Source organism: Schistocerca americana, chromosome 8 (genome assembly GCF_021461395.2).
Source record: "Schistocerca americana isolate TAMUIC-IGC-003095 chromosome 8, iqSchAmer2.1, whole genome shotgun sequence".
Classification (NCBI taxonomy): domain Eukaryota; kingdom Metazoa; phylum Arthropoda; class Insecta; order Orthoptera; family Acrididae; genus Schistocerca; species Schistocerca americana.
The window spans coordinates 435,418,065-435,958,066 of record NC_060126.1 but is presented as its reverse complement, the minus strand read 5'-3'; the positions used below and the strand labels follow the sequence as shown (position 1 = coordinate 435,958,066).

Here is a 540,002-nt window from a genome sequence, read left to right as displayed (position 1 = left end):
TTGTATTAAGACGCTTCCACCAATATCAATAGGAATTGAAATAGTTTATGCCCACACTAAATCTTTTTCCATGTAGCCCAGCGTTGCTGCCGGCCGCGGTGGTCTCGCGGTTCTAGGCGCTCAGTCCGGAACCGCGCGACTGCTACGGTCGCAGGTTCGAATCCTGCCTCGGGGATGGATGTGCGTGATGTCTTTAGGTTAGTTAGGTTTAAGTAGTTCTAAGTTCTAGGGGACTGATGACAACAGACATTAAGTCCCATAGTGCTCAGAGCCATTTGAACCATTTGAACCAGCGTTGCTATGTAAATAATACGACATCACGTACTTCACAGATTTAATAATCTTTGTCCTTGGTGTAATCGTTAATCTTTCCGTAATAAATTACGACAACTTCAATTCTACTTGCATTTACTGAGACACTCTTGCCATCAATGCAATCGTTTTAACTTTTTAGATATCTACCCACTGTAGGTTTATCGTGGTTCCACTCAATCAATGAACTTTTGATTAGTCAAACTTACAAATACCAGCGCATACTTGGATCGTGCAACGCGGTATTAAAATATCTGGAATTGACCCTTTTCTTTTCCCGCAAAATATATGTACACACACCAGACAATAATTAAATACACGTAAGGTTTATGTTAACCCAAGAAAACTTGAATTTATTTTCTCAAGGTATTTCAATACAATTTCATTCACGTAAGTGAGCAAGTACCATCAAAGACTACACCCCACAACACGGAAATTCAGTAATAAAAAAATTAAACAAAAAGCCTAAGTGCCACCGCCACTTTAAATCTAACCTTAAGTTACAATTTAAAACAATTCTGAACCTCTTCAGGCGCTGACAGTAAACGACCCGCTAAGTTCCCTACTTGAATTCGGCCTCTCGTCACTTCGGCTAATCAAGTTTTTGTTTAGCTGCGTGCTGCTTGTAAAATGGTTCCTTTATTTTCTCGTCGTTTATCCACTCAACTACTGGTGCACCATATCACAATATAGTGAAACAATTCGTATTTATTCGAGCCAATTCTCGGTCCGCTGTAAGATAGTGGTGTTTGAACAACAACTACGAACATGTATTCGAGACTTTCCCTTCTCGACAAACACACCAACCACTACCAAACCACTTCACCAAAACGGCTAACAACCCAATTACCTCTGGGCGAGCCGCGACCACTAATCGTACAACACGGACAGGATATCGGTTCCACCGATTCCAGTAAACTCAGCACCTACGAATCTACTTCTCTCTCTAACCGGGCTCACGCTGGATTAACCACAGCAAACTTCACGACCGAAACTATCCACAAGGCGACAATCAATTTTTAGCTCGTGCAACTAAATTCGCCAAAACCAGTGTATCACAAGCGACTACTCACAGGGGAACCTCCCCATCGCACCCCCCTCAGATTTAGTTATAACTTGGCACAGTGGATAGGCCTTGATAAACTGAACACAGATCAATTGAGAAAACAGGAAGAAGTTGTGTGGAACTGTGAAAAAACAAGCAAAATATACAAACTGAGTAGTCCATGGGCCACATAGGCAACATCAAGGAAAACGTGAGCTCAGTAGCGCCGTGGTCCCGTGGTAGCGTGAGCAGCTGCAGAAGGAGAGGTCCTTGGTTCAAGTCTTACCACGAGTGAAAATTTTACTTTCTTTGTTTTTGCATATTTATTATCTGTCCGTTCGTTCATTGACGTCTCTGTTCACTGTAATAAGTTTAATGTCTGTGTTTTGTGACCGCATCGCAAAACCGTGCGATTAGTAGGCGAAAGGACGTGCCTCTCCAATCGGAACCGAAAACATTTGATCGCAAGGTCATAGGTCAACCGATTCCTTCACAGGAAAACACATCTGATATATTCTATGCGACACTGGTGACGGCATGTGCGTCACATGACAGGAATATGTTGTCGACCCACCTAACTTGTGCACTTGGCGAATGGGTAAAAGGATTCTTCTACCTGGCCCGATTTAGGTTTTCTTGTGGATGTGATAATCACTCCCAAAAAAGTGATGAAAACATAAGAGTTTTGTCACATAAACTGAAAATAAAAAATTAAAGTTTTCACTCGATGGAAGATTTGAAGCAAGGACCTTTCGTTCCGCAGCTGCTCACGTTACCACAAGACCACGGCGCTCCTGCGGTCCTAGTCTCCTTGATGTTGCCTACCTTGCCACGAACTACTCATTTTGTATATTTTGCTTATTTTTTCACAGTTCCACACAACTTCTTCCTGTTTTCTCAATTTATCTGTGTTCAGTTTTTCAAGGCCTATCCACTGTGCCAACTTATAACTAAATCTGAGGGGGGTGCGATGGGGAGGTTCCCTTGTCAGAAAATCCCACAGAATCTCTGTATATTCCGTTATTCAGCGTTGGGAGGAAACAATCGTCGCAGCCACGTATATGAGCAGAGGCCTAACGGACTAAATAGCCACACTGCCTCCGCAAACTGTACCCAAATTAAAATGCTGGTACTACCGATTTAAATTCCTTTGCCTCTCCCAAGCCTTAACCGCCAACTGCGGTGCCTCACTTCACCACGCAGTGGGTCGCTCTACTATCGGATCTAGACGCACACCGATATAACCACTTAGTCGGTGAGAGGTCTACATGGGAACTAACTCACTCCTTGTGTCATCCCATAGGAACCATTTAAAACGAACAAACACGCAGCGCCACGCCAACTTTTGATAATTAATTATTCGTTTCCGCTGTCGGTTCTCTACGACAGCGGCCGGCTACTGCACGTCGCCCAGGCAGCATCTCTGGACCCAGCGAAGGCGACTTGTTGCATCGCTGAAGTCCCGCGCGGTCACCACCTGTTTTTTCGTCGACGTTCGTGGCTCATCTACAACATTTTTTTTCCTTTATACATCATACACGTATATTTACTGTAACCACCAGATGTTATTATTAAGTTATCGTGTAAGATGCTCGTCCGCAGCTTGTGGTCGTGTGGTAGCGTTCTCGCTTCCCGCGCCCGGGTTCCCGGGTTCGATTCCCAGCGGGATCAGGGATTTTCTCTGCCTCGTGATGACTGGGTGTTGTGTGATGTCCTTAGGTTTAAGTAGTTCTAAGTTCTAGGGGACTGATGACCGTAGATGTTAAGTCCCATAGTGCTCAGAACCATTTGAACCATTTATTTTGTAAGATGCTCAGCACTAGTAAGGGCGAACGTAACCCGTGCGTTTTGACGCAGCACAGTGCCTTTTCTTAAGGGTGAAGTTTAATCTTTAATGTGATTTTTAAGTTGAGCCTTGTTCCTAGTTGCTGTTAAGGAAAAGAAATTGTTATTGGTTAATAACTGTTATAAAGAGTACTTGGTAATAAGTGATGTTCAATAATTTTCCCCAGCCCTTCCAACAGGGCCTGTTAGTTGGTATCCCCCAAAGATACAACCGCTTGTTGCAAGCACCACTCATTTCGAATACCTGCATCATTTCAATAGAAAAGTCATCGAGTATATTATGATTATATTGTTTTTGTGGTGGTCTTCAGTCCGAAGAAAGGTTTGATGCAGCTTCTCATGCTACTCTATCCCGTGCGAGCCTCTTCACATCCGAATAACTACTCCAGCCTGAGTGTTTTTGAATCTGCTTATTTCATTCGCCTCTTGGTCTCCCTCTACGATTTTTACCCCCCACACTTCCCTCCAATACCTAATTGGTGTTCCCTTGATATCTCAGAATGTGTCCTATCAACCGATCCCTTCTTTTGGTCAAGATGTACCACAAATTTCGTGTGTCGCCAATTCTATTCAGTACTTCCTCATTAGTTACGTGATCGACCAATCTAACCTTCAACATTCTTCTGTAGCATCACATTTCGAATACTTGTATTCTCTTTTCGTCTAAACTGTTTATCGTCCATGTTTCACTTTGATACATGGCTTCACTCCAGACAAATACCCTCAGAAAAGATTCTGATTAACACGTATCTAATTGCAATTTTTAAGAAAAACGCTATGTTCGCTTTTTTCTAATTACACACTGGATAAAACAACCATTGTTCGTTGCAAATATAGGGTGTCTCATAAAAATATCTACAAGTTTTAACAACAGGTTCCTTACATCAGTACAACGGAAAAATGACTAGTAAACAAGGGCTCTAAAGCGCATACCTTAAGAGATACTATCTACCATATCTCTTCAACTGAAAGCTCTTTGCTTCTCATATTTCGGGAGGAGGTAGTACGGACCTAACCGAGAAAAAATATCTAGTAAACATCAGCTCTGCATACCTCAAGAGCGATGAGCACTTGTTCAGTAGAAAAGATGTGTTTCACACTAACGAAGATGAACAAGTGATGATAGCTCTTAAAGTATGCGTTTTGGACCCCACGATTACTAGACTTTTTCTTGTTTTGGTCAAAATGTGGAAAGCAAAGACCTTGCAGTGGAAGAGATCTGTTTCATAGAATCTAAGATGAACAAGTGCTCATACCTCTGAAAATGCGCATTTTAGAGAAAGTACGCATTTCAGAACCCATGTTTACTAGACATTTTTTACTTATTCCTGCATAGGGAAATTGTCCCTAAAGTTTTTCCATGTTTTTTTTTTCAACGCCCTATATAAATTCTCAACTATCAGTATTTTATAAAAGATTATTAATAAAGATTGCTTAAATTAGAAATACATTACAAATGGATTTTTTCGTCTTTGCATATTTTATGATTCATGGAAATGCCCGTAGTATTTGTACCTTTGTTTAAAGGCCTGCCCCAGGTAGGAACTGAACCTGGTCCAGCCACATGATGAACATTCTTCCAAATAGTCACATTACTCCTTCGAAATAACGACCTTATGTTAGGATATTAAACAGACTTGGAAAACTTCAAAGTCCGATTTCTCGAGAAATTTTGAGCGTTGCATTATTTTCGTTCGTGGTTTTACAAAATTTTCATTGTACATCCAGACGAATTCCGCGCTGGGATATATTTTGCCACAACTAACCTGGACACATAACTTTCCATGCATATTAGGTCAATTTTAGTTGTGTCACTCAAACTAGAATAGGAGAAGATCTCGAAATCCAGTGAAAAGATTATATCACGATTTTTGTAAGCAAACAATGCGCTAATCTGGAGAACAAATTTTTAGACGGTAAATGTTTGTGTCTGTCGCACTACAGTCCTCATCTCGAAATTCTTCGGACTTCCATCCACCTACGCAGTACGTGTTGGCTCCTGCATACATACTTATGTTAGCCTTCAGATTAATAACGGAACAATGTTAATTTCCATGCACGTAGTGTATTGTCGAGACATGAAGTGTTTATTTAATGAGTCTGCAAAAGTTTAATTAGAGTAGGAAATGCACCATTACTTTAGTGTTCTATAGTTAAGAATATGAAAAAAAAATCGTTTCTGTATGGTTTAGCTCGTGCTTAATTTGATATTATTTGTTGTTGCGGAAAGAATACAATTCTGCCAAAGACCTAGGAAATCACTAGGCCTGAGGAAGGTTGATCTTTCTTCCTTATCGTCCCGTTTGGTGTTGGCCTTTCCTACAAGGGAAAAGGCTCAGTCGACAGATCCGGTGGGCAGTTTTGAGAGAGGGGCTAAAGGTGATCTTGTAGCGTTTCGCTTTGCGACAACCTTTTATGGGGAAAAAAGTTTACCGCAGCCATTTTGGGCGGTGGAGGGTGCCCAGCCAGCAATGATAGCGAGGAGTCGAGTCTTGGTGAGCTCCGCAAGACATTCCTATTAATATGGACAAATTATTGGCAGAATATGTTTATTAATACTTCCGCAGTAGTTAAGGCGTCTCTATAAAATATTAGCCATCGTTGCAAGGCTAAATAATGACATTGCAACAATTGCACCACTTTGTAGCAAGCAGGCTTAAAGAGGCCAGCCGTTACGACGTCTATGGCCTATTATTTTAACCCGAGACTTGAAGACTTTGCTGGTGTGTAAGTCGCACCATATCTTCAACGGTACTGCGCCTGACAAGGCAGGCTACAGACTGCTTACGTATTTCCAACATGACGTCAGTGCAGGACTAGCAACTTGTGCAACAAAAATTTTGCCACAGCCACGTTTTATAATGTCGGCGACTAGTTTCGAATTACGAAGTTCATTTTGAATCCAGGCCTATTAAAGCTGCACTAGTAGCGCTTGGTTAGACGACAACCACATGGAATATTAGACCAATTTCACAATGTAGATGTATTTATGAAGAGTAGTCTAGTTCAACTGCATTTCACGAATACATCTACACTGTGAAATTGGTCTGACATTCCATGTGACAATGTATTATGTATGTATTACCTATGAGTGAATCGATTATCGCCTAACGACGCACTATTAGTTCAGCTTTAACAGACCTGGCTTCAAAATGAACTTGACATTTCAGCACATCACATTTGCTAATGTTTCCTTCATTGTATGTTGCCACTGCATCATACACTCCAAAATGCAATGTTTTTATCTGTACAAACACTCTTTTGGGAATCATAAACCAAATTAAATTATTTACGCTTTCATTTGGATTTTGTGTTTCCCCATATAAACACTTTTCCAATAAACTTGGCTGTGTTAAATCTCTGATTATGGGCTTAATTACATCAATTACAGCATTTGGCAAACTGTTTTTATGGACATATTCCTTTCCTGATTGGTACTTACACCATGAGTCATCACCTGTGGGGCACAGTGCATGTTGTGGGTGCTCATTTGTTGATTCAGTATGAAAAAGTAATGCCCAAACTGCTCTCCTCGTATGCTCAATGCTTCTTGTATTTTACCTAATTGCACACCCGTAATACCTCTGCAATCTATCAATCGCTTCATCTGTCAATCTTCCTCTTCCTCCACCGGTCGTACCATCACTTAGCTTCTGGGAGCCTAATGTCCGCTTTAGTTTGCGCAAGCGAGCCCCCATGCGCTTCTGCACATGTCCAATGCACTCCTGTTTTTTAATGTGAATTTCATTGCCATAAGGTTTGAGCTCCTCTACAGCTTTATATCCCTTAGAATCATCGTCTCCTAGGTAGTTAGTGCATCGTACATTACACCACTCGTGTGATCTGGAAATAATTGCTTTCACTCCCTCTACTTCCATCGCTCCCCTCATGCCGTGAAAATTTGCTTCACAACTTTCACTATGTTCGTCCTTGGTATTGCCCTTACATCTACAATGTTTTGAGAGAATAGCAACATTAAAATACTTTGCAGCTGTCTCCACTGGTAGCTGTCACAACTCCATTCAGAGATTTATGACCTCTACGTTGCCATGATCCATCTAAAGCAACAGTTAAATCTCTAAAATTCCCATTATCTGTCACAGCTTCTTCAACTGCTTTCTTAATTGTTGCCTGAGCAATATCTTCAGCACAAGATCCCACCAATTCATTATAAAATCCAAACTTTGTTGGTGGTTTTGGTAAGTTCATAATTCCACTTAACATTGTCCCTGCAACACTGCCCTTGCCAATGCAACGCAAACCATACGCTAGCCTAACATTTATATCATACACCTTCTTTCCACTATTACCACTACGAGGAATACTGTTAGAATTAGAAAACGAAACTTCTGCAACACATTTGTTACAATTCAGTAACATTCTACATGCCAAACCAATGTGTGAACTTATTTTCAATGCCAGTCCTCTTTCTTTGCAAACTTGGCATAATACATTATGTTTCAAAATATTAGAGAGCAAGGAAATGTTAATTATTTCATTCACATCATTACTGTCACTTTACTAGTTTTCAAATTTTTCTTCGCTGTCACAAAGTTTCTTGCTGGAAGAAGTTCTATCACATTCATTGGAGTAGTCGGTGAAGTAGTCTGAGCAGCATCACCCTTCGAAACAACAAAAGATTTCTTCTTCCACTCATTTTGCCTTTTCTTAAACACTCGATTGCTGAAATGGGGCATATTGATATCCACAAACCAAATATATAAAACAGGTACGAGTAAAATTCGTCAAATACGCAAAATTGAACAGCTAAAGAACAGAAAGCAAACTCCACAAGCCAACACACACGGTATAGCGTTTATGTTTACCGATGTGATCAGTCACTTGTCACAGAGATAAAGCCACACAACGTTGGAAAAAAAACACTGTCTAATGCCACAAATATACCCTGCTTGCAGCCAGCGAGCGGCGCCGTCAGAGGTGACACACCAAGTCGCTACAACCGTTTACGCGGCGCGTCAACTTTGCAGCGATAAAAAACACACTTAAAATTCACTTAGTAGGGTGAAACTTGATTTGTTTTATTCAGAAAACTCCAAATAATTTTATAATGAAAAAAAGCAAAAAACGTTAATTTTGCCATTTTCATCGTTCCGGCTCCCATTAAGTTGAGTTTAGCTACAGTTCCAGTTCCAGTGGTGAATGCATCCCTGTGTTTAGTTTAGAACATTAATTATTAAAACGATAATTCAAAAGAAGCAGTGAAGCGCAGTGAATACTTTGTTGCTAACTGTCAAATAACTTGTCTGCTAAACGCTTCAGAAGAAGTTCGATAGCCAATTTAAAATTCAGTCACATAAACACGCTGTCAAACGTTGATAAAACAGTACAAGATTAATTAATATCGTTGCTTCGTTTCGCGAGTCCTAAATAGACGCTACAGAAGGCGGACGAATTCGTGGCAAAGTAACGTCGTCCACTGACGCTACCAGACCCTCATCAACACGGAAGTAAAGACAACATCATATTTGATAAGGGTAAAGAAAGTGATAGAGTCACCGAAAGTTCTTTGGTAAGTTGTGCCCTTTCCAGTTCTTGCCATATTCCTTGGTATTAGCAAAAATGAAAGGTTGCAGTAGCAGCATATTGTTTTACAAATCAATGTGCTTCATTTTTTAAAGTTGCTACCCCGTATAATTTTCTCACAAGGGCTTGAAGCCGTGCGCATACTGTGGTAAGGACGGCGGCTATCGGTGGAACAAACAGTTCCGGTTATACCGGTTTCTTCAACGCCAATTTAACCCGACTATTAAATGGTTCAAATGGCTCTGAGCACTATGGAACTTAACATCTGTGGTCATCAGTCACCTAGAACTTAGAACTACTTAAACCTAACTAACCTAAGGACATCACACACATCCATGCCCGAGGCAGGATTCGTACCTGCAACCGTAGCGGTCACGCGGTTCCGGACTGAAGCGCCTAGAACCGCATGGCCACACGGGCCGGCCCGAGTATTAAAATCGCTCAAAATAATTGGTATATGAAATAACCGGTTTTCGTTTACTTTTATTCCTATTATTTCCTGTAATAAACTTAAAAACCGAACAAAGGCTGAAGGATTTTGACTTCCTCAGTTTCAAGATACTTAGAATCAAAATATGAAAGAAAATAGGTAAATAAAGGAAAACTTAGTCCGTCCACTGCTCGGTGCTGTAATTTGAAAAGTGATAAGTGGTTGAATACTAGAAAAAAATCAGCAGTATTCTCCTACTGATTTTAATTTTTTGAAATTCTACTCAAAAAATTATGTTGTTATGGAGGATCGTACCACTATTTGGGAATTACGAATAGTGCTACAGGGTGAAAACTGAGGCTGAAGAACTCTATTTTTCGTGTTAGTTTGTCAATTTTCAAGGCTGCAGGAAGACGGAGACATACTATATACTAGCATTCGGGAGGGCGACGGTTCAATTCCGCGGCCGGCCATCCTGATTTAGGTTTCCCGTGATTTTCCCAAATCATTCAAGACAAATGCCGGGATGGTTCCTTTGAAAGGGCACGGCCGACTTCCCCGTCCTTCCCTAATCCGATAAGACTGATGACCTCGCTGTCTGGTCTCCTCCCCCAAACAACCCAACCCAACATACTATATAGACACAGGAAGCAGATCAGCTGCTTTCTATTTTTATTGTAAACTATGAATGAATTGTTAAGTTTTATCCTCATACGATGTTGCAAGTTCGTTGTGCATCCTCCCAATTTTAATGTTTTAAAGCAAGTGGATCGTTGCACTTTATTGGTACCTGACACACACAGTGGTTACGGTTACTACAAGCCACAACACAAGTTGGGAAACGGGGTCAAATTTCTAGTAGTTTACTGTCGAGTTGAGATTTTCACAAATGTTTTACTCGTATCTTACAGAAACTAGCAGTACGGCAATAAACAGCCTTTTAAACACGCCGCTAACGGCAATCAAGTAATTTATAGCAATACCACAATTTAAAAAAAAATTAAAAAAAACAAAAGCTAGCAGTACGGCAATAAACAACCTTTCAAAACACGCCACTAACGGCAGTTAAATAATTTATAGCAATGTTGTTGTGGTCTTCAGTCCTGAGACTGGTTTGATGCAGCTCTCCATGCTACTCTATCCTGTGCAAGCTGCTGGCCGTGGTGGCCGAGTGGTTCTACGTGCTTCAGTCCGGAACCGCGCGACTGTTACGATCGCAGTTTCGAATCCTGCCTCGGGCATGGATGTGTGTGATGTCCTTAGGTTAGTTAGGTTTGAGTAGTTCTAAATTCTAGGGGACTGATGACCTCCGCTGTTAAGTCTCATAGTGCTCAGAGCCATTTGAACCATTTTTTGTGCAAGCTGCTTCATCTCCCAGTACTTACTGCAACCTACATCCTTCTGAATCTGCTTAGTATATTCATCTCTTGGTCTCCCTCTACGATTTTTACCCTCCACGCTGCCCTCCAGTGCTAAATTTGTGATCCCTCGATGCCTCAGAACATGCCCTACCAACGGGCCCCTTCTTCTTGTCAAGTTGTGCCACAAACTCCTTCTCGCCTATTCTGTTCAATACCTCCTCATTAGTTACGTGATCTACCCATCTAATCTTCAGCATTCTTCTGTAGCACCACATTTCTAAAGCTTCTATTCTCTTCTTGTCTAAACTATTTATCGTCCATGTTTCACTTCCATCCATGGTTAAACTCTATACTAATACTTTCAGAAACGACTTCCTGACCCTTAAAGCAATACTCGATGTTAACAAATTTCTCTTCTTCAGAAACGCTTTCCTTGCCATTGCCAGTCTACATGTTATAGCAATACAACAGTTTAAATTTTTTTTTAAAAAGCACAGAAGCTAGAAGTACGGCAATAGACTAGATTTTCAAACACACCGCTAACGCCAATCAAAGTAATTTATAGGCATACAACAATTAAAAAAATTTAAAGAACTTTAGCAAACAGGCTACTAAAGTAAATACAGAACTTTGTTAATAAGGTACGGTGAGGTAGTGAAGCTACCAACACCGCCATCAAAAAAAATTAAACACGTCTCAGCAAACACACGATTAATGGCAATAAAAAGAATTTAGAAACTTGGAGTAAATTAAAAAAAATTTAAACAAAAGTGTCTTGGAATGTCATTAGAACATAACAGATATGACGGACCCGTGTAAGGCGGCCACAAATCACCCACTCAGGGTGAAACGTCCCCTTAGAAAAATTATACATGACTGTGCTTAAACTGACACACAATATTTTTTTGCGCAACGCAATCTGACTTTCAAAAATCCCTACAAAAAAATTGGCCCTGACTAACATTAACCTGTACGTTTCACAAATCGCTTACTTCACAAAAATCTTGGTTACTCGAACTACTGCAATACAGCGAGCGCCACTACTGCCAGCTAAATAAAAGATTCAAACTACGGAAGGCACTAACTACTGATAGGGATAGTTAGCAAATGAAAGATTTTAATAGAGAACAAACAATGTATTTACCTTAATATCATCAAAAGTCATAATATATATAGCACATCATGACATCCAGTCTTACAAATTTCAAAACTCCGCCATTTCTTTCCCCACATCCACCACTGCTGGCGGCTCACCTCCAACTGCGCAACGCTACGCGCTGTTCACATCCAGCTGCCCAACACTACAATGGCAGACAACAATGCAAACTAGCCACAGACTGCACACACCACAGCCAGTGATTTTCATTCAGAGTGCTACGTGGCGTTACCAATAAGAAAACCTAAACAGCCTACTTACATAGCCCCCATGCTCCCCACAAAAAATTTTACAAATTATTTTGGGCAGTAGCCAATACAGATTTAAAAAAAATTTTTCCTAATTACAATAACAAAGAAATCAAATGCACACACTTATTGATACAATGTTGGTCAAAAGCTAAAACAGTAAAACAGTCGTTTCTTTTCTCAAGGTCTGAGCAGTAAAAGAAAATGCACACAGAAGTAGTGGATTTCCATGCAGTCTTGAAGAAGTAGTGTTGTCCTTCCAACGGAAAGACAGTGCTTACTCTTGGCATGCAGACAGGTAATGGGCCAAAACAGAGCAAACCCACAGCAGAGTCAGTCCAAGTTCAAGAATATTGGTAGGTAGGTCATCACAGAGTAGAGCCACTGTAGTCCTGGTAGAGAGTATGGTATTGGTGCGCCACCAGAGGTGCAGACCCACTGCAGTCCTTGTAGAAGTAATGGTATTGGTGGGTCATCAAAGGTGCAAACCCACTGCAGTCCTTGTAGAAATAATGGTATTGGTGGGTCATCAAAGGTGCAGACCCACTGTAATCCCTGTAGAGACGGCCAGCAGCCATCCATTGCGACTATGCAGGTGCACAATCACCATCGAAGTGTTGCGGAGAATATAGCAACTCCATAAACCACCACTTGTGCACTCACAAAGTTTTTTTTAATTGTCCTTAGAACCAGCAGTGCTGTTAACCAGTCCCTTGTTGAATTATTAACACACGTGCAAACACTATCAGTCCCTACTTCTCACATATTGCCCATATACTATGATCAACAGAAACGTGTGCAGTGAAATGTAACTTACAAGTTACTTAATTCGATGAACTGGTGTCAATTACAATTTTATTACATAAGAATACAATAACAAAGGTACAAAATACATAATTAAAAACATAATAATACAGATAACATTTGTAGTAATAGGGGCTTTACAAAAGAATAGGAATAAACATGTACATCAGTGTTACAAGAATTATGACATAAGTACATATATAAAATAATGAGAATAGTTTTCGAAACATTAATTTCACACATGAGCATTAAAACAGAACAGAATAAATAATGTCCAAACATCATTACAAAGAAAACAACTTAGTATTTGAAAAATTCTACAACATAAATCTTATTACCTAAACACATAAAGACAGGAAAAAGACAAATTCACATAGTGTAATAACACAAAAATACAGGACAGGGTTTGTTTTCAGTGTAACATTTGGTACTGCACTCCAACCCAAAACGTCATTCCATAGATCTTCCGTCTTATCTCAACATTTGTTTCCACCAAAAAAAATTCTATCCAAGCATGCTTTCTGTATTTATATGTTCACATATTTCTTACCTCATCATTTATTTTCCATTATCTTACCTCATCATTTATTTCCAAGAAAATCCTACCTAAACCTGTTGTCCCTAAACCCAAATTTTTGTTCATATCCTCTTTCAAAATCCTTTATTGGCCAAACCATTTTCTTATAGCTTCTCAATGCATTTCATCCAATTCATCACAACTCGTTCTCATATATAGTCTACCCCCTCTTAAGCTAACTTAAATCTACTGAGCTCAGATGCTAAACTAAGGGATGAGGTAATGCAGCAGCGCAAAACAATTAACACAAACAGCAATGACAAAAAAATGGAAATTGGCAAAGCAATTGCAATATTACAACTAATATAAGGCACTGTGCAGCAAACACGAAAAATAAATCCATAGTAAAACTGGCTTAACAGAGAAATACAAAGTCAAATTCAGTAACACTATGCCTGGCAAACAGCAGCAGCAAATGCAATAACTTATATCTAAACATGACAAAGCTCAAGCAGAAAAAATATTACAGTAAAAATGGCAATGTTTGATACCTATGTCACATCTTAACACTAGGTTGATGCATCACAAGAACTTACTCTAGCAGACAAGTTACCAAATTGTAAAAAAAATTATTTATGCAGTTCCTGTGAAGGGAAATGTCTATTTATGTTCCCTCGTTTTCTTGGAAGTAGATCATAATTTTTTTTACTAGATCTGTAGGGATAAAATAACTATATTAGTACATCTATTAAATTTTTTTAACCAATGCTGCAGTGCAGCTAGAAACTAGATATAAAACAAAATAGGCAAAGCAAGGCGTGAAACGTCATTCGCTAGCCATAAGGCATTTCATAATGCAGTAAACAATCTTCCAACTAGCAAGACAATAGACATGAAATGTTTCTCATCATTTCATTTCAGTAAATATCATAAATTAAGAACTCTACAGTGTAATCATGTTTTCAAGTTTGAGGGTGTCGTATTTACGATGCATTCTACAAAGGAATGTCAATAGCAATGATAATGGCCTCTTTTTTTTTTCTCCACCTGTGCCTCTGAAAGGCACACACTAATGGCTTTTTTCCAGGCATCTGTCGTGCAGCTGGGTGCCCACGATGCATTACGTGAAGGTGGTCACTTAACTTTCTTACCGAAATACTTGCGACAGCAGTTTCTGCTACAGTGACAGTCTCATATAAAAATATTTCACAGGTCAAGAATTTGCGTTACAAATCTGTAGAAACAAAATCCTATTGATATAACAGTGTCCAAAAAATTTTCGTCAGCATTGTAATACATTCACGCATTTACATACATTTCATAACTCTTAAAGTACGATTCTTGGTTTCCAACAACCTTTTTCACAAACCAGAGTCCCTAACCACTACTCCTTATTCCTTACCTTATTCATCGACACTTCTTCAATATTTCATCATAACAGATACGCAGCATAATCAAACAACTCATATAGCATCAGCATATTGATCATAAACATACCGCAACAGCATAATACACATAGTCATCGTAATAATAACATCATAACACCACAGTCAACTCTCAAAATCGTCGTAGCTTCCTCCAATAATTTCAAAACCTAAAAAAAATTCTCTGCTCATGTCAAAAGTGTCATCTGCCTCAAACGTACTTTAAAAATCATGATCCCATACCAAATACATCATTGAAAGCTCTCATAGTATCACAATGGTTCCAAAAAAATAAGAACATTACACAAAGTACAGACAAAATACAATTTCCAACCGTGTAATTGCGTAAACATCTGTCACTGATGTAGTAAAAAAAAATGTTTGTCTCTCAGTTAAACGATCAGATAGCTGTGTAATTTATGTGTTAGAGAAATATGGTACCGATGTGTAAAGTTGTAAAAGCAAATACCATATTAGCTAGGGCTCCTTGTGCTTGCCAGACACATGGTACACAAAGTAGATGTGTACCCCCTAAGGATTAATGTAATTATACCCTCAGGTGTTACAGATTACAGCAATGGAATGAAATGTATCACGGAAAACCTTCGTAATTCAAAAATGTTGAAAAATAAGTTCAAGTACAAAATTAATCACTCATATGTGTGTCCTGTAGTGCTAAATGTGCGTCTTGTTGTAAGATAATTCTGTGGAAGTGTCGTAGTTATCGTCCTCTGTAAGTAAAGTTCTGCTGAAGTCAATGTACTTACCTCGTAATAAACGAATTGAAATGCTTTGCGTATAGATATCTTAGTTATTACGCTTATTGCCGTGATGAAGGAAGTACTGTGCTGTAACATATTGTTGTGCTACAGAAAAGGCTGTCTCATTGTAGCTATACCACAAAAGTTACTACTAAAACATGTTTTACTTTCCAGAATAATTCAGAAAAACTATGCAGATATAAAACAGATACACCACAAAAGCAACATTGTAAATTGTCACTCATTAGTAGCATCGTGATAAAATCGTGTAGTTGTCACATAAACTAACCACTGTGTCATCTGGTATCTCACAGAAAGTACTTTAAATCCAGAATGTATCTTCAAGTAAACCAAAATGTTGCATTAAAATCTCATTAGCAGTACCAGTATATGTCCTAAGTACGTAAGCCTGATAGTCGTTACGTAATCGTGCAACTAACAAGCAAGAATGTACAAATACAACACTGTGTCATCTGTTCACTATAACAATGCATTCGTAATTTCTGTTTAAAAATGTTCCCTAGGTTCTAGACTGGATATTTAACTTCAAACATTGTTGCATGTTAACAATTTCTGACAAAGCATACTAGAAATATGAAGTGAAAAGTTTTATGGCAAAGACAAAGTTAAAAAGCAGATTATCTTTCAATAAACGGTTTTACATGTGAAATGTGGTGTAAACCTTTACTCTTCCTAGTACGCAGAGTTTCAACTTCAATGGAATTATCATGTGGTATACGTCCGATTCTGTAAGGTCCATTGTAAACTAGAAAGAATTTGTGACTCAAGTGTTTCTTCTTATGTGACAATGAATGAGCTTTAATGAGAACTTTCTAATCAATATATAATTTCTTTGCATTTGTTTTGTCGTGTGGTTTTCTCCTTTTGTCTGCTGCAGATTTTATATTTTTAATAGCTAAATCAATTATGTCTTTGTGTCGAAGTTTACATGTATTCGGAAAAGGTACAAGCTCTCTGATTCTGTTCGGTGGTTCTTCATTCTTTAGTACAAGAGTAGGTGGTAAAGCAGTGGAGTCGTGAGGCATTTCATTCAGCACGTTTTGAAATAAGTGTAAATATCTGTCCCAATGCTGATGCTTTCTGTGACAATGAAGTCTGCAAAGCTTATTGATTTCTTTCATAATCCGTTCAGACGGGTTACAATGTGCTGAGTACAATGAAATAAAAACAGGTTTGATTTTATGATTCCGAAGCATGCATGACCAAACAGCAGATCTGAATTGTGGTCCGTTATCTGAAATTACTTTACTAACGTGTCCAACTTCACGTAAGAAATTTTTAACAGAGGCGTTGGATACAGACCGTCCAGTGGCTTTATGTAACGGAGTGAATGAAACAAATTTTGAAGTAAGTTCAACAGCGACTAGAACGTACGAAAATCCATTCGATGTTCTGACAAGGGGTCCCAAGAGATCAACAGCAGCAAATTCTTTTAATTTAGAAGGAATGATAGGAAACTACGGAGCACGATGTGAGATAGTAGATGGTTTCGCCTTTTGACAAAGTTTACAAATAGACAAGACTCTTCGAATTCTCTTTTCCATATTGTTAAAATAACAAGTCGTTTGAAGAATATGATAACATTTTCGTGGACCAAAATGTGCGTAGCTGAAATGAATGTACCAAATGAGCTTATTAACAAAATCGTCTGGAATGCAAAGTACCCATAGCTTGTCATCAACAGTGCAGCGTTTGAAGAGCATGTAGTTTCTAACCAGATAATAATGCCGAATCTGAGTGTGCGGCTTTTCATGCCATTTACTTTTGATGTCTTTCCAAATCGGATCTTTATCTTGTTCATGAGCAATGTCCTTTAAAGATGTGGTGATGAAGTTTTCAAAGGCGACTTTCTGAACGTAAAGAATACTGAAATTTTTCTCGAGGTTGCCTTCTGTGTTACTTTTCTCAAGCCCAGCCGGTGCGCGTCACAGTGCGTCCGCAACAATGTTGTCCTTGCCGGGAATGTAGACTATTGTGAAGCGGAATTCTTGCAGAAACAATGCCCAACGTTTTAACCTGTCATGATTTAATTTTGAAGACATAAGAAATTGTAATGCACGATGATCACTGTATACTTTTACGTGCTTACCAGAAAGAAAGAAACGGAATTTGTTAAACGCCCAAACGATAGCTAAAGCTTCTAATTCAGTAATGGAATAATTTTTTTCAGATTTTGTTAGCACTCGGCTAGCAAAAGCAATGGTTTTCTGAACAGTAATGTCATTTTCTATGGCTTCTTGAAATAAATGGGCACCAAGACCGACTTTAGAATAATCCGTGCTAAGGCAAAAGTCTTGTGAGAGATCTGCATGAGCTAGTATTGGCGCGTTAAGTAGCGATTCTTTCAAAGAATTTAATTCAAACTGTACTTGTTCGTCCCAGTTCCAAATAGTATTCTTTCGAGTGAGAGAACAAAGTTTTGGTGTAACCAGAATTTGCATATTCAGAAAACTACGGTAAAAATTGACGAGACCTAGAAAACTGCAGACTTGTCTTTTTGTGGATGGAACTGGAATGGCTCTGATTGCTTCTAACTTTTCAGGATCCGGCTGAATGCCTTCAGAAGAAATAGTATGTCCCAGAAACCTCACCTTTGACCTACCGAATTCAGACTTTTCCAAGTTAACTGTAATTCCAGATTCTGCAAAAATACGTCACAAACTGTTGAGGATGCGATTATGTTGTTCCCATGAGGCTTCTGCTATTAGAATATCATCCACATATAAGGTGATGTGACGTTTTAAGAAATCGGGTAATATGGAATTTAGCCCGCGAATGAACGCTGCCGAAGAAATGTTCATACCAAAAGGAAGTTTCCGAAATTGATAACAAACGCCGAAACAAAGAAAAGCTGTGTATTTTCTACATTCTGAATGAAGTTCGATCTGATAAAAGCTGGATCTGAGATCAATGGAAGACAACACTTTTACACCATTAAAATTTTGAAGACGTTCTTCCATCGTCTGCGGCCTGTAAGTTTCAGGAATGATGATAGTATTGATTTGTCTCGAATCTAAGACAAACCTGATCGATCCATTTTTCTTCCCAACAACATGTAATTGATTGTTGTATGAGCTTACTGCAGGCTCAATAATGCCCTCGTTAAGCATAGATTGTATTTCTTTTCTAACACGGTCCCTATAATGCGCCGGAATTACGTATGGTCTAACACAAAATTTAGTATGCTCACGAACACGAAATTGGTATTGAAATCCCTTGATTGTTCCTGTTTCGTGAGTAAAAACTGTGGAATGTGCTTGTAAAATCTCAAAAAGGTCTTGCCTATCAGAGTCATAACAATTCTCAATTGTTCGAGTTTTATTCTGAATTAACTCATTAGTATCAAATGTGTCGTCGATATCATTCCTGTCAGTACTTGCAGACTGATTCCTAGTGTCAAGTTCCGTAGAAAATTCCGAACTGTTGTCTAACGGAAGGTAAAGCCGATTAATTTCCTCGTCATGGTTTGAGAGCCAATCTTCAAATTTCAAAGCTATTGACTTACCTTCTTTCTCTAAACTTATTTCAGCATCGTGAAAGTTTAAGATTGCTTTGTATTCATTCAAAAAGTCTACTCCCAATATAATTTCCGCTGACAATAATGGAACAATGAGAAAGTTTATAGAGAAGCTGTGGCTTTGACAAAAGAATTCTAAGTTGGTTTGTTGGCGTACATCTACACTTTTTCCAACGATTGCACCTTGTAATTTAATCTTATGTAACGGAAGTGTGGGGCAATCGTTCGATTTGTTGCATTTGCTAAAGGCTGTTTCACTAATTACTGAAATGGGACTGCCAGAGTGAAGTACTGCAGTAAATTTTACCATTTACTGTAATGTGAATCACAGGATAAGCAATGTTGTTATGTTTTACGTCATGTTACTGGAGTATGATGTCCCTAATGTCTTCCATTTTTACGTAATTACTAGCTACGGCAGCTGCGTCGTCAGTTTCATACGTACGTTTTGTGGCTGCCAGCGGTATGAGTCATTGCCTATTGTCTCTTTGTTGGCGCGCGTCGTTATTGGGATTTGGAGACCTAACTTCTACAAATTCACCTTGTCGAGAGGACCCTGCTCTGTTTGGATCCCGCTAGTTCTGATGCAATTCAAGTCTGTCGTTACGATCATATCGTCTGTCGTCATGTTGGTAGATTCCATAGTTTCTTTCTTGTCGGTGACGTGGTGGAGAATTTCTCCCTGAATCGTAACCGCGCGCTGGACCGTTGCGTCTAAAGTTATTCTGTCTCCCCTGATAATGTTTATTTTGGTTCCCATATTGTCCATTCCTCTGATTGTCTCTGCGATAGTCATTACTGCGGAGAGGTGATCCTTCCCTGTAATTATTACTACTCTGCCAACGGTTGTCATACGGGTGGTGTCTGTTTTGGTCACGATTTGTGTTGTGAGAATAGCCTTGTCGTGTCCAATTATTATTTCTTTCATTGCGGAATTGCGACGGATGTGACCTGTAACTGTTGTGTTCCTGTTTTCGCGTTCCGCGATTGTCAGTGTCAATTTCTAATTCTTGTAATAGTCCCTGAAAAGCTTCAATGTCGTCTTTGCAACGTCCTGCCAAAATAATATGCTGTAAATGTTCAGGTAATTTGATTAAGCAAATGCGGATGAGTTCTGAGGGGCTGTATGGGTTTGACAGGTACTGATTCTTGTGCAACATGTCTTCAAAATAATTCACAAGACTGGAAAATTTAGATTGTTCGAAATGTTTCATCATTATGATGTCATGTTTTACTCGGTCTTGTGTGGCTTGAGACCAATATGCTGAGAGGAAGGCATGGTAAAATTCTCCTTCACTGTGGTAATCGTGAATGACCAGTCGCATTCTTACAGCTGGTTCATTCTCTAAGTAGCCACACATAAATTCTAATCTGTGTTGTAATGACCAGTTGGGAGGAAACCAATGAGAGAATTGATGAAGCCACGCTTGTGGATGAATGTCGTTGCCAGAATTCTTAAATGTTTTGAATTTACGTGTAGTAATGAACAGCTTATAGTCAAAATCATCATGTCGGCGAGTCGCATGTCGGTCATTGTTACGTCGTTTCGGCGGTTCCATCTCAAAATTCGGTGTATCTTGCCAATTTCTTTCATAATTTCCGAAGTGCCCTGTGTTATTATTTTGTGGCTGTTCCGTATTTCTATGGCCCTCTTCCCGTATTGGAGCGCGAGTGTCCTCTGAAATACGTAATTCTTGCATTACCTGTGTCAGCTTATCTTGTACTTCCCGGATTTCTCTTTGGTGTTGCGTATTAATTTGATTCGGATTTTGTTTGAATTTCCTAATTTGTTCGCACTCTTCTGTGTCATTAAAGACTACCGGTTTTGTGTCATTCAGATTATCATCTACCTTCGTAGATAAATTATTTAGCCAATCCGAAAGTTCAACTACTTTCTCTGATAATGAACTAATTTCCTCCATGTGTCTTTCTGAACCAATTTTCAGAGTATCTACTGAGTCCTTTAAGTTTTCTTGAGTTTTTGCAAGTTGCGTAACCGAATCGGTAGATGCAACTGAGTCAATTTTAGCTTGCAGGGTCTCATGATTTTGATGAACAATAGTTTGCAGTTTTTTTATGGCTGCTTCATGATTCTGTAACGCATTTTCATGCCGCGAAAAAATAGGTTGAAAATGCTCACAAATCTGTGTTTTTACATCATTATAGACTTTTTGACATTTCGATTCAATGTTGTGTAACTCAGTAGTTAAATCTTCACATGTTTGTTCAAGTGTAGTGTCTAACTTTTGAAGCTTTTGCTGTGTTTGTCTCTGATTGTGTTCCATTGTGTCTAACTGTTGCTGTGTTTGTCTCTGATTTTGTTCCATTGTGTCTAACTTTTGAAGATTTTGTTCCATTGTGTCTAACGTTTGAAGCTTTTGCTGTGTTTGTCTCTGATTTTGTTCCATTGTGTCTAACTTTTGAAGATTTTGTTCCATTGTGTCCAACTTTTGAAGCTTTTGTCCCATTTGTTGCATTAATTGTAATAAAAATGCACTGGTGTCTGAAACATGTTCCTCAGTGCTATTCGGCAATGCATTTGAACCGACAATATTCGCCGTTTGAAAAGCAGAAAATATGTCTTGACTTATTTGAGAAAACGGTGAGGACGCAAAACCTGAATCTACAGTATTTGCAAGATTGTGTCCTGTCATTTCGGAATCCTGAGGCGAGCTGTTGCCCACCGATCGATCGATAATGCTTCCCTGTTCACTAATTGTTTCACTGCCTACACCATTATTTGCAGCCCGCTCCATTTCCCTATGCACAATTACCAAATTACTACTTTGAACATTAGTTAATTCATTACATGGTGGCGCTGACACACTGCTTTCGTCTTCACTGTCATTTCTCAGTTTACTTTGGAGCCTAGTATTACGTTTTTCACATGCCATTATTGTCACAATATTTCACATGACAACACATGAAAACACAATTTGAAGTGCAAAAATAAGAGAACACATTAACATAGCACTGAAAATAATATATAGTTAATTGCAAGCGCAGCTGCGAAATACTTTGTGCAAATCTACATGCATGCCACAACTGTTTTACTGTACAAGAATGGTAAACTACAACTACAATGGAAATTCTCTCTACAATTACGTGCTAGCAATAAACAAAGGCTGCACTAATTGCACAAACTACAGGAAAAAAATCAGAAGATTCCAGGTTCGAATCCTGGTAGGGTTGCCATATGAAACGTCCCCTTAGAAAAATTATACATGACTGTGCTTAAACTGACACACAATATTTTTAGCGCAACGCAATCTGACTTTCAAAAATCCCTACAAAAAGATGGCCCTGACTAACATTAACCTATACGTTTCACAAATCGCTTACCTCACAAAAATCTTGGTTACTCGAACTACTGCAATACAGCGAGCGCCACTACTGCCAGCTAAATAAAAGATTCAAACTACGGAAGGCACTAACTACTGATAGGGATAGTTAGCAAATGAAAGATTTTAATAGAGGACAAACAATGTATTTACCTTAATATCATCAAAAGTCATAATATATATAGCACTTCATGACATCCAGTCTTACAAATTTCAAAACTCCGCCATTTCTTTCCCCACATCCACCACTGCTGGCGGCTCACCTCCAACTGCACAACGCTACGCGCTGTTCACATCCAGCTGCCCAACACTACAAGGGCAGACAACAATGCAAACTAGCCACAGACTGCACACAGCACAGCCAGTGATTTTCATACAGAGTGCTACGTGGCGTTACCAATAAGCAAATCTAAACAGCCTACTCACAAGGGATGCTCAGGCTAGACAGAATACTGAACAATTTAAGTACGCCCGTAAACACAATTGCCACTCTCAGGCTGGTCACTGCACCGACTTTTAGCCAGCGAAAACTTGTTATAAGATGGCTTAACTTTCTGACAGAATTAGAGCTAACCTTGTGCAAGGAAACATTACACCATACAGTCCTGAATGAGCGACCACATGATCAACCAACAAGAAGCATGAATTTACTCATAACCCACGACAGAATAGCGAAACAAACAGCCAAAACTACACCTCCCATCGGACAGTAACGAGAGGAGGAGGAAAGATCACTGTCTTCAATTACACCTGTGTCAGGGACAGGAAACCCAGTCGTCGGAGGCCACAAGGCAGAAGAGACGCTGGTTACACAAAATTATTACTTAATGATTAAACCTTCCACGAACGTAACTTGCAATTATGCTTCAAAAGGCAGTACACGACCTCCGATGGCAAGGATCCACACATCCGACCGCACATGCGTCGTCAGCGTACCCAACACTCCACAGTCACACGACAACACGCTCTGTCACCGGAGTTCACGTCTTCTATGCAACTATGACGGGTAGTGACCGCCCCTTCATGTTAGGTGTCTCCTTTTAAACTCCAGTGTTGAAACGGAGGATTTAAAGGCGAAATGAACAGGAACTCCTCGTGGGGCGATTCTGTATACAACCAACAGGCGGGGAGCTCTTCCGTCAATTCGACCTGCTCGTTACACACAACCGACCTACATCGTGTGGCGACTCGGTACAACCGACCACGCCTGCTTCGCGCTGGAGAGCCACACTGCCCTCCCGTGTCAACCACACTGCCTGCTCACAACGCCCCTTCTTCCGCGCCACCACACGAGGTTACAACCGGTCAAAGATCTTACTTCCTCCATAGCAGTTTCCCGGAAGCAAAAACTCAGATATCGATAGCAGAGGGAAAAGACAACCAAGCAGCCACTTAATGACAGACAACATATCAAACAAACATGTCAAGGGGAAGAAAATGAAAACCAATGCAATCTAAACACAAGGTGCAGCACGAGTCAATACACGGCTCAGCACCGTACTTTGTAAAATACTTCAAGACAAGGGATTGTGCCATTTTGTAATACAGCTAATGTCCAACAACGACAGTGAGAGAGCACCATATAGACCGGATGGGGCAAGTCCTGCGCACTGCATGTACACGCGTGCCATCTAGTAAGCCACACCACACGGTAGCAGGCATAGTATTGTCTCAGCAGTGCTGTACCATTTCTTATGTGATATACTTATTGCTCGTTTCTGTCGGCATGCCTATTAAAACACCATTCATCCCTTTCTTTCCATTTTCTATGATAACGCAGATTTACAAAGCAATTGAAATTTTACGAATAAAAATTTCTCGTTTTTGTAATAAAGTTTATTTAAAAACCAAAAGTTTTAGCACTGATGCTTACCCGGTAAATAGTGAAAAAAGTACCTGTTACAACCGGGACAAAACAAATACCGAAAAATGCCGGGTACTCAAAACTAACAAATGGCCATTGAAATTGCTACACCACGAAGATGACGTGCTACAGACGCGAAATTTAACCGACGGGAAGAAGATGCTGTGATATGATTAGCTTTTCAGAGCATTCACACAAGCATGGCGCCGGTGGCGACACCTACAACGTGCTCACATGAGGAAAGTTTCCAACCGATTTCTCATACACAAACAGCAGTTGACCAGCGTTGCCTGGTGAAACGTTGTTGTCATTCCTCGTGTAAGGAGGAGAAATGCGTACCATCACGTTTCTGACTTTGATAAAGGTCGGATTGTAGCCTATCGCGATTGCGGTTTATCGTGTCGCGACATTGCTGATCGCATTGGTCGAGATCCAATGACTGTTAGCAGAATATGGAATCGGTGGGTTCAGGAGGGTAATACGGAACACCGTGCTGGATCCCAACGGCCTCGTATCACTAGCAGATGATATGACAGGCATCTTATCCGCATGGCTCTAACGGACCGTACAGCTACATCTCGATCCCTGAGTCAACAGATGTGGATCCCTGAGTCAACAGATGGGGACGTTTGCAAGACATCAACCATCTGTACGAACACTTCGACGACGTTTGCAGCAGCCTGGACTATCAGCTCGGAGACCATGGCTGCAGTTACCCTTGAGGCTGCGTCACAGATAGGAATGCCTGCGATGGTGTACTCAATGAAGAACCTGGGTGCGCGAATGGCAAAACGTCATTTTTTCGAATGAATCCAGGATCCGTATACAGCATCATGATGGTCGCATCCGTGTTTGGCGACATCGCAGTGAACGCACATTAGAAGCGTGGATTCGTCATCGCCGTACTGGCGTATCACACGGCGAGATGGTATGGGTTACACGTCTCAGTCACCTCTCATTCACAGTGACGGCACTTTGAACAGTGGGCATTACATTTCAGATGTGTTACGACCCCTTGCTGTACCCTTCATTCAATCCCTGCGAAACCCTACATTTCAGCAGGATAATGCACGACCGCATGTTGCAGGTCCTGTACGGGCCTTTCTGGATACAGAAAATGTTCGACTGCTGCCGGGGACAGCACATTCTCCAGATATCTCACCAATTGAAAACGTCTGGTCAATGGTGGCTGAGCAACTGGCTCGTCACAATACGCCAGTCACTACTCTTGATGAACTGTGGTATCGTGTTGAAGCTGCATGGGCAGCTGTACCTGTACACGCCATCCAAGCTCTGTTTGACTCAATGCCCAGGCGTATCAAGGCCGTTATTACGGTCAGAGGTGGTTGTTCTGTGTACTGATTTCTCAGGATCTATGCACCCAAATTGCGTGAAAATGTAATCACATCTAGGTTCTAGTATAATATATTTGTCCAATGAATACCCGTTTATGATCTGCATTTCTTCTTCGTGTAGCAATTTTAATGGCCAGTAGTGTAAAATATCGGTATCGCTTTGAACCGGGCTGTTTTCCCATCCGTGCTCTGTGGTCTGCTGTACTGAAGTTGCCGCCAGTGCTGCCACCTTGAGGAGGAGGTGCGGAACTCGGCATTCGGCAGACTTGGCGCCGCTCGTGTCGCGTTCCGTCCTGTACTCTCCCACCACCCAACCCCCTGCCCCTCCTCCCAGCACTCGACGCCAAAGGAAGCGTTGCGGTCAGCCGGGGAAGCTTTTTATCAGCGCTGAAGCGCTGAGGCCTCGGCTGCCGTCGTGCTTCCCACCCGGCGCCACGAAGTTGCGCAAAACTGCGGAGGACGCTACTCCTGTCCTACCCAGAAACGGCAAGTCTTCTCCTGTAAAACTCCTTCTATCTTTGTGGGGAATATTCACCAGCTACGTGGTGATAGTATACTACCACCTCACAAAACAAATGCGGCGTGCTGAGAAAAAGAAAAGAAAGAAAAGAATACGGATTGTGAAACGTTTATTCTAGGTTACACAAAGATGTTGTTAAGAGTTGGTGAAACATCTAAAGTGATCGCATAATTAAACTAAAGACCTATTTTCCTGCCGGCCGGTGTGGCCTAGCGGTTCTAGGCGCTACAGTCCGGAACCGCGTGACCGCTACGGTTGCAGGTTCGAATCCTGCCTCGGGCATGGATGTGTGTGATGTCCTTAGGTCAGTTAGGTTTAAGTAGTTCTAAGTTCTAGGGGACTGATGACCTCAGAATTTAAGTCCCATGGTGCTAACAAGGGAACCTCCCCATCGCACCCCCCTCAGATTTAGTTATAAGTTGGCACAGTGGATAGGCCTTGAAAAACTGAAAACAGATCAATTGAGAAAACAGGAAGAAGTTGTGTGGAACTGTGAAAAAATAAGCAAAATATACAAACTGAGTAGTTCATTGGAGGATAGGCAACATTAAGGACACTCGGACCGCAGGAGCGCCGTGGTCTCGTGGTAATGTGAGCAGCTGCGGAACGAAAGGTCCTTGGTTAAAATCCTCCATCGACTGATAAGTTTGATCTTTTATTTTCAGTTTATGTGACAAACTCTTATGTTTTCATCACTTTTTTGGGAGTGATTATCACACCCACAAGAAAACCTAAATCGGGCATGGTAGAAGAATCTTTTTACCCTTTCGCCAAGTGTACAAGTTAGGTGGGTCGACAACATATTCCTGTCATGTGACGCACATGCCGTCACCAGTATCGTATAGAATATATCAGATGTGTTTTCCTGTGGAGGAATCGGTTGACCTATGACCTTGCGATCAAATGTTTTCGGTTCCCATTGGAGAGGCACGTTCTTTCGTCTACTAATCGCACGGTTTTGCGGTGCGGTCGCAAAACACAGCCACTAAACTTATTACGGTGAACAGAGACGTCAATAAACGAACGGACAGATAACAACCATGCAAAAATCAAGAAAGTAAAATATTCACACGAGGAGAGACTTGAACCAAGGACCTCACGTTCAGCAGCTGCTCACGCTGCCACGTGACCACGGCGCTCCTTAGCCCAGTTCGTCCATGATGTTGCCTATGTAACCCATGGACTACTCAGTTTGTATATTTTGCTTATTTTTTCACAGTTCCACACAACTTCTTCCTGTTTTCTCAATTGATCTGTGTTCAGTTTATCAAGGCCTATCCACTGTGCCAACTTATAACTAAATCTGAGGGGGGTGCGATGGGGAGGTTCCCTTGTAAGAGCCATTAGAACCATTTGAACCAGCCTATTTTCCTTACACTGATATTCTTTTAGCACAAACGAGCAAGGATAGATATACAGCGTAGTCCATTGATCGTGACCGGGCCAAATATCTCACGAAATAAGCGTCAAACGAAAAAACTACAAAGAACTAAACTTGACTAGCTTGAAGGAGGAAACCAGATGGCGCTATGGTTGGCATGCTAGATGCCGCTGCCATAGGTCAAACGGATATCAACTGCGTTTTTTTAAAATAGGGCCCTCCAAATTTTATTACATATTAGTGAAGTACGTGAAGAAATATGAATGTTTTAGTTGGACAACTTTTTTCGCTTTGTGATAGATGGCGCTGTAATAGTCACAAACACATGGCTCACAATTGTAAACGAACAGTAGGTACCAGGTAGGTTTTTTAAATTAAAATCCAGAACGTAGGTTCGTTTGAACATTTTATTTCGGATGTTCCGATGTGATACATGTTCCTTTGCGAACGTATCATTTCTGAGAACGCATGCTGTTACAGCGTGATTACCTGTAAATACCACAATAATGCAATAAGTGCTCAAAATGATGTCCGTCAACCTCAATCATTTGGCAATACGTGTAACGACATTCCTCTCAACAGCGAGTAGTTCGCCTTCCGCAATGTTTGCACATGCATTGACAATGCGCTGATGCATGATGTCAGGCATTGTCGGTGGATCACGATAGCAAATATTCTTCAACGTTTGCCACAGAAAGAAATCCGCGGACGTCAGATCAGCTGAACGTGCGGGCCATGGTATGGTGCTTCGACGACCAATCCACCTGTCATGAAATATGCTATTCAATACCGCTTCGACCGCACGCGAGCTATGTGTCGGACATCCATCATGTTGGAAGTACATCGCCGTTCTGTCATGCAGTGAAACACCTTGTAGTAACATCGGTAGAACATTACGTAGGAAATCAGCATACATTGCACCATTTAGATTGCCTCGATAAATTGGGGGCCAATTATCCTTGTTCCCATAATGCCGCACCATCGTGGATTTTCCGTTGCCCAATTGTGCATATTATGCCGGTTTACGTTACCGCTGTTGGTGAATGACGCTTCGTCGCTAAATAGAACGTCTGCACAAAATCTGTCATCGTCCCGTAATTTCTCTTGTGCCCAGTGGCAGAACTGTACACGACGCTCAAAGTCGTCGCCATGCAATTCCTGGTGCATAGAAATATGGTACGGGTGCAATCGATGTTCATCTAGCATTCTCAACACCGCCGTTTTTGAGATTCCCGATTCTCGTGCAGTTTGCCTGCTACTGATGTGCGAATTAGCCGCGACAGCAACTAAAACACCTGCTTGGGCATCATCATTTGTTCCAGATTGTGGCTGACGTTTCGCAGGTGGCTGAACACTTCCTGTTTCCTTAAATAACGTACACTTGGCGCAAAACAGTGAGATGATACTTAAGATTTAAACGTTTATCGTAGATGTCTGCTGAATAGCGCTGTCGGAATCAAATTATAATCAAACTGATAATTAACTTATCAAGAAATTCAAATTTTATTTCAGTATTCCACAACAGCTCATCTGAAGCATTTTCGTCTTCCCTCAGCTAATATATTATTACTCAAGCACCTACTAATCTCAGACAGTCTTTTTTAGGTTAAATTGGACACTGTTTTCATTATAATTGTTGTTGTTGTTGTTGTGGTCTTCAGTCCTGAGACTGGTTTGATGCAGCTCTCCATGCTGCTCTATCCTGTGCAAGCTTCTTCATCTCCCAGTACCTACTGCAACCTACATCCTTCTGAATCTGTTTAGTGTGTTCATCTCTTGGCCTCCCTCTACGATTTTTACTCTCCATGCTGCCCTCCAATACTAAACTGGTGATCCCTTGATGCCCCAGAATATGCCCTGCCAACCGATCCCTTCTTCTGGCCAAGTTGTGCCGCAAATTTCTCTTCTCTCCAGTTCTATTCAATACCTCGTCATTAGTTATGTGATCTACCCATCTAATCTTCAGCATTCTTCTGTAGCACCACATTTCCAAAGCTTCTATTCTCTGCTTGTCTAAACTATTTATCGTCCATGTTTCGCTTCCATACATGGCTACACTCCATAAAAATACTTTCAGAAACGATTTCCTGACACTTAAATCTATACTGGATGTTAACAAATTTCTCTTCTTCAGAAAGGCTTTCCTTGCCATTGCCAGTCTACATATTATATCTTCTCTACTTCGACCATCATCAGTTATTTTGCTCCGCAAATAGCAAAACTCCTTTACTACTTTAAGTGCCTCATTTCCTAATCTAATTCCCTCAGCATCACCCGACTTAATTCTACTACATTCCATTATCCTCGTTTTGCTTTTGTTTATGTTCATCTTAAGTCCTCCTTTCAAGACATTGTCCATTCCGTTCAACTGCTCTTCCAAGTCCTTTGCTGTCTCGGATAGAATTACAATGTCATCGGCGAACCTCAAAGTTTTTATTTCTTCTCCATGGATTTTAATACCTACTCCGAATTTTTCTTTTGTTTCCTTTACTGCTTGCTCGATATACAGATTGAATAACATCGGGGAGATGCTACAACCCTGTCTCACTCCCTTCCCAACCACTGCTTCCCTTTCGTGCCCGTCGACTCTTATAACTGCCATCTGGTTTCTGTCCAATTTGTAAATAGCTTTTCGCTCCCTATATTTTACCCCTGTCACCTTCAGAATTTGAAAGAGAGTATTCCAGTCAACATTGTCAAAAGGTTTCTCTAAGTCTACAAATGCTATAAACGTAGGTTTGCCTTTCCTTAATCTTTCTTCTAAGATAAGTCGTAGAGTCAGTATTGCCTCACGTGTTCCAATATTTCTACGGAGTCCAAACTGATCTTCCCCGATGTCGGCTTCTACCAGTTTTTCCATTCGTCTGTAAAGAATTCGCGTTAGTATTTTGCAACTGTCACTTATTAAACTGATAGTTCGGTATTTTTCACATCTGTCAACTCCTGCTTCTTTTGGGGTTGGAATTATTATATTCTTCTCTAAGTCTGAGGGTATTTCGCCTGTCTCATACATCTTGCTCACTAGATGTTAGAGTTTTGTTGGGCCTGGCTCTCCCAAGGCTGTCAGTAGTTCTAATGGAATGTTGTCTACTCCCGGGGCCTTGTTTCGACTTAGGTCTTTCGCTGCTCTGTCAAACTCTTCACGCAGTATCATATCTCCTATTTCATCACTATAATTATAAAACTATATTATATTTTGGTAGTTGGTCCAGGATCATGTCACAGGTAGCACGACTTGGGTCAGTGAAAGATTGGGTACAAACGTAGATTACATTCACAAAATAAAACACAATAAATACTGGCCCATTCCTTCTTACAATACTAAAGAAAGCAGTACTTGCCTTGCAGGTGACGATGCGAAGCGCTGCTTTTGTGTCGGCGAGTACTGAGTAAAATTAGCCGCAGCCTCGACATAGCTCACACATGGCGCTTCCTCTAATTACCAACTGCCGTGGAGCTCCAAACAATCATCACACGGCTTTATATGCAGAACCGACGTCCATGTGAGTCCATAATTTTTGGAACTGTAGATTCACTATCTGATCAAAAGTACCCGGACACCTAACAGTGGACATTATTATGGGTTGTGTCCACTCTTCGCCTTTACGACGGCTTCAACTCTGCTGAGGACATTTTCAGTGAGGAGGAATGGCAGGTCATTCTCCCTCGATAGCCGAAACCAGAGAAGGTCATCATGTCGGATGCTGGGACTGAAATGAAGTCGACGATGTAACTCATACTAAACATTTTACATTGCTTCAGGACGGTACACTGAGTAGGACAGTCCGGTTTAGGCATGTTACTCTCCACATACCAGTGTCTCACAGACCCTGGTTTGTGATAGTGTGCACTTTTATGCTTATATAAGCAATCATTGTTTTCCAACTGTTCCTCTACTGTACGCTTTGCACAATGCTGTAAAATGTGATCGTATTCATTAAGGACAATAAGAGGACCGCGTGCTAACCACAAGGAACACCTACATACTTAAAGACCACTTCCTACAAAATTCGCTATTGCCACTAGAGATGACGGCAGAGGGAGTTATCCACCAAACCCATACCTTTGGTTTGCCACAAGATATAGCATGATTCATCTCTTCAAATCACACGTTTCCAGTTATCCACTGATCAGTATCATCGTGGTCCACACCACCTCAAGGACAATTTAAAATGGACTACAGAAAAGAGGAGCTGCTGGACCATACTCTTTATAACTCCCTACGCTCAGTCATGATGATAGCTGGACTGATGGTTGCTCAGGAGTTATTGCTTCCACAGATCAGTAGCTCCGAATTGTGCTCAACTGCTGTACTCAAGAAAAATTTCAAATAAAGTCCAGAAACCTGCGAAAGTTACTGACAAGTTCTTACAGAAAGAAGTAAATGAGAGCAGCAGCTGTCAATAACGGTGTTTATTACAAACAAATAGCACCATTACTGGTTTAAAGCCGACAGGCTCCTCACCACTCTCTCAGACCACTCCTCCTCTCTCTGCCGATCTCCACCTTCCTCCCTCCCTCAGTCCATTTCCTCCTTTCCCCCTCAGTCCACCTCCTCCCCCTCTCTGACCACTTTATCTCCCCTTCGTCTATCCATCTGCTCCTCCCACCTCTATCTAACCATCTGCATCCCTTCCTTCCCCCTCTCTCTGACCATCGCCTTCTCCCCCTCACTCTGACCATATGTTCCTCCCTCTCTCTGTTCACCTCCTTCTCCCTTTGTTTCTGTTCCTCTCCCTCTTTCTGTCCATCTCCTCTTTTCACCGTCTCTCTGCCCATCTCCTCCCCCATCCCTCAGTCCATCACCTACTACGCCTTCTAACTGTCCACTACCTCCTCCATCCACACTGTTGAATTCTTCCTCACTCATCTCTGTACACCGCCTGCCATATTTCTCTGTCCTCCTTTCCCCACCCCTCTCTTCCCCCTCTCTCTCTATCAATCTCCACCCCTCTCTCCATCTTCTATGTCATCTCATTTCTACTCTCATCCCCCAACACAATGGGAAGACTCTTGGCCGGACAGTAATTTTTTTCAGATAATAAGCGGTATGTGTACCAGTCGGTTTAAATCAATTCAGTGGTTTAGCTGGAAAGGTGGAACATACATACATATATACACTTCTGTAATTTATTAACTGCTTCATTTTAATCAAAACTAACAACAAACGACAACAACATAAACAACTTTATAAGTAGCTACTGGGTTTATGTAGTGATATCGACATCGATACTACTACTTTATTTAGTTGCACTGTCTACCGTTTTTGAAAGGCCAGCGAGAGTGCAATGTAATCTTAGGAAAGTATATAAAGTGTCATCTACCTTATGCTACATCTTAATGGTACTCAATTGCATACTCAGTCATAGTGATCAGATGTGTACTAGCAAATCTAATAGAGACAGTGGTCATAGACTTGGTAGACCTTAGAGATTGGTAGTAGAAACGAAGCACTCTCAATTAAACAAAGTGAGATTGCAAGGGGAAGTGATGGCCAAGGGGACAGTCTCCGTTCTCCTTCCATCCTATAAACCACCGTTGGAAGGGACAGTGTGAAGGCAGGAGAGTATGCATTTTGTTCACTCCACGTTGCTCGTATTTGCGCATGCAAGTCCCGCCCAAGGTGATATCACTCCGCTAATAGTAACCCATTTCCCTAAAACAGAAACGCATTTGTGAGATTAAGGAAAACACACATGAAAATTGAAAGGGTGATAAAGTGTATGTATGAGGGGGGTAGAAACAAGAGGGTATAAGTGACAGTTCTCACAAAAATAAGATAAGTGCATCTAGACTGTGGTAAGGCATGTAAAATAGTTGTGGAAAAGAGATACAAGTGAAATCCCACACTGTGCTGGTGCGTGGTGAACGAAAGAAAACTTTTTACAAGATGTTACGAAACAGTTACGTCCATGTAGGATTATACTGATTTTTTAGGTTAGTTATTATCTAAATAATCTTTTTATTATTCAAGAGAAAAAGGAAGTGACCCAGATGATACGAAATATTTTCAGTAATGGAATAACACATTAAACAGTAATCTTTTACTACTGTAGGCCACAAAGACATGGTGTTCATATAGTATTGCAGAAATGATTTATTATAGCACTAAACAGCAATTTTATGATAACAACTAATAATAAAGCATTATACAGAAGATGAAGTAGGCGAAAGGGAATAAGAACATAACAAAATTAGATTGACAAAAAGTGCAAATTGGCTAAGGAGAAATGACTAGAGGGCAAATGTAAGGCCTTAGAAGCATCTTTCACTAGGGGAAAATTGATACCGCCTACAGGAAAATTAAAGACGCCTTTGGAGAAAGGTGAAGCAGCTATATGAATATCAAGAGCTCAGTTGAAAAACCAGTCCTAAGCAAAGAAGGGAAAGCTGGAAGGTGGAAGGTTTACACAGAGGGAAATCAACTTGAAGGTAATATTATAGAACTGGAAGAGGACGCAGACGACTATGATATCGATAGAAGAATTTGACAGAGCACTGAAAGACATAAATCGAAACAAGGCCCCAGGAGTAGACGACATTCCGTCAAAGCTGCTGATAGCCTTGGAAGAACCAGCCATGATAAAACTCTTCCAGCTGGTGTAAAATATTTATGAGACAGGCGAAATACTCTCCGATTTGACAAACTGTGTAATAATTCAAATTCCAGAGCAAGCAGGTACTGACACATGTGAATATTAACACGAATTCTTTACAGAAGAATGGAAAAATTTGTAAAAGCCGACCCTGGGAAAATCAGTTTGGATTCCGCAGAAATGTAAGGACACGTGAGACAGTACGAACCTTACAAATTATCCTAGAGGATACATTAAGGGAAGGTAAACGTACGTTTATAGCTTTTGACAATGTTGACTGGAATACTCTTTTTGAAATTCTTAAGGTAGCAGGGGTGAAATCAAGGGAACGAAAGGCTGTTTACAACTTGTACAGAAAACAGACGGCAGTTAGAAGAGTCGAGGGTCATTAAAGGGAAGCAGCGATTGATAAGAGAGTGAGGCAGTATTGTACCCTATCGCCAATTTTATTCAATCTGTACATTTAGCAAGGAGTACAGGAAACAAAACAAAAATTTGGAATACGAATGAAAGTTCCAGGAGAAAAAATAAAAACTCTGAGAATTTTCGATCAGACTGTAATTCTGTCAGAGACAGCAAAGGACTTGGAAGAGCTGTTTAATGAAATGGACAGTGTCTTGGAAAGGAGATATAAGATGAACATCAACAACAGCGAAACAAGGATAACGGAATGTAACAGAATTATATCAGGCGATGCTGAAGAAACTAGATTATGGAATGAGACATTTAAAGTAGTAGATGAGTTTTGTTGTCTGGGCAGCAAAATATCTGAGGATATAAAATACGGACGGGCAACAGCAAGCAGAGCGTTTGTGAAGGAAAGAAATCTGTTCGAGTATAGATTTTGCTGTGAGGAAATCTGTTGTGAAAGTATTTCTATGAAGTGTAACCATGTAAGGAACTGAAACATGGACGATAAATAGTTCAGACAAGAAGGGAACTGGAGCTTTTGAAATGTGGTCCTACAGAAGATTGTTGAACATTAAATGGGTAGATCACGTAACTAATGAGGAGATACTGAATAGAATTGGGCAGACAAGAAATTTGTGGCACAGCTTGACTAAAAAAAAAGAGGATCGGTTGACGTGACACATTCTGAGACATCATGGGCTCGCCATGTTAGCATTAGAAGGGAATTTGGAGGTGGGAGTAATCTGTACAGGGAAACCAAGAGATGAATACAGTAAGCAGATGGAGAAGGATGTAAGTTGTAGTAGTTATTCAGAGATGAAAAGGCTTTCACAGGACAGAGCCGTATGGGAGTTACATCAAACCAGACTTCGGACTGAAGATTATGGCACAACAAACACAGAGCAAACTTAAATCACATCAGAGGTTGAAAATACCGCTTCAGTTGTAAATTTCTTTTATTACCACGACCGCTTTCGGGCTCTCATAAGCCCATCCTCAGGTGTCGTAACTGTGCAGTGACACCCCCGACCGCCGCGGTGGACGTGTATTAGGCGCGGTGTGCTACCTATGAGCGCAGAAGTCCTTGTTCTGGATCCGTTCTCCCTGTTCTGCGCTCATAGGTAGCATACCGCGCGTAGTACACGTACACCGCGGCAGTGGGGGGGGGGGGGGGGGCCACAGCACAGTTGCGACACCTGAGGATGGGCTCATGAGAGCCCGAAACCGGTCGTGGTAATAAAAGAAATTTACGACTGAAGCGGTATTTTCAACCCCTGGTATAATGCTCAGTTGCGGATGTTCTTCAAACAGGATTGTTTGTAGTTAAATCACATCCTTCTTAATTCATAATGTTCTCAAAGCAAAGAGATACAAGGACATATAGATTTTGATGAGCCATGATGTAAAACTGGTCATTTTATTAACCTGTTATTCTGACATGCGAACAGAGAATTCTGCAAAATGTTTGTATCTCTAATATACACAAAGATTTTGATAATCCATTTTGCAATCTCGAAAGGTTTCTGAAATACTGTGAACTTTAACTTCAGTTTTCTCAAAGCAACAAGTAGTGTACTAATACCCCTTTGCTTCTTAACCCTCATATATTATTTATGACTGTTGAAGGCTTAGCCGCAAGGCTAGAATGTTATTCAGAGTGGGCACCAAGAAGCATCGTTCTGCCTGCACCGACGTTCCGTCAGTCAGCTATCAACTGACGAAGGGGCTGGTGAACACTTTCGAAAGCTTGAGTTTTACCTCAGACGTAATGCTTCTTGATCGCCAACAAAGTTTCATACATGGGTGAAACATCGATAAATTCTGAAGCCGGATCACAATGTACAGAACAGCCAGGCACCGGTAAGAGATGGAAGACAGGCGTGGTTTAAAAGAGGGAGTAAGTATGTAATATGATAGTGACAGAAACGTTTCGCAGAAACGGTGCTTCCTCATGTCGCAAAATTACTACCATTGGATAAAAAAGACCTTTCGCCAGCGGCTTCAGTAGCTGTCCTCTGGATCTGGAGGAACGTCTATTTTATTCGGTGACAGCTATTTTCCGTCATGGTGAGGTACCGCTCGCAGAAAACTTTTATGCCAACGGATTCATGCAGCACAAGGTAGCTCACTTGCAGGTGTGGTCTTCAATATAGCAGCTCCACTATTCATGAATAATAGTGAGGAGACTGTGGAGGAAATGGAAAATAAAGTTATAATAGGATCAGTGTGCAATATTCTTGAGCTTCACAGATGATATTTTCTGCTGATTTGATTGCGGCGAAGGATTTGCGTGGAGTCGGGTTCGGGCTGGGGATTGTGAAGGAGTTTGGGCTGCAGGCACGGACCTTTAAAAACAGTTGATTGAACATGAGATATTCTTCTCGACAACAGAGAAACAATAATAAACAAAATTTAATTTACACCACAATACAGTTCTTGAAGGCAGGTCTTAACAAGAAAGTAACATCATAAAATATCTTTAGGAGAATGATTACAGAATCCACAAGACTTCGTCCCAGCAAATAGAATCGGATCAACAGCGGTAATAGTTGCTTTTATACATCTCATAGGAGATGCTTGATAAGCAATACTACAACACAGGTAAAGAAAAATAAAGATTTATTACAACCACAAAAGAGAGATTTCATAACAAATGAAAAACTCTCCTCAATAAAAGTAATACAACTTCTCAGACACTAACAGGCATATGCCTGGAACACATAGTGAGTATACGTAGTGAGGTGTGAAGACTATGCCACTGATAATCCACAATGATGGAGGTGCAGCTTTCTGCGTAGTCGGCTGACAGACAATTCTCAGGATAACGCTGGAAAGTCGTAGGTCCCGCTGCGATGGTTTCTGACCATGCATGAGTTGGCCCAGAGCTTTGATGAAGCGAACTGTCGGCCTGTTTCTTTCTTTTTTTTTTTTCTTTATTGGATTTCGATTCCCCCCCCCCCAGAGGGGGGCGGGCTGGCAGTGGCACAATACGTCTCTCTGCAGCCTACAGAAAAGTTAAAAAACAGAATGAGGAGATATGAAAACGATAAAAGAAGGCGATAAAATGGTGACTGTTAAAAACTGAAACCTGGTGAAAAAGATGCGAAGAAAGTATAAAAACAAACGGTCGGTGACGCTGATTAAAACACATAGTAAATAGACGGGCACAATTAAAAAATACGGCGACAGTCTGCTTTCTGTTCGCAAGAGATAAAAAACACAACTAGCCACAGTATGGTGGCTGTTCACAAGACTGACAGGGGACGCACAACACTGAACACTCACTTAAAACAGCACTATAGAGGTGACACGGTGCTGATGTGGGGAGGGGGCAGGGGGACCCAGATTGATGAGAGAGAGAGAGAAAAGGGGAAGGAGGAGAGGAAAAGGAAAAAGGGGGGAGCCGATGGAGGGAGGGGACACAGAAAAATGGGGGCTGGGCAGATGCGAGGAGGAGTGGGGAAAGCAGTGTAGGGGAGAGCAAAAGGACTTAGGGGAGAGAAGGGAGTCAGAGAGAGGTTAGGTGGGGAAAAAACAGGATGGAAGGGGGGAGAGGGAGACCGAAAAAAGGAAAGAGGAAGGGAGGGGGAGGTGAGGATCAGAGTTGATAAGGTAGAGTGGGCGTCATCTGAGAGGGGGAGTTGATGGAAGCCACCTTGTGAAACGAGATGAAGGGTGTAGAGGTAGTGGGTTGGGGGGACTCAATGGTGAAGATATGGCAGAGGGCAGGGGTTGCAGAGGAGAGGAGCAACCTGGGGATGAGGGAGATCAAGTTGGCGAGAGGTGTAGAGGATGCGGATTTGTTCGAGGAAAAGGAGCAGGTAGGGGAAAGGAATCAGGTCATAGAGGATCCGCATGGGGGCAGGAGGCATATACAGAAGGCGAGGTGGAGTGCATGGCACTCAAGGATCTGGAGGGACTTGTAGAATTTGGGGGGGGGGGCAGATATCCAGGCGGGACTGGCATAACACAGGATGGGACGGATTAAGGATTTGTGGGTGTGGAGGACGGTAGGGGGGTTCAACCCCATGTCCAGCCAGAGAGGAGTTTGAAGAGTCAGAGGCAGCTGTGGGCTTTGGATTGGACAGAGTGGAGATGAGGGATCCAGGTGAGGTAATGATCAACGGTGAGGCCAAGGTAGGTGAAGGTGGGGGAGAGGCAGACAGGCATTGACCTGTTGACTTGCACCACCCTATATACAACTTAGGCAGGGCACAGAGGAATTCCCGCCAATCCAGTTCTGCACACGTGACACGGTGCAGGAAATAGGTCCCTCGCATGGAGGACCTCTGGTGGCGTTTATACTGCTGTCTGTCGTCCTTGTGATCCACGTATCCGGGGAGGAAACGCCTGGTGAACAAGTAACCCCATGACTCGTTGGTGTCTGAGGGGGTTCCTATAATTTTGGGCGAACATCACGCACATGGCGGTTACAGTATATGGTCCCTGGCTACAGGCAAAATGATGAAGAAAATACAGTTATTAACTGCAGGACACAAAACCAGGAGACAACTTCTTCTCCCTTCCTCTTCTTGCGCCTCTGTCCAACATCGACGCAGGTTCGGCATTGCTATTAACGAATTTGTCATGGTCAGTTTAAGGGATGGTCAGATGCCTTCCTGTCCCACTGCACTACTGCCTGGGTCAGTGCAGTGTAGACTGAGTCATGTTAAAGCGAACGGAAGTTTTCTAAATGTTTGTCAACCGTGTAACTGAGACGGGACTTGGGTACCAGCCCAGCATTCATCTAGTAAGATGTGAGAAACATCGAAAATCCACATCCAAGCTGAGAGGCACACTGACCCTCGTTGTTAATCCACTAAGTGGATTCGATCTGGGGCTGGTGCACCTCCCTGTCCCACAAGCAGCACTTAAACAAGCATCGCTATCAGTGTGGGAAAGTTAAGAGAAAATTCTATCACTTAATTAAGGCTATTTACGTTAGGACTTAACTAAATATCTCCATAAGAGCGTGCAAAAATTTAACAAGATATATTGGATGCTCCAATGAACAATTTCTGGTAGGGAGACTGGGGCTGGAGAAGCCAGCTTAAGAAAATAGTAGGAATACAATCACATTACTGCGTACTTTTTTATTTACATTAGTTAACTGCAAATACCATCATTGACACAATGAACGTACCATTTGCACTGTATATGACAAAATGTGCCGAAACTGACAGCCATCAAACTCAAAGCAAGCACGACATCGACGAACAAGATTCTGACGCACCCTGAAAAATATCCCTGGTGTGTTTCGGATCACATCAGACGCAGCTACAATTCTGGCAACTAATTCCATCTTCGTACCCATTGGAGCCTTATACACAAGTGACGATAGATATCCTCATAGGAAATAGTCAAGGGGATTCAGTTCAGGTGACCTTGCAGGCCATGGAGTAGGGTCTCCCCTTAAAATTCAGCAACCAGGAAATACAGCACTGAGATGGTTGCAGACATCCACACTGAAGTGAGGCGGTGCACCGTGATGTATCCACATTCTTTCACGAACAGCCAAGGGTAGGTTCTTCAACAACTCTTTACATGAACCTCAAGTACAGGTGGCCATTCAGACGGACAGGTAGAAGTTATGGGCCAATGAGATTGTCGCCTACAATGGCGGCCCAAATCTTCACAGCAAAACGTACTTGATGGTGTGACGCCTCTACACATGGCTATTCCCGAAGTACCATCATGATCAAATGAGGCCTCGTCAGTAAACAGTACAATTTGGGGGAAATCTGGTTGACCAATCCAATGTTGGAGTAAACACTGACACAATGCAACCCTTGGTGCAAAGTCAGTCACAAGCATTGCATGGACTCGTTCTGGGTGATATGGATTTAGTTGTTGTTCGTGTGGTGTTCGCCACACGCTAGTATGTGCAGCCCCCACTTCACATTCAGTGGGGTCCACTGCAACACGTTCCAGCAAGAATGTACACAACTGGCCATTAAAATTTCTATACCACGAAGAAATGCAGATGATAAACGGGTATTCATTGGGCAAATATATTATGCTAGAACTGACATGTGATTACATTTTCACACAATTTGGGTGCATAGATCGTGAGAAATCAGTACCCAGGACAACCACTTCTGGCCGTAATAACGGCCTTGATACACCTGGGCATTGAGTCAAACAGAGCTTGGTTAGCGTGTCCAGGTACAGCTGCCCATGCAGCTTCAACACGATACCACAGTTCATCAAGAGTAGTGACTGGCATATTGTGACGAGCCAGTTGCTCGGCCACCATTGACCAGACGTTTTCAGTTGGGCAGAGATCTGGAGAATGTGCCGGCCAGGGCAGCAGTCGAACATTTTCTGTATCCAGAAAGGCTTGTACAGGACGTGCAACATGCGGTCGTGCATTATCCTGCTGAAATGTAGGGTTTCGCAGGGATTGAATGAAGGGTACAGCTAGGGGTCGTAGCACATCTGAAATGTAACGCCCACTGTTCAAAGTGCCGTCAGTGTGAATGAGAGGTGACCGAGACGTGTAACCCATACCATCACGCCGGGTGATACGCCAGTATGGCGATGACGAATACACGCTTCCAATGTGCGTTCACCGCGATGTCGCCAAACACGGATGCGACCATCATGATGCTGTAAACAGAACCTGGATTCATCCGAAAAAATGACTTTTTGCCGTTCGTGCACCCAGGTTTGTCGTTGAGAACACCATCGCAGGCGCTCCTGTCTGTGATGCAACGTCAAGGGTAACCGCAGCCATGGTCTCCGAGCTGATAGGCGTTGCTGATGCAAACGTCGTCGAACTGTTCGTGCAGATGGTTGTTGCCTTGCAAACATCCCCATCTGTTGACTCAGGGATCGAGACGTGGCTGCACGGTTCGTTACAGCCATGCGGATAAGATGCCTGTCATCTCGACTCCTAGTGATACGAGACCGTTTTGATCGAGCACGACGTTCCGTATTACCATCCTGAACCCAGCGATTCCATATTCTGCTAACAGTCATTGGATCTCGACCAACGCGAGCAGCAATGTCGCGATACGATAAACCGCAATCGCGATAGGCTACAATCGGACCTTTATCAAAGTCGGAAACGTGATGGTACGCATGTCTCCTCCTCACACGAGGAATCTCAACAACGTTTCACCAGGCAACGCCGGTCAACTGCTGTTGTGTATGAGAAATCGGTTGGAAACTTTCCTCATGTCAGCACGTTGTAGGTGTCGCCACCGGCGCCAACCTTGTGTGAATGCTCTGAAAAGCTAATGATCTGCATATCACACCATCTTCTTCCTGTCGGTTAAATTTCGCGTCTGTAGCATGTCACCTTCGTGGTGCAGCAATTTTAATGGCCAGTAGTATACATCTAAATAAACAGCACAGTATGTGTAAACTTGTATGCATGTTACCTGTAAGTAAGCTGGAAAACAGTAATGTTAAACAAACACGGTAGACAAGATTACTTGCATATCCCCTTAACTGATTTCTCCGACCCCAAATTGTTCAGTGGAGCTCTTTCTCTGTCCTGTTACATTTTTGATTATGAAAATATTCTGTATAGATCTACAGCCACTCCGATCACTAACTGATCATTAAAGGAAAGCTGTTGTCAACCATGTACAGAACTACCTACGCAAATTTCCCAATTCAGTTCCCTGTATAAAATGATGAACCAAATGCATGACACCCACAAAGTAAAGTTAGAAGACAATTTTTGTTTAAATGTTACAAACAATACCAGCCACCTACACAGAGTAATAATAAGACCACTGTCTGTACAAAAGCACATAATAAATTTATCACCCTGCGTAGTTGTTCCTCTAAGCAGCATCCCACACATGCAAACCAGTTGCAACTTCACCTCATATTGGTCGCAACTTAGGCGCTTGGGCTTTGTATGACAGTTGAAACGGAATGGCTCGCTGTAATCATAGGGTCACGTCACGTTTGTCTGCATTCATGCCCAGCAGCTAAATCGCTGCAAATAATAATCTGTAATTGTGATCCTGCAGTCGATCAATATATGCATTGGCTAGAATTGCGAATTAATAGAATAAACAGGAATATAAAATAACAGACAAATGAATAATTTATTAAAAATGGTTCTGGTCTAACGTCTGTAACTGATGTAGATTACAGAGAATTGTGTTGAATAATGTTTAGTCAATAAAGTGAAATACAAATAAATGGTAAGTGGTACTACAGTAATGAAGTACAGGGCTATTACAAATGATTGAAGCGATTTCATAAATTCACTGTAGCTCCATTCATTGACATATGGTCACGACACACTACAGATACGTAGAAAAACTCATAAAGTTTTGTTCGGCTGAAGCCACACTTCAGGTTTCTGCCACCAGAGCGCTCGAGAGCGCAGTGAGACAAAATGGCGACAGGAGCCGAGAAAGCGTATGTCGTGCTTGAAATGCACTCACATCAGTCAGTCATAACAGTGCAAAGACACTTCAGGACGAAGTTCAACAAATATCCACCAACTGCTAACTCCATTCGGCGACGGTATGCGCAGTTTAAAGCTTCTGGACGCCTCTGTAAGGGGAAATCAATGGGTCGGCCTGCAGTGAGCGAAGAAACGGTTGAACGCGTGCGGGCAAGTTTCACGCGTAGCCCACGGAAGTCGACGAATAAAGCAAGCAGGGAGCTAAACGTTCCACAGGATGGTGCTCCACCGCACTTCCATCATGATGTTCGGCATTTCTTAAAGAGGAGATTGGAAAACCGATGGATCGGTCGTGGTGGAGATCATGATCAGCAATTCATGTCATGTCCTCCACGCTCTCCCGACTTAACCCCGTGCAATTTCATTCTGTGGGGTTATGTGAAAGATTCAGTGTTTAAACCTCCTCTACCAAGGAACGTGCCAGAACTGCGAGCTCGCATCGACGATGGTTTCGAACTCATTCATGGGGACATGCTGCGCCGAGTGTGGGAGGAACTTGATTATCAGCTTGATGTCTGCCAAATCACTAAAGGGGCACATATCGAACATTTGTGAATGCCTAAAAAAACTTTTTGAGTTTTTGTATGTGTGTGCAAAGCATTGTGAAAATATCTCAAATAATAAAGTTATTGTAGAGCTGTGAAATCGCTTCAATCATTTGTAATAACCCTGTATAGAACAGACAAAAATACTCTAGTAAAATGCAGTAAAGTTACGTTGAGAGCATAAAGAGAATGATAATGGAATCTCCAAGCTAAATAGTCGGCAAAGAAAATCAAGTCCATTTCGTGATCATAATTCACGAAATATTCACTAGGTCGAAACAGTTCAGAGCTCAACATGATGATGTACAAATTAACACATGAGAAATGACGAGTAGAAACTCATACTCAGTCTATCCTCTATTCGGTAACGCAATCGCAAAAAGTTAGAGTATCTACATCTACATCATACTCCGCAAGCCACCTAATGGTATGTGGCGGATCCACAATCTGATCCCTCCAGCCCTGTTCCACTCGCGAATAGTGAATGGGAAGAACGATTGTCCGTAAGCCTCTGTATTGGCTCTAATTTCTCGAATTTTCTCCTCGTGGTCAATACGCGAGACGTATGTGGGGGGAAGTAATATGTTGTCCGACTCCTCCTTAAAAGTGCTGTCCCGAAATTTCAGTAGTAAATCTCTCCGTGATGCACAACGTCTCTCTTGTAATGTCTGCCAGTGGAGTTTGTTTAGCATGTCCGTAACGCTCTCTCGCCAGCTAAACGATCCCGTGACGAAACGCGCCGCTCTTCGTTGGATCTTCTCTATCTCCTATATCAGTCCTACCAGATAGGGATCCCAGACAGATGAACAATACTCAAGACTCGGGCGAATAAGCGCCTTATAAGCCACTTCTTTCGTGGATGAAATACATTTCCTTAAGATTCTTCCGATGAATCTGAGTCTGGTGTCTGCTTTTCCCACTATCTGCTTTATATAGTCATTCCGCTTAAGGTCGCCCTGGATGGTTACGTCTAGATATTTTACAGCAGATGCTGTCTCCAGCTGTTTTTCATCAATAGTGTAGCTGTGCAGTAGTGGATTTCTTTTCCTATGTATGCGCAATGTGTTACATTTTTTTACGTTCAGGGTCCACTGCCAGAGTCTGTACCATTCATCAATTCTCTGCAGGTCGTTCTGCAAATTCTTATTATCTTCTGGCGTTGCTACTTTGGTATTGTGGGGTGGCGCATGGAGAATTTTCCTCCATTGTTGCCGTTCTCAACACAGGCTCTCTGACAACATTGTTGGCAACCGGAAAGTCATTAGCAAAAACTTGATGCCTATAATTAAAGTTCGCTGTTCCCACTCTGATGTAGAAATAAACTTATTGATTGCTGAGGATTTAGGATGATGTCTGGGATTCATAGAATTTACAGTTTACTATAACAGTTTTCACTATATTCTGAAAACGATAAAGCGTAAAGTTCCATACAATTGTTTACCCAAGCAATGCTACTATCTGCTACTGTACTATCAGAGCTGTTCAGAGTCTATTGCGCAGATCCTATTATCCCTAGATAACGAAACTGTTCAATAATCGTTATCGATGTAAATGTTCAAAGTTAATGCTAGCCAAAATTCGATGTTAATACTCATCAAATGCCATGCTAGTAATGGTAGAAGGTCTGTCCTGCGGCGACACGTAAAAATACGACATACGCAAACTGAGAATAAATCACTGAAGTCGTTCCACAATTAATACTTTACCACAATGCGAACTCATTGTTACGTGCATACCGCATTGCGTAATATGGCATCCAAGGCTATTCCTTGCAACTGCACAGACACGACGCGGCTTCCGACATGGAGTGTGCGCTGATACGAATCTAGAAGAGAACTGGGGCCTGACTCTAGCTCGCAGTGCTCTTATTTACGAATATAGCCGAGGTGCAGACCGCCGAAGGCGCAGCCGACAACATTTGCCTTCCTGACTATCCGCTGGGGCTAGCAGAACACCACTTCAAGTTACTAACAAGGGAACATCCCCATCACACCCCCCTCAGATTTAGTTATAAGTTGGCACAGTGGATAGGCCTTGAAAAACTGAACACGGATCAATCGAGACAACAGGAAGAAGTTGTGTGGAACTATGAAAAAAAAGCAAAATACACTCCTGGAATTGGAAAAAAGAACACATTGACACCGGTGTGTCAGACCCACCACACTTGCTCCGGACACTGCGAGAGGGCTGTACAAGCAATGATCACACGCACGGCACAGCGGACACACCAGGAACCGCGGTGTTGGCCGTCGAATGGCGCTAGCTGCGCAGCATTTGTGCACCGCCGCCGTCAGTGTCAGCCAGTTTGCCGTGGCATACGGAGCTCCATCGCAGTCTTTAACACTGGTAGCATGCCGCGACAGCGTGGACGTGAACCGTATGTGCAGTTGACGGACTTTGAGCAAGGGCGTATAGTGGGCATGCGGGAGGCCGGGTGGACGTACCGCCGAATTGCTCAACACGTGGGGCGTGAGGTCTCCACAGTACATCGATGTTGTCGCCAGTGGTCGGCGGAAGGTGCACGTGCCCGTCGACCTGGGACCGGACCGCAGCGACGCACGGATGCACGCCAAGACCCTAGGATCCTACGCAGTGCCGTAGGGGACCGCACCGCCACTTCCCAGCAAATTAGGGACACTGTTGCTCCTGGGGTATCGGCGAGGACCATTCGCAACCGTCTCCATGAAGCTGGGCTACGGTCCCGCACACCGTTAGGCCGTCTTCCGCTCACGCCCCAACATCGTGCAGCCCGCCTCCAGTGGTGTCGCGACAGGCGTGAATGGAGGGACGAATGGAGACGTGTCGTCTTCAGCGATGAGAGTCGCTTCTGCCTTGGTGCCAATGATAGTCGTATGCGTGTTTGGCGCCGTGCAGGTGAGCGCCACAATCAGGACTGCATACGACCGAGGCACACAGGGCCAACACCCGGCATCATGGTGTGGGGAGCGATCTCCTACACTGGCCGTACACCACTGGTGATCGTCGAGGGGACACTGAATAGTGCACGGTACATCCAAACCGTCATCGAACCCATCGTTCTACCATTCCTAGACCGGCAAGGGAACTTGCTGTTCCAACAGGACAATGCACGTCCGCATGTATCCCGTGCCACCCAACGTGCTCTAGAAGGTGTAAGTCAACTGCCTTGGCCAGCAAGGTCTCCGGATCTGTCCCCCATTGAGCATGTTTCGGACTGGATGAAGCGTCGTCCCACGCGGTCTGCACGTCCAGCACGAACGCTGGTCCAACTGAGGCGCCAGGTGGAAATGGCATGGCAAGCCGTTCCACAGGACTACATCCAGCATCTCTACGATCGTCTCCATGGGAGAATAGCAGCCTGCATTGCTGCGAAAGGTGGATATACACTGTACTAGTGCCGACATTGTGTATGCTCTGTTGCCTGTGTCTATGTGCCTGTGGTTCTGTCAGTGTGATCATGTGATGTATCTGACCCCAGGAATGTGTCAATAAAGTTTCCCCTTCCTGGGACAATGAATTCACGGTGTTCTTATTTCAATTTCCAGGAGTGTAAACAAACTGGGTCGTCCATGTGTAAGATAGGCAATATTAAGGAGAATGTGAGGCGAGGAGCGCCGTGGTCCCGTGGTTACCGTGGACAGTTCCTTGGTTCAAATCTGCCCTCGACTGAAAATTTTGCTTTCTTTATTCTCGCAAAGCTATGATCTGTCCGTTCGTTCATTGACGTCTCTATTCACTGTAATAAGTTTAGTGTCTGTGTTTTGCGACCGCACCGCAAAACCTTGTGATTAGTTGACGAAAGGACGTGCCTCTCTGAAACGTCCCCTTTTAACAATTATACAGGACTGTGCTTAACCTGACACACAATATTTTTAGCGCAACGCAATCCGACTTTCAAAATTTCCTACTAAAGAATGGCCCTGACAAACATTAAACTATACCTTTCACAAATCACTTACCTCACAAAAATCTTCGCTGCTCAAGCTACTGCAATACAGCGAGCGCCACTACTGCCAGCTAAATAAAAGATTCAAACTACTGAAGGCACTAACTACTGATAGGGATAGTTAGCAAATGAAAGATATTAATAGAGAACAAACAATGTATTTACCTTGATATCATCATATATAAATATATCAGTTCATGAAAAATTATAAAACTCCGCCATCTCTCTCCCCACGTCCACCACTGCTGGCGGCTCACCTCCAACTGCACAACGCTACGCGCTGTTCACATCCAGCTGCTGCTGCCCAACACTACAATGGCAGACAACAATGCAAACTAGCCACAGACTGCACACAGCACAGCCAGTGATTTTCATATTGAGCGCTACGTAACGTTGCCAATAAGAAAACATAAACAGCCTACTTACATAGCCCCCATGCTCCCCACAAAAATTTTTTACAAATGGTGTTGGGCACTGGCCAATACAGATTTGACAAAAATTTTTCACAATTACAGTAACAAAGATATAAAATGCACACACTTATTGATACAACGTTGGTCAAAAGCTCAAATTTTCTCACAGTCCCTAAAGACAGTCCTAATCGTACATAACAGGAGAATAGCAGTGTTTGTCTCAAAGTCTGAGCAGTAAAAGAAAATGCACACGGAAGTAGTGGATTTCCATGCAGTCTTGAAGAAGTAGTGTTGTCCTTCCAATGGAAAGACAGTGCTGACTCTTGACATGCTGACAGGTAATGGGCCACAACAGAGCAAACCCACTGCAGAGTCAGTCGAAGTTTTGATGAATATTGGTAGGTAGGTCATCACAGAGCAGACCCACTGTAGTCCTGGTAGGGATTACGATATTGGTGGGCCACCAGAGGCGCAGACCCACTGCAGTCCTTGTAGAAATAATGGTATTGACGGATCATCAAAGATGTAGACCCACTGTAGTCCTTGTAGAGATAATGGTATTGGTGGGCCACCAGAGGTGCAGACCCACTGTAGTCCTTGTTGAGATGACCAGCAGCCATCTGTTGCGATTGTGCAGGTGCACATACACCATCGAAGAGTCTTGCGGAGAATATAGCAAGTCCATAAACCACCACTTGTGCACTCACAAAGTTTTTGGAATTGTCCTTAGAACGAGCAATGCTGTTATCCAGTCCCTTGCTGAATCATTAACACACATGCAAACACTATCAGTCCCTACTTCTCACATATTGTCCATATACTATGACCAACAGAAACGTGTGCAGTGAAATGTAACTTAATTGGAAGAACTGGTAACAATTACAATTTGATAACATAAAAATACAATAACAAAGGTACAAAATACATCATTAAAAACATAATAATACAGATAACATCTGTAGTACAGGCTTTACAAAAGAATCGAACTAACATATACATCAGTGGAATTATGACATGAGTACATACATAAAAGATCACAATAATTTTTGAAACATCAACTTCACACATGAGCATTAAACAGAATAAATAATGTGTAAGCATATTTATAAGGTAAATAACATATTATTAATGCCAATTGTATTTGAGGATAAAAGTATTCCTCATCATAGTGAATGTAGCTTAATATTAAAAGAAGAAAAAAATTCTATAAAATTACACAGAGACAGGAAGAAAACAAATACACAAGGGTACACACACACATAGTGGGATAACACCAATAGGAAAGGACAGGGTTCGTTTTCAGTGTAACATTTGGTACTGCAGTCCAACCCAAAACTTCATATATCTTTCTTCTTATTTCATCCTTTGTTTCCACCAAAAAAAAATTCTAACTAAGCATGCTTTCTGTGTTTATATGTTCACACATCTCTTACCTCATTTTTATTTTCCATTATCTTATCTCATCATTTATTTCCAAGAAAATCCTACCTAAACCTGTTTTCTCAATGCATTTCTTCCAATTCATCGCAACTCATTCTCTTCTATAGTCTACCCCCTCTTAATCTAACTTAAATCTACTGAGCTCAGATGCTAAACTAAGGGACGAGGCAATGCAGCAGCACAAAACATGTAACACAAACAGCAATGACCAAAAAAATGCAGAGTGCAAAGCAAGCAGCAGTAAATCTAATTTACAGATAAAATGCAAAATTACAACTAATATGAGCCAATGTGCAGCAACATGAAAAATCAATGAGTAGTAAAATTGGCTTAGCAGAGTAATGTAATGTGAAATTTAGTAGCACTATGCCTGGCAAACAGCAACAGCAAATGCAATAACTTATATCTAAACATGACATAGCTCAAGCAGAAAAAATATTACAGTAAAAACAACAATGCAGATAAGGGAAATGTATAATCACATCTTAATGTCTAAGTAATTAAAGTGGTGCACCACAAGAAGTTATTCTACCAAAAAGTTACCAATTACTTGAAAAGAAAATTATGAATGCAGTTACTAGTTCCTTCTTATTGTTCTTTCCTTTCCAAGTGCTCCTTTTTTAAAGAATGTGGATCATAAAATAATTATTTAATAGATCTGTTGACAGAAAGTGTTCACATTAGCAAATGCATTTTATTTTATAAAAGCAATGCTGCAACACAGCTGGAAAACAGATGTCAAATGAAATAAGCAATTACGCAAACCAAAGCATAAAAACATCATTCAATAGTCATGTGGCATTTCGTAAGTCAGTAGCTCTCAACTCTCATAGAAAGACACTTGTCATAATCAGGTGTGCAGATGTACGAATATTTCCCATCAATTCATAAGCATTTCAGCAATTAGCACAAAGTGCGAGTAATCATATGTTTTCAAGTAACGAGGGTGTCGCATTAGCGATGAAAGGTACACCCTAATGGCTTGTTCTCCAGGTGTTTTCCTGTGCTCTGAAAGGCACGCGCTAATGGCTTTTTCTCCAGGCGTCTGACACAGCTGGGTGCCCACGACGCATTATGTGTAGGTGGTCCGTTAACTTTCTTACGGAAATATTTACGACAGCAGTTTCCGCTACAGAGACAGTCGCATATAAAAATATTTCACAGGGCAAGAATTTGCGTTACAAATCTGTAGAAACAAAATGCTATTGATATAACAGTGTCCAAAAAAAATTTTCGTCTGCATTGTAATACATTCACGAATATACACACACATTTCATAACTCTTAAAGTACGATTCTTGGTTTCCAACAACCTTTTCATAAATCAGAGTCCCTAACCCCTACTCCTTATTCCTTACCTTATTACACATATACATATTCATATTCATCAACACGTCTTCAATATTTCATCATAATAGCTACATAGCATAATCAGATTCCTCATATAGCATCAGCTTATTTATCATAAACATACCTCAACAGCATAGTACACATCGTCGTCGTAATAATAACATCATAACACTTCAGTCAAATCTCAAAATCGTCGTAGCTTCCTCCAATAATTAAAAAAATTCTCTGCTCATGTCAAAAGTGTCATCTGCCTCAAACGTACTTTAAAAATCATGAATCCATACCAAATACATCATTCAAAGCTCTCATAGTATCACAATGGTTCCAAAAAAAATATGAACAGTTCACACAGTACAGACAAAATACAATTTCGTAAGTGTGAAGTAATCCAACTCTGTAATTGCGTAAGCATATGTCACTGACGTAGTAAAAAAGGTTTATCTCTCAGTTACATGATCAGATAGCTGTGTAATTTGTGTGTTAGAGAAATATGGTACCGATGTGTAAAGTTATATAAGCAAATACCATATTAGCTAGGGTTCCTTGTGGTTGCCACACACATGGTACACAAAGTAAGCGTGTACCCCCCTGAGGATTAATGTAATTATACCCTCAGGTGTTACAGATTACACCAATGGAATGAAATATATCACGGAAAACTTTCTTTGTAATTCAAAAATCTTTAAAAATAAATGTTTTAAGTATAAAATTGATCACTGAAATGCGTGTCCTGTAGCGCTAAATGTGCATCTTGTTGTAAGATAATCTCTGTGGAAGTGTCGTAGTTATTTTCCTCCAAAAGCTAAGTTCTGCAGAAGCCAATGTACTTACCTCATGATAAACAAAAGTGAAATGCTTTGCGTATAGATATCGTAGTTATTATGCTTATTGGCGTGATGAAGAAAGTACTGTACAGTAACGTAATGTTGTGCCACGAAAAAGGGTGTCTCATTGTTGCTATACCACAAAAGTTACTACTAAAACATGTTTTTCTTTCCAGAAGAATTCAGAAAACTGTGCAGATATAAAACAGATACACCGCAAAAGCAACATTGTAAATTGTCACTCATTAGTAGCGTCGTGATAAAATCGTGTAGTTGTCACTTAAACTAACACTGTGTCATCTGGTATCTCACAGAAAGTACTTTAAATTCAGAATGTATTTTCAAATAAACCAAAATGTTGCATTAAAATCTCATTAGCAGTACTGGTAAATGTTCTAAGTATGTGAGCCTTATAGTCGTTACGTAATCGTGCAACAAACAAGCAAGAATGTACACACACAATAACACTGTGACGTCTGTTTACTATAACAATGCATTCGTCATTTCTGTTTAAATAAGTTCTCTTGGTTCTTGATTGGATATTTAACTTCAAACATTGTTGCATGGTAACAGTTTCTAAAGCATACTAGTAACGTGAAGTGAAACGTTTTATGGCAAAGACAAAGTTAAAAGGCAGATTATCTGTCAATAAATGGTTTTACATGAGAAATGTGGTGTAAACCTTTACTCTTCCTAGTACTCAGAGTTTGAACTTGAATGCAATTGTCATGCGGTATACGTCGGCAAAGAATACTGGAATTTTTCTCAAGGTTAGCGTCTATGTTATTTTTCTCTGAGCCAGCCGGCGCACGTGGGTGCCTGCGGCGCGAGTCATTGTCTGCCTCTTTGTTGGCGCGCGTTGTTATTGGGATTAGGAGACCTAACTTCTACAAATTCGCCTTGCCGAGAGGGCCCAGCTCTGTTCGAATCCCGCCAGTTCTGATGAAATTCACGTCTGTCGTTTTGTCGGTAGTTTACATAGTTTCTTGTTTGTCGGTCATGTGGTGGAGAATTTCTCCCTGAATCGTAACTCTGCGCCGAACTGTTGCGTCTGAAGTTATTCTGCCTCCCTTGATAATACTTGTTTTGGTTCCCATATTGTCTGTTTCTCTTATTGTCTCTGTGATAGTCATTACCACGGAGAGGTGATCTTTCCCTGTAATTATTACTACTCTGCCAACGCTTGTCACACGGGTGGTGTCTGTTTTGGTCACGATATGTGTTGTGAGAATAGCCTTGTCGTGTCCAGTTATTACTTCTTTCATCGCGGAATTGCGACGGATGTGACCTGTAATTGTTGTGTTCCTCTTTCCGCATTCCGCGATTGTCAGTGTCAATTTCCAATTCTTGTAACAGTCCCTGAAAAGCTTCAATGTCGTCTTTGCAACGTCCTGCCAAAATAATATGTCGTAAATGTTCAGGTAATTTGATTAAGCAAATGCGGATGAGTTCTGAGGGGCTGTATGGGTTTGACAGGTACTGATTCTTGTGCAACATGTCTTCAAAATATTTCACAAGACTGGAGAATTCAGATTGTTCGAAATGTTTCATCATTATGATACCATGTTTTACCCGGTCTTGTGTGGCTTGAGACCAATATGCTGAGAGGAAGGCATGGTAAAATTCTCCTTCACTGTGGCAATCGTGAATGACCGACCGCATTCTTACAGCTGGTTCATTCTCTAAGTAGCCACACATAAATTCTAATCTGTGCTCTAATGACCAGTTGGGAGGAAAACAATGAGAGAATTGATGGAGCCATGCTTGTGGATGAATGTCGTTCCCAGAATTCTTAAATGTTTTGAATTTACGTGTAGTAATGAACAGCTTATAGTCAAAGTCATCATGTCGGCGAGTCGCATATCGGTCATTGTTATGTCGTTTCGGCGGTTCCATTTCAAAATTCGGTGCACCTTGCCAATTTCTTTCATAACTTCCGAAGTGTCCTGTGTTATTATTTTGTGGTTGTTCCGTATTTCTAAGTCCCTCTTCCCGTATTGGGGCGCGAGTATCCTCTGAAATACGTAATTCTTGTATTAACTGTGTCAGCTGATCTTGTACTTCCCGGATTTCTCTTTGGTGTTGCGTATTAATCTGATTCTGATTTTGTTTGAATTTCCTAATTTGTTCGCACTCTTCAGTGTCAGTGAAGGCTACAGGTCTTGTGTCATTCAGATCATCATCTACCTTTGTAGATAAGTTAGTGACCTGATCCGAAAGTTCGGCTACTTTCTCCGATAGTGAACACATTTCCTCAGTGTGTTTTTCTGAACCAAGTTTCAGAGTGTCCATTTGTGTTGAAATCGTATCTACTGTGTCCTTTAAGTTTTCCTGAGTTATTGCAAGTTGCGTAACCGAATCGGTAGATGCAACTGAGTCAATTTTAGCCCACAAGGTCTCATGATTTTCATGAACTATGGCTTGCAGTTCTTTTATGGCTGCTTCGTGATTCTGTAATGCATTTTCATGCCGCGAAAAAATAGGTTGAAAATGCTCACAAATTTGTGTTTTTACGTCATTACAGACTTTTTGACATTTCGATTCAATGTTATGTAACTCAGTAGTTAAATCTTCACGTGTTTGTTCAAGCGTGGTGTGAAGATTTTGTTCCATTGCGTCTAACTGTTGCTGTGTTTGTCTCTGGTGTTGTTCCATTGTGTCTAACTTTTGAAGATTTTGTTCCACTGTGTCTAACTTTTGCTGTGTTTGTCTCTGATTTTGTTCCATTGTGTCTAACTTTTGAAGCTTTTGCTGTGTTTGTCCCATTTGTTGTATTAATTGTAATAACAATGCATTGGTGTCTGAAACATGTTCCTCAGTGCTTTTCGGCAGTGAATTTACACCGGAAACATTCACATTTTGACAAGCAGAAAATGTGTCTTGACTTATTTGAGAAAACGGTGAGGATCCAAAACCTGAATCTACAGTATTTGCGAGATCGTGTCGTGTCATTTCGGCTTCCTGAGGCGAGCTATTGCCGACCGATCGATCGATAATGCTTCCCTCTTCACTAATTGTTTCACTGTCCACGCCATTGTTTGACGCCCGCTCCATTTCCCTGTGCACAGTTACCAAATTACTACTTTGAACATTAGTAAATTCATTACTCGGCGGCGCTGATAAGCTACGCTCGTCATCACTATTATTTCTCAGTTTAGTTTGGAGCCTAGTGTTACGTTTTTCACACGCCATTATTGTCACAGTATTTCACACGATAACAAAGAAAAGCACAATTTGAAGATCAAAAATAAGAGAACACATTAAAATAGCACTGAAAATAATATCTAGTTAATTGCAGCTGCGAAATACTTGGTGCAAATCTACATGCATGCCAAAACTGTTTTACTGTACAACAATGAAAGACTGCAACTACAAAGGAGATTTTCTCTACAATTACGCGCTAGCAATAAACAATAGCTACACTAATTACACAAACTACAAGAAAAAAATCAGAAGATTCCAGTGAGGTATCCTAGGCTAAGGGTCGACATATGAAACGTCCCCTTTTAACAATTATACAGGACTGTGCTTAACCTGACACACAATATTTTTAGCGCAACGCAATCCGACTTTCAAAATTTCCTACTAAAGAATGGCCCTGACAAACATTAAACTATACCTTTCACAAATCACTTACCTCACAAAAATCTTCGCTGCTCAAGCTACTGCAATACAGCGAGCGCCACTACTGCCAGCTAAATAAAAGATTCAAACTACTGAAGGCACTAACTACTGATAGGGATAGTTAGCAAATGAAAGATATTAATAGAGAACAAACAATGTATTTACCTTGATATCATCATATATAAATATATCAGTTCATGAAAAATTACAAAACTCCGCCATCTCTCTCCCCACGTCCACCACTGCTGGCGGCTCACCTCCAACTGCGCAACGCTACGCGCTGTTCACATCCAGCTGCTGCTGCCCAACACTACAATGGCAGACAACAATGCAAACTAGCCACAGACTGCACACAGCACAGCCAGTGATTTTCATATTGAGCGCTACGTAACGTTGCCAATAAGAAAACATAAACAGCCTACTTACATCTCCAATGGGAACCGAAAACATTTGATCGCAAGGTCATAGGTCAACCGATTCCTCCACAGGAAAACACGTCTGATATTTTGTATACGACACTGGTGACAGCATGTGCGTCACATGACAGGAATATGTTGTCGACCCACCTAACCAGTACACTTGGCGAATGGGTGAAAAGATTCTTCTGCCTTGCCCGATTTAGGTTTTCTTGTGGATGTAATAATCACTCCAAAAAAAGTGATGAAAACAAGAGTTTTTCACATAAACTGAAAATAAAAAGTTAAAATTTCGGTCGAGGGAAGATTCGAACTAAAGACCTCTCGTTCGGCAAGTGCTCACGCTAACCACGGGACCACGGCGCTCCTAGTCTTATACTGCCCTTCATAAAGCCTATATTACACATGGACGACCCAATTTGTATATTTTGCTTGTTTTTTCATAGTTCCACATAACTTCTTCCTGTTTTCTCGATCGATCTGTGTTCAGTTTTTCAAGGCCTATCCACTGTGCCAACTTATAACTAAATATGAGGGGGGTGCGATGGGGATGTTCCCTTGTAAGTAATTAATTGCTTCATTCGCTGAAGGCCAATGAAGCTCTCAATTTAATTGTGCTATCAGCACACAGGTCAGTATCTGTAATAAAATTCTGATGTGTCTAGGTTAAATACTTATGCGAGATAATTATTTTAGTTGCACTGCACGCAATAGATGAGCTTTGAACTTGCCCTCTGGAGAGACGTTACAGCTATAGTTTTACAGATTCCTTTTGGAAACTTCTCATATCTTTGTTATTATATCGTATCTCCTTTCTACCTAAATCTAAGCATCCTAGCTTTATCTAATCACTTACTTAATCTATCTTGCTTTTAGGACACAAAAACAGAAAATCATGAATTTCAACCAACACTTTGTGAGATCCAGCATGGTGTTCACATTAAATTACAATGAAAAAGGAATCTGAATATAAATTTTGAAGTTTCTAGCTCCTTCCTGTTGCGCCGATTATTTTTACGTAAAACGTCCAAATTTCGAAAACTGTTAAAAGTTACTAAACTAAAACTTAAAACATTATTATTTTAGCATCACTCCTGACATACTATTAACTTTTCAGATAATTTACTTTACTTTTAAGGTATTTCACAACATTTGTGACGTCATAGCTAGTTAGAGCTATGCTGGCACATAATGGAAAGCATTGAATTCTATATGGCGTGAGTACGCTGCTTCCCTACACTATAAACAACTGCATCATCTGCGAATAGACTTAAAGATCATCCGACGCTTTCTACGCGACGTGTTGAGTTCCGTCCTGAATCCAGTCGCACGTCTGCTCTGATACTACGTAAGCTCGTATTTCTTTCATTAAAGGGCAATCAACCTGAGCGCCGTTGTCCACTGCGCTGTGGATCTCATGGAGGAACAGAGCGAGCTGAGTTTCGCTGGATCTCTGTTTGCGGAATCCATGTTGATTTTTATAGAGGAGATGTTCATTTTCCAAGAACGCCATAATTCTTGAGTGTAAAACATGTTCCACAATTCTACAACAGATTGACGTCAACGGTATAGGTCTATAACTGTGTGGCCTTTCTTGAAAACAGGAATGACCTGCGCTTTTTTCGCACTGGCCATTCACCGTCCAGAATCAGTCACCCACGCAACGGACATCACACATTACCATAGGCACGTCTGCCTTCCACCAGGTCTTAGCATAAGGTGTTCTCTTCAACATCTCAATGAAAAGTGCTTAGACTCGTCCCCTGAGGTCTTCGCTCAAAGAAGTCTCTCTCTCCACGTCACTGAAGTGGTGTTCCGCGCCTGTCTGCTTTTCCATTGGCTGAAAGCTGTCCCCACCAAAATTAAACCTTTCTTAAGGTCTGCAGACATGATTTGACTGACCACTCCCCGCCCTAAACTGATATGCCACTGCAATTTTTGAAATATAAAAACGTTATAAACATTCAGGCACACTCAGACAATTCACATTAGTTACAAATACTGGTTTCCAGAATGAGATTTTCACTCTGTAGCGGAGATTGCGCTGATATGAAACTTCCTGGCAAATTAAAACTGTGTGCTGGACCGAGACTCGAGTTCAGGACCTTTGCCTTTTGCGGACAAGTGCTCTACTGTCTGGGCTACCCAAGCACGACTCGCAGGAGAGCTCCTGTAAAGTCTGGAGGGTAGGAGACGAGGTATTGGCAGAAGTGAAGCTGTGAGATTTTTAGATTAGATTAGGTTAGATTAGTTTTCCGTTCCATAGATCCGCGCTGAGGAGATCCTCGTGGATGTGGAACATGGTTTTTTTTAAGCTGAAATAACAATACTAACAGTATGAGTATATACAATACATCATTTTTTTCTTTAAGCTGAAATAACAATACTAATAGTAAGAGTATATACAATACATCATTTGTTTCTATTAAAAAATTCGTCAATGAAGGAGGAGTTGGCCACTAGTAATTCTTTCAGGCTCCTTGTGAACTGATCTTTATTTGTAACTAAATTTTTTATGTTTGCTGGCAAATTATTGAAGATGAGTGTTCCTGACAAGGGAACCTCCCCATCGCACCCCCCTCAGATTTAGTTAAAGTTGGCACAGTGGACAGGCCTTGAAAAACTGAACACAGATCAATCGAGAAACCAGGAAGAAGTTGTGTGGAACTGTGAAAAAAATAAGAAAAATATACAAACTGAGTAGTCCATGTGTAACACATACAAAATCAAGGAAGATGTAAGGTGCGGAGCACCGTGGTCACGTGGTTAGCGTGAGCAGCTGTGGAAAGAGAGGTCCTTGATTCAAGTCCTCCCTCGCATGAAAATTTTAATTTTTTATTTTCAGTTTATGACAAACTCTTATGTTTTCATCACTTTTTTGGGAGTGATTATCACATGCACAAGAAAACCTAAATCGGGCAAGGTAGAAAAATCTTTTCACCCATTCGCCAAGTGTACAAGTTAGGTGGGTCGACAACATATTCCAATCATGTGACGCACATGCCGCCACGAGTGTGGTATAGAATATATCAGACGTGTTTTACTTTGGAAGAATCGGTTGATCTATGACCTTGCGATCAAATGTTTTCGTTTCCCATTGGAGAGGCACGTCCTTTCGTCTATTAATCGCACGGTTTCGCGGTGCGGTCGCAAAACAGAGACACTAAACCTATTACAGTGAACAGAGACGTCAATGTACGAACGGACAGATCATAACTTTGCGAAAATAAAGAATGTAAAATTTTCACTCGAGGGAAGATTTGAACCAAGGACCTCACATTCCGCAGCTGCTCACGCTAACCAGGGGACCACGGCGCTCCTGGGCTCACTTTGTTCTTTGTATTGCCTATTTTAGCCATCGACTACTCACTTTGTACGAGGACAGTTCAATAAGTAATGCAACACATTTTTTTTCTGAAACAGGAGTTGTTTTATTCAGCATTGAAATACACCAGGTTATTCCCCAATCTTTTAGCTACACAACACTATTTTTCAACGTAATCTCCATTCAATGCTACGGCCTTACGCCACCTTGAAATGAGGGCCAGTATGCCTGCACGGTACCATTCCACTGGTCGATGTCGGAGCCAACGTCGTACTGCATCAATAACTTCTTCATCATCCGCGTAGTGCCTCCCACGGATTGCGTCCTTCATTGGGCCAAACATATGGAAATCCGACGGTGCGAGATCGGGGCTGTAGGATGCATGAGGAAGAACAGTCCACTGAAGTTTTGTGAGCTCCTCTCGGGTGCGAAGACTTGTGTGAGGTCTTGCGTTGTCATGAAGAAGGAGAAGTTCGTTCAGATTTTTGTGCCTACGAACACGCTGAAGTCGATTCTTCAATTTCTGAAGAGTAGCACAATACACTTCAGAGTTGATCGTTTGACCATGGAGATCAGACAGTCTTGCTTGACCTTGCGGCGATGATGACACACGCTTTGCCCAACGACTCACCGTGCTTTTGTCCACTGACAGATCACCGTAGACATTCTGCAAGCGCCTATAAATATCTAAGATGCCCTGGTTTTCCGCCAAAAGAAACTCGATCACTGCCCGTTGTTTGCAATGCACATCCGTTACAGACGCCATTTTAACAGCTCCGTACAGCGCTGCCACCTGTCGGAAGTCAATGAAACTATACGAGACGAAGTGGGAATGTTTGAAAATATTCCACAAGAAATTTCCGGTTTTTTCAACCAAAATTGGCTGAGAAAAAAAATGTGTTGCATTACTTATTGAACTGCCCTCGTATATTTTGCTTATTTTTTCATAGTTCCACACAATTTCTTACTGTTTTCTCGATTGATCTGTGTTCATTTTTTGAAGGCCTATCCACTGTGCCAACTTATAGCTAAATCTGAGGGGGGTGCGATGGGGAGGTTCCCTTGTGAGTAGTGGACCCCTTTTTGAACTAAAGTAAGTGCTTTTAAGTCCTTGTGCAGATCATTTTTGTTCCTGGTATTGTATGTATGAACTGAGCTGTATGTTGGAAAAAGAGATACATTATTTAGGACAAATTTCATTAAGGAGTAAATATACTGAGAGGCAGTAGATAGTATACCCAGTTCTTTGAAGAGGTTTCTACAGGACGTCCGTGAATGTACTCCACAAATAATACGTATTACACGCTGAGGACGTGGCGTGATCGTGCTTGGGTAGCTGAGACCGTAGAGCACTTGCCCACGAAAGGCAAAGGTCCCGTGATCGAGTCTCGGTCCAGCACACAGTTTAATCTGCCAGGAAGTCTGAAATAATGGTTTGTTTACAAATAAATAAGTCAGTATTCTTGAGCAAGTGCACTCACATTAAATGACAACAGATTATCCCCAAATACTGTTTAAGCAATTATTTATGGTCGCTTGACACAAGCGTCTTTTGGCATCCTTTTTAATGGTGTCACCTACCACAAGTGACTGACAACTTCTTAAATTCCCATAATTTTGTATTAGAAGTTCTCATTAACATTTACATGAAGTCACTGGTAAAATAGTACAATATTCAATAGATAAATACACAAGTATGACCAGATATGAGGTATTCACTCTCCATTTATTTGCTGTCTTATTGTGAAGCATTTACGGAGTGAAAAGATATAAAAAACGCAATAATTCAAAAATTAAAGCAGATACAGATACGTAACTTTCAGAGATAATAGCTATAGTCCAATGCTGTCGAGATATCGTTTGCTGCAATTGCACGAAACATTTAATAGTTCTTAATTCAGAGCGTCACTACATTAATGTTTAGACCCTGTAAAACTTTACCTTTCACTGGTATAAACATATTGAAAATATTGTTGTGTCATTAGATGCACCACGTTTATCTGAGACGGCAGATGCATTCAGATTTGCTTTATTACACTCCTGGAAATGGAATGGCCGTCGAATGGCGCTAGCTGCGCAGCATTTGTGCACCGCCACCGTCAGTGTCAGCCAGTTTGCCGTGGCATACGGAGCTCCATCGCAGTCTTTAACACTGGTAGCATGCCGCGACAGCGTGGACGTGAACCGTATGTGCAGTTGACGGACTTTGAGCAAGGGCGTATAGTGGGCATGCGGGAGGCCGGGTGGACGTACCGCCGAATTGCTCAACACGTGGGGCGTGAGGTCTCCACAGTACATCGATGTTGTCGCCAGTGGTCGGCGGAAGGTGCACGTGCCCGTCGACCTGGGACCAGACCGCAGCGACGCACGGATGCACGCCAAGACCGTAGGATCCTACTCAGTGCCGTAGGGGACCGCACCGCCACTTCCCAGCAAATTAGGGACACTGTTGCTCCTGGGGTATCGGCGAGGACCATTCGCAACCGTCTCCATGAAGCTGGGCTACGGTCCCGCACACCGTTAGGCCGTCTTCCGCTCACGCCCCAACATCGTGCAGCCCGCCTCCAGTGGTGTCGCGACAGGCGTGAATGGAGGGACGAATGGAGACGTGTCGTCTTCAGCGATGAGAGTCGCTTCTGCCTTGGTGCCAATGATGGTCGTATGCGTGTTTGGCGCCGTGCAGGTGAGCGCCACAATCAGGACTGCATACGACCGAGGCACACAGGGCCAACACCCGGCATCATGGTGTGGGGAGCGATCTCCTACACTGGCCGTACACCACTGGTGATCGTCGAGGGGACACTGAATAGTGCACGGTACATCCAAACCGTCATCGAACCCATCGTTCTACCATTCCTAGACCGGCAAGGGAACGTGCTGTTCCAACAGGACAATGCACGTCCGCATGTATCCCGTGCCACCCAACGTGCTCTAGAAGGTGTAAGTCAACTACCCTGGCCAGCAAGGTCTCCGGATCTGTCCCCCATTGAGCATGTTTGGGACTGGATGAAGCGTCGTCTCACGCGGTCTGCACGTCCAGCACGAACGCTGGTCCAACTGAGGCGCCAGGTGGAAATGGCATGGCAAGCCGTTCCACAGGACTACATCCAGCATCTCTACGATCGTCTCCATTGGAGAATAGCAGCCTGCATTGCTGCGAAAGGTGGATATACACTGTACTAGTGCCGACATTGTGCATGCTCTGTTGCCTGTGTCTATGTGCCTGTGGTTCTGTCAGTGTGATCATGTGATGTATCTGACCCCAGGAATGTGTCAATAAAGTTTCCCCTTCCTGGGACAATGAATTCACGGTGTTCTTATTTCAATTTCCAGGAGTGTATTTAATTGTTATATACTGTCGAATTTCAAAGAGCTGTAATTTAGCGCCGGCCGCGGTGGCCGTGCGGTTCTCGGCTCTTCAGTCCGGAACCGCGCTGCTGCTACGGTTGCAGGTTCGAATCCTGACTCGGGCATGGATGTGTGTGATGTCCTTAGGTTAGTTAGGTTCTAGTATTACTAAGTCTAGGGGACTGATGACCTCAGATGTTAAGTCCCATAGTGCTTAGAGCCCTTTTCTTGGAGCTTAAGAAAGTGAATGGTGAAGATTGCTGACTTTGGTCACTTCTCTATAAGGAGATAGAAGTAACTCACAATATAAGTAATCCAACAACAACCTGATATTACCATGCAGAAGTTGGTGAAATTCTAGGTGTATTTATATGTATTGCTTGCGATAGGTATAAGTTCAATATTGTTTCCTTATTCGTTGCCAAGTCCGAGAGTAACCGTTGAGCGTTGTTACATTAGAGTTACATATAATAAGCTGTCCAACTGACATATTTCAATCAGATAAAGGTATAAGCACCTATGGACGAGTTATGTAAATCATTTATACTCATACTTTTAGCAACAATATGCACACAATGCGTTTTGTGAGTTTCTCAACCGAAAAAGGCATGCTTTTTACGGATGGCGTCTGTGCTGTCCAGCGCCAACCAGTAGAACAAAGCTTATGCTGAAGTGCAGGGTGTTACTCATGACCACAAGTTTTTGAAATATTTCGTGTGTCAAGTCTATGAACTTTTAAAATTTCTGGACACGTTTGTGAACTGAAAAATCTTTCCAGCAGAAGATCTATTTGGATTTTAGCTTTGAACAGTAACTTGGGGTTCAGGATATTGTGAATTTTTGACCGATCTCATGGATAAATCTGTCGTTGCACTCAAAGCAGTTGAAGAAGTGTGAAATTAGCAATTTTATTTACTAAACTGTACTCCCACTACGTTGTGGACGTTTATATTTCGTCAACAATATCCCGCCTGCAATTTTCGTCAGTATCTGGTACTTAATAGCACAGACCTCTGGCAGTGGTTGGTGTGTGACCTTCTCCAAGACTCCAGCGCAGCTACCGAGCTTTATAAATGAGCCACGTGCAAACTGATCGGGCGTGTGAAGAGAGACAGGTTGGTTTTCAACTTTTGTTCTCCATGAGAAATTCGAGAGTTTATAAGCGAGTTCTTCAAGCATATAAAAGAGCTTGTTCAAAAGCAAAGCACTTTTTTTTGCGTCGTCAGGCTACTGACTAGATATGTGCGGCCCACCGAGCTAGGTGGCGCGGTAGTTAGCACACTGGACTCGCATTCGGGAGGACGACGGTTCAATCCCGTGTCCGGCCATCCTGATTTAGATTTTCCGTGATTTCCCTAAATCGCTCCAGGCAAATTCCGGGATGGTCCCTTTGAAAGGGCACGGCCGACTTCCTTCTCCATCCTTCCCTAATCCGATGAGACCGATGACCTCGCTGTTTGGTCTCTTCCCCCAAACAACCCAACCTCAAACCAGATGCGGCCTTCTACGAGTTCCTCTCCTGTGCCAACCTTTTCTTCTCAGAGTAGGACTTTCAACGTATGTCCTCAATCCTCAATCAGTTGCTGGATCTGTTTCACTCTCTGTCTTCCTCTACAGTTTTCACCACCTTAAATTCCTTCAAATAGATGGAAGTTTGGTGTCTCAACAGACGTCCTATAATCTGGCCCCACTTCTAGACAGTGTTTTCCATGTATTCCATTCCTCGGTGATTCTGAGGACAACGTCGTCATTTCTTACTTTATCAAACTAATTTTCATCATTCTTTCTGTAGCACCATTTACCAAATGCTTCGATTCTCTTCCGTTTGGCAATTTTCCCACAGTCCATGTTTCACTACATGTTGTGCAATACAACCCATTATTTTTTTAACCCATGTATCTCTTTGGTGAACAAGTAATCCCTATTGGCCTGAAATATTGGGGCGTTGAGAGCACTTTTCAGGGCCTCTGGGGGTGAAGCTGATGGCGAACATTTTTCGGAATTGACAACAACCACTCTCCCCTGTCCACCAGTGATGCACACACACCCCTCCTCCCAAGGCAGGGACAAGTCTGATGCTGTCATGTTTTCTCCTTCAGTCTCAACATTCCTTTTAATTTATTTCCTTTCTTACTTCCTTCAGTGGTACAAGTACTATCCTTCCACAGGATGTACGCTACTGGCCAATAAAATTGCTACACCAAGAAGAAATGCAGATGATAAACGGGTATTCATTGGGCAAATATATTATACTAGAACTCACATGTGATTACAATTTCACGCAATTTGGGTGCATAGATCCTGAGAAATAAGTACCCAGAACAACCACCTCTGGCTGTAATAAAGGCCTTGATACGCCTGGGCATTGAGTCAAACAGAGCTTGAATGGCGTGTACAGGTACAGCTGCCCATGCAGCTTCTACACGATAGCACAGTTCATCAAGAGTAGTGACTGGCGTACGGTGACGAGCCAGTTGCTCGGCTACCATTGACCAGACGTTTTCAATTGATGTGAGATCTGGAGAATGTGCCGGCCAGGGCAGCAGTCGAACATTTTCTGTATCCAGAAAGGACCGTACAGGACCTTCAACATGCGGCCGTACATTATCCTGCTGAACTGTAGGGTTTCGCAGGGATCGAATGAAGGGTAGACCCACGGTTCGTAACACATCTGAATTGTAACGTCCACTGTTCAAAGTGCCGTCAGTGCGAACAAGAGGTGACCGAGACGTGTAACCAATGGCACCCCATACCATCTCGCAAGGTGATACGCCAGTATGGCGATGACGAATACACGCTTCCAATGTGTGTTCACCACGATGTCGCCACATATGGATGCGACCACTATGATGCTGTAAACAGAACCTGGATTCATTCGTCGTTGAGTACACCATGGCAGGCGCTCCTGTCTGTGATGCAGCATCAAGGGTAACCGCAGCCATGATTTCCGAGCTGATAGTTCATGCTGCTTGCAGACGTCGTCGAACTGTTCGTGCAGATGGCTGTTGTCTCGCAAACGTCCCCATCTGTTGACTCAGCGATCGAGACGTGGCTGCACGATCCGATACAGCCATGCGGATAAGATGCCTGTCATTTCGACTGCACGGCGTTCTTTATTACCCTCCTGAACCCACCGATTCCATATTCTGCTAATAGTCATTGGATCTCGACCAACGCGAGCAGCAATGTCGCGATACGATAAACACCAATCGCGATAAGCTTCAAACCGACCTTTATCAAAGTCGGAAACGTGATGGTACGCATTTCTCCTCCTTACACGAGGCATCATAACGACGTTTCACCAGGCAACGCCGGTCAACTGCTGTTTGTGTATGAGAAATCGGTCGGAAACTTTCCTCATGTCAGCACGTCGTAGGTGTCGCCACCGGCGCCAACCTTGTGTGAATGCTCTGAAAAGCTAATCATTTGCATATCACGGCATCTTCTTCCTGTCGGTTAAATTTCGCGTCTGTAGCACGTTATCTTCTCGGTGTAGCAATTTTAATGACCAGTAGTGTATAAGCCCTAGGAAAAACCCAGGATTATTTAGAATTCCATGAATTTTTCAATGTTTTAGTTTTGAGTCAAATTTTTGTAATTTTGACTGGTCGGAACTGATACTCTCACAAAGAATTTTATTTGTATCCCGCTACTGCATAAAAATACTGCAGCAATAAAACAAAAACATAAAAGAGAGCGAAGCACCAATATAAAACTTAGGTTGCAAAGAAAATGTGACATTTACGACAGAAAACACAAAGTGCACACAAGCATCCACTGACAGCTCCATGTATCAAAGGCTTTAGGACAAAGACTATGCAGTACGTACAAGGGAACCTCCCCATCGCACCCTCCTCAGATTTAGTTATAAGTTGGCACAATGGATAGGCCTTGAAAAACTGAACACAGATCAATCGAGAAAACAGGAAGAAGTTGTGTGGAACTATGAAAGAATAAGCAAAATATACAAACTGACTAGTCCATGCGTAAGATAGGCAACATCAAGGACAGTGTGAGCTCAGGAGTGCCGTGGTTAACGTGAGCAGCTGTTGAACGAGAGGTCCTTGGTTCAAGTCTTCCCCCCAAGTGAGAAGCTTAATTTTTTATTTTCAGTTTATGTTTTCATCACTTTTTTGGGAGTGGTTATCACATTCACAAGAAAACCTAAATCGGGCAAGGTAAAAGAATCTTCTTACCCATTCGCCAAGTGTACAAGTTAGGCGGCTCGACAACATATTCCTGTCATGTGACGCACATGCCGTCGCCAGTGTCGTATATAATATATCAGACGTGTTTTCCTGTGGAGGAATCGGTTGACCTATGACTTGCGATCAAATGTTTTCGGTTCCCATTGGAGAGGCACGTCATTTCGTCTACTAATCGCACGGCTTTACGGTGCGGTCGCAAAACAAAGACACTAAACTTATTACAGTGAACAGAGACGTCAATGAACGAACGAACAGATCATAACTTTGCGAAAATACAGAAAGTAAACTTTTCACTCGAGGGAAGACCTCTCGTTACGTAGCTGCTCACGCTAACCACGGGACTACGGCACTCCTGAGCTCACATTGCCTTTGATGTTGCCTATCTTGCGCATGGAATACGCAGTTTGTATATTTTGCTTATTTTTTCATAGTTCCACACAACTTCTTCCTGTTTTCTCGATTGATCTGTGTTCAGTTTTTCAAGGCCTATCCACTTTGCCAACTTATAACTAAATCTGAGGGGGGTGCGATGGGGAGGTTCCCTTGTTAGTAACAACAAACTGCTTTCAATGAGCCTGGCATCACAACTGTTTAAATTAGGTTTGTCTGAGCAGTTGCTAGCAGGCTCAAGTGCAAGCACAGAGCTTAAAGTCACATATGAGTCACTCCTCCTCCCACTTCTCTCTGCTTGAAATACTAATAAGGAGCGCATTGGTGGCCGGGAGACCCCTCGCGGGGCGGTTCGGCTGCTGCTCCACAGGTTATTTAACGCCACTACGGCGACTTGTGAGTGAATGAGGATGAAATGATGATGAATGACACACAACACCCAGTCATCTCGAGGCAGAGAAAATCCCCGACCCCACCAGGAATCGAACCCGGGACCCCGTGCGCGGGAAGCGAGAACGCTACCGCGGACTCTGCTTGAAGTGTGGCTGTCAGAAGTATAAGCAGTAGCTGCGAGCAGCCAGGACGCTACCCAAAAAAATTTTACTTGTGTGCCCAAGCTGCCAGATTTGCGCATGTGTAGAGCAGTTGAGTTGTAGTGGGGGAGTATAGTCTCCACGTGACCAGCATTTACATTTTGTAATTTTGCTGTTCGTTCTTCATTTACAGCTCTCGCATCAAAACGGATTTCTGTTACTGAGAGCTATGAAATGAATTAAAATACATTCACATAATCAAGGAAGATTAATGACAGTTTTCTGATTTGATTTTATTACCACATTACTGGCAGTCATGCATTAATCGCTTTGCACAACAATGAAGTTATTTTTCGGTTTGCAGAAGAAATTTGGCTTTTATTATTCTTTTGTACAGAGGCAGTCTATTTATTTGATAGGAAGTGTTTCATTCCAGACTATTAGCTAATTTCAACCATTTGCTGAATTTCAAGTGCTCATTTTCATCTTCTGGCACTTATGGAATTATGCCATCATAAAGAACCTAACATGAGATAATATGGTAATGGTGCTTCAAGAAAATTGGCTCACAAAAACCATACTGAAAAGCTTTTGCAGGATTTTGCATATCTGTCTTCCACGAAAAACAATATTTTTCGATCACAAGACAATTTTGACATTTGTCAGGTACCTCATCGAGACTTGACATTATTTCTGAATTGTGTTGTTTACATATGTAAGTAAATGTGCCTGCTATCTCGTATTTAGTGTAGCTCATGGATCACTGTGATTCAAAAAGAGAACCAAACTTCTCTCTTAAACAATATGTAGAGGAGAGCTTTTCATGTAGTAAGTACAATACATACAGTATAATATACAAAATGTAAGACTTTGTTGTATCAAACAGTGGAAACTCGAGGTTGGTATATCAACACACACACACACACACACATACACACACACATGCATGTGTGCCAATATACACATACACATACACATACACCCACACCCACACACATATATACACACAAACAAGCACACATGATCTCTACCACCAGCAGCTCCAACTGAAGTGCGACTGTCACGTGAACAGCAATGAGGAGTAATGCATGTAAGGTGGTGGAATAGCAGGATATGTGTGGGGGAGAGAGAAGAACACTGTCTGGCAGAGCGTGCAGGGACCGCATGGAACCCTACTGTGCCATCGTGTTTATGAACCATCTAGAGGAAATCTCATCTGGTTCAGGTTCATCGATGGTATTTTCATGATCTGGACTAGGGGGCCAAGACACCCTATCTCCATTGCTTCACAACCTCAACACCTTCTCTTCCACCCACTTTCTCTTCCACCCACTTTCTCTTCCACCCACTTCACCTGTACCTCCTCAACCCAGTGTACCACCTTCCTAGGTGTTGACCTCATCCTCTCTGATGGCTCCTTCCACAGTTATGTTCACATTAAACTCATCAATCACCAACAGTACTCACATTTTGACAGATGCCATGCCTCCCACACCCAGGGATGGTGTATTTGCAGTGACAAGAACTCCCTTTCCCAGTATGCTGAGGGGTCTCACTAAGGCCTTCACAGACAGGCACTATCTCCCAGACCTAGTCCACAAACAGATTTCCCATGCCATTTTCCCACACACCCCTAATCTCCACCATCCCCAAGAGCCACCTGCAGAAGAGAGCCCCCTCCATCACCCAGTACCACAGTGGACTGGAACAAATGAACGACATATTTTGTCAGTGCTTTGACTATCAATCATCATGCCCTGAAATGATGGACTTCCTAACCTACATCCTTCCCACCACTCCCAAAGTGGGGTTTCATCAACCACCCAACCCTAACAACATCCTAGTCCATCCCTAGGCAACTCCCAAAGCCAACCCCTTGCCACTGGGATCATATCCCTGTGTTAGACCCAGGCGCGTAATGGGGCCCCTTAGGGATATGGCTGCAAGGGAGTGGAAGAAAACCGATGTGCACTCCATGTGCATACTGGGGGGAGTCATTCAAGATGTGGAAAGGGTCCTTCCAGATGCCATGAAGAGTACAGAGTGCACCCATCTGCAGGTGGTCGCTCATGTCGGCACCAATGATGTCTGTCGCTATGGATCCGAGGAAATCCTCTCTGGCTTCCAGCGGCTATCTGATTTGGTGAAGACTGCCAGAACTCACGATCTGCAGCATCGCCATCAGGACTGACTGTGGAGCCTTTGGTACATAGCCAAGTGGAGGGTCTGAATCAGAGGCTGAGACGGTTCTGCAACCGTGTGGGCTGCAGATTCCTCGACTTGCGTCATAGGGTGGTGGGGTTTTGGGTTCCACTTGATAGGTCAGGAGCGCACCACACACAGCAGGCAGCCACACGGGTAGCACGGGTTGTGTGATGTGGACTGGGCGGTTTTTTTAGGTTAGATGGCCTCGTGCAAGTACAGAAAGGGCAACAGCCTCAAAGAGGGTGGGGCAAAGTCAGGACATGCGGGACCAAGCAGCAATCGGTATTGTAATTGTAAACTGTCGAAGCTGCATTGGTAAATTACCGGAACTTCAAGAGCTGATAGAAAGCACCGAAGCTGAAATCGTTATAGGTATGGAAAACTGGCTGAAGCCAGAGATAAATTCTGCCGAAATTTTTACAAAGGCACAGTGTTTAGAAAGGATAGATGGCATGCTACTGGTGGTGGCGTGTTTGTCACTGTTAGCACTAGTTTATCCTGTAGTGAAGTAGAAGTGGATAGTTCCTGTTAATTATTATGCGTGGAGGTTATACTCAACAACCGAGCTAGGTTAATAATTGGCTCCTTTTACCGACCTCCCGACTCAGCAGCATTAGTGGCAGAACAACTGAGAGAAAATCTGGAATACATTTCATATAAATTTCCTGAGCATATTATAGTCTTAGGTGGAGATTTCAATTTACCAGATATAGACTGGGACACTCAGATGTTTAGGACGAGTGGAAAGAGCATCGAGTTGCATTATACTGAGTGCACTATCTGAAAATTACCTCGAGCAATTAAACAGAGAACTGACTCTTGGACCTACTGATAACAAACTTTTCGACTCTGTAAGCGCAGAACAGGGAATCAGCGATCATAAGGCCGTTGCAGCAACCCTGAATATGGAAGTAAATAGGAAAATAAAGGAAAGGAGGGAAGGTTTATCTGTTTAGCAAGAGTAATAGGCGGCAGATTTCAGACTACCTAACAGATCAAAACGAAAATTTCTGTTCCGACACTGACAATGTTGAGTGTTTATGGAAAAAGTTTAAGGCAATCGTAAATTGCGTTTTAGACAGGTACGTGCCGAGTAAAACTGTGAGGGACGGGAAAAACCCACCGTGGTTCATCAACAAAGTTAGGAAACTACTGCGAAAGCAAAGAGAGCTTCACTCCAAATTTAAACGCAGCCAAAACCTCTCAGACAAACAGAAGCTAAACGATCTCAAAGCTAGCGTAAGGGGAGCTATGCGTGAAGCGTTCAGTGAGTTCGAAAGTAAAATTATATGTACCGACTTGACAGAAAATCCTAGGAAGTTCTGGTCTTACGTTAAATCAGTAAGTGGATCGAAACAGCATATCCAGACACTCTGGGATGATAATGGCATTGAAACAGAGGATGACACGCATAAAGTGGAAATACTAAACACCTTTTTCCAAAGCTGTTTTACTGAGGAAGACCGCACTGCAATTCCTCCTCTAAATCCTCGAACGAACAAAAAAATGGCTGACATCAAAATAAGTGCCCAAGGAATAGAAAAGCAAGTGAAATCACTCAACAGAGGAAAGTACACTGGACCTGACGGGATACCAATTCGATTTTACACAGAGTACGCGAAAGAACTTGGCCCCTTCTAATAGTCGTGTACCGCAAGTCACTAGAGGAACGGAAGGTTCCAAATGATTTGAAAGCAGCACAGGTAGTTTCAGTTTTCAAGAAGGGTCGTCGAGCAGATGCGCAGAACTATTGGCCTATATCTCTGACATTGATCTACTGTAGAATTTTAGAACATGTTTTTTGCTCGCGTATCATGTCATTTCTGGAAACCCAGAATCTACTCTGTAGGAATCAACATGGATTCCGGAAACAGCAATCGTGTGATACCTTACTCGCTTTATTTGTTCATGAGACCCAGAAAATATTAGATACAGGCTCCCAGGTAGATGCCATTTTCCTTGACTTCCGGAAGGCATTCGATACAGTTCCGCACTGTCGCCTGATAAACAAAGTAAGATCCTACGGAATATCAAACCAGCTGCGTGACTGGTTTGATGAGTTTTTAGCAAACAGAACACAGCATGTTGTTCTCAATGGAGAGACGTCTACAGACGTTAAAGTAACCTCTGGAGTGCCACAGGGGAGTGTTATGGGACCATTGCTTTTCACAATATATATAAATGACCTAGTAGATAATGTCGGAAATTCTATGTGGCTTTTCGCGGATGATGCTGTAGTGTACATAGAAGTTGCAGCATTCGAAAATTGCAGCGAAATGCAGGAAGATCTGCAGCGGATAGGCACTTGGTGCAGGGAGTGGCAACTGACCCTTAACATAGACAAATGTAATTTATTGCGAATACATAGAAAGAAGGATCCTTTATTGTATGATTATATGATAGTAGAACGAACACTGGTAGCAGTTACTTCTGTAAAATATCTGGGAGTATGCGTACAGAACGATTTGAAGTGGAATGATCATATAAAATTAATTGTTGGGAAGGTGGGTGCCAGGTTGAGATTCATTGGGTGAGTCCTTAGAAAATGTTGTCCATCAACAAAGGAGGTGGCTTGCAAAACACTCATTCGACCTATACTTGTGTATTGGTCGTCAATGTGGGATCCGTACCAGGTCGGGTTGACAGAGGAGATAGTGAAGATCCAAAGAAGAGCGGTGCATTTCGTCACAGGGTTATTTGGTAAGCGTGATAGCGTTACAGAGATGTTTAGCAAACTCAAGTGGCAGAATCTGCAAGAGAGGTGCTCTGCATCATGGTGTAGCTTGCTGTCCAGGTTTCGAGAGGGTGCGTTTCTGGATGAGGTATCGAATATAATGCTTCCCCCTACTTATACCTCCCGAAGAGATCACAAATGTAAAATTAGAGAGATTTGAGCTTGCACAGAGGCTTTCAGGCAGTTGTTCTTCCCGCGAACCATACACGACTGGAACAGGAAAGGGAGGTAATGACAGTGGCACATAAAGTGCCTTCCGCCACACACTGTTGGGTGGCTTGCGGAGTATAAATGTAGATGTAGATGTCCTGTCACAGGTGAAAAACCCCATCAAAGGCTGACCCACATGCAAAAGCAGCCATGTTGTATACCAACTCTGCCACAATGATTGTGTAGCTTTTTTTATTGGTATGACTACCAACCGGCTGTCCATCAGGATGAACAGCCACCACCAAACTATAGCCAAGAGCAAAGTATACAATCCTGTGGCACAACATGCAACTGAATACAATGTGCTGAACTTCAATGGCTGCTTCACAATCCAGCCATCTGGATCCTCCCATCAGCTACCATCTTTTCTGAACTGCGCAGATGGGAGCTATCCTTACAAAACTTTCTTCACTCTTGAAATTATCCCGACCTCAACCTACGCTAACCTAATGTCCTCACATGCTCCACCCCAACACTTTCAGCCCCCTCGTCCTATTACTTCCTCCTCTTTCACATTCCGTCTCTGGTTGCAGTCAGTTTATTTACTGATTGTCATTTTTTATTGGCAGTTTACTATTGCTATTTGAGTTTACATATTGTCATTTTGTCATTTGGAGATAGTGAGTCGAGCTGTGGATGCTAGAGACATCTCTGACATATTCTTTATTTGAGTTCGATAGAGGGGTGACAGCAGTAAGGGCAGCCAGATACATGTGCACCATGTTTGCAGATAATGCCATTGGTCCGATCATGGCAAGAAAATGGTTTTCTTTTGAAATGAAAGGTTCTCCACATTCAGAAAGACGTTTGGGTATTGAAGACTGTTTAAAGGCATTAATCCTCAATGACCCACATTCAGTGTACTCAAGAAGTGGTAAATAAGGTGAACTGTGATCATTACACCATCATGCAACTGTTGCATGCAGTGGGAAAGCTTCAAAAATTGGGTGTATGGATAACGGATGCTCAAAGCCAAAATCACAATATCAGCTGGTGGCCATATGTGTATCTTTGCATGTTTTTCATCAACTAGCTCTTGAACAACATTGACCATTCCTATACTGTGTTGTTACTGGTGATAAGAAATTGTATCTTTATGTTAACATAAGGAAAAGAAAGGAATTGTTGAGCCTAAATAAACAACAACTTCCTGTAGAAAGACTTGTGTGCATCACAAAAGATAACATTATGCGTCTTGTGAAACAGTGACTGTGTGGTGTACTAGTAACCATCACTGCTGTTATTTACTGTCAACAACTGAAATGTCTTGCAGATGCAGTCCAAGAACAACAACCAGGAAGACTGTGTGAAGTGATGCTGCTACACGATAACAACTGCCTGCTTTTTGCTAGACTGACAAAAATCATTATACAGAAGGTGGGTTGTAAAGTCATTCCACACCCACCTAATGCACCTAATCTTACACCCTCAGGTTTTCACCTTTTCTACTCTCTATCAAACAGACTCAAAGGAACTTGCTTTCCAAATGAAAATGGGCTTCAAACATGGCTCAATGGGTTCTTCGCCTCAAAACCATGTGATTTCTACAGTCCCAGAATTGAAACGTCACCCCAGAGTTGGCAGACTGTTGTAAATAATGAAGGAGAATACATTATTGATGACTTAAGTCTGTGTTATGTGTATCTGTTGTGTTTATTAAACTTACGGAAAAAAGTTACGAACTTTTACACCAACCCAATACTTTGCAAATGCAACAGCTATACTTCGAGTTCATTGTTGTGATGATTCCACCATATGATGCTGGCCTCAGCATGGTTCTCATGGTAAGAACTGTTGACAGAGAGATGCCTTGGAAAAGCATCAGTTTCGAACTTTGCCACTACGCATGTGGGAAGGAGTCATGTACAGCCCAGGATGCAGGCAGTCAAGTGCTGCAGCGGATGTGCTGTGCTTTCCACTTCTGGCTTCTGTTCTGTAAACACAAGCCTACCCTGTTCTCTATTGTTCCACCTGGGACCTTGGTTGAAGAGCAATTTCCAAACAGATGCAAGTTCCTGAGCTACATCTTCTACATCCCTTTACTCTGAAAGAAAACTATTACATGGCCTGATTTTTACCAGATTTGCTCCTCTTGTTCTTAAAAGGAACTGAGCTAGATGCCAACCCACCTATACCCCTCCTGATCATTCCTGTGTAATGCAATGGATTTGTGCACTGCCTTTTTTGGAAGTAAGTGGGGTTTTTTTGTCAACTCAAAACAGTACACAACAGTCATTTATTTACCTTTTCATTCTTCTTGTTTTTCCCACCCACTCCATTTGACATAAGCTGTCACTCCAGCTGGCTGCATTGCCATAGCAAGTATGTGTGTGTGTTCTGCACATGCATTTTTGAGTGAGATTGGATGTTAAAATATTAAAATCACAAAGCTGACTTCTGGAATTCAAAAACAACCATGAGACAGTGAAGGAGATTAGAGGGACAAATCAAAGTTAAATGTATGACTGTGCTTTTAAACATTATTTATTGATTGAATTAAGAAAAGATATAACTATGTACATTTTAATCAAAAATAAAAAAGAGAAAATAAGTTTTTTTAAATACTGCTGGTTTTCAAGAATGATAATGTACTCATTTTGTATAAAACAGTCACAAAACATATGAATAAAAGATAAATCCTATAATATGGAATTTTAAACAATTCTTTTTTATGTTACTGATGCATGTAGGGTGATCATTTTGACTGGAGGAAATCTGAACTAGTAATTTTAGAAGCTGTTATTAATAACTGATTGAAGATTGATTTAATATACTATAATACTGATATACATAGGTAACATAAAAATTACTAAATTTCTAGAACAATATTACAACCTTAAACATTTAAAGCAACTACTGAGAGAATATCTGCACTGTTGAAATGACCACCATACTGCTTGCATTGGTTGTTTCCTAGAAATTTCTTTACTCATTTTGTAATTCACATCAATTCTAATGCAATACAATGTCCTGTCTAATATTCAAACTATTGTATTTGTGAAACAGTGAAAGACCAAAAGATGGCCAAAAAATACTCTTTATCAGAAATGCATTACTTGCGGCTATTATATTATTGTCACAATTTATTATCTTTCTTTGTAGAATTAGGCAATGCAGAGAAACATGAGCTCTCTTGAGGTAGCAAACTCAACCACGTACCAGTAGGATCAAGTATTTTGAAATTACTGTAAAGGCTGCACCATATGTAAGGTAATAATGTCTTAAAGAATCATAACTGTATCATATGAACTCAAATTAATAACGGCAGCTAAATACATCTACAGAGAACAGAAATGATATTGATGAGCTGCATCAATCCTTGGACAAGATGCAAAGTTCACTGCCTCTATATCAAAGGAAATTATGCCTTTTGAAAACTAATTATGCTGTTTCAGTCTAAACATTGTGCTGAGTATTTTTAGTTACACATTCATATCAAAGTGGCTGTATTGATTCAATACAAATAAAGCAAACTTGGTCAATAATTTTAAAATTAAATATATGCAAAATCTAAGCAACTGCTTTCCAAAGCTGTTGTATTAAAGAACACAAAATGTACATCGATCTTATGCACAATATAGACATATACATTTATATACATACTTTTTTCAAGGTTAATGATATTTACAGAGTAATTACAATAATTTAACACAACTTTAAATTATCTAGTTGGTGCTTTTTAATTATAATTGAGGTACTATTGTCTGTTATGATTAGAGAGAAATACCAGATTTGTTTCTGACCAACAGAAATTATCTTTAATCATTTATGAGGATAATTGAACGTGTAATTTAGCTCCTGTCAGACACTGACTACATACTATCTCCTGGTAGATCTCTTGCAAATTTACATAGGAAGCAAGCATAATATAATTTTAGTAGGAATGAGTCTGTGAACAAGCACTCACATTATCACATGGTATATTTAAAATGAGAGAGCTAATTTACTTGCCCTTGATTTTGTTGCTGCTGTGAATTACATGTATGTTCATCACTGTTATTCCTTCATGTAACATAGGCACAAATAATAATATAAAATTGCGATCTGGCAGGTTGGCATTTAAACATGCTTTAATTTCTTTATATTAAAGTTATTTCTATATAAAATGACTTTATCAGATCTTTTCAAAACAGAACTGCTGTCTTCATGACAGTATAGTCTTAGTTGTACTATTTTGACAAATTGGATACAAATTTTATAACTATTCTTTTATAGCTTGTTGAATTCTATTTTCAGCTGCAGCAGACAAACAACAGTTGAATAATTTAAGAATGATTTCTTTCTGAAAAATAGTCGGTTGGCATACAAATTGATGTTATGTAACAGTCAGCAATATATTTGATGGTAAGATGCTTATGTCTGGTATTTTGAATATCTGCATTTAATTAACTTACAATCTCCGTATAAGGTTACTCAAGAGACTGTGAAGTACTGTAAAAATAACTTTACAGATGATGTAGTAACTAAAGACACTCCCCCTATTAGTTATATGTTATAATAACTGAAGATCCTTTGGAACCACTTTGCCTAACCTGTTGCGTCTGCAGCATTTTCAACAACTGTTCTGAGTCTTCATTTCAGAAACAGTCAGCAAACCTTTGCATCAGAAAGCATTGTTTCAATGGGGCTGCTGTAATCTTTTTTAAAAAGTTTTTTCAATAGTACAGCTATATAAGCTGCCATTGTTTGACTACAATAAGTTAACGTTTTTCTTATAACATTACATTGAGACACGAGCATAACAGTAACTACAGTTCAGTTTTAAAACACACAGCATCAAGCTGAAACGACCATTCAAATAAGCATGTATGTGGCAAGTAGCGCTAAACATGCTTTTGACAGACAACTGATGGTGTGGGTTCCAACTTCTACCTCTTTAGCATCAGTACTTATAAATCAGGTTCTTGAATATGAAGAACTCAACATAGTACACTGCTTATCTAAGACTCTGCACATTGCTGACAACAACACATATTAGCAACACTATTTTTTCAGAACTTTTAGTTACATAAAATTGAAGTACCTGCAGTTGTAACTAACAGCATCACATCTTTGAAGAACAGCAGACACAGACCACAACATTCATTGTACACATAATGCAAAAGTTCTCTATTAAATATTTGGTATCTCCATTACACTTAGCATCCTATCAGTCACTTCTCCATATCTCACTCAATGTGACGAAGACATCTACGGAAAACAGGTTTTGTAAAGACACTAATTTAAAGATAGCTGTCCACGTATTTTTACGCAATAATGGCAATAAAGAGGGGAAAAGTGAAATATTTAACGTTATTCATCTCTTTCCCGACATATAAATAGTTATAATTAAGTCTTTGGTATGAATTTCTTTTAATACAAGAGGATCTGGCACGAATGCATCCCAGAACTTGCGGACTCTCTCTGGTTACACACAGTTTACTTGACACAAAAGTCACAGTCTAATCAGAAGTTTCCAGCTGTCACCTATGTGGCTTGCATTACAATCATGTCTGCACAGTGGCAACCATTGTCACTGCAATTTGAGCTCATGGAGGCATGTAAAAGCGTTCTCTGCTAAGGCGAGCAGGCAGGAGGCAGGTTGATTTTTGGACAGTGAGATGATCTACTGCAGCTCCTATGCTCTGTCCCTCACTCTTCTGTTTCTGAGCTGCATACAAAAAAAATGATGTAACTATACAAAAAAATTCATTTTATCATCACAAAAATATAAATATATATGTAGTTTGTGTTTCTCAGAATGTACAATGTTAAAGTTGCCAAATTTATTATAAAAGATACATGGGAAGCTGAAAAAGAATCATTAGCACCTTTTTCATACAAAAGTTTCAATAGGTGAAAAATTACAGAGAACGAAAGTTTGAAATTAATTTATAGATATTACTACAATACTATTTACAGTTATAATTTTTAATTTCACAGGACCAAGTTAAAATTACAGTGTAAGATCATGACTATAAAAAAAACTGCTGCAATGTACATTTGTACAGGCATTATTGCACATCAACAAGTGCAATATCATTTTTACATGTACGGATAAACGTATTTTTTGTACAGTCTTAGTTTCAGTGAGCTATGTTAAATATATTCTTACCTTTTAGTTCATTATAAATCTTTACTCCCATATATAGTGGCGTCTGGGAACAAAATTTTTATTGCTGTGGTGTTAAGTTCAAAACTTTCTTTATGAGCAGTGCTGTAATAATGTTTGAAATGGTAATTTTCAAGTTTGAAATGATTATTGTAGAGGAAAATAAAAATTTCATAAATGTATGAAGAAGGTACAGTTAGTATTGTTAAGTAATGGGGAACATGGATCTCTGTTTGTCATCACTTCACTAAATCACATACCAAATAAAGTAGCAGTTTCACCTGACATGATAGAAAGGTAAGGATTTTTCAGCAGCTACATTACTTGTCCATTCTGTTTCACTTGAAAATATAGTTTTGGACATCATGAAGTCCCATATCAGTCCCTGTACGCTATACTAAATTAAGATGTGTAACATGCTTTTCTTTTTAATTCTTCCTGAAGATTAGTACCTTAATGTTCAAATAGCTCTGTTGTGTTTTCCAGTATCACATTTGATTTTGTAAACCATGCATTGCTTATTTACAGATTTGAAAAGAAGAGAATTAGGGACGCTGCCCTATAATGGCTTAAATCCTACTTACTAAACAGAAAGCAAAGAATTAACATCCCTTTAAATAGGGCAAATTATTATTCTGACTGGAAAAATATATCTCAAGGTGTTCCACAAGTCTCCATATTAGACCCAGTCCTATTTCTCTTGTATGTTAATGACTTACCATTAAATATCAGCTCCCTATAACCCTTGTTGATTCTGTTTGGTACAGGTCTTACAGACTTGACAAGTATTCTATAGCATTTTGTAAGCTATCTCCTCTGGAGACTCTTGAATTTTGTTAGCATCCCACCAATGAATCGAAGTATGCCACCTGCTTTACCTACGACAGTGTATTTGATTGTTTCCTTTCATGTCCTAATGAATTGTTAAATCCCCCACAGGTATTTGTATGAGTTGCTTGATTCCAGTTGTGATGTGTTGATACTGTAGTCATAGGATACTACGTTTCTGAGTATTTAAAACAAGTTGCCAATGCTTGCCCCACTTTTGAAATCTTACCAAAATTGGATTGAATATTTGTGTAGCTTTTTATCTGGTAGTACCTCATTATAGATAACTGCATCATCAACAGAAAGTCATAAGTTATTATTAATATTTTGTACAAGAACATTAACATACAACATTAACATCATGGGTTCCAGCACATTTCCCTCGGTCATCTTTGAAGTTACTTCTAGATCTGTTTATAACTCTCCATCCAAGATAAGAAACTGCATTCTCCCCACTTGCACTTTTGATAACAAGCATATGTTTGGTACCAAGTCAAATGCTTTCCGAAATTCAAAGTGCTGCACTGACCTGACTTCCTGATCCATGGCTTCCAGGATGTCATGTTAGGGAAGTGTGAGTTGGGTTTAGCATGATTGTTTGACTGATGTTTCCAGAATCCATGCTGGTTGGCTCGAAGGAGGTCATTCTGGTCAAGATATTTGTTTATGTTTGACATTTGAATATATTCTACAGTAGATGAATGTCTTCAAAAACATTGGATGGTAGTTTTGTGGGGCACTTTTTGTACCCTTCTTGTAGACCGATGTAACCTTTGCTCTCTTCCAGCTACTGGACACAATTTCTTGTTCAATGTATCTGTGGTATGTTATGGTTAAAAGACTGGCTAACTCAGCTGTAAATTCTGTGTAGAATTTGATTGGGGTTCCATTGGGTCCTAAAGCTTTTATCAATTTTAGGAATTTCAGCTGTTTCTCAGCACCATTTTCACTAAATTCTATATCACATTTTCAGTGGTGTGACAATTAAACTGGGGCAATAGTCTTGGATTTTTGTTGGTAAAGGAACATTTTAAAATGTAGGTCATCATGTATGCATTTGCTTGCTACTTTCAGTTTGACAGCTATATGTATTTCATTCAGCATCCATCTATCTATAACTCTGTGCTTTGTTTTACATCTATTTCTTTAGAAGTTTCTTTGTGATGACTGTACACCATGAAGGATCTATCCCATCATGAACTATTTAACTAGCTACCAGTACATATCTATCCAACACACAGTCAACTTAACTTTTAAACTTGTGCCATAATTCTTTTACATACTCCTGCCTAGAGCAAAATTTTTCAAGTTCCTCTTTGTGACATGAGACTATTGCTTCTTTATCTAGTTTGCTCAACATTTAAGTTCTTTCTGTTCATCTTAGTGCCTCTTTGTACTTTGGTAATCATTGTTGCTATGACTGCCTAGTAGCCGTTGGCACCACATTCAATGTAATAATTTTCAAATACATCAGGTCTATTTGTTGCCATTGCGTATAATGTGTTATATTTGTACTATGCATGGCCTCCTTAACTATCTGCTCTAGGTAGATTTCAGAGAAAACATTTAGCAGTGTTTAGGATGTCATGTCATACCAACCACTGACAAACCTATAGCTATCCCAAACAAATTGTTGGATGATTAATCTCTCTTCCGATGATGACAGTATGATTGGGTAATATTCATACTAGTGAACTGTGAGTTTTTGGTTCATATTGGAGTGAGTCTGGTGGTCAACAGAAAGCTCTGATTATAAGTTTATGTCAACCCTTGATACTGACTCTTGTCCAGACACTCTCAGATGCAGATTCAACTTCTGCCTTGGTGGATTTGAATTTCCTGTTACTGTGACAAATAGATCACCGCCATTTGCCATTAGCCTATCCAATCAGTTGATAGAGTTATCTCAAAAATGTCATTGCTACCTATTTTGGCATCTTGAATAATAACTGCTTTGGTGCTCTTGTAAATAATTTATTTAATGATTAGTTTCATAGCTTAGAAGCCATGTCACCAGGTCAGCAACATTATCAGGTTAGATATGTCAACTCATGACATTAAACTTGTAACATAGATGGGTCTGAACAGTCCTTGCCTATGAGTAAATGACTCAATTAGTAATTTGTCAGGTAAGCAGAAAGCATGAGTCTATGATTCCTCAAGCATACCATGCATCCGGAAGGTCTCACATAACCAGTTAACCATTAGACTGAGGCACACAACCCATCAAAATTACTGTGAATGCAGCAGACTGTGATGGATGGAGATGCAGGCAAGAGAACCTTAATTAAAAGCAACACTAAATTCAAATCAAAGCATGGTATTTCAGTCTGAGTGGATCTTGCAAATAAGAAAAGCTCTACCTACTTCACACAGCACCAAATCAGAATCCTCTGATGTCTGACTTTGTTTTCCAACATATCAGTAGAGGAATGTTTTGATATTCTGAGAAAAGTGATGTGCAAGTCTAATGTCAATTCTGTGGAATTGAATGACTTGAGACCAATCACAAAACTATTTTCAGTTCCAAGAGACTCTGCATAAACAGACAGCTTAGCTACAAGGTCTCCTCTTAGTCCACTTTTGGCTTAAATACTCATTCACCATTTTGAACAATAGTTTTTGAATCAAGAATTTTTGAGTACAGAGTGCAGATATTAAATATTGGTTTGGATACATAGGTGATGTGCAGTGTATGTAGACAGGCACTATAAGACAGCTCAACACATTTTTGCATAACTTAAGGAGAAGGTCAACATAAAAATAATTGGTTCACAATGGAAATTGGCAACAAGCCCATAATCTTCCTAGATCTCATCATTGACAACAATACATGGACACATTGTTTCAGAAATTACAGAAAAACTACAACTACAGACACAGTAACACCTACTTGTGCACCACACCCAGTAAAACACAAACATGTAGTTTCCCTCTCAAAGATGCACCATCTCATATCTGTTCCCATGCCAAGAAAGCTTTCAAAGTGAAGTTGGACACAATTAAATTTATTGCCTCTGCCAATGGCTACAATCCTGTCCTGACTGACACATCTTGCATAGGAAACAAAACCTGAAAATTATACCACTCCTCTATGGTCCCTCGGCTGGTCCTTCCACTGTCTGCCAGAAGAGATGTATAGTACCACACCTAGGATAGGTATCACAGATTCTAGCAAAAACACTGAAACCCTGCAACTGTAGAGTTTCCTACTTTGTGAAGAATACCACAGCCCAGTGTATTTTCAGTAGGAAAGATAAGACCCAATTACTAGCCAACAGTGGGGTATACAAAATTACTTGTCCTTATTGTGATAAGTTTTATATTTGTCAATCAGGCAGGGACATAGCAACTAGGCTGGGTGAACATGAATGCAGGTTGCAAAATTATGACTCCACATTTGCTGAGCACGTATTGAGTGAAGGCCATGACTACCAGCCACAGTCACATGTTCTTCACTTAGCAAACAAAGACCAAAAACTCAAATTGCTAGAAGCCCTAGAATCCAACAAACATCTGTCCCACAGTCCTGATTTAATTTTACATGACCAAATGCAGCTTAATAGTTCCCCTCTTCTAAACTTCACGTAATAGTGTTAGTTTTCCATTACTTCCCAAACAGTCTGTTCCTTCATATTCCTCGATATTTATGTGTTTATTCAGTTCATTTTATTTCATTATGACTACTTGTGTACTCAAAATGTTCTGTTCTTACATTTGTTATGTCTTGTTACAATTGTTACATCTTGCTTTTACTTGGTTTGTGTATCACCTTCTGTGTGTAATACTTCTTGAAGTAGTCTTATCAGGTACTAATTTTATTTTATGTTTGTTTATTTAATGTAAACTGTTATATAGGCACTGTTTATTGAGTTTCATGTTAATGTTTTTTTTCTGGTTTGCTCCCTTTATATTTATTGTTTGACTTTTTACCTCATAAACTGCATGAATAGTGCACTGTCAAAGATAACATTTACTGTGTGTTTGTGCCTCAGTCTAGATGAGTAACATCTTTTCCAATGCTGTTTACAAACGTTTGTTGATGTCCTTGTAAGTGGAAAATCTGTCATCCTGAATAAATTAATTCTGTAGAACATACACAATGTAGTGCTTACCATTTATTACTTACAGACTTCTGTGATATAGATGTGAGCCCCAAAGTAAATGGTTTATCAGGCTGCAGCAGTAAAATGACAACAGTAAAGTATCCACATCAGACTGATACAAAATAGTTAGCACTTGTAATTCTGTGATACTGATCCTAAGGGAAACTGTTCAGAGAGAATTTACTGGATGAATAACAGGAAGAAGATCACCAAGCACACACAGTAGATGAGAAATTCAATTCTTTCCTAAAAACATTCTTACGATGCTATGAATTCCTTTAAAGAGGATAATGACAGTGTAAGCTGAGAGAAAGGACAGATAACACCTTGAATCAAAGTATCTTGTGCCAGAAAGAGAGAACTTTATTCATTATTGAGGACTAGCACTAATCAAAACTTAACTAGCAAACGGGCTTGCCAATTTACATAACACAAGCGGGCACAAATATGCATTTAAAGAATAGCAGTCTTTACATTACCAAGGAAAATCATGATTTAATTAAAAAAGCGATAAAATAAACTTACATAATATACACTAAAGCACTATATAATTTAACAGTAATGAAATAACTTTTCATGTATTACTCTGTTCCCATAGACAGGTGTTACCCAACAGTAACGACCCACTCGAAGCATTAAACAGTGCAGTTGCATCAGATTCCAGACAGCCACTTATTCAATTGCACATTATCTCATAGAGAACTGCCTCATTTTAGTATTGTGTTGTAAGCTCATAATTTGGGTCATTTACTTGCAAAAATCATAATTTTTTCTGACCTAGATCACCTTTTATTTTATATTACTGCAGCTCACTTGGGCTTATGACAACACAGTTTATCACTGTGTTAACTGAAGCAGTAATGAAGGGACAGATATTACTCACAATTATGAAACAACAATCAAACAGTACAAAACAATTTTACTTGTGTTTGGCACACTTTTTACATAGACGCACCTGCTCTTGGGTTAAAGGTACTCTACAAGCAATATTGCAAAAGCTGACATTGTGTCATCAAAAGACAAAAGCTATGCACTCTGCACAAAAATTCCAAGTACAAAGAAGAGGCAGTTTGATGGATTACTACATATGAAATGAATAAACAGTGTAAGGTAAAAGGTTCTGAACTACCCGATGACAGTACCAGTGCGGTGGATGATGTTTAAATCATTTGCACTGAAACAAATGAAGTCTTCTTACCAATAGCTGAAAACATTGAGAGAAAAATGGGCTCTCAAAAGCAGATTCTTTAGATCTACTTGAAAAGGCATTGGACACTTCACCAGCAGACATAAATCTGCTGTCAAAGAACTCACCCAAATTGTTAGGTAACTGAAATGTAGTAATTCTTCTGACTGTGATGGTATTTCAACCAAAGTGTTGAAATTTTATGTGCACTTACAGCACCTCCCTGGTGATAGCATTGCAATCAATTGAAGAATCGCAATATATTTCTTGAAAGATCAGAAGTGTTATACAGGAATGTATAGGTGCCCAAACTTATTCTCATATTTGATGGTACTGTCATTCATCTTCTCAAAGCAAACCTTCCACAAGGTGTAGGAGTAGAGTACAGTACTAATAGGGAAATACTGCAACTAAAACAATCAGGGGCTAGAAAATAGTTGTCTTCAGTTTGTGATACTGAACGCCAATGTTAATATAAAAAGACCTGTATTCTGTATCATCCTTTTATTCCTACTGTCACAATCAGTGGTGAGTTTCTGCAGAGCTTAGGATATTTTCCTTTCCTGAACACTCACCTACTGATATGTGCAATCATTGATGTTAAAACTCAACATTGACCTGAATGTGCTAACACAATTTCCAGTTGCATGTGGAAAAGTGGTTTCAATAATCACAGATTCAGCACTTGGACTCAGCTGTACATTTATGTCTCTATTAATATAATTTCCAATCTGCAGCTTGAAAGTTTGATAACCTACAGGATGCATCTTTCTTGGATAAATACCAGCACTGTCTGAGACAAATCCGTACTAATGATACAATTGCAAAAGTTCCCCTGTCTGTTATCTTTTCACAACCAAATCACAGAACCAATTTTGATTAAATTTGCTACAGAGAGAGTGTGAACATAAAAAAGGAACATCTACATGCATACTTGGCAAACCACTGTGAGATGCATAGCAAAGGGTATATCCCATTGTACCAGTTATTATGGTTTCTTCCCATTCAATTCACATCTTGAACACTGGAAGAATTATTGGTTGAAAACCTCTGTGTGTGCAGTGATTATTGTAATCTTATCCTCTCGATCCCTATGTGAACAATACATAGGGGATTGTAGTATATTCTTAGAGTCATCATTTAAAGCCAGTTCTTGAAACTTTGGTAATAGACTTTCTCGGGATAGTTTACATCTATCTCCAAAAGTCTTCCAATTCAGTTCCTTCAGTATCTCTGAGACATTCTCCTATGGATCACTCAAATCTGTGACCATTTGTAGTGCCCTTCCCTGTATAAATTCAATATCCCATTAGTCATATTTGGTACGGGTCTCACACACTTGAGCAATATTGTACATAGGCTACTTTAGAAGGTGTAATATAGAATATTTAATGATTTAAAGAATATAATGTGAATTAGAGAAACATATTTACTATTTGAAAAAGCTATGTGCTTTTTGACTTTTGTACTTTATTGTCTTTGTGAAAATGCTTTTGGTTGATACAGTCTACATAATATGGTTAAAAGTAATAAATACAATGCTTATACAGTCCTCAATGTGTTAATCCATACTTCCATACTAACATTATTAAATGTGAAAGTAACTTTGTGTGTAACATTTCATGACTAAAGAGATGAAACAATGTCAGTGGAATTTGATAATGAGCTACATCCTTTTTTTTTTACATTAGTGAACAAAAATCATGTTAAAAATTATTAAATTTTTTGCACAATGTACACATTATGTAATGTATAGTGACTTCAATAGCGCAATGCATAGATGCCTGCTCCTGCTGATGCCCCTCTGTGCACACCACATGGCAGCAACTGCATTGGGCAGTGGAGGAGGGGGAGGGGGGATAGGGGTGGCACATCATGAGCTATGCTTACCTGCACAGCTCTTCTAAAATATCATCATATTCTTTAGGAGGCAAGATGCCTTTTCATCGTAAGTGAAGGCATATAGCTGTGGCCAAGAACAGGAAAGGAATTATCAATATCATTGAATTTCACACTCTTTTCCAAGAATGCTGTAAGCATCACCATCATAAAACTTTTTTTAATTTAACTGCTGCAAAAAGCTGAGAGTAGATGTATAGTGTTTGTCCCATTATTTGGTTGTTTCTTATGTAATTGAAAAAGAAAGTCCAGCAAAGCCAAAGCAACTTGACTGCATCCCCTTGAAGATTCTGCACCCAATCAGGTGTAGGGGATCATGCTTTCTTTTGTTTGTTCCTTGGTATGGCTTATGATGCGAGGATTGTATATTCATACTTGTCTAGCATAGAAAATCTAAATGATGGCTAGTTTTGGAATACATTGATTTTGCTGCATGGCAAAGCAAGTCTTAATGGCAGTTGGATTATCTTCCTATTTCATAGTTCATTCTCCTTCTCAGACATGTTTGTGCTTTTATTTCCATTAACACGAACTTAAACATGGAAAATCCAGGATGGAATGTAACAGTATTATGAAAAGGATAGTTGCTATTCACTATATAGCAGAGATGCTGTATCATAGATAGGCACAACAGAAAGACTGTCAAACAAGTAAGCTTTGGGTAAAAAGGCCTTCATCGGAATTAGACAACATACACCCACATACAAACGCATCTCACACACATATGACCACAATCTCTGGCTGTCTGACCTGGGCTGGCCCCTGGCTGCGGAGACTGTAGTTGTGTGTGTGTGTGTGTGTGTGTGTGTGTGAGTGTGAGTGTGTGTGTGTGTGTGTGTGTGTGTGTGTGTGAGTGTGTCTCTCTTTATCTCTGATGAAGGACTTGTCGACTGAAAGCTCACTTTTTGACAGTCTTTTTGTTGGGCTTATCTGCAGCTCAGCATCTCTGCTGTATGTCGAGTGTCATTTCCTTTTCATGGTATTGTTAAAAACCCAACTTTCAAGTGGAGGAGACATTGATGTGAAGAGTACTAAATGATACATTGAGATATTCATGAAATATATGCTTGTATTTTGATAAGGGGCACTGTTTCAGTCCTAAACTTGTTCTTCCTTCACAGAATCTCTGGAACATCTTATTGACTGTGAGATATGAATGCAAATAATCTTTCTTCACTTTTCCCTGCCATGTGGTTCTTTCTGCATTTGCATTTCTTTACATCATTTTTAATAGCAATAGTTAGGTTCTTATCCTTTCCTGATCTGTTATCTCTTTTCCACTAGCAGCCTGCATATTCATGATCCAGTTCATGTCAGGGACAAGCTTTGCTCTTTCCTCCATAACCTCAGCACTTTCTTCCAAATCAATTTCATCTGGTCCTTCTCAACTCAACAAGCTACCTTCTTAGATGCTGATCTCTGCCTCTTAGAATGCTCCATACATATTTTTGTTCATATCAAGTGCACCAACTACCAGCAGTATGTCAACTTTGACAACTGTCAACTGCTCCACATCAAAGTCTTCCTTACGGCCTCACCACCCATGGACACCACAGACTACAGTGGAAATCTGGCGTTGAAATACACCAATAATCTCACAAGAGCCTTTACTGACAGACAGTATCCTATACAGCTCATCCATAAACAGATCTCCCATGCTATCTCCTCTGACACCACTGAACCTTTTAGCCAGCTACCAAACAGCACTCCATCTGGCCTTCGAAACCTTAATCACATCATTCACCAGGGCTTCTGCTACCTACCGATGTGCTCTGAGATGAGGGACATCCCACCCAAAATCCTACCCACATCTCCCAAAGTTGTGTTCCATTTCTCAACCAACCTACAGAATATCCTTGTCCAGCCCTAATCCAATCCACCTCCCAATCCTGCATCCCATGGGTCATTCCCTTGTGGTCGACCCAGGTGCAAGATCTGTCCCACACAGCCACCACTTCCTGTTTCTTATCCTATGAAAGACAAGGCCACTTGTGAAAGCAGCCACATTATATATCACCTATGCTGCAATTACTGCACAGCACTCAAGTAGACATGACAAGCGACCAACTGTCTACTCACATGAAAATCCACTGTCAAACTGTGGCAAACTGAAAGCTTGACCTTCCAGCTGCCAAACATGTTGCATCCCACAACACAAGTTACTTCAACAGTTGCTTCACCATGTGTGCCATTTGGATATTCCCTTGAGACACACTGGTTTCCCTGAACTACACTAGTGAGAATAGTGTACTTAGTGTTCTCGCAGTCCCCCAGGCCTACCTGCCTCGTCTTATGTTTCCCCTTCTCGCTTCTGTCCACACCACTCTTCCCCAGTCCACATAATTTCTTCTTCCTCCCAACACTCTTCCTTCCCCATCCCCCCAATCCCCCTCCCCCCCCCCCATGCAGGCCTGACCCCCCCCCTTCTGCCCTTCTGTCCCTCCTCTTCTGCTCTCTCCTCCCATTACAGTCATCTCCATCTCTTTCCTCCCTATCTCCTTACTCATCTCCACTTTACTCTCCTTCACCCCTCCATTTTTCCCCTTCCCTACTTCTTATATTCTCTAACCTCTGAATTCTTTTCGTCTTGTTCCAGAATCACTCACCCACCACACAGTATCCCACTACCCTCTTCTTAGCCCACCAGTATCCTATCCAGCTTCCCAAGCAGGAAGGTGTGCCGGTTCCCAGCACGAATCTGCCCAGTGGATTAGTGTCAAGGTCCGGTGTGCTGGCCAGCCTGTGGATGGTTTTTAAGGTGGATTTCCATCTGCCTTCATGAATGCGGGCTGGTTCCCCTTATTCTGCCTCAGTTACACTATGTTGGCAATTGCTGTGCGAACACTGTCTCCACATAAGTGTACACCATTACTCTAACACACAAATATCTGGGGTTACACTCGTCTGGTATGAGACATTCCTTGGGGGTTCACTGGGGGCTGAACTGCATAATAACCATGGATTTGGTGTGGGGCTGTGGTGGGGTGAGTGGACTGCTGTATTCTGTTGTGGGGTTGTGAACCACTGAGGGCTGCGGTGGGGACAAAGCCTCTCCATTGTTTCTAGGTCCCTAGTTCAATACACACACACACACACACACACACACACACACACACACACACACACACACACACACCTCTTCTTGTCTCGTGTGCCCTTCCATACCCCCTCCCCACCTCCAAGAGCCCCGGGAACTGCTATTGATAATCAACAGTCAGTCTTGCCATGGCCATGGGCTTGTGTGTTTGGTTGTCTGTGTGGTTGTGTGTGTGTGTGTGTGTGTGTGTGTGTGTGTGTGTGTGTGTGTGTGTGTGAACGTGATACATTCATCAGAGTAAAAGCTCAAAAGATAATATAAATAGTTTTCTGTTGCTTGTATCTGTGTACCATACATAATTAGCTAAAGGTGAGTGGTTGTGTTTCCTTTTGTGTGTGTGTGTGTGTGTGTGTGTGTGTGTGTGTGTGTGTGTGTTGGTGTGTGTGTGTGAGAGAGAGAGAGATCACTGAACTTTGGAGTACATCAATATGTAATGTTTCTACTACAAATTTAGTTTTATTCTTGAAGGTATTTGTTAATGGGCCCTCAGTTTCTTATTGTTAGGATACCACTTACAGAAGAATGAAAAAACTGGTAGAAGGGGGAGATCAGTTTGGATTCTGGGGAAATATAGGAATATGCAGGGCAATACTGACACTACTACTTGTCTTAGATTAGATCACATTAGATTTACTTTCATTCCAATTGATATGTAGTGAGGAGGTCCTCCAGGATGCAGAACATGTCAGAAAGACAATAATTAGATTAGATTAGGTTTACTTTCATTCCAATTGATCTGTAGTGAGGAGGTCCTCCAGGATGCAGAACATGTCAGAAAAACAATAATACATGACAAATATTTACAAATAAAACAAATAAGCTAATGTATCTTCCACAGGTCCCAAGTGGAATGATCGTCATTTTTTTAATGAACACTCTATGAAAGAATCATTTTACAAACACGGCGAGCAAAAGAAGAATGGTACAAGGAACAATGCTCTGAAATTGAGAGTTATGAAACAAGACATGATAGTTTCAACTTACACAAAAAAGTTAAAGATTTAGCTGGACTTAATAAAAAGAAAAGTACAAGTTTATTGTTAGATAAAAATGGCAAAATAATTCCTGATGTTAAAGGTAAACTGGACAGGTGGACAGAATATGTCAAAGAACTATTTGAAGATACAAGAAAAGATCAAAAATTTTATGATAACATGATCGGAGAACGAGGACCAAGCATATCGAAAGAAGAAATATTACATGTTATCAACAAATCAAAGACAGGAAAAGCCCCTGGACCAGATAAGATACCAAATGACATCCTGAAACTCATAGGAATAGACCATATAGATATATTTGTACAATTGTTTAATGATATTTATAATTCGGGAATTATTCCTAGGGATTGGTTGACATCTACCTTTGTTACATTACCCAAAAAGGCTAATGCCAAAACTTGTAATGATCACCGTACAATAAGCTTAATGAGTCACACCTTAAAGATATTTCTAAAAGTTATACACCAACGAATATACAAAAAAGTAGAAGAAGGTATAAGTGAAACACAATTCGGTTTTAGAAGTTCCCTCGGTACAAGAGAAGCATTGTTTGCTTTTAACATATTAGCGCAACGATGTATGGAGGTTAACCAGCCACTATATGTGTGCTTCCTGGATTATAATAAAGCATTTGACAAAGTTCGTCATGATCATCTCATAGAATTGTTAGAAAAGAAAACACTTGATAAGAAAGACGTCCGCATTATATATAACCTCTACTACAATCAAACCGCAACCGTGAAGGTAGAAAATGAGTTATCGAATGATATAGAAATAAAGAGGGGTGTGAGACAAGGTTGCGTTCTCTCACCCTTATTGTTTAATATGTATTCAGAAGACATAATCCAGGCAGCTCTATCAGATGAAATAGCTGGCATTAAAGTGAATGGGCTAAACATTAACAATGTTAGGTTTGCTGATGACACTGCACTACTAGCTGGAAACCTCAAAGACCTACAATTACTTCTTGACAAAGTCGCAGAAAAAAGTGAAGAATTTGGCTTGACTCTTAACGTAAGCAAGACTAAGTTCATGGTGATATCTAAAACACACCAACAAGAAAATCTTACAATCAATAGGGAAAGAGTCGATCAAGTACGTAAATTTAAATATCTCGGAACAATTGTAAAAGAGGAGATTGAAAGCTCAGAAGAAATTAAATCGAGAATAGGACAGGCCAGAAGTATCTTTAATAAGATGAAAAATGCATTCTGTTCGAGAGACATTTGTTTAAACACAAAAATGAGGTTGCTAAGATGCTATGTATTCTCAAAATTATTATACGGAATGGAAGCGTGGACATTGAAAAAGAAGGACATGAACAGTTTAGAAGCTTTTGAAATGTGGGCATATAGAAGAATACTTAGAATTAGTTGGGTGTCGAGGATTACTAATCAAGATGTCCTAAGAAGAATGGGAAAGGAAAAAGAATTAATTAAAACTATTAAAGTAAGGAAGCTACAATATTTAGGCCATGTTATTAGGGGAGTAAATTACAAAATATTGCAAATAATACTAGAAGGGAAAATTTGTGGGAAGAGAACGAGGGGTAGAAGACGGACATCCTGGATTGACAATTTAAAAAATTGGTACAACTGTTCAACGTCAGAACTCCTTAGATCAGCCAAATCAAGATCAGAAATTGCCATGATGACAGCCAACCTTCTTAGAGGAGACGGCACATGAAGAAGAAGAATGCACTGAATTTAAAATAAAAAAGTTTTTTTATTTATAAAGTAATAAACATGTAATAGAACTACTATAATACTTATTTACAATGAACACATTACTGCACTGAAATTGTGCAGAAGTTATATACACACAAATCAGTTGGTTCTACTGAGAAATTCATCAATGGAGTAGAAGATAAGGAAAGATAAACCTATGTTTCCAGCATTTGTCGACGTAAAGAAAGCTTTTGACAATGTCGACTGAAACACTTTCTTTGAAAATCTGAATGTAGGAGGAGTATTATACAGGGAACAAAAGGCTATTTACAATTGTACAGAAACAAGATGGCAGCTGTAACAGTTGAGGGGCATGAAAGGGAAGTAGTGATTGAGATGGGAGTGAAACAGGGCTATAGCCTATTGCCAAAGTTATTCAGTCTGTAAATTGAGCAAGCAGTAAAGAAAACCAAAGAAAAATATGGAGAAGGAATTAAAGTTCCGTAAGATGAATATCAACAAAAGCAAAACAAGGACAATGGAATATAGTTGAATTAAATCAGGTGATGCTAAGGGAATTAGATTAGGAAATGAGACACTTAAAGTAGTAGACGAGTTTTTATAATTGGGCAGCAAAACAACTGATGATGGCCAAAGCAGAGAGGATATAAAATGTAGATTGGCAATGGCACAAAAAGCATTTCTGAAGAAGAGAAATTTGTTAATGTCAAATATAGATTCACATGTTTGGAAGTCTTCTCTGAAAGTATTTGTCTGGAGTGTGGCCATGAATGGAAGTGAAACATGGATGATAAACAGTTTAGATAAAAAGAGAACAGAACCTTTTGAAATGTGGTGCTACAGAAGAATGCTGAAGATTAGATTGTGTAACTAACCAGGAAATATTGAGTAGAATTGAAGAGACAATAAATTTGTGGCACAATTTGACCAAAAGAAGCGATCAGTTGATCCAAGACATCAAGGGATCACCAATTTAGTATTGGAAGGAAGTGTGAGGGGTAAAACTAGTAGAAGGAGGCCAAGAAATTAATACAGTAAGCATATTCAGGAGGATGTAGGTTGCGGTAGTTATTCAGAGATGAAGAGGCTCACACAGAATAGAGTAGTGTGGACAGCTGCATGGAACCAGTCTTTGGACTGAAGACCATGACCAAAACAACAACAACAACACATACAAGGGAAAAGAGAATTTTATAGTCTAGGCACATCTTTTGGTCTAGTGGTAAAGGAGCTGACTGGAAATCAGGAGGTCACAGAATTGAATCCTGGTGGAACCTTGGATTTTTCAGTGTGCATTTTATTGAGCCCTCACTTCTCAATCATGTGAGGTGTCACCAGAAATGACACGTGGGTCAGACTCTATGTAAACCTGTAGGTTCCCTTTCCCCAGTTGTATAACCAGTGTAGGTTAAGGACACACAGGCTGCCAAACTGACATCCAGTTGGAAGATATGCACCAGGCTAGTGAGCCACACAAAATTATTATTTGTGTTCTAGACAAAGGCATTCCCAAGTTAACAGAAAATGCCAATTTTATTGTTTAGGTCTTTCAAGGCAGACTTTCTGGAATGATAACTTGTTTTGCTTGTATATAATCATTTATGTGTGCCATGATGAGTTCCCATTAAAGGGTTAGTGTCAGAAAATTTTACAGTATTCTAAGCTACCATCTCAAAATGTTTTGAGAATAAAGAAAGGCAGGGGATGGATCTTTAAATAAAGGTGTCTTGCTGTTCTTCATTTTTGTAAATGGGAATTACTATCATATACTTTCAACTTTCAAGAAGTTATTATTATTACAGACTATCACTTGCTTACAAATACGATTTCTTTCGGGGCCTGATAAGCACGTTAGTTGTAAGTTCTCTGATGACTATATACACCAATCATGATGTTACAAACTGAGGAGAATTTTTTAGAAGTCTATGAATGCACAATTTCAAAACTGAATAAGACAAAGTAAAGGCAAAATGTTGATCATTTACATCAACTTTTGAACCAAATTTTAGAAAAGGTTGAATACTGCCATGTCTAAAAGCACTCCAAATCACAAGGTTTTAATACATTATATGCATTCTTAGTGTTACAGCAAAGGTTCACAAATTCAGTAAAATTACTATCAAGCATTTTTACTTTCTTTGCATAGCAAGCAGTTGTCATTAATAGAGTAGACTGGTACACCAGGCTGCTGTATGCCACATTGCTTTTTATTGTAATGATGTTTACTGGTGGAAATAGTGTTGCAATAGATTTTATTGCTGTCAAAACATCTACAGCTTAGTTTTGGACAAGCATTCACATGATGTTCTCATGTTAATCAACAAAGAAGTATTCCAGGCTAAAGTAGAATGGATGATGATTTTGTGATCCTGAAAATGGCATACAGGTCAAAGAATGTTCAGGTGGGAGAAAATCCCGATTCAAAAAGAGGTTGCGTTGATCTGAAATGTAAAGGAAAAAGTATAAAACAGGACCTCTTATTAAATGCACTCATGGACTTGAGGTTTTGTGCCCAAAAGCTAAGGGAATGAAAGAATGCAAAGCTACTGAACTCTGCTATGAAGATATCTTTCATCTTTAGGTGACAACATTGAATAAAATAAATCAACATAAATTTCTGATAAAATTTATGAATGTTTCTTCACCACAGTGCAGAGTAGTAAACACCCAGAAGGCAAAATGGAAGAAAACAGTGACAGTGAAGTATACCGTTAAAAAAAGGAATGACAAAGTAGTACCTGTCTGTACTGTCATTTTCCAAGGAGTTTCTGGTTTGTGGGTTGGAGGATCGTTTATGCTACCTAATTCATTTCAAAGTAAAATTAAAGCAATAGCAGCCCACAGTTGCAAAAAAGAAATCTTTTGACATAGGTTTCTGCACTGCTATGAGTGCCTTTATCAGATGTAAAACACTCAAACTTGCATGTCATGTACAAAACTAAATATCAAGTGCTAAAGCTTTAGGCAAAACATGTTTGAAATAGAATACATAGAAGGCAAGCCACTACGGGCTGCTCACATTTGTCAAGCTATGATAGCATCAGATCCTGTTGCTACCATAGCTTGATACATGTGAACAGCTCATAGTGGCTTGCCTTCTATGTACTCTATTTCAAAAATTTTTTGACTAGAGCCTTATCACTTGATATTTAGTTTTATATGTGACATACCAGTTGGATTGTTTTACTTCTGTTGTAAGCATTCATAGCACTGCTGAAACCTAGGTCAAAAGACTTCTTTTTTACTGCTAGTGCTTTAATTTTACTTTGAAATGAATGGTGTCTTAAATGTAGGGTGCAAGGTTAAAGACAATAGTGTGGAAGTGTTGGTCATAGAAGGAAGAGGTTCATTCTGTGGGAGCCCTGTATCCAGCCATAATGTGAAGGATCATGGCTGTGTGCAGAGGTGTCTGAAGGTGACGGAGACCATCAGCCACATAGTCATTATGGTTCATGACAACTGTGGTAGTCTTCACCACACGCCTCACTGACAACAGCCAACCAAACCCCACTTAGAATCTTGTTTAAAACACTTTCAACCTCCTTCCAACTGTGATCTCCCTCCCCTTCCACCTAGACATCCTCGGTAATCTTTCAGGTATTTGTCACTTATAACCTGACCTCAGATTACTAAATCACTCCCCAGTGAGTCCAAAATTGCACACAGTATGAGTATCCTGAAAATTAATCCAGACTATAACATCTTTCCCACAGACAAAGGCTCCACCACAGTGATCATGAATTGTAGTGTCTATGTGGCTGAGGGCCTCTGCCAATTTTCTGACACCTCTGCACACAAACCTTACAGCCAAGATCCCATCCCAGCAAAGCAACAGAACCTCCAACAGCTCCTCAGGACCTTACGTTCATCCCAAATGTGATACCTGAATTAGTGTCCCTCCTCACAGTAACAACTCTATGCACTACTATCTCTCACCTACTCCCCAACCTTCACAAAGCCAACCCCACAGGTCTCCTTGCTGGTTGATTCATGTGGCTAGGTACAGTGCTTCTATGGAAGGAACCTCTGCCTTTGTTGACCAGCATCATTAGCTACTGACGGGTGTTAATATACATCAATGGAGACAGTTGAAAATGTGTGCCCCTACCAGGACTTACATGGCAGACGCTCTATCCATCTGAGTCACCGAGGACACAGAGGATAATGTGACTGCAGGGACTTATCACCAGTACGCTCCCCGAGAGACCCACATTCTCAACTTATAGTCCACACACTACATTCGTAGTGTCCCTGCCATTATACCCATAACTTGTGGCAGACAATCCACTGAGTCCCGTAAGAGTTCAGGCAATTCATGTGCATCCGCACTGCAGAAAGTCATCAGCTGGTTAGCCTTAAATGACATGAAGATGGCATCTGATCTTTCGGACATGTCCAAAAGAGCCCCTCCTGGCACAAATTAACAATATGGACATGATTGAACAATGGTACTGAGCATCTAAGCATAGTTGAACTACAGACAACATGAATCATTTACCTCCTTCCTGGTGGAATGACTGGAACTGATCAGCTATCAGACCCTCTCCATCTAATAGGTGCTGCTTATGCATGGTTGTTTTCTTATTTGGGTGGGTTTAGTGACATATATGAACAGTCAATGTCTATCTTCAGGAGTTCTGGGAAATGGGACAGGCAAAACTTTTTTTGATGTGTATATTTGATGAATAATGGCAGTGTTTGATTGTTAGTGACTGAAAAATTATGTAATATGAAGCAAATTTGTGACAATAATAAAAAATCAATGAGAGGAGAGATGGAGGGAAATTATATAAGTGATGATCACAAAAAGATAATGGATAAAGTAGGAGATAGTGGGTGAAAAGAAGATTAAGAATGTAATGGTTGAGAGGAGACCATTCTGTGCACCAATAAACAAACTGTCATAAAAGATGAACAAAGAAGAATTTGAATGTGCAGGCATGGCAGAATCAGAAGAAAAACTTAAACCATGGTATACAGAAGAAAGGAAATGCTTTAAAATAGAGAAACTATGGGACCCTGAATAGGAGTGGGTTAATCTGCATAAAGCAGAACCCAGAACTGTGAAACAGTCTGCAGACAGGATGGCACTTATGGAGCATTTTATTTGAATCAACTGTGGGTTCTTGGTGAAACATTGTCAATTAACTAAACAAACACTGTTTTTAGCCTTGGTTTAGAATTATTATTAATGTTATCGCACAACCTATGTCTCGGGTTATAGCCCCATTTTCAAGTACATTACTGATTCCCAAAGATGATAATTCACAGATAAACATGATGAGAAGGTGAAGATAATCATCTCAACTTCTTAAGGTATCAATCCATAGCTTAATGTGCATTTATGTCAATGACCATTTTTAACAAATTACTTACATTATTACACATTCACCAATTATACTACAATGACTGGACTAAAGTTATGCATCAGCCAAGATATTTTTAACTATGATGGACTAGGGCCCAAAGTTTTGCTTCTATCCTGGCTTGTGATCTCATCTAAAAGAGGTGAATAATTGAACTGGGTTTGCTCATTTAATAATAGGTGTGGGGATATACAAATCTGTTTTTAACTTCTAAAATTTCTAACTGGTTCAGTTTGGCCCTATGTACAAGTCCTACACACAGAGGAAAAGAGAGCCAAACTCAAGATGGTGGCTATCACAATGTGGCAGACTGAGTCTATTGAGAAATACTTTAAAATTAAACAATAATTCACAGTTTAGAACATAAAGCAAAACCAATTGCATCAGAGTAATTATGACATCAAGATGCATGTATTGAGATGTTAGTATTGTGTGTGTCACAAGAACTACTGAAGTCAGGTCATAACAGGAAATGAGTACTTTGATAAGAATCATTAAAAATTAATATCAGTTGAACAGTTCATGGACAAAGTATTAAATGATGGCTGAGGACGCAAGCTATCATCACTAAAAGCCACATCTTCTTGTATATTTTATTTATGAAGTTATTATTTTTTATGTAAATGTGCCCCCCCCCCCCCCCCCCCCCCCCAGGAGCTATGAGATTGTTGTCAGTGTGGAGGCTTGCATGCATCAGCAGTGGTACAGATAGCTGTACTGTAGGTGCAGCTACAATGGAGGGGTATCTGTTGAGAGGCCAGACAAATGTGTGGTTCCTGAAGAGGGGCAGCAGCCTTTTCAGTAGTTGAAGGGGCAACAGTCTGGATGATTGACTGATGTGGCCTTGTAACACTAACCAAAACAGCCTTGCTGTGCTGGTACTGTGAATGGCTGAAAGCAAGGGGAAACTACAGCTGTAATTTTTCCCGAGGACATGCAGCTTTACTGTATGGTTAAATGATGATGGCATCCTCTTGGATAAAATATTGTGGGTAGATCAGTTTGGATTCCGTAACAATGTTGGAACACATGAGGCAATACTGACCCTATGACTTATCTTAGAAGAAAGATTAAGGAAAGTCAAACCTACGTTCCAAGCATTTGTAGACTTAGAGAAAGCTTTTGACAATGTTGATTGGAATACTCTCTTTCAAATTCTGAAGGTGGCAAGGGTAAAATACAGAGAGCAACAGGCTATTTACAATTTGTACAGAAAGCAGATGGCAGTTATAAGAGTCGAGGGGTATGAAAGGGAAGCAGTGGTTGGGAAGGGGTGAGACAGGGTTGTAGCCTATCCCCAATGTTATTCAATCTGTATATTGAGCAAGCAGTAAAGGAAACAAAAGAAAAGTTTGGAGTAGGTATTAAAATCCATGGAGAAGAAATAAAAACTTTGAGGTTTGCCGATGACATTGTAATTCTGTCAGAGACAGCAAAGAACTTGGAAGAGCAGTTGAACAGAATCATCAGTGTTTTGAAAGGAGGGTATAAGATGAACATCAACAAAAGCAAAATGAGGATAATGGAATGTAGTCGAATTAAGTCAGGTGATGCTGAGGGAATTAGATTAGGAAATGAGACACTTAAAGTAGTAAACGAGTTTTGCTATTTGGGGAGCAAAATAACTGATGATGGTCGAAGTAGAGAGGATATAAAATGTAGACTGGCAATGGCACGCAAACTGCTTCTGAAGAAGAGATATTTGTTAACATTGAGTATTGATTTAAGTGTCAGGAAGTCGTTTCTGAAAGTATTTGTATGGAGTGTAGCCATGTATGGAAGTGAAACATGGACGATAAATAGTTTGGACAAGAAAAGAATAGAAGCTTTTGAAATGTGGTGCTACAGAAGAATGCTGAAGATTAGATGGGTAGATAACATAACAAATGAGGAGGTATTGAATAGAATTGGGGAGAAGAGGAGCTTGTGGCACAACTTGACTAGAGGAAGGGATCGGTTGGTAGGATATGTTCTGAGGCATCAAGGGATCACCAAATAAGTATTGGAGGGCAGCGTGGAGGGTAAAAATCGAAGAGGGAGACCAAGAGATGAATACACTAAGCAGATTCAGAAGGATGTAGGCTGCAGTAGGTACTGGGAGATGAAGAAGCTTGCACAGGATGGAGTAGCATGGAGAGCTGCATCAAACCAGTCTCAGGACTGAAGACCACAACAACAACATAAACCAGATGGCAGTTATAAGAGTTGAGTGGCGTGAAAGGGAAGCAGTGGTTGAGAAGGAAGTGAGACAGGGCTGTAACTTATCCCCAAAGTTATAGAGTCTGTATATTGTGCAAGCAGTAAAGGAAACAAAAGAAAAACTTGAAATAGGAATTTAAATCCATGGACAAGAAATAAAAACCTTGAGGTTTGCTGACAACATTGTAATTCTGTCAGAGAACCTGGAAGAGCAGTTGGATGGAATAGACAGTATCTCGAAAAGAGGTTATAAGATGAACATCAATAAAAGCAAAATGAGGATACTGGAATGTAGTCAAATTAAATCAGGTGATGGTGAGTAAATTAGATTAGGAAATGAGAGACTTAAAGTAGTAGATGAGTTTTGCTACATGGGGAGCAAAATAGCTGATGATGGTCAAAGGAGACAGTATATAAAATTTGTTAACATTGAGAATAGATTTAAGTGTCAGGAAGTCTTTTCTGAATGATTTGTATGGAGTGTGGTCTTATATGGTTGTGAAACATGGACTATGACTAGTTCAGACAAGAAGAGAATAGAAACTTTTGAAATGTGGTGCTACAGATGAATGCTGAAGACTAGATGGGTAGATCATGTAACTAATGAGAAGATGCTGAATAGAATTGGGGAGAGGAGGAATTTGTGGCACAACTTGACTAGAAGAAAGGATTGGTTGGTAGGACACATTTTGAAGCATCAAGAGATCACCAATTTAGTATTGGAGGGAAGCTTGGGGGGGGGGGGGCAAAAATCATAGAGGGAGACCAAGAAATGAGTACACTAAGCAGGTTCAGAAGAATGAAGGTTGCAGTAGTTACTCAGAGAAGAAGAAGCTTGCACAGGATAGAGTAGCGTGGAGAGCTGCATCAGACCAGGCTCTGGACTGAAGAACACAACAACAAAAACATATGAATGTGACAGATCAGTGTATTCTCCACAATTACAGGAACATGAACACAGCTTGGTGTTCCTATTACCATACACATTGTAACTAAGTATTGTGAATAACCTATTATGTGGTTCTTAGTTTACTTACTCAAACATTAAATTTGGCCTATATTAAAGCCTTTTGTTGCTCGAAACTGTAATTTAAATGGAATATTTGGTACCTCCATTGAATAGAGTGCATAGAGATGCTTCTATCGAAGAGACCACTTTTGTTTTTATCATGTTTTAACAGAAATTCATATGTTCCTAAACTATTAGACTCATGATAATGTGTATAGCTGGAGGGGGGGGGGGGGGCAGGGGGGGGGGGGGGGGGAGCAGGAGAGAAAGACCTTTCATTTAACTTATATTGTAATTTGTACATATTTTAAATAGTGGTCCATTTTCTGTATTTTATACTCATTATGAATTTTGGGGGGGACCAGAAAGCTTATAAGCAAAAGTTAGAGGATATGCAGTGTTGAACTTTGATTTTTTTTTTCTTCGGGTATGGAATTATTATTCAATAGACTGCAGGAATCTACTCATAATTATGTGATTTCTGATACGTTGATCAGCATAGTGAATGTTATTTATTCATGAACTGGCAAATATTTTGTGTTTTGCTTAACAGAATGGGACTCTGTATTTCATGGACCAATGTCATTTAAACAGTAATTGGAGAATCTGATATCACTTTAAATACACAGTCTTCACTGAATTTGAAAACTTTTTCATTCTGTTTCATGATATTGTTTAATCGTTTGGAGGACCACCATTTTAATTTCCATGCTTTAACAGGTGAAATAAATCATCAATTCATTATAACATAAAAGATTTGGTTTTCACTATATCAGTTGCTTAGAAGAATATAACTTTTTTCATCATTTTATTAATACTCACTTTGCTGAAACTTGTGTATATTTAAATTTGCATTACTTGCTAATGCTTCAATAAATTTGACCAAAGGGTCACAGGACAATACTATTTTTGCTGTAAATTTAGTTGTTGGGCATGAAAACAGACATGTGCAGTTTAACCCTATGACAATATTGAAGCAGTACTCCAAACAGAGCTGTGTGTCATCTGACTACCTCCACTTTTAACCTCTTCACATGGTTATTTAGTAAGCAGTGTTGTGGTAGGTCTGTCACAGGCTGTTATTTATTCTACAGTTTGATGTAGAAATCTGTCAGACCAGAGGATCAGAAAATGTAGTGACAGGCATTTTATTGAGGAACAAGTATCTGGGAGGCTGCCAGTTTTAAAATTCTTTATGTTGAGATAAGTATAATTTTCCTCTTGTGAATATTTAATTTGTGCTCAACTTTCAAGTGCCTGGGAAGGTGCCATTGTTAAAGTTGTGAATTTAGATAAGGATATATTTTCTTGGAGAGAATTTTATTTGTGTGTAAATTTTGCCTAGATGTGATACATTGCAGAATGTTTAAAGATCCTTAACATGAGTGATGTTACTTGAAGTGTCAGGGTGAAATTTGGAAGAGACTGCTATAGAAGTGTAAATGGAGAGGACCCATTGAATTGAGTGCTTAAAATAAGTGATCAAGAGTGTTCCCTTGTAAAAATGAAGAGGCAGATGAAACAGAGTAAGATGTTCGCACATGTTAGAATGCTACCTGTTGGTGTCACTGAAAGCCAGCAGCAGTGTATGATGAACTAAAACAATTGGCTGGGAACTACCAAGAAGTTGAAAGGCAGTGAACTATCGAGAGACGAGAGGAAGGTGTAAGAATTATGGATTGAAACAAAGGGAATGCTGGTGCAACATCATAATGTGATCTGATGTGATTTTCATGTTCGGTTTCATGTGTAGCTGTTTTATTTTATTTCTTTTTGAAGGAAGTAAACACACTAAAATTAACTTTTAAATGTTAAATGTTGTTAACATCTTTTACAATGTGAAATAATGGCTAAATTACAAAAATGGAATTTATTGTTGGTTATCATTGGGCATTCCCTTAATTTTTGTAATTAATTTTCTAAACAAAAATTCAGCCTTGATTAAACTAACCATAAAAATGTCATTTTGTTGCATTAATATTTCAAAATCCTATTTATTACCAAAAAGCTTTACTCAACATTGTTGATAGGATGGATTTTGTAACCGTCAAAATTTGGAAGTTAAAATCCAGGATGGAATAATGACAATATTATGAAAAGGATAGATTGCTACTCATCATATAGCGGAGTTGCTGAGTCACTGACGGGCATAACAAAAAGACTGTCAAACAAGTAAGCTTTCAGCCTTTCGGCTAAAAATGCCTTCATCTGACAGTTGCAGAAACATCACCATTTCTGCAACTGGCAGATGGTTTGGCAATTCGTTTATATAAGAACAACAGAGGGCCTAACACAGTGCCCCAGGGTTTCGTGATAGGTCCTCTGTTGTTCTTGGTGTATATAAACGGTTTACCAAACCATCTGAATGTTGCAGAAACAGTGACGTTCGCTGATAACACTAGCATTTTTATAAAAGGATAAACTGAGGATAATCTACATCAGAGTGTCTTTAGAGCAATAAATGAGACAGGAAAATGGTTTAGCGATAATGCTTTCATCATAAATAAGGATATAACAGTATTGATGAATTTCAATAATATTAAAAGTAAAGCTAGAAGAAGAGTAAAAGCTGAGTTAGGAAACAACGTTATTGCACAAGCTCCATACATAAAATTCCTAGGTATGTTGGTGGATGAGCACTTGAGATGGAAAAAGCGTCTAGAAGTTTTGAATAAAAAACTAAATAAACACTGTTATGTGCTAAGAATGCTTCAGGAATGTTGCAACACTGAACCATTGCTGTGTGCCTATTATGCTTATATGAACAGTTTGCTTAGATATGGTGTGATCTTCTGGGGAAATACAGGTATCACAAAACAAGCTTTCAAACTTCAAAAAAGGGCTACTAGAATAATGAAATGGGTTTCCTGTAGAGTGTTATGCAGGGAAATATTTAAATAATTTAAAATAATGGCTCTTCCTACCTTATACATCTATGAATGTGTCTGCTTTCTGAAAACTCACCAGGAATTTTCACCATTAAATAAACAGGTTCATAAGCATGAAACGGAGATGATTTTCACAGACACCCACAATGGAGTGCTCTACCGAAAAATGTAAACTGCCAGCCCAAAATACTTTTTAGTGCATTGCCTTCTACAATAAAGAAAATCAAAGAATTTCATAAATTCAAGGTAAATCTTAAACAATTTTTACTAACACATAGTTTTTATAACATTGAAGAATATGTGAATATGGAAAAGTAATATTATTTATATATACTGACATGAAATATTTATATTTATTATCCAAGTTTTTGTAACAAAATAAATATAATAAATTATATTGTAACTGACTACATCCATACAATGTATACTATTAATGGATGAATAAAGATATTTAATCAGAACCACACAAAACACATACGCACACTATTGCAAATGCAACCCTCACATACAGGGCTATTACAAATGATTGAAGCGATTTCATAAATTCACTGTAGCTCCATTCATTGACATATGGTCAAGACACACTACAGATACGTAGAAAAACTCATAAAGTTTTGTTCGGCTGATGCCGCACTTCAGGTTTCTGCCGCCAGAGCGCTTGAGAGGGCAGTGAGACAAAATGGCGATAGGAGCCAAGAAAGCGTATGTCGTGCTTGAAATGCACTCACATCAGTCAGTCATAACAGTGCAACGACACTTCAGGACGAAGTTCAACAAAGATCCACCAACTGCTAACTCCATTCGGCGATGGTATGCGCAGTTTAAAGCTTCTGGATGCCTCTGTAAGGGGAAATCAACGGGTCGGCCTGCAGTGAGCGAAGAAACGGTTGAACGCGTGAGGGCAAGTTTCACGCGTAGCCCGCGGAAAATTGGCTCATGCCACAACTGGAGACCGAAAGCGCCAACTTCATCTTTCAACAGGATGGTGCTCCACCGCACTTCCATCATGATGTTCGGCATTTCTTAAACAGGAGATTGGAAAACCGATGGATCGGTCATGGTGGAGATCATGATCAGCAATTCATGTCATGGCCTCCACGCTCTCCCGACTTAACCCCATGCGATTTCTTTCTGTGGGGTTATGTGAAAGATTCAGTGTTTAAACCTCCTCTACCAAGAAATGTGCCAGAACTGCGAGTTCGCATCAACGATGCTTTCGAACTCATTGATGGGGACATGCTGCGCTGAGTGTGGGAGGAACTTGATTATCGGCTTGATGTCTGCCGAATCACTAAAGGGGCACATATCAAACATTTGTGAATGCCTAAAAAAACTTTTTGAGTTTTTGTATGTGTGTGCAAAGCATTGTGAAAATATCTCAAATAATAAAGTTATTGTAGAGCTGTGAAATCGCTTCAATCATTTGTAATAACCCTGTATATGACCTTAGTCTGAATCTGTCTGGCCTTAGAAACCAGAGACTGTGATCATGTGTATGTGTATGTTGTCTAATTCCAATAAAGGCATTATTGGCCAAAAGCTTATGTGTTTGGCAGCCTTTTTTTTTTTTGTGTGTGTGTGGTTCATGGTGTGGGTTCCTGTAGTCATGTCCTAGTTCATGAACCACGGGCAACGTATGAGTGGCCAAGTAAGTGGTCCTGACAGTCGGGATACCAGTTACTTTGGAATAAGGCTGAGCATCTCTGACATATTCTGAGTCGTGGTCACGTTTGTGCTCATACAGCAAAGACTACCAAATCCACCGGTTAGTCCCTCAACCGTTAGGGGTAAAACCCAATGGGACTTGGGGCAAGTAAGGCTAGCAACCTGCTTCCCTGGTACTTTAAATATGATACTGGCAACAATCAGAGCAAAATGCCCTGGACCTTTGGAGGTGACGGAGTCCCACCTCTAACTGACAAACCAGGGACTCCTAAGATACGAATGGCAAACAAATGGTAATGAGATGGGGAGCTATTAATATTAGTGGGGGCTACTCTGGGAAGAAGGTAGAGTTGGCAGAGGCTGCAAGTAAGATGGGGTTGGACGTTTTAGCTGTTAGTGACATTTGGATAAGGGGTGAGAAAGAAGAGGAAGTGGGAGAATACAAGGTCTACCTGTCAGAAGTCAAAGCAGGAATAGCACGATGGGGTGTAGGGCTTTACATCAGGAAAGAAATGGAACCCAGCGTAGTTGCAATAAGGTATGTAAATGAACAACTGATGTGGATAGATTTGACAGTGTCTAGCAAGAAAATTAGGATTGTGTCAGTATATTCGCATTGTGAAGGGACAGATCAAGATAAGATGGATAGTTTTTATGATGCACTCAAGGATGTAGTTGTTAGAGTAAAGGACAAGGACAGTGTCCTGCTCATGGGTGATTTTAATGCCAGGATTGGAAATCGAACAGAAGGGTATGAAAAGGTTATGGGTAAATTTGGAGAGGATATGGAGGCCAACAGGAATGGGAAACAACTCTTGGATTTCTGTGCCAGTATGGGCTTAGTAATCACAAACTCCTTTTTTAAACATAAGAACATTCACCAGTATACTTGGGATGGCAGGGGAACCAGATCTGTCATTGACTATATAATAACAGATCAGGAATTCGGGAAGGCTGTGAGGGACACACGTGTATTCGGGGGATTTTTTGATGACACTGATCATTCTTTAATCTGCAGTGAAATTGGTATTGTGAGGCCGAAAGTGCAGGAGGTCAGGTCATTATGTAGGACGATAAGAGTGGAGAAACTTCAGGATAAGGAAATCAGGCACAAGTACATAACAGCGATCTCAGAAAGGTACCAGTTAGTTGAATGTAGTCAATTACAGTCATTGGAAAAGGAATGGACAAGGTACAAGGACACAGTACTAGAAGTGGCTAAAGAATGTCTTGGAACAGTAGTGTGTAAAAGTAGGATGAAGCAAACAGCTTGGTGGAATGACACAGTCAAGGCAGCAAGTAAAAGGAAAAAGAAGGCGTATCATAAATGGCTACATACTAGAGTGCAGGTAGACAGAGAAAGTTATGTTGAAGAAAGAAACAAGGCCAAACAGATAATTGCAGCATCCAAGAATAAATCTTGGGAAGACTTTGGAAACAGGTTGGAAACTTTGGGTCAAGCTGCTGCAAAGCCATTCTGGAGTGTAATTAGCAGTCTTCCAAAGGGAGGTAAGAAGGAAATGACAAGTATTTTGGACAGGTCAGGGAAACTGCTGGTTAATCCTGTTGATGCCTTGGGCAGATGGAGGGAATATTTTGAAGAGTTGCTCAATATACGTGAAAATACGATTGGTAATGTTTCAGATTTCGAGGTAGAATGGGATAGGAATGATGATAGAAATAGCATCACATTTGAGGAAGTGGAGAAAATGGTCTATAAATTGCAGTGCAATAAAGCAGCTGGGGTGGATGAAATTAAAGCGGAACTCATCAAATACAATGGAATGTCAGGTCTTAAATGGCTACACAGTATAATTGAAATGGCATGGGAGTCGGCACAGGTTCCATCAGACTGGACAAAAGCAGTAATCACACCAATCTTTAAACATGGAAACAGAAAGGATTGTAACAACTACAGAGGTATCTCTTTAATCAGTGTTGTGGGTAAAATCTTCTCAGGTATTGTTGAAAGGAAAGTGCGAGTATTAGTTGAGGACCAATTGGATGAAAATCAGTGTGGATTTAGGCCTCTTAGAGGTTGTCAGGACCAGATCTTTAGCTTACGGCAAATAATGGAGAAGTGTTATGAGTGGAACAGGGAATTGTATCTATGCTTTATACACTCCTGGAAATGGAAAAAAGAACACATTGACACCGGTGTGTCAGACCCACCATACTTGCTCCGGACACTGCGAGAGGGCTGTACAAGCAATGATCACACGCACGGCACAGCGGACACACCAGGAACCGCGGTGTTGGCCGTCGAATGGCGCTAGCTGCGCAGCATTTGTGCACCGCCGCCGTCAGTGTCAGCCAGTTTGCCGTGGCATACGGAGCTCCATCGCGGTCTTTAACACTGGTAGCATGCCGCGACAGCGTGGACGTGAACCGTATGTGCAGTTGACGGACTTTGAGCGAGGGCGTATAGTGGGCATGCGGGAGGCCGGGTGGACGTACCGCCGAATTGCTCAACACGTGGGGCGTGAGGTCTCCACAGTACATCGATGTTGTCGCCAGTGGTCGGCGGGAGGTGCACGTGCCCGTCGACCTGGGACCGGACCGCAGCGACGCACGGATGCACGCCAAGACCGTAGGATCCTACGCAGTGCCGTAGGGGACCGCACCGCTACTTCCCAGCAAATTAGGGACACTATTGCTCCTGGGGTATCGGCGAGGACCATTCGCAACCGTCTCCATGAAGCTGGGCTACGGTCCCGCACACCGTTACGCCGTCTTCCGCTCACGCCCCAACATCGTGCAGCCCGCCTCCAGTGGTGTCGCGACAGGCGTGAATGGAGGGACGAATGGAGACGTGTCGTCTTCAGCGATGAGAGTCGCCTCTGCCTTGGTGCCAATGATGGTCGTATGCCTGTTTGGCGCCGTGCAGGTGAGCGCCACAATCAGGACTGCATACGACCGAGGCACACAGGGCCAACACCCGGCACTGAATAGTGCACGGTACATCCAAACCGTCATCGAACCCATCGTTCTACCATTCCTAGACCGGCAAGGGAACTTGCTGTTCCAACAGGACAATGCACGTCCGCATGTATCCCGTGCCGTCCAACGTGCTCTAGAAGGTGTAAGTCAACTACCCTGGCCAGCAAGATCTCCGGATCTGTCCCCCATTGAGCATGTTTGGGACTGGATGAAGCGTCGTCTCACGCGGTCTGCGCGTCCAGCACGAACGCTGGTCCATCTGAGGCGCCAGGTGGAAATGGCATGGCAAGCCGTTCCACAGGACGACATCCAGCATCTCTACGATCGTCTCCATGGGAGAATAGCAGCCTGCATTGCTGCGAAAGGTGGATATACACTGTACTAGTGCCGACATTGTGCATGCTCTGTTGCCTGTGTCTATGTGCCTGTGGTTCTGTCAGTGTGATCATGTGATGTATCTGACCCCAGGAATGTGTCAATAAAGTTTCCCCTTCCTGGGACAATGAATTCATGGTGTTCTTATTTCAATTTCCAGGAGTGTAGATCTAGAAAAGGCATATGACCGGGTTCCTAGGAGGAAGTTATTGTCTGTTCTACAAGATTATGGAATAGGAGGCAAATTTTTGAAAGCAATTAAAGGGCTTTACATGGATAGTCGGGTAGCAGTTAGAGTTGACGGTAAATTGAGTTCATGGATCAGAGTAGTTTCAGGGGTAAGACAAGGCTGCAACCTGTCTCCGCTGTTGTTCATATTATTTATGGATCATATGTTGAAAACAGTAGACTGGCTGGGTGAGATTAAGATATGTGAACACAAAATAAGCAGTCTTGCATACGCGAATTACTTAGTTGTGATGGCAGATTCAATTGAAAGTTTGCAAAGTAATATTTCAGAGCTAGATCATAAATGTAAGGACTATGGTATGAAGATTAGCATCTCCAAAACGAAAGTAATGTCAGTGCGAAAGAGATATAAACGGATTGATTGCCAAATAGGAGGAACAGGTGGACGGTTTCAAGCACTTAGGATGCATATTCTCACAGGATGACAACATAGTGAAAGAACTGGAAGCGAGGTGTAGCAAAGCTAATGCAGTGAGCACTCAGCTATGATCTACTCTCTTCTGCAAGAAGGAAGTCAGTACCAAGACTAAGTTATCTGTGCACCGTTCAATCTTTCGACCAACTTCGTTGTATGGGAGTGAAAGCTGGGTGGATTCAGGTTACCTTATCAACAAGGTTGAGGTTACGGATATGAAAGTAGCTAGGATGATTGCAGGTACTGGTAGATGGGAACAATGGCAGGAGGGTGTCCACAATGAGGAAATCAAAGAAAAACTGGGAATGAACGCTATAGATGTAGCAGTCAGGGCGAACAGGCTTAGATGGTGGGGTCATGTTACACGCATGGGAGAAGCAAGGTTACCCAAGAGACTCATGGGTTCGGCAGTAGAGGGTAGGAGCAGTCGGGGCAGACCAAGGAGAAGGTACCTGGATTCGGTTAAGAATGATTTTGAAGTAATAGGTTTAACATCAGAAGAGGCATCAATGTTAGCACTGAATAGGGGATCATGGAGGAATTTTATAAGGGGGCTATGCTCCAGACTGAACGTTGAAAGGCATAATCAGTCTTAAATAATGATGATGATGATGATGATGATGATGATGATGATGATTATTATTTTTTTTAATTGCGACTTACCATAAGTGCTGTACTTTGAGTAGCAATCTACCCTTTTCAAACTATTCATTTAAATTATCCCTTTCCCAAAGAAACAAGTAACAGAGAAAACTAAAACATACAACAATGCGATAAAATACTTGGTAGTTGTGAGGAGTGTTAATTTTCCTGCACCACAATGAATAAATTTTGGGGAATTTTTGAACTTAATTTTGACTGAATGATTAAAATTTTGGTATTCTTTGCTGTGTTATCATTATGTAGGTACCATCCAACTATTTGTTCATTTTGGATTGGCAGAAGTTGGTTTTGTGCCAGGTAATCTGTTACAAGCACTCAGCAAGCACAGGGGAGATACATGTAGGCAATTACTTCAAAAGATAGGAAACAAACAAATGAAGCCTAAGGTCTTTGCAGGATTCCAAGATATAAGAAAAGGCAAAAATGAGAACTCAAAGGACTGTGAACAGATGACATTAGAAAACATCCAGGGGTAACATGGACGCATATCACTCAAGATTTTAATGCATAGGTAAACCTAGAGTAGATCTTTATCCAACAGTGGATTTCAAAATGCTGATCTACTTCTATAGTCTCTGTATCATGGTGGAGTGCATGGCAAAGGATATTATTTTATTGTACCATATATTAACCCTCGAGCAGGTATGCCTATGTATAAAGTGCGCCACTTGTACCATTCCATTGTTATTTTACAGTTGCAAATCTAAACCTATTCCTTCAGTACTGCTTCAGCTAACACAGTGCTAAATGTTTCTGTCATATGTCCAAGTGAGTGGCAGTAATAGAAAATAAACTATGAGCTAGGTGGGAAAAAATTTACAATCTGTGCAAGAAAATGAGCCAGATTCTGAGCTAGCAGCATAATACTCCAATGAGGCACTTGTCTATGTGCTAATTAGCAATTGAGCAAGTGGTTGGTAGGGATCTGATGCATCTGTACTGCTTAATGCTTTGAATGGGACATTACTGTAGAGTAACACTTGTACTTTGGAACAGATTGGTTATAATGATATTTTATTTTATTATTGTTTTACTATATAGTAACTTAGATAACATAGTGTAAGTTTATTTTATAGTGGTTTAATTAAACTAAGGTTAAACTCTAATTTTTCCCATATATTTTTACCCTCATAATATAAAGACACTGCACACTCGTGTTACAAAAAAGTGGCATGCCCATTTGAGGGTTAAGTTTTCCTCTCATTCCATTCTTGTATGAAGCATGGGAAGAACAGTGACCTGGACATTTCTGTGTGAGCTGTTGTTTACCTAATTTGATCTGCACTCTGTCTGCGGGCTAGATTTGAAAGGAGGCTGAAGAATGTTCATGATCTCTGTCTTGAAAAAAATGTGTCTTCTGTTATATGGATAGATTCTAGTGAGATGTATGGTGTGATTCACAAGTGTCCACGAGTGAAGAAGACTTTTCAAAATTTTTGTTGCCCTCTCATGGCACTCAAGCAAGCTTGTCACAATTTGCACTGTCCTTCTTGCAAAAGTGCCGTGTCTTGGTCAGTTCTGTGATTGTCGAGTAATATTAAAACAGGGCCATACAACTGTTTTGTATGAATCTCTTTCATACATATTTAGCAGCTTCTCAGTATCTTACAAAAGAGCTTTATAACTTCGCACTTTGTTGTCATTCTATTTCATATCGCTACAGACTGATGAAGTGGATCCTTGATTTTACATTATTTGATTTCACATTGTTCATGATTCTACACCACAAATTTGTAGTCCCTCTAAAAAGCCCATGAGATCAATGCTAAAAATTCCTCAATCTTACATTCCTTGTAAGATTTACCTCAGTTCTTACTCAACATTTCACTTGACTTTGTCCTGTTTTCTTCCTGTCGACATTTGATGTGACGGAATGAGTTATAAGTGGCACAAAATACAGGTGGTTTGCACCACGGGTGGTTGCAGAGTTAAGGGAATATTGTAGGCTATTGTGGAGAGAGAAGATGTGGGAGAGCAAATGCTGATGTAATCCACTATCAGTGTTGCCAACACAACTTGCAACATTTAGCTTCACTGCACAATTATTACACAACTACTGCTAGGTTGCAGCAGTAATGGGAAAAATAGAGAGTCAACGAAAAGTGTTCTGGGCTGAGCTGATACATGACAAATGGGCCCCGCCACCACCTTTTCTTGTGCCACCTTTAACTTCAGTCTTATCTTTTTGCCTGTTCTTCTGATGTATTGTATTCAGCAACAATATCAATCATCAACTTTTCAGATTCAAACACTGAATCTTGAAGAATATGCTTGGTGATAGTTAAGGAAATGTCACCCATTTCTGGCTAGTGAACTATTATAGGCTGGCGACTTGTTAAGTCACCCAAGAGCCAGCACAGCCACCACACCACACTACCACATATGAAATGAGCTTGCCTACTGCATGTGTGGAGAGGAGGAGTAGCCGTTCAGTGACAGGAGTGCTGGTAGGGGTGAAAGTATTTTGTGAAGAGCTGAAAATACAACACCAAAAAAATTTTGCATCATCCTACTTCCCAAAACTCCTGAAGATAGATGTTGACTATAGATATTATATCACAGACACAGCCCCTTTGACTGTTCAGATATGTCACTAAACCCACCTAAAGGCGTAAACAACTATGTACGAGCAGCGCCTATTAGATGGAGGGGGCCCTACAGCCGATCAGTTCCAGTCATTCCAGCACGAGGAATGAACACGGCTTGTGTTGTCTGTAGTTCAATCATGCCTAGACAGTCAATACTGCAGTTCAATCATGTCTGCATTGTTCCTTTTGTGCAGGAAGGGCTCTCAACAAGTGCAGTGTCCAGGCATCTCAAAGTGAACCAAAGCGATGTTGTTCGGATATGGAGGAGATACAGAGAGACAGGAACTGTTGATGACATGCCTCACTCCAGCCGCCCAAGGGCTACTACTGCAGTGGAAAACTGCTACCTACGGATTATGGCTCGGAGGAACCCTGACAGCAATACCACCATGTTGAATAATGCTTTTCGTGCATTGTGTTACGACTCAAAGTGTACACAATAGGTTGCTTGATGCGCAACTTCACTCCTGATGTCTATGGTGAGATCCATCTTTGCAACCATGACACCATGCAGCGCAGTACACATGGGCCCAACAACATGCCGAATGGACCGCTCAGGATTGGCATCATGTTCTCTTCACCAATGACTGCTGCATATGCCTTCAACTAGACAATTGTTGGAGATGTGTTTGGAGACAACTAGGTCAGGCTGAACACCTTAGACACAGTCTACAGTGAGTGTGTCAAGGTGGAGGTTCCCTGCTGTTTTTGGGTGGCATTACGTGGGGCCAACGTATGCTGGTGGTCATGGAAGGCCCCGTAACAGCTGTACGATACATGAATGCCATCCTCCAACTGATAGTGCAATCATATCAGCAGCATATTGGCAAGGCATTCGTCTTCATGGATGGCAATTCATGCACCCATCATGCACATGTTGTGATTGGCTTCCTTCAGGATAATGACGTCACTCGACTAGAGTGGCCAGCGTGTTCTCCAGACATGAACCCTATCGAACATGCTTGGGATAGATTGAAAAGGGCTGTTTATGGACGATGTGACCCACCAACCATTCTGAGGGATCTATACCAAATCGCCATTGAGGAGTGGGACAATCTGGACCTACAGTGCTTTGATGAATTTGTATATAGTATGCCATGACAAATACAGGCATGCATCAATGCAATAGGATGTGCTACTGGGTATTATAGGTACCAGTGTGTACAGCAATCTGGACCACCGGCTCTAAAGGTCTTGCTGTATGGTGGTACAACATGCAATGTGTGGTTTTCAGCCGGCCATCGTGGCCGAGCGGTTCTAGGCGCTACAGTCTGGAACCGTGTGACCGCTACGGTCGCAGGTTCGAATCCTGCCTCGGGCATGGATGTGTGTGATGTCCTTAGGTTAGTTAGGTTTAAGTAGTTCTAAGTTCTAGGGGACTGATGACCACAGCAGCTAAGCCCCATAGTGCTCAGAGCCATTTTTTTGTGGTTTTCATGAGCAATTAAAAGGGCAGAAATGATGTTTATGTTGGTCTCTATTCCAGTTTTCTGTATAGGTCCCAGAACTCTCAAAACTGAGGTGAGGCAAAAATTTTTTTGATGTGTGTATACAGATGATGTGGTATGACATAGATTTCACATGAAACCAGAACAAGGTTTTTGCGATAGCACCTTTTGAAGACTTTCATGTTCAAATCTTTCATGATACAGTTGCAACAACTGCATAAGCTACCGATGTCAAAACTTTTCACCGCAGATCATAAAGATTGGCAGCAGAGATGGATGGTGTGATGTGAAACTGTAGCACCTGAGCTTTCTTTCAAAATCACATTTTACAGTGTACAGAAATTAACTGAGCTGACTTCTAATAAATTTGTAATGATAACTGGAGAATATAAACTCATTTTTTCACATCTCTGTTTCTCTCGTCAATCCTAAAATAACACTTTAACAGTGGTGAGGATATGGAGTGCAGCTCATGAGAAAAGCATTAAGCAATAACAGCAATAGTGACACTCTGTATCATTAAGCAGATGTCTGCATTTATGGTTATGGTTTAACCACTTAGCTGCTGTGATGCTTTTGGTTTGGTTCAACATGTTCATCAAGTTTTGCTTTTTCTGAGTGATCACAATGGATCCTCTCTCAAAAACGTGTGTTTTGGTTGTAGCATGTTGGAAAACAGCTTGGTTACCTTGTATCCACACACCAATTTCATTTTTTTACGAATTTTTACTTGCTGTTACACATCTCTCATTTTTTAAGAACTAATGAAATTGATTACCACAAATTATTGTGTAAACATTGTATTGTCCATTTAATTTCCTTCTTTAGACAGATTTTATACAAATTATTGAAGAGGATAGCAATTTTTAATTGTGTATGCCAATTACATGTGTTTTTGCTCATATTTTTGGGGGTTTTAACATTTTTCTTGACTGCACATTTCCCTCAATTTTGCATATTTTAAGGCTGGACTGCAGAAAAATGTAAAATAGGGATTTCACAGTATTGCCAAATTTATTTGTCTTGTACTTGTGAGAATATACCAACATTTACACATTTCTACATTTACATGTACATCTAAATGATTACTCTGTAATTTATACAATAAGTCTTGGTTTATAGAACTATTTTCAGGCTATTTCTTGATAATTTAGCTTTTGAATAGCCTGTGGGAAGAATGAACACCTAAACATTTCCATAAGAGCTCGGACTTCTCTTCTTACAATCGTCATTTCCCCATATTTAGGTGGTAATCAATAAAATATTTTCAGATTTGGAGAATTTCTGGAAAGATTTCACTGCAAAGAGAAACACCCCACTCACTTATCATTTCCATGACACTGTGTACCATTTTGTGATAATACAGTACAAACTGCCCTTCTTTGAAGTTTCTTGATGTCATCTGCCAATCCTTTCTGGTAAGGATCTCATACCATGCACCAATACTTAATCTTCTCATTGTTCTGCCAATAAAACACAGTCTTTGTTTTGCCTTACCCACAACATTTTCTATGTCATGGTTTCAGATTAAGCTGTTTGTATTTAATTGAACTGACTAACTTTAAATTTTTGTGATTTATCATGTAATTGCAATTTAAGAAATTTCTTTTTAGTATTCATGTGGAAGGTCTCACACTTTTATTGTTTACAGTATTGTGAAAAGGGAAGGTGCTATTCACCACATAGCAGAGATTCTGACTTGCAGATAGGCACAACAAAAAGACTGTCACAAATAAGGCATTCTTCAGTATCAGATGGCAAACATACACATACATACTCACGCAAACGTAGCTCACATACACGACTGCAGTCTGAGGCAACTGAGGTCACACTGCAAGCAGCAGCAGCAGTGCATGATGGGAGTGGAAACTGTGTGGGGGTAAGGAGGAGGCTGGGGTGTGTGGGGATGGGAGGGATTGCTGTTGGGGAGCGCAGAGGGACAAGGTGGAAAGAGGGTAGGGCAGCTATGTGCAGTCGGGAGGTTAGATGGAGGGAGCAGAGAGGGGGGGGGGGGGAGGGGGGGAGATGGGCAGGGGTGGGATAGTGGTGAAAAAGGAGAGAAGTAAAAAGAGCAACATTCAAATTAACCTTACATCCGCAGAAAGAACAACAGTCAACCATCTTCAAACTGATCCTGATCTTACAATTCTACCTGCGGATAAAGGCTACACCACTGTTATTTTGAACCGCAAGGATTTTCTGGCAGAAGGATTCCATCAGCTGTCAGATACATCCAAGTACAAAACCTTGCCACGCTGACCACATTCAAGAAATCCAGCAGGATCTCCAGTCACTCCTCAAATCCTTAGGCTCTTCCATGAACCTCTCCCTGGACTTCATCTCTCTTCTCACCCCTACCACTCCCCACACTCCTACCTTCTACATGCTTCCTAGAATCCATAACCCAACCATCCAGGACACCCCATTGTGGCCAGTTACTGTGGCCTCACTGAGAGAATCTCTGCTCTCATAGACCAACACCCGGAACCTACCCTTCTATAAAAAAGATACCAACCATTTCTTGCAACGACTCTCCACAGTTCCTGTCCCTTTACCACATGATGCCCTGCTTATCACTATTGATGCCACCTTCCACCATCGCTAATGCCCATGGCCTTACCAGTACTGAAAACTACCTTTGCAAATGCCCAACCAATTCCAAACCAACTACCTCCATGGTCGCCATGACCAACTATTTCCTGACCTGCAATTACTTCTCCTTTGAAGGCATTACAGGGCACCTACAAAAAAATCTGAGGTACGGCTATGGGCACCTGCATGGCACCATCCTATGCCAACCTATTTGTGGGCCATCTAGAGGAATCCTAAGCCCCTCAGCTGGTTCACATTCATTGATGACATCTTTGCGATCTGGATCGAGAGTGAGGACATGCTATCCACATTCCACCAGAACCTCAACAACTTCTCCATTTGCTTCACTTGGTTCTACTCAACCCAACAAGCCACCTTCCTAGATGTTGACCTTCTCCTCAAAAATGGCTACATCAGTACCTCCTTCCATATCAAACCTACTAACTATCAACAGTAGCTCCACTTTGACAGCTGCCATCCATTCCATACCAAGAAGTTCCTTTGATACAGCCTTGCTACCTGTGGTAATCACATCTGCAGTGACAAGCAGTCCTCTTGAAATATGTTGAGGGTCTCACTGAAGCCTTCAAAAACCATAGTTATCCTCCAAACCATGTACAAAAACAAATCTCCCATGCCTTATCTTTTCAGTCCCCCAGCACCTCACAAAGTCCCAGCATCCAGCCAAAGATGAGCATTCCCTTCATAACTCACTACCACCCAGGACTGGAGCAAATGAATTACATTCTTCACCGGGGCTTCGACTAAATCTCGTTGTGGCCTGAAATGAGACATGTCCTGTCAATTATCGTTCCCACCCCTCCCACAGTAGTATTCCACTGTCCACTGAACCTACACAATATACTTGTCCATCTCTACACCTTTGTGCTCCAATGGCAAAGACTACCAAATCCACCAGTTAGTCCCTCAACCATTAGGGGTAAAACCCAATGTGACTTGGAGCAAGTAAGGCTAGCAACCTGCTTCCCTGGTACTTTAAATATGATGCTGGCAACAATCAGAGCAAAATGCCTCGGAGTCCCGCCTCTAACTGACAAACCAGGGACTCCTAAGATACGACTTGGCAAACAAATGGTAATGAGATGGGGAGCTATTAATATTAATGGGGGCTACTCTGGGAAGAAGGTAGAGCTGGCAGAGGCTGCAAGTAAGATGGGGTTGGACGTTTTAGCTGTTAGTGACATTCGGGTAAGGGGTGAGAAAGAAGAGGAAGTGGGAGAATACAAGGTCTACCTGTCAGGAGTCAAAGCAGGAATAGCACAATGGGGTATAGGGCTTTACATCAGGAAAGAAATGGAACCCAGCGCAGTTGCAATAAGGTATGTAAACGAACAACTGATGTGGATAGATTTGACAGTGTCTAGCAAGGAAGTTAGGATTGTGTCAGTATATTTACATTGTGAAGGGTCAGATCAAGATAAGATGGATAGTTTTTATGATGCACTCAAGGATGTAGTTGTTAGAGTAAAGGACAAGGACAGTGTTCTGCTCATGGGTGATTTTAATGCCAGGTTTGGAAATCGAACAGAAGGGTATGAAAAGGTTATGGGTAAATTTGGAGAGGATATGGAGGCCAACAGGAACAGGAAACAGCTCTTGGATTTCTGTGCCAGTATGGGCTTGGTAATCACATACTCATTTTTTAAACATAAGAACATTCACCAGTATACTTGGGAAGGCAGGGGAACCAGATCTGTCAATGACTGTATAATAACAGATCAGGAATTCAGGAAGGTAGTGAGGGACACACGTGTATTCAAGGGATTCTTTGATGACACTGATCACTATTTAATCTGCAGTGAAATTGGTATTGTGAGGCTGAAAGTGCAGGAGGTCAGGTCCATATGTATGAGGATAAGAGTGGAGATACTTCGGGATAAGGAAATCAGGCACAAGTACGTAACAGTGATCTCAGAAAGGTACCAGTTAGTTGAATATAGTCAATTACAGTCATTGGGAAAGGAATGGACAAGGTACAGGGACACACTACTAGAAGTGGCTAAAGAATGTCTTGGAACAGTAGAGTGTAAAGGTAGGATGAAGCAAACAGCTTGGTGGAATGACACAGTTAAGGCAGCCTGTAAAAGGAAAAAGAAGGCATATCAAAAATGGCTACATATTAGAACTCATGTAGACAGAGAAAGTTATGTTGAAGAACGAAACAAAGCCAAACAGATAACTGAAGCATTCAAGAAGAAATCTTGGGAAGACTTTGGAAACAGGTTGGAAACTTTGGGTCAAGCTGCTGCAAAGCCTTTCTGGAGTGTAATTAGCAGTCTTCCAAAGGGAGGTAAGAAGGAAATGACAAGTATTTTGGACAGGTCAGGGAAACTGCTGGTTAATCCTGTTGATGCCTTGGGCAGATGGAGGGAATATTTTGAAGAGTTGCTCAATATACGTGAAAATACGATTGGTAATGTTTCAGATTTCGAGGTAGAATGGGATAGGAATGATGATAGAAATAGCATCACATTTGAGGAAGTGGAGAAAATGGTCTATAAATTGCAGTGCAATAAAGCAGCTGGGGTGGATGAAATTAAAGCGGAACTCATCAAATACAGTGGAATGTCAGGTCTTAAATGGCTACACAGTATAATTGAAATGGCATGGGAGTCGGCACAGGTTCCATCAGACTGGACAGAAGCAGTAATCACACCAATCTTTAAACATGGAAACAGAAAGGATTGTAACAACTACAGAGGTATCTCTTTAATCAGTGTTGTGGGTAAAATCTTCTCAGGTATTGTTGAAAGGAAAGTGCGAGTATTAATTGAGGAAAAATTGAATGAAAATCAGTGTGGGTTTAGGCCTCTTAGAGGTTGTCAGGACCAGATCTTTAGCTTACGGCAAATAATGGAGAAGTGTTATGAGCGGAACAGGGAATTGTATCTATGCTTTATAGATCTAGAAAAGGCATACGACTGGGTTCCTAGGAGGAAGTTATTGTCTGTTCTACGAGGTTATGGAATAGGAGGCAAACTTTTGCAAGCAATTAAAGGTCTTTACATAGATAGTCAGTCAGCAGTTAGAGTTGATGGAAAATTGAGTTCACGGTTTGGAGTAGTTTCAGGGGTAAGACGAGGCTGCAACCTGTCTCCACTGTTGTTCATATTATTTATGAATCATATGTTGAAAACAATAGACTGGCTGGGTGAGATTAAGATATGTGAACACAAAATAAGCAGTCTCGCATACGCGAATTACTTAGTTGTGATGGCAGATTCGATTGAAAGTTTGCAAAGTAATATTTCAGAGCTAGATCATAAATGTAAGGACTATGGTATGAAGATTAGCATCTCCAAAACGAAAGTAATGTCAATGGGAAAGAGATATAAACGGATTGATTGCCAAATAGGAGGAACAGGTGGACGGTTTCAAGTACTTAGGATGCATATTCTCACAGGATGACAACATAGTGAAAGAACTGGAAGCAAGTTGTAGCAAAGCTAATGCAGTGAGTGCTCAGCTATGACCTACTCTCTTCTGCAAGAAGGAAGTCAGTACCAAGACTAAGTTATCTGTGCACCGGTCAATTTTCCGACTAACTCTGTTGTATGGGAGTGGAAGCTGAGAGGATTCAGGTTACCTTATCAGTAAGGTTGAGGTTACGGATATGAAAGTAGCTAGGATGATTGCAGGTACTAGTAGATGGGAACAATGGCAGGAGGGTGTCCACAATGAGGAAATCAAAGAAAAACTGGGAATGAACTCTATAGATGTAGCAGTCAGGGTGGACAGGCTTAGATGGTGGGGTCATGTTACATGCATGGGAGAAGCAAGGTTACCCACGAGACTCATGGGTTCAGCAGCAGAGAGTAGGAGGAGTCAGGGTAGACCAAGGAGAAGGTACCTGGGTTCGGTTAAGAATGATTTTGAAGTAATAGGCTTAACATCAGAAGAGGCATCAATTTTAGCACTGAATAGGGGATTATTGAGGAATTTAATAAGGGGGAACTACGCTTCAGACTGAACGCTGAAAGGCATAATCAGTCTTAAATGATGATGATGATGATGATGATGATGATGATGATGATGATCCCTACGCAAACCCTGTTCCCAACCTTTATTTCAGGGCTCATACCCCTGTAATAGACCTAGATGCAAGACCTGTCCTACACATCATCCTCCCACCACCGCCTACTCCAGTCCTGTCACAAACATCACCTGTGCCATCAAAGGCAGGGCTACCTGTGAAACCAGTCATGTGATGTACAAGCTAAGCCGCAACCACTGTGCTGCATTCTATGTGGGCATGACAGCCAACAGGTTGTCTGTCTGCATGAATGGCCACTGACAAATTGTGGCCAATAAACAAGTGGACCACCCTGTTGCTGAGCATGCTGCCAAACATGACATCCTTCAATTCAATCACTTCTTCACAGCCTATGCCATATGGAGCCTTCCCACAAACAGCAGCTTTTCTGAATTGCGCAGTTGGGTACTTTCCCTGCAATATATCCTATGTTCCCATAACCCTCCCGGCCTCAACCTACATTAGTTATTGTCCCCTCCCATCCACCCCTTCTCTGTCACCATTCCAGCACTACACAGCCCTCATTCCTTCATTGCAAGCAGTCATTTTACTTGTCCCTTTTCCTGCTATCCCCCCCCCCTCTCTGCACCCACCGTCTAACTTCCCGACTGCACATAGCTGCCCTGCCCTCTTTACAATTTGTCTCTCTGCACTCCCTAACAGAACATCACTGTCCACTATGCCTACCCTACTATCCCTCCCCCTTCCCATCCCTGCCTCCTCCTTACCCCCACCCAACCGCCACTCCCATCATGCACAGGTGCTGCTGCTCACAGTGTGGCCTCAGTTGCCTCAGACTGCTCTCACGTGTGTGTGAGTTACATTTGCCTGAGTGTGTATGCGTGTGTTTGTTGTCTAATTCTGGAGAAGGCCTTACTGTCCAAAAGCTATTATTTGTGACAGTCTTTTTTTTGTATCTATCTGCGACGTAGCATCTCTGCTATATGATGAGTGGTAACATTCCTTTTCACAATATTGTTACATTCCATCCTGGATATTCCACTGATTGACTTTTATTGTTTAGAATCAGTTGCCACTTTCTGCCACTTGCCTAAATAATTTTTCAGTTATTTTTGAGATTCTGATGACTTTACTAGACATTGAACAACAGCATCATATACAAACAATGACATAGGGTTGCTCAGATTTTCTCTTAACTCAGTTACATAGATTAATAACAGCAAAGGATCTATAGTACTTCCTTGGGGAACCCCAGGTATCACTTCAATTTCACTAGATGGTTACCCATTAATTATTAAACACTGTGATGTTTCTGACAGGAAATCACAAACTCAGTCACACGACTCAGACACTACGCCATAGGCATGCTTGTGAGCAATCGTGTCAAAAGTATTCTGGAAACTAGAAATGTGTAATCAAATTGAGATGTCCTCTCAATATCACTCATTAGTTCATGTGTACAAAGAGCCAGTTGTGTTTCTCAAGAACAATGTTTTCTGTATCTGTGCTAGTTATGTGTCAATAGATCATTCTTTTAGATATTTCATAGTGCTGGAATACATGTTACATGATTCTACTACAAAGTTATGTCAGCAGAATGAGTCAATAATTCAATGGATTACATCTATTTTCTTTCTTGTGAATGATGTGACCTGTGCAGCTTTGCAGTCTTTAGGTGTGGGTATTTTGAGCAAGTGGTTGTATATGGCAGCTAAAACTGGGTCTACTTTGTCAGCACATTCTGAAAGGAATCTAAATGATAAGTCAGGATAGAAAGACTTACTTTTATTAAGTGACTTAAGTTGAACCAAGACTGTATACTTTTGAACTACCCATGTTAGCAGCTGTTCTTGATTTTAATTTTGGAATATTTACTGCATCATCTTTGATGAAAGAATTTCGAAAAACTCCATGTAGTGGTGCTGTCATTGTTAACATTACCATTCCTATGATGCATTGGAAATATTGACTGCGACTTGCTGCTGGTTTATCTTACATATGAACAGAACCTCTGCGGATTTTTTGCCAGATTTTGAGGCAGAGTTTCATTGTGGAAACTATTAAAACCAGGTCACATTGAAATGTGCACTAAGTTTGTAGCTTCTTTAAACCATCAACAGTCTTGGAGATTTTGTATTCTTTGAAATTTGGCATGCTTTTTCTTATAGCTTCTGCAGTAGTTTCCTGTATCATGGGGGATCTGTTCTATCTTTTATTACTTTACTTAATGTAAAACTCAAATACCATAAACACTATTTCTTTGAATTTAAGCTGTATTTGGTCAACACGTACATAGTTAGTATGGAAAGAATGGAGATTGTCTCTTGGGAAGGCATCAAGCAAATTTTTATCTGCTTTTTCAAAAGTTAATTTTCAACAAATTTGTATGTTACAATATTCAGTTCTGCTGTAATGACCATCTGGTCACTAATTCCTACTTCTGTCATGACACTCTATTTGCTTAGAATTGTTTGTCACTAAGAGGTAACGTGTCCTATCATAACCATTTGCACTTTGTGTGGGCTTCTGAACTCATTACTCAACACAATTTTCAGGAAAAGCATGTGGTGAAATGATGGACTCATTTTCAAAAGTTTGTATGTATTCAAGTACAAATCCAAAATGAAAAAGCTTTATACCAATGAAAAGCTGAAGCTTCAAAATTTTTGGCGGCAGTGGTGGGTGGGCTGTTATGGTTTCATTTCCATTTCACTGTCAGTTGTGAGTGAGATGGCGACTGTGTAGTACAAGGTTTTCTGCATTCTTTGCAGAAAGAACTGTAATGGGAATCATGAACCTGGACATTCTGGAACAATGGCTGTTCCCTCAAGGTATGGAAGATCCCCAGGACTTCATTTTCCAACAGGATGTAGCTCCACCCCATTGGCACTGTGATGTATGAGGCATTTTGAATGACTCCATTCCTCAGTGCTGGATCTGTTGCAGGTGACTTGAGGACCTGGCTCTGCTCTTCTGGCCACCACGTTCTTCTGGTTTCACACCCTGCGACAATTTCTTACGGGGTTATGTGAAAGAAGCTCTTTATGTTCCGCCTCTACCAACCACTCTGAATGATCTGAGGAACTGGATGACAGCTGCTGTGCACTCAGCAACAGCAGATACCTTTCGCGTGTGTGAGCAGAGTTTGGCTACTGCATCGATGTTTGCTGTGCAGCTAGCAGTGGCCACATTGAACATTTATAACATTTATTACATTTATAATTATTAAATAATGATTAAAAACTAATTTATCACATATTATTAAATTTAGTAAACTGATATCAAACATTATGAAAAAAACTTTGAAACTTCCTCTTTTCATTGGTAGAAAGCTTGTTCATTATGGATTTGTACTTGAATAGATATGAAGTTTTGAAAATGGGTCCATCATTTAAAATAACCCTGTATTTTATGCCTACCATTGACTTTAAACATGTATTTTTGATAACATATTGAGGGTAGATTTAAGTTAGCACCAACTGCAATTTTAAGTTGGGTATGTATTCATATGAGATTCAAATTTTCTTTGAAACTTTCAGTGATTGGGTGATAAGGTAAGGGAGCCAGTTAGTAATTTATTTCTTTTGTCAAGTATAACCTCTGTCCATACTGACTTACAACACCTATCTACTTCAGTTTTACTACAAGATAACCTGCTTTTGACAGCAACTAACACACCACAATCTACTGAATTTAGCCTATCCCTCCTGAACCTAGCTAGATCTGTGGCAAAAACTTTGGCTGAACTTACCCTCTGTCTTTAGTCAGCTTTCAGTACCTACAATGATTTCTGTTTCAGTGCTTTCTATGATGCTTGGAGGTCCAGCTCTTTCCCAACACAGCTGCAACAGTTCACCATAATAATAATGATGTTTCCTGTATTACCAATGCCCTGTGTTTGACCTGCTCTCTGTACCTGTTTTGGTACTTTTCCATGACCCTCTAACTTAAAAAATCTCATAGTTCAATCTACACAGCTCCCATTAGCCATGTAGGTGCTTCCTGTATGCAGAAGACCCCTGATCTCTTAAATAGCTCCCAACACCTTTCAAGCAAGACTGAATGTCTTTACCACTCCAGATAGCTGCTGGAAAACAGAGAAGTCCTTGTTTGATCCAAAGCAACACACATTGCTAGTGCCAACAGGAGCCATCACCTGCAACTGGCTACTCACTGTTCTCCTCATGGCATCTGGATGGACCCATTCCATATCTGGGTGCTTTTCCATTGTATATACATGGAGTGCATATTGGATTTGTTCCCCTCCTTCACAGCCACATCCCTAAACAGCACCATCACATGCCTAACATTGGAGCTCCTAATAACCAATAATCCCACCCTCTGTGAATACGCAGACCTTGCAGACTGAAAGGCTTCTTCTGATACAGAGTAAAATTGACTGCAGCTGGCTCAGAATCGTTATCAGCCATAGATAGTGCCTGAACCTCTTTGTCAGACAAAATGTGAGGCCTTTTGATTGGTCTCCCAGAAAGTCTGCTACACTTGGAAACTACCTACCATTCTACCATGTGTGAGGGGTTGACCACAATGTGGACAGTAACTGGGTCAACCACAGCATTGTAATAGTCAAGGGTCATGTATGTAGTGCTGCATGTCACTTGGATCTCCCACAGTAATACTCATTGGCAAAAGGCTTAAGCTTTGTGACTGAAGACAGCACCATCTAGAGCTGTGAGCAAAGGTGTTTCAGCTCAGGTTGCATTGGAATATAGCATTCACAGTCCCTATCCATGTCAAAGACAGTATACATTTATGCTACACAAGCACAAGAAATTAAAACTACAGAAGCACTTGAACTAAGTCAAATGAGTAACTTACTTGTACATAGAAACTCGTAATACAGTGAACAAACAATCAACAAGGGTGATGCTGCTTGTACAGAGGCGGGTGCCTTACTGAGCTCTCTGCAGTAGTTGCTGCCTACACAGATCAACTGGCAACAGTGCTACGTACTGTATAAAGCTACACTATACAATTAATAACTGTGGGTCTACTCCTTGTAAACACACAAATGCTCAAAAAATAAAAGATGAAATTGCAAAAGCACACAGACAAAGTCAAGTAATGTAAAGTATATAAATGTGTGTTTCTCCATATAAGAACTAGATGACAGTCTTTGGCCCAGGCAGATATTTTGTTGAGATGATTACTACAAATTTTACTGTATAGAACTTCTTCACAGATAACAGCATCGCCTGCAACATGCATTAGACGGCAAGTAACACAATGACGACAGTATCCTATCACCCTATTACATTCCCCTGGGCACACCATATAACACTTCATTGACTTTAAATGATTCTACATCTAGGATAATCTGCTGGGTCCAGCTGTCAAAGTTTTCCATCCAGTCACAAATATGGTTGGATATCATTTTAAGAATATATTTCTATAAAGAAAAATCTACTGACTCCAAATCAAATGGGTCTAGTATGTATCATGGATTTCTACTTCTGGTAACTGTAGGTCCTTTTTACTTGTCTTTGTTTAAAACTGTGTGACACATATATACTTTATCAACTAAAGTCTGTCAACTGAGTGTATATCAGTTACTCAGGTTTTTGTTTCAAATATGTATTTTGTATTTCAGAGCTAAAGCTCCATCATCACGATATCTACTATTCACTCAAGGTTTTTCGCCATTATGTGTAAAGTAGATACACCTGAGGGATGTTACTTAATTGTGTAAATAGAAGATTACAGTTTTTAAATAGCCCTCCAGTATCAGGGACACATTATTTATAGATTCAGAACAGGTGTGGACCATACCCTGTATAGTGAAGCAGCAGAACTCAATTTTTAATGTTCCCCCAATCTGAATTTATTTTTATTTTTGTGGTATCATTTGTTAATGTGATCCTCTATTTGCTTTGTTGAAGTATGATCCCACCCATGGAAGGATTGTGCATCATAATTGCAACATCTTCATGGTGTGAAATGAGTAAATTTTACAATTGTAGGACATTTTGAAGTAAAAAATATGGCAACATGTTCATCATTTTATGATTTCTTAAGACATCCACATCTTCACAGATATTCTGTAGGTCACACTTAAGTGCCTGGTAGAGAGTTCATCAAAGCACCTTCACAATAATTCTCTATCATTCCATTCTCAAACAGCACGCGGACCAAACAAACTCCTATATCTTTCTGTGCAAGCTCTGATTTCTGTTATTTTATTATAGTGATCATGTCCCCCTATATAGGTTGCCATCAAAAGCATATTTTCACATACAGAGGAGAAAGTTACTGATTGAAATTTCGTGACAAGATCTCATCACAGTGAGAAACACCCTTGTTTTAATGATGTCCACCCCACATCCTGTATCATGATCACTACACTCTCCTCCCTATTTCTCAATAATATAAAATGTGGTGTTCTGCTTTGAACTTTCTTGATGTACCCCATTAATCCTATCTGTTAAGGATCCCACACCATGCAGCAGTTCTCCAAAACAGAATGGACAAGTGCAGTGTAGGCAGTCTCTTTAGTAGATGTGTTGCATCTTCTAAGTGTTCTGCCTGTAAATCACAGTCTTTGTTTCACCTTTCCCACATTTTCTATGTGTTTGTTCCAATTTAAGTTGTTCGTAACTGTAATTCCTAGGTATTTAGTTGAATTTATGACCTATTTTGATTTATCATGTAACCAGAGTTTAATGGATTCCATTTAGCACTCATGTGGATGAACTCACACTTTTCAATATTTAGGGACAATTTTCATGCCATGCAGATATATTTTCTAAATAGACAATAAATGACAGCATCATCTACAAACAACCTAAGACGGCTGCTCAGATTGTCTCCTAAATCATTGATATAGATAGGGAACAGCAGAGGGCCTATAACACTACCTTGGGCAACACCAGAAATCACTTCTGTTTTACTCAATTACTTTCCATTAATTACAGTGCACTGTAACCTCTCTAACAGGAAATTATGGATCCAGTTGCATAACTGATACAGAAAGCCATAAGCACACAGTTTGATTATAAGCCACTTATGAGGTACAGTGTCAAAATCTAGAAATACAGAATCAGTTTGAAATCCCTTGTCAATAGCATTCAACACTTTGTGTGAGTAATGAGCTGGTTGTTTTACAAGAATGGTGTTTTCTAAATCCATGTTGACTGTGTGTCAATAGGACGTTCCCTTCAAGATAAGTCATAATGTTTGAACACTACAATATATGAAACTTCCTGGCAGATTAAAACTGTGTGCCCGACCGAGACTCGAACTCGGGACCTTTGCCTTTCGCGGGCAAGCGCTCTACCATCTGAGCTACCGAAGCACGACTCACGCCCGGTACTCACAGCTTTACTTCTGCCAGTACCTCGTCTCCTACCTTCCAAACTTTACAGAAGCTCTCCTGCGAACCTAGCAGAACTAGCACTCCTGAAAGAAAGGATATTGCGGAGACATAGCTTAGCCACAGCCTGGGGGATGTTTCCAGAATGAGATTTTCACTCTGCAGCGGAGTGTGCGCTGATATGAAACTTCCTGGCAGATTAAAACTGTGTGCCCGACCGAGACTCGAACTCGGGACCTTTGCCTTTCGAGGGCAAGCGCTCTACCATCTGAGCTACCGAAGCACGACTCACGCCCGGTACTCACAGCTTTACTTCTGCCAGTACCTCGTCTCCTACCTTCCAAACTTTACAGAAGCTCTCCTGCGAACCTGCAGAACTAGCACTCCTGAAAGAAAGGATATTGCGGAGACATGGCTTAGCCACAGCCTGGGGGATGTTTCCAGAATGAGATTTTCACTCTGCAGCGGAGTGTTACAAAATCCTGCTGCATATCAATGTTAATGATATGGGTCTATAATTAGTGGGATACTCCTACTGCCTCTCTTAAACATTGGTGTGACATGTGCAACTTTGCAGTCTTTGGGTACGGATCTTCCATTGAGCGAGCAGTTGTGTATGGTTGTCAAGTGTGGAGTTATTGCATCAGCATACTCTGAAACAAACATAATTGGTATACAGTCAGGACTGGAAGACTTTTACTAAGTGATTTAAGTTGCTTCACTACTCCAAGGACATCTACTTCTAAGTTACTCATGTTGGCAGCTGTTTTTATTAGAATTCTGAAATATTTACTTTGTCTTCTGTGGTGAAGGATTTTATGAAGGCTGTGTTTAGTAACCCTGCTTTACCAGCACTGCTGTCGATAATATTTCCATTGCTATCATGCAGAGAAGGCATTGCTTGTGTCTTGCCACTAGCAAACTTTACATATGACCAGGATCTCTTTGGGTTTTCTGCCAGGCTTCGTAACAAAGTTTTGTTGTGAAAACTACAGGGTCTGTTCAAAATTTTCTGGAACTTTGTCCACGAAATTTTTCTATGCTTACCTTTTACTCCTTCGAAACACTCTCCTCTACAACTGATACTCAGCTGCCATTGCCATTTCCAGTACCAGAAGCAGTCTTGGTATGCCTCTTGCTGGTTCACACAAAGCACTGCCTGTGAATTTTCTTTTATCTTGTCTCTCACTGTAAATCTTCATCCTTTCGGTGGGGTTTTCAACTTTGGATTCTCTTAAGGAACAGCTCATTCTCATTTGCACAATCCAAGAGCTGTTCACAGATTGCGAGGCAAAGGTCTTTCTGGGCTTGACTCATGAGCTGTGGGACGAACTTGGAGGCAACACAATGCATTCCAAGATGCTGTGACAGGATTTCATGACAAAATCTAACTGAAATGTTACATTCTTCTGCAATCTCTCAAACAGTCAGTCTTCAACTGGCACACCCAATTTTGTTGATGTTCCTGACATGAGAACTGTTGGTAGAGGAGTCCTGAATGAGAGTCATCTTTAACTTCCATCTGGCCATTTTTAAACTGTGTGAATTATTCATAACACCAAGTATGGCTTAAGCACTCATCTCCCTAGCCTTCCTGCATCATTTGGTGTGTCTCTCTAAAGGTTCTTGAGTTTGTGACAAAGCAAGCTGGGACAATTTTAATTCCTCTCTTGTTTTGCCATCTGCCTCCTTAAATTGGTTTTTTCAGTTTTTACAATTTGCTATTAACATACATGAATATAATATTTTTTTGTAAAAGAGGAAGGTTGGCCCTCAGTTCTAAAGGTCTTAACATCAGATCTCATTTTGTGCTCAGTTTTATGTATGTAATTGATTTTTCTAATTTATGTTGGTTATTCCTAGTTAGTATCTTTCATTATAGGGAGAAATCAATACCGTATTTACTCGAATCTAAGCCGCACTCGAATCTAAGCCGCACCTGAAAAATGAGACTCGAAATAAAGGAAAAAAAAAATTCTCGAATCTAAGCCGCACCTGAAATCTGAGACTCGAAATTCAAGGTGAGAAAAAAGTTTTAGGCCGCACCTCCAAATCGAAACAAAGTTGGTACATTGTAATATGAGACACAATTTAGGTCGAATGAATGACGATGCAGCTACAGTAGTTTGGTTCGAGTCGTAAGCTTAGCAGTTAAGCTTTACCAGGTAGCCATTGCTATGCGTCAGGTGCTCCATCCGTATTTATATGGGTACCCTTCCTTTTTCACGCGCTTCGTCTGGTTTGAATCGATTGCTTATTTTGCTTTGATCTGATAAGTGCCGTTTTCTTTGCTATAGGTGTTTACGTCACTCTAAGCTGAAAATGCATTACTGTACTGCGTCATGCATTGTTTGTCGCATTCCGATAGTTCGTGTTTACGGCCTGTTGCCGCTCGCGGCATGGCTTGCTTTTGTGCGCACTACCATCGCTTACAATAATAAAAAAGAGAGGAATTGTCTCATAACCGAAACAACGGCAAGAGACTGCTCTTTGTTGTTACTTACACTGCTGCTTTCTTTGATAATGATCAACAAGAACCAAATAATAGACTGCGTATGATAGAACATAGTTCTGAACGAGAGTTAGTCGAAAATTTTTCTCCGTTTGAAAATCTTTGTGGACGCTTCTTTAGTACATCAAATTCTGCACAGAAATTAGTCACCCTAGATTTAAAAATCTAGTCAGTTGCCGTACTTCATTTCTGACTGTGTCACTATTAGGCATAAGAATAATACGAATATAAACATGAAACGATACGTATATTCTTCCGCGTTTGCTGTTGTCTCACTCTAGTTTCATAGTTTATTAGGCAGACAGGATTTAAATGAGATAGCAGCAAACACGAAAGAATACATGGCAAAATGTTTATATTCGTATTATTCTTATAGTGAAGAGAATACTGCATCTAATTCACATTTCATCAGGTTCCTATTAGCAACCACCTCTTCTCACAGGTAGGAAAAAATTCAGAACGTAGAGTTGGCCATATTGACAAACATCCCAAACAGTCTTGCCAGTCGGATTTTCGTATTACATTGAAATTCTGCTACATTCGAAGATGAACAATACGGAATTTGTATTTACTTCGTTGAATAATGTATGAAAATGCAGTGGTCGAAACTTGGGGCGGAGAAAAAAGCTCGTCTTCCACCTTTATTTATTTATTTTTTATTTTTTTAAATTTATTTACTGACCCAGAGGTTTTGGCGCCAGTATTTATCTTTGTGCCTACAAAGCACGCCTGTGTAGCGCTACATATATTCGACGGCAGAAGTTAGCTGTGGCGGCACCTACCAGCATTTTTCAGAACTTCCGCTTGCTTTGCACTCGATTCTAAGCCGCAGGCGGTTTTTTGGATTACAAAAACCGGAAAAAAAGTGCGGCTTCGATTCGAGTAAATACGGTAACTGTTTCATAACTTAAATTCCATTATTGACATATAAACAAATATAAGTTCTGTAATAATTGTAAACATTTGGAAGACAAAATGCTAGTAATCTAAAAGTATCTATCTGGCTCTATTCAGAAACATGTTAGCAAAACCAGCCCTTGGTTAATTCCAAAGTAATTAACAGCTTTTGTCAAAAGTACTGTTTGCATAACTATATTTGTGGATTTCATGATTTAAGCAAATAATTTGGCCTAACTCTTGCAGTAGAAGAAACTGTTAAAAAGAACCAATTTTTCAATGTATTCAGTTAATTGAGTGAGTTAAGTTTTAATTGTAATTTCTGTAAATTTAACTTTAAACAATGTATACTTTCGGCACCTATTATTGTGATGATGTATAAGGGCCTGATTTTTGGTCATGAGACAGTCAGTTCATGGTCGAGTTTCCGATGAGTAACCTGTGCTGGTAAGAACAACAACAATGCTTCAATTTAACTGTGACATAAGTGTTAAACAATTAGGCCACATGTAAAAACCAATGACAGTGAGAGCTCCATATGTACCTGATTATTCTTCAAGAACTGTGAACTTTGTGGTTAGGTTTTACTGCTCTTAGTTGTTCAACAGTAAACTATCATAGCAGTGTGTGGAGTTTTGGCTGCAATTTTTTATGAGGCTTGTGGAAAGTTTTAACAATAGTGCACTGGCCATATAACTGTGTAATATTGGGGGGTTGTGCCAAGTGAAAATTAAAGTACTGTGAAATGCAGCTGTGCACCTGTCAGCTATATAATTTGCAGTAGTGTGTGTTGGAATCCACAACCCATTTTTCAGCCAATGTAGCAACACGGTACGTCAACACTGAGGACAACAACCAAAATAAATAAAGCAGGTGGGACCACCAGAATTTCATGCAAAATTTAATGCAGACACATTGCTTCTCTAACTCTTGCACCTCAAAATTCACAAACTGTGCAACACAACTTTCTACTCAATACAGCACTGAACAATAATAAACAGACATACAACAATTAAACTCCCAGCAGTTACACATTAAACACAGGCATGTGCAGGGATGCCTACCACATTTTGCTCCAACACACCAATGATGTGAAATTATGAATGTTTCGGAATTTTTTGAACAGACCTCATATTATAAGCATCTTGCGCTGAAGACCCCACTAAATTTTGAGCTTCAGTAAAAGATCACCAGTCTTGGAAATTTTGCATTTGTTTAAATTTGGTATGCTTTCTTTGTTGTTTCTGCAAAAATGTTCTAACACATTTTGTGTACCAAGGGGGATCAGCTCTGTTACTTGTTAATTTATTTTTTATAAATCTCCCAATTGCTGTTGATACTATTTCTTTGAATTCAAGCCACATCTGGTGAACACTGTTAGGTCCTTCACAAAAATTTTAGCTGAACTTATCTCTGGCTTTAGCCAGATATCAGTACCCATAACGACTTGAGCATCAGTGCTTTCTATTACTGCTTGGCACTCTGGTTCTTTCCCAGCACTGCTACATTTGTTTTACATATATATACAGTGATTTATAATCCACTATGATCTCTCTCTCTCTCTCTCTCTCTCTCTCTCTCCCTCCCCCCCCCCCTCCCCATCTGTTAAACACACACACACACACACACACACACACACACACACACATGCCATACTACATTCATTGTATGTTAAATTCTTTATATCTGTGGGTAAATGGTCAAAAATGTTTTGTACACCATATTAAGGCTGAGTGTGAGTAATGGGTAACATAAAATTTTCCTGATGTGTTTACACTGTAGCTGATGGTTTACAACTGACTTCATAAGGGAGTAAATTTACTGTGAGACTGTTGTCAGTATGCCCAAATGTTTAAAGGTCTGTCTAATAGAAGATTCAAGGGTGGATGGCAAATGTCATCCTTCTGTGTAAGAAACACTTTTCTTCCATATTGAAGTGATGCCTCAGAATACAATGCCAAAAGACATAAGTGAATGGAAGTGGGAAAAGTAAATCAATTTTTCAACTTTTTACTCTCAAAAATCTGATATTATCCATAACACAAAAAGTTGCAGATCTGACATTTAAGATAATCTGCAACATGTGTAACTTCCAGCTCAGGTTCCTATCAATGTAAACACCCAAAAATTTAAAATATTTTGTTTCATTTACTCTTGCGCATTATTTCTAATGGTGTCATCAGGTCTTGTACAATACTGAATTGCTTGTATTGTGTTTCATCTACATTCAGTGACTAACCATTCCCACCTCCCATGTCCACCCCTATTAATAATTTTCAGAAGCTGTTAGCCTCAAATATTTCCAGATATTTCTGAGATACTATAATTCTGTTATTATCCAGATGATTTTTGACAAAGTCCTCACTAAACTATGTATAGTCTCTTTTAATATCTATATTTATTTATTTATTTATCAGCTTATGAAGTACATCTATGGAGTAAGTCCAAGTACATATTTGCTTTGTCAGTTTTCCAATAAAATACATTACTTTTACTGAATCCAACTATAGTTTTGCTAAGATAACTAATAAATTTTAGCCACAACATTTCTGAAAATTAACATCATAGTAACAAAACTTTAGATACTGTAAACTGAATTAATATTATTAATTACAGAGGTATCTGTGTGGCTGCCCCTATTACACTTCAGTAACTACTGACAGTACGTTTGAGCCAGTATGCCTTGGCTGTTGGGACATGGGCCAATCTTCCAGAGAGGTCTGTACAAGTACACCAGGTGGGATTGGTTGTCACTGGGAAATCAAATGTTAGATGAGTGGTGGAGTCACTCAGAGAAATAGCAGGTGGGTCAGAAAAGGAGGCCAGTGTCCAAGCTGCTTGCAAGGGGGGCCTTATCCAAGATGTGGAGGAGGTTCTGCTGGCAGCAACTGAGCATACTGGGTGCACCCAGCTGCAAATCATGACTCATGTTGGCATAAATGACTCCTACTGCCTGGGTTCAGGGGTGATCTTCAGTTTCTACAGACAGCTGGCTGATTTGGTAATGACAGCCAGCTTTGCTGTGGGGTGGATGCAGAGCTATCATTTTGTTGCATCATTCCCAGAACTGATCACAATCCTCTGGTTTGGAGCTAAGTGGAGGTCTTAAACTAGGGGCTCAGGTGATTCTGTGATGACCCTGAATGCAGATTTCTTGACCTCCAATATCAGGTGGGAAAATTTAAGATTCCTTGTAATAGGTCAGGCATGCTCTAAATTCAGGAGGTTGCTACCAGGATAGCAGAGTACATGTGGTGTGCACATGTGGTCTTTTTAGATTAGATAAATCTGTTCACAGGCCCAAAAACTCACATTTTGAATCCAGACAGGGTAGCATTCATCGTACCAGAGAATGAAAATGTTAATGTAGTATTAGTTAACTGCAGGAGTGTCTATGAAAAGGTCGCAGAATCAGTCTCACTTATAAATAATAACAAGCCCCACATAGTAGTAGGAATTGCTAGGTGGCTGAAACCAGGTAGGTTGAGCACTGGTTGTAGTGGAACATTTCTAGCAATAAAAAATATGATAATGTCTGGTGAGATTAGTACAGATTCAGAATGTGAAATACTTTGGTGAAGTCAACCGTTAAAGGCAGATGAAACATGGTTATCAGATGCTTTTATAGACCCCTGCCTCAGCAGCAGTAGTGATGGAACATCTGAGTGGAAACTTGAAGAATGTTTCATGTAAATGTCCTGGTCATGTTGTAATTTTAAATGGAAAGTTTAACTTACCAGCTATAGACTGAGAGACTCAAGTAATTATGATGGCTAGTAGGGGCAGAGAATCATGCAAAATTGTTTTGAGGGGCTTATCTGAAACCAGAAAACCAACTCCTGAAGATAACATATGAGACCCACTGACAACAAACTGACTTAGTGTAGAAAAGGGAATCAGTGAGATTAAGGCCATTAAAGCACCAGTGTATACACCTGTAAATAGGAGTACAAAGGAAGGTAGGAAGATCTTTCTGTTTAACAAGAGGTGACAAGAGTCAGATTTCAGATTGCCTGACAGGTCAACAAAAAAATTTCATAACCAGCGTTGACAATGTTGAATATCAAGGGATGAAGTTCAAGAGCACCTTACAAAATGCTTTAGACAGGTATGTGCCAAACAGAATTGTGAGAGATGGAAAAGATCAACCATGGTTTGATAACCATGTTAGAAAGCTACTACAAAAGCAAAAAGAGCTTCATTACAAATTTAAATGTACCCAAAGTCTCACAAACAAGCAAACACCAAACAAACCATAATTAGCATAAGGAGGGCAATGTATGAAGTGTTCAATGAATTTGAAAGTAAAATTCTGTCTACCAACTTGACAGATAAGAAGTATTACTGTTATGTTAAATCAGTAAACTGATAAAAATTCATCTGCATAGACACACTGTGACTATATTGGTACTGAAACAGAGAGTAGCACAGAAAAGACTGAAATACTAAACATCTTTTCCAAAAATGTTTCACAATAGAAGATCGCACTTTAGTTCCTCCTTTAGATCATGACACATATGTTTAGTGTTGTCTCCTTCAAAGTAGTTCCCTTCTGATTGCACACACTTTTTCCAGTGCTTCTGACATTGATGGTAACATTTCTGGAACTCATCTTCTGTAATATCCTCCAAGACCCTCGTCACAGCTTTTTGGACATCTCGTGTTGTTTGAAAATGGAGTACCTTGACCGCCGTTTTGACTCTTGGAAATAGAAAAAAGTCACACAGAGTGATATCTGGCGAATAAGGTGGCTGTGGTAGTACTGAAATTTGTTTTGAGGTTAAAAATTGCTGTACTGACACAGCAGTATGGGATGGCACATTATCGTGATGCAGAATCCAATTATCAGCAATATTGGCATGGAAACGAAGAACTCTTTTACGAAGTCTTTCTAAAATTTCTTTGTAGTAATATTGGTTAACTGTTAGTCTAGGAGGCACCCATTCTTTATGTACACTTCTCTTGGAATCAAAGAAGCACACGATCATGCATTTCACTTTTGACCTTGACATGCGAGCTTTTTTTGGTCTGGGTGATCCCTTTGAGCACCATTGCAAACTTTGGCATTTTGTCTCTGGATCATACTGAAAAAACCAACTTTCATCACCAGTGATAATATGGCTCAACAATTCTGGATTGATTTCTGTTTGCTCTAACAGATTGGCTGCCACATTTTTCTGTGTTTCTTGCTGTTGTGGTGTGATATTTTTGGGGACCATTTTTGCACAAATCTTTCTAAAACCAAGATCTTCTGTTATTCTTAGATGAACCATTTCTTGATAGATGTTCAGTTCTTCTGCAATCATTTTCATGGATAATCTTCGATCAGATCGTACGAGTTCACGCACCCTGGCCAAGTCAACATCTGCTCGTGAGGTTGATGGTCGTCCACTGCGGTCTTCATCTTCGACATTCGTTCTACCTTCACTAAACATTTTATGCCAATGAAAAACTTGAGTTTTTGACATAACCTCCTCTCCAAAAGCCTTCTGAAGCTTTCCATAATTTGTCGTCACGTTTTCACCCAATTTAACACAAAAAGAAATGGCATACCACTGTCGCACCTCGTATTATGACATTTCTAGACACCAGATATCTCATCTGTAGGAATCAACATGGGTTTTTAAAACAGTGATCATGTAAAACCCAGCTCACTCCATTCATCTACAAGACCCAGAAAGTGGTAGATACAGGCACACAGACAGATGTCATGTTCATTGACTTCCGGGACGTATTTGATACAGTTCTGCACTGCTACCAAATGAACAAAATATGAGTGTATAGAAAATCAGACCAACTGTGTAACTGGATTGAAGAGTTTCTTGCAGAGTTTCTTGCAAACCACCACATGTATTTCTGAATTGAGAGAATCTTTAGACATAAAAGAAACTTTGCATTTGCCCAAGGGGCTCTTTTAGGCCCATTACTTTTCACAGTACGTATAAATAACCTAGTAAACAACGTCCGAAGTTCCATGAGGCTTTTCATGGACAATGCTGTTGTATACAGAGAAGTCACAGCACTAGATAATTGTAGTGAAATGCAGGAAGACATGCAGAAGATTGATGCTTTCTGCAGGTAGTGGCAAGTGAGTCTCTGTTTAAGCAAATGCAACATATTGTGAATAGACAGGAAGGCCCTTTATGGTGTGATTTCAGAACAGTCACTGCAAGAAGCTACTTCCATAAAATATCTAGGTGTTTGCCTATGGAGCAGTTTGAAGTGGAATGACCACATCAAATTAATTGCAGGTAAAGCAGATGCTAGATTGAGATTTATTGGAAGAATCCTCAGGAAATGTAGTCCATCACCAAAAGGGAGGAGCTTACGAAATGCTCACACAGTCAATGCTTGTATGTTGCTCATTAGCCTGGGATCCGCACCAGATAGGATTGATAGAGGGTATAACGAAGATCTAAAGAAGAGCAACATATTTCATTGCAGCTTCATTTGGTAAGCACAAAAATGTCACAGAGGCACTCAGTCAACTCCAGTTGCAAACACTGCAAGAGAAGTGTTCCGCTTCATGTTATGGTCTACTGTTAAAATTTTAAGGATATATGTTCCTTGAAGAGACAATCAATATACTGCTTGCTCCTACAGATATCTTGTGAAAAGAAGATGAAAATAAAATTAGAATGCTTAGAGGACATTTAGATTCTTACCAGTAATTATTCTTCCAGTGCACCATGTGTGACTGAAACAGGAAAAGGGGGAAGTGACTTGCAGAGTATAGATGTAGAAGTGTTAACTTTCCTTTCCCAAATGAGACAGTAGTAATTTATACAGGTAGCATTGTAGTTCTAATAGAGATAGATTCAATGGGATTTCACTCTTCAAAATCTGATTACTAATTCGGAATTGATTACAGTAGTTAGCACTGACTGCCGTCTTATGCAAAAGTTATGAGACAACTTAAGGACAATAGGCTCCATCTACAATGAATTCTCTTTACTGATGAGGGTATCTTTACAAGTCATGGAATGTGAGAAATTTGCATTATTTGGACACTGAGAATCCACAGAGGTTGAAGTAGTGGTAACAAAGGAGGTAGTGGAGTGTGAATGTTTAGTGTAGGGTTCTCAGAGACTACGTGATTGTTCTTTACATCATTAAAGCAACCTTAGCAGGTAAAAGATATGCAAAATTTCTTACCAAAGTGCTACCAGCTCTCCTACAGGAAGTTCCAATTTTAATACATTGAGGTAGGTGATACTAGCATGATGGATGCACAGCCCATTATCCATATGTGGCTGGCATAGTGCTCATCAAGCTCTTCCCTGGTTGTAGGGAAGGATGTGAAGGTGTCCAGTTGCCTCATACAGTCACCTGATTTGATGCCACTATGCACAAGTTCTGGCAACCCAAGATGATTTAAAAATTGCATTGTTGCTGTATGTGCAATTGTATCAATGGGATAGCTTCAGTTTTTGCACCCAGTGGCTGCAAATGAGTTTTGAAGTTGATGGTGAGCATTCAGAACACTTGATGACATAAACTTTTCTCCACCATACCATTCTGCAAGCAGACTTTCTTAGCTGCATAAAGCTGGTGCACCCTAGCAGCCTGATGCAACATCTCTGAATAACACACGGAGTTTCAAATAAGACAGCAGTCAGTTTTATGTTCAAAACAAATAAATCCTAAGTTCTAAGTTGTTATTTTTCAGAAAGTATATACCATATTTTGAAGAATGAAATGCTGTTAAACTTGTGTCTTTCAGAGCTATGATACTACCATCACAAAATCAATGTTTCAAAAAATGAAGTTGATACTGACATCTCTGATATTAATATAGCTATGAAAAGAGTGAGGGCTTTTTCACTATTCATTTAGTTGAAAACAGAACTATGGCATCTTAAACTGTTCAGGCGATACCTGAACAGCTTAGCTCAATCACCATGTATATAAAGAACAAGAAGGGACCCAATATTGATCCCTGCAGCACACCTGTGTTAATTATTCCTCAGTCCAAAGATACTGTTTCAAAATGCAACACTCAGAATCCTTTTAGTGAAATAGGATGAAAACTACAAGGTGTACAACTTTGCTTCTGCCATTTGCTAATAGGTGGCAACAATGGTAAGTAGCAGTCAAAAGAAACAGATCGCACACATCAGGCAGTTAGCTTGGACCTCAGTCAACATAACCTTATTCAAACATTAGTCGTTTTGTGTCTGCATCATAAAGTTGTCCTTGATTGAAAATGTCAGTTTACAAGCCTAATTCTCGTCATTTGTGGGAGGTGTTACTGTTTTGTTTCAATATAAAGAAAACAGCGGCTGAGTCTCATTGAATGCTCTCAAGTACATATGGTAAGGACGCTATTAGTGAAAGTTTCACTGCTTCAAGAACAGTGATTTTAATATCTTAGACCAGCATGGTGGTGAAAGAGAGAATGTTTTTGAAGATGCCGAATTGGAGACATTGCTGAGTGAAGACTCACGTCAAACTCAAAAAGAATTGGCACAATTAGTGAGAGTGACACAGCAAGACATTTCAAAACATCTCAAGGCTATGGGCATGATTCAGAAAGAAGGAACTTGGGTCCCATGTGAGCTGAAACCAAGAGATGTTGAATGACTTTGTGTGTTTGTGAACAGTTGCCTCAGAGGCAAAAACGGAAGGGATTTCTGCATCACATTGTGACCGGGGAGGAAAAATGGGTTCATTACGATAACCCTAAATGCAAATAATTATGGGTATAACCCGGCCATGCTTCCACATTGATGACCAAACTGAATATTCACAGCTCCAAGATCATGCTCTGCCTTTGATGAGACCAGCTCAGCGTTGTGTACTATGAGGTGTTAAAACCAGGTGATACAATCACAGGTGCTCATTATCAAATGCAATTAATGCATCTGAGCAGAGCATTAAAAGACAAATTGCCACAATACAGGGAGAGGTACGATAAAGTGATTTTGCAGCACAACAACGGTCGACCCATGTTGGAAAAGAGGTCAAAACATACTTGGAAACATTAAAATGGGAAGTACTACCACACCTGCCATATTCTCCAGACATTGTTCCCTTTGACTATCACCTGTTTAGATCAATGGCACATGGCCTGGCTGACCAACACTTCTGATCTAGTGAAGAAGTCACAAACTGGATTGATTTGTGGATTGCTTCAAAAGATGAACAATTTTTTTGATGGGAGAAAGTAGTGGCCAGCATTGGAAAATACTTTGAATGATACATGGGTAACCAATTTGTTTCATTAAAGCCTCAAATGTTGGGCAAAAAATGGCAGAAGCAAAGTTGTACACCTTGTATGTACCAGCAGGATCCTTGATACTACAGTATCTGAGCTACTCAAGGAGAATACTATGAATTGGCACAGAAAATATTAGTTTGCAATATTTTGTCATTAAAATCTTATTTATGAGTTGAAAAATCTCAAGTTCTGTGGATAGATGATATGAAATTCATATTGTGACCAATTCATCATCTTTTCCTGCATACGTAATCTTTTCCAGTACCTTTGGGAAGGAGGCAAATAATGACACTTGTCAGTAATTATTAATATCTGTCTTACTACCTTTCTTGTAAAGGGGTCTGACAATAGTATATTTCAGTCTGTATGTGAATAACCCTTATGGTAGTAATACCTTTCATATATGTGAAAAAAATATTTTGCCTACATCTGAAGAACAGGATTTTAGTACCAGTACTTTACTTGAGATATTATCTATGCTGTGAATTATCTATGCTGTGAGAGTTTTCAGTCTTGTGGAAGTTAATTACATTCTTAATTTCCATGGCTGAGCATTGTATGTATGTATGTATGTGACATTGCTTTATCCCTTGAACTGTTCATTCCAATGTCCTGAGCTACTTCAAGGAAGTCATTATTAACATGCTGTCTACCGAACTCCAAACCCACTACCTCATTCCTCATAGACCTTACCAACTATATTCTCAAACACATCCATCGCACAACCATGGGCACCCACATGGCACCATCCTATGCCAACCTTTTTATAGGTTATCTAGAGGAAATCTTCATAGCCTCCCAAGATCCCAAACACCTTGACTGCAGGTTCATTGATGATATCTTCATGATCTGGACTGAGGGGCAAGACACCCTATCCTCATCCCTACACATCATCAACACTGTCTCACCTTGATCTGATCCTCCACAGCCCAATGTGCCACCTTCCAGGTCTCTGATAGCTTCATCCATACCTCCGCATATAGTAAGCCTACTAACCACCAACAGTACCTTGATTTTGACGGCCCCTTCCACAGCAAAAAATCGCTTCCATACATCTTGGCCACCTGTGGATAGCATACTTGCAGTGACAACAGTTCACTTGCCCAGTATACTGAAGTACTGAGGGTCTCAGGAGGGACTTCACAAACAGACCCCCCCCCTCTCCCCTTTCCTCCTACCCCCCTCCCCCCCCCCCCCCCACAAACAGATTCCCCACGCCATATCCTTACACATCCCTAATGCTTCCACCACCCTCAAAGTATCAGCTGCAAAGGATATCCTTTTCCAGTGCTTTGATTACCTATCACCATGCCCAAAAATGAGGGACATGCTACCCAAGACCTTTTCTACCTCTCATAAAGTCGTTTCTGTTGTCCACCCAACATACGCAACAGCCTTGTCCATCACTATCCATCCCACGCCCTTGTCACAGGTGTCATATCCCCATGGAAGACCTAGCTGCAAGGCCTGTCCTATCCACCAGTCCAGCACTTCTTACTCCAGCCCTGTCACCACAGGCTTATCCTATCCCATCTGAGGCAGGGCCACCTGTGAAAGCAGACATGTCATATACCAATTCTCCTGCAATTTGCTAGACAGTCTGTTTATGTCAGTATGACAAGCAACCCAGCTGTCCACTGGAATGAATGGCCACTGCCAAACTGGGACCAAGAACAAATTTGACCAGTGGCTCAAACACGTGAGCAAACATATTGGGTTTTGGTCGCTGCTTCATCTAGATCCTTCCCTCCAGCATCAGCTTTTCTGAACTATGCAGGTGGAAGTTATCCTTAAAAATCCTTTGCTGTCGGAACCTTCCTGCCTTCCACCTCCACTAACCCACTGTCCCCATACCCCATACCCAACTGTTTCCTCTTCCACTGTCCTGTCACTCCCTCCCAATCTGTGCTTCCACATCATATTCATCGGGCGCCTTGCCTCACCAGCTCCATTACCTATGTGCCTGGTGCCTAGCCTGTACACCTGCCACCTTTCCCTCTGACATTCCTAGTCAGCAAACCTGCTGCCTACCTCTGAGCCACTAGGCACCCACTTTGGCCCCTCCTCTCATCTCCTGCCTCTTTCTGCTTCATCAATTTCATCCGATACAACTCTAACCTCACCCCAGTTCACCTGCCAAAATGCAATCTGTGCATTGTGTTTCCAGCCTACACAATGTAGGGGCACAAGTGCATGTGCATATGCGTGTGCGTGTTCGTTTTTGTGTTTGTGGGTGAGTGCATTTTTGTTTTTGTGCATGTATGGGTACTCTAGCTCAACAAAGGATTTATTGAGAAAGCTAGCAAGTTTTATTTCTGTTTTGTGTATCCGGTCAATTACTCAACTCTCCTGCTATTCGGTGAGTGTTTTACTGTACTTCTATATTATTTAGTGTTCCAGAACTTTCCTTACTATATTTTGAACTGCTATTATTTTCATGTTTTTTTTTTAATAACAAAATTCTCATATTACTTAACTGGTTTTTTGATTTCTGTATTGCCTATTTAATGACAGATTTTATATTTATTATCTGAACTATTAATTTCAGACATTTTACAAATAATAATAATACTTCATATTGTCTTTGTTTTCTTCCTGGAACTGTGAATTTTTTTTTTGTACATAATGCAAAGTTTTTTCTTCTTCATGACACAGAGTAGGCTTTCCAAAGTTGCTTGCAAAAGATATTTAGTTTTGATTAGAGTTAGACCTGCAGATTAAAGTTCTCCCTTCCTAGCACAAAACTCTTTCACCTCAGGTGTTAGCCACCCTTTCTCTTGATGTAAACTTGTGGGGAACACAACATGCAAAGGTCAATATGGCATCTGAAATAAGAGAGTTAGGAACAAAATGTGTGTTTTCATATCTTCATTTTCAGTTTAAGATATCTTTTGTGGTATCCAGTTTAGCTCATGTATACTTTTTGGTGCCTGGTAGTATGCTAATAAAGTGATTTAATTTTGTTGCAACATTAAGTGAGTGTTGTTGCCCCTACTTATCTACATGGAATTTCCCACATCGGTGATCCACAACAAGGGTACTGAAATATTAGTACATCAGTAGCGAATAATGCTTTGTTCCTGCCAAACAATGGATCATGAAACCAGACAAAGTTTACTGGGACATTTTGCCTAATCAATTACTGTTTTTAGTGGACTACAAGGTGTGACAAATGATATGGAGCAAATTATTTGTGAGGTGAAAAGTGAAAGTGACCATGTGAAACATTTGGAATAAATTAATACGGCATAACACTCTGATTTTACTGTGCTCATAAGTGAGATGGATCAAACTGCCTCAGTACAAAACCATACTCACTTGCTTGAACCAAATTATCATGTAAAATTTAACTGCCAATACTGTATCTCAAATGTTTGTGCTTTCACACTGAAAATTGAGGAGATGAACCCATTCTCCCCCATGTTGAACCTGGCCATTAGGTCATATTAGAAGAATTACAGTTTATCTCCCATGGCACACATGAACAATGGGGTACCATATGACGAAACCCCCAGATCACATAACCTAGTGCCATACACGCTACGTTTAGTGATGTTCCTACAACATGGTGTTCATTACCTAACTGCAGACTTGGTTCAACACTGCAAAGACTGTCGTGACTACCCACAACGTTGTTAAGAATACATCAAAATTTTCTGCTTCGTTGCGCAATATTTGTAACTAAAACTTCTGTTACCTGTGACATCATCCCATCACCTTCGATTATTTGCAAGTTTGACACAGCAGAGGCAGCCTTACTGCAATTGTTGTGCAAATCACTGGAGCAACAACTTCAGTAGGTGATTTATACAGAAATTCTAAATTGCACAACACCTTGCTAGTTTTGGCAACATATGTGGGAATTAGTGGACACTACTCTTATGCTCGATGATGCACTGTCTGCAATATGGACAAGCAAGTTACCTCCTGAAATCCAAGTTTCTTTGATTTCAAATGAGAGCGATATCTGTGAGAACAAATTATGGATTGCCAACCCAATTTTTGCTCTTCCAAATCAATGACATAACTACGAGGGTGGTTTGAAAAGTTCTTGAAATCAACACGAGAAGTCAGTGCTAGCACAACAAGTTGTTTGTGTGATATTCATTGGACTGTTGCCTGTAAACACATGCCATGTCAGTGCTCTTGGAAGAGAACTGTGTTGGTGACACGGCTCTGTTGTTGTTCCTGCTTAGTGATTTGCGAAGATGAAAAAAATCGAGATTTGAACTGTGATTAAGAACTTTGTAAAGAAAGGTATTAAAGCAAAGGACATTTATGGTGATTTCCAGAATACACTGGGGGGACTGTACTTCTTCATATTCAACTGTTGCCAAGTGGACAAACGAATTTAAATTTGGTCAGGAGAGCCTAGCTGATGATCCGCGCTGTGGTTAGCCAAGATGTGTCACTACTCTAGAAATCATTGCAAAAGTGCACAAAATGGTCACGTAGGACCATCAATTGAAAGTGCGTGAAATTGATAATGCTTGCCACATGTCATCTGACAGGGTAAATCACATTTCAGCTGAAGAATTAGAAATGGAAAAATTATCTGCAATATTGATGCTGCGACTCTTGACACTGGATCAATGCATGCCTGCACACATGTGGCATTGCCATTGCAAAATTACACAATCTGGGGTATGAATTATTGCCACACCCACCTTATTCACCTGGTATGGCTCTGTCAGACTTCCATCTCTTCCCATCACTGAAAATTTTTCTTGGTATATGAAGATTCACTTCAAATGAGGAAGTGATAGTTTACAACTATTTTGCAGGCCTAGAGGAAACTCATTTTCAAGGTGGGATCAAGGCACTGGAACATCACTGGACCAAGTGCATTAATCTACAAGGAGACTACATTGAAAAATAAAGAAATTTTTCAATGATGTAAGTACTTATATTTCTATTCTGTTCCAAGAACTTTTCAAACCACCCTCATACATAGGAATCAACGGTGACCTACAACAGCAACAGGTATTATGCACCATATTACAGCAACCAGTAGCCAAAATGGAACAAACACATCTGTACAAACATGGTGAGGCCACCAGATATCTCCCAGATTCCCCATGATTAGCTGCGCACAGTGAACTGGCCCCAACTGATGTCACTCAGGGTTACAACCACACAGCTAGCAGATGGCATCCGGGTGTTGCCTTCATTCCTATTTCAGAGCAAACACTCACAAGTATGTTACACCATGTTTACAACCAAATGCCAGTCATGACCTCCAGTAGGCATCATGGGTCATGATAAGATGCAACAATGCCTATGTCTCAAGCATGTAAGTCAAACGAGTTTGCCTCAGTTTTCCAAGGACAGTGGCAGATTATACATTCTTGATAGAAGCACAGATAGGTATTTTCTCGTCAACCCAAATTTGAAGTAAGCACAATCCCAAAGACAACTGTTCTATCTCATACCTCAGGTTCCCTTCAACAGCTCTGGGCAGCAAATGATACAACTATTAAGCTGTATGGTTCTACTAGATGCACAGTCAATTTAGGTCTGAATGCCCTGTTTACATGGACTTTCAACATGGCAGATGTCAATGAAGCACTGCTGGGTGCTGATTTTCTACATCATTTCTACTTGTGCCCCACTTTAACAGGTGGAATAATAGTGATGATTCCATACCTAGTGATCAGCAGATCACTTGTTCCTACACCTCTGATGTCAAAAGATTCCTGTACCTCATCAACAAAACAGTTTCAGGAATATTACTGTTCACTAAAGAAGCAGCTGGGTACTTTGGGACAGATGTATGCAGACATCAAGAATGAACATTCAAATTTAGAGAACAAAAACTGTTTTACACAAAATTTTGTGAGACAAAATCAGCAAGCTAGATGAGATCGAGCATCAGCTGTTACATTGAGGATTAGCACAGTTTCCAAGACCAAATGACCTCCTCCTTCAAACAGCCAACTCAACACAGTTCTGCAAGATATGTAGACACTAAAGAGTATGACAAACATATTTAGTGGCTCTTGCAGAAATGGTAAAGAATTTATTTACCTAGATGAGAAACTAACTCAGACTTTGTTGGAGTTGGATGCTGTGGACACAGGGGCTAGAGAAGATGTAAAACAGTTACTTAAAGATGCAGTTCGAAACTTTCACAAATGTATTGAGCAGTTGGAATTGTCAGTGAACATCCCTAGTCAACCCTACTATGAACTTCGAGCAGTAACTAGCTAGCAATTACATTTCAGTGATACTGATGTCAATAATCACCACTTCCTCCCAGTGTTACAAGTGCTTTGTCTCATTTTCCCAGCTTCCCACACGTTTGGGTATTATGTCCATTTATTTCTTTTACTATTATAACAGTGGACAGCACTGTGTGACTGTGACAGGTTGCATATTGGTTTTAACTGAAAAAATAAAGCCTGAGAAAATCTCTGTCTCGTTTAGCACTTCAGAATGGTCTGTCAGTAACACAAGGTCACACAGCTGTGCACAGATGCAAATTGGAACCTTATAAAGTAACAATTCAGATAGCATTGTTTGTTATCTATAGTGCAACATTGTACTGCAGTGTGTCCATACTAAGGGGGTTGATCCTGAAATGCTCTTTTTTCCTGAGAAACCATGGCTGCACTTATTGGTGTACTTGAATTCACAGACTAATCCATGTTGGAATCTAGGAAATCCTCTTCAGTTACATCAAGAGCCTCTACATTGTGTGAAAAGGAGTCTGCAGTGTGCAGTTAGTGCAACACAGATTACTGGACTGATCTCGTTCTGTCAAACCATAACTTCTCATAGGTGTGTGAGCAATATATTGCAACCATTTTTTAGAAAAATAACATAAAGATCTATGGTTATTTCATGCAGGACAAGAGTGAAGATAGATTTATGGCAGCATTCCAAGGTGTTTCTGTCAGCAGGAACTACCCTGCCATGAAGAGGGTCTCATCTAGTTATTGAACAACGTGCCACTTGCCACACTGTCAGAGCAATGAGCTGGAGCATCAAGCTTCCATCACAGTATGGCTGCAGTGTGTTGATCCCCGCAAATAAATAATAGAAGGCAAACCCAACTGGTGTAATCCACGAATTTGTTAGTCAGTAATGTTTGGGAAATTAATTTTATTTATGCCATTTTTTATGTGTTTCTTCTTAAAGAATGCTCTGAATGATTTCAACTTTCTTTTGGAATGGTTAATTGTTTTATTTGCAGTACACACACTTCGATGTTTGTTAACCAACAAGAACACTTCATAATACTGCTCCAAATGTATATTTTATTCTTGACTGCTGATACTGGCATGAGTAACTTTAAGCATAGGTATTTACAATTCTTCCAATTACATGAATCACTTTCCATGGTCCCAGAGAGAAGGATTTATGAGGTGTGGAAAGAAATCAAGGACTACATTTTATTTATGTTTAATGCAATGAAAATGTCTTATTTTTTTTTTTTTTTATTGAATTTCTTCACCTCAGGTCTCACAAATAGTATCATAATGATTTTTGACTTCTTAGTAAGTCATGATCAGATGAGGTTTTAAAAAGAAAGAAAAGTTGAAACAGAGAAATAGTAGGAAACTAAATTACAAAATCAAACTGACTTGTAAAGACAACTACATGCACTTGATTATATTACATAGTAACTCATCAAAGTGTATCTAAACATGTACATTGACAAGTTATTGTGAAGTGTATTCAAATGTTTGTAATTGTATGTAGGATCTAATTTGAATTTGTAGTTTTGTTCTACAGCATTTTACCATCCTTTTCCATTCCTTTTAATCAGATCATCTAATCATGACTTGCCAAATAAACTAGTTGTGATACCAGCTGTGTTACCTGCAGTTGAAAAATAAAGTAGAAGAATTTAATTTAGAAAACACACTCAGTGCAGTATGTGTAAGAAATGAATGGTTATAGTGTGAGGGTAATGCCAAAAGTAAGGTCTCCTATTTTTTTATAAGTACATAGACCTGTTTATTTCTACAATGGTATACATCAGTTTTCAGCTTGAACATTTAGCTAATTTACGACATAATCACCAGTTCTGTCGATGCATTTTTGTAAATGCTGTGGCAGTTTTTGTATGCCCATGTCATACCAGCTCGCCACTATGCTGTTCAGAAAGTTGTGAACTTCTTCTTTCACCTCATCTTTGTAGCTGAATCACTTTCCGGCCAAATTTTCTTTTAACCTAGGGAACACGTGATAGTCACTGGGCGCCAAGTCAGGACTATAGGGTGGGTGGGCGATTATGTTCCACTGAAACTGTTGCAGGAGAGCATCAATTTGCTGAGCGATGTGTGGGCAAGCATTGTCATGGAGAATGACTATGCCCTTGCTCAACATTCCTCTTCTCCAGTTCTGAATTGCCCATTTAAGTTTTTTCAGAGTCTCACAGTACCTGTCAGTGTTAATTGTGGTCCTAGTGATTCAGCTCCAATGACGAGGTGAAAGAAGAGGTTCATAACTTTCTGAACAGCATGGCAGCGAGCTGGTACGAGATGGGCATACAAAAACTGCCACAGCATCTATAAAAATGCATGGACAGAAATGGTGATTATGTCAAAAAATAGCTAAATGTTCAAGCTGTAAACTGATGTAAACTATTGTAGAAATAAACAGGTCTATGTACTTATAAAAAAAAGGAGACCTTACTATTGGGATTACCCTTGTATTATAGAGTTAATACTAATTACATTATAACTGCTGTACTCTTCAGAACTCTACGGAAAATTGTTGAGTTCTGTCTTAAACTGCATCGCATTACTCATAAAATTTTTTGTATGTTCTGGAAGGATGACACATAATGTGTTTCTATTGTAAGCTCGCAATATCTTTTGGCAGACCACTATATCTTTGACATTGTGGTCCTTTGAATTTGGTATGAGTTATGTGACAGATATTTTCTGGAATTTTCTGTTGCATCTTTAGCACACCTTTAGTAGTATGGGCTGCTGGATATTATTGTGGAGGCAGGTGTGAACTGGCAGGTAGCAATGTTCGAAGGAAGTCTGAAGTGGGACGTCGATCTGGAGAGATGTGTGGGACCATGGTAATCATTATATTTAGTATGGGGTGGTTACATTGCTTTATCAAGGTAGTGAGTTAAGAATTTGTAGGTGGGAATTGAAGGAGTCAAGTGAAAGAAAGTACTAACCCTCAGTATAGCAGGGATTAGTTTGATCACGTTATTTGTTTTATTTTCAAATGCACCACATGCTTGTAATAAGTGGTGTCACCTCTACAGCTAGAAGGAACTGTCAAAAGTGTTTTGTCTTACTGAATTTCTGTTCTTGGTTTTGAATATAACAAACATATCAAATGCAGTAACACAAAATTACACTCTTGTGGGTTAGCACTTTCTTTTGCTGATCTCTTTAAGTGATAACTTTCAAGAAACTGGCTTACTCAGTGGTAATAGGTGTGAGACAGTGCAAGTGACAGATGAGAGTATGTGGTGACTGCATTACTGATGTTACCATACAAATTTTAGGGATAATAAAATTCAGTAACATAGGGCATTGTTTTTGTTTCACGAACCAAATTCCATTTAATAACTGTGTTACTATGCAGAGCTTAGGAACTGAATGTGCCTAGGTCATAATCCTACATAATAACTTGAAGGCTTATGAAGTTAGTGCATTTGAGACATCATGATTCAATCCTCCTTACCTCTCTCCTGCACCAATAGTTTACACTATCTACAAGTCTCCTATCTGTGCAAGTGTTAAACTCTTGAAATCCGTGTAGAGGGCACTTTTGTTCCTAGTAATAGATTCATTATAGTCATACTTCACACTTCTTCAAGAAAAGAGAAATAATAGTATCAACAAATAACATTGTTGTATATGTATATTGTGACACAACTATCGAAATTCCATAAATATTCCTACATTTTTAAATCCCCTATAATGGTGATTGGGGATATTGTAAACGTAGCTGATATTGAATTCTAAGAAAAAGATTTTAGAATGCAGCAAAGTGATTTATGATGGTCATCAATACATACCACCAACATAACATAAAACTACTGGCAAGTTTATAATCAATGACAATGTGAAAAAAATTAAAGAAAAAAAGAAAAGAAAACAAAAACAGACATGCTACTGAGAATAACCACAACTATTGGCTGTTCAGAATCTGGTGGTACATGCAGTGAAATGTGTATGCTGTGTGCAAGTAAAAACTTATTTTATGTTTTGTCTCACACTACATGTATGAATATGTAGTATAGTGAAGGTAAGGAAAAGAAAAAAAATGCTGCTAGAATTATGCAGATGAAACGAGAGGATTCATACAAATGTTATTTGTTGTAGAACTTCAGTGCTGAGAGATTTATGTACTTCAAGATGGAAGACTGAAGGTAGAGAGAGGATGTCTTAAAGTAGAGAGAGGATGCTATGGGTTCAAAGCTGCTTTGCCACAAACATCAAACAAAAAAAGGCCAAAATGTCACTTCACAACTGCCAGTTAGCAAAGCGGCATCTCTTCTAAACATACATTTTCATAACTGATGCTGTACCTCTTCTGATGAGGCAGTTTCCCAGCCTGGAAAGCAGCGGAACTGTCGTCCACCCGGTGCCACCTGCTGCCACCACCGATCACGCAACTGCCGCCCCTCGCTCGCCTCCTGCCGTCGCCATCTTCCTTCGCATCGCTCCCGCCACTCCCACCGCGGCCACACCTCTTCAGTTCTGCTTGCCAAACGTCACAGCATATGTTCGTTACATGTCTATGCCTGCAGAACACAAGACACTTACACTAGTCTACACTCTCTCTAGGTGAAACTCTGAGCAGCAGTGTCATTGTCTTAAATTCTACTGATGCTGGGAAATAACCCTATAAATTCTAGTGCATTTGCATATATGGAAATACTGTTGTATTTAAAAATGAGAAAATTTACTGAATATAAAAAGTTCAATTTAGATGGGTGAAGCAGTGATGGGCACATAGCAGCTGTACCACAGTGAATGTAACTGCTGCTGAGCATTTATTTAGTCTTGTTTCACATATTGAGTTTTCACTTGCTATGGCATCAATGGAGTATAGTTTATGAATGGAAGAAAAGTCATTGTTTCATTTTGTTTGGGACCATTAGGTGTTGCTCGCAGTCGTTAAATTTCTCCCTTAGTCTTTCATATTTCTGGCGAGATGTACTGGGATTGTAGCTACAGCTTCCCACAATAAGATTAGGCTTTCTTCGGATGCACTGACCTGTTGTTTCTGGAGTCTCATTAATCCAGTCATGGAGTTCCTCATGTAGAAGTGGAGTATTCTTGAATGCAAGTTGATAAAATAATGACATTCACAGATACCGGTGTTTACAGAAAATTTCTCAAAATGATTTAAGCCTAATGTGTGGCCCAGTTTAATGTGTGACTTTAGTAAGAGATCATATTAACTTACTTCATACCAAACAACATGACAAAGAATTACTCATTTACAAACTTAAGTATCATTTTAATTGATTTACATGAACAGGAATGGTTGCAGGAGATTGCAAATGAAATCTAGGCATTTGATTGTCTCTGCTAGAATGAAACATTTACCACTTGGTGTAAAGGTTAATTATGTACTTTAGCAGATGGTTTTAATAATTCTTAAGTACCACATGAATTACTCAGTAATTTTTCTTAAAATTAATGGAAGTTGTAGACTACTAATGATAACAACTTCTTTCCTAATATCATAACAGTTATGTAGGGCAAGTTGTGCAATTTTTTAGTGACAGTCTCAGAAAAAGTATCAAATGTCACTCACAGGAGTGAATGCCCAAATGAGGTGTGTGAAAATGTAAACTCCATCCACAGGCCCGGACTGGCCCATTGGTACTGTCTGACTGCTGTGCCGTCCTCCGCCAGTGGCATTGTTGGATGTGGTTTGGAGGGGCATGGTGTCAGCACACTGCTCTCCCAGCCATTGTCATTAGCTGGAGCTGCTACTACTCAGTCAAGTAACTTTGCAGTTGGCATCATGAGGGTTAGTGCACCCCTTTGCAGTCCTCCCACCAAGGACAAATCCCTGGCAATACCAGGAATTGAACATGGGTGCTTCAAATGGCAGTCAACCATGCTGTTCACTCAGCAATGGAGGCAGACAATGAGGCATATGATGTTAGCAATGCTTTGTGCTATCGTAGATTTAGAAAGATATGTCAAAATTCCTATTCAAGCAATGTTAACTTATGGAGTAAATTGCTGCAAGAAACATTATCCAATTGATTTCATTCGAGTGACACCAAATTGTAGTAGGATTTTGGAATATATACTGTGTTCATACATTATGAATTACCTTAAAGAAAACAGTCTGTTGCCACACAGTCAGCACAGACTCAGAAAATATCATTGTAGAAAAACATAACTAGCTGTTTATCCTCAAGAAGTAATGAGTACTATTGAAAGGGGCTCTCAGATTGATTCCAAATTTCTAGATTTCTAAAAGACTTTCAATACCATCCCTCACAAGTGGCTTCTAATCAGATTGTGTGCCCAGGGGCATAAACTCAGTTGTATGAATGAATTTGTGATTTCCTGTCAGAAAGGTCATATTTCATAGTAATTAACAGTAGGCCATCAAGTGAAACAGGAGTGACACATGGTGTTCCCCAAGGAAGTGTTATAGGCACTCTGCTGTTTCTAGCCTATGTAATCTAAGCAGCTATCTTAGATTGTTTGCAGATGATGCTCTGATTTAACATTTAGTGAAGTCATCAGAAGATCAAAACCAATTGTAAAATGATTTAGACAAGATTTATATAAGGTGCAGAAAGTGGCAATTAATTCTAAATAAAGAAAAGCTTGAGGTCATCCATATGAGTACTAAAAGTAAGCCATTAGATTTTAGTTACACAATAAATCACTCAAATCTAAAGGCTGTCAGTTCAACTAAATACCTAGAAATTACAATTATGAACAACTTAAATTGGAATGATCACATAGAGAATGTCGTGGGACAGGCAAACCACAGACTGTGTTTTATTGGCAGAACACTTACTGTGTTTTATTGACAGAATGCTTCGAAGATACCGCATTTCTGTTAAAGAGGCTGACTGCACTAGACTTGTCCATCCTCTGCTAGAGTATGGCTGTGCAGTATGGGATCTTTACCAGATGGGATTGATAAGGACATCAGAAAAGTTCAAAGAAGGGCAGGTTCCACAGCCACAAGGATCTCATCAGCACGGATCCACGGAACAAAAACTAATCTAATCTAATCTAATCTTGTGTGGTCACAAAATAGAGGAGAGAGTGTCATGGAATAGAAAAGCAAGAAGGGTTGGCAATCATTAAAACAAAGGTGTTTTTTGTTGCAGTGAATGCAAAAATATTTTGTTGATGTCCACCTACATAGGAGAAATGATCATTATAACAAAATAATAGAAATTGGAGCTCACACAGAAATACTGAGTGTTTGTTTTTCACATGTGTTATTAAAGAGTGGAATGGTAGAGAGTAACAATAGTTCCAAAATGGGAAAGAAACTAATTTGTTAGCCATATAGCTGCAATTATAGATTATGAGCTTTATTAAACTAATGGGAGGAAATGAGATTAAACTAAGGAACAAGTTCACTGTCATAGAAAATAAAGATTATAGAGACATAAAAAAAGGAAATAATTTAACAAAAGTACTTAAGAAAACAGCAAAGGACACTGCAAATATAATAAAGGCAAATGAAAACAAAATCTCAACTGGAATGAAGTTGCAGTTGAGTAAGTGTTTCAAGCAAATGATGATAATAGGAACATTTGAAAAATATCTTTGAGAGGATGTGGGCAGATACAGTGAAAACAAACTGAGATACGAATCTGAATCTGAGTTTTGCTGTCCCATCATTTACAGACTAAACTGTTTGATGTACAGTACTGGTCACTCATTAAAATTTATAATTATATTTTTAAACTGTTACAGTTGTTGAAAGCTCTGTTATAGATTAATGTGAAATACTGGATGCAGAATGTGATTGCAACAACAGAAAACTGCACGAGTATAAAAAGCTTATATTGGATTGGCATCACATTTCATCAGTTAATTTGGTACATGGTCCAGCAGCTAACAACAATGAGGAACATAGAGGCATGTAAAGAAATCTTCAAAGATTGTACACAGATCAAGAGATCAGAGAGGTGATAATGAAAATAATAAAATTCTGGAAGCTGTGCACATCAGACATATAAAACTAGTAGAGGTGTATAAAGAGAGAAGTAGTATGACAAATGAAAAGGTGCCTGGAGATTGTGGTGTTTGAGTAGAAATGGTTAAATCTGGGAAAAAAGTAATACAAAATTAACTTGCAAGTTAGTTTACAGGATGTCTGCAGAGGAAGACAATTCCACAAAACCAGAGTAAGGCTGTTATTATTGTACTTTGTACAAAAGGTGAGAGACATAAAAATAGTGTATCCAATATTCACTAAAGATGTCACCAAACACAGAGAAAAATAGATTTTAATCAATCAGAGGAATAAGCTCTCTTCAAAAGTAAATATAACACAATCGACCGTTTCAAGTTGTGAACAAAATTACAGCAATCAGCATGAATTGCCACTTTTCTAAGGATTCATAGACAAAGTTTCTGACTCATTTCAACAAAATCTGTAGTAACAGCATTTAAGAAACAACATACTAATTCAGTCCAGGTTAATATACTGACAAATATGTACATCATTGTTAAAGCTTTCATCAGATTATGAATGTGTAGTGAGAGATTTGAAACGCTAAGAAGAGTGACACAAGGGGGAGATTAAAACTATTCTCGTTGGTCTTAGTGGAAGTTCTCAGATCCTTAAAAATGGGAAAATGAAAAATAAATGTGTGTTAATGGAACCTATTTGGACTACATTCATTTTTCTGACACTGTACTGTTGCCTCTACTGCAGATAAACTTCAAAAATGAATGGAAAATGTTAATAGAGGAAGTAGATCTAAAAATCAAATACAGTAAGACAAAAAAATACATAATCAACACATCAAAAAAAATTTTGCAGATCAACAATTAAGTCATAGAACAAATTGATGAATAGTCACATTTGAGGCAACTGAAGACTACAGTTTAATGGACAGCAAAACAGGTTAGTACAAGAGTAAAAGTGATCCTGAGTGCACTTGGTAAACTGAACAGCATTTTCAAAATTTGAAGACATTAATGTAAGGATTAATCTAGAGGAGGCAATCACTTTGTGTAACAGTTAAGTTTAACAGGTGGCAACAGTGGTGAGAAACTGTCTGTTTCTTCTTTTCTTAGATCATCACATCAAACTGCCATGCATAGCCACTTGTGCCAAAACAGGCAATAAAGTGCACTTTAACCAGTAGATTGGGGTGGCAGTGTAGTTAACATACCTACAACATTTCCTCTCATTTCTGTTCACCCCTTATACATTAATGTACACTGTAGATTCCTTAATGACAGGGTACCCCAATGGTTAGCACACTGGACTCACATTCGGGAGGACAACAGTTTGAACCCATGTCTGACCATCCAGATTTAGATTTTCTGTGATTTCCCTAAAATTCCTTTAAATGAGGGCAGCCAATTTCCTGCCTCATCTTTGACACAATCTGAGTTTGTGTTCTGCCCCTAATGATCTTGATGTTGATAGAACATTAAACCCACTCTTCCTTCCTTCTTCCTTGTAGATTTCTTATTGAACCATACAACAGTCTTCAGTTTTTTGCTAAGGATTCATAATTGTACTACCTGTGAATGAAATTACAGTTTCCAAGCAGCCTCAGAATTAACCACTCTATGACCCTGTTTGGTTGTCTGGACTGGTTATAAGTTATTAGCACACAATAATCTGTACACAGCAGATTATAATTTCAAATCAATTTACTGCAAATTTTAGCTATCCAGTGCTACCTTAAAGAATTAAACACTGATGAATCTGTGTGGGGGACATACAGTCTCTTTTTACCAAGAAATTTTTAACATGTACATGCCTTCAAGACGAAATAATTTAGAATCTCTGGTGGTAAGTAATACACAATCTTGAGGACAGCAAAAAGTTGTACATGACCAAGGATTAAATTTTCATCTGCGTTCTGACTACATATAAATCCTTGAACTACTCACTGCATACAAAAATAGAATAGATTATTTTCACCACCTAAAATGGCATGTGTGGAGAGGTAATGACACTGTGGTGTCTCCAGAGCAGAGTGCCCTATCTTTGACTCTTATTTCTTTGGACTGCTTCATGCTAGCTCATTCTTGATCACAACTTGTCCTTCTGCCATGTTTGTTTGTTTTGTCTCAGAGATTGATAAATGCATATTGGATACTTTGTGTGTGTTATTACCAACCAATCATACGTGACAACCAGAGTGGTGACCCCGCCACCATCATCATATCATTGTGAGTTATTTTGTGCTTGTTTTTGTCATTTGCAAACTTCATGTGCCAGCCCACGTTGTTTCTACCACAATGGATCTACCAGTGTCTTTTGCTGAAAGTGTCATGCACCCTATTAACTGTGCATGCGACTGCGAATGGTCAAGTGTACCTAATGAGAGTTTGGTTAAAAGTGAACAATTATTTACGCCCGGCCACTCCAGCAGCTACCTAACCTTAACCAGCTCAACATAGCCACCATCTAGCATGGCAGCACAAAAACAGTCACAACATGGACAGTGCATGCCATCTAATGACGTTGTGGACATGTTTCCTGTTAAAGACTCTGTGGTTTATCCTTCATCTACGCCATTACCTTCAGGATGATTTGACATACTGACAAAGTTTCAGAACTGTAATTCGAACATTTCTATGCATCACATCATCTCAGTGATGCCGATTGCCTAGACCGTGCTGGTTTCTGTGACTGTTGCACCACAGTTGTACCACAACTGCCTTCCGCCCACTTTCATTACAGCACTGGCCATTCTGCCCACACCAATTCCCAGCTCAGCCCCTCTGTGGCAGTGCCGCAACCACCTTCCACCCACTGTTGCAACGGCACTCGCTGTTACACCCGCACTGTGTTCTTCACCGGGCCTGCAGTTTGGATACACCATGCCAACTTTTATGCCTCCCCATCCATACCATGTGCTGCATGTGGCTGCCACCCCACACATGCTTCGGGCGATGCACTATTCACTGCTACTGCACTTACAGAGTCAGAGGCATACTGCTCTGCTGACACGGACCTCCGTCTGCCGGTGCTGCCTTAACATGTCTTACCCGGCGGGTTTCCCAAGCACCCTGCTTTGCAAAATGATAACCCAAAGACTTGGTTCACCTTAGTGGATCACCTACTGGACGTAAAAGGCATTTTGGATGACGATGCCCATTTTGTCTGCCTGGTAAGTCACCTTAATGCTCATTTGGACCTCATCAGCGACTTGCTTCTCTCACTTCCCGCCTCCCACAAGTATTCGATGGTGAAAGCACTGCTCATTGAGCACCTTTCTTGCCCTCTGGTGGAGGCTATTCACAACATTATTCACAATGAGCATCTCGATGACTGCACTCCTTCACAGCTTTGGCGGTGCCTACATGCGTTAACTGATTATCAAGCAGTAACTGATGCCACACTTTGGGCATTATGGATGGTCAAAATACCTTCGAATCTGCAGTTTCATCTACTCTCTCACGTCGTCGACCAACTTGAGGTTTGTTTAGGCATGGCAGATCAGGCTTACGCTTTCAACCGACACTGCCTGTCATGGACAACACCTCCATCACCCTCAGGTGGCACACTAGTTCCGCACTCTGCCTCCAGGGGCCAGCGCACTCGCCTAGGTGCCTCAGCTGCCATTCAGGAGCTGCCACCTAGCAGCCAACAGGAGACATGTCTGTGGCCTCCTGACAGCCGCTGACATCACCCAGGTAGCAGCCCAATCGGCTCCGCACCGCCCCACTTACCGGCACCGGCATACCCGCAGTGCTGGTTCCACACTACTTATGGGGAAACCATCCACAACTGGCGTGCACCTTGCACCTACCCAAATGATTCCAGTGGGCACGTTTAGGTGCCTCATCCTGCCACATTCCTTCACGGTGCCTACTGTCCAATGCTGCACCTCTTGCTTCAGTGATGTGACGCCTCTATGCCACAGACATTGCAGTCCATGGCTCCATCAAGATGCCACTTTGCCTATCACCAGTTCACACCTCCCCTTGGACCTCCCACATTGCCGACATGGATGAAACTGTGATCAGGTTGGATTTTCTACATCATTACAACCTTTCAACAGATCTGCAAGCTGCTGTGCCTCGCCAAGCATCTGGCTCTACCGTTCTGTGCTCACATGAGTTCAGTATGACTTCGTTCTCTGACTCCTTGGCTATGCTTTCCACATGTGCATCCCTGCTCAAGCGCATTACTGCACAGCTCTCTGACCTGTCAGATGTGTGCTCACAAATAGTTGTACTCTGTACCCAGAACGCTGCCTTATGCACCCACATAGACTCTACCTCCACTGAGTTGTCACACACATGGCATACAATACGTTGCCTATCTGCAGAACTGCAACAAGGCGATCCAACACACACCTCTACAATGGCTTCTCACCAATCCGTGAACCGACATTGCCTGCGGATCCCTTCTTGACCCCTCTGGCCAACCCCCCTTCAAGACTGACAGCAATCAGTAATGGCACCACCGATGGCCCACCTGTACGTTATAAGGCCAGGCACCTTAAGCTTCCAAACGTCTTCGTGCCAAGGAGATCATTCAGGATCTGTTGGCTTCAGACATCCTCTTCCCCTCCGATAACAACTGGTCTTCACCCATTCACCTTGTTCCTAAAAAGGACGGCACCTTACACATGTGCAAGGACTACAGGTCCCCTAACACTCACGCCATTATCAATAACTACCCAGTTCCTAATGTACAGGATTTCACACAATTACTACATTGTTCTAATTTTTTCTCTGTTTCAGACTGTTCCAAGGCATACCATCAGATCCCTATGCATCCCTCGGATATTCCTAAGATGGCCATCATCACACCCTTCGGCCTATTTGAATACTGATGCGTTTCATTCGGCACTTGCAAACAACAGCGTGGTGATCAATGATGAAAAATCTCAACTGTGTTCCACATCAGTGACCTTGCTATGCCATACTGTTACCACCAACAGCCTCTGACAGATGAGTTCTCGTGTTGGAACCGTGCTTCATCTCCCTCTTCCTGGGGATTATGCTCAGCTCCGTCGTTTTCTGGGTATGGCTAACTTTTATCGCCACCATATTCCTCAGGCTGCCTCCGTCCAAATGGCCCTCACCGATCCCCTTTCTAGCAAAAACACCACTGGGAAATGGAAGTTGGAGTGGACCACACCCATGTTCGACGCATTTGCTAACCTTAAAACTGCCCTCGCCGAGGCTATCACACTTGCCCACCCTGATACTGAGGCCCATGTCTCGATCACTACCAACACGAGTGACTCAGCTGTGGGCGCTGTTTTACAACAGCACACTGCCAACTCCACCCAACCCCTCAGCTTCTTTTCCAAGAAACTGACTAAGAGCCAATGTAAATGGTCGGCTTTTGACCGTGAGCTCCTCACAGTGTACGAGGCGATTAAACGTTTCTGTAGTACCTCGATGGTGACCTTTCATGATCTACACAGGTCACAAGCCACTCATGGATGCTATTTGTAATCCTGCTAAGGACCTTCCACTGAGGCATTTCCACCATATGGACTACATCTGTCAGCACTCTTCCGACATGTGCTATATCTTCGGCATGGAGAATGGTGTGGCAGACAACCTTTCTCACATCTGCATGATAACTGCACTGCTGAATCTGGAGGAGCTCGCTCGACTTCAGGCCGAAGATGATGATATACAGCAGCTAATATCAGACAACAAGTTATTGCTCTCTGTCCAGCCCCATATACTACACGTGTGGACGATCCTTGTCTATTGTGACACTTCTACGGGCACACCTCACCCTCTGGGCACTACCACCCTTCGTCACAGGGTCTTTACTGCCTTGCACATCTTGGCCACCCCGTAATGTGAGCTACAATGTGGCTGGTTACAGAGTGTTTTGTCTGGCCTGGTGTGAAGCATGACTGACATACTTGGACCCATGCATGCATCCTGTGCCAGAGCAGCAAGGTCAGCAGGCGTGCTCAATCTCCATTGGGCAAGTTTGACAGGGTGTCTTCGGCATGTCTATATCTATGTTGTTGGTCCCCTCCCCCCTTCAGAGGCTTACAGCTACTTCTTATCAGTCATCAACCACGTGACCTGCTGGGTCGAGACGGTCCCTCTTATTGACATCACGGCCGAGATCATTGCACATTCTTTTGTCTTGGTGGGAGTTGCTCATTTTGTCTGTCTCCTGTCCCTCACAACCAACCAGGGACACCAGTTTGAGTCTATCCTCTTTGCACGACTCTGCAAACTCTGCAGCACCACCAAATTTCACACCACGGCTTACCACCCTCAGGCAAACGGCCTGGTCGAACAGTGGCACCACACACTCAAGGACGCATTTATGTGCCATGGTGGCCTATGGTCCGAGGCCTTCCCATGGGTCCTGGTCACTCAGCCCATAAAGAAGGCTTGAACACCTCAGTTGCTGAGATTCTATATGGTGAACCCCTCCTCCTTTCCAGTGAGTTTGTCAAGGATTCACTGTCAACCACTACTGTGGATCTTCCTGCTCTGGTTGAATGGATTTGTATGCACATCACTTGCCTCCACCCCCTCTGCTCATCCACAAGGACCTTGATTCATGTGACTTTGTGATGCTGCAGGATGACACCGTGCACGCAGCCTTGCAGCCACCTTATTTGGGTCCTCATTGCATGCTACGTCACAGTATGAACACGTTCATCATCCGCCTACATAGACGTCCACTGACTGTGTCTGCTAATTGACTGAAACTGGTGTGGTCAGTCACCGACCTGCCTCCCGACGCTGCCAACCTACCTTCAGCCGATGTCTCTCCACCTGTGCAGCTGTTGGAACCATGGGACCTTTGCACTGCAGATCCGATGTACCTACTTCTCATGCCAGTTGCTGCCTTCAACTGCCGTGATGGCACAAAGATTATGAATTTGTCTGATGAAGCTTCCCTTCACTGTGCTCCACACTCTTGGGAGGGGGGCCTGTGGTGTCTCTGGCACAGAATGCCCTATCTTTGACTCTTACTTCTTTGGACTACTTTATGCTAGCTCATTCTTGGCACACAACTTGTTCTTCTGCCATGTTTGTTCATTTTGTCTCAGTGATTAACAAATGCATATTTGATACTTTGTGTGTGTTGTTACCAACCAACCATATGTGATAACCACAACACCATGGCAAAAATTTCGGTGGATACATGGGGAACCCTGAACACTTTCATCCTATAATACTCTGTTACCTAATTACTGGCCAGCCGCGGTGGCCGTGCGGTTCTGGCGCTGCAGTCCGGAACCGCGAGGCTGCTACGGTCGCAGGTTCGAATCCTGCCTCGGGCATGGGTGTGTATGATGTCCTTAGGTTAGTTAGGTTTAAGTAGTTCTAAGTTCTAGGGGACTTATGACCTAAGATGTTGAGTCCCATAGTGCTCAGAGCCATTTGAACCATTTTGAACCTAATTACTGATGAAGACAGTCAAAAATCAACTGAATGTTGGTTGATCATCTGGCATGCATCACGGATGATTCGAAGTCATGAGTGGTAATACTTTACGGGTCAAACTGACAGCCCTCTGCAAATGTGTGCACACATACCAATGTATCATGTTGATTAGGTCAACTTTTCATTCATTCTTTTTGTCACACCTAGTTGATACTAATGTTAAATATGCCACACGGTTATTAAATACCAGTCATCCATTCCGCATTGTTCAATCATGTATCAAAAATAAGGAATGGCAACTATTCTTACTAGCTTGTAGAGCATTTTATATGAAATAATGCTATGGACTGGAAGTTTCATTCTACTGTAATCAGTATAAAAAGTCTGTTTTGAAGTATAGAAATTGATTGATAACATGTTGTAATGTGATAGAGTTGACCTAAGTGCTTAAAGTAGGCAATGGTTTTTAAACACTGCTGCTCAGATTTCACTTATCTTTGAGAGACTTCTTGAATTATTATTAAGCTACTCCTGTATTTATGTCACAAAATAAAAGACTGGTTCTGAATTTTTCACAAAAGCAAAACAGCTTGTGAAAATACTGAGGAATAATGGCACAGGAAATGTAGATGATGGTAACCCTAAAGCTATTGATACTTAAGGCAACTATTTCACTATATTAGTCATGGTGTTTCATATAAATTGTTTTCCTCTGTAACTTACAAAAAATATCTGAGAAGAATATTTATTGAGACAGGTTCACATAACAAAAGCTACACTTTCTGTGGCATTATCAACATAATTTATTGAGTTATTTTGCAGAGAGGTACAGTAACAAAATACTGTTGTTTAAACAGAACTTTAGTTTTTCTGTTATATAGCTGTTGTATTTAAACCAGCTGTGTACAAATCAAATTAAATCACATTTCTATGTGTTTAGTTTGGGAGCTATAAACCTTCAAAGTGTTAGGGGTGGATGCGACATGCTGCCAATAATAGTTGCCTGTATGCAGAGAGGTGTTCTAGAGGTGGAATATTGATTTAAGTGAGGTGTTCAAATGTTTACCAATGTTTCTGAACACACAATGCAATATGCCTTCTACACAACCTGCAGACAAGATGTAGCATAGCCAGTGTCAGGGAGCTTCAAGCTTCCTTGATGTTCTGTTAGATGTCATGTTCAGTTAGACTGCGGACCATTGCCTTACACTACAGTATACAATGCAGATTGGACTGTACATGCAAATGGGGTTCAGTGTGCTGCAGATACTGATGTTGAATAAACATGCCATACACATACGAGTATATTGACATATTGCTGACCCTCGGCAAATGCCAACACAATGCCAATGAACCAGAAATGGTGGATGCCATGAGATATCCTTGTTGAAGAGCTCCAGAAGACATTATGTTCTTACGTGTTGAACAATGACTTTGCGAAACAAGTAGTTTGAGAAGGTGTGGTGGTAACAGATGTACACCAGCAAGAAGTGATGAGATGGAGGAATTTGTTTTAGCTGTGATACACCCTGATCCTCGTGTTAGCTTATGAGGCATTTCTGCAGTCACTGATATCAGCCTTACATCTGTGTGGTGTATAGTACAGGGTCACTGGTTTCACCCACATCACCTGTCACTGACACAGGACCCGCAGTTGGAGAGCTACTTTCTGCAAATTCAACATGAGTAATTTCACTCTGGACCATCTTACAAAGTGTTATGTTCTCCAATGAATACATGTTCACAAATTATGGTGCAGTGAACCATCATAAATGCATTACTGAGCCACAGATAATCATTGGTGAGTAGGTCTTGTCAGTCATCAATGGAGGTGGTCTATTAATGTGTGGTATAGAATCCTTGGGGATGAAATCATTGGTCCACACTATTTTGCAGGTACACTGACAGGTGAGACATATCACACTTTTATCATGGACAGTTTAGGTGCTCCCATTGAAAATGTCCATCTAGACATTAGAGGCTGTATGTGGATGTAGCATGAATGTTGCCCAGCCCATTCTGTGTGTGATAATTTGCAAGAACTGAAAAACAGATTATCTGGAAGGTGGCTGGGGTGCTATGGTCTTCAGGAATGGCCTGCACTGTTGCCCAATTTAACAACAGTAGATTTTGTTTTGTGGGGATATCCAAAGAATAATGAGTGTAACACTGAACCCATAATTCCAGATGGCTTCAAATGGTGCATTGAGGAAGCTTGTTGCTCCTTGACAAAGGCAGTGTGACATCTTGTCCACAGGTATTTTAGAAGGCACATTGTGTTGTGCATTCAGGAAAATGGGTACATATTTCAACACCCCACTTTAAATCAACATTCCACTATCAGAACATCCACCAGCATACAGCCAAGAATTTTGTACAGCATGTTGTATCCACCCCCAACATTTTGAATGTTTATGGCTCCCAAACCAAACATAACAGAAATGTGATTTAAACTGATTTGTACACACCTGGTTTAAGTGCATCAGTTACATAACAGGAAAAAAAACAATGTTTCACTATCTCATTGCTGTACCCTTCAGGAGATTTGTACACAGTTGTTTTAAATACATCAGCTACATGAAAGAAAAACTAGTTCGTTTTAAAAAATTGTATCTTATTGCTGTACCTTTCAGGAAAATAACTCAGTAAACTTATTGATTAACCTGCAGAAAGTATAACTTTTCTTATGTGGACCTGTCTCAATAAATATTCTTGTCATGTATTATTTTGTAAGTTACAAAGGCAAATAATTTATCTGACACACCCTGCATATCTTTCCAGCATAGTTTCACTTTCTTAGCATCTGTTACTTGAGTTTTGAATCACTGGCAGAAATCTGTCAAACAGTTACTAGCAGAGAAAAACATACTAAGCTTTTTTATAATCAGTCTCATTTTTACTGGCAGAAGTACTCAATGTAACAATTTAGTGATTTTAAAGCATCATAAGCAGAACTAGTGGACAGGCTGTTTTTGTTCACTTGTCAACTTTATCATGGATTATTCCACAGAACACAATAATCAGAAGCAACAAAATGTTCTACTAAATACTTGCGGTGACGAACCATCTGTATGAATGATAGTTGTCAGTGACTCATAGTCTACTCTGGTTCTGTGTGTTTAATTTTGACTGCTGCCTTTTAAAAGTCGTTGGAATTTTCTGCTTATTTATTATCAGCTACGTAGGATCATTTCTCTGAATTTGTGTTGTGAAAATTAATGGAGTAGGTATGCACTGGAACTCTTTCCATGCCACAGTGCACAACTGTTACACATGCAAGTTAGTGCCTGACTGTTAGTAATACAAACAAAGTAGACTAATAGATATTAAAAATTTCACAATACATGAGACTATTACCATCATTTACAAGCTACATCAAATACGCATATCATAGGGGAGTTAATTCTCAGTATTTGTTAGAATAATTACAAACAGTAGAGATAATATCGTGCAATATTTCACAAGGTTCTGTGGTATGTTACTCAAACAGCAAGCAATGCAAGTGTGGCTCAGTATGCCTGTACATTGTATACAATATTTTATTTGTGTGACAAATGTTTCAGTAGCTCAGAAGCAGACATGTTGTGCTGATTACAAAGAAAATCAATCATGATGCACCTTCTCACAACAAATGTAGGAGCATGCTCCTAGTAAAATACTTGTTAAAAACAAAACAGATATGGTACAGTGAAGGTCATACAATCTGAACTCATTGTTCATGAGTAACAATGAAAGCTAACAGTTTCTACAAGAACTGACACTGCTGAGAGATAGTGTGTGTTTTTTTAACATCTCTTCATACTACTTGCATTTCAGTGCTCACCTCTTGCAGTGATCAGCAGTGCTTGTTTCAAACCAGAAGATGCTATCGTTGATGGATGTGAGTGAGAGAACAGAGAGTATTATTGATGTTAGCACAACACATATATTTATATATATATACAGACAGGCAGACAAACCAACTGTTCTGAGTGGAATATGTGCGACATACCTGAATAACGCACGACACGACGTCTGTCCTGTGACTCGACTCGTCTGCCTCTGGAGAGCACCTCCGAGTACTGTCCCTCTCTCTCTCACTTTCTCACTCTGTCTTTACTTGCTTTTTACAAACATTTTATATTATTTTTACAGATTTGGCTTCCATAGGCATTGTCCTAATTTGTTGTGAGATGGATGAATAAATAAAAACTCCAGTTTTATTTCTCCATAAAAACATTCACTTTTCGAGAACTAGCAACACGCTAACAGATAAAAGTAGATATATGTGTGCATTGTACTGTGAGGGAAAACTATCCAACCAGTTTTTAATAGACACTGTGAGATTCTTTATTTCTAATTCTTTGGCACTGGGTTGCTTACGTTCTTTAAATAATTTTGTCTGGATTTTTTTGAGTGTTGAAAGACTTGCAAATTGCTGTCTTCCAACCCTCTTCCTAGCAGTAATACGAGGAAGAAATGCCTAATGTACAAGAGAGCAATCCACGTCCATACGTACTCCCATTTGACGTGAGGTCTTTGTTCTGGCAGCGGAAGCCTTGGAACCCTTCTGCGCATCTGCAACATAAATGAGAATTCCATTTCCTTGTTGCACAATTTCACAATGAATCACTGTGAGAAATAAAACATTCAGTTATCTATTCATAGTACATAAAGATCTTCTGAGAACTACAATTTTATTTTCTTCAGAAATGGTACACTGACCAAAACAGTAATATAAAAAGGATTACTAATAAGTACAAGTCATTTAAAAATCAGGTATCAGTAACCATTTAAGAGGCACATTAAGTCATAATTGATTAACCATGAATATCAAACTGTAAGTTTTCCCTCTGCTAATTTAACTGCACTTTTTTGTTGACTTCATTAGTTTTGGCAGCTTTTTTGTGTCTTATAAAGACTGAGATTTCTTGCTAGAGGACAGAGGTAAGGCTGTAGAAACATATGTAGCTTGGGGACAGCTAGATACAGCCATAGAGAAATTAAACAAACATTTCGAGAAAAGAAAAGCAGCTCTGAATATCAAGAGCTCAGATGGAAAGCAAGCACTAAGCAAAGAAGGGAAGTTGACAGGTGGAATGAGTATATAGAGGGACTACACAAGGGAAATGAAGGCAGTATTATAGAAACAAAAGAGGTTGTAGATGAGATGGGAGATAATGCTGCTGTGGGAAGAATTTGACAGAGCACTGAAAGACCTAAGTCGAAACAAGGCACCTGGAGTAAAGACATTATTCAGAACTACACATATCCTTGGGACAGCTAGCAGTAACAGAACTATTCCACCTAGTGTGCAAGATGTGTGAGACTGGCAAAATACCCTCAGACTTCAAGAAGAATGTAATAACAACAATTCCAAAAAAAACAGGAAGATGTGTTAAGTAAAGGTAAGCCCACGTTTATGGCTTTTGTAGATTTGGAAAAAGCTTTTCACTATGTCAACTGGAATAAACTCTGAAATTCTGAAAGCAGCTGAGGTACAATACAGGAAGTGAAAAGTATAAAGGTATACTCATGTTGTACAGAAACCAGATGACAGTTATAAGAGTCAAGGGGCATGAAGGGGCACAGTGGCTGAGTAAGGAATGAGGCAGCATTGTAGCCTATTGCTGATTTTATTCAATTTGTAGATTGAACAAGCAGTAAAGGAAGCCAACTAAAAATCTGGAGGAGGAGTTAAAGTTCAGGGAGAAGAAATACAAACTGAATTTTTTTCAAGGGGGCATTTGCCGGTGACATTGTAATTCTGTCAGAGACACCAAAGGTCTTTGAAGACCAATTGAATGGAGTGAATAGTGTCTTGAAAGGATGAACATTATCAAAAGCAAAACAAGGGTAACGGAATGGAGTTGAGTTAAATCAGGTGATGCTGAGGGTCTTTGATTAGGAAACAAAGACACTAAAACTGGTAGATGAGTTTTGCAGTTTGGGCAGCAAAATAACTGATAATGACTGAAGTAGAGAGGATACAAAATTTAGTGTGGCAACAGTAAGAATAGCATTTCTGAAGAGGAGAAATTTCTTAACATCAAATATGGACTGAACTGACAAACTACCTATTTGCTTCTGTCTTGGGTTCTTTGGCCGGCATTTGTCTGATGATTTTACTGACATTTTGCCAGCACAAGTGGCTGGCATAATCAAAGCTTCACCCTCCATTGCCAGTGGTGAACTGGAGCTGAGCTTGTGGCCACAGACTATATGTACCTGATGCGCCAACATCTGAGGGCTTCTCCGTGGTCATTTCTGGTGCGGTTCTCCTCTTGCTACCTGCAACGGTCGTTTGCTGCAGTACGGTAAGCCAGGATCTGTTTACTTTAAGGCTTTCCTCTTTCTTGTTGAAGCTGTTCTTGTGTTTGTGTATTTCTACAGCTTCTCAAAACATGTGGGTGTGATAGTGCTTCTCTACAGCCAGAACTTCCGTGTCGGAGAATTTTATTACATGGTCTTTCTCACTCAGTGCGTGCTCTGCCACAGCCAATTTCTCCACCTGCCCCAATGTGCAATGTTGCCTATGTTCTTTGATTGTGGTGTTGATTGATTGTCCAGTCATTCCAACGTAAACTTTTCCGCATGTGCATGGTAAGCGGTATATTCCCGACACTGCAAGTGGGTCCCTTTTATCCTTTGCCGATCTAAAACATTCTTTGATCTTCCTTGTCGGTTTGAAAATTGTCTTTGGCTGGCCGGTGTGGCCGTGCGGTTCTAGGTGCTTCAGTCTGGAACCGCGTGACCGCTACAGTCGCAGGTTCGAATCCTACCTCGGGCATGGATGTGTGTGATGTCCTTAGGTTTAATTAGTTCTAAGTTCTAGGCGACTGATGACCTCAGAAGTTAAGTTGCATAGTGCTCAGAGCCATTTGAACCATTTTTGAAAATTGTCTTTACGCCATGTTTGTGCAATATATGGCCGATTTTGTCCGTCACTCTGGGAATGTATGGCAGAAAGGCCGTACCCGACATTTCTTTTCCTGATTTCTTATTTCGCCGAGTGTTTGGCTCTGTTACACTTCTAATATAATTTGTGGAGTACCCATTGCTCCTCAGAACACTTTCCAGATGTTGCATTTCATGTTTGAGGTGCTGCAGCTCACATATTTGTCCTGCTCGCATTACGAGCGTATGAAGGTTCGAAAGGATATTGGGTGCAGTAGTTAGTCACAGATGTAGGGGCTTGCAAAGGATAGACTAGCATGAAGAGTTGGATCAAACCAGTCTTTAGACTGAAGACCACAACAGCAACACAAATGACTGACACATAAACCTACCCAGCGGGTGCACTCTGATTTTGATCAGCTTTGAATATGTTGTAGTGTACATCAAAATGAGACACACAAATATTTTTATACATTTGCATACAGCTGTTAAGGGAGTGAGACACCCTGATGAAAAAAAAATTAAGTTTATATTTCTGAATGAATACCATTGAAACAGTAACTTATATATATATATAAAAAAAAAAACCTTCAAATTAAAGTTCTATAGTTTTTAATGTATGTTATAACAGTGCACCTAGATTTGTTGAAGACATCATCTTTTTTCCAAATCCTCTCCCTCTCACTATTTTGTTTTTCATTTTGACATTTCACAAATATCAAAATGTACAACATCATTAACACTAAGTTCAAATATACACTCCTGGAAATTGAAAAAAGAACACATTGACACCGGTGTGTCAGACCCACCATACTTGCTCTGGACACTGCGAGAGGGCTGTACAAGCAATGATCACACGCACGGCACAGCGGACACACCAGGAACCGCGGTGTTGGCCGTCGAATGGCGCTAGCTGCGCAGCATTTGTGCACCGCCGCCGTCAGTGTCAGCCAGTTTGCCGTGGCATACGGAGCTCCATCGCAGTCTTTAACACTGGTAGCATGCCGCGACAGCGTGGACGTGAACCGTATGTGCAGTTGACGGACTTTGAGCGAGGGCGTATAGTGGGCATGCGGGAGGCCGGGTGGATGTACCGCCGAATTGCTCAACACGTGGGGCGTGAGGTCTCCACAGTAATCAATGTTGTCGCCAGTGGTCGGCGGAAGGTGCACGTGCCTGTCGACCTGGGACCGGACCGCAGCGACGCATCCTACGCAGTGCCATAGGGGACCGCACCGCCACTTCCCAGCAAATTAGGGACACTGTTGCTCTTGGGGTATCGGCGAGGACCATTCGCAACCGTCTCCATGAGGCTGGGCTACGGTCCCGCACACCGTTAGGCCGTCTTCCGCTCACGCCCCAACATCGTGCAGCCCGCCTCCAGTGGTGTCGCGACAGGCGTGAATGGAGGGACGAATGGAGACGTGTCGTCTTCAGCGATGAGAGTCGCTTCTGCCTTGGTGCCAATGATGGTCGTATGCGTGTTTGGCGCCGTGCAGGTGAGCGCCACAATAAGGACTGCATACGACCGAGGCACACAGGGCCAACACCCGGCATCATGGTGTGGGGAGCGATCTCCTACACTGGCCGTACACCACTGGTGATCGTCGAGGGGACACTGAATAGTGCACGGTACATCCAAACCGTCATCGAACCCATCGTTCTACCATTCCTAGACCGGCAAGGGAACTTGCTGTTCCAACAGGACAATGCACGTCTGCATGTATCCCGTGCCACCCAACGTGCTCTAGAAGGTGTAAGTCAACTACCCTGGCCAGCAAGATCTCCGGATCTGTCCCCCATTGAGCATGTTTGGGACTGGATGAAGCGTCGTCTCACGTGGTCTGCACGTCCAGCACGAACGCTGGTCCAACTGAGGCGCCAGGAGGAAATGGCATGGCAAGCCGTTCCACAGGACTACATCCAGTATCTCTACGATCGTCTCCATGGGAGAATAGCAGCCTGCATTGCTGCGAAAGGTGGATATACACTGTACTAGTGCTGACATTGTGCATGCTCTGTTGCCTGTGTCTATGTGCCTGTGGTTCTGTCAGTGTGATCATGTGATGTATCTGACCCCAGGAATGTGTCAATAAAGTTTCCCCTTCCTGGGACAATGAATTCACGGTGTTCTTATTTCAATTTCCAGGAGTGTATATGTACGATAAAGTGACACTCCCCAACGCATTTGCCAGAAATAAGCTAGAGTACCTCTAAATCACTCTACATGGGCCTGATATGTGTTCAGTTCAATTTCAATTGTGATATGTGTTGCTTAAAGCATTTCCCACATATATCTGTATGTGTGTGTGTGTCTCTACTTCTTTTTTAATTTTTTTTCTACTCAGTTTGTAATATTTTCAGATTTAATTAATTTATGTTTGAAATTGTTTGTAAATTATTGTTGTAACATTATCATAAATTTGTGCAAAAAAGAGGAAGTGCAGAATTGCTTGGGTCAAAAAAATGCAGAATGTACTTTAAATTTTGCCAACCAAACAGAGATACAACCACACATGTCTTTGCTGAACCACTTCATTAAATATCACTGAATTTTGTGTTAATGATGATATACATTTTCTATTGGTCAAGTGTCGAAATGAAAACAAAATAGTAAGTGGATTTAAAAAAAAATACTTTTTTCAACAAATCTTGGTGCACTGTTATAACATAAATTAAAAACAATAGAACTCTTGTTTGAAGTTTTTGTGTATCTGTTACCATTTCAACTGTATTTATTCAGAAATATTAAAATTAACTATTTCAAGGTGGTGTTACACCCTGTTAACAGAATGTCTCTTATCCTGCACTGTACTAAAAAGTATTCAAAGATGATCAAAATCAAGGTGTATCCCTTGGGTAGGTTTGCTTGTGAATATTGAATAGTGAAGTTTTTTGAATATTACTAACAAAGTTGCAGATGAAGTGACATTCTGATGACATCTTCTAGGTTTATCAACCAAGTGGCAGCATCTTTTTGATGCAAGTGAGTTTTTTTAGTAATCCTCTTCATATCTATATAACAGATTTGAGGAGGGAGTTACTAAGCAGTTAACAGAAGAGGAGATTCCATTGAAGACTGAAGTTAGTTCAGTCAATGTAGTCAGATTACTGATCCCAAAAGGCTAGCATTTTAGCTCCATCTTAGGCCTACCTTTTTATCTGTTATTTAGTTAATTACTTATATAAGAACATGAATCATCTAGCATGCCATCTCGATGCCTATTACCTTTCTACTGAAATAATGGTAATAATGTTTCAGTTTTGCTTTTACAGAAGTACATACCAGAAATTAATATGTAAGAGACAGTAATGCAGGTGTATCAGAAATCACTAGGTTTTACCATCAGTAGAGTGTCTTTCATGCAATAAAAAAAATTAAAAATGGTTTAGAGGTTGTTCAGCGATGTATTTTATTGGATCATTCAGAGTGTTTTGTGGAAGTAAACCTCGATATATTTTCATGTGCCTGTGGCCATTTGTGTAACAGCCAAGAAGCTCCTATGAAAATGTGTAGTTCCAGATTGTGATACATGTACTATGTAAAGATTTAAGTGCACTCAAAAGAATACATGTAAATGCTGGAGGACATGGAACAGCTTTTGACTGATCATACTGAAGTTTTAAGGCATAAAGTAAAATCTCTATACATTAAGCCTCAAAAATTCTATGGCATAAAGTAAAATCTCCATACACCAACATTCAAAAATTCTGTAAGTCCACACTCTCTCGCTACATGAAGTAATACATGTGTGCCACTAATAAATAAGTTTGACTCTCTGTACTGTGAAAATGAATCAAGGGAATCTGTAACATATAACTGAAGAAGATTTAAGGGACTCAGTCTATATATACAAGGGTAGTGATGGTTCACTCCTGACACATATTATCAAGCATAAAATATGAGATTTTTGTGTCAGCAAGTCATGAGAGAGCAACTCCCAGCAGCATGACTATTCTGCTAGCCACTGATACTGTGTTTCAGACCTTCTCCACAGCAATTACAATTTAAAAGCATTCAGGAAATATACATGAAACCAGATTTACCAATGCAGGAAATCATTAAGGAAGTTGTAATGGACTATAGAAAAACCAATAACTATTGTGCTGTATTAATTGGAGGTACAAGTGGCATTTATAGGAATAATCTAGTGAATGCTGCCCCCAGTCTAAAGAAGCTCTGGCCACAGCTGAGAACCAGAGCATAATGAGATACAACTTAAACATTATGTCTACTTTGAATGTAAACACTGAAATTCATAAGCTAAGAGGCAGTTTCAGGAGGCCTACCAAATATATCCAAATACTAGCTTTCTTAGTGTAGATTTTCTCAACAGATGCTGCCATGCTGCTATACAAAACATAGCATCTTCTGAAAAGAAAGGACAAGACATTTCCATTTGGAAATATCAGTAAAGTGTTGGATGACACTAACCAAACATAATGGCAACATGTCACACTGGTCATTCCACTGGGCTAGTCTGGAAAAATCATGCAGCATATAAATCTGTCATGGATGCAGAAACAGCAGCAGAGTCAGAAATGATGGGTAGTGAACAGCAAACTATGAAGTACAGCTTATCAACACCAACTGTACAACAAACATCTGCAGCACCAGCAGAAGCAAGCAGCACATCATGGTCAGTGAGGCTCAGACGGCTTGTGCTTTCCAAGCAATTTTGATGTCACACAAGGAAAGGGATGGAACATGACACTGCAAAATGTCAATGCAATTGTAAACATTTCCTATGCTAGTCACTCACAGATTTTAAGCATCCAAAGACTGAGAAACAATTCATTAGCACTCGATTTTTTAATAAACAGTGTCAATTGTGATTGTATTTATATTGTGGGTAATCAATGGTGTCAATATTGATTGGATGTAAATTGTGGAACACTGCTACAGGAAAGTTGGGCTAAGTAATATCAACATACATCTGTGTATAAATTATCAAGTCAGTACCGGTACTGCAGGAATGATGCAAAAATGGGGGAGTACATATCTTTAGTAAATCACGTATCAGATATAAAAGAAGGTGTGAAACAAAATTAATTCTTCAGTGTAGCGGGTGGGGGTGGGGGGGGGGGGGGGGCAATTACACCAGCCATGAAATTGTATTAAGTGCGGGGTAAAGTCATTGTCATTGCAGTTTATAGACAAATATTCACTAATCACTTAAAAACACTGCTGGACATTCTATTTATTGAAGGAAATACTTCAGTTGTCTGTGTGGGCTTCAATAAAAATTAAATGTTGTGTGACTAGGGCCTCCCGTCGGGTAGACCGTTCGCCAGCTGCAAGTCTTTTGATGTGATGCCACTTCAGCAACTTGTGTGTCGATGGGGATGAAATGATGATGATTAGGACAACACAACACCTAGTCTCTGAGTGGAGAAAATCTCTGGCCCAGCTGGGAATTGAACCCTGCCCCCTCACCTATCTACCACATACGATACACTTTGCCCTCCAGCCTTATTGATTCTTGCACTGTTGTAATATCTGTCTTGCTTATTACTGTATCTTTCACATTTAAGTTCTCAGGTTTTCAAATTTCCTGTAGAGCACGCATCAACAATCAGTCTTTCCTTCTCAACCCTTCTAGTAAGTCACCTCTGACATGAAATTCTGGGTAACTTTTCTGTAACTCTCCCCATTTACTAAACCTTGCCAGTCCTTTTCCTTCACCCCTCTTACTTTCTCTTCAACTGTTCTGCCAGAAGAAGGCACAAGTGGCTGCATAAGATTGTGTACTTGGTGTCTTTTATTGAATCATTTATGGTTAGACCATATGAGGTTAAAGGTGTGTGTGATTTCAAAATAGCTCCAATTTGATGTGTTCGACAGCAACATTGTGGAGAATTAGTTCTCGAGCCACTTATAATAGCTTGTTAAGCTTTAACCATCCACTTATTATAGGCAGTGGGGTGATAATGTGAGGATGAGTTGACACTTTTGATGCTATAGGTGTCATACTGGCAAACACCAAAGCTATTTATGTTTATTAACAATTCTATGAACTGCCTAACTAGTTCTGTTTAGCCTAGGTAAGTAGTTAGAACCTGTTTCACCATCATCATCATACATTTTATTTTCTTGCACTGAATTTATATGATGTTGCATTTATCTTTGGAAGCATTCATATAATACTTATTTCATGCATATGGTGAATTAATATTGTGGATATTTCTAATTTGTAGCTATGTACAGAATAATTTTGGGGAAACGCAATCTGTAGGACACTAGTGCAACCCATTGTTGAGTACTGATCGAGTGTTCGGAATCCATACAAGGTTGGATTAGAGAAAGACATCGAATCAGTTTAGAGGTGGGCTGCAAGATTTGTTACTGGTAGGTTACAACAACACACATGTATTACAGAGATCCTTTGGGAACTCAAATGGGAACCAATGGAGGAAAAGTGACATTCTTTAGGGAACCAGTATTTGAGGCTGTCAGTAGAATGACTCTACAGCCACTAAAATACCTCTCGTGTAAGGCCACAAAGATGTGATTGAAGAGATTAGGTCTCATATGGAGGCTTATAGCCATTTTCTGCTTGCTTTATTTACTGAGTGGAACAGTGCGGTGGTTAGCACACTAAACTCGCATTCTCGAGGACAATGGTTCAAGCCCATGTCCAGCCATTCTGGATAGATTTCCCAGGATTTCCCACAACTGCATAAGGCAAATGATTCCTTTGAAAGGACTCAGCCACTTTACTTCTCCATCCTTCCTTAATCTGAGCTTGTGCTCCATCTCTAATGACCTCATTGTCAATGGGATGTTAAATACTAATTTCCTCCCTCCTCGTCCTTGCTTTATTTGCAAGTGAAACAGGAAAGGAAATGTCTAGTAATGGTACAGGGTACTCTCTGGCTGCACCATATTGTGGCTTGCAGAGTATGTATGCAGATGTAGTCAGACTGTGTAAGTTGTTTGTTATTCCCTAAAGTAAAACTACTGAGTCTACCATTACTATAAGCACATAAAACAATAATTTTTCAAACAGAATATCTGGTAGCCTCTAATGCTTATTGCTAAAACAACTCCATTCATAATCATAGAACCAGAAGTTGTCATAACATTCATGTCCCCCAAACCAGAACACCTTCCTGTCAAAAAAAGTGCCCCAGAACAACTTACCAGTCTACATCAAACTGGAAAAGAATGTGACCTGATTAAGAACAAACTAAAATTATTTCTGATGGTTTTTGATCATCAGATGATATAAAATCATTGGGTACTTAAGATAATTATGAATAATTATACATACGCACATTAAAGTATAGACTTAAGTCAGAGCATATCAAAGTCAGATTTTATATTATCTTTGATATCTCTGATGGCTGTAGATATTACAGGATCAAACATGAATAAAGAAGTTGTGTTGTACTTACTGGCAAGCTAGCTCTCCTACAGCCTTAATCAAGATGCATGTCCCGCCATTCATGCAGTATTCGACAGGGCAAGGTTCTCCATAGAACGGTGGTATCCTGTCTGTAAAGCACCAAATACAAGCAAAATAATTGCAGCTTGGAGACTGAATACCATTAAATTATAATGAGCATATACCCAAACCAAACTATGTTAAGTTGCAACTCAGCTATAAATGTGCAAATAACTATATGGGAAAAGATTACTAACTATTGAAGCTGAAGAGTTTTTACTTTTGTAATTCTCATGAAGTTGTCATTATCCTCATCAATTGAAATAAAAGTTCTGAGTATTTCAAAATGTTATTGGCAGTGAGATTTTAGGGTGGTTGCTCACAGCAAAATTTTTGCTCTGTTAGATTGTGTGGTGGCTTTTGTCAAAAATCAGTGCTGCATATTAGTAGGAATGTAAATAAAAAGCCAATAAACCATGATGGTGGAGCCGTTCAGATGAGATAATGTTCCCCTCAGAAACATAATGAAATTTCTATTGAGTTTTCAGTATTTTCCATACAATTGTCCTGTTAAAGAGTGCATTATGAATTACATTGTAGCACTGTACAACCATTTTGTAGTAACCAATTATTTAACTTACATCTACAACTTTTTTTCCGTTATGTTATCTTTAGATGTCCTCATTTCAACCTCAAAAAGCAGTAAGATCCTGTACATTGGCCATCTGGTCAATCATTTTAAACAATTTCCGTCCCTACTTTATACACTCATTCCTATGTAACCTGTTTAAGACTTTCAGTTCCATAAGTGAAGCTTTGAATGTTGACTTTGAATTTTTTCTTGAACTACATCCATACTCTGCAAACCACTGGGAAGTGCATGGCAGGGGAAATGTTCCATTGTACTTATTTGGGCATTTTCCCACTCCATTCTCGTATGGAGCATGGGAAGAACGAGTGTTTAAATACCTCGTTTTGTGCTGTAATTAATATAATTTTATCCTCATGATCCCTATGAGAGCAGTAGCGTGTTATAGAAATCCTCCCGAACAGGCCATGAAGGCCCAATGGTACCGACCGGCTGCCATGTCGTCCTCAGCTCACAGGCGTCACTGGATGCGGATATGGAGGGCTTGTGGTCAGCACACCACTCTCCCGGCCGTGTGTCAGTTTCCAAGACCAGAGCCGCTACTTCTCAATCAAGTAACTCCTCAGTTTGCCTCACAAGGGCTGAGTGTACCCCTCTTGCCAACAGCACTTGGTAGACCAGATGGTCACCTATCCAAGTGCTAGCCCAGCCTGACAGTGCTTAACTTTGGTGATCTGACGGGAACTGGTGTTACCACTGTGTCAAGGCCATTGGCAGTGTGTTATAGGCCTGGTGCTAAAGTCATTTTTTAAAGTTGGTTCTTTGTAAGCAGAATTTCTTGGGACAGTTTACATCTGTCTTCACAAGTCTGCCAGTTCACTTCTTTCAACATCTTTGTGACATTCTCCCATAGCTCAGACAAATTGGTGCTGCCCTTGTCTGTTTACGTTAAGTATCCTCTGTTAGCCCTATTTGGAATGGGTCCCACACACCTAAGAGGTATTCTAGGATGGCTCACACAAGTGATTTCTCTGCACTCTCCTGTGTAGACGGATTGCACTTCCCCAGTATTCCACCAATAAACCAAAGTCTGCCATCTGCTTTACCCATGACTGAGCCTTTGTGATCATTCAATTTCATATCCTGACCAAGTGTTACGTGCAAGTACTTGTATGAGTTCACTGATTCCTCCTGACATTACAGTCACAGGATACTGGATTCATTCGTTTTGAGAAGTATACAATTTTACGTCTCTGAACATTTAAAGCAAGTTGCCTATGTTGGCATGAGTATGAAAACTTAACAAGATCTGACTGAATTTTTTGTGTGGCTTCTTTCAGATTGTACTATTATAGGTAACTGGATATGATGTTACTATTAATTCTGTCTGCAAGGCCATTAATGTACAACATAAACAGCAAGGAACCGAGTACATTTCCCTTGGGCATTCCCTAGGTTACTAAACAAACTTTTTTGATTGCAGCAGAGAAGGGTGACTGTAAAGGATCTGTGGATCAAGTGAGTACTCATTTATCAAAAGCTATTAGCAACAGAACGCTGCAGACCTTGTGTTATGGGAAACGAGATTAAAAGAGTAACCAAGTCAATAAGAAATAAAAATTCTGTTGGTGTGAACAATATTTCTCAAAAAATATTTAAATGTTATTATAAATGCCATATGCAATGGCTGATTTTCGTGAACAGCGTGGGGCGGGGAAATTCTGCTTTTTGCTCGGAAAAAGTGGAACAGAAGGTCTTGAAATGTTGAAAACGGCGTACAAGGACGATGATATGGGGATAAGTCAAGTGTTTGACTGGTTTTGCCGTTTCAAAAATGATAAAATGTCAGTTGATGACAAACCTTGTTCTGGTCGTCCTTCCATCGCCTGAACACATGAAAATGTTGAAAACATTGGTGCAACCATCATCAAAGATCGACGACATACCGTTGAAGCAGTTGTGGAACCGTCGGGAATGACTTGGAGTGCAGTGCAGCGACTTGTGACAGAAGATCTGGGAATTAAAAGGTTGGCTGCGAAATTCGTAACACGACTAACGATTGCTCAAGAAAAACAATATCGCGTGAAGCTTGCTGTGCTTTGAAAGATGAGCCCCAAAAGATGCAAATTTTTTTTTCAAAAATTATCACAGGCGACGAATTTGGTGCTATGGTTACGATCCTGAATCAACGCAACAATCAAGCCAGTGGAAGACTTCAAGTTCGCCTCGTCCCAAGAAAACTCGATAGGTTCAAACATTTAAAAAATGCTGATTTTTTTTTTCGATATGAGAGGAGTCGTCCATTCAGAGTTCGTTCCACAAGGTCAGACAGTTATCCAGGTTTTCTACTTGGAAGTTTTGAAAAGATTGCGCAACAGTGTGCGGCGGAAGCGGACTGATTGTAACAATCAGGTGACTGTTTTTTTTCCATCATGACAATGCCTCTGCTCACACAGCGCTGTCTGTACGAAAATTTTTTACCAAAAATTATATGATCCCCAGTTTCTCACCTCCATACTCATCTGACCTTGCTCCGTACAATTTTTTTGTTTGTTTTGTTTCCTAAACTAAAAAGATACATGAAAGGAAACTCTTTTGCTAATGTTCTTGAGGTGAAGAGAGGAAACGACAGAGGCACTTTTAAGTATCACACAAAATGAATTTAAACAATGTTTTGAAAATGGAATAAAAATTAGAATAGTGTGTTAGTGCAATTGGAGAGTACTTTGAAGGGAATTTAAGATTTGTGCTTAAAATGTGAATAATCAAGTTAAAAAAGTTTGGTTTGCTTTAGGTACCCCATCGTATAAGTCCAGACTCAAAGCCTTATGAGACATATTCAATACATCCCTGTAAGGAGGAATTGTCCCTGATGGACTAAAATTGGCTGTAGTGGTACCATACGTTTTTTAAAAAATGACAAAAGTAAAGCCACAAACTATTATCCAATTTCCCTTTTAACGGTCTTCCCAAAAATTCTGAAAAACTCATTCACAGAATGACTGTCGATGATCTAAACTTCCACAACATCCTCAACAGATGTCAGTTTGGGTTTCATGATGGTCTTTCTACTGAACAAGCAATACTCTCTTTCAACAATCAGGTTTCAGAAACCATTAACACACAAATGTCAACAGTAAGTATTTTTTGAGATCTCTCGAAAACCTTCGATTGTCTAGAAAGGTGGAGGATTATGGTTTAGTAGGAACTCTCAGTTCATGACTTATATCGAGAACGTACATAATCTGTGTGGGGAATTTTAAGTTTTGATGTGCCATAAGGCTCTGTTTTAGGTCCACTGTTATTTCTTATTTTCATAAATGACCTCCCACTTTGTTCTCATATAAAGAATAAACTTACCCTTTTCAGTGATGATACCACAAATATCATTAATGAATTATCAGAAAATAGTCATGAACAAACTGTGGTCAAAGTTTTCTCTGAAATCTTAAACTGGTTTTCTTCAAATGGCCTCACACTTAACGCACATAAAATCCATTATACAAGGTTCTATACATCACAAAAATTAGCCAATCCACATTCTTCATCTTTTTAAAAGATCTGGTTCAGCAACATTTGCATTATGGTGGTCACTTCAGTGTATGAAGCAGATGGCATTAAGGCTTGTTACTTTCGCTATTTTCATTAATGTGATTGTATTCAGGTGGAACCAACCTCCTGCAAAACAAGAGAGAGAGAGAGAGAGAGAGAGAGAGAGAGAGAGTAATGAATGGTATACCTGTTTCGAAGGGTGGGGATTCTTAGCACTGACTTAAAGCATGTTTCTTACCTTGTTGACTTTTGTCTGTAATAACTTTTCTCTATACAAAGACAACAGCAAATATCACAACCACAACACAAGAAACAAAAACAGTCTGTATGTTGAACTGAAAAGTTGTAATCTGGTTCAAAAAAGAGTTTATTATTCTAGCGTAAAGACTTTTAATGCACCCCTCATTATATATTAAATGTTTTCACAAACAATTACCCTAATTCAAACAAAATCTTAAAGAGTACCTAATAGACAAACCTTTTTACGCAATTGATGAATTTCTGAGACAAAATCAATATCTCTGCTAAACTTACAATCACCTTAGAAAGGGATTTGATTAATTTTATGTCCGGATATTTAATTTAAAAATTATTTTGATGCACCACTTAACAATCAGTGGAAACTACAGTGCCTGTAGCATGTTTTTCATCTTTTTTGACGTTGCTAACCTTGAAAAACTTTGGAACTAGTCTTGAGAAATTTTATGTCAGTAATTCTATTTTAAATATGTTGCCCCACTCAAGAACAGTAACCTACAATGTGTGTATCATATTTTACATATTTGTTGTATTCCTAAATATGTTTTATGTTCGAACTTTTACTACCCTTATGCTTGGACACTATAATAGACAAGCGAAAATTTTGTTTTTGTGCTTATGTATTTACTTATTGTAACATTTAACTTAACTTTGCGGCCTGTATACATTACTCATCCTTTCAAAGTGAAACGAAATTTTCCATTAATTTATTTTATATTCTGTAAATGATATTTTATTTGCATTACATTGCTATTGCCATATAGGTTATACTCAAAATCCTTAGAATTTGCCACGTTCCATATCCTACCTGGATCTACGAAACACACAATAAAAATTTTAAAAAAACCTCTACATCTGTCGATGACTCTCCACCCAAGATGATTTGCTGCATCCTCATTACCAAAAAAAACTCAATCCAGTAGCAAATTTCGCTTAATACACCACAATCGTACTTTTGATTACTAGTGCGGGTATGGTACCGGTACTGAGCCTGATACTTTTCCGAAACTGAGAAATGCTGCATCTATCTGACTGCCTTGATCCATAGATTTCAGTACGTCTTGTAATGGAAGTGTAAGTTGGGTTTCACATGATCGGTGTTTTCAATATCTGTGCTTGTTGGCGTTGAGGAGGTCACTCTGTTCGAGATGACTCATTGTGTTTGAGCTCAGTATATATTCTGAGATTCTACAAAAGATATGTCAAGGATATTGGACAGTAGTTTTGTGGATCACTTCTGGTACCCTTCTTGTAGACGAATGTGATCTGTGCTTGCATTCATTCTACTATGCACATTTTTAGAAGTGTCTATCACGGATTATAGTAACAGATTTGCTAACTCAGCTGCAAATCTCATATGGATTCCATTTGACCGTGGGTGGGGATGGGCAAACAACATCGATATACCAAAATATATATACTGTCTCACAACAGTATTGAAATATGTCACCAATATCTACATAATCTCTAAATTGATCAATCTATATTAAATATTGAATATCGAAGGTGATATATTTCATTGTCTTTTCTTGACTCATAGGCACTATAGTTCTCATCGGCAGTGATCTTTAGAATCTAACAGTAAATGTCTTACATTGTACTTAATTTCATAGAGTACTACAAATCAACACCAGTTTTGAACATGAATGTATCTGTTCTGCATATTGACGAACATTTGTTACTTCCATGTGTCATTTCTACCATCAAAATAAAAAAAAGTAATTATCGTGTGGCACTGATGGCCGGGAAACCCCATCCAGGGGAGTTTGACCAGCAAGTTGCAAGTCTTATTTCAGGTGACGCTACATTCGGCGACTTGCAACTGCGTCAAGTGTTGGTGATGATGAGAAAGGTTCAAGATGCACAACGAACACTGTTGGTGACAGCACTGTATGAAAATGGTGGAAATTACCACCCCCTGCTTCCAGCTATAGGGCGGTATGTGTGCTCTCCTTACCTCCTGAGTGTCTGGATGAGGAAAAGACAGACGGACAATAAAAGTAAGGCAGACCCGGCACAAAAGTCACACTGGTATTTAATGGAAAATGGACTCTTGTTGCCTGAAATGTTTATGATAGGTACAATATTTCATGCACCGAACACACATGAAAAGTATTTCACTCCTGAGATTTGTCACGCTTAGAGATGGGCCAAAAACACCGATGTTTGAAAATACCGGTATTTTTCGCGATAATATAGAAGCCTTTTACAAATATCGGTACAATATATATCGACATCTTTAAAAATTTATCCAGCACTATCCTAAGCCTTTGTTCAGTCTTAACGATTTCAGCTGTTTCTCGATGCTAGAGGCAGCAATATGTTCCTCCTCATCTTCCCAGTCGTACGAAAACTAAAGTGGAACAATACTTCTCTGTTTTCCTTTGCAAAGGAACATCTGAAAAGAAGAACTGAGCATTTCTGTTTTTGCTTTGTTACTCTGAATTTCAGTTCCTGTCTTATCTGCGAGTGACTGGGCACTGACTTTGGTGCCTCTAATAGCCTTTACATACGACCAGAATTTCTTTGGGTTTTTGAAAGCTCTTTCGAAAATAGTCACAGACGGCTTCGCATATTGCTCTTTTGACTGCCACATTCATTTCATTCAGCATCTCTGTATCTATAGCTCTATGTTTTGTTTTATACCTGTTATGCAGTAGTTTCTGTTTCTTTAGAAGTTTCTTTACAGTGACTGTGTACCATGGAGGGGCCCTCCCATCATGAAGTGCACTACTGGGTATATATCGCTCCCGTGCGTGGTCAACTATTCATGTGTGGTCAATTATTTTTAACTTAAGCTGTAGTTCCTCAACATGCTTCTGTCCTGAGCTAAAAGTTTCATGTTCCTCATTGAGATATGACGCTATTGGATCTTCGTCTAGTTTTTTGAGCATATAAATCTATCTACTTGTTTTAGTTACCCTTTCTACTTGGTTATTCATTGTTACTATAATCACCTCATGGTCACAGATACTAGTTTCAACGCAGACACCCTCAAAGAGGTAGAGTCTATCTGCTGTCATTGCAATTAATATATTTCCGTCATGAATGGTGTTCTGAACCATTGTTTTATGCTCACCTTTGATACGAAGTTTTACCTAAACGGTCTTGTATGGAGCTTCATTTTCTGTCTCAGTGGATTTGAGTTTCTTGTCTACAGCAACAACTAAACCACCTCCATTTCCCATTAGCCTATCCTTTCGGCATACTCTTAAATTTTCTCCAGGTGTCTCACTGTTGTCAACTTCAGGTTTTAATTAGCTCTCTGTACCTATAATATTTGAGCTTCAGCGGTTTTTAGGAGTTCTTCAAATTCTGTCACTTCATTGTGAATGCTTCGGCAGTTAACCGCTAGCATTTTAATACTCTCACCTGTGGCGGTCAGTTACATGGTAGCTGCCTAGGACGTGTAGTGCACACCTGACCCATTTAGGGGAACCTAAAGCTCTTAGCCCTGGGGCACATGTCTAGGAAGGCATAGCCCAATTTCTCACAGAACCTTCGCAGTCTCTCATTCAAGCCTTCCACTCAGCTCAGAACCACGGGGCCACAATCAGTTCTAGGGACAATCTGCAGACCGTGAGCTTCATCGAAACTCTGTGAGCTAGTATGGTATTCTCAACTTCCTCTGCTTATCGCTGGAATGATTCACGTATGACCTCAGTCCCCAGACGACAGACCACGTGTTTTTTTTTCTTTTCAATGTGTGCCACAATTTGCGGTTGGTTGCTTCTCGTTGCCTCGTTGGCTGCCAGAATAGCATTTTCTGCATGCTGAATGAGGCCGCGAGGCATACTCACTGAGAGCATCTGATGTTCCTTTCTGTCTCTAGCTGCCATTACATTAAGGGGTACCATTATTTGCCAAACCTTTGAACTGCAGACATTTAATAGACCCCCCCCCCCCTGCCCAATTGCATTCGCCTTGGCTTGTCATAGTACACAGCACGTTTCCCAACAGGTGAAGTGAAGTGAGTGTAATTGGCTCAGTTTCGGTTTTAGTGGAACACAGCACCTCGAACTTGTTGGTTAGATGAATGGATCTAACATCCTGAGTTCTCCCTGTTCCCTGTTACATCTATATATAATGCATAGACCTGCCATTGAGACGCCATTCGCAGTCAAGTGGACAAGTAATGATGGTTCCTGCATTTCCCACAGAAGAGACAGTATCCACATGAGAGGGTAGTACTTGAGGCACCTTTGGAACCTCTCTGAATTTTCGGCTTTCCTTTTGTTCTCTTTGCTTTTGGTTTCAGACTAGATAGATAACTGAATAGATGGAAATTTTCAGTCCGCTAATATGGCTGGTTATGCAATCGCGATGTAAAGATGGGAACAGACTAACTTTAAGACATAAATGGGTATGCATTTTGCATGCACGATGGAATTTTATTCCCCAGTTGAGTAGCGCTCCTGTTCAATTGGACTGGCAATAGATGGAGAACGCAGCGTTTTTGTGTGCAAAATTAATTGTTTACAGTTGATTTTTGATTTTATCGTCTTGGAAGCCCGTCCCCCACGAGTATAAACGTGAATGAGGAGCAGAATGAGATTTTCACTCTGCAGCGGAGTGTGCGCTGATATGAAACTTCCTGGCAGATTAAAACTGCGTGCCGGACCGAGACTCGAACTCAGGACCTTTGCATTTCGCGGGCAAGTGCTCTACAAACTGAGCTATCCAAGCATGACTCACGCCCCGTTCTCACAGCTTTACTTCTGCCAGTACCTCGTCTCCTACCTTCCAAACTTTACAGAAGCTCTCCTGCGAACCTTGGAGAACTAGCACTCCTGAAAGAAAGGATATTGCGGAGACATGGCTTAGCCACAGCCTGGGGGATATTTCCAGAATGAGATTGTCGAATGTCATTCAATTGAGACCACTATCATAACATTCAATTGTAAGTACAGTGATCAGTTATATATGTGACCAATTACCTAGGATAATTCTGTCTAGGAGTGCTTGGTGTGCAGGGTCGGTGTCCTACAGCGGTAATGATTCACGTTTCCCATTAACAGCAGGAGCTGTCCGAATGGAAAGGTCTGTTGGTAGTGAATGAATGTAGTTGACTTAACCGTATCATCCTCCAGGCGGCCGAATAGCGAACTAATACTTAGTATGTGTTGGTAGCTTTCGTGATAGTGTGGAAACCTGAGAAGATTCAACATAGACATGTGTTGCGCTGAACCATTATCCCTCACACTTAAATTGTTCAGCTGACTGCTTCTTCACATTTCGCATCTTTATTTAGTTGAGAGGACATTGATCGTGGTGTGTGCATCTAGCAGGTAAAAGACAGGTGGAATACACGTTTGCTGGTTCTCTAGACATGAGAAACACCTTAGTCGACTTTGTAAATTATAAGGATGATTTGGAATCTGTTACATCACTGTCATCGGTGTTCGTGAGTGGAAATATCAGTTTCCTCTATTTTTTTTTCGAGTTGTCATGTACAGGTCTTCGCAGACAGGATATGTTTCTAGTTACTCCATGGTTTACAGAATGCTCCAACTAGCTAAAGTTTAGGGTTTCTAGAGAAATAATTTCCAGTCTATATCTTCGGAATTATGCCATGCAAGCGATACTGCTATGCAAGCAATATTGCTATGTGCTTGATATCGAGAAGTACCGGGAAAATGGTATGATATTCTAGCAAACCATGTGAAATTAGACATGTTCTTGTAATCACAGAGTCTGGAGATGCGTGTAGAAAAGCGAGCAAGCAAGTATATCCGGACCAGAAACAGTAACGCATTTTTGCTGAGGGGAAAATTAGCCAGTGTTTGCACAACAGTTCTGAGAGTGACTTCGATCCACTGAGGACCCTGTGGTCATGCGTTGGTCTGGATGACCGCCCGACCTTGTGGGAAATATCTAGTGCCGCGAGTATACCTATGGTGTATGTGCTTACGCTGTCTGTCTTTGAGGTATATGTACGAATGATGTAAAAGGGGTGATTTTGTATGGCACAGGATACAAATTGTATGTTTACTACATCGACACAGGACACGGTGATATATTGCTGGGTTGGAGATCAGTTTCACGCTCTCATTTTCAAGCTCCTGTCCTCTTTGGGAGAGCAGTGTGATTGAGTAAGCGTCTTTCCGTGTTTGACGATATGTAGGGCACTTCGCAAGGTTTAATGGTTTGTTCAATATGACGATCTGTGTAAAACAGTTTTTTTGCCACTGAAAGTCTCGTCTGCAGAAAGAAAAAATGGTGGATTGTGCTTCCACATCGGTGGCATCAGTAATTAGGTGGGTAAATTCGATAAGAGCCAATCATAAACATTCATTCACGAGACATCCTTTGCACTGGAATATAGGAGTCTCTACATAGCAGTGAGAATGTTATCGGGACCCCTAAGCATACCCTCACATTTTCATTGTTGTTCTGTCAATAACGATGTTGATTACAGTACACCAACCTGTGTCGGTGATGTCTTTCCAAGCATTATGTCCGTGGGTACGGTATTCATTATCACACATAGTGCCGGACGCCTGTCCTTCATAACACTTGTTTGAGAGAATCTTGGCAGGATGCAGCACCTTCCAGAAGCACTGATTCGAAGATTTTTCAGATAATTTCCTAGGACTGAGGATTATCAAGGCATATAGCTGGTGTGAGTGTAGGCATACTATAATTTTTTCAGGCACTGTACAGATATAAAAGATAACTGCACTGTTTGTCTGAAATGCATGTATATTGCAGTGCAAATTTACTATGGCTTATGTCGTGGCATGATCAGAGAAAATGAGTGTGTGTCCTGTCGTGAGGGAGAATAGGTTCAGCACATCGATAGCTGTGAGTGTATGAGACAGATTTTTATGTGGAAAATTATGTGTGCTATAGATAGAGAGATTCGTTCCAGAACCACAGCTCTCAAGAGGAGACATTAACTGTACATCGACTGGCATCAGACTGTAGCAGCAATCATAATATTTAATTGTAGTGACACTGGTAAATATGTTCCTGGCTCCCAATATTCTTGTGAGTCTTGTATGTGTTTGATGATCTGTAGACAACGTTTGTGGGGTTTAACTGCCAGTGCAATATGGCGATGTGTAGAGAATAGTTTTTTGCCACTGAAAGTCTTGTCTGCAGAAAAAAGGGCAGACAGTGCTCCCACAGTGGAGTCACAGCAGTTTGATGGGTAAATTCAGTGACGGATGGGCTGTCCTGTTAGGATTGCTAGGAACAATGCAATCTGTGCTATTCTGGGAAGCATTGCAGCATCTCTTGGCACTGGACCCGCACCTCAGCTATGCATCATCATGCCAGCAATGGTGCCTAAGTGAAAATGTATTTCAACAGGAATTTCTCGGGTATCAAGTATGAAAGGGATGACACTGCCTCATGCTTGCAGGTCCCAAATGGACACCTGTGCATCACCGGGCAGCTGATGGCCACGTCACCACTTCACGGGGCCTGCCGATGCACCCAGACACTGGTGTTGGCGTCAGGTGTCAGGTGGCCGAATGTATTTTTTGTTAGTGATCTTTTGTTCTAAATTCCATCGGTTTTACCGACCAAGAGGGTGCTGTGATTTGAGAAAAACTACCCCATACATGTGAAGAATACCAATTTAATTTATTTGCATAAATATTTGTATCAACGTGGTGTTAGGAGTGCAATAGTAAAGGGGCGGGTGTGTGTGAGCGGGTGACATGGAACAGAACAGCAGTTTAAGTGCAGAACAATAGGTTAACTTGCATAATTTTTATGTAAAATGCAGTACAATAGTTTAAGGGGGGTGGGTGACAAAGAAGAATGCGCCAGAAATGGGGTTCAAAAGCATGTGAAATTCGAAAAGTGTACCAGAAAATGGTGGGATGACATAACTCATTACTTAATTTGGTATCAAATGCGCTACAATAATTTAAAGAAATGGGGGTGACATAGAAAACCACTTAATAGAAAAGTAGGTTAAGTGGCGACAAAGGGCCAAACTGTAGGTTAAGACACCCAGAGTACAGTGCTGAACATTAGGTTATGCAACATGTTTGCTCCATGCAATTGCTTTTTACAAGACCTACATGTTTCCAAACAGCAGAGAATGATGAGCAAGAGAAATCCCACCCCATAAAATGAATTTTTTATAAATAAACAATACGGCCTTGAATTTCCTGTTATGAGATCCTTCCTCTCCACCAATTTCCATGTATTCCACACAATGTCTAAATTGTTTAACAATATTCCATACACTACAATCGAATTCCCTGTAAATGATCGATCAACTGAGTCTTTTTCGCGCCAATTGCCGGGAGGGAGGGTGGGTGGGTGTGGAGGGGGTTTACCAGAGGGGGGGGGGGTGAGGTTAATCAATTGATCAATTTAATTAAGTAGTCAATCAAACTGATAAGTGTGAGAGAGACTTATTCCAATAACTCAGACCTGAAAGTGTGCCTGCAGCAGCGAGTGGGGACGAGGAGGGGAGGGGCAGGGGAACAATGGGTTTAGTGCATCTCAATCAAAAGGAAGGATACTTTTAGCAGAAAAATAGGTTAAGGACCTGTCAATCAAAGGAGAACAATAGGTTAAATACATGTCAATCAAAGGGTCACAATAGATTTGCCCCTGAGTGCATACCTGCCCCTGACGTTGACAGCCTGCACTGACAAAATGCACTGGTATGAAGGTTGTCCCACTACCAACAAGCTGAGAGGGGCGCCGAAGGCGGCCCTAGCGTGGAATCTGTACATTGAATCTCTCATAATCAGTAGTGGAAACATACTAATTATATTCATTTTTAAAGGTATGGCAACTTATGTATGAGGGATAGAGGGAAACAGGGCTGGGAGGGGAGGGACGTGTTATGATACGCGCTTGTATGTGAAATGGGTTTTCATGAACTGGCCCTGTTCATGGATTGACACCAATCGATTTTGAAAAAGAAGTTCGAAACAGAACTCTCAGCCATTACCGGCTATAGCCTTGTGAGCCACTGAAGGCGCTATTCTTTTCAGTGTCCTCCGCCATCGCCAAACGGTCAAATCTGAAGTCCATTGTGAGCCTTAGGAAATTGATGAAACGGTAATGGCATGTTCGTGGCACTAGAATGCGAACACACTTCTCCTTTTCGCAGTAACGTGGCTACGTGTGAGTATGTGCACCCGAGAGGAAATCTCAAAAATTCAGTGGAACGCTATTCCTCGTCCAACCTACAGCCTGCGTCTCACAACTTCTGACTTCCATCTCTTTGGTCCACTGATGGGTGACTGTGCAGGAAGCACTACAGCAATGGCGGGGAAGTTGTTGATGCAGCAAGAACTCGGCTGAGACGCACGACAATAGAGTCGTGGCATGACAGCAGAGAGGCTCTCAAATTAAGGTGACGTAATGCATTTGTGGTAAATGAATACAACTCTTGTTTTTGAGGAAGAAAAATATTTGCATTATTTATTGAACGACCGTTTATCTGACAAAAGGAGATCATTTAGTAAAACTTATTGACTAACAATTTCTATGTATTAATCACTTGCTTGTTTGCTTTATTTATATTGTTCAACGATTAAGTAATGTTAGAAGCGGAAGGAGGGCTACAGAAACTAAAATTTACAACCCTTGGCCTATTTTTGTACTGTTCCCGAGTTTCCAGATCTGCTGCTCAAGTCTAACTGGAGGGTCTGCTACAAACAAAGCCGTTTACATCGATGATGCAAGAAGTGGTCGTCGATGTCGAGAGATTTAGAGAAATTCGCCACGTTGCTTACGTTGCAGCGGACATCATTAACGTCCAGACATCCACACGATCTCTGGCAGAACGATGAGTCAGTTGTGACAGACGAAGGCCGTGGACGGTCGTACGTCCCGAGTCTCGATTTTCAGGTCAAATTTGACGCGACAAGTCTAGCGATAATTTTACATCAGAATGCCTTCGCGAGGAACTCCTTTTCTATGTGATCAGGCTTTACTGGTACACTGTTCTACACGTTCTCTGAGTTTGTATCCATTGTAGCGATTTTACTTTCACACGTGTATTTCTGACACATATCCTGGCAGAAAGCAGTCAGCATTTCCATGTGTAGATTGCCTTTAGGATTACTCGTAGCCCACAGATACGTGTAGAACGCTCACGACCCTATCTCTAGAATATTCTACATACAAACCAACATGACGGAGAGCAGAAAGCCGAGTTTCTGTCATTACACACTATGCGAAATGGAGCCCTAGTTCAGTTTATCTCGTTTTCTGCTAAAATAATTGATTTTCGCGTTTCTATCCATAATTCGGTTTTTACACAAAATAAATCTTTATGGTTTATGACTTTTCCTTAAACCAGTGCTGTAACGAAACAATATCATAACAAGAATACGGTGTATTAAAAAACATTGCTTATATTCAGAACTTCTGTAGTGACTTAGATAACATTCTATCGCCCAAAAATCTTCGTCATACACCGCGTTTCAGGTCTGAGGACCAATATATTTTTACGTGATAGATATATAACGATCCTTAACATGCAATTCGTAATATGTACACACAAGTAGATTCTTTCAATCAGAAACGGATTCACGTCTGCTTGGTAACGATATTACTCCTAACCTTCGGCTTGTAAATTCACTGACTTCATCTCGAAAAATGTTTTCGCAAATCATCGTTTGTTTTTATAACAACTTTACCTGTAGAATGAAATTTTACTCCCTTTAATATCTTTCGGTAAAACCAAATGTTGCACATAATTTCACGGCCAGAATAAAGATATCTTTACTGAAAACTAAAATACTTATAACACATATCTGCAAAAATAGGCCAACGACGCCTGGGAAACACATTACAGAAAAGAAACAAATCAGAGAATTTAATAAAAAGATGCCATAAGGAGTCTTGGGAAAAACTAATTGCTAATGCTGAACCTGCCACTCGCAGAAGACAGAACTTATGAAACATATGAATAAAATGGATAGAGGTACTGAAACATCAATATGATAACTGAAAATTATTGATACAATACAGAAATTTGTCGTATGACGAAGATAATGGAGGAAGTTACTATATAAGAAGTAACTCTGTAGATCGAATAGACATAAAAGAATTAAAAGTACCCCTTCAATGCAACAAAAAAAAAGTATAAAAGCTACTGGCCTAAATGGAATTAATGCTCAATTAATCAAATAGGATTTTGCTTTCTCCATGCTTTAACTGTGTCCTGAAAGAATTGTCCGTACCTAACGAATGGAAGACAGCTGAAATTATTTCTATATTTTAAAAGGTGACAGAAAATTATAGAGGAAAATGTAATAAATACAGGATACAAAATTTACGGGAATATTCTTAATCAAAAACTGCAAACTACCGCTGACGCGATGATGCCAGAAGACCAGTCAGGCTTCATTGAACGGACGATCGTGTAATGGTAATATATTTATAATAAGACAAATTGTTGATAAACGCCATGAATTTAACTTATAAACAGAATCAGAATTTATCGATTACGGGAAAGCCTTTGATAAGGTAAAATACCACATCAGTGGAAAATATTAAAAATTAAAGGCTTTTCTAAGAAACTTATTAATACGATAAAGAGTCTGTAGGTGTATACGAAAATCGTTATAAGTAAAGGCTAAAAAATAATGGATGAAATTTCAGTAAACCAAGGTGTTCGACAAGGGGATAGTCTATCTCTCACTTTCTTTGAAGATCTAGCATGGCATGTGATCTCGAATCTCTCTCATTTTACCTTCGCCACCTTTTGTGGGATATACGTAGGAGAAAGAAATATATTGGTTGATTCTTCTAGGAACGTACGCTGTCAGAACACCGCGACGCAGAACACCTCTCTGGCGCTAGAGTTGGCTTTGCATCTCCGCGACGCTTTCACGCTTACTAAATGAAACTGTGGCGAAAGGTGCTGCTCTGCTTCGGCCCTTTTTTATTTCCTCTATCAATCCCATCTAATAGAGGTCCAAAATTGACGAGCAGTACTCAAGTATTTGTCCAATGAAGGTATTGTAAGCTTCATCGTTTGTGGGTGGTCTTCACTTCCCGAGCATTCTTCCAATGACTCTCAGTTTGGCATCTGCTTTACCTCCGTTTAGTTTTATGTGGTCGTTCCAGTTTAATCACTCCTCACGTATACGTCTAGAGATTTTATGCATGTGACTGCTTCTGTTTATTCACAATGTATTACATTTTTTTATATGATGAAGGCCAATTTCTGCTCCCAGGGGAAACGTCGATGCTCTGCAGGTCTTCCTGAGTTTCGCTACAATTGTCTAGCGTACCTGTATACAACACCATCATCCAGGAAAAGCCTCATCGAGCTTCTGATGTTATCTGCTACGTCATTTATATAAACTGTGAAAAGTAATGGTGCTGTTACACTCTTTTAGGGTACGCTCTAAGTTACTTTTGTGTATGAAGATTTCTATTCATTGAAGATGATTGTTTTGTTCTATTTGCTGAAAACTCTTCAGTCCAGCCATAGAAATCTTTTCACTTCACGAAAGTAATTCATTATCAGTTCAAAGACAAACATTTCTTTGAGCTTTTCGATGATCTGCTTTAGAATGTTTACTCTTCTATCCTTTGTTTTTTAAAATTATTAAGACTTTTAGGAAATATTTTATCTTTACATTGTAATTTTATTTCACCAAACATTATTTTATGACTGACTATCTGTTTCAGAATTTTTGCTTATTTTCTTTCAGACTGCATATTGCTAATTCACATCCTTTTATTTTTGACACTATGGCTCATAATATTATAATTTTAAATTCCTTCCATTTTCATTATTTTTATTTCTTTATAAGACTGACATATAACTTGAGGAATAGCAATGCCTTTTAAAAGTTGTCACATGTAATTTACATACCAACTTCATAGACAATATTTCATATATATGGACAACTACTTCGTATCGAATTTGTGGAGCATGTAGTATACATGTCAGCTAAAGATTATTGCAGCCTACTCATTGAAAATCGTTTCAATAAAGACATAAAGACATGTTGCTGCTCAATAATACATCGCCATTCTACTTTCGCAACAACATCGTTGGAAAGAAGCCTGCTGCCACATCTTTGCATTGGCGTTTGTCTTCACCATGGCAGCCACTAGCTCGGCTATCGACTTTACAACAACTTCAGTGGAAAGAAGCATGCTGCCTCATCTTTGGAACGGCGTCCAACTTCACCATGGCAACCACTGGTTCCAAATGGTTCACTAACAGGCCTTGAGAGAGCAACCCATGTACTGCCAAACCGAAGTTCATTTATCCTACATGTTTCAATACTTTTAACGCTTCTTAATTGACAATAGCTCTTTAATAAGCTAAGTTTAGTGTGTATTTATTTTTAATTCTTGACAATGTTCTTTTAGCTAAGAGATTTTAAATTGTAATTCGACTTATAACTCATTGGTTAGTAATGACATCATGCCGTCAGAAGTGGGCGTAGCCTCCATTATATATAGTAAGACGTGCACTGGTTTCTCCAGTAGTGATTCTCCAACAGAAAGAGGTTCCTATTCAATGGTAATTCATCGTTTTATAGCTTTATAACTTCATGTATTTTCTTTAATCTATGTAGCCCTCTAATTAAAGTTTTGTATACAACTTGTAGGTCTGAAGATGATCACAGAAATGATCGAAACCGGTCACTTTGATAATTAAATCGTGATCAAGACTGTTTTTAATAGTAAACACAGCTGGTGTGATATTTCGTATTTTGTTCGCTAAGCGCGAGTCAAAGAACACAGCATCGACCTGGGCGCCTGATTTATTGCTTTCTGGATCTCGTGGACGAACAGAGCGTGCTCCGTTTCACACGATCGTTGTTTTCGGGCCCCATGTTGATTTCTACAGAGGAGTTTGTCATATACAGCCTAAGGGAATACCGTAGCCTCCAGCGGAGTGGCAAGGTCTCTAAACCACAGCCTCGTGCAGCACACTAATCGCCGACGGACAGGTGCGCCACGGCACCGAATTGTCTGGGAAGAGAGGAGCGCCCCGCTGCCTCGCGACGCGCTCTTATTTCGGGCCGTGAACTTGCCTTACTCCGGTTGCGTCAGTCGTCGCTCGTCGCGCGGACCTTTCAATGAAGGCGCCAATTGCGGCTCAATTTAGCTGAGCTATGGCCTGTGTGCGGCGGCGGGCGGCGACTGCGCAGCGACTACGCCCTAGCTCGACGTGAGCCTGCCGTTGTTCGCCAGAGGTTCGAGAGAGCGATGCTCTCAATTCACGCAGAGCTGCTGACTATCCCAGAAGTCGCCTACCAGACTGTTTGCTGATACTGTTGTCCAGAGGGGAAAAAATAGTTTAAATGGCTCTAAGCACTATGGGACTCAACATCTGAGGTCATCAGTCCCATAGACTTAGAACACTACTACTACCCATTATAGCTGCTACACCAAGAAGAAATGCAGATGATAAACGGGTATTCATTGGACAAATATATTATACTAGAACTGACATGTGATTACATTTTCAAGAAATACAGGTGCATAGATCCTGAGAAATCAGTACCCAGAACAACCACCTCTGGCCGTAATAATGGGCTTGATACGCCTGGGCATTGAGTCAAACGGAGCTTGGATGGCGTGTACAGGTACAGTTGCCCATGCAGCTTCTACACGATACCACAGTTCATCAAGAGTAGCGACTGGCGTATTGTGACGAGCCAGTTGCTCGGCCACTACTGACCAGACGTTTTCAGTTGGTGAGAGATCTGGAAAATGTGAGGCCAGGGCAGCAGTCGAACATTTTCTGTATCCAGAAAGGCCCGTACAGGACCGGCAACAAGCGGTCGTGCATTATCCTGCTGAAATGTAGGGTTTCGCAGGGATCGACTGAAGGGTAGAGCCACGGGTCGTGACACATCTGAAATGTAACGTCCACTGTTCAAAGTGCCGTCAATGCGAACAAGAGGTGAACGAGATGTGTCACCAGCGGCACCCCACACCATCACGCCGGGTGATACGAATACACGCTTCCAATGTGCGTTCACCGCGATGTCGCCAAACACGGATGCGTCCATCATGATGCTGTAAATAGAACCTGGATTCATCAGAAAATTTTTTTTGCCATTCGTGCACCCAGGTTCGTCGTTGAGTACACCATCACAGGCTCTCCTGTCTGTGATGCAGCGTCAAGAATAACCACAGCCATGGTCTCCGAGCTGATAGTCCATCCTGCTGCAAACGTCGTCGAACTATTCGTGCAGATGGTTGTTGTGTTGCAAACGTCCCCATCTGTTGTCTCAGGGATTGAGACGTGGCTGCACGATCCGTAACAGCTATGCGGATAAGATGCCTGTCATCTCGACTGTTAGTGATATGAGGCCGTTGGGATCCAGCACGGCGTTCCGTATTACCCTCCTGAACCCACCCATTCCATATTCTGCTAACAGTCATTGGATCTCGACCAACGTGAGCAACAATGTTGTGATACATAAACCGCAATCGCGATAGGCTACAATCCGACCTTTATCGAAGTCGGAAACGTGATGGTACGCATTTCTCCTCCTTACGGAGCTTGGATGGCGTGTACAGGTACAGCTGCCCATGTAGCTTCTACACGATACCACAGTTCATCAAGAGTAGCGACTGGCGTATTGTGACGAGCCGTATTGTGACACCGTTTCACCAGGCAACGCCCGTCAACTGCTGTTTGTGTATGAGAAATCGGTTGGAAACTTTCCTCATGTCAGCGTGTTGTAGGTGTCGCCACCGGCACCAACCTTGTGTGAATGCTCTGAAAAGCTAACCATTTGCATATCACAGCATCTTCTTCCTGTCGTTTAAATTTCGCGTCTGTAGCACGTCATCTTCGTGGTGTAGCAATTTTAATGGCCAGTAGTGTACTTAAACCTAACTAACCTAAAGACATCACATACATCCATGCCCGAGGCAGGAATCGAACCCGCGACCGTAGCAGCAGCGCGGTGGTGGTGGTGGTTAGTGTTTAACGTCCCGTCGACAACGAGGTCATTAGAGACGGAGCGCAAGCTCGGGTTAGGGAAGGAAATCGGCCGTGCCCTTTCAAAGGAACCATCCCGGCATTTGCCTGAAACGATGTAGGGAAATCACGGAAAACCTAAATCTGGATGGCCGGAGACGGGATTGAACCGTCGTCCTCCCGAATGCGAGTCCAGTGTGCTAACCACTGCGCCACCTCGCTCGGTGCAGCAGCGCGGTCCCGGACTGAAGCGCCTAGAACCACTCGGCCACAGCGGCCGGCTCTAGAGGAAAATATCGACGTTGGTCGTGTATGGATATGCACAAGAATTTGGTCAGAATTTCCATTAGGTGTAATGAGTGAAGGCTCTCTTTAAATGTGAAGAAATGCGAGGTAATGCGGGGGCTTTTCGAAAAGTAAGGAACGACAGATCGCGTAATAGAAACCACAGTGAAAATCAAAACTGTTTTATTTGCTACTTATCTCCACAGTCGACGATTCGACTTAGTCGTTTGTCGTAGCATTGTACAACTTTCCAATTCCTTCGTTATAGAAGGCAGCCGCCAGTGCTTTCCGCCAGTTCGCTACGCTGGCCTACAGCTCATTGTCTGTACCAAAATGTCTACATAGCCAGCGGTTCATGTGAGGAGAGACGAAACTCAGAGGGAGACAATTACGGGCTGTATTGTTGGTAATCAAACATTTCCAATTGAAAACGATGCAGAATCATCATCATTACCCCTGCAGAATGAGGCTGAGAATTTTCTTGAAGAAAAAACGCACGAGAGTTATGTAATGTTGACTGCATAGATTCAGGCGAAATTTCTCACCAGGCTTTCGTACTTGGCGGGAAACACTATTGTTCTAGGGATCTTTATGTGCTGCCTGTGTGCTCAGAACTAGAAAGAACGACGTAACGCGATCGACGGGAATACTAGAGACACTGCCAAACACATCGGATTTTCACTGTGGTTTCCATTTCGCGACCGACCGTTCCTTACTTTCCGATTAACTCTCGTACTTATAGCAAAAATAAAGGGCCTGATTAAATCCTCCCGTGCAAGCTCTGCTCTCTCTTTCTCTCTCTCTCTCTTTCTCTATCTATCTATCTCTTACTAAATAAAAATTTATCGCTATGTACGTGGGAGTCACTGTAATATTTTGGTATTCTGAGGAAAAATTGATGATTGAAGTGTCGTGAAACGATTTCACCGGAACGAAAAACGCCTCTCTTTTAAAGATTGCCACCCCAACTTGCTTATTACAGTAGTAACACTCTGTCGCCTGTTTAGCGATAATGCGAAACGAGGTACCCTTATTTAAACTCTTTCGATGTTCTCTGTCAGCCCTGTCCCGTAGGGATACCATGCCACGAAGAAATATTCCAGAAAAGTATGAACAACCGTAGTGTATAGGTAGATTTTTACATCTTCTGTCTGCCAACAAAACAAAGTTTTTGTTTTCTCTTCCGCACATTATTTTCTTTGTGATGGTTCCAATTAAAGTTGTTCTTATTATTTACTTCAATCTAAAATCTTTAAATTTGTGAGATTTATTTCGTAGCGGAGAATTAATGGAATTTTTTAGTACTTGTGTGACGCACCTTACACTTTGTACTAACTTTCGTCATTTGCCATTTTTCACAATACGCAGATACCTTGTCTAAATCATTTTTGACAGCATCACCAGAAAACAGTCAACATTGGCTGTTTAGAATCTCTCCTAAACCGTTTATGAAGATTGAGAACAGCAGAGGTCCCAGGGAAATCCCATATATCATTTCTGCTTCGCTACATAACTTCCCATCAATTACTTTCTGCCAGAAAATCACGAATCCAGTCGTAAAACTGAGACTATACTCCATAGACACGCAATTCGATTAGTAGCCACTTGTAAAGACGGATGCGAAAAGCCTTCTGGAAATCTAGAAAGATAAAATCAACATGAGATCTCCTGTTGACAGCATTCGTCTGAAAAAAAAAAAAAATCATTTGCGTTTCACAAGAACGGTATTTTCTGAATCCGTGCTGGTTGTGTGCTAATAGATCGTTTTCTTCGACGCATTTGAAGAGGTTGGAGCAAAGTAATTGTATATGTTTTGAAGTAGTCAGGGGTAATATTTAGAAGTGGGACAAACGCTTAACGTTAGTAGAAAAGAAGGCGAATGGAATTCTTAGTTTGGTTGGATCTATTTTTAGGAAGCGCAGTGCGAGCGTAATGAATTTTAACAAAAAAAAAATGGTTCAAATGGCTCTGAGCACTATGGGACTTAACATCTATGGTCATCAATCCCCTAGAACTTAGAACTACTTAAACCTAACTAACCTAAGGACATCACACAACACCCAGTGAATTTTAACAAAGATGGTTGGTAACGTAAGCGGAAATCTCCCTACGAAAGGTGTCTTTTGCGAAACACTTTTCGATGGACATAGAAAAACGATATTCGGCAAATAATGTGCGACAGTTCTGCTGCTACTATCGTATACTCGTATTGCACGCTGAGATCATGTGAATAAGATAAGATAGATTAGGCTCCCTACAGTTACATTCATTCACACTGTTGATTACTTCTGTACCTACTGTTAAATGTGCCCCTCTTAAGATGGCAATGATTTTAATACAATATTATTTTATTGCGCATCCCACCCTACACGGCGTTTACAACTTCATTTTTTCGTATTACTACGTCGCCAGCAACCTTAATAACAGCAGATCCCATGCCTCTCTGTCGCAGGCATAGGCTCTGTTATAAGCGAGCTTCTCCGTTGACTCATTGAGACAGAACAAACCTCTGACGTTGCTTGCCGCTGCTTGGCTTGTCTTACGTCACTCAGCGGAGACTATTGTTGTCCCATCGCCTGACCTCCTACATCAACATCTACATCTACGCTTAGGAAGCCACGTTAAGTTTGTGGTGGAGGGTACCCACTGTCATATTTCTCCTTACCCGTTCCCTTCGCAAATTACTCTGATTTTTTTCATCGTGGTAATTTCGCTAGATGTATGTGAGAAGAAGTAACATGTTGCTGGGTTCTTACTGGGCCTTAAGCCCTCGATATTTTAACAGTTAACCTCTGTGTGATGTACTACGTCCCTTATTGCAGCATCTGTCTTTGGGTTTTGATGAGCATTGCCGTAATGCTCTCCTGCCGCTCTTCTTTGGATCATTTTTTATCGCCTTTACTAATCCATATCGGTAAGAGTTCCAGACTGACGACCAATAGCCAAGAATCAATTGAAAGACTGTTCTGTAAGTCACTTCTGTCGAAGATGAATTAAATTTCCTCAAGATTCTCCCAGTGAATCACAGTTTGGCATATACTCTTGCTACAGCTGGTTTTAATTGGTCATTCCATCCTAGGCTGCAGTGGATGGCACCTCCTATATATTTTACAGTTGTTATTGTTTACTATGACTTATCGCCAATAGTGTAATACTACAGTAATGGAACTCGTGTCCAATATATGCACAGTATGCCGGCACGGTAGCTCAGCGTGTTCCGTCCGAGAACTGGCTGGGCTCTGGAATAAAAAACTGAGAGAAAGGATCAATAACGAACTTCAACGGATGTCATGTGACGTCCGCTACGACCAAATACAACGAACAATGCCGAACAAAATGAAAACAAAACAAAAAAAAAGGATTAGAGCGCCTGCCTAGAAAGCAGGAGATCCCGGATTCGAATCCTGGTCGAGCAAACGTTTTCAACTCTCCCTGCTGATTTATCAACGTCCCGTACGCAGCTGATGCTTGTAATTAATTGACATTTCATTCTTCAGGGCTGTCACCATCCTCCATGGTGTCTTCTTTTGGACATGTCCGAAGAAACGGACACCATACACATATAGTCACGGAGATCGCAAGCCAAGGATCATTTCTGTGCGGGTGCACACATACGCTCGAAATCATGCCGGAGTAGGCCTTGCTACGAGCATTGAGATTAATGGGCGGGGAGCACTTCTTTCGTGGTGTGTGGAGTGAGTTGAGAATCCGAGTATGCTAGGGGGCGTGCTTGGGGTAAGCCTGCGCAGCGGCGCTAATTCCTTTTTCCTCGGTGGCTTAGGCGTTAGAACGCCAGCCGAGTGAGCAGGAGATCCCGGGTTCGAATCCTGATCGGGCACACATTTTCAACTCTCCTCGTTGATTCTATCAGTGATGTTTGTAATTCATTGACATTCCATATGTAATATTCATTTGCGTTTACAGTCTTGTATCACGCTCCTGGTGCTTTCCCGAGGTTACTTTGCTTTCTTCGACTTCGTCCCGCTAAAAACAACGTGTTAGTATCTGTCAGACACCCTGACTCGAATCCAGTCACAAATCTGGGCCGATTCTCGGTGAGCCCGAATCTTGTCCATTAACCAACAGCGTTGTATGTCATGTCAGTCATCTGCCTTCCATTAATTTTCCTGCCTTCTTTTCGCAGGCTTTTACCGCTTTACACTCATAAGAACATCAGTTCACAGTATGTACGGAATTCATGAGCAGTATTGCTTTGTGTTCTGTACATAGAGGAAGCATAGAAAACCTCCAATGCAAACTTACCAATAAGTAGCGTCGCTTGTTCCAAATGTTCCGCAACTCTCATTTCAGCCATTTGCTTTGTATACGAGCAGTGCCTTTACTGTGATATCGTATTATGTCCACCCCAGCGGGGAAAACACACGCAGTGCCGCCCATAAACACATTCACTGTGTGACGCAATCCATCCGACATTCATGGTGATACCTTCTCTGCCTTTTATTTGATGATGCATATTCGAAATAAACACTCAATCCTAGCAAATCTACATATCATTGACGACAGACCGCCACGTCTGCGTAAACTAAATTGAAGGCACGAGTGCAAATTAAGAAATTTTATACTCAGAATGTGCACGACATTTTCTTACAGTCCAGCGTCTGTGAATCCATAACTTCTAGTTCAATCGATGTGAAAATTTTATATGCAGGTTCCTTCATTATTGTTTATCTACCCAATAAGATCCTTAGCTCAATTCCCGGTTTCCTTTACTCATATGGATCAGTCACATTCTCTTTCCTTTTAATTCTTTACATTCTTATGTTCTGTGATACTGTACTACAGGGGTTGGACCGTACTATGGAAACACGTTGAGAAATGCATGCTTAAAAATAAACTCAGTTGCAAGCCAACCCTGCAAGTGGTGCCGTCGTATTTGGCCATGAACGGCGTCTGTACAACACTCTGAATGCGTTGCATGTGTCACTCCTGTTCGAAACAGTGTGTAAGTAGGCTGTTTAGATTTTTATGTTGGTAACGCCACGTAGCGCTCTATATGAAAATCACTGACTGTGCTGTGTGAGGTCTGTGGCTGGTCTGCATTTTTGCAGTATTGCTATTGTAGTGTTGGGCAGTTAGATGTTAACAGCGCGTAGCGTTGCGCAGTTGGAGGTGAGCCGCCAGCAGTGGTGGATGTGGGGAGAAAGATGGCGGAATTTTGAGAGCGGACGATCTGGACGTATGTCCATCAGAAAGAGTAAATTTGTAATATTGGATATCATAGACTGATATACATATATTATGACTTTTGGAACACTATTAAGGTAAATACATTGCTTGTTCTCTATCAAAATCTTTCATTTGCTAACTATACCTATCAGTAGTTAGTGCCTTCAGTAGTTAGAATCTTTTATTTAGCTGGCGGTAGTGGCGCTCGCTGTATTGCAGTAGTTCGAGTAACGAAGATTTTTGTGAGGTAAGTGATTTGTGAAACGTATAGGTTAATGTTAGTCAGGGCCATTCTTTTGTCAGGATTATTGAAAGTCAGATTGCGTTGCGCTAAAAATATTGTGTGTCAGTTTAGCGTTGATCAGAATAGGTAAAGAGCGAAATGTCTAAGTACGTTCAGTTCTGCTCAACTGTTTGAAAATTAAATAATGTAAGAGGTTTATCAGCACAGTAATTCATTAATTTTTCTAAGGGGACGTTACAAGTATTCTGTGTACTTGTGAGTGCATTATGTCGGAGCTATGTGAATTCGAACGTGGGCAAATGTTTGGTGCTCCTAACGTGGCTGGTTCTGTAACCAAGGTAGTCGAAGTGTTTGATGTTTGAAGAGACACCATGTCGAAGATTTATACCGCATACAGAGAAAGCGGGAAACATCATCCGCTAAGTCAGGACAGGGACAAAAAGTGTGTGTGGGGTGGTAGTGACAGACGGTCATTGAGTATAATATGACGAAAAATAAAAGGACGACAACTGCAAAGGTCACTGCAGATCTGAACGTCTCGATCGCCAGGGCCAAACCAACTCGGAGGATGCACATAATCGGCGAATTCTACACAGAGTACGCGAAAGAACTTGCCCCCCTTCTAACAGCCGTGTACCGCAAGCCTCTAGAGGAACGGAAGGTTCCAAATGATTGGAAAAGAGCACAGGTAGTTCCAGTTTTCAAGAAGGGTCCTCGAGCAGATGCGCAAAACTCTAGGCCTATATCTCTGACATCGATCTGTTGTAGAATTTTAGAACATGTTTTTTGCTCGCGTATCATGTCAATCCTGGAAACCCAGAATCTACTCTGTAGGAATCAACATGGATTCCGGAAACAGTGATCGTGTGAGACCCAACTCGCTTTATTTGTTCATGAGACCCAGAAAACATTAGATACAGGCTCCCAGGTATATGCCATTTTCCTTGACTTCCGGAAGGCGTTCGATACAGTTCCGCGCTGTCGCCAGATAAACAAAGTAAGAGCCTACGGAATATCAGACCAGCTGTGTGGCTGGATTGAAGAGTTTTTAGCAAACAGAACACAGCATATTGTTCTCAAGGGAGAGACGTCTACAGACGTTAAAGTAATCTCTGGTGTGCCGCAGGGGAGTGTTATGGGACCATTGCTTTTCACAATATATATAAATGACCTAGTAGATAGTGTTGGAAGTTCCATGCGGCTTTTCCCAGATGATGCTGTAGTATACAGAGAAGTTGCAGCATTAGAAAATTGCAGCGAAATGCAGGAAGATCTGCAGCGGATAGGCACTTGGTGCAGGGAGTGGCAACTGACCCTTAACAAAGGCAGATGTAATTTATTACGAATACATAGAAAGACGGATTCTTTATTGTGTGACTGTATGATAGCGGAACAAACACTGGTAGCAGTTACTTCTGTAAAATATCTGGGAGTATGCGTACAGAACGATTTGAAGTGGAATGATCATATAAAATTAATTGTTGGTAAGGCGGGTGTCAGGTTGAGATTCATTGGGAGAGTCCTTAGAAAATGTAGTCCATCAACAAAGGAGGTGGCTTACAAAACACTCGTTCGACCTATACTTGAGTATTGCTCATCAGTGTGGGACCCGTACCAGGTCGGGTTGACAGAGGAGATAGAGAAGATCCAAAGAAGAGTGGCACGTTTCGTCACAGGGTTATTTGGTTAGCGTGATAGCGTTACGGAGATGTTTAGCGAACTCAAGTGGCAGATTCTGCAAGAGAGGCGCTCTGCATCACGGTGTAGCTTACTGTACAGGTTTCGAGAGGTTGCGTTTCTGGATGAGGTATCGAATATATTGCTTCACCCTACTTAAACCTCCCGAGGAGATCACGAATTTAAAATTAGACAGATTCGAGCGGGCACGGAGGCCTTCCGGTAGTCGTTCTTCCCGTGAACAACATGCGACTGGAACTGGAAAGGGAGGTAATGACAGTGGCACGTAAAGTGCCCTCCGCCACACACCGTTGGGTGGCTTGCTGAGTATAAATGCAGATGTAGATGTAGAACTGCAGAGTGAGCTGGAATTCCAAACCCACACATGAGTGATACAAATGCCCGAAACAGGACAACGTGGCGCCGAAGCTCTGAAACCTTACTGTGGAGCAACGGAAGAAACTCATTTGGTAGGATGAGTTTTGTTGCACAGTTTCCAACATCTGGCTGTTTGCGTCTGGTGTACGTTATCCCAAGCCAACGATACAGACTGTTTGCTGCCGAGAGTGAAGGGTGACAGGGATTTGGTGGTGATGATTTGGGCCCTACGGTTACTCTGCAAGGTCGCATTACTGACAAAGGATGTGTGACCAGCTTGGCCGATCAGGTGCGTCCCGTGTTACATTGTTTGTTTCCCAGTGGTGGTGCTGTGTCCCAAGATGACAGGACCTCTTTTCACACGGCTCGTATCGTCCGGGCTGGTTTTGCGGGCACGAGGATGAACTGTCGAATCTCCCCTGGCTGCTAAAGTCACCAGATCTCAATATTATTGAACCTTTGTGGTCTGCTTTGGAGATAAGGGTGCATGATCGCTACCGACCTGTGTTGTCATTACCTGAACTTGCCACTATTTTGCAGAAAGAATCGTGTAATATTCCCTGTCAAACCATACAGGACCTGTATTTATTCATTGACTGGAAGCTATTTTGAACGGTTATTATACATCGTATTAGACATGGCAGTGGGTTGTGTTTTTGGTATTTCATATTTTTGTCCACCTCTGTACTTTTCCATATGGTTTACGTTCTTGCCTTTTCATCGTTACTGATTTTATTTCTCATTTATGCTACAGAACCTTTCGTGGGCCCTTTACATATTTCTTCCGTTCCTAAATCCACACTGTTGTGTAGTTTTTCTGCTTCTTCCATGTTGTGTACATAGTTCCACGTAGTCAGCGCGTACATAACTTTCCCACTAGAGCGCGCCCCGCTAAGCACAACAGTGCAGGCGCAGCTCTCGTCTGTCTCCGCACTACGAGATGGCGCTGTCTTAGAGATGGACCAAATTCTGCTTCTGCCGATCCGCGTATTAATATGTAACACAGCCAATGAGATTGCTGCTAATGTAGAACCTTTTCTCCTTGCGGATCATACTCGCGCAGTGATACCTGAACGCTCGAGGTGTTATAACGAGTGTACAGACCTCCGATTAGTCGGTCTGCATTAGTCTCTAGTCAAGTTTCAGTCTGCGCCTAATAAGATTATCATATTCCCGTACATAGCCATGAAGAGAAATGTATAGACACTTTGTCAAGTATCAGAGATATGTGAGAATTAGATTAACGTACCAAGACCAAAGGAACTTCAGATTGTCAATTGTAAATAGCATCCAGAATCAAGTTAAGTAAGGTTTATGATTATTATTATTTTCATAAATGTGTGTGAAAATTAATCAAGTTCTGTTTAAAGTTGGTCACCGTCAATCTGCTACTCTAAGCGTCTGACCTAACGGCAGAAGATAAACACGCCACAATAAGACAACGAGACATATTGCTGACACTCGCCTACTTTGCTGGAGCGACAAGTCAAATAATCTGATGGTGTGTGTACCGAAGGTCTTACAGTACGCACACCACATTCCATCTATTGTTAAATCTAGTGAGCTGTTACGGTCTCATTCCATCTCCTCATTGATCTTCTTGCATCTCTTCTACCTCTGGTTGCTGTTTGAGGATTTTTCTGGGTATCTGGCTGGTCTTCATCCGTAATACATGGTCTTTCCAACATGTCCTGCACTGCGTTGATAATGGGTTTTACTTTGACATCGTTAAGAATGTAATCAGATCTTTTCCTGTCCCACAGTGTGTAGCGAGCTGTTCTTCTCGGTGCTCAGTAGTTTCAGTTTGTCCTCTGTGGAGCTCCGCTGGCATACCAGACAATTGGTTTGCCCAGGGTTTTTTATCGTTTGAGACTGGTACGCCACTAAACAAGAGTTGATCTCGAAATGCTAGTTGTTGGTCATGTGGCTTCGTGAAGTTTGTGACTGGTTTACATGACGTTTTCGTGAATGTATTATTGTTGTCAACATCGAGTACCGTGGGTAAATGGAGCAAACTTGTTTCAAAACAAGCCACACAACGCATATGTCGGCAATTGCATAGTTGTGCAAATGTTTTCATCGCAATACAAAGATTAATAAAGGTAATAAATCAAATGAAATGCAATTATTCTGTTACGAGCAACCTGTTACAAAGGGTCCCTTATACCAAAATACCCAGGAAATAACTTGGACAGCCTCAAAAATTTTGTCGGTGGGGGTTTGGTTGGCCCTGTATAAAGCGAATATCCTGTCTATCCCGGCAGGTAGAAGTTTTAACTCCTGAAGTCGAAGTCGGTATTTGAAGTGGCTTGAAAACCGAGAACATTTTTGTCGGCTGATTTTTCTGATGTATAATTTAGAAGTACGCTACTGTCTACATCTACATATATACTCCGCTAGCTACCAAGCGCTGTGTGGCGGAGGGCACTGTACTTCGCGCCGAAGTCATATCCCCCCCCCCCCCTCTGTTCCACTCGCGGGACAGCTGGTGTGGCCGAGCGGTTCTGGGCGCTTCAGTCTGGAACCGCGCGACCGCCACTATCGCAGGTTCGAATCCTGCCTCGGGCGTGGATGTATGTGATTTCCTTTGGTTAATTACGTTTAGGTAGTTCTACGTTCTAGGGGACTGATGACCTCAGATGTTAACTCCCATAGTGCATCGATAGCAACGATGCCACGGAATAGTTTCTCAAGGTGGCACTACGAGAGACACAGACGACAGCGTCCTCTAGCCGGTGCTGTCGAGGTCTACGAGCTCTGCGACTGCTTCACCCCATCTGATCAGGTGCAGCCAGCCAGGACACTTCGCTTCAGCATCGCACCTACGTACAAAGTTATGAAATCGTTTCTCGCCGTGTTATGGCATCAATAAACCACGTTCTTGCAGTACCGACTTGTATTACCTTTTCCCGTTCCTATCCACGCGCCGCCTCCCAGGCGGGATACAAAATTAAGGCCCGTAGTGCTCAGAGCCATTTTTTTTTTCCACTCGAGGATCGCGCGAGGGAAAAACGACTGTCTGAACACCTCAGTACGACCTCTAATTTCCCTTATCTTTGAATGGTGATCACTGTGCGATTTGAAAGTTGGTGGTAATAATATAAGCTCTACATCCTCAGTGAAGATTGGATTTCGGAATTTAGTGAGCAGCCCCTTCTTTTTAGCGCGTCGTCTATCTGTAAGTGTGTCCCACTTCAAACTTTCTATGAGATTTGTAACGCTCTCACGATGGCTAAATGGACCAGTCACGAATCTTGCCGTTCGTCTTTGGACCTCCTCAATCTCTCGACTCGGACCCAACTGGTAAGGGTCCCATACAGACGAACAATACTCTAAGATTGGACGAACTAAAGTTTTGCAAGCAATCTCCTTTGCTGTAGGACTGCATCACTTCAGGATTCTACCAATAAACCGCAATCTAGAGTTCACCTTACCCGTTACCTCTGTAATCTGATCATTCCATTTCAGATCATTTCGAATAGTCACACCCAGATACTTGATGGATGTTACCGCTTAAAAAGACTGGGCATTTATTTTGTATTCACACATTAATGGGGATTTTGGCTTTGTTACACTTACTAATATTGAGAGATAACTGCCAGTAATTACACCACACATTTATTTTTCTGCAAATCCTCATTGATTTGTACACAATTTTCGTGTGATGCTACTTTCCTGTAGACTACAGCATCATCGGCAAACAGTCTAATGCCGCTGTCAATACCATTAACCACATCGTTTATCTAAATCGTAAAAAGCAGCGGACCAATTACGCTGCCTTGGGGCACACTTGATGTTAAGCTTGTTTCTGCTGAAGTCTCCCTTTTCAGGACGACATACTGCTCTCTGCCTGTTAGAAAACTTTCGATCCAACCGTATATGCCATCGGACAGACCGTAAGCGCGGACTTTTTGGAGCAAGTGACAGAGCGGAACTGAGTCGAATGCCTTTCGAAAGTCGAGGAACATGGCATCAATGTGGGAGCAGGTATCTAGAGCCTGTTGTGTATCATGCACAAAGAGGGCCAGCTGTGTCTCGCATGACCGCTGTTTCCTAAAACCGTGCTGGTTTCTGCAGATGAGCTTCTCAGAGACTAGAAAGGTCATTATGTGTGAACACAAAATAAGTTCCACGATTCTACAACAAATCGATGTCAGTGAAATTGGCCGGTAATTATATGCATCCGATTTTCTATCCTTTTTATAGATTGCTATGACCTGGGCCTTCTTCCAGTCCCGTGGAACTTTCTGCTGTTCCAATGATATCTGATAGATGTTGGACAAAAATCTTACACTAAACACATAGTCAACATAGAATCTTACGGGGATGCCGTCTGGCATAGATGCCTTCCTGGCCTCTAAGAATCTTAACTGTTTTACAATCCCAGATACACTAAACACTATGTTAGCCATCTTTGCGTTTGTTTGATAACTGAAACGGGGAATGGTGATGCAGTCCTCTACCGTAAACCAGTTTTTGAAAACTGGGTTTAGAATTTCGGCCTTCTGTTTATCATCATCCATTACATTACCCGTAGTGTCAGCAACAGGAGGTATTGAATTATTTGTAGCGTTCATAGATTATACGTACGACCGAAATGTTTTGGGGTTATTTTTAGAATCTGCAGATGTTGTTGTTGTTGTGGTCTTCAGTCCTGAGACTGGTTTGATGCAGCTCTCCATGCTACTCTATCCTGTGCAAGCTTCTTCATCTCCCAGTACCTACTGCAACCTACATCCTTCTGAATCTGCTTAGTGTATTCATCTCTTGGTCTCCCCCTATGATTTTTACCCTCCACGCTGCCCTCCAATACTAAATTGGTGATCCCTTGATGCCTCAGAACATGTCCTACCAACCGATCCCTTCTTCTGGTCAAGTTGTGCCACAAACTTCTCTTCTCTCCAATCCTATTCAATACTTCCTCATTAGTTATGTGATCTACCCATCTAATCTTCAGCATTCTTCTGTAGCACCACATTTCAAAAGCTTCTATTCTCTTCTTGTCCAAACTATTTACCGTCCATGTTTCACTTCCATACATGGCTACACTCCATACAAATACTTTCAGAAATAACTTCCTGACACTTAAATCTATACTCGATGTTAACAAATTTCTCTTCTTCAGAAACGCTTTCCTTGCCATTGCCAGTCTACATTTTATATCCTCTCTACTTCGTCCATCATCAGTTATTTTGCTCCCCAAATAGCAAAACTCCTTTACTACTTTAAGTGTCTCATTTCCTAATCTAATACCCTCAGCATCAGCCGACTTAACTCGACTACATTCCATTATCCTCGTTTTGCTTTTGTTGATGTTTATCTGCAGATAAAATATTGTTTTCAAATTCGTTAAAAGAGTCTCTCATCGACCTTTTGACACCTGTTTTCATGTCGCATAATTTCTGTTTGTCAGCGGGGCAGTGAACACTTTTAAAACGACTGTGCAAAATTCTCTGCTTTTGAAACGTCCCCTTAGAAAAATTCATGAATTATGTTATTTGATTTTCAAACAGCTGAGCAAAACTCAACGTAGTCAAACATTTCTCTCTTTACTTATTCTGATCAACACTAAACTGACACAATATTTTCAGCGCAACGCAACCTGACTTTCAATAATACCTACAAAAGAATGGCCCTGACTAACATTAACCTATACCTTTCATGAATCACTTACCTCACAAAAATCTTCGTTAGTCGAACTACTGCAATACAGCGAGCGCCAATACTGCCAGCTAAATAAAAGATTCTAACTACTGAAGGCACTAACTATTGATAGGCATAGTTCGCAAATGAAAGATTTTGATAGAGAACAAACAATTTAAAATCGAATCGAAATGTCAAAAAGTCTGTAATAATGTAAAAACACAAATTTTTTCGCGTCATGAAAATGCATTAAAGAATCACGAAGCAGCCATAAAGGAACTGCAAACTATTGTTCATGAAAATCACGACACCTTGCAAGCTAAAATTGACTCAGTTGCATCTACAGATTCGGTTATGCAACTTGCAAAAACTCAGGAAAACTTAAAGGACGCAGTAGATACGTTTTCAACACAAATGGACACTCTGAAACTTGGTTCAGAAAAACACACTGAGGAAATCAATTCATTATCGGAGAAAGTAGCCGAACTTTCGGATCAGTTCACTAACTTATCTACTAAGGTAGATGATGATCTGACTAACACAAGACCCGTAGCCTTCACTGACACAGAAGAGTATGTCCAAATTAAGAAATCTAAACAAAATCAAAATCAAATTTACACGCACACAGATAAAACCGGGAAGTACAAGATCAGTTAGCAGTAGTAATACAAGAATTACATATTTCAGAGGAGACTCGCGCTCCAACACGGGAAGAGGGACTTAGAAATACGAAAAAGCCACAAAATAATAACACAGGACATTTCGGAAATTATGAAAGAAATTGGCAAGGTGCACCGAATTTTGAGATGGAACCGCCGACACGACGTAACCATTACCGATTTGCGACTCGCCGACACGATGATTTTGACTTTAAGCTGTTCATTACTACACGTAAATTCAAAACATTAAAGAATTCTGGCCACGACATTCATCCACTGGCGTGGCTTCATGAACTCTCTCATTTTTTTTCCTCCCAGCTGGTCACTAGGGCACAGATCAGAATTTATGTGTGGCTATTTAGAGAATGAACCAGCTGTAAGATGCGATCGGTCATTCACGATTGTCACAGTGAAGGAGAATTTTATCATGCCTTCCTCTCAGCATATTGGTCTCAAGCTACACAAGACCGAGTAAAACATAGCATCATAATGATGAAACATTTCGAACAATCTGAATTTTCCAGTCTTGTGAAATAGTTTGAAGACATGTTTCACAAGGATCAGTACTTGTCAAACCCATACAGCCCCTCAGAACTCATCAACATTTGCTTAATCAAATCGCCTGAACGTTTACGACATGTAATCTTGGCAGGACGTTGCAAAGACGACAATGAAGCTTTTCAGAGACTGTTACAAGAATTGGAAATTGACGCAGACAATCGCGGTACGCGAAAACAGGAAGACAACAATTAAAGAGAGACGGCAGAATTTTGAAAGTGGACGATCTGGACGTGTGTCCATCAGAAAGAGTAAATTTGTAATACTAGATATCATACACTAATATATACATGATGACTTTTGAATATTATGAATATAAATACTTTGTTTGTTCTCTATCAAAACCTTTCATTGGCTAACTATGCCTATCAGTAGTTAGTGCCTTCAGTAGTTAGAATCTTTTATTTAGCTGGCAGTATTGGCGCTCGCTTTATTGCAGTAGTTCGAGTAACGAAGATTTTTGTGAGGTAAGTGATTCATGAAAGGTATAGGTTATTGTTAGTCAGGGCCATTCGTTTGTAGGGATTATTGAAAGTCGGATTGCGTTGCGCTAAAAATATTGTGTGTCAGTGTGGTGATGATCAGAATAAGTAAAGATGGAAATGTCTGAGTACGTTCAGTTTTGCTCAGGTGTTTGAAAATCAAATAACGTAAGGAGTTTACCAGCACAGTAATTCATGAATTTTTCTAAGGGGACGTTTCACTTTCTCAGCAACTTCCTAATATGTTTGTTGAACCAAGGTGGATCATTTCCCTCCCTTATATTTTTGCTAGACAGATATTTCTCTAGTACATGGTGGACAATAGCTTTAAATTCCGACCAAAGATGCTCAATATCTTTGTGTCCCGCAGTGAATGCTTGGAGTTGACTGTGAAGACATTCATTAATGACACTTTTATTTGCTTCCCCAAACAAGAAAACTCTACGCTGTTTCTTTGGTTCTTTTGCATCTTCCACTGACATACTGCAATAAGTGCCTTACGTAATTTTCTGCAGGAGACCAAGACTGAAATTATTATTATTCTCGAATCAGAAACATACAGATTTACAGTAACCATACACATCAATAAATATGTACACATATATATATATATATATATATATATATATATATATATATATATATATATATATATACACACAAATTGTATTTATATTACATGTGTCCAGTACTTTGCAACCTCCAAGGCGCTTGGAGTGGCTTGCAGGAGATCAATCTTCGTGCAGGATGTAGGGCACAAAAGGCACAGGAACAGGTGGCTTGTGGTTTCTTCTTGCCCACAATCACAGGACGTATCTTCTGTTATGAAGCCCCATCTCTTCAGGTTGTCTGGATCGTCCAACTCCTGATCGTAATCTGTTTAAAGATTTCCACACCAGCCAGCTCTCGTTGCGTCCAGGTGGTAGTTCTTCAGGGTCTGGGGTCTGCAGGTGAGGCGTCGACTTCTTCCATAACTCCAGCCTTGCGTTCTCTGGTGAAATGGTGAGCTTTCAGTCTCTCTTTGTTGGCAGCCACTGTTCTGCGTATCCATAGTGGCGCTATTCCAGCCAGGCAGCAGAGCTTATCAGTTGGGGTAGGTCTTAAGCAACTGTGATCAACCTGCAGGTTCCGTTGAGAGCAATGTCTCCTTGTCTGGCATGAGATGACCTGTACCAGACTGGAGAAGCATATTCAGCAGTAGAAAAGCACAGTGCCATTGCAGAACAGCGAATAGTTTGTGGATGTGATCCCCACTGTGTGCCCACTAGTTTGCGAATTAGGTTGTTTCGAGCGGAGATTTTCATTTTGGTGATCTTGCAGTGACTTTGAATCTCAGAGTTCTATCGAGAGTGACTCCCAAGTATTTAGGTGCGTAATGATGCTGGAGTTGGATGCCTGACCATGTAATATGTAGCTCACGATTAGCTTCCCTGTTCCTTAAATGAAAGGCACACACTTGTGTCTTCGAAGGGTTTGGTCTGAGTTGGTTCCGATTGTAGTAGCTTGACAGTGTTCTAAGTGCTGTTGTCAGGTTTCTTTCCACTCTTTCAAAGCATGAGCTCTGCGTAGCAAGGGCTAGGTCATCTGCATATAAGAATCTCCTTGTGCCTGTGATCAATGGCTGGTCGTTGGTATAGATGTTCCCTGAGGTAGACCATTTTTCTGCGCTCTCCAGCGACACCATCTTGGTCCTTTTCAGGACCACAGTTGACCATCATATCGATGAATATAGAAGACTGAAATGAACTTCTACGAAGCGTAAGTGGCTTATGCGCAGAGTACGGCGTGAAGGAAGGAGGACTGCATATGATAAGCACGTTATGGAATACGATGGTACATACTGGTTGTGGTCATATTGGTAGTGTTAGCGGCATATGAGGTGATAAGCTTAGGGATTGGGGATGGTGAGAAGTGCAGGCGCACCATTGAGGAAGGCAGAGGTACTCACTGACGGTAACCACAGTGGATGTGCTGGCCGCAGAGCAGGTTGGTACATACTGGTTGTGGTGACATTGGTAGTGTTAGCGGCATATGAGGTGATAAGCTTAGGGACTGGGGACAGTGAGAAATGCAGGCGCACCCTTGAGAAAGGCAGAGGTACTCACTGATGGTAACCACAGTGGAAGTGCTGGCCGTGGAGCAGGTTGGTACATTCTGGTTGTGGTCACATTGGTAGTGTTAGCGGCATATGAGTTGATAAGCTTAGGGACTGGGGACAGTGAGAAGTGCAGGTGCACCCGTGAGAAAGGCAGAGGTACTCACTGACGGTAACCACAGTGGAAGTGCTGGCCGTGGAGCAGGTTGGTACATACTGGTTGTGGTGACACTGGTAGTGTTAGCGGCATATGAGTTGATAAGCTTAGGGGCTGGGGACAGTGAGAAGTGCAGGTGCACCCATGAGAAAGGTAGAGGTACTCACTGACGGTAACCACAGTGGAAGTGCTGGCCATAGAGCAGGTTGGTACATACTGGTTGTGGTCACATTGGTAGTGTTAGCGGCATATGAGGAGATAAGCTTAGGGACTGGGGACAGGGAGAAGTGCAGGCGCACCCTTGAGAAAGGCAGAGGTACTCACTGATGGTAACCACAGTGGAAGTGCTGGCCGTGGAGCAGGTTGGTACATTCTGGTTGTGGTCACATTGGTAGTGTTAGCGGCATATGAGGTGATAAGCTTAGGGACTGGGGACAGTGAGAAGTGAAGGCACACCTGTGAGAAAGGCAGAGGTACTCACTGATGGTAACCACAGTGGAAGTACTGGCTGCGGAGCAGGTTGGTACATACTGGTTGTGGTCATATTGGTAGTGTTAGCGGCATATGAGGTGATAAGCTTAGGGACTGGGGATGGTCAGAAGTGCAGGCGCACCCTTGAGAAAGGCAGAGGTACTCACTGACAGTAACCACAGTGGAAGTGCTGGCTGCGGAGCAGGTGCCGGGCACGACCGCTCGGCACTCGTAGCGGCCCGCGTCCTGCAGCGTCACCTTGCTGATCAGCACCACCGACCTCCACCTGCAACACAAGCTCTCCTTGCTCACCACAACTTATCGTGTACACTAGCCGATCAAAAGTATCCGCACACCGCTATGTAATGTGGAATGAACCACTAGTTGTCACGAGGGGCGAAGCCGCTTTGGCGGGGAGTGTCGTGTCGTCAGGAGAGAAGCTGTAACATCAGTCGAGAGACCTGAATGGCTGTCAACGTGGACTATAGTTCAATTCTTTTATCTTGGCGTTTCGCACATGCCTGCCCAGACGCGGGAGATTGCTGCATTGCCAGTTGTACCCGCCAAGAGAAGCAGCGCCATAGTACAGTTCGCAAACTTACGTTTAGGGGAGAGTGCGCAGTTTATGAAGTAAAGCCACCACGGTCGCATTAACCGTTTTGCTGCTACAGAGACATGCTCCCCGCATTCCGCGATTTTGTCATCATTGCACTGCTGGGCCTGTGTAGACACATGGTGTTTCGACTGCTTTGACACACTTTATCATTCGATTTCACAAATACTATTTGGCCCAAAAATTTGATTTATAAAAATCTTCTTGACTGATTCCTTCTCCCCATAAATGACTTAATTTTGTTTCGAATTTCAATGCAGTTATTGTGCAGCATTAGATGTAGTAAACCATTGCACGAAATTTTGAAGAGTTCGCAGAAGTAAAAGTCCATAGCGTATAGTTGCCATTAGAAATTTCAAAAAATTACATTCAAACGAATAAAATTCATGAAGTGAGACACTTCGATATTGTTTTTAAATAAAGAAAATATTAAGCCCCGAATAAGATTTGAACTCAGAACCTTTCACTTCATGGCCACGCACTTTAACCATTACACTAACGCAGCTCACATTCAATACTTCTCCTGGAGGACTTAAAAATATCATGCAAAATACCAACACACACTGCTGGTATGACTATGAATTACTCACGTTCCTAAAACTGAAGACACTCGTCCGTGGTCTGCACTGCAGTCGAGCTCTGGCAACGTCATTCTCTGTTCATTGGCTGACTGTGTTTTGTGACGTCAGATGCGGAGAACGAACCTGAACTTGGCCGCTGTCATAAATGACGCGCACTTTAGTCACTATGTGTAACCTAAGTAACAAATACGCCTGGGACGTTTCAGCCCTTTTAAAGCTGCCCAAGTTGGCTGCTGAAGTCTATTCACCGAGAGCTGGGACGAAACATAAACAGTGTCACGTGAGCGACTACGCTCGTTTCCAGAGAAAGCATTCGGTGTTCACGTGATACGTAGGGGTGTGGAAAATCCTTGGCGCACGCTTTGCAGCTGGTGGCGTTCGGCTGGCTACCGAGCTGTCACAGCGGACCATGAGAAACCTGGACAACAATGAACAAAATAAATTTAACAATAATGTTAAAATAATGTTAAACTGAGTTCATTCTGTCGAAGCAGATTTATTTTCATTCAGGTTGCTAACACAACGCTCCATTCAAACACAATTAATTGTTAATTTTAATAACAATACCAGTAATAATAATGATAAAGGACGAAACAATTTTCACTCTGCCGAACTTGAACTGTTTTCATTGAAGTTTATAACAAACTGCTCCTCTCTCTCCCCTATAATGCAGTCTAATTTCCACATTTGAGTTTCCACTTTTTCTACTACATGGAGGAAGCACTTGTTCCAACCCTCTGCAGTCACTGTTCTTACTGCTTCTTCTAGCAGTACTTTAACTTTCGGTGTTTTGTATGTTTTGTTTTTCGCTGCAACATAGCCTTTGATTCTGGCCCACACTAACTCGATGGCGTTTAATTCACAGTGCTACGGAGGAATTCTGAGAACAGTTTTCCCTGCATTCTTCGCCATTTTATTTATTGTGTATTCGTTGTGCGCTGTTCTGTGATTTTTAACTATATCTAAAAGTTCTTTCTTCAACATTTTTAGATTTTAGCCATTCTGATATTTCGTGCTTATTGGAATTCGCATTAGGAACTTTTTCTTTTCTCCGAGAATGGTACGGCGCGCTATCAAGAACAATAATTGCATTTTCCTGAAGCCGAGGAAGAACATCTTGAAATGACTTCTCGAAGGTTTCGGCGCACATCTCCTCTCGATAATCTCCACTTTTCTTGGATTCGAAAGTCCACAAACATCCTTCAACGAACCCTGCTTTGTTGCCAATGTTTGCGATAATCAGACGTTTCCCTTTACCTGATGGGCCCTTGCTTCCGGTGGATAATCCGGACAGAAAAGCTTGTTTTGAGGAATTTATAGTGTCATTTACCCAGACGTAACTTCGGTATGTCCTGCGTTCACCTACGTCTCGTCCAAATAGTAAATGGGTCTGCCTTCATCTTTCAACCGTGTAATGGTTCGAAGACAAACCGCCTCCATAAAATGATATCATCCCTGTCTATTAGCATGCTATCGCGCCCACGCCGGACATATTTGAAATTCATTTCTCTCAATAACTTATAAAATGTAGTTCTCCGAAAATTGCCCAGATCTGCATCTACGTTCACGACCGTAAGCACTTTGTTAACTGTTGGCAATTCGTTACGAAAAAAAAAAAATCGTGTACTTTCCTTCGTATCGCATTCCTATCGAAGTCATCAACACTTCCAGAAAGTTTCTGTCGTAATTTTCCTTTCTTGGGAGACTTCAAGGAGTGTGTGGCCTTGTACCCACTTATCACACGATACACTGAAGAACGTCCAACACCTGTATAGATTGGATGCGCACATAAACAGTGAATGCTCAGCGTGACTACAAACACATATACTTACTTTAATAATCAACAACTAGTCTTTCAAGCGTCTTAATAGATGAACTTAAGGTATCCTGAAATCGCCGCTGTACAACACCCACTAACGAGCTCACACCTGCAACTCAGACGGCCACACTGACTGAGCGCCGCGCCTGCGAACCGCACAATGCATCGCTCATAAAGGAGAAACGGTTGCACCCATCGCATTCGAACAAACTACATATTTAAATTCAAACCTTTCTGAAACTTTTCTCGCTTACACCCCCACAAAAAAATTTAAAGTGGAAAAGTTTGTCGCTTACTATATTTCGGATGATGATTTGGTAAAAGTTCTGCATCAGACGTGAGATTTTAATTTATTACTTCACTATTACTGACTCTATTGGGCAGAAAATTTGCAGACGTCGTCAACATATAGTACTGAAGGCAATTATAAAATTATTTTGCTGTGCGACACACAGTTTAGGAGATATGGCGTGATAAATATAGAGTAACGCGAAAAAACAACTTTTCATGAAAGCTTAAATATTTCTCTTTTTCAGTGACAATAAATTTTAATGTAACGTAAAAGAAGGTATCGGAAGGTAGTTCTCGGATCACTTTATCATGTTCTGGTGCCAAATTATAAAAAACACGACTTTGATTTTTTAATTTCTGACGCCCCTGCCTTGTACACCTCTCGACGGCAGCGCTTTGGTCACGCGCCTTGTCGTGTTTACAGTACGTCTCTTGTTTTGGTGAATGGAGTATAGTATAGTAAAGTGACTGTGAAGTGAAAACGCGTGGGAACAACCACTAATAAACTGATACAACGCAAGCCCCATGTACTGACGGACAGGGACCGCCGAGAATTGTGAAGGGTGGTAGTAAAACATCGCATGAAATCAGTCGAAGGAATCACTCCTGAGTTCGAAAGTGCTGCCAGCAGTCAAGCTAGCACAATGGCTGTGCGTAGCGAGTTAAAAAGAGGGAGGTACAAGGGTCGAGCAGCTGCTTATGAGCCGCACATTTCTGTAATTAATTTCTGTAATTAATGCTGAGCGATTCTTGAGGGGGTGTAGAGAACGACACCACTGGGATCGGGTGCAAGAGTCTGGGTGTGACAGATGTTTGGACAACATCACCTGCTATCACTTATAGTGCGAACAGGGGAGTATGGAGGAGGTGGTGTTGCGTTTTGGAGGTATTGTACGATACTATGGCGACTGCAGACCGCACGTCAGCCCTGAGTTCGATCAAGAGGTCCTAGCTTCGGGCCGCAGTCAGGACATTTTTGCTTTGACATCATCAGTAACCGTGAACCTTGAACCAGCATCAAGTCAGTGACCTTGAATGTATGACGTCTTCAGGAGGGCAGGAAATTTAAAAATCAAAGATGGCGGATGGCAGCATTTGGCAAATTATTCTTTTTTATTCAATAAAATTGCAGCCAAATAGCCATATACAGTTACTTTGCTTAACATTTTACATTTTTGCATATTCATTTATCGATTTCACTCTTTTACTACACAGTTCTACGTGATATCGTTCACAGGCTTCGTTACACAGTTTACATACACATTTTGTTGTTGGGTCGTGATAAGTTTTGTTTTTGCAAATTAGATGATGAAAGCTGTGAATAGAAAATCTAGTTACGACGTATTGCAGCTAGAAGTTTGGTGCTGTCCATAAGCGGTTCGTCATTGCTTCAGCGCCATAGAAATCCGGCCATACTTTTTCTCGTTTGTCCTCCATGATATTCAGTTGATTTCTGGAAGCCCTGGTGTGTGGCATCATATATCGAAGTTTGATGTCTTCAATTAGGAATGTCTCTCTCACTAGCAGGTACACTAGTCTAGATCTTGTTGTCTTTGAGAGACCTAGTGCTCTTTTTAGATAAGTCGATTTTACCTTTTCTAGATTTTTTTCTGTCAGGTGGTCCCATATGACCTCCATCCCATAGGCCAGGATTGGCAAGATTTTTTGCGTTGAATAATTTCATGGCTGTTTCTAGACTGAGTAGGCGGATGTTTTTGATGTCCTGTATTGCTCTTATTGCTTGGGCTGCACGTTCTGTTGTATGTTTTGTGAAGCATTTGGCTGTTGGTTGCAATGTCACCCCTAGGTACTTAAAGTCTGATGAGATTTTTATTTTTTGTCCTCTGATGTTGGTTTCCGCATTCTTGGGTGTTTTGCCTCCTTCTGTGAAAAGCACCATTTCTGTCTTTGTTATGTTTATGTGTAGTTTGTGTTCACTGCACCATTTGTCTATTTTCTCAATGATTTTCTGCAGCTTATGTATATCTGTTGAACCTAAGGCTATTTCGTCAGCGTATGCTTATACATATACATCTTCTTCATTGTATCCAATTCGGAGTACTTCTTCAGTGGCAAAAATGTACAGCTAAGGGCTCATTGGGTCACCCTGTAAGACTCCGTTCGATTGTAGAATGAGGTTCGAAAAAGAGAGGTTGTCTGATATTGTGATTAAGTTGTATTCGAGGACTGTTTTGATTATTTTTGCTCATATGCTATATTCTCCCATTGTGTTTTCCAGTTTTCGGACTATGAGATCTCTTTCCAGTAGGTCAAAGGCTTTGGTAAAGTTTATGAACACTGTGTAGAACATTTGTTTCTTTTGTAGCTCTTCGTCGATGTTGTTTAGAAGAAGCCTGACCGCCGTAAGTGTTGATCTTCCAGATCTGAAACCCATTTGTCGTTCTGGGAAATGACTGTCCACAGAGGCTTGGATTTTTTTGTGTAATTATCTTCGAAAAAATCTTGAACTGAGTATTTTCCAGGGCTATGCCTCTGTACTTGTTTGGGTCCGTTGGGTCTCCTCTACCGTCGTAGATAACTTTTATTGTCGAGTCTTGAACTTGTCTCCATTGGGTCGGAATTCATCCAAGTTCAAGGCATTTGTTGAATAGTTTGATCCATACGTGTTGGAGGGCCTCTTTCGCTTCTTTTGTATGTTCATTATGTATATTAACGGGTCCTGCTGCTTTATTGTTCTTCGGTGCTTTTATTACTTCTTTTACATCTTCTTCATTTAGAGGTTCCCATACATTGTCTTTTTCCTTAGTTTGACGTTGTTTCTCTTTCTTTGGGGGTGTTTTGATTCCTCGTTTGTTCAGTATCTCATTGAAGTGGTCCCCCCATTCCTTCATGTCTATATTTGGTGTATGAGGCAGTTTTCTTGATCTTGCTGCTATGTATGGGCCTTTCTCTACTTCATCCGCTTCTCTTTTTGCCCTGTCTTTCTATGTGTTCTTCTTTCTTCTCTTCTATTAGTTTTTTGTAGATTCTCCTCTCTTCTGCGTACAGTTTGTACAGCGTGTTTCAAAAATGACCGGTATATTTGAAACGGCAATAAAAACTAAACGAGCAGCGATAGAAATACACCGTTTGTTGCAATATGCTTGGGACAACAGTACATTTTCAGGCGGACAAACTTTCGAAATTACAGTAGTTACAATTTTCAACAACAGATGGCGCTGCAACTGATGTGAAAGATATAGAAGACAACGCAGTCTGTGGGTGCGCCATTCTGTACGTCGTCTTTCTGCTGTAAGCTTGTGCTGTTCACAACGTGCAAGTGTGCTGTAGACAACATGGTTTATTCCTTAGAACAGAGGATTTTTCTGGTGTTGGAATTCCACCGCCTACAACACAGTGTTGTTGCAACAAGATGAAGTTTTCAACGGAGGTTTAATGTAACCAAAGGACCGAAAAGCGATACAATAAAGGATCTGTTTGAAAAATTTCAACGGACTGGGAACGTGACGGATGAACGTGCTGGAAAGGTAGGGCGAACGCGTACGGCAACCACAGAGGGCAACAAGCAGCTAGTGCAGCAGGTGATCCAACAGCGGCCTCGGGTTTCCGTTCGCCGTGTTGCAGCTGCGGTCCAAATGACGCCAACGTCCACGTATCGTCTCATGCGCCAGAGTTTACACCTCTATCCATACAAAATTCAAACGCGGCAACCCCTAAGCGCCGCTACCATTGCTGCACGAGAGACATTCGCTAACGATATAGTGCACAGGATTGATGACGGCGATATGCATGTGGGCAGCATTTGGTTTACTGACGAAGCTTATTTTTACCTGGACGGCTTCGTCAATAAACAGAACTGGCGCATATGGGGAACCGAAAAGCCCCATGTTGCAGTCCCATCGTCCCTGCATCCTCAAAAAGTACTGGTCTGGGCCGCCATTTCTTCCAAAGGAATCATTGGCCCATTTTTCAGATCCGAAACGATTACTGCATCACGCTATCTGGACATTCTTCGTGAATTTGTGGCGGTACAAACTGCCTTAGACGACACTGCGAACACCTCGTGGTTTATGCAAGATGGTGCCCGGCCACATCGCACGGCCGACGTCTTTAATTTCCTGAATGAATATTTCGATGATCGTGTGATTGCTTTGGGCTATCCGAAACATACAGGAGGCGGCGTGGATTGGCCTCCCTATTCGCCAGACATGAACCCCTGTGACTTCTTTCTGTGGGGACACTTGAAAGACCAGGTGTACCGCCAGAATCCAGAAACAATTGAACAGCTGAAGCAGTACATCTCATCTGCATGTGAAGCCATTCCGCCAGACACGTTGTCAAAGGTTTCGGGTAATTTCATTCAGAGACTACGCCATATTATTGCTACGCATGATGAATATGTGGAAAATATCGTACTATAGAGTTTCCCAGACCGCAGCGCCATCTGTTGTTGAAAATTGTAACTACTGCAATTTCGAAAGTTTGTCTGCCTGAAAATGTACTGTTGTCCAAAGCATATTGCAACAAACAGTGTATTTCTATCGCTGCTCGTTTAGTTTTTATTGCCGTTTCAAATATACCGGTCATTTTTGAAACACCCTGTATGTTTCCTCGTCGTGCTGGTTTCTTAATCTGTGGAGCGTTCTTAGAACAGGGTTCGTTTTGCTGTAGCATTCACCATCAAACCATCTTTTTGCCGTCCTTGTTTTTTGGTTTGTTTGTATCACTGAATTTTTTTTAGGGGGTCTTCTATTTGGTCTGTTGCTTTTTCAAGGTCTCCTTCCTCTATTAAAGTTTCTATTTGTGTTATTTGTTCTTCCTGGTTTGCTAATTTTTCTATATCTATTTTTCTTTGTGTGACTTGGTGGGTCTTTGTTGCTGGCGGTGATGTCAAATTAAAGATGAATAAAAAAATAAAAATCAGAGATGTTGGAACTAATCTACTTTGTAACATTACCACCTTGCCTTCTCTCTACCCCTTTCCTCCAATCAGAGTGTAATACTTTACAGACCACTGAAATCAGTCAGCCAATCACAATGCAGCCGTCTTTGTTGCCCAAAAGCATCCGAAAACTTTGAACTTCTTTTTGCTCTATGTTCAGAAGTATTTGCACAAAGACTACATAAATCAGCACTCACATCAGTGCAAACTTCGATTTCTGTAATATAGGTGGTGTAAGGCACAACGGAGCCTCAGATTAATTATTTTACACACCTAAATTGTTATATGATTCTTGTCAAGTGTACCAAGGCAGGCAGATAGGGCGTCATCGAAACTGAACTCGCTGATTGAGCTTATTACTTGTTCTGACAAGCCTTGTCTTGCTGACATCCAATGCATCTGACTCCCAGCTCAGCGTAGAATGAAACTACAAAATATACATGGGCACTGCAGCTGATCTAATTTACATCTTAAAGTGCACTTGTTGACGAGAATCACCGAAGTAAACATTGTTGTTCCCGTATCTAAACTTGTCTCTAAAGCCGATATCAAAGTCAGCCAAACATTATACTGACTGCATGCTAGGGTATTAGAATTTATCTTGTAGCACAAAAAGTTTGTCACCCCTTTGAATTCTAAAGTAAGTGCCCTAGCTGGACGGAATGACACTATCTGGTGAAGCTTTATCATTACCCGTCTGTGATACAAGTACTTTTAGGTTCATATAGTGTATTACGTTTTCTTGTCATACAAAGTAGATATTATTTTTTTTTTTTTTTTAAATTGAGATGTTTGCTTGTAATCAGTTCATATGTTGATTGATCATTGCGATTGCCAATATGCCTCTCAGTATCGTTGCACGAAAGATTAGTGTTTAAAAGTTGGATTTTGAACTCTCGACGAAATATTTTCAGCAAACGCGTTGCTACAGAAAAGCAAAGTAAAAGCTGAAAAGCTACATTAATGGCCATTAAATTTGCTACACCACGAAGATGACGTGATACAGACGCGAAATTTAACCGGTAGGAAGAAGATGCTGTGATATGCAAATTATTAGCTTTTCAGAGCATTCACACAAGGTTGGCGCCGGTGGCGACACCTACAACGTGCTGACATGAGGAAAGTTTCCAGCCAATTTCTCATACACAAGCAGCAGTTGACCGGCGTTGCCTGGTGAAACGCTGTTGTCATGCCTCGTGTAAGGAGGAGAAATGCGTACCATCACGTTTCCGACTTTGATAAAGGTCGGATTGTAGCCTATCGCGATTGCAGTTTATCGTATCGTGACATTTCTGCTCGCTTTGGTCGAGATCCAATGACTGTTAGCACAGTATGGAATCGGTGGGTTCAGGAGGGTAATACATAACGCCGTGCTGGATCCCAACGGCCTCATATCACTAGCAGTCGAGATGACAGGCATCTTATCCGCATGGCTGTAACGGATCGTGCAGCCACGTCTCGATTCCTGAGTCAACAGATGGGGACGTTTGCAAGACAATACTATCTGCACGAACAGTTCGACGACGTTTGCAGCAGCATGGACTATCAGCTCGGAGACCATGGCTGCGGTTACCCTTGACGCTGCATCACACACAGGAGCGCCTGCGATGGTGTACTCAACGACGAACCTGGGTGTACGAATGGCAAACCGTCATTTTTTCGGATGAATCGAGGTTCTGTTTACAGCATCATGATGGTCTCATCCGTGTTTGACGACATTGGAAGCATGTATTAGTCATCGCCATACTGGCGTATCACCCGGCGTCATGGTATGGGGTGCCACTGGTGTAAGTAGGCTGTTTAGGTTTTTTATATTGGTAACGCCACGTAGCGCTCTGATGAAAATCACTGGCTGTGCTGTGTGCAGTCTGTGGCTAGTTTGGATTGTTGTCTGCCATTGTAGTGTTGGGCAGCTGGATGTGAACAGCGCGTAGCGTTGCGCAGTTGGAGGTGAGCCGCCAGCAGTGGTGGATGTGGGAAGAGAAATGGCGGAGTTTTGAAATTTGTAAGACTGGATGTCATGAACTGCTATGTATATTATGATTTTTCAACACTACTAAGGTAAATACATTGTTTGTTCTCTATTAAAAATCTTTCATTTGCTAACTATACCTATCAGTAGTTAGTGCCTTCCGTGGTTTGAATCTTTTATTTAGCTGGCAGTAGTGGCGCTCGCTGTATTGCAGTAGTTCGAGTAACGAAGATTTTTGTGAGGTAAGTGATTTGTGAAAGGTATAGGTTAATGTTAGTCAGGGCCATTCTTTTGTAGGGATTTTTTAAAGTCAGATTGCGTTGCGCTAAAAATATTGTGTGTCAGTTTAAGTACAGTCATGTATAATTTTTCTAAGGGGACGTTTCACTGGTTACACGTCTCGGTCACCTCTTGTTCGCATTGACGGCACTTTGAACAGTGGACGTTACATTTCAGATGTGTTACGACCCGTGGCTCTACCCTTCATTCGATCCCTGCGAAACCCTACATTTCAGCAGGATAATGCACGACCGCATGTTGCAGGTCCTGTACAGGCCTTTCTGGATACAGAAAATGTTCGACTGCTGCCCTGGCCAGCACATTCTCCAGATCTCCCACCAATTGAAAACGTGTGGTCAATGGTGGCCGAGCAACTGGCTCATCACAATACGCCAGTCACTACTCTTGACGAACTGTGGTATCGTGTTGAAGCTGCAGAGGCAGCTGTACCTGTACACGCCATCCAAGCTCTGTTTGACTCAATGCCCAGGCGTATCAAGGCCGTTATTACGGCCAGAGGTGGTTGTTCTGGGTAATGATTTCTCAGGGTCTATGCACCCAAACTACGTGGTAATGTAATCACATGTTAGTTCTAGTACAATATATTTGTCCAATGAATACCCGTTTATCATCTGCATTTCTTCTTGGTGTGTCAATTTTAATGGCCAGAAGTGTACATAATATTTATATAGCGAGTATCTTTGTTCAGTTTTTCCATTCCCTCTGTAGTATGATATTGGTGCTACATTCAAGTAACCATTACAGAGAGAGAAAGAGAGGGCTACAGAGAGAGAGAGAGAGAGAGAGAGAGAGAGAGAGAGAGGGAGAAAGAGAGAAACGTTTTGTACTGTAAGATAAAGTTAATACCGTAGCATTGGGTCTCTATAAAGTTTGACTGAATTTCAAAGAGGGTAGTTGAAAGTATGTATTACTCCTGTTCAGGATGTTCTGTGTGACAAGATGACAAACTTTTTGAGCTGCAAGATGAAGCTAATACCCTAACATGGGTTCAATATAATGTTTGTCTGACTTTGAGATAGATTTTTGAGACGAATTTATACATGTGGTAATTCTTGTCAGCAAATACAAATAAAAATGGCTCTGAGCACTATGGGACTTAACATCTGAGGTCATCAGTCCCGTAGAACTTAAAACTACTTAAACCTAACTAACCTAAGAACATCACACACATCCATGCCCGAGGCAGGATTCGAACCTACGACCGTAGTCAGTAAGTACACTTTAAGCTGTAAGTTATATCAGCAGTAGTACCAATGTGTGTTTTGCAATGCAGTATGAGTGTCAAATTATGCCGAGGGTCAGGATCAGCAAGACAACATTTGGTGCAACAAGCATATGCTCATTCAGCGAGTTCAGTATTACTAATCCCTTCCTGCTTGACTGTTCTGTGACACTTGACAAGCATCACAGAACAATATAGAAGAGGGAAATAAATAATATGAGGCTCTGTTGTGCCTTACATCATCTGTAGTACAGAAATCAAACCTTGCTCACGCGTGAGTGCTGCTTTGCGCAATTTTTTTGGATAAATATTTTTGGACATTGCGCAAAAAATTGAGAGCATTCGGATACATTCTACTTTTCAACATGCTGCAAAGAAAACTTCAGTGAGTTGGGATATTTTGAGCAGTATCAAAAATAATTCAAGTACCACACGAGATGCAAATTTCTGAATAAACACTTTTGAACATGGTACAAAAAACAATTCAGTGCGTTCAGATACTTTTGAGCAGCAAGGTGCCGGCAGTGTTATGAGCTGTTTCATTTTAATGATCTGTTAAGGACTAGGCTCTGTTTTTCGGAGAGAGGAGGGGAAGAGAGAGGAGTTAAAAAGGGAACTGGGCTAGTTCCACCATCCTGGAATTTTTCATGTTCCTGCCTGTTATCCACCATCTTAAATTTTTAAATGTCTCATCATCTCCCATCTTGATGACATCATACATTCAAAATTGTTGATGATATCATGTACTCAAGGTTATTGGTGATGTTATAAAAAAAACTCCCTCATCGGGTCCTGGAGCTAGGACCGCTAGATAAATGTGGAAGGATATAAACAAATTTTACAGCATGACAATGCATCCTGTCTTAAAGCAGAAGCTGTGAGGCTACGATTTGTGGACGATAACATTCCTGAAATGGTCTGGCCTGTCCAGAGTTCCTGCCTGAACCCAGTGGAACACCTATAAGATGAGGTATAAAGTGGACATCGCTCCATACCTCAGCGTCCTGTATCACTACAACCTCTGTTTTTGGCTCTTGAGGAAAAATGGGCCGCCATTCTTGCACGGACATTGGGACACCTCATTGACAGTGACCCAGCAGAGTTCAAGAGGCAAAAAGGCGAAGAGTCCGTGATCAGACAGTGTACACCCACTCTCTGTGAGCACGGAAGTTACTCGAATAACGGACAATGTGTGCACGTAGAGTATCCTTTCGGGTGACCGAGTGCTGGGGCACATCGTCTGGGCAAAGTGCTTCAAAACTTACTACTGTTACTAATGTCTTATATATTATTTGTGGATCTTGCATGCTTAATAATTTCACTTATTTAGAGAAAATGTATAACGTCGAATGGGGCAGCATGTTTCCCATTCTTAGGCAGTGTCTTATCAACTGTAAGGACAGAAACTTATCCCAGTTTCCGTGTGCACGCAGATTTTTTTTTTTTAAAAAAGGCTCTGAGCACTATGGGACTTAACTTCTGAGGTCATCAGTCCCCTAGAACTTAGAACTACCTAAACCTAACTAACCTAAGGACATCGCACACACCCATGGCCGAGGCAGGATACAAACCTGCGACCGTAGCGGTCGCGCGGTTTCAGACTGTAGTGCCTAGAACCGCTCGGCCACCCCGGCCGGCCTGCAGATTACAATTGTCGGCATCTACATTTAGATACATACTCTGCAAACCATTGTGAGACGTGGGGCAGAAGGTAGTTATCATGGTACCACATGTTAGTATTTTTTCCCGTTCCAATCGAGTATGGACCGCTGGCAGAATGCATCTTTGCGATCCTTATGTTTGTGCTACGTTTGGGACGGAACAACATCGGCAGATTCTTCACTTAATGCTGTTTCTTTAAAGGTGCGGTGTTGTTGGAGAATCCCCTTCTGGGATAGCCGAGGTCGTTAAAACGCCCACTTCCAGGACATGATGAGGCGCGTCGATTCAGATCAAATCCGCCTTGCGTATTAACGTCGGGTTCTGGTGTGTTGGTTACTAGAATACTAGATGCAGTGGGATGGGGAGGGGAAGGAGAGGGTAGACGGGGTTTGGGGTGGATGGCGAGGAGGACGATAGCATGGAAGTAGCGTTAAAATGCCGTTGGGAGTGGCGACCCCATTGTAATCATAACCTGTATACAGGTATGGCTGGTTCTGCGTGAGCATTGAAGATGTACCATACCAATGCCGACACGGCGTCCGCTGGAAACAGGGCACCGGAAAGAAGGAGAAGGAGTCCTATTTGGTATGGGTGCCACACACTTTGCAGTGTGTTAAGACGGGTCGCACGATAGTTAGTAAGTAGTCTCTCTTGTAGGCTGCACTGAATTTTCCCCCTGTGGTGTCAGTAAATCATAGTCCACCACTTACCGTATCCATGACTGGTGAGTCTCTTACACATACCTGCAAACTGTAATCACCCAGATACTTCTCTTAAATGGTAAATTCCAGTTGTGACCCATTGATGTTGGGGATAAAGGACGCTTTTCTTCGTTTCGTGAAATGCACAGTTGTTCATTTCTGTACGTTTAAAGCAAGATAATAATCTTTTCACCACTTTGAAATCTTGTCATGTTCTTACTGAATATTTGTGCAACTTTTTTCGGACAACAGTAGTTCATTACTGATAACTGCATCGTCTATGAAAAACCTGAGGTTACTATTAATACGGTCTAATCAGGTCATTAAATTCTACAGGAAAAGCAATGGTTCCATCGTATTGCAATGGGGCACGCCTGAAGTTATTTACACTTCTGTCGATGACTCTCCGTCAGAGACAAAATACTGCGTCCTCAGCAGGAAATGCTCAGTGGGGTGACAGATTTTGTTTGATGCTCCGTATTATCTTACTTTTGATAATAAATACTGGTATAATGCCGAATCAAATGCTTTCTGGAAGTCAAGAAATACTGCATCCATATGATTACTTTGATCTATGGCTTACGGAATGTCATGTGAGAAAACTGCAAGTTGGTGTACTACGCGTGATTGGTGTTTTCAGAATCCCTGCTGGTTGGCTTGGAGAAGATCATTTTGTTGGACATACACTAAGTGATCAAAAGTATCCGAACACCTGGCTGAAAATGACTTACAAGTTCGTGGCGTCCTCCATCGGTAATACTGGAATTCAATATGGTGTCGACCCACTCTTAGCCTTGATGACAGCTTCCACTCTCGCAGCCATACGTTCAATCAGGTGCCGGAACGTTTCTTCGGGAATGGCAGCCCATTCTTCACGGACTGCAGCGCTGAGGAGAGGTATCGATGTCGGCGGGTGAGGCCTGGCACGAAGTCGGCGTTCCAAAACATCCCAAAGGTGTTCTATAGGATTCAGGTCAGGACTCTGTGCAAGCCAGTCCATTACAGGGATGTTGTTGTTGTGTAACTACTCCGCCAAAGGCCCAGCATTACGAACAGGTGCTCGATCGTGTTGAAAGATGCAATCGCCATCCCCGAATTGCTCTTCAAGAGTTGGAAGCTAGAAGGTGCTCGAAACATCAATGTAGGCCTGTGCTGAGATAGTGCCACGCAAAACAACAAGGCGTGCAAGCCCCCTCCATGAAAAACACGATCACACCATACCACCACCGCCTCCGAATTTTACTGTTGGCTCTACACATGGTGGCAGATGACGTTCAGCGGGCATTCGCCATACCCACACCCTGCCATCGGATCTCCACATTGTGTACCTTGATCCGTCACTCCACACAACGTTTTCCCACTGTTCAATCGACCAATGTTTACGCTCCTTACGCCAAATGTGGCGACGTTTGGCATTTACTGGCGTGATGTGCGGCTTATGAGTAGCCACTCGACCATGAAATCCAAGTTTTCTCACCTCCCGCCTAACTGTCATAGTACTTGCAGTGTATCCTGTTGCAGTTTGGAATTCCTGTGTTATGGTCTGGATAGATGTCTGCCTATTACACATTACGACCATCTTCAACTGTCGGCGGGCTCTGTCAGTCAACATACGAGGTCGGCCTGTATGCTTTTGTGCTGTTTCCACTTCACTATCACATCGGAAACAGGGACCTACGGATGTTTAGGAGTGTGGAAATCTCGCGCACAGAAGTATGACACACGTGACACTCACTCACCTGACCACGTTCGAAGTCCGTGAGTTCCACGGAGCGCCCCATTCTGCTCTCTCACGATGTCTAATGACTACTGAGGTCGCTGATATGGAGTACCTGGCAGTAGGTGGCATCACAATGCACCTAATATGAAAAACGTATGTGTTTGTGGATGTACCGATACTTTTGATCACGCAGTGCATCTCTTAATTTTGTGCTCAGAATAATTTCTAGTATCCTCCAAAGAATGGACGTCAGTGGATTTGACGGTAGTTTCAGAGATCACTTCTGTAACTCTCCTTGTAGACAGGTGTGATCAGTGCTTTTTTCTAGTCAGTGGGCACAGTTTCTTGTTCAGAGGATCTGCGGTATACTATGGTGAAAAAAGGAGCTATTCCTAACAATACTGACACTAAATTCTGTATCACTTGAAAATACTGTTTTTGTTCCCTATTTGAGGTTTGACCACGTTTTGTAAATGTGGAGCAGGTGTACCGCCATAAACACTCACATGGTGCACAAGGAAAATAACGACTACAAAACGAAACGCCCGCAGGAAAGCACGAAAAACTGCTAGAGCTACCTGAAGATTGATTTGTAGCAAATCAAACCAGTAATGGTTTGTTTTTAAGGAAACCTTACTTGTGGCTGGCTGCTCTATAATCTATATGACTCGCCTCGGCAGTGATCTGATAAGTTAACTCGGGCAGTACTTCAGTACGTGCCTTAGTAAGCGAATATTCGAGAAACGATTTCAATATTTCTGCTCTTGCATTACTACCCTCAGTCTGAGTACCTGTGTAATGGTGTCTGGATGCTAACCTTGATTCCGCTGATAGCCTTTACATATGTCTAGAATTTCTTTTGTTTTTGTGAGTGATGTTTCGGTTCAATTCTTCTACGGTAGTCATTTAAGACTTACGTTAGTGATTTAAGACTTCACGCATCACCCTGTCGATAGCATGCGCATTGTGTTCAGTATCTATCTGTAGCCCTACGCTGCCAGAAGAAAACCACGTTTTGCACCTACACGACCGGAAAAAATACGACACCCTCAAGGACTGTGTTCAGTGACACCAGGGTATATTATGTGCATACTAAGGGATTGTAGTGTTACTGATTTACTTGTCATGGTCATCGGCGATCAGATGGCGCTCGGGAGACCTATCAGTGGACTCTGCGGGCAGCAACAATGCTGTGTTTAGTGGTGAACAGTGTTTGCAGTATTCATTCTGGGGTACAACAATGCCCCAATGACGAGTACATACTCCTATTGCTCAGATACAGCCATTGAACCGGGTCGCATTGTTGCCCTGTGGAAAGTTGGATGCATGTATTCACGAATTGCTGCACATGTTACGCACAATGTATCAGTAATGCACCACTCCTTTCAGCAGTGGAATATGGAACATTCCCAAACCCTTAGATCAGGAGTAGTGGAACAAAGCAATCATCAACCCACTCTCCATTGTTGCCAGATGTATCCAATATGGCGATGATAACGTCATCCAAGATGGTGAATTTGGGCGGGAAGATAGGTCAATTGGGCTACCTCCACTAACCTAACACCCCTCCCCCCAAGACCCCCATAAAATGGCGGGAAGTTCAAATTCCATCAGGATAATGCAACACACCATAGCTTCCTCTACTAACCTAAGAAAATGGAGGGAAGATAGGTCAGTTGGGTTAACTCCACTAACCTAACTGATCTGACTGCCACCTCTTATTAGGGATTGGAGGGAAATTTGAATTTTGGGAGTAAAGTAAGGCCACTTCAGCTATCTCTACTGTTGTTGTTGTTGTTGTGGTCTTCAGTCCTGAGACTGGTTTGATGCAGCTCTCCATGCTACTCTATCCTGTGCAAGCTTCTTCATCTCCCAGTACCTACTGCAACCTACATCCTTGTGAATCTGCTTAGTGTATTCATCTCTTGGTCTCCCTCTACGATTTTTACCCTCCACGCTGCCCTCCAATACTAAATTGTGATCCTTTGATGCCTCAGAACATGTCCTACCAACCGATCCCTTCTTCTGGTCAAGTTGTGCCACAAACTTCTCTTCTCCCCAATCCTATTCAATACTTCCTCATTAGTTATGTGATCTACCCATCTAATCTTCAGCATTCTTCTGTAGCACCACATTTCGAAAGCTTCTATTCTCTTCTTGTCCAAACTATTTATCGTCCATGTTTTACTTCCACACATGGCTACACTCCATACGAATACTTTCAGAAATGACTTCCTGACACTTAAATCAATACTGGATGTTAACAAATTTCTCTTCTTCAGAAACGCTTTCCTTGCCATTGCCAGCCTACATTTTATATCCTCTCTACTTCGACCATCAACAGTTATTTTGCTCCCCAAATAGCAAAACTCCTTTACTACTTTAAGTGCCTCATTTCCTAATCTAATTCCCTCAGCATCACCCGACTTAATTAGACTACATTCCATTATCCTTGTTTTGCTTTTGTTGATGTTCATCTTATATCCTCCTTTCAAGACACTGTCCATTCCATTCAACTGCTCTTCCAAGTCCTTTGCTGTCTCTGACAGAATTACAATGTCATCGGCGAACCTCAAAGTTTTTATTTCTTCTCCATGAATTTTAATACCTACTCCTAATTTTTCTTTTGTTTCCTTTACTGCTTGCTCAATATACAGATTGAACAACATCGGAGAGAGGCTACAACCCTGTCTTACTCCCTTCCCAACCACTGCTTCCCTTTCATGTCCCTCGACTCTTATAACTGCCATCTGGTTTCTGTACAAATTGTAAATAGCCTTTCGCTCCCTGTATTTTACCCCTGCCACCTTGAGAATTTGAAAGAGAGTATTCCAGTCAACATTGTCAAAAGCTTTCTCTAAGTCTACAAATGCTAGAAACGTAGGTTTGCCTTTCCTTAATCTTTCTTCTAAGATAAGTCGTAAGGTCAGTATTGCCTCACGTGTTCCAGTGTTTCTACGGAATCCAAACTGATCTTCCCCGAGGTTTTTCCATTCGTCTGTAAAGAATTCGTGTTAGTATTTTGCAGCTGTGACTTATTAAACTGATAGTTCGGTAATTTTCACATCTGTCAACACCTGCTTTCTTTGGGATTGGAATTATTATATTCTTCTTGAAGTCTGAGGGTATTTCGCCTGTTTCATACATCTTGCTCACCAGATGGTAGAGTTTTGTCAGGACTGGCTCTCCCAAGGCCGTCAGTAGTTCCAATGGAATGTTGTCTACTCCGGGGGCCTTGTTTCGACTCAAGTCTTTCAGTGCTCTGTCAAACTCTTCACGCAGTATCATATCTCCCATTTCATCTTCATCTACATCCTCTTCCATTTCCATAATATTGTCCTCAAGTACATCGCCCTTGTATAGACCCTGTATATGCTCCTTGCACCTTTCTGCTTTCCCTTCTTTGCTTAGAACTGGGTTTCAGTCTGAGCTCTTGATATTCATACAAGTCGTTCTCTTATCTCCAAAGGTCTCTTTAATTTTCCTGTAGGCAGTATCTATCGTACCCCTAGTGAGATAGGCCTCTACATCCTTACATTTGTCCTCTAGCCATCCCTGATTAGCCATTTTGCACTTCCTGTCGATCTCATTTTTGAGACGTTTGTATTCCTTTTTGCCTGCTTCATTTACTGCATTTTTGTATTTTCTCCTTTCATCAATTAAATTCAATATTTCTTCTGTTACCCAAGGATTTCTACTAGCCCTCGTCTTTTTACCTACTTGATCCTCTGCTGCCTTCGCTACTTCGTCCCTCAAAGCTACCCATTCTTCTTCTACTGTATTTCTTTCCCCCATTCCTGTCAATTGTTCCCTTATGCTCTTCGTGAAACTCTGTACAACCTCTGGTTCTTTCAGTTTATCCAGGTCTCATCTCCTTAAATTCCCACCTTTTTGCAGTTTCTTCAGTTTTAATCTACAGGTCATAACCAATAGATTGTGGTCAGAGTCCACATCTGCCCCTGGAAATGTCTTACAATTTAAAACCTGGTTCCTATATCTCTGTCTTACCATTATATAACCTATCTGATACCTTTTAGTATCTCCAGGGTTCTTCCATGTATACAACCTTCTTTCATGATTCTTAAACCAAGTGTTAGTTATGATTATGTTGTGCTCTGTGCAAAATTCTACCAGGCGGCTTCCTCTTTCATTTCTTAGCCCCAATCCATATTCACCTACTATGTTTCCTTCTCTCCCTTTTCCTACATTCGAATTCCAGTCACCCATGACTATTAAATTTTCGTCTCCCTTCACTATCTGAATAATTTCTTTTATCTCATCATACATTTCATCAATTTCTTTATCATCTGTAGAGCTAGTTGGCATATAAACTTGTACTACTGTAGTAGACGTGGGCTTCGTGTCTATCTTGGCCACAATAATGCGTTCACTATGCTGTTTGTAGTAGCTTAGCCGCACGCCTATTTTTTTTTTCATTATTAAACCTACTCCTGCATTACCTCTATTTGATTTTGTATTTATAACTCTGTATTCACCTGACCAAAAGTCTTGTTACTCCTGCTACCGAACTTTACTAATTCCCACTATATCTAACTTTAACCTATCCATTTCCCTTTTTAAATTTTCTAACCTACCTGGTCGATTAAGGGATCTGACATTCCACGCTCCGATCCGTAGAACGCCAGTTTTCTTTCTCCTGATAACAAACTCCTCTTGAGTAGTCCCCGCCCGGAGATCCGAATGGGGGACTATTTTACACCGGAATATTTTACCCAAGAGGACGCCATCATCATTTAATCATACAGTAAAGCTGTATGCCCTCGGGAAAAATTACGGCTGTAGTTTCCCCTTGCTTTCAGCCGTTCGCAGTACCAGCACAGCAAGGCCGTTTTGGTTATTGTTACAAGGCCAGATCAGTCAATCATCCAGACTGTTGCCCTTGCAACTACTGAAAAGGCTGCTGCCCCTCTTCAGGAACCACACGTTTGTCTGGCCTCTCAACAGATACCCCTCCGTTGTGGTTGCACCTACGGTACGGCTATCTGTATCGCTGAGGCACGCAAGCCTCCCCATCAACGGCAAGGTCCATGGTTCTCTACTAACCAAAGAAAATGGGGGGAAAGAAAGGGCACTTGGGCTACCTCCACTAATCTAGGTCAGCCAAAGGCCACCTCTTCCCACGATATGGTGCGAAGAAGACTTGACCTGTGCTGGACATTAGTCTTTATTTTCAGTCCTTATTTAAACCATTAGAAGCAGTACCTCCATCCAGCGTGTTCACCATGACGCAGTACACAGTACTGCCATCAGAGGGCACTGTCATCTGTTCCGTGGGGTAATCCAAGATGGCGGTCTGGTGGTAGAGAGGAAGCGTCTCATAACAGGAAATTCAAAGGAAGGTCTTGTAAGAAGTAATTACATGGAGGAAACATGCTGCATAACCTAATGTTTGGCACTGTACTCTGGGTGTCTAAACCTAGTGTTTGGGCCTTTCTTGGCACTTACCCTATTGTTCCGTTAAGTGGTTTTCCATGTCACCCCCATTTCCTTAAACTATTGTAGCACCTTTGATACCAAATTAAGTAATTAGTTATGTCCTCCCAACATTTTCTGGTACACTTTTCGAATTTCACATACTTTTGAACGCCATTTCTGGCATATTTTTCTTTGTCGCCCACTACCTTAAAATATTGTACCGCGTTTAACATAAAAATTATGCAAATTGAACTAGTGTTCTGCACTTAACCTGCTGTTCTGCTCCATCTCATCCACTCACGCACACCCTCCCCGTAACTGTTGTACCGCTAACACCACATAGATATAAAAAATTTATGCAAATTAATTAAATCGATATTTTTCACATGTATGGCGTAGTTTTCTTTAATTTGCAGCATCCTATTGGTCGGTGAAACATATCATCGCGTACTGTGACGATATAATAAACATACAATTACTATCCTGCGCCATACAAAATCATCCCTTTTACATCATGCATACATATACCGCAAAGACAGACAGCATAAGCGCGGCACTAGATATTTCCCACGACGTTGGGCGGTCATCCAGTCCCAACGTGTGACCAGAGCGCCCTCAGTGGATCAAAGTCACTCGCGGAACTGTTGTGCAAAGACTGACTCATTTCCCCCTCAGCAAAAACGCGTTACTGTTTCTGGGTCCGGACCTGCTTGCTGGCTCGCTTCCCTACACATGTCTCCAGACTCAGTGATTACAAGAACATAGCTAGTTTCGTATGGTTTGCTAGAATATCATACCATTTTCGCAGTACTTCTCGATATCAAACACATATCAATATCAGTGGCATAGCGGTATCACTCGGGCGATATAATTCTGAAGATATAGACTGGAAATTATTTCTCTATAAACCAATTATTTCCCTAGAAACCAATACCTTCTAGGTACTGATCCTAGATTCTGGAATAATACTTTAAAATTGATAGCTTGGTTTATTTGCGTAAAAATCATCCATTTTTTGTTCTTCCTCACCATCCGATATTACATTACAACACTTTCAAATCTGTTACTATACATCAATAAGGAGAGCTAACCTCCTCGACATGGGTGAATCTTAAGAAATCTTGTGCACTTGGAAGGTCGAGGACTCAGCAAGCTCCATTCATTCACGAGGCGTGGAATGTAGCAGTCTACTTCAGGTCGATTGCAGATTAAGTTGGTAACAGTTCTGCAGTGCGGGTTGGTCAATGACAGTGTGAGGGAGGTCTTTCAATATCTAATTTTACCCTAAGACTGCGAGAATGCCCTGTGATGCCCATCAGCATAGAGATAGCTCGTAAATTAAACACTGTTGTTGAAGTGTTAGATACATGTAGAGCGCTGTCTGATATACTTTGATGATGAATGTGTTCGAGAATTAACAATGCATGGATGTACTGCACAGTCATCTATCCACATTCGCAATGATACTCGAAAAGTGGCGAGGGGGTAGTTTAGCTATGATACTGAAATCTGGACACATGCTGTCACATCAATGGTCAGTGTTGAAATTAATGTAAAATTGTTCACACAGTTAACTGTAACGCTTATTGTTTCAGTACATCGGGGGTGTCTTTTCCATCCGATCCATCCACTGGCATGCTGTTGGTTACTATATAATAATTGATTGACAACACTTGTTTGAGTTGGAGAAGTTTGAGTTGGAGAACGAGGTTTGTGGAGGGGTGACACCTTCTGGGGATGGATAGCACCAAAACATTGATCATATACTGAAATGCAATATGAAGAATCAATCGAAATGGAACACAGAGCAATCAGCTATTTCATCATTGTGACAGGTGAGATTAAATGTAGTCTGGAAACCCACTTCTCCATTTTCCTTATGTTGTAAATGACTTTTATTTAAAACCATCCAGTGTGTGTGTGGTGTGTTATGGTAAGAGCAGTAACAATATGATTTATACCGTGCGATGTCAAGAGGCAACCCAATTGAGCTATCTTCCCCCCGAAATTCAAACTTCCATACTTCCCACCAAGGGGGCTTGGCAGCGGGTGTGGCACTTTGCAGCCATCTTGGATAACGGAACTCACGTCATCAGTTGACGTCACGGCAGCCATCTTGAATGACGTCAATCACATCATCAGCTGACGTCACAGCAGCCATCTTGAATGACATCATTCCCATCACAGTGCGACGGCATGGATAATGGTACTTTGGGGTGATGTCCTCAATAACTGTGAGAGGCCGTGGATTAGAACATCTTAATGAATGACGGCAATCGCGTCATCAGCTCACGCCACAGCAACCATCTTGAATGATGTCACATTGCAGTGTCTTAATTAACGGTACTTTGGGGTGATGTCCCTGTTGTCTGCGAGAGGCCGTGGGTCATAACGTCTTAATGTCAATTTAGAACCTGACACAGACCTCGAGTTCGTGGCAGAAAAACAAAATGTTTGGTAGTGTACAAAGCTATTAGAGCAGAAAAAAAATGTTTCAACAACGAGACAGGTCCACAGGGGGCGTCTCTTGCAACTTACAGTATAGTTCGTGGGATACGATCACCCACCTACAGTAGAGGTGATGAAACTCTAAACTGGTCTTTGCAGTTGATCAAACCCTGTATATTTAACAGGATCGTCACATTTGCCGGATCCCTGCACGCATGTGGTATTTGTTTTCGATATATGGATGGAGAGAGGTGCACCACTGGTCGGATACTATCAGCAGTCAGACTAGGTAATTACCTTCCCATGCAAAGACTATCGTATCACAACACAAACGGCTGTGTTTGGAGTGGTGCTGTGTTCAGAAAACATGGCCTCGCGTTTGTTTCAGGGATGAATCGCGGTTCTGCACTTCCCCGGATGAGCATCGCCAGCAAGTATGGCAGCGTCCTGTGAAAAGGTCCCATTCTACCAATCATTTGGAGAGGAACAGCGGTGTTACTCTTGTCGTCATGGGGTAGGGATCCATTGGGTATGATGTCAGTCACAGATGATAGTGACTGAGGAAATTCTGTGACAGAACTCTATGTCACGGATATCGTTCGTCCTCATGTGTCTCTTCTCTTGCACTAATATCGTGGTACCATTTGTCAACAGAAAAGTGCTCGTCCACATATGGCACGTGTCTCTAAGAGCTGCCTGCATGATGTTGAAGTACTCCTGTGGCCACCAGTATCTCCAGATCAGCTCACAGAGACCAAGTGTGGCACTATCTCTGAAGTCATCTCCATCCCAGTGTCAGTACCCAAGATATCAAGGACAAGTTACCCACATTCGTGGGACAGATTGCCTCAGGTGAGGGTTCGACGGCTTTATAACAGCCTTCCCAACTGATCGTTTACAGAATGGCGTGCAATGTCATACGCATAAATGGGTTCATAAAACCAAATTCCTTGTAAATTTGACTCAATGTTATAATCACTGAAATAACATCACGTACCTTCTCAAACCGTGAAAATTCATTTCGTTTCCTCCTCCACTCCTGGGTTCTTCGCTTTTCTTGACAGGCAGTGTTTTCTCAGCTTGAATGGGCTCCAGAAATATTTGTTATAAATGGTTTTCAGAGAAAGTGGGTTGTATTATTTCGGAGGATGTCGCTCCCACCACTTACAAAACTGCAATAATGTCAATCTGCTGTTGGATGACTAAAATCTTCTCCAATAACGACAGTATAATTGGGAAAAATACGTACTAGTAAGATGAGACTTACTCTGAAGTTTTCAGCGCTGATGGGATGGTACAATAGGTCATAAATCAGGAAAGGTTTTGCGAAACCATCCGTAAAGCCATGGATTTACGATGATCGCTGTACGTTAGATGTACATAAAAACGGTCAGCATCATCTACTACATATGTTTCCCAGGCCATTATTTAGTGCGTGGCTGAGGGTGCATCATAGCAAAATTATTGATGTTCGTTCAAAATCCATTCCCGTATTGAACGAGGAAAAACTGACTGACTGTATGCCTCTGTAAGTGTCTCAGTCTCCTTTATGTCATTCTCGTGATCCTCACACGAGATACACGTTGGTGACAGCATATTTGTTGCACAGTCATCAGTGAATAAAGGTTCTTTAAATTAATCCAACGAGATCTCACGAGAAATAAATCGTCTCTCTTCCACAGATTGCCTTTTAATTACCCGAGTATTTCTGTTACACTTTCGTACCGTTTCTGTCGATCTGTTGAGAATCTCTGAGTTCGTTCGCTGACTGTTCTAACACCTACATGATAAGGACTCCAAACACTGGAACAATATTTTAGAACTGGTCTCAGTAGCGTCGTGTATGCGATTTCCTTTACAGATGCACCGCACTTCCCCAGAACCCTTCCAACAAACTTGTTTTTCATTCGATTACCGAAGACTGACTAAATGTCATCGTCCGATTTCTTAACCCATGAATGCTTATAAGATTTGATATGTTCAAGATGTTCACCACTAATCTTGTAATAAGATACTATCGGGATCTTACTCTTTTTTTGTTTACAGGTAGTATCTTACATTTACCTACATTTGAAGAGAGCTGCCTTCATTATACCAAGTGGAAATTTTGCCCGAGTCTTTCTGCAGTTCGTTACTCTCGCCCAACGACGATACTTCCGTGCACACAAGAGCATGGTCAGCTAACCATCTTGTGGTATTGCTGATCGAATCTACTGTGTCGTTTATGAGTACTGAAAAATATCACAAATCCTACTCCGTTTCCTTGGGGCACGACACGGTGTTACTTCCGTTTCCGAGAAACATTCACCGTCTAGTACAATACACTTCTCAGTCAAATATTCCTCAAGTCAGTCACAGATACGTATATTATGCTAGACGCTGAATGTTCCTCGGAAACGAAAGTAACATCGTGTGTACCCCAAGGAAACTGAGTAGGACATCTTATATTTTCAGTATTCATAAACGATATAGCAGATTCGATCAGCAGCACTGTAAGATGGCTAGCTGACTATGCTCTTGTGTGTAGGGAAGTATCGTCGTTGGGCGTGCGTAACGAACTGCAGAAAAACTAGGGCAAAATTTCCACTTGGTATAATGAAGGAAGCTCTCTTCAAATGTAGATAAACGTAAAATAGTTCCTGTGAAAAAGACTATCTATGATCATATCTTGGTCAGCACTATCGAACGTCTTTTGGAAGCCAAGGAAGTCGAAATTGCGACAAAAATATAAAAAAAGTTTGACACCTTTCGTGTTATTCAAAAACCCTTCATACCAGGTCAGCAGAATAACGACATTTTATTTTATTTCTTCTCGGAAGGGCAGTAGAATAACGACATTTTGTTTTATTTCTTCTGGGTTGGGCAAGCTAATGGCCACATGCCGGTTTCAGTTCTTCTTCCGTTGTTCTCTGCATATCTTCTATTACTCTTTCATCTGTTCACTATGTTTTATCTTGCTGTCTTCTAACTACTTCAGACTAATTTTTCCCACTGCTCTACCTTAGAATACTTCGATATTCAATACTTCCTAAAAACTTTTCTCTCAGTTGTTTCTTCAGTTTTTATATTATTTTTTATACATTTTATACTTCGTGGATCCAAATTTGTTAGCTTTTTATTCCACAAATTTTTGAAGATCTTTTTGGTTAATCTATTGTCTTACATTCGATATAAATTCCAAAAAATACCAGTTTCTTGTAATATTTTTTCCTGTTTCTATAAATACCATCGTTACTTCATGATTTTCAACCTTCCAGTTTTCCTTGGGCCTAATATTTTGCTAATGAGTCGCTGTTTCATTATTTCTAATTTATCTAAATTACAGTTTGTTGCTAGACATCCACTTTCTAATAGATATTCTGGCTTGACTGCTGAATTGTAGTACCTTATTTTTGCGTTTTTTCACAGGAATTTGTTTTTATAGAATTCTTCAGTTATACCACACGCTGATCCCAGTTTAAGTATCCTTTATAACTTGGTGCACGTTCACCTCGTGCCAGTTTCAGGTTGGCCGTCTAACGGCTTCCAGGGGCAACAAACATTTTATTTTCATTATTTCAAAAAATTATTGCCCGAATTTAATAAATTTAAAATGCTGTCTTATTCTACTCATTTAGAGCTATAACTTAGGTTAAAATTTTAACAACTCTTAGTCAAGTATTACAGATAGAAGCTCGTATGTATCTTTAGGCAGCGTAACTCATGGAGGGCCAGTTACACACAGTATATTCATCCAGTATTTGAGAATGAATGCACTCAGGGACTTCCTACTTTACACATAATTTCAAATCTTTACGAAACTTTCTACCGCTGACATCCCCCACAAAATTATGAAAGGGAAAAAGTTTATCGCTTTTTTCGCTGTTCATGTACTAAAACTTGAGCACCAGGCGTGGTGTTTTACTGTATTGCTGCCGAACTACTTACTCTATTCGCAACATAACTTGCAGACGTTTGACACTTATACCACTGAAAGTACCTGAAAGATTATGTCATTGTACGATAAGTAGTACAGAAGATATGAAGTCATAAACATTAAGACGAGTGAAAAGCTACACTACTGGCCATTGAAATTGCTACACCAAGAAGAAATGCAGATGAAAACGGGTATTCATTGGACAAATATATTATACTAGAACTGACATGTGATTACATTTTCACGCAATTTGGGTGCATAGATCCTGAGAAATCAGTACCAAGAACAACCACCTCTGGCCGTAATAACAGCCTTGATACGCCTGGGCATTCAGTCAAACACAGCTTGGATGGCGTGTACAGGTACAGCTGCCCAGACGTTTTCAATTGGTGAGAGATCTGGATAATGTGCTGGCCAGGGCAGCAGTCGAACATTTTCTGTATCCAGAAAGGCCCGTACAGGACCTGCAACATGCGGTCATGCATTATCCTGCTGAAATGTAGGGTTTCGCAGGGATCGAATGAAGGGTAGAGCCACGGATCGTAACACATCTGAAATGTAACGTCCACTGTTCAAAGTGCCGTCAATGCGAACAAGAGGTGACGGAGACGTGTAACCATTGGCACCCCATACCATCACGAAGGGTGATACGCCAGTATGGCGATGACGAATACACGCTTCCAATGTACGTTCACCGCGATGTCGTCAAACACGGATGCGACCATCATGATGCTGTAAACAGAATCTGGATTCATCCGAAAAATGACGTTTTGCCAATCGTGCACCCAGGTTCGTCGTTGAGTACACCATCGCAGGCGGTCCTGTCTGTGATGCAGCGTCAAGAGTAACCGCAGCTATGGTCTCCGAGCTGATAGTCCATGCTGCTGCAAACGTCGTCGAACTGTTCGTGGAGATGGTTGTTGCCTTGAAAACTTCCCCATCTGTTGACTCAGGGATCGAGACGTGGCTGCACGATCCGTTACAGCGATGCTGATAAGATGCCTGTCATCTCGACTGCTAGTGATACGAGGCCGTTGGGATCGAGCACGCCGTTCCGTATTACCCTCCTGAACCCACCGATTCCATATTTTGCTAACACTCATTGGATCTCAACCAACGCGGGCAGCAATGTCGCGATACGATAAACCGCAATCGCGACAGCCTACAATCCGACCTCTTATCAAAGTCGGAAACGTGATGGCACGCATTTCTCCTCCTTACACGAGGCATCACAACAACGTTTCACCAGGCAACGCCAGTCAACTGCTGTTTGTGTATGAGAAATCGGTTGGAAACTTTCCTCTTGTCAGCACGTTGTAGGTGTCGCCACGGGACCTTGTGTGAATGCTCTGAAAAGCTAATCATTTGCATATGACAGCATCTTCTTTCAGTCTGCTAAATTCCGCGTCTGTAGATCGTCATCTTCGTGGTGTAGCAATTTTAATGGCCAGTAGTGTAATTCCATCAGGGCCGGGTGCCTTCCTTCTCTGCAGCCTCTTTATGGTTGAAGCGACTTCCTGTGTACTGATGCGGACATTTTGCTGTGAAGTTGTGTTGACTGATTGAGACAATGTTGGAAAGGTAAAATGTTTCAGTAACTGGGGAGACATCACAAAGGGAGCTCCGTCCTTACACAACAGCGGTAAAAATCACAACACCAAGAAGAAGTAGTGCAACATAAACGAGGTTGGTAGGTGTGTTTCTAAATCTGAAAGATGACGTCTATTCAAGTTTCGCGCCAGTCACAAATGATTGGCGCTAGTAGCTTCACTATGAGGATGCAAATCAGGTTTGGTTTAAATATACGCTGTAACGGTCGTGAGTATTTGATACCTTTGAGACTCGACGTGGTGAGTTGATTTTAGTCAAGAATGCCTTTAAGGCGACAAAGACACCGTTGTCAACACATCACTGAGTTTGAACGAGGTCGTGTAATAAAGCTACGAGGAGCTGGACGTTCTTTCCGCGATACCGCAGAAAGATTTGGGACAACTGATGAACTGCCCGTCACTTCATTTGTCAATCAAATCACCTTGTCCTTAAGGTGTTGCATTCTTTTTTCCGGCGGTATATTATTAGGTAGTGGCTGTTGCTTTAAAAGTATAGGCTACAATGCGACCTTTATCACAGTCGCAAACGTGATGGTACGCATTTCTCCTCCTTACACGAGGCATCACAACAACGTTTTACCAGGCAATGCCGGTCAACTGCTGTTTGTGTATGAGAAATCGGTTGGAAACGTTCCTCATGTCAGCACGGTGTAGGAGTCGCCACCGGCGCCAACTTTGCGTGAATGCTCTGAAAAGCTAATTATTTTCTTATCGGAGCATCTTCTTCCTGTCGCTTAAATTTCACGTCTGTAGCACGTCATCTTCGTGGTGTAGCAATTTTAATGGCCAGTAGTGTACTTACTCTATTCGCAACACAACTTGCAGAAATTTTACACTTACACCACTGAACGTACCTGGAAAATTATATCACTGTACGATTCATGATCCAGGAGATACGAAGTTATAAACATTAAGACGAGTGAAAAACTAGCTTTTGCTTAAAACGGAGAGGAAATTACCAGGACTGCACGTCTAATAAAATGTGAACATAATTTCAAACCTTTTCTAAACTTTTTTCTCGACTATACGCTTAACATTAAATGTTTAACAAAATTAACTCATTTCTAAAGTAATCAGGTGTTTGGAGCTATTTTATTCGTGTGAGTTCGACTGTGTAAAGAATCGGGGGTGAGGGGTTGACTGGTTTCTTTTAAGAGATTGATCTGTATTACAGCAGATGCGGCATGTGACGACGCTGTATTCAATGTAGGCCCCACGGCAGAAATTTGAAGTCCCTATCTCGAAAGGCCTACGAGTAAAGGGGTCTGGAGCATCGGAAAGGTAGCACGGGCGAGATGGGAGCTCGATCGCAGCACAATGGTAGTCGCATTCATAACAAGGAAGCGGCGTGGCCTCAGCGGGCCGGCTCCTGAGGCGGAGGCGGTGGCGGCCGCTGCTATAGTTAGCAGCCCGGCGGCGCGCCTGCGGGCGCCAAGAAAAATAGAAGCGCTCCTGTGGCGGCGGCGGCGGCGGCGGCGTACTCCGGCCCGGCTGAGTCAGCCCACCCTGTGCACACGTAAATCTTGAGTAACGACCCCACCCAGCAGCTGTCATCCACCGTGCCAATTTCCGTACAAGTACCGTCTCCTGCGACGTGTTACCAAACAGACCGGCCGCTGAGTGAACAGTTCGCAGTCAGCTTCCACACCGACGATGACGCGTTGAGGGAAAACCACCCCTATGCGACATAGGTTACTTCATTCATACACATCCTGGAAATACACTACTTTGCCTCGGACGAAGACGTACCGCAGGATAGAATCATGGTTCCGTAGGCAACAGCAAACATTTTCCGCTGAAAGCTTCGACGGTATTGTCTCTCAGTGGAATAAACGTATTACCAGCTGTAGCTGTTACTTCTCAAATAATAAACAGTTTACTTGCTTTTTCCAATCTCCCCCGTCTTCACATCACTGCCTCTATTATTTTTATTCAGGTATTTCACATCCAAGAAACCATTCCGCGGCCCGTCTTACATTCGTTTAACCAGGTACATGAGAGGTTCTATGAAGCTTCCTTGGGCATACTCTACGTTAGTTTTATTTCTGTAGAACATTCACCATGCAGTGTGACGTATTAGATTACACTGAGGTGACAAAAGTCGTCGGATACGTCCTAAGTAGCCAACCTCGGGGAAGATCAGTTTGGATTCCGTAGAAATGTTGGAACACGTGAGGCAATAGTGACCCTACGGCTTATCTTAGAAGCTAGATTAAGAAAAGGCAAACCTACGTTTCTAGCATTTGTAGACTTAATGAAAGCTTTTGACAATGTTGACTGGATTACTCTCTTTCAAATTCTGAAGGTGGCAGGGGTAAAATACAGGGAGCGAAAGGCTAATTACAATTTGTACAGAAACAAGATGTCAGTTATAAGAGTCGAGGGACATGAAAGGGAAGCAGTGGTTGGGAAGGGAGTGAGACAGGATTGTAGCCTCTCCCCGATGTTATTCAATCTGTATATTGAGCAACCAGTGAAGGAAACAAAAGAAAAATTCGGAGTAGGTATTAAAATCCATGGAGAAGAAATAAAAATTTTGAGGTTCGCCGATGACAATGTAATTCTGTCAGAGGCAGCAAAGGACTTGGAAGAGCAGTTGAACGGAACAGACAGCGTCTTGAAAGGAGGATATAAGATGAACATCAACAAAAGCAAAACGGGGATAATGGAATGTAGTCGAATTAAGTCAGGTGATGCTGAGGGAATTAGATTAGGAAATGAGACAAAGTAATAAAGGAGTTTTGCTATTTGGGGAGCAAAATAACTGTTGATGGTCGAAGTAGAGAGGGTATAAAATGTAGACTGGCAATGGCAAGGAAAGCGTTTCTGAAGAAGAGAAATTTGTTGACATCGAGTATAGATTTAAGTGTCAAGAAGTCGTTTCTGAAAGTATTTCTATGGAGTGTATCCATGTATGGAAGTGAAACATGGACGACAAATAGTTTGGACAAGAAGAGAATAGAAGCTTTCGAAATGTGGTGCTACAGAAGAATGCGGAAGATTAGATGGGCAGATCACATAACTAATGAGGAGGTATTGAATAGAATTGGGGAGAAGAGAAATTTGTGGCACAACTTGACTAGAAGAAGGGATCGGTTGGTAGGACATGTTCTGAGGCATCAAGGGATCACCAATTTGGTATTGGAGGGCAGCGTGGAGGGTAAAAATCGTATAGGGAGACAAAGACATGAATACACTAAGTAGATTCAGAAGGATGTAGGCTGCAGTACGTACTGGGAGATGAAGTAGCTTGCACAGGATAGAGTAGTATCGAGAGCTGAATCAAACCAGTGTCAGGACTGAAGACCACAACAACAACAACGCCCTAATATCGTGTCGGACTTCCTTTTGCCCGGCGAGGTGCAGCAGCTCGACTTGACATGGACTCAACAAGTCGGTTTTTGGGAATATGAAGAGAGCAAGTAATGGACTCCCTGCCGTGTTCTGTGTCGTCCCGCAACACTAATACAGTAACCAACCATGGAATTGCCTTTCCATTGGCTACTGGTAACACCAAAACTCAAACGGCTGTTCTTGGAGTAGTGACTGGAAAGCGCTGAGGGCTGGTGAATGACGTCGCACTGTGTTCAGAGATGAATCTCGGTTCTGCACTACCCAGGAGTATCATGGTTGGCGAGGATGATGGCGACCTGTAGAGAAGTCCTATTCTTCCATTGTTTTCGAGAGGCACCGCGGTGTTACTCTTGGCTCTATAGTATGGGGAGTGATCGTGTATGACATCAGTTCACGGGTGGTAGTGATTGAGGAGAATCTGACAGTCGCCGACATCCTGCGTCTTCATGTGTCACCTCTAGTTGTGTACACCTTCATGATGCCGTTTTTCAACAGGTTAATGCTCATCAGCACACGAAAAATACGTATGGATTGCCTGGGTGGTGTTGAGATTCTCCTGTGGTCAGCATTATCCCTAGATTCGTTCGCGATGTAATATGTGTGGGACCAGTTCGGACATATATCAAGGACCAGTTACAACAGTTGATGGTCAGTCATGCACAGGAATGGGGACATTGGCTTTATGACATCCTTCCCAATCGAATCAGTGCTTCCATCCAGACCAGGGAGCCAGCAACTCCGTACAGATAAGTGGGTTCATACTGCCAAGTTCACTGTGAATTTGAATCGATTTTGTAATCACTGCAATAATGTCACATAACCCCTCAAACAGTGAAGTTTCATTTCGGACCTACTTCCCTTTTGGGTGCTTTACGTTTTCTGTCAGGCGGTGTATTTTAGAATGCTAGGAAGTTGAGATCGCAAACATTTACCTTAAACGAAAGAAATAGTATGGAGATACAGTAAGAAACGAAATAAATGTGGAAAAGTGGTGTAAATGTTGAGCAGTATCCGAACAATTGTGAAAAAAAAATGATGGACCTCCACCCGGTCATCCGACACTCATCGCACGGGATTTGAAGAGACAGGTTCAGAGTGAACTCTTGCAGTACATCCTTTCACCGAGGATCACATACTTCCTGATCGGAAAAAAATTGAAACTGACGCCGAAGTGACGAAAGCAATGCGAACCGATGGCTTAATGGACTGGCGGCAGCCGACTTTGAAATGAGAGTTCTTAAGCTCGTGGACAGATATGACAAAGGCAAATAATGGAGAGGATTTGTAGACTGTTTTGTATGTGGGTTGTTTGTCGTTAGTAAAATAAACTGCTTCAATTTATTAAAGCCAAACGTCGTAATTTTCTGGTTTCTGGTACATTAAAAGTGTTCCTTGGCGTTTTTTCCTTGCTGCAACGATTAAGAATTTTCTAGAGCTTCTTTCGCGATAGTCCCTCTAGCTGCCATCATTGGCTTTTTACATGACGCAGAAAAAAGATAACATGGCGTTAATGTGGCACTGTGGTGCTTCAGTCGAAAGTGTTGCCAGTCAGCGAGGAGTTCCTCTTAAGGAGCTGGTTGCAAGAATTTTTTAGATTACGACAATCCTTAATTAAACTCTAGGAATTTCCTAGAGGAAGGGCCAATCATTTCTTCGAGGGTGTGAACTTTGCACTATTGCTGAAGATAAAAATTTTGGGCAATTAATGTGAAAATGACATTTCATACAAAACGTATGTCGAGAATTATTTTCTGTTTTCGTTTATTACTACTGTCTTAGTTAACAGTTCCTAATTAGCTTGTTGGAACAAAAGTTAATTCATGCTCTCTATAGATTAACAACAATGAAAACAAGTCTCCCTTACATTCTGTTATTGAAAACATTGCGTCATACAGTACACCATGTCGACTATACAGCCGTAAGTCTTGTTATATTAACCAACAAAATTGCATTAATTATAGCATAATCGATGTAGTAGTCTAGTTTTAATCGCTAAGTATCGCGGAAACGGACACCTATGTTACGGATCAGCATCAGACAGTGCGCTCCAAAGATTCGAAGCTATGCAGTACAAAGCCTTGCCTATGCTCACTGGGGCGTCATGCCAACACCAACCAACCACCGTTAAAATTGCGACGAATATTCTTCTGCAAGAAATTCCTCCTCTTGTGTCTTGACGAAAAAATCTGGCAATTAATACCCCACTGTGTCTGCAGAAGGTACTGGATAAATAAGCAACTTCCACCCGTCGTGGCTGGATATAGGAGGTGCGACAATAAAGTAATGAGAATGATTCTCTTTGCAAGATGTGGCAACCCTGCACGCTCGCGTAGGTACAATATCTTTGACCTTGGTCTATAAGCTGCTTCTAATCCAAGCGGCACATCGATGCAACTGCTCAGTCGTGAGTTGTGCTGTAATAAGTTAGAGTGGCCGAGCGGTTAAAGGCGCTACAGTCTGGAACCGCACGACCGCTACCGTCGCAGGTTCGAATCCTGCCTCGGGCATGGATGTGTGTGATGTCCTTAGGTTAGTTAGGTTTAAGTAGTTCTAAGTTCTAGGGGACTTATGACCACAGCAGTTGAGTCCCCTAGTGCTCAGAGCCATTTTTGTAATAAGTTAACATATGTTTGTGTCTCTCATCAAGGAAATGGAACCGCATAATATTGCGCAATGGTATGCCATTTCTTTTTGAGTTAAATTGGGTGAAAAGGCGACAACTTATAGTCAGCTTCAGAAGGCTTTTGGAGAGGAGGTTACGTCAAGAGCTCAAGTTTTTCGTTGGCATAAAATAAAGGCAGAACGAATGTTGAAGATGAAGACCGCAGTGGACGACCATCAACCTCCTTTGCTTCTTTGATTCCAAGGGAATTGTTCATAAAGAGTGGGTGCCTCCTGGACAAACAGTTAACCAATATTACTACAAAGAAATTTTAGAAAGACTTCGTAAAAGAATTCTTTGTGTCCATGCCAACATTGCTGATAATTGGATTCTGCATGACGATAATGCGCCATCCCATACTGCTCTCTCAGTACAGCAATTTTTAGCCTCAAAACAAATTTCAGTACTAGCACAGCCATCTTATTCACCAGATATCGCTCCATGCGACTTTTTTCTATTTCCAAGGGTCAAATTGGCGGTCAAGGGACACCATTTTCAAACACCACAAGACATCCAAAATGCTGAGACGAGGGTCTTAGAGGATATTACAGAAGAGGAGTTCCAGAAATGTTACCATCAATGGCAGAAGTGCTGGAAAAAGTGTGTGCAATCAGAAGGGAACTACTTTGAAGGAGAATACACTAAACTTGACTAAAATGGTAAGCAACATTTTTTTTCACATCAGTATCATTACTTTATTGTCGCACCTCGTATGAAAATGCAGACATTAACGCACCAGGTGTGCAAAAGCCCTCTTCTACAGCAAAGATTCAACTAACGCAACAGCTGTGGAATTTATGTCTCACTACTGCCAAGCGTGCTTGGTGTATACAGATGTGCCCAAGTCTAGTGAAGGGTTTTTGGATACCGTGGAGCAAACAAGGACATACAAGATGGATCCACACTCCACAGTTGTTCTAGCCGAACTGACTGCCACTCTGGAAGCCCTACAATTCGCACAGAGGTCCACAGCAGACCCAATAGTTATGATCTCTGATAGTACGTCAGCTCTACAACTAATTAGAAACTATCATTATAGTTGTACCAACCCCACAGTTGCAGCAATTGTCGACGTAGTGTTTCGTGTGCAAAGGAACAGTCGCAACGTCGTGATGATGGTAAGGATGGAATGCCACTCTGGTATATCTGGGATTGAATACATAGACGCCCTAGCAAAGCAGGCATCTCTGGATGGACTAAGTAAATATGGTAAACTGCCTCTGACAAATATAATACCTATACTCAGAAAGCGGTTATCATCCGGACTAGCAAAAGAAATGGTCGCGGACATCAAAATCGAAGGCAGTCACTACGCACTAGTTCGCCCCACGATTCCAAGAGTACCATGGTGTAATAAGACAGAAACGTCAACGAGCCTCACGACAATTACAACACGTCTGAAATTTAGTCAATGAAATTTCAACAAACACCTCTGTCGCCTCATCGTATGCGCAGCCCGTCTATGTGAATGCGGAGAGCAAGAAAAACTGAACCCGAAAAACGCACCAAATAAATGTCCTTACTAGTAATCTTAAGTCTCTTGCTCATAAGTTCCCAAGCAGCCTCTAAACCTTGTTAACATCCAACAATGTGCCAGCTTGTAAGCTACTGTACTGGTTCGTCAACAGTGCCAACATCAAGGTATAGCTCCTTGCGCTGCTAATCTAATGCTCCTGTACTTAGAATGCGAGGGGAAGACCAAAACTCAATTAGCTGACTATATCCCTACGTAATACTCTGCAAAAAATGGAACGGTCAACTTCCAGATGTATGTCACTATGTACCTCCTACGTATACCCGTTTGAATACGTATGTAACTACATGGGTTGCTGTAACACACAACTCTGGTTCATATACACTATTCTCCTATTCTGTCTAAATGGTATTAATACACCTGCACAAATATTCAGTTCTCTATCCGAAAGTTGTGAAGCAGTTCTCATAGCAGATGCGAAGAACATTTTATTGTTAATTTAGGTATATAGTAAATAACGTTGGTCATTTGTTAATCCTATGTTACATCGTATAATGATACGAGAGTAGGACTTAAATAATTTCTACCAAAATAGTCAAAACCAATTGTAATATGACTTTTCCCTGTGGTTTGCTGGCTGCATGGGCAAGTTTCAAATGCTAATAAATCGTGTCTAACGATGCCAGCCATGGATAGGAGTTTAAAGTTTGCCTACCTTTGGATATTAAGCTTAATTATCTTGAGCTATTTACCCACGAGCTGCTCTCTACATCGACATGGATGCTCTGCAAATCACATTTAAGTGCCTGGCAGAGGGTTCATCAAACCATCTTCACAATTCTCTGTTATTCAAATCTCGTATAGCGCGTGGAAAGAACGAACAACTATATCTTTCCGTATGAGCTCTGATTTCCCTTATTTTATCGTGGTGATCGTTTCTCCCCATGTAGATCGGTGTCAACAAAATATTTTCGCATTCGGAGGAGAGAGTTGGTGATTGGAATTTCGTGAGAAGATTCCGTCGCAACGAAAAACGCTTTTCTTTTAATGATGTCCACCCCAAATCCTATATCATTTCTCTGACACTCTCTCCCATATTTCGCGATAATACAAAACGTGCTGCCCTTCTTTGAACTTTTTCGATATTCTCCATCAGTCCTATCTGGTAAGGATCCCACACCGCGCAGCAGTATTCTAAAAGAGTACGGACAAGTGTAGTGTAGGCAGTCTCCTTAGTAGATTTGTTACATTTTCTAAGTGTCCCGCCAATAAAAGGCAGTCTCTGGGCCGGCCGTTGTGGCCGAGAGGTTCTAGGCGCTGCAGTCCGGAACCGCGCTGCTGCTACGGTCACAGCTTTGAATCCCGCCTCGGGCATGGATGTGTGTGATGTCCTAAGGTTAGTTAGGTTTAAGTAGTTCTAAGTCTAGGGGACTGATGACCCCAGATGTTAAGTCCCATAGTGCTCAGAGCCAGTTGAACCACTTTTTGTGCGTCAATAGACAGTTTTCTTCGAGGTAATTCATAATGTTTGAACACAATATACGTTCCAAAATCTTGTTGCATATCGACGTTAGCGATATGGGCCTTTAATTTAGTGGATTACTCCTACTACATTTCTTGAATATTGGTGTGACGTGTGCAACTTTCCAGTGTTTGGGTGCGGATCTTTGGTCGAGCGAGCGGTTGTATATGATTGTGAAGTGTGGACTAATGCATCAACATACTCCGAAAGGAACCTAATTGATATACAGTCTGGACCAGAAGACTTGTTGTTATTAAGTGATTTAAGTTGCTTCACTACTCCGAGGATATTTACTTCTACGTTACTCATGTTGGCAGCTGTTCTTGATTCAGATTCTGGAATATTCACTTTGTCTTCTTTTGCGAAGCCATTTCGGAAGGTAGTGTTTAATAACTCTGCTTTGGCAGCACTGTTCTCGATAATATCTACATTGCCATCGTGCATAGAAAGCATTGATTGTTTCTTGCCGCTAACATACTTCACATACGACCAGAATCTATTTGGATTTTCTACCAAGTTTGGAGACAGTTTCGTTGTTGAAACTGTTATAAGTATCTCACATTGAAGTTCGCGCTAAATTTCGAACTTCTGTAAAAGATCACTAATCCTGGGGATTTTGCGTCTGTTTAAATTTGGCACGCTTGTTTCGTTGTTTCCGCAACAGTGTTCTAATCCGTTTTGTGTATCAAGGAGGATCAGCCCCGTCGTTTGTTAATTTATTTGGTATAAATCTCTCAATTGCTGCCGATACTACTTCTTTGAATTCAAGCCACATCTGGTCTACAGCTACATTATTAATTTGGAATGAGCGGAGATTGTCTCTCAATCTTGCTTTTGCTTAACAGTTATTAGCTGCGGGAAAGCAGATTAGATGAACAGCCTTTCGTGCGCTCGCAGCAAATTTGCTGGGTACGAAGACCCTTGACTTAGTATCAGGTTTTGCATGCGCCCACTATATCCCATGAATAGTTACACTACTGGCCATTAAAATTGCTGCACCAAGAAGAAATGCAGACGGTAAACGGGTATTCATTGGACAAATATATCATACTAGAACTCACTTGTGGTTACATTTTCACGCAATTTGGGTGCATAGATCCTGAGAAATCAGTACCCAGAACAACCACCTCTCGCCATAATAACGGCCTTGATACGCCTGGGCATTGAGTCAAACAGAGTTTGGATGGCGTGAAGAGGTACAGCTGCCCATGCAGATTCAACACGATACCACAGTTCATCAAGAATAGTGACTGGCATATTGTGACGAGCCAGTTGCTCGGCCACCATTGACCAGATGTTTTCAATTGGTGAGAGATATGGAGAATGTACTGGCCAGGGCATCAGTCGAACATTTTCTGTATCCAGAAACGCCCGACAGGGCCTGCAACATGAGGTCGTGCATTATCCTGCTGAAATATAGGGTTTCGCAGGGATCGAATGAAGGGTAGAGCCACGGGTCGTAACACATCTGAAATGTAACGTCCATTATTCAAAGTGCCGTCAATGCGAACAAGAGGTGACGGAGACGTGTAACCATTGGCACCCCATACCATCACGCCGGGCGATACGCCAGTATGGTGATGACGAATACACGCTTCGAATGTGTGTTCACTGCGATGTTGCCAAACACGGATGCGACCATCATGATGCTGTAAACAGAACATAGATTCATCCGAAAAAATGACGTTTTGCCATTCGTACACCCAGGTCCGTCGTCGAGTTCACCATCGCAGGCGCTCCTGTCTGCAATGCAGCGTCAAGGGTAACCGCAGCCACGGTCGCCGAGCTGATAGTCCATGCTGCTGCAAATGTCGTCGAACTGTTCGTGCAGATAGTTGTTGTCTTGCAAACGTCCCAATGTGGTGACTCAGGGATCGAAACGTGGCTGCACGATCCGTCACAGCCATGCGGATAAGATGCCTGTCATCTCGACTGCTAGTGATACGAGGCCATTGGGATCTAGCACGACGTTCCGTATTACCCTCCTGAATCCACCGATTCCATATTCTGCTAATAGTCATTGGATCTCGACCAACGCGAGCAGCAACGTCGCAAAACAATAAACCGCAATCGCGATAGTCTACAATCCGACCTTTATAAAAGTCTGAAACGTGATGGTACGCATTTCTCCTCCTTACACGAGGCATCACAACAACGTTTCACCAGGCAACGCCGGTCAACTGCTGTTTGTGTATGAGAAATCGGTTGGAAACTTTCCTCATGTCAGCACGTTGTTGGTGTCGCCACCGGCGCCAACCTTGTGTGAATGCTCTGAGAAGCTAATCCTTTGCATATCACAGCATCTTCTTCCTGTCGGTTAAATTTCGCGTCTGTAGATCGTCATCTTCGTGGTGTAGCAATTTTAATGGCCAGTAGTGTATTTTGAGTTCCGGCGACGTTGCTAATTCATTCTGTCGCTACATTCCAAGTGGCTCTGTTACCTCACAAGTTGCCCGAAAAGTCATTTCTTAATTAGAGTGTCATTTTATGTTTTCCTACTGTAATAGTACTACCGTGTAATAACTTATTTGTGACCTTTTGGCGCTCCAGTGCGAGTGATTTTGTCAATGTATGTAAAATGTGCAAAATGGTTTTGTGGAGGAAGGCTACAGTTTACTTTTCAGTAGGTTATACACTCATCATCAATCGGATTAATGACAGCTGTTGCGATGGAGAGAAGTACTCGAATGAATTGCAAATGAAATAGTTCAGTGAGTGACGTAAGGCGATGTCGTCGGATTTTCGGGATCCTGTACTGACTGTCAGAGTAAAAGTAGAATGTAGGATGAGGAAGATGCATGGTACTGGCTATTCTCTGTCTCTCTTTTATTTATCTTTAAGCAAACTGGGCTTTTCGCGTGTCGCAGTTTCTGGTATCAGCGGACGGCGTCGACCATCAAGAGTTGTAGAGTAAACAGAAAATAATATGATCCGTATCTGTACAGACGGCGAGGTAGGAGAGGGACTGCTGTAGTGGGTGAGAGAGACGTCGTCGTGAACGACTACACTGCAATAGGGGAGGTGCAGCTCGACAGATGGAGCCCATGCATTAACGCATATCTCGTGTAATGTAGTAGCTGCAGCTGTTGTTGTTTTTATGGTCTTCGGTCCTGAGCTCTCCATGCTACTCTATCCTGTGCAAGCTTCTTCATCTCCTAGTACCTACTGCAGCCTACATCCTTCTGAATCTGCTTAGTGTATTCATCTCTTGGTCTCCCTCTACGATTTTTACCCTCCACGCTGCCCTCCAATACTAAGTTGCTGATTCCTTGCTGCCTCAGAATATACTACTTTAAGTGTCTCATTTCCTAATCTAATACCCTCAGCATCACCCGATTTAGTTCGACCATATTCCTACAGCTAGCTAGTATGGAATGAATCGTATTAACAGTTTACGTCAGTACGGCCAGTAGTTCGACAAATATGGACGTTAAAAGTCGACACTTTCTCACTAGAGTGCTCAAAAGGCATGGTCACGTAAGCAAAGATTCAAAGTAAAATAAGTCCGACCATCCACTGCTAGAATAAAATCTCGTAAAACTAAAAATGGGTCAGAAATGTAGCACTGTGGACAATATTGCCTACTACGATACTGCCAGTGTAAAATAAAGAAAAACGGGCACGTGTGATACCCTGTTTGGTGTTATTATCAAAACATAAAAAATTCTTCTCCTTGTGCAGCTTTCGTGTAGTAATGAAGCGTGGGGCATTACTGGTATCTACATCCCCCAACACCCTCCTTTTTTATTCTCTTTGTTGTGGAATTAGAATAACTGGCAGTTCCTGCAACCCTCTCTAGCACACCTTTTAATCAGATTTTTGCTTCCTTGCTGGCCTCTTCCGACATTAAGTTACTGACATTCCGCGTAATCAAACGTGCCTGATTACGAAAAACTTTCCCTAGTCTTGTGGTGCGCAAATACTTCAGTACAATGTTGTGTGATAAAGAGGTAGCAGCGTGAACGCTGTAAGTCCGCACGTCAGCAGGTGACGGAAACGACCGGAGGCTATGCGCTCCACTTTCTAACACAGCAGTGTTCTTGATGGGTGGTTCACGTTAAGGGAGCTGGTTCGTGAACACTAGGGGAAATCTGGAAAAATTTGTCAGTTTTCTAATTAGTGTAGCTCAAAGAATAAGAGCTGCAAGCTCTTGTGATGTTTGCAATCTTTTAACAGATCTGGTGGAAACACTTTGGTATATGAACCACATGTTTTGGTCTCACAACAATTTCTTAATTGCATTTCGTGTTGCAACAGAAATAAAGCACGTTAATTATTTTATATACAGCACACAATACAGGGAGCGAAAGGCTATTTACAATTTGTACAGAAACCAGATGGCAGTTATAATAGTCGAGGGGCATGAAAGGGAAGCAGTGGTTGGGAAAGGAGTGAGACAGGGTTGTAGCCTCTCCCCGATGTTATTCAATCTGTATATTGAGCAAGCAGTAAAGGAAACAAAAGAAAAATTCGGAGTAGGTATTAAAATTCATGGAGAAGAAGTAAAAACTTTGAGGTTTGCCGATGACATTGTAATTCTGTCAGAGACAGCAAAGGACTTGGAAGAGCAGTTGAACGGAATGGATGGTGTCTTGAAGGGAGGATATAAGAAGAAAATCAACAAAAGCAAAACGAGGATAATGGAATGTAGTCAAATTAAATAGGGTGATGCTGAGGGGATTAGATTAGGAAATGAGACACTTAAAGTAGTAAAGGAGTTTTGCTATTTAGGGAGTAAAATAACTGATGATGGTCGAAGTAGAGAGGATATAAAATGTAGACTGGCAATGGCAAGGAAATCGTTTCTGAAGAAGAGAAATTTGTTAACATCGAGTATAGATTTAAGTGTCAAGAAGTCGTTTCTGAAAGTATTTGTATGGAGTGTAGCCATGTATGGAAGTGAAACATGGACGATAACCAGTTTGGACAAAAAAATGGTTCAAATGGCTCTGAGCACTATGGGACTCAACTGCTGAGGTCATTAGTCCCCTAGAACTTAGAACTAGTTAAACCTAACTAACCTAAGGACATCACAAACATCCATGCCCGAGGCAGGATTCGAACCTGCGACCGTAGCGGTCCTGCGGTTCCATACTGCAGCGCCTTTAACCGTACGGCCACTTCGGCCGGGTGTCCAGTTTGGACAAGAAGAGAAGCTTTCGAAATGTGGTGCTACAGAAGAATGCTGAAGATAAGGTGGGTAGATCACGTAACTAATGAGGAGGTATTGAATAGGATTGGGGAGAAGAGAAGTTTGTGGCACAACTTGACTAGAAGAAGGGATCGGTTGGTAGGACATGTTTTGAGGCATCAAGGGATCACAAATTTAGCATTGGAGGGCAGCGTGGAGGGTAAAAATCGTAGAGGGAGACCAAGAGATCAATACACTAAGCAGATTCAGAAGGATGTAGGTTGCAGTAGGTACTGGGAGATGAAGAAGCTTCCACAGGATAGAGTAGCATGGAGAGCTGCATCAAACCAGTCTCAGGACTGAAGACCATAACAACAACAACAACATACAATCACGTATATAGAAATAAAAACTAAGTAGAGCTTCATTTTTTTCTGGGAGTTCTTTACACAATTATGTTTACAGTAGACTTTTAAAAAGATGTTGCTCAATTTTTTAATAGTGATTATAAAAATGCCAGTAATTATAATTTTTATCTAAAAAGTCTTTAATAGCCTACTTTTTAATTAAGTATATTTTAAAAGAATATACAAAATTTCAGCCTTCTGTCTTTTACAGTTTTTAACCCATGTGTACCAGAACATCCAAAAAGTGAACATCCGGTGAATTAAAATTAAAGCTTGCTTGTTTGATGGCTCCCAACACTGATTTCTCTTCTTCGAAGAGTTGCCAGGGGTCAACGCCAGTTAAAATGCTTTGCATATTTAGTCCAACAGGCACTCTCATCAATTCGATAACCTTATACCTTGACACTGCACCACGACTGAAGCGTAGCACAGCATCCAGGACACCTATTTTCAAAGTATTTAGTCCAACCAGAACAGTTTTTGGTATCAGTTCCCGTATACAGTTGTTAAAACTTTCATCTGGGTTTTGAGTCCTGCAGTGTAATTACTTGTCATAATCTAGTGCACTAAGAAATATGGGACTAAAAGCCATAAAAACAAACAAGTGGGAACAAAATTATGTTTCTGACAGAGCTTTCTGTGTCACATTGTCGCGTCGTCATGTGTGCATACACTTTTAATTCCTCTAGTTTTCTGGCTTTGTCCGGTGCAGTTTCCTCGAAGAAAACTTTATCTTATGCAGTAAAGTACAGAGAATTTTTAAGAAAAAAATTAAAATTTTTTTTTTAAATTCTTGTTTACATACTAATGCCCTTAAATGAAATGCGGTCGTTGACAAGTCTGCTACCGTCGTTAATTTAAGAACAAGTGTCCAATCATTTGCACGTGTTTCTTTGCCTACAACGCACTAAGTGTCCTGTAACATCAGCAGCATAACGGGCAGCTAACATGACCCTTCCAAGCGTGTTGGTACTTGTATGCCGCCTCTTTCTCCCAGCCCTTGTTCCTTATCGCCTCTCTATGCGAGGTCGCTGCCACTTGCACTCAAACCTATAGCACCATCATAGAGAACACTTCCGTGAATTGCGGGTGGATGTTGAGCGGTCAGCTCCCAATTCCATCAGTGTCTGGTGAAGTCGATGCCATGACACTTCACCGCCGTCACCACTGCGGAAGGGACTCTACACGCTGCTAAGAAGCTGTCTCTAACTCAGATGCTCTTGTATTTCTATCGTTTGACGTAAAATGCTGAAGGGTACACTGTCGGCATCTACCAGCACATTACCAACACAGGGACGAGGTCACCAGTTGTAAAAGTAACGGCCGGGTCATCTCAAGCGAATGTCGTTGCCACCATGCTTGATCACGATATACAGGATGGTCCATTGATAGTGACCGGGCCAAATATCTCACGAAATAAGCATCAAACGAAAAAACTGCAAAGAACGAAACTCATCTAGCTTGAAGGGGAAACCAGATGGCGCTGTGGTTCGCCCGCTAGATGGCGCTGCCATACATCAACTGCGTTTTTTTTAAAAAAATAGGAATCCCCATTTTTTATTACGTATTTGTGTAGTACGTAAAGAAATATGAATGTTTTAGTTGGACCACTCTTTTCGCTTTGTGATAGATGACGCTGTAATAGGCACAAGCGTATAAGTACGTGGTATCACGTAACATTCCGCCAGTGCGGACCGTATTTGCTTCGTGATACACTACCCCTGTTAAAATGAACCGTTTACCAATTGCGAAAAAGGTCGATATCGTGTTAATGTGTGGCTGTTGTGATCAAAATGCCCAACTGGTGTGTGCTATGTATGCTCTGCACGACTTAATCCAAGTGTCCGGACCGTTCGCCGGTAGGTTACGTTATTTAAGGAAACAGGAAGTGTTCAGAAACATGTGAAACGTCAGCCACGACCTGCAACAAATGATGATGCCCAAGTAGGTCTTTTAGCTGCTGTCGCGGCTAATCCGCACGTCAGTAGCAGACAAACTGCGCGAGAATCGGGCATCTCAAAAACGTCGGTGTTGAGAATTGCACCCGTACCATATTTCTATGCACCAGGAATTGCATAGCGACGACTTTGAACGTCGTGTACAGTTCTGCCACTGGGCACAAGAGAAATTACGGGACGATGACAAATTTTTTGCACGCGTTCTATTTAGCGACGAAGCGTCATTCACCAACAGCGGAAACGTAAAAAATGTTCAAATGTGTGTGAAATCTTATGGGACTTAACTGCTAAGGTCATCAGCCCCTAAGCTTACACATTACTTAATCTAAATTATCCTAAGGACAAACACACACACCCATGCCCGAGGGAGGACTCGAACCTCCGCCGGGACCAGCAGCACAGTCTATGACTGCAGCGCCTTAAACCGCTCGGCTAGTCCCGCGCGGCGCGGTAACATAAACCGGCATAATATGCACTATTGGGCAACGGAAAATGCACGATGGCTGCGACAAGTGGAACATCAGTGACCTTGGCGGGTTAATGTATGGTGCGGCATTATGGGAGGAAGGATAACTGGCCCCCTGTTTATCGATGGCAATCTAAATGGCGCAATGTATCCTGATTTCTTACGTAATGTTCTACCGATGTTACTACAAGATGTTTCACTGCACGACGGAATGGCGATGTACTTCCAACATGATGCATGTCTGACACATAGCTCGCGTGCGGTTGAAGCAGTATTGAATAGCATATTTCATGAGAGGTGGATTGGTCGTCAAAGCACCATAACACGGCCCGCACGTTCACCGGATCTGACGTCCCGGAATTTCTTTCTGTGGGGAAAGTTGAAGGATATTTGGTATCTTGATCCACCGACAACTCCTGACAACATGCGTCAGCGCATTCTCGATGCATGTGCGAACATTACGGAAGGTGAACTACTCACTGTTGAGAGGAATATCGTTACGCGTATTGCCAAATGCGTTGAGATTGACAGACATCATTTTGAGTATTTATTGCATTAATGTGGTATTTACAGGTAATCACGCTGTAACAGCATGCGATTTCAGAAATGATAAGTTCACAAAGGTACATTGGAACAACCGAAGTAAAATGTTCAAACGCACCTACGTTCTGTGTTTTAATTTAAAAAACCTACCTGTTACCAACTGTTCGTCTAAAATTGTGAGCCATATGTTTGTGACTATTACAGCGCCATCTATTACAAAGCGAAAAAAGTTGTCCAACTAGAACAATCATATTTCGTTGCGTACTGCACGAATATGTAATAAAAAATGTGGGTTCGTATTTTAAAAAACGCAGTTGATATCCGTTTGACCTATGGCAGCGCCATCTAGCGCGCCAACCATAGCGCCATCTGGTTGCCCCCTTCAAGCTAGACAAGTTTCGTTCTTTGTAGCTTTTTCGTTTGACGGTTATTTCGTGAGTATTTGGCCCGTTCACGATCAATGGACCAAACTGTATAGAAAACAATGCAATGCTTTAAACCCGTTTGTGACACCTGTTAATAGGCGAAGATCTTCGTTCATGTGCTTAATAACGTTCCCATTTACGAAGCTATCGTGCAGATTCGCACTATTACGAAAACCCGTCCTACTGTCAACTTTGTCAGAGAGCAGAACCATAAGAGACTAGATAGGCGGCAGCGGGCAGTGGGTACTTACGCTTTATTGCGGATCTTGAGGTGGGTCGGCGCGCCCTTGCCGCGCGAGTGCGGCGGCGCCGGCAGCAGGCGCGCCCTGTCGCGGTACCAGGAGAAGCTGACTGCGCCGGAGGAGGAGGAGGAGGAGAAGGAGGGGGAGGAGGGCGCCGACGCCGACGCCGACGCCGACGTCCGGCGGGGCCGCCGGCCGTAGCCGGGCCGCTGGCGCTGGCGCTGGCGCTGGCGGGGCCGCTGGTGCTGCCGCCTGGCGGGCGCGCGGCACACCAGTCGCAGGCGGTCGCCCTCGCGCACGCTCACGGTGGCCGGCAGCGCCTGCAGCGACAGCCGCGGCCGCGAACCTGCAACGCGACCAACAGACACGCTAGCGAGGTGCCGCGACGGCGAGAGACCAGCCACACCAGAAACGCTTTTAGTGATGCTGAGTCTAACACGACCAGCCACGCATGTTGGCTGACACAAACCAGTACTCCATGAACATGATGTCCGCCTCCGCAGCGCAGCGGTAGCGTTACCGTCTCCCACGCAAGGGGGCCCGGGTTCGATTCCCGGCAGGGGATTGGGTGTTGTGTGTCCTTCATCACTGACATGCAAGTCGCCGAAGTGGCGTCAACTACAAAGACTTGCAATACGGGCGAACCCGGCCAATAAATGCCATACGATCTTCTCATTTCGTCAACATGATCAGTCACAGTGAGGTGCCAAATCCTGCAACACGACTATCTACTGGTGCAGTTCGAGCAGTTCACAGATCGTCAAATCTCGGGCTAACGAATTCTCCAGAATGAGATTTTCACTCTGCAGCGGAGTGTGCGCTTATATGAAACTTCCTGGCAGATTAAAACTGTGTGCCCGACCGAGACTCGAACTCGGGACCTTTGCCTTTCGCGGGCAAGTGCTCTACCATCTGAGCTACCGAAGCACGACTCACGCCCGGTACTCACAGCTTTGCTTCTGCCTTTCGCGGGCAAGTGCTCTACCATCTGAGCTACCGAAGCACGACTCACGCCCGGTACTCAGAGCTTTACTTCTTCGCAGGAGAGCTTCTGTAAAGTTTGGAAGGTAGGAGACGAGATACTGGCAGAAGTAAAGCTGTGAGTACCGGGCGTGAGTCGTGCTTCGGTAGCTCAGATGGTAGAGCACTTGCCCGCGAAAGGCAAAGGTCCCGAGTTCGAGTCTCGGTCGGGCACACAGTTTTAATCTAACGAATTCTGTTCGTCCATCTCTATCATGTGTCACCGAGCCAGGTGGCGCAGTGGTTAGGCACTGGACTCGCATTCGGGAGGAAGACGGTTAAATCCCGCGTCCGGCCATCCTGATTTAGGTTTTCCGTGATTTCCCTAAATCACTCCAGGCAAATGCCGGGATGGTTTCTCTGAAAGGGCACGGCCGACTTCCTTCCCCATCCTTCCCTAATCCGATGAGACCGATGACCACGCTGTCTGGTCTCCTTCCCCAAACAACCCAACCCCAATCTTTCATGTGTCATCGCATTATTAATGTATTATGGATTTTAAACATAAAAATAACCGTAAAACACGTGCTGCGGTATCTTACAGAGAACAGATCATATGTAAACACAGCCATTAAAAATGGTTCAAATGGCTCTGAGCACTATGGGAGTTAACTTCCCAGGTCATCAGTCCCCTAGAACTTAGAACTACTTAAACTTAACTAACCTAAGGACATCACACACATCCCTGCCCGAGGCAGGATTGGAACCTACGACCATTGCGGTAGCGCGGTTCCAGACTGTAGCGCCTAGAACCGATCAGCGACAACGGCCGGCCCAACGACTGCGTTTTATTGGCGGCAAACACAGCCATTAAGGAATAAATGATCACAATCATGGTTCACACGATTCTGTCTAATCGTGGAGCCTTAAGCCGTCGGCAGACGGACCGTGCTGTCGAACGTCAACGTTGAGCGTGCCAAGTTCAACGTGCTGCTGAACGCTCAGGAACGATGCGACTTCTGCATACGGTATGTGGGCCCTCAACATGGTATACGCGATCGCAACGCACTCCACCGGCAGTTGAGGGATGTTTCTAGTTCGTAAATCACACTGTTTGCTCAGCGGGCGCGCGTAGAATTCCCACGTTAGCTCTATTAAAACGCACATTTCCTCCATCGTCCACGGAAAGGAAAGTACCATGTCCAATCAATAAGGACACAATCTTGGAAAAGTTCCGTTACAAAGAGTGCGGTATAAATTTGGAATACTTCTCCGCATAAGATAAACATTGTTTCACCATTTCCACATTTTAGTAAAACCCCAAGGTCAGTGCTACTTGATCATTGTTCCTACCCAGTAGCAGACTCTTTGCGACATATGAATTACGAAGCGTAAAAGGAAAGGAGCAAGATATCTATATACAAGTAGCGCAAGCTGTCCTGTAATTAAGCCAGTCGACAAAGTCACCCCTCAAAGAAAGGTGAACTTATATTTACATAACATCAAATATTATAATATATACTTATATTAAACTAATAATAAAGTATCAGAACCTGATAAAAACAGGAATGTTGGGGAAAAAAATTGGATGTCTCAAGACGAGAACCACCGCCCGTACAAATAACTCTATTCAGGACATTGACGCAACTTTTTTCTTAACATTTTGTTCGTTGTTGATCCTTTTGTTTCGTCGTTGCGGACGTCACGTAACATCCTTTCAAGTTCGTTATTGATCCTCTCACTCAGTTTTTTATTACAGAGACCAACCAGCTCTCTGACCGAATACGCTGAGCTACCGTGCCGACTCAACGCTCAATGTTCGGATGCACGGTCCGTGTGCCGACGGCTTTAGCTCGTCCTGCGATCTAGTGACGGGTGTTGGTTCTGTATCCACAACAGGTCTTGCGGCTGTTATTTATTCTCGCGATTGCAACCACAGTCAATTTAACACGAATTATTTCGTTTATTAAGGATTCATCTCGAAATTCTCATTTGCAGGTCACACAGTAAGCTATTATAGTCTCTAACAAATAACCAAAACATTGTATTCGTATTAATCCGAGCAGAACTAACAATTTTGAATTATATCTGCCTGATATCTACTCCGTCCCTGATGACCCACAATTCGATTACTCATTTTTCTCTACCATCCTTGAACATACAAATACCGCTGCCCCAGCCCGGCATCCAGCTTCCAGTACTCGGACAACATACTACATATAGTATTAAATACGCCAAAAACCATAAAACAAGTACTCCACAAAAAGCGCAACACTTTCCCCGCTCACGTCTGCATTACTTACCGAAACCTCAAACCGCTCCATCTGCCTCACCTCAGTGTTTACCAAGGCCTTCGAATCCATCCTCTCCCGACGCATCTATCAACATTTGAACCAAAACCATTTTCTTCCCGTTAACCAGTGTTACCTCCGTCCTTACTTCTCCTCTGATGACCAGCTCCTGCATCTTACACATCTCCTATCCCACCAACCCAACTCCCATAATTCCATTACTTTTGTCTTCCCCTACCTAGAAAAAGCCTGCGACCGTGTATGGCATTCCGGTCTCCTTTTCAAACTTCAGCCATACGCATTTCCAGTTAACGACGGGCCTTATTGCAACCTTCTTATCCAATCACCCATCCTTTGTCACTATTAATAACACCTTCTATCCCACTGCACGACTGCCCCAAGGCTCTGTTGTCGACTGCTTTATCGCCTCTAGACCGCTGATATGCCCAAACCACCCCCAAGAGTCCACCTCCTTCAGTATGCCGATGACACCGTTTTCCTCGTCCTCTGCGCTACACTCCAGAATCCCAGAGATCCCTCTAAATCCTCCTCAAACAGTTTGTCCCCCTCTGATCACAAAGCATGCCGCCACACTTTCAAGAAAACATCCCTCCGTCCCGACACCTGCACACTACTCCATATCCTATCCCAGCACAACTTCAGCCAACTCCTTCTCCCAGACAATGAGATCCCTCCTAATACTTTAACTCTTCCCCGTCTATCGAACTTCACAACAGGGCTCCTATCTCCATCCTCATCCCTTTCCTCTTACAACCACTGCCCTAGCTACCAGACACACTAGTCCTCGCCCTGTGTCTTTCCCATCGGCTGTATTTCCCACTAACTCAGCTCCTACCTCTCATCTACATAGTTTTGCTATCTTTCCATCCACACCCTCAAACCTATGGAATATACTCTCTCCTCCGGCAATACTTCTGAAACTAGTGCAGGTCCCTCCGATTTTAAGTGAAAGAGTAGTCCTTCGTTATTTTTGTCAGAGTAATTTCACCTTATTGCGTTACGTTTTAACATGTATGTCTTTCCGTTTTTTAACTGTCAGTCTTTCATTTTTAATTTAAAATGGCCGCGGTGGTCTCGCGGTTCTAGGCGCGCAGTCCGGAACCACGCGACTGCTACGGTCGCAGGTTCGAATCCTGCCTCGGGCATGGATGTGTGTGGTGTCCTTAGGTTAGTTAGGTTTAAGTAGTTCTAAGTTCTAGGGGACTGATGACCACAGCTGTTAAGTCCCATAGTGCTCAGAGCCATTTTTTAATCTAAAATACAAAACAGCCACAAATTTTGTTTGTATTTTTCGTCGTACATTTTTTAATTCGCTTGACTGAAGAGCGGAGATTTGTACTGCTGAGAGCCCACCCTCCCGCCTATATGGGGCGAGGGGGACGAAATAACAATAAAGAAAAAAATATTGGGATGAGAGCCGAGTAACATTTTTGAAGGGCCATACTTTCGTCTTTGTTAGCTTTACATAATCATCATAAAATGCTTACATGTCGTATTCATAAATACAGGTTCAAAATGGTTCAAATGGCTCTGATCACTATGGGACTTGACTTCTGAGGTCATCAGTCTCCCAGAACTTGGAACTACTTAAACCTAACTAACCTAACGACATCGCACACATCCATGCCCGAGGCAGAATTCGAACCTGCGACCGTAGCGGTCGCGCGGTTCCAGACTGTAGCGCCTAGAACCGCTTGGCCACTCCGGTCGGCATAAATACAGGAGTTTGTGCCTTGGTAGTATTTATTACCATTTCTAACTGTATTGCACAATGCCTTTTTTCAAGCGGAGCTATAGCTTGCTCTTGTGGCAATTTTTTAGATCCTCAGGATCGATTGCTTTCGCGCCGCGTGGGTCAAATGTCACGTGACTCTTCGAGCAGCAGCCGGCCGCGGTGGACGAGCGGTTCTAGGCGCTTCAGTCCGGAACCGCGCGACTGCGACGGTGGCAGGTTCGAATCCTGCCTCGGGCATGGATGTGTGTGATGTCCTTAGGTTAGTTAGGTTTAAGTAGTTCTAAGATCTAGGGGACTGATGACCTCAGATGTTAAGTCCCATAGTGCTCAGAGCCATTTTTTGAATCTTTGAGCAGAACTCGATACTGTATTGAGCTCTGCGGTGTATCAGGATATCTCGAGCTCGTTCGAACGCGTCTATCGTTTTCCCAGTCCTTACAGTCACACTTGTGGGATTACACGAAGACGCCTTACAGCACGACTACTCACTTTCGTGGGCTAACACTAAAACATCCACTTTTGAAAGCCACCAAAGGTTAGCCACAGAGCAAGCCGTTGTTGTAGTAGGTCATCTCCAACTGTGAGTGGCGGATTCAGATTCCCTGCACATGAAACAAAACAATCCCAATTTTCTTTTTTACATATTTCTGATTTCCAGCTGATCTCTGACTATCTCATTATAAACAGAGATCTCGTTTACCTCTCAAATACCTTATCTATAATAACTATTTAACTCAAGACTGAAAAAACTCACCCACTTGTCCGTAAGGTAAATTTAGACTCTTTCTTTTGTATCATCTACATCTACAATCCCTCCCCTTCGCGGCACCAGCAACCGACTCCACCTCCTCGCAGAAATGTAAGGAAAAACCCCTAGCCGTTGAACAAGAATTAATCCTCCCCTTCAGTCCAAACCAACAGCTCTTGCCGCTGGATATATTATCCCCTTAGTTGCCACTTGCAATCAAACTACCAATTCCTTTTAAGCATCTCTGTATCTCCCAACAAATCACAGCACTCCGTGTTCGACCAAACGCCACTCTCATATATTTCGAGTATCTATACTCTTTGCCAAATAGCCGGCCGGGGTGGCCGAGCGGTTCTAGGCGCTACAGTCTGGAACCGCGTGACCGCTACGGTCGCAGGTTCGAATCCTGCCTCGGGCATGGATGTGTGCGATGTCCTTAGGTTAGTTAGGTTTAAGTAGTTCTAAGTTCTAGGGGACTTATGACCTCAGATGTTAAGTCCCATAGTGCTCAGAGCCATTTGAACCAACCTCTGTTGGAGTACCTTAAAGATAAATATGCATTATATTAGCTCCAACGATTTGTTCCGAGAGGCCGGTACTCTCATAGCATCTTCTGTATGATGAAATATGTTTCCCTTTGCGATGTGACTTGGGACAGCTTTCAGTGGCATTGGTTTTCAATACTTGAAGGGCATGAAAGGAAAGGAGTGGATGAGAAACGAGTCCTCTGCCGACTTTGTACGTAGAGCAATCAAAAAAGATAACTAAGGATAAATCTGAAAAGAGAATAGGAACCAAGGGGGAAAACTTTAGTTATCCCCTTCATTATCGAGCGCATTTTAAAAGTACAAGAGGGCTACAATTGATTAATTGCTCTGTGGTAATGTTAGTTAACAATGAATGAGCCTCAAAAAATATTTGAAACCACATTGAGTTTTTTGTAGATGGTGTAATATGTGATAGTTCAGAACTTAAACACGACAATTATACACACAAATCTGCAGCTTCATGTTGTTCTATTGCAAAAAAACAATTATATACATTACACGTATTTCTCATATTTGCTATAAATTTCAAGATAGGTCAAAATACACACTTGCGATCAAAACTTTCAACAATTGTAAGTAAACAATTCAAAATATTTAAACAAAATTTACCATGGCAAAAATTTTCAAAGCCCTTTTGCTTTTCCTTATATTACCACATAGCTCAGTCTTGAGTTAATATTGCTTGTCCTAATTTTATTTTATTTTTTGTGGAATGTGTAAAGCAATTCCTGACATTAGGGAAACAAAGAAACATAACAATCAAGTATGGTAATAAGCATATATATATATATATATAAAACCTCACTTACACTGGCATTAAATCCCGGGGTCGGCCGCCAGGATGTCATGTATTCGCGCACCGATCGTAAGAACGATGTACGAAAAGCCCTCTAGTGCTTAAGTTCTTCCGATCGGTGCGCGAATACGTAACATCCTGGCGGCCGACGCAACAGAGGGCGCTGATCACTGATCTGTCTTTTCTTCAGTTGTCATATAGACATTTTATCTTTCATAGGTAATTTGTAGGTTGCTACAGGCAATTTATTACGTATATTTACTTTTGACCGTAAATTGACCATAAAAGTGTCAGACCTATTATCTTTATATATTTCCTTTCAACAATTTTATATGGGTAACTATATTCGTCTTTTACTGTATCAGTATTAGTTTCTATAATAGGGCAGCGTAGAGGGTAAAAATCGTAGAGGGAGACCAAGAGATGAATACACTAATCAGATTCAGAAGGATGTAGGTTGCAGTAAGTACTGGGAGATGAAGAAGCTTGCGCAGGATAGGGTAGCATGGAGAGCTGCATCAAACCAGTCTCAGGACTGAAGACCACAACAACAACAATAGGGATCAATATTTAAAAGTCTGCTACCTAATGTGTTTTTATCAGATTATGTTTCTTACGTAAATGACTACATCTAAGCCCACAGTAGCGACATCTATGTAGGATGTAGGCAAACAGATTTCGGGTAGCTACTGTACTTCAGTAGCCAGTTGCAAAAATGACTGTGGGTACGATGTGGCCTATTCTACACCTTATTTTAGACCTATGTGACGATGCTGTGCTGAGTATATTTATGTTTTGACGATGCCATTACGGCCTTATTACATTAGGACATGGTGTAGAGCAGATACATTTTACCGTATTTTATCTGTACATTTCGCTGGTGTATGATATTATATTGTGATACATTATGCTGTATTGTGTTGAAAGTCATACTGCCTACTAGGTGTATGTATTTTTGTATTGTAGATCTGAGGATGGCCATTACGGATTGCAACCGGTCATCGTCAAAAGAATTGATATTGTGATCAAAGACTGGAATAAAAAATGTTTGACAGTAGTAGATCACTTTTCATATTCGCGACTATGTCGCAGCTGGTGAAAAACATATACAGGGTTATTACAAATGATTCAAGCGATTTCATAAATTCACTGTAGCTCCATTCATTGACATATGGTCACGACACACTACAGATACGTAGAAAAACTCACAAAGTTTTGTTCGGCTGAAGCCGCACTTCAGGTTTCTGCCGCCAGAGCGTTCATGAGCGCAGTGAGACAAAATGGGGACAGGAGCCGAGAAAGCGTTTGTCGTGCTAGAAATGCACTCACATCAGTCAGTCATAACAGTGCAACGACACTTCAGGACGAAGTTCAACGAAGATCCACCAACTGCTAACTCCATTCGGCGATGGTATGCGCAGTTTAAAGCTTCTGGATGCCTCTGTAAGGGGAAATCAACGGGTCGGCCTGCAGTGAGCGAAGAAACGGTTGAACGCGTGCGGGCAAGTTTCACGCGTAGCTCGCGGAAAATTGGCTCATGCCACAACTGGAGACCGACAGCGCCGACTTCATCTTTCAACAGGATGGTGCTCCACCGCACTTCCATCATGATGTTCGGCATTTGTTAAACAGGAGATTGGAAAACCGATGGATCGGTCGTGGTGGAGATCATGATCAGCAATTCATGTCATGGCCTCCACGCTCTCCCGACTTAACCCCATGCGATTTCTTTCTGTGGGGTTATGTGAAAGATTCAGTGTTTAAACCTCCTCTACCAAGAAACGTGCCAGAACTGCGAGCTAGCATCAACGATGCTTTCGAACTCATTGATGGGGACATGCTGCGCCGAGTGTGGGAGGAACTTGATTATCGGCTTGATGTCTGCCGAATCACTAAAGGGGCACATATCGAACATTTGTGAATGCCTAAAAAAACTTTTTGAGTTTTTGTATGTGTGTGCAAAGCATTGTGAAAATATCTCAAACAATAGAGTTATTGTAGAGCTGTGAAATCGCTTCAATCATTTGTAATAACCCTGTAAGTCAGAATCATTTAAAATGAATATAAATAAGTTATCGAAATAAAAAAATACTCACAGAAGTTATCATCACAGTAAACAGGTAAAAGGGAGGTTGCTTGGATTCAAAAAAAAAAAAATTTAAAAAAAATCGATGTTGAGATTACGAGAGACGATATTAATTCTTCGATGTCAAAGACATTCAGGTACTCGATGGCGACATGAAAGTCATAGACAAAATTATATACTCTACAGGGGTTCGCTATCATTTCCGAAAATCTTTGAAGATACTACAGATTTTTATTGTTAAATGGGATTCGGCTTGGACTGCATCAAAATGGCAAAAGATCAGAAAACGGAGTAATGTGTCGTGTGGTATGCAGAGTCCAAATCTGTGACAACAGTAGTGCGGAATTATCGACGCTAGTGTGGGAGGTCACCTCCGGCAAAAACTAGCATACTGAGGCGGTTCAAAAACTTTAAAGAGACAGACAGTGTCAAAGACCTTCCTCGGAATGTGCGCCCTCCCGTGTCTTAAACGTGTGCTGACAGAGTGCAAGATGCATTTGAACGCAACCCTCAGAGGTCAATTCGTCGTGCATCACGCGAGTTGCAGGAAACAAGATCAACTGTTCATAAAGCGTTACATAAGCGACTGCGCCTCACTGCGTACAAAGTGGAAATGCTCCAAGCATCGGAGCCAGACCATCGTCCTACATGATATGAATTCTCGTATTCTATGATGACATCCTCCGCGGACAACGACTACCCAGAAAAATGCCTGTTTTTAGATGAATCAACATTTCACATTTCTAGAAACGTGAATCGCCACAACATTAGGATTTGGGGCTCCGAGAAACACACACAGCATACGTGAACACGTCCACGACAGCCCGAAGCTGAGTGTGCGGTGTGATCTAATGCACGAGAGGTTGATGATCCCATTTTTCTTCGCAGAGAAAACCATAACGGGAAATGCTTACCTGGACGTGCTCCAACAGTTCCCGCTATCACAGATCGAAGAGCTGCAGACGTTCATCTTCTTCCAGAATGATGGTGCACCCTTACATTGGAGTCTGAACGTGCAGGATTTGCTGAATGACACATTTCCTTAGAGGTGCATGGTTCTTGATGGTCCCATAGCATGGCCCCCGCGCTCTCCCGATTTCGTGCCATTTTTCCTGTTTTGTGGGATTACGTCAAAAATCGCATGTACCCAACACCAGCCAATGACATTGCTACCCTTCGTGCACTAATTAATGAAGCAATCAGAATTGTTGATGCTGTAGTGCTGACTCGTACGTGGGCAGAACCCTACTAACCGTCTTGATGTTCTACGAGCGATAAGTCTGGCACATATTGAACTTCTAAAGGAAAGAAGATGGGGCCTATTTTAATTATACATTGAAATAAAAAGTTTACCTTGGCGCCAGTCATTTCATGTGGTTACCAGGGGGGGGGGGGGGGTGTCTCTGGTGCTGTTAGCTTTACTCAGTATGCGTAGAATCGATAACAGCAGCAAAAGATGTTTTCGCCAAGAATACAGTACTGCACCAAAATATTCGTCTATGGCACCAGCAGTTCCTAGACACTATTTGCTTTATTTAAGTGGAAATTGTGGAGGTTTTATGAAACATTTCGTCTTGGCGCCTAACGTTCCAACAACTTTATGCATATTGCGACGCTGCATAACAACAGCAGTGAATGAAGTTTACTGCCATACACGCTCGCCAGAGTATGAGAGGAGTCTGAGTACCGTGTGGATGTTTCTTTTGCGTCAAACAGAATGCGCATTGAATACTTGCGAAAGTTAAATGAAACTTTTGTACTAAGCGTAATAGTAAAAAGTATCCCAAGGTTGGAGGTGATTGCATGTAATAGATATACCCATTTAAAATATAATGGTTCATTTTAAAATAACAACTTCGTTAGGCATAAGTTAATATTCACCCCCTGTTTCTGTCGTCATTCATATAGAAGATATAGACTTGCGAAATTGGTTCAAATGGCTCTAAGCACTATGGGACTTAACATCGGAGGTCATCAGTCACCTAGACTTAGAACTACTTAAACCTAACTAAGCTAAGGACATCACACACATCCATGTCCGAGGCAGGATTCGAACCTGCGACCGTAGCAGCCTCGTGGTTCCGGACTGAAGCGCCTAGAACCGCTCGGCCACATCGGCCGGCTTGTGAAATTGGATGAATCTTATTATAACAGCCTGTATTATGAGAACGTTTTCCAGGTTGTCTACCGATGTTACCCATATCCTATCACATATTCATATTATTATTATTATTATTATTAGTCGTAAAGCTCCCAACATGGAAGACGCTAAGTAAAGATGGTTCACTTCTGGGGCTTCTTATTCTTCTTGTTTGCCCACCAGGTCTTCATTCTTTGCGAGAATTCAGCTTTTCTTTCTTCGCTCCATTTTGTTCCAGTTCTCGGCGCTTTTGTCTCTGGTTTGACCTCCCATTTGTCAACTTTAAGTTTGAAATTGTTTCTTTTGTTCATGTCTTCAGTAGTAATGTTGGCTAATTCCAGATCTTTCTTTACATTTTTGATCCATTCTCCTCCATTAACAAGGGATGCTACGTATCTTACTATTTTTTTTTGTAAGTCTGTGATCGGGAAGTCTCATTATGTGGCCATAGAATTTTAGACGCCTCTTCCTCATGTCCATCTCTATGTTAGAATATTCTTCAATTTTAGAATTTTTCTGTAATCTATACCCCTCTTTGGTCCATCTTGGTCCCAGAATTTTCCTAATGATTTTCCTTTCCTCTTTCTTCAGGTTTTCCATATCTGTTTTCCTTTTAAGTGTCAAGGTTTCGCTGGCATATAGCATTATTGGTTTAATTACCGACTTATAATGTTTAATTTTTGTATTTATAGACAGACATTTTTTATTGTAAATGTTTTGGACCAGCCCTAGACCCCTACGAGCTTTTAATATTCTTTCTTGTTGTGAGTATTTTTCAGAAATTATCTCTCCTAAATATTTAAAGTATGGTACCCTCTTAATTTCTCCATATTTGGTTTGTAACTTAGAAATTTCTAGATTTGTTGTTGTAAACACCGTTTTCTCAAAAGATATTTGTAGGCCAACTTTTCCTGCACACTCTTTTAAGGTTTCTATCTGTTTGACTGCCATTTCACTAGAATCTGCCATTATTGCAAGATCGTCTGCGTAGGCTAAGTAGGGGATTTGTAGGTCATCTTTTTTGGTTCCAGTGATATTGGTTTCCAGTACTTTTCTTTTTTGAGTTCTTTTTCCCATTCTGCCATGACTCTATCCAGAACTAAGTTAAATAACAGAGGTGATAATCCATCACCTTGTCTAACCCCAGTTTTTATCTCAAATGATTTTGAAAGTTTTCCCATGAATTTCACTTTGCATTTTGTATTTGTTAATGTCTGCTCTATGATGTTCCGTGTCTTCTTATCCAGTCCTTGTTCTTCAAGAATTTTAAATAGTGTGGGTCTGTGAATTGAATCATATGCCTTTTTAAAGTCGACAAAGACATATACTTTAGGCTTCCTTCGCATTTGTCTCATCCTTGTAATCAATTTCAAGTTTAAAATTTGTTCTGGACATGATCTGTTTGGTCTGAAACCAGCTTGGAAATCTGAGATTTTGGGTTCTAGCAGTTTTTGTGTTCTTTCAAGAACATATTATTATTTATGTATCAAACATAATAACAAAAATGGCTCAAATGGCTCTGAGCACTATGGGACTTAACTGCTAAGATCATCAGTCCCCTAGAACTTAGAACTACTTAAACCTAACTAACCTAAGGTCATCACACACATCCATGCCCGAGGCAGGATTCGAACCTGCGACCGCAGCGGCTGCGCGGTTCCAGACTGTAGCGCCTTTAACCACTTGGCCACCACGGCCGGCAAACATAATAACACATTGCATTTCATTATATTTTTGTCTTTAGTCAACGTTCGCTTGTAAGCGACGTTCGATTACGAGGGAGAGTCACTCCAAAAAAATACAGTTTTCATTCTGCATGTGTGAAAGTTTTACTGTGTAAACACATCCTTTCCGCTTGTTTTAAAATTTAGTTCAACCTGTTCCCGTGAGTGACGCCGTCACAGCATGTCTTCAAGATGGATGCTACACTTGACGTTCGTCAGAAGCAACGTGCTGTCATAGAATTGCTGTGCTGTGAAAACGAGAAAGTGGGAAACATCCACAAGAAGTTGAAAAAGGTGGATGGAGATGCTGCTGTCGATCACAGTACAGTCAGTCGGTGGGCAAGCAGGTTATGTGATGAAAGCGGACACGGCAATATTGAGGATTGTCCTCGCAGGCCTCGTACTGCACACACTCCAGACAATGTGCAGAGAGTTAACGAATTGGTGACTGCTGACAGACGCTTCACAGTGAACCAATTGTCACAATTGTCACGATACGTTGAGATAGGGAAAGGAAGTGTTCGCAGAATACTGAAATTGTTGGCGGTAAAAAAGGTTTGTGCCAAGTGGGTTCCCAGGATGTTGACAGTGACTCACAAGGAAACAAGAAAAACGGTATGCAGCGAACTTTTGGAACAGTACGAGAATGGTGGAGATGAATTTCTTGCAAGAATTGTGATAGGTGAAGAAACATGGCTCCATCATTTTTCACCAGAGACGAAGAGGCCATCAACGGAGTGGTATCAGCAAATTCACCCAAGGAAAAGTAATTCAAAACCCCACCTTCTGCTGGAAAAGTTGTGGCTGCGGTGATTTTCGATTCCGAAGGACTCTTGCTTGTGGACATCATGCCAAGTGGGACCACCATAAATTCTGATGCATATGTGACGACACTGAAGAAACTTCAAGCTCGACTGAGTCGTGTTTGACCACATCGGAAAAAGCAGGATGTTTTGCTGTTGCACGACAATGCACGACCACATTTCAGTCAAAAAACCATGGAAGCGATCACAAAACTCGGATGGACAACACTGAAACACCCGCCTTACAGTCCTGACGTGGCTCCATGTGACTACCATCTCTTTGGGAAACTGAAAGACTCTCTTCGTGGAACAAGGTTTGAAGATGACGACTCCCTTGTGCACGCTGCGAAACAGTGGCTCTAACAGGTTGGTCCAGAATTTTACCGTGTGGGTATACAGGCGCTGGTTCCAAGATGGCGTGAGGCAGTTGAGAGGGATGGAAATTATATGGAGAAATGAAAATATTGTTCCTAAAGGATGTATCTACACACTCTAATACTTTCAAACGTGTAGAATAAAAGATGGATTTAAAAAAAAAATAGTGTGCATTTCTTTTGGAGTGATCCTCGTAATTTTTTGAACGTTCCTTGAAGGTCTATATGGAAATATCTGCACTTAGCAGTATCTTTTTATATGTTCACAACTACGTAGACAGATATAGTACATACGTATCTTTTGCTGGTTTTCATATCATGATGGATTACTGAATGTCGCAACTTTTTGTTTGTAGTTCTCCACAGCCAGACATCGAAGCGTCTCGGATATCTTCAAAGCTTCGGATGCGACTAGTGACAATACGTACAATCCCACGAATACTCGGAGAAATTTCTCTGTGTCTGCACAGTAATAATAATAATAATAATGGCGTATGGCGAGGGCCTCCCGTCGGGTAGACCGCTCGCCTGGTGCAAGTCTTTCTATTTGACGCCACTTCGGCGACTTGCGTGTCGATGGTGATGAAATGATGATGATTAGGACAACACAACACCCAGTCCCTGAGCGGAGAAAATCTCCGACCCAGCCGGGAATCGAACCCGGGCCTTTAGGATTTGACAGTCTGTCGCGCTGACCACTCAGCTACCGGGGGGGGGGGGGGGGGGGGGGGGACTGTCAGCACAGTGTGATTCAGGAAACCACAGGACAGAGGATCAGGAAGGGGTCATCATACCTAAAAGCGCTGTGACGTCTGTCACATAGCACAGTGCCAGCAACTCCAATCTGGGAGCGGTCAATTCGCAACGTGCTCGTTAAAGGTTCAGAGCGCATCTCGTTCTGTTGTGATGACGTCGAGGCCACGCTGGCCACACACAGAAAATCTTCAAAGGCGTCCGCCGCCGCCCGGCTGCGAGGGGCCCCCAGCGCAGCACGTCACGTTTGGCGGGTCAGCCTGACATCCAGGGGAACGCCGCGACAAGGCGCGCTGCGAGTGTTATTGACCTTGTCACGCATGCGAAATTTTCGAGTTGCGTCTCTCCCTCTAGTAAAGAAAAATGTCATAGGAAGCATGACGCGACAAGAAATTTATCGCAGGTTCACAAAACTTCCGTCTGACCATAGCTAATGAGCGTGGTCAAAACATTGCTCGATGTTATCGTACATTCAGTTTTTCTACAAACGTGTTACTGTCATTGTCTTCACTATTCCGTCACACATGTTCCAGTCTTCCTAGTCGCCATCTTCCTCTGTCTGGTGCTTCATCCCTTTCCCTGCTTGCGAGTTCTGGATTTTTTCTTTTTCTTCCATCTGCATGTCCGTTGTTAGAAAAACGATGTGCTACACTCTTGTTTGCTTTGGTATTGTGTTTCATACAGTCTCCCTGTGGTCTCTGTCACTTTCACCACTTTCTACTCCTCCTGTAGCTAAACGTCCGCTTCAAGTACTTTCACGTCGTCCTTCCAATTTTTCGTCGTAGCTTAGTTCAGTTCATACTCAACAGAGTAATGCAACCGTGTAGCTTCAAGAAATTCAGTTATAATTCTAGGCCATCGACTGAAATATACAGGTTTTCGATGGCAGTGGCGCATTTGGTGTGACAGAGAATGAATTGTTTCACTGTCCGATGAAGCTGAGGTCGCCGTTTCGAAGGTATCTGTATGTGTTTTCAATATTGGTCACTTGTCTCTACATCACAGTATTCCTACGTGGCGTCCGATTGTAACTTAACGTGTTGTGTATCCTCTAAAAAGAAAAAGGTGTCACTAAATATGCATAGTGAGCTGGCTTTACGCATTTTCTTCACAAGATATGAATAGTGAGCTGCCGGCCGCAGTGGTCGAGCGGTTCTAGGCGCTTCAGTATGGAACCGCGAGACCGCTACGGTGGCAGGTTCGAATCCTGCCACGGGCATGGATGTGTGTGATGTCCTTAGGTTAGTTAGGTTTAAGTAGTTCCAAGTTCTACGGGACTGATGACCTCAGCTGTTAAGTCCCATAGTGCTCAGAGTCATTTGAACCATTTTTGAATAGTGAGCTACCTGTACGCCTTTTCCATTTCTTTTAAGTTTCCAGTCTTCAGTGCGGTCCTGTATTGGGCTGAAGGCATAGATATTGAATTAAATAAATTCCATAGGATATACAGCACAATAAGGAGACCATTAAAAAACAAAACCCGGAAGGACACATATGGTTCAAATGGCTCTGAGCACTATGGGACTACTTAAACCTAACTAACCTAAGGACATCACACACATCCATGCCCGAGGCAGGATTCGAACCTGCGACCGTAGCGGTCGCGCGGTTCCAGACTGTAGCGCCTAGAACCGCTCGGCCACCTCGGCAGGCTGAAGGACACATATCTCAGGTTGTAAAGTGCAATGGCTGTCTCTATGCTACTTTGACTGAAATGAGTCGTAGATAATGAGAGGCAGAGGGCGATAGATGCCGCGTGCAAACCGCTGGAATTAAATTTACGAGAAGATCGATTTAGAGATGAAGATATTAGAGGAGAGTTGCAGATATACAACCTAAATGATGAAATACAACTACGTAAATATGGAAAGACCGTCTAAAACATATGTGTGAAAGAAGACACCAAAAGCAGCATGCCCGGATTCCCGGGTTCGATTCCCGGCGGGGTTAGAGATTTTCTCTGCCTCGTGACGACTGGGTGTTGTGTGTTCTCCTTGGGTTACTTAGGTTTAAGTAGTTCTATGTTCTAGGGGACTGATGACCATAGATGTTAAGTCCCATAGTGCTCAGAGCCATTTGAAAAGCAGCAAGCAGATGACTAGGCAGTCGGAAGTCGAATTGTGAGTAGACGAATAAAAAAATTGGGAATAAATCCAGCAAAGCTAGAAAAGCATCACTAAAGCCTCATCCTAGTTGGAGGGAAGAAGAGAAAAAGACCAGCTGATAATTTCGTCCCTGTAGAACTACTGACACCCACCATTCTCTAGAATGTTTTCTTTATATCTCATCTTTCCCCTGTTTTTCCCTCTACTGTTCCTCCCAGCGTAAGATTAAAAAAAATAAAAATAAATAAAAAAAACCTCATATATCGTTAAGATGTCCCTTCTTTTGGGAAAGTTGTTCCATAGATATCTACCATCACTTACTCTTTGTAATAAGAAGTAACTTATTTCGTACTTCACCTGTCCACTTAATTCTGAACATACTTCGATAGTAACTCATTTCAAATGCTTCCAGTTTCTGCATCTCCGTATTTCCGGTGCCCACATTTCACTTCCATACACTCCTGTGCTCTGATCCAACACGTCCAGCAACTTCCCCTTCGGTTCCACATCAATACCCGACACCAGTAGACCTACATACAGAAGAAAACCTTTTGTCGCCTGCATTGCTAAGTCGTTTCCAATTTATATGTTAAGCAAGTGGTTATTCTCCTTTTGATTGCTGCTCATCACCTTCACCTTTACTTTTTTATCCTTATTCTGTTACCTACTCCTATCGACAGGTATTCTGAGACTTCTTTATGACCGCCAGAAGAGCTATCTAGTTCTGATATTTGTTCCTTTTCTCAGATTTTCTTTCGCTTACTTCACTGGTGCGCGGATAAGATTCCAAGATACCAAAAAAGGCCTCTTCTCGATTCTGGTAACTTCACTGTGAACGGGGAATGTTCTCTCTGAAGTTGACCAACATGCACAAAAAAAGGAACAAAAAATAAACAAATCGCACCTGAATGGAAATAAGCCCTGTGTGATCGATATGAAAAAAGTTCACTGGTATGGCAGCTATAAGTTCGCATTTTTCACTTTTAGGTGCTACTTACCAGCTTTTGCTCCATGCTGATGTCTTATCGAGGTTTGACTGGACATTATTTTAATTTTTTTCCAGACAGAACTGAAAGGCTCGGTGGAAGAAAGTGCTAACACACGACTGAGTCATTTTGATATTACTGTATGAGAATATGTTGGTTAAATTCACAGACAAGAAGATCAATACAATTAGACAAACAATTTATGTAGTAGACAGTTTTCCCTGGCAGTGCAAATGGAACTACACTGATGGCCATTAAATTTGCTACACCAAGAAGAAATGCAGATGATAAACGGGTATTCATTGGACAAATATATTATACTACAACTGACATGTAATTACATTTTCACGAAATTTGGGTGTATGGATCCTGAGAAATAAGTACCCAGAACAACCACCTCTGGCCATAATAACGGCCTTGATACGCCTGGGCATTGAGTCAAACAGAGTTTGGATGGCGTGTAGAGGTACAGTTGCCCATGCAGCTTCAACACGATACCACAGTTCATCAAGAGTAGTGACTGGCGTATTGTGATGAGCCAGATGCTCGGCCACCATTGACCAGACGTTTTCAATTGGTGATAGATGTGGTGAATGTGCTGGCCAGGACAGCAGTCGAACATTTTCTGCATCCAGAAAGGCCCGTACAGAACCCGCAACATGGCGTTGTGCGTTATCCTGCTGAAATGTAGGGTTTCGCAGGGATCGAATGAAGGTAGAGCCACGGGTCGTAACACATCTGAAATGTAACGTCCACTGTTCAAAGTGCCGTCAATGCGAACAAGACGTGACCGAGACGTGTAACCAATGCCACCCCATACCATCACGCCGGGTGATACGCCAGTATGGCGATGACGAATACACGCTTCCAACATGCGTTCACCGCTATGTCTCCAAACACGGATGCGACCATCATGATGCTGTAAACAGAACCTGGATTCATCCGAAAAAAAATGACCTTTTGCCATTCGTGCACCCAGGTTCATCGTCGAGTACACCATCGCAGGCGCTCATGTCTGTGATGCAGCGTCAAGGGTAACCGCAGCCATGGTCTCCGAGCTGATAGTCCATGCTGTTGCAAACGTCGTCGAACTGTTCGCGCACTTGGTTGTTGTCTTGCATACGTCCCCATCTGTTGACTCAGGAACCGAGACGTGGCTGCACGATCCGTTACAGCCACGCCGATAAGACGCCTGTCATCTCGATACGAGGCCGTTGGGATCCAGCACGGAGTTCCGTATTACCATCGTGAACCCACCGATTCCACATTCTGCCAACAGTCATTGGATCTCGACCAACGCGAGCAACAATGTCGCGATACGATAAACCGCAATTGCGATAGGCTACGATCCGACCTTTATCAAAGTCGGAAACGTGGTGGTACGCATTTCTCCTCCTTACACGAGGCATCACAACAACGTTTCACCAGGCAACGCCGGTCAGCTGCTACTTGTGTATGAGAAATCGGTTGGAAACTTTCTTCATGTCGGCACGTTGTAGGTGTCACTACCGGCGCCAACCTTGTGTGAATGCTATGAAATGCTGATCTTTTGCATATCACAGCATCTTCTCACTGTCGCTTAAATTTCGCGTCTGTAGCACGTCATCTTCGTGGTGTAGCAGTTTTAATGGCCAGTAGTGTACGTTTTTCTCGCATTCACAATGCTACTTTTGCACCTAGTGGCGAAAATCGGAACTAATTTTTTTTTTCAGCGTAAATCGGTTCTGCATTAACGCATTAGAATACCTGGCAAGTTTCGCTACCGTACGATAATTGCAAGCTACACTGGTCCTGTGTGAGTAGCTGCATCTTAATTATAACCACTCGTTATGTGTTGGTTATGCAGAGATGAAGTGCCTTGTACAACACAGGCGATTGTGTGGCGTCGCATCACGCCTGTGTAAGAACTGATGACGGTAACGAAAAGTGGTGAACGTGTGGCGCCGGTCAGCTCCCCTGGCGTCGCAGGTGCTGCGGCGGCACGCATTCCCTCACTGGCGGCAGAGCCTGCCCGTCCCGACCGCTGGCGCCCACTTCCGGCGCGACAGCTGCGCGCAACTGGGGCCGCCTTCCACTTAACTCCTCTTTGCGCTCGCTCCCCAAATAAATCCCTCCTCATATTTTTCCTTCCTGCTTCCTTAGCCGACCAGTTTACCTACAGTCTCCCTGTCTCGCGGCCGCTCACGCCGCATCGCCTGCATTACAATGGTAGTCCCACTGAGTTCGACCATTGCTCCCCCCCCCCCCCCCCCCCCCCCGAGGTTACTGCTTTGTTGTTGTTGTTGTGGTCTTCAGTCGAGAGACTGGTTTGATGCAGCTCTCCATGCTACTCTATCCTGTGCAAGCTTCTTCATCTCTCAGTACCTACTGCAGCCTACTTCCTTCTGAATCTGTTTAGTGTATTCATCTCTTGGTCTCCCTCTACGATTTTTACCCTCCGCGCTGCCCTCCAATACTAAATTGGTGATCCCTTGATGCCTCAGAATATGTCCTACCAACTGATCCCTTCTTCTACTCAAGTTGTGCCACAAATTTCTCTTCTCTCAAATTCTATTCAATACCTCCTTCTTAGCTATGTGATCTACCCATCTAATCTTCAGCATTCTTCTGTAGCACCACATTTCGAAAGCTTCTATTCTCTTCTTGTCTAAATTATTTATCGTCCACGTTTCACTTCCATATATGTCTACACTCCATACAAATACTTTCAGAATCGACTTCCTGACACTTAACTCTATAGAACGAAAAAGCTTCTGTAAAGTTTGGAAGTTAGCACACGAGGTACTGGCACAAGTAAAGCTGTGAGGACGGGGCGTGAGTCGTGCTTGGGTAGCTCAGTTGGTTGAGCACTTGCCCGCGAAAGGCAAAGGTCCCGAGTTCGAGTCTCGGCCCGGCATACAGTTTTAATCTGCCAGGAAGTTCTACTTAACTCTATACTCGATGTTAACAAATTTCTCTTCTTCAGAAACGCTTTCCTTACCATTGCTAGTCTACATTTTATATCCTCTCTACTTCGACCACCATCAGTTATTTTGCTCCCCAAATCGCAAAACCCATTTACTACTTTAAGCCTCTCATTTCCAAATCTAATTCCCGCAACATCGCCCGATTCAATTCGACTACATTCCATTGTCCTCGTTTTGCTTCTGTTGACGTTCATCTTAAATCCTCCTTTCAAGACACTGTCCATTCCGTTCAGCTGCTCTTCCAGGTCCTTTGCTGTCTCTGACCGAATTACAATGTCATCGGCGAACCTCAAAGTTTTTATTTCTTCTCCATGGATTTTAATACCTACTCCGACTTTTTCTTTTGTTTCCTTTACTGCTTGCTCAATATACAGATTGAATAACATCGAGGATAGGCTACAACCCTGTCTCACTCCCTTACCAACCACTGCTTCCCTTTCATGCAACTCGACTCTTATAACTGCCATCTGGTTTGTGTACAAATTGTAAATAGCCTTTCGCTCCCTGTAATTTACCCCTACCACCTTCAGAATTTGAAAGAGAGTATTCCAGTCAACATTGTCAAAAGCTTTCTCTGAGTCTACAAATGCTAGAAACATAGGTTTGTCTTTCCTTAATGTATTTTGTAAGATACGTCGTAGGGTCAGTACTGCCTCACGTGTTCCAACATTTCTACGGAATCCAAACTGATCTTCCTCGAGGTCGGGTTCTACTAGTTTTTCCATTCGTCTGTAAAGAATTCGTGTTAGTATTTTGCAGCTGTGGCTTATTTAACTGATAATTCGGTAATTTTCACATCTATCGACACCTGCTTCCTTTGGGATTGGAATGGCTTTGTGCTAACGATTTCCATCCCCCACCCCATTTTATATGAATCCAGAGGCAGACTTAGTCCTGTTTGTAGATGGTATAAGCATTGCTGTCAACACAGAAAAAGTACAGAATGTTTTTGTGAAAGCTGTCGACTGGTTATGCACAAATGGGCTAGCTTAAATCCATAAAAACAGAGGTTATCCACTTTTGCAGTGTCATAAATGCCCTCCTTATTAACCTAGCACAGCAACAAGAAATAATAAACACGATAGAAAGTTCTAAGTCTTTAGTTATGCATAATAAAGAAAACATAAACTGGAAAAACCATGTAGTAGACCTGCTAAATCGTTTAGGTTCGACTAGTTTTGTCATAAGAAAAACTGCCAACTTTGGGGATATAAAAAAGTCAGTGAGTTAACATATTTTACGTGTTATCATTCACTGGTATCTTATGGGATAAACTCTCGGGTAACTCCTCACTTTGGCAAAAAGTAATCTTTGCACAAAAGAAAATAATTATAATCATATGTGGGGATCGTTCACTCGCGTACATCTTGAAGGCATCTCTTTAAGAAGCTGAGAATATTAACCGTAGCTTCACATTACCTTTATCCACTTAAGAATTTTGTTATCAACAGCCCATATGAATTTCAGAGTAAAAGTAATATTCACAAGTACGTCAGTAGAAGGAAAAATGATCTGCATTACCCTTTAACAAATCTAACTTTGGACACAGAGGGATGAAACACGCAGCTATATAACTCTCTGTGTGCTCTTAGGAATAAGATGTCTGATAGCTAGTAGAAGTATATCCAAATGTAAATTATGTGTGTTTCTCCTTAACAGATCATTCTACACTATAGAGGAATTCTTGAATATGAGCTAGTCATTATTTTTGCAGGGTGATATATATGGTGAGTCAAGAGGAAAGCTGCATGCTTTGAGATGCGATAATATTAGTGATTCTGAACGAAAAACTTCATTTGGATATGTGCCCTATTGCTAATGGTTCCCGAGATGGAACACGTCTAATATCACTTTTGTACGTTTTTCTTTAATAACTCGGAAACCGCATACTCCAACGCAAACGTGTCTCAGTACACAATTGGATTAAATTAAATTTGCTGCAAAACAGGTCCTATTTATTTTTTTGTCTAGGACTAACAGTTGGCGCGGAGAGATCGCGGGAATATTGAAAATCTCGTGCGACGCGAGTGCGCTGTAGCTTAGGTACTTTTTGTAGGCCAGTTTGAGGTAGTTTTCCGACTTGATAGACCACAATCGCCCTGTATCAAAATGTTAGTCTCAACTTCCTCATTATCACTATGGTACGTTGTAAACAATGACAATGAATAATACAGAAAATAAATAGAGATGTACGTAAAACATGTTCTATTCGGAATAGGGCATATATCCACATCAAGTTTTTTGTTCAGAATCAGTAATGCTATTACCCGTCAAAACACGTACCTTTCCTCCTGACTCACCCTATTTATATGTTTGTGTGTGTGTGTGTGTGTGTGTTTTCTATGTCTACAAAAATGGTTCAAATGGCTCTGAGCACTATGGGACTTAACATCTTAGGTCAGTAGTCCCCTAGAACTTAGAACTACTTAAACCTAACTAACCTAAGGACATCACACACATCCATGCCCGAGGCAGGATTCGAACCTGCGACCGTAGCAGTCCCGCGGTTCCGGACTGCAGCGCCTAGAACCGCACGGCCACCGCGGCCGGCTTTCTATGTCTACCCGTCCTGATAGCCGTGCGTGTTAAAGGACAGATTAACGACGAGGGCCGGCGAACCGACCAGCCTGGATGTGGTTTTAAGGCGGTTTGCTACATCCAACTAGGTGAATACCGAGCTGGTACCCCCATGCCGCCTCAATTACACGATTAGGAAACATTGAGTTGGTAACACTGCACGCGGAGAGTTTGGTTAACGACAGGAAGAGTATCCGGACAGGCCTTAAATGAACCGCGCCAGACACAGTGGTAACCATGTCGACCACAAGTATACGTGGGCCAAAACCACAAAAAAGAAGTAGATATATATGTTCTATGTGGACACGTTCCACATCATAACGTTTATCAGGAATATGATCTATGGAAATAATAATTAACAACTAATGCTCCAAAAAAATCTATCACTCTGTTACTGTATTATTGCATTTGGAAAATATCGACGTCTAATACATATTACGCAGCCACTATACAGTGCTTGGCGGACGGTAGTTCGAACTAGTGTTGGTAATTGAAATGACGGTGGAAAGTGTCAACCCCCAGTTTACTAAATATTAGTCTATCAAATTATCTGTTGTGCTTTCGTGTTTACCACACACTGGTAACAAATAGTTCCGGTGTGATCACTAGAAAATGCTGCCTGCTATATAATTAGTTCGGTCTTATTATATTTATGTTCTTGTCTCTGAATTTATCAGACATATAGCATGTAGCAACGCAAAATGTGATCTTGAGGTTTGGCAATTCCTTCCGCCGACCCCTTCAGTGCTATGTTCCGATCCATTCACGTACTGAGCGAACGAAAAATGACTGAGTATATGCCTCTCTGCACAGCCGAATCTCATCTGATTCTCATGCGCGCACACACACAAGAGAGAGAGACAGACAGACAGAGAAACACACACACACAAAAACGCACTCGGAGATACCCATGCACGCAGACAAAGTTTTATTCTGACAATGGACACGCGTGAAACAGCAACTTTGTAATTCTCAAAGAAGTGCAGCGAAAAACTCGAAGAACAGTCTGCAGGTGTCAATGGAATCAAAGGCGTTTATCCCTGTGAAAAGTATCTTTAAAAATATGCAATTTCGTCCTACACCAGTATCACGGATACTGTCGAATGGCATGGATGGCTTGGAGATGCCAAGGGGTCGGTTTATCTGCCTAATCGGAAAGATTTTTCTTCTTTCGTGCACAGTGACACATTGCTATCGCGAAGTTAGGAAGTTGTGTGCCAAACGTATCAGTTGAGTGTAGGTGATTGTGTAGGCGTGTATACGGGGTGTCTTGATTGTTTTATATGATGATGGAGAGAAAGGAGAGGGTAAAATCCGGAGAAGGTGGGACGCAGTCGTGCTCAGTGTCGCCATTTGGCGGAGGATAGATCACCATCAGCAGCGTTACATGCCATCACTTCATGAGACATTATGTTGAAGTTTGAAATTCCAACCAGGACACTGGTGGAAACTCCTATGATCAGAAGAATTATGCCACCAGTTCCCTGCCGCATACGGAGACGAAGAAAAATGTACAATCCCTATCTCCCTTATCTTATTATCATGAGCCCTATGCGAGATATACAACGGTGGCAGCATAATACTTGTACAGTCTTCTTCCAATACAGTTTCTAGAAATACCTTGCGTGCTTGGCAGGGACTAGAAAATACTGAAGAAATATTCTAAAACTAGTCGCACTAGCTTTTTGACGCAATATTTATTACACATCCAGCGCACTTTTCCTTAGAGCCCTTCCAACAAACCTAAGTTTCCCATTCGCCTTCCCCACAAGTAGTTAGCATACTCGGCACATATTTAGCATTATCGCAAAATACTTACACAGTTTGATTGTTCTAGAGTCTAGATATTCACATCTAATCTCACAGACGGGCCCTATGGGTTCTTGTTATGGCACTGTCTTTTGTTTATTCACATTTAGAGAGAGCTGCAATTCGTAACACAAAGTAGAAACTTTGTTCAAGTCTTTCTGCATTTCCATATGATCGCCCAATTACGGTACACACAAGTATCGTAAGTGAACAATTTGACAGTGCTCTGATCCCATCTGATGAAGCCTTTATGCTTGTGTTAGAGGCCATTTACTCTTCTTTGGGGTACGGTCGGTGCTACTTTATTTTCCGTTCGACATTCTACCAACTGGGTTCTGTTAATCGAAAACACATCGAGAAAATCCCATATCAGTGAAGATACGAGTACTTCGTACATCATACTTTCCTATTATCCCACGAAGCCCTGGAGATTTGGTGCTACAAAAAGATAAGAGTTAACAACGAGGTGGTGCTCAGAAGAGTACGGAAACCAGGTCTCTCCGGAGACAAATGGAAAAAGAGAAAATAGGACACATTTTAAGGCACAGTAACGTCATTGGAACTGTGGTACAAAGATCTATTTGGGGGTAGAATCGCCGGTGACGGTCAACGATATTAGAACATGCAGAAGATTATGTACCACGCACACGGAAATGAAGAGGAAGGCAGACAGTAGAGTGGGCTGGCGTATTGCTGCAAACCAATCTCGGGCCTGAACACTAAAGGAGATGAAGAAGGAAAAGGAGAAGAAAGAAGAGTATATGCTCCAGTGTCACATACATTTCGGAAATCTGCTCACCTACATGCTCATCTGCAGCTGCTATTCGCAAAATATGGTGAGTGAAAGAATGACAATAATGATAATAATAATAATAAAGATACCACTTGGCTGAATACCTCTGGATTAAGTTTTTCTCTTATCCGACGTTCCCTCATGAGTGAAACGCAGTAATTAAAAAGTTTTAACAACAAGTAGTCTCTCGTTATTAGCGACCTAAAAGGGTATTACGGACGTGATGGGTTACTGATAAAGCAAGCGTGTTTCGCCCGAGTAATTATTCCTGAATTCAGTTTCTACCAGAGTGCCGTACATCGACGACTTCATCTCATCAACAAAGGAGAAAAATACTTTAACAGTGAGAAGCGGTGATCGCGCTGGTCGTGGGACAGCATCTCATCTTTCGTTCAAGAGATACAGGTGTCTGCCAGTAATGTGAGCGTTATTCCGTCTTTTGCGACTGTAATAAGGACTTACTTGTACTAAACGCGTTTCGCTTCTTTACTGGTCAGTTTTTTGGCTCTTACGATACTTCCATCCCTACTTCTACACACAGGAGTTCGATTCAGTGCAGTGCTGCGTGCTAAAAATCGAAATCCTGCGTGTAGAATAACACATGGAAATAACGTAACAGCCAGAAAACTGGCCGCTGAAGAGGCGAAACGCGTGTAGTACATAATTATAAGACTTTCACTATAGTCTCAAGAAACAGAGTATCTATCATATTACTTGCAAAACTGCGACTGCTGAATATAGGTGCCACATTAATATCCTATTAGTGCGATGCAACACATCTTCCCGCGGACAGCTTTCCCACCCATACTTGTCCTCCCTATCCACAACCAAGTACTATCCTCCATCCTAGACACGCCTCTCCCGTAAGCCTTGTCTCCTACCACCCATTACACATCCCCATATACCAGACCACAAACTCCTTTATCATCCCACTTCTCGCAGTACCAGTCAACAGTCCTCCTCCAAATTTATGCTTCGTAGTGCATATTCCACAGCTTAGTGCAGTGTAGTTATTCGTTTTCTTTACTGACATTGCCATAACCGAGAACTTAAATTTACAACTGCTCTTTTTGATAATTAAAAATGTACATAATTTTTCACTTTATTATTGCTTTTTGACAGCGGACGCACATTTTTATACTCTCGGTTGAAGGTTACCACGTTCAGCCCAACAACGAAATGGCCAAAAAAAAAAAAAAGAAATACCAGTCCTGATATAATAAAATGTATTTATTTCTAGCATGTATGACTTACGGTATATTTAGTCGGCTTGTAATTATGTAGATACTCCTAATTATAATTTGTTTTTTTTTGCTATCGCTGATACTGTTGATAGTGTTCGTTGAAACGCGTTAATCGCGTAAGGTATTTTGATAAATTTCGATCTATACTGAACACTACGGCTCCCAATATAATCGCTTACCTTATAAGGACGTTTTCCCGCACATTGCGTTAATCTGGCGTGCTAGAACTGTGACAACAATCGTAAATCTTGTGACAAAGTTCAGCTTTGTGTTAAAAAGCAATAGTTCTGGGTACAGCAATCTTACAAATAAAGATAGGACAGTTATAAGAAGGATATTTACGTCTAATGAAAGACTGCCACTAAAGCAGCTGCTGAAGATACTGTGCTTCTAGACAAAATTGTGTCTGGAACTGCCTACACAACATTCACGGATGAGCTCCCATTTTCAGACTTCTAAACCATGCGACGCAAAGGAGAGGCTTCAGTTTGCAACAAGCGCTCAACTAGGACTAACTACAGGGTGTTTCAAAAATGGCCGGTATATTTGAAACGGCAATAAAAACTAAACGAGCAGCGATAGAAATACACCGTTTGTTGCAATATGCTTGGGACAACAGTACATTTTCAGGCGGACAAACTTTCGAAATTACAGTAGTTACAATTTTCAACAACAGATGGCGCTGCAAGTGATGTGAAAGACATAGAAGACAATGCAGTCTGTGGGTGCGACATTCTGTACGTCGTCTTTCTGCTGTAAGCGTGTGCTGTTCACAACGTGCAAGTGTGCTGTAGACAACATGGTTTATTCCTTAGAACAGAGGATTTTTCTGGTGTTGGAATTCCACCGCCTAGAACACAGTGTTGTTGTAACAAGACGAAGTTTTCAACGGCGGTTTAATGTAACCAAAGGACCGAAAAGCGATACAGTAAAGGATCTGTTTGAAAAATTTCAACGGACGGGGAACGTGACGGATGAACGTGCTGGAAAGGTAGGGCGACCGCGTACGGCAACCACAGAGGGCAACGCGCAGCTAGTGCAGCAGGTGATCCAACAGCGGCCTCGGGTTTCCGTTCGCCGTGTTGCAGCTGCGGTCCAAATGACGCCAACGTCCACGTATCGTCTCATGCGCCAGAGTTTACACCTCTATCCATACAAAATTCAAACGCGGCAACCCCTCAGCGCCGCTACCATTGCTGCACGAGAAACATTCGCTAACGATACAGTGCACAGGATTGATGACGGCGATATGCATGTGGGCAGCATTAGGTTTACTGACGAAGCTTATTTTTACCTGGACGGCTTCGTCAATAAACAGAACTGGCGCATATGGGGAACCGAAAAGCCCCATGTTGCAGTCCCATCGTCCCTGCATCCTCAAAAAGTACTGGTCTGGGCCGCCATTTCTTCCAAAGGAATCATTGGCCCATTTTTCAGATCCGAAACGATTACTGCATCACACTATCTGGACATTCGTCGTGAATTTGTGGCGGTACAAACTGCCTTAGACGACACTGCGAACACCTCGTGGTTTATGCAAGATGGTGCCCGGCCACATCGCACGGCCGACGTCTTTAATTTCCTGAATGAATATTTCGATGATAGTGTGATTGCTTTGGGCTATCCGAAACATACAGGAGGCGGCGTGGATTGGCCTCCCTATTCGCCAGACATGAACCCCTGTGACTTCTTTCTGTGGGGACACTTGAAAGACCAGGTGTACCGCCAGAATCCAGAAACAATTGAACAGCTGAAGCAGTACATCTCATCTGCATGTGAAGCCATTCCGCCAGACACGTTGTCAAAGGTTTTGGGTAATTTCATTCAGAGACTACGCCATATTATTGCTACGCATGGTGGATATGTGGAAAATATCGTACTATAGAGTTTCCCAGACCGCAGCGCCATCTGTTGTTGAAAATTGTAACTACTGTAATTTCGAAAGTTTGTCTGCCTGATAATGTACTGTTGTCCCAAGCATACTGCAACAAACGGTGTATTTCTGTCGCTGCTCGTTTAGTTTTTATTGCCGTTTCAAATATACCGGTCATTTTTGAAACACCCTGTAGCTGTGGTAACGCGTCATTTGACCTTGTAATTCTATTTTCTGGATGTTCGTTATAGCAGAACGTGCTTGCCATCTGGAGAGCAGTGGGATGAACTAACAGTACAGACTTTCTTCCAAATTCTTCATCCAATTCGGCAGGCAGTTATAGCAGTACAGGATATTCCCCAATAAAGAGGCTGTACTGAAAGCGGGAAGTCTGACGGCAGACAGAAAGTAAATCGTTCAAATTTCACATGCAGCTGGGACTAACGTTTTTCAAGCAGGTGCGACGATGTTATTGATGTATGTAAAATTTAGGATGGTTACTGAGTGTTTCCTTAGATTATGAGAGCAATGCGCACACAGATAGACGAAAAAGTTGACAGAAGAGAAAATCGTCAATGAAGATAAAGAGCGCAGTGGGAGATAGTCAGCTGTGACTGTTTGCACGAACAGTGAGCTAGAGGACGAGTTGATTCAGGCGGACGGCTGTGTCACAACCTGTGGGATTAAGGCGCGACTGAGCTGTGGCCACAGTTCCGTACGGATGATGGTGGAAAACTTACGGGTACCATCACACAAACATAAAAGTCTGCTCTGATTTGTGTTGGGAAAAAACCTTGATCTCAATTGGCTTCAACCTGTTGAAATGAGGATAACAGGGAGCTTTTTTTGATGCAGAATCGACGAACGGGTCACAGCCATTGTACAGGCCTAAGTATAAGATTCAACTACCAGCAAGAAAAGTACTCAGACACGCTAGAAGCTCAGAGAAGCCATTGATCAGTCACAGCCATTCCCCAAACCTAAGTATGAGATTCAACGATCAGCATAAAAAGCACTAAGACACTTCAGAAGCTTAGAGAAGCCCAGAGGAAGAAGAACATTCGATATCAATCGGTGTTCATGACAATTAATGAACACTTGAAGTTTGGTCCGCAGCAGCCAATTCACCATACAGCTAGGATATGGAGCCTTCCACTTCTACCTGTTTGATCCAGTGAAGGATAGTGTTTCGAGGCAACGATTCGTTGACAGGGGTGGAGAAAGTAAATATGAACACCTCTGTACTGAAGTAAGCATCTACCTTTTTCTGTAGGGTACTCCGCTGTAGAATTTGACAATGTGAGGAATACACTTTCGTACGATGTGTCACCAACAAGTAAGACAGCTCGATGAAACTTGGACCATGCATAGAAAGATATATTACTGTGAAGTACGGAAGATATTTGAAAGAAAAATACTCAATGAGACCAAGAGAAATAACACTTTATGTGACCCCATTTTTATACTGATTGGTTGATGTGAGATGAAGGGAGAAGAGGTAGGCGGAGCATCTTCGTACTTAAGCGTATGCTCGTCGCTTGCTGGCACCAATTGACATCACAGCATCTGAGAAGATTGCTCCACCTACCATCTTCGAAGGATGCCATGGGTATAGCAAGTCTTATTGTATTTTTTCCTTATAAGCATTATGTCTTATTTTATTGTAAATCTAGTAAGGTTTCTATTACTTTCTAAATTAAATTACAGGTCTGATTTTGGTCAGGTCATATGACCGAAACCGGTCACCTATGTTCTCGTAACATACGTGGTGTGATTAAGACTGAATTTTAAAAACAAAAAAATTTTAATACTGAAGCTGAACACCGTTTTGTTGGTAGATGAACATTTAAAGACAAAATCATCTTTTGTAGTGGTGTTATGTAACAAACGCCTCTCGCTCTTTATGTTCGTAATTGCAGATACACTCAGTCGCAAAAGTATTCGGACAGCACGTAACGGCGCATAATTTTGCAGTTTGCCGCATGAACAAATACAGAAATTGCACTTTGTAATGTATTTGGGACTCTGGGTACGACGTCGCAACGTGAAACAAGTGTCAAACACGAAGAATTGTTGTTGGACATGTGTCTGTTACGTAACATTTCCTGAAAACGGCACGGGAAGGTGCAACAAAAGTATTCGGACAAAGGCGGACAACGTGAGAGAATAGTTCATTCCGAGACGCAGAGAGGGTGAAGCGACTGTAGTGTGTCCGACATTTCCGCGAGACAATAGCGATGATTAGTAAACACGTATCGCGAGCCTGTGCAGGCCGACGATGGGACGCAGAGGGAAGTGTTCTACGTTCGAGCAAAGGCAACTTGTCGTTTATCATCACGCGAAGGGGAAACCTGCAGGGAAATTGCCGCAATAGTGAACATGAACAAAAGTACAGTTCACGACGGTTCGAGAAAGAAGGCCGATTGGAATTCCGTTGCAGTACAGGACGGCCACGGACATTTTCACAGAGAGATGAACGTGTGATTGTGCGAAAGGTACAACAGAATCCGAAAATATCTGCCGCACGAATTGCAAGTGAGGTGGAGGGAGACCTTGGTATAAAAGTTCATCCCGAAACCGTGCGGAGAGTACTACGACGATCGCAGTACCATGGTCGGGTGGCACGGCGAAAGCCATTCATAAATGCAGTGAACCAGAAGAAACGTATGCAGTTTGCGAGGGAATACGCCGAATACAATCAGGCTTGGTGGAATCGGGTGATATTTTGCGACGAATGTAAATTTACATTATGGCGAAGCGACGGAAAGGCAAACGTGTGGCGAAAGACCAATGAAGAGCTGAATCCCAGGAACCACAAACGAACAGTAAAGTTTGGAGGTGGGAGCATCATGGTGTGGGGATGCATGTCCGGCAATGGTGTGGGTGATTTAGTGTTCATTGATGATACGATGAACAAGGAAGCGTATTTGAATATACTGCGAGGACATTTGAAGGAGAGCGCACGACATCCAGGTATTGCGGACAACTTTCGTTTTTATCAGGATAATGATCCCAAGTATACCGCGCATATTGTACAAATATGGTTGGTCTTCAATTGCCCGAAAGTATTGCACCCCCCTCCCCAATGACCAGACCTTAACCCAATCGAACATTTGTGGGATGAATTGAAACGGACCCTCCGCGCGGACAATATCTATACGAAGGAGACCTTGAAAGAGAACCTGCGCCAAGAATGGGCAAATATAGGCCCAGATTTCACGAAAAAACTCGTGGAAAGTATTCCTAGTAGATTGGAGGAGGTACTGAAAATGAAAGGTGGACCCACAAGGTATTGACATTTTCGTCGTACAACTTATGAACATTTATTGGACAGTGTCCGAATACTTTTGTAGCAGCAGGGTGTGCAGGATGTTTCATTTTCGTTGTTAATTTTTCTATTATTTATGTTTTGGAAACGAAATAATACAATAATTCTTTTGTAATTAATGTTGTTACGCATATACATTGCTAATAAATATGTTTTGGTTTCATAGTCAGTGTTTCTTGAGTACTCATTGTGAAACTTCCCACTGTCCGAATACTTTTGGACTGAGTGTATCTGATTATGGCAATATCCGAAACGGCGTAATAAGCAAAGAAAGTTGTTAAGTGACCTAGATGGTTTTATCCACAAAACAGTAAACAAAAAATAGCCTCTGTTGCGCAGTAATACGCAGAATATAGATGAAAATGTGGCCGTCTGAAAGAATCGGGGCAGACTGTTTGTGAGTTGCGGCAAAGAATCGCATTGACCCCTGCAGGACTGCGGCGGCTTTGGGCCAGCGCGGGGCCCCATTTGACGCGTGACGTGATCGCCCGCAGATGCTCGCCTCTGGCCGGGCAGCGCTGCCGCGCACAGTAGCGGCCGACGTTTTCAGAACGGACCGTAGCGCGCCGGGCGCCAGCCACACAGCCACGCAGTCTGGCTGCCGTCTGCCGCCGCCGTTACAACTTATTTAGCAGCCGCTGGGACGGGACGGGACGGGACGGGAAGAGGCTCATGGCTTCTTCTTCCTCCTCCTCCTCCCCCTCCCCAACCACCTCCAGTGTCCCGTCGCTGCAGGAACGCGATAATTACCCACGCGCTCCCACAGTTCCCTCGCTCTTCCAAACGCTCCTGACGCCCTGTTTCTTTTAACTTTCCTAAAAATGATAGGAGCTAATCCTGTGCCGTCCAGGCTGGACCGCTATCTCGAAAGACGGTAACATTTGCAGTATGAAGCAAGAGAAGCAGATACATGAGCCAGTTACACTTTCTTTCTCGAGAACACGTTCCGGCATCTGTCGCGCGTCTTCTGGTGTGCAGTAGAGATGGGCAAACTCGTTCGTCCTTGGGAATTAGTTCACTGCTGATCGTTCTTTTTTGGGAACCGTTCATTTTTACTCGTTCGTCGTTCATTTGTGCTTGGTATATGGTTCTTATGAAAAGCTGAAAAATAGTAGTGTAGGTGACTGAAGGATGGAGGGCACCATAAGGGGGCACTGGCCTCCCCCCTGGAGTATAGAGTTTTTATTCATTACAGAATTCTTACACACCTTTAGAAGTAATTGCTGTGCTTCTGCAGAAGCTCTCGTTTAGCCAACTGTAGCGTTGTGTGGCTGATCGCAGGGAAAGAATATATAGGGTGGCGCACGGAAAACCGGCCCGAGTACAGACTGCTCGCCAATTACGGACGATGTGTTGCCAGTTACGAGCAGATACAACAAACAGACAAACTTGTAATAATTAGGCAGTGAAGAAATAACAAGCTAATGCAAGCAACAATGGCGAAACAATCGACGACGATGTGTAGAGAGCTGGAGAAGAGAGCATGAAAATCTCACGCGACGCACATGGGCTATAGCACATGTTCTTGTAAACCTGTTGGTGGCTGTTTCCCAACTTAATAGACCACAAGTGTCTTGTATAAAATTCTTCGTCTCGACTTCCACTACATAGCTATGCTACGTTGTAAACAATAATCGTTTACACTCTATATATACTTCACGTTGTCTCTGAGTTCGTAGGCGAAATAGACTTTATGGAAGCATAAAATAGAATGTGGTTTTTTTCTCATCATACTTGCGTCACACGCTTAGTAAAAATTAGGTTTTTATGTTGCATTATTAAAGTGAATGCAGCAATAATAAAAATAATTAAGTTCGCAGTAATAAAGTTTTTGGTTTGAAAGCTCCTTCTGAACAAATGTTTTTGAGATAATAAGTAAATACGATTTTATGGCAATCTATGTCTTTTCAAATGGAGAGGCACCGCTTTTGCTACTGAGCCAAAATAATCCATAACCCACTTTTTTTTTCAAAGAAACCAAACTAACAGGTAATGCAAATTGGAAACAACCAAACTTAAAAAATACACTCCTGGAAATGGAAAAAAGAACACATTGACACTGGTGTGTCAGACCCACCATACTTGCTCCGGACACTGCGAGAGGGCTGTACAAGCAATGATCACACGCACGGCACAGCGGACACACCAGGAACCGCGGTGTTGGCCGTCGAATGACGCTAGCTGCGCAGCATTTGTGCACCGCCGCCGTCAGTGTCAGCCAGTTTGCCGTGGCATACGGAGCTCCATCGCAGTCTTTAACACTGGTAGCATGCCGCGACAGCGTGGACGTGAACCGTATGTGCAGTTGACGGACTTTGAGCGAGGGTGTATAGTGGGCATGCGGGAGGCCGGGTGGACGTACCGCCGAATTGCTCAACACGAGGGGCGTGAGGTCTCCACAGTACATCAATGTTGTCGCCAGTGGTCGGCGGAAGGTGCACGTGCCCGTCGACCTGGGACCGGACCGCAGCGACGCACGGATGCACGCCAAGACCGTAGGATCCTACGCAGTGCCGTAGGGGACCGCACCGCCACTTCCCAGCAAATTAGGGACACTGTTGCTCCTGGGGTATCGGCGAGGACCATTCGCAACCGTCTCCATGAAGCTGGGCTACGGTCCCGCACACCGTTAGGCCGTCTTCCGCTCACGCCCCAACATCGTGCAGCCCGCCTCCAGTGGTGTCGCGACAGGCGTGAATGGAGGGACGAATGGTGACGTGTCGTCTTCAGCGATGAGAGTCGCTTCTGCCTTGGTGCCAATGATGGTCGTATGCGTGTTTGGCGCCGTGCAGGTGAGCGCCACAATCAGGACTGCATACGACCGAGGCACACAGGGCCAACACCCGGCATCATGGTGTGGGGAGCGATCTCCTACACTGGCCGTACACCACTGGCGATCGTCGAGGGGACACTGAATAGTGCACGGTACATCCAAACCGTCATCGAACCCATCGTTCTACCATTCCTAGACCGGCAAGGGAACTTGCTGTTCCAACAGGACAATGCACGTCCGCATGTATCCCGTGCCACCCAACGTGCTCTAGAAGGTGTAAGTCAACTACCCTGGCCAGCAAGATCTCCGGATCTGTCCCCCATTGAGCATGTTTGGGACTGGATGAAGCTTCGTCTCACGCGGTCTGCACGTCCAGCACGAACGCTGGTCCAACTGAGGCGCCAGGTGGAAATGGCATGGCAAGCCGTTCCACAGGACTACATCCAGCATCTCTACGATCGTCTCCATGGAAGAATAGCAGCCTGCATTGCTGCGAAAGGTGGATATACACTGTACTAGTGCCGACATTGTGCATGCTCTGTTGCATGTGTCTATGTGCCTGTGGTTCTGTCAGTGTGATCATGTGATGTATCTGACCCCAGGAATGTGTCAATAAAGTTTCCCCTTCCTGGGACAATGAATTCACGGTGTTCTTATTTCAATTTCCAGGAGTGTAATTAGAGCCTTCCTAAATGTAATGTTTTGTATATGAAAGATACACGAAAATAGTTTTATATGAATTTTCTTACACTAAAAATTAAGCAAATTATTGAAAGTTAGTTCCTAAATCAAATCGATGAAACCAAAAAATATATGAATAACAAAAAAAAAAACTTGCCTTGTTGTAAGTATGTCTTCTGCTGTTCATCGATATAATGAAGTGAGCTGGTATGCCCTTGTGTTACCTCAAAAGACGTACCTATTACATACAACGTGATTTTTATGTAATTTACGTAACTATAAAATACTTTTTGATTACCGGTCGTGGATGCTTAATAGCCAGTCCCAAGTGCAAGAACAGTTTGGAACACATGTAAAATGGGCGAGCGCAGTGAACGAAACGAACATCTGTATACTGAACTAACTAGGAGCAGTCGGCAGTGGAACTGAGACAGGTGGTCATGCGAAGAACGACGAGTGCGGCCGAGGGAGACCGAGACTGAGACGAGCACGCGACCGAGGCTGGAACTAGAACTGCCGAAGTGACCGCCGCGACCAAAGTAAACTATGAACCGATCGTTCCTCGTTCCCGGGAACCATAAGTAGACTGCCGCGACCGAAGTGAACTATGAACCGATCGTTCCTCGTTCCCAGGAACTATAAGTAGACCGCCGCGACCGAAGTGAACTATGAACCGATCGTTCCTTGGAATTCGTTCCACGGTCCTTTCGTTCATCTTGGTGAACCGTTCCTTTGCACCCGTTCGTTCGCGAACTACCCATCTCTAGTGTGCAGCTTTCATTAGAAATTAAGTGGATTTACCAGGTGTACCGGTATGAAATGAGCGTTAAGATACAAATGTGTAGGTTAGAGTCATAACTCACATGCTCCAAAATAATGAAAATTGAGATGCAGACATATTCTCATATAGCTTTATACATACAACATAATTCACGAAACAGTTATTCACATTTAGCACAAGATCCTTGAGAAAACCGGTGTTAAACTTCATGGTTAGTTTCAAAAGTCTCATGATCCGCCGAATCTTGTGAGTTTTGTCCCGTACCTCATCTTGACCAATCAGCGATTAGCTCACTCGCTGCCATTTTCTTGTGTAGTAGTAAATATTGCCGGCCGCGGTGGCCGTGCGGTTCTGGCGCTGCAGTCCCGAACCGCGGGACTGCTACGGTCGCAGGTTCGAATCCTGCCTCGGGCATGGGTGTGTGTGATGTCCTTAGGTTAGTTAGGTTTAAGTAGTTCTAAGTTCTAGGGGACTTATGACCTAAGATGTTGAGTCCCATAGTGCTCAGAGCCATTTGAACCATTTAGTAAATATTGATGCCAGTGGAGTGCGTTTTCTGTTCTGTTCAGTTATTTTGGGGAATATAATAATACACGGTAGAAGTGAAAGTGGCTTGCGGTCGGTACCAAAAAGTGCTGCATATCGAGCCGCAACACGATAGTTTCCGCGAAACCAACATCGTCCAAACAGCTCAGTAGCAAAACTCACAAGATCCAATATGGGGATTATCAAAACTTACGTGTTCCATAGCTCATTAACAAAACTCACATGATCCATAATATAACCTTAAATAATTGTAATTTCTCAATAAGCAAACATAATCTGAAATATACATAATGATTTATAGCATTGTTCTTGCACATACTGATGTCAATATATGGGATATGAGCACGACGCATGTAAAACACGTTTTTAGTCATTTGCGAAAATTTATGATTCTGGAGCATGTGAGTTATGCTTCTAACCTACTCAAATGTGTCGATAGGGAACATTTGTTGTGAATGAGCCTTAATTTTTTTTGTTTGGTTGGTATGACATCTGTGAAAAATATTTAGTATACATCAAGTCATGGAACAAACAACATCGTATGTTTTTATCGTGTTAACAATGTCGAATTTTGTACCAGAAAGTGATGATTTGCGGAAAGCATTAATTCATTTGAAAAAAAAAAGTGCTGCAGAGTCGCATCGAATGCTTGTCGAGGCATATGGTGATCATGCTCTACCAGAAGCAACATGCAAAAAATGGTTTCAACGGTTCAGAAATAATGATTTTGATGTAAGAAACGAAGAACGTGGAAGATCACCAAAAAAGTTCGAAGACGCTGGCTGAATTGCAAGCAGTACTGGATGTAGATGATACTTTGAGTCAGAAGCAAATGGCAGCAATGCTAAATGTTGCACAAAAACAATTTCTGACCGTTCGAAAGGTATGGAAAAGATCCAAAAGTGTGGAAAATGGGTGCCACATGAATTGAATGAAAGACAGATGGAAAACCGAAAAACCGTTTGTCAAATTTTGCTTCAAAGACATGAAAGAAAATCAATTTTGCATCGAATTGTTACTGGCGATGAAAAATGGATTTATTTTAAGAATCCTAAACGGGAAAAATCATGGGTTAATCCGGGACAACCATCAACATCGACTGCAAAACCAGATCGATTCGGCAAGAAGACAATGCTCTGTGTTTGGTGGGATCAGAAAGGTGTGGTGTATCATGAGCTTCTAAAACCCGGTGAAACTGTGAATACTAATCGCTACAGACAACAAATGATCAATTTGAACTATTCATTGATCGAAAAAAGACCAGAATGGGCCAGAAGACATGGCAAAGTAATTTTTTGCACGACAATGCACCTGCACACAAAGCAAAACTGGTTCAGAATACAATCAAAACACTTGACTGGGAGCTGCTACCCAACCCGCGGTATTCACCAGACTTGGCCCCTTCCGACTACCAGTTGCTTTCATCAATGGGACACGCATTGGCTGAGGAACACTTCGATTCCTACGAAGAAGTCGAAAATTGGGTGTCTGATTTGTTTGCTTCAAAAGACGAACATTTCTATTGGCGTGGTGTCCACAAATTGCCAGAAAGGTGGTCAAAATGTATAGAAAGCAATGGTCAGTACTTTGAATAAAATGTTTTACTTTTCAATTCAAAATTAGTGTTTCATTTTCACAAAAAACGCTCATTTCATAACGGTACACCTGGTATACAAAAGTCTATTCGCGAGTGTCCAGTGGATATTTTGTTGACACTCAAACATGTGACATCGTTTCGGATGGGAACGAAGTTTCTCGTCACGGCATCCTGAAACAGTGTGTTCAAATGTCTTATTTGCTGTGTCAAACTACAATAAAAACTCGGGCTTTCCACTACAACCTCCTCCGTCTCTTCCCACTCCATTCACGGATGGAGTTTGGTAAGAATGACGGCTTATATGCCTCGCTACGAGTTGTCTGATATCATCTGCAATTCTGTCAGGTTTTTGAACTTTTCTATCAGGTTTTCGATAGATGTACGGTGCCTTCCTTCGAGTGGAAACCAGTTAAGAATTTTCAACATTTTTTACTGAGCACTTTATCGTTATCCCAAGAGTGAGGACCATTCGTGCAACCATTCTTTGGTACCCGACCGATGTCTCCTGTTTGATCTGATATGGGTCTTATACGCCTGACCCACATTCAAGGATGGCCCGTAAACATGTTTTGTATGTTGCCCCTTTTATGTACAATTTGCAGTTTCCCACTATCTTCCAGTGTCTGCCATTTCCCTTCCCGAAAATTGAGCCTAACGGTCGTTCTATTTTGTGTCTCTGCAAATTGCTACTGTCAAATATTTTTAATAAATGACTGACACCAGTTGCAGCTCATTCACGCTGTAGTAAAAGGTAACACGATTTTACCCGGTGTAGAAGTATGAAACCGGAATTTCCCCATAGATGGTGCTTTCCGTCAGTGTAGGGTCAATGACACCACGCAGCAGCTCCATCTGCTTCCTGTAACGGCTGACGACGAATGTCAACACACGGTAACCCAAGTTCCATATATCGTTTTCTGTTTCAAACCCCTAAACACGTCGAGTTTTATGCCTACGAACTACGATTTGCGGTCAGCATTGGTTTCCTGTTACCATTAGAAGAAAACTGCTGCAGAATCGCATCGAATGCTCGTCGAAGCTTTCGGCGAACATGCTCCTGGGAGAACACAGTGTTACGAGTGGTTCACAAATTTCAAAAGTGGTGATTTTGATGTGTAAAACGATGAGCTCGGGAAACCACAGAAAAAGTTCGAAGACAACGAATTGCAGGCTTTGTTGGATGAAGATGACATTCAAACTCAACAGGAACTCGCGAAACAATTGAATGTGAGACAGAAAGCAGTATGTCTTCGGTTGAAGACTATGGGGAAGATGCAGAAATTGGGGAAGCGGGTTCCCCATGATCTGTATGAAAGACAGTAAGCAAATCGAAAGACCACTTGTGAAATACTGCTCGCCAGATACAAAAGAAAGTCGTTTCTCCATCGAATAGTGACAGGTGATGAAGAAAGGATATATTTTGAGAATCCTAAGCGTCGTAAATTATGGGTGATCCAGGTAAACCATCGACATCCACTGCAAGACCAAATCGCTTTGGAAAGAAGACAATGCCCTGTGTTTGGTGGGATCAAAAGGGTGTCGTCTATTATGAGTTCCTAAAACCTGGTGAACCCGTTAACACTGATCGCTACAAACAGTAAAAGATAGATATAAATCGAGCATTATGTGAAAAACAACCGGAATATGGAAAAAGGCAACACAAAGCCACATTGCTCCATGATAACGCCCCACAGCAAAACGAGTCAGGTAAACGATCGAGGCCTTTAGTTGCGAAATACTAAGGCATGCGGCTTATTCTCCAGACTTGGTTCCATTCCATTATCATCTATTTGCGTCACTAGGACACACTCTCACTGAACAACGCTACAATTCATATGTTAATGTACGAAAATGGTTCGCAGACTGTCGGAGAGGTGGGAGAAATTAGTAAATAGCAATGAAAATTATTTTGAATAAAATATTGTTTATCAATTTCAAACAACAGACGTGTATTTATTGCAACCAAATTCCGGTTTCATACTTCTACACCTACTACGCTAGGTGAATCGCAAAACTTCTCGTTTCTCAACATAAGAAATACTGTCAGTATTTGCACGAATACGATATTGTGTACAGATCTATCTGGATATTACTGCAATTTTTCTCAGGCTGAATGCCTTTTGTAGATCATCTGTAAAAAGGCTGAGAAGGAAACTAATGCTATCCGATAAATCGTGTATGTATAACACCAAAGCAACAACCTTTCTTCACTCCCCTGGGACGTACCAGATATTACTTAAGTATCTGGAGCTGACTCTCCATCCAGGAAAAAGTGCTGCCTCTTTTTTATAAGGAAATGTTCCATCCATCTGCAAACTTCGTTAGTTATCTCATTGTAACGTACTTAATGTGCATTAAAATGAAGGATTTGTGTCTCAGTGTTTGACCAGCCAGTGACTGAAGGCAACGCCCGCACATTAATTTACTGAAGCTCTTAGACCGTTTTTAAATGCGGAATTGACGACGTACATTGAATCACATTATACACTCCTGGAAATGGAAAAAAGAACACATTGACACCGGTGTGTCAGACCCACCATACTTGCTCCGGACACTGCGAGAGGGCTGTGCAAGCAATGATCACACGCACGGCACAGCGGACACACCAGGAACCGCGGTGTTAGCCGTCGAATGGCGCTAGCTGCGCAGCATTTGTGCACCGCCGCCGTCAGTGTCAGCCAGTTTGCCGTGGCATACGGAGCTCCATCGCAGTCTTTAACACTGGTAGCATGCCGCGACAGCGTGGACGTGAACCGTATGTGCAGTTGACGGACTTTGAGCGAGGGCGTATAGTGGGCATGCGGGAGGCCGGGTGGACGTAACGCCCAATTGCTCAACACGTGGGGCGTGAGGTCTCCACAGTACATCGATGTTGTCGCCAATGGTCGGCGGAAGGTGCACGTGCCCGTCGACCTGGGACCGGACCGCAGCGACGCACGGATGCACGCCAAGACCGTAGGATCCTACGCAGTGCCGTAGGGGACCGCACCGCCACTTCCCAGCAAATTAGGGACACTGTTGCTCCTGGGGTATCGGCGAGGACCATTCGCAACCGTCTCCATGAAGCTGGGCTACGGTCCCGCACACCGTTAGGCCGTCTTCCGCTCACGCCCCAACATCGTGCAGCCCGCCTCCAGTGGTGTCGCGACAGGAGTGAATGGAGGGACGAATGGAGACGTGTCGTCTTCAGCGATGAGAGTCGCTTCTGCCTTGGTGCCAATGATGGTCGTATGCGTGTTTGGCGCCGTGCAGGTGAGCGCCACAATCAGGACTGCATACGACCGAGGCACACAGGGCCAACACCCGGCATCATGGTGTGGGGAGCGATCTCCTACACTGGCCGTACACCACTGGTGATCGTCGAGGGGACACTGAATAGTGCACGGTACATCCAAACCGTCATCGAACCCATCGTTCTACCATTCCTAGACCGGCAAGGGAACTTGCTGTTCCAACAGGACAATGCACGTCCGCATGTATCCCGTGCCACCCAACGTGCTCTAGAAGGTGTAAGTCAACTACCCTGGCCAGCAAGATCTCCGGATCTGTCCCCCATTGAGCATGTTTGGGACTGGATGAAGCGTCGTCTCACGCGGTCTGCACGTCCAGCACGAACGCTGGTCCAACTGAGGCACCAGGTGGAAATGGCATGGCAAGCCGTTCCACAGGACTACATCCAGCATCTCTACGATCGTCTCCATGGGAGAATAGCAGCCTGCATTGCTGCGAAAGGTGGATATACACTGTACTAGTGCCGACATTGTGCATGCTCTGTTGCCTGTGTCTATGTGCCTGTGGTTCTGTCAGTGTGATCATGTGATGTATCTGACCCCAGGAATGTGTCAATAAAGTTTCCCCTTCCTGGGACAATGAATTCACGGTGTTCTTATTTCAATTTCCAGGAGTGTAAAAACTGGCTCTCGGTGATGAAACATTAAGAAAAATCTTGTGTTGCCTTATTTACGTGGTTACGACGGCGATATTGGAAGTAATCAGTACTACGCGGTCAAGTTACTTTAATGTGACCACCACCTATGTTCTACGTCATCGCGCAATAACAACTCACAGCCGACATGTGGCAGCACTAGCAGTGGAGGATATACGGGGTGACAACTACTGAACTCTATGAAAAAAACGTTAATTTATTTACAAACTACGACGTGCACACATTTTATTCAACATGTAAACGTCATTACAGATATTCAGATTTTGGTTATGACGTGTTCGATATGTCTGCCATCATTGGCGATGATGTTGGCGCAGACGAATAGCTGAACTGTCGGAACATGCTGTCGATGACCTCCTGAATGTTTTCTGCTCAACAACGGTTTCTGGGTTATTGCTGTACAACTTGTCTTTAATACACAAAAAGGAGATGTATGTGTTGAGATTCGAAGAATACGACAGCCAATCGAGGTCCATGCCAGTGGCCTCTGGGCATCCGAAAGGCTGAATGCGGTTCCCAAAGTGCTCCTCCAGGACATCAAACAATCTTCTGCTTCGATGGCGTCGAGCTCCGTCGTGCATGAACCACATCTTGTTGAAATCAGTGTCACTTTGAATAATGGGGATGAAATCATCTTCCAAAACCTTCACGTACCGTTCAGTAGTCACCGTGCCACCAACGAATATCGCACTAATTATTTCGTGACTGGTCATTGCACACCATACAGTCACCCGTTGAAGATAAACAGACTTCTCGATCGCGAAATGCGGATTCGCAGTCCCCGAAATGCGACAATTTTGCTTACTGACGAACTCATCCAAATGAAAAATGGCCGGCAACAAGGCTCGCGCGCATGCTCATACTATTCCCATTATGTCCCGCTGCCAACCTTGCAGTTTGAACATCCTAACGCAGACAGTTCACAAGCTATGACAATTTTATTTCATATAGTTCGTTAATTGTCACCCAGTAGAAAGCCCGTTGGATAGACATTGAAAAAGTGCAGTAGTTGTAGTAATGCGGAAACGGAGATACTGGATATTTGTGGTAAGTTCTATGGGACCAAACTACTGACGTCATCAGTCCCTAGGCTTACACACTACTTAATCTAACTTTAACTTACGCTAAGGGCAACACACACACATGCCCGAGGGAGGACTCTAACCCCCAACGGGGGGAGCTGCGCGAACCGTGGCAAGGCGCCTGAGACCGCACGGCCATCCCGCACGGCGGAACCGGAGAGATTTATCAGACGTTCAAGGGTATGATTAAGTTACGCTCCACTAAAACTACGGTTTGGTAGTTTTGGTAGAGTATATAAATGACGTAGTAAACTGTAGGATTACCGGTGGTACTGGTAACATTGTTAGGGAAAGTAACATACATGAATGTGTGAGAGAGCAATTGGGAGCCGACGGCTTCTCTCTGTTTCTTTCTTTCTTTGGTAGTTTGTTTTGCACATAATTAGAACCGCGCATTATTCAGTGCTAGTCCGTTGTGTACTTTATATCCTTACAGAATATAAATTGCATTTTATACGTAATTAAAATTAGCTGACCGCGTAACTTCTGTCCTTTTATGTAACCAAAGAAGTCGCTTCTGATGCAAGTACTGTTTACGTGCACAAACATTAAAAAAATCTGGACAATTATTATTATTTTGCATTCAATAGAACATTCTTCATCGTGATCAATCACAAGATAGTCCTGTTATTGGTGGTAAATCCGAAAGTTCTGTATGAATGAGAACTAAATGTTTTATACAAGTTTGATGAACTATTGAAGCGATGTTTGGTTAATTTTTATTTTGCAGATTTGTTTTAGTATTATCTTCTTTAAGAAACTGTGTTTTCCAGCGCAACATTATAAATCTGTATTTTTTTCTTTTATCTTTACTGCAACATCCCTCTGTTTCACGTTACAAATCAACAAACATGGAATAAAAGCTTAAATTAAACGCTGACCATTTCGATTTTACTATTACGCTGTTTGTTTTTAAGTAACAGACAGGAGAACAGAACAAAAATGTCCCGTAGGTCGGCCCTTTTGATATCATCTCTCAGTTTCTAGACGGTTCATCGCTTCCTGTTTCCAAAAGGAACCAGTAAGACACTGCTCGCACACAAGAAAAAAGCGATCGATTTGAGATAACGCCCAATAGGTATCCGACAAGCCTGGTGTACAGGTAATGCGGGTACGTCCATAACTGACTAAAGATTGTAGCAAGACTACCGTAGACTACACTTGCATACGGTAGTCTACTGTAGTTTTATGTCTCTAGGCACGATCATTGGCTTTAGGCCCAACGGTGGAAGCATTTCCGAAATAGGTAAGTCTGTAAACTGTTAAAGTATACCGTGCATGGCAAAATGGCGCCTTCCAAAACCGGCGCCGACGCAGCTGCAGTGCACCAGAGGCCATAGACAGCAGTGATGATCGGCTGGTGAAATGTGTAGTTCGAGGTCAGCATATCTGCCTAGTAAGTAAGAAGAGCGGAGTTCGAGTCCCGGCCGCAGCACAAATTTTATTTCACTTCTTCAGCTTCCAACGTTATCGTAGATAAATTAGAGACTTCAATGTCTCAGGGAACATTTAATTTAAGATCTATACGACCACATGCAATATAGTACTTCCATATTACGTCCAATTCTGGGATGCTATTCCAATGTCGGAGAGCCCTAGTAATAGTGACAATATAAGCAGTGTTTGGGAAGGGAGTGAGACAGGGTTGTAGCTTATACCCGACGTTATTCAATCTGAATATTGAGCAAGCAGTAAAGGAAACAAAAGAAAAGTTCGGAGTAGGTATTAAAATCCATGGAGAAGAAATAAAAACTTTGAGCTTCGCCGATGACATTGTAATTCTGTCAGAGACAGCAAAGGACTTGGAAGAGCAGTTGAACGAAATGGATAGTGTCTTGAAAGGAGGATATAAGGTGAACATCAACAAAAGCAAAACGAGGATAATGGAATGTAGTCGAATTAAGTCGGGTGACGCTGAGGGAATTAGATTAGGAAATGAGACACCTAAAGTAGTAAAGGAGTTTTGCTACTTGGGGAGCAAAATAACTGATGATGGTCGAAGTAGAGAGGATATAAAATGTAGACTGGCAAAGGCAGGGAAAGCGTTTCTAAAGAAGAGAAATTTGTTAACATCAAGTATAGATTTAAGTGTCAGGAAGTCGTTTCTGAAAGTATTTGTATAGAGCGTAGCCATGTATGGAAGTGAAACATGGACGATAAATAGTTTGGACAAGAAGAGAATAGAAGCTTTCGAAATGTGGTGCTACAGAAGATTAGATGGGTAGATCACATAACTAATGAGGAGGTACTGAACAGAATTGGGGAGTACACGAGTTTGTGGCACAACTTGACTAGAAGAAGGGATCGGTTGGTAGGACATGTTCTGAGGCATCAAGGGATCACCAATTTAGTATTGGAGGGCAGCTTGGAGGGTAAAAATCGTAGAGGGAGCCCAAGAGATGAATACACTAAGCAGATTCAGAGGGATGTAGGTTGCAGTAGATACTGGGAGATGAAGAAGGTTGCACAGGATAGAGGAGCATGGAGAGCTGCATCAAACCAGTCTCAGGACTGAAGACCACAACAACAACAATAAGGGGAGATGTGAATTAGAGGTTGTGTTGAGGAGGCTAATTGACTTATGTAGTTTGTGCAGCTATGTTGACCATAGTTCTGTGGTGGTGTAATGGTCGGCGTGTGTGTCTAGAAATCAAGAAGACCGTGGTTCGAGTCCCGGCCGCAGCGCAAATTTTAATTCACTTCTTCAGCTTCCAACGTTAGTCGTGGAACTGTTGAGCATCTGACCACCCAGATGAACCAAGGGCTGCCAAGTGTCATCTCAACGACTGGCCCGCGAACTCTGCTGTCTATGGACCTCCGCATCAGGCACCTGGCTCACGCATCCGTGCTGACTGCTGTCCGTCGGCGATGAAGGCTGGAATTTGCACACCAGTACCGCAACTGGACGTCCACTGCGTCATGACATGTGATCTTTTCGAATGAATCACGTTTTGTGCTCATCGGACAGATGACCGTTGGCGTGTACGGCGTGAAACGTCTCAAAGCAAACACCGTGCATGCGTTATGGTCTGGGGAATGTTTTCGTGGCACTCTAAACGAGCACAAGTATGCATCTATCCTTGGGTACCATGCCCATCCCTACATGCAGTTCATTTTTCCTCGGCACGATGGCATCTACCAGCAGGACAATGCAACGTGTCAGACAGTTGGGACTGTACGTGCGTGATTCGAAGAGCACCAGGATAAGTCTACCGTATTCCCCTAGCCACCAAACTCGCCGGATTTAAACCCAGTCGAGAATCTTTGGACCATCTCCATCGGGCTGTGGATCCTCTACCGAGAAACCTAGAGCAGCTGGTCCCGGCAGTGTAGTCGGCGTGGCTCCACATCTCTGTCGGTGCCTTCCAGAACATTCCGCAGTACACAAGGTAGTTATTCAGTCTTTTTACAAGTCGTCACGTTAATGTCACTGGACGGTGTATGATACCAGGAAACCAAGCATAAAATCAAATTGAATGCCGGGAGTTACCGAAAAAGATCCAGAATTATCGTCGGTGAGCTGTCGTTCATTATTGCTTCCTGATTATCCTCTACTACAGTTACCAGACTGTTACCACTTCTATCTGCTAAGAGCACATCCCCAATCTATACAATGTTCACGGAAATATAAGAATGTTACCATTCTTTCTGTTCCCTAGTGTTTATCCCGTCTAGTACGTGGCCTGCTATTTCAGAAATTGGCAAATTTTATTTTATTACCAAGCTTTGTGGCCTGATCCTCTTCCAGACGCTACAGCTCTTAAGGTAACCTAAGAGAAGGAAGCCGTGTTCACCTCTGTCTGCGAACTGTGTAAACTGTGTTTTCTTAACTGTTTGTATATCGTATTCTTTGAGGTGGAATTTGTCTAAACTTTTTCTAATCTGACAAAAATCCTCCTGCTCAAGTACAGCATTTTAAATCCCGTTACTCACTCATTGTCTATTGGAAAATAATGAGTCATTCGAAATTTGTGATCTACTATGTCCTTCCGGGTCGAAACTCAACGAAACTGTGGACGTTATGAGACATTAAGACATAATATTATGTTTGTTTGGTGACTGATTTGCGTCCCCACAAATATTAAAGACTAAGCAACAAACGATTACGCAGGACTCTTATTTTCTACGTGGATGAAGATAAAAACTGGGATGCCGCTCGCTCGCTCGATTAGACGAAGTGTTCCCCACATTTGCAAGACCATGAGAAAAATTTCATTTTCCAGTAGGAAGAAGCACCACCGCATTTCTTAACAATGCATCGACAGCAATTTCGGGAGGTCGCAAGATACACTATTTTTTTTTATTTGTTTATTTGAGAATTCGTAAGGACTGTGTCTATTCGCCTCCCATTCCAACAACTCCAGATGAACTGCGACGCTATGTAGTGAAAAAACACTGTTTTGCAACAAGTTTCAAAACATTGTACAGGACATTGCCTGAAATGCTCGCAGGCTCCTTCTCTTTTGTTACATCGCATACAAAGTATTAAGTTATGTAAATACGGCAGAAAACAATCTGTGGTTAATGGAGATAACATTTATAAAAAATGGTTCAAATGGCTCTGAGCACTATGGGACTCAACTTCTGAGGTCATCAGTCCCCTAGAACTGAGAACTACCTAAACCTAACTAACCTAAGGACATCACACGCATCCATGCCCGAGGCAGGATTCGAACCTGCGACCGTAGCGGTCTCGCGGCTCCAGACTGTAGCGCCTAGAACCGCACGGCCACTCCGGCCGGCGATAACATTTATATTCCGCTCATCTATACAACCGAAGACCTCCACAGTCCTTTGAGACCTTATTCCAAATTAGTGTTTTGTTTTTGTCATTGTAGTCAAAATTATTATCTTCTGTGCTATTTGCACGTATTAGATTCTTGACTCCATTTCTGGTCACTTAAGAGTTTACAAACTGCGAGTGAGCTTGTTATACGACGACCGCTGTAGACCTCCACACAAACTATGAGCAACGTATTAAAATAGTGTTTCGTTTTTTGTTCTTCTGCTACGTAGTGGCATTGGCTACCCGAAAGTGATAAACACAACACGTAAATTATATGCCGTATTTCTTCAGATACATCCAACTGATGATGGAGCTTTACACTCTGATACGCGCAGTGAAAATAAAATAAGTTACGACTGATAAAAGTAAACTTGTTGTCTCCAGCGGACGATTCTTTTGAAAGTTAAACTTTGGACTTTTATGTGTAATTTAAAATTTACCTCAAGTCTCTGATCTTCGTGTGAAATCGACGGATCTTGAAATACCTTGTGCTTTATCCATTACTCCAGTACAGGATTTTTAAAGTTTTGGCCAAATAATCCCATAGACATCAGTACTGAAACTCAGCTCGCTCTGCTCCTCCATGACTCCATAGGGCTGTAGACAACGGTGTTGAGCTTGATGCCGTGTTGCTTGACTTAACGAAGGCATTTGACACTTAGTGAAAGAAGTAGGAGCTTATCGAGAATCGGAACAGATCTGCGACTGGATCCAAGACTTTCTAGCAGATAATAACACACCGCTCTCAACGGATCAAAATCGACAGATGTAAAGATAAATTCCGGAGTACGCCAAGGAAATGTGATTAGACTGTTACTGTTTACAATGTATATAAATGATGTAGTAGAAAGCGCCGGATGCTCTTTAAGTCTGTCCGGTTGTCTGTAACGAAGTGGCAACGCCAGAAAGACAGTATCTATTTGTAAATGACCTGCAGAGGATTGATAAATGATGCAGGTTCTGGCAGTTGACCCTGAAGGTAAACACATGCAGCATATATTGCGTATCCAGAGGGAAAAAAAGTACTATCGTACAACTACACTGTTTCATCGTCATCGACACGCAAGTCGCCGAATGGCGTACACTTCGCACCAGGCGAATGGTCTACCCGACGGGAGGCCCTAGCCACAAAGCATTTCCATTTTCTACACTGTTGATGAGAAACCTGCTCGAAACAGTGTCAACCAACAAGTATCTAGAGTAACTTTCCAGAGCGAACTTCACTGGAATGACAAAGCCAATAGAAAAAACTGATGCCAAACTGAGATTCATAGGAAGAATGTAACGGAAATGTTACTCATTCACGAAGGAAGCGGCTTAAAGGTGCTTGTTCGACTGATTCTTGAGTATTGTTCATCAATATGGGACCGTTCCCGTGTAGGACAGATAGAAGAGGTAGAGAAGATCCAACGAAGAGCTGCGCGTTCCTCCACGGAAAATCGTTTAGTCGGCGCGAGAGCATTACAGAGGAATCGTTTAGTCGGCGCGCGAGCATTACAGAGAAGCCAAACAACTTCACTGGCAGGCGCTGTAAGAGAGACTTTGTGCATCGCGGACAGGTCTCGAATTGAGATGTCGAGAGAGCACTTTACTGGAAGAGTCGGGCAGCATACGAGGTGCGGCTAGAAAAAAACCGGACTGATGCTGGAAAAAACATTTATTTACAATTATTTACAATTTCATGTTATCTCATTCAATGTACTCTCCTCCTCGGTCTCTACACCGCTCCATACGAATTTTCCACTGTTCATAGCACTGCTGCAGATCATTTTCGGTAAGTCCATACATTACTTCCGTCGCTTTTTCTTTTACTGCTTCAACAGTCTCAAATCTAGTTCCTTTCAAAGCTGACTTGACTTTAGGGAAAAGAAAAAAGTCACAGGGGGCCAAATCAGGTGAGTAGGGTGGATGATCTAAGATGGGAATGTCTTCACTGACAACGCACTGTGAGCTGGGGCATTGTCCTGGTGAAGGATCCATGACTTTTTTCTCCACAAATCGTTCCGTTTTCTCCGTACTCGCTCACGTAGGGTAGCCAGGACGCTAATGTAGTAATGCTGATTCATTGTTTGTCCCTCTGGTACCCAATCAATGTGCACAATCCCTTTGATGTCAAAAAAAAAAAAAAAAACAATCATCATTGCCTTGAATTTCGATTTTGACATTCGTGCTTTTTTTTGTCGTGGAGAACCAGGAGTTTTCCAATGCATCGATTGGCGTTTAGTTTCGGGATCGTAAGTAAAAAGCCACGATTCATCGCAAGTAATAACATTTTGTAAGAAGGTGGGATCACTTTCAATGTTTTCCAGGATGTCAGAACAAATCATTTTTCGGCGTTCCTTCTGTTCAATTGTGAGACACTTTGGAACCATTTTTGAACACACTTTATTCATGTTGAAACTTTCATGAAGAATCTGCCTAACACTTTCCTTGTCAACTCCTGTTAACTCAGACACTGCTCTGATTGTTAAACGGCGATCTTGACGAACAAGTTTACCGATTTTTTCAATGTTTGCATCAGTTTTTGCTGACAATGGTCTGCCAGTGCGAGTGTCATCACTGGTGTCTTCGCGGCCATCTTTAAATCGTTTAAACCACTCAAACACTTGTGTTCGCGATAAACAATCATCGCCGTACACTTGTTGTAACATTACAAACGTTTCACTTGCAGATTTTCCTAGTTTGAAACAAAATTTGATTGTTAACACGCTGTTCTTTCTGTACACTCAACATTTTCCGACGCACAGACAAAACGTCAACTACTTAAAACAGACGCCACGGGCAGACTGAGTGCAGGAGGCAGATGAAACTCGAGCAGTAGGCGGAGCGAGAGTCACGTGACAGGCCACGCGACTTTCAGCCTTAATTGCATTCGTTTTATTGTCTCACCAGTACTAGTCCGGTTTTTTTCTAGCCACACCTCGTATTACTTCCTCCCACGTTCATCTCGCGTAATGATCACGACGAGAAAATTCGAGAATTAAGAGCCAATACAGAGGATTTCCGACGATTATTCTTCCAGCGCGCCGTTCGCGAGTGGAACAGTGTAGAGGGGTTCAGTTAGTGGACCAGAAGTATGGCCCGCCTCAGACCATTAGGTGGCTTGCGGGGCACTGATGTACGAGGGGTGTTCGATAGGTAATGCAACATATTTTTTCTCTGGAAGCAGGTTGGTTTCAGCGTACCAATACACGTTACTATCCCTCCACTTTTTGCTACAAAACCCTATTCTTCAACATAACCTCCGTAGGCAATCTTATTGGGAGCGCTGTATGCCCTCGGGGTAACAGTCTATTGGCCGAAGTCGCAGCCAGCGTCTTGTTGCATGAGTAACCTACTCAGCATCCTCCATGGGTCAAACACGTGGAAGTCTTCTGTTAGGTGGCGAGGAACCCAATGAGCACACAGCTTTGAGTACCGCAACTCGAGGACGAGTGTGTCAGCATTACCAACACAGACTTCCAGTTGAGCAGCGAGGTGTTTGATTGAGATTCGTCATCACCGCGAATGAGAGTCTCCATACGTTCCAACATTGCAGGAGTCACGACAGATGTGGGCAGCCGGACGGCATGCAGGAGACCGGATAGGTTTGTGCGACCTTTGTGGGATGATAACAGACGCCTCGCCGAACGACTCACCGTGCTTTTGTGCACTGCCAGGTCTCAGTCGACATTCCGCAAGTGCCTATGAATATCTGCGAAGCTCTGATTTTTACGCCAAAACTAACTGAATGACACTTCTCTACTTGGAATGCACCTCCGTGACAGACACTCACAAGGGGAGGCCACGACATTTGGAACGCGGATTTACTGCATTCATTGTACACTCGTAGTACTCCATGACGACAACAAAATGTGTAAGCAATAGTCCGCACTTCTCAATCGTTACTGAGAAAATCGCAAGATAATTTCGGTCGTCAAATATATATCTGTGCGTGGCCATTTTAACCATGAAGCGGCAGCAGTTCCGGCACGGTAGCTCGGCGTGACAGCCGGCACGGTAGCTCAGCGTGTTCGGTCAGAGGGTCGTTTCGAATGCGGGACGGCAAAGGACGTTTGGTATTTGGTGTGCCAGATATTGGGTTTTCTCACACGCACGACTCCCGACAGGATAACTACCCGATCACTTCTTTTCCCCGATGAGATGTATTTCCCAAGAGGAAAAACGAACTGTGTAACGTGGATTTGCGGCCACGCTGTTCACTACCTATTCGGTAATGGCGAAAAGGCAGTACCCGATTTTTGGTATTACCTCAACGAACGACATTGTGCGATCATCAAGAACCCTAAATACAGGCAATATTTTTCTAATTTTCTTTGGAGCGCATTCCATAATCCGCCACGCAGCTGGATTATCGATGACATGAGAAGATAGCCATAGCACCCCTTTACAGTTCCCTTTTTTATGAGATTGAACAACAACGGAAATAACACAGCATCGAGACGACAGTAATCGAAAAATTCGCAGCGGGCTATAGTATGGAGCGACTTCCGATTATTCTGTTTATGTAGCCGAAGAGGAACAGCTGTCCTTTATCTATTTGTGTAAAAATAAAATAAAAAAAACAGAAAAACAAAAAAAAACAAAAAACAAAAAAGTGGTAAGGGGTCTGGAACTTCTAGCCCGGCCGGCGCTGGAATTTTCAGACTTCCGAACACTAGCCTCCAGCTCTGCCCTGGCATGTGGCGCATGCCGGGTACCCCCGTGGGGTCCGTGCTTCGGATCCCACGTGGAGATCACTCCCACACTACAAACTAAACCTGATTATGCTGTTGCAAACACTTACTTTAAATTTTAATACGCAAATTTTCTTCACCAGACCATATCTACATATATTTTCAAGGTACTTTCTACATAATATATCTGACTGTCAAAAGAAACTGCATAGTGTCATGAACATTTGTAGGATTACAACAATGAAATAAAATCCTTACTAAAAAAGAGGGTTAGCAGCCCTCTGTAATAAAAAAAACTGAGTTAATCGATTAACAACGAACTTAAACGGAAGTCTTACGACGTCCGCCTCGAGCAGATGCAACGAACGAAAACGAACAAAAATGAGACTAAAAAAAAGAAAAGTGGTAAAACAAAGCTTGTTCGGCTAGAGCATTAGCATTCTCTTCTAATAAAAGAACTGAGCGAACGGACCACCGAACAAAGTGAACGGGTATCCGATGACGTCCGCCCTGAACAAATTCAACGAATAATACAGAAAAGATTTTTATTTTATTTTTTTATTTTTTTTAAAGATGTGGTTGGCGTTCAAACCGCTGGATTGCTGGATCGAGTTCCGTTCGTCAGTTTCTTTTTTTTTTTTTTTTTTTTTTTTTTTTCAACACTCATTTTCGCCGGCCGCGGTGGTCTAGCGGTTCTAGGCGCGCAGTCCGGAACCGCGCGACTGCTACGGTCGCAGGTTCGAATCCTGCCTCGGGCATGGATGTGTGTGATGTCCTTAGGTTAGTTAGCTTTAAGTAGTTCTAAGTTCTAGGGGACTGATGACCACAGTAGTTAAGTCCCATAGTGCTCAGAGCCACCAGCCAGTCATTTTCTTTATTATTTATATTACAATTGATATAATGGAGAAAATACGTTTAATCGGATGAACTTTTATTAAATTTACAATGTTATTTGGCAGCCTACTAATTTTTATTATCACAAATGATGTAATATTCATAACTATCGACTAGTAAACGGCCAAACGCATAAAGTGATACTGAAAATGTGTGGTTGTCCGTAATTTGAGAACTCCCTTATACCTGGAAGGAGCCCGAAACGACTTGTTACCTCCAAGTTTTGACCGGCACAGACGGCTTTCGAAAGATGTACTATTAAACGTCGCTTTCGACTTTACGGGTACAAGTTGGAGGATGGTATTTTTCGTAAAAACATGGAAAACGTGAAGTTAAACCGCACCAGCTACATTGAATAAATGCTATGTTTCCTCATACGCAAGGTCTTTTGACGTTTTCCGTGGAAAAACAAACCTCGTAAACATTTTCAAAAACATCTCTTTCAGACGATAGTTTGGAAGCAAACTATGCGTAACACAGTATTTCCTTAAAAATCGGCGCCGATAATTGGTTATGCAGTATCGAGTGTACTTTAATAGCGTCTTTCAAGAAGCAATTTCTCGTTCTCTTTCCATTAAATACGAACAGTTTTGAAGACACGGACAAGCATACATTTTCAGTATCACTTTATGCGTTTGGTCGTTTACTAGACGATAGTTATGAATATTATATTATTTGTGGTAATAAAAATTAGTAGGCTGCCAAATAACATTGTAAATATAATAAAAGTCCATCCGATTACAGGTATTTTTCCCATTATATCAATTGTAACATAAATAGTAAAGAAAATGACTATGTTGAAAATAAAAAAAAAACTGACGAACGTAAGTCGATCCAGCAATCTAGCGGGCTTCAACGCCAACCACATAAAAAAAAAAAAAACATTTTGTTCTACATTGTTCGCTGCATTTGTTCAGGGCGGACGTCCGATGACATCCGTTCAGGTTGTTCGTGGATCCTTTCACTCAGTTTTTATTACAGAATGTAGCTAAACCCTCTTTTTTTATTTTTTATTTTTTTTAATCTCATTTTGTTCGGTTTCGTTCGTTGCATCTGCTCGGGGCGGACGTCGTAAGACATCCATTTAAGTTCGTTGTTGATCGATTAACTCAGGTTTTTTTTTTTATTACAGAGGGCAGCTAACCCTCTGACCGAACACGCTGAGCTACCGTGCCGGCAGTCCCTCTGACCGAACACGCTCAGCTACCGTGCTGTCACGACTCGGCTGCAGCCGCTTTATGGTTAAAATAGCCACGCACAGATATATATTTGACGACCGAAATTACCTTGTGATTTTATCAGTAACGCTTGGGAACTACGCGCTACTGCTTACACATTTTGTTGTCCTCATGGATTACTGCGAGTGTACGAAGTTTACAGTAAATCTGCGTTCCAAACGTCGTGGCCTCCCCTGGTCAGTGAAGACTACGTACAGCGTCGCCACCTCTCGGAACTTTATGAAACTACAGGGGGTGCAGCGGGAATATTGCTCGATAACCCACAACAAATTCCGCATTTTTCAGCCTAAATTGGCCGCAAAAAAGAGTGCTGCATTACTTGCTGAACGCCCCTCGGAGACACACAAAGTACGGCGGCGCAGTGCAGACGCCTCAAGCGCCCAAGAGGCAGTCGGAAGCCGGAGAGGATGCCATTAGGCGTGATTTACCGGGCGTGCGGCTCATACTTCACACATTCCGAGTCTCACGAGACGGCATGGCTAAACGCTTAGGTAACACTGTCTCAGTTTATAGCAGTCGGACGCAACTGTGCTCAGATTTACGAGCGCCCCTTGAAGCCTTCCCACATGAAACACAAGTGAGCAACTCGTGTTACTAGGATGATTTGTGCAGTGGGAGTTTCATCTTTCATATTAATTGCTGCAAAGTGGCGAGCCGCTCGGTAAATATTGTAGTTGTGGTGCTAGTCGGAAGTACTTCATAAGCTTTGGTGGGAAGGCGAGCTAGCAACCGGAACTCCGTGCGCCATCAAAAAGTAAGGTTCAAATGGCTCTGAGCACTATGGGACTTAACATCTATGGTCATCAGTCCCCTAGAACTTAGAACTACTTAAACCTAACTAACCTAAGGACAGCACACAACAAAAAGTAAGTGTGATAAGCGTAACCGTACCGCTCGCCATAGCTAGGAACGGTATAACCTTTCTTCCGCCGTTGGTTCTCTTTGAACTGCAACACGTCTGCTTCGGCGATACTGTCCGTGTCAACAGTACCGAGTCTGGGGCCAAAATAAGCACGCGAGGCACGTGGTCACGTTAAAGATATTAAAGTGGATATAACTAGTTTCTTAACAGGACAGAGACGAAATACTATCGCGAATAATCTCATCAGACATTGTCTCAGTAAGTCTGGATGATAAGTTTGTACTCTTAAGTAAAGATTAACATTCGTTAAATAGTAACGATTCAATACATACATACATACATTAATCCTAGTTTCATAGACCATGAATACGACATTTCGTAATGATGTGGAACGTGTGACTTTAGCATAAGTTTTCTTTACAGAAAATAATTAATTAATTTAAGTTTCTTTTTACAGTTACCAGTTCATATTTAAGAATTTGTCTATTGAGTAGAAGGAGTTGTCATTCAGAAATTCTTTTAATTTGCTTTTAAATGTTGGTTGGCTATCTGTCAGACTTTTAATACTATTTGGCAAATGACCAAAGATTTTTGTGGCAGCATAATTCACCCCTTTCTGTGCCAAAGTGAGATTTCATCCAGCATAGTGAACATCATCCTTTCGTCTAGTTTGTAGCTATGCACTTCGCTGTTATTTTTGAACTTCGATGGGTTATTAACGACAAATTTCAGAAGTGAATATATGAATTGCGACGGTACTGTGAATATCCCGAGTTTTGTAAACAAATGCCTGCAAGGTGATCTTGGGTGGGATCCAGCTATTATTCTGCTTACACGCTTTGGTCAATGAATACTTTCTCTCTTAATTACGAAGTGCCCCAAAATACGAAAGCAGTGAATGAAAATAGGCATGGTAGGCTAATTTACTGATATATTCATCATCAAAATTTGCGATAACCCTAATAGCATAAGTGGCTGAACCTAACCATTTCATCAGATCATCGATGTGTTTCTTCCAATTCCATTTCTCATCAATGCATACACCCAGAAATTTTGAGTATTCTTACTTAGCAACAGACTTCCGTTCATAGTCTATATTTATCAATGGTGTTATGCCATTTACTCCACAGAATTATATCAACTGTGTTTTCTCAAAATTTAGTGAGAGACCACTTGCAGAGAACCACTTACTAATTTTCTGAAAGACATTATTTGCAATTTCGTCAGCTGCTTCTTGCTTCTTGGGTGTGATTGCTATACTTGTATCATCAGCAAAAAGAACTAGCTTTGTATCTTCATGACCACAGAGTGGCAAGTCGTTAATATATATTAAGAACAGTAAGGGACACAAGACTGAACCCTGTGGGACACCATTCTTGATACCTCCCCAGCTAGAGGACTCTACCGGTTTTTGCAGACTATTTGTACCGTTAATTTCAACTTTCTGCATTCTTCCAGTTAAGTATGAATTAAACCATTTGTGCACTGTCCCACTCATTCCACAATACTTAAGCTTATCTAGAAGTATTTCATAATTCACACAATCAAAAGCCTTTGAGAGATCACAAAATATTCCAATGGGTGATGTTCAGTTACTAAATCCTTTTATTATTTGATCAGCGAAAGCATATGTAGCATTTTCTGTTGAAAAGCCCTTCCGAAAACCAAACTGACATTTTGTTAGTACTTCATTTTTACAAATGTGTGAAGTTACTCTTGAATACATTATTTTTTCAAGAATTTTGGATAAAGCTGTCAGAAGTGAGATTGGGCAGTAGTTGTTAGCATCAGAGCTATCCCCTTTTTACGCAATGGTTTAACACTAGTATATTTCAGTCCATCTGGAAAAATGCCTGTTTCAGTGAGCTACTACATATGTCGCTGAGAATGCTACTTATTTGTTGGGAACAAGCTTTTAGTACTCTGTTGGAAATGCCACCAATTCCGTGTGAGCTTTTACTTTTAAATGAATTTATTATTTGCCTAATTTCCGTAGGAGAGGAGGGTCGAATTTCAATTTTATCAAATTGCATAGGTACTGCCTCTTCCATACACTGCCTTGCATTTTCTAATGAATAGCTGCTTCCTATTTTCTCTACAACACTTAAAAAATAATTATGAGATATGTTTTCTACTTCTGACTTCCTGTTAATAAACTTTTCATTGTGTTTGATAGAAATATAGTCTTCCGGTGCTCTCGGTTGCCCCGTTTCCCTTTTCACAATGTTCCAAATTGTTTTAATTTTATCATCAGATGTGATAATCTCAGACATAATGCACATACTTCTGGACTTTTTAATAACTTTTCTTAATACAGTGCAGTAGTTCTTATAATGTTTTGGGATCATTACTCCTCCCAGCAATAAGATACATTTCCTGTTACGTTTACAAGATATTTTTATCCCTTTAGTAAGCCACGCCTTTTTACATGGTTCCTTACAATTATATTTCACTGTTTTCTTAGGGAAACTGTTTTCAAAAATACTCACAAAGGTATCATGAAATAGGTTAAATTTTAACTTATCATCATGTTCCCTTTACACCTCATTTCAGTCTAACTTTTGCAAACTTCCCTAAAATTTTGAATTGTTAAATCATTATTGGAACGCACTATTTTGGAGGACTGTTTTGCACTACTATATGGAGCTATATCACATACTGTAAGTAGCTGTGCATCATGGTCATACAGACCAGAGGAAAAGTTTTTATTTGTTTAACTTTATCTTGGTCTATGAAAAAGTTACTTTCAAATGGTTCAAATGGCTCTAAGCACTGTGGGACTTAACATTGGAGGTCATCAGTCCCCCAGACTTACAACTTCTTAAACCTAACTAACCTAAGGACATCATACACATCCATGGCCGAGGCAGGATTCGAACCTGCGACCGTAGCAACAGTGCGGCTCTGGACTGAAGCGCCTAGAACCGCTCGGCCACAGCGGCTGGCGTTATCTATCAGTGTGCTGCTTTCCTGTACCATCTGAGTAGAAAAATCAATAACTGATGTCAAATTGAAAGAACCAAGTAATACTTCAAGGTCAAGCTTTCTATCGGACTCTTTCAGAAAATCTACGTTGAAATCCCCACAAACAATAATTTGCTTTGTCTTACAGGTAGCGCAAAAAAAATCCAAGTTTCTCAAAAATAGTTGAAAATTTCCCAATGGGGACCTATACATAGCGACAATTATAAAAGTGCCATTATTTAGTTTAAGCTCACATGCACATGCTTCTGTATGTTGCTCTAAGCAAAAATTTTTAGTTTCCATGTTTCTCACACTGTGACTGGTTTTGACATATATGGCAACCCCTCCTCTCTCCATGTGCTGAAAGCTTATATCCACCTACATTTATCATTTCCATACCTGTGACAGTACGATGCTCAGACAGGCACAGTACATCTATTCCACCCTCAGTTTCTAAATCTTCTAAACAAACAAGAAGCTCATCTACTTTATTTTATAATCCCCTGATATTCTGATGCAATATATTAACATTATTTTTCACTGTGCTTTTATGTGAATCCTGTGACATACTAACATTTTTTCACTATACTGTTATGAGAATCTTGTGATATTTTCACATCTCCACTACCTGCCTGTCTGAACTTCTCATTAAGCTTAATTTCAATCAATGTACGATGACTGGACACTGATCTTAGCATAAAAAAGTACTCCCATGAGTTTCAGTGACCCCCCCCCCCCTTTAAAAATTTTGGTATCATCCCAGATAGTTTACCTTTCCATTTACTACTGAGATACAGGCCATGTCTTGTGAAGACTCACCTACCAATACAACCTATGCCTGACAAAGTAGCCGCCCGAAGCAGCTGATCTAGCTCCATATTGACCCTCCTGACAGAGCTGTTCAATTGGAGCTGGTCATACCGCATTAGAGCAGGAAACAAGCCAACATTTGTTTGGTTCGTTGGAGACGCTACTTTTACCAGGTAATATTGTAGCCCTGGTCCCTATCAATACTGTTTTCCGCTCCACCCACTACCACAACATGATCCTGCTTTGTAAGCCCCTTGCAAAATGATCCTACATCCTCTATCACTTGGCTAAGACATGCACTGGGCTTGAAAATACTTGTGACCTGGTACCTGTCACCTAATTTTTCCTGCAAGATCTGGCCTACACCTCTTCCATGGCTACTACCTAAAAACAGAACTTTCCTCCTACTTTCTACTTTTTTTTGCAACAGTTGGTTTCCTAGTGAAAGTCTGTTGAGTGCTGACTACACTTACATCTACTTCAGCCTCCTCCTTAGCTGACTGAGGTAGCAAGGCAAATTTATTGTTTGTGCCAATGATGAAACTGTCTGATATTGTTTGTTCTCTTTCTGTGGCCCTTACTTGCTACCACTTCCCACCTGTCTTCACCCTCGTCCCCTCTTAACCTCATCAGTTCCTGTCTAGCACTATCCAGTTCAGCCTGAAGGGCTTAAGGCTCTAATCTTCCCTTCCTGTTCCGCTATTTTCCTATCCCTTGAACATAATCTGCAATACCATGGAAGAGACCCATTTACTTCCCCAATTCCCATGACACTACATTCACCGCAGTGCAAACATCCGCCACAACAGCTGCACAGAACCCCAGAACTGACTTTTCTAGGGCAGCTCAAACACTTCTCGCTCATGGTCGTTCACAATATTTTTTACAAAATTTATCTAGGCAATAACTGTAATGTTCTATTAACTACAGATCACAAAAGTCACTAAAGTTATGTGGAACACTAATATACGTGTATAATATTGACGCAGTTAAACGAACGTTAAGAATAAAAACTTGTATACCCGAAAAATTAGGCCTAAGATCGTGTATGCGTGATACGTATATTACGCGTTTTGAAAGGAAATAAAATATAGAACTTGAAACCTTTAATTCCTCGAGTAGATACGGCACTACTAAATATATGTATAATGAAAACAACCTAAATTCTTCACTTAATACTTAAATTTTTGTGTGTCTGTGGTGACGGTCAGTCAGTACAGTAACTGTATTTAACACCGATTTTTAAGAGACTTTTTTTTCCTGTGAACTGAACAATGTCAGAAATACAGATTTTTCCGTCATTTTGGCGAGGCAGAATTCCGAAAATGCAGATGACACGGCCGAGTTCCTTTCTCAATCCTGTTTGTAACAGATGTGTCATGAATGGGACGTTCAACCTTAATCATACTTTTTTGTACTGCCCCCGTATTTAGATGCCTTCGTTATTGGTTTCCCACCAGCGCATGAAACATCAACTGGAGTCATACTGAAAGTCGCTCAGAAATGGTTCAAATGGCTCTGAGCACTATGGGACTCAACATCTGAGGTCATCAGTCCCCTAGACTTAGAACTACTTAAACCTATCTAACCTAAGGACAGCACACACATCCATGCCCGAGGCAGGATTCGAACCTGCGACCGTAGCAGCAGCGTGGTTCCGGACTGAAGCGCCCAGAACCGCTCGGCCACAAAGCCTGTCCTGAAAGTCGTGAACAACCCTTAGTTACAACTGAAATTCCAACAATTTATTAAGAAAATGCCAGCATGCTTAGTTACTTTAAGAATAGATTGCTACCAAGATGCTGAAGTAAATCGCAAGATTGAAAAGCCGGCCGGAGTGGCCGAGCGGTTCTAGGCGCTACAGTCTGGAACCGCGCGACCGCTACGGTCGCAGGTTCGAATCCTGCCTCGGGCATGGTTGTGTGTGATGCCCTTAGGTTACTTAGGTTTAACTAGTTCTGATTTCTAGGGGACTGATGACCTCAGAAGTGAAGTCCCATAGTGCTCAGAGCCATTTGAACCAAGATTGAAAATGTAAACAAGCATGTAGACACAATTAGAAACGAAATTAGGAAAATAAGTCTAATGTTCTATGCACACATCCAAAGAATGAGTGCTAGCAGACTGATAAGAAAAATTGCAGAGCATTTTGAAAGATTTTCAGGCAAACCCAACTGACGTAACAAAGTACATGAAGAGATAGAAAGGTTATCATTAACAAGGAAGGGAGAATAAAACTGGAAACAGAATTAAGAGATGGGAAGGTTTCCAAAGGAAACATTTCCAAAAAGAGAAGGAAGAAAACGAATAGTGGGAAAGAAGAAATGAACATAAAAAGGAGTATTGGAGAATGCGTAAAGTTAACGTAATGGCTTAATTGTGGCCGTTAGCGGCCTGCAACGAAAGTAGCAGAAAGTACTACATTATGCCTATCTGCAAACTTTATATGTTGACACATTATGACGTCGCTAATTTCTATCACGTGACCACAGGCTATAGTTAAAATCGTCAACATCGATGTTTCGTCTCGGTACCGCGCATTCATTAAATTCCTTGTGTACGAGGAGAAACTTGCTGCTGTAATTCATATGAGACTTCAGTGTTCACGTGGAGATATTTACATGGGTGACAGCAGTGTTAGCAGATGGGTGAAGCCCTTCAAAGACTCGGGATGAACCTTGCATCGGTCTCCTGCAACTGTCCCCAAGGTACACGACAAGGAAGTAGCTATTGGGTTTCTTTAGAGAAGACAAGCGTGTCACTGTGAATTGACTCATAATAAAACTTGCAGTAAGACATAGTGCAGTGCAGGAAACGACTCAAACCTTGGGTCATCGAAATCTTTGAGCCCGTTAAGTTTCATGTTTATTCACCGAAGACCCAAAGTTGAGAGAAGAACCGATATCCCAAGTGATCATCAGAGATTTCTAAACGAAGAAGACTTTTTCTTTTTACTAGTACAGACAACGAAAGGTGTTTCCGTCATTTTGAACGAGAAAGCGAAGACGATCCTGCAATACGACAACGGGTGACGTCAGACTACCCGGAAATTGTGAAGATACTTACATGTGCGTGGCAAGATCTTCATCAACCTCTTATAATCCTGACTTTACACCCTCTGATAATCCATCTTCTCCGTTCTACCTGCATAGCCACCTTCGCAATGCGTTTTCAAAATATTTTATTTTACAAATTACAACTTTCACTCAATTACATCACAGTACGTAACAGCATTTATAAATAAGTTTATAGAGTGTAACACATTCACACTTCGGAGTGGAAATCGTGACACAGCGTGTTCCTTTTGTTTGTCTTCTTTGTGATCGGTGTGTCTGAACACGGTTCCATTGGAACAGATACATGTTTGTATCGTCTCCTTTAGGCTGCGGTTATCTTTGACCATTTGTGTTTCATGTACTTTTAAAAACTGACAAGTTAGCACAGGATAATTTTTAAGACTTCCTGTGTGTTTCTGTTCTTGTTATGTTCCGTAATAATGTAGTACCAGTAATCCTCCAGGCTTGCCTATTCTCCTTGACATCACACACTATGAGTAGCTGGCCAGTAACTAACGGTAACATACTTCATCGTTTTCGGGTAAGATGTATTGTCCGGAAACAATAGGTTTTCTATGGTTATTATGTTTGGCGATGTCCTCATTACAAAAGCAAATTCTTCTTGCGTCTATTTCCATGTCATCTGTGTTTCGCATCTTATCAGTTTGTGCGCCAACGTCCTAGCTGAGTAACACACACTTGTGCGAGAAACCAAACCGTGAGAACATTTTTCACTGCACAGCGGTGTGAAAATTCCTTGTAGATGACAACTGTGTGTCGAGTCGGGATTCAGTTCCGGAAGCTTTCCTTGTGGTAGGTAAGAGAGAGCTACCTCCGGAACCAAGGTTGTGAAGGCGAAGAGTCTTACCTGTATAGTGCAGTCGGTGTGATAGTTGCCCGCGAAAGACTAAGTTTTGTTTCCAGTAATTTGGTGTTTGTTGTGATCATTGTATGCTAGGGGTGGCGGATATCGATGGAGCAACAGGCTTTCGGTTATACTGATTTTTTTTTCCAACGCCCAATGCCAGTTTAACCTGACTATTAAAAGCGCCAAAAATAAGAGGTTTCCGAAGTAACCGATTTTCGGTTTTTTGTTCCCACTGTTTCTTGTAGTAAATGTAGAAATCGACCAATATTCCAAAATTTTTACTCCCTTGTTTCAAGATGCATACACTCAAAAAATTAAATTAAACAGGCAAATAAAAGAAAACGTAGTCCGTCCATCAGTCGCTGCTCTTCTCGGAAAGTGGTGACTGTTTGAATGCTACGAAAAACCACCAGTACTCTAAATTTGTGACTCTTCCTCAAAAATCAAGTTGTATCCGAGTATCATACCACTATCTGGCCATTACGAATCGTCAGTGCTAAAGGGTGAAAACTGAGGCTCAAGAACTCAATATTTCGTGTTAATATTCCCGATTTCAAGGTCTACAAACAGATGAACGCATGTTAGGCCGACACAGAAAGCCGATCAGAAACTTTCTATTTTTATCACAAACTATGACTGAATTTTTAAGGCTTAAGTTTTCTCCTCACATTATGTCACAGGTTTGTTGTGGCTGCTCCAGTTTCTAATCTTTTAAAGCTAATGGAAAATTGTACTTCGTAAAATAGTTTCAGGCTAGGGATGACGCCATTCTGTAATACAACTCATATCCGACGACGGCAGCTAGAAACTACCATATAGACGAGATGAAAAAATCTTGCAAAATGCGTGTACTCGTGCACTCGTACCATCTAATAGGCCACATCACATTATTGTCTCAGCAACGCTATAACAATTCTTATGCCACGTATTTGTTGCTCGTTTCTGTCGGCATTCTTATTAAAATTCCACCGATCATTTTACCAAACACAGCGAAGTGGCGCAGTGGTTAGCACACTGGACTCTCATTCGGAAGGACGACGGTTCAATCCTGCCATCCTGATTTAGGTTTTACGTGATTTCCCTAAATCGCTCCAGGCAAATGCCGGGGTGGTTTCTTTGAAAGGGCACGGCCGACTTCCTTCCCCATCCTTCCCTAATCCGATGAGACTGATGACCTCGCTGTTTGGTCTCTTACTCCAACCAACCCAACCCAACTTTTCCCATTTTGTATTGTATCGTAATTCAAAAAATGGCTCCAAGCACTGTGGGACTTAACATCTGAGGTCATCAGTCCCCTGGACTTAGAACTATTTAAACCTAAGGACATCACACACATCCATGCCCGAGGCAGGATTCGAACCTGCGACCGTAGCAGCAGCGCGGACTGAAGCACCTAGAACCGCACGGCTACAACGGCCGGCCTCTATCGTAATATTTTAAAGCAATGGAAATTTTACGAATAAAAATTTATTTAAAACCAAAACTTTTGGCTCTGCTGTGTTATTGCTATGTGATATTTTTCTTTTTATCCGGATATTACAAAAATTAAGAAAAACTTCTGCTAAACCGTTTCCAAACAAATACGGAAAAATACCAGTTATTCGGAACTGAAATACCTGTATCAGTCTTAACCGGTCGGTTTTTCCCATCTTTATTGTATACCCCGCTCTGTACCATACCGAGTGAGCATTCAAACTGATCGCTGGTTTCCGTACATTAATCTTCGTGGAACCTGTTCCAACTCATCTATGGGTTGTCTATATTAATCTGGACAGACTTCTACAGCAAGTCCGTTTTGAGACTAGCAGAGCGGTTAGAGATGTTTCAGATGGCTCTAAGCACTATGGGACTGAGGTCATCAGTCCGATAGACTTAGAACTACTTAAACCTAACTAACCTAAGGACATCACACACATCCATGCCCGAGGCAGGAGTCGAACCTGCGACCGTAACAGCAGCGCGGTTCCAAAGCTCCTAAAACCGCTCGGCCACAGCGGCCGGCGCGGTTGGAGAAATGTGTATAAAGAAATAGAAGCTATACAGGAAAAAAAGCGGAAAAGTCTTCAGACGAAGGCTAAGTATTGGTTAGCCTAAAAAATTAATATTCATAATAGTGAACTGCTCGTGACTTTCAGTAGTATCCTTGTTCTTTGTTCATCACTGAGTACCATGTGTGAGTGTAATGTAATGGCTCTTTCAGTGCACCAGCTGTGTGGTCCTACGACCGCCTTTCGTAGAATTTCCGCATAAGGCAGCTGACCCCTCCTTTTCCCTCTCCCGAACGGCCGAATTCCAGAGCACCGGAGGGCGCAGTTAGTCCGAGGAGACTGGAGAGAAGGGAAGGAAGGGGACCACCGCCAGAGTGGCGTGATGAAATAGATCCTTTTCGGAAGAATAGCCTCGTCCCGGTCGGGCCAGGCGGCACGGGCACACAGAAGATCAGAGAAGGAAGGATACCGGCCTGTGTTTGAGAGAGTGAGGAGAAGGGGGGAGGGGGGGAGGTGCGGAGGGGAAGCGGCGCGTGCGTTTGTATGCTGCGGGCGGCGCAACGCGACAGACGATTGTGTGCAAATGGGCGCCTCCTGGGCCCGCTATCTGCAGCCAGGCTTGGCGCGGTCTCATGCGTGCGTACGCACACGCGCGTGCGTGCACGCAGCGCAGCCCGGGCAGGGGCGAGGGCGGGGTGGGGGCGTGCTGCAGGTCTCCGCTCTGTGATAATAAGTCAATCCGCTCAGAAAGAACGAAGTCATTCTCAAATGGGGCACGAACTGTTACGTACTCTTGGAGACGGGTGTGGTTTTCAGCGTGGCTGGTGAGCGCTCAGAAACGGTCACATGGGACAAGACAAGCTCGCCAACGACTTCGCTGCCGCGGCGCTCTTGGCTGTTGTTGGCTACATCAGGCGCACCGCACACACACACACACACACACACACACACACACACACACACAGCAGCAGCAGCAGCAGCAGCGTTGACGTCATTAGTAATTCTCAAAGACATTCTAGTTGTTTTTTGTTGTTGTTGTGGTCTACATCTACATCTACATATACACTCCTGGAAATTGAAATAAGAACACCGTGAATTCATTGTCCCAGGAAGGGGAAACTTTATTGACACATTCCTGGGGTCAGACACATCACATGATCACACTGACAGAACCACAGGCACATAGACACAGGCAACAGAGCATGCACAATGTCGGCACTAGTACAGTGTATATCCACCTTTCGCAGCAATGCAGGCTGCTATTCTCCCATGGAGACGATCGTACAGATGCTGGATGTAGTCCTGTGGAACGGCTTGCCATGCCATTTCCACCTGGCGCCTCAGTTGGACCAGCGTTCGTGCTGGACGTGCAGACCGCGTGAGACGACGCTTCATCCAGTCCCAAACATGCTCAATGGGGGACAGATCCGAAGATCTTGCTGGCCAGGGTAGTTGACTTACACCTTCTAGAGCACGTTGGGTGGCACGGGATACATGCGGACGTGCATTGACCTGTTGGAACAGCGAGTTCCCTTGCCGGTCTAGGAATGGTAGAACGATGGGTTCGATGACGGTTTGGATGTACCGTGCACTATTCAGTGTCCCCTCGACGATCACCAGTGGTGTACGGCCAGTGTAGGAGATCGCTCCCCACACCATGATGCCGGGTGTTGGCCCTGTGTGCCTCGGTCGTATGCAGTCCTGATTGTGGCGCTCACCTGCACTGCGCCAAACACGCATACGACCATCATTAGCACCAAGGCAGAAGCGACTCTCATCGCTGAAGACGACACGTCTCCATTCGTCCCTCCATTCACGCCTGTCGCGACACCACTGGAGGCGGGCTGCACGATGTTGGGGCGTGAGCGGAAGACGGCCTAACGGTGTGCGGGACCGTAGCCCAGCTTCATGGAGACGGTTGCGAATGGTCCTCGCCGATACCCCAGGAGCAACAGTGTCCCTAATTTGCTGGGAAGTGGCGGTGCGGTCCCCTACGGCACTGCGTAGGATCCTACGGTCTTGGCGTGCATCCGTGCGTCGCTGCGGTCCGGTCCCAGGTCGACGGGCACGTGCACCGTCCGCCGACCACTGGCGACAACATCGATGTACTGTGGAGACCTCACGCCCCACGTGTTGAGCAATTCGGCGGTACGTCCACCCGGCCTCCCGCATGCCCACTATACGCCCTCGCTCAAAGTCCGTCAACTGCACATACGGTTCACGTCCACGCTGTCGCGGCATGCTACCAGTGTTAAAGACTGCGATGGAGCTCCGTATGCCACGGCAAACTGGCTGACACTGACGGCGGCGGTGCACAAATGCTGCGCAGCTAGCGCCATTCGACGGCCAACACCGCGGTTCCTGGTGTGACCGCTGTGCCGTGCGTGTGATCATTGCTTGTACAGCCCTCTCGCAGTGTCCGGAGCAAGTATGGTGGGTCTGACACACCGGTGTCAATGTGTTCTTTTTTCCATTTCCAGGAGTGTATACTCCACCAGCCACCAAGCGGTGTGTGTCGGAGGGCACAATTGCGCCAAAGTCATATTTTTTTTTGATAATTCTTCCGGGTTAAGTGGCCGTGGTCCATGGAATTCTTCAATTCCTAACGTTTCGTCCAATACTACGTTGGACATCTTCAGAGGTATGGCTGGTCCTGCTGAGTCCCGACGACTGACTAGCCGGGCGTCGGAGAGCGGCCTAAATACCGAGGAATGTGGGCGTGGTCTAGCTTGCACATAGTAGCAGAGAGAAAACTAGTCAAAGATAACTACGTGCAAGATAGACCACGCCCACATTCCTCGGTATTTAGGCCGCTCTCCGACGCCCGACTCGTCAGTCGGCAGGACTCCGCAGGACCGGCGATACCTCTGAAGATGTCCAACGTAGTATTGGACGAAACGTTAGGAATTGAGAATTCCATGGACCACGGCCATATAACCCGGAAGAATGATCAACAACAGTACCATCCGGTCGTGAAAGCCTTCATTGGATGATTAAAGTCATATCCCCCCCCCCCCCCCCTCTATTCCACTCGCGGATCGCCCGATGGAAAAACGACTGCCTGAACGCCTCTACATCTACATCTACATCCATACTCCGCAAGCCACCTGACGGTGTGTGGCGGAGGGTACCTTGAGTACCGCTATCGGTTCTCCCTTCTATTCCAGTCTCGTATTGTTCGTGGAAAGAAGGATTGTCGGTATGCCTCTGTGTGGGCTCTAATCTCCCTAATTTTATCCTCATGGTCTCTTCGCGAGATATAAGTAGGAGGGAGCAATATACTGCTTGACTCCTTGGTGAAGGTATGTTCTCGAAACTTCAACAAAAGCCCGTACCGAGCTACTGAGCGTCTCTCCTGCAGAGTCTTCCACTGGAGTTTATCTATCATCTCCGTAACGCTTTCGCGATTACTAACTGATCCTGTAACGAAGCGCGCTGCTCTCCGTTGGATTTTCTCTATCTCTTCTATCAACCCTATCTGGTACGGATACCACACTGCTGAGTAATATTCAAGCAGTGGGCGAACAGGCGTACTGTAACCTACTTCCTTTGTTTTCAGATTGCATTTGCTTAGGATTCCTCCAATGAATCTGTCTGGCATCTGCTTTACCGACGATCAACTTTATATGATCATTCCATTTTAAATCACTCCTAATGCGTACTCCCAGAGAATTTATGGAATTAACTGCTTCCAGTTGCTGACCTGCTATATTGTAGCTAAATGATAAGGGATCTTTCTTTCTATGTATTCGCAGCACATTACACTTGTCTACATTGAGATTCAGTTGCCTCAGTACGAGCTCTTATTTCCCTTATCTTTGAATGATTATCATTACGTGATTTGAAAGTTGGTGGTAATAATATATGCTCTACATCCTCGGCGAAGATCGGATTTCGGAATTTAGTGAGCAACCCCTTCTGTTTAGCCCGTCGTCTGTCTGCAAGTGTGTCCCACTTCAAACTTTCTTCGAGATGTTTTAACGCTCTCGCGATGGCTAAATGTACCAGTCACGAATCTTGCCGCTCTTCCTTGGACCTTCGCAATCACTTGAATCAGACCCAACTGGTAAGGGTCCCATCCAGACGAACAATTTTCTAAGACTGGACGAACTAAGGTATTGTAAGCTCACTTTGGTTTGATGCAGTTCTCCTTGCTACTCTATATCCTGTGCTAGACTCTTCACCTCCACGTAACTACTGCATCCAACATCCATTTGAGCCTGCTTGCTGGTATTCATGCCATGGTCGCCCCATGATTCCCTCTGATGTGAAACCGTCAATTCCTTGTTGCCTCAGCATGTGTCCTATCAACCGATCCCTTTTCCTTTAGTCGAGTTGTGCCACAAATTTCATTTCTCCGTAATTCGAATCAGTACCTCCTCGTTAGTTACGTGCAGGTAATTGATGCGAATGGTGGGTAGGTATCATACCAGCCACATTCCTAACGTGAAACTTTCCTCGTCTCACATTACTCCACTTTATACTACAACACGTGATATAACCGTGTGTTTGTTAACTGGAGAACTGCCTGAAATCATTGTACTTTACATTTTATTTACTGAATTCGAAAGCACTAACAAGTCAATTTCAGCCGAAGTAGAAATAGTTTCCTAATACGGGATAGACAAAACATAATATCGACAAACGTAAGAACCCTAAAATAATATTCTCTTCTTTAATGCCACTCCAACAATTTCTGTGTTTACTGTGCAAAAGAAGTGCTGTCAGGACTTACAAAACCCTTATTTTTTCAAGTTAGCATCCTTAGAGATCCGAAGGGCAGCATTCTATGCACTGTTGCCCTTTCTGTATGTTACTCTTCATAGAAACGTACACTGCAGAATATGCACTCAGAATTTTCTCCTTCAGATTGCACATCTGAAGCACTCTCCTCAGTTAAATTTATATCAGATTACGAATGATTGTAAGATTTTTTTCCGGTGTTTTTCTCTTTTTCTGTTACAGGAACAAAACATTCGCTTCTGATTCCGCTACAGCCTTCTTTTGAATTGTTTCACATGTTTCCTGTATGGAGACGATGTCAGCTACTTAACAGTTTCAGAACTACTGATTTTACTAGATCACTTGACTCTTGGTCTGGCTTGCTGATTTTAGGAGCTGGTCGGATACCATTTGGACTCGCATTTACACTGCTGTTCGCATGTTGAATGTCAACCGCCTGGTGTACTGCAATGTTATTGTCTTTAAGTATACGTCTGTTACAGGGGACAAGACCCGTTTTCCAGAGGCAGTTATAGCATTTTATGTTATTACTGCTCAGAAAATGGCTGCTTCAAATAACTTCGTAATCAAAAAAGGTGTTACTATACGACCTGGGTTATTTGCATACCAGGTTTCTATTTCTTGGGAGTAATACGTTTTGGACGGTCCCATGAATTCCCTACAATATACTGTTTTTTATGCGTCGGATGAATCGGTAAATCTACCATTCAAATGTGATAAATGCACGTAAAATATTAGCACAACTGGATCATCACCAGACCACTTGGTAAAAAAGGAGTATGAATCCAGCTACCAGGATGGCAAGCTGAAATTACCCCAATATAAGATACTGCGTCCAAATATGTGATACTGCCGCTTATTAGGATACCCACGCGTGATGTCGCATATTAGAAATAACTCATCGTCTGCTATAAACCTAGCCTCACAGACAAGCTGCTGGATTTGAAGGACAGTTCATTACAGCGAATGAAAGAATACTGCGTGCACAATGTAATCATATGAATATTGTTGCAACAGCTACTGAACTTCAGCTATTAAAACCCTGTGAGCATATTACACTCACAAATTTGAAATTCAACGCTTTTAAAATCAAGGATTCTCGACAGTATCCAGTAGAATAATGGTCGTACTGTCACTGCTTTGTGCCTCAGCCGCTGTGGTAAATAAGTTCTGATAATTCCCAACACCAACTGAGCACTTACTTCAGTCAGCATCTAACTGTCTCGCACTAGCGAACTCTCCCACAATAGGCACCTTTCCTCTGTATACAAAATCATTCCCAGTAATGGTAGTATCTTTTGGATAAATTAAAAAATGTCAAATCATAACATAAATAGTCATTTTCTCAAATTCTAAATGCAGTAAAACGAAGAGCAGTGCGTTCCATCATCTTGCGACTTTAATTTCATATCCACGTACCACCGAAATTATTCCGAAATTTCCGTTGGAAAGCAATGTTCTATGCTTGTCCTGTCAATTAGAAGGTCACGCAATTTCGTATCCGCTTATCTCTTCCTGATCATTAATTACACACATCCAACAGGGTTTTAATAAATATTGTTTGACAGAATTTAAACCTCTCATTCAGAACCTATTACGCTGAATAGTTACGCACACGCATAATTGCAATTTTAATTCGAGACAAAAGTTTATGAGCTCATCGTTAAAAATTTAAACATTTATTCTCTCTTGTTCAATTCCATCTTAAGGCTTTTTTATGCTGCATCTGCTTTTCTGCTCTGCCTGATACTTCTATGAACAGTTTTAGGCATACAGACTGAAACATTCTTTCGGAAACTTAATTTGGACCTGACTGTTTTCGAATTTGAGATTGATAGTGAATTTTATTGTTCTCGAATAAAAGGGCATTAGGATTTCTGTTGTTCTTGGCACTTAGATTTGAGTGCATACTTTGAAAAAAGAAGTGCATCATTACGAGTTTAATTCGTGCCAAAGCATTGAATAATTGTTCGACTAGTTACTCTTTGGTGTGTTTGAAATATAGACTTCTTAAAAGATAACATTTTGCTAGAATCCTAATTGCTCTAAAATCACTTACTCCTCAAAATTATAATATTTTCTCACTCCTATAAAAGGGAAAGCATTAAAATAAATTGGAAATTGTGTTTAAAATTTTATGAGTATACTGACACACCTTTTGTTAGCTCGTGCTACAGTAGTTTTCTCAAAGGCTACAAATAATGCGCACCAGTGTCGTACACATAAAGACAAAAGATATTACCGCAGAAAGGCCGTTGGCACAAACCACGACGGGGACATGTACTGTATTGGCCAGATGGCGGACCCGAAATGTCATACAAGGAGTGACGACCCGGCACTCTGACCGTAAGCTACTTACAAAGCGACACTAACACCACCTTCGGACAAAACCTAGCGCAGCCGGTCAAATCACTACACAGAGAGTGGACGGAAACAGTCTGAAGGGCTTTCACGGGTATTGCAGGGTAGGCTGCGTACGGAAATAATTGTAAAGAAAAAATCGATACGTTGCGCTGTTTCCGAGTTCAATAGCACTGAAGTTAGACATTCAGGCCGTTGCACATGCAAATTCAAGCCGCCTGCCAGAGACGGTATCGCCAATTGGGTTGGGTTCCTAAAACCGAACAAGACAGTGTACACGGGACCGCAGTGAGGATCGAATCCAAATCAAACTCTGAGCAGTCTGCTGTGCTATCATCTGCGCTATGAGAACAACTGACAGTAATTGTATCTGGCGCGCCGCTTGAATTTACACGCGATGAAAGAAACCCTATTTTTTCAAATGGCCGCCATTTTGTTTCCTGTTGTTGTTGTTGTTGTTGTGGTCTTCAGTCCTGAGACTGGTTTGATGCAGCTCTCCAAGCTACTCTATCCTGTGCAAGCTTCTTCATCTCCCAGTACCTACTGCAACCTACATCCTTCTGAGTCTGCTTAGTGTATTCATCTCTTGGTCTCCCTCTACGATTTCTACCCTCCACGCTGCCCTCCAATACTAAATTGGTGATCCCTTGATGCCTCAACACATGTCCTACCAACCGATCCCTTCTTCTAGTCAAGTTGTGCCACAAACTTCTCTTCTCCCCAATCCTATTCAATACTTCCTCGTTAGTTATGTGATCTACCCATCTAATCTTCAGCATTCTTCTGTAGCACCACATTTCGAAAGCATCTATTCTCTTCTTGTCCAAACTATTTATCGCCCATGTTCCACTTCCATACATGGCTACACTCCGTACAAGTACTTTCAGATATGACTTCCTGACATTTAAATCTATACTCGATGTTAACAAATTTCTCTTCTTCAGAAACGCTTTACTTTCCATTGCCAGTCTACATTTTATATCCCCTCTACTTCGACCATCATCAGTTATTTTGCTCCCCAAATAGCAAAACTCCTTTACTACTTTAAGTGTGTCATTTCCTAATCTAATTCCCTTAGCATCACCCGACTTAATTCGACTACATTCCATTATCCTCGTTTTGCTTTTGTTGATGTTCATCTTATACCCTCCTTTCAAGACACTATCCATTCCATTCAACTGCTCTTCCAAGTCCTTTGCTGTCTCTGTCATCGGCGAACCTTAAAGTTTTTATTTCTTCTCCATGGATTTTAATACCTACTCCAAATTTTTCATTTGTTTCCTTCACTGCTTGCTCAATATAGAGATTGAATAACATCTGGGAGAGACTACAACCCTGTCTCACTCCCTTCCCAACCACTGCTTCCCTTTCATGCCCCTCGACTCTTATAACTGCCATCTGGTTTGTGCACAAATTGTAAATAGCCTTTCGCTCCCTGTATTTTACCCCTGCCACCTTCAGAATTTGAAAGAGAGTATGCCAGTCGACATTGTCAAAAGCTTTCTCTAAGTCTATAAATGCTAGAAACGTAGGTTTGCCTTTCCTTAATCTAGCTTCTAAGATAAGTCTTAGGGTCAGTATTGCCTCACGTGGCCCCAACATTTCTACGGAATCCAAACTGATCTTCCCCGAGGTCGGCTTCTACTAGTTTTTCCATTCGTCTGTAAAGAATCCGCGTTAGTGTTTTGCAGCCGCGACTTATTAAACTAATAGTTCGGTAATTTTCACATTTGTCAACACCTGCTTTCTTTGGGATTGGAATTATTATATTCTTCTTTGGTCCAAATAACTTAAGCGAGGTACAACTCCTAAGGAATCTTATATACTTCGCTAACGTCAACTTAATTTTGATTTCAGACGAGCCGGCTGACCTGTGACATACCGCGCTTGGAGGTCTACATCGACGTTTCGTTCCGACGGCACTTCAACCTTGGCTTTTCGGCATTTCCGGTCTAAAAAATTCCAGTTTGTAGAGGAAATATCAATAAACATTTTGACCAAATTTGACATTGGTACCTTTAACATACCCCGAGAAAAAAGTTCTCAAATAACATTCTTTTTTCGGGCCAAAGATAGTAAACCTCCCCTTAAGAAAATATATCGTTCCATTTTGTGAAATAAAGCATACTTGCTCCAAGATTTCGTTTGTTACGAGGATTTAACATACATAAAAATTTTCTATTCGTTTGCGTACTGTCATTTGCAGAAAACCTCGTTTCGAAATCTTGTACCGTTCACCAAGTAAGATAGGTGTTACGTCTTACGTGAAATAGTGTACTATGTGAACACTGCGTTACGGATATCGCCGTACGGAACCCAGTCGTAAGGTAGCCACATGGTACGCCAACGCTGCGCATCGTGCCGCATAACGAAGCAGAAGGAGACAGCCACTCGCAGTAGAGTTCGCAGAACTGTATTTCGGAACGCGGACTTTGCTAGGAAAACATACAGCGGCAGCAACATCAAACAGAAGGCGCGTGCCGACGACAAGTTGGCCGCCTGTTGCCGATGCACCCGCAGCGGCGCAATATTAGGACTCGCCCGTGACAGACTTTGGAAGAGGCGCCGAGCGAACGCTCACTAACGAGGGAGGCGTTCGGGAAATGTGTGGCAATGCTCGGCTGGCCAGTGCCTGAGGTACCAGAGTGATTGCAGTGATGATGATTTAACGGGACTCAGCTACGAGGTTATCAGCCCATTCATCCTCATTCATGAAGCGAAGAGCAGTAAAACGAGGGAGAATGTTTAAAAGTTTCAAAAATTTGAAGCTCTAGTACATTTAGTTAACACAAGTTATAAGTAGCTTTATACGAGGGCGGTTCAGGAAGTAAGCTGCGATTGGTCACAGTGCGGGTTGTGGGGGGAGTAGCGACGCCATCTGTGCGTTCACGCACTCAACAGGTCAGTCGGCATCAAGCCGTGGTCGAGTGAACGTCGTACCTGCGCTAGTTTAGTTTTGTGGCAGTTTGAAATGTGTGCTGCAATAGAAAACCCCGCCAAATGTGAAGTGCGTGCTGTCATAAGGTTTTTTGCAGCCAAAGGATATTCTGCAGCAGCTATTCATCGTGAGCTTTGTGCCGTGTATGGACCAAGAGATATGAGTGAAGGAGTTGTCCGTGAATGGGTACGTTTATTTAAAAGTGGACGAGAAAACGTTCATGATGAAGAGAGGAGTGGTAGACCATCATTGGTGACTGACGAACTCGTTCAGACAGTTGATGCAAAAGTTCGTGAAAATCGACGTTTCTCAATGTCGGAATTGTCTACTGGTTTTCCACAGATTTCTAAGACTCTCTCGTACGAGATAGTGACAGCAAGATTGGGTTACCGTAAGTTCTGTGCACGATGGGTGCCCAAAATTCTTACCGACCACCACAAAACTCAAAGAATGGCCTCTGCATTAGACTTTCTGTCACGTTATGAGGACGAAGGAGAACCATTGTTAAACAGAATCTTGACCGGTGACGAAACCTGGATTAAGTACGTGAACCCTGAGACAAAAGAACAATCAAAGATGTGGGCACATTCAAATTCGCCTACCAAACCAAGAAAAGCCTCGCAAGATTTTTCTGCCAGAAAACTGATGGCAACGGTGTTTTGGGATGCCAAAGGGGTGGTACGACCATTAATCAAGACGTGTACCGTGAAACAATAAAAAAGTTACGACGGGCTATACAGAACAAACGCCGTGGTATGCTGACTTCCGGTATCGTTTTTTTGCACGATAACGCCCGTCCTCACTCTGCTCGCAGAACAACGGCCCTTCTTGAGTCCTTCAAGTGGGACGTTATCAACCATTCACCTTACAGCCCAGACCTGGCGCCAAGTGATTATCACCTCTTCATGCATTTGAAGAAATGGCTCGGGTCACAGCGGTTTGATGACGACGAAAAGCTCAAAGATGCGGTCACAGGCTGGCTCCAGGCACAAGCGGGTGATTTTTATGCAGAAGGAATTTCAAAGCTTGTGAAGAGATACGATAAGTGCCTCAATCGCTATGGAGACTATGTAGAAAAATAGTGCAAAGATGTAGTTGTAAGATGTATATATTAAAATATTTTTATTTAACTTGGTGTATTTTTTTAAATCAATCGGAGGTTACTTTCTGAACGGCCCTCGTATAACATAAAACTAAAATAAAAGGCGAAATATACTGCTAATAATAGTGATAGGATTATTTCGGCGTAATGGGAGAGGTAATGGGGTGTCAATATGAGAACGGACACAGCTGGAGACACCCGCCGCCCCAGAATAGCACCAGTGCGAGAGGCGCATCATCCACTTCCCCCAGCGGCGTGAACCCCCAAGTAACTTAAGCAGATGTCTCGAAGTCTGTGCAATATGCCCTGGCTGCTGCAAACGTGTTTGAAATTTAAAGTTTTCGATCAAGGTAAGATATAACTGTGCCGACGGTGGTGTTCGTGGATTTTCGTTATTACTACGTGAATATCAGTACGGTTCTATATGTGGCATTTCTTCTTTTACTATCTGTTCTGCTCTCGGAAATACGGCTTAGATGTTCCAGATGGAGACGGTAAAAAAATTCCTTTTCATCGAAGAAAAGATAGACAACAGTACTTATGTTATCAGAGTAAACGCAAGTACACGAGGTAGTCTCAACACATGAAAACTACGGACCTGATTTTTGACACTTTGCGGTTTTCATAGATAATGCCAAACAGAAGAATTCTTAACTTGAAGTTTACGAGGAAGATAAAAACTTTCTTCCATCTTCATTCTTACGGTTACTTTCTCTGAAACACCGTGTATAAATCGAATCGACAATGGGTTGAATTGATTGCACATTTACGCTTGGAATGCTCCATTTGCTGTCTCAGTCCAATTTTCCCCAGTAAAATAGCATCTGTTGCAGAAACGAAGCTACTCCTGAAACTTACAACGCCGTAGCTCGCGTTGGTGTTTTCAGATAGTCTCGTAGCCCACTTTACAGAGATTGGATCGTGTGTATGCGAACTTCCATAGGGCGTTAGGAAAGCTATTTCAGATGTGTAGATGTCCACATGTTAAAATAAACTGCTTTTGTGGAAGAAGAACGAACTGTCTACGGGGTTAATATACCCTCCCGGAAAGCCACACGTGTTAGCAGGCCGCTTTCGGGATTCGGTCAGCCGAGCCGCCCCCAGATCGTATTCGTCCGGGGATTAACGACGATGGTCCGTGTGCCGGCCAGTCTGGTTGTCGTTTCATGCGGTTTACTACATCCAGCTAGGTGAATACTGGGCTGGTACCCGCATCCCCCCTCAGCTACACGATCCCCAAATATTTAGAAAACGTTCGCACACTTCCACAGGCAGACAGCTGAGGTAGACAAATTCCGTCCCGGCAGTTAAAGGGGTGACGGCAGGAAGGGGATCCGGCCACCCCCTCCAGTTAACAATACCAATACCGGGCTGACCCCGTATAGGTACGGGATAAACGCAAACGAAAAGCACTCCGCTTCCTTTGACTTTCAATTTTATCATCAGTTATTTTGCTCCGCAAATAGCAAATCTCCTTTACTACTTTAAATGTCTCACTTCCTAATCTAATTCGGGTCTAAGCGCTTCAGTCCGGAACCGCGCGACTGCTACAGTCGCAGGTTCGAATCCTGCCTCGGGCATGGATGTGTGTGATGTCCTTAGGTTAGTTAGGTTTAAGAAGTTCTAAGTTCTGGGGACTGATGACCTCAGATGTTAAGTTCCATAGTGCTCAGAGCCATTTGAACCATTTGAACCTAATCTAATTCCCTCAGCATCACCCGACTTAATTCGACTACATTCCATTATCCTTGTTTTGCTTTTGTTGATGTTCATCTTATATCCTCCTTTCAAGACAACGTCCATTCCGTTCAACTGCTCTTCCAAGTCCTTTGCTGTCTCTGACAGAATTACAATGTCATCGGCGAACCTCAAAGTTTTTATTTCTTCTCCATGGAGTTTAATACCTACTCCGAACTTTTCTTTTGTTTCCTTTACTGCTTGCTCTATATACAGATTGAATAACATTGGGGATAGGCTACAACCCTGTCTCACTCCTTTCCCAACCACTGCTTCCCTTTCATGTCCCTCGACTCTTATAACTGCCATCTGGTTTCTGTACAAATTGTAAATAGCCTTTCGCTCCCTGTATTTTACCCCTGCCACCTTTAGAATTTGGAAGAGAGTATTCCAGTCAACATTGTCAAAACTTTCTCTAAGTCTACAAATGCTAGAAACGTAGGATTACCTTTCCTTAATCTTTCTTCTAAGATAAGTCGTAAGGTCAGTATTGCCTCACGTGTTCCAATATTTCTACGGAATCCGAACTGATCTTCCCCGAGGTCGGCTTCTACCAGTTTTTCCATTCGTCTGTAAAGAATTCGTGTTAGTATTTTGCAGCTGTGGCTTATTAAACTGATAGTTCGGTAATTTTCGCATCTGTCAACACCTGCTTTCTTTGGGATTGGAATTATTATATTCTTCTTGAAGTCTGAGGGTATTTCGCCTGTTTCATACATCTTGCTCACCAGATGGTAGAGTTTTGTCATGGCTGGCTCTCCCAGTGCCGTCAGTAGTTCTAATGGAATGTTGTCTACTCCCGGGGCCTTGTTTCGGCTCAGGTCCTTCAGTGCTCTGTCACACTCTTCACGCAGTATCGTATCCCCCATTTCATCTTCATCTACATTCTCTTCCATTTCTATAATATTGTCCTCAAGTACATCGCCCTTGTATAGACCCTCTATATACTCCTTCCATCTTTCTGCTTTCCCTTCTTTGGTTAGAACTGAGTTTCCATCTGAGCTCTTGATATTCATACAAGTGGTTCTCTTTTCTCCAAAAGTCTCTTTAATTTTCCTGTAGGCAGTATCTACCTTACCCCTAGTGAGATAAGCCTCTACATCCTTGCTCTCTAGCTATCCCTGCTTAGCCATTTTGCACTTCCTGTCGATCTCATTTTTGAGACGTTTGTATTGATTCAAATGGCTCTGAGCACTATGTGACTTAACATCTGTCGTCATCAGTCCCCTAGAACTTAGAACTACTTAAACCTAACTAACCTAAGGACAGCACAAACATCCATGCCCGACGCAGGATTCGAACCTGCGACCGTAGCAGTCGCGCGGTTCCGGACTGCGCGCCTAGAACCGCTAGACCACCGCGGCCGGCAGACGTTTGTATTCCTTTTTGCCTGCTTCATTTACTGCATTTTATATTTTCTCCTTTCATCAATTAAATTCAATATTTCTTCTGTTACCCAAGGATTTCTACTAACCCTCGTCTTTTTACCTACTTGATCCTCTGCTGCCTTCACTACTTCATCACTCAAAGCTACCCATTCTTTTTCTTCTGTATTTCTTTCCCCCATTCCTGTGAATTGTTCCCTTATGCTCTCCCTGAAACTCTGTACAACCTTTGGTTTAGTCAGTTTATCCAGGTCCCATCTTCTTAAATTCCCACCTTTTTGCAGTTTCTTCAGTTTTAATCTACAGTTCATAACCAATAGATTGCGGTAGAGTTCATATCTGCCCCTGGAAATGTCCTACAATTTAAAACCTGGTTCCTAAATCTCTGTATTACCATTATATAATCTATCTGATACCTTTTAGTATCTCCGGGATTCTTCCATGTATACAACCTTCTTTTATGATTCTTGAACCAAGTTTTATCTATGATTAAGTTATGCTCTGTGCAAAATGCTACCAGACGTCTTCCTGTTTCATTTATTAGCCCCAATCCATATTCACCTGCTATGTTTCCTTCTCTCCCTTTTCCTAAATTCGAATTCCAGTCACCCATGACTATTAAATTTTCGTCTCCCTTCACTATCTAAATAATTTCTTTTATCTCATCATACATTTCATCAATTTCTTTATCATCTGCAGAGCTAGTTGGCATATAAACTTGTACTACTGTAGTAGGCGTGGGCTTCGTGTCTATCGTGGCCACAATAATGCGTTCACTATGCTGTTTGTAGTAGCTTACCCGCACGCCTATTTTTTTTATTCATTATTAAACCTACTCCTGCATTACCTCTGTTTGATTTTGTATTTATAACCCTGTATTCACCTGACCAAAAGTCTTGTTCCTCCTGCCACCGAACTTCACTAATTCCCACTATATCTAATTTTAACCTATCCATTTCCCTTTTTAAATTTTCTAACCTACCTGCTCGATTAAGGGATCTGACATTCCACGCTCCGATCCGTAGAACGCCAGTTTTCATTCTCCTGATAACAACGTCCTCTTGAGTAGTCCCCGCCCGGGGATCCGAATGGGGGACTATTTTACCTCCGGAATATTTTACCCAAGAGGACGCCATCATCATTTAACCATACAGTAAAGCTGCATGCCCTTGGGAAAAATTACGGCCGTAGTTTCCCCTTGCTTTCAGCCGTTGGCAGTACCAGAACAGCAAGGCCGTTTTGGTTATTGTTACAAGGCCAGATCAGTCAATCATCCAGACCGTTGCCCCTGCAACTACTGAAAAGGCTGCTGCCCCTCTTCAGGAACCACACGTTTGTCTGGCCTCTCAACAGATACCCCTCCGTTGTGGTTGCACCTACGGTACGGCCATCTGTATCGCTTAGGCACGCAAGCCTCCCCACCAACGGCAAGGTCCATGGTTCATGGGGGGGGATTAAACACAGAACACAGAAAAATACTATAAAGGGTGATTAGCTGTCCCTACCCATGGGTCCATGCAACCTGCAATGCCTTCAGATACCGCAAACAAAATTTTCACACTCTCGCTCGCTATGCACCAACTATTAGTCCTACAGAAAAATCAACAGGACCTTTTTGTAGTAAATTTAATGTAGTTAAACTTTATACTGTGATACGTTTTCGTTAGAGACTGGTTTCTGAATTATTCAAGAGAAACATACAAAAGGGACCTTCAAACGCGTGTTTCTTCAGTATATCGAAAACCTTGGCCTCCAACGAATACGTATCCCATTACAAACTGTAATTACATTAAATTTCCTACAAGAAGGTCCTGCTCATTTTTTTCTGCAGGACGAATAGTAGCGAGCAAGATAATATGAAAATTTACTGTATGGTCTTTGAAGGCATTGCAGGTTGCATAAAACCTATCAGAAGGGGTAACTGAATCACCTTGTGTATAGGGTGTGTCAAAATCTTTACATCAAATATGTAGGGGTGATAGATCATGGCCGGCCGCGGTGGTCTAGCGGTTCTAGGCGCTCAGTCCGGAACCGCGCGACCGCTACAGTCGCAGGTTCGAATCCTGCCTCGGGCATGGGTGTGTGTGATGTCCTTAGGTTGGTTAGGTTTAAGTAGTTCTAAGTTCTAGGGGACTGATGACCACAGATGTTAAGTCCCATAGTGCTCAGAGCCATTTGAACAGTAGTTTGCTTTACATAGCACTTGGTATTAATGCTGATGTTATGGTTATCAAAGACCCCTACCCGAAACCGTACTGGCACATTTGAGGCGGTTTTGCATATTAGCATCAATATTCGCATTTGCTGAAAGATGACTACCGAGATAAGGGAAATAATTTACGTTTTACAAGATTCTGCCTTGGACTGTATGATTCTAGGGGGTATGGCGATAGAGTTGGGTGCAGGTTGATGAAGGATCTGCGTCTTCTGGGTGTTAAAGCATAATCCATTGATCGAATATGCTTCATCAAATGCATTTACCATTGCTTGTAGATCTTCTTCTGAGTTGACAAGATCGACATTTTCATCTCATATTGATGCATATTTTGGCTGTAGTGGATACTTTAGTCTTGGCCCGTAGCCAACTGAGATTGAACAAACTACCATCAGTCCTGTATTCTATTTCTATGCTCTTTGGCAGCATCCCACGACAAGATGAAATATAGTTCCAAAAAATATTGAAAACGAAGTGTGAGCTATCACACACCCATTGTGATTTGGAAATTCTTTCCGTGGTTATTGTTGACAAGAAACATGTCATTCATGTTACCGTGCAGCAATCTAACATTCATGGTACCGTGCAGCAGTCTAATAATGTTAATTTACTTCACAGGACAGCCTGTTTTATCTAAGATCTTTCACAAGGCATCTCCTTTGACTGAATCTAAGGCCATGAAAAGATCTATGAAAGCCATGTACGGAGGAAGCTGTTGTTCTTTGCACTTCTCCTGCATTCGTCTGGCACAGAAAATCATATGTTTGGTATTGCGATTAGGTCGAAATTCGCGCTGTGTCTCAGGCAAGCAGTCTTCAGCGAGAGGTATCTCGCGGCTGGACAGAAATCGAGCAAGTATTTTTCCAGCAGTAGACAGAAAGGATATTCCACGGTGGTAACCATTGTCAGTTATGTCGCCTTTTGTTAAAGATGGTGAAACGCCCGCCTTAACCCGCAGGACAGGACAGGTGGTTTAAATTGTGGAAAGGGGCCAAAATAAGGGGCTGTCAGTTACACTCGAACATACAACTTTATTATTTGATCAAATATTACAAGGGCCAAAAAAATTTTCTTCTAAACTCACAGCTTTAATCTTTGGGACTTAATTACCAGCTGAAAGCCACTTTAATTTAAAAATGGCTGAAGGCCAATAACTTAAAACGCAAGCATAATCAGAAATTTAAAAGGCTAGCCTTATCTTACAACAGTTTTTTATTTAGGCTGAAGGCCCAAACAATCTGAGATTTTCAGAGCAAACAATTTGATTTCAAAATCGGCTGAAGGCCGAAAACTCCATAACATTATTTTTTTTAAATACCAAAGGCCTTACGTGGAACAGTTCTTTAATTTAGGCTGAAGGCCTTAAGAGCAAAACAACTCAAACTCAAAATTATCTGAAGGCCCAACACTTAATATTCAACAACATTAAAACCTTTAAAATGCCAAAGGTCTTACGTGAAATAGTTCTTTAAATTAGGCTGACGGCCCAAAGACTCTTAAGGGCAAAACAACCTTAATTTTTTTTAAAATCGGCTAGGAGCCATATAAGTATAAACAACAAGATCAAATAAAATAAGGCAGTACATACAAGGGCGCTCAGATGTTCGAGGGTCGGCCTGGACTTCAAACACTAACGCTCGCTTAAGTGAGACAGGCAGTCGGGCCAATCATTCACGATCCGACAACCCAACAGACCGACAGTCAACGGATCCACCGGCAAAGTAACTTCCACTTCACCTGACAAGGGCACAACAGGGAGTTCAACTGAACGACGTAGAAGATATTGGCTCCCACAACCAATCGTACATGGAGCTGTCAAACTAAACACCATGCTAGACAGCAACAACACGATGAGGAAACTACACTGCCTGAAATTTACGTCAACGGCCATGGCAGGTAACCGGAACGTTAACGGCCACAAGGCAGAAGATTCCGCTGGTGCACTTCAGTTCAAATAACCAGATACAGTGAAACTCCGCCGGAGGATGACTAGAACTTTCCAACTTGAAAACCACGTTGTTGCTCGCGGGAATATCCCAACAGCCGACAACGAACTCCAAACGACACAATGTGAACAGTCGTGACTTGCTGGCAGATTAAATCAAAACTGAACTTTCGTGTCGAGGGTCGGTGAGCCACGGACCTCGTAGGAATGGGAACAGCCCCACACACTCCGACAGCCCGAAGAGACTGCCAGCGACCCTGGCCCAACTACGTCCCGCGGAGAATTCCTCGCTGCTCCACGCCAACCGACCGACTGGTGGCACACCGCACTATAAGCGCCAGGTCAAAGACAGTCCAAGGTGCGAATATCGATACACACCGCTGCTGCCACCCTCAGAAGGAGAGGATAACAGCATAATCGCGATAACCGCCAGAGACTAAACACAGAATCGCAACGAAGGTTTAATCCAGCGCATCGCATGAGCCAGCCACGGCTCAGATGGTAACTATCATTGTCTCCCTGAAATCAAGAGGAATGGTTTCAGTGCTCATACTTCGACAATGAGAGTTGGTATATGTTCAGCAAGGATACGTCCACCTTCTTCGAAAAATCCAGCAGAAATTCCATCTGATCCGGTGGATTTGTTGTTTTTTAGATGCTTAATAGTTTCTAAACTTACAGAAGAGAGGAAGTTCACCAAGATGAGGTTTTGTAGGTTTTTTCACAATTGTGAAAAGTGTTATTTGGTTGACCTCTGGGCCTTTATTCAAGAGTTCGTGCAAATGGCCTTCCATCTTGTGGAAACGGAAATGCTGTCTGTCAGGAGAATGGAGCCTTCCCCAGATTAGAGTGGGTTTAGACCGTGAGTTACTGGGCCATAGTTACACAGTATTCGTCATGCTAAAGGAAACTTGAGTGTTGTTAGTTTCTGCTAGCTGTTGTATTTCTTGAGATATCATCAAATGGTTCAAATGGCTCTGAGCACTATGGGACTCAACTTCTGAGGTCATTAGTCCCCTAGAACTTAGAACTAGTTAAACCTAACTAACATAAGGACATCACAAACATCCATGCCCGAGGCAGGATGCGAACCTGCGACCGTAGCGATCTTGCGGTTCCAGACTGCAGCGCCTTTAACCGCACGGCCACTTCGGCCGGCTGAGATATCATCGCCCGCTATTTGTTTTCCACAGCAAGAGTTTTCCTCTGCACTTCCCGTTTCGCTTCTTGACATTCTCTTTTTTTGGTGATTGACTTAGGATTGTACTGCCATGCCTGGCGCTCCTTTCTCTTTTTGTTTAGTAGCGCCTGAATTTATTATTCACTTTCGCCAAACCAGTCTTGGTGTTTGGTCTTGCAGTATCCAACTGATTCTTCAGCAGCGGACACTACTGAAGCCTTCAGTGCCACCCGTGTTCTTCAATGCTTTCAGGATATTTATCCTTTTATCCAACATTTTCTGCAATTTTGCTTTATTACTACTATCTTTAAGATGTTCTGGACTCATTTTAGATCTCGCAAATTTTCTCTGTTTCCGACGATGTAAGTGGATGTGAAGGGTCGTCAGGTCACAGACGGCATCAGTCGGTTGTCCTCAGCTTTCGTGATTATGACTTCGAGTTGGTCTCGGGCGCGCAGAATTAGGTAATCAATCAGGTGCCAATGTTACTGCTATTACTACTACTACTACCAGTACTACTACCACTACTAGTACCACTACGGCTACGACAGTACTACTTGATAGTCATCATAACAAGTGGCAGTGACAGTAGAAGATACAGAATGTGTTATGACTATTCGTAAGTGACTTACTGATTTCTGAGGGAGAGAAATGAAGATACATCACGCTTCATGGGATCTCTGGAAATGAGGAAGTTCTGGTGGCAAAGGAGGGTATGTAATTGTAATGGGGTAAACGTTCCCTACGGAATCCATACATTTACTATTGAATGAGGAAACTGAACTGAACTATACTGCCTTTTTAGACAATATTACAACTAGTTCATAACAGAAGAACCTTAGTACTTTCGATCATAAACGGATATCCATACAAATATTCATTCCTGTGCACACAGCTGTACTACAGTGTACGTTAATTCGTAGTTACTGTCATAAAGAATGTCATAAGCACATACAATCTAAATCGTTGTTGTTGTTGTTGTCTTCAATCCTGAGACTGGTTTGATGCAGCTCTCCACACTACTCTATCCTGTGCAAGCTTCTTCAGCTTCCAGTACCTACTGCAATCTACATCCTTCTGACTCTGCTTAGTGTATTCACCTCTTGGTCTCCCTTTACGATTTTTACCCTCCACGCTGCCCTCCAATACTAAATTGGTGATCCCTTGATGCCTCAGAACATGTCCTACCAACCGATCCCTTCTTCTCGTCTCGTTGTGCCACAAATTTCTCTTCTCCCCAATTCCATTCAATACCTCCTCATCAGATAGAACAAGTATCTCCTGATAACGACGTCCGCTTGAGTAGTCCCCGCCCGGAGATTGTAGTGGGACGCGAAATTGAAGCGTCACCCATCCACCAGTGTCAGCCCAGTTTGCAGGTGAATATAAGTTTAATTTAGTTTTTTGTTGATATATTTTTGTAATATTTGTAATGGTTGTGAATTGACTAAAGTTTGTATTTACTTTTTATGTTTCATGTACGGAGGGCGGCGCAACGAACGGAGACAGCATCTTCGCTGCCGGGACCAGAGAGAAAATTGCTGGCCACTGTACGTCGGGGGTCGACAGTCAAAGAGCAACAGAAGATCCTGAAACCGAGTTGTTGCGTCGTACTTCTAAAAATCGAAAAAATAGGAATTTGTAATGTTTTGTACAACAATGACGTCATAGAAAGATTAATCTTGTTGTAAATGTTCAGTTCTGTCTTGTCAAGACTCAGGTTCACGTCTATATGTAGGAAGATAATAAACTAGTGGATGCTACAAAAGTTTAAATACGTGTTTCGAGAATTTATTTATGAAGAATTATGTTAAGTAATTCATTTGACAAGATTATTAATTTTTGACAGTGTTCATCGCGAGTTTGAGTCTTGAAAGTTTATTCAATGTGGCTCTAATATCTATTAAAGCAGATAACCTGCATTAATATAATTTCTGAGGAGAAACAAACGACATCTAAATTGAAAAAGTTTACGCAAACCAATTGGACGGAGTGACGTAATTCTGCGCATACGACTCAAATGACGATGTTTTACAGTTTCGTTCAAGAACCATTCAGAGACAATTTAAAAAGAATTTAAATAATTTTGAAGTGTGTTGTAACTGACGTAGGTGACAAAGTCTGCACATGGTCATATGTAAAAAAAAATCATTCATACAAAACTTGCGTCGTTACACTACAAGATCTGAATGGGGGACTATTTTTCCTCCGGAATATTTTACCCAAGAGGATGCCATCACCATTTAATCATACAATAAAGCTGCATGCCCTCGGGAAAAATTACAGCTGTAGTTTCCCCTTGCTTTCAGCCGTTCGCAGTTCCAGCACAGCAAGGCCATTTGGGTTAGACTGTTGCCCTTGCAATTACTGAAAAGGCTGCTGCCCCTCTTCAGGAACCACACGTTTGTCTGGCCTCTCAACAGATGCCCCTCCGTTGTGGTTGCACCTACGGTACGGCTATCTGTGTCGCTGAGGCACACAAGCCTCCCCACCAACGGAAAGGTCCATGGTTCATGGGGTGGGGGGGATCTAAATCGTAACTGCCTCAAAATAGTCAACAGAGATAACTTAATAATAAGTCGAGAATTGATCGGGTGGGAAGTTGACATTTGTTTATCTTTGTTTGGCTGCCATCTTTGGAATAAAATATGTACTAGAAAATGGGATCATACAGAAATTATACAGTTTTGTGAAACAAGGCAAAAAAGTGTTTCGTTTGGTTAGTACTACAGTAAACAGCAGATTTTGTTTGCACCTCATAAGTTATTAACAGCACATACATTATTAATTTGAAATAAGAGAAAAATGGTTAAAATAGAGAAAAAAATCCCATTTAAGTTTGTTTACAGGATGAATCAACTTAGGTGAACAGAGAATAGCTATGTTTCGGCACAAAGACTAACAACTGCCGGCCGCGGTGGTCTCGCGGTTAAGGCGCTCAGTCCGGAACCGCGTGACTGCTACGGTCGCAGGTTCGAATCCTGCCTCGGGCATGGATGTGTGTGATGTCCTTAGGTTGGTTAGGTTTAAGTAGTTCTAAGTTCTAGAGGACTGATGACCACAGCTGTTAAGTCCCATAGTGCTCAGAGCCATTTGAACCATTTGAACTAACAACTTCCTCCGTTTTATTCATCAGTCACAAAAGGCTTATTCCTGGTTTCTTGTTTATTTACACAGCAGATTGTAACAACGGCGATTTGGGAGCAGCAGAACGAATGGATAGAGAGGAAATAAATTACACAGCCACTTCATCTTTTTTGCTTGCCTCTTCCTCTGTCGCGTCTCGCACCTGGCTTCAGTCAGCAGGTCTTGACGACAATCAGAAGCCTTTGGTACACTGGGATATTTGCCTCAGCACATGCACCTTTGAGGTTCAATATTACCGTAACAAAGTGACAGCAACAACTCCGTTGTTGCACGGAAGTCATATGTGTAGGCGCCAGCCGAGTGGACAAAGCGCTCGGTCGCCACACGCACCACGTCTGTTCGAAAGGAAGGGAGACTAGGTTTTAACGTCCCATCGAGGTCATTACGGACGGATCACAAGCTCGAATTGTTTCAAGGATGGGGAGAGAAATCGACCATGCTCTTTGAAAGGAAAAATCTCAGCATTTGCCTCGAACGATCGTGGATGGCCGGGTGCGGACTTGAAGCGTTGTCCTTCGGAATACGAGTCCAGTGCGCCATCTCGTTCTTTACCTCTGTTCAGTAGAGGTCGTTTCCTTATGATCACGCTGCTTGAACGAAATGACATTATAGAAATACACTACTGGCCATTAAAATTGCTACACCAAGAAGAAGATAAACGGGTATTCATTGGACAAATATATTATACTAGAACTGACATGTGATTACATTTTCACGCAATTTGGGTGCATAGATCCTGTGAAATGAGTACCCAGAGCCACCACCTCTAGCCCTAATAACGGCCTTGATACGCCTGGGCATTGAGTCAAACAGAGCTTGGATGGCGTGTACAGGTACAGCTGCCCATGCAGCTTCAACACGATACCACAATGCATCAAGAGTAGTGACTGGCGTATTGTGACGAGCCAGTTGCTCGGCCACCATTGACCAGACGTTTTTAATTGTTGAGAGATCTGAAGAATGTGCTGGCCAGGGCAGCAGTCGAACATTTTCTGTGTCCAGAAAGGCCCGTACACGATCTGCAACATGCGGTCGTGCACTATCCTGCTGAAATGTAGGGTTTCGCAGGGATCGAATGAAGCGTAGAGCCACGGGTTGTAACACATCTGAAATGTAACGTCCACTGTTCATAGTGCCGTCAATGCGAACAAGAGGTGACCGAGACGTGTAACCAATGGCACCCCATACCATTACGCCGGATGATACGCCAGTATGGCGATGACGAATACACGTTTCCAATGTGCGTTCACCACGATGTCGCCAAACACGGATGCGACCATCATGATGCTGTAAACAGAACCTGGATTCATCCGAAAAAATGACGTTTTGGAATTCGTACACCCAGGTTCGTCGTTGAGTACACAATCGCAGGCGCCCTTGTCTGTGATGCAGCGTCAAGGGTAACCGCAGCCATGGTCTCCCAGCTGATAGTCCATGCTGCTGCAAAAGTCGCCGGCCGGTGTGACCGAGCGGTTCTAGGCGCGTCAGTCTGGAACCGCGCGACCGCTACGGTCGCAGGTTCGAATCCTGCCTCGGGCATGGATGCGTGTGATGTCCTTAGGTTAGTTAGGTTTAAGTAGTTCTAAGTTCTAGGGGACTGATGACCTTCGCTGTTAAGTCCCATAGTGCTCAGAGCCATTTTTTTGCAAAAGTCGTCGAACTGTCCGTGCATATGGTTGTTGTCTTGCAAACGTCCCCATCTGTTGACTCAGGGATCGGGACGTGGCTGCACGATCCGTTACAGCCATGAGGATAAGATGCCTGTCATGTCAACTGCTAGTGATACGAGTCCGTTGGGATCCAGCATGGCGTTCCGTATAACCCTCCTGAACCCACCGATTGCATATTCTGCTAACAGTCATCGGGTCTCGACCAACGCGAGCAGCAATGTCGCGATACGATAAACTGCATTCACGATAGGCTACAATCCGTCCTTTATCAAAGTCGGAAACGTGATGTTACGCATTTCTCCTCCTTACACGAGGCATCACAACAACGTTTCACCAGGCAACGCCCGTCAACTGCTATTTGTGTATGAGAAGTCGGTTGGAAACTTCCCTCATGTCAGCACGTTGTAGGTGTCGCCACCGGCGCCAACCTTGTGTGAATGCTCTGAAAAGCAAATCATTTGCATATCACAGCATCTTCTTCCTGTCGGTTAAATTTCGCATCTGTAGCACATCTTCGTGGTGTGGCAAATTTAACGGCCAGTAGTGTGGACATAGCGTTACGACAACAGTGTGCGTTTACAGTCGCGGATAGAGAGAAGACATTTTTTCTCGTGTCGAAAAGATAGGAACACGAGGGTTAGATGAATTCAGGTACCTCTCTTGGTTAGTTGTTAAACTGTCTTTCTTTCCTGTTTTTTTTCTTTCCGTTTTTGTGATACACATACCTGCGTCCTTGGTTGAGACTATTTCGCCACCCATTCGGTACGACCGTGGATTGAGCTGACACAAACTGATTATTCGAATAATGAAAGAAAGGAAGATTTTGGTTTAACTTCCCGTCGACATCGAGAGACACGAGCTGTTTCCTTAAGGAGGGGGAAGGAAATCGGCCGTGTCCTTTCAAAGGATTCATCCCGTCATTTCTCTGGAATGATGTAGGGAAATCGCGGAAAACCTAAATGTGGATGGTCAGACTCGAATTTCAACCGTTTTCCTCCCGAATGCGCCACCTCTCTCGGTGATGGTTTTTGAAAGTATGAGTGAGTTCCGTTGCCATTTGTGTCTTTAATCCTCGACAGAGGTCACTGATGGAGACGGTATGTCAGCCATTGCTACTCTTCGGTCGTACTGTGTTGCTACGTGCAGCGCATGTTGTCATTGCCGCGGAAGGAAGCAAGATATAGTTTGATGCCTTTGAAGGAGGAGGTTATTACAAACGAAATGGTTCATTTTATGCAGCATGACAAAAGACATTTGTCGTAGCTACTCTCGAAATAGTTTATGGAAACCACAGAAAATCTTAGTCATAATGGATCTACCGGGATCTCTGCTCCTGAATGCGAGACCAGTGCGTAAACTGCCCGCACCACATCGTAACATGACAGAACTGAGAATTACATTACATGACAAATTTAGGACTGAATTTAGTACGTTTTAATAAAAAAAGAGACAGTCAATATCTTTGGATGGTAGACTTAGCAACAGACTAAACTTAGTATTATGTTCGTATTTAAAGGAATAATATCTTTGCTGAGTCTTGCTTCTTCTTTTTTACATTGTACATGAATTCAATGGATCAAGCGGATAGGTGTCTTAATTATTTTTAATTTGACTCACACTATCTCGCTATAATACTTATTAGATCAGTAACATTCGAGGAGAGTTATGTTGTGCAAGTTTTCACGTGAATACTGCATTATACTTTCTTAATCTGTTCTCTAGTGTTGTCCTGCATAGGTAATATTTTTCTTTAAATCTGATCATCATCACACATCAGTTTCACTGTTCGAGTATTTCTGTGTTCTTGACATCCCGTATGTCCTAAAAGCCTTGTGCCGTACTGTCCAACTTTCGCTAGCCTTTTCCTCCATTGTCATTGTGTGATTTCTCCCCAATTCTACCCCCACTTTCCTAGTGGTGGCGTCCCTCGCGCGTTCTTTTTAATTATTGTTTGTTTAGAACTTCATCCGTCCAATTAAGAAGCCTGATCACCATTAGTTTCTCCATTTCTCTCCATTTCTAGTATTTGTGCTCTCTCTGCACTCCACTTGTAGAGATTCAGAAAATTCTTCGCAAATCTGGGTTAGCTTACACTGTCATTAGCACTGACATTAACATAAAGTCTTTCTTTTTACCATTTTAGTAACAATTTTCAATCTTGAATACCCCTTTTATTACCACACGTGAGTTTTGAATATTACATAATTCCTGCCCTTATATTTCATTCCTGCTCTCCTTCGATGTCGAAAATATTACTCTCTCGTTTCCCTGACCATAATAATAAGATTTACCCCTCTGATAGCTGAAGTGGAACTCTCTATCCTGCTGTTGTTCTTTGCATCATTATAGTCAATAATTTAGGCGACAGACGCGCAAGTGATTTCACGCTTTTCTCTATAGTGATAAGGGTACATATATATTATGAGGTTTGATTGATAGAGTACGGGCACTGAGTTTCTTTGGTACAATTCAACAATTCTCGATTCCAGCATGCTCTCTTATGGAGAGTCCTTTGTGAAGAGGGGTAGCGTAGCTGGCAGTTGACGATGGCGTGTTGTAGGTGTTGCGTCGGCTCTGTTGTTTGCAGTTAATATCGACAGATACGTTCCGCTTCAAGCAAGCAGACAAAATTTATAGTACGTAAGAGTACATATGTAACCGCACGCAAGTTCAATACCAGCTTTTCGAAGTTTGCCATATTAACATGCCGAAATGGAATTTTATAAGTCAAGAAATCATGCGGGAAAGGAAGATAACATGTTTGCTTACTGTCCAGATAATGTCTACGCTTCTGCTGATAAAGGATATGTGTGAAGAGCTTAGGTGATCTGGGTGCCTTCAGTAGAAACGTATACTCTCAACATTTGCTTACGTAATGAATTCACAGTATTTGGTGCTGAACTATATGCGATCCCGAGGATGTTGGAGCAGATGTGAAGTACTCATTGTACTAAATTCCTCGTGTGCTCTGATTTCCTTCACGATATCCATCACAAGTTCGCAGCATACCAACAAGTCCAGACGGTCTACAACTCCCTTATTCACCTACATGTGGTGTCATTCCGTTTTGTTCCGGAGCACGTGGGAATTCAGAGAAATTAAGCAGCAGATGAAGCAAGTAAGAAGGCCGGTATTAAAAACACAATTTCATGATGTGGTGTTCCCATATATGCAATCACCTTGCTGTTGTGACGCAAGTTCATACGTCAGTATGAGGTAGCGAGGCTACAGATGAGGTACAACGAATTTCACTCGGCGAAACAGACTATATGGCCGTGGCATTTCTCTTCCCGACCGCTGGGCGGGAAGCAGTAATTCTGTGCTCTGTACTCTGACGAATAGATTCCTTCTCCGCTGAGAGCACCCACTATTGTGTATTGTTTGTGGCGTGCAGCTATCAGTACAGCCCATTTTAACAGAATGTTTTTTTTTTGTGATTTGATCCATTATAAATGGTTTTTGAAAGCCTGCGACTGTAGATACAATAGGTTTGTTTGTAAATAAATAAATAAATAAATCTTCTGCTACCAGTCATGTTTCGATAATATACTTAAATAAAAATAGTAAAACATAGAAATAAGCACAATTGTAAAATCAGTATAAGTAATTCATGAGCCAAATTGTAAAGATAAAGTCACTATTTTCTTTATTTTACTATTCGCACGACGCGTTTCAAGAAATAATTCCCATTTTCAAGAGCGCTTTTTTGATGTGTGTTAAGCCATTTCTTTTGATGTTGTCAGTGTGTGTGAGTCTGCTTCATTTTGTTGACTTTTACTGTAATAGATAAGAAACGCGATTTTTAGTTGGGTATCAATTCTTTCTGTGAGGTTACTGGCTAAAGTTTGAGAACAATTTGTACTTACAGTTTTCTAATGGTCCATTTGTGTAGAGAGTCACACACACTTAACATCACACACAACTTGTACATTTTACACATCGAAAATATCTTATATAAACAAAACAGTTACAAAGATCTTCTTATAGGTAGTTCACAGAGATAACATTATAGGTCTTCCACAGATTATGATATGCTTTTGTACAGAGATTAATTTATCTTTACAATTTGGCTCATGAATTATCAAAAATATCAAATGGCTCTGAGCACTATGGGACTTAACATCTATGGTCATCAGTCCCCTAGAACTTAGAACTACTTAAACCTAACTAACCTAATAACAGCACACAACACCCAGCCATCACGAGGCAGAGAAAATCCCTGACCCCGCCGGGAATCGAACCCGGGAACCCGCGCGTGGGAAGCGAGAACGCTACCACACGACCACGAGATGCGGGCATGATGAATTACTTATGCTGATTTTACAGTTTGCTTATTTCTATGTTTTACTATTTTTATTTAAGTATATTATCGATTTCTTCAGATGTTTCGATAATATACTTAAACAAAAATAGTAAAACATAGAAATAAGCACAATTGTAAAATCAGTATAAGTAATTCATGAGCCAAATTGTAAAGATAGCAGAAGATTTATTTATTTATAAACAAACCTATCGTTTTTTTTTTTAAGAGATGAAGGCTGAAACTCGCTCAAGAACCGATCCGCCCACAGTTTTAGGAGATAGTGAAACGATTGTGATCCGTGTTTTGAGACTATATGTACCATCAGTTCTTCTAATATGATTGTAACTTGTCTTCAGGCTGGCTCCTACTATTTCTTTCGCAGTGATCAGCCAGTCACAGACCCTTGCTAGTTTATTTTAGCTACTTTGCAGTTGCAGTATTGTTTTTTAACTCTGGATTTTACAAAATGGCGAGTGCGTCTCATGTATTTTACACTTGTTTGTGGAAGTGTGAGTGGTGAGTGCAAGCGAACGAGAAAGGGTCAGAATGGATAACATTTCCGTTGTAAATTTTACTTTTCCAAAGTTAATTTTAAACATTTTAATCACATTCGTCTCAATATCAGTAAGTGCGCTGATGAGCTCAATGTTAAAGGCTTAATACATACAAGGGCGCCTGAAAAGTAATGCCTAAGAATTTCTTATGTGAAAAGCCTTAAAGATTTCTAAATATAACAAACGTTATTAACATTCTACGTCGTTATTCTTGTCGTCTGCGTATTTATTTCTCAATATAGTCCCCATGGCCACGAACACATTTCTCCCGTTGAGAGACCAGTTTGATGATGTCATTGTAGAAGGTTAGACTTTGTTGGCGGAGCCACGACCTCACCTCTGCCTGCACCGCTTCATTACTGTCAAATTGAAGTCCTCGAAGGTGTTCTTTAGGTTTTGGAAAGACATGAAAATCGGATGGGACCTATAACGGTACTTTGAGAGCAGGCGTGTCAATTGACATCAAATTAATTAAAATCGGGGATAAATAGACTTTATTTTGGAAGAATTAAAAAGGGGAAAGTAATATGAAACTTTAATAACTGCACAGTATTACTAAGAAGCAATATAATGAAAAGTAATATAAAGCAAAGTAGCAAAGACTAAGCGGGATAGAAAGATATAGGGGAGCGTTTGTTTTCTAATACATATAAAAGAACATGTAACACATTATTGAGCTCTCTACCCTCAGTTATCGCGATCGGGCTAGTCGATGAAAAAGTGGTACGCGACTGCGAAATTCGTTAAGGAGATTATTTAAAGACTCTTCAAGCACGTTTAAAATACATGTGACTAAGTGATCAGAGACGCCGGCCGCGGTGCTCTAGCGGTTCTAGCCGCTCAGTCCGGAACCACGGGACTGCTACGGTCGCAGGTTCGAATCCTGCCTCGGGCATGGATGTGTGTGATGTCCTTAGGTTAGTTAGGTTTAAGTAGTTCTAAGTTCTAGGGGACTGATGACCACAGATGTTAAGTCCCATAGTGCTCAGAGCCATTTGAATCATTTTTTTTTTTTTTTTTTTTTTTTGATCAGAGACGTTTATTGTCGGGTGAAGTGAAAATGATTCCGACAACATAAGTCGAACTTTGTGTTAGCTAGGAAAAATACTGTTGGAAAACTATTATGGTTGTGGAACCCGCGAAAGTTATACGCAAGGGAAAGCTATAGATTACGTAATTCTGCATTTTATGAAATTGTGAAACGCGTGTGCGCGAAACATTAAGAGAATCTTATCCTTGGGCGGTTGCGGGGGTAACTGATACAAACAACGCGCCAGCATAAAAATAGTTCGCTTATTAACTACCAGATATTAATTAACGGGGACCTAAAATACTAAAAACAGTGCATACACCGTTAAATTGAACCCTGCGTGTGAAAGACAATCACACTGAACATTTCGAGAGCGAAGAATAGACATTTAAGTGCCGAATTGAGAGCCTGGGTCGTGTCGATATTTGGACATTATGTGACACGCGTTATTCAGAACACGATATCGACCATTCTAATACTGAAAAGAACGATAGGATCATCACCTCCAATCCCGATTCATATTTCATATTTAGCTAGCGAAAAGAAAAGTGTCAATAAACAAACTACATTTCAATTTTATCCACGATTTTGGCTTCATTACGTAGTCTTGACTACATGATAAACAATATCTGTGGAAGTTGTATACAACGTATCGTCATAATATTTAGCCAACAAATATTGTGGGACACCAAAAATGTAAATGCATGAAACTGTTCTTACAGCAGATGTATAATGTGTGAGTGCGACGAACTATATTGAGAAACTGAACATCCATTACGTACTTGCATGTTTATCTGCGAAAATGGTCCTTGTCGGTACATCAGCATAGAGTTCGAACAGAATCGCTGGAACATTGCAAAACACTCATATTAATCGAACATGTAAATACGCATAATGCTGGTATCACCAGGATGAGTTCTTTCTCCTCACCCCCGTGGCAGTAATTGAATTAAGAGTCAGCCGGGAATAACATTTAAATCAATTGACGACCATTGAGCAAACGTCACGAATTTTCAAACGTCCACTGTCATGTATGAAGGCGAGTGACACCACGAGTGCTATGGTCGATCGAGGGGGTTCGTCGTGATCGTATTGAATGACATTGAGCGGTCACAGACCAAGTCGGAACTCAATGGACCACGATTGATGCCAGCGTGTGGGTTGCCGTTGTCATGTTGAAGGAGAGGGTGCTGACGATCTCTTCGAATTGAAAATTCTATTAGAGCACCGTGTTTCCCACGCACCGAATAGTTACGTAACACACCGCCATGTTACAGGCTACAATTCGGAGCCCTCTGGCGGCAGACGGCTGCAGATAGGTAGGCATGAAGAGCAAAGGCTTAGAATCTCAATAATGTGTGTTTTATTTAAAAAGCCTCAAGATTTTAACATAAAAATTCGGAGGCATTACTTTTCAGCCCGCTCTCGTACAATCAACCAACGAAGACGAAAACGCAAGTGGTTTCTTCGTTCTCCTTCCACAAATTTGCGCTTGTCTTGAAGCATTGCTTCACGTAAGAGCTTTCCGAGCGCTCTATTTGCGCTGCTGCACAGCAATGGAATTTATGAATCTCTCAGTTTCCCTTTCTGAAGATAGCTGGCTGGCCAACTGCGAGGGCTGTCCCTGTTAACGCAGCTTCCCGTATGGCCGTTGGCCAAAAAGATTGCCATCAGCGTCGCAATATTTTTCCGGCTTACGACAGCAGTTCTGCCCAGGGTCCCCAGCCATTTAATCATCTCTCTTCCGGTGACTTCATCTCAGATTCTGCTCGTGTTTATAAACAAGATGCCATCTATATGTATGCGGAGCCCCTTCATTGCCTCGCTGCTTTCTGAAATATGCCCATTCCGTTGCTGTCTCCTCCTCGCGACATCTGCAATCATTTATTACGATTTCGCCTTGCAGATTACGACTGAAATTTGGAAGCGAGATGACACGATTGACGTATCAGATGACATAAATGTTACCGGCCTGACTGTATCTATTGCAGAACGGAAACAAGTGTGACGACATTCCAGAGTGCCATGATCCTATTTTCCAAAAGGAATACGTATTGTCAGAATATCTATCTTCGACCATTGCTACTCGTACATACCCCTCCCCTGTTCGCCCCGATAGCTGAGTCTGTAATGCCAAGGGGCCCGGGTTCGATTCCCGGCTGGGTCGGAGATTTTCTCAGCCCAGGGACTGGGTGTTGTGTTGTGCTCATCATCATTTCTTCATCATCAGTGGAAGGCAACGGGAAACGACCACTGGAATCCCTTCCCTAGACGCTCATGCGGTGGACCACTCTGACGAGGCTTCCCCCATGACAGGACCTGCTGTAAGGCAGAGCACAAAGTTAAGTTCCTCCCCTGCCCCCAACTTCTGCCGTACAGAACTTTGAAACTGAAACCAATACAATGTTCCATAACGACGAATAAGGCGGAGCCCCTGAAATTTCGCGCTATGCTTACTGAAGGTAATAGTTAAAACTTTTTCCCATTTGTAGCTTAAACCAAGCACTGGTTGTAGCAGCTGTTTGACGTACTGCACTAATATCACCTTGTAGCACAATGAATAACGTCGCTGGTGTTGTTGTGGTCTTCAGTCAGACTGGTTCGATGCGGTTCTCCACGCTGGTCTATACTGTGCAAGTCTCTGCATGTCTGCTATAACCTACATCCACTTGAACCGGCTTTTTATAGTCAAGCCTTGTCTTCCTCTGCGATACGTGTTCCAAAACATCCCTTCATTGCCAAATAAACTATTTCTTTAAGACACAGGAAATGTCATATTAAGATTCTGTAAGTCAGTTGTGCTGTAAAGCTGTTTTCTCACCAGTTCGAATCAGTGCCTCTTCATTACTCACTCGATCTACCCATCTAATAGTCAGCATTTTTTCTGGATTTCAAAATATTTTGTCCCTTTCTTGTCCTTACTGTTTCACTTCCATATAAGGCTACACTTCACACAAATACCTTCAGAAAAGGCTTTCAACCTTAAATTTATATCCGATGTTCCTGGGCAATTTCATGTATTAATTCGTTGTTTATCGTTTTATCCTTCGTTTTGCTGGAAGAAAAACAAAAATATAAATTTTTTATGGTGAGTTCTTTTCTGTGTAAACCTTTCACAAGGGTCACAATTGCTTTTTCTTCCGTTAATTCGTAAAAAGCAATTCTACTTTCCAACTCATACTTCATCAGTGGGAAGACAAGATCTTTATGACAGAACTTGATGAAATGAAGTGATAGATTATTACGCGACACGCTCTAAGACATTAAGGAATGGCGAGAAGCGCTCTGGGAGGGGCGGCGGGGGGGGGGGGGGGGGGGGGAAGAGTTAAAATAGTAGAAGGAGAAGAAGGCTTCAATATTGTGCAAAAGGTTGTAGGATGTTGTAGTAAGATGAAGAGAAAGAATGAAAGATTCGAATGGCACTGTTGGTCGGGAGACCACTTCTGGTCGGTGCAGCAGCCTCGTTGGGAAAGATTTCCTTACTCCGCGCACAACACTGTGTGAGAGTTGCGCCGTAAGTGTGCTACCCTACCACGATACTATTGTACTTGGCCTCGTGGCCGCTACTGGGAACACTCGCTGACTTTACGGTAAACGAGCACAGTGGCGACGAAGGTAAGCGCATGGCACTATGAATGATTTCAACACTGTTGTGCATATTCTGTCAAGTGTTCCAGCGTGTCCTCTCGAAAGTTCATGATAAAAACTCACAGTAAGCCGACTGAAGCTCCCTCACTACCAAGTACAATAATATTGTGGTCGACTAATATCTGTTGAGTGTACGTTATTGTAATAGACGTGAGGACAGTGTGTTGTCATTTTCGTGTTGTATGAGGGCAGAAAAGAGATGATGAAAACGGTGCCGCCGGCCGCGGTGGCCGTGCGGTTCTAGGCGCTTCAGTCCGGAACCACGGGACTGCTACGGTCGCAGGTTCGAATCCTGCCTCGGGCATGGATGTGTGTGATGTGCTTAGGTTAGTTAGGTTTAAGTAGTGCTAAGTTCTAGGGGACTGATGACCTAAGCTGTTAAGTCCCATAGTGCTCAGAGCCATTAGAAGCAAAACGGTGCCGACACATAGCGTACTCCTCTCGGATAGCAAGAAGAGGTGCACAGAGCTTAACGTCGCTATCCGACAGACTTACCACCAATAGTGTCACATGCTCTGACTTCATGCGACGTTGCGAAGAGGTTTGGAATTTAATCCACAACATGGGAACAAAGTCCAGCGATCACGACCTGTACGCCACCACCTCTACTTCCCTTGTCGTTCGAACACTATTTGCTTATTCACTGGCCTTCGGTATAAACCATTTAGCCAGAGAAGTGAGTAATTAAGGACTTGGTATACAATGTCATATGTACCGCATATGCACTGGAAATTACATTAATACCAGTTAAACTTCATACTACTCTTTCTCCATTCATACATTCAAGACAGTCCATATCTCATATCTTCTCACGCCGACCCTTTGTCTCTGTCTGGACTTGCACTTCTTGGACTACTGGTATTGTCTATTGTAAACAGCTGCCAAAACAGGTCCGTCACAGGCGTAGGTTTCGAAATTCCTGCTCTGATTAAGGCCATGAGAAACTTGTCTGACGTAGCGCAAACACTCTATTATCACATGTTTGAGGTCTGCTATTTGACTTTGGTGGACTTTGCAGTACGGAGATGGCTGAAATTTTATCATAAAAAGAATACACTTAGTATTCCAAGCTAAACACAAGAGGTGGTGAGTGTTTCAGGACGAGGGGTACCACAAGTCGTTGCTGTACGAAACCTTGAACTAGTGGAGATGCTCTCCTTCTTCGAATCTTATCGACGTACCAGTTGTCCTCAGTGAAGTAGTTATGTAGGAGATGGTGAACTGTTTGTGCTGCTCCCCTAAATATGAATTTATGACCCAAGAAAGTCCTCCGTAACTGTGGAGGCATCTCTCTTGCCAGTCAAATACTAGCGGCGAAAATTTCTGCCACCACCAGGTTTGAAACGTCTACTGTTCGCCAGCACGAGAAACACTACTGCGACGATAAACAGTGCGCTTTCCTTCAGTAGTAGTCCTGCTGTCATTACCAAGAAAAAAAATGCGCATTTGGCTCTTACTGAAGTTTACAAGAATCGTCCCGTGTTTCATAGTGTAACCTTACACAGAGTGTTACAAAAAGGTACGGCCAAACTTTCAGGAAACATTCTTCAGACACAAATAAAGAAAAGATGGTATGTGGACTTGTGTCCGGAAACGCTTAATTTCCGTGCTAGAGCTCATTTTACTTTCGTAAGTATGTACTGTACTTCCTCGATTCACCGCCAGATGGCCCAATTGTAGGAAGGTAATGTAGACTTCGGTGCTTGTGTTGATATGCGACTCATTGCTCTACAGTACTAGCATCAAGCACATCAGTACGTAGCATCAACAGGTTAGTGACATCACGAACGTGGTTTTGCGGTCAGTGTAATGTTGAAAAATGCGGAGTTGGCAGATGCCCATTTGATGTACGGATTAGCACGGGGCAATAGCCGTGGCGCGGTACGTTTGTATCGAGACAGATTTCCAGAACGAAGGTGTCCCGACAGGAAGACGTTCGAAGCAATTGATCGGCGTCTTAGGGAGCACGGAACATTCCAGCCTATGACTCGCGACTGGGGAAGACGTAGAACGACGAGGACACCTGCAATGGACGAGGCAATTCTTCGTGCAGTTGACGATAACCCTAATGTCAGCGTCAGAGAAGTTACTGCTGTACAAGGTAACGTTGACCACGTCACTGTATGGAGAGTGCTACGGGAGAACCAGTTGTTTCCGTACCATGTACAGCGTGTGCAGGCGCTATCAGCAGCTCATTGGCCTCCATGGGTACACTTCTGCGAATGGTTCAATGCGTCAATCTCATTTCAGTGCAAATGTTCTCTTTACGGATGAGGCTTCATTCCAACGTGATCAAATTGTAAATTTTCACAATCAACTTGTGTGGGCTGACGAGAATCCGCACGCAATTGTGAAATCACGTCATCAACACAGATGTTCTGTGAACGTTTGGGCAGGCATTGTTGGTGATGTCTTGATTGGGCCCCATGTTCTTCCACCTACGCTCAATGGAGCACTTTATCATGATTTCATACGGGATACTCTACCTGTGCTGCTAGAACATGTGCCTTTACAAGCACGACACAACATGTGGCTCATGCACGATGGAGCTCCTGCACATTTCAGTCGAAGTGTTCGTACGCTTCTCAACAACAGATTCGGTGACCGATGGATTGGTAGAGGAGGACCAATTCCATGGCCTCCACGCTCTCATGACCTCAACCCTCTTGACTTTCATTTATGGGGGCATTTGAAAGCTCTTGTCTACGCAACCCCGGTACCAAATGTAGAGACTCTTCTTGCTCGTATTGTGGACGGCTGTGATACAGTATGCCATTCTCCAGGGCTGCATCAGCGCATCAGGGATTCCATGCGACGGAGGGTGGATGCATGTATCCTCGCTAACGGAGGACATTTTGAACATATCCTGTAACAAAGTGTTTGAAGTCACGCTGGTACGTTCTGTTGCTGTGTGGTTCCATTCCACGATTAATGTGATTTGAAGAGAAGTACTAAAAAGAGCTCTAACATGGAAAGTAAGCATTTCCGGACACATGTCCACATAACATATTTTCTTTCTTTGTGCGTGAGAAATGTTTCCTGAAAGTTTGGCCGTACCTGTTTGTAACACCCTGTATAAAAAGCGGCCGCGTACGATATTATAATAGTGAAACTGAAACTTAATGCAGCCTCATGCGACTCGAGATAGGGTAGAGAAGAAAATGCAGAGCTTGTTTCCGCTTTTCAAAAAGAATTAAAGAGGGAACACAGCTGCAACCACACGACAAACCGCGTCTCTCCTGTTTATGTCACCCATTGTCAATTTACCGACAAGAACGTGCCTACCTACACACATTAATTTCTGATTGCGGTACAGATTTTGACGTCGTAACTGAAGGATAGCTGCGAAGTTAAAGAGAATGTGTGATGGCTCCATGAGACACTGCTAAGGTATTTGGAATCTAATCCACAACACTGGTGCGGTCTGGTGATCAGGAACAAGCTTCTCCCAGTCATGCGTGGTTTTTTGGCAGCCCAGAACTGGCTTTATTTTAAGTAGTTTCTTGAGCTTTTCTATTTTGAAGCGATATATGATGCAGTTCTCCTGTCCACACATATGGTGAGTCGTGTGCAGCTTAAATGTTCTTCTGAATACTTGACTCTGAAAACAGTTTTCTGTGGCAGTTACGTGCTATGTTCGTGTAATCCTACCTTATTTGGACCTTTACGAATTTGAATATAGCGTAAAACCTTTCGCTCTAATAAAGTTACAAAGCTACACTAATTAAAACACGAATAACCAGTAAAAGAAAATTCAAAACAATCATAAAGTAATCTTCCACTTAACTGTGCTCGTCGTTGATGATGCAAAACAAGCGATGGAGATTTGTAAATAATATATTTACTCTACCTTCTTAATTTGTCTGTGAACGTATTAACGGGAATACAGATCAAGTCATCGTAACGCTAAAATTTGTAAATCAATGAAAGTGTGTAAAACAAGACTGAGCTGAATGTCAAGTAGTTCTAGCACAATTAAAACACAATGCAGTTCCGTCAGTTAAGAACGTGAAGAAAATTTCTCTCTTTAGGTAAAACTTTGTATCTAACGCAATAAATGTTCTTGTCGTTTTGTCGATTAGTTACAGTGTCTTTATATGTAAGTGTAGCCGGCCGGAGTGGCCGTGCGGTTCTAGGCGCTACAGTCTGGAACCGAGCGACCGCTACGGTCGCAGGTTCGAATCCTGCCTAGCGCATGGATGTGTGTGAGGTCCTTAGGTTAGTTAGGTTTAATTAGTTCTAAGTTCTAGGCGACTGATGACCACAGATGTTGAGTCCCATAGTGCTCAGAGCCATTTGAACCATATGTAAGTGTATTTCCACATTTTTTTATGGGTGAATGTTAAGTGTCCTGAAGACATCTATATATAAAGCAAATGAATGGTTGCAATATTAACTGCAAGAATGGGACCTCGTAACTAGCAAGCACCTCTTTATATTATTGTTTCTTCTCCAGTTCGTCAGGCAGTATAGAATTTCAAGGCATCTAGTTTGAACACGCTCATAACGTACTGGCGTTGACCTAATAATCACATTGTGTTTCTGAATTTGAAATCGTTTTGCATCTGGCCTTAGCACATGTTCTACACTGAAGTGCCAGGGAAACTGGTGTAGGCATGCGTATTCAAATACTAAGATATGGAAACAGGCAGCAGATGTCACTGCAATCGGCAACGTCTATATAAGACAACAAGTGTATGGCGCAGTTGTTAGATCGGATACTGGTGCTGGAATGGCAGATTATTAAGATTTTTGTGAGTCTGAGCGTGATGTTTCAGTCGGTGCACGAGCGATGGGACACAGCATCTCCGAGGTAGCGATGAGGCGGGGATTGTTCCGCACGACCATTTCACGAGTGTACCGTGAAGATTACGAATCAGGAATCCGGTAAAACATCAAATCTCCGACATCCTTGCGGCGGGAAAATGATGCTGCGAGAACGGGTCCAACGATGACGGAAGAGAATCGTTCAAGTGACAGGAGTGCAAATTGCTGCAGATTTCAGTGCTGGGCCATCAACGAGCGTTCCTCACAAGCGACTTCTAATCAAGCTGCGGGCCTATGGGGTATCGTCTCAGTTGTGCGACTGGATTCGTGATTTCCTGTCAGGAAGGTCGCAATTCGTAGTAATAGACGGAAAATCATCGAGTAAAACTGAAGTGATATCAGGTGTTCCCCGGGGAAGCGTCCTGGCACCTCTGCTGTTCCTGATCTATATAAATGAACTGGGTGACAATTTGAGCAGTTCTCTTAGGTTGTTCGCAGATGATGCTGTAATTTACCGTCTAGTAAGGTCATCCGAAGGCCAGTATCAGTTGCAAAGCGATTTAGAAAAGATTGCAGTATGGTGTGGCAGGTGGCAGTTGACGCTAAATAACGAAAAGTGTGAGGTGATCCACATTAGTTCCAAAAGAAATCCGTTGGAATTCGATTACTCGATAAATAGTACAGTTCTCAAGGCTGTTAATTCAACTAAGTGCCTGGGTGTTAAAATTACGAACAACTTCAGTTGGAAAGACCTCATAGATAATATTGTGGGGAAGGCGAGCCAAAGGTTGCGCTTCATTGGCAGGACACTTAGAAGATGCAACAAGTCCACTAAAGAGACAGCTTACACTACACTCGTTCGTCCTCTGTTAGAATACTGTTGCGCGGTGTGGGATCCTTACCAGGTGGGATTGACGGAGGACATCGAAAGGGTGCAAAAAAAGGCATCTCGTTTGTATTAGCACGTAATAGGGGAGAGAGTGTGGCAGATATGATACGCGAGTTGGGATGGAATTCATTAAAGCAAAGACGTTTTCCGGGAGTGGAATGGTAGAGAGACAGTATGATTGTGGTTCGGTGAACCCTCTGCCAAGCACTTAAATGTGAATTGCAGAGTAATCGTGTAGATGTGGACGTAGGGTGCAAACCATTCAACGAAAAATCATCGATATGAGCTTTCAAAGCCGAAGGCCCACTCGTGCCTCTTGATGACTTTGCGACACAAAGCTTTACGGCTCCCCTAGGCGCGTCAACACCAACATTGGACTGTTGATAACTGGCAACATGTTGCCTGGTGGGACGAGTCTCGTTTCAAATTGCATCGAGCGGATGGACGTGTACGGGTATGGAGACAACCTCATGAATCCATGGACCCAGCATGTCAGAAAGGGACTGCTCAAGCTGGTGGAGGCTGTGTTATGGTGTGCGCTGTGTGCGGTTGGAGTGATACGGGCCCCTTGACACGTCTAGATACGACTCTGACAAGTGACCCGTACGTAAGCATCCTGTCTGATCACCTGCATCCATTCGTGTCAGATGTGCATTCCGACGGAGTTGGGCAATTCCAGAAGGACAATGCGACACCCCACACTTCCAGAATTGCTACAGAGTGGCTCCAGGTACGCTCGTCTGAGTTTAAATACTTTCGCTAGCCAGAAACTCCCCAGACATGAAGATTATTGGGCATATCTGGGATGCCTTGAAACGTGCTGGTCAGAAGAGATCTCGACCCCCTCGTTATCTTGCAGGTTTATATACAGCCTTGCAGAATTCATGGTGTTAGTTTTCTCCAGCACTACTTCAGACATCAGTCGAGTCCATTCCACGTCTTGGTACGGCACTTCCGCGTGCTCTACGACATTAGGCGGGTGTACCAGTTTCTTTGACTCTTCTGTGTATGTGTACGTGCTGTGTCGCCGGTCTTGATATGGCAGCAAGTCTCCCCTGGAGCCTTTGCCGACGTTGGTCGCAACGTCAGCGACTTCGGCTACGGAGGCAGCATGTACATTTGCGGAGCTGTGTCACTGAAATTTAACAACAGCAGCGGAGCTCGTGCTTTCAACATGTTGTGGGCCACGTGACACAGTCACCTGCAACGACGTTATCATATTGTGCTGTTTTGCTGGCTAATGAAGAGAAGAAGAAGAGCTGCAGACAGCCGCTGCAACTGCACGAGACTGCTGAAAGTACGGCCGCATTTACGGTCCAGACCCAGAATCGTTAAACATGTTTATTGAATGATGAACGTAATTACCGGGCTTACGACTTTCATTTTACCTTCCGCATCGGAGAAGAAAAAAAAAGGCCGTGGTTCGCAGAATCGACTGCGGTGGTGGTCTCCAGCGCCGGTTACCTTTTTAGTTTTGCCGCAGCTCCCCAGGGCTCGCTAAACACGGTTCGTTACGTAGCGGGCCAATAACTGCGTTTTCGCGTAACACACACACACACACACACACACACACACAGATAAGACATTCCGGCAGATAGGCTTTTTCGCTTTCTCTCCTTTCCTCAGTTTCTGACATGGTGGAAGTGTAGGGCAACCAATGCATTGTTGATCAGGTAATTTTGCATTTCGTTATGTGTTGAAACTCTTTTGGTGATGAAAGATACCGTTTCTTACCCATTTACAACTGCTTATTCATTTATCACTGTTTCGTTCAGACCCACCCTCTTTATTCTGTTACACGTCGCATGACACGTAACTGGCACTATATTGCACTCCACTATGGTCCAAATTACAATCATAAAGTTATTCGTAGCCAAACAAAATGATTACCATAATATAACGGTTACAACAAACCGAAATGAAATTGGTATAATACAATCACCAATTAAAGATAAAGAACTAAATCCTATCTATGTAGTACAGTTTTGTTGTTCTACACACGTCCAAGATATCGTGGCTGTCAAAGAGAAACTTCAAGTCTGGCCAGTCTCTTGGCAAGAAGAGAATCCTACCTAAGCAGCTACGGTATAACTGACACACTGACCCAGTCTTCGTCAGGTACGTGCGGGTTACCACTAGTCTAGCTAACACACAATGTGAACCCGAAAGTCACCGACATTATTTCGGAGATTGTTCAGGGATATTTGGTGAGTATTTTGCTACAAGCGACCCGTGGAAGGAAAGCAGAAGGAACCTTGGGACACAGCGTCTACCGCAAGCCAACGCATACAGATCTATATCTGCAAGCAACAAGCTACCATCATCCTGCACAATGCGATAGTGCATTACGTACGTTAGTTCATAGAGCACATGTGGTATCTGATCCTGAAAGCCCGTGGAGTGAAATACAACATTTAAAGACAGTGTTCCGACAAAACGGTTATACTGAGAGACAGATACGTAATGCATTCAGGCCCAGGCGAGTTCAATCTATGGAGCAGAATGAAGATACGAAGACACCCACCATTTTGGCCCTCTTGCCGTATTTTGAAGAAGAGTCCTCGGAAGATATGGAATTAAGTGTGTTTTTCAACCATTTGCAAAGCTGAGAAACCTGTTGGGTTCGGTTAAGGATGACCCTGACTTGAGGAAATGTGGTGTGTACAAGATTCCTTGCCAATGTGGTGCAGCATATATACAGTAGGTCAGACATGCCGCACAGTACAAGAATGTTGCGATGGACATCAGCGTCATACACGCCTTCGTCAACCGGAAAAGCCAGCAATTGCGGAACACTGCCTGAATACAGGACATCGGATGATATATGAAAAGACGGAAGTTTTATACCCGACATCACCTTTCTGGGACTGCGTCATTAAGGAAGCAACACATATCCGTACAGCCGGTACTCTCATCACCAAGGATACGGGATTTCAGCTAGGCACAGCCTGGAGTCCTGCACTGGCTGCTATTAAATCACGCGAAAATCAAGATTCTTCGACAACAGGCCCGCCATAACACTGGCCGCGTACGGCCATTGGTGAGTAACCTCTGGCCGCACTGTTGGCAAACGCAGCGTACAGCACACGCGCAGGAGAGCCGTTCTGCGATTAGCGGCAAGAGTTTGAATATGGCACCATCTACACTGTTGTTGTTGTTGTGGTCTTCAGTCCTGAGACTGGTTTGATGCAGCTCTCCATGCTACTCTATCCTGTGCAAGCTTCTTCATCTCCCAGTACCTACTGCAACCTACATCCTTCTGAATCTGCTTAATGTATTCATTTCTTGGTCTCCCTCTACGATTTTTACCCTCCACGCTGCCCTCCAATACTAAATTGGTGATCCCTTGATGCCTCAGAACATGTCCTACCAACCGATCCCTTCTTCTGGTCAAGTTGTGCCACAAACTTCTCTTCTCCCCAATCCTATTCAATACTTCCTCATTAGTTATGTGATCTACCCATCTAATCTTCAGCATTCTTCTGTAGCACCACATTCGGAAAGCTTCTATTCTCTTCTTGTCCAAACTTTTTATCGTCCATGTTTCACTTCCATACATGGCTACACTCCATACAAATACTTTCAGAAATGACTTCCTGACACTTAAATCTATACTCGATGTTAACACTACTGGCCATTAAAATTGCTACACCACGAAGATAACGTGCTACAGACGTGAAATTTAACCGACAGGAAGAAGATCCTGTGATATGCAAATTATTTGCTTCTCAGAGCATTCACACAAGGTTCGCGCCGCTGGCGACACCTACAACGTGCTGACATGAGGAAAGTTTCCAACCGATTTCTCATACACAAACAGCAGTTGACTGGCGTTGCCTGGTGAAACGTTGTTGTGATGCCTCGTGTAAGGAGGAGAAATGCGTACCATCACGTTCCCTACTTTGATAAAGGTCGGAATGTAGCCTATCACGATTGCGGTATATCGTATCGCGACATTGTTGCTCGCGTTGGTCGAGATGCAAAAACTATTAGAGTCAACAGATGGGGACGTTTGCAAGACAACAACCATGTGCACGAACAGTTCGACGACGTTTGCAGCAGCATGGACTATCAGCTCGTAGACCGTGGCTGCGGTTACCCATGACGCTGCATCACAGACAGGAGGGCCTGTGATGGTGTACTCAACGACGAACATGGGTGCACGAATGGCGAAACGTCATTTTTTCGGATGAATCCAGGTTCTGTTCATGACGGTCGCATCAGTATTTGGTGATATCGCGGTGAACGCACATTGGAAGCGTGTATTCGTCATCGCCATACTGGCGTATCACCCGGCGTGATGGTATGGGGTGCCATTGGCTACACGTCTCCGTCTCCTCTTGACGACACTTTGAACAGTGGACATTACATTTCAGATATGTTACGACCCGTGGCTCTACCCTTCATTCGATCCCTGCGAAACCCTACATTTCAGCACGATAATGCACGACCGCATGTTGCAGGTCCTGTACGGGCCTTTCTGGATACAGAAAATGTTCGACTGCTGCCCTGGCCAGCACATTCTCCAGATCCCTCAATATTTGAAACGTCTGGTCGACGGTGACCGAGCAACTGGCTCGTCACAATACGCCAGTTACTACTCGTGATGAACTGTGGTATCGTGTTGAAGCTGCATGGGCAGCTGTGCCTGTACACGCCATCCAAGCTCTGTTTGACTCAATGCCCAGGCGTATCACGGCCGTTATTACGGCCAGAGGTGGTTGTTCTTGGTACTGATTTCTCAGGATCTATGCACCCAAATTGCGTGAAAATGTAATCACACGTCAGTTCTAGTATAATAAATTTGTCCAATGAATACCCGTTTATCATCTGCGTTTCTTCTTGGTGTAGCAATTTTAATGGCCAGTAGTGCAAGTGCAAATATTTGCGCACGCCCGATTTCCGCGTCTGCGCGTTCTGGAAACGGGGCGTCGAAGTGCGGATACCGTCAGTCGTACCTACCCACCAGCAAGGTTGAACCACCTGAAGATGTCGGACAGTTGCTCCGAGGAAATATTGTCGAAATTGCACAACGTCATCCGGCGACAAACCCGTGAAGACTATTTACAAAATGGTTCAAATGTCTCTGAGCGCTATGGGACTTAACATCTGAGGTCATCAGTCCCGTAGAACTTAGAGCTACTTAAACCTAACTAACCTAAGGACATCAAACACATCCGTGCCCGAGGCAGGATTCGAACATGCTACAGTAGCGGCTGCGTGGTTCGACTATGTACAACACATCCGCCGGGAAAGCTTGAATAGTCACAGTTCGCAATACCGCTATGTGGTTGCCGTTACTGCGGCAGCAGCTAACCAACCATACTACCGTGTATTATTGTTAACGTACGAATAGCTGTGACAGCGAGTAAATCAACACTGAAGACTATTTAAGAGTGCACGAGCCACACGTTTACGACTTGAAAAAAAGAGGCAATATAAGAAATGACATTTTTCGGTCGGTTACATTTACATGGAACGATAACAATATCACGTGTATTAAGGCGGTCTGCTTGGAGTAGGCACGATCGTCTCTGTTGGATACATCTATCCAGACCATCACGCAGAAATTTCAAACTGCATCAGAATCCACTGCAAGTACTATGACAGTTAGGCGGGAGGTGAGAAAACTTGGAATTCATGGTCGTGCGGCTGTTCATAAGCCACACATCACGCCAGTAAATGCCAAACGACGCCTCGCTTGGTGTAAAGACCGTAAACATTGGACGATTGAACAGTAGAAAAACGTTGCCTGGAGTGACGAATCACGGTACACAATGTGGCCATCCGATGGCAGGGTGAGCGTATGGCGAATGCTCGGTGAACGTCATTTGCCAGCACGTGTAGTACCAACAGTAAAATTCGGAGGCGGTTGTGTTATGGTGTGGTCGTGTTTTTCATGTATGGGGCTTACACCCCTTGTTGTTTTGCGTGGCACTATCACAGTACAAGCATAATTTGATGTTTTAAGCACCTTCTTGCTTCCCACTGTTGAAGAGCAATTCGGAGATAGCGATATAATCATTCAGCAGGATCGAGTAGCTGTTAATAATTCACAGCCTGTGGCAGAGTGGTTACACGACAATATCATCCCTGTAATGGACTTGCCTGCACAGAGTCCTGACCTGAATCCTATAGAACACCTTTGCGATGTTTTGGAACGCCGACTTGGTGCCAGGCCTCACCGACTGACATCCATACCTCTCCTCAGTGCAGCACTCCGTGAAGAATGGGCTGCCATTCCCCAAGACATCTTCCAGCGCCTGGTTGAACGTATGCCTGCGAGAGTGGACGCTGTCAAGGTTAAGCACTACCGATGGAGTGCGCTACGAACTTGTAAGACGTTTTCAGCCAGGTGTCCGGATACTTTTGATCACATAGTATATTTAATTCATTGCTTCAGACTCCGTGGGCTCATGTGAGCCAAAGCTACTTCGTTATGGGCCAACTCAGTTCATAGGAAGCTGATACAAAAACGTGAAACCCGTAAAAGAAGACTATTAAAAACACAAAAATTTAACAGTGGTATAGTAAATAATTAGTTAGTGCAAATCTCTAAATTCATGTACTGAGCAACAATAGTAAGTTCCAAGAAAGGCTCTCAACACATCGGAAATGAAAAACTGAGGTTTCCGATCAAGTATTTCAGTTTTATTCGAAGCACACCTTTCTGCGTGATGTTTTTCAGTAGTGTATCTCAAGTGCAAATCGTGTCTGACAAGGACAGGTCCCTAGCGGTGGGATCGAAGGTTATGTAGGTTAAGATCCTAGATATCACACATTGCAGCCATTCGTCCCCGTGGGCCCTCATTTGCGACTAACTGAAGAAAAAAATCCCAATCTGTGTGTCACTCAATAGCGTATAAAAAGTTGTCTCAAGTAGTCTGGCTACGAAGTGTAATGGATAGCAAAGTAGCTTCGTGGGTTCGAATCTCGCCAGGTGCAATAGATTTTCATTTTTAAATCTTTGTCGAAATGACTTTGGACATTATTTTTTGCTAATTACTTGATTTAAAAGTAGTTTTTTTTTACATTTCTTTGTCACATAATTTTAATCATAATGTCAGCTGATTCATACGGTTTCATTTTTCTTCCTGTCACTCTTTTTCGATTTGAAATGTTTGCTCATGGTTTTTAAATTAATTTTATATATTAATTTCGATTTAATTTCTTTTGTTTTATTAACATTTTTTCGTCCACGTTACTGCGTTCATTATACTTATTTCTCATTTTGTTGAATTTCATTACACTTATAAACCCTTCTTTCATTTAAATCTTCATCTGCACAGCTGGTAACGAAAAATACATTTTTCACAACACGTCACAGTTATTATTCGTTTTTTTTTTTTTTTGTTTTTTAACTGATAGATCGGAATTTTCAAATAATTAAATATTGTAATAGATAAATATAATTAAATTCATATTCAGAAAAATCCCGAGTGGAAAAAGAGCAATATAATGAACAAAATGAAGCAATTTGAAAAAGTTCATATGGAGATTAAAACAATGTGGCAAAGGAACACAAATAAAAAATTCGTTGAAACCAAATATTTAAATAAAAATAAATGTCAAAGGCATTTAGATAAAATTTAAAGAATAAAAAAGGTACTGCATTTGACGAGATTCTAACCCACAACCTCTTGAAGCCATTATCCTCTGCATTACACCACACAACTAGGCTATGTAACTCGACTTTTTATAACATTATTGATCATCACTCAAATTTCCGAAATTTTTTTGGTCTATTACATCAGGGTGAAAGGCTACAGGATGTGATACCTGAGATCTTAACCTACATCACCATAAATTTGGTTTCAAAATGTCTGACCCACCGCTGGAGACCTCTCCTAGTCCGTCTAAAATTTACTGAGAGAATATTACAGCTCAACCGGCCGCGGTGGTCTAGCGCTTCTAGGCGCTCAGTCCGGAACCGCGCGGCTGCTACGGTCGCAGGTTCGAATCCTGCCTCGGGCATGGATGTGTGTGATGTCCTTAGGTTAGTTAGGTTTAAGTAGTTCTAAGTTCTAGAGGACTGATGACCACAGAAGTTAAGTCCCATAGTGCTCAGAGCCATTTATTACAGCTCTTTTGACTTACTACGGAGCGAATTGGTGGTGTGGTAATGTCGATGGGGGTCGCTTTCAGGACACCGGCCCAAACCCTAATCCGGCCACCCTACATCTTACGATGAGTGGCGGAGGGTACTTGTGTACCAGTGCCACTCCCCCCCTCTTGTTCCAGTCGCGGATGATCCGCGGGAAGGTCGATTGTTGCTGATCCTCCGTGTGGGCTCCACTACCGCTAATTTTACGTTGAGGGTCTTTGCTGCAGATACACCTATGAGGAAGCAAGATGTTAGTTGACTTTTCTACGGACGTACGTACTCGGAATTGTAGCAATAAACCACTCCGTGATGCACAGCGCCTCTCTTACAGCGTTTGCCACTGGAGATAGCTGAGTATTTCCGTGACGCTCACTATATAAACTTCCAGCGAAAGGCGCAGCTATTCTTTGGATCTTCTTCATTTTTTCTATCAATCCTATCTTGTACGGAACTCTGACTGACGAGCAACATTCAAGTGTCGCTCGGACGTGGCTTTTTTAAGCTACCTACTTTTCGGGTAGACAACACTTCCTGAAGATTTTTCCAGTGAAGCTCAGTTTAGCATCTGCCTTACCTCCGATTACTTTTATGTGATCATTCCACGTTAAATACCTCCATACACATACTCCTAGATACGTTTATGGATATGACTGTTATTTTTCCACTGACCGTTCTGCAATCGTTTAATCATACAAAATGGGTCTTTCGCCGTATTTGTGCGCAATATGTTACATTTTTTATGTCCAACTCCTGGATCCGGCGTCGGTTCTCTGCTGATCGCAGAATGTGTGGACACGTAGCTTAGATCCGTTTGTTGATTTACGCAAGACCAAAGCTTGTTAAGATTTTCTGTCAAGTCGGTAGACAGAATTTTACTTTCGAATCCCTTGAACAGCTTATGCATGCCACCTCTTACGCTAATTTTGGTTTAGTTAAGTTTTTCTTTGCCTTTGAGGGTTTGGCTGCGTTTAAATTCGCAGTAAAGTTCCCTTTGCTTTCGTAGCAGGTTTCTAACACAGGTGTCGAACCACTGCGGTTCTTTCCCATCCTTAACAACTTTGCTCGGCGCATACCTGTTTAATGGGTATTAGGCGAAAAATACTCTTGAGCATTGTCCATTGATGCTCAACATTTTCGGTTCTCAAAAATGGTTCATATTGCTCTGAGCACTATGGGACTTAACATCTGAGGTCATCAGTCCCCTAGAACTTAGAACTAATTAAACCTAACTAACCTAAGGACAACACATACATCCATGCCCGGGGCAGAATTCGAACCTGCGACCGTAGCGGTCGCGCGGTTCCAGACTGAAGCGCCTAGAACCGCTCGGTCACAGCGGTTGACCTTTCGGTTCTGAATATGAATTTATCATGTTGAGAGATCAAATAACCAGTCTTTTTTTTTTAGGCTCTTGCTAAGCAAAAATGTCTTCCTACATTTTTTTATATTCCCGTTTACTGCCGTATTGAGTGAGGCTGTAAAGTGCTTGTGATCATTGATTGCTTGTTCTGCCACAAGTGAGTCGAAAGGTTCGGGCCTGTTGATGACAAGGAGATCTAGTATGTTGCCTTCACGAGACATTTTTGTGATTAGTTGCCCAAGGTACTTTTCGGATAAGGCATATAGAATAATTTCACTCGAGTCTCAGTCTATAGCTGGTAAGTTGAAATCTCCGGCCAATATTATAACCTGGAAATTTACTCGAATTCTGCTTCAAGTTTTCCCGAAACTGTTCCGTGGATTTTGTTATTCGCTTAAGGCAAATGGCAATATGGTTCCAGACAGTGACCTTCCCCAGTTAGAACTCCGATTCTAATGACCATATCATCAAACAGTTCCTTATTTTTTAATGAGTACATCCTATTAACCACTATTTCCATAATACAGTAATGGAACAGGGATCGAAGAGTACATTGCATAAACATATTCATTGTGCTCCGTCAATCTTGTAGCGAATGTTACGAGCTCCTGGGAGGTTGGAAGTACCAAGTTTGTGACGTGTTACGTACGTAACTTGTAGGATTACAATACTACGAGAGTGGTCCCGTAAGTAAGTCTCCCTATTTAATTCATTTCTCTGCAAAATGAACTGTGCCTGTGACATTTGAGAGCTGGCGAGTTCGACTGGTATGTGTTGCAACGCTCACGCCGGCTTATGATGCATGCCGCACTAACTTGCCAGTAAACTAGCAGCTAGCATGGAATTACCACTACAAACTGTGTCCGCTTGTGAACTGAGTGACACGTGGTGAAGTCATTATTGCAACTCGCAGCTCTGTGGAGGAAGATTGTCGTGTTACCAAGGAGAACATCCTAATGCAGTTGCCTCTTGGGGCTGCAATTGGACGCTCGTGCATCGCAAATTCCTGACAGACCACCTTCTCTACCGCCAAGTCTGTGGAAGAGGGGTGCCACATTTGTCGTGTGACGTCCACAAGCAGCAACGGATAAAAATGTTCAAAGGTGTGTGAAATCTTATGGGACTTTAACTGCTAAGGACATCAGTCCCTAAGCTTACACACTACTTACCCTAAAGTATCCTAAGGACAAACACACACACCCATGCCCGAGGGAGGACTCGAACCTCCGCCGGGACCAGGGCAACGGGTAGATTCGGCCAGAACGTTTCTGGAAACACATCAAAGAGAGGGAGATTTACTCGTCACTGGGGATGAGATCTAGGTCCACACCAAAAGTCGGGGTAATGTGTGGAAGAAGCCTGGTGAAAGTGGCCCAAATAAGGCAAAGGTCACACATTCCGCAGGGAAAATTATGGAACCATCTTTCGGGACTAGCAGGTGTTCTTTTCTCATTCACTACCTGCCTCGCAACACCACAATGAATGTTGAGAGGTACCGTACTGTCTTGAGGAATCTATGACCTCCCATCAACAGAAGACGTCGTGGACTTTTTCTCACGAAGTTCTCTTCCTTCATGACAATGCTCGGTCTCATACAGCGCGAATGACCGAGGCAGATTCGACTGGGAAATGTTCCCGCATCCACCATATGCACCAGATCTTGCCCAAGTGATTTTCACGTGTTCGCTCAAGTGAAAGGTCGTCTTGGAGGTAAGCACTTTAACACCGGTGATAAAGTCACGTCAACAGTGACCAGTTGGCTACGAGCACAGGATCCGACCTGGTACAATGTTGTCCAGCGAGCACGATTGCCCATAACAGCTATTACGAGACCAGTTAAAGGCACTGCTATATTTGTGACATGAAGGCTACTGGATTAGAGCAGTTTAGGCCTGAAGATGACGTAGTGTAACGTCGAAACTGGTCGTCTAGAAATAAACCTATACAACGGCGATTGGTATTGTTTTTATTGAACATTGAACACCCGTAGTCCCATACTCCACCAGAAGATGGAGTTACATTCCGTAGTCCTTCACTCCAACAGATGATGGAGTTACATTCATGGTACAACAGTGGTTTGGAAGAACTTCCGTCACGTTGCCAAAGATGCTTGGAAAAACATGGCGACTATTTAGAAAAGTAGCAGAAGTATTTTACAGTGTCAACAATGATATATCAATACGATACACTGCATGTAATGCTTCTTGTAAACTAGGGAAACTTACTGATTGGCCTTTATCATAACGGATCTAAAGACTGCCGTAACTAGGTAAAACCAATAATGATATAATCTTATATCAATATTTATAACAAACCTTTAATTATGACGTTGAAAAGAATTCGGTAAATCTACCGTTCAACTTTGTTTCGTGTTCAACAACTTTACTCCTTCGTGACGATGTACTGTTCTGATTTAATAGATGAGAACCATAAAAATTATTTAACCAATTTTGCGGTTTTGTGAGGAACAACTGGAAGCGGCAAAAAATTTTCAAAATTTATAACGATGTCCCATAGCAAGACAGTAAGAGGGGCGTGCGACGTGGGAAGGAGTAAGAGAGCAGACGGTCTAGTACTCTGGTTGAAAGCGTCTGTACGCCCCTCGATCTCTCTTGTATTTCTTGCTTCCTACTCGAGATATACGATGGTGCGAGTAAAGCAGTATGAATCCTTCCTCTGACACCGGTGTCCTAAGTTCGCCCAGCAATGATTACGTGGACAACGTCGCCTTTCTTCCTATTTTTTTTTCTTCTTCTTCATGACAACTTTGTTTACCTTTCGAGAACATTTCTGTTAGAAAATGACAATTAACTCGACACCCTAGCTGCAAACAGGCGTTGACATACATCATTCGGGACATGTTGAAAATGTATGCCCCGACCAGGACTCCAACCCAGGATCTCCTGTTTACATGGCAGACGCTCTACCCATCTTTTTTTAAATATTTTTATAAATTCGGTGATCTTCCGCTCTAACAACCTTTTTTTTCTTTGATCTCATTTTGTTCCACCTTGCTCTTTGAATTTTCTGGGGCGGACATCCGATGGCACCCGTTTAGGGTCTACGTTGACTCATTCACTCAGTTTTTTTGTTACAGAGGGTAGCTAACCCATCTGACCGAACACACTGAGCTACCGTGACGGTATTAATGGTATCTGTTCTTTCAGGAACAGATACTATCTTTATATATAGTTAAAATGTGGCTACCCGGATATTGACCTCTGGTGCGAATGCACAGGCTATGCTCCAACTCTTACAGGACTTGGTAGATTAATCTGCCACGAGTAATGAGTGTGATGGGCAAACATCTGTTAGGCGCACTACGAATGTAGTGATGTGGACATGTTGAAATGTGGGTCTCACGGGGAGCGTGCAAGGGATAAGTCCCTGCAGGCGCACTATCCTCTGTACCCTCGGTAGCTCAGATGGATAGAGAGTCTGCCATGTAAGCACGAGATCCTGGGTTCGAGTCCCGGTCGGGGCACATATTTCCAACATGATGTATATCAACGCCCGTTTGCAGCTAGGGTGTCGAATTAATTATCATTTCGTTTTAGAGAGGCTGCACGGTCATCAATGGTTTCTGTTCTTTCGGGAACAGATACTACCTTCATGTATATTTCTGTTACACTTTCGTATAGACTACACCGACTCATTACGATCCTAGCAGTGCGTCTCCGAATTCGTTCTGTCTGTGCTGTCTTGCCTGATTGCAACGAGCTCACACTCGTGTTTGTTTTGCATTTCCTTTACAAATGCACAGCAAATTCCTAGAACCCTTCCAACAAATCCTAAGTCTTTCATTCGCCTTCCCTCCCACACAATGTACAATGGCTTGCGGAGAAGTACCGCGGAGTTATAATTAAAGTGCAGTTACTCACAGAGATCCAGTGTGGGCTCTGATTATAGTATGGCAGCCGAAGGTAGTAGATATTTTAATGCGTTAGTGCGGAATCGATATATGCTGGAAAAAAATTAATTTCTATTTTGGTCATCAGGTGCAAATCTGATCCTGTGAATGCAAGAACTATAGAAATGTTTCCATATGTAATGGATAACGAACGGGACGTAGGCAGAAAAGGACAAGTAAGTGAGAAAGGTATAATGTCGATTTTACGCGTATTATTAATGCAATTGTTCAGTATAAGCAATTGTTCAGTATAAGCACCGGATACGTCGACGAGTTAGTGTCACACTGTCACCTGGTTGACGAAATTGGAATTTTTTTCAGCGTAAATCAGTTCCACATTAACGCATTAGCATACCTACCAGCTTCGCCACCATACGATAATTACAGCCCACACTGTACTTCCGAGAGTAGTTGCACTTTAATTATAAGCACCCGGTATATCTGGCGTAAGGATCATAGGGCAGGAACATGTGTGGAGTAAGCATTAAGATGCTTCTAACAGGTCTCTTTTTCGTCACATAATCTCCCTCCAAAGTGACGAGACTATCGAAAGCATAGCCCGTAAGCACTATGCAGATTTTGAGTGTTATTACGTACATCTGTAAGACATGCAAATTTGTGAATTTTGTACACTAGTGAACTTCACTTAAAGCTTTGAAGTTTTTTTTGTTTGTTTTTTTTGTCGTACTTCACTTGATCGTATGACCAAATCTCTGAATATCACGTTGCAAAACGATTTCCGAGTATGCCAAAGCGTAAGTGTCCCGAAAACCCTCGAATCTGGAGCTGTTACGTACAGAAAAATAGCGATTTATCACACACTGATAATTTTTAGGCACAAAATCTTCATTTTGTGCTTTCTGGTGTGATACGTATAATATTAACCGCACGTAGTTATTCTGTGCATTACAAGTAATATTACTACAACGTCCCACTGTCCTACTGTGTAGAATAATTAGGAGATCTGTATAAACCTGAGGTAAATTGACTGCCATGTGTAAATATTACCTGCTAGTGAAAATTTCTCGAAACGTGTACATTTATTCTAAAGATATACTGGAATTCACATTAACGAGTTTATCTAGCACTTGTTTCATTAACGTATGGACATGTATTCACATAGGGGTAACAATTACTGAACTATACGAAATAAAATCGTCATAACTTCTGAACGGTTTGCGTTAGGAAGTTCAAACTGCACGATTGGCGGCGGGGCATGATGGGAATATGGTTTCGTTTAGCGACGAAGCCCAGTTTCATTTGGATGGGTTCATCAGTAAGCAAAATTAGCTCTTTTGGGGGACTGAGAATCCGCAGTTCGTGATCGAGAAGTCTCTGTACCGTCAACGGGTGACTGTCTGGTGTGCAATGTGCAGTCACAGAATAATCGGTGCGATATTCCTTGATGGTATCGTGACCACTATCCAAAGTCACCCTGATTTCGACAAGATATGGTTCATGCAAGAGACGGAGCTCGACTCCATCGAAGCAAGAGTGTGCTTGATTGAAGCACTTTCGGGACCGCATTCTAGCTGTGGGGTACCCAGAGGCCACTGGCATGGTCCTCGATTGCCCGCCATATTCTCCGAATCTGACCATACGTTATTCCTTTTTGTGGGGTTACATTTAAAAAAATGTTCAAATGTGTGTGAAATCTTATGGGACTGAACTGCTAAGGTCATCAGTCCCTAAGCTTACACACCGCTTAACCTAAATTATCCTAAGGACAAACACACGCAGCCATGCCCGAGAGAGGATTCGAACCTCCGCTGGGATCAGCCGCACAGTCCGTGACTGCAGCGCCTTAGACCGGGGCTACATTAAAGACAAGGTGTACAGCAATAACCCAAAAACAACTACCGAGCCGAAAACAGCCATACAGGAGGTCATAGACAGCATCGATGTTCCGACACTTTGAAACGTCCCCTTTTGAACAATTATACATGACTGTGCTTAAACTGACACAGAATATTTTTAGCGCAACGCAATCTGACTTTCAAAAATCCCTACAAAAGAATGGCCCTGACTAACATTAACCTATACGTTTCACAAATCGCTTACCTCACAAAAATCTTGGTTACTCGAACTACTGCAATACAGCGAGCGCCACTACGGCCAGCTAAATAAAAGATTCAAACTACGGAAGGCACTAACTACTGATAGGCATAGTTAGCAAATGAAAGATTTTGATAGAGAACAAACAATGTATTTACCTCAATAGTGTTCAAAAGTCATAATGTATATAGCAGTTCATGATATCCAGTGTTACAAATTTCAAAACTCCGCCATCTCTCTCCTCACATCCACTACTGCTGGCGGCTCACCTCCAACTGCGCAACGCTACGCGTTGTTCATATCCAGCTGCCGCAGCCCAACACAATGGCAGACAACAATGCAAACTAGCCACAGACTGCACACAGCACAGCCAGTGATTTTCCTACAGAGCGCTACGTAACGTTGCCAATAAGAAAACATAAACAGCCTACTTACAACTTCAACGCGTCATGCAGAATTTCTCTATTCGTCTGTGCCACGTCATCGCCAATGATGGCAGTCGTATCGAACATGTCATAACCGAAATCCGAATATCTGTAGTGACATTTATATGTTGACTAAAGTGTGTGCTCGCCGCAGTTAAACTCCTTACTATACTGTATCTCAGTATGTCCAAACACGTAAAGCTCCTGTTACTAATGTGATTGCTAGCCGGCCGCGGTGGTCTCGCGGTTCTAGGCGCGCAGTCCGGAACCGCGCGACTGCTACGGTCGCAGGTTCGAATCCTGCCTCGGGCATGGATGTGTGTGATGTCTTTAGGTTAGTTAGGTTTAAGTAGTTCTAAGTTCTAGGGGACTGATGACCACAGCTGTTAAGTCCCATAGTGCTCAGAGCCATTTGAACCATTTGTGATTGCTATTACTAGATCTCCGTGGTACTTACCTAAGGAACGTAACTTTTCCGCCTTTAACGTATTCCGATTTGCATCCAAAGCGGCAACAATTTTTCACCACTGCCGTTAGTAATAAATGAACGCGTAAAAACCGGACGGATAAGGGCAATATTGAAGTTTTGGTATTTGTGCAAAATGTAAGCAAACAGCATTGTACGGAAGTAAAGTGATTATTCCCCTCACTCCTTAGATGCTTCTGTTCTGAGTTGGGGATGGTAATACGATGAGAGAGAACAGGACGCTTGCAGAGGGATATAGATAGTCATTTCTTCCTCTGTCTGTATCTCAATGCAACAAGATAGTTAGTGACTACTGTTGATACCAAGCGCCCGGATTAAGTGGCTTATGGAGTATACATTATACCCCATTTGTCTTGAGCGCCACAAATAACTGTTTTGTGGGAGCAAAATAAAAGATATATCATGAAAATGTTGCTTAGCTGCCAATTAGACATTAACCGTAACGATTGCCTTTCTATCAACTTTATTGATTACTAGTTTATGAGGAGCAGTCCATCTTCTTTAACAGACCCTACATTTTTTATTTGTTAATCTACTTCCTCTTCCCAAGACCTGTTCAAAAACGTATCGCAATGAACCATAAATGCAAACAGGACTTTATTGCAAACATAACCAAAAACTAACCTTGTTCTCCTGTACCAGTACATCGTTCAGGTACCCATGGTAATGAAACTCATCCACTTGCTGGAGTTGACAGTAAACAAATGGAATCACAAAGAAAACGCACACCGGTCACTACGTCAAGCATCAGCAGTTGAAGGTTTGTGTGAGTACAGTGTGCACCAAAGAAGGGAAACTCTAAACGCTACTCGTTTGTGGAGTACGTAGTTAGAAGAATACTAATTGCAATAACATCATATCGAATTGCAATAGTTTTTCTTAATTACAATACGGCTGCATGTACTGTAGCACTGCAATGTTTTTAAATGATGATAGTTTGTGTAGAGTAACGGCAGTCCTAAATTAAAAACCCGGATTACAATTACTTTTATTGTGGTTGAAGACAGGCCGATCCTGCTCAGGCAGGTGAACTCTACAGAAAGCGATATGCCGACAGGAAACCTGCTCGCCTTCCCGAGAATCAGCTGCATGCGATCTACGACGGTTTCGTTGCCTCGAGTCGAAATTCCCAGCCTCGTGAAGCGCCACAGCAAGACGAGAGGTCACACGTCGGAAAGGTGGGCCCGTGTCTCTGTAGCGTTCCTCTGCCTGAGTAGCAATGCCTGTCTTCAGCCACTGTGCCCGGAGTGCATTCTCCTAGTGTTTCCATTTCTTTACTATCAACTCCAGTAAGTGACCGAGCTGCGTTATCCCAGGTACCTACACTGTGTGTTGGTTCTGGAGGGTCAAAGTACACTACTGGTCACTAAAATTGCTACACCAAGAAGAAATGCAGATGATAAACGGGCATTCATTGGACAGATATATTTTACTACAACTGACATGTGATTACATTTTCAAGCAATTTGGGTGTATAGATCCTGTGAAATGAGTACCCAGAACCACCACCTCTAGCCCTAATAACGGACTTGATACTCCTCGCGCATTGAGTCAAACAGAGCTTGGATGGCGTGTACAGGTACAGTGGCCCGTGTAGCTCCAACATGATACCATAATTCATCAAGAGTAGTGACTGACGTATTGTGACGGGCCAGTTGCTCGGCCACCATTCACCAGACGTTTTCAATTGGTGAGGGATCTGGAGCATGTGCTTACCAGGGCAGCAGTCGAACATTTTCTGTATCCAGAAAGGCCCGTACAGGACCTGCAAATGCGGTCGTGCACTATCCTGCTGAAATGTAGGGTTTCGCAGGGATCGAATGAAGAATAGAGCCACGGGCCGTAACACTTCTGAAATGTAACGTCCACTGTTCAAGTGCCGTCAATGCGAACAAGAGGTGACCGAGACGTGTAGCCAGTGGCACCCCATACCATCACGCCGGGTTTTACGCCAGTATGGCGATCACGAATACACGCTTCCAATGTGCGTTCACCGCAATGTCGCCAAACACGGATGCGACCATCATGATGCTGTAAACAGAACCTGGATACATCCGAAAAAATGACGTTTTCTCATTCGTGCACCCAGGTTCGTCGTAGACTACCCCATCGCAGGCGCTCCTGTCTGAGATGCAGCGTCAAGGGTAACCGCAGCCATGGTCTCCCAGATGATAGTCCATCCTGCTGCAAACGTCGTCGAACTGTTCGTACAGATGGATGTCGTCTTGCAAACGTCCCCATCTGTTGACTCAGGGATCGAGACGTCGCTGCACGTTACAGCAGTGCGGATAAGATGCCCGTCATCTCGACTGAGGCGGTTGGGATCCAGCACGGCGTTCCGTATTACCCTCCTGAACCCACCGATTGCATATTCTGCTAACAGTCAATGGATCTCGACCAACGCGGCTAGCAATGTCGCGATACCATAAACCGCAGTCGCGATAGGCTACAATCCGTCCTTTATCAAAGTCGGAAACGTGATAGTACCCATTTCTCCTCCTTACACGAGGCATCGCAACAAAGTTTCACCAGACAATGCCGGTTAACTGCTGTTTGTGTATGAGAAATCGGTTGGAAACTTTCCTGATGTCAGCACGTTGTAGGTGTAGCCACCGGCGCGAACCTTGTGTGAATGGTCTGAAAAGCTAATCATTTGCATATCACAGCATCTCCTTCCTGTCGGTTAAATTTCGCGTCTGTAGCACGTCATCTTCGTGGTGTAGCAAATTTAATGGCCAATAGTGTAAGTTTTGTGTTACATTTTAATGACATGGTATTTATGTCAGTGGTTACTGTAAAACTTTCTAACCGGGTCTTGTGGAAACATAGTGGATTACTGAATAAAAAATACAGGTTGCTATTTAAAAAAGACGTTCTGGTGATCACATCTTCGTAACGAACAAAGTTACAGGAAAGGCAATCGTGCTAGTTGATGTTCCCCCCGTGGCTAAATAACATTTGCTTCGTACGCTACTTGTTTTGCTTCTGGACAAAAAATTATTTGGGATGATCAAGTTAAATGAGGCTGTGTGTGTGTGTTTGTGTGTGTGTGTGTGTGTGTGTGTGTGTGTGTGTGTATGTTGCTATTTAAAAAAGACGTACTGGTGTTCACATCTTCGTAACGAACAAAGTTACAAGGAAGGCAATCGTGCTAGTTGATGTTCCCCCCTTGGCCAAATAACATTTGCTTCGTACGCTACTTGTTTTGCTTCTGGACAAAAAATTATTTGGGATGATCAAGTTAAATGAGGCTGTGTGTGTGTGTTTGTGTGTGTGTGTGTGTGTGTGTGTGTGTGTGTGTGTATGTTGCTATTTAAAAAAGACGTACTGGTGTTCACATCTTCGTAACGAACAAAGTTACAAGGAAGGCAATCGTGCTTGTTGATGTCCCCCCTTGGCTAAATAACATTTGCTTCGTACACTACTTGTTTTGCTTCTGGACAAAAAATTATTTGGGATGATCAAGTTAAATGGGGCACTGTGTGTGTGTGTGTGTGTGTGTACCACAGAGGCCGGTGTCCAGAGCGGCGCGCCGGAAGCGGGCGGGACCTGCCCGACGTGTTTGCGTTGGTCAGTAGCGGCGGCTGCGGCGGCGGCGGCGGCGGCGGCGACCACACAGGTGGGCCCTGCCAGTGTGTGGCCCGCATCAGCTGGACTGCCGGCCCGCGCTCGCGGGCGGTCTCCCACTCAGTAGCTTCCTGCCCCACACTGCCGCGTCCAGCACGCTCGCTTCATTACGCTCGGGCCGTGTCAGCTGCGCACACCACCCAGTCACTGCGTCCGACGCCGCCTCACAAATCCGGTTACCCCAAAAACCTCTATTCTCTTTACCGACTCCGGATCGTCACAGGGCTATCAAGATACAGAAAATTGACGACTGTGGCGTTATGGCTGTGGTACAAACGCTATAAAGGGTGTTACAAAAAGGTACGGCCAAACTTTCAGGAAACATTCCTCACACACAAATAAAGAAAAGATGTTATGTGGACATTTGTCCGGAAACGCTTAATTTCCATGTTAGAGCTCATTTTAGTTTCGTCAGTATGTACTGTACTTCCTCAATTCACCGCCAGTTGGCCCAGTTTAAGGATGGTAATGTTGACTTCGGTGCTTGTGTTGACATGCGACTCATTGCTCTACAGTACTAGCATCAAGCACATCAGTACGTAGCATCAACAGGTTAGTGTTCATCACGAACGTGGTTTTGCAGTCAGTGCAATGTTTACAAATGCGGAGTTGGCAGATGCCCATTTGATGTATGTATTAGCACGGGGCAATAGCCGTGGCGCGGTACGTTTGTATCGAGACAGATTTCCAGAACGAAGGTGTCCCGACAGGAAGACGTTCGAAGCAATTGATCGGCGTCTTAGGGATCACGGAACATTCCAGCCTATGACTCGCGACTGGGGAAGACCTAGAACGACGAGGACACCTTCAATGGACGAGGCAATTCTTCGTGCAGTTGACGATAACCCTACTGTCAGCGTCAGAGAAGTTGCTACTGTACAAGGTAACGTTGCCCACGTCACTGTATGGAGAGTGCTACGGGAGAACCAGTTGTTTCCGTACCATGTACAGCGTGTGCAGGCACTATCAGCAGATGATTAGCCTCCACGGGTACACTTCCGCGAATCGTTCATCCGACAATGTGTCAATCCTCATTCAGTGCAAATGTTCTCTTTACGGATGAGGCTTCATTCCAACGTGATCAAATTGTAAATTTTCACAATCAACATGTGTGGGCTGGCGAAAATCCGCACGCCGTTGTGCAATCACGTCATCAACACAGATTTTCTGTGAACGTTTGGGCAGGCATTGTTGGTGATGTCTAGGTTGATCCCCATGTTCTTCCACCTACGCTCAATGGAGCACGTTATCATGATTTCATACGGGATACTCTACCTGTGCTGCTAGAACATGTGCCTTTACAAGTACGACACCACATGTGGTTCATGCACGATGGAGCTCCTGCACATTTCAGTCGAAGTGTTCGTACGCTTCTCAACAACAGACTCATTGACCGATAGATTGGTAGAGGCGGACCAATTCCATTACCTCCACGCTCTCCTAACCTCAACCCTCTTGACTTTCATTTATGGAGGCATTTGAAAGCTCTTGTCTACGCAACCCCGGTACCAAATGTAGAGACTCTTCTTGCTCGTATTGTGGACGGCTGTGATACAGTATGCCATTCTCCAGGGCTGCATCAGCGCATCAGGGATTCCATGCGATGGAGGGTGGATGCATGTATCCTCGCTAACGGAGGACATTTTGAACATTTCCTGTAACAAAGTGTTTGAAGTCACGCTGGTACGTTCTGTTGCTGTGTGTTTCCATTTCATGATTAATGTGATTTGAAGAGAAGTAATAAAATGAACTCTAACATGGAAATTAAGCGTTTGCGGACACATGCCCACATAACATATTTTCTTTCTTTGTGTGTGAGGAATGTTTCCTGAAAGTTTGGCCGTACCTTTTTGTAACACCCTGTATTGTGAAATACCCTCAACTTCCGGAAGGCGTTCGGCGCAGTTCTACATCTACGTCATACGCCACAAGACACCTAACGGTATGTGGCGGAGGGTATTTCTGCTACCACTAACGGATTCCCCCCTTCCCTGTCCCACTTGCTACTGGCGCGTAGTAAGAATGATGGTCAGCAGGCCTCTGTAACTTATTAGCTCTAATTTTTCGTACTTTTTTCTAGTGGTCATTTCTAGAGATGTATTTGGTAGAAAGTGACATGTTGTTCGACTCTTCCTGAAAAGTGCTATCTCGAAATTTCAACAGTAAACGTCTCCGTGATGCACGACGTCCCTCTTGCAACGACTGCCACTGCATTTTGTTGAGGATCTTGGTAACGCGCTCGCGCCGACTAAACATTCCTGTGACGAAACGCGCCGTTCTTCGTTGGGTCTGGCCTATCTGGGAGGGGCCCAGATACATGAACAGTACTAAAGAATTGGTCGAAGAAGCGCCTTGTAAGCCACTTCTTTCGCGAATGATTTACGAGGGGCGATTGCAAAGTCCGTGCAAAGTCCAAGAAATGGCACCACCGGCGCTTATAGTGGTCATGTTTAGTTAGTAGCATCTTTGGAAAGAACACACACCAAGTTTCAGCCGCATTGCTCTATTTCTTTGTGTTTGGCATTCATGTGAATCAAGGAAGTCGAGAGATTGTCAAAAAGTGGACGAAAAAGAATTTCGTGTGGTGATTAAACCTTACTTTATGAAAGGCAAAACGCCTCAGGAGATTAAAGAGGAGCTTGATAAACATTACGGTAACTCCGCACCTTCGATTAGAATAGTTTATAAGTGTCATGTCCATTATAATTATCCGGGTTGTTATGCTGTAGTCGGTTGACAGTAGCGAGACAGTGGATGTGTTGGACCTCCCATCGAGCTACAGACCCCCTTGAAGATGTCTCCCGCAGACGGGGACGAAACGTTGGGTATTAACACAGAATTCATCAACCGACCACGGCATAACAGCCCGGATAATTATAATGGTCATGACATTTCCGGCCGTGACAGTCTACATTTTAGTATCAGTTTATAAGTGGTTTCAAAACTTTAGGAGTGACCATATGGGCACAAGTGATGCTGAACGTTCTGGACGCCCTGTGGAGGTAACGACTCCAGATATCATTGATAACATCCATGATATGGTGATGGATGACAGAAGAGCTAAGGTGCGTGACATTGCTAGTGCGGTGGGCATCTCGAATGAACGGGTACATAATATTTTGCATGAACATTTGGACATGAGAAAGCTATCCGCAAGATGGGTTCCGCTATTGCTCATGCTTGACCAAAAACGGAATCGTTTGAAGTGTTTGCAAGGATGGTTTGCAGCTGTTCAGGAAGAATCCGCAGGACTTTAAGCGTCGTTTCGTCACTGTGGATGAAACATGGACACATTACTATACTCCTGAGACCAAACAACAATCTAAACAATGGGTTACCAAGGGAGAATCTGCACGAAAAATGGCGAAGACCATTCCTTCGGCCAGAAAGGTTATGGCGACTGTCTTTTGGGATTCGCAACTGATAATCCTTATCGACTGTCCGAAAAAGGATAAAACTATTACAGGTACATATTATTTATTATTATTGGACTGTTTGAAAACCGAGCTGCAAGAAAACCGCCGGCGATTGGACAGCAAAAAAGTCCTTTTCCGTCACAACAATGCACCAGCACACACCTCAGCAGTTGTGGTCGCAAAATTAATGGAAACTGGATTCCAACTTGTTTCACATCCCCCCTATTCTCCAGACTTGGCTCCCTGGGACTACTACTTGTTTCCCAATTTGAAGAAACGGCTAGCGGGACAAAGATTTTATTCAACGAGGAGGTGATTGCAGCAACTAACAGTTGTTTTGCACACTTGGACAATTTCTATTATTCGGAAGGGATCAACAAACTAGAACAGCGTTGGACGAAGTGTATAAGTCTAAAAGTAGACTATGTCGAAAAATAAAAAAAAAGGTTTACCCCAAATACGTAAGTAGTTTTTATTTTTGCACGAACTTTTCAAACGCCCCTCGTACATTTCTTTAAAATTCTTCCTATGAATCTCATTCTGGCATTTGCATTTCCTTCTGTGTGTTATGTGGTCATTTCAGATAAGATCGCTTTGGTTATTGTACGGTGGATACTGTTTCCCATCAATAGTGTAACTGTACAGTAGTGGCTTTCTTTTTGTGGTTACGTTACATTTATTTACGTTCAGGGTCAACTACCTGACTCTGCAACACTCATCAGTCATCTTCAAGTCATTCTGCAAACCGATGCTGTCTTCTGACGTTACTACTTTCTTATCGACAACCGTATCATCTGCGAACAGTCTTAAATAGCTTCTGACGCTTTCTGCTAGCTCATTTGTGTACATTGTAAACAGTAACGCTCCTATCACATTTCCTTGGGGTACTTCGGAAATTACGTTTACATCTGTCAGTTCCGTTCCGTTAAGAGCGGCATGTAGAGTTCCGCCGGCCGCGGTGACCGTACGGTTCTAGGAGCTTCACTCCAGAACGGCGCGACTGCTACGGTTGCAGGTTCGAATCCTGCCTCGGGCATGGATGTGTGTGATGTCCTTATGTTAATTAGGTTTGAGCAGTTCTAAGTCTAGGGGCACAGGAGAGCGACACGGTAGCTATGTTTACATGGGCTTCTCCCGCAGTCAGTTTTCGATCCATGTTAAGTTCTAACGCTTGTGCCTCGACTCGTTGGTTTGTAGAATCTATCTTGGCCACAATAGGCCGGTAAATTTATCACAAGTTGAAATATTTTCTGTAGCGTTCATCGTGCATTGGCTCTGAGCACTATGGGACTTAACTGCTGTGGTCATCAGTCCGCTAGAACTTAGAACTAATTAAACCTATCTAACCTAAGGACATCACACACATCCATGCCCGAGGCAGGATTCGAACCTGCGACCGTAGCAGTCGCGCGGTCCCAGACTGTAGCGCCTAGAACCGCTCGGCCACTCCGGCCGCCCATCGTGCATTACTTGCCACTTCCACCACGTGGTTATTTTCAAATGCAAATGTAGGGGCTGTACCAATGATGTGTGCCTCAGCATATTTAACATCAGTTCGTCTTACGTGGGAATAGCAATTCGTTCCTAAGCAGAAGTTTATTTGTTATATATAAATGATTATGAGAAAACTAATGGATTTTCAAATGTTGGTTATAGAGGACAAAGTGGTTTTTTGTGGCAAAACGGGAGAGACGTAACAAATTCACCACGAAGTTACCAGTCTCATTTTCTCTGTATTGGATTTGGAGGAGCACATAAATAAAATTCTCTTTTTGTATTTTCCTGTCTCCGGTCGATTTCTCGGAAAGTAATGATTGCATGATTTGATTATGTTACACTGAAACTCATAAAAGTGATTTTGAGTTGGTAAAAGATTCGACTGTAAGCGGATTAGGACGTGTTTAAAGACATCAGGCAATAACTTTCATGGAACTAGATGGAGCTCTAGAGGGTAAAAACCGTAGAAGGAGACAGAGATTGGAATACATACAACAAATAATCGAGGGCGTAGAAGTAAATGTCTTTCAAAGATGATAATTTAACTCGGTAACGGCTTATTTGTCACGGATTCCACTCCAAATCTAACTTCGCCACATTACAGCCGAATATGTATCTTAAATAACACCACAGAAGATATTTGTAGTTGGACACCGAAAAGCTTCTAATACATGAGACTTATTAGTTTTGCGGTCATCTGTGGATCTAGTCAAAAATATCAAGACATGCAAGTCGCGAACGTATCACTGCGTTGCAAAAACCGTAGCCGTCAGAGAGCTCAAACGCTTCACCAGCTGCTAATTGCAACACCAGTGTAGCTACATTTCGCAGAAAGATTTTTTTTGCACATTCTGTACGGTCTGTCTATGGTTTTTTTTTTTTTTTTCGAGCATGCTAGCTAATAATATAAGCAGAATATTCAGTTTTGTAGGTGTTAAGTTTTGCAATCAATACCAACACACGTATAAAAACTGAAGTAATTGAATAAGGCTACGATTAAAACATTTATTAACAATTTTCTCTATTTAACCTTTGTCTTATGTAAAAAATTTAAATATAACTGAATTTTCGATTAAACTTCAACATCCTTTGCTGTTTCAGTAAGTACCTTGGCGATGAAACTACCACTTGCGTTTTTTACCAGTCTTGAGATGGATATGACAATGAAGATGATGAGGGTTGTAACCATATTGCAGTATTGTTGCCGTACTGCATTGTTGCCGCATCGGGGGAGAATATGTGCAATGTGTTATTGATTGGTGAGTCATCATAGAGGCGAGAAATTGAGCGGACACGTTTCACTTATTGCGGGTGCGAAACTTCAGGGCAGCTGAACTCTGAGCAAGAGATGTTTATGGAGTAAAGTTTAATAATCTGTGAGTAGTGGGACACCGATTTAGACGCCTCCGATAGTGCAATTGAATTTTGAATGTGATCTTCGATAGTTATTAATTGTGTTGCTTAGAAAATATGGAGGACAAGAAGGGCATTTGTTGGTGTCTTTTAAGTCAGAAACATTTTGCTGGGATGTAAGGAATCTTAAGAGACCAATGGAGTGCATAATCAGCAGAGATTCGCGTGAAGGACAGACAAAGCTAGGGAGGCGACGATAAAGAGTAACAGAAAGCAGAATAACGACTAAGTTAACATCAAAATTGGGAACTGAATCATGGCATTTTTCCACACTGACTGTTTGCTGGATCGATTAAAATGTCCTTTTACATTGTTATGCAAAACTTAAGAACGAAAATAACTTTTCACATCACATGTGGCTGCTAACAAGGGAACCTCCCCATCGCACCCCCCTCAGATTTAGTTATAAGTTGGCACAGTGGATAGGCCTTGAAAAACTGAACACAGATCAATCGAGAAAACAGGAAGAAGTTGTGTGGAACTATGAAAAAAATTAGTAAAATATACAAACTGAGTAGTCCATGCGAAGATAGGCAACATCAAGAACACTGGGAGTCAAAGAGCGCCGTGGTCCCGTGGTTAGCGAGAGCAGCTACGAAACGAGAGGCCGTAGGTTCAAGTCTTTCCTCCAGTGAAAAGCTTAATTTTTTATTTTCAGTGTATGTGACAAACTCTTATCTTTTCATCACTTCTTTGGAGTGATTATCACATCCCCAAGGAGACCTAAATCGGGCAAGGTAGAAGAATCTTTTTACCCATTCGCTAAGTGTACAAGTTAGGTGGGTCGACAACATATTCCTGCCATGTGACGCACATGCCGTCACCAGTCTCGTATAGAATATATCAGACGTGTTTTCCCGTGGAGGAATCGGTTGACCTATGACCTTGCGATCAAATGTTTTCGGTTCCCATTGGAGAGGCACGTCCTTTCGTCTACTAATCGCACGGTTTTGCGGTACGGTCGCAAAACACAAATACTAAACTTATTGCAGTGAACAGAGACGTCAATGAACGAACGGACAGATCATAACTTTGCGAAAATAAAGAAAGTAAAACTTTCGGTCGAGGGAAGACTTGAACCAAGGACCTCTCGTTCTGCAGCTACTCACGCTAATCACGGGACTACGGCGCTCCTGAGCTCGCATTCTCCTAGATGTTGCTTATCTTGCACATGGACTACTCAGTTTGTATATTTTACTAATTTTTTTTACTGTTGTACACAACTTCCTTCTGTTTTCTCGATTGATGTGTGTTCAGTTTTTCAAGGCCTATCCACTGTGCCAACTTATAACTAAATCTGAGGGGGGTGCGATGGGGAGGTTCCCTCGTAAGTAACGTTCCTCATCGTTGGTGTATTGCAACCCCACTGATAGAGTCGGTGAACTCCGGGAAACCATTGTGGATCGTTGTCAGTACGCTCGGAAGATGCCCGGTATTTTTGAACGTGTAGGGGCGTCGATGAGAAGACATGTTGAAGCCTACCTTCACATGAACCGTGGCAATGTCGAACACTCGTTGTAATGTGTTCGTCCTCAGGTGCATATCTACAGTATGAACCATAGACGACGCTGCTGTAACGTGTTTATGAACACAGTCATAATACACTACCAAGAAGATATTCAGATGATAAACGGGTATTCATTGGACAAATATATTGTACTACAACTGGCAAGTGATTACATTTTCACGCAATTTGGGTGCATAGATCCTGAGAAATCGGTACCCAGAACAACCACCTCTGGCCGTAATAACGGCCTTGATACGCCTGGGCGTTGAGTCAAACAGAGCTTGGATGGCGTGTGTAGGTACAGCAGCCCATGCAACTTCAACACGATACCACAGTTCATCACGAGTAGTAACTGGCGTATTGTGACGAGCCAGTTGCTCGGCCACCGTTGACCAGACGTTTTCAAATGTTGAGGGATCTGGAGAATGTGCTGGCCAGGGCAGCAGTCGAACATTTTCTGTATCCAAGAAGGCCCGTACAGCACCTGCAACATGCGGTCGTGAATTATCCTGCTGAAATGTAGGGTTTCGCAGGGATCGAATGAAGGGTAGAGCCACGGGTCGTAATACATCTGAAATGTAACGTCCACTGTTCAAAGTGCCGTCAATGCGAAGACGTGTAACCAGTGGTACTCCATAACCATCACGTCGGGTGATACGCCAATATGGCGATGACGAATACACGCTTCCAACGTGCGTTCACCGCGATGTCGCCAGACACGGGTGCGACCATCATGATGCTGTAAACAGAACCTGGATTCATCCGAAAAAATGACGTTTTGCCATTCGTGCACCCAGGTTCGTCGTTTACATCAACGCAGGCGCTCCTGTCTGAGATGCAGCGTCAAGGGTAACCGCAGCCATGGTCTCCAAGCTGATAGGCCATGCTGCTGCAAACGTCGTCCAACTGTTCGTGCAGATTGTTGTTGTCTTGCAAACGTCCCCATCTGCTGACTCAGGGATCGAGATGTGGCGGCACGATCCGTTACAGCCATGCGGATAAGATGCCGGTCATCTCGACTGCTAGTGATACGAGGCCGTTGGGATCCAGCACGGCGTTCCGTGTTACCTCTCCTGAACCCACCGATTCCATATTCTGCTAACAGTCATTGGATCTCGACCAACGCGAGCAGCAGTGTCGCGATTCGATAAACCGCAATCGCGATAGGCTACAATCCGACCTTTATCAAAGTCGGAAACGTGATGGTACGCATTTCTCCTCCTTTCACGAGGCATCACAACAACGTTTCACGAGGCAAAGCCGGTCAACTACTGTTGGTGTATGAGAAATCGGTTGGAAACTTTCCTCAAGTCACCACGTTGTAAGTGTCGCCACCGGCGCCAACCTTGTATGAATGCTCTGAAAAGCAAATCAATTGCATATCACAGCATCTTCTTCCTGTCGGTTAAATTTCGCGTCTGTAGCACGTCATCTTCGTGGTGTAACAAATTTAATGGCCAGTAGTGTACGTCGTGTGGGGGAAACCATTGGTTTCTGGATTTATGCTTATTCGAATTATTTGTTTGTTTCATTGTACTCTACTCATCCCTTTCGTATGTACCAGTAATGGCCAAACACATTGCACGTATTTCGTTTCTGCGCCGAAACAGATTTTTAGGATGTCTCCTCCTCGGATTGTGGCTTTGGTCTTGCGTTTCGCAACCTGCCGCTGCCTGCTTCTGCAGTTTCTCTCGCAATGCGAGCGGAATTTGTAAACACTGGCTGCCGCGATGCTATCGCCAGCTGGTGAGTATCTGACTTTTAACGACATGCAACAGCTCTCGCTTTTGTTTCGCTCCAACGCCAATCCAACGAGTGCATCTGCTGTTTCTGCTCTCAGTGTTTCGTTACCCTCATCTTCCGTGGATAACATTACTTTCGTTGTTTTTATCTTCTTTTTTTAATGCATTTTCTGTTTTCGTTGGCATTTTTCAGCTATATTATGTCTGATTTATAATCTTAGATTGTGAATGACATTGCGCATGACGTCATTACATGGAAAGCAGCATCTCATCCAGCTGATAGCTGGATGTTGGCTGCAGGAGACTTACGCAGTAACATTAATTTTTCTTTATCGTAGACATGTAAATCAAGATATTTTTTTTTAATTGTAGTGGTAAAGGTTGCTGCAGCGTTAGTGGTGGTGGTTAGTGTTTAACGTCCCGTCGACAACGAGGTCATTAGAGACGGAGCTCAAGCTCGGGTTAGGGAAGGATTGGGAAGGAAATCGGCCGTGCCCTTTCAAGGAACTGTGGTGTCACCGCCAGACACCACACTTGCTAGATGGTAGCCTTTAAATCGGCCGCGGTCCGTTAGTATACGTCGGACCCGCGTGTCGCCACTATCAGTGATTGCAGACGGAGCGCCGCCACACGGCAGGTCTAGTGAGACTTCCTAGCACTCGCCCCAGTTGTACAGCCGACTTTGCTAGCGATGGTTTACCGAAAAATTACGCTCTCATTTGCCGAGACGATAGTTAGCATAGCCTTCAGCTACGTCATTTGCTACGACCTAGCAAGGCGCCATTATTATTTGCTATTTATCTTGTGATGCATGTACCGTCAGACAGATGTTCACCAATTATGGATTAAAGTTAAGTATTCAAGAAGCTACGTACTTTACTTGCTAGTCTCAATTACTTTACCTGTTCCAGACCTCACGCCAGCCTGCGTGAGCTTAAACGCGTGCCTTTCGGCTTCACCTCCTAGTGGCTTGGCTGTCTTGCCAAGTCACAACAGGAACCATCCCGGCATTTGCCTGAAACGATTTAGGGAAATCACGGAAAACCTAAATCAGGATGGCTGGAGACGGTGCAGCGTTAGTTGCCCGAAGTAATATATAAGGGAAGTAATACAGTGTTCAATAGGTAAATTTGTTGTAAAAATACTCGAATTTTGTTGATTCAATTTTCGAAATCAATTCGGTGAATTGAAATTGAAGCTAAGAATTAATGTCGTTTCCAAGGAGACACGAAAGGTCGTCTACAGTATTTACTTTGCATAAATATCAAAAATTTATTTGTAAAACTCTCCAATAAAGGTACATGATATGGAGGAGATATTAATTGCAACGTCTTTCATTTTATTTGTCTATGGCACGAACTTTACAACTTCTTTTTACTGAAAAATCAGTACTGAGAACAGTCTTTACACTGGTGAAGTAACATATTTTCTCGTGTTACATATTCAAAACTAGATGAAAGACAAAGATTTTGATACAGCAAAATGCTAATACTATCGGACCCACTACATTTTCTGCTAGCTGTAAACGTTTTCCAATATATTTTCGTCTTCTTTCCTTAATATTGTTTTAGTATCTGAAGTGGATTTAGCAAAATTCATAAAACGAGAACGCTTGTTTTGTGTAAATACTGGATGTAGTGGACGAATGCGTAAGTTGTCTCTGATTGCAGCATAAAATACATTTGACACTTATTTTTCGAGAAACATCTGAAACATGAAATGCCACGGAAGAAGAGGATGTTCTGAAGCTACAAGGGCCACTGCAAAAGAAATAAACACTATTTTTTTTAATCCATCTTTTATTCTTCATGTATGAAAGTTTTACAGTGTGTAGATACATCCTTTAGGAACAATATTTTCATTTGTCTACATAATTTCCATCCGTCTCAACTGCCTTACGCCATCTTGGAACCAGCGCCTAGATACCCGCACGGTAAAATTCTGGACCAACTTGGTGGAGCCACTGTTTGGCAGCGTGCACAAGGAAGCCATCATCTTCAAACCTTGTTCCACGAAGAGAGTCTTTCAGTTTCCCAAAGAGATGATAGTCATATGGAGCCAGGTCAGGACTGTAAGGCGGGTGTTTCAATGTTGTCCATCCGAGTTTTGTGATCGCTTCCCTGCTTTTTACACTGACATGTGGCCGTGCATTGTCGTGCAACAGCAAAGCATCCTGCTTTTGCCGATGTGGTCGAACACGACTCAGTCGAGCTTGAAGTTTCTTCAGTATTGTCACATATGCATCTGAATTTATGGTGGTTCCACTTGACATGATGTCCACAAGCAAGACAGTCCTTCGGAATCGAGAAACAAAGTAGCCATCACTTTTCCAGCAGAAGGTGTGGTTTTGAACTTCTTGGGTGAATTTGCATGATGCCACTTCATTGATTGCCTCTTCGTCTCTGGTGAAAAATGATGGAGCCATGTTTCAGCACCTGTCACATTTCTCCCAAGAAATTCATGTCCACCATTCTCGTATTGTTCCAAAAGTTCGCTGCATACCGTTTTTCTTGTTGGTTTGTGAGCCACTGTCAACATCCTGGGAACCCACCTGCCATAAACCTTTTTTAACGCCAGCACTTTCAGTATTCTGCAAACACTTCCTTCCCCTATCCCAACGTAGCGTCACAATTCATTCACTATGATGCGTGTGTCAGCAGTCACCAATTCGTTAACTCTCTGCTCATTGTCTGGAGTGTGTGCAGTACGAGGCCTGCAGCTGCGAGGACAAACCTCAATATTGCCGTGCCTGCTTTCGTCACATAACCTGCTTGCCCACCGGCTAACTGTACTGCGATCGACAGCAGCATCTCCATCCACCTTTTTCAACCTCTTGTGGATGTTTCCCACTGTCTAGTTTTCACAGCACAGGAATTCTATGACAGCACGTCCTTCTGACGAACGTCAAGTGTAGCAGCCATCTTGAAGACATGCTGTGACGGCGCCACTCACGGGAACAGATTGAACTAAGTTTGAAAAAAGCGGGAAGGATGTATCTACATACTGTAAAACTTTCACACATGCAGAATGAAAACTGTATCTTTATAAAAATAGTGTTCATTTATTTTGGAGTGACCATCGTAGTAATATATATATATATATATATATATATATATATATATATATTAATTATCCAATTAATACTGAAGATTTCGTTCGTTATGGGCTACATACACTGACCAGCCAGAACATCATGACCACCTATCTAATAGCCGGTATGTTCATCTTTAGCACGGATAAGAGCTGCGAAGCGTCGTGGCATGGAAGCAGTGAGGTCTAGGTTGGTCTCTGGAGGGAGTTGGCACCACATCTGCAGACGCAAGTCACCAATTTCCCTTCCTAGTTGGGGGGGGGGGGGGGGGAAGGGCGATGAGCTCTGACGCCACGTTCACATTCCAGATGCGTTCCATCTGGCTCAGATCTGGTGAGTTGGGGGACCAGCACATCAATTGAAAATCTCCACTGTGTTCCTCGAACCACTCCACCACACTCCCGGCCTTGTGACATGGCGCATTATCATGTTGAAAAATGCCATTTCCGTCGGGAAACATGATCGTCGGGAAGGGCCGTACATGATGTGCATGCAATCGTGAATGTTCCCTGGAACATAATGGAGTCACCACCAGCTTGTTTCCGTACCGCAGTACATGTGTAAAGGAGCTGTTCCCCTAGAAGACAGATTCGCGCCCTCCCGCTGGTACGAGGAAGAAGGCATCGGGATTCATCAGACCCTGCAACGCTCTGCCACTGCGCTAATGTCCAGTGACGATGGTCAAGTGCCAATTTCAATCGTACATGCATGCGTCGTCGGCTGCGGAGGCTCATTGTTGGGAGCATATGGGATTGGTTCCGTAGTATGTGAGTGGCTCGAAGACTTCTTAAGTAATAGAACCCAGTACGTTGTCCTCGATGGTGAGTGTTCATCGGAGGTGAGGGCATCATCTGGAGTGCCCCAGGGAAGTGTGGTAGGTCCGCTGTTGTTTTATATCTACGTAAATGATCTTTTGGATAGGGTGGATAGCACTGTGCGGCTGTTTGCTGATGATGCTGTGGTGTACGGGAAGGTGTCGTCGTTCAGTGACTGTAGGAGGATACAAAATGACTTGGACAGGATTTGTGACTGGTGTAAATAATGGCAGCTAACTCTAAATATAGATAAATGTAAATTAATGCAGATAAATAGAAAAAAGAATCCCGTAATGTTTGAATACTCCATTAGTAGTGTAGCGCTTGACACAGTCACGTCGATTAAATATTTGGGCGTAACATTGCAGAGCGATATGAAGTGGGACAAGCACATAATGGCAGTTGTGGGGAAGGTAGATAGTCGTCTTCGGTTCATTGGTAGAATTTTGGGAAGATGTGATTCATCTGTAAAGGAGACCGCTTATAAAACACTAATACGACCTATTCTTGAGTACTGCTCGAGCGTTTGGGATCCCTATCAGGTCGGATTGAGGGAGGACATAGAAGCAATTCAGAGGCGGGCTGCTAGGTTTGTTACTGGTAGGTTTGATCATCACGCGAGTGTTACGCTAATGCTTCAGGAACTCGGGTGGGAGTCTCTAGAGGAAAGGAGGCGTTCTTTTCGTGAATCGCTACTGAGGAAATTTAGAGAACCAGCATTTGAGGCTGACTGCAGTACAATTTTACTGCCGCCAACTTACATTTCGCGGAAAGACCACAAAGATAAGAGAGATTAGGGCTCGTACAGGGGCATATAGGCAGTCATTTTTGCCTCGTTCTGTTTGGGAGTGGAACAGGAAGAGAAGATGCTAGTTGTGGTACGAGGTACCCTCCGCCACGCACCATATGGTGGATTGCGGAGTATGTATGTAGACGTAGAGTGTTCGGTGCACTGTGTATCCAGACGCACTTGTACTCCACCCAGTACTGACGTCTGATGTTAGTTCCGCCGAAGTTCGCCACCTGTCCTGTGCTACCTGTCTGTCCAGCCTACGACGTCCGACTTCTGTAAAGAGGGGTGGCCGCCCAACCCCACGACGTCTGGACGTGCTTTCAACTCTGTTTCGTCACGTGTTCAACACACTCGCCACAGCACTCCTAGAACAACCGACAAGCAGTGCAGCCTCCGAAACAATCGTGCCAAACCTCCGGCTATCACAATAGCCCTCGGTGAAACGCAGACAAATCGCACGCCTTTTCCATTCTACACATGGACAGCAATCTCACTGATACTACATGTACCACGCGTGTGTCTGACTAGCAGTCAGTCCTACCAGGTGACGCTGCTAGAACCTGGACGGGTGTATATCGGTAATAGGTCGGTGGCCATATGTTCTGGCCGATCAGCGTATACTGTATAAAACTGCTGTAGCAGGGCTAATTTCAACTGTAAATGAGAACAGCTATGACAGTCGGATTCACTGCATATAGCGCGTAATGACCGTCTACGGTCTAAGATGTACACTGACAATACATGGAGTCTCGTCCACGGTCGTTCTCATTGATGTGGCCTCCGCTTCAGTAGTTAACATGACCACACATGTAATCAAATTTGGCAGAGGATGAGTCCATGTGAAACGGTCGAGGTCACCCCACTCGACCCTCTCTGATGTTCAAGTTTTATTTGTGTGTTTGCTGAGGCACAAATATTTTCAGCCTACAAATTTTATTACTTTGTGAGTAGTGAAGATTGACAAGAAGCCGCGGTGTCAAGACATAAATTTTGGACAAGTTAGATAAGGAGTGACTCGCTTTTCTGGAACATCATGTTGTAATATCGCATAATTACTGGACAACAGCAGTGAAGTCAGAAAGTCTTTAAAGAAAAATGACACCTGATGGTTAGTCTGCAATTTTTAAATCTTTTATAACTGTATTACAAAACTAACTCTACAGTTAAAAATTTAATCGAATAGTATTTTCAGGTAACTTCATACAGTTGCTTTGAAACTCTGACTGATTGGGCCAGTGAAGGAAACGTGCTACAGCGTAGATTTGCTAATTTGAATTCTTCAAAGTGCAATTTGCTGATCCGTAATTGAAAATTTGTTGGGAAAATTGACTTTATGATCAGTTCAAATAATAGATTCATTACTTAACCTCAGGTAAGAACGACTCAATAAGAATACCTTTTGCTGAGGAGAAAAAAAATTACCTACATTTTGTTCACCTCTCTGCAATTATAGGCCAGTGCAAACGGCGTCTTGAAGCAACCAGATTACCAGAACTACACTCTGTCAAGTATTTGTCACTTGCTGAATTCATGAAACTTTCAAAGCAACAGTATGAAAAGTCATCTGAAAAAGGAAATGGTTCTATTGAAATATATTTCTAAGAAGTTGAAGGGTTACGGAATAACCTTCATGTTTTATTTTTCATTTACAGCTGACTGAATTTAGTGATGCGTTTACTACTACTGTTCACGAAGTTATGTGAGCTCAGAACACGACATATCGAAATAGTAATTTACATGGAAACTTTACAGTACAACTGTAGACCTGCAAAAAGATGATTGTGTAAATTTGATATTTTGTACAGAAAAGAACTGTCTAGTAAAGTGTTGTTAAAAGAAGCATCCTTTTTGAGGTACGAGGTTTGAAAAAAGACTTATTTTTGGAGTAACTCTTCTTCGTTCGACTTCAGCACTGTATATTTCGAAAACAAATAGAATGACAAAACTGTAGGCTTTTTATCAAGTTCACGAAAGGATAGCTTCGTTAAGACATCTACGTAAGAAAGTGAAGGTACTTACAATCAAGGAATTTTAGTGCCGCTTGGACCAAAATTATTGAATCAAATGACACAAAACTTGATGAATGTGCACAATGAAACTTTTCAAGCATCTTACCAAGTTTTACAGTTTTAGCACAATTATTAATTGAAATACTTGTAACACGGCCGGGGGTACAGATGGGGGTGGGGTGGTACCCTTAAACCGCTTTTACTTCTGGACCGTGCGCCCAGTCCATACCACGCACCTGGTAATCCCGCGGCGGCCGTACTGTTCTGCTTCACAGCTGGCTTGCCTGAAATTATCTATCGAAATACGCAAGCGAGTTAGGGGAGACACTCAGCGTCAAAACCCAACACTGTTCTACGTCTGGTATGAACAACTATATTCTGAGACGATAAAAGAAAGTCGCAGGTTGCACTGTTTACATTCTAATTCATAAGTGATATCCCAATTAATGGATGATCAACAGTCCACAATATCATTCGGACGAGCGTACGCGTAACCGACACGACGCGGGTGATTGTTGATGATGCGGAAGCCGAATGATCGCACGGAAGTTCTTTCGCTCGTCACGCATACACAGGTATTTGGTACCAGTCCTCCTTGACACTAGTAATGATATTTTAACACTGTTCACAAAGTTAAATAAATCTACAGTTCACAGTTCTCAGTTGTTCGAGCGTGCGCTTAACCGTCGCGGCGCAGTTGATTGTTGATAATGCGGAAACGCGATGATCGAACGCACCTCCTCATGCTTGCTGCAGCTTAAATTCTCTCTTTTGTGGTAAACAGTATTACTGATTCACTTTAGTTCATCTGAGAGACCGAACACGGCGCGGATGACTGATGATGTACGGTAAGACACGCAATGAGAGGATACACAAATACGTTATCGGCGGCGCTGCTCATTTTTTCATTACTTCTTGACGCACTTTCCTCTGAATCATATCCATATTTTATGACTTTACTGAAATAGCACTTGTAGCAACACTTCAACTTCCATACTAACAATGCCTCTCACATGCAGAGCTACACACTACACAACACAACAGTTCCGTGTCCCGCGTTCGACTCTTTACAGACGCGAATGCCCGCAAAGATACTCCACAACTCAGCCAGCGATATGACAATACGCTTACATACTGTTCTCCAAATTACACAACATTTTTTTAAATTTCACCGCGCCGTTTTGTCGTCTTTCACGTAAGACGTTCCCATTCACAAAATATTAAAATGTGTGGGGTGTAATTTCGTAAATCTTTCTTTGCTCGTTCAACAAATCCGTACGCAAAAGCTTAACAACATCTGCGGTGGTCGATTGGGGAACATCTCAGAAACTACATAGTTTCCACGACGTAACTAGAAACCCTACGAATACATGGAGGCCTAAAAACATTCCCGAATGGCACAGTATACTCAGTTTTGGGGAAAATCCTGTATCTCTGTCGGGCTTCCGTCGAAGGGCCGAACTCCCGCGCCGTTCGAACGACTTCGGTAAATCCCGACTACAGCTCAGAGACTAGGATGACCTACTCCATGCAGTCAGAACACACAAAGTGTTATGGGGCATAAGGAAAAGCAAGTAAGCTCCCAGCTTCGCCTGAATGGACGACCGTATTACAGATGCCCTAGACCACAGCTGCTATGCATATGTGGCGTTTAAACTTCCATCACGCACAGTGAATTTTGAAAGGGTTACCCTACTACCGATAACCAGCTTTTCTGAACTCACTGCATCGTAAATCTAGGTCGTCTGAACTTGTGGCAGTAGGAGGAGTCGCGGTTAAGAACGGACGGTCTGACACATTCTCATTTGTTACCACAAACAGCTTCTCGCCACTTAGCGGTTGGCACCCTCTGTTGCTTCCTGCAGCCTGGCTATAAAAACAAACAAACAGTGGCTTGTATTACGAATACTGGTGAACTAACTTACGAATGACGTAATCTGGATTTAGAAAATCGCAGTAATTCGGCACTGCTTCATGTGCTGGTGCCCGTGAAACACTAGCGACAACATTTCGCATAAAAACTGTATATCTGATAATTACAAAAAAATAAATAAATAAATAAACCACTCCGTCTACATGCCTCAAGTGGCCCATCGGGTCCATCCGACTGCCGTGTCATCCTCATCTGGCGATGCGGATAGCAGGGGCGTGGGGTCAGCACACCGCTCTCTCGGTCGTTATGATGGTATTCTTGACCGAAGCTGCTAGTATTCTGTCGAGTAGCTCCTCAATTGGCATCACGAGGCTGAGTGCACCCCGAAAAATGGCAACAGCGCATAGCGGCCTGGATTGTCACCCATCCAACCGCCGACCACGCCCGACAGCGCTTAACTTCGGTGATCTCACGGGAACCGATGTATCCACTGCGGCAAGGCCGTTGCCGTGATAAGTACAGCAAAATCTAAAATACTAGGACGCTTGACACTGACCTGTACCTTAATACAAGTGTACGCATTTGGGATGCTCATTCCATTAAACAACTTAGCTCCGTAGACGATGTCGTTAATGCGTGCCTGCGTGGTGGCACTCCAGTCCGACGTAACCGTTACGAATACCGCTGGACATAGAAATTTTCTCCGCCATTATATGACCGGAAAGGGAAGTAGAAGTGGTAGCGTACAACTCGTGATCAAACGGGACACCTCACTCTAAACGTAGATCCGTTCCAGGTACCTGCATTCAACAGATGTGCTGTCACCTAAGACTCAGACCGAAGCGGAGTGTTGCCAAAATCATATCTGCGCAACGACTGTGCCAACTTGGGTCTCCAAATTTCGAATAACTCGTTCATGTAAGCCTAAGTTTGGAAATTCACGTTCATAGTACAATCGTGAAATGTTTCAGTTAATCTTGAAGTAATTTCTCTGTTGCACATGTAATAAACAAACAGTAATGCGTGGGGAGGCTCTAGTGCCAGTCGCTTTCTCCGTTCGAGTCACGCGGATCGATTGTTTCCCTCTGGCGTTGCTTACCTTTGCCCCGTTGGCCGGTGGTTGACCTGGTGGACTGTCGTGCAGACTGGGTTTTGGCTTTGGAACGGCCGGTATGAGTCGCTACTCAGAGAGTGAAACTTGTGTTGGCGTGGAGTTAGCTGGATTTGACCGGTGTATGTGGCTCGGAGTGCGGAAGCGGGCCTGTTATTGCAAGTTCTTGAGGCGTGGCTGGGCCATGGTCTTCTGCACAGGACGCTGAGCCATGTGTTATTCATTTTGGCTAGTGGAGTTGAACTATGTACCACGTAGCTGTCTATTGAAGAAGTAGACATTCAAGCTTTCTACTTTTGTACTCGGGCCAACCCGTGTTATCACTAGCTTCTACCTTTACTTATGAGTGCCAATATTGTATTGGAACTGCGACATACTGGTGTAATAATATTATGTTTTGTCTTATCGTTGCCCTTTTAAAACTGGTCTGTTTGTGCTGGGGCAGTTTTACATATTTTGAAATTTGAGGTCTACAGTTAATTCTTTTAACCATTTTTAATTTGCATTTGTCTTGGTGTGGTCTATCTTTGCAGAATTTTATCTTACTGTATTCTTTTGGCTGTGGCTGTGTGTTTGTGCTTCTCTGTTGCAGCACTGCAGCGGGCACCTAGTCCGTGTCTAAATCGATGTCCGGAGTTCGACGCCTTGGCCGACCAGTAGCAGAGGGAACGGAGGTTCTATGGCCGCGGGGAAAATGGCAACCGATGCGGCGGCCACTGAGTTCTTCGTGTTGCAGTGAGTGGGGATCTTGCATTAAGTTAAGCTTCCTCTGCATTGGGACGCCAAGGCGTCTGTTCCGTTTGCTATACTGCTCATATATTTACCTTCAAAACCATTTTTTTAGACTAGTGTTCTGAATTATACCTTACGTGCAGCGGGAGTTGAACTTATGTTAAAGAGAAATACTTGATGGGTAGCGGAAACTGGAAATTATGTGAATTGTCCTCCTGCGCTTGCCTAGGTGCCCTATTTAAAAGAAACTTATTTCACCTTGACTATTCAAGTGCGCTTTGTTCAATGAAACTGATTTTACCTTTTATTATTGAAGTGCTTACAGTTAGTATAGAAGTTATAACAAGCTCTTGTTTGCAAGTAATTCAATCAGAAAGGTTTTGTGCAATCTATTTTTCTGACTTGTGTATCCTATTCAAAAGAAACTTATTTCACCTTTATTATTCAAGTGCCCTTGTTAAATGAAACTGATTTTACCTTTTATTATTGACGTGCTTAAAGTTAGTATATAAGCTGTAAGAAGTTCTTGTTTGCACCTAATTAAATTAGAAAGGTATTGTGTAATGTATTTTTCTGACTTGTGAATAAGAGACGGTTGTAGAAAATTTTTGGTGAATACTGTGCCCTTTGGGTTAAACTGTTGATCAGTAATAAATTAGTTGTATCTTGCAAGTCCTCTGTACTTGTTATTATTTCACTTGCCACCCGTTTGCACGTAAACTTCACGTCGTTAATAGTTTCCTTGAGATGTCTGTCTTTTATTGCATCTAGAGCTACATCCACACTCCGACCGTTGCGTAGCAGAATGTGCTCTGTGCCCCGCCACAGTCACTGCCTCTTCTTCCAGTCGCGAATGGCGCTGGGGTAGAACGGTAGTCGGTAGGCCTCTACATGATCTCGAATGCCTCTCATTCTGCATTCATGATCTTTTCGCAGAACAGACACAGCAAGAAGGAATATATTGGTTCACTCTTCTAGGAAAGCAAGCTCACGAAATTTCTGAACGTAAACCACTCCACGATGCAACCACTTCTTTCTTGTAAGCCGGCCGCTGTGGACGAGCGGTTCTAGGTACTTCAGTCCGGAACAGCGCTGCTGCTACGGTCGCAGGTTCGAATCCTGCCTCGGGCATGGATGTGTGTGATGTCCTTAGGTTAGTTAGGTTTAAGTAGTTCTAGGTTCTAGGGGGCTGATGACAGTCCCATAGTGCTTAGAGCCATTTGAACCATTTCTCTCCTGAAGGGTCTGCGACTGGAGCTGGATGAGCATCCCCGCGACGCTTTCGCGCTTACTAAGCGGATCCGTGATGAAATATGCCTCTGTTCTTTCGATATTCTCTGTTTTCTGTACCTATCTTGTTGGACGTCCCAGGCTGGCCGTCAGTGTTCATGTGCCGATCGACTTCTTCTTTCTTCTATTCCCTGTCGTTTATCCCCTCTAGAATGGGGTTCGATTTTTCAGTGACTGGGAAATTATATTTTTGCATCACTTAACTCTGTGACTGGATCCCCTTCGTGACGCCACAGGCGTCACGGTAACCCAAGTATACAGGGTGGTCCATTGATCGTGAAGGGGGCAAATATCTCACGAAATAAGCGTCAAACGAAAAAACTACAAAGAACGAAACTTGTATAGCTTGAAGGGGGAAACCAGATGGCGCTATGGTTGCCCCGCTAGATGGCGCTGCCATAGGTCAAACGGATATCAACTGCGTTTTCTTAAATGGGAACCCCATTTTTATTACATATTCGTGTAGTACGTGAGGAAACATGAATGTTTTAGTTGGACCACTTTCTTCGCTTTGTGATAGATGGCACTGTAATAGTCACAAACGTATAAGTACGTGGTATCACGTAACATTCCGCCAGTGCGGACGGTATTTGCCTCTTGATACACTACCCGTGTCAAAATGGACCGTTTACCAATTGCGTAAAAGGTCGATATCGTGTTGATGTATGGCTGTTGTGATCAAAATACCCAATGGGCGTGTGCTATGTATGCTGCTCGGTATCCTGGACATCATCGAAGTGTCCGGAGCGTTCGCCGGATAGTTACGTTAATTAAGGAAACAGGAAGTGTTCAGAAACATGTGAAACGTCAACCACGACCTCCAACAAATGATGATGCCCAAGTAGGTGATTTAGCTGCTGTCGCGGCTAATCCGCACATCAGTAGCAGACAAATTACGCGAAAATCGGGAATCTAAAAAATGTCGGTGTTGAGAATGCTACATCAAGATCGATTGCACCCGTACCATATTTCTATGCACCAGGAATTGCTTAGAGATGACTCTGAACGTCGTGTACAGTTCTGCCACTGGGCACAAGAGAAGTCACATGATGATGGACAAATTTTTTGCACGCGTTGTATTCAGCGACGAAGCTTCATTCACCAACAGCGGTAACGTAAACTGGCATCAGCGACCTTGGCAGGTTAATGTATGGTTCGGCATTACGGGAGGAAGGATAATTGTCCCCCATTTCATCGATGGCAATCTAAATGGTGCAATGTATGCTGATTTCCTACGTAATGTTCTACCGATATTACTACAAGATGTTTCATGACAGAATGGTGATGTACTTCCAACATGATAGATGTGCAGCACATAGCTCTCGTGCAGTTGAAGCGGTATTGAATAGCATATTTCATGACAGGTGGATTGGTCGTAGAAGCACCATACCATGGCCCGCACGTTCACCGGATCTGACGTCCGGATTTCTTTCCGTGGGGAAAGTTGAAGGATATTTGCTATCGTGATCCACCGACAAAGCCTGACAAAATGCGTCAACGCATTGTCAATGTATGTGCGAACATTACGGAAGGCGAACTACTCGCTGTTGAGAAGAATGTCGTTGCATGTATTGCCAAATGCATTGAGATTGAGGGACATCTTTTTGAGCATTTATTGCATTAATGTGGTGTTTACAGGTAATCACGCTCTAACAGCATGCGTTCTCAGAAATGATAAGTTCACAAAGGTACGTGTATCACACTGGAACAACCGAAATAAAATGTTCAAACGTACCTACGTTCTGTATTTTAATTTATAAAAACTACCTGCTAACAACTGTTCGTCTAAAATTGTGAGCCATATGTTTGACTACTACAGCGCCATATATCACAAAACGAAAAAAGTGGTCCAATTAAAACATTCATATTTCTTTACGTACTACACGAATATGTAATAAAAATGGGCTTCCTGTTTAAGAAAACGCAGTTGATATCCGTTTGACCTATGGCAGCGCCATCTAGCCGGCCAACCACAGCGCCATCTGGTTTCCCCCTTCAAGCTAGACAAGGTTCGTTCTTTGTAGTTTTTCGTTTGACGATTATTTCGTGAGATATTTGGCCCGGTCACGATCAATGGACCACCCTGTAGACATACGGGTCTTCTGTCTGTGGACAGGGTACATTCTGCTCTGTGTATTATCGTATTTTAACTGCATGTGTATAGAATTCTGTGAGCAGTAATTTGGGGGCCAGTCCAACATTTCCCTCAACCAATGCGGAAAACTGGCTAAAAACCACATTCAGACTGGCCGGTGTACCAGCCCATGTTCGTTAATCCGTCCTACGGATCCGACTCGGGACTGCTTCACCTTCCTGTCTCGCAAGCTAGCCGTCTGACAAGGTGTCGTACGAACTTCCTCTCACCGATCTGACTCATATGAAAGAGTGTCAAGACACAACGAGGACTTCAACAAATGCAAACAAGAAGACGCAGCACGAGAAAAGCAAGTCTGAGTGTTTTAGGCTGACTTACATACTTTGTACGGTCGCTCGTTTTTAAAGAGTTAGCAACCGATCGAGTAAACGCCTCGTTTCATAAGCGCCAGGTTTCTGGGTCGAATCTCGCTGCCAGTGCTTTTTTTTTCATTCCCACGTAATTCTAATAACAGATTTAGTAAGACTGTGCTGATAATTTACTGCGTGCAGGAAGTCGTATGGAGAGCTTTTGTTGCAGCGAAGTAATGCGGGTGGAGAGGGGGACCGGGCCACCCCGGGCTTCGGCGACCGACCGCACCGCGCTTCCCACGGTTTCTCCGCGACTTTCGCCGCGCGCTCTCGCCGTGTCAAAACAAGCGGCTGCGTGTCCACAGCAGGGCGGCGCTTTTAAAGAATCGCTTATCTGGCTGCGGCACGCGCGCCGTTTCGCAACCATCCTCATGAGCCTGGCGGCCGGGTCGCGCTACCGCCGGCACTAAAGCGCCCGGCCTTCCTGGAAGCGTATTCTTCAGCGTACGCTAGGTTGTCCTCGGTGCTCCCGTGGGTCGTCTTCCGTCTAGTGAAAGGATATCAACAAAGAGAACGAAAGATCGCCCGTTATTATTGCCAGTATAAAAAATGCTCCTATCATAACACAAAAAAGGCGAGTATGTCGTGAGCGGAGTTAGGGATACAAAAGAAGGGAACTACCTTTTCGACTAACCTGCCAGCTTCAAAGATATTTACATCAAAAAATCTTGACCTAGTCCTTGTCACTGTTACACTATTGGCCATTAAAACTGCTACACCACGAAGATGAGGTGCTACACACGTACAACTTAACTGACAGGAAGAAGATGCTGTGATATGCAAATGATTAGCTTTTTAGAGCATTCACACAAGGTTGGCGCCGGTGGCGACATGTACGTGCTAACATGAGCAAAGTTTCCAACCGAATTCTCATACACAAACAGCCTGGTGAAACGTTGTTGTGATGCCTCGTGTAAGGAGGAGAAATGCGTACCATCACGTTTCCGACTTTGATAAGAGGTCGGATTGTAGCCTATCGCGATTGCGGTTTATCGTATCGCGACAGTGCTGCTCGCGTTGGTTGAGATCTAATGAATGTTAGCAGAATATGCAATCGGTGGGTTCAGGGGGGGGGGGGGGGGGGAATACGGAACGCTGTGCTGGATCCCAAGGGCCTCGTATCACTAGCAGTCGAGATGACAGGCATCTTATCCGCATGGCTGTAACGGATCGTGCGGCCACGTCTCGATCCCTGAGTTAACAGATGGGGACGTTTGCAAGACAAAAACCATCTGCACGAACAGTACGACGACGTTTGCAGCAGCATGGACTCAGCTCGGTGAAAATGGCTGCGGTTACCCTTGACGTTGCGTTACACACAGGAGCGCCTGCGATGGTGTACTCAACGACGAACCTGGGTGCACGAATGGCGAAACGTCATTTTTTCGGATGAATCCAGGTTCTGTTCACAGCATCATGATAGTCGCACCCGTGTTTGGCGACATCGCGATTAACGCACATTGGAAGCGTGTATTCGTTATCGCCATACTGACGTATCACCCAGCTTTATGGTATGAGGTGCCATTGGTTACACGTCTCAGTCACCTCTTGTTCGCATTGACGGCACTTTGAACAGTGGACGTTAGATTTCAGATGTTTTACGACCCGTGGCTCTACTCTTCATTCGATCCTTGCGGAACCCTTCGTTTCACCAGGATAATGCGCGCCCGAATGTTGCAGGCCCTGTACGGGCCTTTCTGGATACAGAAAATGTTGGACTGCTGCCCTGGCCAGCACATTCTCCAGATCTCTCACCAACTGAAAACGTCTGGTGAATGGTGGCCGAGCAACTGGCTCGTCAAAATACGCCAGTCACTACTCTTGATGAACTGTGGAATCGTGTTGAAGCTGCATGGGCAGCTGTACCTGTACACGCCATCCAAGCTCTGTCTCAATGCCCAGGGGTACCAAGGCCGTTATTACGGCCAGAGGTGCTTGTTCCGGGTACTGATTTCTCAGGATCTATGCACCCACATTGTGTGAAAATGTAATCACATGTCAGTTCTAGTATAATATATTTGTCCAATGAATACCCGTTTCCTCTTGGTGTAGTACCAGTGACACTTAATATAATGCATCGTGTCAGGTAAAGTAACATGATACATGATTTCCTGTCGTATAACATGACACATCCCATCACGTCATGCGGCATAGTATATGTCATGTCGTGCAGTATGATGCAGTGCATCATTAAACTCTGGGATACTTCCTACGGTAGATGCATCCCACTCTCTGGAAACAAATAAATTCGTGTCTGTTTGTTCTTACACCCCTCACCGTTCATTTGACAGGAGGTGGAGCTAAGGCCGGTATTACACTACCTAAATTCGTTGTCCAATATCAGTGTCAAAGAAATTTGAAGGTGTAATAGGGAGCTTTGTCAAATGTCGTCAAATATTTGATCAAATCTAGGGCCACGCTGTAGATTTGATCAAAGAAGTGGCTGGTCTTCTGTTCACTGCAATGTGACATGTTACCACGTGGAGCGCTAGCATCGCTGCAGCGTTCTGTCATCTGTAGTGTTTTTATAAGCATTGCCGGTAAATGGAATTGGTGTGTACCGACAATTGCAAAACTAATAGAGATGTATAAAGCTGATGAGGCGCTTTACAATGTGAGGCACCCTGAATACAACAATGGATTAAGAAGATTGGGCACCTGACCTAACCAGACCTAACCTAACCTAACTTTCTCCTGTAGCAAGGAATCGGAGTTTTACAGTGAGCCTGTCTTCTGCAGATATAGCAGTTCTTGAGTGAATATTGTGCTTTGTGATATGAGGATACACTTCACTGAGCGCATACAGAAATGTATGGTCATCCATTCTTAAGAAATTGACGTACGAATAGACGTCCTCCACTATAAGCTCACGTAACAAGTTTTGTTGAATGCTTTTATCGTGTCGTCGTAAAACCCACGGTTTCACACAGGTACGTTTCCTTTTTCCCCCCCCTTCTCTTCCGCATGTGCACACAGTGCAATTGTGGTACATGCAACTGCTGCGGTTAATAACAAGTTGTTGTTGTCACCCATTTCGAACTTCGACGAAAAATATGATGACAGTGTAATATCCCTTTTTATCGCCACTTCAAAGATCTTTGTCAAATATATTTGACGGGTATTTGATCACATCTTTGATCAAATCTTTGACAAAGAAATCTGATAGTGTAATACCGGCCTAAGAGAGCTCACTGCGTTGGGAAAGCAGTATTAATTCGTAAAAAAGCCCGAATATGTCTAGATGTTTTGCTTTCAATGTGTTTGAACCTGACAGATAAATCTAAAAGCTAGTTCCCTTCTTCTTCATCCCTAACTCTGTCCCAGGCATATTCGTCATTTTCTTCTTTTTTGGGCTACGATAGGAGCATTTTTCATTCTAGTTCCGAACTTTTATTCTACCATAATTTCCGCATTACACCGCCATAGCCTGACAACCGATGTAGATTTTTGTGGACTCAGGCGACGAGTGATCCGGTGTAGGTTTTTCATTGTTTTTCGCAAAATGTTGCATATATCGTGGAAATGGACAAAGCTGTCACGAAATGATAGGACGACCATTACTTACATTTCTAGCTTCTTCCAAAATTTTAACCGATTTACCCAAGTGTGAAACACAGAAGCGGCCCCCGAACAAAAACTTACAGGAAACGTGTTTCTTTCACGTAATATACGAATGAAGATGGATTTTTGAAAATGAGTTTTCATTTATATACTAAGAATGCATTTTTTGTTTATCTGATTCACTTTAAACCGTTTCCGCGCATTCAAATCACGTAAGAAACAATTTCACGTGCTACGTATAGCTCGAAGTTAAACCATGCTATCTGGACATTGTATTGACTCATGGTATAGAGGCGCCGGCACAGTAGCTCAGCGTGTTCGCTCAGAGGGATAGCTGCCCTCCAAAACTGAGTTAATGGATCAGTGATAAATTTGAACAAGCGTCATGGGGCGTCCGCCTCGAACAAATACAACGAACAATAATGAACAAAATGAAAACCAAAGAAAGAAAAAGAGATAGCGTCGTTGAGTGTTAACCAAAATTTATTTGGACCCGGGGTTTGAATGTCGCCGCTGCTTAAATTTTGATTAATGATCAGCATCGGCTTCCGAAGACTTCCGGCATATGAAGTCACCCCTTATTCTGCCAAAGGCCATGTCAAAGAGGGCGGAGGAGCGGACAGAGGTTCAGGGCACCCTCTTGCCCTAGAGGTGGGAAACTGCTCCTAAAGGCAGTCGGCTTTCAGCCGTGATAACGTGCGGACGGCCTCGGCGCGCCGGGCAGCGCTCCGCAAGTGTTGTTTGTTTATCCGCTAGCGCGCTGTTGCGTCGTTGTACTGCCTTATAGAACCAGCACCGACCCGCCATGGCGTTCTCATATCGACAGGCTACAATCAAACTAACGTTCAACTCATCGTACACGAGACCGAAGCCGAAGAAACTGAACGGTTTCTCCGAGACATAATGCACATAGTGTGGTGTCACCGCCAGACACCACACTTGCTAGGTGGCAGCCTTTAAATCGGCCGCAGTCCGTTAGTATACGTCGCACCCGCGTGTCACCACTATCAGTGATTGCAGACCGAGCGCCGCCACACAGCAGGTCTAGAGAGACTTCCTAGCACTCGCCCCAGTTGGACAACCGACTTTGCTAGCGATGGTTCACTGACAAAATACGCTCTCAATTGCCGAGACGATAGTTAGCATAGCCTTCAGCTACGTCATTTGCTACGACCTAGCAAGGCGCCATTACCAATTATTATTGATACTGAGTCATGTACAGTCAAGAGCGACGTTCACCATTTATGGATTAAAGTTAAGTATTCCACCAGCTACGTCCGTTTTTCTAAAGTCTAATTTCCTTGTCCTGTTCCAGACCTCACGCCAGCCTGCGTGAGCTAAAACGCGTGCCTTTCGGCTTCCTCTAGTACCCGGTGTTGGCTCTCCTGCCAACCCACAACACTTAGAACCGCAAGAACTGATAGGCATTCACTTGTCTGTTGTATCCAGCACAGCGTACCTCAAACTGACTGACGAAGCGGCCTGCGACAGACTCCTCCAACGATCTGCAAACGGCTTTCGCTTCTGTCAAGCAGACGGTAATGTGGGCGTGGCAGGAGTTGACCATGCCGGTCTGGGGGTGCGTACTGTGCGCATCTTTGAACTACCGTTCGAAGTTCCCGCCAACCTTGTCGTTGACGCGCTGCGGCCATATGACACAGTTCTGAACCACACAGATGAGAAATGGAATAATTCGAAACGTACCCTGTCCTTAACGGGGTACGATAAGTGCGCATAGAACTTAAGAAGCACGTCCCATCATATGTTTTCGTTGGCGGCTGCCGCGCAGTTGTTATATATGATGCCCAACCGAGGACCTGCCAGTCAGGGGATCATACGGCACAGTAAGGCACGCATTACGTCCCATGCCCAGCTCTAAAAGCACTGGTACGTAACCTCGCGCTCCACGACACATGGCTCTTACATCAAGGGAACAAGCACGGATATAGGCACTTTACCGGCCACTCTGGACCGGATTTACGTCTCGCGTGTCCTCCGCACAGCAACCCGTGATGCAGAACTCTGGCCGACGACCCTCACGGATCATCTCGCGTATATGTGCACCTTACTCCGACAACTCACAATACGCAGCAGAGGCCCGCGGAAGCTGAACGTCACCCTCCTTCGCGAGGAAGCGTGTCGGCGGGCAGTTACTGACACGTGGTTCAAAAATGGCTCAAATGGCTCTGAGCACTATGGGACTTAACTTCTGAGGTCATCAGTCCCCTAGAACTTAGAACTACCTAAACCTAACTAACCTAAGGACATCACACACATCCATGCCCGAGGCAGGATTCGAACCTGCGACCGTAGCGGTCGCGCGGCTCCAGACAGTAACGCCTAGAACCGCTCGGCCACACCGGCCGGTGGAGCCACTTGTCGCCCATAAGGTAATAAAAAGTGCGTTAGAATTCCAGGGGTAATCCTTCCGGCCCAGGCGATTTGCTCGGTGCTCCACGTGCAAAGGCCGAGAGTATGGTCGGGTGCCACGTCCCTAGGGGCAAGAAAATCGTGCAACAGCTCGTCATAATTACGTACGTTTCGCGGATGTTCAATGTACGATGTCTCTTAAACGACCTGACGAATAGGGGTAGCAGCAACCTGCAGTTGTTTGCTGATGACGCTGTAATGTATGGAAAAATGACCGTGGGAGGATGCAGGATGAACGGGACAGAATTTTTATTTGGTGTTATAAATGACAACTTGCAGCAAATGTGAGAAAAATGTAAGTTAATGCAGATGAGTAGGAAGAACAAAATGGTTCAAATGGCTCTGAGCACTATGGGACTTAACTAGTGAGGCCATCAGTTCCCTAGAACTTAGAACGACTTAAACCTAACTAACCTAAGGACATCACAGACATCCATGCCCGAGGCAGGAATCGAACCTGCGACCATAGCGGTCGCGCGGTTCCAGACTGTGGCGCCTAGAACCGCTCGGCCACCGCGGCCGGCTGTGTGCAGGTTAGCGCAACGCTTGAGTATTACGGAAATTGGCAGTGAATCGAAATGGGAATACCTGAAGGAAAGGAGACGTTCTTTTCACAAAACGCTATTGAGAAAGTTAAAGAACTGGCATTTGCGAAAGACTGCAGAACGATCTTATTGCCACTAACATAAACCTGACGTAAGGACGACGAAGACAAGTAAGTTAGGGCTCATATGGAAGCATATGCAGTCAAATGAAAACCGAGTACTCGCCACAACGGGACCACGGAATGATTCCATTCAAAAGTAATCACCGCAGCCGATAAAACATTTATCGCACTGGGAGGCGAGGCGATCAACTTCAGTTTCGTAGAACGCGGTCGGCCGCTGACCACAACCGCACCGACTCTTCCACTTCTCGTCTGACTGAAACCGATGCCCAGGCATGTCTTTCTACAGGTCACCAAACATGTAAAAATCACACCGTAAAATATCCGGCTGTAGGAAGGATGTCGCAGTGTTTGCCAACCTAAGCCTCGAATCGTAGTCTCCGTCCGATTACAAGTGTGAGCGCGGTCGTTGTCGTGCTGGTCGAGACCTTCGAGCCGGGAACCACAGTCATTGCACAGCGGTAGAAAGATGCTTTACAGAAACTGCGACGCGCGTTGAAGTCAAAACGCACAGGAATGCTATCGGACGTCTCCACACTGCCAATCGGACGAGGGCTGCACTTCAGCGATTTGGTTGGTAAACACTGCAGCATCCTCCGTACAGACTGGATCGTTCACTGTGTGATTTTATCATCTTTTGCGGCCTGATTACTGACATGAGCGGACGTCGGTTTCAGCCGGAAGAGGAAGTGGAAAAGAGGGTACGATTGTCGATCCGTCAGCGGCCGACCGCGTTCTGTGTTGTTGTTGTGGTCTTCACTCCTGAGACTGGTTTGATGCAGCTCTCCATGCTACCCTATCCTGTGCAAGTTTCTTTATCTCCCAGTACCTAGTCCAACCAACATCTTTCTGAATCTGCTTAGTGCATTCATCTCTTGGTCTCCCTCTACGATTTTTACCCTCCACGCTGCCTTCCAATGCTAAATTTGTGATCCCTTGATGCCTCAGAACATGTCCTACTAACCGGTCCCTTCTTCTCGTCAAGTTGTGTCACAAACTCCTCTTCTCCCCGGTTCTATTCAAACCCTCCTCATTAGTTATGTAATCTACCCATCTAATCTTCAGCATTCTTCTGTAGCACCACATTTCGAAAGCCTCTATTCTCTTCCTGTTCAAACTATTTATCGTCTATGTTTCACTTCCATACATGGCTACTCTCCATACAAATACTTTCAGAAACGACTTTCTGACACTTAAATCTATACTCGATGTTAACAGATTTCTCTTCTTCAGAAGTGCTTTCCTTGTCATTGCCAGTCTACTTTTTATATGCTCTCTACTTCGACCATCATCAGTTATTTTGCTCCCCAAATAGCAAAACTCCTTTACTACTTTAAGTGTCTCATTTCCTAACCTAATTCCCTCAGTATCACCCGACTTAATTCGACTACATTCCATTATCCTCGTTTTGCTTTTGTTGATGTTCATCTTATATCCTCCTTTCAAGACATTGTCCATTTCGTTCAACTGCTCTTCCAAGTCCTTTGCTGTCTCTGACAGAATTACAATGTCATCGGCGAACATCAAAGTTTTTAATTGTTCTCCATGGATTTTAATAGCTACTCCGAATTTTTCTTTTGTTTTCTTTTCTGCTTGCTCAATATACAAATTGAATAACATCGGTGACAGGCTACAACCCTGTCTCACTCCCTTCCCAAACACTGCTTCCCATTCATGTCCCTCGCCTCTTATAACTGCCATCTGGTTTCTGTACAAATTGTAAATATCCTTTCGCTCCCTGTATTTTATCCCTGTCACCTTTAGAATTTGAAAGAGAGTATTCCAGTCAACATTGTCAAAAGCTTTCTCTAAGTCTACAAATGCCAGAAACGTAGGTTTGCCTTTCCTTAATCTTTCTTCTAAGATAAGTCGTAAGTCAGTATTGCCTCACGTGTTCCAATATTTCTACGGAATCCAAACTGATCTTCCCCGAGGTCGGCTTCTGCGTTTTCCCATTCGTTCTACGAAACCTGAATTGATTGTCTCGTGTTCCAGTGGGGTAAATGCGTTAACGCGTATGGTAATTGCTTCTGAGTGGAACCATCCCGTTGTCATGTGGGTGTTCGGTTTTAACTGACTGCCCCTCATAGACAGTAGCTGCTCGCTCGCTCCACCTGCGAGTGGAACAGAAACAGAAATGAGTAGCAGTTGTGCAAGTTCCCTCCGGCACACATCTTCCGGTGACTTGCGAATTATGTACGTACATATAGACCGAAAAGAGCTTTAGCTTTCCATTTGAGCCTCACGTCTTAAGACTCTGTGGAGACTACTGGAACGGCCACTGCTTCTTTTGTATCCCGCCTGGAAGGCGGCGCGTTGGTCTGCTCCTGAAAAGTTAAAGGTTGGCCGAGTGAAGGAAGCGATTAAGAGCAACTGAGGTTAAAACACGTCGGTATTGCAAGTAAAAAAAAAGGGGGTTTACTGGTGCATGAATATCTACAGAGGCATACATAACTTTGTACAGACGAGCACGTAGGTGCGAAGCCTTAGGCCCGTCGTAAGTAGTGCAAGCTGGAGCGAAGTGTCTCGGCCGTCTGCTCTTGATGAAATCAGCGGAAGTGGAGCGGCGCTCGTCGAGTTGCACAGCGTCGGCTAGAGGGGGCTGTGGTCGGCGAAGATCTTCCGCTCTCGTAGTGTCAACCTAAGAATGGGCACCTACGCTGTGGTATCGTAGCTATCGATACCACAGCTTCGCTGGAACCGATCTCATTCATGATTCGAGTTTCAGAATGATACTAACAGGGAGGACCTCTAATTCTGTCTCGGTGATACTCTCGAACATCAGATAGAGGGAGAGGTATCACGGCACCTGAGAACATGCACAGCAAACAGAAAGACCAGGAGACGCCTTTTCTGACAAGGGAACCTCCCCATCGCACCCCCCTCAGATTTAGTTATAAGTTGGCACAGTGGATAGGCCTTGAAAAACTGAACACACATCAATCGAGAAAACAGGAAGAAGTTGTGTGGAACTATGAAAAAAATAAGCAAAATATACAAACTGAGTAGTCCATTTGGAAGATAGGCAACATCAAGGATAATAAGCGCTCAGGAATGCCGTGGTCCCGTGGTTAGCGTGAGCAGCTGCGGAAGGAGAGGTCCTTGGTTCAAGTCTTCCTTCGAGTGAAAATTTTACTTTCTTTATTTTCGCAAAGGTATGATCTGTCGTTCGTTCATTGACGTCTCTGTTCACTGTAATAAGTTACGTGTCCGTGTTTCGCGTCCGCACCGCAGAAACGTGAGATTAGTAAACGAAAGGACGTGCCTCTCCAATGGGAACCGAAAACATTTGATCGCAAGGTCATAGGTCAACCGATTCCTCCACAGGAAAACACGTCTGATATATTCTATACGACACTGGTGACGGCGTATGCGTCACATGAGAGGAATATGTTGTCGACCCACCTAATTTGTACACTTGGCGAATGGGTAAAAAGATTCTTCTGCCTTGCCCGATTTAGGTTTTCTCGTGGATGTGATAATCACTGCCAAGAGTTTGTCACATAAACTGCAACAAATGAATGTAACAGTTTCACAGTCGCACAGTTTTCTCTGTGCTCTGTCAAAACATGTTTTTAACGTTTTCAAATTTTTCCGTGTGTAGACCGTCTAATCCTGCATATGTCCAAGCAAATCTGAACATGTCCTGGAATTTTGGAGAGCGAAGTTGATTATGTGTGAATACTTGAACTTTGATAATTGTCTGAAAATAAAAAAAATAAACTTTTCACTGGAGGGAAGATTTGAACCAAGGATCTCTCGCTCCGCAGCTGCTCACGCTAACCACGGGACCACGGTGCTCCTCGGCTCTTGGTAACCTTGATGTTGCCTATCTTGCGCATGGACTACTCAGTTTGTATATTTTGCTTATTTTTTTCATAGTTCCACACAACTTCTTCCTGTTTTCTCGATTGATGTGTGTTCAGTTTTTCAAGGCCTATCCACTGTGCCAACTAAATCTGAGGGGGGGGGGGGGGGTGCGATGGGGAGGTTCCCTTGTGAGTACTACTCCGTTCTACTTTTGCAGTTTTCACAGCAAAATTGTCCGGATCGCTGGCTGGTTCCGTGTGGCAACGGCCATCCTTGGCTCGGCACTCCACCTGGCCGCCGCGGACCTCCGATCGCGATCAAGTGGCTTTCCGCGCCTCGCGGAGACGCGGGGGTGACGTCAGGCCGGGCGGCGAGCGCCCGCTCTGAAAGATTCAGCAGCTTCTCGTAATAACGTGACGCGCTTCCATATGCAGCAGGAGAGCGGTTTGGCAGCGATTGCGCCGCGCGAAAATGTTTCTAATGTGTCGCGGACGGGAATCCCTGAGCAGCTAGCGGCTAGCACCTGCACCGCCCGTGGCCGCGCCCACCACGGCAAATCGTACTGCTCTCTAGCCGTATAGTTTGTTAGATTTCTCTGACTGTGTGTCAAGAGAATATATGAGTTGCGTGGCCAAAGTGATGGAAATGGTTGTCTTATTTGAAGACGTGCCTTGTGTCACGCCAAATGTTGTGCATAGGTTAATATAGTATTCCCTGGGGGTAGCATGTTAGGACCAATATTGTTCCTCATATATCGGATGATTATAATTAAAGTGCAGCTACTTATGGAGATCCAGTGTGGAATGTAATTACCCCAAGGCAGCGAAACGTGGCAGATATGCTAATGCGTCAGTGCGCAACCGATTTACGCTGGAAAAAAATTAGTTCCAATTTTGGCCACCAGGTGCAAATGTAGCGCTGTACTGCAATATGTCACCGTTCCCGATTCATATTGAACAAATTGTGCAAGTGACGGTTAATAATAAAGTCAACATTATGGCTTCCTCATTCGTTTGACCTTCTACACAAAACTGGCACTAATAGCATTGACACATAGGGAACAGACACGGCACAGATCTGTAAGTCCACGGTATTGTTGATGAGAAAACCGTCCCGAAACACATGTGCCACAAAACGCCACTGTTTCCTGCGCATGTCCATCAGTATGGGATATTATCACCTTGTACACGTACAGAGGCCGCACAACAGGCTGGCATACTCTGGATCAGGTGGTAGAGCAGATGCTGGTGTATAGCCTCCCATTCTTGCACCAGTGCCTGTCGGAGCTCCTGAAATGTCCTAGGGGTTTGAAGACGTGCAGCGATACGTCGAACGAGAAGATCCCAGACGTGCTCGATGGGATTTAGGTCTCGAGAAAAGGCAGGCCACTCCATTCACCTGATATCTTCTGTTTCAGGATATTCCTCCACGATGGCAGCTCGGTGGGGCCGTGCGTTATCATCCATCAGGAGGAAGGTGGGACCCACTGCACCCTTGAAAAGGCGGACATACTGGGGAAACATGACGTCACGATACATCTGACCTGTTACAGCTCCTCTGTCGAAGACATGCAGGGGTGTACGTGCACTAATCATAATCCCAACCCACATCATCAAACATACAGGTCCCTTTGAAGTATATTGAGGGGTTGATATCTGGTTCCTAGTTCTCGCCAGATGTAGGAAAAAATAGACAAGCACTTAGAAAGTGTAATTGAAAACAAGTCAGCGCAGTTAAGCGCACAGAAAATATTCGCTTCTTGGCAAATGCTCATGAGCCAACACTTAAACAAACGCCGTGATCAAACAAACAACTGCTGCTGTCACGCACTGGTCCCTCGTTGGCGGATGGAAAAATCTTGTTGTTTTCAAAGTAAAATTAAATGTCAAGTCCGGTACCCTTGTAAAAGTGATCCACGAATGAATAAAAGTACTACTACTGTTATTACTACTACTGCTTTAGGGGACGAAAAAATGGCACAGAAATTAACTTACGCAAAGTCAAGAGGATCTACGGAAGAACTCAAGGCATCTTCAAAAATCAAGCGCTGCAACACAGATATTAAAGCAGAAGCCCCGTGTGCCAGTGAAACTCTCACACTTCACACAAAATGTGAAAAGAAAAAACATCCCGAAAGATGAATACGAAATCACGAGAAAGATTCTCAGACCGAACAGAACGGAAGATGGCGACAGAAAACAACTGAAAAATAATCAAACATAGCGGGAGACACTCTAACAAGAATCTTACCCTCAAAATTTTAACGTAAAGGAAACTATTGTAAACCATAGTCTGACTTTAACAAAAAAAGATCTAAAAAGACACACGGATAAATGTCTCGGAAATTTTAGACATCTCGAAGAGACAAAATGTTAACTGATGAGAAGGGCAGTTGGAGAAAGAAATGATGAAGAAAAAGGGATCAAGATGAAGAAATAGGGATCAAAATTAATGAAGTATGAAAGAGAATTGACGAAGAAAATATGAGAGCTGTTTGGAAGCAAATATCAGGTGGGACTGGAAAACTTTATCATTCAATTTTATGAGTCTCTATGCAGCTTTAGTATTTCCTCCATGCATTCTCTTTACCTCTCCAATCCATTTTTCCAGTTTTTTTCATCATTTCATTCTCCAGCTGCACCTCTCGTACATATAATGGAAAGCTTTATGATTCAATATATCTATTATTTTTATTATTCCGAGCGTTCCACCGGCCGAAATGGTCAAGCGGTTCTAGGCGCTTCAGTCTGGAACCGCGAGACCGCTACGGTCACAGGTTCGAATCCCGCCTCGTGCATGGATGTGTGTCATGTTCTTAGCTTAGTTAGGTTTAAGTAGTTCTAAGTTCTAGGGGACTGATGACCTCCGTTGTTAAGTCCCATAGTGCTCAGAGCCATTTTTTTTAACCAAGCGTTCCAAAGGAATACTGCAACACACAGCTCTGGATTGTTTAGGGCAATTTAAATCCAACTTGGCAGACTCACTCTCTGCCTCTAGAAAAATGTACCACTCGAGTAAGGTATGCCTTGTACCCTAAATGGTGGAGTGCGGGTGTAGGTGAAGGGATACATGTAAAAATAATTCATTTTAATGTGGAATGCATACTTTTCGTGGTTGCTGTGCTACGTGGAGGTTGTCCTGATGGTGTTTGACGCTTCCAGATGGGGATGGAGGTGGTAAAACAAAACTCTGGAAAAGTTGTTCCGCTTGACAATGGCCAAGGTGTGCTTGGTCGAGAGCCTGTGGCATTTTAATCAGCTAACGCGGCTGAAAGCCTGAGAATATTTTATTCTTAGTCCACGTATGGCTTACTATCAAGCAAAAAAATAATACGGAGGATAAGACACATGTAGCACCGCTAGAAGTGAGAGTAGAGATCGGAAAATTGTGAAATGTAAAAATAATCGTATTTAATATGGAACTGGGATAAATAAGCAGGCAGGAAACACCGAATAATCAGCTACTATATGTATATGTTTATCCTCTACGTAACTTGCAAAATTATCTATTGAATGGATGCGCAGAAAGACCATTCCTCAAAACTGATGAAAGGGGGAAAAGATTACCACCAGCTGCACACACTTTTTTACTAGGAAAAAAGGACTAGGAACTTGTTTTAGAATGGAACACCCGCTAGCCCGGAACGAATTGAAAAGAAAACTTGACACGAAGAAATTCACAAATTTACGGAAAGATTTTGATTCAATTTCAACACAGTCTGCAGTAACATTCCTTGTGAAACAAGTAAGTGATTAAATCTATGTGGGCAGTCCTTAACAATATGTATATGAACGCTATGGCTTTCATTAGATAACATCAGGACAGGCAGAAAAGCAAAATTGAAACACGAGTCATACAAGGAAATTCTCATCAGCCCTATAGGTTGTTTTCATATCTTTAAACCGTGAAAACAAAGAAGAAACAAGTGTTAATGTAACATACCCATGGCTTCGATTTGATGATGATATTAAATTGCCAGACTCGAGATTCTCCTGGCGTATAAAACGTTTAAATAATTTACAACCGCTGCCAATTCTATAGGCGAACTTTCCATAATTTTCAAGGTACAAATGCAAGGGAATTTAAAACTTTGGTAGGCGGCACTGCACCGACCAAGGATCATAAAACGGCGTATGGAGAAATATAACACACAAACCTGCTTTATACACTGGTCCTATATGGTGCTGATGGTTGTATGACAAGGCACAATTGCGTGGGATACGGTAGACACCCGCCTTATGCAAAACAAAATCATCCTTTACAGGCCCTAATAGAGCCCCACATCTTCGATGGTGATCGAAAAACACACTTTGCACTCTGCTCCGCAGAATACGATCAATTCTGTTGGGAACGCTACTCCTGTATAACAAGTTTGTAACGCCAGTTTTCAGTTACGACAATGAGACGTAAACATTTGTTGCCAAATCTTCCAAAAATTGAGGATTTGGACGTTGCGTATTTTTGTGTTTATCGATAACCCATCGGTAGTATCACGTTTGTTTCTTTAACGCGCAGTAGGTGGCGTTTGTCGAGAAAAGAGAGTGTTTAGCTCCCCCAATACAGAGTGTCGAAAGCATGACCCCCTCCCCCCCCCCCCAATTGGAGCACGGAGCGGGACGTGAACATAAAAGGTTTATTTGAATGGTGAAAAGGAAAAAGGCAATTATTTGGTGGTGCGTGTACATAGTTGTCGCGTAATAGTGCTAAAAGTACATTCAGTGCACAATATGAGACAATCTGTGCGTGTTATAAACTTATATTCGTGTACATGTACCGCGCCATGTTGACTGAACCGAAAGGATCGTCATAATTCGCACGAGACAACGACGAGTAGACTTGTTGCTTTTGGTATATAAATCATTCGCTTAATGCATGAGAATAGTGCGTGAAATACAAGTACAGAATAAATTTCAAAACAGAATTTATATTGCCAGAGCTATGTTCCTTAAATGGTATGACAGAACTTATAACATTGGCGTCGAACTTTTATATTGTCTTGAAGCATTTCAATAGCTCTACTAACGAAAGTCTCACAGTCGTAAAAGAAACTTACCCGCCACCTACAATAGTTAGGCTATACAGCTGTCATTTCAGTAGGGACGCGTACAGGTTGCTCTGCGAGCATCTTGCAAGTTACCGATAGAAACATGAAAACAAAAAAAAATTATGATGACTGATGACTACTATGACCCAAACCTAGAGCAATCAGCAGGGTCTGCATCAACTAATTAGACAGACCATTGGGTTAGATAAAGAAGAAAGGAGGATGGTTCAGGAGAGTCAGACCCTGGGATAGATTCTTAGCAGACAGCAAGCATGCGGCACTGTTAGGAACTTGGCAGTTTCTTCGCCTGTTCGCCGTCTGAGAGGCAAGGAACAAGCGCCTAGTGGCTGGAGAGAAGTGTTTATATTGTTCCGAAAGTAGTGTGCTCCGATACGCGTGTTAACAGCTCCAGCGGAGAGATTCGGCTGCTGACAGGCGGCAATCGTTACACGCCTCGCCTGCAGCTGACTTGTAGCGACACAGCCGGAAGTGACAGCGGGCCGGTGGCAGCGCAAAACAAAGAAACCGAAAGAAGCTAACAACACGGTTCAGAAAAAGGGTGTCACTGTCGTGCTTTACAAGATTGCGGGAAATTCATTATTCCTCTACGTTAAGTACTTGATAGGAAATACATTGCCTTATCTTCTGGTAAACCTTCCGGGATGTAAGGTCGTGGTCCATGAAACTCTTCAGCTCCTAACGTTTCGTCCAGAGCTGCGCTGGACATCTTCAGAGGGGTGTTTCTCCTCCGGTGAGTCTTGCCGAGTCGGCAAGACTCACCGGAGGAGAAACACCCCTCTGAAGATGTCCAGCGCAGCTCTGGACGAAACGTTAGGAGCTGAAGAGTTTCATGGACCACGACCTTACATCCCGAAAGGTTTACCAGAAGATATGTCATCCGGTCGTGAAAGCTTTCATACTATGAATACATTGCCTTGTTCCATAAAAACAGGAGAACTGCCGGATATCAGTCACGTCCTGCCAATATATTTCGGCGCAGAGTCTTCTGGCCATCTTCAAGTGAGTACCACTGTAGTAGTACTGGCGAGTACGCGCTGAGCTCTGCTATTTAAAGCCATACTGAGGTGACACTGCGCATGCGCTACTCAGCGTGCGTGTTCATAACAACTCCGTGCGCTGCGCCTCGCGCCCTCCACGATGAAAGCTCGGCGTATCGATATCAGGTCGATTTTCATCTTTATGCAGATAACTACGTCGACTACGAAGTTTCTCTATAACAGGATTCCAAGTGGAGTTTAGCTGATAACCGCTATCTCGATTGATGAGAGTCTCGTTGTCAGACAATGTTATTTCCACAGATTCATTGCTAATCGAGCTCCAAAAGTTTGATGTATGGGCCAAAATTTTTGTGTCGTTGTAATTCATGGAATGGCCTGTGGAAATACAATGTTCGACGATTGCGGATTTGGTGGGTTGGAGAAGGCGAGTATGCCGTTGGTGTTCCACAATGAGTTCCTGCACAGTTCGTGTTGTTTGCCCTATATATGATTTGCCACATTCACACGGAATCTTGTAAACATCTGATTTACGCAGGCCCAGGTCGTCTTTAACGGATCCCACTGGTGATGAAATTCTGGAAGGAGGGCGAAAGATGACTCTCACTTGATGCTTTCTCAATATTCTGCCTATCTGTGAAGAAATATTCCCAATAAATGGTAGAAAAGCGGTCGACTTGAAGGCCTCTTCCTCTTCCTTGTTCCGTCATTTGTAGGTCTGCATTACTCTATTCACTTGCCTAGTTGAAAAGCTATTCTTCATACATACTTTTTGAAGGTGTTCCAGTTCCGCTTGAAGACTGTCGGCGTCAGAGATGATATGGGCACGGTGGATCAAGGTTTTGAGAACGCCCATTGTTTGTGCTGGATGGTGGTAACTAGTAGCTTGTAGATACAGGTCTTTATGAGTGAGCTTTCTGTACACCGAGTGACCAAGTGTGCCATCACTCTTACGTCGCACCAAGACGTCTAAAAATGGCAAAGAGCCATATTTTTCTATCTCCGTGGTAAACTTTATGTTTTCATCTATGGAGTTCACGTGACCTAAAAATTTTTGCAGACGGTCCAGACCATGAGGCCACACTATAAAAGTATCGTCAACATATCGCCAAAATACTGTCGGTTTAAAAGTGGCAGAGTCTAGTGCTCTCTTCTCAAAATCTTCCATAAAAAGATTGGCCACCAGGGGAGACAAAGGACTTTCCATGGCGACACAGTGAGATTGTTCGTAAAATTCATTGTTAAATATAAAATATGTAGAGGAGAGAGTGTGCTCAAACAACGCTGTGATGTCTGCACCAAACATGTTGCCAATGAGGTGTAGTGAGTCCACAAGAGGCACCTTTGTGAAAAGTGAAACCACATCAAGACTGACCAATAAGTCGTTACTTTGCAGTTGTAGTGACTGAAATCGGCTGATAAAATCACTAGAATTCTTTATGTGGTGTGCACACTTACCTATCACTGGTTTGAGCAAAGATACCAAGAATTTTTCTAGGTCGTAGGTGGCTGCTCCAATGTTACTCACAACTGGACGTATGGATCTTAGGCAGTCCATATAGCCTCGGTGGAACTGAACTGTTTGGTTTCAGTCTCTTGATGACCGCCTTCGGTAGAGAACTATTTGATAAAAGTTCTGCTGTTTTTTGCATCACTCGGCTTGTGGGATTCTTATCGATTTTGCGATACGTTGAGTCACATAATAAAACATTGATCTTATTAATATATGGAACAATCAGTACGCCGGGAAAGCTTTAAACATCATATTGCCTTGTTGTTCGACTTGTGTGGTTTGACTGTCCAAGTGATTCGGCTTTATGCGTAAGAATAGCTTGGGAAGCGCTGAGACAAATTCTAGATTATGAATCTCGCATTGTCTGTGGTCGTCGTGTGACTAGGGCCTCCCGTCGGGTAGACCGTTCGCCGGATGCAAGTCTTTCGATTTGACGCCACTTCGCCCACTTGCACGTCGATGGAGATGAAATGATGATGATTAGGACATCACAAAACCCAGTCCAGGAGAGGAGAAAAATCTCCGATACAGCCAGGAATCGAACCCGGGCCCTTAGGATTGACATTCTGTCGCGCTGACCACTCAGCTACCGGGGGCGGACGTTGCCTGTGGTACTCATATAACAGACACACGCTGTTAAACTCCTTTTTTTAATCATTTATGTCACTAATTTCAAATAGAGACAGTTTTATCTTCACATAACTCCAACTGGTTATACTTTATTTTTAGTGTCATAATGTTCTACAGTGATAAACAGTCAAATTGCCTGCATATGAAGTGCATCTCACTTGTGGGAATGATTTCTTGATTTCTGTCAGAAATATGATAGTTGATATTAAATCACTGAAACCGAAGTGATAACTGAGGTTCCCCAAGGATGTCCTATACGCCTCTCGATCTATAGAAGACAATGTGTGAAACCTCTTATGTTATTGAAAGTCTATTCAGGTTTGCTGCCGGATCCTAAAATCGACGTCGATTTGCAGCCTGGCGTCAGTTCACAGCGGGACTCATCAGCAGAGGCAGCATTTTCCTGAAGATGGCGAACAGTTGGATCGCCGAAATATCGAGTCAAGTTGATTTTAGGATCCAGCAGCAAACCCAAAGAGACTTTCAAGACTTATTACGCCGGGAAAGCCTACGTAACCACGCTTATGCTATTGTTTATCGTCTGTGCGCTATGAACTAACACTTAGTCAAAGCTTCGTCCTTTCATTGTCCCATTGTTCTGCGTGGCCGGCAAAGTTATTAACGGATTTGGTATGGTTAATTTAAGAGGTGGCCGGATACCCTTCCTGTCGTCACTGCGTTATCCCCATGGGTGTGATGTGTGGACGCAGAGCTCTTGCGTATAGTGTGAGAAAGTTTTCTAAACGTTTGCGAATCGTTTAACTGTGGCGAAACTTGGGTACCAACCATCCACACGAGCGGAGGAGGTAGCAAGTGAGAGCAGCTGAATGGCTTCTCCGCGATAGGCTTCAACTGTAGGTCATTAGGGCCACTAAGTGGCCCCCAGTTTGGGGTCTCAGCACGAGCAGCAGGGCCGCAGCTACAGTAGGCACAGGGTTGACTGGTTGGTGTATGTAGACTCTTAGACCGTCGTATGTCTCCCCCCCCCCCCCCCTCCCCCCTCGGAGCTGGTGACCGGGGCAAACTGCGAAGCCTCTGACTAGAATTGTGGAATATTCATAAAGGCTTGGCCCATCCCTGTTTGCTAAGGCATACTTTTCACTCACGTAAGCTGTAACAGAACCATGGCTGGGATGTGAAGCAGTTGGGTTACCCACACCGCAGCGGGCTCTGCCTTTCTGCTGCATCAGTGCTCTTACACCTGTGGTCCGTCTGCTTGGCTTTAGCATGTTTTAACTGTCTCGACGCCTCGGAGACAGTAGTTGCTTTATCGGCAGGTAGCTCTAGGCTCTGAGCACTATGGGACTCAACTGCTGAGGTCATTAGTCCCCTAGAACGTAGAACTAGTTAAACCTAACTAACCTAAGGACATCACAAACATCCATGCCCGAGGCAGGATTCGAACCTGCGACCGTAGCGGTCTTGCGGTTCCAGACTGCAGCGCCTTTAACCGCACGGCCACTTCGGCCGGCTATCGGCAGGTAGCCTCTGATGTAACTTCGCGTGGTCGGTCCAGACTGTCCCGCTTCTGCGGCCTTATGCATTACCCGTGGAAGGTGTCTCAGTTTTACTCAGCTGTGCCCAGTAAATTGATTACGGCGCAACAGTCGTGAGGAAGACGAAGCAAAGACATCATTTTCAGACAGACCATTTAAAAAATCTATCAAATAATACTAAAGAGAGTGCCTACACAGAGCCAGATCGCTGGTCGATCATCAGCGATCGTCTTGTTATCTTTGGCGCGTCCCCGGGCATGAGCATCTTTGCGTTTTCGGCTGGGGCGCGCGGGACGGTGAGAGGCAGTCGGTTCGGGGCGGCCGGTGACACTGGCGGAGTTGTGGCTCGGGCGCAAGCACATGTGTGATATCTGTTACGCTGGGGCTGTTTGCGAATCGTGAAACGCCTGCGGCTGTTACTAGTTGCCTGGAAAGCATTTCATATAAACTGTGCCAAGCCTCGCAGTGAGAGGGGAGTCCGGAGTTGGTGTTGGCCTAGATGTTTGTACAAACTGAGGTGCCTGTGTGAAAAGCACGGAGTGGGCCTGTTGGTTGCTTCGTCCTTCTGGCAGCCACCGCAAGCGGATGTTCGGCCGGAATGTCTACAGTTTGTGGTGAGCATAGTGTGAACAAGTTCTCGTAGGATGTGCTCCCAGCCTGACTCTTAGCCTGTGTTATTTGTGGGTGCCGACCCCTTGTCTGTTACTGCTTCCGGGTGTCCTGTAAGATTTCAGAGTAAAACTGTTTTTTTGTGGCATTCTGTGTTTCTGGCTCAGCCTCCGCCTAGAAAAGGGAAAGATTTGGAATTCCTTAATGCTGTAATTTAAACACATAAAGAAAAAATTGTTTTTTTATTCCTGTTTGATGCCAGACAGATTCAAATTTAGTTTACCTGGTTATTGGCTTAACTCGCGCTTCACGCACTATATCAGCTGATATCGAAATTTTTCTTATTCCTGTTTAATGTCAGACAGATTCAAATGTAACTTCATTTAGGTATTTGAAATAACTGTGTTGGATTGACCTTAATGAATTATGTGCAATCGAAGTAAGGGACCCAGTCCCTCATTAGTACTTAACAGTGGCGTGCGGTTCGGGTTGTGAGCCCCGAACTCGTACCATACACTGGAGTATTGTTGTGCGGTATGCGGTCCTTATCAGATAGGACTGACAGAGGACGCAATTTAGATCAACAACTTTCTCCTCCGAATCCCAAAATATGTTGACTTCCACCTCCACAGAGAGAAACGACTATCGTAATAAAATAAAACAAGACACAGCTCGCCCGGAACAACCAACTTGTTCTCTCTGTGACGGTGTTTTCATTTGTAATTGCGTAGGCTTCCGCGGCAAGAGTCAGTCGACATAAAAGTTTTCTGGGTATAGTACCGCGTCATAATATAAAAACTACTGCTGCTGGAGAAAAACCAACGTTTCGGCCACGATTGCAGCGGCCTTCTTCTGGGTCTAATAGTCACCAATCGTGGCCGAAACGTTGGTTTTTCTCCAGCAGCAGTAGTTTTTATATTATGACGCGGTACTATACCCAGAAAACTTTTCTGTCGGTGTTTTAATTGTGCGTAGTGGCCAAACTGAACGATCAGCTATATTAAAAATTCAAAAAAGGGAACGAGCATTGCACTAGCTTGTCTTGTATGACAGAGAATTTGTTTTATAACGAGCATTGAACCCACTCGTCTTGTCATATCAAACACACACCCAGCTCAACCAATGAATGCTTCGTCTTGGCGTTTTAAACTAATGAACTGCCACTAGGGTAACATTTATACTGGTAATAATGTTGAAATCTAACGGAACACTTGCGTACGGGCTGTGTAGCTAAACGTTTGCAGGGCTTCGTTGTAGTCAGCGTAAGAGAGCGAAGGAGCTGTCACTTGGGTTAATGTCAGGGGAACGCTTCCAAGTAAGTTCGTTAGGCTGAAAGACGGAATTCCGTTCTTTTCTGTGGAAGGAGATTCGTATCTTTCAAATTCTTTGTGACGGTGTGGATAAAGATAAAAGAACAGCGTTTCGCTTTCACTTCACTGAAGTTTGAAACGTGTAAAAAACATAAAATGGAATTTTCAGAAGCGTGTATCCGTTCGTACAATGGTCGTAATAATATCCTAACCGATAGTGGCTGGAGACAATATTAGCACGCATTGTTAAGGACAATCGGTTTCAAACCCGACGGGTACTGCTGCCATCAGTGACTGTAAATCCGTCACAAGCAATTTCCGATCCGACATTACGAAGGGAGCTTCACGTAAGGGGCAACTGGAATCGGGTACCTCCAAAAAGGCCATTGCTAACAGGATCACTTATAGCTGTAAGTCTTCAAAGCGCCAAATAGAAGCCAAACCGGGCAGTAGCTCACTGGGAGCGTATAGTGTGGTCCGAAGAATCGCGATTTTGTCTCTGTTCAAATCATGCTAGGCGTCGAATTTACCATTGGCCCAAAGGAGCATTTCGCCCACAGTGTGTAAGGGTGTAGTTCACGCCAGAACTGGTTCTGTAATGTTTTAGGGGTATTTACCGTTCCACGACTTGGGCCCACTATACCCCGTTACCTTTGAAATGAAGCAGGATATTTATTTCAACATTCTCGGTGGCCAAATGCTGGCCTTTCTTCTACAAAAATGGTTCAAATGGCTCTGAGCACTATGGGACTCAACTGCTGTGGTCATAAGTCCCCTAGAACTGAGAACTACTTAAACCTAACTAACCTAAGGACATCACACACATCCTTGCCCGAGGCAGGATTTGAACCTGCGACCGTAGCGGTCGTGCGGTTCCAGACTGTAGCGCCTTTAACCGCTCGGCCACTGCGGCCGGCTTTTCTTCTACATCTTCATGACAACTCTACTGTGAGCCCTCACGCCGTTCAAACTGGGCTCCAGTACTGCTTGGAAGGTTTACCTCGACTGGACCGCTAAATCACCCACAGAAAATGTCTGGAGCTATTTGGAACAGCAGGCGAAACGCAGCAGTCAATGTCCCCTCAATCCAGTAGTTCTACTGTATCTAACGAGGACTGCATTGAACTCACTTGGTGTCTTGGCCATGAAATTCGCCTGATTTTAACCCGAAGGAACAAGCCTGGGGCGATGCTGGTCACCAGCTCCGCACCCAAGAACTACCGGCCCATGATAACGGGAATTGCGTAATCTGTACGTCACATACCTCTGCAGACCTACGATGACTTGTCGAAGCCATGATGCGCAGAATCTTTGTTGCGCTGCGTTCTAAATGAGCACCAGTAGGCTATTTAAGAAGTAATAACTAAGTTTTGGCTTTGATTTTATCCATACTGGATGAGAGGTCGTGGTTGTGAATATCAGAGTTAAAAAATATATCGGCTCAACCACTTGTTTATAGTGTAAAACACTAAGATTGACGCGTTTCGGAAGTCGAGCTTCCATCAGAATAATAAAAAGTAAAAGAACCTGTTAAAACTCGCTAAAATGGAACATGCACCAGGCACAATAAAATTGATAATAAAATTAAAACATCGTGGCTACTTCCCTTGCAACAAGGCTGCAACAAGGGAAGTAGCCACGATGTTTTAATTTTATTATCAATTTTTTGTGTCTGGTGCATGTTGCATTTTAGCGAGTTTTAACAGGTTCTTTTACTTTTTATTCTGATGATGGAAGCTTGACTTCCGAAACGCGTCGATCTTAGTATTTTACACTATAAACAAGTGGTTGAGCCGATATATTTTTTAACAACGTTTTGGCTTATCACAGCATCCCCATAGGCCATTTGTGGACAAAATTTCATTCATTTCGTACGACGGATTCACGATGCGATATATTTCAGCCCTGGCATCTTATCACTTTTTTCTTCTGTAAAGAATGTGTCCAGACCAACGAAAATTTGTGGCTCACCGGAACTTTAACCTGAATTTCCTGCTTTCCGCCAGTAGCCACGTTAACTACTCGTTCTAGGCTAACTGAGCACGCTTTCAAGCCCGAATCAAATTTTCTACTGTCACCAATGTTTCTTTTTACGATAGAGTAACGGTACAAACTGTGGTTCTCTTTAAAAGTGAGCGGCAACAGCGGTACTGGGGGAGCGTGTTCCCAGTAGACCACGTGTAGCGGCAGGCCAGTTCGCCTGCACAGTTAGGCTACCGAGCGTAGCGTGTTTCCCAGCTCTCCGAGATAGTTGTGTGAAAACATGCATGTTTGTCACGGATTTGTTCACCTGTAACTGGACACAGATCTTGATAATCTTTTCTTTCTTCTTCTCGTCCTCTTCTAGTGGATTTGCGTTAACGTATGCGATCACATTTTCCGTATGGTTTCAGTTTTGACGGCATGAGGATGGTATTCTTCGTAATTCTTTTCGGGATACGTCCCACTTTGGTTTCACTCATGTAAAAATGAGCTGTGTGAAATTTGGGCTCTATAGGCTTTCAAAATCTGAAAAATCCAGGTAAAAAAAAGTCAACTTTGCACAATATTACTTCTGCATGAAAAACGAGCGAGCTGAGTAATTCCTTTTTACGACCCAAACCGGCTCACACCAGTCTTTTCGCTTTCAAGGGAAACAGGCAGTTGTAACAGATACTGTGTGTTCGACTGCAGAAAATCTATTTGCTGGACTGTTATTGATATGCAACAACTGGAAGCAAACTTTCTGCTACCAAGCAGATATTCATGATCTTCTTTTACAATAACTGGGTGTTTAAATCACCAGTACGCCAAGGTGTCACATTAGGTGTGCGGGAAGTGGTTTGCTGGAAAAAGGTAGAATTCCAACTCACGGAGTGAGGAACTGTATACCATAATTGGAAACTTCCTCTCAACAATATAGGGAGGTAAAAAATATACTTAATATTTAGAATTAACTGCGATCTATCTCGGCGAAGCATCAGCTTGTGAAGTATCTTTTTGCTCTCCAGAAACTGTTATTCGTGTACGATGGATGACGAAAACTAGTTACTGCTTAAAAATTTTTATCATGCGCGATGAATCTGAATTTTCTCCACAAGAAGAGAACGCAGTTTTTAATACTTGTATGTGAAAATCAATTCAGAAATAAAGTGACTGTGTCTGTGATACAATATTCACAGTCAACGTCTATCTTCAGGAGTTCTGGGAACCGGGGTGATGCAAAACTTTTTTTGATGTGTGTAGATTACACTTTTTCGAAGACTGCTGTAAATTTATTTTAATTTTAATATCTTGTCAGAGAACTTCTAGCAGTTACGTTGACACATACACACTTTGAAGGCGTACCACAAAACATACGAGGATGAAATGCAATTTTTGAATGGTGATTAATTATTAAAACAAATGACAGAAATGAATGTAAGCTTGACAACTCGTTGTTAGCCCATAAACGTAAGTTGCCATGACGAAACGAATACAGAAATAACACCTTTTCTTTTTGTCGCAGGGGTACAACACACGTCGCTCTGTGCCCAGTTTTTATCTGACGCAGCAGATATTGATTCTCATGCTGGAGGTGGAACAAACAAAGATACAACCATTTTGTTTGCAGTGGCCGGCCGCTGTGACCGAGCGGTTCTAGGCGCTTCAGTCCGCAACGGCGCTGCTGCTACGGTCGCAGGTTCGAATCCTGCCTCGGGAATGGATGTGTGTGATGTCCTTACGTCAGTTAGGTTTAAGTACTTCTAAGGCTAGGGGAGTGATGACCTCAGATGTTAAGTCCCATAGTGCGTAGAGCCATCTGAACCATTTTTGTTTGCCGGCCGGGATGGCCGAGCGGTTCTCGTGTAAGTAGGCTGTTTAGGTTTTTATGTTGGTAACGTCACCTAGCGCTCTGTATGAAAATCACTGGCTGTGCTGTGTGTAGTCTGTGGTTGGTGGGCATTGTTGAAATAGTTACTATTGTAGTGTTGGGCAGTGGGCTGTTAACAGCGCGTAGCGTTGCGCAGTTGGAGGTGAGCCGCCAGCAGTGGTGGATGTGGGGAGAGAGATGGCGGAGTTTTGAGAGCGGATGATCTGGACGTGTGTCCATCAGAGACAGTAGATTTGTAAGTCTGGATGTCATGAACTGCTATATATATTACGACTTTTGAACACTATTAAGGTAAATACATTGTTTGTTCTCTATCAAAACTTTTCATTTGCTAACTATGCCTATCAGTAGTTAGTGCCTTCAGTAGTTTGAATCTTTTATTTATCTGGCAGTAGTTGCGTTCGCTGTATTGCAGTACTTCGAGTAACGAAGATCTTTTTGAGGTAAGTGATTCATGAAAGGTATAGGTTATTGTTAGTCAGGGCCATTCTTTTGTACGGATTTTTGAAAGTCAGATTGCGTTGCGCTAAAAATATTGTGTTAGTTTAGTGATGATCAGAATAAGTAAAGAGAGAAATGTCTGAGTACGTTCAGTTTTGGTCAACTGTTTCAAAATCAAATAACGTAAGGGGTTTACTAGCACAGTAATTCATTAATTTAAGGGGACGTTTCACTAGGCGCTACAGTCTGGAACGGCGCGACCGCTACGGTCGCAGGTTCGAATCCTGCCTCGGGCATGGATGTGTGTGATGTCCTTAGGTTAGTTAGGTTTAAGTAGTTCTAAGTTCTAGGAGACTGATGACCTCAGAAGCTAAGTCCCATAGTACTCAGAGCCATTTGAACCATTTGAACCAATTTTGTTTCCAATGGACGAAACTGCCATATTTTGCGTCTGAAACATGGACTGCAGCGTTTGTAATCGAACATGCAAATTGAGTGCTTTGCATTTATTAATTTTCGTCTTATACCCTCGACAGTCTCACAAACCACAGCATCGTTAAAAGGCCATCTGATCCCAACAGTGAGCCAGTTCGGCTTGTGAGTACTACGTAACAGCAGCAAGATCACGCACTCATCTTCCGGTCACGAGTATCCTCACATTGCTGAACTCTTCAGTAAGAGAAAACGACCACGGCGCCATAGTTCTCAGACACGTCATGCTCACGGAGCTACAGCGAGAACGAAGGAAGCTCCTTAGCACTGTTGTAGCACCGACGCGACGCTTTGATTTACGGAGTATGCAACAGGAACGTTAGACTCGACTTGCTCCGTTTCTGGTGTCTACGGTAGACGTGGCAGAGTGGACGCGAGGCGCGGCCCCGTTGGCGGGGAGGAGGCGCACCTGGAGCTGGCGCGGCTGCCAAGGGGGCCACCGGCTCTCTTCCCGCGCTGTATTTATAAACGGGCCGGCGCACGTGCTCACACCTGCTCCGCCCTTCCCGGCGACAGCGCACCTTACTCGCTCGTCTGCATCCACATCTGCATCCTGCAAACCTCTGCCAAGTGGCACCAGTCATTAGGGTTCCTTTCCCTTCCATTCAAGTGTAGATAAACGCCTGAGTACGCTCTGTAATTAGCCTAATCTTGTTTTCGAAGCCCCTGAGGTCGATACTTGGAGATGGTACACTGAATGGCATTATTTTTTAAGAAAACAGAGACACTGTTGCACGGGAATAATCACTGGCAATGATGGATGACACGGAACACAGTTGGAGTGCCTGTATATACCAAAAAATGGTACAGATTTCACCACACGGGGAAAGCAGGGTAACAGACATAAATAACGTTAGGTCAGACTCCCAACATGATGGTCGATATCGGACTCTCAGTAAGGAATTGCCGTCCTCTAGCACTAATGCACATTTTGCATCTGTTATTCTTGCTGACCACCTAACCCGCCAGATTAGCCGAGAGCGGTAACGCGCTTCTTCCTGGACTCGGGTAGGCGCGCCGGCCCCGGATCGAATCCGCCCGGTGGAATAACGATGAGGGCAGGTATGCCGGCCAGCCTGGATGTGGTTTTTAGGCGGTTTTCCACATCCCCCTAGATGAATACCGGGCTCGTCCCCACGTTCCGCCTCAGTTCCACGGCTCGCAGACATCTGAACACTTTCGCACTATTCCATGGATTGCACAGTTGGGGTACACTAATTCCTTCCCGGGGAGTACGGGGTGGCGGCAGGAAGTGTATCCAGCCACCCCTTAAACTAACATTGCCACATCCGATTAACTATGCCGACCCTGCGTCTCCGCGGGAAAAAAGGCACAAGCAAAAGAAAGACAGTAAGAAAGAATTCTTGCTGACCACCTAACTGCTGAGGAGTCTTTGAGAGATATTGCCCCACTCCTCTGCCAGGCCAATTTTCAGTTCCAACACAGTTTGAGGAGAGGGTGATCGTTGAGAAGAGCATCCCAAGCATGCCCTGTAGCACAGGTCTTCAAACTTTGTCCATCGTGCTCTCTTCTGAGACGTAAATTAGTTTGACCTCTCCCCTGTTCTACTTTCCTTCTTCAGCACTTCTCATACTTGGCACAAAACGGCCTACGATACATATTTACTTCTGTCTAATCATTTCAACTATCAGTTACAACGACAATAATAATAATAATAATAATAATCTAAAATAAACCACTAATAGGGCTAACCCCCCTTTTAGTGTGATTAGTTGGTTCAGGACAGAACTAATGAAGCATCGGACAAGCGCTGTCATGGTCAGGGACGACGCTTGAACCCTATGCCCGTCCACAATGGTAACGACACCGCAAGCCACACGGAAAATGATTTACATCCAAATAGAGGTGTTTTGCAGGATACGCTTCCTGCAACCACTCTAGAAGGAAAACAAAGACAGAGGATGAGATGGTCAGATGAAGTTAACAGACACCTCGTGTTCTGTTATTACCAAGCAACAAACTTAGGAACAAACACAATTGGATACAGATCCCAAGTATACACAACATTTATTACCAGATACGCAGAATTAAAATTTTTAACAGAACAACGACTAGCTGATCAGATTCGTGTAATAATCAAAAATAACAGGATACTCCTGTCAGAATTAGAAAACATCAAACAACAAGTACAACAAATACTAGAACAAAATAATGTCCAATCAGAAGAAGAAGAAGAAGAAAATACAGTAATGGACTCAAACATCCCAGAGCAAACAAACAAAGAACAACACGCATCAATTAAACAGCCAGAGGAAAACGAAATCTTAAGACAGCCACCAGAACTAGCACAAATAGAACACGAAGTGACGCACATGTTAGATATAGAAGAAAAATTTCAGCTGACATATATAGAATACAAAGACACAAATACAGACATTAGACCATTCTTGCATAGACCACCAAATAACCCACAAGTCGAAACAACAATAACAACTATCAACACAATCATACACAACAAAATAAATGAAAATACAACTATGGAAGAGTTACAACTCCTGATATATAGGAGCACTCACTACACTAAATATACACACTAGGCAGAGAGCAGAACCAACGAACACACAGAAGAAACCCACAAAACCAGCATGGCAACACAGGCTACAGATCAGAATAGAAAAACTGAGAAAAGACATCGGACAGCTAACACAATTTATAAGAAATGAAATATCAGACGAAAATCTTACAACAAGAAGCGATAGAGCAATTAGATGAAAAGAAGCAGAAATTACAAGCACTGGACAAACGACTTAGAAGATACAAAAAAACTGAAAATAGAAGGAAACAAAACCAAACATTCAGCACAAACCAAAAGAAATTTTACCAGACAATAGATAACACACACATTAAAATAGATAATCCACCAAACATAACAGACATGGAACACTTCTGGAGCAACATATGGTCAAACCCGGTACAACATAACAGGCATGCACGGTGGATTCAAGCAGAAACAGACACATACAAGATGATACCACAAATGCCTGAAGTGATAATTTTGCAACATGAAGTCACCCAAGCAATTAATTCTACTCACAATTGGAAAGCCCCTGGAAAAGATAAAATAGCAAATTTCTGGCTAAAGAAGTTCACCTCAACACATTCACATCTAACTAAATTATTTAACAGTTACATTGCAGACCCATACACATTCCCTGATACACTTACACATGGAACAACTTATCTGAAACCTAAAGATCAAGCAGACACTGCAAACCCAGCTAAATATCGCCCCATAACATGCCTACCAACAATATACAAAATATTAACTTCAGTCATTACACAGAAATTAATGACACATACAACACGGAACAAAATTATAAATGAAGAACAAAAAGGCTGTTGCAAAGGAGCGCGAGGATGTAAAGAGCAACTGATAATAGATGCAGAGGTGACATACCAAGATAAAACTAAACAAAGGTCGCTACACTACGCGTACATTGATTACCGAGAAGCTTTTGATAGTGTACCCCACTCATGGTTACTACAAATACTGGAAATATACAAAGTAGATTCTAAATTGGTACAGTTCTTAAACATAGTAATGAAAAATTGGAAAACCACACTTAACATCCAAACGATTTCAAATAATATCACATCACAGCCAATACAGATTAAGTGTGGAATATACCAAGGAGACTCATTAAGTCCTTTCTGGTTCTGCCTTGCTCTGAACCCACTATCCAACATGCTAAGTAATACAAATTATGGATTCAATATTACTGGAACATACCAACACAAAATCACACATTTGCTATACATGGGTGATCTAAAACTACTGGCAGCAACAAATCAACAACTCAGCCAATTACTAAAGATAACAGAAGTATTCAACAATGATATAAATATGGCTTTCGGAACAGACAAATGTAAGAAAAATAGCATAGTCAAGGGAAAACACACTAAACAAGAAGATTACTTATTGGATAACCACAGCGACTGAATAGAAGCAATGGAAAAAATAGGCGCCTATAAATATCTAGGATATAGACAAAAAATAGGAATAGATAATACAAATATTAAAGAAGAACTAAAAGAACAATATAGACAAGGACTAACAAAAATACTGAAAACAGAATTGACAGCAAGAAACAAGACAAAAGCTATAAATACTTATGCTATACCAATATTGACCTACTCATTTGGAGTAGTGAAATGGGGTAACACAGACCTAGAAGCACTCAATACACTTACACGATCACAATGCCACAAATATAGAATACATCACATACATTCAGCAACAGAAAGATTCACATTAAGCAGAAAGGATGGAGGAAGGGGATTTATCGACATAAAAAACCTACATTATGGACAGGTAGACAATTTAAGAAAATTCTTTATAGAACGAGCAGAAACTAGCAAAATACACAAAGCAATCACTCATATAAATACATCGGCTACACCACTACAATTTCATAACCACCTCTACAACCCTTTAGATCCCATAACATCAACAGATACGAAGAAAGTAAATTGGAAGGGGAAGGCACTACATGGCAAGCACCCGTATCATCTAACACAGCCACACATCGATCAAGACGCATCCAACACATGGCTAAGAAAAGGCAATATATACAGTGAGACGTAAGGATTCAAGATTGCAATACAGGATCAAACAATAAACACCAGATACTACACCAAGCATATTATTAAAGGTCCCAATACCACAACAGATAAATGCAGACTTTGCAAACAACAAATAGAAACAGTAGATCACATCACAAGCGGATGTACAATACTAGCAAATACAGAATACCCCAGAAGACATGACAATGTAGCAAAAATAATACATCAACAACTTGCCATACAACATAAACTAATAAAACAACACGTTCCCACATACAAGTATGCACCACAAAATGTACTGGAGAATGATGAATACAAATTATACTGGAACAGAACCATTATAACACATAAAACAACACCACATAACAAGCCTGACATCACACTCACCAATAAAAAGAAGAAATTAACACAACTAATCGAAATATCCATACCCAATACAACAAATATACAGAAGAAAACAGCAGAAAAAAATTGAAAAATACATCCAACTGGCTGAGGAAGTCAAGGACATGTGGCATCAGGATAAAGTTGACATTATACCGATTATACTATCAACTATAGGAGTCATACCACACAATATCCACCAGTACATCAACGCAGTACAGCTACATCCAAACTTATATATAGAACTACAGAAATCTGTAATTATTGATACTTGTTCAATTACCCGAAAGTTCCCAAATGCAGTGTTACATATACTGTACAGTTAAGAGGAAGTCATGCTTGATCAGGATCCGCGTCACTTCCCATTTTTAACCAGACATGACGTCTGAGAAAGAAAAGAAATAATAATAATCTGAGACAGGAAAGAATAATAATAATAATTGTATGCCATGATGTCCATATGGGTTTATAAATGTTAATCCACGTTTCAGATCTGATGATGGCACCTTCAGAGTACTGAAACCGGTCATCTAATAAACGACTGAAGCGATCGTGGCTTTTCAATTATTTTGAAAAAAGAGTGATCGCCCTACGACACACCATGTGTTCACTGCAATAATAATAATAATAATAATAATAATAATTAGAAAGTGACATTCGAGCAAATTACAGGTAAACTTTTTGTGCAAATTATCATTCACTTGTATTATTCAAAGACTGTTTGAAGCTGACAATTACAACTAGTTTATAAATAACTGTAGCTGCGAGTGCAGTTATTGATTTTGAGCAAATATGTGTAATGCACTAAATTTTTTTTCAAATTAGTTCAGAAATTCGTTAGTTGGTTAAAATTTAACTGTATTCATCTGTCATGGTTTTAATTCAATTAGAAAGTTTTAATATTTGAAAGGTCACGACGTACAAATGACGGCAAAACAATATTAAACATTTAAATGTCAATTTAAAAACTGTTATATTCAGACTATCATCCGTAAAGGAACTAAAAAACAGTAAAAATGCACGTGATTCAAAATTGGGAAATTTTTTGGCGCTTTTCACAAAGTTTACAACATTAAGTCGTTCAGCACTTTACTGACTTCAAGTTGTAGTGGTTTGGTAGCCAATGTCTCCCTGCGTAGCCGCGCGGGGTAGCCGCGCGGGGTAGCCGCGCCGTCTGAGGCCATGGTTCACGCGGCTCCCCCAGTCGGAGATTCGAATCCTCCCTCGGGCATGGGCGCTTGTGTTGTCCTTAGCGTAAGTTAGTTTAAGTAGTTTGTAAACCTAGGGGCCGATGACCTCAGCAGTTTGGTCCCATAGGAGATTACCACCACTACCACCTCCCTGTATGCAATGTCGCAAAGTGGGAATTTTGCAGGAGGAAAAACAGCACACGCTCTTGTCATGAAGCACTCTTTAGCTCCAGTAAATGCTGCCACCCCATCGGCACATAGAAAGCACAATTTGCCAATGACGTATTCTTATCAACAAAACAGAAATACACAGTAAAGAAAACAGCCTGTAGTCCTCCCTCTAGACATGTAAACTCCTCGTAATTTTCATTTTGATAACAGCATCGTACAAAAACAAAAAGCTGAGAAAGATTTCCGATATCGGTACTGTCATCAAACTTTAGAGAGAATTTTCCGCTACCATGAAGACGTGGTAGCAGCTGATTTTTCATGTCAGTGGCTCTTGCATCAATACGACGATCTCGATATCATCTGGTGGTGGTATCAACTTCAGACCCTCGGAAAACCTTTCTTCCTACACGATTTTGCACATTTTGGCGACTCTCACCAATAGTGTACGGTGATTTGAATTTTATAATGAAGAAGTAATTTGAATTTTGCAATGAAGTAGGTCACCCATAGGAGTGCTCTTAGCGCTATCATAGGAAAGGAATCTGACATTTCCTTTTAGTGGCTGCTCATGGTGCTTAAAAAATTCGACGGGTTTACCTACACGGTCTGGACGTTTTGTCTGTGGGTACCTCTTCGGTTTTGTAGGTTTCAAGCAATCGTCAGCTAAAATCTCCAAACAAAGAACACATTGTGGTTGTTCCTCATAATTCAAAAGAGTGCTGGTAAAACCTAATATCAGATAATCAACTTCATTTTTACGCACTTTGGCTTTTGCGTCTAGAAGTGACGTTGCTGACAGGAACAGAGGAGGATGCGAAAGAATAATGTAGTTTGATTAAATTCGAATCTTTATCGTTATTAGAACTACATACTTTCGAAGGAGAAGAGACACCCTGGTCAATCGCTTCCATGGGATCTCTGGTTATCGTTGCGAATCATCTGAGGCATAATTACTATATCGTGTCGTGTATGAACGTATTTTATTTACGAAAGACTCCGTGCGCGTCAGTGAGAGTACCCGGAAGCCGTCGCCACGATTTTAATTTGGGCGATTCGCCTTAATACGACCGAGAATATTCCCTGCCTCCCGAAAATTTTTTATTTACAGTTCTTAGTGAGACTTCCTCACTGATCTCATCACCAAAATCGCCGATGTACGCTTTACAAAAGTAATGTCATTTTATGAACTTTCGCAAAGTGTTGCGTTATTCCTGGTGGTGGTAGTGGTGGTGGTGGTGGTGGTGGTTAGTGTTTAACATCCCGTTGACAACGAGGTCATTAGAGACGGAGCGCAAGCTCGGGTTAGGGAAGGATTGGGAGGGAAATCGGCCGTGCCCTTTCAAAGGAACCATCTCGGCATTCGCCTTAAACGATTTGGGGAAATCACGGAAAACCTAAATCAGGATGGCCGGAGACGGGATTGAACCGTCGTCCTCCAGAATGCGAGTCCAGTGTGCTAACCACTGCGTTATTCCTGGGATATTCGCTGTTGGTCAGACCAGTAGAAAAACGTGTAGTACGTTCGATACGACACTTTTAGATTGTTTTTCTTGATGCAATAATTTACCAACAGCCGTATGTATTGCAGAAATTTATTTTATGAACTTTTTACGTCCTACCAGTTTCGGCATTACACTCATGCCATCTTCAGGCCCCTGTACAATGAGTAGAACAAATGTACTATTATAAAAAATATAGAATATACGTTAACAATTGACAGGTATCGTGTTAACTATGTAAGTAGCTCAAAAAGACATATTGTATATCATTAAAACTATATGTAACATTAGGGAAAATATGCTTCTGCCTATGTCATGCTGTTGTTAATAGTTTTCACTGTTTTACTCGAATATAGCACAATAGATGAACATATGTATACGCTATTATTCATAAATCCGTACCATACAGTTGTAATAGGCCATGCAACACAACAATCTGTACTGCTTACAATCATATGTCCATTGGAAGAATTTTTTAAATAATTAACTAATATAAATAAATAATAAAATAAATTAAAATACAAGAAAATGTGCCATAACCATGTCAGAATATATAAGTTACATATGCGCAGCCTAGGTCATATTATGTGTGGTATGACAAATGGCTGCCGCAATATTAACGATAAAAAGCATAAAAGAGTTTGTCTTAAAACCCAATTGCATTCACGAATTAAACCAAAGCAATCGTACTATAAAAATCATCAAACACCTGGTCCCGTAGGCACTTCATTAGAACCCCTATGTAAAACCACCCCGCACTGTGCTCAGTGGAATAATGCAACGACAGTAGCTGTCTCATATAGTCATAGTTACAAAGAAGTTTCTCGATCTCTGTATATCAAAAATGTCTGTCTCTCTACATGTAAGTCCTATACAATTATGTAGGATTATACCAACTGGAATCGAACGAATAAAAAGGAAAAACGAAAAAGAAAAATATAGGAGGCCGCCTATAAGTCCGAACATAAACCTCAAAATGAAAGGTTCAAACATGGCTCTGAGCACTATGGGACTTAACATCTGAGGTCATCAGTCCCCTAGAACTTAGAACTACTTAAACCTAACTAACCTAAGGACAGCACACACATCCATGCCCTAGGCAGGAGTCGAACCCGCGACAGTAGACGTCGCGTGGTTCCAGACTGTAGCGCCTAGAACCGCTCGGCCACTCCGGCCGGCAAGATGAAAGGTATATCATCCCTAAGACTAAAGGGTACCACATATAACCTTGTCAAATCGTTCTCAAGGTTGCATAAAGGCCGGGTGTAGTAAGCTTTAAGATGACTATCAGGATCTTAAGTACATCATCCAGTGTCATCATATTCTGTCTAATGACCTTAATGAGTCGGGAACTGTCTGTATGGGTCAAAACGTTAGATTGTTATCGAATGTCTTTTCACCCTTCATGCACACCGACTGAAGTAGCGTTACACGTAGGCCCTTACTGCTGTATTTCGTTTTCTATCAAACACACGCCAATGCACCGTTTCGCGGCAGACTGAAACCACACGTGAACCTCGCTATCGCGCGGGAATACATGAACAATGAGGGCGCTGAAGAACCACTGTGTTAAACGCGTACACTCGGCAACAATGCTGAGAGGCGGGCGAATCACAGCTGGCGTGCTGCGGGTAGTAGCTACAGGCTGACAATTATTGAACTATATGAAATAAAATTGTCATAACTTCTGAGCGGTTTGCGTTTGCGCGTTCAAACTGCACTGTTGGCCTCGGAGCATGCTGGGAATTAGTAAGCGCATGTATGGTTTAGTTTAGCGACGGAGCCCACATCGACAACTCTCTTCACCCTGAAGGGGTGACTGCGTGGTGTGCAATGTCCAGTCACAGAATAATCGGTGCGATATCCCTTGATGACACGGTGACTACCGAACGGTACGTGAAGGTTTTGGAAGATGATTTTATCCCCATTATCCAGAGTGACCATGATTTCGACTAGATACAGTTCATTCAGGGGGGAGCTCGACACCATCGAAGCAGGAGGGTGTTTGTTATCCTGGGGGAGCACTCTGGGGACCGCATTCTGGTTCTGGGATACCCAGAGACTACTGGTATGGTCCTCGATTGGTCGCCATATTCTCCAGAACTGAACATATGCAACTCCTTTTTGTGGGGCTATAGCAATGACACGGTGTGCAGCGATAACCCCCAAAACCACTGCTGAGCTGAAGACAGCCATTCAGGAGATCATCGACAGCATTGACGTTCGGACACTTCAGCGGGTCATGCAGAATTTCGCTATTCGTCTGCGCCACACGATCGCCAATAATGGTAGGCATATCGAACATGTCATAATCTAAACCCGAATGTCTGTAGTAACGTTTACATGTTGAATAAAGTGTGTGCACGCCGTAGTTCGTAAATAATTTGCGTTTTTTTCACACAGTTCAATAATTGTCACTCTGTGTGACCCTGAAGCGTCTAATTTCGTGACAGGCCGTCTAGGGGTCGTCGCATGTTTGGTAAGTAAGTTACTCCTGCGACGCCGGCCGCTGTGACCGAGCGGTTCTAGGCGCTTCAGTCCGGAACCGCGCGGCTGCTACGGTCGCAGGTTGAAATCCTGCCTCGGGCATGGATGTGTGTGGTGTCGTTAGGTTAGTTAGGATTAAATAGTTCTAAGTCTAGGGGACTGATGACCTCAGATGTTAAGTCCCATAGTGCTTAGAGCCATTTGAACTGCTGGGACTTATAGGTGACAGGGGTTGTGTGATGTAATACGACTCGTGACTCAACACCATTCCTGCTGACACGATTTACTGGTCAAATACGACAGCAAATTAACGATGGGCCGGCTTCCTAAGTAATTTCGTGGAACTGAGAATCTGATGCTAGCATCATTTTTTTCGCGGAAGTCTTTTACTTACATAATATGACATATAAATATTTCAGTGAAAGCCGGCGACCCCGTCTATTTCTGCGCCGCCCTCAGTGGAAGGGGCAGAGGGAGGAGTCACTTTGAAGATGGATGCTCTATAGGTTTAGGTCCAGAGAGAACGCAGGCCATTCCATACTTTCAATATCTTTACTTTCCAACACCTCAGCCGTCCTGTGTGGGGCGGCACTATCATTCGTTCACAGAATGTCCGGCCTCATGCCGCCCCTAAACAGACAACACGTCCGCAGTAATCTCCTTGCAACACCGGTGTGCTGTAACGGCACCTCGCACATAGATATGCAGCTGTGTTCGGCTACTGTGCATAATGTATCCCCACTAACACCTACACCATCACGATGACGTTCGGAACATTCTGTTGTGTGTAACGTGTTCCCCTCTCTCTCCACACCAACTGGTGGGCAGAATCACTAGCCACAGTGAAGCGGGATTCATCAAAGAACATCACTCTGGACCACTGTTGCTGACCTCTACCAGTATGCCCCTTACACCAACGAACTCTTTTTCTAGCATAGTGTGGTTGAAGTAGGATGTATTTAACAGGCTTCCGAGCATACAAACCTGCCTGGTTTAACGTGAAATGGTTCTGTCGGAGACACGTGTACCGATACTGGCTGCAAGACCTGTAGCGATCTGCATAGGAGTGAGATGTCTGTTACTTTTCATCACTACGGCGACGTATCGGTCCTCTTGCGTTGTGGCCGTCCATCCACGACCACCGACGTGCTTTCACACAGCATTACCACCTCCGGAGGCCCTTTTTAATTGCTGATGACACTTTTCGACACACCCATTACTGTGGTCACAGTAGTGTCACATAACCGGCTTTGATTCGTCCAACTGCTCGTCCACGATCGTATACACTCAGATGATGTCTTGCAGACACGTTGCCGTACCACACCCAAATAGCGCATTAATTGGTTCCACATCAATCTTACTGCATGAACTACCGAATGCGTGAACAGGCATCGCCGCAGTTAACACGTCCCGCCCCTTACATTATCTTTTGCTGCTACTGGTCAGGTGTTTTGTAGCAGTTGTCGGTTGTTCCGTGGCAATTGACAGTTGTTCCTCAGCTAGGGTCAGCTCTTCCTTAGCAAAGATCAAGCAGTGTACTTGGAACTTTCTAAGTAGCCTTTCATAGGAACAGAATATTGAGCGCCAAGTCGAAGATCATTGCCAAAGAAATGTGATGACTGTTTCATGAAATTTCTTTGCCAGTAGTTTAATATCGGCCTCAAGTGTAAATGCAGCGCCCAGCCAGCGGGTCGCAGTGGATTATGTTCAGAAAGCACCCAAGAATTGAGAGCCGATGACCTCTTGGAGGCACCCAGTAACTGGTAGGTGTTGGTCTGGTGCAAGTCCAAGCTGGAAGGAGCCAGTTCAGGTCCCCGGCATCATCGAGACTAGACGCGGCCCATAGACCAGCGTGAAGTGGAGGCCGCGGCTAGTTGTAGACGAGACTTGGTGAGCCACACTGGGGCGACGCCCGCTGTGGAGACATTGCCGGTGTAAGGCAGCAGTCGACGACAGCTGCTGTTAGACCTGAGGGCCTAGCAGTTATACTTGCATGCCTTGTGGTTTTATGAAAAGAGACCACGTACTGGGCCCAGGAAGCAAACGTTAGAGCCCGACGTGTGGTAACCACGCTCGCCACAGTGTCGGAGCACAGGCTTTCACCGTGGCGGTTCAGCAGCTTTCCGGCTCTGGCAGCGGAATTTGGAAGTCAGCCTGCCGCCTTGCTTGAGTGCATGATGCGAAGGTAGTCACAAAGCAGGTCAAACATTGCGCTCAGATTGCAAGGGAAATTTGTGAACTAAGAAAAATCTCCAAAGAAAAGAATGGAGGCGTTTGAAATGTGGTGTTATGGAGGTGTACAGAAAGTTATTGTGGAAAGATAAGACGTGAAATGTAGAGGTTGTTCACGGAATCAGCGAAATGGAATGAGTGGGTAGCACTATGTTCAAGGGGCAGGATAATCGGACGTCGGTTAAGACGTCAGGTAGTGGGTTTCAAGGTGTTACAGCGTCCATACTCCGCAGAGGGCAAACGTTGTTGTCGAAGACAGAGACTGGAATAGACACAAAAAATAATGAGCACGATTTGTGTAAGTATTAGTCTGAGATGGAGGGATTATCAGCAGTGAGGAAATGTTGGCGTACCGCGAGAAAGTAGACAGAAGCGTGCCGCTTTGGAATTGCGTGCGACGTGCAGCACTGCGAGCCTGCAGCGTGTGCTCGTTAGACGCCACCTGTGGGAAGCCACGTGGCCGCGCACGTGCTTCCAGCCTCCGCGCCGTGGGCGGTCTGCCGGTCTCTGGGGCGCCGCTGATTAACACGGGCCTGCGCGACCGCCGACCGCTGCTTTCATATCCACCTGCCAGCCAATTACGCGGCCTAACCGCCCGACGCCCTATTCTCAGCCTCACAGCGGTCTCACCAACAGGCTCGCACGCAACGAACATTTATTTTGATATGACTTCATAGTTTAACGCAGCAGCGTCTAAGTATAAAGTTTCGGTCTTGAAACCGTGTCGTGTTTGACTTAAAACTCGATCTCTACAAAGCATTTCCTAGTCGTTCAATCCAAGTAATTACACACTAAAATAAGCTCTCAGGACAAAATATTAGTCACCCCCCACCTCTAAAAGACCGCACTAGTCGCTCCGTTCCACTGTAGCGCATTGGGCGCTCCGTAACGCTGAAGTTGGTAAAAAAATGGTATCAGGCTGTCATTTGACGCTTCATTAGTGACACAAGTTCTCTGTCCCAGTCGGTTGTATGGAATCGGCGCAGTAAGATGGATGGAAGTAGAGACGTGACGCCGGCCGTTGTGGTCGAGCGGTTCTAGGCGCTTCAGTCCGGAACCGCGCGACCGCTACGGTCGCAGGTTCAAATCCTGCCTCGGGCATGGATGTGTGTGACGTCCTTAGGTTAGTTAGGTTTAAGTAGGTCTAAGTTCTAGGGGACTGATGACCTGAGATGATAAGTCCCATAGTGCTCAGAGGCATTTGATTTGGAGACGTGACAGAATTGCAGAAGAGCCGGCCGGAGTGGCCGTGCGGTTCTAGGCGCTACAGTCTGGAACCGCGCTGCTGCTACGGTCGCAGGTTCGAATCCTACCTCGCGCATGGATGTGTGTGATGTCCTTAGGTTAGTTACGTTTAAGTATTTTCAAGTTCAAGGGGACTGATGACCTCAGCTGCTAAGTCCCATAGTGATCAGAGCCATTTGAACCATTTTCCCGGCTGGGTCGGGGGTTTTCTCCACTCATGGGCTGGCTGTTGTGTTGTCTTCATCATCATTTTATCCCCATCCGGCGCGCAGGTCGCCCAATGTGGCGTCGAATGTAATAAGACCTGCAACAAGGCGGCTGGACCTGCCCCGTAAGGGGCCTCCCAGCCAATGACGCCAAACGCGTAGTTCCAGACTGAAGAACTCCTCGGCCCCCAGCCGGGAATCGAGCCCGGGCCCCTTAGGACGGCAGTCCATCACGCTGCCCATTCAGCTATCGGGGCGGACCCCAGGAGTGCTGTATCACAGCGGAAGAGCAGTGCTCGTAGAAAGGTCCTAATTGAGTTATATAAGACGGGAGTCACTACTTGTCAATAGCAATCCGTTTCAAACCCGACAGAAATTTGTAGTGATTCCCTACCCAAACATAGGCATATTTTACTCGCACAGGTCGATGATTGGCCAGTAACCATTATCAAGCGCCGAGTGCACCAGCGAGTATCATCGTTCTCAGATTAATTGTTGCAGATGCAGTGTCGACCTCGGTCGTAAACAGAAATGCACGACAATGGTAGTGAATGTCTCCAAATGTGTTTAAATTGGGCATACATATTTGTGCAAACTTTTTGCGATCTTGATTGATGCAAAACCTTCTATTCCTCGAATGCAGCATTACTGAGCAGCCGGAATACGACTGAAACAACTCCTGTGGCCGTCATACCGGTCAGAACTCATCAATTAGGTCACGGTTGTTTGAAATAAAGGTTAGCTTGCTACCTTATTCAACCGCTAAAAATAACATAAATGTCATGGGGGCCTTCAACGAATGTACTCGTAGATCGCCAGCCTTTGTGGCCGAGCGGTGCTAGGTGCTTCAGGCCGGAACCGCGCTGCTGCTACGATCGCAGGTTCGAATCCTGCCTCGGGCATGGATGTGTGTGATGTCCTTAGGTTAGTTAGGTTTAAGTAGTTCAAAGTCTAGGGGACTTTAGACTTCAGACCTTCAAATATGTGTGAAATTTTATGGGACTTAACTGCTAAGGTCATCAGGCCCTAAGCTTACACACTACTTAACCTAAATTATCCTAAGGACAAACACACACACCCATGCCCGAGGGAGGACTCGAACCTCCGCCGGGACCAGCTGCACAGTCCATGTCTGCAGCGCCTTAGACCGCTCTGCTCATCCCGCGCGGCGCCCTCAGATGTTAAGTCACATAGTGCTCAGAGCCATTTGAACCATTTAAATGTAGATCTGTCTCAACCACTTTCCAAGCAGCGAACATAGCGGAGGGACCTGCATGCATTGGAGATTTGCAGTCGGGTACTTTGCAAACTGTCATATCTTCAGTGGGCCAGACAACAGACAAACTGGACAGTAGTTTGCTGGAGGCTTGCGTGGTGATATGGCGAGCCGTTATTTAGATGCTCTGCAAATGATGGAAGGGAAGAATGCACCAGTGGCCAAATGAGTGGTTTAATCAGCAGGGTGGAGTTCACACTGGATGTTGTTCTGTGATGTTTTGGGGGCAGGTTTCGTAAAATGTCTTGGGTCCACTCACTTAGGTTACAGTGGACATCATACAGTATTAATTCAACATTCTCGGTGACGAGAGCGCTGCTGTGGACACACCCGTCTTGGAAGGTACCAACAGCCACGTTCACAAGAGTTCACGCCTAAGTTTACAGTTTTGTCGAACACTCAGTGACCCTATCGCATCTCGACTGGCCCACTAAGTCACTCGTTCTACTTGGAGCAATGGGTAAAACGTAGTAATCAAGATACCCGCAATTGGTAGCTTTACTCGGTCAATAAGTGGCTTCAGCTGGATATAGCGCACCTGAGTTGAGGCCGTTATCAAGACTAGAGGCAGTGTTACCTATTGACCATACAAAATAGACTAAATTTACTGAAACGGCTAAAACACTGATCAAGGATGGCCGAGCGGTTCTAGGCGCTTCAGTCAGGAACCGCAAGACTGCTACGGTCGTAGTTTCGAATCCTGCCTCGGGCATGGATATGTGTGATGTCCTTAGGATAGTTAGGTTTAAGCAGCTCTAAGTCTAGGGGACTGATGACTACAGATGTTAAATCCCATAGTGCTCAGAGCCATTTGAACCATTTTTGAACTGATCATGGTGATTGCAAACCTCCACCATACTCCACAACTATAAAGCTTTAAATCAATCTATGGATTTTCGCTGGATCAAAATTTTCCTGCTTCTTTGAAATCCTCGAATGCCGTGCAGTTCGCCGCGCCATCCGTATCCACCTGTCTTTCCCAACTTTCTCCTCTCCCATAGTGAACATCTTTGGACTTCCTACAGTTACGGCAATCGTCACCATAAGCAGTCTGTCGCAAACCTCGCATTCTGCCACACTTGCACCAGTGTATGCCACCAACTTTATACTATCGCAACGAGAGCTTAATTAAAAAATCCGCTCAGAGATCTCTCCATTTTTCGCCTGTGACACTGCAATTGTCTTCCACACAGTGCCAGGACTTGTCTTCTCCCTGCTGTCTCCCTAACTTTCAAAACACTTGGTTGGAGGTCTTTCTCCTCATTCCATATCCTTTCCAGAATTACATTCCACAACAGATCACCTCGCTACTGCTCAATTCCATCAATTTAGAGCAGTGAGGCGAAGAGTTGCTCTGTTTTTTTTCTTTTTCTCGTATCTTACGTTAAATCAGTAAGTGGCTCGAAACAGCATATCCAGACACTACGGGATGATGATGGCATTGAAACAGAGGATGACACGCGTAAAGCTGAAATACTAAACACCTTTTTCCAAAGCTGTTTCACAGAGGAAGACCGCACTGCAGTTCCTTCTCTAAATCCTCGCACAAACGAAAAAATGGCTGACATCGAAATAAGTGTCCAAGGAATAGAAAAGCAACTGGAATCACTCAATAGAGGAAAGTCCACTGGACCTGACGGGATACCAATTCGATTCTACACAGAGTACGCGAAAGAACTTGCCCCCCTTCTAACAGCCGTGTACCGCAAGTCTCTAGAGGAACGGAGAGTTCCAAATGATTGGAAAAGAGCACAGATAGTCCCAGTCTTCAAGAAGGGTCGTCGAGCAGATGCGCAAAACTATAGACCTATATCTCTTACGTCGATCTCTTGTAGAATTTTAGAACATGTTTTTTGCTCGCGTATCATGTCATTTCTGGAAACCAAGAATCTACTATGTAGGAATCAACATGGATTCCGGAAACAGCGATCGTGTGAGACCCAACTCGCTTTATTTGTTCATGAGACCCAGAAAATATTAGATACAGGCTCCCAGGTAGATGCTATTTTTCTTGACTTCCGGAAGGCGTTCGATACAGTTCCGCACTGTCGCCTGATAAACAAAGTAAGAGCCTACGGAATATCAGACCAGCTGTGTGGCTGGATTGAAGAGTTTTTAGCAAACAGAACACAGCATGTTGTTATCAATGGAGAGACGTCTACAGACGTTAAAGTAACCTCTGGCGTGCCACAGGGGAGTGTTATGGGACCATTGCTTTTCACAATATATATAAATGACTTAGTATATAGTGTCGGAAGTTCCATGCGGCTTTTCGCGGATGATGCTGTAGTATACAGAGAAGTTGCAGCATTAGAAAATTGTAGCGAAATGCAGGAAGATCTGCAGCGGATAGGCACTTGGTGCAGGGAGTGGCAACTGACCCTTAACATAGACAAATGTAATGTATTGCGAATACATAGAAAGAAGGATCCTTTATTGTATGATTATATGATAGCGGAACAAACACTGGTAGCAGTTACTTCTGTAAAATATCTGGGAGTATGCGTGCGGAACGATTTGAAGTGGAATGATCATATAAAATTATTTGTTGGTAAGGCGGGTACCAGGTTGAGATTCATTGGGAGAGTCCTTAGAAAATGTAGTCCATCAACAAAGGAGGTGGCTTACAAAACACTCGTTCGACCTATACTTGAGTATTGCTCATCAGTGTGGGATCCGTACCAGATCGGTCTGACAGAGGAGATAGAGAAGATCCAAAGAAGAGCGGCGCGTTTCGCACAGGGTTATTTGGTAACCGTGAAAGCGTTACGGAGATGTTTAATAAACTCAAGTGGCAGACTCTGCAAGAGAGGCGCTCTGCATCGCGGTGTAGATTGCTCGCCAGGTTTCGAGAGGGTGCGTTTCTGGATGAGGTATCGAATATATTGCTTCCCCCTACTTATACCTCCCGAGGAGATCACGAATGTAAAATTAGAGAGATTAGAGCGCGCACGGAGGCTTTCAGACAGTCGTTCTTCCCGCGAACCATGCGCGACTGGAACAGGAAAGGGAGGTAATGACAGTGGCACGTAAAGTGCCCTCCGCCACACACCGTTGGGTGGCTTGCGGAGTATCAATGTAGATGTAGATGTAGATCAAATGAGGGGTGCTGGACAATTGCTCTCATTGGCCTTCAGATGCTCAATTGCGAGCTGCACCTCACGGATAACAAAAGGATTGCGAAAATGCCCTTGTACGTTGCGATAACGATGACAAATCCATGTCTAGGCGTGTTCACGAATGCGTGATATATTTGAGATACATTTAAAATGGTTCTAATGGCTCTGAGCACTATGGGAATTAACTTCTAAGGTCATCAGTCCCCTAGAACTTAGAACTACTTAAACCTAAGTAACACACATCCATGCCCGAGGCAGGATTCGAACCTGCGACCGTAACGGTAGCGTGGTTCCAGACTGTAGCGCCTAGAACCGCTCGGCCACTCCGGCTGGCTACATTTAAAAGCGAAGTCTCAATTCGAAACGGAACACAAGTCAAGTTCCAAGGCACAATTTTTCATCCATGTAATGAAAAAAAACTCTAATCTGACAGTGCGTATATTAAAAGGTTTGAGAATAATATCGATACAAAATTGTATCTGTACAGTCATCTAGCACGAAGTGTACACGAATTCTTTCCCTCCGTTAGAAAAAGCTATAAAATCGTTAAAGTCACAGACAACTCTTTATCTTTCCGTAATAGACTAGACTTGAGATCATGTCAAATTTATTGAACCGAAACAACAAACCAGATTGTTTTCACGGAGAAGAAATTGTTATATGAATCTACATAGCAGCAAAAGCAACAACTTGGCATCCAACTATGAACCCAAAGACATACGACTCAATGCAGCTCATGGGGGCGTCACAAAACACAGAATTCTTATAGTCACAAACCATGGGCGATGCCGTATTCGTGGCAGTTTTTGATATGGCATGTGCCTAATCTATCGTGTAAGTTTCAATTCAGTTACACATTTGGTGAGCGCTGCAGGCTCGTAATATTCCAGAAATTCCGCCGCGTCGTCGCGGACGAGAGGAAGTGAGTTTGGGAAGTCTACGTCTCTCACAACGCACGGCGGACTCCACAGAAGGCGTCTTTGCTGACTCATGCTCCGCCACGGGATTTAATTCCGGGCCCAGACGCTGTTTGCGCCGCCAAAACGACGGCATTATCCGGTATTTACCGGCCGTCGGCTTGTCTTGGAACTTGCTCAACGCAAATACGTATTTTATTGCGGCCAGAAAATTTTCCGAGAGGCCGCTACTCATTTAGCAGCGAACGGCAGTCGGAGTCAAAGACCTGATTGCTTGTGGTGCGGGCGGTCGGGTAAGCGACTGACTGTGGGAGCAATTGTGAGAAGCGGCCGGAGGGAACGACCACTCCCTCACAGTGAGACAGTGAGACCATGTTTACAAAAGTCTCAACACTCAAGCAGCCTAGATTGCTGTTGTTCTGGTCTTTAGTCTTACGACTGGTTTGATGCAGCTCTTTATGCTCGTCTATCTTGTGGAAGCCTCTTCATCTCTGCATTCTACATCCATTTGAACCTGCTTACTGTAGTCAAGCTTTTGTCTCCTTCTACGATGTTTGCTTCCCCGCGTTCCGAAAGTTTCTTTCATCACGAAATAAACGATACATTAATACCCCAAGACGTCTCCTATTAACTGAGTTCTTCTTTTAATCTAATTGTGCTACAGATTTCTTTTCTTCTCAGTTCGATTTAGTACACCTAAGCTTCAACGTTCTTCTGTAGCACCATATCCCAAAAGCTTTTACTGTCTTATTGTCTGGGTCGTTAACGTCCATGTTTCACATCTATATAAGGCTTCGCTCCAGGCCAGAAAAGACTTACATTACAATTTATATACGATGATACAGAAACCTTTTCCTTGCTGTTGGGAATCTGTATTTCATATTCATCCAATCCCAGCCACCATCAGATATTTTGCTGACCAAATATCAAAACTCATCTACTATTTCTTTAATTTAATTCTCTCAGCATGGCCTGATTTAATTCGACGACGTTCCATTACCTTTATTACACTTTTGTTGAGATTTGTGCTGTCAGCTATTTAAAGGTATTGTCCATCATGCGTAGAAAAAATATAGGGGAGGGAAAGGATCCAACTCCATTCCGTTCAACTGCTCTTTGGCGTCCTTTGCCATCTCTGACAGAATTACAGTGTCATCGTCAAACCTCAAAGTATTGATGTATTCTCCATAAACTTCAATTCTCTTTCAAAATTTCCACTTAGTTTCCTTTACTGTTTCCTCAGTGTAGAGATTGAATAGCATCGGGAGGAGGCTACAAGCATTTCTAACTCCCTTTTCAACTGCCCCTTCCCTTTCGTAGCCTTCAACTTTTATAACTGCAGTATGGTTTCTGTACGAGTTTAAATGACATTTCGTTCCCTGTATTTTATCCTGCGGCCTTCAGAATTTCGAACAGTGTGTTCCAGACAATATGTCAAAAAAGCTTTCTCTATATCTACAGTTAATGTTAACATAGATTTGCCTTTCTTTAACGTATCTTCTAAGATAAAACGTAGAATCACTGTTCCCTCACGTGCTCTTTCTTCGGAACCCAACCTGACCTTCTCAGAGGTCTTCTCTAAGTAATCCGCGTAAATATTTTCGAACCATGCCTTATGAAACACATGGTTCAGTAATATTGACGCTTGTCAGGAGCCGTTCTCTTTGGAACTATTACGTTCTCCTTGATGTCTGTGGGTATTTCTCATTTATCTTACACTCTGGGTGGAATAGGAGTGCAGCCGTTCTCTGCGAATTTCATAGCTGAAATCTTATCGGGTTATCAGTCGAGTCGTGGTCTCGGAACAATCGACTTCAGGCGAAGTGTTGGGTTCGAGTTCATTCGTTCCTCCATAGCCGCTGAATCGTGATCTCCTCTGCAGACAGCCCAACGGGTGGCCACATCTCGCACCGCGGAAGCGGCAGTTGCTATGGCAGGGGGGTGGGGGGAGAGGGATCTGATCGTCGAAACCTGATGCTGCCTGTCTATTTCGTCCGCCGCCTCCACCGCCCGTTTCCACAACAGAGCGCTTCCAACGTATTTCTGCAAAAGCCACATCCAATGCGGAGCTCATCTGGGAACCGCTGTCCCAGATGACAAGATCGGAATGTACTCGAATTTCCACTGCTTCCTTGATGACTGAAACCCATTACCCGATTTGTCCGTTCAAAAACAAACATGTTTCCTTCGTTGATGGCGTCGTCCGCCACTGCACACTTGTCGTTTTGGGCGGGGCGAATACCCCTGCATGCTCTGAACGGCGCTGCAAGATGGATCGCTGCATCTGGTCGATATACCGCGAGCCACGCTCGCAACAGGCGCTGTAGACGCCAGATGCTAGAAGCCCTAGTTGCTCTTTAACTGACCTAAGCTTATTCGTTATTTTAAACATTCAGCGGAAAATGACTCAGTGTTGTATTTCTCCGTTATCCTTGGAATACTGGTCATGGGCAACCCTGCGTAAGGAACGAACCCCATTGCCTTTGTTTTTTCTTCTGCGTGAAAACTTTCGAAAGGAGGGCTACTCGGAGACACAAATAAGAAATGCAGTCCATCTGAGCAAGAACAGAAAAGAAAACAATCGAGAAAGAAATGTTCTAAATAACTTCAACTTGATTATAAACACACATGCAATCTTACAATACTCTTAGTCGGTTTTAGGATACAGTTAACGAAAGGCACCAGCTTCAGTTTAAGTATAATATGTGAGCTGGAATTGTAAGTGACTGAGAGGTCCATAGGACATCCCGACACGTCTTAGTGGAGCTGCCGACCAGACTCTATTTACAATCTTCTTCCAAACTTGCTACAAATGCCTTCCTGCAAGTAAGAAGAAGCATGTGGTTTGTGCATGATGGGGCTGCAGCACATTTAAATGTTTTTGTTTGAGATCTTGTAGATCTACACTACTGGCCATTACAATTGCTACACCAACAAGAAATGCAGATGATAAACGGTTATTCATTGGACAAATATATTATACTAGAACTGACATGTGATTACATTTTCACGCAATTTGGGTGCATATATCCTGAGAAAACAGTACCCAGAATAACCAGCTCTGGCCGTAGTAACAGCCTTGATACGCCTGCGCATTGAGTCAAACAGAGCTTGGATTGCGTGTACAGGTACAGTTGCCCATGCAGCTTCAACACGATAACACAGTTCATCAAAAGTAGTGACTGGCGTATTGTGACGAGCCAGTTGTTCGGCCACCATTGACCAGACGTTTCCAATTGGGCAGCGATCTGGAGAAAGTGTTGGCCAGGGCAGGAGTCGAACATTTTCCGTATCCACAAAGGCCAGTACAAGACCTGCAACATACAGTCGTGCATTATCCTACTGAAATGTAGGGTTTCGCAGGGATCGAATGAAGGGTAGATCCACGGGTCGTTACGCATCTGAAATGTAACGTCCACTGTTCAAAGTGCCGTCAATGCGAACAAGAGGTGACCGATACTTGTAATCAATGGCGCCCCATACCATCGCGCGGGGTGATACGCCAGCATGGCGAAGACGAATACACGCTTCCAATGTGCGTTCACCGCGATGTCGTCAAACACGGATGCGACCATCATGATGCTGTAAACAGAACCTGGATTCATCCGAAAAGAATAACCTTTTGTCATTCGTGCACCTACGTTCGTCGTTGAGTACAACATCGCAGGCGCTCCTGTCTGTGATGCAGTGTCAAGGGTAACCGCAGCCATGGTCTCCGAGCTGATAGTCCATGCTGCTGCAAACGTTGTCGAACTGTTCTTGCAGATGGTTGTTGTCTTGCAAACGTCCCCATGTGTTGACTCAGGGATCGAGACGTGGCTGCACGATTCGTTACAGCCATGCGGACAAGATGCCTGTCATCTCGACTGCTAGTGATACGAGGCACTTGGTATCCAGCACGGCGTTCCTTATTACCCTCTTGAACCCACCGATTCCATATTCTGCTAACAGTCATTGGATCTCGACCAACGCGAACAGCAATGTCGAGATACGATAAACCGCAATCGCGATAGGCTACAATCCGACCTTTATCAAAGTCGGAAACGTGATGGTACGCATTTCTCCTCCTTACACGAGGCATCACAACAACGTTTCACCAGGCAACGCCGTTCAACTGCTGTTTGTGCATGAGAAATTGGTTGGAAACTTTCGTCATGTCAGCACGTTGTAGGTGTCGCCACTGGCACCAACCTTTGTGAATGCTGTGAAAAGCTAATCATTTGCATGTCACAGCGTCTTCTTCCTGTCGGTTAAATTTCGGGTCTGTAGCACATCATCTTCGTGGTGTAGCAATCTTAATGGCCAGTAGCGTACAAAAGTGACCCTCAAACGCACCCCTACTCCGACACTCAGCCACCAACTGTCAGGATTTCTAGTATGTTGTTCATGGCATACCCTCCTACGACTCTGATAATATTTGCGACTGCACGAATTATTTCGCACATCCGACGTTATTGGTCTTCATTGACTGGCCTTATTACTGCATTGCCTTAGTGGAACACATACAAATTGTAAAATTGAGGTTTGTGTAAATTTTACCAAACAATTTTGCTATGTTAATATTCACAAAATTGTTTATGAATTTTAACATCACAAAATAAACAATTATATCGTTGAATGTGTTTGGCCTTCTGACAACGAAACTACTGCGTTTGTAAGTGTTAAGCTTGGATCTAATTTTCAGCGTAATTAGTTTCAGCATAACGTTTACAAAAGTCGTTTTTCTGTCATTATCCTCGCCGCCACGTTTAAATTAATAATGTTAAGGAAATAGCTGACTATGTTGTTGGCATAATAGTCCAATCAATAGAGACCAAAAAAGGTGGAATTTTGGGAATAATTCGTGTAGTCCGGAACTTTTAAACAGTGGTAGGAGGAGAAATCACGAACAACGTACTAGAAATCCTGAATGGTGGAGAATGAATGCGGGATTGGAGGTGCGTTTGAAGGTTACTTGTGTACGTTTTTCTTGAATAACTCGAAATCCTTGTCCAGCGTAAACGTACCCCAGTACAGAATATAGATACATTAAATTTCCTACAAAAAGGTTGTGTTTATTTTTTCTGTGGGACCAATACTTCGCTCATAGCAGGCGAGAGAACATGAAAACCTCGCAATGGCTTTTGAAGGCTACATATAACACTGCCGGCCGGTGTGGCCGTGCGTTTCTAGGCGTTTCAGTCTGGAGCCGCGTGAACGCTTCAGTCGCAGGTTCGAATCCTGCCTCGGGCATGGATGTGTGATGTCCTTAGGTTAGTTAGGTTTAAGTAGTTCTAGGAGACTGATGACCACAGATGTTAAGTCGCATCGTGCTGAGAGCCATATAACATTGCGGGTTGCATAAAGCGACATCGGTAGGGGCAGCTGAGTCACTGTATATCATAATTTCAACACTTACTGCGTTCATCATAATACATACTCAACATCTGACGTCGTGACGTTATTTTTCAACAAGATGAAGCAAGACCGCAAGTTGTCTGTGCTTTCCGACCTACCGCGAGACACAGAGGGAGTTCGGTTTTTTCTCTAGCCAGCACGGTCTCCGCAACTCCCATCCGCTGAAATATCTGGTAACAGCTTGCCTGGAGATTGGCACTCCGCCACTCTCCAGCCGCAACGAATGATGAACTCTGGCACTGAGTATGGGATGACGTACCGTTTTCTGTCAGCCAAGCTCAGTTCGTTCTGTGCCCAGTCTGGTTAGAGCCAATGTTGCCGCCAGAGGTGGCAGCTCCGTGGAGTAAACTTCTCACCATGTATAACGCCCGGCTACAAATTTAATACGTATGACGCCTAGCAGTTAGTAGTGATGTTGCCAAATTTCAGCTGCAAAGAGCAGGCGGCTACTGGCAAAGATAAAAGTCGTCTGTACATCTGCGACAACACTGAGGTGTTGACAAAGAGACAAATAAAAAATAGCATCGGGTTACTGGTTGAAGTAGAGGCACAAACCTGCCACTCTGTCAAGACGCTGCTATAGCTGTATACTGTCGACTCTGCTGTAACTTCTTACTTCAGTTAAACACTTTAAAATCTACGGGGCCCACGTGTGCTCCATACCGCTTCACGATGTTCAACATTCAGGCCCAAAATGAGATTTTCACTCTGCAGCGGAATGTGTGCTGATATGAAACTTCCTGGCAGACAAAAACCGTGTGCCGGGCCGAGACTCGAACTCGGGACCTTTGCCTTTCGCGGGCAAGTAGAGTACTTTCCCGCGAAAGGCAAAAGTCCCGAGTTCGAGTCTCGGTCCGCCACACGGCTTTAGTCTGCCAGAGAGTTTCAACAATAAGGCCTTTCGACGATTCAGATTCGGTAACAAGTAGCAATTTCATTGGCCATATCCCGCCCACGCTAATAACACTTCACTGCAAAAATGCTGCTTTCTGTCACAGATTTTCTGAGGTTTATTTCCAGCAGGTGATGGGAAACATCTCCCACCCCACCTGGCTGTCACCACAACCCATTTAAGATGGTTAGGGAAAGACCAAAACATCATCTCGATCCTGGGGAAAGTTTCTTTCCACCGGATACCAGAAACCAGCTTGGCGAACACAAAAAAAACAAGACAAGCACATATGCGCAGTCAGAAAATGATGTATTACCAGTATGTGTGTGGTCAAAAGGCGGCTGAAACGCCAGTGTGAAAGCTGGCTAAGGCTTATGGAATTGTGAACGGTCCTGGCATTGTCCAGGACACGGTCGTAATAATGAGTTTGGCAGTATACGAGAGGTGTTGGAGCGAGATATTTGGGCACTGGGAGCTAACAATCGCGGCGGGACTATTTCGGGGCGGCGCGAAGCGGCCCGCAAGGCCGGCTGCTTTGGCGGTAGCGACGCGGTGCGAGCAGCCAGTGTTTGTTTAGACTGTGGCGAGCCTTCACGCTGACAGGCTGTTTTACCGCTTATCTGGCGCTCGCCCGGGTCAAACGCCGCCACATCCAGCCTTACGGCTCGGCCCGCTCGCCTCCCCACTCTTCTGGCAGGTACCGAGCTCAGCAAACTACGCTGTAACTTGGGCGAAGAAAACAACTGGCTCCATCTTCCTAGCGTTCACGCGTTTCTCGTCTTCCTCTCGGTTCATTTTGCGTTCAAGGGAAGTTCTGCACCACTCTTTTGATTTACTTAGGTTCTGTTGTTTTGCTGGGAAACATTTCCTGCCGGCCGGTGTGGCCGAGAGGTTCTAGGCGCTACAGTTTGGAACCGCGCGACCACTACGGTCGTAGGTTCGAATCCTGCCAGGGGCATGGATGTATGTGCTGTCCTTAGGTTGGTTAGGTTTAAGTAGTTCTGAGTTCTAGGGGACTGATCACCTCAGAAGTTAAGTCCCATAGTGCTCAGTCATTTGAAGCCAAACCTTTCCTCAGTCCCCTTTTAACAACAGGAAATCGCTAAATATACTTATCTTGTAACGTGACTGTGATTCCTACATCATAAATGACGTATTATTTATAAAGGCCGGAGAGCCTATTCAATACGTATATCCCTTGTAAAAGACATGGTATTCCATTTAAGCAAAATGACATGTGTTTCTTTGCCACACCACACGTTTGTGTATGTGGGAAAGCATCTTTTGTTGCAGCAAGAGTCATAGTTCGTCAGGATTCGACTTTTTCTGATCGGTAATGGTTCATTTTTGCTCTGTGTATTAGCAATATTAGATACTGAGTGGCATTCGAGCGCTGTTCACTTTTTCAATTCAGTACACTTCACGCAGTTTTTGTGAATTACCACCTCAAAGAGGATACCTTCTCCGTAATGACTTAGAATCTCCAGTCGCCAGACTTCACGTGTCAGTCGGCTATCTCGTCCCCATTCTCGTGCATCATAGCAACTCGTGGTCCCTTTAACGAGTGAAGTAGTGTGTGCAGTGATGTTTGCGAGACTGAGCTTGTCGTGGAAGATAGTCTCAAATCTAGTTGTTTACATGCGATTAGATTCCATTTGTCGACGAATATCGAGTGAATATCAGTTTAGCGTGTTTCATAACATTATTCTGCGCTTAATGAATACTCGTCAGCATATGCTTCCTTCTATTTTGAAGAAAATTCTCTCGCTTTCTGTACGTTATTAGTTTTTACCCCTTGGTTTAAAATTCATTCCCACTTGGACTGGCCTTCCAGCCATCAATCAGAATAGAGCCTTTCCTCTGCGCCGTTCTATTGATCAACATCCTCCTGGGTTTCGAAGAAAGCGTGCCTTTTTCCGTAATTTGAGTGTAGAACGCAGCGTGCAGTCCGCAGCTTGTGGGCGTGCGGTAGCGTTCTCGCTTCCCACGCCCAGGTTCCCGGGTTCGATTCCCGGCGGGGTCAGGGATTTTCTCTGCCTCGTGATGACTGGGTGTTGTGTGATGTCCTTAGGTTAGTTAGGTTTAAGTAGTTCTAAGTTCTCTGGGACTGATGACCATAGATGTTAAGTCCCATAGTGCTCAGAGCCATTTGAACCATTTTCGCAGCGTGCAATTGGCGTGTATCAGTCCCATCTTCTCTGGTTTGCCTGACCATGATCGATTGTCCACTTCCCCAGCCCTGTGGGTTGCCTCTGTTGTATAAATTATGCTCTGTGTATGCAGATTACGGGCACAGGTGCCAAATTTTGTATAATAGATTGTAAATGGTTATCAGGTCCACGGGAGAACCACCACGCGTGATCCAGGTCCTGCCGTGTATTGTATTTACATTACATCACGGGAAAACTTATTTGATTCAGTTATCTGCTGGTCTGCATGTGACTCTTTATTACTTGCTCCTTCTATCACAGGGTTCTCCGCTGCATGACCGATTTCCAGGATTGCAGCCCTGATTCCGTTGTACCGTTGCCCCACAGAACGCGGAAGGGCCTCATGTTAATCAGTTTTTAAAATGAGAATAGCAAATCACACTTCAGTCTGTGTAACGGCGGTAAAAATAAGTCTGCTTTTGTCACCGGACTTCAGTAGTGCATACTGCCTTTAATCGTACACGGGACAATGAGACTTACCTAACTAACGTAAGGACATCACACACATCCATGCCCGAGGCAGGATTCGAACCTGCGACCGTAGCGGTCGCGCTGTTCCAGACTGTAGCGCCTAGAACCGCTCGGCCACCACGGCCGGCCGGAGACTGCAAGAAACACGTTGTGCATCGCGGAGGGATTTATTATTCGACTTCCAAGAGAGTCGAGCAACATGTAACTTCCACCAACATATGTCTTGCGAAATGCCCACACGACGAGAAAATCGTAGAAATTAGAGATTCCTCCGCCATATACCGCAAGGCATAGGGGTAGATTCTCGGGGCACTTTAGCACAGTGCGTTCTTTTAGTTAAATATTCGCCCGCCCCACCGGATGCCAATGAAACCACCGCGTCTCTCCGTGGACGAAGCGAGTGGTGCAGCGCTGCAGATAAGTGGCTCTTCGTCCTCAGGTTGTGCCGCTGTGCTGCAGCGCTATTTCAGGTCGGGCGCCGCCGTGACGTCACACGGCACACGGCCGCGCGGCGGGACCACACGCAGCTGACTGGCGCTCCCCTACAAATTCTCAAATGGCAAATGGAATATGACTTGTCTGGGTCACAAAGACCGGAAATAGAGCTTCAGTTTTACGGTTTACTCTCGTTTTGGTGATGATTCATCGTATTGACCCACCAGGATCGTGTAATAAATTCAAATCCTCTTCTTTCTTTATTGTTTCTCATTTTTTAAAGAACACCTTCATCATGTCCCCAAATTGTCTTTCCGTTCCTTCTGTCCAATCAGTTCCTGGTTTCTTACACTAATGGCCATTAAAATTGCTACACCACGAAGATGACGTGCTACACACGCGAAATTTAACCGACACGAAGCAGATGCTGTGATATGCAAATGATTAGCTTTTCAGAGCATTCTACATCTATCTGCAACTACAGCCATACTCCGCAAGCCACCTGACGGTGTGTGGCGGAGGGTACCTTGAGTACCTCTATCGGTTCTCCCTTCTATTCCAGTCTCGTATTGTTCGTGGAAAGAAGAATTGTCGGTATGCTTCTGTGTGGGCTCTAATCTCTCTGATTTTATCCTCATGGTCTCTTCGCGAGATATACATAGGAGGGAGCAATATACTGCTCGATTCTTCGGTGAAGGTATGTTCTCGAAACTTTAACAAAAGCCCGTACCGAGCTACTGAGCGTCTCTCCTGCAGAGTCTTCCACTGGAGTTTATCTATCATCTCCGTAACGCTTTCGCGATTACTAAGTGATCCTGTAACGATGCGCGCTGCTCTCCGTTGGATCTTCTCTATCTCTTCTATCAACCTTACCTGGTACGGATCCCACACTGCTCAGCAGTATTCAAGTAGTGGGCGAACAAGCGTACTCTAACCTACTTCCTTTGTTTTCGGATTGCATTTCCTTAGGATTCTCCCAATGAATCTCAGTCTGGCATCTGCTTTACCAACGATCAACTTTATATGATCATTCCATTTGAAATCACTCCTAATGCGTACTCCCAGATAATTTATGGAATTAACTGCTTCCAGTTGCTGACCTGCTATTTTGTAGTTAAATGATTAGGGATCTATCTTTCTATGTATTCGCAGCACATGACACTTGTCTACATTGAGATTCAATTACCATTCCCTGCACCATGCGTCAATTCGCTGCATATCCTTCTAATTTAGCATCATCTGCAAAAAGCCTCAGTGAACTTCCGATGTCATCCACAAGGTCATTTATGTACATAGTGAATAGCAACGGTCCTACGACACTCCCCTGTGGCACACCTGAAATCACTCTTACTTCGGAAGACTTCTCTCCATTGAGAATGACATGCTGCGTTCTGTTATCTAGGAACTCTTCAATCCAATCACACAATTGGTCTGATAGTACATATACTCTTACTTTGTTCATTAAACGGCTGTGGGGAACTGTATCGAATGCCTTTCGGAAGTCAAGAAACACGGCATCTACCTGGGAACCCGTGTCTATGGCCCTCTGAGTCTCGTGGACGAATATCGAGTGAATATCAGTTTAGCGTGTTTCATAACATTATTCTGCTAGCTGTGTTTCACACAACCGTCTTTTTCGAAACCCATGCTGATTCCTACAAAGTAGATTTCTAGTCTCCAGAAAAGGCATTATACTCTAACATAGTACGTGTTCCAAAATTCTACAACTCATCGACGTTAGAGATATAGGTCTATAGTTTTGCACATCTGTTCGACGTCCCTTCTTGAAAACGGGGATGACCTGTGCCCTTTTCCAATCCTTTGGAATTCTACGCTCTTCTAGTGACCTACGGTACACCGCTGCAAGAAAGCGGGCAAGTTCCTTCGCGTACTCTGTGTAAAATCGAACTGGTATCTCATCAGGTACAGCGGCCTTTCCTCTTTTGACCGATTTTAGTTGTTTCTCTATCCCTCTGTCGTCTATTTCGATATCTACCATTTTGTCATCTGAACGACAATTTAGAGAAGGAACTACAGTGCAGTCTTCCTCTGTGAAACAGCTTTGGATAAAGACATTTACTATTTCGGCCTTTAGTCTGTCATCCTCTGTTTCAGTACCATTTTGGTCACAGAGTGTCTGGACATTTTGTTTGGATCCACCTACCGCTTTGACGTAAGACCAAAATTTCTTAGGATTTTCTGCCAAGTCAGTACATAGAACTTTACTTTCGAATTCATTAAACGCCTCTCGCATAGCCCTCATCACACTACATTTCGCTTCGCGTAATTTTTGTTTGTCTGCAAGACTTTCGGTATGTTTATGTTTGCTGTGAAGTTCCCTTTGCTTCCGCAGCAGTTTTCTAACTCGGTTGTTGTACCACGGTGGCTCTTTTCCATCTCTTACGATCTTGCTTGGCACATACTCATCTAACGCATATTGTACGATGGTTTTGAACTTTGTCCACTGATCCTCAACACTATGTGTACTTGAGACAAAACTTTTGTGTTGAGTTGTCAGGTACTCTGTAATCTGCTTTTTGTCACTTTTGCTAAACAGAAAAATCTTCCTACCTTTTTTATTATTTCTATTTACGGCTGAAATCATCGATGCAGTAACCGCTTTATGATCGCTGATTTCCTGTTCTGCGTTAACTGTTTCAAATAGCTCGGGTCTGTTTGTCACCAGAAGGTCTAATACGTTATTGCCACGAGTCGGTTCTCTGTTTAACTGCTCAAGTTAGTGTTCAGATAAAGCACTTTAAAAAATTTCTCATACACAAACAGTAGTTGAATGGCGTTGCCTGGTGAAACGTTGTTGTGATGCCTCGTGTAAGGAGGAGAAATCCGTACAATCACGTTTCCGACTTTGATAAAGGTCGGATTCTAGCCTATGGCTATTGCGGTTTATCGTATCGCGTTAGTCGAGATCTAATGACTGTTAGCAGAATATGGAATCGGTGGGTTCAAGAGGGTAATACGGAACGCCGTGCTGGATCCCAACGGCCTCGTATCACTAGGAGTCGAGATGACGACGTTTGCAGCAGCATGGACTATCAGCTCGGAGACCATGGCTGCGGTTACCCTTGACGCTGCATCACAGACAGGAGCGCCTGCGATGGTGTACTCAACTACGAACCCGGGAGCACGAATGGCAAAACGTCATTTTTTCGGATGAATCCAGGTCCTGTATACAGCATCATGATCGTCGCATCCGTGTTTGGCGACATCGCGGTGAACGCACGTTGGAAGCGTGTATTCGTCATCCCCATACTGGCGTATCACCCGGCGTGATGGTATGGTGTGCCATTGGTTACACGCCTCGGTCACCTCTTGTTCGCATTGACGGCACTTTCAACAGTGGACGTTACATTTCAGATGTGTTACGACCCGTGGCTCTACCCTTCATTCGATTCCTGCGAAACCCTACATTTCAGCACGATAATGCACGACCGTATGTTGCAGGTCCTGTACGGGCCTTTCTGGACACAGAAAATGTTCGACTGCTGCTCTGGCCAGTACATTCTCCAGGTCTCTCACCAACTGAAAACGTCTGGTGAATGGTGGGCGAGCAACTGGCTCGTCACAATACGCCAGTCACTACTCTTTATGAACTGTGGTATCGTGTTTAAGCTGTATGGGCAGCTGTACCTGTACACACCATCCAAGCTACGTTTGACTCAATGCCCAGGCGTATCAAGGGCGTTATTATGGCCAGTGGTGGTTGTTCTGGGTACTGTTTTCTCAGGATATATGCATACAAATTGCGTGAAAATGTAATCACTTATCAGTTCTAGTATAATATATTTGTCCAATGAATACCCGTTTATCATTTGCATTTCTTCTTCGTGTAGCAATTTTAACAGCCGGTAGTGTATTTTCTAGCTACCAAATTCAGTATTTTCTTCTTAAAACAACGTCTTTCTGTCATTTCTAACTTTGATGACGTTTCTTTCTAGTTATTTTATTAGTTGTGTTATCCATAGTACTATTGTCAACTTTTTACAGAAATACAGAAATATTTGTTTTGTTAGCGTATTGACAGAGTTAATATTAACTTCTGACATTTTCAGCACATTTTTCTAGAGCTCTGCATTACTTGCACGAAGTGTTGAGTGCTATTGATTCCGCACTTCTGGATTTCCGGAAGGCTTCTGACAATGTACCACACAAGCGGCTTGTAGTGAAATTGCGTGCTTGTGGAATATCGTCTCAGTTGTGTGACTGGATTCATGAATCCCTGTAGAGAGGTCACAGTTTGTAGAAACTGATGGAAAGTCATAGAGATAATTGTCAACTGACCCTAATTAACGAAATGTTTGAGGTCATCCACATGAGTGCTAAAAGGAATCCGTTAAACGTGGGTTACACGATAAATAAGTCAAATCTAAGGGCCGTAAATTCAACTAAATACCTAGGAACTACAATAACTTATAACTTAAATTGGACGGAACACATATAAAATGTGGGGAAGGCTAGCCAAAGACGGCGTTTTTAGGCAGGACACTTGGAAAATGTAACAGATCTATTAAAGAGACTGCCTGCACTACGCTTGTTTCTCTGCGCGGTGTGGGATCCTTACCAGATAGGATTGATGGAGTACATCGAAAAAGTTCAAAGAAGAGCACTACATTCTATACTATCGCAAAATGGAGGAGAGAGTGTCACTGAAATGATACAGGAATTGGGGTCGACATCATTAAAACAAAGGCGTTTTTCGTTGCGACGGAATCTTTTCACGAAATTCCAGTTTTCTCCGCCGACCTACGTAGGGGGAAACGATCACCATGATAAAATAAGGGAAATCAGAACTCGCATGGAAAGATATAGGTGATAGTTTTTTCCGCGCGCTGTACGAGATTGGAATAATAGAGATTTGTGAAGTTGGTTGGATGAACCCTCTGTCACGCTCTTAGATGTGATTTGCAGATTATCCATGTAGATGTGGATATAGATATTTCTAGTTTTCCAGTTGCCTGTTTTCTATATAGCTTACATTATTTTTATAACGATACATCTTTCAGTACTCAAATTCCTCCCAGAATATAGTTCATTATTGAGCATACACAGGCACATAAACATTCTGTTCTTACCACTGTCTAAGTGTGCGTTTCCTCTTGCAGATATTGTTAGTTTAAATGTCTGCTCTTCCTATAATTCTTCCATTTATTGCAAACCTTTCTAGTCGTTTCTTCTATACGGTTTCTCAATGTATTTAAATTTACAAGCCTTTTCCATTTTACGGATTGTGTTTCTATGTATTTTAATGCAATTTTGTATTTTCGTGATGTTTTTAGCTGAAATTTCGAGATCAGTTACATTGACTATTCTACCCAGTGTATTTGAGTAACTGCTTCAGTCAGATTTATTGGAACAAAACCTAGGCAGTTTATCTTAATTTCATTCAATTTTCTCCCTAGAATTACTGGCGCAGCTTCAGAATTCATGTTCGAGGTCCTTGTAATTTTTTTCTAAAACATATCACGGACTATGCTCGTATGATGGTGGAGACCACTGTTGACAGTACTCCGCTTCCAACTACGATTCAAGCCAACCTCCAAAAATCTAGATTCATGTTGTAAGGCTAACAAATCTGATCATAATTTATACGGGCATTGACGCAGTTGTTAACTTGCAGCTCAGAAGAAGAACGCACATACCGATATTTCAGTGTTCATTTAAATTGTAAATATCTTGAGGTATTAGTTTTGTTTTCATGTTATGTGTATATTACATGCATATGCCATATATATACATATTGTTATGATTTAATGCATGCTGAATTTGTATAAGAAAAGTAAGTTAGCAGGTGTAACCGCATCAGTCCTTTGTCTTCGTTACTCTACAGATAACACCGTAAGTTAACCTAGAAACATTGATATTGTAATGTAATGAAGTATGTTAAATAATAATAATAATGAAAATAATAGCAGTTCTAATTTGACATCTCAGACTGGATAATATAGATGAAAGCGACCGGCTTCTTATAAATTCCAGTCCACTTTCTATAACGCGGGTCTTCCCTATGAAATCCCAATAGGGTATATGTTTTACGTACCGTGAAATACTAAGGCTAAAAATGAAATGCTTCTTCTCTGCGAAAGTACCTTAAAACACGTGTTCTGTTTGAAACGCTACGTCGCTGAATGTCGCGAGCCTAAGTATCGTGGAATGAGACGCCAAAAACAAATATTCTCGGATTTTTAGGCAGGGCATACGTTATTCGGATGGCGAAGCGCGAGCGTGTTTCCAGGCGGTAGCACAGACAGTCTCTGGCAAGCTTTCTCAGCTCTTAACAAAGCGATACTGTTAGCACACGCGATGCAGCTCGACTGTCAATCTCCGTGGTGTTTAGTCTTGGTTTATAAAGGTCGATGCCACGCACACCCGGTTTATTCCTAGCCTTGCCTCCTTGCTGTTCAGTATCTTATCATGCGGAATGAAGGCAAGTTGTCGGTCGGGATTCACTGAATAAATTGACCAAATCGTAAGGAAAAAGATTAAGGCTTTAAATGCGCGGCAGAATTACTTACCCTGCCAAGCGTGAGGTTCGTAGTGTAATACGGTTTCTGAATGTAAAAAAGAAAGAGCCCTATCGAAATTCACAGAAAGATAACTAGAAACCAGATGGCAGTTATAAGAGTCGAGGGGGATGAAAGGGAAGCAGTGGTTGGGGAGGGAGTGAGACAGGGTTGTAGTCTATCCCCGATGTTATTCAATCTGTATATTGAGCTAGCAGTAAAGGAAACAAAAGAAAAATTGGGAGGTTCGCCGATGACATTGTAATTCTGTCAGAGACAGCAAAGGACCTGGAAGAGCAACTGAACGGAATGGACAGTGTCTTGAAAGGAGGATATAAGATGAACATGAACAAAAGCAAAACGCGGATAATGGAATGTAGTCGAATTAAATCGGGTGATACTGCGGGAATTAGATTAGGAAATAAGAGGCTTAAAGTAGTAAATGAGTTTTGCTACTTGGGGAGCAAAATAACTGATGATGGTCGAAGTAGAGAGGATATAAAATGTAGACTGGCAATGGCAAGGAAAGCGTTTCTGAAGAAGAAAAATTTTTTAACATGGAGTGTAGATTTAAGTGTCAGGAAGTCGTTTCCGAAAGTATTTGTATGGCGTGTAGCCATGTATGGAAGTGAAACGTAGACGATAAATAGTTTGGACAAAAAGAGACTAGAAGCTTTAGAAATGTGGTGCTACAGAAGAATGCTGAAGATTAGATGGGTAGATAACATAACTAATGAGGAGGTATTGAATGGAACTGGAGAGAAGAGAAATTTGTGCACAACTTGACTAGAAGAAGGGATCGGTTGGTAGGGCATATTCTGAGGCATAAAAGGATCACCAATTTAATATTGGAGGGCAGCGTGGAGGGTAAAAATCGTAGAGGGAGACCAAGAGATGAATACGCTAAACAGATTCAGAAGGATGTAGGCTGCAGTAGGTACTGGGAGATGAAGAAGCTAGCACGGGATAGAGTAGCATGGAGAGCTGCATCAAACCAGTCTCTGGACTGAAGAAAACAACAACAATAACAACTGAAGTTTATGGAAATGTGATAATGAAGCTTCAGTTCGAAGGATTCATAATGAACGATCAAGCAGACCTTTAGTTCTGTCTGACGAAGTCAAATCAAGGCTTGAGGAAAAAATTCAACACGAAGGATGTGTCACTACTGATGGACTGATATTTCACGATTAGTTCTTTGTCAGATTGTTAGTGGATATTTGATCTATAGAAAACTGTGTGCCAGGTGGTTTCCTCCAGTTTTGACAGATGAACAGAAAAAAAAGAAACGAATGGGAGCTGCAGTGGCATTTCTCACTCGGTATGATAAGGAAGACGAGTTTTTGAACCTCATTGTTCTTAGTGACGAGAACTGGGTTTCGCGTAAGAGTCCATTATCTAAGTGCCAATTAGTGGAGTGGCATTAGTCACGATTCCCAACAAAACCAAAAAAGTGGATCATTCTGATCACCGAAAGGGGCTGGGGATGTTGGAGCTTACAACAGATGGAAGTACGCGAAGCAAACAAGGCACACGCTGGCACGCAGGAATCTGCGCGCAGAGGAACGCCATCCGCAAGATGGCCCCGCTGCCTCGCGGGCTTCCAAAAACAAACTGCTGTCGCTCTGAATACTCTCTCTGTTTACAAAATCCGCGCAGGGGCAGACAAAACTTTTGTTATATACACCTAGATTAGCTGCGCGGAGGAGTTCAGCAGAATCAAGTCTCCACTCTGGCGAGGAACAATATCCTCGACGACGGACCGGAGGGAAACTGGCAGGGGCGCACGGAGAAACCAGAGCGTATTACTGGGCTTCTGACCGCCTCATCAGCGAGCAGTTCCGTGAACTGATTATCTTTTGTGTGCTGCTTCTTTCATGTGGGCGTTATACTTGATTAACACGGCAAAGCGAATGTATGGGCACAGTGGAATAGCGCAAATAAATTGAAGAACAATTTTATTTTGATTTTGAAGTACGTTGTGAAACTTTGGGACTCCATAAACTTACGTATAATGTGAATAATTAGCAGCCAGTCATATTTTGTTGTATTTCATTCAGTGAGTCGTTGCCAGTGTCGACCTAACCACTGATACTTTTTGTTTAGTATTTCCTGCTGTAAGTAAGCTGTTTAGGTTTTTATATTGGTAACGCCACGTAACGCTCTCTATGAAAATCACTGGCTATGCTGTGTGCAGTCTGTGGCTGGTTGGCATTGTTAGAATATTCGCTATTGTAGTGTTGGGCAGTTGGATGTGAACAGCACGTAGCGTTGCGCAGTAGGAGGTGAGTCGCCAGCAGTGGTGGATGTGGGGAGAGAGATGGCGGAGTTTTGAGAGCGGATGATCTGGACGTGTGTCCATCAGAGACGGTAAATTTGTAAGACTGTATGTCATGAACTGATATATATATATATATATATATATATATATATATATATATATATATATATATTATTACTTTTGAACACTATTAAGGTAAATACACTGTTTTTTCTCTGTCAAAATCTTTCATTTGCTAAGTATGCCTATCAGTAGTTAGTGACTTCAGTAGTTAGAATCTTTTATTTAGCTAGCAGTATTGGCGCTCGCTGTATTGCAGTAGTTCGAGTAACGAAGATTTTTATCAGGTAAGTGATTCATGAAAGGTATAGGTTATTGTTAGTCAGGGCCATTCTTTTGTAGGGATTATTGAAGTCAGATTGCATTGCGCTAAAAATATTGTGTGTCAGTTTATTGATGATCTGAATAAGTAAAACAGAAATGTCTGAGTGCGTTCAGTTCTGCTCAGCTGCTTGAAAACAAAATAACGTAAAGGGTTTACCAGCACAGTAATTTATAAATTTTTCTAAGGTTAGGTTTCATTGCCTCTTATTAGTTGCATTCTTGTAATGTTCCGTTTCGATAATTCTTATAAGACTCGTCTTGTAATGTTATGTGAGCCACACTGCCCCTTTTTTTTGTAACTAATTTGTGTCTGATTTTATTCTGAGAAGCTCAGTAATGTACGTAAATACCGTAAATGTAAATTTAATTCAAAAAGTGCTTGAAGTGAAGTAAAGCGCAGTTGGACAGCAACAAACTCTTTATCGCGCAATCCCCGCAACTAGTAGTTGCGAATCTTTGAGTATAGACTCAAAAAAAGACAACAGATTTATTAAAAAAAAAAAGAGAGAACTGTTAATCTGTATCTTGTGGAAAGAGGACGTGTTGCTAGGCCGTCGCTCAGAACGTATTGTTACATTTAATGAAAATTGATATTTTAGTGATAAAACCGAGTAAAGTATGTGTAAGAGTTGCCAAACATTTAAGTATACAAGTTTTCTGGAAGTGAAGAATAGAAATATCTTGTTTTTGGAATAGGAGGCGAACTTCATTGCCGTCGCCGTCTATCAATCGACAGAATAGTAAGTGTACAAAGTTCACTAAAAACAGTAAAAGAAATGCATTGTCTATAGTTTTCATTCAATAAGTAACGACCTCTCATAATTTCTTAATTACAGTAATTCGATTATGTTCTTGTACAATAGTATGGTGCTGAACTCCACTGATCAATTTTGATGTAGCAGGACGTGTAGTTTGAAGGAAGTTTGTGTGCTAAGCAATCTCCTTTTCTCACGAAAAGCAGATTGCTGTTTGATCTTATTTACTTACAGCAGTGGTCACTTAGGTAAGGAAAGCTACGAAAACTTTGGCTCAAAGCTATCCTCAAAACGGCCAAGTAACCAACAGAGTCGTATTTTAAACCTTAAAGAACAATAACTTCCTCCAAATTGTAATACGTCACCAACTGATTCAGAAGCTGATCATTCAAGGAGGCACCATCCAAAATTCAAGTACCCGTTAGGACGTAAAGTAAAAATCTCAATCAAAAATCAATCTCTCTCTCTCTCTCTCTCTCTCTCTCTCTCTCTCTCTCTCTCCAAACACATATATAAATATTCATATTATAAAGAAGTCATTTTATATTATACTGCGCACAATGTTTTCATTAACATGCTTTACACTTATATTGTAAATCATCGACGAACGTTGGGGGTACAGCTCTAATTGACTTACATGTCAGTCAATCTGGCTAAATCCCAGGCAGTCATCATAGTTCCCATCACTAGCTGCTGTCATCAATTTTTATTCTAGCGTCCACTGGCGGTACCGTCCCACTCACTTAGAAACGCATATTTCTTTGACCATCCCGAGAACCTGAATGAACCCCATCTGCTAACGTTCCAACTAAAATTCCACAGTACAGAAGACCCATCGAAAACTAGACCCTTAAGTCTACGTACACACCAGCAACCTCTAACCTGTCACATTCGTCAATGTGCCTTGACCATCTGTGCCCTTTAACTTCAAGCACTCTTGGAAGACCATACACCTGGCATTGCCATCCGCACATACATACTTTCTATGGCACTATCCGCCACCAGTTCCGTCCTCTCCACAGACAGCTGGAACACCTTCCTTAATCCTGCTGACTAGCCTCTACTCACTCACCAGATGACGCACCTCACGCCCTTACCAACGGCAACTCCACCGGCTGTCTTATTTCCAGTCCAGATGTCCGCCACAATATAAGACCCTAACACTCTCCTCCCCTGTCCTCTTCTCCACGTAACACGTCTGTGTCCCACCAAAAGTCTTACCGCTTCCACAATTCACAGCACCATTCTTCATATCCCTCCACCGTCTCGGGTCTTGCCCGTCCACTCCAGGAAGTACCTATCAGCCATCGTCATTGCAATGCAAGAACATCCACTAGTATAGCATTATACTAGTGTCCCAGCACCGAAGAATCATAAGCAAATACTACCCCATCAGATACATTACATCTCCACTACCGGTCAAACTTTTTCCGTCACCTGTCAGAACTATGAGTTTGGGGTTAAAACTGGCATTTCGTTTTGAATATTCCATCAAATCCCCTTTCTTACAGTAAAACAAATATAAAAATGTAAAGAATAAGTGTGCCTCTATTGTATATTTGACAGATAGTTCGCATAGAGGAGCGCTGTTGTGTATCAGCAGCAACACTGGCTTGTTTTTACCAAAGTGACTTCCAATCGGATAGGCCTCATTCCTTCAGCTGCCTGTCTAACAATCAGTTCGCATTAAGTTACAGTAACTAGCAGTGTATCTGATGAGGGTCATACCATACGAGGTGCATTCAAGTTCTAAGGCCTCCGATTTTTTTTCTCCGGACTGGAAAGAGATAGAAACATGCGCATTGTTTTAAAATGAGGCCGCGTTCATTGTCAATACGTCCCAGAGATGGCAGCACCGTATGGCAGATGGAATTTTACCACCAGCGGCGAGAATGAGAACTTTTTAAATACTTAAAATGGCAACGTTTTCCTTACTTGAACAGCGTGCAATCATTCGTTTTCTGAATTTGCGTGGTGTGAAACCAATTGAAATTCATCGACAGTTGAAGGAGACATGTGGTGATGGAATTATGGATGAGTCGAAAGTGCGTTCGTGGGTGCAACAGTTTAATGACAACAAACCGAAACAACCTCGGGCTCGCACATGCTGGTCTGACGACATGATCGAGACAGTGGAGAATTGTTTTGGTGGGTCGCAGAATGACTGTTGAACAGATCGCCTCCAGAGTTGGCATTTCTGTGGGTTCTGTGCACACAATCCTGCATGACGACCTGAAAATGCGAAAAGTGTCATCCAGGTGGGTGCCACGAATGCTGACGGACGACCACATGGCTGCCCAAGTGGCATGTTGCCAAGTAATGTTGACGCGCAACAACAGCAGGAATGGGACTTTCTTTTCGTCGGTTGTGACAATGGATGACGCGTGGATGCCATTTTTCAATCCAGAAACAGAGTGCCAGTCAGCTCAATGGAAGCACACAGATTCACCGCCACCAAAAAAATTTCGGGTAACCGCCATTGCTGAAAAAATGATGGTGTCCATGTTCTGGGACAGCGAGGGTGTAATCCTTACCCATTGCGTTCCAAAGGGCACTACGGTAACAGGTGCATCCTACGAAAATGTTTTGAAGAACAAATTCCTTCCAGCACTGCAACAAAAACGTGCGGGAAGGGCTGCGCGTGTGCTGTTTCACCAAGACAACGCACCCGCACATCGAGCTAACGTTACGCAACAGTTTCTTCGTGATAACAACTTTGAAGTGATTCCTCATGCTCCCTACTCACCTGACCTGGCTCCTAGTGACTTTTGGCTTTTTCCAACAATGAAAGACACCCTCTGTGGCCGCACATTTACCAGCCGGGATGCTATTGCCTCAGCGATTTTCCAGTGGTCAAAACAGACTCCTAAAGAAGCCTTCGCCGCTGCCATGGAATCATGGCGTCAGCGTTGTGAAAAATTTGTACGTCTGCAGGGCGATTTCGTCGAGAAGTAACGCCAGTTTCATCGATTTCGGGTGAGTAGTTAATTAGAAAAAAAATCGGAGGCCTTAGAACTTGAATGCATCTCGTATTACCTCCTGATGAGACGGAAGCAGGAAATTGGAATGGAAAAACTTTCTATAATTGTAGCTCTGCGTCAGGAAGGCTTTTGTAGCGGAACAATAACAACAGAAGTTGGCAATCTGCAGTGGCGTATACACTGCAGCGGTTCAAGCAAAGTGATGCGAATGCATGTGTTTCGCGATCTGGAAGACCCCGAGTTACATCTGTCCATATGTATACAAAGTAAACGTCAGAGTGCTCGTGCTGCGCTTAAAATTTGCGAGGAAGTAAACTGTGTGCGAACAGCTCCAATCTCTGTCCCAACAGTGCAATGCCATCTTCGTGCACGAGGTTTAAAGGGATTACAAAATAAGATGAAAACATTGCAATGGACACAGCAACATTAGAAACTGGCCTGGCAGCAATGTTCCAATGGTTATTCTTGAATGAATCTAAGTTTGAGGTATTTGGAAGCCATCTTCGAATGTTTATTCGTCGACTTCGTAGAGAACGTACGAAGAGTCAGTGTGTGACGTCAACGGTGAACCGCGTTGGAAGGTCGGTCTTGTCGTGGGGATTTTTAGCGGTCGATAAAGTTAGTGATCTACTGGTAATTAATGAAGTATTAAAAAAGGAAGGATATCATAGGGTACTGATCAACAACGCAGTTCAGCCTAGTAAGAGATTTATTGGTCGTGTTCTGCAGCGGTACAATGATCCCAAACATACTTCTAATTCGTGCAGAGGAATATCTATATAAAAAAAAGTGGGGAACTAAAAAATACATTTTGGCTAAGTCAGTCACCTGGCTTAGATTCCATTCATACAATGACGGCTTTCACGACCGGATATTTCAGCTGCCGAGAATTCTTCCGGGTTGTACGGCCGTGGTCCATGGAACTCTTATATTCCTGACGTTTCGTCCAAAGCTACGTTGGACATCTTCGGAGGAACTCCTGGTGGTGGTGAGTCTTGCCGGCTAACGAGTCGGGCGTCGAAGAACGGCCTAAATACCGTGGAAACTGGTCTGGATTTCACGTGATAGCAGAGATAAACCTTGTCAAGGGTAAAATATAACTGTCGCCAAAGATAAAAAAACTTCTCATCGGTTCTGTAGCACCTCTGTATGGAGTTTCATAGCTTCTTCTTTTCTGTAAAATTATCCGCATGTTTATATATTTCGATTGCTTCTCTATATAGCCGTAGATAATAGCTCGTCATAGTACATAAAACTTCAGTTTCCGAAAATCTCACTGCGTGATCACCCGACTGAAGAGCATGTTCCGCCATGGCTGACTTGTCCGTTTTCCCTAGTCGGCAAAGGCTTTTACGATCCTTCAACCGTGTATTTACACTTGACTTTGCAGTTCCAATGTAGCCCCTATCACATGTACACGGAATCTTGTATACACCACTTGCAAACAGAAGGGAACGTTTATAGTTAGCGGTACGAAGTGCTTGGCGTATTTTCTTAGTTGGTCTGAAAACCGGTCGAACGTTATGTTTCCTTAAAATCTTGCCGATCTGATACGTTACTTTTTTGATGAAGGGTGGAGAAACCGTGTTCTTCCATCTCTGTGTCCTATCGTTGTCCTTAGGCCTGTTGTTGTTCGGTCGCAAAACTCTATTTCCTTACTAGATTACCCATTCTTCTCAAAAGCCTGCTTTAGATGTTTTAACTCGGAGTTCAGGTATTCCGACGCACAAATCCATTTAGCACTGTCCACTAGACTTTTCAATTATACCTCTTTTCAGTTGTGGTAGTTTAAAGTTTTTACATTCACTCACGTAGAAGGAGTATGATGAATATTTTTGCAACATCCTATACATCTGTATTTCCATCACAATCTGCTGTTATGTGTTGAGGTGTAAGAAATAACATGTATCATGCTTGCCTCTTCCTATTCTATTCGCAATTGGCATTAATGAAAAAAAAAGTCCCTCCCTCCCCCCCCTACTCACGGTATGACACAAATCCGTCTAATTTCCGTGGATATCGCCATACATGGGTAAATTTGTGTGTGTGTCAGTAGAATATTAACGCTTCTGAATTTCTTCCCCTCAGCCAGTAACAGGGGGCAACGGCCTTGCCGCAGTGGATACACCGTTTCCCGTGGGATCACAGATGTTAAGCGCTGTCAGGCGTGGTCGGCACTTGGATGGGTGACCATCCAGGCCGCCATGCGCTGTTGCCATTTTTCGGGGTGCACTCAGCATCGTGATGCCAACTCAGGAGCTACTCGTCCGAATAGTAGCGGCCTCGGTCAAGAATACCATCAAACGACCGGGAGAGCGGTGTGCTGACCCCACGCCCCTCCTATCCGCATCCTCCACTGAGGATGGTCCCGGTAGGCCACTCGTGGCCTGAAGACGGAGTGCTTCAGCCAGTAACAGGCGACTATATTGTTTACTCGCAGCGGGTAAGAAGCGAGTTATTGAATCAGGGCTAACATGTAACAAGCAGCAGACGAGAGAACAGTCACGCAGCCGCCGGCCTTAGCTCACAGAGAATTGCTTATAAGATGGGCGACCTTAATAAGTCATTAGAACTTTTACATCACTCTTAAAAGGAGGAAGTCGTACGTCATCCAAAGGTTACAAACGGGCCTAACCTGAATTAAAATGGAGAGAATAGTCTCATTGTTGACTGCAGTTAGTGGGCTTACTAGTCGTTGATGATAAGAAATTCGACAGTCAAGATGAGTCATAATTAGGAGAAGACTCTAGCCTATGGACTTAGGCAGAATACGGAGCACGTACAGACAGCATTCTATTCTGTACGCAGCCACGACACAAGGGAACTGACAACCACCATTGGACATCAGTAGAAGCAGCGAGACGATAAGGTATGCTGAGTTTCTATCCAATGTGCTCTAGAGTTTCATAGTGTAAATAATGAATCCTGTATTTTTTCGTTCGTTAGCCGCAATAAAATGCAACTCAACACATTTGTCTCTAATGACTAAAATATATGGCAAAAGCTGACACCTTTCCAGCAATGAATGATTTTCTATACAATAAATATTATGTTTTGTACACCACGCATAATTATTACCCGTTCAACCTATTCCAGAATTCTGAGAAAGCTCTCTTCTTTCTACCTTCAGACTTTCTACTAATACAGCTGAATAAGGAAAAGTGTGAAGTTCTTCACGTGAGTAGTAAAAGAAGTCAGCTAAATTTCAATTACGCGTTAAGTCACACAAATCTGAAAGCTGTAAATTCAACTTAATACTTAGGGATTACAGTTCCAAATAACCTAAATTGGAACGATCACATAGATAATATTGTGGGTAGAGCAGTTCATTGGCAAAACACTTAGAAGGTGCAACAAGTCTACTAAAGAGACTGCTTACACCACGCTTGTCCACCCTGTTCTGGAGTACTGCTGTGCGGTGTGGGATCCGCATCAGGTGGGATTGACGGATGATATCGAAAAAGTACAAAGAAGGGCAGCTCGTTTTGTATTATCGCGAAATAGGGGAGATAGTGTCACAGACATGATACGTGAATTGGAGTAGCAATCATTAAAACAAAGGCGTTTTTTGTTTGCAACGGGATCTTCTCATGAAAATTCAGTCACCAGTTTTCTCCTCCGACTGCGAAAACATTCTGTTGGCACCCACCTACATAGGGAGAAATGATCATCACGATAAAATAAGGGAAATCAGGGCTCGCAAAGATAAATTTAAGTGCTCGTTTTTCCCGCGTGCCGTTCAAGAGTGGAACGGTAGAGAGACAGATTGAAGGTGGTTCATTGAACCCTTTGCCAAGAATTTTATTGTGAATAGCAGAGAAATCACGTAGATGTAGATAGATCTTGATCAGAAGCTATAAGTCGCTTCCTACAGGCTGTATGTAAGTAAATCTAGGATTTAACACTTGTCCGCTTATTTATCTTAGACTTCATTTCGAAGAGAAATGTTATACTGCTCAACCCTATAATAAACTGTTGTAATAATAAATACGACAATTTGTAAGTGAATCAATATTTCTTGCATTTCGCGAGCAGTCGCTTTAATCTCAGCACGCCTCCAGGAGAGATTCAAACTTTTGTTGCTTTCTCTTCTCATTACTTTCGAACGCAGTTATGACTAAATGGAGAAGAATGTAGGTTGATGCAGATGAGTAGAAAAAAACGAATCCATAATGTTCGACTAAAGGATTACGATTCGGAGTAGGAATCAAAATCCATGGAGAAGAAATAAAAATTTTGAGGTTCACTGATGACATTGTAATTCTGTCAGAGACAGCAAAGGACCTGGGAGAGCAGCTGAACGGAATTGGACAGTGTGTTGAAAGGAGGAAATAAGATGAACATCAACAAAACCAAAACGAGGATAATGGAATGTAGTCAAATTAAATCGGACGATGCTGCGATAATTAGATTAGGAAATGAGACGCTTAAAGTAGTAAATGAGTTTTGCTATTTGGGGAGCAAAATAACTGATGATGGTCGAAGTAGAGAGGATATAAAATGTAGACTGGCAATGGCAACGAAAACGTTTACGAAGAAGAGAAATTTGTTAACATCGAGTATAGCTTTAAGTGTCAGGAAGTCCTTCCTGAAAGTCTTTGTATGGAGTGTGGCCATGTATGGAAGTGAAACATGGACGATAAATAGTGTGGACAAGTAGAGAAAAGAAGCTTTCGAAATGTGGTGCTACAGAAGAATGGTGAAGATTAGATGGATGGATCACATAACTACTGAGGAGGTATTGAATAGAATTGGGGAGAAGAGGAGTTTGTGGCACAACTTGACAAGAAGAAGGGATCGGTTGGTAGGACATGTTCTGAGGCATCAAGGGATCACCAATTTAGTATTGGAGGGCAGCGTGGAGGGTAAAAATCGTAGAGGGAGACCAAGAGATGAATACACTAAGCAGATTCAGAAGGATGTGGGTTGCAGTAGGTACTGGGAGATGAAGAAGCTTGCACAGGATAGAGTAGCATGGAGAGCTGCATCAAACCAATCTGTGGACTGAAGACCACAACAGCAACAAAGGATTAGTAGCGTCCTGCTTGACACAGTCACGGCGATTACACATCTGCGCGTACCGTTGCAAAGCAGTATGAGATGGAGTGAGCATGTAACGTAGCGAAGGCGAATGGTCGACTTAGTTTTATTCGCACAAGTTTAGGAAGATGTGGTTCATCTGCAGAGGAGACCGCATATAGAACGCTAATGCCACCTGTTAAATATTGCCCGAGTATCTGAGAAAACATCGAAGTAATTCAGTAGCGGGCTACTAGATTTGTTACTGGTAGCTTCGAACAACACGCAAGTGTCACGAAGATGCTTCGGGAACTCAAATGGGAATCCCTGAAGGGAAGGCGACATTCTTTTCGAGGAGTACTAAAGAGATAAATAGAGGCGGCATTTGAGACAGGCTGTAGAGGGAGCCAACTTACATTCCACGTTAAGGACCATCAAGATAAGATTAGAGAGTTTGGGGTTCGTACGTAGGCATGTAGACAGTCAGAAAAGGAAATGACTAGTGGTGGTGCAGGGTATCCGTACGGTAGCTTGCGGAGTATGCATGTAGATGTAGATGTAGACTGCTTCAACCGGAGGCTCTCTTCTCCCCCGGGGTATATAGGCATAGCCCCACCGGGGGAACAAATTTGTCGTGGGTTAGTGACTCACCCCGCCATAAGCAGTACAGATCAGCTGAATTAAGTACAGTAAAACAAAATGAATGGACGATGGGTGGGGGTCCCGGTCTGGCACAATTTTTCGTCAACCACGTAACATTCACTATATTGTGGGTTAACCATTTTTGACCGGTTTCCACTGATATCATTTCGTGCCATAACACTTTAACTAATTTATCCCATTCATTCCAATTCAGCAAATCTAATTCAATCGTTGCTGTAATACTCAGCACTGAACTCCATCCCCGTGTTCATTATGTAACGGAATTCCTCGACTTTCCCACCAGATGTTCTGACCAGTGCACAAGTTGTTCCTCTGCACCGTATCCTTTTCCAGTGCATGTCATCTTTGGTCAGCCGGAGGAAACCAGAGTGCGCTGGAATGCTATCCTGTAGCGATCAGAACAGTTTGCTACAAGGCAGAATTTGGTGTGATCCTGCTGTTACGGTACTCAAAAGTGTTCTATATCCATGGTTAAAAAATAGGAGACCTGCGAACGCTTAGAACACACCACTGTAATTTTCGAGAGTAACGCAATGACCTTCACGAGAGAGGAGGTTAATTGCAGATGCTGCTAGGGTAGCTGTGGCGTTGGTGCTGCTTCTATTCCAGTCTCGTATTGTTCGTGGAAAGAAAGATTGTCGGTATGCCTCTGTGTGGGCTCTAATCTCTCTGATTTTATCCTCATGGTCTCTTCGCGAGATATACGTAGGAATGAGCAATATACTGCTTGACTGCTCGGTGAAGGTATGTTCTCGAAACTTCAACAAAATCCCGTACCGAGCTACTGAGCGTCTCTCCTGCAGAGTCGTCCACTGGAGTTTATCATCTCCGTAACGCTTTTGCGATTACTAAATGATCCTGTAGAGAAGCGAGCTGCTCTCCGTTGGATCTTCTCTATCTCTGCTATCGACCCTGTCTGGTACGGATCCCACACTGGTGAGCAGTATTCAAGCAGTGGGCGAACAAGTGTACTGTAGCCTGCTTTCTTTGTTTTCGGATTGCCTTTCTTTATGATTCTTCCAATGAATCTCAGTCTGGCATCTGCTTTACCAACGATTAATTTTTTTTTAAATCACTCCTAATACCTACTACCAGACAATTTATGGAATTAACTGCTAATTTGCAATTTTATTTCTGAGGCAGTGTTATTCATTAAAAAAATTTAAAAATATACAAGACTAAAAACACGCACCACGAGTGAATTATCAGAATGGGACGGAAATTGGTGTATGTGATTTACGTGTACAGAAAAACAAATGATTACAGTTTCAGAAAAACTGTATGATTTATTCAAGACAAAAAGCTTCGCAAATTGAGCAAGTTAGTAACGTTTTGGTCCAGTTCTGGACCTTATGTAAGCCGTTATCAGTCTTGGTACTGATTGATATAATTTTCGGATGTCCTCTTACGGGATATCATGCCCAGTTGTGCCTAACTGGCTCGTTTGATCGTCAGAACCCCGAGTTTGTTTGCGGGGCCCTCCCCATAATGCTCAAAACGTTATCAGTTGGGGACAGATCCGGCGACCTTACTAGCCAAGGTACGGTTGGGCGAGCAGGAAGACAAGCAGAGAAACTCCCGCCGTGTGCCGGCGGGCGTTATCTTGCTGAAATGTAATCCCAGGATGGGTTGCCACGAATGGCAACAAAACGGGGCGTTGAATGTCATCGACGTACCGCTGCGCTGTAAGTGCGCCGTGAATGGTAACCAAAGGGATCCTGCTGTGAAAAGAAATGGCACCACAGACGACCCTCACTCCTGGTTGTCGAGCTGTACGGCGGACGAAGGTCAGGGCGCTACCCCACCGCTGTCTGGGACGTCTCCAGACATGTTTCCAATCTGGAATCTCATTAATTCGAGTAGAATTGTCTTCAGTGAAGAGTCCGGCTTCGAATTGAGACCCAATGAGCAGTGAAGACGTATCTGGAGATGCCACGTATAGCGATGGAATACCAAACTGTCTGTCGCCCGGCATACTGCCTAACAACCAGGAGCTATGGTCTTTTCTTTTCATTGCAGGACCACTTTGGTTGTCATCCACGGCACTCTTACAGCACAACGGTATGTCGACGATATTCTACGCTCCGTTTTGTTATCTTTCGTGGCAAGTCATCCTGGGATAACGCCCTTCCACACACGGCGAGATTTTCTATTGACTGTCTTCGTGTTCGCCAAACCGTACCTTGGCCCCAAGGTCGCCAGATCTCTCCCCAATTGAGGGCGTTCGGAGCATTATGGGCTGGGCCCTCCAACAAGCTAGGGACTATGACGATCTGAAGTTCCAGCACGACATAATTTGACACGATATCCCGCAAGAGGACATACAGCAACTTTATCAATAGCCGAATAATTACTTGCATAAGGGCCAAAGATGGATTGTGATATTCGCCATTTTAGGCTACATTAAAATAGCAAATAGTTAACACTTTCAGCCAGAAGGCGAATACTTGTTTACAAAGAATGATTATCGTATAAAAAGGCGTCGCATAGCGACGGTGGAAATTCCTAAATAATGTAATTCGTCGTAATGTAAACAGAAGAATACGGATCGACATGCGATCCTTCACTATTTTGTTCGCTGGAGAACAAATGAAGCCTTGAGCGCTAAACACTTGTACTGTTTTTCTTAAGTAAGACGGACGCAGATTTGTGGCGGTCTGATCTAATTTTTACTAAATGTATCAAAACGTGTTTCGTCTAAGTTTGCGTGAAGTGTAAAAAGGAGAACTGTTATAACGTATCGTGACGACGCACGGGCGACGCAAGAGGACAATGGCTATATAAAAGAGCGCTCAATGGACATGAAACGGACATAAAAATCTACAGTCATTGTAATACTAAGCATAAGGTACGATATATGTTTTAGTTATAATAAATATTTGTTCTGGAAATATTGAATCATTTAGCAGTGCTCATTCCTATCATCTCCTCAGTATATTTTCATTTTAATTATGCATTTTGCTAAGATACATAGAAAAAAAGAAAGATCCCTTATCATGTAGCTACTATACTACTGGAAGCAGTTAATTCCATAAATTATCTGGGAATACGCATTAGGAGTGATTTAAAATGGAATGATCATATAAAGTTGATCGTCGGCAAAGCAGATGCCAGACTGGAAAGATCCTAAGGAAATGCAATCCGAAAACAAAAGAAGTAGGTTACAGTACACTTGTTCGCCCACTGCTTGAATGCTGCTCAGCAGTGTGGGATCCGTACCAGATAGGGTTTCTAGAAGAGATAGAGAGGATCCAAAGGAGAGCAGCGCGCTTCGTTACAGGATCATTTAGTAATCGCGAAAGCGTTGCGGAGATGATGGATAAACTCCAGCGGAGGACTCTACAGAAGAGACGCCCAGTAGTTCGGTACGGGCTTTTGTTGAAGTTTCGAGAACATACCTTCACCGAGGAGTCAAGCAGTATATTGCTCCCGCCTACGTATATCTCGCAAAGAGACCATGAGGATAAAATCAGAGAGATTAGAGCCCACACAGAGGCATACCGACAATCCTTCTTTCCACGAACAATACGAGACTGCAATAGAAGGGAGAACCGATAGTACTACCCAAGGGACCCTCCGCCACACACCGTCAGGTGGCTTGCGGAGTATGGATGTAGATGTAGATGTAGATTACGGACACCAAGATCAGCAGTCCAATGTGCGTGTTACATTAAAAAAAAACTGTTTTATCGTCTTCTTACATCAGCTTTAATATTGAATTCGCCTTTTGTGTGATGTTACAGTTGTTTTTGTGCCCTTAAGAACTTTCTGGCCCCTTAGGAAGTTATTTTGTCATAACAGTAACTTCACAACCGGGTATGATCGTATCTACGATCATGAAGTAATTAGAAACACGATAATGCAATTTCTTAATCAATAGCACGCTAGCTGTGACTGCTTCAAGCCACGCGAAACTGCAAGTAAAGACTATTCACATTTCATAACGCAATATTTTATGACAATGGTCAATCCTTGATTCTTACGCCAACTGTGATTGATAAAACAGTAAACGAAATCTCAAATTCCAACTTTTCATTTGAATAACAACATCACTTTTATTTTATTATATCACAGGATCAACGCGTTATTGACTTGCTCAATTTGTGAAACTCTTTCTCTTGAATAAATTGTCCAATTTTTCTGAAATTGTAATCATTTGTTTTCTTTGTGCCTGTACGTCACGTCTATACATTTCCGTCCCATTTGAATAATTGCTCGGTGTTGCGTCTTATACAGGGTGTTACAAAAAGGTACGGCCAAACTTTCAGGAAACATTCCTCACACACAAAGAAAGAAAATATGTTATGTGGACAAGTGTCCGGAAACGCTTACTTTCCATGTTAGAGCTCATTTTATTACTTCTCTTCAAATCACATTAATCATGGAATGGAAACACACAGTAACAGAACGTACCAGCGTGGCTTCAAACATTTTGTTACAGGAAATGTTCAAAATGTCCTCCGTTAGCGAGGATACATGCATCCACCCTCCTGCGCATGGAATCCCTGATGCGCTGATGCAGCCCTGGAGAATGGCGTATTGTATCACAGCCGTCCACAATACGAGCACGAAGAGTCTCTACATTTGGTACCGGGGTTGCGTAGACAAGAGCTTTCAAATGCCCCCATAAATGAAAGTCAAGAGGGTTGAGGTCAGGAGAGCGTGGAGGCCATGGAATTGGCCCGCCTCTACCAATCCATCGGTCACCGAATCTGTTGTTGAGAAACGTACGAACACTTCGACTGAAATGTGCAGGAGCTCCACCGTGCATGAACCACATGTTGGGTCGTACTTGTAAAGGCACATGTTCTAGCAGCACAGGTAGAGTATCCCGTATGAAATCATGATAACGTGCTCCATTGAGCGTAGGTGGAAGAACATGGGGCCCAATCAAGACATCACCAACAATGCCTGCCCAAACGTTCACAGAAAATCTGTGTTGATGACGTGATTGCACAATTGCGTGCGGATTCTCGTCAGCCCACACATGTTGATTGTGAAAATTTACAATTTGATCACCTTGGAATGAAGCCTCATCCGTATAGAGAACATTTGCACTGAAATGAGGATTGACACATTGTTGGATGAACCATTCGCAGAAGTGTACCCGTGGAGGCCAATCAGTTGCTGATAGTGCCTGCACACGCTGTACATGGTACGGAAACGACTGGTTCTCCCGTAGCACTCTCCATACAGTGACGTTGTCAACGTTACCTTGTACAGCAGCAACTTCTCTGACGCTGACATTAGGGTTATCGTCAACTGCACGAAGAATTGCCTCGTCCATTGCAGGTGTCCTCGTCGTGCTAGGTCTTTCCCAGCCGCGAGTCATAGGCTGGAATGTTGCGTGCTCCCTAAGACGCTGATCAATTGCTTCGAACGTCTACCTGTCGGGTCACCTTCGTTCTGGAAATCTGTCTCGATACAAACGTACCGCGGCACGGCTATTGCCCTGTGCTAATACATACATCAAATGGGCATCTGCCAACTCCGCATTTGTAAACATTGCACTGACTGCAAAACCGCGTTCGTTGATGCTACGTGCTGATGTGCTTGCTGCTAGTACTGTAGAGCAACGAGTCGCATATCAACACAAACACCGAAGTCAACATTGCCTTCCTTCAATTGGGCCAACTGGCGGTGAATCGAGGAAGTACAGTACATACTGACGAAACTAAAATGAGCTCTAACATGGAAATTAAGCGTTTCCGGACACATGTCCACATATCATCTTTTCTTTATTAGTGTGTGAGGAATGTTTCGTGCAAGTTTGACCGTACCTTTTTCTAACACCCTGTATATTGGCTTAGAGTGTAAATCTAATGATAGAGCCCCTGACAGTCGCTACGTTCTGTGACTGGCTTTCGCACTGGTAGGTAACTCTTCATTGTGCAGTCAGGCAGATATTGGAAACGGTGCCATCTGTCCCGGAGCGGCACATGTCACTTTCACCTCGGCGCTACGTGACTCAACTGCGCACCAGCCGCGCGAGGCACGGCGCCGACCGCTGTCACATTGTTTTCCTTCATTCTTCTTCCTACCACTCTTCCATCAAATACTGCGGCGGCGCTCTATGAGGTCTTAAACTTAAATGACGAAACGGGCAGTTGCAGTACGGTATTGAACTCCAGCAACCAAAGATGTCGTTGCAGTCATCTAGCATAATTTCATAAAACGATTAATCCCACGTTCGTCTGGGTGGCCATGTCCCGCAGCAGCTGTTATGTAACAGTTATTGTCTTGTACAGACGTGCTGCAAACAGGAAAATTTCCAACCAGACGCTTTATGTTTTATACGTATGTATAAAAAAAGGAGCGTTAAATGGCACCAGCGGCTGACGACGCTTTATTGATAAGACCAAACGCGTCTGGTGCAAACCTTTCCTAATTTACAGTAGGGAAGACCGGGGTTACTTGGTATAAGCGGCTAGTTAGCAAACAACTTCCATTTCCTGACACCGTGGAGTTTGAGCACTATCATTGTGGGGAGTGTATGTAGCGATGCACCATCCACTTGAGTCTGCCTGGAAGCATTACGAAGAAAGGACCGCAGTTCCTTCGTTTTCGCGATTGCTGACTAAATTTTTTCCTCGTTAACCTTTTTGTTCTGATGAACCCGTAGACTGAATTGAGGCCCCACTGATGGCGGTTTTCGAAAGAGTGGTAAACCTTGGTTGCATGATTTTGTCATAATCTTTTGTTTCTGATGTTTGAAATTCTGTAGAATCCATTCCGTTTTTGATATCGTCGAGAGGTTAGCTGGCATAGTCAGATACGGGGTCCGTTGGCGTACCTGTAGCAACTCGCCCCACACCTTATGTCAACTAAACCCTCCATTACCGCCCATAAAAAAGCAATGATGACCGTAAAAAATTAATAAATGCACACCACCATAAAAGGAATTCGTCCTTTCTCTACATTCGGGCCACGACATCAATCTAGCTACGGCCGAAAAAGAAGATTTGCTACTATTCTAAAAGACAGTCCCAGCAAGGTAGAGTTGTGGCTGAAAGGGCAAAAAAAGGGGAGAAAGAGAGAGAGAGAGAGAAAGAAAGAAAAAGCCATATACAATGAAGAAGGGTGAAACTGCTAAGGTTGACAACTCTAAGAAAAAACTTTTAAGAAAACGTCGATCTGAATTTTTTTGTACAGATTCTGATGGCGGTGAGTCAGAAATTAGCTATACCGAAAGAGCGAGAGCTTGGCGTTTCTTGATTGTTCAGAGGCTGAAGAACCTCTCCATGGCGAAGAACTTTCACCCACAGCCTCCTGCCTAGACGGTGAGGGTTCTCATTCGACAATTCTCACCTGGACAACGTCAGAATATACCAGCATGACACATCGAACAAGACCAAGAATGAACCCTCCAAAATCTCAAGGGTCTCCTGATCACCTTAATTCCTTGTAAATGACGTTTTGGTGAAGTACCATCCCTGCTAGTGCCCTGCCAGATTGTCGAATGCGCGTCCACCATGGTCAAAACAGGGAAAACAGGTGAGAATAACTCAGTTAGATGTGACGAAAGTAAAATTTTGCAGGAATTGAACCCGCATGTTCAAATAAACGAGCACCCAACTCTTGTATTTTTGTATGATTTCATACATTGACTTAATTCCATTTGTTCATAAATTTTGACAACAGCGTCCAGATGCTATATTTAAGTTGAAATGAACAGACGAGATCGCAATAATGTTTCTTTATTATCCGGTTTCGATTTATGTACAAGCCATCTTCATATATTTTGGCCCCCCATAGATGGTGCAGATGGCAGTAGAGGACCAAAGTCCGTTCTGGCACATTTTGTTAGTGCAGGTTGCCTACATGAGGGGCAAGTATGCACTCAGGGGCGAACCTATTGTTCTACTTTGATTGAGAGGCCCTTAACCTATTGTTCTGCTAAAAGGATCCTTCCTTTTGCCAGCCGCTATGGCCGAGCGGTTCTAGGCGCTTCAGTCCGGAACCATGCGACCACTATAGCTGCAGGTTCGAATCCTGCCTCAGGCATGGATGTGTGTGCTGTCCTTAGATTAGTTAGATTTAAGTAGTTCTAAGTCCAGGGGACTGATGACCTCAGATGTTGAGTCCCATAGTGCTTAGAGCCAGCTGAACCTAGTGTTCCCCCCCCACCCTCCCCCCCACCCACCCCTCAGGAAACCTCCCCCCTCGCAGCTACAGGTACACATTCAGGTCTGAGTTATTGGAATTGCCTCTCTCACTCTTATCAATTTCATTGACTATTTTATTAAATTGATCAGTTAATTAGCCTCCACCTTCTGGTAAACCAACTCCCCTCACACCCTACCTCCCCAAAACTGACAGGAAAAAGCCTTAGTTGATTGGGCTTTTAGAGGGAATTGAATTGCATTGTGTGGAATATTGTTTAAACACTTTAGACAATGTATAGAATATTATTGGCAGTGTATGGAATATAGTTGATATATTTAGTTACTGAATTTGTCCAGAAAGCGACTGCTGTGTATGGAACATTGTTTAAACAATTTATAAAATGTGTGGAACATGGTTTATTTAAACAATTTAGGGGATTTAAGGCAGTGTACAGAATATATGGAAATATGTGACTCTCTGGTGGAGAGGAAGGATCTCACAACAGGCAGATCAAGGGTATATTGTTTATTTATAAAAAAATTCTGTTTGTGAGGGTTGGATTTCTTTTGCTAATCATTCGCTGCTGTTGGGAAACATGTAGGTTCTGTAAGAAATAATTACATGGGGAAAACATGTTGCATAACCTCATGTTTGGCACTGTACTCTGGGTGTCTTTTCCTAATGTTCTGCCCTTTGTTGGCACTTGTTCTGTTAAGTGGTTTTCCATGTCACTGCCATTTCCTTAAACTATTGCACCGCCTTTGTTACTAAATTGAGTTATATTAGTTATGTCCTCCCACCATTTTCTGGAACACTTTCCGAATTTCACATGCTTTAGAACGCCATTTCTGGCGCATTCTTCTTTGTCACCCAGAACCTTAAACTATTGTACAGCGTTTTACATACAAATTATGCAAATTAGCCTAGTGTTCTGTACTTAACCTTCTGTTCTGCTCCATGTCACCCACTCACACACACTCTCCCCTTAACTATTGTACTGCTAACACCACATTGACATAAAAATGTATGCATTTAATTAAATCGATATTCTTCACATGTATGGGGTTGTTGTTGTTGTTGTTGTGGTCTTCAGTCCTGAGACTGGTTTGATGCAGCTCTCCATGCTACTCTATCCTGTGCAAGCTTCTTCATCCCAGTACCTACTGCAACCTACATCCTGCTGAATCTGCTTAGTGTATTCATCTCTTAGTCTCCCTCTATGATTTTTACCCTCCACGCTGCCCTCCAATACTAAATTCGTGATACCTTGATGCCTCAGAACATGTCCTACCAACAGATCCCTTCTTCTAGTCAACTTGTGCCACAAACTCCTCTTCTCCCCAATTCTATTCAATACCTTCTCATTAGTTATGTGATCTACCCATCTAATCTTAGCATTCTTTTGTAGCACCACGTTTCGAAAGCTTCTATTCGCTTCTTGTCTAAACTATTTATCGTCCACGTTTCGCGTACATACGTAGCTACACTCCATACAAATACTTTCAGAAACGACTTCCTGACACTTAAATCTATACCTGATGTTAACAAATTTCTCTTGCGGTAGTCTTTTTAATTTGCAGCACCCTATTGGTCGGGGAAATCGATGGAATACCAGCTGCCGAGCCATGCACATGTGTCTGTTCGGGTCCTGCAAGACACCTGAGAAATTCCTGTCAAAATACATGTTCGCTTAGGCACCGTTGCTGGCGCGATGACGCAGGGCTGCGGGTCCAGTGCCATAGAAATCTCTTCCAATGCTTCCCAGAATAGCTCAGGTTGCATCGTTCCTAGGGATCCTAACGGGACACGTGAGATGCATCAGCTGTGCGCATGTGTTTACCTGCCCACTGAGGCTGATGCATCGCCACGAGATGTGTGTGTAGTGTGACTGGAATTTTCAGTGTCCTACAGCTACTGGTCTGGAGATGTTCTAATGCTGCATTGTCGGACGAGGGACAGCATCATGCTGGAGATGGATGGCCTGCTTCAACTTGTCTTTGAGCACATGAACAAAGGATACATCACCTTACACTCAGAACTTACTCTTCTTCTTCTTTTTCTCCTCTTCTTCTTCCTTTTCCTGGTGCCTTCCCGTTAAATAAAGGTCCACTCTCTGTGTCAGTGCACGCTATTTCTTACGATTTAACGCTTCCTGTGAGCAGTAGGGTAATGTTCATTCTACTCCACATTGCGGGTTGCATACATTGATGGGCAAGCATACATTCAGGGCCAAACTTGATTGATTTGTAACACCTCCCCCTCCCCTTAACATATGGTAATAATAATTTATTTTTGATCCCATGTGGGTTAACTTATGACCTCAAGGGGATAATCCTTCCTTCTGAGAAATCCCCTCCCCCCTCTTCTTTCCCATCACGCTGGTAAATCCTCAACCTTCACGCGAGGTGGCGCAGTGGTTAGCACACTGGACTCGCATTCGGGAGGACGACGGTTCAATCCCGTCTCCAGCCATCCTGATTTAGGTTTCAGGCAAATGCTGGGATGGTTCCTTTGAAAGGGCACGGCCGATTTCCTTCCCCATCCTTCCCTAACCCGAGCTTGCGCTCCGTCTCTAATGACCTCGTTGTCGACGGGACGTTAAACAACACTAACCTAACCTAACCTCAACCATCACCCTCCCCCTCGCCGATAGAGGCATACTTTTGATATAAAATTAACTTATAAATTAAATTTATCAATTAATTACCCTCCACCTTCTGGGAAAACGCTCAGCCCTCCCCTAACCTCACAGCACTTCTTCCTTGTGGCTACAAAAAATTGACTGGAAAATCACTCAGTCTGTGCAGAGCTGTTGGAGTGGCAGGTGCAAATATTACCCTGTCCAACAGCTACATGTCCTAATTATGTAATTACACTGCTGCAGACTGGAGGTGTTGACTTGTTGGAAAATTTTCGCGTGTGTGCTCACCTTGACGTGTAGGGACTGACTGACCTAGTGCACAGTGCCACCACCAGGGGATTCCCACCTCTACTCCTTCCCTACTCCTCCCAGAACAAAACTGGCGGGGAAAACCGCTGAGCTGGTGGACTTGAAGGATCTCATGATAGCAAATTCAATTACATTAGAGAGGACATAACAATAAATAATAATAAAGTATTGTTTATTTATAAAGTTCAATTTCCAGGGTTCGGGTCTCTTTATTTGGTGGAAAAATCTCATCATTCTTTGCTGTTTATTTAATTTTGCGAGCTGCAGGTCTTGTAACATACAGCGAATAGAAGTAATTAAATGCGCAAATAAATCGCTATTTCCCGATCGCGCAAGAAATGCCGTCGACATAAAACACTCATTGTTTGTAATTACAGATCGCGCAAAACGTATCTGACGAAAAAACAACTTTCCGATTGTACACACTCGCTTCTTCGCTTCTTCGCGCACGCTGTCCGTAGAGTAGCACTTGATGACAGGGTCGGGGCCGCACATGCGCTGAGCACCGGACAGTGACTGCAGGAGTCCAGGGCCACAGTCATTAGGCAGCTCCACGGTCGCCTGCTACATTATCCCCGAACAAAGCCCCTTTGATACCGAACTCACTCCCTGTTTTGCTCCCAAACACACACCTTCCCTACCAGGTCAGTGGAAGCAGCAGTTCCAAGTGCTCGCTCTACTGTGCAGACACTGAGTTAGTACACAACAACACCGGCGGAGGACGCTGGAAGAAGCAGCCTCCCCATCCATCCTCCTTCCGATCCCCTCTTCCCCTCCCTCCATCCTTCCAGTTACTTCCTGTCGGACAAAGCATCAGGTGATACTAGGTTCGTTTGAGCAGTTACCAGACAGCGCCAGCCAACAGGCTGTACTGTCCATGAGCAGCTACAATGACGTAGGCAGCCCGTGCTTGGTGCTTGCTCTGCTCATACGCTTTTCGTCGCATTTCTGGTGGAATTTCGTGCGTGGTGGGGTATCACGTGACCATGTGCAGCCCTGCGGCATGTTGCTGAGAGGACATACGAAGTTGTACTTAGAGCAATTGTTTTATCATATGCCACCCAGGTAAAGGATGCAAATAAGGAAGCAGTTATTGGCAAAATATCATTTCAAATTGGACTCCACACCTCGAAGTACCATAACATTTTGCTATATTTTGACAGATTTTGTTTATTCGTACTCTGCAATATTGTTATTTAGCATTTCCAATCAGGTTTACATCTACACGGCACTGCAAAAAGCTAGTAGGATGGAATACAAATTTCCTGCAAAAAAAAAAAAAAAAAAAAAAAAAAAAAAAAAAAAAAAAAAAAAAAAAAAAAAAGAAACAGTTTCTCGTGTAGCTTACTCCGGAATAAAGGACAATAAATTTCATGACTATTTCAAAATGTGTAAAAAATTAACAAGGTTGGCTGTGACGCAAAGAAACTGCGCAACTGACGGTTTATATTCTACCCTAGGAATAAATATACAGCCTTGTGGGGAGTTAAAACGATAAAATACGGTATCTGCCAGTTTACAATTTACCACAGAATGGCATCCTATAAATTTAAGACGTAAACACAAATTAAGAAATAACTTCAGGCCTAGAGGAAGTACTAGACAAGTGCCTTGTGATCGAAAAACACTTTCACAGAAGACAGATTTGTAAAATTCTGCTACAGCTGCCATTATATTTGAAACAAAATATTTAGTTCAATACTACTGACCAAATTTGCCTACTTAGTCAGCTTCAAGTAAATGTTTACGTATGTTCGTACGTATATATCATTAAGAGATCTTACAGTGTCACCGAGCGGGGTGGCGCAGTGGTTAGACACTGGACTCGCATTCGGGAGGACGACGGTTCAATCCCGCGTCCGGCCGTCCTGATTTAGGTTTTCCGTGATTTCCCTAAATCACTCCAGGCAAATGTCGGGATGGTTCCTCTGAAAGGGCACGGCCGACTTCCTTCCCAATCCCTCCCTAATCCGATGAGACCGATGACCACGCTGTCTGGTCTTCTTCCCCAAACCAACCAACCAATCTTACAGTGTCATAAAAGGAACAGGACATCAGAGACTACTCCAGCAGCATCGGAATTTCATAAACCATACAAAAATGCTTCATTCCGCTCTAACTGCACATTTCTATGTCTAGATGCACTCTGAAGTACCTGATGTTCAGCTTTTCATGAGGTTTTCGTGATACCAATTTTCTTGGTGGTCCAGTGCTGTATTCTCATGTTTGGTTCTTTGTTATAGTATAATGTCGTTCGTCCCAGAAAATGAAAACTTGCACTTGAAATTGAACGAAATCTGCAGCAGTGAAATTGAACGAAGTTGAAAGTAGCCAATAGTGCAGAATGAAACACTTCGTTTCAAATAAAGTAACTGACTCGGCGGAAAAAATTATTAGAAGCAAATTTATCTATAAAGCAGACAGAAATAGCTTCATTAAGACATTAATGGTTGATTGCTAATAACATGGAAATAATATAGAATCAGAAAATTGAAACTACTAACTAATGGCCTGAGGACTTTCTGACAGCAGTAATGATTCCATTACCGAAAAAACAAGGAACCAAGAAATGCAGTGAGCACAGGACAATCAGCTTCATTTCACATTCAGCCAAAATGATGTTAAAAATAATTTATAAAAGTTGAAAACTTGATGGAGGAGAATCTTGGCAAGGAGCAGTTTGGCTTTAGACGGAATACAGGCACCAGATATGTAGCAGGGCTCCTACGAATCTTGGGAGAAAGGTTTATTGAAAAAGGAAGAGACCTCTATGTGTGCTTCATTGATCTAGAAAAGGCATTTGACAATGAGGCTTGGGACAAGCTGGTGATCATAATGAGGGAAAAGAGAGTGGACTGGAAAACAAGAAGACTTGTAAACTCATAATATCTTAATCAAAAAGTCTCACTTAAAGTGAGAGGAGAAAGTACAAACTGGATGGGACTAGGAAAAGGACTAAGACAAGGATGCTGTCTGTCACCTACCCTTTTCAACCTCTACTTGGAAAATATGACTGACCAACGCTCATTAGATGACAAAGAGTAGAAACTGAAGGAAGAAGAGAAGGGTGTCTGAGGTTTGCTGATGACATGGTCCTTTTAGCCACATAGGAAAAAGAATTACAGGATTTAGTGGACACCATCGAAGCTAACGGAAAAAAATTATGGAATAAAAATTAACACGAAGAAGACAAAAGTATTGGCAGCAGGAGGAAATACTGGAATAAAAATTATGCTGAATGGAATATTGGAAAGGTGCAAAATTTTAAGTATCTTGGAAGCAGGATCGACACCGACTAAAAGTGCAACACAGAAATTAAAACAACGATAGCAACAACAAAAGAGGCATTTTTTTAGAAAAGGAGAATGTTCCGCAGCAGTCTGGACAGAGAACTGAGGAAAACACTCATAAACTGTTTTGTATGGAGTGTTCTTCTATGTGGCGCTGAAACATGGACTTTGAGAAAGAGAGACAGAGATAGGCTGGAGGCTTTTGAGATGTGGACTTGGCGGAGGATGGAAAGAATAAGTTGGATGGACAGAGTAAATAATTAAGAGGTGCCGAGAAGAGTGGGAGAAAAAAGACAGTTACTAGACGCAATAAAAAGAAGAAAAGGAAATTGGACTGGGTACATATTAAGAAAGAATGACGGACTGATAAAAACGGTTTTCGTAGGTCATGTAGAAGGGAAAAGGAAGCGAGGAAGGAAGAGGTTTCAGATACTGGATGGCGTGCTGGACGGTACAATATACAGCAGCCTTAGGAAGGAAGCAATGGATCGCAGAAAATGGAGAGGCAAAGGACCTGCTAATATAGCAATAAACAGATGATGATGATAAAAGAGATTGGAATATCTGGAACGCAAATAAAAAATGGTAAGAACAGGAAAAATGTTATCACGATAGCAAATATCCTTCAATTTTCCCCACAGAAAGAAGTCTGGGGACGTCAGATCCGGTGAACATGCGGGCCATGGTATGGTGCTTCGACGACCTATCCGCCTGTCATGAAATATGCTATTCAATACCGCTTCAACCGCACCGCGAGCTATGTGCCGGACATCCATCATGTTGGAAGTACATCGCCATTCTGTCATGCAGTGAAACATGTTGTAGTAACATCGGTAGAACATTACGTAGGAAATAAGCATACGCTGCACCATTTAGATTGCCATCAATAAATGGGGACCAATTATCTTTCCTCCCATAACGCCGCACCATACATTAATCCGCCAAGGTCGCTGATGTTCCACTTGTCGCAGCCATCGTGGGTTTTCCGTTGCCCAATAGTGCATATTATGCCGGTTACGTTACCGCTGTTGGTGAATGACGTTTCGTCGCTAAATAGAACGCGTGCAAAAAATGTCATCGTCCCGTAATTTCTCTTCTGCCCAGTGGCAGAACTGTACACGACGTTCAAAGTCGTCGCCATGCAATTCCTGGTGCATAGAAATATGGTACGGGTGCAGTCGATGTTGATGTAGCATTCTCAACACCGACGTTTTTGAGATTCCCGATTTCCGCGCAATTTGTCTGCTACTGATGTGCGGATTAGCCACGACAGCAGCTAAAACACCTACTTAGGCATCATCATTTGTTGCAGGTCGTGGTTGACGTTTCACATGTGGCTGAACACTTCCTGTTTCCTTAAATAACGTAACTATCCGGCGAACGGTCCGGACACTTGGATGATGTCGTCCAGGATACCGAGCAGCACACAAAGCACATGCCCGCTGGGCATTTTGATCACAATAGCCATACATCAACACGATATCGACCTTTTTCCGCAATTGGTAAACGGTCCATTTTTAACACGGGTAATGTATCACGAAGCAAATACCGTCCGCACTGGCGGAATGTTACGTGATACCACGTACATATACGTTTGTGACTATTACAGCGCCATCTATCACAAAGGGGAAAAAGTGGTCCAACTAAAACATTCATATTTCTTTACGTACTACACGAATATGTAATAAAAAATGGGGGTTCCTATTAAAAAAGAAAACGCAGTTGATATCCGTTTGACCCATGGCAGCGCCATCTAGCGGGCCAACCATATCGCCATCTGGTTTCCCCCTTCAAGCTAGGCGAGTTCCGTCCTTTGTAGTTTTTTGGTTTGATGCTTATTTCGTGAGATATTTGGCCCGGTCACTATCAATGGACCACCTTGTATAAAAAGGAAAAAAACTGATCCTAGCAATTACAGAGGTATCTCCATCCTACCAATGTCATATAAGGTGTAGTTGGTGTTGTTCGTGGCACTTTTAAAGAGAACTAAAGGGATTCTAGACCCACAGCTAGGAGAGAATCAAGCAGAATGCAGGAACATAAGGTTTTCAGCAGAGCAAGCACTAAGTCTAAAGAACGTAATAGAAATGAGGAATATCAGAAACTTGAAATAAGTGGTAACTTTTGTAGATTTTAAAAAAGCACATGACTCAATTGACAGAAATGCAGTGATCAGTGTTGTAAAGGAATTCGGGCTCGACAATAAAACAACAGAAATAATCAAAGGGACTTCAACAAACACAACACCAAAAGTAAAATTTATGGCGAAACTGTCGTAATCCTTTGAAATAATATCAGAAGTAAAACAGGAAGATGGTTTATCTCCCCTACTTTTAATTGTGCACTAGAAAAAGTAGTGAGAGAATGGAGAAAATCCATCAATAGTAAGGGTGTTCAGCTAGGAAGAAACCCAGACAAAATCACCATAGATTGTCTAGTTCCTGCAGATGATATGACATTAACTACAGATCCACTGGATAGTGGCAAAGAGCAAATCAGCGAACTACAGAAACAAGCAAACAAAATATAACTAAAAATATCATTGGAAAAAACACATTTCATGACAAATATCAGTATGCGCCACCAAACCTTAATATTTATAACAACACATTCACTGAAACAAACTGTTTTAAACACCTAGGAGAATAGACAACAAGCAACACATAGAAATGATAGCCATAGAAAATAGGGTACATAAAATGGAAAGGGCATTCTAAATGACAAAAAACATGAAGAACAAAAAAGCTTTGTCCTGGAACACAAAATTTAGACAGTATCACACAGTGGTAAGGCCTGAAACACTGTTTGCAGCAGAAACACTTAAAATAACAGAATTTAGGGATCTTGAAAAACTGGAAAAAGTTAAAAGAAGAATTCTAAGGAAAATACTGGGTTGGGTTGGGTTGTTTTGGGGAAGGAGACCAGACAGCGAGGTCATCGGTCTCATCGGATTAGGGAAGGACGGGGAAGGAAGTCGGCTGTGCCCTTTGAAAGGAACCATCCCGGCATTTGCCTGGAGCGATTTAGGGAAATTACGGAAAACCTAAATCAGGATGGCCGGACGTGGGGTTGAACCGTCGTCCTCCCGAATGCGAGTCCAGTGTAAGGAAAACACTGGGACCCAGAAGTAATAATAGTGTTGACTACAAATTAAGGTCAAACAAAGAGTCTATTTGAAAATAGAAAAGCTAACTGATGTAATTAGGAAAAAGTTTTGGGCCTCATATACCGAATGGATAGTAACAAACTAACCAAGCAGATCTTCAATTAGTAAGCAGCTACAAAACCGAATCCACATGGTTCTCCGAACTTGACAAAGACATGAAAAACACAGGAATCAGAATGGACACAATACACAACAGAATTTTTTACAGTAGCTACACAAAAGAAAGGATTTCAGGGAAAAGAGAGGTCTGCAAAAGGAAGAAATTAGACCCAGGATGAACAGGAGTGGGGCTCTCGACGGATGAAGGAAGTCTGGGAGCAACGAAAATTAAATACAAAGAAGCGAAATAAAAGTTGATTTATCGTACCCTCCAAATGGGTTATTCGAATAAATAATAAATAACTCGGAAACGGTGTAACGCATTCACTTTTCCTAAACAGTTATTTTTTAGTAAAACATACCCTGCAACAACGTTACAAGTTTTTAATACTGTTTCTGACCACTCAGTATTTTTTTTTTATTTCGAGAACACAAGCAGTCTACAGTGCAACATAATTTTGCGGGAATTTCGACGTAATTCATCTACGTCTTCAACAATTCTAACATGAAGATAACTTAAAGATATGTTTACAATGTTTTCATTCTCTTCTGGGTGCAATTACAATTACATAGGCCGTTTCTGACATGGTTTTTAGTTCCTGTAGGGCACCCTAGCCGAAGGTGCTTTCGCCGTAAGTTGTCACTTCACGTAAACGACAGCAAATGTAATCTGAACGTGAACAACTGTATGAAGATGAACCTGTCGATTGGAAATGGGTAACGGGACTATTTGGGTAAATAAATAGCCTTATTAACAGTGGCTAGTTGCTGCTTTCTTATTTTCGAGGGTCAAACTGTATTAGTTAATATTACTATCAAGTTAGTGTCTTGAAAGGATGGTATAAAATGAACATCAACAAAAGCAAAACAAGGATAATGGAATGTAGTCGAATTAAGTCGGGTGATGCTGAGGGAATTAGATTAGGAAATGAGACACTTAAAGTAGTAAAAGAGTTTTGCTATTTGGGGAGCAAAATAACTGATGATGGTCGAAGTAGAGAGGATATAAAATGTAGACTGGCAATGGCAACGAAAGCGTTTCTGAAGAAGACAAATTTGTTAACATCGAGTATTGATTTAAGTGTCAGGAAGTCGTTTCTGAAAGTATTTGTATGGAGTGTAGTCATGTACGGAAGTGAAACATGGGCGATAAATAGTTTGGACTAGAAGAGAATAGAAGCTTTCGAAATGTGGTGCCACAAAAGAACGCTGAAGATTAGATGGGTAGATCACATAACTAATGAGGAGGTATTGAATAGAATTGGGGAGAAGAGGAGTTTGTGGCACAACTTGACCAGAAGGCGGGATCGGTTGGTAGGAGATGTTCTGAGGCATCAAGGGATCACCAATTTAGTATTGGAGGGCAGCGTGGAGGGTAAAAATCTTAGAGGGAGACCAAGAGATGAGTACACTTAGCAGATTCAGAAGTATGTAGGTTGCAGTAGGTACCGGGAGATAAAGAAGCTTGCACAGGATAGGGTAGCATGGAGAGCTGCATCAAATCAGTCTCAGGACTGAAGACCACAACAACAACAACAACAACAACATGTTCTGTCAAGTAGCAACGGAACATTCTCGGCCTTTGCGATGTATAGCGTATTGCAACGAAATGAGCTGACTGATTTCTCGTGTTCACCCCTGTCTCCTCGCCGCCGGGTCGTACTAGAAGGGTGTCCACAACAGGTAGCCGGTCAGGCAGAGGCGCGAGACCGCAGTCAGCTGGCGGCCGCGCTGTCCGCTTCCTGCCCGAGCCACTACCTGCCGCCCGCAGCCACTACCTGTTCATCCGGTGCGTCGCACCCCCACCACACTCCGTACGCGCAGAATCCCTTCCGAGGCCCGTCAACGACCAGGCCTCCCGCCACGCTTTTCCGGCCCGCCTCCCTCCTTGTAATCCGATTTACCACGGCTGAAAGGATTCTCCCGCCGCGCGCCGCGCTCCCACGTACGCGGTCGGTGTGTCAGTCCTCAGAGGCGTGGAACAAGTCACACCATCTCTTTCCAGCACTTGCTACGGAAAGTTCCAGAGGTATCATTTGCTTCTGGCATGTTCGAAGTTGTCTATGAGTGTCTAACGAAGATTTCTCGGCTCCACTTTGATCTTTGGCGTAACGAAAATGTACACTACTGGCAATTAAAATTGCTACACCAAGAAGAAATGTAGATGATAAACGGGTATTCATTGGACAAATATATTGTACTAGAACTGACATTTGATTACATTTTCACGCAATCTAGGAGCGTAGATCCTGAGAAATCAGGAGCCACAACAATGAACTCTGGCCGTAATAACGGCCTTGATACGCCTGGGCATTGAGTCAGAGTTTGGATGGCGTGTACAGGTACAGCTGCCCATGCAGCTTCAACACGATACCACAGTTCATAAAGAGTAGTGACGCGTATTGTGACGAGTCAGTTGCTCAGCCACCATTGACCAGACGTTTTCAATTGGTGAGAGATCTGGAGAATGTGCTGGCCAGGGCATCAGTAGAACATTTTCTGTATCCAGAAAGGCCCGTATAGGACCTGCAACATGCGGTCGTGCATTATCCTGCTCAAATGTAGTGTTTTACAGGTATCGAATGAAGGGTAGAGCCACGGGTCGCAACACATCTGAAATGTAACTTCCACTGTTGCAAGTGCCGTCAATGTGAACAAGAGGTGACCGAGACGTGTAACCAATGGCACCCTATACCATTACACCTAGTGATACACCAGTATGGCGTTGACGTACACGCTTCCAATGTGCGTTCACCGCGATGTCGCTAAACACGGATGCGACAATCATGATACTGTAAACAGAACCTGGATTCATCCAAAAAAAGACGTTTTGCCATTTGTGCACCCAGGTTCGGCGTTGAGTACACCATCGCTGGCGCTTCTGTATGTGATGCAGCGTCAAGGGTAACCGCAGCCATGGTCTCCGAGCTGATAGTCCATGCTGCTGTAAACGTCGTCGAACTGTTCGTGCAGATGGTTGTTGTCTTGCAAACGTCCTCATCGGTTGACTCAGGGATCGGGACGTGGCTGCACGATCCGTTACAGCCATGCGGATAAGATGCCTGTCATTTCGACTGCTGGTGATACGAGGCCGTTGGGATCCAGCACTGCGTTCCGTATTACGCTCCTCAACCCACCGATTCCATTTTCTTCTAACAGTCATTGGATCTCGACCAACGCCAGCAGCAATGCCGCGATACGTTAAACCGCAATCGCGATAGGCTACAATCCGACCTTTATCAAAGTCGGAAACGTGATGGTACACATTTTTCCTCCTTACACGAGGCATCACAACAACGTTTCACCAGGCTACGCCGGTCTACTGCTGTTCGTGTACGAGAGATCGGTTGGAAACTTTCCTCATGTCAGCACGTTGTAGGTGTCGCCACCGGCGCCAACCTTGTGTGAATGGTCTAAAAAGCTAATCATTTGCATGTCACAGCATCTTCTTCCTGTCTGTTAAATTTCGCGTCTGTAGCACGTCATCTTCGTGGTGTAGCACGCGGGCGGCGTGCTACATTTTTGAGCGTCACTGGTCATTGACGTAGAGGTCCTGATTTTGACTTGTCGATTTTTCCGGAGTCTGAAACGGAATGCACTCAACTTCGAGGTCTCAGATCACCTGTTGCTTTTGTAAATAGAAATTGTCTTGACGGCAGAGAGTTGCCCCACGCTGGGGCCCACGGGACAGTTCTATCCGCCGGCCGAAGTGGCCGAGCGGTTCTAGTCGCTACAGTCTGGAACCGCGCGACCGCTACGGTCGCAGGTTCGAATCCTTCCTCGGACATGGATGTGTGTAATGTCCTTAGGTTAGTTAGGTTTAAATAGTTCTAAGTTCTAGGGGACTGATGACCTCAGATGTTAAGTCCCATAGTGCTCAGAGCCATTTGAACCATTTTTTAGAATTGCAGAAGGGACTATAGTGTTTGGCTATGTCAATGACTACACCGTGAATGAAGTCACAACATTTGTCGCTATCTCATCGCGCTCTGCCCAGGAGTGGTAAATGGAAATGAGTTCTTCCAGTAAGTTCGGTCCTACGATAGCGTATCTCTTGCATATGAGACTGTCCTGATGGTGGCCAGCTTAGATTTGTCTTCTTCATGGAGGATACATCATGCACCACCATAACTTAATTTCTCCACCTTCCCCCGCCGAACCCTGTTTCCTCGTCCTTTCAGCTTACTAAGAGCTCGCATGTCCCTTATTGTATCATTATGCTCGTTTTGCGAGATCTGTGTGGGGGAAGATACTTTATCGTCTGCCTCTTATAGGGACGCACGCTCTCAGGAATGCAACACTAAACCTCTTCGTCATTCGTAACACGTCTCTTGTGGCGTCTTCTAAAGGAGTTTGATGAGTATTTCCGTAACGTTCTAGTATTTACTGCGAATCTGTCCAGAAACGTGCTTCTTTTCTCTGGATCTCACACACACACACCTTTGGACCAGCCAGAGAAATCTGCAATAACCGAGCGTTGTCTGAGTACAGGACACAGTATGGAATACAAGAACACCAAAATTCTCTCGTCGACGTTTTCGTACTGGGGCAGCGTTATTAAAGAAGCAGTGGAAATTGGCACCTCAACTACTCCTAATCTGCTTAACAGGGACACAGGATACCAACTCAGCACTGCATGGGGTCCAGCGTTGGTCATGTTAAAATTACAGCGGCTGGAAGACGAACTGTTGGTCGTACAAGGGATGACGCTGCGTTGGCGACATAGATAATCGGACAACAACGGCGAGGATAGGCACACGCCAGCGCGATCACGTTATTGATAGGCGGCTACCGCCGGCCGGGGTGCCCGAGCGGTTCTAGGCGCCACAGTCTGGAACCACGCGATCGCTACGGTCGCAGGTTCGAATCCTGTCTCGGGCATGGATGTGTGTGATGTCCTTACGTTAGTTAGGTTTAAGTAGTTCTAAGTTCTAGGGGACTGATGACCTCAGATGTTAAGTCCCATAGTGATCAGGGCCATTTGAACCATTTGATTGACAATCTTTATGCGTGCGTCGAAGATGTAGGTTGCTCTTCCGACAGGTGGCGTAGCTGTGTTTGTCGCAACCGATCAGCACATCTGCGCTATTGGTCATCGAATTCGGCACGTTCACTCCTGCACAGTTTCTTCTCAGACTGCCATAGGTGCCGGCCGCGGTGGCCGTGCGGCTCTAGGCGCTTCAGTCCGGAACCGCGTGACTGCTACGGTCGCAGGTACGAATCCTGCCTCGGGCATGGATGTGTGTGATGTGCTTAGGTTAGTTAGGTTTAGGTAGTTCTAAGTTCTAGCGGACTGATGACCTAAGATGTTAACTCCCATAGTGCTCAGAGCCATTTGAACTGCCATAAGAAGGAGGCTTCGATCACAGCCACTCAGCAGCGTGTTCGCCGCACCTGAAGAAGTCAGTCAGTTGCGCCGAGGAAATATTGTGGAAACTTCACGACGAGCTGTGACGTCTCGCGCGAGAGCCATATTTACGTGTTTATTTCGACGCCCGCTCGGTTAGCCGCGCGGTCTAACGCGCTGCTTCCCGAAAGGGAAGGCGTGCCGGTCCCCAGCACGAATCCGCCCTGCGGATTAATGTCGAGGTCCGGTGTACCAGCCAGTTTGTAGATGGTTTTTAAGGCGGTTTTCCATCTACCTCGGCGAATGCGGGCTGGTTCCCTTTATTCCGCAGCAGACAGTGTCCGCGATTCGGCGACTGCTGCACAACCACCGTTTCCACGTACGCGAACACCATAATTATTCTACCACGCAAACATTTGGGGCACACTCGTCTGCAAGAGATGTCACTGGGGGGGGGGGGGGGGGGAGGGACGGAGGGAGACGGGGGCCCCTCTGGGAACCGTACCTCACAATAACTCTGGTTTCGGTATGGGGCGGCGGTGGGGTGGGTAGACTGCTGTGCGGTTGTGAACCACTGAGGGCTACGGCGGGACGAAGCCTCTCCGTCGTTTCTAGGTCCTTGGTTTAATACAATGCAATAAAACTTATTTACTTGTTTATTTTTTATTGGTGGAAGGCTTATCCCATTTTGTCTTGCGTTACTCAACCTTCTTTCACTGACGAACATGTTGCTGGCAGCAAGCTCGGCCAATCATAACATGAGCGCTTTTGGCTGGCCTGAAAGTTTACCGCAGCCGGTCAGACCGTTGGTCCCTCCACATTGACTAGCGCTCAGTAGAGAAGGGTGATTCGCGAAGGAAAGGGTCCAAAGGGGTGGCCGACTTCCTTCTTCGTCGGGTGGTCTCTCGTCTTATTTCAGCTGCACCATTCTTCGTCCTACCCCGAGTTATAGTTTCATTCATTGCGCGTACCCGTAACTGTTCTCGAAATCTCGACTGTAGTTCTTTACGTACACCGTTCAGAGTGCACGTCCAGCAAGTTATAACTTTGTGTAATTATACAGTATAATTAGAACAGGAATAACCAGCTTTTGGACTTTGTTGCTTTTTTTACTTTACTTTCTTGATAAGAAAAGCCGTAGAGGAATCCCGCCTTATCCAAGACGCCGTTTTATAGTTTTGTTATTTCTCTTGTGCTTTGCTGGTAATATGTATGAAATGAGTGTGTGACAGCAAGAAACGATAAAAGAAAGGAAATCCGTGCTTTAACACGTCACAAACAAGGGAAGCAAGATCACAATATCGAAAAAGAAAAAAGCATGACAAGCTATTGAATGTGTGGTAGCTCTACAGCTACCAGCATACACAACTGAAAGTGTCATGTGAGAAAGAAAATAAACAAAATTCCATCTGATGATAGCACATAATGTGCTGGAACATCTGTGGATAGTAACGAAACTGTCAAACGATGACTTGCATAAGGCGGTATTTCTCCCAGATTTATTTATTTCCTATTTTTTTAATAGCATACTACGATTAGCAGGAACTCGCTTTCCGACATGCTAGTTAGAGCGTTTTGAAAACAAGCTTCCACAAATCGTAATTACCAAGGACAATGTTTAATTTTGTATATATTTGTTCTAAGAGTCGTTAAAAAATAAAATGCTAAAATGAAAGTAAAAGAATTTATGAATACAGTTACCTCGCCCATATTTACTTTTCCGCTGCTTAGACACTACTAGTAAACCTTCGAAGGTATTAAAGGGCGGTAGGACTACCTGGGAGTCCACTGTAATCTCAGTTTCTATCGCTGAAGAATATATTTTCACTCTGCAGCGCAATGTGCGTCAATTTGAAACATCCTGACAGATTAAAAGTATGTGCGGACCAATACTCTAGCCTAGGATCTGTGCCTTTCACGGCCAACTGCGATGATATTCCGGCGGAAGTAAAGCCATTAAAGCGGGCCGTGAGTCTTACTTGGATAGCTCTATCGGAGAGCCTCTGCCGGCAAAATACAAAGATCCCCATCTACCAAACAATTTTAATCTGCCATGAAGCACCAATTATTTTAGTTCTAATATGTAAAATTTTGGATTCCACTTGAGTATGACGCAATTACAATATTTAGCCCAAATTTCAGTTTTTAAAATAGCAATTTCTTTTTGGAGTGGAGTATTATGTGCCACGAGAGACCGAGTTTCCATTAGAAACATTTTAAAAATATCTGCACAGAAGTGTAGCAGGCGAAGGGGAGGGGGGGGGGGGGCAAGCCGGGAGGGGGGGAAAGAGCGGTCGTTGACTTCCCGTAGAAAAAAAAAAAACTTTCTTAAAAAATGTTGGCTTTCGGAACGTACCCATACAGCCATCTCAACACTGGAAATGTTATTCTACAGATTGTTCTGACAAACTACATTAGTTTAAATCGGAACCTGGTACGAATTACATAGATTTAATATGGGACAGATTCGGATATAAGGCCGAATTTATATCCGCTGTGTAGTGAAATGAGTAAACAGTACGAAAATGTAACACGGGATACACAGAGGTAGTATGCTATAAAAATCCTAGTGGTAACGGCATAAGAAGTGATAAACGGCTATTGGTACAAATTTGGGATATTCCCAGTTCAATCAATATTGAAGACTATGTATCCGAATAAGCAATAAAATTTTCTTAGGTATGTCCTGTAAGAATTGTTTCAAAGCTGCGGATAGGGAATAGAATATTCGGGCAGGCCTATAAGCATCATCTAGACAGAACATGAGAACGGCGTACAAGAACCACATTTGGATATTGCAGCCATAGGGATAGACATGCCAGTATTCAGTCACATACATGTAGGAGGTGCATCGTGACATACATTTATAGACTGAGCGTCCTATATCCTGCTGAGTAGCACGCGTGGGAATATAGTCAGTTAATTGTTCTTTGGTCTTTCCCTGGCATTCTAATTACCAAGAGGATTAGATTAGTCGCGCAGGGAGCTATATCGGGAAGTTGGCGCCGTTGGTGAACTCGCGCAGTATGTCATACGTTGCCATATTGTTGGATGCTAGCAAGGTTTGCAAGTAAGAAAAAAAAATCTTCGCAAACCGAATTCGCATTACGCCTTACTCCACAGACAACCGTATCAGTTCAGTATCAGTTTGAAGTAAGGCGGAACTTGTAATAGGCACTGACTTGTATCAAATTTAACGAGAACCATTTGTCGCGAAATGTCAAAACGATTTCACCATAGCTAATGAGCTACACCCCTCACCTCCAGCTCAGATCCTGTTTACACTCTTGTTATTAGGTACAGTGCTTCTCGTTTTTCATTATGCTTTTTTAATAGGCGTAGAGAGTTTTACGTCTAGATATATAAAGGAATCACGAACGAGTAACCATTACGGATCCCAAAAAGGGTCGGTCACCAGTGAACCGGTTCTCAAAGATAAACGAATTTGCTCATATGTCGCACCCGGCAAACAGTTAAAAATGTTAACCTTGTCATCTTCGTGAGCCTTAGTTGTCATAATCATATTCTGGACGTTCCGTGCTTACTAAGGAAATCTTTTGGACTGTAATGTAGCATGACAACTAAGCAAACCTTGGGAGAAATTCCGCCTTATGCAAGACACCTTTATTCATTTCATTGCTACCCGGACGTGTTTCAGCACTGTATGTGCTTCTTCAGTGAGATTTTATTTATATTATTTCTGAAAAATCATTGTTACATGTTAACCTGTTGTTTACGTTAGCCGTCTGTGGTGGCCAAGAGGTTCTAGGCGCTTCAGTTCGGAACCAGGCGGCTGCTACTGTCGCAGGTTCGAATCCTGCCTCGGGCATGGATGTGTGTGATGTCCTTAGGTTAGTAAAGTTTACGTAGTTCTAAGCCTAGGGGACTGATGACCTCAGATGTTAAGTCCCATAGTCCTTAGAGCCATTTGAACCATTTGTTTACGTTACATGAATTTTGCAAAAAGAGCTATCCTTAGGCGCCAAATATTTTACATTAGTTTACATACAGTGTAGATTTTAAACGTATGTGACTGAGTGACGCAATTTATGTTGTTAATTTACGGTATACTTAGAAGTTTTGTTCTAGGATACTAAATTTGGGCCGGCCGGAGTGGCCGAGCGGTTCTAGGCACTACAGTCTGGAACCGCGCGACAGCTACGGTCGCAGGTTCGAATGCTGCCTCGGGCATGTATGTGTGTGATGTCCTTACGTTAGATAGGTTTAAGTAGTTCTAAGTTCTAAGGGACTGATGACCTCAGAAGCTAAGTCCCATAGTGCTCAGAGCTCTTTGAACCATGTTTTGAACTAAATTTGGAAATAATATTTGTTCACATACCTCACATGACGCTATTAGTTGTGTATGCTGGTAGCTTTAGATCTACCAAACATTCTACAGCTTGTCATCTAATATCAACAAAAACTTTTCTATTTTTTTGTTTATGTGCACCACAAAGCTATAACAGGCGACGTGGTGGCAGAAACGTTGTAATTTGCTGATAAATTGTATAAAATTCGTGTGTAATAGTAAGAAAATACAACACCACAAGAAATAAGTACTTAAACACGTCACAAAAAATGAAGCACGACCACAGATACCACAGAATAGACACCTGTAAGTAACACGCTAAATAACGCGATATACAGGATGTTTGTTTTAACTGGAAGGAACTTTAAGTCCCGAAAAGGACAGGTCGCATTAAAAAAATGTTCTAGGTGAATTGTTAATATAAGTAAAGGGGACTTCTGTCTGTGCTACAACTGGCCACCTCCTAAACACCCTTCCTGCGTGGGCGGGGTCAAATTTGCAGTTTCAAATGGGGAACACATCCCCGTTTTCATTACACATTCGGATTCCACGCCGAAAAATACCTACGGTTTACTCAAAGCATTGTTTCCCATTCGTGATACATGGCACTATTAAGTGTACCTGCCGCTACATTTGGTTCTGCATTTCATTACGACTTAAATGTAAACCTTTGTGTTCTAACGGTTGATATTGACGTTCAAACAATACTTGAGCGTTGGAACTGTGTTTTTTACAGTACAAATGACATGGCTAGACACTGACATTTGTGGAAGATAAGCTACTTGGGGTAACGTAGTTTTCTATTCCCTAAGTGGCTGATTATGGTGAGTCCCCAAACCAACGGACTTCGGTGGCCGCCCTCGAACCCATTAAGGTGACATTTAGGTGTGTGTTTCTATCCACACGCCGTCGACTCTCGTGCTGGCGGGTAGGCAGCTACCGGATGAATACAAACCACAACCATTGTAATAGCCGGCCGCAGTGGCCGAGCTGTTCTAGGCGCTTCAGTCTGGAACCGCGCGACCGCTACGGTTGCAGGTTCGAATCCTGCCTCGGGCATGGATGTGTGTGATGTCCTTAGGCTAGTTGGGTTTAAGTAGTTCTAGGTTCTAGGGGACTGATGACCTCAGATGTTAAGTCCCATAGTGCTCAGAGCCATTTGAAACATTTGAACCATTGTAATAAGATAAAATGTCCATGAAGAGACAGGCACACTTGCGATCGATACGCATATATCGTGTAAACACTCACGCGCTCACCGAAATCAAGGATCGTAGTGGTGAGAGACCAGGGGACTCTCCGATACCGAGCATCTCTATGGCATGTTACACTCACGTCGTCGTCCCTGGATGTCGCTAAACGTAGTTCCTAACCAGACACTGAAACGGCTAATCATAATGTACTGTACAATCAAATTTGAAACTCTAAAGTAAATTTCGAACATTAACATCAACAATTAGAACATAGAGATTTACATATACATTGCAAATGAAATTTAGAATCAAATACGTCGGTTCTTAATGGCAAAACCTGGCACACTTGATATTTGCAGATTACAGTGCCATCTACTACGAGCGGAAAACAGTGGTGTAAGTAAACCGTAATTGGTTTTTGGCGTAAAATCCGAATATGCAATAAAAAAAGGGGGGGGGGGAGTTCTCATTTGAAAATACGAAGTTGTCACCGCCCACGCAGGAGGGTTGGTAGGAGGTGGCTAGTCGTAGCACAGACAGATGACACATTTACTGATATAACTTTTCACCTAGAACTTTTTTTTTTTACGATGCGTCGTTTTCGAGATATTTGGCTGTCTCTAGTTAAAACAAAAACTTTGTTTATCGCTTCTCAGTCGAAAATGAACGATAAACGGAAAAATAGAAAACGTTTCGTTGTTTCCAGACGGCAAGCTGTAGTATGTACAGAGGGATCCAAAAAAATGTACCCATTGTTTAAAAGTCTATAACTGGCAAACTAATTGACGGAGTTGTCTCATCTTTGATAGTGTAACACTTTGTAGTTCCGGCAATCGCCACACAAGCGTTGTATTGCGTTGTTTTGTTTTGTCAGATGACACTTGCCAGCTAGTCAGTGTTTTGTTCCTAGTTGCACCTAGGTACTCGAGTAAACATCTGTGTCGCAAGGCTTACATTCGATGAAAGGAATTCAGTTTTGAAGTGGTATTTTCAGTACGAAAACATTAATGAGGTTCAACGGCAATGGCGAAATGAGTATCAAACCGAGCAACCGACACGTTTAACGATTCTTCGCATTCGAGACAAATTTGAAGCCGAAGGCTGTGTTAAAGATGTACACAAATAACGATCTGGACGACCTGTAACAGTAACAAGACCAGCTAACTCCCGTCGTGTGTTACAACAATTTACTCTCTCACCACAGAAGTTTGTGAGACAGTGTGCCGGTGAAACTGGAATGAGTCGCTCAAGTGTTGGCGAATTTTGAAGACAACAAAGTGCAAGTGCTACATCCCACGATTGCTACACGCAATGAACGAGGACGACCCAGATCGTAGAATGGAATACTGCGAGTGGTTTGCTAACATGGTGCGCAACGATGAAGAGTTTGCAGAGATGATTGTGTGGTCTGATGAGGCACAGTTCAAACTCAGTGGTACAGTAAATCGCCACAATTGCATCTAATGGGCCGCCGAAAATCCGAACGTCCATGTAGACAAAGCCGTGTATTTGCCAGGAGTAAATGTGTGATGTGGGTTGTCTTACCGGGGCTTGATTGGGCCATTCTTCTTTGACGGCACAGTTGCCGGTGAGGTGTACCTTCATAAGCTTCAGACATCCATTTTACCTGCCATCCCAGACCTGTATGGAGACGGAAGAGTTTACTTTCAACAAGATGGTGCCTCAGCCCACTACCAAAATCGTGTTACGGCATATCTCGTCGAAAATCTACCAGGAAGATGGATAGGCTTCAAATGGTTCAAATGGCTCTGAGCACTATGGGACTTAACATCTAAGGTCATCAGTCCCCTAGAACTTAGAACTACTTAAACCTAACTAACCTAAGGACAGCACACACATCCATGCCCGAGGCAGGATTCGTACCTGCGACCGTAGCGGTCGCGCGGTTCCAGACTGTAGCGCCTAGAACCGCTCGGCCACCCTGGCCGGCTGAAGATGCATAGGCCGTAGAGGTACTGTGGAGTATCCACCACGTTCCCCAGACCTAACTCCTCTGGACTTTTACCTGTGGGGAACACTAAAGGACGCCGTTTATCGACAAAAGCCAGGCTCATTGGATGAACTTCGAGAATCCATCGTACATTCCTGTGCAAATATCCAAATGAACACGTTGCAGTCAGTAGTTCGTGCTGCAGTTCGGCGGCATCGTTTGTGTGTGGATGTTAATGGTGACCATTTCGAACACATACAGTGATATCTTTAAGTTATCGCGAATCTCTTGCTCAACGTAAAGTCCCGAGCGACAGGTGACGCGTGTATATAAGAAGGGTAGAAGGACGGATCCTCAAAATTACAGACCGATATCCTTAACATCGGTTTGTTGCAGGGTTCTCGAACAAATTCTCAGTTCGACTATAATGAATTGCCTTGAGACAGAGAAGGTGCTGTCTATACATCAGCACGGCTTTAGAAAGCATCACTCCTGCGAAACACAACTCGCCCTTTTTTCACATGATATCTTGCGAACCATGGATGAAGGGTATCAGACGGATGACATATTCCTTGACTTCCGGAAAGCGTTTGACTCGGTGCTCCACTGCAGACTCCTAACTAAGGTACAAGCATATAGGATTGGTTCCCAAATACGTGAGTGGCTCGAAGACTTCTTAAGTAATAGAACCCAGTAGTGTGTCCTCGATGGTGAGTGTTCATCGGAGGTGAGGGTATCATCTGGAGTGCCCCAGGGAAGTGTGGTAGGTCCGTTGTTGTTTTCTATCTACATAAATGATCTTTTGGATAGGGTGGATAGCAATGTGCGGCTGTTTGCTGATGATGCTGTGGCGTACGGTCGGTGTCGTCGTTGAGTGACTGTAGGAGGATACAAGATGACTTGGACAGGATTTGTGATTGGTGTAAAGAATGGTAGCTAACTCTAAATATAGATAAATGTAAATTAATGCAGATGAATAGGAAAAAGAATCCCGTAATGTTTGAATACTCCATTAGTAGTGTAGCACTTGACACAGTCACATCAATTAAATATTTGGGCGTAACATCGCAGAGCGATATGAAGTGGGACAAGCATGTAATGGCAGTTGTGGGGAAGGCAGATAGTCGTCTTCGGTTCATTGGTAGAATTTTGGGAAGATGTGGTTCATCTGTAAAGGAGACCGCTTATAATACACTAATACGACCTATTCTTGAGTACTGCTTGAGCGTTTGGGACCCCTATCAGGTCGGATTGAGGGAGGACATAGAAGCAATTCAGAGGCGGGCTGCTAGATTTGTTACTGGTAGGTTTCATCATCACGCGATTGTTACGGAAATGCTTCAGGAGCTCGGGTGGGAGTCTCTGGCGGAAATGAGGCGTTCTTTTCGTGAATCGCTACTGAGGAAATTTAGAGAACCAGCATTTGAGGCTGACTGCAGTACATTTTTACTTCCGTCAACTTATATTTCGCGGAAAGACCATAAAGATAAGAGAGATTAGGGCTCGTACAGAGGCATATAGGCAGTCATTTTTCCCTCGTTCTGTTTCGGAGTGGAACAGGGACAGAAGATCCCAGTTGTGGTACGAGGTACCCTCCGCCACGCACCGTATGGTGGATTGCGGAGTATGTATGTAGATGTAGAAACTGGACTTTAAGTTACACTTTCACCAAAAATGATACAACTCCGCCAATTTGTTTGCAAGTTATAGACTTTCAAACAGTGGATACATTTTTTTTGGACCCCTCTGTATGGTAGATGTAAAGCTTCCGACATACACAAGTTACGTCTGGGTAATAACTAAAGTAAAATTGTCTTGCATAAGGCGGAGTTCCTCTCCAGTTTTTCTTAGTACTGTAGTCGTGTTGCATTACTGGCCAATGGGTGGCTAAGGAGATTGATGACTGACACAGATGAGAATGTACTGTGGATGGCTTTAGTGGAGTGCGACTCCCCTCGGACCTGCAGTGAGCGGCGTGGCGCGCCGCCCCTAGCCGCAGAGCGCCGCGCGCTCTGGAAATCCCCGTGTAAGCCCAAGATTCGGGCGCGGCGGGCCAGCCGACTATTTCTGTTGGCGACCGCCGCGCCGCCGGGAGGCCTGCCAAGAAAAATCGCCCCAGACGGCGCGCGCCGCACGCCGGCCCGCCTGCGCTGCGCCTCCAGCCCCGCGCCGACCACTCGCTGAGGTGCAGCCGGGTAACGCCTCCGACAGCAGCCGGAATTTTGAACGTGCCTTTAGTGCTAGGATTTCACTCGGAACAAGTCCCGCCCATTCACCCCCACCCCTCCATGGCTATCCATAGTGTAAGGCCCTCCCCTAAACAGCCGCCAGTTCCGCAAACTGGAAGCTACTTCAAAGTTGTTATTTTAATTTTATCCATTGTTTTTGAGTGTTTCGTCCGCGACTGTTTTACTTTCGTAAAATGAAGAACAAACCACCTTCAGTCACAACTTGGTTCATTTACTGCACTTGTAAGATCGCAAGAACTATGCCCCTTACATGAAGTCATTAAAGATCACCTAACTCACGATGAACGAACAGTAGGGCTGAACAGAAAATGACTGACAAGGCACAATGCATCTTGTAGAAGGCATAGTATGGACGTATTGGAATAATTAATGTCGGGTGATGGTTTTAAAGTAATTCACACGACATGAAAACTTTGTGGAAACGAGTCGATTTACTGGACGCTAGTTTACCCCAGGGAAGTATTTAGAACTGACCGTGGCCGGATGGGGAATGGCAAAGGGAAGCGACAATAGGCAGCTTAGGGCGGCTCAAGCTCTGAGAAAGCGGTAACGCGGCGCGGCCTCCAGCCACCTTAAGATGAGTGACAGCATGGGTGGTTGACCCCGACCGCATGCTGATGTACTGGGAAACAGACGGAGAACTTTATGCCTGTTGATTAATGTTTGTCGTCCCATTATCTGTGAAACATGCGAGAAAGCCGCGCAAAGCTATGGTGGAGCGGTCAACAGAGGTCAAAATATGCGTGTTTGTGACTATAGCAACTTCACGGTGAATTCACAGTTCGCAGAGCCTGAAGTAAATCAGGTGAAGAGTGACAGCATGAAATACGCCGGCCTCCAATGGTAACATAGGACTGAGGAATTTGAAGTACTCTCCTGGGAGTCAGAATTCCGGAAAAGTTGGTGTTTGTGCAGACGCTAACCTTGATGGGTGGCCTGGGGGGAGCGAAATAGAAGAAGTTGAGAGGAAGGGAAATTTTGTGGGAATTTGTTCACTTCCCAGAGCAGGCATTGGTCGGCGCTGGGAAGCGACGCAGAATTAACGCGACTTGCGCTGCAATTGGCGTAAGTGATTTTGCTGGTGGGGAAACCGAGGCGAAGAGCGGACTGGCAGAAGTCTCAGTAGAGATCTTCCGTTCCCAGCTTGCCTAGAGTGCAGACGTGGCGTTCTTTACTCAGCTTGCCTGAGAAAGAGTGAGTATCTCTGCAGTTTAGGACTTAGCAAATGGAACGGTTGAGCTTGGAGATAGAAAGTTTTGGTTCTATGTACTGAGCAAGATAGCTAGGAGTGAACAGACGAACGCAGCCTTGCAGCACCACGAGGTCGGCCGACGTCCGCACAACGACGCCGCTCCGCCACGCTGTATTCGGTGATATTGCGCCCGCCCCGGCCACTGATTAATTTGTTGGATCACGTCGGCAAAGTTTCCACGAGGGTTTCATGGGCCGTGTACTGTAGACTTCTTCTCACACTTCGCATTACGCCTGAGTCAGTCGATAGGAATTACTTTTGAGTTATCGCGCTTTACTCCACGCAGACGCAATTTATTGCCACTGCCTGGTAGGAGAGTCATGTAATGTGATGATTGAAGGTCGTGAGTTAAAATAAATTTGTGATAATCGACTGCATCTGTTTTCAATCAAGTAGTTGAAATCCCAAGTCACTTTCTTAATTAATTTTATGTTCAACATTTAGATCTGGTGTTCAACAGCTGCATATAACATCAATGTGCACCCCTTTCTAATTAAAAGTGATCAATTCTGAATCAATTAATGTCAACACTGCCACGCAGTTCAATCAGGAGTCACAGGGCCTTATTACTTTCTTTGCGTTATCCGATATTGCGGCAGTTTTGGACTTTCTGTTGATCTGTTGATCAATTAGCTGGGGTGAACACACGCCAAAACCAGATAAGTGACGGGTGGGGTGTGACACACTATACATTTCGAGCCCTGGAGGCTCATCTTCAGGTGCTTTTTAGTGATTTACATCAGGTTTTTTAGTTCTTTGCCTGTTGATATTACATTTTTGTGTTACAACGTGGTATATTGTAGATATAAGTTTAATAGCGTTAATAATATGAAACTAACTTACAGTTTAACATTGTATGATGTCTGCTTCTGCTGTGCAGTTGGTATACACAATACACATCTTTAATTTTGCAGTACATACTGGGATATACAGGGTGAGTCACCTAACATTACCGCTGGATATATTTCGTACCTAAGGTTCATCACCGCTCCCTTTGGATCCCTATGTAATTCGGTGCTCTCCGATACGCACGATCGAACAGCGGAGGAGTGGTACTCAAGCGTCAACTTTAGGTTACAATATCTCCGGATGTAATTAATATTCTACAATGCAACAAACGGCACCGATTGCGTATTTGTTTATATGTTCAGATGTGCTAACAAAACTAACGGGGTTCCATTTAAAAAAACGTAGGTTTGTGTTAAACATACTTCCGTGCATTTTTTTATGGTTTGTATTAACCAATTACACTAGCCCCTCTCCTCACGTTCGGTCTGTGGAATGGATTCGTCAGTATTTGATGTGGTTTACGAAATATATCCAGCGGTAACGTTGGGTGACTCACCCTGTATACGTTGTCACACACTTTTTCGAACATTGTAGTAGCAGAACGTAAACATGTCAAATATTCTCGTTCATACGGATGTTCTGCTTCTAAATATAATCGATTTTCTTGTTTCACAGAAGATAATATTATATAGTATTACTAGTACGCAGGTATTATTAAAATAATTATTTGGCACCATGTTGTAAGTTGTCAGCTGTTTGTACTATTATAGATTTGATTCCTCAGGAAAAAATAAACTTTTAAAGGTGTAGAAAAAAGTGTGGCTGTTAAACTGTGTTTGTTCATTTAACAAGTTTTTGGAATATTTTTCTTTGTGTAGCAGTATTTCTAACTGTTCTAGTAGATTAAGATTTTTACTGTTGGGTTCTGTGTGAAGTACAGTTAGGCTGTTGTGGATGTCACGTCTGTGTTTATTAATATACATGTGGTTAGCTATTGTAGATTTGTCAAAATGGTTTAGTCGAAAGGTGTCGGTGTGTTGTTTCTACCGTGTGTGGAAGGTTTTTCCAGCACCTGAAGATGAGCCTCCAGGGCTCGAAATGCGTAGTACAGTAAATAAATGCAACTTGTGACTGAAGGCGGTTTGTTCTTCATTTTACGGAAGTTGTTATCGTCACAGTCCAACACTGTTAGACTGCGATGAAATTCACTAACGATAAGAAATTTAAGTTTTTCTGGATAGTAATGTAATGTGAATCTGCATTACTAAAGAAATAAAAATATTTATAGAGAATTGAAAGCATCGCCAGCAATAGAAAGCAAAAAATAACGTGATGTTATTTAAGGGCATTAAGGACAAATTTTCATTAACTAATTCACTTATTATAATACGTTTATTTGAGGGAAACAGCAGAGAAAACATAAAATGCGAAAACAATGGTCTTGAATCTGTCATGTCGGTAGTAAAGTCACGGATGCATTCGAATAACTCTGTTGTCTAAAGTCAACGTTATATAGAAATAACTGAAGGTTGTTTTGTTTATGTATGCCCTCATACCGACTCACGAAAATTAAAGAATATAAGAATGTCTTAAAGTAGAAATGCCTAGTGAAAGCAGTGAGATATTTCCTTGTATGACATATTTCGTTAGTATTTGCATGGGTAATGGGTGAATTTTAACTTGTAAATTCTTCCAATGCCATACCTGCGCATTATAAACGAGGTTACAAAGAATTGTGGCTGTTTCTGTGTGATTAGTGACCTATGTGCTGTTGCAAACGTCTCAGGAAAATAATGTGTCGTTATTCTTTGTCCTGTCTGTTTTTAACTAAAAGATTTATTAATTTCGTAAATATCATTCAAACCATTTTTTAAAAATAATAATGTGATGTGTATGTTTCTCACAGAGCAGCTATGGAAGAAATAAATGCTACGGCGTTTCACGGCTGTAAAATGTCCTTGATGCTGAGCTAGTTCCTCTTTCACCCCTAAAACTTTTCAGCAAAACTATTCAGTGAATAGCACGCAAAAACAGCTTGGATCGATCTAGGAAGAACAAAGTAATTTCGATGCCCTCTGGAAGTGTAGTGAACAATGGTGCTTGTTTCACATATACTGTCTGAGTTCTGAAACTTAAGTGTCAAGTATACTGTCGTTCCTCTTTCCCCAAGTAAATTATTCTTTGAGGGTAGGTTTATCCTGTTTTAGCTTTGGGTGCTTTACCTCACATACAAGTATGTTTCTTCGTAGGCTATTCATCTGAATACTGAGTTCTCGTATTTAAAGAATTCAGTGCTAAATGGTTTTTTCTTGTGTTTGCTGTAGAAGTACCTGGCACAGCTGAGCGCAATTGTGCACGTTTTTTGTAACGTGTATTTTAACTACCTGGCAAAATTTAAGACCTAGCAAGATATTTAACTTCCTGGCAGATTAAAACTGTGTGCCCGACCGAGACTCGAACTCGGGACCTTGGCCTTTCGCGGGCAAGTGCTCAGCCAACTGAGCTACCGAAACACGACTCACGCCCGGTACTCACAGCTTTACTTCTGCCAGTACCTCGTCTCCTACCTTCCAAACTTTACAGAAGCTGTCCTGCGAATCTTGCAGAACTAGCACTCCTGAAAGAAAGGATATTGCGGAGACATGGCTTAGCCACAGCCTGGGGGATGTTTCCAGAATGAGATTTTCACTCTGCAGCGGAGTGTGCGCTGATATGAAACTTCCTGGCAGATTAAACCTGTGTGCCCCACCGAGACTCGAACTCGGGAGTCCCGAGTTCGAGCCTGGTCGGGCACACAATTTTAATCTGCCAGGAAGTTTCATATCAGCGCACACTCCGCTGCAGAGTGAAAATCTCATTCTGGAAGATATTTAACATTCACTCCAAGTGCAGCCGAACGCGGTAAACCACGTGGGTCAAATGAAGCGATGCCCAGGCACCGAACAGAGACCGGGAAAACCAGGGGTGAGTAGGCAGGACTTGTTCCGGGTGAAATCCTAGCGCTGACGATTCCTGAATTTTGACAGGTGGACATGCCGCCACTGCCGACGCAGAAATGCAACGGTAGATCGCTGTCCAATTCAGTCCACTCCGAATACTCCCTTCGATGTGGAGGTGCAAAAGAATGGATGTCTTCTTCCCTTCTTTGGTGTGTTCGCCTACATCTACATTTATACTCCGCAAGCCACCCAACGCTGTGTGGCGGAGGGCACTTTACGTGCCACTGTCATTGTCTCCCTTTCCTGTTCCAGTCGCGTACGGATCGCGGGATGAACGACTGCCGGAAAGCCTCCGTGCGCGCTTGACTCTCTCTAATTTTACATTCGTGATCTCCTCGGGAGGTATAAGTTGGGGGAAGCAATATATTCGATACCTCATCCAGAAACGCACCCTCTCGAAACCAGGACAGCAAGCTACACCGCGATACAGAGCGCCTCTCTTGCAGAATCTGCCATTTGAGTTTGCTAAACATCTCCTTAACTCTATCACGCTCACCAAATAACCCTGTGACGAAACGCGCGGCTCTTCTTTGGATCTTCTGTATCTCCTCTGTCAACCCGACCTGGTATGGATGCCACACTGATGAGCAATACTCAAGTATAGGGCGAACGAGTGTTTTGTAAGCCACCTCCTTTGTTGATGGACTACATTTTCTAAGGACTCTCCCAATGAATCTCAACGTGGCACCCGCCTTACCAACAATTAATTTTATATGATCATTCCACTTCAAATCATTCTGTACGCATACTCCCAGATATTATACAGAAGTAACTGCTACCAGTGTTTGTTCCGCTATCACATAATCATACAATACAGTCAAAATATCCACGGGTGTGCTGCCGGTCTACAGTGTCCAACGGGCACAATATTTCGGCGATCATACATGTCGCCATCATCAGGTGAACTGACGGACTGAGCTCCTGTGAACGTGCCGGCACGGAGATCCGTACGCTATGGCTGCTCAGAGGGAACTGGGTTCGGTCGCGGCGGCGGCCGATTTAAATACCCTCCGCCCGCGGCGCGCTCCCTCCGCCGTCCGCGCCCCGCGCCATGGTCGCGCGGTGGAACAGATTGCGACGGCGTCTGAGATGACGTCGGAGTGATGGCTCTGTCCGCCGTGGTCGTCACAACTATACGTTTGCTCGATTTACTCTTGATTAACCCGATCGCTGGTTCCCAAGCCTTGCTAAGATTATAGCCACAGTCACGGTTTATGAGGTCGTCATTGGTGCGAATTTCGATGGCCTCTCTAACAACGCTGTCCCAGTATCTCGACGTCTGTACCAGAATCCTCGTGCGGTCATACTCCATGGCGTGATTTTCCGACAAACAATGTTCAGCGACCGCCGACCTGCTCGGATACATCAGTCGAGTGTGCCTCTGGTGTTCACGGCATCGATCCTCGACGGTACGCATCGTCTGACCAATATACGACTTGCCACATTGACACGGAATCTGGTACACGCCGGCCTTCCTCAAACCGAGGTCATCTTTGGCGCTCCCCACTAGTGCACGAGTTTTATTTAGAGGACAAAACACAGTTCCGACCCGGTGTTTCTTCAGAATGCGAGCGATTTTCCCCGAGAGTGCGCCTGTGTATGGAATAAATGCAGTGCCTACCTCCTCCCTTGTGACTTCATCCATCTCAAGGGGTTGTGCTGCAGTGTTTGGGCGGAGAGCACGTTGAATCTGCCATTCTGAGTACCCATTTTTTCGAAATACAGTTCTCAGATGTTCCAATTCCTGGGGTAGACTCTCTGCGTCAGAGATAGTGCGCGCCCTATGTACTAGAGTTTTAAGTACCCCATTCCTCTGTGAAGGGTGGTGGCAGCTGTCTGCATGCAAATACAGATCAGTGTGCGTAGTCTTCCGATACACCCCATGACCTAGGGTGCCGTCAGCCCTTCTCTTGACCAAGACGTCAAGGAAAGGTAATTTACCCTCCGTTTCAGTCTCCATAGTGAATTTGATGTTGGGGTGTATGGAGTTTAGATGTGTAAGGAAGTCACGGAGTTTATCCATACCATGTGGCCAGATGACGAACGTGTCGTCCACGTAACGGAAAAAGCAAGTAGGTTTCCATACGGATGACGACAGGGCTTCCTCCTCGAAGTTCTCCATGTACAAATTCGCTACCACCGGTGAGAGTGGGCTACCCATGGCGACTCCCTCCGTTTGTTCGTAGTATTCTCCATTAAAAAGAAAATACGTGGAAGTCAAGACATGCCTAAAAAGTTCAGTGGTCTTCTCGTCAAACTTCTGACTAATCAGTTCTAGTGACTCTCGCAGGGGTACCCTCGTAAACAAGGAAACGACGTCAAAACTCACCATGATATCTGACTCATCCAACCTGAAGCTGTCAAAATCCACGGAATTACGGATGTGATGAGGGCATTTACCCACATAAGGACTTAATATTCCCGTCAGGTATTTGGCCAGAAAATATGTAGGTGCCCTGATGTTGCTGACAATGGGGCGTAATGGTATCCCCTCTTTGTGAACCTTCGGGAGTCCATATAGTCTCGGCGGTACCGGACCTTGGGGTAACAATTTCTTAGCGTCACCCTCCGGTAAATCTGCGTCCTTGAGAAGCGCCCTCGTCTTGTTCTCCACCTTCTTTGTAGGGTCAACGCTGATCTTCCGGTAGGAATCGTCATTTAGCAGGCTCTGCATCTTATCAGTGTAGTCCTTATGGGAACAACAACTGTACCATTGCCTTTGTCAGCCGGTAAGACAACAATTTCAGAGCGCTCCCTCAGATCACGAATGGCCGCCCTCTCTTTACTGCTGATATTTGACTTCATCGGCTTGGATTTCGTCAACGCACGACAAGTTTCACGACGTATTTCCTCGGCTGATTCTGGCGGAAGTCGAGCTGCAACCTGTTCAACAGCACTAACAATTTCTGCAACCGGAGTGAACTGCATTTATTCCATACACAGGCGCACTCTCGGGGAAAATCGCTCGCATTCTGAAGAAACACCGGGTCGGAACTGTGTTTTGTCCTCCAAATAAAACTCGTGCACTAGTGGGGAGCGCCAAAGATGACCTCGGTTTGAGGAATGCCGGCGTGTACCTGATTCCGTGTCAATGTGGCAAGTCGTATATTGGTCAGACGATGCGTACCGTCGAGGATCGATGCCGTGAACACCAGAGGCACACTCGACTGATGTATCCGAGCAAGTCGGCGGTCGCTGAACATTGTTTGTCGGAAAATCACGCCATGGAGTATGACCACACGAGGATTCTGGTACAGACGTCGAGATACTGGGACAGCGTTGTTAGAGAGGCCATCGAAATTCGCACCAATGACGACCTCATAAACCGTGACTGTGGCTATAATCTTAGCAAGGCTTGGGAACCAGCGATCGGGTTAATCAAGAGTAAATCGAGCAAACGTATAGTTGTGACGACCACGGCGGACAGAGCCATCACTCCGACGTCATCTCAGACGCCGTCGCAATCTGTTCCACCGCGCGACCATGGCGCGGGGCGCGGACGGCGGAGGGAGCGCGCCGCGGGCGGAGGGTATTTAAATCGGCCGCCGCCGCGACCGAACCCAGTTCCCTCTGAGCAGCCATAGCGTACGGATCTCCGTGCCGGCACGTTCACAGGAGCTCAGTCCGTCAGTTCACCTGATGATGGCGACATGTATGATCGCCGAAATATTGTGCCCGTTGGACACTGTAGACCGGCAGCACACCCGTGGATATTTTGACTATCAAATACGCCGGGAGAAACTCAAGAATCACATCATACAATACAGGATCCTTCATTCTATGTATTCGCAATACATTACATTTGTCTATGTTAAGGGTCAGTTCCACTCCCTACACCAAGTGCGTATCCGCTGCAGATCTTCCTGCATTTCGCTGCAATTTTCTAATGCTGCAACTTTTCTGTATACTACAGCATCATCCGTGAAAAGCTGCATGGAACTTCTGACTCAATCTACCAGGTCATTTACATATATTGTGAAAAACAATGGTCCCATAACACTCCCTTCTGGCACGCCAGAGGTTGCTCTGAGTCTGTAGACGTCTCTCCATTGAGAACAATATGCTGCGTTCTGTTTGCTAAAAACTCTTCAATCCAGCCACCCAGCGACAGTGCGGAACTGTATCGAACGCCTTACGGAAGTCAAGGAAAATGGCATCTACCTGGGAGTGTATCTAATATTTTCTGGGTCTCATGAACAAATAAAGCGAGTTGGATCTCACACGATCGCTGTTTCCGGAATCCATGTTGATTCCTACAGAGTAGGTTCTGGGTTTCCAGAAATGACATGATACGCAAGCAAAGAAACATGTTCTAAAATTCTACAACAGATCGATGTCAGAGATATAGACCTATAGTTTTGCGCATGTGCTCGACGACCCTTCTTGAAAACTGGAACTACCTGTGCTCTTTTCCAATCATTTGGAACCTTCCGTTCCTCTAGAGACTTGTGGTACACAGCTCTTAGAAGGGGGGCAAGTTCTTTCGCATACTCTGTGTAGAATCGAATTGGTATCCCGTCAGGTCCAGTGGACTTTCCTCTTTTGAGGGATTTCAGTTGCTTTTCTATTCGTTGGACACTTATTTCGATGTCAGCCATTTTATCGTTAGTGTGAGGATTTAGAGAAGGAACTGCAGTGCGGTCTTCCTCTACGAAACAGCTTTGGAAAAGGTGTTTAGTATTTCAGCTTTACGTGTGTCATCCTCTGTTTCAATGCCATTATCATCCCAGAATGTTTGGATATGTTGTTTCGATCCACCAACTGATTAAACGTAATACCAGAACTTCCTACGATTTTCTGTCAAGTCGGTACATAGAATTTTACTTTCAAACGCTGCACGCATAGCCCTCCTTACGCTAACTTTGACATCGTTTAGCTTATGTTTGTCTGAGAGGTTTTGGCTGCGTTTAAATTTGCAGTGAAGCTCTCTTTACTCCACCCCGAATATTCCCTTCGATGTGGAGGTGGAAAAGAATGGATGTCTTCCTTTCATTGGCGTGTTGCTCCGGAGGATGGTTAATGGCACGTGGGGACATGTTTATAAGGAAGTCAGCTCGCACTGATTTTCATAATCAAATTGTTTTCACCATATGGATCAGCGTGAAGGAGTACCTCGTACCTTGGTTCGTAAGACCACGTCATTTCAGACTCTGGGAGTTTGTCAGCCGAGTTAACCCATCTTGAGGTCACCTTTCGTCAGAATGGATGAAGTAATGCTATCGACCAACTGTGCAACTAGTGGGAGTAATGATACTACCGAGCTGGCACCAAGGCCTACGGCCTTCCTGCCTTAAGCATGGAGCATTTCCTCAAGACTCCTTGTATTTTGCGGAAATGTGACGTGCAATGTGTTTCGCGAACTCATCTGAGCAGCCCCCTTAGATTATTTGCAGATGAAGCTGTAATTTACCGTCTAGTAAAATCATCAGACGGTCAATTCCAATAACAAACTGACCTAGAAAGAATTTCTGTACGGTGCGAAAAGTGGCAATTAGCACCAAACAAATAAAAGTGCGAGGTCATCCACATGGGTACCAAAAGAAATCCGATAAATTTTGGGTATACGATAAACCGCAGAAATCTAAGGGCTGTCAATTTGACTAAATACCTAGGAATTACAATTACCAGCAAATTAAATTGGAAACCCCACATAGATATTATTGTGGGGAAGGCTAAACGAAGACTGCGCTTTGTTGGCAGAACATTTGGAAGATGCGACAAACTCACTAAAGAGACAGCCTACATTACACTTGTCCGTCCTCTACTGGAATATTGCTGCGCGGTATGGGATCCTTACCAGGTAGGATTGACGGAGGACATCGAAAAAGTGCAAAGAAGGGCAGTTCGTCTCGTATTATCGCGCAATAGGGGTGAGAGTGTCACTGATATGATACGCGAGTTGGGGTGGCAGTCACTGAAACAAAGGCGGTTTTCTTTGTGGCGAGATCTATTTACGAAATTTCAGTCACCAACTTTCTCTTCCGAATTCGTAAATATTTTGTTGACACCCACCTACGTAGGGAGAAATGATCATCATAATAAAATAAGAGAAACAAGAGCTCGAACGGAAAGATTTAGTTGTTCCTTTTTCCCACGCGCCATTCGTGAGTGGAAGGGTAGAGAAGTAGTATGAAAATGGTTCGATGAACCCTCTGCCAGGCACTTCAGTGTGAATTGCAGAGTATCCATGTAGATGTAGATGTAGAATCTGAGATCGGGGCCCTTGTAGGTTCTATTAAGGATGATCATAGTTTGCCTGAGGCAGGTGTCTATTGTATTCCTTGTGCAGTTGTGGCATGTCATATTTTGGTCAGACTATCAGGACCGTGGGCGACTTATGTACCGAGTATAACCGTCACACACGTTTACAACAGCCTATCAAATAAGCTACTGCAGAACATTCCCCGACACAGGTCATCCTATGGGATATAACAGCACAGAGATTCTGCTGTGCGCTTCCAGCTATTGGGATCATTTTATTAAGGAGGCTGTTGAGATTTAATCAGCAACTCACCTCATAGACACAGAGATTTTTGGTTATATTCTGCGTACAATTCTGCTCTGTCTCTTGTCAAACAACACAGCGACACAAGTTTATGTTACTTGCTTATCCATTCGTAATTAAAATTCACTATCGACAAATTCTGACGTTTCTCTGGTTGTTATGGTGACGATAGATGTTTACTGTGTGCATGTTGTCTTCCTGCGTATGTCGCATTATGGGTCTCAATCAGCCTTGTCCCACCTGCTGAAGCTTGAATACTTCTCTCAACAGCGCTCTCTTGTTGCATTTGTGCCTTGAAAATTGTTGGGTGCTCACCTGTCGAAATATCGGTGGTTGTCAAAGACGGCAATTAGCAGACATTTTTATTGGCCTTTAATCTAATCTTGGCTATATGTAACAACTGCTCACCGGTGAAGTCTCCAAGTCCTCCACAAACGAACACACAGCCTTAGATGCCTTGCCAGAAAATGGAATAATCAAACTCGCGGCAACTGGATCAATCTCCTGCACCCTAGGCAACAACGACTGATCAGGTGCGGTTTCCTGCTTACTTCTAGTTGTTAACTCATTTCTCAAGTGCGTATTGTTTGCTGTCAATTGTGCTACTTTTTCCAACAAAATCCGTACTGCTTCTGGTTCTGACACACCTCGCATCGCTGACTCTGCCATTGCGTTGCTTTCGTTCCCAGTTTGTCCCAAAACAAAACAATTACGTACAAAAATAACACGGCTCCCTACACCTCAGTATCATCCTACTCGGTAACGTCATACTCAAACCAATACAAAAGTAATTAAATGCCACGAAAAACATAATAAATCTTACTTCCCCAAATACACTAACACTTATTCTGACAAAAAAATAATAATATGCCTGCACAAAACATCTAAAATGGCCTGCCATGAGCCATACTCAAAAACACAAAAAGTCAAGAAAACGTCCAATACTCAACAGAAAACTGGTCAAAACTCACCACATCTTGTGAATGTAATGCAGGCAGTGGGCTCAAATGTCATACTGGACAGATGACGTCCACTATTCTAACACCAAATGTAGTGACATCTTCTTCCACTGAATGAATCAGAATGACCAAATGGAGTGGGAAGAGGTAGAAGGCACCATATTGAGACTCGTCCAAGCTTTCCAAGTGATTTACTGTTTCCAACTACAGTGCCCACGTTCCTCTCGATCTGCGTCACTGGGTCCCGCAATGCTGAGGACACCACTTCACTGACTGCGAAACACCTTGGCGTGGAATGGTTGCCTCAGTGACCCATGCACGCACTGTATATCAGCCTTGTAAGCCAGCAGAGTTGCAGGATCATCAGGATGCCAGCAGTCGACTCAGCAGTCTGCATCCCTGCCGATTCAATGCCACTCACTGTGAGCCGCAGGCGGCCAGCTGTGTACTTCTCGCTGGCGTGGCTGAGGTCGTGGCGACAACAGGCACCCACGATTCGACATCTGAATCTGCGGCCCTCACCTCGGGATGCCTTCGGCATGGGTTGGAAGCCAGGATGCCTGCCCACAGTAGCGAGCTGTGGAGTGGCCCACCACTGGCTGGCTACAGACCCCGTGTCAGCCTCAGAGGCTCAAACCAGCAACCTGCTGTGGACTGGAATGCTGGCGCCCCATCTCCTGCTGCGTGTAGCTGGTGGTGTGACACGCCCTGCCATCCAGAAGAGCTGCCTCACTTGAATCAATCTCGTCAGAAACCTGAACTTATTTATATGTGGCTATTCGCCTCTGTTTTGCCGTACATGTTGCTTCGTGTCACTCACTCACAACATGCTAGGTTGGCCAGTGAGTCCCTTCTGCCTGTGATTTGCGACATTCAAAACCGCTAGGTATACTCTTTAGCAATTTGACAGCCCTGTGGCCTCTGTTCTACTTCGCAACTGTTCGTATGCGTAACTCACTGCAATCCAGCCCGCACCTGGCTGTAACTTGTGAGAATATTGCACAAAACTAACTTTCCCTAACCCAAACAGTGGTGCTGCTACAGTCCAGAAGACTCTGAAAGTGCAGGATTGCATTCTGCACACCAGAACGAACATGTCTGTATTTGCGCTGGCTACCTCCCTTTATATGCTGCACTTCAGATCAGCACGTGTGTAAATGCTCCCCTGGTAAATCCTGTACTTCAGGTGGCCCCCCAAACAGAAATCACAGGTGATTGTACCAGCCAAGCATTTGGAAACGATCGGCTGATAATTCGATCTCTTCCAAATGTGTTTCGATGAACCAGGTGAAGTTCACGAGCGACGAGCGGTGGGTCTCCATCGTGCATGAAAATATGAAAACGGTTGAGTTCGATGCGTCTCTCCCCTGTAGGGCGGATATGACATGCTGGCGAAGCATATCGCACTAACGCTGGGCAATAACACTGCACGTCTTTGGTCCTTGAGCACCAACCTGTGTAAAAAAATTATGGGCCAATGCTGAACGTAGCCGTGAAACCACACCAAACCATGACACGCCGGCCGGGGTGGCCGAGTGGCTTTAGGCGCTACAGTCTGGAATCGCGCGACCGCTACGGTCGCAGGTTCGAATCCTGCCTCGCGCATGGATGTGTGTGATGTCCTTAGGTTAGTTAGGTTTAAGTAGTTCTAAGTTCTAGGGGACTGATGACCTTAGAAGTTAAGTCCCATAGTGCTCAGAGCCATTTGAACCATACCATGACACGTTCATCATATAGAGGAACTTCATGCACAGTGATTACAGGTGAAGATCCCCACATTCGGCAATTCTGTGTGTTCACCTCACGTGTTAGAGAAAAGTGAGCTTCGTCTGTCCAAGGATGGTCCAGTACCAGCCCTCGTCAACTTCAGTTCAAAAAATGGTTCAAATGGCTCTGAGCACTATGGGACTTAACAGCTGTGGTCATCAGTCCCCTAGAACTTAGAACTACTTAAACCTAACTAACCTAAGGACATCACACACATCCATGCTCGAGGCAGGATTCGAACCTGCGACCGCAGCAGTCGCGCGGTTCCCAACTTCAGTCCTTGCGAGAAAGCGGAGAGCGAAGTCAACACGTCGTTGTGCGCCCTATACTGCAAGCTACTGTACGATATGGTTCTTGTATGGATACCATTTGAGAATGGTTCGAAGCACCTTCCGTACAGAGGACCATGGGGTGTTTAATTGTCGTGACAGCACTGCCTGACGATCGGGAATTGCGCGCAACATCGTCTAGTATAGCAACAGCGATTTCGTCAACCACATGTGCAACCAGTCATCGGCTTCTTCCTGGATCGACGTCCAGTTCTCCAGTTCATTCGAACTTCATCAAGTTCCGCACACCAGATGAACAAAGAGGATCCTTCCGTAATCCTTTTAGCCGGCGATATTCTTCAAGTGCAGCTACAGCATAACTGTTATTTTGATGATGGAACTTTTGTCCAAGCCCATGTTGCACGTCAACAAGTGTACTGCGACTGGTCAGTAGTGTGAGAGTATGAATAACGATGACTGATCATGGCCCGTGGTGGCCACAGTTGGAATTGGATGGTAGCGCTGTGACGCATGGAAATCATGTACCATTTAATCTGGACATTGATGCTTCGAACTTTGGTACTCATACGGTAATTAGTCTGCATGTTACAACGTGTTAAATAGAATAAGTTTAGTTATAACAACCCGGCACATGCCTTTTTCCCCCCATATGATACTAGAATCCTTCTTTAGTTATCCAGCCTACCCACCTAATGTTCAAAAATCTTACGTAATATCACAGTACCAAAACTTCTGTTTTCTTCATACCTGTACCGTACTGTTTACAATCCGTGTCTCACTTCCGTTCAAGACTACAAGCCAGAGAAATACCTTCAGAAATGACTTCCTAACACTTAAAATTATATTCGATTATCGCTCCTTTCTCTTCTTCTTCAGAAACGCCATTTTTGCCACTGTCACTCGACATTTTAGATCTTCTCTACTTTGGCCACCTACAGTTATTTTGCTGCCCAAATAACAAACCTTATCTACTATTTTAAGTGTCTCATTTAATAGTCTAATTCCTGTAGCATCATCTACTGGACTACATTCCATTATCCCTGTCTTGATTTTGTTGATGTTCATCTTATATCCTCTCTTCAAGACACTATTAATTCCGTTAAACTGCTCTTCCAAGTCCTTCACTGTCTTTGACAGAATTACAGTATCATCGACAACCTTTAAAGTTCCTGTATCTATACTTTGAGTCCCACTCCAAATATATCTTTGGTTGCCTTTACTGCTTGCTCAATGTGCAGAGTGAATAATATTGGGGAATAGGTTACATCCCTATCTTACTCCCTTCTCAACCACTGTTCCTTTTCATGCTCTTCGACTCTACAGTCTGGTTTCTGTGCAAGTTGTATATACCCTTTCGCTTCCTGTATTTTATCCCTGCTACCTTCAGAACTACAAAAAGTGTTTTCCAGTTAACACTGCCAAAATCTTTATCTAAATTTACAAACGCTACAAACGTATATTTGTCTTTCTTCAACCTATCGTATAAGATTTATCGTCCGTCACTATTGCCTGATGCGTTCCCATATTTGTGAGGAAGCCAAAGTGATCTTCCACGGGGTCGGCTTTTATTAATTTTGCATTTTTTTTCTGTAACTAATGAGTGTCAGCAATTTCAAATCAAGATTTACTAAACTCACAGATCGGCAATAATCACATCTGTCAGCATCTGCCTTCTTTGGAATTGAAATTGTTACATTCTTCTTGAAGTCTGAGGGTATGTCAGCTTGTCTCAAGTCTCTTGTATACGATGTAGAACAGTAGTGTCCTGGTATGTTTTCCCCGAGATCTTAATTGTTGCTCTGCTCCAGGAGCTTTGTTTCGACTTCGGTCTTTCAGCGATGAGTAAGATTCTTCTCAGTTACGAGTAATCACGTAGTGTTGGTACTGGCTTCTTCTTCAATGACCGTGGATTATTGAAACATGGGGCATCTGTTGATAAGCCCCCTGACTGCGAGAACCTACGGACTGTGCTTTGTTACATCGAAGGAGCGGATTCGTTTGTCTGTGGGGTGAAGCAACCGGCAAACGAACTAACGATGCTGTCTGAAACACGAAACCCAAACGGGGTCCTCTAGAAATACGTGACAGTTATTCTTTGAGTAGCACCACCAGTTGCCACAAGCGCCGTTTCGTGATTCGATAAAGCTGTCAAGCGGCTGGGAACGGGACGAGAGTTAAATATAATCAGACGGAAAAATAATAGAAGCCTCCTGCGACTCAGCCGCAGCCACAAATTTCGTCTGCCCTCCTCCTTGGTACGAAATTTCCTCCTGCAGGTGTCACAGCTAGATAAATACACTACTGACCATTAAAATTGCTACACCAAAAAGAAATGCAGATGATAAACTGATATTCATTGTACAAATATATTATACTAGAACTGACATGTGATTAGATTTTCACGCAATTTGAGTGTATAGATCCTGAGAAATCAGTACCCAGAATAACCACCTCTGGCCGTAATAACGGCCTTGATACGCCTGGGCATTGAGTCAAACAGAGCTTGGATGGCGTGTACAGCTACAGCTGCCCATGCAGATTCAACACGATACCACAGTTCATCCAGAGCAGTGACTGGCGTATTGTGACGAGCCAGTTGCTCGGCCACCATTGACCAGACGTTTTCAGTTGGTGGGAGATCTGGAGAATGTGCTGGCACAACATGCGGTCGTGCATTATCCTGCTGAAATGTAGGGTTTCGCAGGGATAGAATGAAGGGTAGAGCCACGGGTCGTAACACATCTGATATCTAACGTCCACTGTTCAAAGGGCCGTCAATGCGAACAAGAGGTGACCGAGACGTGTAACCAATACCACCCCATACCATCACGCCGGGTGATACGCCAGTATGGCGATGACGAATACACGCTTCCAATGTGCGTTCACCGCGATGTCGCCAAACACGGATGCGACCATCATAATGCTGTAAACAGAACCGGGATTCATCTGAAAAAAATGACTTTTTACCATTCGTGCACCCAGGTTCGTCGTTGAGTACACCATCGCAGGCGCTCCTGTCTGTGATGTACCGTCAAGGGTAACCGCAGCCATGGTCACCGAGCTGATAGTCCATGCTGCTGCAAACGTCGTCGAACTGTTCGTGCAGATGGTTGTCGTCTTGCAAACGTCCCCATCTGTTGACTCAGGGATCAAGACGTGGCTGCACGGCGTTCCGTTTTACCCTCCTGAACCCACCGATTCCATATTCTGCTAACAGTCATTGGATCTCGACCAGCGCGACCAACAATGTCGCGATACGATAAACCGCAATCATCATAGGCTACAATCCGATCTTTATCAAAGTCGGAAACGTGATGATACGCATTTCTCCTCCTTACACGAGGCATCACAACAACGTTTCGCCAGGCAGCGCCGGTCAACTGCTGTTTGTGTATGAGAAATCGTTTGGAAACTTTCTTCATGTCAGCACGTTGTAGGTGTCGCCACCGGCGCCATCCTTGTGTGAATGCTCTGAAAAGCTAATCATTTGCATATCACAGCATCTTCTTCCTGTCGGTTAAATTTCGCGTCTGTAACACGTCATCTGCGTGGTGTAGCAATTTTAATGGCTAGTAGTGTATATAAACTGCACTCGGCAGTTATCACTCAACTTTGAGTGACGCAGAATAATCGTTAGGAACAATGATACGGCCACATCGCATTTCAATATCGGCCGCTGCAGTTGCTAGAGACATCTACGTATCACATCTTTGGAAGTGCACCAAATGCTGCCTTTTTGCAGGATCCTCCTTAAATAGAAGAAACAGTTAAGTTATTGCTTAGGTAGGCGCCAATAACCAAGTATTACGATCTTTTATTTTGTATTCCTGTGTGCACAGTGGTCGGAAAGATCTTAAGTGTTTGTAAGGGTGTTGCAGAGTAGGTTGTTCTGAGAAATAATTGTTAAGAAAAAGTTCGATAGGTTGCACCCTTTCCGAGTTAACTGCCACTGAAGTTAGCCAAGCAGACCGCTATGCGCGCAGATTCAAGCAGCTCGACAGAGACGGGGTTTCCAGAGGAGTTCTTCGTTTGGTTTCCTAAAACTGAACAAGAGAGCGATACAAGAATTGGACATGGGGCGGTAGTGGGGATCGAACCCGATTCAAGGGCTGAGCGGTCTCCTGCGCTATCATCTACGCTATTAAGATAACTGACGGTGATTGTATGTTGCGGTTCTCTTGAATTTGTGTGCGCAACGGCCTGATAGCCTAACTTTAACATAAATTGAGTCGGAAATGGTGTAGCGTATCGAAGTTTTTTTTTTTTTTAAAGAATTATTTCTCAACACAACCTACCCTGCAACACGCTTACAAGATGTTTTCGACCACGTCGTAAATATATTTTACCTTTTTGTATGCTTATTCACTTTTAGCATTTAAGTGTATTGTTACTGCACCTTTTGATTATTATGTTTGTGTTCATATCTTGTATGAGACTATTTTATTCTACGCTCCGTCGAATCACGAGACCAAAGCTACCAGTTGCACGAAAGCTTGTGCAAGACAAGAACAGTATGCCTCAAAGAAGCCTATCGACTTAGAACTCAAAATAGAAGATATATCACTGACGTTTTTCAGCTATTCTGTAATCCTATACAAAATACACTTTTCAGAATATAAAGGTATTTTCTGTACGGTGATTTAGAAAGTTACTTTTACCATCATGACTTCACTGAATGAATGCTGCAGTTTTTCTAATGAATTTGTACTATTAACCAATTTTTCAGCTAATGATAGCTCCATTGAGTACCATTAACAGCAACAGTCTATTGGTTTCACTTTTAGATAAATCACTTGGGACACAGCTGAGACATCCGAATGAGAATGAGTACTGCAGTCTCTCGCTTCCGCTTCCGTTATTCCATGATAATAAAACTTCTGTGCTTCATGAGATTTTTCACCTCTCTCTGTGCGTCTACGTCTACATCTACATGACTACTCTGCAGCTTACACTTAAGTGCCTAGCAGCGGTACGTAGAACCACCTTCAATCTATTTCTTTACCTTTATACTCTCAAACAGCGCGCGGGGAAAACGAACTCTTAAATCTCTCCGTGTGAGCTTCGACTTCCCTTATTTATTACTGTCACTATTTTTTCCCAAGGTGGGCAACAACAAAATATTTGAGCATTCGGAGGAGAAAGTTGGTGATACGTTTCTTGAAAAGATCTGGCTACAACGAAAAGCACCTTTATTTTAATGATTGCCACCTCAAATCGTGTATCGCATCCATGACTTTTTCCTCCATGTCGCGATGACACAAAGCGAGGTGCCCTTCTTTAAACTTACTCGATGTACTACGTTAATCCTATCGGGTAATGATCCCATGGCGAATAACAATATTCCAGAAGAGGACGGATAAGCGTAGCGTAGGGAGTCTCCTTATTATATCTGTGGGATTCTCTGTGTTCTGCTAATAAATCGTAGTCTTTGGTTTGCCTTACCCACAATGTCATCCATGCGATCATTCCAAATTAAGTTATTCCCAATTATTATTGTAATCCCTAAGTATTTATTTGCGTTTAGAGCCTTTAGATTCGTGTGATTTTTCGTGTAATCGAAATTCAATGGATTCCTTTTGGTACTCATGTGAACGATTTCATACTTTTCATTATTTAGAGTCAATTGCCATTTTTCGTGCCTTATAGATATCCTGTCTAAACCATTTTGCTATTCCGTTTGATCTTGTGATTACTTTACTTGGTGGTAAACGGTGGCATAATCTGAAAACAATCTAACAATAAGAGGGCTACTCAGATTGTCTTCTAAATCGTTTATATAGTGTAGGAAGAGCAGAGGACCTATAACACTTCCTTGGTGAACCCAGATATCACTTCCGTTAGGAATTTTCTTGTGCCAAACCCTTGCTTCAGTAAATTTCTTCAACTTATATTTATAAAGCTTAAACATTCGGCTGGTCAGTGCTATAATGGCAGATGGATCCAAAGGTCTGGGCTTCGATCCCGGTCAGTCTTAGGGGTTTTATTCGTCTCTGTTTTCAGCCCCGCCAATGTTTTTTAATGTACAAAATGATTATTTGTAGCGTGGTTAGGAATGCCCGTTATACTGTATGCCCCCATGTACACTATCTAATTAATAGTATGCGGGCACCTGTTAGTGGACATTAATGTAGGTTGTATCCACTATTCGCCTGTATAACGAACTCTTCTGGGGATACTTTCAGTAAGATGTCTGTGGGGAAATGGTTGCCAGTTCTTCCACAAGAGCCGAAGCCAAAGAAGATAGTTATGCTGGACGCTAGGTTTTGGAGCGAAGGCGCTGTTGTCACTCATCCCAGAGGTTTTCCATTTGGTTCAGGTCGGGACTCGGGGAAGGCCAGTCCGTTTCAAGTATGTTATTGTCTACAAAAAAGTTGACTCAGTGATCCTGAGCCGGCCGAAGTGGCCGTGCGGTTAAAGGCGCTGCAGTCTGGAACCGCAAGACCGCTACGGTTGCAGGTTCGAATCCTGCCTCGGGCATGGATGTTTGTGATGTCCTTAGGTTAGTTAGGTTTAACTAGTTCTAAGTTCTAGGGGACTAATGACCGCAGCAGTTGAGTCCCATAGTGCTCAGAGCCATTTGAACCATTGAAGATCCTGCTTTATGAGAGGCTGCATTGTCATGCTGATACAATTATCGTCACCGAACTGTTCCTCTATTATATGCAGTATACAGTGCTGGAAAATGTTTTCATATCCTTGCCCATTTAGCGTTTTCTTGAGCGCTCCCATACCGTAACACCGTATCCTCCGTACTTGACTGTTGGCACTGCACATGGTGACACGTAAAGTAATCGACACAGTCGCCAAACCCAATTCCTTCCATCGGGGTGCCACAGGATATAGCGTGATCTATCACTGCAAATCACTCTTTTCCAATCACACACTTTCCACTGGCGTAGCTACTGGTAGCACTTTGGAACTCGAGAGTCGTTCTTTTCGCTGATTTCATTTGTCACAACCATCTTCTGCAAATCTCGTCGGTCCGTGTCCATCAGGTCTCGGTTTAGTGGTGGTTGTTACCTCAGGTTTCAGCTTCAGAATCACGTCATTGCTACTGATGAATTTGTTAGTAGGGTGACATGCAATGA

General features: G+C 42.7%; 1 protein-coding gene and 1 non-coding gene across 2 annotated transcripts; both read right to left on the bottom strand.

The window, feature by feature from the left end:
- Nucleotides 1–74,901: 74,901 nt before the first annotated feature.
- On the bottom strand, nucleotides 74,902–457,823 carry LOC124545900 (pro-neuregulin-3, membrane-bound isoform-like). The gene is made up of 8 exons (XM_047124860.1): nucleotides 457,721–457,823; nucleotides 451,333–451,491; nucleotides 261,931–262,267; nucleotides 214,711–214,829; nucleotides 176,424–176,523; nucleotides 166,648–166,706; nucleotides 151,151–151,322; nucleotides 74,902–78,026 (listed from the first exon to the last, which is right to left on the bottom strand). The coding sequence occupies exons 1-8, from the start codon at nucleotides 457,821–457,823 to the stop codon at nucleotides 78,008–78,010; spliced, it is 1,068 nt and encodes a 355-aa protein (XP_046980816.1). The 3' UTR covers nucleotides 74,902–78,007.
- Nucleotides 128,221–128,295, bottom strand: Trnas-cga. Its single transcript has one exon. It is a non-coding gene; the product is annotated as a tRNA-Ser (tRNA).
- Nucleotides 457,824–540,002: the final 82,179 nt, after the last annotated feature.

Excerpts from the sequence above, each read along its gene's own strand:
- LOC124545900 (XM_047124860.1), bottom strand. The coding sequence starts at position 457,823 with ATGCCGTCGTTTTGGCGGCGCAAACAGCGTCTGGGCCCGGAATTAAAT. Across the intron at positions 176,524-214,710 it reads TTCCACTGTGGTTACTGTCA|ACAGGATACCACCGTTCTAT; the intron begins GTGAGTACCTCT and ends GGTGCTTTACAG. Across the intron at positions 166,707-176,423 it reads GTAGGAGAGCTAGCTTGCCA|ATGCGCAGAAGGGTTCCAAG; the intron begins GTAAGTACAACA and ends TTTATGTTGCAG.